The following is a 576,716-nucleotide window of genomic DNA, read 5'->3' on the forward strand; positions in this document are numbered from 1 at the left end:
GGCTATGGGTCAGTCTTAAAGGTGCCCATTAGAGAGAGCAAGGGCAGGCTTAGTGCGCAGGAGAGGTGGAGCCTGCCTAGGCACATGACGTGGCTCACGGGCATAAGTCACAGTTTTGGGGACTGAATACAAGCTCCATCAGCGAACCTGCTGGTACTTCCCATATCCTCTGGGTTGCTGAGATTCTATAATTAAAGCGCTCACTTAATTTGTCATTCAAATGGGTATCTCAGGCAAACTGGGTTGTGCAGTCTTCTAAGAATGATGATGCAATCCTAAAGAACGGAGCAGAGCCGGAGCTGGTGCCACACAGGCCTTTCTTCCTCACTTTCCTTGAACACCGAAAGGCTGTTATGTGGGGAGTGGGGAGAGGGTAGAACAGATAGAAATAGACTGAACAGTATCTGGTGGCACAGTATCTTATTGTTGGCTGTAAGAGCGGATTTCTTCCAAGTTTTTGCACGTCCTTGAACTAATCCGCAGGCCTGTATTATTGACGTTAAAGGGATATAGATCATGTGGGAGAGATAGAAACTTTCGTCTTTGGAGGCAAGAAAAACTGGGAATGAATACCCACTTCACCAGCAACCATCAGATCTGGGTAAGTTATTTAAGCTATTTGGGCTTCTGCGTCCTGATACTGGTGTTATTGAATAACTTCATAGGGCTGGAGTATAGAGCAAGGTGCTATGGTATAGTGGGAGAGTATTTTTCTATACCTTAGTCTAGTATGACATAGTCATTATTGGATAGCTACTCAAAGTCATTCTTAGTTTCATTTTAAATTAATTGATCAAGCGATTGATCAATCATTTAAGTAATTAATAAATTAATAGATTAATTAATTGATTGAATAATTAATTAAATACTTATATTGTGTAGCACTTATAAGCCTGTTATGATAACAATACTCTTCAGTAAATGGTTGAGGAATGATGCCTAACTCAAGCTCAGGCAACAGGACAATAAGGATGCCTTCTGGGCCTGAGTTGAGGAAAGAGTTCCTTGCCTTTAAAAAATAATCCAGGGAAAGAGGAACACTCCTCCACTGCTGGTGGGGTTGCAAATTGGTACAACCACTCTGGAAATCACTCTGGAAATCAGTCTGGCAGTTCCTCAGAAAACTGGGCATGTCACTTCCAGAAGATCCTGCTATACCACTCCTGGGCATATACCCAGAGGATTCCCCAGCATGTAATAAGGATACATGCTCCACTATGTTCATAACAGCCCTATTTAAAATAGCCAGAAGCTGGAAAGAACCCAGGTATCCCTCAACAGAAGAATGGATGCAAAAAATGTGGTATATATACACAATTGAGTACTATTCAGCCATTAGAAACAATGAATTCATGAAATTCTTAGGCAAATAGATGGAGCTGGAGAACATCATACTAAGTGAGGTAACCCAGTCTCAAAAGATCAATCATGGTATGCACTCACTAATAAGTGGATATTAGCCTAGAAAACTGGAATACCCAAAACATAATCCACACATCAAATGAGGTACAAGAAGAATGGAGGAGTGGCCCCTGGTTCTGGAAAGACTCAGTGTAGTAGTATAGGGCAAAACCAGAACAGGGAAGTGGGAAGGGGTGGATGGGAGAACAGGGGTAGGGAAGGGAGCTTATGTGACTTTCGGGGAGTGGGGGAGCCAGAAAAGGGGACATCATTTTGAAATGTAAATAAAAAATACATCGAATAAAAAAAAAAGAAAGAAAATATCCAATAAAAGAATATATATACATAAAAAAATAATGCAGGACTCACCTTGTTTCTGGATATCTGGGATGGTCTATGCAACCTTGTTGCAGGTGTACTGAGTGCTGATAATATTCAAAGAATCAGATAAGAGTCTTGGGTTTTATATTCTTGAAATAAGCACACTAGACTAGGCACTTCATCTAATCTTGTTATGTGAGCTAAGACTGTTTTGATTTTGTAAGATACTGAGAGTCATCATTTGTTACCTAAATGGATCTGTACCTAAATGGATCTCAGTAGATACACCTACATTAGTAAATACTAAGCTCGCCTCAGTTATGACTTAAACACTTAGGAATTCTTCCTTCCTCTAAAAATGATATTGTTAGGTGTGACTCTGTCTAAAGGTTGAAAACATCATGGGAAAGCAGAAAAGAAAGCAAACACCTCATTGCTTGAAGAGGAGCAGGAGTCCATCAACACATGGGGAGGTTGGGAGAATAATCTTTGAAGATTGCCTGAGGCTGGGAGCAGAGTATTCAGCTAATTTTGCAAAAAAGAGGGTGTTCCATTCATAGGATATACAGCCCCCAAAATGGTATTTCTGGGCATTGTTCTAACAATTTTCTTTTTAAAAATTCAATATGATAAATAATAAAACCTTTCAATAAATTATATATAGAAGAAACACACATGAACACAATTAAAGCCATATATGACAGATCCACAGACATAGGCAATTGTATTGGAAAAGATTATCCTAACAATTTTCAACAGTTAGAAGGCTCTCAGGAGAATCACAAACATTCAGTAAGAGTTAAGAATACTTGTAGAAATTATTTTGGTGGTCATGTTCAGAGACTGAAATGGGGTGGGGTGCACTGGCCAGAGAACAACTGCAGGGCCAATCAGAATTTAATAAGCTTTAACTTTTTGCTCTGGCTGTATCTAAAATATCAGATCAATTTGATTGGTAAAGTAGTGCAGCAGGGGACAAAAGGACAAGGACAGGAAGGATGTGTGAGAGCTTCTAAGGACTCAGAATCTCGTTCATCTAGATGGGTAGCTGCATCTGGCTTCAAAGCTCAAATACATTTGCTCATTTCATTTTGGGGACATAGAGAGATGTGAAGTTTAAAACTGGATATGTCTGGAATGAATTTGGGCTCAGACACTGCCTAGAAGATGGCCCTTCATCCATGAGGGAGGGTTTTATGGCTTTTTTTTTTTTTGGATTAACTTACAGAGGATGGTTTAAGAATATCTAAATTTCCCAAGCTCTAAAATTGGAGACCAGATCATATGGATGAATGATATCTGAGAGTTCCTTAAAGATACTCTTCTAGGATGGAAGATTGTGATATAGGATATTTGAAAAGTAGAGGTTTGGAAGAAATCTGCCTAATACTCAATTCACTTGGCACCCTGTGACTAACTCTTAAAGGCACAAGACAAAGACTGTTGTTGGATTTGCAAGGCTGCATCAACAAGGTCTATGGTGAACCTGCATCATTAGGTTAAACTCTAGTGTAAATGAGCCTCTCTAAAAGAACCTTTGAAACTTGGTTCTGGAAGAGAACTTGAGTCACAGTCCTGTGTAGACACGTACCCCCATCCTGATTCCAAGATGTCTTTCATCTTATCTCCTGGCTCTCTTCATCATGTACTGTTAATCTTTCAACATTATAGGGCATATTGCTATATATTTAGAGAACTCTGTTCTCTAAGTCTATAGAGATGCTTTATGGAGGAAATGCATCTTACAGAATTCTCTGGTGATAATTTGGACAGAGCATAGTGGTTTCTGAGATTGCTAACTTTGTAGAATCTGCTAGAAGGTTGAGGTGGGGATTGTAGATGAGGTGAAATATATAAAGTGTAAGTCTAGGATAGGAGTACAGAAATGATGAATTAGGTCCAATTCCTAAATGATTATCTGTAACCACTGTTGTGCAACTTGAGTGGTAAGAGATGCTGGGAAGAATAATAGGAAAAGTTAAAATATTGTATAGTTAAGACTAGGGGAGCATATGCATAGAAAAACATAAATTTACTATGCTACTATGATGTCTTAAAAATGGCCATACTTTAAGTTCTGGTACAGATAATGTAATCATCCACAGGTCTATGCATATTATTTTCATTTCTTCTGTATTTTGAAATAAGTTTGGAGAGAGAAGACTTTCGTAAATGTGTGTACTCTTTACATAAAGAACAGAAAGAAAAATAATTCAAGGGCATTCAGAGGTGGTCATGATTCAAAAACTTGCCTCTGAAGACCTTTTAAAGGCATTATGAGTAGGAATTTGGAAGAATTGTTATAATTCATTGTTCATGAGTGAATTGAAGAAATTCAATATAAGTCCAAAGATTGAAACCACCATCTAAATATGAGCAAGACAGCATATAAGCTTCAGAAATGAAATGAAGAATAAATAAAGGAATGGAATTGATTCCATTGGGTATATAGTTGGGAAAGAATAAGACAGAAGATTTCATCTACTTTATAAAAACCGAGATTGCAAAATATACATATAATATTTTTAGTTATTTGGATATATAAAAATATAGTTGAGAGTGTCTCCTGGTTCCTGTTTCTCCTTAAAGGAAAGCCAGGGAAGAAGCAAGAGCCAGATACTAATACTGCTCTTGTCTTCCTTGGCTTTGGAATGAGGCTGTATTCATGAATGAATCTGTAACTCTGTGTCCCTAAGGCAAAGGAACAAGATTATTTGGCCTCTTTTGTCTGGACTGACTTGTTCTGATTGTCCTCAAGATATAATGTGCAAGCGGTGCAGTTCTGGAGAGTGGAATTCCTTCTCTACTGGTTCAGGAGTATCAATTTTCCCAACCTGGATTCCCACTGGACTTTTTTTTTTTTTTGATAAATTCACGAATTGCAAGAGGTATGGAAGCCAATCAAAACTGGTTCTGAGTCCCTTGATGTGAGTCCCTTAATAAGCCAAAGGCTCCTGAGTAGGTAAAAGAAAAACAAGAAGAAAAATCCTGTTAGACTTTTTCCAGTTTTAATGGGGAATTTCTGCCATGGGAGATGTCAAAACAAACAGAGAACCCTTATTTTTACCCTGCTAGGAACTTAATATTTTCTGTTTTGTAATTCTTTTATTAAAAAGAACTTCTATTTATTAAAAAGAACACTTGCTGTAGCTTTCAACAATTATATTTTCAATCATTCCAGATAAGATGTTATCTGAAGAAAAGCTAAGGTAAGAATCACAATATGTTCTAGCCTGGAAACTGGCAGAATGGATTAGTTCTAACAGGGTGGGTTTTGTGTGTTCAGCCTGTGGCGGGTCACATCTTGGAAATAAAATGTCCCAAAGTAATGGCTCCTTGTGTGTACTCTCCTACCACTTAACAAAGAATCTGACCTTCAAGGAGGACACCTTTTCCTCTAACACTAAGAAACCAATCTCTGTCTTCAATTGCTTGGATATTTTGAATTTCTGTTGGTACCATCTCCCTCTCTGGGATTGCCAGTTTGCATGGAAACACATTCTGTGCTGTAACTGCCCCCCCCCCCCCGCCCCCGCCCGCCTCCATGGAGATTTTTGAAAGAACTCTGAAAACTTGGAGGGAGTGACACCTGGAGACACTCAGTTACCAGGTTCTTCAAATCCAAGTAGCTTCCACACCCTTTCTCAAGTTAAACACCCTTGTTTTCCTTCTCTATCAGGCACCACCAAACTTTTGTCTACCTTTAAGGGTGAGAACACAGATACCTCTCTACGTGTCTGCCACCTAGCACTATCAAGGCCATTTATCGTCTCTGCCTGTACCCCTGCTTATCCTTTGGGTATATACCGTTCACCCTGATCAGACCCATGCATTCTATTCATGTTTAGTCTTACTAGAAGTTCAATAAGACAAAGTGGAAAAGAAGCAAAAGCTATTGGCACAAATGAAGCTTTGGATTCCCTGTGGAATTTGAGCATCCCTTCCGTCCCTGTCCCATTCCGTCCCTGTCCCATTAAGCAGCATCGGTAATTCAGTTCTTGATGATACCAACAGCCACAGTGACTGAAAACAACTTCTCTATTTTTTTTTTTTTCACGACTGCTCAGGGAGCAGACTGTCCAGATTCTGGTTTCTGCTGGTGCTCTGTTCTTTGGCCCCACAGGTTGGCAGCTCTCTAGGCGGCTGCTGCCCCTGTCAGTGGGTAAAGGCATGAGGCAGTGATCACAGACACCAGGCTATGGCTTACAGCAGAGTCACACAACTGGACGCATGAAAGAGCAAGAGCTGGAGAGATTCTGGTTCATCCCTTCATCATTCGCTTCATGAATAAAAAGCAAAGGCTTTATAAGCACACGATATTTACAGTGCTCCGGTTTTCCGAACATCCACCCGAAGTTGAGGACCACCATACCACAGAGGACAGTTCAGTGAACTATGTACAGAATTTACAAGGAAGTTTACACAGTAGTCTACATTCCATGAACAAATGGACCTTTGTGTTTTCTTTCAGATATAAAGGTGTTTTTCTCTTCTCTTCATCCTGGAAACTGCTGATTGAACCGTCTTGAGCAAGTGGTTGCTCGCTCCTTTCATCCCTTCCTAAGATAAATGATTATGCTTTAAGAAACAAATGGTGGTGCGTCACCCCTTTGACAAGATACTGTCCCAGATTTTGGACATGAGAAATCTCAGAGACATTTTTTTTTCTCATAGAAAGACTATGCTGTTTCCTTTTCATTTAACTTGGCAGTAATCAAACCCCTCCTAAATGAATATTCATAAAATAGTCATTGGTTTTAGGAAGATGGAATTTTTGTAAATTTTCTATGGCTTTCTTAAAGTAAAGTCCATTTTTTAAGGACCCTAAAACCATCACTCCTTTTCTCTGCACCATATTTTTCTCATTTTTAAAATCCATCATTGATTGCTGTATGCAATAAAGTATATAGATATACTTCATGTGCATACACACAAACACAGATTGTATGTTCAGCAGACTTGCCAGCCAGCTGCTGTTGCTGTTTGGCAGCGACAGAGGAGATTGAGATACTAATCCTGGATCACTCAAGCAGAAATAAGCTTTTACCTGGGTCTTTGCCTCCCAGAATTGCCAAGTATATGAAACACCTGATGTTTTATGATCAATCACAGTTGTCAAGTAAAAGGTGCAGCTGTCTACTGTGCCCACAGCTGGTTGAGTCTTCAATATGATCTGTCCCACTGTCAAACTGTGAAACATAGGGTTCTCTGGATGTCAGTGAGGCATAAGAGAGGAAGTCTGCAATTTTCATTCTCTTCTGTTCCTTGATGCAGGAGATTATGGCTATTTTCATAGCAAAAGGAAATTAACTCAATAATAGTTAAATAACAACCTATGTATAATGTCATCTGAATCTTTCAAGAGTGGGGGCCATGTGAGGGCATTTATGAATGTTTTATGACTTTTATGTTTTATTTACCTCATTTTGGGAAAGAAAAGGAAGAAAACCAGAGAAGGAAGCTGCTTCTCTGTCAGTGTTTGGCTTGGGAAGGGAGCAGAGAGAAATGGATTAGCCTGAGAGGTGTTCGGAAGGTAGGACAAAGATCACAACCTACATCTTTCCTTGATGCAATAGAAGCTTCAGGTGTCTACTGCCTCTGAGATCAACACCACACAGTCAGATCTGCATAATGGTGGCTGTGATCCTTGAACCATTTCATGCCCAGTGGGCAATTCGGGCCTAATTATTTTACATTTTAAAAGATTAAAATGTAGGAAAAGTTCAAAATGTTGTTTCTTTTTTTTTATGCAAAAGGTGCTTTATATCTAAAAGTATAACAAAATCACTTTAGATTTTAAAAAGGAAGATACAGTACTGAAAACTTAAACTAATACAATCTAGATGACACTTTCTCTCTGATTTAGTTTTTCTTTCTTTGAAAGCCACTTAAAGAACTTTGACATCAGAATGATTAATTTCTGTTTGCCATCAGGCACCTAATATCCATTCCTACATTAAAATCAATGACTGCTTAGTAGCTCTTGGATGTTAGGACCCTCCCACTACTGACAGGATCCCATTCTCCCATGTCCAGGGATTGTCCATGGCAAAGCATCTCAGCTTGCTAGACGCTGAGCAGAGCCTTTTACAAAGACAACCAGGTGACCCCAGGCTGAGGTTAGTTCAGCTAGGGAAGTGTGTTCACACACTTGAAAACCTAACTGAAAAATTGTCTGCAAAATCCTAGCTCTCCTCATGAAATAGCTGCAATCATTTTTTTTTTTTTTGGTTATGGTGGGATTTTTATATTTTTACTAATGTCTGTTAGGACATCCAGCCACACTCACTTAGTTAAGGTTTCTCTTTTCCTCTCGCTTTCTGAGTTAATATTTAATATTCTCCTCTTGGGCTCCTTAATATAAATTCCAGCCTTCCCTTTCCAATTGTGACTGTAATTGTTAGCAGCTCACACTGCTCTGCACATCGATACTCTTCTCAGAAAGCCAGAGCATCAAAGGTGGCAGTCATCCTGTCATCCTCATTAGCCCTGCAGTGCCATGCCTGGATCCTGCCTGGATCCTGCCAAAATGGCCTCCATCCACGGCTGGTCAATTTGTGCTCTCACTGGACCTTGCAAATAAGCATATATAATTTTACAACTTAGACCAAAAGAAAATGAGGTTTTAATGCTATCAAACGGGAAGAACTCAACAGTAGCTTGTTGAGCATGTTTAGAATTGTGTTGCTGAAAGTCACGAGAACCACGACCCAGAATAATCCACGAAGGAGGTGAGGCAGGGCAATAATGACAGTGATGAATGAGTGGATTCACTTCCGGTCCACGCCTCAGGGGCTGGTGGGCGTGGCTAAAGGCTCAGGGTTTTGCTGTTTCGAGTTTCTTTTCTTTCTGTGGTTTTTCCTACTTTAAAGCTTTTCTGAACCTGGAAATGTCTTTGGAGGAAGACACTGATGTGGAGGATCAGCATCTCCCCGGGCCATTCATTCTGTAGCACGAAATGCAGAGTTCAGAGAGCAGAAACAAAAAGAGTCAGCAGAGTCCTGTGCGGTGTGCTCGCCGCCATTGGGCACCGCTCTCTGGAAGGCTAACAAGTACATACAATTTGACTTAAGATTTGGCAGTGCAGATAACTGCCCAGGCACCTTTTACATAACATGTAAGTCTTGCCTTCTTCAGGGAAATAGCAATTTTTTTTCCTCAAGGAAAAAAAAATTGGTCTCCACCTCCTTCAAAGCCCTCACCAGCTGTACCCCACATATCCTTTTCTTCTCTCTGGAGCAGGAACTGTGGAAAATGATCCTTTGTTTTCATGCCACCAAGAGATTCCAAGGCTCATGAAGGACAGTCAGGGCTGCTCTCTGTAGAAGGAAGAAAACTATCGTCTTCCCCCAAATGGTTTTTCTTTACTCTTGAGAAGTATGGAATGAGTTTTCTTTACTTTTGAGAAGTAAAGAAAAATGGTCTCAGTGACTACCAGTTAGATCAGGTTGGATTCTAATGTTGATTTTGAGCATCTAGACAGTCTGAGAGAGGGCTGTTTTTAGCAATATCCATGATCCTTGTCAGATGGACACAATAGGGTGAGTTTGGGGGGTGGGAAAGTGAGAGACACGAGCTTTAATGTCACTCCTCTACGGAGCCCCAAAGCCTTTCTGGAAGGAGCTCAGAAGAACTTCCCAGTGGATGGGAACTATCAGTGTTATATACCCTCTTCCTGGAAATCGGCAACTTCTCAATGGCTTTATTCTTCTGAGATGCTCATGTTGTTTGTTTGTTTTCTCTTATTTTTTTATTTCAACTTAATTTTTTTTGGCATCATGAGATGGTTACAGTTTACCCAGAACACAGTGTAGGTGGACAGCAAAGTCCACTGTACATTTTCATTTTAAAATAATCCAGTAAGATCCAGGGCAACTAAGAAAGACTGCCAACAATATCTACCACTGGCCCACCTCTCTCTCTGTGTTTGTAAACAAAGCAATTGATGGAACTCTTACAGAGCTTGTACCTTGGACCACAGTAGACTGGAAAAAATACCTTTTGTTGTTGTTGTTGTTGTTGTTGAAGTAAACATGGTGTGATAATAAAAACTGACACACAAGATCGAAAACCAACTGGAAGGCTGAATCTCTTACCTCAAAAACCACAGCAGTTACCGCTGTTGGGAATCTGTGGGGTTAAAAAACAAGCGAGGAGGAAGGTAGTCTAAACGGAACCACGAGACCGGCCTTAGTGTACATAGTAAAGCCAATAAACGACATTAAAAAGGGAAAAGGTGATGGGAAAGAACATTCGGGACCACTTGTCTATGGAGTTCACGTCAGTCAAGTCAGGGATCTTCACTTTGAGCTGTGAGGCGCGCCTGCGGATGCGCCCCTTGCCGGGCACCCCGTGCCTGTCCAGCCCTCGCCCGAAGCCCTCGCGGCTGCCCAGCGGCTTGCGATACTGGATGCTGGCGCTGTCGTATGAATACATGGTGGCCTTGGGGTCACTTACACCTGTGAGCACCTCGGAGCCACTGGTCTCATTCCGGATTTCCAGGGTGCTGAGGAGAATATTGCCGTGGGCGTCAACCTAAGGGCAGAGAAGACGTGCTTAGAGGCTCCCCAAGGTCACTCGCTGTTCTGTCGTTGTCATAGAGGGACACATTGTTCCTTTCCATTTCGTGTTCACTGCTCCCTTTCAGTAGAAAACCGACTCCATGTGCTATTGGCAATGAAGATTATCTGTAGATCATCTGTCTATATCTATCAATCATCTGTCATTCATCATATGTATATCTTCTATTACCTATCACTCACCCTCTATCTCTATCATCTATTTATATCAATGATCTATTTCTATCAATAATCTATCTATTCCAGCAATGATCTATTTACCTTCTACTTATTTGCCTATCAGTGGTCAGCCTACATTTATTAGTCATCTATTTATCTATCTTCTATCATTTGTCTATATCAACCATTAGGTTCTATCCACTCTCTGTCATCTATCTACCTATCCCTGATCTATCAATTATCTATTTTTATTTTCTATCTACTTATCACCTGTCAACTTATCTTTATTTATTAATTAGTTACTGTACAGTAATTTGGGGGGAGCTTTTCTTTGTTTTTGCTTTGTTTTGTTTTTTCAAATCAGGGTTTCTCTGTGTAGCCCTGGCTGTCCTGGAATTCACTCTGTAGAGCAGGCTGGCCTCGAACTCAGAAACGAGCCTGCCTCTGCCTCCCAAGTGCTGGGATTACAGGCGTGCGTCACCACGGTCCAGCTTGGGGGGCTTTTCTGCTGCCCCTTTTTGTCTCCCCCAAAATGACATGGAGGCCTTGTTTTTATTAAGAAGCTTTAAGGACTATAGATGGGCAGATATCCATCTAGTCCAACTCTCTATGGCTGCCTACTTCCTGGCCCTGGGCTCCATTACTTGTCATCTTGGTCTTGCCCTGTCTGCTACTGCTCAGGGCCAGTTTCTCATGGTTACTGTCCCCTTCCTGTCTGAGCCACTCTCTTTCTTTGTGCACAGAAGTCCCATTTTATCCTCTTTTATGTAGCTATAGGCTGATCAGATCTTTATTAACTAATCCGAGGTGATGGAAAATCATTCCCCAACAACTTATTCCCCACTCAGTTATCTATATTCTATCATTTATCTATGTTATTATTCTATATCTATTAATTTTTATTTCTCTTTCTTTACCCTTCTATTATCTATTTACTTTCATCTATCAATTACTGATGTACCATCCATTCATCTGTATGATCTACACATCTATCCATCTATCTATCTATCCAGCTATCCATCTATCTATCTATCCATCCATCTATCTATCTATCTATCTATCTATCTATCTATCTATCTATCTATCTATCTATCACCATCAACAGTATTATCATCATCTATTATTTTCCTTCTTTCACTACCTATGTTGTTTTAATTTGATTTCTGTTGCTGTTTGTCATGGCTAGTTGTAAGTCAACTTAAAACACAAACTAGAGTCATCTGAAAGGAGGAAACTTCAATTGAGAAAATGCCTCCATAAGATCCAGCTGTAAAGCATTTTTAAATTAGTGATTGATTCAGAAGAACTCAATCTATTGTGGGTGGTGCCATTTCAGGGCAGGTGGTCCTAGGTTCTATAAGAAAGAAGACTGAGCAAGCCTTAGGGAGCACTTTGAGATTATCCCCATGGCCTTCTCTGTTTGCTTTTGTGTTATATAATCCAGGACTTCCTTCGGGGGGGGGCAGTACCACCCACAATCTATTAGGCCCTCCCAGATCAATCATTAATCAAGAAAATGCCTTCTACAGACTTGCCTACGGGCCAATCTGATGAGGCTTCTTCTCAGTCTAGCTTTGCTCTTTCCAGACAACTGTGGCTAGAGTTAAACGGATTGAAAACTAACCAGCACAATTGACCCCCTTGTCAACTTGATGGACAGACCAGTATTAGAACAGTGACTTTTCCTTTCCTATCTATTCCCAATATCTCTTGTTAATATCACAGTATAAAACATAACTCTAAAAGTCCCAGATTCTTTGAGCATTTAAACATTTTAAAAGACAAGTTCTCTTTTAAAACCTCCTCACAAAGCTAAAGTCTCTCTGGGAATGAGGCTTCGCAGTTAAGATGACTTACTGCAGATTTCAGATAGCCAGGTCAGGTGGCTCCCAGCCTCCTACAACTGCAGCTCCAGGAGGTCCATCCAATGCCCTATTCTGGCCTATGTGGGCACATGCACTTCTCACATGGACAGCCACACCCAGGCCACATACACGTAGGCTAAGATATTTCTTTTTGAGTTTGTACTTCAAGGTAAAAGAAAGAAATCATTAGTTAACATGTGCCAAGATAGGATGTCAAAACATCTGGAAGGAAGGAAGATTAAAGGTAGATTTTGAGATAGAGTGAGAAAGTCAAAGGTATGGATTATAGCAGAATACTTTCTAAACTGGGAAGTTCACTGGAAAGGCCTGGGAAGATGACATCTCACAGGATGGGGTGCTAATGCTTCTCCTTGCCTGAGTGGCATGCAGCTCTAGCCTGTGTGTGTGTGTGTGTGTGTGTGTGTGTGTATGTGTGTGTGTTCACACCATATAATGTGTGGAAAAAGTCATGCCTAAAAAAGTTTGTTACTGAAGTGGAGCTGAAGTGATAAGGATATGTACTTTAAAAGATGAATAGAACACATGGCTTCTAGGTCTGAAATACTCAAGAAAAACATAAAACAAATTATTAAGGTACATATCTCATTGAGATGCATTGCTGATATCGGAAATCATTTAATTTCTATGAAATGCTGATGTAATGTTTCATCAGAGGGAGAACTTATTGCTAGTTATGGATGCTTCACAAAAGCAAGCATCTGGGATAGAGTCTGGAAGGACGTAAACATGGCAGAGCAAGGAACTGGGGCTTGGAAGCTGTGTCTTCATCCTGATTATTTTATTAACTGATGATCAATGACCTTGGCTTAGTCAAGATCTTAGCATTCTCATGCAGAAATGGCTGCTTTTCCCTAGATAATCTAAGGGATTTGTTTCCAGTCTTTGGCAGTCTTTGATTATGGAGTATAATATTGCAACATAATATGTTACAAATATTATGTAAAACAACCAAAACTTATAAAATTAAATCTTCATTTATATTGTATAAATTGTGTACTATAATTATTATGAGCAGCTAGATGAACACGTTTAAAGACACTAGAATAAGTCAGGGACACACGCCATTCTCTTTAAGCTGGTGTCGTGATGTATCGTATTATATTTTATTTTATTTATATTTTATTTTATTTATATTTTATATATTATATTTTTTTAAGTTGGTGCATATACACGGATGTTTATTAATTTTGTGAGATTTATTACTTTTGGTAAGTCATAAATAACTAATTATTAATAAACAAAGAAGTCTGAGGTTGTTAGAAACCATAGTTTCAAGTGGTGTTTTGACACGTAAAGAATGAGTCTAGTTCTAGAACTTTCTATGAAAGTTGAACTCATTGTTTACTTATTAAATCAACAGTACAATGTTCTTTTGGGGGGAACATTTAAGAAGATCCACAGAAGAATCCTTTTACACTTCCAATAGCTTTCCTTACTAGAAGAGTGTAATTGTAAAGGCTGATGGTACAGACTTTGCCTGTGCACACCTATGCATATTTGTGTGTGTATGTGTATATGCATGTGCAAGTACATATATATGCCTGTGTGTATGTATGTGGTGTGTGCATGCCTGTGTGTATGCATATGTGTGCGTGTATGTAGTGTGTATGTGTGTGTGCATGCATGCATGCCTGTGTGTATGCATGTGCATGTGTGTGCACATTGATGTATATGTGTGTGTGTTCATGAGCACTGTATATGCCTCTCTGTGTGTATATATACCCATGAGTGTGTACATGTGTGTGTGTGCACCTCTGTGTGTGCACACTTATGTGTTTGTATGTGTTAAATGGCTTGTTTATGCAGCACTGATACAGCTTCTCCTAAAATAAGGAAAGTGGCTATTGGTTTTTCATATCTTCAGACATACCAAGCTGTTATGCCTTGCCTCATCTGTATTGCCCAGTTAATGAGGGATTAACATCTAAGTGAATCAAGACTCAGAGTGTAAGGATTTTAAACCCTGAGGCAGATGGAATTGAAGCAAAAGAGAATGTAAATGTGATGGACCTTTATGGAGGTGTGGACTGTTAGATGTTCTAAAGCATGGCTGGTGGTGATATAACTGCTCTATAGGATGACCATATCCACTGTTCACGTTTCCCCTAAAGGAAGGATAATCCTTCCTGTATTAATTTCCAGGCACAGATGAGTAAGGATCACACCCAGCTTCCTATATCTTCTCAGTGGTCAGCACTGACTATGCAGTGGGCATATTTACAAAGAGGTGGGCCTACATGGCTTTGCCTCATCTGCATTTTTCCCTCCCTTTGATTTGTTCACAGTGAGAGTGCAATGTTAAACCACAGGGTGAAGTATCTGCCCCCTGATGCACTTGTGGGTAAGGACTGTGGTTGCTCATGGATTCCAGTGACTTCAAGATGGGTCTGACAATGAGAATACCAGATTGTAGTAACTATATTCCTGAAAAAAAAATCAATTACTGATTTTTGTATTACAGTACAGCGTCATTGAATCTAAATCTATAGAAAATGAACACTGTGAGTGGCGCTTCAGAGGACATATAAGGAATTTCTCTTTTTTTCCACTTCAGATGGATTATCTAAAAGCAGAGTGTGATGGTTTGCATATGCTTATCCCAGGGAGTGGCACTATTCGAAGGTGTGGCCTTGTTGGAGTAGGTGTGTCATTCTGGGTGTGGCTTTAAGACACTTATTCTAGTTGCCTGAAAAGTAGTTTTCTAGCAGCCTTCAGATGAAGATGTAGAACTCTCAGCTCCATCTGCACCATGCCTGCCTGGATGCTGCCATGTTCCCGCCTTGATGATATTGGACTGAACCTCTGAACCTGTAAGCCAGCCCCAATTAAATGTTGCCCTTATGAGTTGCCTTGGTCATGGTGTCTGTTCACAGCAGTAAAACCCTATCTAAGACACTGTTTATATGGTGAATAAAGGGCTGGGCTGTAGACAGGTAGCCCCGAGGGCTGTCGATTCACTCTTTACAGGATGGGCAAATTTTCTGTGCTGCAGGAGGGAATTTTATGATGAACATGGATAAACATTTAAGGTGCTCATTCATTTACCTCTCCCATCTATTCAGCAAATGTTTATAGAGTGGCTGCTGAGCCAGGTGTGCCAGATGTTGGCTATAGGACAATATGTCCCTTATTTTAGAAATGGACAGATCTCAATGAATAAAACTCTTAATATTATAATCTCCTACACAGACACGAAGCTCTCTCTCTCTCTTTGAACCAACTGTAAATCTTTTTACTGGGCAAACGGTGTGACTTCTCTTTAATATGGGCACTCAGTGCTCTTTTCCAATGCCCCTTTTATGTTTGCCTCCTTGAGCCTGAGTCTTTCCTTCATCTTCCTCCTAGCAGTTCATGTTTGTTGACCTGGGTAGCAGCTGGCTACAAACAAATGGAAAGGCTCACGTAGGAGGAAAGCCTTAGGAAGAATGGACATCTGACTTCTGGTTGTTGACACCTTGGTTGTAAACGCCTTGGTTGTAAATTCTAAATCTGGGAAGATAGTGGTGAACAAAGCAGACAAAGTTCTTAAAGTATAAAGCTTGCATTCTTATGTTCTCAAGGAGGATAACAAGCAGCACTTTCTCCCAGCAGCCATCTCTTTAAAAGTCAATATTAAAAAAAACCCAAAACTATCATTTATCATTTATAGATCTCTATTTATCTCTCTATGTCTTTCTCTTTATCTCTATCTATCTATGTATCTATCTATGTATCTATCTATGTATCTATGTATCTTTATCTATCTATCTATCTATCTATCTATCTATCTATCTATCTATCTAGTAGACTTTAGAGCAAACAGAATTACTAGAGGAGAAGAAAGTGTGCCTCAGATCTGACCTTATGATTCTAGAATGTTCTGCAGATTTGGGACCAAGTTCAGCTTAGTTTCCAGCCTGAAACTTGCAGAATTCAGACTTGACAGCTCCCCAACTACACAAGATAATTCCTTAAAATAATTCCTTAAAATAAACTTTGTTATAAGTCGTTGGTTCTGTTTTTCTTGCCAAAACCACACAAAGATCCAACTAAGAAAGAGAATTTCAGGCCAATTTCCCTTATGAATATCGATAAAAAAAATACTCAATAAAATTCTTGCCCACCGAATCCAAGAACACATCAAAACAATCATCCACCTGGATCAAGTAGGCTTCTTCCCAGGGATGCAGGGATGGTTCAATGTAAGGAAATCCATCAATGCAATCCACTACATAAACAAACTCAAAGAAAAAAAACCACATGATCATTTCCTTAGATGCTGAAAAAGCATTTGACAAAATTCAGCATCCTTTCATGCTAAAAGTCTTGAAAAGGACAGGAATTCAAGGCCCATATCTAAACATAGTAAAAGCAATATACAGCAAACCGGTAGCCAACATCAAACTAAATAGAGAGAAACTTGAAGCAATCCCACTAAAATCAGGGACTAGACAAGGCTGCCCGTCTCTCCATATCTTTTCAATATAGTTCTTGAAGTCCTAGCTAGAGCAATTAGACAACATAAGGAGGTCAAAGGGATACAAATTGGAAAGGAAGAAGTCAAACTATCACTATTTGCAGATGATATGATAGTATACTTAAGTGACCCAAAAAACGCTACTAGAGAACTCCTACAGCTGATAAATAACTTCGGCAAAGTGGCTGACTACAAAATCAACTCAAGCAAATCAGAGCCTTTATATACTCAAAGGATAAGCAGACTGAGAAAGAAATTAGGGAAATGACACCCTTCACAATAGCCACAAACAGCATAAAGTATCTTGGTGTGACTCTAACCAAACAAGTGAAAGATCTATATGACAAGAACTTCAGATCTCTGAAGAAGGAAATCGAAGAAGATCTCAGAAAATGGAAAAATCTTCCATGCTCATGGATTGGCAGGATTAATATAGTTAAAATGGCCATTCTGCCAAAGGCAATCTACAGATTCAATGCAATCCCCATCAAAATCCCAACCCAGTTCTTCATAGAGCTAGAAAGAGCAATGCTCAAATTCATCTGGAATAACAAAAAACCCAGGATAGCTAAAACTATTCTCAATAGTAAAAGAACTTCAGGGGGATTGAGTATCCCAGACCTCAATCTTTACTACAGAGCAATAGTGATAAACACTGCATGGTATTGGTACAATGTCAGGCAATCCCTATCAATGGGATAGGATTGAAGACCCAGAAATGAACCGACACACCTATGGTCACTTGATCTTCGACAAAGGAGCTGAAAGCATCCAGTGGAAAAAAGATAGTCTTTTCAACAAATGGTGCTAGTTCAATTGGAGGTCAGCATGCAGAAGAATGCGAATCGATCCATTCTTATCTCCTTGTACTAAGCTCAACTCCAAATGGATCAAGGATCTCCACATAAAACCTGACACACTGAAACTAATAGAAAAGAAATTGGGGAATACCCTTGAGGACATGGGCACAGGGGAAAAGTTCCTGAATAGAACACCAATAGCTTATGCTCTAAGATCAATAATTGACAAATGGGACCTCATAAAACTACAAAGTTTCTGTAAGGCAAAGGACACTGTCAAAAGGACAAAACGTCAACCAATAGATTGGGAAAGGATCTTCACCAACCTTAAATCTGACAGAGGGCTAATATCTAATATATACAAAGAACTCAAGAAGGTAGAACCCAGAGAACCAAATAACCCCATTAAAAAGTGGGGTACCGAGCTAAACAAAATTTTCACATGAAGAACTTCGGAGGGCTGAGAAACACCTTAAGAAATGTTCAACATCATTAATCATTAGGGAAATGCAAATCAAAACAACCCTGAGATTTCACCTCACACCAGTCAGAATGGCTAAGGTCAAAAACTCAGGAGACAGCAGGTGCTAGTGAGGATGTGGAAAAAGAGGAACACTCCTTCACTGCTGGTGGGATTGTAAGATGGTGCAACCACATTGTAAATCAGTCTGGAGGTTCCTTAAAAAATGGGCATGGCACTTCTGGAGGACCCTGCTATACCACTCCTGGGCATATACCCAGAGGATTCCCCAGCATGTAATAAGGACACATGCTCCACTATGTTCATAGCAGCCCTATTTGTAGTAGCCAGAAGCTGGAAAGAACCCAGGTGTCCCTCAACGGAGGAATGGTTACAAAAAATGTGGTATATTTATACAATGGAGTATTATTCAGCCATTAGAAACAATGAATTCATGAAATTCATAGACAAATGAATGGAGCTGGAGAACATCATACTAAGTGAGGTAACCCAGTCTCAAAAGATCAATCATGGTATGCAGTCACTGATAAGTGGATATTAACCTAGAAACTTGGAATACCCAAGAAGTAATCCACATATTAAATGATGTCCAAAAAGAACGGAGGAGTGGCCCCAGGTTCTGGAAAGACTCAATGCAACAGTATAGGGGAATACCAGAACAGGGAGGTGGGAAGGAGTAGATGGAGGAACAGGGGGAGGGAGGAGGGCTTATGGGACTTGCGGGGAGTGGGGACCCAGAAAAGGGGAAATCATTTGAAATGTAAATAAAGAATACATCGAATGAAAAAAATAAAACAATAACAACAACAACAACAACAAAGAAAATCCCGAGTGATGAAAATGGGTATGCACAAAAATCCCGAGGGTGGATCTAAAATGTCAGGGATCCAGGAACCAGCAAGATGACAGTCATGTCCCCCTTAAGAGAAACATGAAACAAATGTGCCAACTTAATTCTCCCTTGGCTCAGCCTCTATGTTGTTCCTTCTCTCTGCCTTCATCACCTCCCCCATCCCTTTGTTAAAAATGTTACCACTTGCTGAATTTAACCATTCTGGATATTTTCAATATACAAACATAGCAGAACTCATTCCAGTGCGATTGACATAAAATACAATCTTGTTGGCAGTGACAGTTTTAAAGCCTTCTTGAGGTATACCTTCAGGCCCAATTCATGTTACAAGCAGTATGTTATTTCTTTCTTGCTGGCTGATTCAAAAGAATTCATATATACTAAATGATTCTGAACTCCCAGGCAGGGAATAAGGAAGGTGATGTTGGCTGCAGAATTAGCCAACTCAGTGTCCTTGAAGTCCACAGTCTATTTGTCTCTGTACATTGCCACAGATAACTGTTTTCACGTTCTACCCGCATCTCCTGCACTCACCATGTCCATTACATCTGATCCCTTGGCCTGGACTTTTTATTTTTCTTTTTTGTTTGGGGTTGTGGTTAGCTTTGTTCACGATTTTTACATTTCCTTGCATATTCTGGAAACTACTAGCAGAAATGAACCCTTTACTATCACGTCGAGGAAGAGCAGGTGATTAAGCACAAACCTACATACATGCAAACAAATACACACATTCTAAATATACTTTAAATATATAGTTATATTAAATATATTAATGTATAGATATATAAATATATTAAATATGATAATAAATAGAAAAAATGATGAAGATAAAATGAGGTTACTCATTTTCTCTAACATTGCTGAGGGAGAAAATATCATTTTGAGTTCCTTTCCACATCTCTCTCCTCCTCTGTATTAACAAGTACAAATGGCTCTACTTAAACATGTCTAGATTCTGACCACCTCCCTCCATGATGGCCCATATCTCCATAATTGATCTTCCTTTTTCTAGAAATGTGGTCCTTCTGTTCTTTTTCTGTGCACAGCAGCCAGAATGATTCTATAGGATGCCAAACAGATGATTTCTGTTCAAGCTATTTCCCAAAGAAATAGAAAATTAAATCTAATATTTTTTAACTTTAGTCCCTAAATACCACATATACATACCATATTTCCCTTGAGAATTCTGCTCTTAATCTTCTCTCTGTCTCTTGTCTCTGTCTCTGTCACCGTCTCTCTGTCTCTGTCTCTGTCTCTGTCTCTGTCTCTCTCTCTCTCTCTCTCTCTCTCTCTCTCTTTCTCTCTGTATGAGAGAGAGAGGAAGAGTCTTGGTATGTAGCCCTATTGACTTCAAAATTGGGGTTCTTCTGACTCAGTCTCTCTACCACTGAGTCAGGAAGGTGTCTGTAGACCATTGTACCTGGCTCTGGGTTTTTCCACTCCCTTTTTTTTGAATCCTCAGAGATTTTACCTGCCATTATATTCTCCTGGAATATTCTTCACATGCTTACCAGGCTAGGTTATTGTCACTCTTTTTGCAATGCATCTCCATGTTTTCTATGCATATTTTCCAGTGATCTCAAAAGGACATTAGCTCAGATAGGCAGATGCAGAATTGCAAGATATCATAACTGTATGTCTTTCTGGTCCTTTCAGAACTGAATCTTAGGTGACCTACAGGATTAACTCAGTTAAAGTGTATAGAAAGAGGAACCCCTAACTCAAGCTTTTCCCCCTCACTCTGAGCTCTATTTTAGTTTCAATGGTGTGTGTGTGTTTGAATCAACTGTGAAAATTGTTAAAAAATCTGAATCACTTTTATTTCATCCTTTGTTAGCATCCTCCCAGCCTGCACGTTACTCACACATCACAAGCATTTTAGTTGGTTGTGTTGACATCTATTGGCATGGTCTTTCTGATTCTACCTAACTTTCCTTTGATATAGCCACTCTGGCAGTCCATTGTGCATATGGCTTGAGTGGGCCTGATGACATCCTTTAGGTTCCATAGATAAGTGTTGCCCAGACCTGAGTATTTGGTGTTTTCTGTTTTATTCATCAAAAAGACTAATTTCCTGTAACAAATGTGACCTAAGTTGGTTAAATACAAACAGGCTGAAACCCAAGGCTTATTTTGGCTGTCATTGTTAGGTTTGGCTTTAGAAAGAAAGTACTTATGGCTGGGCTGTGATTATAGATCTTGACATGATAAAGGTAAAGCTTTTGGGTGTACTGTGAGAGAAAGATCTACTGAAAATAATGCCAATTTAAAGGAATCTGGAATTAAGAGATAAGGGTACCTACAGGTTCATGGATCCAAATAGTGAATTAATAGGGTTAGACAAAAGTCTGAAGTTTAATGTTCCTGAGAAAACATCACAGTCTTCTCAGTGGAAACTTAGAGTTCAAGCTGCTAAATCAAAACAACCAGTTTCATCAAAGATAGGATCCATGTCCCAGCCATGAAGGGAGATGCTGAGGAACACTGAGGTATAGGATCTAAGGCCAGCAGTGTGTTCCTGACTTAAGCGAGCCTCTGAAATACACATCTTTGCATGCATCATGCATTCTGGAGTCCAGCACAGCACATAGCTTACTGCCCACATAGAAAATTGATGGGCAGTGTTTGGATGATTTACCACAAAGAACAGAAATGCAGGAATGGCTGCATTGCAGAACTTACATCTAATTACAGTAAGAAAGGGTCTCCATCCTAACCATCCGAGTTGCAACTTCAATTTGCTATGAATCTTTCATAGATTCTCCCAGTGTTCTTCATGATTTACAATGACTTCCCATAGTTTCTGGTCACTGACCACCCCTGCATTTATTCCATCCATTTTATTTATTTGCACGTAGCAGACACAATGGCCGGTATATACAACTGAAAAAGTTCTGGGTTAGTATTAAAGTATCCCAGAGGCAGCTTGTTTAAAGTCTTGTTGTACTGTGAAATCTGTCTTTCAAAACTCTAAATACCATCCCCAGCTTCAAATGGTGCCCAAGGGGTTCATGAATCTACAGTCTTTATCACCTTGGAGATTGAAACTCTCGTAATGTCTGGATTCAGCATCTGCACTCCTATAAAAAAATGCTTCAGTACAGCTGGTGGAAGTATAAATCAATACAAGGCCTGAACTTCTGAGGTATCAGTTTGGCTGTCCCTTGACCTAACTGGCCAGCTGAGGCCATCAAAAGTAATGTGCAATAATGAACAATGTCACTCCACACGCCAGGACACCAAGGCAAATCCTAGAGCCTTTTCGAATGAAAAGCCTAGAAGACCAGACACATATCAATTATGTTTGACTTTTTATAAACATCTCATAGGAAAGAACAAGATAACCCAGCCAGAATATTAAGGGGAAATATAATAATTTCTAAAAATTTGAATTTAACCACAGGGTAGCAGTTTTCAAAATAGCAAAGTTGACATTATTTAACGTCTGGAGAAGATATGCTGAGCAGGTGAAACTTCTTATTGGACACATTACCTCTCTGAGCCCCTGGCTCACAAGATGATGATGAGGTCAGGATTTATCAAATCCATGCATTTGCAGGATCTTTTTAAGTTGCATGAGATGGTGACACTGTGTACTGGATAGTTTTCTGTCAACTTGACACAAGCTAAAGTCATCTAAGAGGAGAAAACTTCAATTTAAGAATGCCTTCATAAAAGCCTGTAGGGTATTTTCAATGGGGATCAATGGGGAGGGCCAGCCCATTGCTGTGGTGCCTTCCCTGGGCAGGTGGGCCCAGGTTCTATATAAAAGCAGGAGGAGCAAGCCAGGGCTTGGGGACAAGCTAGTCAGGCAGCACTTGTCTTGGCCTCTGCGTCAGCTCTTGTCCTGTCCTGTCCTGCTTGAGTTCCCGTCCTTACTTCCTTGGATGATGAACACTGCTGTTTAGGTCAAAGATTTCCTTTCTTTCCCAAGTTACTTTAGATTATGGTGTCTCATCACAGCAATAGTAACCCTAATTAGGACACTGTTCAATTATTATTCCATCTGCATGTGAATAAGTCAGTAAAATCTTAGCCTTAATCACCTTTGAAGGTTATTTTCAATAGTATATGGCATGATGATTTAGAATGAATACCTGAGCTTCACATAACATGTTTAATAAAAACATTATTAATCAGAGAGTTCACTGCCTAATATGCAAGAGACTCAATACCTAGCAACACACACATACCTAGCAAGAGTTCAATACCTACCAACACACACACACACACACACACACACACACACACACACACACACACACACACCAAATGAAAAAAAAAAAAGGATCAGCAAGACAGTGTTGAACAGAAACTACCCTCTCCTTTTCTTATTTTGTATGAGAATATGAGAATTTATAAAGCATAATGACATGTCATTCAATAATTTGAATGAGCTCTAAAAACTTTAATGGAGAAGGTCTCTCTGGTATTCATTCCTTCCCTTAAGGCTTACTTATTTCGGTTCCACCCCATTGTAGCCATTGAGGAAAGAATAGTAAATACACTAGACAAAGGCCCTACTGCCTCTCATTGTAAATTGCAGTCTAATAAGAGATAAATGCTAAGGATCAGCTACACGAACATAGTGTAGCTGTGGTTTTTGCCAGTCTCACAGCAGAAGTGTGGGATTCCATGGGAACAGTGAACAGAGGAAGTACAAGCAGAATTGTGGTTCCAGTTCAGGCCCCTCCAAAGGGCAGTGAGCTCAGTAAGGAGCGGAGTGATGGAACTGGAACTAATCCCTGCTACTGCCAGACTGCAATATTAGTCCATCGAATGACATGTTCAAGCCAGGGACTTACATCCATTCTGTTTCATGGTTTCAATTGGGACACGGAAGCTGAAATGAGCCCCTTTCTCCCCTAGTTGCTTTTGGTCATGGTATTTTATCACAGCCATAGAAACCCTAACTGAAATAGTATTTTATGGTATAAATGTACCTTGCCTAATCTCTCTTTTATTTCAGAATATTTTGGTTGCTTTCAGGTCTAGACTGGTACTTCTGCTTCCTATAGACGTTAAAATATATTAATTATAGTTATTCGATAGTGCTTATTCTTCAGGTCTACATTTGAGATTCTTAAAGCTACATCGCTCTTGGTTGTGATACCAATTTTCTGTTTCTGCTCAGGTATGTTAATATTTTACTCTGGGCCAGATATTTGGAAAGACATATTATAGAGACTCTGGGATGTTTTATCATTCCTGGAGAATTCTGTCTTTTGCTTTTTTAGGAACTTTAATCACTAACATATTACCCAGAATAGCTGGAAACTTGGTTTTATTTATTGTTAGACTGGGCCTACTTCAGGATTTTTTTCTTCTTATTCTTATGATGTAAACTTTTTTCCTAAGTTAGGATAATTTTGGGAATTTAATAGAAAACTCAATGAATTTCCTATATGCACGAAATAAACTCTAAATCCAGATGCTGAATTCCACATTGTGGAAAACAATTGAAACCTGATTTTTGCTTTATTTGTTTTTTCTCCTCTGAGTCTTTAGCCATATTTCCTTTTGTGACTGCCTTAGCAACATTTTCTGTTGTTCTAAAGAACTTGAGAAAGCAACTTAAGGGAGAAAGAGTTTACTTTGCTTCACAATTTAACAGTATTGTCCACCACAGTCAGTAAGTCTCTGAGAGAGAAGCTAGCAGTCCTGTTTCATTCACAGTCAGAAACTAGTGAGCAATGGATTCCATCTCTTAATTAGATGCTGTTTTAAAAAATTGCAATCTAGGACCTAAGACCAGAGAATGGTGCTATACTCTGTAGACAAGTCTTCTACTAACCTAACCTTAATTAACTTGGTATAATCCCTCACAGGCACATCAGAGGCTAAACCAAACTAAATGTTTCCTCTCAAGTGTATTTGGATGTTTGTGTCTTAGATGAGTCTCCATGCTGTCAAGCTAACTCAGACCTAGCAAATGGCCATCTTGGTTTCTTGGCCTCTTCTTTGTACATTCAAAGGAAGTTTATACTCAGAGTTTGAGTATCAGATCTTGTGTTCTTTCTGAAATTTCAGGTACCCTGGAAGTATCAGCATCTCTGCTTTGACTCATCCAGCCAACAAGTCTACAGTTTCCCGCTGAAGTGCTGCTGGGGAAAGCTGTGTGCCTCACGACCTGCGCTTCTCAAAGTACAATTCACTCTCCCTTTGAAGGCCAGGGCTTTCCTGGCTTTGGCTTGTTTTCAGTCACTAAAGTCTTTAAGCAGAATTTAAAAAACTACTTTTGCCTTCATTTAAAACACTTTGTATTTTAATTTTGGCATCACATTTGTTCTTTTTTTTTTTTTTCTTCTTTCTTTTCTGGTGCTTGTAAATTCCACATCCACCTGCTTTCATAGTTAAATCTGAGCTTGTGACTTAACCATGAATATCCTCAGTTCTACTGAGGGCTAAGACAGCTAAGTCTCCCCTTTGTTGACTGAGCAGAGTCCACATTATTCTTCCACATGTAATTTTACATCTTAGGATGAAGTTTGATGGACTTGAGGCAGAGCTCAGTCACAGGTACACATTATGGCTGAGGTATGGGCTATGTAGATCCCCTAGGTTTTTGTGTGTTGGAAACTTCATTCCAGTGTGAGAGTGTTGGGAGGTAGATCTTTAAGACTCATAGTTTAGTGAAAGGTGGCTTGCTAATTGTAGGTGCTATCCTAGGAAGGGGCTCAGAGAACCCTACATTTCTGTCTGGATTTCTGCTTTGGGATGTAATCACTTTGCCCTATGTATAACTTACCAACATCCTTAGTGACAAAGTCATAGCTTCCTGTTCAGACTCGCAGTCTCCAAAACCATGTCCTAAACAAACCTCTTTTCTTTAAAAGATCAGCCTGCTTCAGCTATTGTGTTATGATCATGCAAATTAATACATATGCTATTATTTTATATAATTATCAGTCTAATTTCCTTAGTCAAATATTCTCAAATCTGTAAATTGAGAACATGGTTTGGCCTTATAAGAACAAATAATGGTTCATAAACATGTTTTTCTGTTAAAAATGTTCCTGGGCACCCATCATTGATAAAGATAATAGGGGCAGTATTAGCAATATACAAAGCATTACCTGGACTTTGTTCATCTCCAGTTTGTTCTTTTCATTGGCACTCTGGTCTTGTTTGCTCGCTCCCTTCTTCTGAGGGCCTTTTCCGAAGAAAATGTAATTTACAAAAGCGTATTCCAGTAGAGCCAGGAACACAAAGACAAAACAGCCCATGAGATAGATATCAATCGCTTTGACGTAAGGGATCTTGGGCAGAGTCTCCCTGAGATGGGTGCTGATGGTTGTCATGGTCAGCACCGTAGTGATTCCTGCAGAATGAAAACCAAAGCTTAGCTGAAGGGACCTTTGTGAAACCGTGCTTTCCAAAGTCAAGAAGGTAAATGCTGTCCCCTTAATGTTGTATTGCCAAGATGGCAGTAACACGGGAAGACACAGGACCAAAGCACACTCATCTCTAAAGACAAGGTGACAGGCTTTCTCTAGATCCTATTAGGAAGACATGGCATAGAATGCACAGAGAATGGAGGGCTGATGACATTTTAAAAATAAGCACATATACATGCTTTTACATATATATATATATATATATATGCTTTGCCTATATCTAAATTTACCTATAGATATCTATATCTATATCTATATCTATATCTATATCTACGTCTACGTCTACGTCTACGTCTACGTCTACGTCTACGTCTACATCTACATCTATATCTGTATCTGTATCTATGAAGAAAAAAGCTGAGAAAAGACAGAACAAACTCCCATAAGGTGAAAGGTGAGGACCAACTTGGAAAGCTACTGATCTTCACACACACACACACACACACACACACACACACACACACACAGGCTAAAAGTTTATAAAGTTCCTGTGATCCCACTGTCTACTCTCTCTCACTGTGCTGTACAGTCACATCCCTTCATCCTTCATCTTACAGTCATTTCCCTCTGGAATCTTTTTGTGACCCTGATCTCCACTGCAGTCCCTGCTAGACTCAAAGTCAGTGACCAGCTTATGGTAACTGACTTCATCTCAGGGGTCTGTGCCAAACCTCAACTCACACTTTCATTTTACAGTTTCTGGTCCCTTGTCATTCATGTACGGCACAGCCAAAAGAAGAGATATTTAAGAAGCTTTGTGACTTGCATTAAGTATTCTCTGCATACAACATGATCTATGTTGGCATTGCATTGGCTGTTGAAATACTACCTTGGTTTTATTGTTTCTAGAACCTGCAACAAATTCATTTTTTTTGTGCCAGGAAAAGGGTTATTAAAAATCAGTCTGTAGATTTGATAAAGAAACTCAGTACTGGTTATGTTTCATCTGCTCTGCCTGTTTACTATTAAACAGTGTTAATAGTAAAATGCTTGTGTGACAGTGTACCGAGTGTAATGTATTGATAATAGTAATGAAGGAGTAATGATTGGGAGAAAAAAGAAATACAAAGAGAATCTAGATTTAGTGTAGACAGTTTGTATTGAGACTCCTAAGCTCAGTACTCTATATCTGTACAAAGTATGACAAGTTTACTGACTACAATGGGGGAGATTATCACTTTTGTTTTTAATTTATAGGTGGATAGAGCCAAGCTTTGGAGCTGAGTATGATAGTGAAGGTCTGTAATCTTTGAGTTCAAAAACAAAACCAGGAGGATCAGAAGTTCAAGACCAGCCTTGGATACATGGCAAGTTTGAGGATGGCCTGTGGAACATGAGGCCCTGTCTCAAAAAACAAAACAAACAAACAAACAAAAAACCCAAACCAACCAATCAACCAAGCAAATAAAACTCTGAGATTAGTCATCTTTATGTAGGTTACCCAGTTATAGGTCAAAAAATCCAGTAAGATGAATAACTACAGCATTTAAAATAAACCACAAGATTTGAAGATAATATCTGAACTAAGATGAGAGTTATCGATGGGGATTGTGAAAGGAGGAGAAGACAATGTTGTGGAGGAAATACAAGAAGGGGAACGGGGGCCTCCAATATCTGGCAAGTGAGGACTTGAGATTGTAGACTCCCTGATCAGCAGCAGTGCCATCAATAGGTAAGATACAACTTTTTTCCATTTCCACCCATTTACATGCAATTTTCAGGATTTAATTTTTTTATAGCTGAATTATGTTCTATTGTGAATATGTACCAGAGTTTCTCATCATCATAAAGATGAATGTCAGAAAGGAAAAGGTTAGAGGTTCCTGGAAAGAGTTGGGGGGGGAAGTAGTGAGGTGATATGATCAAAATACTTTGTATACATGCAAGACATTTTCAAAGAATAATTAAAAATATTATTTAAAAAAGCGAAATGGGTTCAGATTCAAGTGGATGGATTGAAAAGAACTCCCTTATAAGTGATTTTACTTGTTTATTTGAATAAGCCCTTAAAGTTCATCTAACATAGTACTAGCTAATGTGATTTACAGAAATAACTATTCTATTTAGTCACTAAATTTATGCTTTTAGTTTTTATTTTAAATTAGAAAATAGTAAATAAATGTTTTAAAAACTATGTTAAAATATCGTAGTCCTACATTTTAAAGATCAAAATATCATTATATGCTAGTTATCTTTCCTATCTAGTTGGCTTTTTAAAAATTATATGCCCTTGTGAGTGCAAGTGCCCAGAGAGGCCAGAGAGGGTGTCAGATCCCCTAGATCTGGATTTACAACTGGTTGTGAGTCACCCAAATGGGTGCTGAGCTCATGTCCTCTCTAAGAGCAGTATAAGCACTTAATCACTGGACTGTCTCTCCAGCCCCTTGTATGCCTTTAATGGAAATGTCATTTGCTTTGAATAGTCATGTATAGAGAACCACAGTGTACAAATTTGTGAAATTTTCCCTTGACGTAAATTGGCTATCATCCAGAGTCTTCTTTAATCTTAGCATATGCACAGGGCTATATTCACATTGTATCAGTATGTTGAAGATGTGTATAAATATGAACAACTATTTGTCCATGTTCTTTATACTTAGAATATCCTCAGGTTGATATGAAGCAGCAATCACTTGAGTTGGCAAGGCTTATGTATTCAGCCAGTGGAAGAAGTCTAGCCATGTATCAATCAGTCTTTGTGTGAAGGAGACATTGGGCAGTTAATCCAACTTAGCAATTTCAAAAGAGAAGACATGTAATATGTTGTCTTAACCAGATGCGATATTTCCCTCCTTTCTCTTCTCTCTCTGAAACTGGAGTGATGTCTAATATGTTTCTGAGTATTAAGTAATGAAGCAGAACTGCACAGGGATAGATCATCAGACATCTTTTACACATTGTAGCCTTCCAAAGAACCCTTTACAGTCTCAAATGTAGCTTTCCAGTTTTCAGCAATTACTCAACCATGGTAAGATTAATTCTGAATTTTGTTCCAACAAACGGGAAAGCATTTTTTATTCTGTCTTGATCACAGATCATTAATATAACTGATGAATTGTTTGTGCCTTATTGAACATAATGAGCTCTATTTGAAGGAGAGACTCAGTTTGATATGTTTTAACTTTAGTTAATCAAAGGGTAGTATTTCTTGACAATTGTTGCAGCTTGCAAACAGTCACAAGTTCTATCATTCTCCATGTTTATTTTAAGATAATGAGTTACGGGTGTTTCCACAGTCAAAAGCAGGGAACAAAGAGGAAGTCACCATAAATTTGGGGGAAAATACAATGTAATGAGATTCTATCAAGTAATCAAAAAAAAAACCACTCATATAATGGGAAACATATTCTATTTTTTTAATCAAGTGCCAAGAGATATTGCATTTATTATAAGCATTCTTACACTTCATTTTGGATATTTTATTTTTAAGCATCCCTTTGCAGCCTAATTCATTTACTTGCTACATGAGAGGTCTTGCTTTTGATCTTTAATATTACCTCTTTGTTGGAAGGTCTGATTTACTAGCCAAGAAAAAGAGGGAATGCATTACCTAGAGCGACTCTGGCTGCAGATGCATCATAGTTGATCCAAAACGACACCCAGGACAGAATTGTAATCAGTGTGGACGGCATGTAGGTCTGTAAAATGAAGTAACCTATGTTTCTCTTTAGTCGAAAACTTAGTGATAGTCGTGGATATGCCCCTGGGGGGGGGAGGGAGGGAGAGACGGAGGGAGAGAGAGAGAGAGAGAGAGAGAGAGAGAGAGAGAGAGAGAGATCATTATTTGATTAAAATCACCATCTCCCTTTCATAATGCATGGGTTATTAGGGAGGAAACTTCTTCACCTGTTGTGAACTCCACCTTCTTGGACACCATCTTGTAGTCAACAATTGAAAATTGGGGAAGCTCAATTTTGTTGACCCCAGTTACTGCTCCCTCTCCTCCATTCCAGTAGAATTCGATGTCATCAGTGGTATAGCCATCTGAAATGAAGAAGCCCAGCCTTGTCATGAAGAGCACAGTTGGCCTAGAGATGCATTCTGAAGACCGTTGTCCAGCCAGGGGGAAGACCCATAGGGCATTAGGACAAAAAAAAATCATTTTGAACTGGAATGGCCAATAGATCTTATATGGAGTGCCATTTCTAATGGGTTAGGAGTGGCCGCATTGAGGAAAGAGATGCATCTGGCTTTAGTGAGCATAAGTTCTCAAGTCCTTTACTCCCTTGAATCACTGCTACAAATTTGTTTTTATTTTATCGATAGATGGGTGTTTGTTAAAGCAGGGAGTGGCTGAATTCAGGGCTCTGGAAATGGGTTTGGATTAGGCATTATCTAAGAGCAAGAACAGAATCAAATGATAGGCACAGTTATTAAAAGGAGAGCCTTAGGGATAATGAAATGGAATACAGCAAAAGATCCAATCTTTAATAAATGATAAAGGCATTTACAAATGAACACGTTTCATTTATAAAAGCAACCAGGCTTACATAGTTCGATCAGTTACTACTATTACAGATAACATACAGGTAAAATCTTAGACATTATATACATTCTTGATTATACTAGGTGTGTTATGAATTATTGATCAGTTGAATTTATAAGGGTGGACTTTAATGTCAACAGAACCCAGAGAAGAGTGAACACAGTTGAAGCTGTGCTCCTGGCTTTGGCATGGAAGTTCTTATATTCATGGCCTGTTCTTTTCCTTCTGGTCTGTCCCCGTTTGCCAGTGGCCTAGCTAAGTCATGGTGGTATATAAGAGTAAGTTGTATAACAGGAAAAATGCTTGGATGTGTTCTAAAATTCTAACAAATAATTAGGGTCATTTAAAAATCCATTTAAAAACCAGTTATGCACATAGATGACATTTCCATTTTCTTTTTATACTCACCTCAAATTTAAAAAAGCAAACATTATTTTTTTCTTAGAGTTACTGACACTTGTTTCAAAGATAATCTTATGAGTACTTTATAGTATGCATTATGCTGGTCTACTTCTGATTAAAGCAGTTGCATGTTTCCAAGATATTTAAAAAATAAGATTTGGGAGCTGAATTTAAGTGTCAGAGAACTGTACCAATTTATCAGTTCAAGAATGACATAAATTTTAGTCTTGATCTCAGTTCCTCTCTTTTGGGTATGTATGTATGAGAAAAAACTGTTTCGATTTTATATCTTAAAATAATGAAAACTCCTCTTCAAAAAACTTTTTAAAATTCTTACCCCTGAATTTATTGAATAGTTGCTTTATATTTGATACTCCTAATTTATTGCAATGTATAATATATTTAATTTCTCATTAAGCCATAACCCATTAAAAACCTTTCCCTCTCCTCAAAAGAGTAATATCCATATGAAATAATTCATATACAATTTGTTTACTGTTACATGTAGACATTGTTTCTGAGAGGCTGTGTGCTCCTCTTTACCTATTGGACTTAACACCATTTACCTGGGACTATGTTGGAGATACAAAGTATGTTAAACTTAGATACAAATGTATGACACTAATGATTAACATTGTTTTGAATATCTGAAAGGAATCCATGAACAACTTTGTAGAAGATACAGTCATAAATAGATAGGGTAATATATGTATATACACACACACAGTGTGTGTGTGTGTGTGATGGATAGATGGGTATGTTTGGGTATATATATAGATGAGTGATGTGCTGATAAATAGAAGTATGATGGATAGAAAAGTAAATGGGTTATAGTTGACTGGAGCAATAGATATGTGATGGATGGATGGATGAATAGATATATGGGGGATGGATGGAGAGATAGGTGATGGTTGGTATATAGGTGATGGATACATAGATGCATGATGGTAAATAGGTGATAGATGGATAGATTGATTGGTGATGGATGGGTGGATTGATTGGTGATGGATGGGTGGATAGATCGATGGATTATGAATGGATAGTTAGATCGATGAAGGATAGATTGACGATGGATGGATAGTAGATTGGTGATTATTGGATAGATAACTGATGGATAATGAGTAGATATATTGGTGCTGTGGATGGTGAGATAGATACATGATAGATGAATAGAGGAATAGATAGATAAGTGATGGATGGATAGTCAGACAGACACACAGAAAGATGAACAAATAAACACATAGAAAACCCCCATATCCAGGAATGAGAAAGCTTCTGGCTTGTTCTAGGCTTGCTAAATCAACAAGGTGATAGATTTCAACCTCCAGCTGCTGTTTCAGTTGTCAGAAGCCAGGACAAAAATGTAAGCAGGAATTCGAGTTGTGAGAATCACAGACAGTTTTCTAGTTTGGGTTAAGAGAGGAGAGGGAGTGGGCAAGCGAGATCGGCAGTCTCTGTGAGCTCCAACTTCTGGGCAATGGCATAACACCAAATAAAACTGGAATGTGACAACCATCCAAAGCAGATTTTAATATTCACGTCTGTTCTCTCTTATGTAATATTTCCCTTCCCACAGTCTAGGTGGCCCAGTTAACCATGCTCTGGGAATAGTAAACGGAAAATTCTAAACATGAACATTTCATGAGACTGAAACTGCACACTATTCTTAGCAGTAGTATGAATCCCATGCTCCCATGCCCTAGCCTAGCCACGATGCCAGAGACCTCTTGGTCCAGCACATCCTTGCTGAACTGTTTATGCTTGCTATATGGTAGTCATGTCTGTTAACTGATCAACTGCCTTAGTACTGTAGGGTCATAGTCAAGTAACCTTTTTTTTTTTTTTAAATTCTTATTAGATATATTCTTTATTTACATTTCAAATGATTTCCCCTTTCCTGCTGCCTCAAAAGTCCCATAAGCCATCTCCCCTCCCCTGTTCCCCAATCAACCCCTCCTATGTCCCTGTCCTGGTATTCACCTACACTGCTGCATCGAGCCTTTCCAGGACCAGGGGCCTCTCCTCCTTTTTGATGTTCAACAAGGCCATCCTCAGCTTCCTATGCATCTGGAGCCATGGGTAACTCTACGTGTACTATCTGGTTGATGTCTTTGTCAACCAGACATCAGACAGCCCAGTACTCCTGAGAGGTCTGGAAGTACTGGGTGGCTCATTTCATTGTTTCTCCGATGGCACTGCAAACCCCTTCAGCTCCTTGGGACCTGTAATCTTTCTTGATAGTGAGACTATATTCACTGAGGCCGGATCACAGTTTGCTACAGTTGCCATTGTATATGTTTTACTTAAAATTGTTTCTGTTTTATTGTAGTCGTTATTTGTTTTTCTTTTGTCTAGTTCATATCCTAGATATGTATGGAAAGAAAAGGCTCAGTCTGTATGGGGTTGGCCTATGCAGTGCTTTTGACATCTGTCTGCTGGACTTCTGAAAATATACCTCCTTGTGGATGAGGAGGGACTACTACCTTCAACAACTCGTGTAGTCAGTGGTTTGGGTCTTTATTTCCAAGCTCATTTCACTTTGTTTAACTAAAACTCATTACTCACAGTGCTGTAGGCACCGAGATAATTACATATGATTTGGGGGAGAAAAGAGACCTCGAACTCTCATTTATATAGATGCTGGAGCTCTCATGGGAACAATAATGGCAGCTGGATCCAAGAACAGAATCGAGGCCTTGAAGCACACTATTATTCAAAGGTTACACAAGAACATTTTGCCACAGAGAGAGAACATCAATTTACTCACGCCTAAACAATCTATTTACCAAAGGTTTTCCTTTATGAACCGGTAACTTCACACAGCGTTTCAGTCTCAGCACTCCCGATACCAAGGATGTTGTTTCCTAGCAACGACCACAGAGAAGCACTCAGAATTTCCTCTCGGCCCCTCGGGACTTCTTAGTGATGCAGAAAGTGCAGATAAAATTAAGTTGATGTCAACAGATGAAGATACACAGAGCTTGTTCAGTGTAAAAGTGTCTGAATATTAGTATTCTCTGCTGTTTGAAATACTTTATTTTGGATGAATTTTCTGCTCTGCAAATAAAAAAATTACTCTTCTCTGTGCCTTAGTAGAGCTATAAGGATGGTCAGATATTGTTCTTAGATGGGTTGGGATGATGTAGAGACTTAAACTAGCACCCACAAGCAGAAAGAAGGAAACAGTTCTTTCTGAGGAGAGGCCTTCAAAACATAGCCTGTTCCATGATCTTCATGGACTTAGGCCAATCCTTAAAATACATTCTTTTTGCATTTGGTGATTAACTCAAGGCTAGACAATGATACAGATTGTTATACTCTCAATGTGCCAGTGAAGTTCATGTGCTGGGAACTTGTTTTTGTAAAAGCAACAGTCCTGGGAGGTAAGAACTTTTGCAGGTGTTTTAACTCAAGAGCGATAAGCAGTAATACTGGTAACATGATGCTGGCATCCTTGTAAAATACTAGTCTCTTTCTTTCCCACCCTGTCTCTCTTTCTCCTGCCCTCTGTCTCAGAAAGAGAGAGAAAGAGAGAGAGAGAGAGAGAGAGAGAGAGAGAGAGAGAGAGAGAGAGAGAGAGAGAGAGAGAGAGAGAGAGAGAGAGTCCCATTGTGGAACCTTGGGCTGACCTAGCTGACCTGAAATTTACTATGTCATCCAGGCTAATCTCAAACTCACAGAGCTTCACCTGCCTCTGCTTCTGGAGTGCCGAGACTGAAGGAGTGTCTGTGAAGCATGGGGTTGGACTTCGTTTGGCTCTTTTGTTCTTGTGGTGCTCTTGTGTTCTCATTCTGTGGTGCTTTTTCTTCTGTCTTCTAATAAGGGACGGCACAGTAAGAGCACGCTCACCAACTACTGAGCCTTTGACTTTAGACTATATCAACTTACAGGGTTGCAAGCCAGTAAAATTTTGTTAACAAAACAAAACAAAACATTCAGTTTACCATCCTCTGTGATAGAAACTGCAAGCAAGCACAGGTCTAAGACAAACAATTTTGTTGGTATGCCTTGGGCCAAATTAACGGGATATGAGCATGTGATATGAGTTGGTATGGAGAAAACTAGGACTCCTGGTTAGCAGCTGGATGAGAGGCTATTTTTTTTACATACATGAAACCCTGAATAGACCTGTCAGTTCTGGTTTGAGAACCTTCCTGATTACATCAGTCATTATTTGTACCTAGTGACAATGTCCTAAATCTCACTCATGATCAGCATTTCAGCTTTTGGAGTTCTTTACCATTCATCTCTCCGGATCCATGATATTCTCAGGATCACTACTAGTCACGGGACTCAGAGTTTAGAAGTGATCTCACAGTTACGTACAAGCCCATGCAACAATGCACTTAATGTTGACTTCCTGCTGACAGTTTAGGTGCTCATCTCCTACTTGTGGTCATTCATCTCACAGTTTCTCAGGCAATGGGATAGTAAATTAGAATTTTATGTAATCATTAGAATGTGTTCTTTAGAAATTATTTTGGTGAGTGTGTGTGTGTGCGTGTGTGTGAGACAACACTTAATTTTTTCGAGTCAAGGTTCTCATTAGGTCTTTTAGCTTGCTGATTTGACTGGGTTGATTGGCCAGCAAGCTGAGGGGCTACCAGTCTCTACCAGTGCTGGGATCACAAGTGTGTCTTATCATCCTTGGCTTTCTATGTGGATGCTGGGAATGAAATCAGGTCCTCAGGCCTGGGCAACAGACACTTTATTGGCTGAGCCATTTCTCCAACCCTGAAAATATGATCTTTTAATAAGAAGAAAATATATTATCTTGGACATCATCTGTCATCTAATCTTTACACACCCCATGTGTGAGTAGAAAACAACCCCAGTCATTTTTCTATGCACTAGCATCTTTCTCTTCAAATACCTTTTGTGTCCTGTCATTTTCTCCATGCTAGTTTTTCCTAGAACCCACGTATCTTTTATGGTTCAATAGGTTCTGCTCTGCTTGTTTTAGATCACATCCCCTAAGGACTTATATGTCAGATATGATTTTTTTGTTTGTGTTGTTTTATCTATCTATCTATCTATCTATCTATCTATCTATCATCTATCTATCTATTTATTTTAGTATTGGGTATTGAACCTACAGCCTTGAACATGGTAGGCAAATGCTATGCCTTATATTAACTAAATTAAGAAGCATCTAACAACAATAATATGAACCAACCAGTACCCCAGAGCTCCCAGGGACTAAACCACTAACCAAAGAGTATACATGGAGGGACCCACAGCTCCAGCTGCATATGAAGCAGAAGATGACCATTTCAGACATCAATGAGAGGAGAAGCCATTGGTCTGTGAAGGCTTGATTCCCCAGAATAGGGGAATGAAAGTCAGGAAATTGGGAGGAGTGAGCAAGGGGAGGGGGGATGGGATAGGGTTGTTTTGGAGGGGTAATGAGGAAAGGGGATAACATTTGAAAAGCAAATATCTAATAAAAAAGTAAAAAAAAACATAAAACACAAACAAGAAGCATCTGAAGATATATGAAGATTTATGAAGAACTTACATATATCTAAAAATTATTAACTCTTACTAGTCTGTTAACACATTATTAGTTTTTAAATTATAGACTTTACACTTGATCTTAGCATACAATCCATAGAACTCAAAGAAGGTTAAGAAGCAGAAGGGCCCAAGTGAGGATGCTTTAATCTCACCTAGGAGGGAAAAGAAAGCAATTGTGGGAGAAAGATGGAGGGAGAGGAGAGAGGGAGGGGAAAAGGGGAACATGATCAAGTATGGGGAGGAGGAGACAGATGAGAAGCCCTGAGGGCCAGCAGAATGAATGGAAAGATGCAACTTGTTGGGAGTAGGAGGTGGGGGGACCCTCTAGAAAGTACCAGAGATCTGGAGGCAAGAGACTCTCAGGACTCAGAGGGAGGGACCTTTAGATGAAATGCCCAACAGTGGGGAGAGGGAACTCGAAGAGCCCACCTCCAGTAGAAAGACAGGGCATCAAGTGGAGGGATGGGGTTGTCATCCCACAGTCAAAAACTATGACCTAGAATTGTTCCTGCCTAAAATAACTGCAGGCATAAAAATGGAGAAAAGACTGACGATAAGGCAGTCCAGTGACTGGCCCAACTTGAGAACCAGCTCAAGGGGAGGATCCAAGGCCTGACACTAACACTGATGCTATGGTGTGTTTACAGACAAGTGTGCTTACAGACAGGAACCTAGCAGAGCTGTCTTCTGAGAGGCCCATCAAGCATCTGATTGAGACAGAAGTAGGTACTTACACCCAACCATTGGACTGAAGTTGGGGATCCCTGTGGTTGAATTAGGAAAAGTCTGGAAGACGCTAAGGAAAAGGATGACCCCATAGGAAGGCCAGCAGTCTCAACTAACACGGACCCCTGAGATCTCTCAAATACTGAGTCACCAACCAGGCAGCATATATGAGCTGGTCTTAGGCCTCCAACACACATACATCAGAGGACTGTAGGAGAAGATGTGCCTAACTCCCTAGAGACTTGAGGCCCCAGGGAGTGGTGAGGTTCAAAGAGGGGACACTCTTGGAGACAGTGGGGAGGAGGAATGGGATGAGGAACTGTGGAAGGGTAGACCAGGAGGAGGGTAATGATTGGACTGTAAAAAAATAAAAGTAATAAAAAATTTTAGGTTTTAAGATATATTTTACAGTAAGTACTTGAAAACTCTTAAAGAGCGTATAGACTGTGGACACATTTTGCCTACACTGGCTAATATCTAAATGGCTTGGTTAAGACCTTATCACCAAGGGTTGTGAGTACAACATTCACGATTCCCTACAGTTTTTCATTTATGGGGAATTTAGTAAGATCTACCTACTTTTCCCCGTGGTAAGAGTTGTGATGTCTTCATTAGGTCTGCTGATTCTGATTATGGCTTATCCTGTCTTGGATAACCATTGCTAACTTCTCAAGATGAAATTGCTGACTACTGCCAATGGGGATTACTCTTTGCTGACCTTCATTACCAGCTTCCTTGCCTTGTTCTGGTAAAAGGCAGTGGTCTATCCTAGCATGCATGACCCATGGCATTGTTGCTGTATTTGATTAGTGAAGATTAGAGGTTTTTTTTTTTATTCTACTTACTTATTTTCAAGTGATTCAGAAAATATTGAATTAGCTTTATCAATAGCCAAGTGATTCACCATACCCTCTGGACATAAGTATAGAATCTAATATTGTCCCATCAAACTTTACTCAAGTCATTTTTGCTCATTATTTTAGTCCATTGAAGTTTTCCTTTGTTTATTTGGATCTTTTTAGATCCAAATATGCCACTTATCATAAATTTCACTTGGTTGAGAAGAATGTGGACTGGCAGAGACAAGGAGTGGGACCTTCAACACTTTTCTGGCAATATCCCTCAAGGCTGTCATCAAACTTTAAGTGGCATTTGCGAGTGGCACTATCATTCATTCATTTAATATTTATCTAATCATTTTAGCGACAAGTAAGCTTTTCTCTGTTTATCTCATTTTCTAGGCTTGCTTACTTTGAATACTCATCAAATAAGAGCAAATGTGTTTTGACTTTTATTTAGAGAAATGAGGCTGCCTCGATAGATAACTGATTCTGGAAACAGTTTGAATCTTGTCCAGACTGAACTGATCACATCAGCCTACATGGCTGCAGAATTTAGACTTTCAACCTTCTGAAAAAAAGATTGAATGGTGTCTTTCTTATTATCAACAACAATAGCCATGTGGTATGTTGATAGGTTTATAATAATAAAAAAATCCTATTGGATGTCTAGCTTTAATAAATGCCAATGGGGCTACACTGCTTTCTGTCATGGAGATGCATATGATTTATGGAAATTTTTGACAAGACAAGAACAAGGTTGTTCTACAGTCAAAACCAATGGTGAAGTAAAAAACAATTTCATGGAAATGCTAACCCTATTAATACATGAGTGTCTGGCTGTTTGTTTCCAGAAATATTTTATTTTTCAAAACAAACAGCCACTACCAGCTACAGGACAGTTTGTCTTGGAAAAAAAAAAGTTCCCCTTTTCTTCTAGGTTTTAATGGCATGATAAGACATAGATTCCTTTGTCTTCTGTTTTTGACACCAAGTTCCTAAATCCTCAGAATTTCATACGTGATAAGAGCATCTTTTGTTCTGATGAGGTGACTCTCACAAACCAATCAGTAGCCTCAGGATGGGGGCAGGTTGCCAAAAGACCAAACCTCATTTAGAAGCCTGAAATTTTTAGTCTAACACTAATGTCAAGGTAGTCTAGCATTTGCATTGGTACTCAGTGTGTGTTTCCTGAAAATCCTACATGATAGGGTTAAGAGAACTTCTGGGCTAATAAACACATCAAGGTGCTAGGGGAACACGGGCCTGGAGAGGATCCAGGGCTATGAATCCTCATCCACATCCTGCCATACATTACCATATGCTCCCATCTGACCATTCATGAGTTGAACCCTTTAGAATTACCATCCCATAGAAACGGAACTTTTCCCCTCATTTCACCGAACTGCCTTGGCAAGTAATCTTGAGGGTGCTTGTCTTTGGGAACCACAAGGCTGTGTCAGGTTAGAGTTGGTGTGGGCAGCCTGGATCCAACCCTGTGACTGACATCTAAATAGATGATAACTTCATGGGACTTAGCTCTTACAAAAGTGGAGTCTGATCAACTCTAGGCTGTAGGTGTCTGGATTGAACTGAGTTGTTAAATGTCTGGCTGATGTCCAGAGAGAAGGAGAATTGGTTGGTGTGCAGAAAACCTGCACATTTTTAGAAGCCTGAGCAAAAACAGCTCACATTTTTTTGCTTGTGTTAACAGTCACAGAGTAAAATTTTCTGAGATAACTGTGGTCTTTTTTAATAGTTTTCAAATACTATCTAAACATTTAATGGATATTCAAACTTTTTGAATCTTTCTCCTTAAAAATGTTACTTGGGGTGAGGGGAGATGGCAATACTTGACTGCTAAGTCTACTAAATCTTATTCTTAATTTCTGGCACATTTTGGGTACAAACAACCAAAAAAAGATTATTTTCACAGTGTTCTAACTGTAATAAAGCATGCACTTGTTGCAAAATTGCTGAGAAATTTGTGTTTGAAATTTAGACAGTTATGTTTCATATTTCTGTTATGAAAGGGGGGAGGGCCTTGCCTTTAGATGACATTGGGCAGTTACTGTAATTGGATGACACCCCTGCCAGTAACTTCTGATCTTGTTAAAGTCCCTTTGCACAGGAGGGGACATCAATGCACCCACAAAACTGCTACACATAATTTTCTTGCCTATAAGATGCACAGAGATAAAGATGGAGCAGAGGTTGAGGGAATGGCGAACCAACTTGAAAACCATCTTGAGACTGGCCTAACGAGAAATATCCCATGTAACAGACCCAAGCTCTGACACTATTGATGACACTCAGAGATGCTTGCAAACAGGAGCCTAGCATAACTGTCTGCTGAAAGGCTTCATTCAGTGGGTGGAAACAGATGCAAAGACCCACAGCCGAACATCAGGTGGAAATCAGGGAGTCTTGCAGAGACTTGCATAGAATCGAGCAAGCTGGAAGGGTCAAGAACACTACAAGAAAGCCTACAGAATCAACTAACCTGGGCCCATGGGGGCCCACAGAGACTAAACCACTCACCAAAGAACATGTAAGGGCTGGACGTAGGTACCCTACACATTTGTAACAGATGTGTAGTTTGGTTTTCATGTAGGTTCACTAACAATTGGAGCAGGGGTTGTCATGGACTCAGTTGCCTTCCATTGGATCTCCTTACAATCAATGGACTGTTTGGTTGGATCTCAGTGGGAGAGGATGTGCTTAGTCCTGCTGGGACTGGATGGTCCAGGGTGGGGTGGTTCTCCTTCTCTAAGGAGAAGGGGTGAGTGTAATAGTGGGAAGGGATTTGTAAGTAACTGTGGGACTTGGAGAAGTGGAGGTCAGCAGGAGGTAAAGTAAATAAATGTAAAGTGAATAAATAAGTAACTTAGTGAGAAAAAAAATCCCTCTGTACTTGGCAATAGATATTTGATTGTTAGAAAAGCTCTTTATGTATGATCGAGAGGAAACTAATAGAAAAAAAAGTGGAGAAGAGCCCCGAGCACATGGGCACAGGGGTACATTTCCTGAACAGAACACCAATAGCTTACGCTCTAAGACCAAGAACTGACAAACAGGACCTCATAAAATTGCAAAGCTTCTGTAAGGCAAAGGACACTGTTAATTGGACAAAATGGCAACCAACAAGTTGGAAAAATATCTTTACCAACCCTACAATCAATAGAGGGCTAATATCCAATATATATAAAGAACTTAAGAAGTTAGACTCCAGAGAACCAAATAAACCTTTTAAAAATTTGGGTACAGAGCTGAACAAAGAATTTTCAACTGAGGAATACTGAATGGCCGAGAAGCACCTAAAGAAATGGTCAGCATCCTTAATCATCAGGGAAATGCAAATCAAAACAACCCTGAGATTCTACCTCACACCAATCAGAATGGCCAAGATCAAAAACTCAGGGAACAGCAGATGCTGGTGAGGATGTGGAGAAAGAGGAACACTCCCCCACTGCTGGTGGGATTGCAAGTTGGTACAACCACTCTAGAAATCAGTTTGGTGGTTCCGCAGAAAACTGGACATAGTACTACTGGAGGACCCAGCTGTATCACTCCTGGACATATACCCAGAAGATTCTCCATGTAATAAGGACACATGCTCCACTATGTTCATAGCAGCCTTATTTATAATATCCAGAAGCTGGAAAGAACCCAGATGTTCTTCCACAGGGGAATGGATACAGGGGAATGAAAATGTGTACCACATTTTCACAATGGAATACTACTCAGCTATTAAAAACAATGAGTTCATGAAATTCTTAGGCAAATGGATGGAACTGGAAAATGTCATCCTGAGTGAGGTAACCCAATCACAAAAGAACACACATGGTGTGCACTCACTGATAAGTGAATATTAGCCCCAAAGCTTGGAATATTCAAGATATAATTCACAGACCAAATGAAGCTCAAGAAGAAGGAAGACCAGAGTATGGATACTTTGGTTCTTCTTAGAAGGGAGAACAAAATACCCATGGGACGTTATACAGAGACAAAGTATGGAGCAGAGACTGAAGGAAAGACCATCCAGAGACTGTCCCACCTGGGGATCCATCCCACATACAATCAGCAAACCCAGACACTAGTGCAGATGCCAACAAGCGCTTGCTGACAGGAGTCTGATATAGCTGTCTCCTGAGAGGCTCTTCTAGTACCTGACAAATACAGAGGTGGATGCTCTCAGCCAACCATTGGACTGAGCACAAAGTCCCCAATGGAGGAGCTAGAGAAAGGACCCAAGGAGTTGAAGGAGCTTGCAGCCCCACAGGAGGAACAATAATATGAACCAAAAAGTACCCCAAGGGCTTCCAGGGACTAAACCACCAACCAAAGAGCACACATGGAGGAACCCATGGCTCCATCTGCATATGTAGCAGAGGATGGTCTTGTTGGACATAAAAGGGAGGAGAGGCCCTTGGTCCTGAGAAGACTCAACGCTCCAGTATAGGGGAATGCCAGGACAGGGAAGTGGGAGTGGGTGGAGGGGGGGATGGGATAGGGTGTTTTTGGAGGGGAAACCAGGAAAGGGGATAACATTTGAAATGTAAATAAAGAAAATATCTGATAAACACAACAGAAAGCCTTTTACAGACTGCAAAATTAGTACTTTTTCCCCCTTAATGTATGAAGAAGAATCAACCCTGTAAGTAAGGAATTTAAATAATTGTGTTAATATTGCAATGTAGTTTAAGATTGTTTTAAAACATGATTTACACAAGGGTACTGTTTAAGAATGCTTGCTCTATCTGGAATTGCTAGTTGTATGCCAGTACCCTATTGCCAACTTTAGAGAAGAGAGCTGCCCTGAATTTTGAGATACACTTAATATTCCCAATTTAATTTTATTTTCTAAAGCATGAACTATCCTTGAGGGTAAGTGAGATCACAAAGAAGTAAAGCAGAGGCCAAGGCTGTTGGATATTCAGTAAATCACAATGTTCGGTTAAAGCTTTATCAGTGGTAATTTTGGCCTGAAACTGTGGATTACCTTTGGGAAAACTTTTGGATTATCTAATTTGCTTCTTTATTGCCACCTGATATTTCATATTGCAAACCATTCATAATTTCTTTATATTTTTGTTTTAAATAGTGAAAACATTTTAGTATCATTGTTTGTGAGTCTGTTCTTGCGGGCTATTATATTTGGTTTTATTTCAAGTCTCTTCTCTTTCATTTTAAAAATGTGCATGTCAGGTAACATTCCATCCAGAAACTCTGGTGATAAAAAATTTTTTTAAATTTTTTTTTATTTTTTGAAAACACATTAAAATCTAAAAGCATCCATAACTGATTTAAATCGGGTATGGTAAAAAAGTCTGTAGTGTGTTGTTAAGAGAAAAGAAATTAAAAAATTGTCTGTGTATGCACATGCATACCAGGCACCTCACTATGAGTTGTAGACAGACTTAAGTCATTTTTGTTTTGTTGTGATAAAAATGCCTTAACAAAAGTGACTTAATAGCTTAGATATAGACAACCACGGTGAGGAAGGGAGGGCTAGCAGCAGGAACAGGAAGCAGGCTGGTCACATTGCATTGGCCAGTCCGAAGCAGAGACAGGACAGGAAGTGGAGCCAGGGTAGAAACATCAAAACTCACCCACCCGCCACCCTCCTCCTAAAGGATCCATAACCTTCCCAATGAGGGCCACGGATACAGAATAGCTTTCTGTTTTACCTTCTCAGTGATTTTAACATGGAACATTTCTCAACAGGAGACGATTTTAGATCTTTTTCTTTAACTAAAGTACAATATTAAAAACAACAGCAACAACAAATAAAGGAAGCCACTTATCAGACTTTTCAAAATCCAGAGTTAGAGAGATAGTAATCGGGTTTCCCAAAGGAGCTGATTTCACGTGGCAAGATAGTGAAGTTCCTTCTGCTTTAAGCTTTGCTTAGGAGTAACTTGAATCACCAGTGTAAATCACTCTTTCTCTCTATTCTGGTCTCCCTGCCTCACAAGGAGAGGAACTTTGAAATGAGCAATGCTCTTTTGTTCTTTATGTTTGTTCCAAGACATAGGCAGACCAATTTTTTAAAGACATGAGACCATAGAGGATAATTCATACACAAACCACCACCCACACCAGACACCCTCAGAGACCTCCCAAATGGCACAAATTATCGCCATTGATTTTGGTAGCTTTTCAGAACCACATGGTGAGATGTTATTGCTGAAGACACCACATACTCTGAATGTAGGACATAGAGAAAATGTGGTGGAACTGAGCTTCCTTTTTTCCTCCCTGGTGACGGGCATTCACCATGGTAGAAATCGCTATGCAGTAACCTGGCAGAGAAAAGTCATGGATCCATCTGATCCTCCTGCAGACCTTGGATTCTACAACACCAACTTTCCAGATGAGATGGGTTCACTGTTCATAGTGCAATGACTACTATGTGAATAGACAAATGCATTGCTATGGGCTCTGATGTCAACTCCACAAGAGGGAATTAATGCACAGTACTGTGGCCCACAGCTGTGGAAATCATAGGTCCTACATAGGGCGAATCTACTGCTTCTGTTTTGATAACTGAACAGCTTGTCAAACTGTCTCCTGGGTATTTATATTTATATCAATAGACAGATGCTTTCCTCAACCTTGGTCATGGATGACTCTATTTGGAGTGAATAGTTGCTGATGCAGAGACTCATGGTTGGTCAAGTACCCTAAGTGACTGCTGAGTACTCTTCCCCCAAATGGACATTCACATTATCCTTTCCAAAGCTCAGGGAACACCAGCAAAGATGGGGTGGAAAGAATGAAGCAGGATTCAGATGATGGGAAAAAGGGCCATGTCACACTGTCGTCTGAGAATGACATGCCTGCCCCACTTATGAACTCACAACAGATAGATTTTTTGCACAGGACATCACGATACAAGGCCTTCCCACATGGAGTCATAGATGGCAGTAGGTACTCATGGAGCCAGGTCCCTCCTTGTGGGGAGGAGTTGGGTGAGGAGAGAAATGTCTTCATTGATGTAGCTACAGATGAGTTGCCCGTGATCCAGTGCACAGCTTCATGTCAAAGCCAATGCCAGTGGCCACTCAGTAGGTTAGCAAACTCAATAGGTCACAAAGCAATAGCAAAAAACCGGCAGCAAACAGATGTGTTAGTCTGAGGGTAATTAATTAATAATTGAGGGTTACTCAAATATTATTTTTTCAAATATTATAAGATAAAAACCAAGTAGGGAAGCCAGAAGAATATAGTATTTTGGACACTTTCCTTGAAACTGAAATAAACAATTCAAAAAGAAACCTAATTAAGGTATATAATACACCTTTCAAACTGTTTAATAATATTGACAGGATTCTTTATATTTAAACCACATAAAGAAAGTCAGACAAATTATACTTAAAGGAACATTTGATACACTGAGACACCTAATGAAAATAGGATGTTCTTTATCCTATAGAGATGCTTACAGGGCTAAGTACTGCTGGTGTATGCCTTTTATCCCATCACTTTGGGAGCAGATGCAGGCAGATTTCTGAGTTCCAGGCTAGTCTGGTCTACACAGAGAAACCTTCTCTCAAAAAAATAAAGATTTCCTACAGTTATGCTTGGAGTATCCAGTATTCATAATCTCTATCAAATGCTGGCTTTAAGTTTCAGGATAACAACTTATTATGAGTTCCTTGTGCTCTGGTAAACAAGTTCTTCCTCTTTGTCCTGTATGTATATCCAATAAAGCTCATTGATTGAAAAAAGGAAGAGGGGGTTATTGGTGGGGGTTGGGAAGGTAACTAGAGAGGATGGAATGCTGTAACCATAACCAAAATGTATCATATGTATAAAACTGTCAAAAATGAATAAAAAACCATGGTAAAGAACGTGCATAGAAATACTTAACAGTAGCTTTTCGTGGATGTCAAGAGGACGGGTGATGGAAATGTATTTGACAACTTTAGTATGTGAGTATGCCATACCTTTGAAAGGAAACCCCAGTAAACAATTTTTATGGTCCAGAATTTGCCAAGATAAATTTTGAGAAAGGTGAACACGAAAACTGAAAACTACACATTTTACCTGTAGAGGGCACCCAAGACTTTTTAGACTAGACTGTGCTTGCAGATCTGAAAATTTTATTTCTCTCAGGCGTTAAGAAAGAGTTTAAGCTTTTTCACAGTGGCTTTTAATTTTGGATCATTGAGTCTCAGGAGGTTTTATTTTGAAATTAGCTTATATTAAATGATCCTACAACAATTATGATTAATGTACTTTGTCACGAATTCAGATTTAAAGCTGAGGATCTAATTTAATAATGAAATGCTGGTTGGTGCTCAAAGCAAACGTGGCAAATGACCTGCTTTGGTGTACCTGGTGCTTGAATTTTGATCTTATTATCACTGTCATCTTGAAAATGACACTATAGTATCCCAACTGTGTATACAAAGCAACAAAAATCTATAGCCTGTGTATGATATATGTATGCTATGAATCCATTCTTCACATCTTCATATCTTTCGGTTGAGACTAAGTAAATGATAGAAGTAAGGTATATTCAAACACATGAGTAGGTGAAACTAGAGTTCGATTTCTGACTTTACTATCCAACCAGAATCCAACTCACTTTAGGGATAAACTGTTCTTTTAGTCTCCCGCTGCTTTTCATTCACTTGCAGGTAACAGTGAATCCACAACATTCAGTTTTCAAACATGATGCTTTTTCCTTCTGTAGATGTAAGGTGTGTGGTCCCTGCCATGGATTTTCACAAGCCTATTGCTATTAGGATCTCTTCTGGGTCAGGCTGGACAGACTTCAAGAACCAGAAATCATGAGCATCTATGCCTCATTGACGACTATGGATTTTCCCCACAATTCCTTGCCGTCTGGAATCCACGTGAGTCAAATTTTGGAAATCTGAAGATATCCCATGGTTTGTGTCTAGAGCTTGTCTACACTCAAATCTAGGTGCTAGATTGGTGTCACAGAGGTTACTATATTAGACATGTTGGTCACATTAATATCTGTGCTTTTTAAAATAGCATTGTGTTGGGGCATGCTGAAAACCCCCACTGTCTGATTATTATTGGTTTTTCTAGAATTGATTTTTTTTTCTGCTCTATGTAATTTGGCAGTTACATTGATGGAACGTGTGGCTTGTTGCCATTTTCTTTATGTCAAAGGCTTTCCTTCTGATGAGCATGAAATAGGAAAGCAGGCAAATACAAATGTATTTTTAGAGCTGCCTGGTTTGGAATGGGTTGGGCGCAGCAGTCACAGAAGGGTATTGCTCTGTAGCTATTGTCCGATCTTTGGCCTGGAAAGAAAAGCAATGATGATAATTCTTACTTTTCAGGTGGGGGAAATGAAAGTGCAGACATTCATGACCTGATTTGGAAGGCTGAACGCTTCCAAGTTTCTATCTGTGGAAATGGGGCCAATGATCTGTCCTACCTGACTCATAGGGAAGATAAAAAGGTCATTTTGCAAAGTTACGGCTGCAGAGTGTGTCTTAGAGGCAATCCATCATCCTAGCTCATGGAAGCATCACAAAAAAAAAAGCATCAGGAGGAGTTTGGAGCAATGGCTGTCAATCTCAGGTGCATCTTATTGCTTGGGGACACTTAACGCCTAATTTTAGTTGTTGCAACCTGGGTTGGGCTGCTTCTGGTATCTAGAGGTCAGAGATGCAGATGAACAGGACGGTAGCTTGCTGGAAAGACTTGTATCAAAGATGAGAAAGAAGCTCCTTGCCCCTCCCTAGAGAATGCTGTGGCCAGCATGATGGTTTCTTCTGAGATCATTTGTATCAGCAATTGTGCTACAAGTTCATAGTCATACCTACGTTTACTCTGAGGGGATAGAATTTATGGATATAGAAGATGCAAATTGTTTTGTAACCACATCACAAATAAACATCCCTCACTAGAACCTAATACTTTATCTCTGTTATAATTCATCCCATACAAGATATGGTTGCACTTTTTTTTTTGTTAACAGGAATATTTATTTGTATGTTAGCAAGTTTTTTTTTTTCTATCAGAAACTGTTGCACATTTTTGGAGTGAGCTTCAGGTGAAAACAGCAACTGGAAAAACTTAACTAACAGGTCTGGGAAAGCCTGTGCAGTTTATATTAAAAGTTATTGGTTCAAAGAACTTTTATCACTCTAAACCCCTTCAATACACATAGTAGTTAAAGAGACTTCAGGATGAGAACGAAAAGGAGAAAAGTAGAGAAGTTGGAGAACTATGTTTGCCTTTGTCTTTCATTGGTTGGATCTGGAGTTGTATGTGATGTTGAACATGAAATATAGCAGACTTACACAGTCCTATAGCAAAAAGGAAATAACTTCATTAAAGCGAGCAGTAGCTCTAAATAGACAATTTCTCAAAGTAAAAGACACTGAAAGCATGATCAACACTAATAATCAGAGAAATGCAAATCAAGCCACCACGTGCTATTATGTCACTCTATAAACATGGCTATTTGCTACAAGAAAGACAGATGATAGATGTGAGTAATGTTGTGAAGAAGAAGGGATCATGGTGAATCCTTGGGGCAACGTAAATTAGTATAGCCATTGTGGAAAACAGTACCAAGAGCTCCAAAAATACTACAAATAGAACTTTTTTTGTATTTTTTATTAGATATATTCTTTATTTACATTTCCAATGTTGTCTCCTTTCCTGGTTCCCCCCTCTCCTGAAAATCCCAAAAGCCATCTCCTCTTCCCCAATCAACCCTCTCCCCCCCACTTCCCTGTCCTGGTATTCCTCTATACTACGACATCAAGTCTTTCCAGAACTAAGGGTCTCTCTTCTTTTTGGTGTCTAACAAGACCATCCCCTGCTGCCAATGATGTGTCTGGAGCCATGGGTTACTCCATGCATACTCTTTGGTTGATGGTTTTGTCCCTGGGAGCTCTGGGAGTACTGGGTGACTCATACTGTTCTTCCTGTGGTACTGCAAACCCCTTCAGCTTCTTGGGTCCATGCAGCCATAATACTATAGGGCATGTGTTTAAAGGAAAACAAAATCTCAAAGTGATGCTTGTATCCCCTCTACTGTAGTAGTTATTCACAATAGCCAAAACGTGCAAACAACTTCAGTGTTTACCAGCTGGGGAGGAATATGTAGTATGTATTCAAAAGGCAATAGAGCTAAAACATAAGATAAATGCATCCCTGACACTGCAACAATGTGAAGAGAAAGATAGACCATTGCCTTAAATTGCGATAAAACAGGCATAGAGATACAATAACCACACAATCACACTTGTCTACCAAGTCTGAAGAAGTTTATCTCACAAAAGTTGGGAGAGAATGGTGGTTGTTCAAGGCTTGGGGGAAGTAGTAGGGTCCTAAGTTATGGTTAGGCAATAATAATAACTTTCAGTGTGCTATTGTGCAATGTCATAGTTTACTATCAACTTGACACAGCCCAGCCATCTGAGAAGGGACCTTCAGTTGAGGGACTGACTAGATCAAAGAGGCCTATCAGCATGTCTGTGGGTGATTGTCTTGATTGCTAATTGATGGAGGAAGGCCAGGCCTACTCTGGGCAACACAATTCCCTGGACAGGAGGTCCTGTGCTGTGGAAGCGTATTACTAAAGAAGAGCCTGTGAATGGACCAGAAAGCATTCTTCTCCACAGTTTCTGCTTCCAGTTCCTAGTTGAGTGGCTTACATCTCCTATTTGCCTTAATAATGGACTGTAACCTGTGAACGGAGATAGAATCTTTCCTTCTCGAAGTTGCTTTTGATAGGTGTCTTATTACAACAAAAGAAGCAACCTAGAGCACATAGTTAGCATTATAAATAATTCTAGTGAAATTTTTATTCATAAAACTTAGATTTACCATTAAATAAATGGCAAAAGATTGAGGAGACAGATAAGTGTAAATTGATTTAAGCATTACACAACGTGTACATGTATTGGAATATCACATGGTATTGATGCATACGCATGATTTTTACATTTACGCTTCAGTAGAACTCGTTCTATATTATAAAAGTCCTGATGTTCAGTTAAAAGCGTCCTTGCAGAAAAGCTTGTGCTTCCAGTCTTTGGGACAGCACAGTCTGTTAGAGCCATGGGGTGTTCCATGCTACTCTGCTCCAGCTTTTCCTGTGAGTCTGTGACAATGAGGGAGGGCAAACATACCCTACAAGAGAACTATGGATGTAGACGAGATCTCAGAGCCATCTTCTTGGAGGGATGGTTCTTGCCGGGATGGTACATGGATCAGTGAAATCTTAGTCATTTCTGGGTACTAATTTTTTGTTTCCAAAGAAAGGTTTTTGACTAGGTTGCTTTTCTGTAGCTCATATCAACCACTATCCAGGGACCTCTATGTGATACTCCATAGAAATATTTGTCTTTGAAACTCCACTGTTTGGCTTTATCTTTTCTGTCAAATAGTACTTTTTCACTGAAAGGTACTGCTTGGAAGATGATTGATTTTACTGAATTTAACCCTTTAATGAATGCTCCACTCAGTAGATGTTTTAATTCTAAGGCAAAAAAGTACAATATTGAAGAAAAATCTAGAGAAGTTGTTATGTAAAGAGAATGTATAGAAAACTAGATATTGAGCTGCAGAAGGAACATTGGAGTGAAATACTATTGAGCAAACATCCTATATCTGAGCTTTTATGTCCTTGTGATCATATTTACATCTGTCATTGATTGAGAATCTTCTGATGGTCAGGTATAGAGTGGGTCATTTTCACAGACAGGCATGAACATGTTATTGAATTTTAATAAGAGGGAAAAACCATCTACATTGTAAAACTTAGAAAACTGAGTCACAGAAAGTTTAGCATGTCCAAAAGATTACATTGTTAGTTTATTTGTAAAATATTTCTTTACTTACCATACTGTCTCGTTTCTTATGAATTTGCTCATGCTATTTAGCAAGCTTAATTTTCTAACACTGTAATGATTATCCTGTAACCTGTTAGGTGTAACAACATGAAAGGGTTCATATTTGGCCCTTTTGGAAACAAAGGAGAAAGTTTAAAGGGTTTGATTTGATACAGTATAGTGTTTGAAGTGATGATCTAGAATGATACAGAACATGTACTAGTTGTTTTCTCATGCTGTGATACAACACTGACAGAACGGGCATGGGGAGGAAAGAATTTATTTGTCCCAAGACTTAACATGATGTTCACCCAAGGCAGTCAGGACCGAAACTTACTACAAACCTGGATGCATGAACTGAAGCAGAGACTTGGATGAATGCTGCTTGCTAGCTTGTTTTCTGTGGCTTATTAAGCTTGCTTTTAAAAACATGTCCTAGGATCCTCTCTGCAGAAGTGGCATAATTCATTGTAGACTTGCTTGTTTTACATCAAAGCTCAAGAAAATTTCTCATAGACTTGCTATTGGCCAATCTCATGAAAGCATGTTCTTAATTGAGGATCCCTCTTCTTAGAGGACCTTACTTTGTGTCAATTTGACCAAACCTAATCAACACATTCTATGGTATAGAATGCTATAGTATAGTTTACTATAGTTTATAAAGTGGGGGTTTTAGGCATGGAATATATAGGTGTTTATCCATCGAGGTATGGTTCAGGGGAAGGCTTTTATTTATTTATTTATTTATTTATTTATTTATTTATTTATTTATTTATTTTACTGTAGATGTGATCGAGAGTGTTACCAGAGGCATCTTGAAAAGTCCAGAGCAGGGAGAAAGAATAGTAGAGTGAAGTTGACCAGCAGAATAAACAGGGCTACAAGAGAGAAAGAAGGTGAGAGTGACAAAGGAGAGAACAAAGAGGAGAGAGAGCCAAGAGAGTGCATGGCTAAATGGCAGGGTTAGATAGGAATGAGAAGCCCATGAGCTCCAGATGGTTTGGGCAGAGACAGAGTGAGAAGAGCCGAGGAGAGACAGCAGGCCAGCATGGACTCTGTAAAGGATGCTTGGAGGTTGAGGAAGGCCAGCATGCCCTTTGGTATGCTGATAGGCACCTGAGCTGGCCATTTGTTCTGAGTTTCCAGTGGACCAGACATAGTGCAGAGTACAACCTAGTCAACACTATGCACTGTAGCATGTCTGACAGTGAGCTCATGCCAAGACTGTGTGCTCAGGGATGATAGCTTGACATATTGGTCAATATACAGATATCTCGCCCTGTACCGCAATCTTGAATATAATGAAGAATTTGAAAAGTGACTTGTACTTTCAATACATCATTCTAGGAGAAAAAGACATGTGCCGCAATCTTGAATATAATGAAGAATTTGAAAAGTGACTTGTACTTTCAATACATCATTCTAGGAGAAAAAGACATCGAAGTTCTTATGATGAGAGACACACATGTGGAATCTTCGCAATGGATCCTGTTCTCTGCTCCATCATTTGCTTGGGGTGACTTTGATCAGTTCTAGACACCCCCATTTTCAGCTGCCTACTCTATGACATGGGACTAATTATAACTGTTTCCCAGAGTTATGTTGCCTTAGGCAACAGTCCAGACAAAGGACATCTACATGGCCTTCAGTAGTAACATGTGCCTGGAACATTGAATCAGACTTCAGTTGACACAGACCCAGACATATTGAGATGGTTTTAGAATGTCTAGATTAATGAAAAAAATTTAAAACTTTTGTTTATTTATTTATTTATTTTTGTGTGAAACATCATGTACCCCGATGGGAGTGCAGTCCCGTGCACTGGGACTTATCTCCCTGTCACTTCCTATCTGCCCTTGCAACCTCCCTGGGAAAATAAAATAAGATAGAATTAAAAAAAATATTGTCGTGGAAGCTGTAGGGTGCCACAGTGTGTCACACACTGTTCCCCTTTGTTCACACATCTTTACTTGCGATGAGTCATTGGTTTGTTTGAGACCTCTGGCTTCTGCTATGCTATCAAGATCAATACTGGATCCTCAAGAGGGCTCCGCTCCGGTGCTCTCTGGAGATCCCGCAGCTTTGTAACTGCAGGACCTGCCTTTTCACTCTTTCCAGCAGATCACAGATAGGATGGATGCTAGGGTGGGCCAACTCAAAGGTATCTGAATTGGTCAGCTCACCAACTCTCCTGCACTTGTACCACCAGAACTGCCCTGGCTGGCTCATCCAAGCCCATAGCCAGCAAGGGGCAGGGCCAGCTTTCTCAGATTCATGCCCTAGGGACCTGCTCACCCCACCTCCCCCGTCAGGGTTAGCTCCAATGTGTTGCCCAGGCAAGGGCCAGGTTTAACTCTCCCAGGTGTGGTGGCCAGCAAGGGGCACGGCCAGCTCAGCACAGTGCCTTAGGTAACAGTCCAGACCAGGAACTTTAGTAGGTATGGCCTTTAGTAGTAACACGGGCCTGGGACACTGAAACAGACCTCAGTTGCCATGGGACCAGAGACCCAGATATGGTCTCTGGCAGCATCATGGGCTCAGATGTGCCCATGGCTGCAGGTGGCATGGCAGCCACTCAGATTAGCATGCTCCTAATCCGCTGTGTGGCAGCATGGCCCTCAGATATCTCCATGATCTCCCAGGCAGCTAAGACCACAGAGAGAGATCCAGTTGGCAAGGGTAGGAGTCAAGTGATTTCCTTAGTTGACTCTAATTTATTGCCTTGACACAGATTTGAACAGGAAGTTTATGGTTTAGAACAGTGGTTATCAACCTGTGGTTGAGACACCCACAGATTTGCATATCGCAGATATTTACATTATGATTCATAACAGTAGCAGAATTACAATTATGAATTAGCAATGAAATAATTTTATGGTTGGGAATCACTACAACATGAGGAATTGTATAAACGGTCGCAGCACTGGGAAGGCTGAGAACCGCTGGCGTAGACTAAACTAGTAGACCAGTGAGTCTCTCTAACAGCTTTTCTCTGCCCCTCAATGTTGGATAATAGATACATGTGACCATGCCTGGTTTTTACACAGGTTTTAAAAAAAGATTTGAACTTGGGTCCTGTTGCTTCCAGAATAAGTATTTTTACTCACTGAGCTATTTATTATCTCAGTCCAGAGCTTCCTATTAAGAGTGAGATAAAAAACAAACAAACAAACAAACAAACAAACAACAAAAAACATGCACCCAGTATAATGGGAAAAGTGATAAAACAACAGATGTTACCGGAAGGCAGAGGGACAAGTTTAGCCTTCAACTATCAGCAAATCCTAAGGGAAGTAAGTGCATCTGTCTCCCTCAAAGTCAGTGTTAGTTGAATAAATGATGAAATGTCGGGGTTGAGGTAGAGGTTTGGGAGTAAGTACATCTTTCTATGCTTCTTCTTCTTGGGAGTGAATCTTTCTATGATGTCTCTTCCAACTCCCTGCTTCCCTCTCACTGTAGAAACAAGTCAGTCCTCACCCTGAGCATAAGATTCTTCCTGCTGCTGAGATCCTCAGTGCCATTTTGACTTGCTAATTAAATGCATCCCTGGTCCTTAGTCCTTTTGTCCTCTAGAGGTCAAGTGGGACACCTGAACTCTAAGGCATGCATAACTTTCATCCTCTTGGATCCTTTGAATCCACATTTTAGGTCCATCTCCTGAACAACTTCCTCTCCTCATCTTTGCCCTTTTTCTCCCATTAAACACTTCAATGTTCTTTAAGACAATCTCTCTCAGAAGACCCTTCCTCTCGTGGATTTAGCTACTGAATCATGACACTGAAATCTCATCTCTAGAACAGAGTTTTCTCTTGAGATTGCCACTAGACGTTTCTAATGAAAATTCACTGGGCACACAAGATTCCCAGATGTTTGAAATGGAAGATACCATTTGTCCTTCAAACATCACAACTGTGTTCTGGTATCCTGTGGCCGGTTCCTAGCACTGTCACTTTGTTTAGTCACCCACGGGAGTCATGCCTAGTTCTTCCATTTTGTTTACATTTTCTGTGAAAGGCATTAGGACCTCTTCAAAGATTATAGAGGTGCCTTTGCAACTGGGCAGGGTCATGTGACTCCAGTTAGTGGGCAAATGTCAGACGTCTTTCTTGTTAGGATTTTGTGACTGAGTACCTTTGTGACCTGCATCAAGGTATGCAGCAAAGGTCACATCATGCAATGTAACAGATCTCACACAAGAGGGCTGGGGCATCTGAGAGAAAGGCATCTGAAGGCAGGGGAAGGGGGAGGGAGGAGGGAGAGGGAGAGGGAAGAGGGAGAGGAAGGAGGGAGAGGGAGAGGGAGAGGTGCAAGGGAGAGGGAGAGGGAGGAGGGAGAGGTGGAAGGGAGAGGGAGAGGGAGACCAAATGACCTTCCCCCATCAACTCAGCAGAGATCTTGTGTAATCAGGATAGAAATTGTCTTCATGAGAATGTACTGGGATTCTGGTGTTTACAATAGCAACCTGATCCAACTACACCAGTACCCACTAATAAAAATAAAAATGTATTTCAAATGTACAGTTTTTCCTGTTTCTATCACTATAGTTCTGTTTATGACAGTGTTTTTAGATTGTTTTCACAACATCCAAACTGGATTCAGTAACTGCTCATATTTTGAGGCTTTCAAATCCATTTTCCACTATCCAGTGGAATGCTTAATTTAAAATACAAGCAGGACAATGTCCCTCCCAGCTTGAAATCTCTTTTAATGCTTCACTCATTAGCTACAACAGTAATTTTTAAAATTTGTTCTCTGGAACAATTACTTGATGCTCTGGATAGAGATTTTTCTAAAAAGACTAATGTTCCCAGTTCAAGAAGATTAGCCAGTAAAGTGTCCCATCTTGGAGGCTTACAGATTCGTGATTGATGCTAAAATATCATGTGATAAAGAAATTAGTAGAGATGTTTTTAAACAGTCCATTCTCAGAATCATGGGACTCCCCAATAATTTTTTTAAACAAAGAATGCTCTTTAGTGCTCTTTAATATTAAAATAGTATAGTAGTGTTTAACTCATTGTCCGGCATAGAACAAAAAAATCTGTAATAGTCTATCTCTAACTCATCCTATGGCCTATTATAGAATACTGTAAGTATCTAACTCTGTCTGTCCTAATGTAGAGTACTGTAATAATGTCTAACTCATTGTCTGGCCTACAAGTCCATTTGTGAGCATCCTCTGTCTTCCCTTGAAGCTGTTTTTCCTATCACCACCTACAGCTGATGTTTCAGTGGCACAGACCAGACACCCCTTGCTTCAGATCAGCGTGCAGCACCCCTAATCCCATGTAAGTCCCTCTCCTCCTGCTGCTTCATCTTTAGACTGAGTTTAGATGGGACTTGTCACAGACTGGGAAGCAAGACTTGCTGGTAATGTTGGTTATTCCATACTGCCTCCACATCTGTCGAAATCAGGAGAGGCAGCATCAGCCTCACTGAAAGTCTTCCTTCTACTCTGCTCCTGTGATGAAGCCTTGTCCAAATAAGTCTCCTTGTTGTGGGACCAGATGTAGTTCCTGCTTAGCCTTGATTGGTTAGTTTTCTGCACGCTATATTGTTCAAACAAATCAGTCATAGATGCTCTATTGATACCAGAGGACTCTTGCCTCTCAATACTACAAAGCCTGCCCCCTCCCCCACCCCAAACAGCCTGAGCACATCTTTCCTGAAAGCAACCCTTATATGGACTGGGTGTGCTATCTAGAACCCTTCCCTCCTACTGAAGCTTAGGCTAGGAGAAAAGCCAGTATCTGTGAATAAGGTCATTTTCCCAATCAGCAGGTGTCAGAGATTCAGCCATCCCATAAATTTAAGGCAGGAATTCTGTCATAAGCAACCAGAACTGAGAGTTTTTTCTAAACGCCTGTCTCATATCTCTCCCTATCCCAAACACCACGTACCTTCCCTTATACTGATAAATTATTATAAATACTTGATTGTAAATCTTTCCACGTTAGTTTCTGTTGGATTCCATTCTTGTTGATGTTGGAACATATCTTCCTTAGCCAGGGTCTTGTGTATGGTTATCGTAATGTTATCATCAATCCAATGATACTATTTACTACTGAGAACTTTTCAAGCCATTACTCAAGTTTCTGTAAGACTGGTCTTGTTCTTCTATAGATGGAGAAATTAGGCTTTGTTGAGATCATTTGCTTTAAGGACAGAGAATATATTAGGAAGTGTGGCTGTATCTTATGTGCAGATGATGCACAGATCTTCTAAGTGATGGAGGCTATGATGTGTCACATGACCTGGCAGCTTAAATGTGAAATCTAGGCAACTGAGAATTTTGTTGGTTTCACAAATAAGCTAGGTGGGGACACAAGAGCTACAAAATACCCCATGTACTATACCTACATACAGAAAAAAAAAACCCTATGTCTGCTCCTGGGTGTATTAGAGGGCATGCGACACTGACATTTCAGACTATTTTCAACCCCAACCCAAATAAAAGAATAGAAAAAAGATAGAGTAAAGAGGCTTAGGCCATGAAGAGATAAAGGAGGGATGGGGGATGGAAAAATAGTGTATTAGTTGTCAGAGTAAAGAATATTATGTTAAGTGTCTTGAACTGAAAACTCGGACAAGACTTCAGAATGTGGTCAGCCTTCCTCACCTGAGAGAGGCTGGGAATCCAAGCATGTGGGAGAGACAAGGTTCTTCTGCTCACAGAAAAACAGTAGGGAACTAGGAATGTTAAAGGCACAGGGTTGTTCTTCAAATGGATCCAGAACCTGGATCTCACATGGTTAATAGCCTGGTGAACTTTGTGCTATCTGTGTGGCAGAGATCACAATGGCACCTCCTGTAGTCCTTATTGTGAGCTTGACGATCTATAGCTCCTATCCTTATGTAATCCTTATGTCGGTTGTGGCACATAGTCAATCTACAGAACCTATGTTTTTGGAAGAAGTCGCACATACTTTATGAAGAATTTTGATGTACTCACCTTTTAACCTGTATTGTGCACACAGAATTGAATTAATTACCATCAGAAAAAAATCCACCAAATTGTCCCGTGGTTAAATATGCTTATAAGAAGCTACACAGGGCAGAATCCCGAGGTTTGAACCAATACTGGCTACTTAGTCAGGATGAACCGAACTGCCTTCTTGCCTCTCACAGATTGTGTCTGTTGTGATGACATAGATCCCTTCACAAGCATGCACTACTTAACCCACCTAGCATGGGGAACTTTGTATTCTCCTCTTTAAGGTCAGAAAAGAACAAATCATTTCAAGTTTAAAAATAACTACAAAGAGAAAACACTTAATGGCTCATCTCCACAACAATAATTTACTTAACCAAATGTGTCTTTGAGTGTCTGTGGCTTGGGGAAGATTAGTTTCCAACTGTTTAGGTGAACTACCTAGAAGGTTTATCTGTAAACTCTAAGATACTGGAAAAAATAAAAGGTTTAGTAATACTTAGAGCCAGGGTATTTGTATGGGTGTGATTCTCAAGGCCAGGGTGAATGTGTGTGTGTGTGTGAGTGTGTATGTGAACAAGTGTATGTGTAATATTCTCAAGCGCCCCCCCCCAAGTTAATTTACATAGTAATGAGAAAGGCAAAGTTTAAGACTTGACTTATAGAGGTAACAATCGGGATGATAGAAGATTGGAATAGAAAGGAATTTTAAACTGAACCAAGGTTCTACCAGTGACAGAACATGGTCAGATAGTAACGAACTGGCTGGAGATGGCCTCAATGACAGAGAAGAGATTCAATAGCTCCTTAGTGGCCAGAAGAAGAAACAGAATCCCCAATTTGTATTCGTGAAGTTTTGACTGGTCAGTAAATCTAAGTTTACTGTTAAAAAGACAGCCTCAATCGCTCGATAAAAGTGAATTTATTTTGGCTTGTGAGATGTAAAAGGAAGTTTTGTCTAGCTGTAATGTAAATGCCCAAGTTCTCCCCACTGCTAATTACAGTTCATTCCTAAGCAACATGTTATCCTTGGGATGTGAACCTTCAAAATTTAGAGGCAACTATTACATTTGCTTCCACTGGAAGTTACACCCTGCAGGGACAGGTAGCTGAACCACATCCCTATCTAATTTTCCAGATGTTTATCTACATCGTAGTACAGGTCATACCCATATGTAATTGCCCAGAAACATAACGTCAATTAATACAACAAAGTTTGCTTTACTATAAGCCTCAATACTGTTTACTTTATCCATTATTGTGAGTGTAGCCTAAGCTGTTTGATGTCTTTCCTGTCTTTAGTTTAGTATTCTTAATCTAAACAGGGTTATTTAAACATTCTTAATCTAAACAAGGTTGTTTCTGAGTTTCGGTGTCTATCTTTGACTCCATTCCTTCTTCTTATCTTCTGTCCCCTATTTCACTGGAAGTCAATCTTAGGCAAATTAGGGAACTGATACATCTCTATGAAATCTATATCTATATTTATATGTCTCCATCTCATATCTATACCTAATCTACAATTGTATTCTATCTCCCACTCAGTTTGTTTTCAGTATGAAATACAGGAAACAAAAGAAAGCTGTGATGGTAACAATCACACCTTTTGTCCAGGTTTGTGTTCAGTCATAATTTCTCAATTTGTAAAATGTGAGCCTTTTCCCCATAGCCATCGCCCAGATGACAGGGTCTTTACTTCCATGTGCTGTTGTGGATTCATGCCTTCAGTCATCATGGGCATAGGGCGGTCTCCTCCAGGTGTCCAGAGCTTCTGAGTAGGCAAAGTGTTTGTGAATCACAAAGGAATTTGGAGATTAAATCCCCCATTTTGTCAAGTGGAGTTGAAGACCCAGAGAGATGAACAGACTTGGCTAAATTTACACTGTTAAGGAATGACAAGTTTGAAATTTAAAGAAGAATGAATGAAGATGTGAATAGATTTGTCTATTGGCCTAATGAATTTTGTAAAACCCCATGATTATTACTCTGGAGAATTAGTTTGTGTAAGTGTGTGCATGTGTGTGTGTATGTGTGCATGTGTGTGTGTGCATGTGTGTGTGTGTGTGTGTGTGTGTGTATTTGTGTGTATGTGTGTGTGTATGTGTGTATGTGTGTGTATGTGTATGTGTATGTGTATGTGTGTGTATGTGTGTGTATAGGTTTGTTGGTGTAAATAGGAAAGAAGGATAAGTGAGGAGATAATTTTTGCAAATGTGGTCTGGACATAAGATTCAGTGGATAAAAGAGTCTGGGCCACCATTTCCCCAAAAGAAAACCGTATCTCAGAAACATTAGATTTGTCAATGGCAAATATAAGATGAACGTTCTGTTCTTTAAGGAAGGAGAAGTAAATGGGAGGAAGTGGGGATGAGAAGGACTGGGAGGAGGGGGGAAGGGGAAACTTTGGTAGGGATGAAACATAAATAAATCAGTAAAATTAAAAAAGATAAACATCATGTTCTCAGGCCTAGCTTCTCTATTATCATTTGCTGGAATCAATAATAAATATTAACATTCCTTAAAAAGTTAATAAAATTGATGCTAATTATAGTGACACACAAGTATAATTCTAGCACTTAAGAAGTTGAGGTAGGAAAATTTTGAGATTAAGTCCAGCATAGGATCAATACCGAGAACCTGTCTCAAAACTTGTCAAATGCACAAGTTAATGTATTCACTATGTGAAGAGAGAAGAGAGTCATGTGCTCCTTAAACTAGCAGCTCCAAAGCTGTGTGATAGATAGCTCTCTTTCTTAATGCTGCACTAAGTCTTAGCCCAGCCAAGTGGACATCTGCACCGCATATGGACTTACTTTCTTCTGAGGCCTTTATTCTTTTGCCCAAGAGGCCTTTTAAACTGCCTGTTGCTTATCTCAGTATTTCTGCTAGGCTATGTGCTAAATAATTAATATACATTGACAATATTATTATCTGCAACTCGAAGTCATTTCAAGCACTCCTGGCTCTAGAGATCTCAATGCCTACCAATCAAATTTCCATGTTTCTTACCTTCTCCGCCTCAGTCACTGACAGAAAATAGAAGCTCAACATGTGATTTATAGGTAACTCCATCAACCAAAGAAAGCTCTAAAGCAGTGGTTCTCCACCTTCCTAATGCTGCAACCCTTGCCCTTCATGTTGTGACTCCCAAGCGTAAAATTATTGAATTGCTACTACATAACTGTAATTTTGCTACTGTGATGAATCATAATGTCAATATCTGATATGCAACTCCTTTGAAAAAGTCATCTAGCCCCTAAAAGGGTCTGGACCCACAGTTGAGAACTGCTGTTTTAAGGTGTTAGTTCTTCCAACCTGTTGGAAAGGTATACCCTGTCTTCTCTTACTTATCCATAGAGATCGTTACCTGTCTACAAAAGAAAAGTGCTGCTAACTCATTACTCTTCTACAAGAAATGAGTCAATGAGCACAGGGGAACTTCACTCAAGTAAATGCCTGGCTTCCCTGGCATAACTCTTTGTAGTACCTGTTTTGTCTCCAACCTTAATCCCCCGAATCATCATCTGTTGTTGCTTCCAAGAGGCCTAGGTAGGACTTAAGTTGCTAGAAAAATAAACTCTGCATCCATAGGAGTTTAGTGTAAGAAAATGGCTCGGACTCAAAAGGATGTGTAGAATTGCATCCCAATGCCATAAAAATCTAAAAGCAATAGACACCACAACTCAATAGGACATGGATCCAATGAATTATGAAATCTAAATCAACTTTCTGACTCTCCCATGAGTGACAGTCTTTTAAGGTTTCCATCATGCAAAGTCAAAGACCTATGAGTGTCATTTCCTGTCTACCTCTGTTGCAAAGTGTTACTCCACTGTTTCTATTGAGCAAAAGAAAAAAATTGTTTTGTTTTTTAAATTGGAGGTATCAGTGAGATATATTTCCATTCTCCATCTTGTGCTATTTCCTGATACTGGGCTTCTCTAGAAGTGGATATAATTAGAGACTCAGTTCGGAGCTAGATTGTGGACCTTAAATGGTTGAATTTATCCTGTGGACAACAAGAAGGCTTTTAAAATCAGTAGGTAGCATAATGAGAATGCCTTTATAGAGAAATTTATCTGGTGGTTTATGTGGAGAGCAGATAGGTGGAAGACAACACTGGAGGAAGAGATGCTAGTTAAGAATTTTATTTGTAATAATTCACACTTATCTTTTAATTTGAAGTCTATTAGAGGCACTCTACCTGGGTAAGTTACAGTATATTTTCAAATAAAGCTTAGTATATGGGAATTTACCTGCATGCACAGTGGAGAGACCCACACCTTGGGAAAATTGGTGCATATACAAATTTGAGTGAGAAAGGAAGCCAGACACTCTTCATTATAAAGTGAGGTCATCTAGTTCTGGGTTTATCAAAATGGGAGCTTCTGGGGAAGACACTAAGTGTTAAGGCGGACGAAGCTACAGTTACATTTGCTTGTGACATACTTCTATCTACTGTGCCAATCAGGGTCCCAGCAAGAAACAGATGGTACACTCAGGGTAAGCAATTTGAGGAGCTTGTCAAAGGGCAGCTTGTAACCATAAGGGCAGGGCTAAGAGAAACCAAGGAGCTAAGGACAGCCAAACATCCCAGGGGGGAAGCAACAGCTAAGAAGTGGTTTGGCAACTGCCAGCTGGTGGAAAGGTCAAGTTGGGAGAGTCGTTTACCTGTGCCCAGATCCCAGAGGGAAAAGTTGCAGAAGGTCAAGCAGTGGGAGGCTGCTATAAGAGAGGTGCACACAACCCTTCCCACCCCCAGCTAGTGATGAGGCTTCATGAGATCCCAGACCTCACCTTCCTCTTGCTTTGATAGCCCATCTATTCTATGCCCTGGGGAAAGTAGCCAAAGTACAGATGGTAAGCGTATTCCATGTGAGGAGTCCTCCCCAACACACAGCAGAGGGAGACAGGAAAATAAGGGCAGTGTTCAGGAGGACTTCTCCTCTGTGCTGTCCTGGAACTCATTCTGTAGACTAGGCTGGCCTCGAACTCAGAAATCCACCTGCCTCTGCCTCTCAAGTGCTGGGATTACAGGTGTGCGCCACCACCGCCTGGCTGTGCTGTCATCCTTAACATCCAGGGTCGTCCTACGACCCTAAGAAAATATCCCCATGGTCTTGTCTTTATGTTTGTAATTATTCAGGAAAAGTTAAAATTTGGCTAATTTAGCTCAGTAGTAACAGGCTAATGAATGGTAGGGGAATGGGAAGGGGGATAATAAAAAGGATCAACCAACCAATTAAAAAGGAAAAAGACATGTTCTTGCCCAGTAGAGCCATGGGTTCACCATTCTGCTGGCCTTGTGTTGTAGGCACTAGCTGAGCTGAGCTAAAGATGAAACAGGAAAACAAAAACAAGCAAACAAATAAAACAACAACAACAAAAAAACCCCACCTCCCCCGCCAAACAAAAATCCAACAAACAACAACCAAAACCCAACCCCTTTTAAAGGGTGCTTTATTTTTTCTGTTCTAGGTCAGAGGGACCTCCTGATGGCGACTGGAAAGGCGGAATCCCTGTGTCCACGGTGGTTTCCTGGACTCACTTCTCTTGCCCTCTTTGTCCCACCCTTTGGTTTACTTGGCATATCGAGAACACAGTCTGTGTCACACACCAGCATCTGGATAGTATTTTAGAATTTCCTGTTGCTATGGAGTGCGTCGATCACTTGCGTTTTTTTCACGTTTCTATTTTAGTGCATTCCGACTTATTCTTTAAGCTCCTCATTTTTCCTTGTCTTTGCTCTCTAGTTCATTTCCCCCCTATTCCACTTTAAGAAGAAAATAAATTTTAAACAGACTTTTAAAGCATTTTTTTCTCTGCTTCTGAGTACTGCTTTTAACTTGGATTTTCTTGTTTTAGCTTTTATCTCGCATCCCTCTAACTTTTATGCTTCCAGCTTTTTATCTCACTGGTCCTGGCCCTTTTATGGTTTCTTTATTTATGCTGGTTTCATCTTTAATCTTTTATCCCTTACTTTCATGTTTTGCTCATAAATCTCATTGGTTTTAGTTTTTCTTTCCTTTGGTTTTTCTCCCCTTGCCATGGTTTAGGTATCATTTATATTGAATTTTGTGGTTGTTGGCTAAAATTTTGTTTTGTTTTCTTATGTTACTGTAGTTTTTAGCCTTATTTCGAGGCTTTGGTTCTCCTTAATTTAACTTCTTCCTCTGCGTTTAGCAATTCATCGCAACATTCTTGTTTCTCTGCCCTCTCTTCATATGCTCCTTCTATTTCTTCTTACAGATTCTTTTTAAGCTCGCCTTTGTAGTTTCAAGAAGGCTAGAAGCTTGGAGACATGGGGAGCCCTACAAACTAAACTTGATGGTTCCATAATATTCTCCATTTGGGTTACTACCCTTTTAGGGGCCACTCAGTTCCATGAAAGACACCCTCCCTTGAGTCATCACACCAGAATGCTGAAAAAAATCCCCTGGCCATGCCACTCCATTCTGCTTTCTCTTCCATTGGATGAAATAGGCGATTGTTTTGTTACCATTCTTCCCTGTGAAGTCTGCACTGTGTCATTTTAGAGCATCTCAGTGGTGAGGCGAATTTGTCATTGGGTGAGAATTAGGCTAGCCTTTTTTCTGCCTTGATCTCAAGAGTGTTGTTGAGAAGCCTAGTTTGCGGGACAGCTTTTTTCTGTCCAGATTCAGTGTTTTCTGGGAAGCTAGCCAAGATTGTTCTCACGCCTCTTAGTCCCATCAAGGTGAGAGTCTGTGACGTGCTTTTTTTTCTATTTGGGTTTAATGGTGACACTTTCTGGCACTTTAAGTTCCAACTCTGTTTGGAGGTCTTGAAGGAGCTTGACTGCCGTCATCAAGAGAGAGCAGGATGGCTCCTTTGGGTCATTCTCTCAAGATGGACTTCTTCACTTTAATGGGAAATGATCCTCCAGTTCATCCATAGTAACTTTCCAAAGGACAAAAATCCAACAAAACATTGCATTTCTGTTCTATTTTATTGACCTTGGGAATCAGAATTGTAGAGGGTTTTAAGATTCTTCTTTTTAAATGGCATCCTAAAAGTGACATTAGAAAGTAGCCATGCCTTTTATTCCCTGAGAAGTTTCATACCGTAGCTTAAGCTAGTCTGAGACTTACTATGTAGTCTGGGCGATCCAAAATCACTACAATTCTCTTCCTTTGTTCTTTTCAGTGCTGTAACTATAGGAAAGAGCTACCACACTCAGCTTAGAAAGTGTTCATGTCTCTTTCCCTTTAATCCTATGATATAGCATTGTGCAGTTAGAGTGGAATTGAAAACCAGGCAAGTAAGATGGAAGATGGACCGATGCTCAGACCCAGCACAAACACTTTCTGTCCAAATAACTACAGCTCAAAAAAGCTCATCCGCTCTCTAATCAATGCCATAGAATATGCTATTCTACAATATGGAATCCAGAAGATAGAGGAAAATCAGAATCAGATGTGTGTGTGTGTGTGTTCTCACCCTGTCCCCAACATACACATAAGTGTATGCACTCAGAAACATAGCTTTTCCTATGTGCTTGCTACTGTTTCTATATACATATATTTTTACTCTGGTTTCCAGTGAACATCTGAGAGTCAGAAGTTGTGTCCTATTAACCTTTGTATCCTTTACATGTCACAAAATAGTTGGTAAGTGGTGTGAGTTTAACAATCATTTAATAAAAATGAGGTCTAAGGATCTTCCAATAACTATGTCATAAGTATATTAAAGGAAAAAAATTTCTACTTCATCAGCAACAGATAGACAATATCCTAAGTTTTTGCCACACTGTTTTGTCTTTTGAGGTCCTAGGTGGAAAGGGATTCTCTATAGTCAAAATTGTATTTGGGCTGATAGACAATTATACAAAAGATGAAGGTCCCAGAATTCTATGAGAAGATCTTATTAATTATAAATGCCTCATTTCCTTGGATAATGCCCAGGTGGTATAATTCCACATGAGAATCTCATTAATAGTCTACAAATGGGGCAGATTCTGAAGCACTGTCATCCAAGACTTGAATTCCACAGTTGAAGACATTCCTGTACCACTCCTTTCTCCTTGCACTCTGTTCTCCCGCTGACAGCCAGATTCCTAGAGCTGCCCTGAGTTCCCATCTCCATGTATTCATTACCCATCCCTACTACTGGTTTGGACACAAGCCAACATGACCATGACCCATGTTCTGTTAGTCAGTCTTCAGTCCTAATTTTACATGGGTTCTAGCAGCACCTCACCCCATTGTCAACATGTTCCCCTGACATCAGTTTCTCTTGGTCATTCCACTATGTAAATCATTCCTTCTCCCAAGATTTCTCAGTTTGCATTTTCTTCCTTGAGTAAATTAGGACTATTAGAGGCTATAGCTTCTTTCCTTCTGGAATATCCCAGAATAGACTTCCCTTCTGAGCAGAAGACTGACTGCCATTTCAGTAGATGGCTTTATGTCATGATATGGCCTCTTAATCCTCTAACAAAACATGCTGTCCACAAATTGGGCATTGAATGTAAGCTGCAGACTTATTTCTAACATCTTCTTCCTGAGCTCTACCAATAAATAACCATCATTTTTCTGAAACGTCTCTTGAATTACTATAGACGTCTTCCTGGTCCCCGTTCTTATTTCCATCATATCTGAAGCTTCTGTACCATTCTCTGAACCGGCCTCACTGTTTCCACAATCCCTTAAGTTGTCTTCCATAGTGGCCGTCCTGTGGCACTTCAGTGCTAATACCTTTTTGTGCTACTCTCTGGCCTCAGTGGTGCCTCATTATACTCAAGACCCAGAGCAAGAGTAAGAGCAAGATATCCATCCAATCCCAGGAAGCAGCAAGAGGTCTGTTTCCTCTCTACTCCAATGTTCTCTCCATCAGCTTTCCAAACTCTGACCCTAATAAATTTGCCTTTATCCCTTTAAACACTCATATTTTCTCTTATTACAAACTCTTAGACATGGATTTTAAGGGTTCCTCTTAGCAGTTATTTTACTATCTCTTCATTGGCTATCTTCGTTGACAAGTCCTTGATAAATCTCTACGAAAAATTTAATTTATTATTAATGCCAAAAGTATCATTAGTTCCTGACCACTGACCTCTTTTTTTGTTACTTTGTCTCATTTTTTTTCCACACAAAAATCCATGAAACGTTTCTTGAGAGACTGGTGTATGGTGGTTACCTCCTTTGAGTCGAGATCCAAACTGATTAGGTTTTAGTTCTGACATTAGATTCACAGTGATCTCTGAGGAGGTACTTAACAGTTCTATACTTGAGTGTACTTATTGATAAATGAAAATAATGGCAATACTTATCCTTACAGAGTTTTTGTGAAAATCCACTGAAGTAAAATATATAAGTAAGGCTTTCAAAATAAGGCGCAGTACATAGTAGGGCCTCAGTAAACTTTTTAAATTATTCTTATTTTATCTCTGATCATAGCTTGTGCTGCAAGGGTGTCTCATATGAAAGTAAGTGACTTATCAGCCACTTACATATATATCCTTGACTTAAAGCTCATTTTGCTTTCCATGTAATAAAACGTACCATATGTGAAGGGTTTTTTTTTTGAGTTTTTTCAAATTTAGATTGAAAATAAATATAATAGACTACAAATTGTAATGGTTGATTTTATGCAGTAAATTAAGAAGGGTGTTATTTGTTGGACTCACAGTGACACATATGGCTTGTCCCATAGGAGTGCATAACCAAGTTCCTAACAGAAAATATCTTTGAAACAAGGTTTTATTTGCACATCCACTTCTACAACAAGTACATTGCTGAATTCTATCATTAGAACCCAGGAGCAGAGGAGTCTAGTATTATTAATTTGGGCAGGGACATCTATCTTGCCACATGAAATTATTTCCTTAGATATAGGAGAAGCTTGGACTCCAATTTTATTTTATAAAACCAAATGTGTGGGAAAAAATTAACACTGGACTATAGCACTCTTGTAACCAATAGCTTGGAAAACATATTGACAATGGGAAAGTGATTTCTTCCACTTTTTAAATCCTAAAAATAGTCTTTCTACTCCATATATTCTTTGTATTTTTGAAAAATAATCTTTCTTATCCCACACCACAGATGTCTGCATAGCTACAGACTCCACTAGCAAAATAACAAATGGATTCTCAGTATTACACTGCATTTGTTTGTGGAAAAAAGAAAGGAAAGCACTTCTCTGGAGATAGTAGGGATAGTCAATGACTTTGTTGTACCTCATGTAATTATATTTGGACAAATTAGGTGGTCCTCCCTATGTCAGTCAATGTAATAAGATCCTAAAGGGAAATAAGAATTATTTTTTACTTCATGTCTGAGGCAGAAGGCGCACAGGCAGAAGCCCAGATTACTATTGCTTTAAAAAAGGAACTACCATCTGTTGTGTGTAGAAACTAATACTCAGGCATCCTCTAACTGTGGTATGAACTTTGACATCGGGACTTTTTATCCACAAATACCCCTCAGGTTTTCACTAAGGGGATGCATAGGTTTGGCTATTAACAGAAAAGCAGAATGGGGAAAAGGCATGTTTTTGTCTGAAAATTAATGTGTTAAAATTAAACTTGAGAACTAGCAATGTAGAAAATGTATTCATAGAGGTTAAAGATAAGCACCTATTCCTAAAGACACCATGCACTTCAGAAATACGGTCCAGAGACCCCTGAACTGGAACTGAAACTGAATGCACACTCCCTGACTACTAGCTACCATGATACCAGAAGGTGCCATGAGAGCTTCCAAAGGAGAGGGGCAGGTCACAGTTCTACCTAGCCATGATGCCTATGAACCATATCAATGACCATCATGGTACAATAACCCTAAGGGTGTAGTAGTGGCACACATACCTTGGTGATAACCAACTCTTAACAAGTGGGAGGCCATGATTGTTACTGGAACCCTAGCTAATTAGGTTCTCAGTGCTAGTGAAGTCATGACTATTGGAGGAGAATCTACAACCACTTATTAAACAAGCATAGTTCCTAACAGCAGCCCAAACATTTGTCTTTCTAACCATGGAAAAGTTAAGTCTTCACCTCTCATCGCAAAATTTCTCTTTGTCATGAAAATCACAACAGAAGACCACAACCAATCAAGATGTAGACTTGTTGAATCTTGTCTCAGTGGATACATCTACGAAACACTCCCACATGCAAAGCTTTGAGAACATTGTGGAAGACAATGGAGAAAAGATTGCAAAAGCCAGAAAACCAGGGAGTTTGCTATGAGATAGTATCTTCTAGTAATGTTGGAAGCTATGCACTTAAGGTTCTACTGACATTATTGCTAGGCTGTGAGCTGAACAAAATGATACCAGTGGGTATGCCAAAGTGGGCAGAAAAAGCCCATGGCACTTCAACCCTACCCAAGGAACTATAAGCAACTGAGAAAGGCTGGGAGAAGAAGAGGTGGTCTTCCCCAGGGAAGAGAATACCAATTGGCTGTCCAGTGATACTCAGCCTCCAAAACATAAATGCAAGTAACATTATACAGACCAAGCAGGTTCTATTTAGTAACATATGTGCCTATACATATACATACATAAATACAATACAAATTGCTGAAAAAAGGTCATGAATTAAAGGAGTATGGGGAAGGTTATATGGGAGGGGTTGGAAGGAAAAAAGAGAAGGGGGAAATGTAAGTATATTATAATCTCAAAAAAAAAAAAAAAACAAAAACCCAAAGTAGATAGTGAGAGATCAAAAATCTTCATATAATGTTCAGGAATCTAAGCATTTGACTTAGTAGCATCATTGTATAGAAATTTGTATAATAACCATGTTTTCTCACACTAGTACATGTGGGTCCCCCTCAATACAAGGCATACGTCTTAGATTGTTAGACACTTGGAGAAACCTTTTTAACTTTTCGGCCAATCATGAACCATTTACATTAAAGGACCCAATGGATTTGCAGGGGATTTGCAAAGTATAAAGATCTCTACAAATGCCAGAGAGGCTCCCAGTGGTAAACAAGTAGCAGAAGGGTTCTGGTGGCTTTCCTAAATGCTACCTTCGCAGGCAACTACAGAGTATGGAATCTTTAGGTGAAATCACAGTTCTTCCTGCCAGATGGTCAGAGCTAGGGAGATCACTTCAGACCTCACAGTGATGCCTGGTTCCATAGAGATTTGGAACCTCAGCAAGAACTGTGACCTTATAGCCCTCCTCCAGAGATGCCAGGGTAAGACTGGAGAAACCACTTCCCTTCCATCCTGTAATGCAGTTGGTTTCTGCTGTTCTCACAATATCTTTACATCCCAACAACCTTCAATGCAACTCATCCTGGTCATATTATCTTAAGAAATAACTCGAGTTTCTATGTCAATGGGTGTCACCACTCCTAAGCTGTTTTAATCAAGCTGTAAGAGCATTTGCTCACAAATAATATTATAGTTATCATTTCAAAAGTGGCTCTGGGAAAGTCTTCTTCCTTCCTTCCTTCCTTCTGTCTTTCCTTCTTTCCTTCCTTCCTTCCTTCCTTCCTTCCTTCCTTCCTTCCTTCCTTTCTTCCTTCCTTCCTTCCTTTCTTTCTTCCTTCCTGTCAAAATTCAATAAGGCTCAAACTGCATTATCTGATAAGTCTTTTATTTTATTTTTATTATTAAAACAATTTTAACTTTAAACACATTTTGATCTTATTCTTCCCCTCTCCCATGTTCTTCCAGCTTTCCCATATCCAACCTCTCAACATTTTTCTTGCTTAGAAAAAATAAACAAAAAATATAACAATAACATTCCCTCAATACCAAGAAAATAAAATAAAACACCACCCAAAAAGAAAATAAAGCACCTACTTTAACAAAATAAAATCACACATAAAAATGTGGAGTCCATTATATGCTGATCCTGAACACAAAGCTTACTCTGGAGGGGTTGATTTACCCAGTGTCACTCTAATGGAGAAAACTAATTTCTCTTCTAGTAGGTATAAATGACAGTTCAGTTGTTTTCTTTTGCCCTAGTGGCTAGGTATCTATAATCCATCCATCCATCCATCCATCCATCCATCCATCCATCCATCCATCCATCCATCCATCTATCCACCCATGCATGCATCCATCCATTCATCCACTAAGTTTTTAAAAATATAGCAAAATAAAATACAATATGGCAAAACAAAAACTATAATATTAAAGTAGGATAATAAAAACAAACAGAAGGAAAACAGGTCAAGAGAAGGCAAAAGACTCAGAGACCCACTTGTTCACACACTCAGGAATCCCATAAAAATACTAAACTGGAAGCCAAAATATATATCCAGATGACCTCCTGTGGACACATGCAGGCTCTGTGTATGCTGCTTCAGTCTCTGTGACTTATAAGCTTTGCTCCCGTTGATTTAGAGGGTCTTGTTTTCTTGGTGTTCTCCATCTCCTATGGTTCTTACACTCTTTCTGTTTCCTGTTTCATGGGCTTCCCTGAGGTCTGAGGGGGGAGGGATCTGATGGAGCTATTCCATTTAGGGCTGAGTGTTCCAAGGTCTCCCACTCCCTGCATAATGGCTGGGTGTGGTCTCTATATTTGTTCCCATATACTGCAGGAGGAAGCTTCTCTGATGATGGATGAATAAAAGGTACTAATCTAGGAATATGGCAGAATATCATCAGGAGTCCTTTTATCCCTGCATTATTTTTTTAAGGTGAGTATCATTTGTTCACCTCAGCAAACTTAAGTATAGGTTCCATCTTGTGGATGAGGCTTGAATCAAATCAGTTATTGATTAGTTACAAGCTTTGTGCCACCATTGCCTTAGCATCTCTTGGTGGCAGGACACCATTATAGATAAAGGGTTTGTGGCTCACTTGGTGCTTATACTTTTCTTTTGATAGTATGAAGAATACCTTTTTGTAAAAGGATTTGGAATGTAGGGATGTAGGCTAGATGTAGGCACCAGCTCAACATCTCCATGTTTAATGAGTTGTGTAGGTGTTGTCTTCAGCAGTGGGACCTTGTCACTTTGGGGAGAACAACCTATAGTCTTGGCAACTGTCTGGATTGTTTGGGGAGTCCTGTGAGGCCCCTTTGGCCCCTTTGGCCAATCAATTAGAAGCCAATCAAGGTAAAAGAAGCTACATTTGGTGACAAGAGATGGTCATTTGGGATTCTGTTTTCCCCATTACTTAGTGATTTCATTTAGGTTGCCTTCATAGATGTATATATTTTAGGAAGTTTTACTGTTACATTTCCTAACTACCTCTCAATATCCCTTAAGTTTAGCTGTCTTTCTCCATGTTTTCTTTCACAACTCCTTCCTTCTTCCCTCTCCTGACTTGACTCTCCCATTTTGAGACCCCCAAACTGACTATAGTTCCATCACATAAACTAAGAAGTTCAGAAATTGGAGTGCTCTTAAATTGAACTTGTATTACCTTTATATGAGTGTCCACTAGCATTTGTAGTATTATTGTTATGGGATGCACGGCATCCCTTCTTCATATATTGAACTCCTTACAGTGGAATGTGAACATGCTTGGATATGTCAGCTTTACCAAGGTAATCAAGTTCAAATGAGATCATTTGTTGGCTCTAACCCAATATAACCAGGATTCTTATATGAAAAAGAATTTGAAAACAAACAGGGGAAAAATTCTACTTTATTGGAAAAATCAAACTTTTACTGAGCTGGAGGTTTACCCCTGCTGGAAGCAGGTATGCAAGCTGCTGGGGGAGAAAAATCATTGACAAATCAACCTAGATGTGAACCTTATAATCTACAATACAATAGTTTTACATTGGATTTAAGACCTGCATCACAGGCAGGAACACTTATCTGGTACTGTAATCTGCAGGAAACCCATGACTGAGGAAGTCATAACTGGAATACCCAAAACATAATCCACACATCAAATGAGATACAAGAAGAAAGGAGGAGTGGCCCCTGGTTCTGGAAAGACTCAGTGAAGCAGTATTCGGCAAAACCAGAAGGGGGAAGTGGGAAGGGGTGGGAGGGAGGACATGGGAAGAGAAGGGGGCTTACGGGACTTTCAGGGAGGGGGGCTAGAAAAGGGGAAATCATTTGAAATGTAAATAAATTATATCGAATAAAAAAAAACAGCAAAAAAAAGTCCCAGGAAAGAACCCATTACTATTATTGTGATAAATAGACACTATCAAACACTTGTGTCAATACTTGTACACATAGGCCAGAACACTTTTAGCCATCTTTAAAGAAGATTGTTTTTTTCAGTATGTAATACCAAGACTCAGAATTGGTCACAGTGCAGAGAACAAGGTTAATGGAGTAGGTAGCCCCCAAAAGACATCTATCTCATCCCTCATCCTCCACAACTCAGACACCATTGCAGAAGAGGTAGCAGAGAATATATAGGAGCCAGAAGGTGAGGGTTACTACTTTAAATTAGTGTCCTCTAGGAACAGCAAAACTGCTGCACTCATGAAGTCACAGTGTCTGTGGTTGTCTGCCCAAGGCCCATAAAATATCAAGCCAGTGAACATTCTAGCAAGTGAAGTCCAGGACCCCTTACAGTCAAGGAACTATTTACAGTTGAGGGCTACTCAACTATAGAAGGAGTTTTCTTCAAGGCTACAACCCCAGTGGTTTGTCCATGCTCCAGTGGACGGCACTATGCCCATGTGCACATCGACCTCACTAACTGAACTCAGTGAGCTTTAAAAACTAAGAAGATGAAAGAGGAGATAAAGTAAGAAGAGAGATGTGATGTTTTGAGGGTTGATCTGGGAGGAGATAGATCAGTGTTTGGAGATGAAAATGATAGAAATATATTGTATTCATCAATGGAATTTTTCTTTGGACTTAATGTAACATTCAAAGGCTGTACCTTTGGTCCAGTTTTCCATGAAGATTCATGAGTCCTCTCAGACATATAGGGGAAGCACTTAAAATGAATCCGTCTCCTTGTTTCTCTGTCTTTTTTCTCTCCTATCCTGTTTGTGTTTCTTTGCAAATTTGAAAATTGCATTTTGGACTTTATCTTATTTACAATCTGAGGGAAGAATATCTATGTGGGCTACCTCTACATCATTCATTCAGACATAGTGATACCACAATGGCATGGCTGACAGTACCTCCTTCTAACAGTAAGTCTTAGAGAAACCTACCTCACCTCTTGACATCATAGTTTATTTATCTGAAAAGTGGGAATGAATAAATAAGGATTTTTATGGTAGAATGCTTTTATGATGTATTTGTAATCACATCTTTTCCCATTTTAACTCCTCAACAGGAAAGATGTTGTTAAAAGCTATTTTTAAAAGATAAAAATACATGGGGTACAGAGCTAAACAAAGAATTTTCTGAGGACCCAAGGAATATAGAATGGCTGAGAAGCACTTAAAGAAATGGTCAATATCCTTAGTCATCAGGGAAATGCAAATCAAAACAACCCTGAGATTTCACCTCACACCAGTCAGAATGGCTAAGATCAAAAACTCAGGAGAAAACAGGTGCTGGCGAGGATGTGGAGAAAGAGGAACACTCCTCCACTGCTGGTGGGATTGCAAGCTGGTACAACCACTCTGGAAATCAGTCTGGTGGTTCCTCTGAAAACTGGGAATGATACTCCAGAGCACCCCGCTATACCACTCCTGGGCATATACCCAGAGGATTCCCCAGCATGTAATAAGGATATATGCTCCACTATGTTCATAGCAGCCCTATTTATAATAGCCAGAAGCTGGAAAGAACCCAGATGTCCCTCAGTGGAGGAATGGATACAGAAAATGTGGTATATATACACAATGGAGTACTATTCAGCCATTAGAAACAACGAATTCATGAAATTCTTAGACAAATGGATGGAACTAGAGAACATCATCCTAAGTGAGGTAATCCAGTCTCAAAAGAACACTCATGGTATGCACTCACTGATAAACGGATATAAGCCTAGAATCTTGGAATACCCAAGACACAATGCATACATCAAATGATGCCCAAGAAGAAGGAAGGAGTGGCCCCTGGTCCTGTAAAGGCTCAGTGCAGCAGTGTAGGGGAATATCAGGACAGGGAAGTGAGAAGGGATAGGTTGGGGAATAGGGGGAGGGAAGAGGGCTTATGGGACTTTCAGGGAGGGGGGATCCAAAAAAGGGAAAATCACTTGAAATGTAAATAAGGAATATATCAAATAAAAATAAATAAAAAAGAATACACATGGAATGCAAAAAAAAAAAAAAAGATAAAAGTACAGAATACCCAAGATACAGTCCACAGAACTCATAAAGATCAACAAGCTGAATGGCCTCAGTCCCACTAGGGAGGGAGAAGAAAGCAATCACAAGTGGAGAAGGAGGGCCCTGGGAGGGAAAGTGGATGGGTGTGTGTGTGTGTGTGGGGGGGAGAGGGGAACCTGATCTGGTGAGGGAAAAGGACTGAAGTCCTGAGGGCCAACATAAAGAATGGAAACAGACAACCTCTGGAGGCAGGAGGTTGGGGGGAGGAACCTTCCAGAATGCACCAGAGTCCTGGGAGGGACCTTAGATGAAATGCTTGACAGTAGGGAGAGGGAACTTAAAGAGCTCACCTCCAGTAGGAAGACAGGGCATCAAGTGAGGGAGAGGGGTTGCCATCTTACAGTCAAATCTCTGACCCATAGTTCCTGTCTAAAAGAACTGCAGGGATGGAAATGGAGAGGAGCCTGAGGAAAAGAATGTCCACCCACAGGCCCAAAGTGGGATCCAGCTCAAGGGGAGTCCCAAGGCCTGACATTATTACTGAAGCTATGGAGTGCTCACATAAAAGGACCAAGCCTGACCACACTCTGGAAGACCCAACAAACAGCTGAAAAAATCAGATGCAGATATTTGCACCCAGCCAATGAACAGAAGCTGCTGATCCCTGTTGTTGAACTAGGGAAAGGCTGGAAGAAGCTAAAGAGGAGGCAACCCTGTAGGAGGACCAGCAGTCTCAATTAACTTGGAGCTTCTAGATCTCTCAAACACTGAACCACCAACCAGGCAGCATAAACCAGCTGATGTGAGGCCCCCAACACATATAGAGCAGAGGACTGCTTGGTCTGGGTTCAATCAGAGAAGATTCACCTAACCCTCAAGAGCCTGGAGGCCCGAGGAAGTTTAGAGGTCTGGTTAGGTGGGGGTGGGGTAGAGTGGGGGCATCCTCGTGAAGATTGGGGTGGGGAGGAGGTATAGGATATGGAACAGTTGGAGAGTGGATAGGGGTGGATAAAATCTGGAGTGTAAATAAATAAATAGATAAATAAATACTACCTGAGTATACATTGGAACCACACTCTGAGGCTAGAAATTCATGTGGATGGCATAGAATTGGTCTTAGGACGTCTTCCCTTCACCTGTCCTGATGTCAGTCTTAACATCATTGTTGTTGAAAGTGGAGGGTGTTGAGGTCATTAGACCCGTACCAACAGCTGTTGTAAGAAAGCCAGTTTTGCCACACTGGGTACTTCAAGTTGCTTTCTTTTTTATACCACTCATTTCCATTACATTTTTTCAGTAACTGTGAGTGACAGTAGAACCTTGGTTTGCCTCACACAAGAGCAAGTATCAGCAATATTCAGGCTTGGCAATGCGAGACAAGCTTTGACTTCAAGATGGCAAATGTGAAACATAGAAACACCGAGTTCTCAGTAAATGGCTAACACATGTCGCATACATGACTTGAGATTTAGAAAAAACTAACTACTGGCTACAGAATTTTTTCCTTCTGTATTTTTTTAGAACTATATTCCAATTCTCTATGTACTTTATTTTTTTTTACCATAAGTTGTTGATAGTAACTTCCAAAGTCTTATTCAGAGTTTCCTAACTCATATGTGTTGAGAGACTTGGTGTGGTGGGTATTAGATGAAGGACAAACATGGTTTTGTTATCCATGGAGATACTGAATCCTTGGAAAGCATCTCATTATACAAGAAGAACATATTAAAACTATGAACTTTTGAATCAGAAAGGATGAGACTTTCTGCAGGTTTCTCACATTTGCTCTCAGACTTTCCACTTGTAAAGCAGCAATAAAATCTATATGCCTGCCCCTGAAGGGTGTTTGTGAGAATTGAACATAATACGTAGCACTGGGTAAAAGTGAGATCCACTGTGAGAGTTTGTAATAGTTGTTGGCTTTCAGTAATACCAAAACAAACAAACAAAATAACAAAATATTCCAAACAACATTTTTACTAATTTTGTTTTATTTTAATTCAGTGATTAAATTACTTTGTGTTTCTTTTTTCTGAGTGATATTATTAATAGTTGTGACATGATGGGAACTTTTTAGATAAAAGGAGTAGCTTGAAAGAACAACATGAAAACTAGATTGAATCTTTCAAACTATTTTTATTAAAGTCAATGACCTGCTTCTCTATGCTCCATCAAAACATCACTCTCATAACCCAAGAAGAAAAAGGTCAGTTCACTCATGGCATTTACGCTCCAACCTCAGAATCCAGCATCTCTCCATTTTGTCTCTTGTCTTGAATATAAGTGAAACTAGAGGAGATTGCTGCAGACAGGGGTGTCTCAGTTTGGATACAGGCTGTAGAAAATCCTTACCCCAAATTTAATCCTTGGGAGTGTCCATCTGCTGAACTGGGATTGAAAATTAGAGGATGTTTCTAATAAACACAATTGTTCCCAGATATATGGATTCAATTAAAAAAATAGCTTGTCACCCCTAAGGTCAGCATTAAATCAGACACTTCCATTTGGTTTTTTTTTTTTTTGGTTATTGGTAAATTTATTCAATCAGTTGCTGATATATGCTGTGTGCCAGGTCTGTGCTTGGCACCAATGGTATATTTGAAGGAGAAATACATTGCATCTTTTGTTATTGATATCATTTACAAGGAAGTTGGGTGATGTTCCTCAAGTTGAATTTATTAGCTCTGAGGAAGGGTACCATTCATTTATCAATCATCCATCCAACAGTTATGTCCTGAATGTCTGCTAAGTGTGAAGCAATGTTCTATGTGCTGATAAGTAGCAGCCACTGTCAATGTATACATAGCAAGTGCCAGGACATATACTCCTTTCTTGAGATGTCTGTAGAGGTTTGAATAAGAATGGCCCCCATGGGCTCAAAGATTTGAAAGCTTGGTCATCAGGGAGTAGGTGTGGCCTTGTTGGAGAAAGTGTGTCACTTGGGGTAGGCTTTGAGATTTTAGAACCCTAAGCCAGGCCAAGTGGCTCTCTCCCTTTCTGTCTGTAGGTCCTGATGTAGAATATTCAGCTACCTTGTCTGCCTGAATGAAACCATGCTCCTGCCCATGAGGATAATGGACTCTGACATTGTAGGCAAGCCAAAAATAAATGCTTTCTTTCTTTCTTTCTTTTTTTTTTATATAACAGTTGCGGTAATCATGGTGTCTCTTCACAGTGATAGAACATTAAATAAGAATAACGTATCTAATGCTTTCATTAAGCCTATGAGGTATATATTATAATACAGAAGAAGAAATATAATGTTATGAAGGGATAGCTAGCTTGTTCAAGGTGACAAAACTTGGAAGGGGTAGTTCTGACAGCAGGATCCAGTGTAACCTCTGTTCAATAGCCTCTCAGAAGTCTTGCCTGTGACTCACACAGTTGATGAACCAAGCGAATAGAACCATTTAAGTGCTGCAGGAGAGTTATTGCTCCCCCAGGGTCCTTGATATAGCTGCTCTACTAGTGCTAACAATTTCTATAAATGGGGAAAACAGTAATTAGGCCTACTGAGTTGAAATCTGGGCCCAGAGTGATGCTATAATAGCTACATCCATAAGCAGGGATGTGAACAGCCAGAGTAAGCAATACAGTGCCTTGAAGAATGACCACAGAAGTAATCAGAAGATTCTGGTTTTCCATTTTAGCCACTGCAAGATCAGACAACTTTACTCCCACTATTACTTCTTTTTAAGTTTGTTTTCATTTGTGAAAATGGAGTATTTTCATTCTAAAGGGATTTGTTCAATCTCTGGAAAGGTACAGTAGAAATGTTTAAGGCATGAATGTGCTCATTCACAGACTTGTTGAGATTCTGGACAGTGATTTTTTTCCTTTTCTTTCTTTTGTGGGTGTTTGTTTCAGGGTGATAGTACTGTGGTAATGAGTTATGAACAAAAGAAATCCTGCAAGTTGGAAAGCAGATGGAGATGGAGGTCTTCAGCACATTCAAGGAACCCAAAACCTAACTTGGAAATGGGAGTAAAAACTAAGAAGCATCCAATTTCACCATGTAAATGTCATCATGCTAGAGTCAAGGGAGTCTCAGCGGCTGTGAGAACCAAGTACCTTGTAACAAGGTGACAGGGAGCTCCTGAAATTAACTATGCTTTATGCATGCAGTGAAACATCACACACACACACACACACACACACACACACACACACACACACAGAAATACACACATACAAGCACACACACAGACATACAGATACTCAAACACATGTGCACACACATGCACACACACATGCATGCACACACACATGCACACACACATGCACACACATACATGTACACACACATGCACACACATGCACACACATGCATGCACAATATACATGCACACACATGGTGGACTGCATTCTATCTGTGAACCCAAACAAACCCCTCCTTTAATTTCATCAAGTATTTTGGCATAGCAATAGGAGAAGTAATAACATAAGAACTGAGCCTCATTTATTGTTGGTGGGAAGAGAAAGGGTAAAACCACTCTGGAAGGCAATTTGGTAGCTTCTTAAAACTCAATATATGGTTATGATATGATAGCATAATCACTGTTTCAAAAATAAAGAATTTGTAAAAGAGGAAACCTGTATTTGAATGTTTATAGCAGGTACCATGGCCACACATAGAAGGAACCAAGATACCCTATCATAAGTAATTAGATAAATTGTAAAGCATACAGACAATGGAATATTGTTCAGCTATAAGACAAAAATGAAGCATTAAGGCTTTAAAAACATGGAGAGGCGTCAAGGCATATTCCCAAAGAAAGAAACCACTGTGTTCTAAGTATCAGATATTCCAGATAGATATAGGTTAGAAGCCTCTTCTGTTCCTTAATCAAAAAATTTTATAATGAGTTCACCTAAACAGAGGTTAGTATATTAGAAAGTAAAGAGACAAGCCCGAAATGTTTCTAAAAGAAAAACTGCCCACAAATAAATTCAGGAATGACAAAGGCACTGAGTTTTCTAATAGAAATCACACTAGAATCCAGAAAATAGAAACATCAAATTGATTTGTAGCATAAAAGTCACAGATGTCAATTCTATCAAATTCAGGGGAGTAGAAGGGCTTCAGATCTACCTGCCTTTTCCTATCCTGACTGGGGTTAAAAGTGTGTTCCATCACACCTGGCTTTTTAACATGTGGAATTTGGGGAAATTTGGGAATTTCCCCAATTTGGGAAAACATAGGTCCCTCCGTTTGCAAAGCAAACACCTAGTCTACCGAGCTATTTCCCCAGTGCCTCATTGTTTAGATTTAAGAATTGTCTCTCATGAAACTACTAGGTCTAGGAAGATCCAGAGGACAGCCATTGTGAATGAGATCATGAGAAGACAGAGCTGTGGGAAAGTGTGCTCTATTGCTTTGAGAAGAAACACATACCTCCAATACTGAGAAGCAAGTGGAGCTGTAAGGAAGGGTAGTCTAGATATAGCCCACAGAATAGCTCAGCGGTGGACAATGTTCCCTCAGTTATGAAACTGTGAACACTGCATATCAACATTACAAAACATTTTTATATGACTAAGAATTCTATTAAGCATATTAAACCTTTTACCAACTGCTCTCATACTGAAGGCCACCTGGTAGGCAACAAGTTGCTACCTCCATTCAGCTTTGGCAATAGGGTAGAGGTTTGCCATCTGGGAACCTCAGAGCAGCAGGCATTTTCCAATTTATTTGAAATTACCGCCATATTGGTGATACTAGTAAATCACAAGATAGTGATATTTGTGAGACAGAAAGGAAAGATATGTGTGTGTGTGTCTCTGTGTGTGTTCTTGTATGTGTGTTTTGGTGGACTGTTGTAAGAACAAGAGAATGAAATCTACAGAAAGTGTAATGTACAAATCATATTATTTTCTTCCCCATCTTTTTCCTATCCTGAAAGTGGAACCTAGGGACGATACAGAACTGCTCTCCTCTGTTCTGCTCTCAGCACCATTACATTTCTATATTGCTCAATAATCTTTGTTTAACTAAAAACATTCGAAAGAAATGACTAAAGACACAGGTCAGGAAAGACCTGTGACCTTTCTTTCCTTTCTGCTTACTGAATGTTCACTACTATGGAGATGGAAACAAAATATCCTATATCAGCATTTCAAATACACAAACCAACTAAGTGTGACGGTGTGTCTAACCAGAAACAAGCAACTGATAAATTGCCTGTATGTTTGGAAGGTAGAAGAAAGTGCTCTAAACAAATACAAGTTGTGTGGTGTTAGAAATTCAAACACAGATATCTGTCTGCTTTCACAATTTAATATTTCCTGGGCCCCAGGAGTGTTTTTGTTACAAAATCAGATTATCAATATCAATCACTTTAGCCACATAATACCATTTTGGCATCTGAAGAATGTGGTAACCCCGTCTGGATACTGTTTTATACCCAAAGTATTCTTTTGCTGCCCCTGACAAGACTTAGCCATGGGCAGCACTAAGGATTTACTCATTGTGATGCAGAACTCATAAGTTTTCATTGACAGCTGATCTTTCAGTTTGAAGTCAGCCTTAGATGTTCCAGGTTAGGGTGGTACCCAACGGGGCCTTCCCCGTCTCTGAGGAGAAATGAAGGAGGGGAGGGATTTGTAAGAGTGGGGCTGGGAGGAGAGGAGGTAGGGGCTACCATACAGATGTAAAGTGAATAAAAAATAAATTACTGAGAAAAATAAAATGTATGATTCTTCACACAAAGATTTATTTTTGTTTTTGTCCTTCATAAAGTTAACCAAAATGTTTAGTCATAACAACTATAACAATCTAAAATGTTGACGAAATTTATATTGTGTTGAAGTTAAAAACACTAGATTTTGAGGCAGGAAGGCATGGGTTCAAGGTCTCTGGACTTAACTAGTTGTATACGTTTGAGCAAGTGAGTTTAAAGTTTCTGGGCCACTGTTATCCATCTAAAGGCTCATTGGACTTTATTTACAGACGGTTTCTTGTTGGGAAGAGACATAGTAGGCTGTAGGAACCTAAGCCTGCTGGAAACCAAGGCCCAGCAGCCTTCTCAGTCAGTTTCAGAATCACAAGCTGCTGGATCCTTGGTGAGGTCATTATTTTTAGCTTTGGAACTGTTAGGAAGTCTGCAGGGGATTTTCACACATTCAACAAATTAGCAAAGGTCATCTAAACAAATCCACTAGCTTCTTCCATTGGCTTGAGATTCTATCAAACGAAGGCTGTCATATTAAATTAAATAGCTTCCCATTGTCTGCATTTCCAGAATTCCCATTAAAAGGGTCAAGCTGACTTGTGGTGTCAAATGATCCACTGAGATTGCATTTCACTTTTAAAAAGTTAATTTGCTTTTAATGTGTTTGTTTGTTTGTTTTGCCTGCATGCATTTATGTGCACCACATCTATGCCTGTTGGTTACACAGATCAGAAGAAGGCATCCCATCCCTCAGAACCGATGTTATGGACAGTTGAGTTACCATGTGGGTGCTTGGAATCAAGTCCCAGTCACTCGAAAGAGCAGCAAGTACTGTTAACCACAGAGACATCTGTCCAGTTATTAGATTTTTTTTTTTTTTTTTTGGAGACAGGATTTCTCTGTGTAGCCCTGCCTGTTCTGGAACTCACTCTGTAGACCAGGCTGGCCTCGAACTCAGAAATCTGCTTGCCTCTGCCTCACATGTGCTGGGATTAAAGGCGTGTGCCACCACTGCCTGGCCATTAGATGTATTTTAAATCACTCCCATGTGCTGGGATTAAAGGCGTGCACCACCACTGCCCGGCCATTAGATGTATTTTAAATCACAAATGCTGACCTCAGTAAAATCTGTTTGTTTTCTCTCTGTACCTTTCTGCTTTCTCAGCATGTTGGTGTACTTTCTGCTAGTGGTGTACTTCTCTGTTGAGGCTCACGCTCAAGCTCTATTTCCAGGGAGTCACTCTGAACTTTCCCCATGCTGTTGGCATGGCTACGTTTCTCTTGAACCAGGATTGCCTTGTGTTTGGAAGTTGAATTTTGTGTAAAGGCTTGATACATGTCTCAGACAGGGCCCTGAGGCTTTGTATAAGCCACTAATCACGATCCTTTGTTCTTGATTGATTATCCAAGCTTATGAAGCAGCTGTAGACATCATGACAGTGTACCCTCACCATGGCTCTTGCAAAACTGTCGTGGTAAAATGTTCAGGAGGCTATTAATTAGGATTTCCAGAACCCAGGAAGATGCCATGTGGGCAAGCCATTCCAACCTCCGAAAGCAGAGATCATGTTCCTGGGGCAAGCTTATATGACACTTCATTTAAGCAATTGAGTCACTCCTGCGCTTGCATATGTACAGGCACACAGGTGTGTCTACACACATGGAAACATGCCTACACATACACATGTACACTACACACATGAAAATGGAAAAAAAAACCCATTTACAGTATTGATTTCCTTGCTTCCAATGTTGCCATAGTGTCAAATAATTAAACTATTTCTCTATGTCTTTTTTTGTATTTGTGATGCCAAAGATTGAGCCCTCAGCCTCATCTATATTAGGCAAGCACTGTGCCATGACTTATATTTTCAGCCACTGCTTTACCATGCACTCCAAATGGTGCCTTTCCATCAATGTGAACCACAATTTATCAACTCCCTCAGCAATCCCTTTCCTTTTTTGGATCTATATATATTTTTTTTTTTTAAGAATTGTTCTTTGTTGTTAAGCTGATGGATTGCATAGAAAAAAAATGTGCTCAGGGCCCTCTTTCTGAAAAATTGGCTGGGTAAATAGCACTCTTCAGAGAAGAAAAAGTTTCAGTCTTACACTCGTTTGTAGTTCCTTTACTTCAACCCATAGACAACATAGTAATTCTGGAGTCCATTTTCCCATGGTTTTCCAGCGATAATAACAACTCGGTTTTTTCATTTTTCTATTTCAGTTTTCTTTTGTTTTAGTTTCTATGATGGCTCGTTTTAGATTAGTACTGTTACTGTGTGTGTGTGTGTGTGTGTGTGTGTGTGTGAGTGTGAAACGTGTCTTCCACCTTTGATCAAATGAGACGGAGATTAAAAAAAAATAGATCCTCTTTCTACTCCTTCACTGAACTACAGCAGTTAGAGTAACAATTACTTCACAATTATTTCCTCATCTTACCCTTTATTGCTTTATGTTAGTCCAAGCAGATTTTAAGCTAGAAAATATTCTCAGTGTTTTGCTATGTCTCTATATACATTAGCTCAATAAGCCAAATTCCTATACATGAATCTTTCAAAGAACTAGTTACATGATTTTTAACCACAATGTCACGGAGCCTCAGGGGAGCTAACTCTACTCAGATCTGTGTGGTAGACGTGGCCAAAAAAAGTTTTTTTTGGCTCTGAGATTCTAAGTGTTTGTGTTTCTCAGAATTACTATTATTATTATTATTATTATTACTTCCAGGCATGGATACTTGAGGACTTAAACACTGAATTTCCCCAAGTAACATCTTTATTGAAAGAAAGTGTCTTGTCAAAGGAAGATTTATTAAGGTTTCTTCTGCGATGAAAGGGCTTCTTAAGTCATTATAGTGACAGCCAGAGAAGGATCAAGTTCTGTGATTTGTCTCTACAACTACCATCAGCAAGTTAGAAAATGTTGCCATTTATTTTCCATAAAACCATGAAGGGAACTCTTCCAGACACTGATTCAGAGTTTAAGTTGTAAGAGCGATTGTATCTGAGCAGTAAGCAGGATTAGAAGGAAGAATCCTTCTAAATTTCAAGTTTACCCCATCCCTCCACTTAATGCCCTGTCTTTCTGTTGGAGATGGGCTCTACAAGTTCCCTCTCCCCACTGTTGGGCATTTCATCTAAGATTCCTGCCTTTGAGTCCTGAGAGTCTCTCACCTCCCAGGTCTCTGGTGCATTCTACAGGGTCCCGCCACCTCCTACCTTCTGAGGTTGCTTGCTTTCATTCTTTCTTCTGGCCCTCAGGGCTTCAGTCCTGTTTCAGCTCAAGGGGAGGCTCCAAAGCCTTGACACTATTACTGATGCTATGTTGTGCTTATAGGCAGGAGCCTAGCATTGCTCCCCTCCAAGAGGCCTAACAAACAGCTGAAAGAGTCAGATGGAGATACTTACACCCAAACAAAGGACAGAAGCTGGGGACCCCTGTGGTTGAATTAGGGGAAAGCTGGAAGAAGCTGAGGACGAGGGTGACCCCATAGTAAGATTAGCAGTCTCAACTAACCTGGACCCTTGAGATCTCTCAGACAGTGAACAGGCAGCATACACTATCTGATATAAGCACCCCTGACACATATATAGCAGAGGACTTCCTGGTCTGGACTCAGTGAAAGAAGATTCACCTAATCCTCAAGAGACTTGGGGCCTTAGGGAGTGGGGAGGTCTGGTGGGATGGGGGTGGGGTTCGGGACATCCTTTTGGAGATGGGGGTGGGGTGGGGAAGGAGGAATGGGATGAGGTACAGTCAGAAGGTGGACCTAGAAGGGGATAAGGACTGCACTGTAAAGAAAGATTAATTATTATTATTATTATTAATATTATAATATCATATTATATTATATATAATAATAATAACAACTAAAAAATTCCAAGTTTACATTCAGCAAGTGCTGATCACAGTTCTTTTTTTTTCTTTTTTTTTTTATTCGATATAATTTATTTACATTTCAAATGATTTCCCCTTTTCTAGCCCCCCCACTCCCCGATAGTCCCGTAAGCCCCCTTCTCTTCCCCTGTCCTCCCACCCACCCCTTCCCACTTCCCCGTTCTGGTTTTGCCGAATACTGTTTCACTGAGTCTTTCCAGAACCAGGGGCCACTCCTCCTTTCTTCTTGTATCTCATTTGATGTGTGGATTATGTTTTGGGTATTCCAGTTTTCTAGGTTAATAACCACTTATTAGTGAGTGCATACCATGATTCACCTTTTGAGTCTGGGTTACCTCACTTAGTATGATGTTCTCTAGCTCCATCCATTTGCCTAAGAATTTCATGAATTCATTGTTTCTAATGGCTGAATAGTACTCCATTGTGTAGATATACCACATTTTTTGCATCCATTCTTCTGTTGAGGGATACCTGGGTTCTTTCCAGCATCTGGCAATTATAAATAGGGCTGCTATGAACATAGTAGAGCATGTATCCTTATTACATGGTGGGGAATCCTCTGGATATATGCCCAGGAGTGGTATAGCAGGATCTACTGGAAGTGAGGTGCCCAGTTTTCGGAGGAACCGCCAGACTGATTTCCAGAGTGGTTGTACCAATTTGCAACCCCACCAGCAATGGAGGAGTGTTCCTCTTTCTCCACACCCTCTCCAACACCTGCTGTCTTTTAGTATAAAGCAAGCAGTAGGATTTGGTAGAGAAAGAGAGATACATTGAAATTTAAGATCTAATTTGGTGTCCAGCAGTGATTATTTATTAAACTTTTGCATTTTGTGTCATAAGTTTTTTTCACCAACAGAAAGAGAAATGTCGCCGGCTGGATATTTGTGAGGGTGCAAAATCACACCATGTCATATCTGTGTCACATGTGATTATGATTACGTCGCTAGACCATGGCCAATGGTATGGGATTGAGACTAAGAATCAAGAAGTGGCATTTGGCGTCTCAGTGGGGACACTTGCTTGTCTTTATAGTTAACTGGATGGTTTTTACAATGTTGTCTCTCAAAATAATGGAAGCACTACTATATTCTTAGTGTTCTCCTAAAATGCAAAGGCTCCCCAAACTTAAAACTTCTCCTCAGTAGCAGAGAGGGGTAGAGAACAAAGCTCTAAGAAGACGTAGGCACTCAAGGTTCCCTGTACATAATATGATCTCCTTAGGTAATTACTAGGTGAGTAGAGCAGAAACTTATAAAATGGGACTCCAGGGACTCTTGGCTGGGCTTATAGGCTTTGTTATCAAGTTAGTAACATTATCAAAAATGTCATACAAGAGAAACTGGAAAAGTGTCCCAGAATCCCCTTCTCCATGTTTGAGTTTGTCAGAAAGAGGCGTTTGGACTTGCTCTGGTCTAATGCTTGGGTCCCTAGAAAATTCCTGTGCTGAAGTCCACCTCCTTGAGGTGAGTGTACTTACTGCAGAGGAAGGGCTTGGGACAGTAAGGTGGAGCTGCTAAAACTGCTGACATTGGCTTCCAGTCTACCCACATCTTCTCGCCAGCTTTTCTAATGTGTGTGTGTGTTTGTGGATCCCCACACTATGAGGATCCAAATATGAATCCAGATTGGGATCCAAATAGGGAGCCCTTAGCCCGTTGAGCAGCTCTTCCATTCCCTTGATAAAATCTTGACTGGCAATAAAATGCTAAATGTTAGATTGCAACTCAATGCATTTATATAGAAAGAGGAAGAGCACTTTGGGAAAGAGTCTGTAGTATTCTTTTAAATTATTTAGCCTTTATTTAATAAACCATTGATTTGAAATGTTCAGAAATATCCCAGGTATTTAAGAAAGTCACATTTCCCAGAGGAGTCTACTTTGAAACAATATTTTATACTGAGGACCATGCAGGAGGAACAATAAATGGATTTAGAACTCATGGAATGCAGCCCACGGGTTACCACAGCCATCGGGGTGAGCCTTGGTGTGGCACGGCCCTGAGGACCATGTGTGCTGAAGATTTTACACTGTTATGGAGTTCTGCCCTGCTTGCCCTCCCTCACATCCCTCTTAATCTAAGAATTGTATGAAAACTCCAATGGGGCGTCCAGTCTCTCACTGGGCCGTATCCCTGGCACTCACAGTGCTAATGCTTGGTCTCTTTCAGGCACTGCTGCTGGAGCAGATTAATGATTCTCTCACCACCCTAGACAAGAACTTAGAGACACAGATTGCCAGCAGTGACCACCGCTCTTAGAAAACATTTGAAAAAATGAAGTTGTTAGTGAAGCTAGGTTGAGATGTTTTTACTACTGACTTTGATGTAAAAAATCTTAGGGAACCATATGAAGTTCAGAAAGGCACGCTCTTATTAGTTAAGCTAATAAGGTCATGGTCAGGGACAATGGCAGCACTGGCTGATGGGATACTCACTGAGGCTGGGCTGGTGTTAATTGATTTCTTGTACCCATTTTTTGCCCTCAGTTTCCTGATATGATTTATTAAGAACTGCTGATGAGTAGATGTGCATTTTGAGGATTTAAGGTAGGTATGACTGATTCTTAAATAAAAGTTTAGATTTGTGATTCTGTTAACATTCTTATAAGATAACTTTTAAAGATAAGCAATAAAATAATGACTTCTTTCTTTGTAACAGCAAATTTCTGCCGGTCAGTAAGAGAAACTGACTGAGAAATTAGCTTGCTTGCTTAAACTTTGTTAATCTATAACAAGTTACTTGGTTATGAATGTATGTAGGTTTTTTAGAATAACTTGTTTTCTTTACCTGTACTATGTAATGTTATTTCTTGTAAAAGTATTAGGAAACAGCTTCTTTTTCATAATAATGCACTAGAAGAAAGCTAAAATGTAATCACATTGTAATTGTATACTGCTTGAAAGATTTTGCTGGGATACATAAGGGATGGGAGAAAAAATGAAGTAAGGAATGGTATGGTGTGGTGTGGTGTGGTGTGGTGTGGGGTAGTGTGGTGTGGTGTGGCCAGAACATTGTCTCTTTCTTCCATCAACTATGTGTGTACAAATAATGTTTGTGTGAGTGGGGGTTGGAATTGTTCCTTCCATCCACCAGTTGTGTGTATGCTTGCGTGGAATACTTGGAGTCTGCTTGCTGGAGCTTTGTTCTAACCATTCTATGTGTGACTATGTATATACCTGTCTGTAGGTTCATATGCATATATGCATGTGTTTATGTATATACACATGAATAGTTGTGTGTCTGAAGTTTTTGGATTTTGCTTTTAATTTTTTCAATTCAGTGTGTGTGTGTGTGTGTGTGTGTGTGTGTGTGTGACTTTTCTTGCTTTCATTCTCTTTCTGGCCAGCCCCAGGGAGTTAAAAGACTTCATAGTTTTTCTGTTGGTCACAGACTGTGCCAGCCCCAGTAAATTAAGCCTTTTTCCCCTCAGAAAAATGTGTGCTGAGCACTTCTCTAATTGCTAGCTGCCTTTGGCAGCAGCCCCTGTAGGTATCTGGATGTACCCCTGTCAGCAGCTCTAAGCACTGATCCCCAATGGCTGCCTGCCTCGGTTAATCCACCACATAGATGCCAAAGCCAGAGAGTCATTGGCAATTTTAATTTATTCTTTGAAAATGTCATGAATTTGCACAATAGGTGTTATCATATCCATTCATCATTACCTCCCTTCAATTTCTTCTAGTACCCTATCTCTTTTTCAACCCCTTGCATCCTAATTATTGATGTTCATATACATATGGGCATAGAGTCATCCACTGTGGTACGCTTCAAGAAGCCACATTTCTAAAGGACAGTGAATCTCTCTCCCGCCTCTGATTATCATTGTGTGCAAAAGTCATGGCATGTCTAGAGGTCAACATTTCACAGTACTACCCTCCATCCTCTGGTACTTATATTCTTTCCACATCCTCTTCCAGGATGTTCTAGGAGCCTTGGGGGGGTGTACATGTCCCTTCTGTGGCTGGGCACTTCTTCTTTGCTTATGCTTGCTCTTTGCACAAAGCATCTTATTTTGCTATCTAGAAGAAACTAGGCAAAAAGGATAAAGTTTCTATGTTGAGTTTGTATATATATATATGCAAATATATGTATATAGACATATATATGTGTGTATGTGTCTGTATATATCTATATATATGTCTAATCACATACACAAGAATACATATGTTATTATTCTCTAGACACTTACTCATAATTTACAATACAGAGATTGATATAGATTTAGCAGAAATAACTCTGATGGCATTGAATCATTTTTTATAACTCAAGTACAAACATTGCAGCTATTGTTGGCACACATCTGTAGGATGCATGGCCTATCTATAGGAAAAGCAGTGACATGTAGTATGGCTGATACTCTCTGTGACAATGGTGGAAAGAATTGCCACTATAGCAATGGAAATTTGTCAAAGTACTTGAGATCACACAATTTGAGAACATACAGTTCTCTATGTAAAAGTCACTGATACTGTCATATTTCATCTTGGTCAATGGCCACTGAAATAACCTGTAATTCTCCAAGCTCAAGGGTAGTGAGTTCACTGAAGACACCACATAATCACCATTAGAATCTATTTAACACAGATCCCTTTTATTCATAACAGTGACAGGCAAGCTTGGGGCATCATCTGTGGAAAGGGAAGAAGACGGGGCAAGCAGAGAGGAATGGCTGAGGGTCTTGGTGGCCCTTTCGCCATCTGATTTTGTATGGCTTTGGTATGTCACACATATCTTGGCTGTCTTAGCTAAAATTTCTATGTTGTGAAGAGACACTATGACAATTCTTCTAAAGGAAAGTATTTAACTAGGCATGATTTACAGGTTCAGAGATTTAGGCCATTATTAGTCCATGGTGGGAAGCATGGAAGCTTGCAGACAGACATGATATTGGAAAGGAGTTGAGAGTTCTACATCTGGATTTGCAGGTAATAGGAAGAGAGCATGCCACTAGGCCTGGCTTGAACATTTGAAACTCTACACACCCCCTCAGAGACACACTTCTAGTAAGTTCACAGCGATTCCATCAGGGCCACCCTCCTAATCTGTCAAGTAGTGCCACTCAATAATGGCTCCACATTCAAATGTATGACTCTATGGTAACCATTCCTATTCAAACCACCACAGAGGCTCACATTTTTTCTTTAGAATATTGTCAACTATTGGCTTTTTACAATTTCCCTATTCTCAGCAGTGAGCGAATACATCAGTCACACACCACACTCACCTCTGTACCCAGTGTGTTTTTTCCTTATCAATCTGGACTTATGTTTTATGCGACTGTTCTGTATTGGCTTTGTATAAGAGACTGTAGGATACATTAAACCAGGGCTCTTATTTCACCTGAAATACAATAAAGACTTTAGAAAATTTGTAAGGAAATGAATAAAATTAAAAGTCTAAATTACTGCTAGTAGTGATGATTACTATTAACAATAAGTATTAATTAAGGTGGGTTTATGATGTTCTTTTTGATTCTAGTAACTATTAGGATAAGACTGAGCCATTCAATTTCCAAACAGGAATTTGTAAAAAAAAAAAAAGTCCAAGAATGGATATTTTTTTCACTACCATCTTTGTCCCTTCAAGAAATAAAAACTTTATGTAGAGTTGTGTAAGGGCCATGGTTTTTAAATGCAGCAAATGATGGATGCTTTTCTTCTAGAATTTAGAAGAACTATGGGAAAACTCCTTGTTGCATCAGTTTTATCTCTACCAAGTCATTCAAGCATCCATTAACATAATGGTTCATCAAACACGCAGAAGAATACTAAAATTAGACTGCTTAGCTTAGGAATGTATGGTGATCAATACCCTGTCAATTATAGGGATAGAAATGTGCCCTGAGAGGCCTTTAAAAGGATTACAAATTAACCTAAGAGCAACTGAGTCACTGGCCTGTGGATGTGTCAGTGAAGTGCACAGGAATTTAATGTTGAGTCAAATTACCAGCAGAATGTTTTTCTACTTGATGATCCAAGATCTAATTTCTATTGATCTATCTTCTAGAGAATGGTGTTGGTAAATCTGAACAAACACCATTACAGTAATGTAGAAATAGAGGAGCTAGAAGCAAAAATTGTAAAATAGTGTGGGCCCCATACATTTAGGGTATAGAAGAATCTGAAACTTCTAGGAATCTACAACTAGGCAAAGAGAGCTTGGAAATGAACTGTGGAGGTGAAGAGGGCTTTGATTGGCTGGTGATGTACAAAACATTGGCTTTTTAGGCGAAATCAGGTGATATGAGAGAACATGGTTAGGATAGAAGAGGGAAGAATGATAGTGTTGACAGCAGCAGGAAGCTGGGAGATGGCAAGTGGTTAAACTGAAAGCAAAGGCGCACCTGGCTGGAGCAGGAGCTGGAGCAGGAGCTGGAGCAGGAGCTGGAGCAGGAGATGGAGCAGCTGAGCTCCAAGGCAGAACTAACAGCTGATTGTCCTTTGCATTACTGAGAACTCAGACCACCCTTTACAGTGTGGTTAATATGCCCTGTCCATGGTGCTGGCATTTTGCTTGCTGTTGTTGTTGTTATTATTGTTATTTTTACTATGGGCAAAATAGGTGATTTATTGTCAGATAGTTGGCTAATACAGACCTTAGTTTTTACTTAAATTTGTTTTAATCAATTCCTTTTTAAAATTTATTCACTTTACATCCTGATTGCTGCTCCCTTCTGAGAGTCTCCTCCCACAAACCCCCCACATCCTCCCCTTCTCTTCTGAGAGGGTGGCACCCCCCTCTGGTATCTCTCCACCCTGGCACATCAAGTCTCTGCAGGGCTAGGTGTATTGCCTCCCACTGAGGACAGACAAGGCAGCCCAGTTAGGGGAGTATATTCTACAGATAGGCAGATTGCTTATTCTCTTAATGACACCATGTGGGAGTTGATTTCTACTTGATTTCTGTCTATCAGTCCTCCATGTTTTCAACTGATGATGGGCTTGTCTCCTCAGCAACCATGTCTTCACTTCTTGTTCTAGTCACATCCTTGGTTCCTGAAAGGTCTCTCACACCCAAGCTGATTTTACTATTATACTCTTGGCATTGAGCCTGAAACTTGGTATTCAGTCACTGATGTGTTTCTCATGCTCCCTTCTAGACTCTCCCCCTCTAATCTTTTCAAAACCTCCTGAATTTCAATCTCACATCATCTTGCTGATTTCTACCAGGCCAAGGTTAATTCTTCTCTACATGGTTACCTTCATTGGCACCTTCATCTGACACTATGACTGTTCATCTGACTGCCTCTGATGGCTTCTCATCCCATACAAATACAGTGCTGGACCATGTGTAGAGCCACGTTCTTCTACATAGTTTCATCCCCTTTCCCTGATTCCTTTTCCTTGAAGCTTAAATGGAAAGCTGCATCCTTAGATAAATCTATTGTCCTACCTTCTCCAAACCTGACATCAGGAAAATAAACAAAGCTAAAGAAGAGCAGGAACATGCCAAGGGGTGTTACTTAGTGTTCTCAATCTGCTCACAAGGACACATCCTTCTCAGACAGTACTAGGTCTCCCTTTACTGGTCTGAGTAAATCCATGTTTCCAGATCAGATGTTTTGTCTGAACTTTAGACTTTAGACTCTAAACTTGATTCTTCTTAAATGTATTACAGGCATTTTAAACTTAAAATGTCGAAATGGATTCGTTTCTCCCTGTATTTTTCCTTTCTGCAGGTAATGGCATTTTCTTAGATGTTGACTCATAAAGACTTCTTCTTTGTAAGATCTTGAATGTCCAAAGAACCTACTTATAAAAGACCATGCATGAATTCTGTTTGGGTGATGTGTATCACAGAGCTGGTAGCTTTTCTCATTTCTGTTATGTTTGAGTTTTCTGCATTTGTGCTTCGGGGGACATTTAACATATGGCATACCTCAATCTACCTATGAATTTCAGTTACCAAAGACTAGATTTTGGGTGTGGGAATGATATCCAAGGAATTCTATCTCAGTTTTATCTTCAGATTTTGCTACTTGGATTCATCACTTCTGGTCACATTAATATCATCCTTGCATTATTACTGTTTTACATATATACTTAGAACAAAAGATAGACTCTGAAAAATGTTTTTATAAATTGAAGAATCTTCCAAACAAATCTTTAAGATGAGCATCATTGTGAGATAATATCAGTAACAAAGTTTTTATTTTTAAATTTCCTGCAAACTAGAAATGAGAATTAACTCCACTAAAACTTCAATAATCATCACCAAACTGCAAATTTAGGATATTCATGCTTGTTTTTTATTATGTTGATAACAAATAGTTTGTCATAAATCCCCAAGAAGACAATAGGAAGAACATAATTTTGCTTTTCTTGGATTGGAAAGGTACATTTCCTAATATAGGCACTCAAAAATCAGAGAAAAATGTAACATACCTTCCCTTTCGAAGAAGCACTGTTTTGGCATGTAGTGCCTTTATACATTCTGAGAATGAGAGAAAAATTCTAGCCATGGCCATAAGTTCAGAGAAGTGTGAGTGGAATTTCTGATTCAAGAAGTGGATACCCAGTGCATGCAGGTGACAGCTGAAAGCCCATCACCACTGCTATCAAAATGTAGGCAGGCAATAAGGTAAGGGACTTAGCATCTGGATATTCACTGAGACTTTCGAGCTGACCATTCATCAGAGGGCAATTGCTAGACTTTAGGGAAGAACTTAGATTGCTTAAAATGAGAGTTAAAATCATCTTCATTTTAGGTTGTAAAATACACATCATCAAGCAGAGATGGCTTTATGTATTTATTTATGTATTTATTTGTTTGTTTGACTTAGTAATTATACAGAATGGGGCCTTCATCTCCCACCCAGGGATGACACTTACACCCTAAGTTACATGGAGGATCAGAGAATAAATCATTTTCATCTGCTTGTGCTTCACATGAAGCAAGAGCTTTATCACATCATGAGAAGTGTTTGCTATTATGACTCTGAATCATAAAAAAGGATGTCACTCTCAAAGTTCTCTATTGAGAAAGGTTCTCATTCAGAATGATTATGCTGACGGCAGGAAAATATGTGTTCTTCAGAGTGATTCACAGGACCGGAAGTTCTCCATAGCTGAGATATGACCTTCAGCTCCTTCTACTAAGACTCTTTCTACTTTGTGGACATAAAAGCAAACTAAAAACAAATGGAGTATGCAAATACTTTCTCTTATTATAATGAAGTGCCTTTTAATACCCTAATACTATTTTTCTAATGTGGTCTGGTTTCTAGCTCCAAGTTTTCAGATGTGAGTATATAACTTAGAGTAACTACCAAAACAAGGAATGTAAAACGGGGTCATGGCAGGGAAGGGCTAAGAGGGTAACAGGTGTTATGAAGGGGGAGGGGAGGTCAATACATAGAGGGTAGGAGGAGGGTCAAATAACACTAAGGGAGTTTGATAAAGCCCCAACGAATCATATTATTTTACATTTACCTAAAATAATGAATAAAACAAATAAATTTACACACACACATACACAGACAGATAGACAGACAGACTGCTTAAAATACTCACACACACACACACATACACACACACACACACACACAAACACACACACACACCCTGGGAACAAAATCAAACGTCTTAAGTGAAGTTATATCACTTGAACTGACAGTGCTCCCGTAAAGAGGCAAGGAGTATCTTAACAGAAACTCCAGTGTCAATAATTAGAAACCTCCATTCAAGCTGTTGTCCAGAATCATCTGATTCCCCAAAACCATACAGATTGTTGCTGTTGCTCTTGGTTGCCTCAGAGAGGTTGAAAGTAAGTCCCTATGGCTGAAGACACCTCATACTTCAGACCCAGGACTCTGACGATTCGAACTGACTCTAACTGCAAGACTCCTTCCCCCACACTCATTTCCATAGAACCAGAAAGTGCTATGTAGGCTGCCAAGGGAGGAAAGCCTCAATCATGCTATCTAACCGTGACATCAACAAACTAAAACGACAATCATTATGGAACGATATCCCAAGAGTGCAATAGTGGTACTCATGTTTTGATGATGACCAAAGGTTGCCGATTTGGACAACGACATGAATAGAAGTGCTAAATTGGAAGAGGAAAATTAATCTCTCAGGGTCCCACCCATAGACAAACTATAGACTGATGGCTGCTGAGGGAGGGAAATTCCAGGAATGTACTGGCTAATTATGTTTCCAATGCAAAGTAGTCAGCCCTGAAATGACAGCCTCAGCCAATTGGATTTATATATAGCTGTATTTATGTCCATGCAACAATAACAAAAAGAGGCCAATGGTGGGAGGGACTGAAGGGCTAGCATAGGTGTTAGAGAAAGGGTCCATGGGAAGGTTTGGAGGGAGGACAGGAGAAAGTGATAAAATTATATTTTATTTCAACGTGTTTTAATGAAGCAAAGAGTGCTGATGACACACTACATTTCGGAGATTCTTTTCCCCATGAGAAGTACACCATAGATGTCACACACCCAAGGTACTTCAATTCTATGCTGATCAGAGTTCAGTGTTTGGGAGCTATTTAGGTCATTAGAGAATGACTTTTCTGTCTCAGTTAATTTGAAACTTAAATTCTTTTGAATCCAATGCAGAGCAAGCAGAGTGACACAGGCCTGTAGCTAATTATGTCAACCACAGTGGGTGATAGGCAGGCTGGAGAGGTAGATTGAGGAGCACAGGTGAGACCCTACATCTAGCTAGATTTTGTTCCCTCCCGTGACACCTTGCAACTTAGATTGTGGACTATAAACCTTGACTTCAGCACCAGATGTTCAAATATCCAGCTTCTGGGATCCTACGCAGCCCCACTGAGACAGGTCTGAGTTTTAATCATCTTCACATTTACACGCATCCCCTGACGTGATTTGCCAGGAGCTAACAGACAAGTTTTCATTTCCTGCCCTGGGAGTTTATGGTAGCAGGAAGCAAGCCCTGGCTCTGTTCAGTGCATGCCTTTTATATTCTTTCCCAGGAATTGTACATCAATATAACATAAGAAATGGGGATAGACTCTGTTTGGAATCAATGCAGTGATGCTGCGGGAGCTGGGTGAGCAATCTCCCTTTCTAAACAGTCCACAATTGGATGGGTACAGTCAGCACTGGCAGGGTGGGGATGAAAACAGATACAGATATTCTTATTTGTGTGCTTGAGACAAACAGATCATGCTCCATTTCAGTTTGGTACACTGTTTCTGAAAAGCCTATCATGATATATTTATTCAAGTGCAAAGTTTGGTAGCTCCTTTCCCCCCCTTACATGATAGAGAATGTCACTGCAGTAGATAGTGTCTCTCCAAAGTAATTTTCCATCCCAGAGCATCATTATATAAATCCTTGTCTCATTTATCACACTTATATTAATGTGTCCTATACACAGATTTTTTTTAAATATTTTTATTTTCTATATTCTTTGTTTACATTCCAAATGATTTCCCCTTTCCAGGATCCCCCCTCCCCATATGTCCCATAAACCGTCTTCTCTCCATCCCTTCTCCAATCACCTCCCTCCTTTTTCTCTGTCCTTATATTCCCTTCCCATGCTAGATCAATCCTTTCCAGGATCAGGACTCTCTCCATACTTCTTCATGGGAGTCATTTGTTATGCAATTTGTGCCTTGGGTATTCAGGGCTTCTGGGCTAATTAAAATCCACTTATCAGAGATTGCATTCCATTTGTATTCTTTTGTGATTGGGTTACCTCACTTAGGATGATATTTTCCAGATCAAACCATTTGCCTAAAAATTTTGTGAATTCATTGTTTCTAATTGCTGAGTAGTAAATATACCACAATTTCTGTATCCATTCCTCCTTTGAGGGGCATCTGGGTTCTTTCCAGCTTCTGGCTATTATAAATAAGGCTGCTATGAACATAATGGAGCATGTGTCTTTATTGCATGCCGGGGAATCCTTTGGGTATATGCCCAGGAGAGGTATATCAGGGTTCTCTGGAAGTCTCATGTCCAGTTTTCTGAGGAAACTCCAGACTGATTTCCACAGTGGTTGTACCATCTTACAGCCCCACCAGCAGTGGAGGAGTGTTCCTCTTTCTCCACATCCTCGCCAACACCTGCTGTCTCCTGAGTTTTTGACCTTAGCCATTCTGACTGGTGTAAGGTGAAATCTCAGGGTTGTTTTGATCTGCATTTCCCTAATGACTAATGATGTTGAGCACTTCTTAAGGTGCCTCTCAGCCATCTGAATTTCTTCAGGTGAAAATTCTTCTATACACAGATATTTAAAATAGAGTAGCAACCTGTAACAAGGTAACTTTCATGTGTATGTATGTAAACATGTATCTATGTGTATGTATGTAGACATGTATCTATGTGTGTTTGTGTATGTGTGTGCACACACACATGTGGACATGCAGACTACTTCAGGTGTCGATTCTTAGGCACTGTCTATATATTTATTTTTAGTATATTTCACTGGCCTAGGGCTCATCAAGAAAGCTAGACTGGCTATCTAGAAGACCCCAGGACTCTCTCTGTTTCCATATCTTCAGCAGTGGGATTCCTAGTACTACACCATTGTGTTAGGCATTTTTTTTTTTTAAAGTGGGTTGTGGACACTGAACTTGGGTCCTCTTGCTTGCAATGCTGACACTTTACTGTCTGATCTATGTCCAAGCTGGTTGACTTCTTCCTACCTATATCGGCTTTTGTTTGAAGCAAAGAATCCATTGTACACTGAGGTCTGCTTGTCAATCTGCTTCAAAGCGTGTGCTTTAGAAAAATAGAAAAGGAAGAAAATGGAAGCTTCTGTTACATGGCATACACTAGATAATAGCTCTACAGTTTCCCTTTGATCTTTTCAATGATTCCTTCCTCTGAATCACATGCTGTTCTTTGCTGAAATTTCTTTTCATGTTTCTATGTTTCCATTCTGCTTCCCATTTAGAGAACTCCATTAAAAGACAGAGTTGTCTTTTTCCAAGTTTGTAAATGCTTGTTCATGTGCATACTTGTGAACAGACTGAATTTGGAAACTCTAAGACCATTGAAGCACACAGGCCCAGAACTACACAGACTTGGGGACTCTATTTGCAGTCATGTAGGAGAAAAAGGAATTATGATTATTGTGATATGTATCAGTTATAGGAGTGTCCAGTCAAATGATGTTAATTACTAAAATAGAACGCTATTTAATTTCTCTGGCAAGGCCAGAAAAATGACAACCCACATATAAGTTATCTTGAGTATATTCAATGAAAAGGAGAGCCAATTAAAATATGCTTCTCTCTACCAGATCTGCTCTCTGCCTAAACAGAAGACCCCTGAACGTCACCAGTGTATCAGACAACCAGAGGGAAGAAACTGACAAGGGCAGATATTTTTCTTAAGAAGCTATAATATTGTCTTAGATGAATGAGTCAGATTGAAGTACCATTGATAATATTATGGTTTTGAGACTTAATAAATTACTGTCTTGATTCTTTGAGTCCGTGTGTGTGTGTGTGTGTGTGTGTGTGTGTGTGTGTGTGTGTGTGAGATGAGAACTCAGTGGAATGTCTTTGTAAAGCACCTGACCATAGAGTGTAATCAGTAATATCAGCTATTATTATCACAAGTTTGGATGTCAAGTGAGTTACACTCCTCAGTTAGCACTGCTTTCTAATTCTAGATAATTAGATCTTTAGCATAAAATGTGTCTTTAGTTAATCTTGGTAATGTTTAGATGAAACAGTGAGTTTTACTGTATACTTCTATTGTGATATTGTATATTTTGATAATGCTAGTAGCAAATGGTCAATACTTCTAATATTCAATAGAAATATGCTGAAATTTGTCATATATATATATATATATAAAACAAACTATACAAAAATTTTCCATATATGGAAAATAAATTGTCTATAAGGTTAGCTTGAATCACTCTGAGGGTAGCTTTATCAGAAAATGATTATAAAACTAATTTTTATAATTGGAATTATATTTCTTCACTGAATTATGTGTTACCTTGCAAAAGATTGAAGAATTTGGAGGGATATGGGGCAGGGTAGAGGTCTGGGAAAGAAAAGAGGGAGAGGGAGAGGGAAAGGGAGAGGGAGAGGGAAAGGGAGAGGGAAAGGGAGAGGGAGATGGAAAGGGAGAGGGAGAGGGAGAGAGGGACAAGGAGAGGGAGAGGGAGAGGCAGAGGAAGAGTGAGAGGGTGAGGGAGAGGGAGACAGAGACGGAGAGAAAACAAAAAGGAGGCTGGATAGAGGAATACATTAATTCAGGAAAATTTCCCATCTTCTAACTACCCCCCTCTACTCATCGAAAAAGCTACAGGCACTAAAATTTATTAACATTTCTAAGAACATAATTTGAAATACTCATTTTCATTAAGTAGCCTACTGAATATGACAAAATCAAATTTATCTAAGGAGATATCCAAGGCTGCTAATTTCCTTGACAATGAGGGCATAAAGCAAGGGAACCCATGAATCATTCATGAAGTTCAATTTACTTCTCTTATTTTTGATGTTTAATAACCATGAATAGAAAGCATGCATTGCAGATGCTATTTTTAAATTATTTTTAGATCAAAATGAATGATTTGCCAGGCAGAAATCAAGTAAGAATGGTTCTAAGGTTTCTGCTGTTAAGCATCACATATTTCACATTTTTCTTGTGAGTGTTTATATGTTCATGTATTCAGAACCTTTTTCCTGTGTTCAGCTTTGCTTAATACCACTTCAACACTAATATTATTTAGGCAGGTGCATAAAGTAATTTATTGGTGAAATAATGAAATTGAATGAAGTCCAAGAGTTCTAGTTTGGGGGTTGAAAGGGACCCTGAAGATTATAAAATAAAACTGGTCTCCTACTGAGGATATCTTCTGCATTATTAACAGTAGGTAGCCATTTCCAATTTAATTGACATGTCTCCATGGGAAAAGAAGTTTTCATCTTAGGCAGGAACTTATTTCTTGAATAGCCACTGCTACTTATTTGAAATGACTTCTCTTAAACTCTGAATTTACCTTACTGAAGTCCCCAAGCTCTCCTTGAGCCATGTGGGCTCGTAACTCATGACGTATTAGTCAAATGCAATTGAATGCATCTGTATTGGCTTCCTAACTTGGTTTTGCCCAGAACTTGGATCATGCGGTGGTTGAACTATATGACCTGAGAGACTTTTGGCTCTTCCTGTGAGGTTCTTCACCTAAGTTGGTAGAATGAGGAAAACAGGTTGCCTTTCCAGTGTTGGACCTTTTCCAATTAAACATTTGAATAGAAGAAAAAAAAATCTGATTCTTCTCTGAGTGAGAGACTTTCTCCTGCTTTCCCTCAAACTGGGACATTAGCTTCATTCCCTCCTTTAGACTCGACTGGAACCTCTATCTGGATCAGTTGGCGTTGGAGCTGAATTACTCTGGTGTATTCTTCTTTGGTGTTTGTATCAGGACAGGAGTTGCCATTAGCTCTCGAGGTTGCTGACTCATCCACGTTTTTGCCAGCCTCTATAATTGCATGGTCCAATTCTTTATAATTAATCTATAACTCTGTATCTGTCTTGGCTCCTCTCTCTCTCCTCTATCGGCTTTATTTTCCTGGAGAATCCCAATTTATAATACAACTTTGAAGACATAGTTTGTCTCCTGTATCACAGTGCTTAATATATCCAGAAATGGAAGTTATAGCTCTCTAAATCTTTCTTCTTAGGTCCCTTGTTTACTCAGTCTGAATTAAATTATCTTAATAGGGTTTTAATTTAGGGACCATTCTTGATACTTTAATAGAATTACTTGGGTCTGATGTCTGGACACAATGACTATTTTGATTTTATTCACTGGTACTGTTATATTACATTACATAAATAAAACTTAGCACTTCAATTCTGCAAAAATAACAATTTCTTATCATATTTTACAGGAGGTTAAGTTGTTGGGTACATTATTTTTAATCTGTCATGTTTGTGGGTGAGAAAAAATTTATTTTATAAAATCTGTTTTATAATCAAGCATGACTATTGCTTGGAATTCTGTGCACACATGGCAACAAATGAGCATTTAAGTAGAATGGTACCATTGCATTACTAACAGATTGAGGGGTCCATTAAATTTAGCACATGAAGGCAATGCTTTTATTATAAAACCCCTAAGAAAATTACCAGGTGTCGCTGAATTTTACCATTGCTTGCTGACTTCATGGTAGTTTATACAGGTGATGTCTAGGCAGTTTATGGACCACGATAAGGCAAAATCATGATGTTGATCATTGAAGGAATTAGAATAATAGGTTTTCTTCTATCTTGCTCTTGAGTAACACATTTATTTTCATTTTGGGGTAATGTTAAGGCATATTTGCACAATATCAAGTTGTATACCGGAAGGAGTGCTAGATTGCAGGTTCAAATACGGAGGGCTGGAACTGCTCTTAGATTTGAAAATTAAAGCAACTCATCAAAATTTATTAGAGATACTTATAAAATATATTATCCTTACAGATTTCTTACCAGAAATTAATCTTGGTTTTAACAAATTGGTAGTGAACCATGTAATGAACTCTTCTCTCTTGCTATATAATCAGCAGGGTGAAGGATCAATAAAATTGGAAATGAAGAAGGACTACCAAGTGCTCCATTCACATCTTAGTCCCTAAGGGATGTGGAGATGCTAAACTTAGTGAAACAAACTATGCACTGCATAAATAGCAGAGACTAATACCCCAAAACTTTAATAGTTCTGCTCCACGAGAGGTCCATGAAGGCACTGACAGGCTCTGGTCTTGTGAGGGTTCATTTTCTTTCATATGATACTTCTGGTTATGTCCTAATATAGTGAGTAGAAAGGTCAAGGTGACTCTCTGGGAAATTCCTTCTTTAAAGTGAGCTCCGTTTCTGGGTCTTTAATTCTGTTCCATTGATCTACCTCCTTGTCTCTGCACCAATACCATGCAGTTTTTTTTTTTTTTTTTTTTGTTTTTTTGTTTTTTTTTTTTTTTTTTTATCACAACTGCTCTGATACAGCTTGAGGTCAGGAATGGTGATTTCCCCAAGAAGTTCTTTTATTATTGAGAATAGTTTTTGCTATCCTGGGTTTTTGTTATTCCAGATGAATTTGCAAACTGCTCTTACTAACTCTATGAAAAATTGAGTTGGAATTTTGATGGGGATTACATTGAATCTGTAGATTGCTTTAGGCAAGATGGCCATTTTTACTATATTAATCCTGCCAATCCATGAGCGTGGAAGATCTTTCCATCTTCAGAAATCTTCAATTTTTCTTCAGAGACTTGAAGTTCTTGTTATATTTCACTTGCTTGGTTAGAGTTACACCAAGGTATTTTATATTATTTGTGACTATTGTGAAGGGTGTTGTTTCTCTGTTTTCTTTCTCAACCTCTTTATCCTTTGAGTTAATTTTATATAAAGCCATTTGTTGTTGTTGAAGCAAAGGCTGCTGGCCCGTGCTGAGAAGAAAGCTGCTGAAAAAAGGGGACGTCCCAACTAAGAGACCACCTGTCCTCTGAGCAGGAGTCAATCCAGTCATCTCCTTGGTGGAGAACAAGAAGGCTCAGCCAGTGGTGATTGCCCATGATGTAGACCCAACTGAGCTGGTGGTTTTCCTGCCTGTCCTGTGTCAAAAGATGGGGGTGCCCTACTGCATCATCAAGGGAAAGGCCAGGCTGGAGCGCCTGGTCCAGAGGAAGACATGAACCACTGTTGCCTTCACACAGGTTAACTCTGAAGACAAGAGTGATTTGGCTAAGTTGGTGGAAGCCATTAAGACCAATTACAATGACAGGATGAGATTTGTCTCCACTGGGGAGGCAACATCCTGGGTCATAAATCTATGTCACACATTGCCAAGCTGGAAAAGGCAAAGGCTAAATAAATATAATTACAGAATTAAAAAGAATAAGCAATATGTCTTTAATTTGTTTCAAAGGTCCCAACCAAGGAAAACATTTCTCCAGCCTTAATGGGATGCACATACAAACTAGTAAATTCTGAAATGTAGGCAAGGCTTCTACTTGGTTGGTCACACAAAAGTTTGATCGGCTCATTCTTATATTGAGCAGTGTCTACTTTATCATTCTTTTTAAAAAAGATTTTATTTATTTATTTATTTAATGGTGAGTACACTGTTGCTGTCTTCAGACACACCAGAAAAGGACATCTGATCTCATTACAGATGGTTGTGAGCCACCACGTGGTTGCTGGGAATTGAACTCAGGACCTCTGGGAGAACAGTCAGTGCTCTTAACCGCTGAGCCATCTCTCCAGCCCCTACTTTATCATTCTTATAATCTGACATTAGAGTCATTAAAGCTGAGCTGTGGTCTAGTATGCTTATCAATTGATGAGGAGCTATTTCATAAAATGACACAGTTGTTTATGGGGAGTTAAACACCATGAAGGGATAACCAGTTTGTTTTGTTAAACAAAAGAAAGCAAAGCAAGAGAAAGCAGCAAATAAATATAGACTCCATATTTTTGGCATCTTTTCCTGCACAACATAATTGTTATATTCTTACTATTCTTCATTTCTTTACACCTGTTAGTCAATTAAGATAAAAATATTTTAGTCATACTGTAGAGCTATGCAGCACTGAGCCTTCTGGGTGACTGTGTGCACGTGTCTTCAACGGAATCAAGGGCTACTTGATTTGCTGACTCTACAAGATATCCTCCCTTTCAGCTATAAATATTTGGCACCTGACCTAGGAGCCAAATTCTGCTCCAGTTTCTAGGACCTGTTCTGACCTTTAAAAGAGACAGTATTGGGTAATCTAGACCTGTCCTTTCTTTGCTTAATACAGGGTTCCTAGCCTTGCTAAGAGCAGCTGTAACAGAGTCATGGAATAGAACTGGGTTTGTAAAAGTACCTGGGCTTCCCATCCTCACCTTCCTGTGCTTGCCTTTGGTTAGTTTAGTTCTCTGCATCCTAGACACTATAACTCTCAGATATTGTCACAATACTTTTATCAGAGAGGTGGTATATGATACTGTGCTGTTAATTTAACACATAGAAGGCAATGGGACCACAGTTCTTGTTTAGGTATAAGTTTCTACCATGTCCTTGCCTCTACAGATCCTATGTAGGCAATATTTAATTTCAGCCTTATTTATAATTTTCATCATTACACAGTATGATGAATGGGTTGGAAAGTTACATACTTACCAATATAAATAAAGAAATATGATAGCATTAGAAAAATGTCAATCTACAAAGTAGGAAAACTCATTATGCTTTGTAAAAATATGAATTTTAGGAGAATACTCTGGTAAATCTTAATACAGAATCAATTAAAATACTTGGTAAAATTCATTGCTTCTTAGCTGAACATTGAATGCTGAGGCTCTGATAATTTTTTAAGACAGTTTTGGATCACAAAAGAAACCAAAATTTAAGTAAATCACAAAAGCAGTAGACAAATAGTCAAAGGTGACTGGAAACCCATCTCTGTCATCAGGCCATCAGCTGTTCTGCTATTTCTACTTCAGTTTCAAAGGTAATGATTTGTTTGCTGAACAAAAGTTGTATTTTATTTATAAAGTATTATCAGTCATTAATCAATATGGTCATGTTTATGTTACCAATTTGATCATTTTGGTATGTAAACCAAGTGACCACTAACACTTTCATAAATAATGCCTTTTAGTATTTGCCATGTTCTTTATGATCTTCAGTGTTAAAATATTAGTTGAAGAACATTTCTGAATTTTCTTCTTCATTCCACTGGTAGCAGAATGATGGCTATGTCTAAACGTAGAGCTCTCTCTATAGGAAAGTTTCCTTTCTATATAGTGAGACTACAAAGTTGATGTGACTGTTTAATAGCACAGTAGGGAAACAATTCATTCTTTAATAATACTGTAAGGTCAGCTGGCAGTGTTTCATTTCCCGTTCCTTCTTGACATTTAGCTCTAGAAAGTATTTTAGATACCCAAAAATATACAGTTGCTGATTTTTCACATTTGAATAAGTGATAGTTAACTCCTGAATATTTTTGTGACTCTCAAAACCAATAAATCATCTGTTTCTACTCTTCACAGTGAATGGGCTCAAATGTCTACAGGTTGAAGGGCAGAAAAGGATGGCACAAGGGTAGTTTGTCAGCTTAGACCTCAGTGACTAAAGTGTTCATGTTATTAAGAAAACAATTAATAAAAAACAGCCTCATAGTATAGACCAAAGTCAGCCCACAACCATTGAAAACATTAACTCTTTGACCTAAAGTATGAACCCACTGATGTGCCATTTATGGTTATATATTTTTCACTAGTAAAAATGCACCGTTAACTCAATGCTCTCTCACAGTGTTCTAAAATACCATTTACAAATCCTTCAGATTAACAAATGAGTAAATGTTTTCTTTTTTTCACCCAATGAAGCTTGGATTACTAGAAGGTTATTAGAGAAGGTGAAGAAGGCATGAGTTTATAAATTTATGAATCAAAATAAGCAGATTTTCCTTAATTGGCCAAAGGGATAATGTCGCTGAAATGACCCTTGAACCATCGATACTAGGGAAAATGTCACTGACTGTGAATTCCTTGAAAAGGTAGCTACTAAAAATATCCTGGTGCCAATTAACTAAGAAAAGGGTCAAATTTAATTGGGTCAAGTAAACATCCCTCACTTTCATCCCCTTTGCAAGTAACTCACAACTTTCAATCTCCAGGGTGCAGTTTTGCTCGTCCAGAGGGTATCTTCGAAGATCCATCATGCATGCTGCGGTCGTTGTGATCCTACGAGGTGAGAGAGGAGAAAGACGTGGTGTAAGTGGGAACCTTTCATGGACACACAGACACCCCCAACAAACAAGTGTAAATTAAACATTTTAGGTGGAGAAATTTTATTTCTAAGCTTACTACCCTCAAATCACATTTACTAAATAGCTCAAAATTAGAAGCTTCTAGGGGACTATCACAAAGATACAGCATTAGATACCCCAGATAAAGAGCTAGGAATAGATATATTTCTAGAGAGCTGCAACTTCAAGGAGAAGCAAAGTGTGAACATTGCAATGGCTTGGAATTTGAATCAGTAACCAAAACTTTAACAAAAAGGAACTAGGACCATATGACTGTACAGGTTAACTTCTCAGACACTCAAAGAGAATTTGGTGCTAACTCTTCTTGATCTCTTTAGAAAATCAGAAGAGCACACACTCCACTTCTGTCTTGGTGTATTATACAACAAAGCACACACATACTTTATGAGGTATATCCCTCAGTTCCTAAACTGACCAAAGGCAATAGAGCAAAAAAGAAGACTTTAGGCCAGTTTTTCTCATGACTATTTTATTTAACCCCATGTATTAGACCAAATCTAACAATTCATTAAAAGGATTAGATGGTGTAATACAGAGGATAACTATTCTAATTTGCAAATGTTTACAAAATAGTCAACCTGTAGAACCAAACACTAAGAAATATTATAAAGGCAATGAAAGAAAGATCAAAGGCAAGATTAGTTAAGATACTACATAATAGTAACAAAAGGAAACCCACATGATCATCTTAGCAGATGGAGAGAAATCAAACTCTTGACTTCTAAAGTCTGGAACAAAGCAAGGATGTCCAATATTGTTACTTTTATTGAAGATAGATTAGCAGTCACAGCCTCAAATAAGAAGGGAGTAAGTAACATTATGTGTGTTGTAGATGTTCTTCCCATATAGATAGTCAGTGGGGGGAACAGTTCACCACAAAGAGCTACTGGAACTGGAATACGGATCATGCAAACTGACAGGATACAAAATGAATATGAAAAATGAATAGTCTCATTTATGTAATACACCAACACAGAAATCTCCAAAAAGGAAATTAAGAGGACACTTCCATGTATTCAAGCAACAAGATATGTGGGATTTGACTTAGCAATGGAGAAGAAAGCCCTGTATGCTGAAAACTGTAAAGACTTCATGAAGGAAAACTGAAAAGCAAATACTTGGGGACCATGCTCCTCAAGTATTAGTCACAAGTCAGAATTAGTGTTCTCAAAATGCATGACAAAGTATTCTGTCAGATCAATGCTAATCTCTTCCAGAATGCCAATGTTATCTTTTTGAAAATTTTATCGCACTAGGATATGCCTGTCATTAAACTTACCCTTTTAGCCAATCATTTTTTTTAATTTTATTTTTACAAAAACAGAAGAAACAATCTTAAAATTCAAATGGAACAATGCAAAAGGCTGATAAATAACCAAAAAAAAAATTGAGCAAGAGGAGCACAGTTTTGTTATACAGTAGTATGATGATAATCACTCACATTTCTTTGCACATTTGACGGTACTTGCTTCTTTTTCTTTTTTAAATAGTAGCCCACAAGTGCTATATGCTATCTCTTTGTAGTTTTGATTTATATCACACTGAGAATTGCTGAGCACTTTTTCTCATGCCTGTTGACTCAACTTTTTTTTTTAAATTTGGAGCCTTTATACATTTTGTTAGTCTTGTCAATGCTGGACTCACCAGTGCAAGCTGCCTCTTCCCAGGTGGCCTCTGGTGCACAGCTGACCTCCTGCACTGCCTAGAGACAGGGTGTTGTTGCCCAGGCTGTTCAGATCCTGAAGCAGACACCTGAAGGCTCCTGCAGGGGCCTGCTGGATTCACCAGAGCACACTGACTCCTCCCAGTCTGCCTCCCGGAAACCCCTTTTGCCTCTTGCAGGTCCTGGAGATGTGGTGTTGCAGACCAGGCTGATCTGGATCCTGAAGCAGAGAGATCTGAGGGCTCCTGCCAGAGGCCTCAGGAATGGAACCTAAGCTCCGTGCCACCAGAGCAAGCTATGCGCTCCTTTTTAATTTGTTTTAATCCCAACTGTTTGATTTTGTTTTTCTTGTCTGGGATTTTTGTTGTTTGGATACAAAGTTATTACCAAGCTCAGTGCCAAGATTTCCCCTTGTGTCCTGTTGGTACTTCAATTTTTGTCTGATTCTTTGACTGATTTTGGTTTGATTTCATGAGTTTTAAGTTAGGCTCTAAATTTGCTGCAACATTTTGGATGTGGATACATAGTATTTAAAATAAAATTTGATGATGAGACCATCTTTTCTCTTTGTATGTTCCTGGTGCCTTGGTTGATGGTCAGCTGACTATAGATATGTCTTTATATCTGGTATCTCTGGTCCTACTCACTTATGTGCTTGTCTTCAATGACTTTTTTTTTTTTATAAAATTGTATTGTAATTTGATGTCAGAAAATATGATCCTTTGGCTTTGAACTCAGCATCTATTGATTATGAGACTAGCTTTGAGTTTTTCCACACACAGTCTTTGTTTTAACGAGGTAAGTTCCCTTTATGCCTAGGTTTTGAAAGTCTTTGTTATGAACATGTATAGAACTTTTCTTGCATCTTTTGGGAAGATCATATAGGTTTTGTCCTTCATCCTGTTGATGGCTTATCCTATACTTTGATTTGTACATGCTCAACAACCCTCTTATTCTTGAAATAAATCCTACTCGTTCCTGATGTAAATCCTTTTAGTGTGCTGTTGAATTTGCTAGTAGTGTATTATATACATTAAAATACTAATCATTAATCAATTAATCACATTAATATTAACATTAATCATGCAACAATAGTTACATGTTAAAGGCATCATGGTAAAGCTGCCAAAAACTTTGTAGTTTGGGTTGACTTTCATTTTTACACTTGTTAATGGCTTGAGCTTGGGTTTGCTAAATGAGCTACACTAGGCTTAGTGCCCTCATCAACCAATCCATCCACTACCTAGGACTACTGTGTGGAGGAAAATATTTAATGTGTATGTAATTATTTTATCAGACTTTTGTACTTAACAGATGTTCCTTGTATAGAAGTTACTCCCTATATACCTGTTAAATGTCATACCACTTCTTATATTTGCTCAAATCCTGACAGTATATTATCCATATCTGCTGAATTTGTGAATAGGAAGAAGCTTTACTATGAATCATAGACCTTTTATGTCTTATGGTACCTCACAACCCCCACGTGGATCCTCAGACTCATTTCCCATACTCTGACACATTCACACTCAACAGGTTTTGTGTAAAGAGTGAGAAAACACTGGCCTAGAGTCCAAGTTTACATCACACTTTTGGGATCCTTCAACCTTAGGTTTTGTGGTAAATTCTAGGACCCTTACTCTAGAAGTCCTTCCTAGACTTCCCTCATCCCTGGATTTTTTCCCTTAGGCTGTTTTCCTGGAATATAGAGTCCAAGAGTAACAGAAATTCAAATGGCTACTCTATTCTTCATAATCTTTTGATACCACTTTGGAATTAAAAAACCTTTCTTAAAGACATAATCATCTACAAAGTATAAGGATAATTTAAATATTTCAAAACACACAGATTTAACTCTAAGTTTATGTTATGTTATAAATAAGCCTTTGTAAGTATGTGCTGGCTAGTGTTATTTTGTTATTAGCAATAAAAAGTAAAGCAGGGAAAATTAATCTTAATATGAAAAATTGTTTGCAAACAGAACAGCTAATTGTTTTAGTGAGGGAACGTCTCTTCCGTAGTAGTCCAAACCATAAAGTCTCTTTAGCAGTAAATAATAAGCCATTCTTACAAAGAAAACCTTTTGCTATTATACATTCATTTATATGGAAATGACATAATTTATTTTCTTAATCTTTCACTGGTGAGCATTTATGTTGTTTCCTATTGTTTAGTTTTGTAGATGAAGATGTTCTGGATTTACTATAATAAAATACTCAGTATATACTCATGTATACTACATATAGTAAAGATGCATGCTACGCGTATATATATATATATATATATATATATATAATATTAAACAAATATATATATATATTGTATAATCAATTATTATATTATAAAACAGATATGTATACCAGCATCAACATTATATATTTGTATTTACATATATGTGCATACACAACACACAGGTGTGTTTCACTGAACATCAGGGCACATTCTGGGAGCTTCATTATTTGTGGTGAATGAATATTATAGACTGTTGTTGCACAAAGCTGGTGGTATAAATGGTATAGATGGCATAGGTTTATCTCTTGGGCTAGGCCCATTGTAGTTAGAGAGTGAGAAACACAAAATAGATGAAACTTCCAGGATTCTAACAGTGCATTCTGTTTTACAGTAAGCTTATATTTATGAGTTAAAGGAGAACCTTCTAAAATAATGATGGGTAGCACTATAGATGCACAGCCATTTAATGACCATCAACAGAGTAGGTTTGTTCATACCTGCATCTCTATAAATAGTTGTAAAACTCACTATGATGGTGGGCTATAGGTAAAGTGTTATCACCAGGAAATAGGAGGTTTCTGTCTCATTATAATATTAGGGGACCATCATAACACATGGAGGTAATTACTGATCAAAGTTTTGTTGAGGCACATAATTTATATAAACTGTACATCCATATAAAATAAGGATCTTTGAAAAAATTAAACAAAACAAAATACTATATGCAATATCAATATAAAAAGTCCAAATGAAAACTATATTGTATTCATATAAAATCTCTCCCTATGCAGAGATGCTGGATCTGTTTTACTTTAAGTAAAGTTACATAATAAATACTAAAACACTTGTCAAAATTGCTCCATCTACTGTATTCTTAGACAACTGCTTAGGAATAAAAAAGTGTGAAGATGTAAACATGTACTGGGAATTTCCCATACTCCATAACTCAGAAATGATACTTTTTTTTTTCAGGTAGGATTTCATCCCACCAGGGACATTTGACAATGCCTTAAGACATTTTTGATTATTGTGTTTGGACTGGAATTTGATACTAGATTCAAGTTTAATGGAAGCCAGTGTTTCTGCTAAGCATCTCATAATGACAGGACAGCTTTCCAGAAGAGCAAAACTGTGACCTGTTCAAAAATACCATTGTTAAGGTCAAAAATCTATGTGACTGAGTGCTTCTGATCATTTCTCCACTGATGAAACCTTTAATAAAATGAAATCTTGTAGGAAACTTCAGTCTATGCAGTATAAGTGAAAAACCATAGTTATTAATATTAAATCACTTTGTAAGCTTACATGTAATATATTTTTAAAAGAGAACACACATTGAAAGCAAGGGCAATATTTGGATAAGGATTTGGGTCCTGAATCTCCCTCAGTACCATTTTTTTTGGTAAAATTTTAAAATTATTTTATTTTTTACTTGTTTTTTCATTTTTTAATTTGAAATTTATTAGTGTTTGAAATGTAGGGACTAACACAACATCTTTCACTTAAAAATTAACGAATGTTAATAAGTTGAAGATCTTTTTTATTAGATATTTTCTTTATTTACATTTTTCATTGTTTCCCCTTTGAACCCCCCATCCCATCCCCTTCCCCCAGCTCACCAATCCTCCCACTCCTGTTTCCCTGTCCTGGCATTCTTTTTTAAGTTGTAATATGATTGCATTCCTTCCCCTCCCATTTCCTTCTTCCAATCCCTCCCATATACCCCTTCTTGCTTTCTTTCAAATCTTGATTTCTTTCAAATCTTTATTTATTAATTCTTGCTATGTGAATGTATGTGATGTATATGTATATGTATATGTGCTTCTATATACACAAATACAGCCTGCTCAGTCTATATAATGTTGAATTTTTTTCAGGGCTGATGATCAAAACTCCAAATTTCGCAAAGAGTCACTGAATTGACTCTATCTGCTATGATTAATTCATTCATCAATACTTGTCAGAAGACATAAAATTGATTTCACCACCACAAATTGTACTAAGGCTTGACCTAGACTCTGATTTGTACTCTTATTGCTTGAGCCCCTTGGCTGATCCTCCTCACATATCCCACTGTGATGTAAAAGGAATAATTAGTAAGTTCAGTAAGGGAACCAACCCATGAATCTTCAGGAAGGGTAGCTTCTGGGATTTCCTGATGGAAAACCACCTCCTACCTTCTAATTCTCAAACTCCATGAAGGACTACACTAGTCCAATTTGGACTAGGTGGAGAATGTCTCAGAATTATTTAAAAGGAGTTCGAGGAAAGCCACAAAAATACTAATATGGTCCACAGATACTCATCAGGGTCTTTGCAAAGAGAGAGCATAGTGGAACACAATCAGGAATCTGATTCAAGCAGGTGCTCACATATCTAGGCTTTTGTCTGGTGAAACATATATAGTGCAAAGTTGGGCTTTGATGCTAAGAAGTTGGCATTTTTAGATATGCTCAGGGTATGAGCAATTGGCACAGGGAAAAGTTGCTCAGCAGAAATCCACAAGACCATCAACAAAAAGAGAGATGTCCCCAGGCAGAACTATTCCACTCCTGTGTCTTTGGATGAGAGGCACCAGTGAACATCCCGAAGAATGATTGCTCTCCACGGCTCCATTTCTCTTTCTTGTCTAATAGGATGGCCGGAAGCAGTGAACCACCACTACAATTAATTCACACCCTTCTGGCAATGTACTCACTCTGAACGAAGCAAGATGATCATATGAACAATTCATGGAATTAAAGGTATCAAAGATCACAGAACTGGATTGATTAAGGGCTTCAAACTTTTATTGTTTCTTTGAAAAATTCTTGTTTCTAGTGTTCTGCACTGAAGGTATTCATCCTCTTCGTGTGCAGAAATACTATCATTGGCAGATAGCGAATCAAAGAACAATAGGGAAAAGCCAGCTACAGGCAACAGCATTAACTAGCCATTCTTCTAAAGACAAATTTCCCAGAGGTGGCTTCATGATAGCAGAGAATTCATCTGTTCTTTCCGAAGACATTTAGAACAGCTTATGTTATAATCTGATTTATTGACATTTTGAAGGTTAGGTCAGAAATGGCAGTGGGCTGTTAAAACTGGTCCCAGGGCAGGGATGCTGCTGCCGTAGTTTTTGTTCATTAAGGTTTAAGCTGCACAGCCATCACTGGAACTGCAAATCATCTCTAATGTCTGAGACTGGCACGGTTCTCGATGCTGACAAAACTCTATCCAGGAAGTGCCAGCCCATCAGGGGCTTAATGGGTCACACGTGACTGTGAGGTCATTTGGGAGGAGTAGTGATAAGGTTGCTGTGTTGTTAGGACTGTTTTATGTGACAGCTTTAATGGGACTGTTTCCTGTAACTTTTATCTAATAAGCCCATTGTTCTTGACTAAGCCAGTTCATTGAGAGCAGACCTTCTGTGTTTCCACGCTGGAGTTGGAGAAACAACACAGCTTCTTTGGGCAGCTTCAGCACCCTGGGGGAAGATATTAAACTCACACAGATAGGAGATTGTGGGTTTAACCCACTGTTACCTCCTACACCTATGGGGTCAGTGTGGTTTAGGTAATATCATAGGGCTAGGATAGTATGTGGCAAGCACTGTACTGAGAATTGTGGATTGTTTTTTTCCCATTGCTACCATGACAAATAGCCACTTAATTAGTGGCTGAAAACAAGGCAAATTTATTTTAAAGTTCTGGAGGCCAGTCATCATGAAATCAGGGCTGGTGAAATGGCTCCGCTGTTAAGAGTGATTCGCGTGCAAGCCTGAAATCCAAGTTTGATTCCTCAAACTCACGATGGAAGAATTGAATCAAGTCCCCAAAGTTGTCCTCTGACATCCCCACATGCACTGTGGTACTAGCTTGTTTGTATGCACACACACACACACACACACACACACACACACACACACACACACACTATTCCTTCCAAATACATACAAAAACCACATGAAGGTAATACATTTTTAATTTTCTTTTTTTGCAGTCATTGGTTGTCCACTCCCAAAAACAAGTTCTATGCCACCTTTGCCCTATCACATCTTGCAGGTGTGACAAATTGTAGGTGGAAGGTTTGTGACTGGGTTGATGTCCCACCACTGAAAGCCTCTCCTGGTTCCAGAAGATGGCAGACTAAGGTTCTGTATCTCCCATTACTAGAAGCCTTCACCAAGATTGTCCTCATAGATTCCAGGCATTTCCCCCTGAATTAGATTTCCACATAAGTTATAAAAAAGCAGTCCTGAAATCAGAGCATGACTATCTTAGAGGCTATGAGGGAAAATCGATTTCCTGGTTCTTTTCATCTTCCAGAGGCCCTTTGCATTCCTGGGCTCAGGCGGCCTTTCTTCCACCTTCAAGGCAAATTACCTCCAACTCCCCTTCTCTCCTCATGTCTCCTCAGTCTCTCATACTCTGCTTTACTCTTTAAGGACTTCCATGCTTCCATTGGGTCTATTTGTAAAGTCTCCTTCACTGTATGAGGTAATATACTCTCAGGCATAGCGAATTACATGACATCCCAGGGAAAAGCAATGTCCTGACTACCATAGGTGAATGACTTAGTTCTCTACTCATCTTTGTCCATTGTCACATGGCTGTCATCCCCCAATGTCAAAACTAAGGGACCTGACACCCGATGGGATGTAGAACTGCCCCATGCTCAGGGTCTGTAAGTGGTCTTACGGATGTTCAGATTCAGGTGAGCTAGCCTCTCCAGATGTTTTATTTAGCCTAGAGGAGTCTAAGCAGAGAGCATCTGGAGCAGTGAAAATTCTGCCATAGCATGGAAATAGACTTAAAAATTGAAGTTTATCATAATTTTAGCATTCACCTAAGCAGCAGTAATTGGCGGGGTATTTTCTGTCTGACAAATGTCAAAGGTAAGAGGACTTACCAGAAATCTGGAATATGGTAAGTATGGGTACAACAGTTAAAAAAAAAACAACCATACATTTACGCTGACATTAGTTTTAGTTTTGCTTCAAAACACTATCTGGTAATATTTGGTCGGGTCTTTGGGCATAGGAGCAGTTGAAAGGAGACATAGCCATATATTTATGAATAGGACAGGCAAGGCTCTTTCATTGGGATGGTGATCTGAGCTAAAGTCTAAGCCAGTACTATCTAGAGGCGATCAGTGTATTCACCTGACAAGAAGAGTGTTAGACTTCTCATGATTTTCTCCAGTGGGCTAAAATTTGGTAGTTGTTCATGGATCATGGCACAGTTTTGCAAGATGTTTTTCTTCCTGTGCACAAGCTTCTTGGTCTTGCTTGGTGAGCACTATGTGGTTAGTTCCTCTTGGCAACTGATGATTTGTAGTTGGCATGATCTGTTTGGCTTTTTTCTAGTCTCATGCTTTGACCACATTAGCAATGTCAGGTATGGGTTCCATCTCACAGAATGGATCTCAGATTTGGGTCTTCAATTCTTTTCCATTGGTCTACTTGCCTGTCACTGTGCCAATACCATGCAGTTTTTTTTTAATTCGGTATATTTTTTATTTACATTTCAAATGATTTCCCTTTTCTAGGCCCCCACTCCCAAAAAATCCCGTAAGCCCCCTTTTCTCCCCCTGTCCTCCCACCCACCCCTTCCCACTTCCCCGTTCTGGTTTTGCTGAATACTGTTTCATTGAGTCTTTCCAGAACAAGGGGCCACTCTTCCTTTCTTCTTGTACCTCATTTGATGTGTAGATTATGTTTTGGGTAATCCTACCATGCAGTTTTTAACACTATTGCTCTGTAGTATTGCTTGAAGTCTAGGATACCGATTCCCCCAGAAGTTTTTTTTTTTTTTTTTTTTTTACTGTTGAGAATAGTTTTAACTATCCTGGGTTTTTTGTTATTTCAGATGAATTTGAGAATTGCTTTTTCTAACTCTGTGAAGAACTGAGTTGGGATTTTGATGGGGATTGCATTGAATCTGTAGATCGCTTTTGGCAAAATGGTCATTTTAACTATATTAATCCTGTCAATCCACGAGCTTGAAAGATTTTTCCATTTTCTGAGGTCTTCTTCCATTTCCTTCTTCAGAGACCTGAAGTTCTTGTTGTATAGATGTTCCACTTGTTTGGTTAGAGTCACACCAAGATACTTTATATTGTTTGTGGCTATTGTGAAGGGTGTCATTTCCCTAACTTCTTTCTCAGCCTGCTTACCCTTTGAGTATAGGAAGGCATCTGATTTGCTTGAGTTGATTTTATAACCTGCCACTTTGCTGAAGTTGTTTATCAGCTGTAGGAGTTCTCTGGTGGAGGTTTTCCGGTCACTTAAGTCATGTCATCTGCAAATAGTGATAATTTGACTTCTTCCTTTCCAATTTGTATCCCCTTAACCTCCTTATGTTGTCTAATTGCCCGAGCTAGTACCTCAAGTACAATATTGAAAAGATAAGGAGAAAGGGGGGAGCCCTGTCTAGTCCCTGATTTTAGTGGGATTGCTTCAAGTTTCTTTCCATTTAGTTTGATGTTGGTTACTGGTTTGCTATATATTGCTTTATCTATGTTTAGGTATGGGCCTTGAGTTCCTGTTCTTTCCAAGACTTTTGGCATGAAAGGATGCTGAATTTTGTCAAACACTTTTTCAGCATTTAATGAAATGATCATATTTTTTTTCTTGGAGTTTTTTTATGTAGTGGATTGCATTGATGGATTTCCTTATATTGAACCATCCCTGCATCCCTGGGATGAAGCCTACTTGATCGTGGTGGATGATCGTTTTGATGTGTTCTTAGATTCGGTTGGCAAGAATTTTATTGAGTATTTTTGCATCGATATTCATAAGGGAAATTGGCCTGAAGTTCTCTTTCTTTGTTGGATCTTTGTGTGGTTTTGTTATCGGCATAATTGTGGCTTCGTAGAATGAGTTGGGCAGTGTTCCTTCTGTTTCTATTTTGTGAAATAGTTTGAAGAGTATTGGTGTTAGCTCTTTTTTGAAGGTCTGATAGAATTCTGCACTGAACCCATCTGGTCCTATGCTTTTATTGGTTGGGAGACTTTCTATGACCCCTTTTATTTCTTTAGGGGTTATGGGACTGTTTAGATGATCTATCTGATCCTGACTTAATTTTGGTGTTTGATATCTGTCCAGGAGACTGTCCATTTCCTCCAGATTCTCCAGTTGTGTTGAGTACAGGCTTTTGTAGTAGGATCTGATCATTTTTTGAATTTCCTCAGTTTCTGTTGTTATATCTCCCTTTTCATTTCTAATTTTGTTAAGTTGGATACTCTCTCTGTGCCCTTTGGTTAGTCTGGCTAAGGGTTTACCTATCATGTTGATTTTCTCAAAGAACCAGCTCGTTTTGATGTGTTCTTAGATTCGGTTTTGTTGATTCTTTGTATGGTTCTCTTTGTTTCTACTTGATTGATTTTGGCACTGAGTTTGATGATTTCCTGCCTTTTACTCCTCCTGGGTGAAATAGCTTCTTTTTGTTCCAGGGCTTTCAGGTGTGTCATTAAGCTGTTAGTGTATGCTCTCTCCATTTTCTTTTTGGAGGCACTCAGAGCTATGAGTTTTCCTCTTAGCACTGCTTTCATTGTGTCCCATAGATTTGGGTATGTTGTGTCTTCATTTTCATTATGTTCTAAAAAGTCTTTAATTTCTTTCTTTATTTCTTCCTTGACCAAGGTATCATTGAGTATAGTATTGTTCAGTTTCCATGTGTATGTGGGCTTTCTGTTGTTTTTGTTGCTATTGAAGACTACTTTTACTCCATAGTGATCTGATAGGAGGCCTGGGATTATTTCCATCTTCTTATATTTGTTGAGGTCTGTCTTGTGACCAATTATATGATTGATTTTGGAGAACGTACCATGAGGTGCTGAGAAAAAGGTATATTCTTTTGCTTTAGGATGAAATGTTCTATATGTATCTGTTAAATCTAATTGGTCCAAAGCTTCAATTAGTTTCACTGTGTCCCTGTTTAGTTTCTGTTTTCCTGATCAGTCCATTGAGGAAAGTGCAGTGTTGAAGTCACCTAAAATTATTGTGTTAGGTGCAATGTGTGCTTTGAGCTTTAGTAAAGTTTCTTTTATGAATGAGATTGCCCCTGCAGTTGGAGCATAGATGTTCAGGATTGAGAGTTCTTCTTGGTGAATTTTTCCTTTGACCAGCAAGAAGTGCCCCTCAGTGTCTCTTTTGATGACTTTAGGTTGAAAGTCTATTTTATCTGATATTAGAATGGCTACTATGGCTTGTTTCCTGAGACCTTTTGCTTGTAAAATTATTTTCCAGCCCTATACCCTGAGGTAGTGCTTGTCTTTGACCCTGAGGTGTGTTTCCTGTATGCTGCAAAATGTAGGGTCCTGTTTATATATCCAGTCTGTTAGTCTATGTCTTTTTATTGGGGAATTGATTCCATTGATGTTAAGAGATATTAAGGAATAGTGATTATTACTTCCTGTCATTTTTGATGTTATCTTTTATATTTGATTGGTTATCTTCTTTTCGGTTTGATAAAAGAAGGTTACTATCTTGCTTTTTCCAGGGTGAAGTTTCCCTCCTTGTATTGCTGTTTTCCTCCTATTATCCTTTGTAGGACTGGGTTTGTGGAAAGATATTGGGTAAACTTGGTTTTGTCATGGAATATCTTGGTTTCTCCAAGTCTTTTTTAAGACTATTAATATATTATTTAAGATCTTTGAACCATTCATAGTTTGTATTTTGAAGTTCTTGCCTTGTACTTCAGCTAAATTATTTTTTTTCAGGAACTATTACAATAGAATTCCTGACTTCTAAAAAAGATATTGTCATGGTTGTATATGTGTGTGGTTCTGCTCGGGAAGTTAGGTATATAGAGTTACAATGTTTGAAATGATTCCTGGCGAAGATATCTAGTCTTGATTTGTTGACTGGGTGTTCTGTTGTTTGGTTACTGTGGCCCCCTCTGGATCCCCGAAAAGTAGGGCAGGTATGGGCTCTATTAAAATCCAGCCAAGTGTGGTTTCTGTGGAGTACCTGGTAGCGAGCAGCTCTGCGAGTCCACAAGAAGTGACAAAGAAAGAGATGGTATTGAAAGAAGAAAGGCTAAAAGGGGTGATAGATAAGATCTAGGGAGACCTTGGCCCCTGGGTCCATACCTAGAGGAAGAATTTCAAGGAGATAAAGATGGGATGGGAAGAGAGATTGAAGTGGGCAAATATCAGCAGGTTGAAGAGTAAATCTGGACCAACCAAAATGTAGACTTCGAAGGAACTAATATCTATTTTTAAATGATAAATTAACCAATTATAGATGTAGATGTTTGCAGAATAATGTGATGAGTTCAGTGTGTAATAATTAAATCAACCTCAAGTGCTTATCTTTTATTTATGTATTTTTCTGGTGAGAGCACTTGGCATTTATTTTCTCACTGCTATTGAAAAGGCACAACACACTATTACTTACTATTACCAAGAGAAAGAAACAATCCGATATTTCTAACCAAACCACAAACATCATGTAGTCAACAGAGTCATGAGTAAATGCAACAAAATGAGCGATACCCCAGTTTTGATTTCAGATTGTGCTACAAGGTGCAAGTAATTAAACAGCATCTTACTATAATAAAACTAGACCTGCAAGCTAGCACAAAAGAGTAAGCATTCTAGAACTGAACTCTTTTATGTGGAGTCAGTTGATTCTGACATAGGACTGAGAACACAATCTTCACAAGTTGGCCTCTTCAATGATGGTGCTGGGAAGTCTGTATATCCATAACCAGAATCATGAAATTGGGTCTTTATCTCAAATCATTACTTTTTAACTTCTTGATCCCAGGCTACTTCTCTCCCTCTGTTTTGTAGACTTGGTGTTGAATGCTAATGACTCCTCTCTGTGCAATCCCAGGCAGTCATTTTCAGACAATTATCTATATTCCAAATGTTGTTTAAATGGGATCATTATTATTCAATTCTGTTGGGCCAGAGTGATTCATGGACCGTTTTGCAAATATGAAAAGCAGTTCACAAATCAGTGTGGGGGTGGGGTGTGCAGAGACTTACTGATAGAGCAACAGTGATCAAACAGACTCCTGGTAAGGGCACATAGCCAGCTCTGATCATGTCTTACCATAGGTATCTGACTCATTTTTTTCCTGAATCATGTCACTATAATCATATAGCATTGGAATTTATATTTTCTATAATGTCTAATATTAGCTTTTAAATTCTTTGCTAAATTATGCCTCAGGAAATAGGAACAATCAAATCTACCTCCTCCCAACCAGAACACCATCTTCTTACCATTTTAGTTCTCATAAATGTCTCTTCTAGATATATTATAAGAAATTAGCACAGTAGAAACCTATAAGTAATGGAGAGAGACCTAGATATTGAAGTAAAAGAGACACTAAATTCGAAAGAAAATGTTAACTTCAAGGGAATGCTGTGGGTGCAGAATCAATAAGTATTATTCTAAGATATTCATAGGATCATTTACAAAAGGAGCAGGAATTAAGAGGCAGGACAAACAACCGAGTCTTTCTTCAGAGCTGTTAGTGTAGGGATTATGTGTAAAACTGCTTTATTGCCTTGTACTGTTTTTTTTTTCCTACCCAAACCAAGGCCTGACGTGTTTGCTAAGAAGTGATCAGTCATCCTAAAATAGTACTCTCTAGGGAGGGAGATATGATGCAGGAGTCACCAAGCATTTAAGATACAGCCTTATCTAGACAGAGCTGTTTCACAGAGACAGAAAACAGAGCAAAAATAAACACAAGGAAGGAAAACACACACTTGAAAAATTCCCCCAACTATGAAAAAGAGCAGCTTTGGCACATTAGTACTTTCCATTAAATAAGCACTAATGGAAGAAATCCTAAAATTAGTTGATGGCATAACATGCATCAGCCCTGGGATAAATTTTCACTCATTTTGCCCTCCTATTTATGGGCATTCTATATATTCAGGAACGTGATTTAAGAGTCTCCGTTCTTTCCTTTGAGTTTTAATATCATATCCATTTTCATCACAATGTCAGGAACACTATGTTCAGAATAGGACACAATGCATGTTACATCACACATTTAGTCGCCTTTTACACTTATCAGCTTAAAAGGGGGATAAATGGCATTTTATTGACAATGTGACTTTTCTAAATTATGGCATATCTCTATACCACTGAAACTCATAATTAAGATGATCATCTAATGATATGAAAGCTTTCTTGAGTGCCAGATTATCTCACCACTGCCTCCTGTGAATGTCCTGTCCTCCTCCCTCCCACGTGGTCCCCAGACCATTTTTATGCCTCTTTGCTTTGTTTTGGTTAAACACAAATTGTTATGATGGGTGCATTATGAGAGTTGCAAAATAAAATTAGTTTTTAAATTAACTTTTATAAAGCCAATGTTAATTAGGTAAATTCTGGAAGGGTCTGATATCATTAAATACTATTTTGAAATTAGAGGTTATATTCTTTTCTATAATGAAGAAATTATAAATTAAACAAATTAAAGAGTATTTCCAACCACCAAATGAATGTGTGATAATAATGGATGTTTATATCCCTATGGGTGGATTTAGACATCATACAATGGTGAAGAGAAAATCAATAGATGCTCTTGCTGTGATAAGCGTTTTGACAAGAGTTGTGTTTTGACCTGGACATTTTACTTGAAGTTACTTGCTCATCAGCATACAAACGATTAAGAACTATTTTCTCCCTTTTTAAAATTATGTGTGCATGTGTTTGTGTACATGCATACAGGGCATATTTGTGTTGTGTATGTGTTTGTGTTTATGTGTGTATGTGTGTGTGTGTTTGTGAATATGGTCACTGTATACATGTGTTATGGAATTCAGAAGAAGGTGCTGTCTCTTGGAACCAGAGTTGTGAGTGGTCGTTTATCAACCTAAGGTGGGTGATTAGAAATGAATACAAGTCCTCTGAGGAAGCTGCAAGTCCTCTTAACTGCGGAGCTCTCTCTGCAGCCCCCAATAATGTTCGTAATGTAATCACAACTGGTAAACTCCTGCTACCTATGATAAATAGCTACACAAATTTGTATAGAAAAGCAAACAAGACCCCAAACTAGAAAGGATGTTTGCAGAAAGCAACATTTATGGAAATTTTGTAAAAATAAACCACTATCATATATGCCCTAAGAAACCACAGGTAGCAAAATAAATTGCTGAAATGTTAAACCAGGGAGGAAGGGAGAGAGGAAAGAGGGAGGGAGGGAGGAGGAGGGAGAAGAGATGGTTTGATACAGAAGAAGTCGCAATTGTGATGATCTCGAAGTTCTTCCTCTTTCTGCATTCATTCCTTTCACCATCCTGCACCATCCTTTCCCATTCCCTCCAGCTTGCTTTTCCTTTTCTATTCTCTCTTATTTCTCCACTCCCTCTTTTCCCCGATTATCTTCCCAGCCGTTGTCCCTTCAAAGAAAATGAAAGCAAATAGAGGCACATTCCAATGCATTTCGATCTCTTTAATACACTCAAATTTGGTGTCCTCGTACTAAGAGAAAAGTCCTTGAATAAGCCTTACTTTCAGCCTCATGCTACATGTCATTTTGAACTGGGCAGGGTTGCCTTTCTGGATTCTATCTTAGAATAGCTATAATAAATGGAAACAGAACTTTATCTCTCTCTTACATGGATTTACACTAACTGATATTTAATAATGATATTGACACTAATGTTCTGAAATATATTGTTAGTCAGAAATTCTATTCCCATAATTGGGCACTGGTGTTCGGCATGGACATGACTTCCCTCATATATTTCATCACAGTTTGCAATTACACATGTCTTTGTTTGACTATTTGTTTCCTGGTGTGACAGTTGCTTGAAGAGAGGGCAAGTATTACACGGCAAATGATCTCATAAAAAGTCATTTACCAATGCGTGCCCAGTGTCTGCCTTAAAATGGATGTGTAGGCATAATAGAATTAACAGGAACTCAAGGAAATACTGAAATCATGATTTCTCAGGAGATAGAAACAGACCAATGTATTGTCTGCATGTAAAAAAATTATGCCAACATTTGGAAAACAAATTTATAGTAAAGATTCATGTTTATTACTCTGATTAAATTTCTTACTAAAAATCATATTGAATGCACTGGTTAAAAAAACAAACACAGGAGCTGGTCCAGCAGAAGGGCCATCAGCAGTGGAACCAAGAAGCCACATCAGAACTCTGCCTCCCGCCAGTCAGTTACAAGAGCCTCTCCGCCATCTTGGATCTCAGGCACCAGAAAGATCAGACAGACTGAGGTACACAAATATAACCCAAGGCCAACATCGCAGGGGGGGGGGCGTGAGCATTGGTGTGCGAACCGTGAGCATTGGTGTGCGAACCAGGCCAGAAGGTTGATTGCCCGCCCAGCGCACACTCCGCCATTTTGACTACAGGATGCCAGAGAGTCCTAGCAGGCAAAGTCAGCTAAGAGTCATAGCCCGAGGCTAACATAGCAGGGGGTCTAAGACAGACAGGCCTTGGGTTATATTTGTGTACCTCAGGCCCTGGGCTGCTCTGTGGGCCATCTGTGTGCCAACCCAGCTAGGAGGTTGTTAGCCCAGCAGACTCTCCCGGCACTTTCAGGGAGCACACCTGACTGAATCAATTAACACTCATAGCCTAAGGGGAACTTTGCTTGGGCCTTAGCCTGCCAAGCTTTTGCCTAGACTCAGGGCCTCAGCAGCTAGGCTAGCCTTGTGTGCACCAACCTGGTTGGGAGATAGGCTGCCCAGCAGAGTGACCAGCACTCAGAAAAGGTCCCACAGCAGCACAGACCATCAGCACTCACTGAAGGAGCAAACGGGCACCCCCTGGTTCACACAGACAACCTGGGGCAAGGCACGTTAGGGCTGCAGGGACACCCAAGAGGAGGGCAGCGCATTAGCAATCTGTAACAGGGGAAACCCAGCCATCCAGTGTTGCAGAAATAGCCATATAGCCTCACAGGAGGCACAAATACCAGCCAGAGACAAGACCAACTAATGCCAGAAATAACAAGATGGCAAAGGGCAAACGCAGGAACGCTACTAACAGAAACCTAGGCAATATAGCAGCATCTAAACCAAGCTCTCCAACATCAGCAAGCCCTTATTATGCAAAAACACCAGAAAAACAAGATTTGGATTTAAAATACTGTTCATGATGCTGCTAGAAGAACACAAAAAGGACATAAATGAATCTCTTAAAGAAATACAGGGGAACATGAATAAACTAGAAACCCAATTAATGGAAACACAAAAATCACTTAAAGAAATTCAGGAGAATAAAGCTCAAGAGATAGAAGCCAATAAAGAAGAAACACACACACAAAAAAAAACTTAAAGAAATGCAGGAGAAAGTGAGTCAAACAGCAGAAGTCATGAAAGAGGAAACACAAAAGTCTCTTAAAGAATTACAGGAAAACACAAACAAGCAAGTGAAGGAGCTAAGCAAAACCATCCAGGATCTAAAATCAGAAGTAGAAACAACTAAGAAATCACAAAGGGAGACAACTTTGGAGATAGAAAACCTTGAGAAGAAATCAGGGGCCATAGGTGCAAATATCAACAACAGAATACAAGAGATGGAAGAAAGAATCTCAGATGCTGAAGATACCATAGAAACCATTGACTTAACAGTCAAAGAAAATGCAAAATGCAAAAAGCTTGTATCCCAGAACATCCAGGAAATCCAGGACACAATGAGAAGACCAACCTAAGAATTATAGGTATAGATGAGAGTGAAGATTTACAACTTAAAGGGCCAGCAAATATCTTCAACAAAATTATGGAAGAAAACTTTCCCAACTTGAGAGAGATGCCCATGAATATACAAGAGAGAGATGCCCATGAATATACAAGAAGCCTACAGAACTCCAAAGAGACTGGACCTGAGCAGAAATACCTCTCGTCACATAATAATCAAAACCCCAAATATACTAAACAAAGAAAGAATATTAAAGGCAGTAAGAGAGAAAGGCCAAGTAACATATAAAGGAAGACCTATCAGAATCACACCAGACTTCTTACCAGAGACCATGAAAGCTAGAAGATCCTGGGCAGATCTCATGCAGACTCTAAGAGAACACAAATGTCAGCCAAGACTACTATACCCAGCAAAACTCTCAATCATAATAGATGGAGAAACCAAGATATTCCATAACAAAACCAACTTTACACAATATCTTTCTACAAACCCAGCTCTTCAAAGAATAATAGGAGGAAAACTCCAATCCAAGGAAGGAAACGACACCCTGGAAAAAGTAAGATAGTTACCTTCTTTTATCAAACCCCAAAGAAGATAACCACTCAAATATAAAAATAACATCGAAAATGGCAGGAAGTAATAATCACTACTCCTTAATATCTCTTAATGTCAATGGACTCAACTCCCCAATAAAAAGACATAGACTAACAGACTGGATAAGGAAACAAGACCCTACATTTTGCTGCATACAGGAAACACACCTCATTGTCAAAGACAAAAACCACCTTAGAGTAAAAGGCTGGAAGACAATTTTACAAGCCAATGGTCTCAGGAAATGAGCCGGAGTAGCCATTCTAATATCAGATAAAATTGATTTTCAACCTAAAGTCATCAAAAGAGATACAGAAGGGCACTTCTTGCTGGTCAAAGGAAAAATCCACCAAGAAGAACTTTCAATTCTGAACATCTATGCGCCAAATGCAATGGCACCCTCATTCGTAAAAGAAACTTTACTAAACCTCAAAGCACACATTTTACCCAACACAATTATTGTGGGTGACTTCAACACTCCACTCTCCTCAATGGACTGATCATGAAAGCAGAAACTAAACAGGGACACAATAAAACTTATTGGAGCTTTGGACCAATTGGACTTGACTGATATTTATAGAGCATTCCACCCTAAAACAAAATAATATACCTTTTTCTCAGCACCTCATGGTACCTTCTCCAAAATCGACCATATAATTGGTCACAAGACAGACCTCAACAAATATAAAAAGATAGAACTATTCCCATGCCTCCTATCAGATCACTATGGAGTAAAAGTGGCTTTCAATGGCAACAAAAATGACACACACATGGAGGCTGAACAATAATCTACTCAATGACACCATGGCCAAAGAAGAAATAAAGAAAGAAATCAGAGACTTCTTAGAATTTAATGAAAATGAAGGCACAGCATACCCAAATCTTTGGGACACAATGAAAGCAGTGCTAAGAGGAAACCTCATAGCCCTGAGTGCCTCCAAAAAGAAAATGGAGAGTGCATATATTAGCAACTTAAGGACACACCTGAAAGCCCTGGAACAAAAAGAAGCCAATTCACCCAGGAGGAGTAGAAGACAGGAAATCATCAAACTCAGCGCTGAAATCAGTCAAGTGGAAACAAAGAGAACCATACAAAGAATCAATGAATCCAGAAGCTGTTTTTTTGAGAAAATCAACAAGATAGATAGACCCTTAGCCAGACTGACCAAAGGGCAGAGAGAAAGTATCCAAATTAACAAAATTAGAAATGAAAAGGGGGATATAACAACAAAAACACAGGAAATTAAAAAAAAATCATCAGATCCTACTACAAAAGCCTATACTCAACACAACTGGAGAATCTGGAGGAAATGGACGATTTCCTAGACAAATACCAAATACCAAAATTAAATCAGGACCAAATAGATCATCTAAACAGTCCCATAACCCCTAAAGAAATAGAAGGGTTCATAGAAAGCCTTCCAACCAAAAAAAGCCCAGTACCAGATGGCTTCAGTGCAGAATTCTATCAGACCTTCAAAGAAGACCTAACACCAATACTCTTCAAACTATTCCACAAAATAGAAACAGAAGGAACACTACCCAATTCCTTCTATGAAGCCACAACTACGCTGATACCAAAACCACACAAAGATCCAACAAAGACAGAGAACTTCAGACCAGTTTCCCTTATGAACATCGATGCAAAAATACTAAATAAATTCTTGCCAACTGAATCCAAGAACACATAAAAACGATCATCCACCATGATAAAGTCGGCTTTATCCCAGGGATGCAGGGTTGGTTCAATATACGGAAATCCATCAATGTAATCCACTACATAAACAAACTCAAAGAAACAAACCACATGGTCATTTCATTGGATGCTGAAAAAGCATTTGACAAAATTCAGCATCCTTTCATGCTTAAAGTCTTGGAAAGAACAGGAATTCAAGGCCCATACCTAAACATAGTAAAAGCAATATACAGCAAACCGGTAGCCAACATCAAACTAAATGGAGAGAAACTTGAAGCAATCCCACTAAAATCAGGGACTAGACAGGGCTGCCCACTTTCTCCTTATCTTTTCAATATTGTACTTGAGGTACTAGCTCGGGCAATTCGACAACATAAGGAGGTCGAAGGGATACAAATTGGAAAGGAAGAAGTCAAATTATCATTATTTGCAGATGATATGATAGTCTACCTAAGTGACCCAAAAAACTCCACTAGAGAACTCCTACAGCTGATAAACAACTTCAGCAAAGTGGCAGGTTATAAAGTCAACTCAAGCAAATCAGTAGCCTTCCTATACTCAAAGGATAAGCAGGCTGAGAAAGAAATAAGGGAAACGACACCCTTCACAATAGCCACAAACAGTATAAAGTACCTTGGGGTGACTCTTACCAAACATGTGAAAGATCTATATGACAAGAATTTCAATACTCTGAAGAAGGAAATAGACAAAGACCTCAAAAAATGGAAAACCCTCCCATGCTCATGGATCGGCAGAATTAATATAGTTAAAATGGCCATTTTGTCAAAAGCAATATACAGATTCAACGCAATACCCATCAAAATCCCAACTCAATTCTTCATAGAGTTAGAAAGAGCAATTATCAAATTCGTCTGGAATAACAAAAAACCCAAGATAGCTAAAACTATTCTCAACAGCAAAAGAAATTCTGGGGGAATCTGTAACCCTGACCTCAAGCAATACTACAGAGCAATAGTGTTAAAAACTGCATGGTATTGGTACAGTGACAGGCAGGCGGATCAATGGAACAGGATTGAAGATCCAGAAATGAACCCACACACCTATGGCCACTTGATCCTTGACAAAGGGGCTGAAAACATCCAATGGAAAAAAGATAGCCTTTTCAACAAATGGTGCTGGTTCAGCTGGAGGTCAGAATGCAGCAGAATGCGAATTGATCCATCCTTGTCTCCTCGTACTAAGCTCAACTCCAAATGGATCAAGGACCTCCATATAAAGCCATATACTCTGAAGCTAATAGAAAAGAAACTGGGGAAGACCCTTGAGGACAGCAGTACAGGGGGAAAGTTCCTGAACAGAACACCAATAGTGTATGCTCTAAGATCAAGAATTGACAAATGGGACCTCATAAAATTACCAAGTTTCGGTAAGGCAAAGGACACCATCAAAAGGACAAATCGGCAACCAACAAATTGGGAAAAGATCTTCACCAACCCTACATCAGGTAGACGGCTAATATCCAATATATACAAAGAACTCAAGAAGTTAGACCCCAGAAAACCAAATAACCCTATTAAAAATGGGGTACAGAGTTAAACAAAGAATTCTCACCTGAAGAACTTTGGATGGCGGAGAAACATCTTAAAAAATGCTCAACTTCACTAGTCATCAGGGAAATGCAAATCAAAACAACCCTGAGATTTCACCTTATACCAGTCAGAATGGCTAAGATTAAAAACTCAGGAGACAGCAGATGTTGGCGAGGACATGGAGAAAGAGGAACACTCCTCCACTGCTGGTGGGGTTGCAAATTAGTACAACCACTCTGGAAATCAGTCTGGCAGTCCCTCAGAAAACTGGGCCTGTCCCTTCAGAAAGATCCTGCTATACCACTCCTGGGCTTATTCCCAGAGGATTCCCCAGCATGCAATAAGGATACATGTTCCACTATATTCATAGCAGCCCTATTTATAATAGCCAGAAGCTGGAAAGAACCCAGGTATCCCTCAACAGAAGAGTGGATGCAAAAAATGTGGTATATATACACAATGGAGTACTATTCAGCCATTAGAAACAATGAATTCATGAAATTCTTAGGCAAATGGATGGAGCTGGAGAACATCTTACTAAGTGAGGTAACCCAGTCTCAAAAGATCAATCATGGTATGCACTCACTAGTAAGTGGATATTAGCTTGGAAAACTGGAATATGCAAAACATAATCCACACTTCAAATGAGGTACCAGGAGAACAGGAGAACAGCGGAGTGGCCCCTAGTTCTGGAAAGACCCAGTGTAGCAGTATAAGACAAAACCAGAACAGGGAATTGGGAAGGGATGGGTGGAGGACAGAGGGAGGGAAGGGGGCTTATGTGACTTTCGGGGAATGGGGAACCAGAAAAGGGGAAATCATTCGAAATGTAAATAAAAAATATATCGAATAAAATAAAAAACAAACAAACACAGATTACTGGCATTTGGATAATTTCCATGGGCAAGAATTTGCTTGACTCATGCCTGTATTAATGCCATCATAAGACTTCCAATCAAATGTAAATTTATATAAGATGCAACGTTCAGGCAAATTAGCTAATACATTTGTGAGTATAGCAAACTGTCCAAATAATACATATTTATATTTTAATCCTATTTTTAAATATATTTAAAAGTATAGTTAAATATGCAAACATGCTGTATTAACTTAATATTAATTAAATATCAACAATTTTATGATAAATGAAGGATTTACTAATAATTAGAACTTATCACTCATGTTATTGGGAAATATCTCTGAATGGAGTAAGCATGAATAATGCTCTCTTTTAACATCATTTCCTGAATTTTACAGTCAAATTTGCTACACATAATTATTTTCTTTCATAAAGAAATGTAAAGGCTACATTTACTACTGCAGTTACAAGTGTGTGTGTGCTAACGAGCCATGGTGGGCACCTTCCACACTTGCATTCCTCTCTGTGGGCCATTACTGTTGGGTCCTAAGGAAAACTGTATAGTCAGAGGGGCAAAAACCATGGCCAGGAGTTGTACTTCTGTGCTGGGCCTTGCTCTGCCTTCAAGGCCCAGATCTAGTTTCATCTGTCTGTCTGTTTGTCTGTCCATCCATCCATCTGTTCGTTCATCTATCCATCTATCTGTCTGTCCATCCATCCATGCATCCATCCATCTATCTAATCCATCCATCCATCCATCCACCCATTCACCCATCCACCCACCCACTCATCCATCCATCCATCCATCCATCCATCCATCTATCATCTATCTATCTATCTATCTATCTATCTATCTATCTATCTATCTATCTATCTACCTGTCTGTCTGTCTGTCTGTTTGTCTGTCTACCTACCAACCTACCTATCTGTTGCATGCCTCCCCTCCTCTCTTCAAGAGTCCCACCCTTGAAAATCCTTCTCTGCATTGCTCCTTCCTCTTCTCCTCAGAGAAGGGGAAGCTCCCTTTGGTACCATCCTGCCATGGGACATCCAGTCACAGAAAGTCTAAGTGCATCCTCTACACTGAGGCCCAACCAGGCAGTCCAGTTAGGGGAAGTGGAGCCAGTGGCAGGCAACAGAGTCATAGATAGCCACTTCTCCAATTATTAGGGAAACCATAGGAAGATCTGGTTTTAAAGCACCCCTCCCTATCGCCTTCGACTCTTAAACTTTAATTGTGAGCTTAAATTCACAAGGAGAATTGTATGAAATTTTCAAACCTTCTCCACCTGCCCAGAGGTCAGGCTAAACTCTCATTGCTTTTAAGCTACTCTGAAGTCTGGCATGTTGTAGAAAATGATGGACTGATGGTAAACAGGGCTTACTTATAAACCCACAGTAGCAGTTATTAGCTGTCCTGTGAGCCCTGCCTGGTGTGTCCACCTTGCCTTTATTTACCCATTCTTTTTACAACTTGGGCACCCTGAACTGGATAGAACACCTCACTTATTGTCTTACTAATTAACCACTTAATTAAATTATTTGTCCTTTGTTTCAATAATGTGCTTGTTACAACAGTTTTTGAGGTACCCTATTATTCTATGGCGTCATCTAATGGATCCTGGTAAGAACTATTGTCAGAATGTGTATCTTATCCCAGCATGGAAGTTGGGGGAACATGAAGTCTCACCCTCTATCTTAGTAATTATCAGCAATTGATGTCTGCTAGGGGAAGTAGAGTCAGTTTTCTTCAGGATGTTGCCTTGCTCCAATGGATGGTGGTTGGTCTTACAACTATGTACAAACAGAAAGTGTTAAGTGAAATCAATGGGTGAGAAAAAAAAGCAGATGAAGTTGGTAGGGGAAACTAGTTAGGAAAGATAGGGGAAGAATTGGAGGTGAAGGAATGGGGGTGGATTTTACCAAAACACATTATATCAATGTATAAAATTTTCAATAATAAAAAACCATATATCTCCTGGGACGTCTCCAGGTATGTCTTTTATGGCTTCTCTGAGAAGATATATTCAAGCAGCAGTAGATTATGACATTGTTCATTCTAACATTCTCCTCCAACAGTTTTTTGTTTTGTTTTTGTTTCTGGATTGCATATAGTAACTAAGACATTTATTGGTGTCAACAGAGACTGGGAATTTGGTTTCACAGTCTGACCATTTAATGACTTATGTAAATAGGTTAATGGATCACAGAGGCAGAATTCTATACTCTGCTGGGCAAAAGACAGCAGGGTCTGTTGTATATCTTGTTTGTTTTGTCTGGTTTTCCATTTTGGATGAGAAACAATTATGCCCCATGGAATGGAAGGCGGCCGTTTGACATCTGGGCAGTGAAGTTTTGTGTTTTTGTGTTTACTCTTGAAAATCTGTGGTAAAGAGTAGATCTGCATTTACAAACACTTTAGTGTTTTCATATCTTTAGTTTGGAAAGGCCTTTGCTTCCTGTTATATGGAAGTATTAATAGATTAGATCATAAGGCCTCTTGGTGTAAAGGAACTTGAGAGAGAGGGGGGGAGAGGGAGAGGGGGAGGGAGGGAGGGAGAGAAAGAGAGCGAGAGCGAGAGCGAGAGAGAGAGAGAGAGAGAGAGAGAGAGAGAGAGAGAGAGAGAGAAAGAGAATGAATTTGGATGGTTGGGAGGGGGCAGTATCTAGGAGAAGCTGGAGAAAGGAAAGAATATGAAAAAATATACTGCATGAAAAATTTAAAATTAATAAAAATTGTTAAATGATAAAAACAGATACAAGCATGGTAAGCATATCACCTCCTTCCTCACTCTCTTCTACATTTCCTAACTGCTATGGATGAAGGTACAAAAATGCCCTTTGTAGGTTCTAGTCTCTGGTCTTGATCTTTCCAGCTCCCAGAAACACAAACCAACAAATTTCAGTTATTTAGACTTTCCTGAGTCTGAGATACTGGGAAATAGCAGCACAAATGAACTAAAACAGTAACCTTGGTAGGAGGCTCATGAAGACTTGTCAGTGACCTGGTTTTCAATAATATAATTCAACTCAAAGGAAACACTGGACAAAAGTCATACAAAACACTCCTCTGTACTTTTCCTCTATTGATCACGGTTTTGAAGAAATGACATGACAATATACAATACTGTCAGACCAGTTTCCAGTAATTCCTTACAGGAGTCAAACGGTTTAAAAGTAGTTATTTTTCATAATTGATCTTATTAGTTTGATTCTAAAACCTTCGAGGTAGTAAGTTTCAGTTACATCCTCATGTTCTATGGGGTCAGGAGACAGTCTTGTAGGTTCCTCACTGATTCTGTAGACCAGAGGCTGCAAGCTGAGCCGACTCCTGAGACTGGGGTAGTTGATGAGTCACATATACAATAGTCTCTGCCATCTTTGCCACCATCCCACAAAAGTTTTACTATTTTTATTTTATGTGTATTGGTGTTTTGGGTGCATGTTGATAAGTGCAACACATGTGTGCCTGATGCTCTTAGAGACCAGAAAATGGCTTATATTTCCTGAAACTGAAGATACAGAAAGTTTGAAGCTGCCATATGGGTGCTGGGAATCCCATCAGGGTCTTCCTCAAGGGCAGGGCGACTGGAGCTCTTAACTGTAAAGCCTTCTCTTCAACACCAGCCTTTGCTATCCTTTGTTTCTAATTAATTAATTAATTAATTAATTAATTCTGGGCAATACAATACATATCACCATTTTAGTTTGTGTGTTATAAAAGTCCTATGTTAGAAATGATTGAGAACCTGGCAGGATGTGAAGTGTCATACGAATGAAGTTACAAAATCTGTTATCTTCTGGGAAACATGAAGCATTAGATTAAAGTGCCCCAAGTCCCCCTGACCTAATATGGCAGGCTTCTTCAGACTCCTTTACACCACCATGAGGACAAATAAACCAAGTCCAACCATGTCTCTATTTAACAAGAGTAGTAGCTGGAATGTAGGACTCAAGTGCCTAATGACCAACTGATTCCTGGTGCCATGCTTGTCAACCAAATGCAATTATAGCCCCTGGTTTGCCACAACCTCATTCTTTGTATATTTTAATCCATTAAAACCATATGAAGAAAATTAACTAGCCTCAATGGGTTATAATAAATAGAACTAAAAAAATATTTCATGACCTTAGAAGTAATTTCTGAATCTCAGATTCTAGACAATGGAAATATGATTTCTCTTTTTGGGTGGCCAGTTTTCTCCTTTGCTCAGGTCTCTGTGTACCATAACTTATCCTTTAAGTCACCAAACTTTGTTCCTTGACTCAGTCTTTATAGAGAGGAAGTCAAGTTGAGAAACTCTCTTTTGTAACACACTCGGGCTTTCTTATTTTAATTTAATTTTATCTTTTATTTCATGTGTTTGAGTGTTTTGCCTGCATGGATATCAAGTGCATGTGTGCAAAGTGCATGTCTGGTGCCTGCAGAATCCAGAAGAGGGTACCCGATCTCCTGAAACTGGAGTTACAGATGGGTTGGAGCTGCCTGTTGAGTGATGAGAATCAAACCCAGGTCCCCCAGAAAAGCAACCAGTGCTCTGACCTATTGATCCATCTTGTAAGCCCCACACTTGGCTTTTAATTGCTTGCTTACTATAGTTTTTTTTTTTAATTTTAACAGTTGACTCTAATTTGATAAATCAAGATCATAAAAATTCCACATGTTGTGTGATCAAACACCTAGTTTGCCTTAGTGAGTATAGTTCACATATCAAATAAGAAAGGCATTAAAAAAAGTGTTCTGTGTTAAAGTTTAATCTCCTGGGAATGCTGGTCAAGGATTAAGGACAAGAGACACAGATGCTCACATCGTTGGGTCTATTAAGTCCATGACATCTCTCCAATCCCAGACCAATCTTCATTTGTGATTAGCACCACTCCAGGTTCCACTGTAACTGTGATTCAATGAGATTGCTGTGTGTTAACGGATCTTATTTCAAGGAGATAACACACTTTTTTTTTCGGAGTGAGCTCATTTAAAATAATAGGTTTAAAATGGCAACAAAAATTGACAGTAATAAAGCCTCTTGAAAATGCTCCAGTCTGTAGTTTTCACTCAGACAGCATGGGGAATTGAAAGGGTCTCTGTGGACTGATGGTTTCTGTTTCACATCATCACAGATGATAATGGATCCTGAGGGAAGACTCAACGAATTCCTCTGTTGCCAACGTGCAAGTCTCCTTGGCTCAGAAGGAATAAAAGAAAGTCATCCAGAAAAATAATGTGTGATGCTTTTTTTATATGATGTTTATGAATCACTTTCCTTTACACAAGCAGTCAACTAGTAAGTATGTGTAAATTAAAAGAAAATCATGCTGTATAAAGAAGTTGGATATAATATTAATGTGGTTAAAAGGAGACTTCATTGTAGACTGCTGTATTCATTGTCAGATTCCATCAACTGTTGACCTTAGACCAATGATCTTTGTCTTTGTGGTTTGGTTTTATTCTAGGATGCAACTGTTAGTTATTAGCTTGAATAATATTTACAAAGAAGGGGAATCATTGCCCTGAAAGGCAAGGGTTCAATAAATGTTTGCTATTATAGATTTTCATTAAATTATTTACCATAAGGAGATTTTGAATAACTGCTACAGTCAGGGACCTAACATGTTCAAATGGATGCAAGGCCCTTAGAAACAAGAACTAACATAGAATTTGTTTTTAATGTGAATGAGAAAAGTCGGAAGTGCTAAGAAAGATGTGCGCATAGAGAATACATGACTATTAACATTGTACTATACCAGTTACACCCATCAAAATTCATAGCATAAAGTAACATCTGCCATCTTTACAATTATATGGGTAGGAATATTGGCTTGGTATATTTTGATGCATTTTTCTCAAGCTGTTTAATCAACTTATAATCATGCTGTTGGCAGGACTCTAGTTTTACTTGAAGGCTTGAATGAGGACGGTCTTGAACTCCTGAGATCACTCACATGGTTTTATATAGGATTCAGTTCCTCACATGCTAATGAATTCAGGATGTCTATGTCTTTCTTGTGCCTTCTCTGTTGTTTGTTAAAAGAATCCTGACCATGAAACACCTCTCAGCTAGCTTTCATCAGAAATAGTAAGAAATGGAGAGTTAATGAGCCTTTTTAAAACACAGTTTTAGTCATGACATTGTATTGCTTTTTCCCCCTAACCTTTTGCATTGAGCCACTAGGTCCTGTCATGCCAAAGAAAATTTATAAAGTGATGCAAATATCAGAGAGTGGAGATCATTGAGATCAGTGAGAAGCTGCCTAACACAAGGCACAGTGAGGAAACAGAATAGAAAGGGAAGGCTTTTGACATAGAGCCAGCATGCTTGGGCTTCTAAGGAATAAGTATTCATTTGCTGCAAATCTGTAGTGAAGGGTATTGTAAGAAAATGTTATGGCTGTAGGAACACAAATAAGGCTGTGATACAGTTAGGATCGTAGGAGAAATTACCTTTCTGCTATGGCAGCTTCCATGTAGAGTAACATGCAAACTGCCCAGAGATAATGAGCTAATAACAGTAAGGCTTATAGATCAAACTGGACTACTTACATTAGGCAAAGTATTAAGTTACTTTCAAACATAGTGAAAAGAAAGGTGTGGAAAGGTGTGTAGCCAATTACATTATGAGACCCTAATTCATAAATTCTAAGGCATACAGTCTTCCCCCTGTCCCATTCCCTCCCTCCTCTTTCATCCCACCCTCTGCCTTCATGCAACTCTTTCGCTTCTCTCTCTGACACTCTTCTTTTCATACTTCCCAATTGATTATATGACTATACTGGGCAAACCTGAACTTTAAATGAGGGGTCTCACAGAAGACCGATGATACAAAGGAAAAGGAACAAGGGAAATTTTGTCTAACCACACTGGGGTGATGGTGGTTAGTCCGGCAGCAACCATGAGTTTTATTTATCATTCTTGAGTCATTTTGAATATGAATGGGAGTCCTTGATATTTGTTTATGGGTGGCCAAGATTGGAGAGATCATCATTATCAGTGAGAAAGCAAGATGTTCCTTTCTGTTTATAAGTGATAATGCCTGTTTGCCCAGTCAGACATTTTCTATCTCCTTCTTTGTATTTTCATACATACTATTATTTTTTGTGTAAACTGAGTCCAATTTATGAATTCTATATTTATTTTCAAAGATATTTATTTATTTATATCTATACTTTGCTACTCTATGCATTTTATCTTTATTACATAAGTTAGTGGATCACTTACTCTGTATATGCCATATTTTTACTTTTTCAAACAACTGCAGTTGAAGACAACACATATCTGATTGGGGGCTATGTTGGTATGGTTTGAGCATGGAGTCATGCCAAGCAAAGACTGGAGAGAAGACAGACAGGTAGTGAAAACATTGCGTGACTGAAATATAAACTTTACCTTAAGGACAATGGTCTGTCCCTGGAAAATATAAGCAGAATTTTAACTTTATATTATAAATAATTGAACTAAAAAGCAATGGTAATAAACTCTAATGAATGGGTCCTATAAGTGGATGAACACACAATCAGGGCAGTCAATGTGCCCTTATGGTATCATCTGTGCAGGATTCAGCAATTATCATTTTGACTAGTCTGGGAGGGAAGAGAAAGGCTAGAGGTAGAAACATGTAGATGAAGAGAAGGAGAGAATAAAAGGGCCTCTTTTGTGACATCTATTGATTTATTTAAGGTACAGAAGAAAAGAAAGATTCAGTTCTCTCTGTACCAGACAAATGATAGGCATATGTATAAAAATTTGCAAGTTTTATTTTCTTCAGTAATAATAAAGGCTTTTGCTCATAGTTAATCTTTGGCTTAGCTCAAGCACAAAGTTGAATCATCATATTCAAATTAATTCATGATTAAATTTTTTGATATACTTTTCTTTTTTAAAAAAATATTTTTATTTTCTATATTCTTTGTTTACATTCCAAATGATTTCCCCTTTCCCGGATCCCCCCTCCCCATATGTCCCATAAACCTTCTTCACTCCATCCCTTCTCCAATCACCTCCCTCCTTTTTCTCTGTCCTTATATTCTCTTCCAATGCTAGATCAATCCTTTCCAGGATCAGGACTCTCTCCATACTTCTTCATGGGAGTCATTTGTTATGCAATTTGTGCCTTGGGTATTCAGGGCTTCTGGGCTAATTAATATCCACTTATCAGAGATTGCATTCCATGTGTGTTCTTTTGTGATTGGGTTATCTCACTTAGGATGATATTTTCCAGATCAAACCATTTGCCTAAAAATTTTGTGAATTCATTGTTTCTAATTGCTGAGTAGTATTCCATTGTGTAAATATACCACATTTTCTGTATCCATTCCTCCTTTGAGGGGCATCTGGGTTCTTTCCAGCTTCTGGCTATTATAAATAAGGCTGCTATGAACATAATGGAGCATGTGTCTTTATTGCATGCCGGGGAATCCTTTGGGTGATATACTTTTAATCTTGCATTGAATATCAACATAAAGTGGCTGAGGTAAAGAAAAACATAAGGCTCTGAGAGAGTGAAATGGTCTTACAATAACATGTCAACTATGTACATGCTATTTTAAAGATAACAAAAATACCCCACTATTTCAAAGAGCCAACACAAGTCTCACAAAAATCTCAAGGATATTCTTTACAGAAATAAAATAAAAAAAAAGAAATTCATATTGAATTTTGTGATGAAACACAAAAGACCCTGAATGTCCTAACCAACCCTAAGTGAAAAGACCAACGCTGGATACATGATTACAACTGATTTTAGGTTATCTCTCAGAGCATGGTAATAAGACCAGGATGTGCATATGTAAGAGCAAAGACGTGCATGGATGGAGGAGGGCAGAGGACCCTGAGTGGAACCTCTGTAGCTACAGCCGCCTGACTTTTGACAAAATATACATTGGGTAAATCACTGTCTCTTCAACAGTGGTGTTTGGACAGTGGGATAGCTCATGCAAAAGAATGGAATTTGTTACCTCTCACTCACTCCATACAAAAATCATTCAAAATGAATTAAGACATTAACATAAGGCTGAGATACTCCGAAACTGTTAGAGGAAAATATTTGAGATAGAGGTACAGGCAAGGACGTTCTGTAAATGATTTAGATAGCTCAGGAAAGAAAATAAAAAGACTGACAAGTAAGATTGCTTATGAGGCCTATGCATAGTGACATAAGAAGGATGATGAGACAGTTTACAAAATGATAAAATTATTGCTATACAATTGCTATACAATCACTGGTTTAGGATTAATCCAGAATATTTAAAGAACTGAAAAAGAAAAAGAAAAGAAAAATGAAACCCACATACCACAAAGCCAAATAAGCAAATCGATAAATGGCCTAACAAAATAAACAGTTATCAAAAAAGAATATGCTTAGCTAACAGGGGATTGCACAGTAAAGTGGCATTAAAATTCCAGTTAGTCTTGGTGAAGACATGAAGAAAGGGAACCCTTGAATACCAGGAATAGGGACATAAGTTAGTCCCACCATTATGTGCAGTCCTGGGCAGCTCTTTTTTAAGAAGTTAAATACACCCAGATTTGTCTCGGTTGTGAACTGTTCCTGGGTTCTATTTCGACACAGCACAGGGAAACTAGCATGCTATCTTTTTTTGTGGTATTATTTTTTAGCAACAAACTTAGTTAATCATCCTAAGTGCCCCTTGACAGACAGACAGATAAAGAATTTTTATACATGCACAGTAAAGTTTCATTTATCCATAAAAAAAGAACTAAATTATGTCATTTGTAGGAAAGTGGTAAGTGAAATAAGCCAGACATAAAAGACAGATATTTTAGATTTTCATTGATGGATAACAGATTTCATATAAAACATAAAATTAATTATACATATATGGTACACACATACATATCACATGGTTATTTTATGACATGAAATTAAGAAGCAAGATTTCCGGGGGAATGAAGAAGAATAGGAAGGATGGTGGGGTTGAAAAGAAATATGTGACATAAATTTTATCAAAATAAAGTATGTACTGATTCTCTGAGATGTCTTTATGAGATCCTCAACTATGTAAGATGAATAGTCATAAGATGTAGAAACCAAGGATGAAGGAAGCTCATGAATTGGTCAAGGTGACCAAGTTAGGAAATGTTAGAGTAAGGATTTGAAGTTAGGTATTTTATCACAGAAACTTGGTTTTTAGCCACAGAGTGAGTAAACCCATCTCCTGTTCTTAGGTCTGGTGACAGGAGTAAAACAAACAATGGTACAGCCTAAGCAAGCATTGGTGTATGGGTAAACAGTAGTTACTTTGATAAAATCTGAAAGAAAAGAATAAGATAGTAGGGAACTGGAAAAATGGCTCAGCACTCGGGAGCGCTGGCTGTTCCTCCAGACTACAGAGGACCCAGATTCAATTACCAGCACCCACACAGCAGCTCACAACTGTCTGTAACTCCAGTCTCAAGGTGTCTATGGCAATGGGCATTCACGTGGTGCACATACATAGGCATGCAGACAAAATGCCCATACCCATAAAATAAAATAAATACATTTTAAAGAATAAGCTAGTAGATGCTATGACTAAGTTGTTAAGCAACCCATTGTGACTTTGTATAAATACATAGCAATTGATTAATAAAATCATGTGGGTGAGTGCCCAGTCAGTCACCAAAAAGGCTAATCAGGAAACAAAATTCCAGCTACATTTATTTTGGGAAGTTATGCAGTCATGAGACCATCATGAGAATGAAATTGCCCGGGGGGGGGGGTGCGGGGATAAGCGTCACTGCATGTAGAAAGTAGGGACCAGTGGCTCTTATGCAAGCCAAGAGTCTCATGCAATGGCAGTAGAGAACTGTAGTAGGCCATAAAAGGTTGTGTTACAAACATTCTCAATTTTTTCTCTATGTTATTTCTTCTGTTTGAATTATTTATTTATTTATTTATTTATTTATTTATTTATTTATTAATTTATTCATTCAAATGAAGCCTCTGACTTCAGGACCCAAGGTTTGCTCTTTAGTTAGTCCCATTGAGTTAGAAACCACAAGAAGATATTTCAAGATGAGTGACTACTCACACATGTGTGTACTTGGTGATCTTATCTCATGAAGAGGGTGAGCCTTCAATGTCTAGAGCCCACTGACCAGTGTTTCCATCTGATACTCCTAACAAAGTGATATTGTTTTCTGATCGTACATGTTTACAGTTCATGATCCCTCTTCATTATTATTGGATTACAGTTTGGTTTTGCCATTGGGAACATTCCCATTTGAGAGCATCTTTTTAAAATAGGAAACTCTTTTGTGCTAAACAATCAAATCTGAGGAGTATTTTACGTCAAAGAACTAATGAGAGCCAAGACGTACCAAAGCCTTTGCTCTTTAGCTATGGTTAATAAGTCCTTACAAGGGAATATAGTAAGCAAATTACTTTAGGATTACTTAAGGAAATGAATATTAATGCTGGATAAAATTAATATCAATAACTCAGAAATATGTGGCATAAAAACCCTGCAGAGAAAGGTAGGAATAAGTTCTCAAGTAGAAGAAAGGAAATAAAATTTGCAAATATTTTTGCTTGTGTAGCAGTGCGTAAGGGACCAGTACGGATTTTGTTGAAAATGATTAAATAAGTATCCAGGAATGAATATCCGAAACTGTATCTAAGGTCATACATCTGGAGCAGAAGCTTTCTGTTTCTTTTCTAAATAGCAGGGAGTCACACGGACATACTTCTCCTGCCCGAAGAATGCCTATGGTTGACAACTACAGGTCATGTTGGTAAATGTCCATAAGTACCAGGTCTAATATTCAGATCTCAACAAAGCAGCCATGTCATTTCATAGGACAGAAGCAAAACAGAACCTATTTCACTGATCAAGCCTGTAGTGAAGGAATAGTGGGCAGAGTCTTTGACTGATATCTTCAGCAGTGCAAGGGAAGCCTTCCCCAGTAATGAATCTGTAACTGGGCCATCCAAAATTTCCAAAAACATTGCTTTCTTAAGTCATCAAAAATTATATTTGAGATATTTGAGAAAGTGTCTCCAAACATAAGCAAACAGAAGGCAAGAGATCTGAGACTGGAAGAAGAGTAAAAATGCACCAATGACTATTTGAAAGTTCAGGAAAACTGACTCTCCCTACATGTCTCCAGAAGCAATCAAGACTGGGCAAAAATGGTGTTAGATGGTTGCTGTCTAGATTATATAAATGCATGCTGTTTTCCATCAGTATGCTTCTGGGAATTTGTGACTACAGCACTAAAAATCTCACACATACAGGGATGTGGAAGATGATGGTGTCAAGAGCAGAATACGAGCTATGGAGGAAGACTGTGATGAAGTGGGCTCTAGAGAATGTAACTCGACAATGAATGCAGGGACAACTGGCATAATGCCGAGAAAAGAGAATGCATGTATCAAGGCGGCATGTACCATTTAAGCTTCTCTTTCATTCTTCTCTGGGAAAGCTAACAAAAGCAAAGACTCAGTTATTATTATCTTTTAATCAGCCATTTCAATCTTGTTCAATAGTAAGACCTGCAGCTTTCAATTTCTATCATCATAAATCTTTGAATATTTAAAGTTAAAATTAGGACAGCATACTATGCATAGTTTGTATGTAACAAATTAGAGGGCAAAGATTACTTTCATTGCGACAATTTGTTTTCTTACATATTTTGGGGGATTTTACCGGATTTTAACATTTATGCACTCTATATCTGGAGTATTGAGACTTTGCCTACTTTTTTCATGGCTGGAGAGATGGCTCAGAGGTTAAAAGTACTTGTTGCTCTTGCAGAGGATCCAGTTTTGTTTCACAGTCCCCTATGGTGGTTCCCAACCATCTGTAATTCTGCTTCCAGGAGATCACACACCCTCTTCTTATCTCCACATGCACCTAGATAGCACATGGTGCACATATATCTATGCAGGTAAATCATTTCGAAAATAAAAAGAAGTGAATAAATGTAATAAAAATAAAATATTATGGTTTTATCCTCTGTAGAAGCAACAGTTGATTTAGAAAAATACAAATACTTTATGACATCTAACATGAACACAAAATCAATTTAAAAGTCATTATGAAATTGTGTCTAGATCCCTGTTTCTCACATCAGGATCACATGATACTTTTTAGCCATCAGGATAAGATGTCTATCTCAATATGCTTGCTTTATTCTGGTAATATACAGAGAAGCCTTTTCCAGGTAAGACTGCCTAGTCACACATTTTTTGGATTAGACAGGTTTTGGGGAAGTTAAATGACTTTTCAGTTATCTGGGTTTACAACAGAACACTATTTTTCTTTCTTAGGATTCATCATTTTTTTTTTTTTTGTTTTTGTGTGGTGTTAAGGTGCTGGGAATAAACCCAGGGCCTTGTACACTATAAGCAAGAACTCTATATAGTTATATATTCACCATGATTCTTGTGCCTCCAACTCTTTTCACAGAGTATTTTCATGAGATATTCAGAATAATTGAATCCATCATGGTACTTAACTCCTAAATATTTTGGCATGGATTCTAGATCAAGAATATCTTATACTACAAGAAATGATCATATTATTATAATAGTAAAGAAATTTAACTTTTAATGTATTAACTGTGTTTTGATTTTTGTTTTTCATACAGAATGATGGATGGGTAGATAGATGATAGATAGATAATAGATAGATAGATAGATAGATAGATGATAGATAGATGACTAGATAGATGATAAACAGAGTGGAGAATATGAAATTCTGTGGGTAGTGACTAGGTAAATGGTGAAAACTTTAATTGTTGAGATCTTTCATTCAGGAAAAGTTTTATCTAGTTATAATCAGAAGTATCTTTGATAATTCTTTGTTGTTATTTTTAGGAAAATAAAGATAAAGACCAGACATCATATTTCATTGCCAGGATGGGTAATTCCTCTTTATCCTGGGCTTTGCTGTTTTATCACACTTTTCATGATGGTGATAGAATTGAAGACTTCGTGCCAGTTCTATTATACAAGGTCTCATAGTCTGTACATTTTGAGATTAGACCAGACTCAGTTTTCAAACTTTTGATAACACTACTTAAAAGTGTTACATACTTTCTCCTGTGGCTTCATATAAAGAGACACTCAGAAATGATTGCATTATTACCTCTGATGAAGTGAGATTACTTGGTTAAGGCAAAGTCGACTTTCTTCTTTATATTGATCATATGACAGCTATTGCATTGTGTGTGTGTGTGTGTGTGTGTGTCCTGTTCTCGGAGTTTTTCTGTGATGGATGTTGCTTACAAGCACACACTCCAACTGGGTCCAAGCTCTTTCCCTGAGTAGGTGATTGTGATTCCTTTGAGACTGCCATCTTTCTGGGAAGGCTAATGAAAAGCATTGTTGACATTGGTGCCATTTCTTTTTCTTTCACTTTCTACACAATTGAATGCAAATGAGGTCCAAAAAAGAAAAAAAACCCAAACCCCAAAACAAAACAAAACAAAAAAAGCCCAAAGCATAAAAGAATGCAGTGAGATGGACACTCTGTCAAAATTCCTGAATCCATCTCCAGACATCATAGCATGAGAAGAGAAATCTAACCATTACTTCCTACCCCAACACTTTCATTTAAACCCAATTCAAGTTACAATGTGTTGCAGGTCAAATGTATCCTGCAGGCCAATTATCCTGTTAACCTTGAGTTCAGCAATTTGATAACCTTCTCTGCATTTCATGCTGGACATGATGGGCAGCAGGACATAGTAGTCTGGAACAGCTTCATGGATAGTTCTTGGTCTGGCTGGGATCCTGAATAGAAATGTACACAATTTAACATACTCTTTGATGGCCTGTGCCTCCCACTGAACACCACTGTTCCAAATCATTATTATTCTAGTACCCTACATAGTAACTACCACATGTACAATATTGCCTTAGAAACTTCCCCAAGAGTGAATCTCACCCTTACCTATAGAAGCTTGGTATTCATCCTTAGAGATGAGTTTGATTCAAATTTTCAAATGCTTTATTAACTTGCATTTCACCAATTTCAGAACAAAAGTCTATTTCCTCTCTCATCTCTAATATCTTCTACCTATCCTTCTCTGAACGTTCTTGTTCTTTCTCTTTATTTTATCCTCCTATTGTGCCAAGGCTTTACCATGCAGATAGAGATACAAAGCAAGCAAGCAAAAAATCAACCAACCAACCAACCAACCAACCAACCAATCAATCAAAAAATCATTCCAATAGTAGTGAAAACTCTTTGCCACAGAGTATTCTGTTGTTTCTAGCCTGGAGTGTTCTCTCTGAAGTGTCCACCTGTTTCTCCCATCAGCCTCTGCATTCAGAAGCCACAGACTTTCAGGTTACCAAACCAGAGCTCCCTTTTTGGTACTTAATTATTAAACATGCTTCTGAAATTACTTTTGATCTGGTCATAACATCTACTTGCTTCCTTATACATGAATAAATTAAGAAATGTTATATGTATACCAAGGATGTATACAACTTTTAATGAGGTGAATGCCTAAGAGTTGCAAAGAGTATGGTTTCTTTATTATGTGGCTCAATGCAGGTTAAATAGTAGCATAAATGCTTACGTTTATGTCATCATGAATCCACACTCCAGTAAAAAATCACCTAGGGATCCATTGGCATGTCAAAGTTTGACAATACTGTCCAGAGCTAGGCTTACTCATTTTTCACAGTTACCTAACTGAGCATTATTTTTATTCTTATCTGAAATTATAATAACTCACTAAGTATATTTTTAATTGTTCAAATAATAGACTTAAAAGATGGGAGATATATAAATAGCAGTTAGAATATATGTTATACACACACACACACATTCAAACATATATACATAAATATTTGAGTGTTGCTAGGTAGGATATATGGGGGTTCATTTACTTCCAGAAAAGAAGCAGTCCTTGTTGGTAGGGATGGGAAACATTGGAACATTCTAAGGTAGGTAAATGGGCTAGATTACTGACTCAGATCCTCATGCTTGTATTGTGAAAGAAGGAACTAGTGCATCACAGAAGTCCTAAAGTCACAAGAGATAAGCTGCTAAGAGCTGCAGCAGTGAAGTATAGGCAAAATATGAATAGTGAGTAGAATTTAGACATGGAGTGGGGAGAAGGTCAAGGGATCTTTCCTGTTAATGGCTTTTCCTGATCTCAAAAGAAAGATGTCTGAATTTGCAACTATTCATAACAAAAAAGCTAAGCAGATGCTTTGTCAAACAATATTTACCTTTAATACCTACAATGCACTTGGCTATGTCCTGTGTTCTAATTTTTTAAATGCTGCTACTGCCTAATAAATTGGTTTTATGCATTGATCTTGTTTAGATCTTGATTATCTCTAAAGGGCCCATAAGTAGAAGGTTTGTCTGCAGTCTATAGTGATGTAGGTGTGGGGAGATTAAAAGGGGGCACTTAGGGAAAGGAAGTGAAGAGATTGGGGGCATGCCCTTGAGGAGGCTGGTGAGAGCTCAGCTCCTTCTCACTCTTGCTTCTTGGGTGGCATGGGGTAAAATGGCTTCTTGTTCTATACCACTTGGTGATTTACTACTGCTACGAGAGGCTCAAAGCAACAATACCAAGTAACCATGCACTGAAATTTCTGAAACAAAACAAAATAAACGTTCTCTCTTATATAACTGATTTTCTGAGGTATTTTCTTTTTACTATGACAGAAAGCTGACTAAACTGAACAATTCACTCATAAACTGCTGTAGCATTAATCCATATTTTGTTTGCCCACTGAACTAAGGAATTTGGACTCTATTTGGAAAAGCTAAGAACAAAGTGACCTGATAATTAGATAGTCAATAAATTATTGTTGGTAGACTGAAAGATCAAAGCCTAGCCATATATACATTTCTCAGAGATAGGGACGAATCATATGTGGTTTATGTTCAGATCACACTGGTTGATTTCCCAAGCACTTCAATAGGTAGGATACAAATAAGAAAATAGCTCCATCACCCTGACTGCAGGCACCCAAGGACAGCCTGTGCTTGCTGACCCCCACAGGCTATCCTCTATAAGCTGCAAGACAGTTCATCTAAGTCACGAATTATCACCACAGCTCCTGTTTCCATAGAAACAGGGCAACTGATGAAGCTCTTGGCTATAGAATCTATGATGAAATATCTAGTAGCCAGATGGTCTGGCAACTGAAATTGTCATGCCTTTGTGAGCATTTATCATGAATTGGCATCACAGGAGAAAAGAGATTCCTTCCAGTGAGAAAGGAGCAGGGATGGAGATGTGAAATCAGCAGGTGTCTGTTAGTAATTGGTACCAAGAGGCAGGCGGAAGGCTGAAACCCAGGCTGGGTGCTCCACCCAGTACAACAATTCTCAGCTTGCTTTTGTTGCTGTTTTCATTGCTTTCTCACCCTCTGAGCACAGCACTGTGCAATAAACCCCACAGCCCCACAGTGTCTAAGAACAAATGTAGTGGCAAAAATCGTTTCAAATTCCTCCTCAAAATAATGAATTTCACATATTTAGTCTGCAAATGGAAAATTTTTGCTCCTGAGAGAGAGAGAGAGAGAGAGAGAGAGAGAGAGAGAGAGAGAGAGACTTGCATGCATTTTTTAAAATTCTCCAGCATGTGTATCACCAATTTCTGTACTTTATTAAAGCCATTGCTACTGGCCACATATCCACTGACCAATTCCAACTGAACAAAGGCCATATTCTATGACATTAAAGCAGTAGTACAATGTACAGTTATTAAATGCTTCCTATGTGCTAAGTACTTAGCATACTGAGAACCCCATGACGTCTGTGCTCAGGACCTCATTTTGCGAGTAAAGGAATTGGTGTAGAGAGTTCTTTAGTTGAGTTAAAAGTCACAGCTAAATATCTGATTGTGGGTAGAATTCAGAGCCTGTGACTTAGCAGTTCAACACCGTTACCAGCTGCTTCTCCAAATATAGTCATTAAGCTGAAGGGGATTTAAGTTGAGCTTCTTAATTTTTTCCATCATAGATTCCTTTTATACTCAACGAAACCTATGGGTATCTATTCAGAAAAATCTATAGATGTAAAACACCAAGAAAGAGATTACAATGGAAAATAATTTATTGAAATGTGGTTAACAAAAGCTTAATAATATAATGTAGTTACATATGCTTTTGTAATTCATTAAATAAGATCACAGAAGGGGTCAGATATCGACCATAATTTTCGAGTAGTTATAGGGTTAGTAGTATATTGAATCATGTATAATAATTGTAATAATGTCTAAAATTTGATATTCCTATACTTTCTGTTTGGCATAAGTCACAGGTATTGATAACACCACTGAGGTCTGCTTTCTATACTAATCACAGAAATAAATGAGATATTTCTAATAAAATTTTGACAATGTTACGCTTCCACACTGAAGTTCAATGAAAACCATGAAGCCTTTTGAAATCCATAAATATCAAGGTAATCATGCTGGGTTAAGAATGATGATTTCCCCATTTTTGTTTCAGTAGCCTGCAGAGTAACTTCCCAAGCCGAAGAGACTAGAACATGAGGATGAAATCCCTGTGCAGGCAACTGGCTTTCAGCCCCTCCTTGTCCAGTGAACTGTGTGGATGTTGTCTTTGGATATAGGGTCCTGCTGTCAGTTTGCAGAGAGCCACCCTCTGTCCTAGCTTCAGCCTGGACTCTGTGATGATTGTTATGGGATCTCCTCAGCCAACAACTCAACCCCTTGCACCCCAGTTCCACAGCTGGGAACCTTGTATCCCTCATTTCTAGGAGTCTTCACTAAGATTACCATAGATTCCAGGAAGGTTTCCACACGGCTCCATGAATGTCTTCAAATTCCAGTCATCTCTTCTCATACTCTCTTTCTTGATCCATCGTCCCCCATCACCTGATATCTCCCACTTCCATCTCCACCCATCCCTTCGTCCACCCTCAAAATCTATTCTATTTCCCCTTCCCAGGGAGATCAATGCATCCCCACAAGAGCTTTCCTCTTTATCTAACCTCTCTGGTTCTATGGATTATAGCTTGGTTATCATTTACTTAATGGCTAGTATCCATTTATAAGTAAGTACATACCATATTTGTCTTTCTGAGTTTGGATAACCTTACTCAGGATGATTTTTTTTCCTCATTTTTTGCCTGCAAAGTTAATGATGCCATTAAAGAAAAATCTATAGGACAAAACTCCAGTGTATAATTGTACCCCATTTTCTTTATCCATTCCTCAGTAGGGGGGCATCTAGGTTATTTCCAGTTTCTGGCCATTATGAATATAGTTGTAATGAACATAGCTGAGCAAGTGACGTTGTGGTAAAATGGAGAGTTCTGATACCAAAGCAGTCACAGAAACCTTTGACCATTCTGTCCTGCCTGCAAAGTGTGCTGGGTAATGCTCCCACATGTGGGAGTGGCCATTCTATGTCTAAATCAACAAAAGGCCTACTCTATGAGAGGGAACCCATGCCCAATACTGCTTGGATGACCAGGAACCAAAGACTGGATGGCCAATAGACCTAGGGTAGAAACAAATACAGATGGTCTAAAAAATTTTAAAAAATGAATGAAATAATTCCTAATGATATTCTTCTATCCTCATAGATAAGTGCTTTTCCTGGTAGTCACCAGAGAGGCTTCCCCCAGCAGCAGGTGGGAGCAGATACAGAGACATTATAAGTAAATGGAAGGTCTCCATTGGTCCTGTCCCCTCAGAGATGTGGGAACTCTACAAAAGAGGAAAAGGGAAGATTGTAGGCATCAGAGGGGATGGAGGACACCAGGAGAACATGGCCCACTGAATCAACTAAGCAGGGTACATATGGGCTCACAGAGAGTGAAGCAGCAATCATGGTGCCTTCGGGTGGGGGATCTACATTAGGTCCTCTGTGTTTATGTTATGGTTGTTAGCTTGCTGTTTTTATAACTGTAGAAACAGGTGTGTCTTTGACTCTTTCTCCCACTCTTGTGATTCTTTTCCTACTGTTGGGCTGCCTTGTCCAGCTTCAATGTGAGGGCTTTTTTGACTGTTGTCTCTTGGAGGTCTTTTTTTTTTTTGTTTGTTTGTTTTCTTTAGGGAGAGTAGACCGTCAAGGGAGGGGAAATTGTGGTCAGGATATGAAAAAATAATTTATTTTCAATTATAATAAAAGAATTATGGTTTCAGACCAGGACCACATTATTTCTCCCGAGGTGCACTGTCTCATAGAGGACACAAGGTAGTATCTGGTGGCTCTGTTGGTGGTCATGAGTTAGGTACATGTTTAACTGCAAGGTAACAATTAAGCATATCCTCACATGGCAAAGAATTATTCTGCTGAACACAGCAATAGTGCCAAAGTTCAAAATCCTGATTTATGGATTTTAATTTTGAATTTAATACTAATAATAATATGAGTAACCTTGGAAAATATTTATCTTCTGAACTTAGTTTCTTGATCTACAAGATGAAGGGAGGACTGGCATCATTTTTTGAGGGTCAAATAAAATAATGTAAAAATATACAATCAAAAGGAATCCATCATGTACATTGTTTGCAATCAATAGCTTCTTGGTCCTAGGACAATGGAGGGTCATTGCAGAAGCTATTTCTGGAGATGTAGTGAGATCTAAAAAATTGGAATTATAGGCATCTAACCCACACTTTTTGAGAGAATTTCTCCTTTTGTTTGTTTTGTATACCGAATTTCTATGATAGGTATTACTGAAAAAGCTGTTTGACACTCAATTAACAGAACATATAATTCTTATTTCAAGTGTGTAATGGCAGTTTATAATAAGAAAGCTTTTATTGGCATTAAATCATTTCTTTGTGCCTGCTGTCACAGGGACTAGGCTAGCTAGTATTTACTTTTCGTTGAAGTTTGACTGAGCACAGCAACTTGATAAGGAAAAAAATACTCAGTTTACTTACATTTCTCATATTTTGGTGATTGTTTTCTCGACACAAGCACCGGAATGCATCAAATGAAAATACCGAGACATTCATATTTCAAAACCACCTTTGCCCCTCCTAGTGCTGACGGAGAGCAGAAGTCTCACTTTCTCAGCTTCATGCATATGGTAATCAGCTTGCTTTCCTTTGAACTAGATAATTGTAAGAATCACAGACTATCTAAAGCCTGTGCATGTATATTTATGTTCTCTCCAACAGTTACACGTGGGATCAGCAGACATACTACTGGTTCTGTTGGTTTAAATTAAATTCCTTAATCAATCCCCTGAGAAGTGTTATCAGCAAGCTAACTGCCGAATATGCATGAATCTTTTATGAGCCTCATTCTAGAACAGCTTCTGGGAGGCCTGCAAATGGGAATTTTGTACAACAAAAAGAGGCTGCTGCCATCAGACTAGCTTCTGGCTGCTTCCTCCTTCTTTGTAACCTAGTAACACAGGCTTGGCACAGCAGATCAGGTTCATCTCCTGAGGGAAATTTCCTGGCACTCCTCTCCCTTAAGAGTAGCAGAAGCTAAAGTCTACTCTTGGCTTTCACATGCCAAGACTTTATTATTATTTATTTCCCAGAAGAACCTATGTGCAGTTATAACTGTCATCATCATCTGCTTTGTTAATCTAGAAAGCTCTTCCTTAAATAAGTGGAAAAGTTTTCCCAAGACCAACTAGCTTTAAAGTAATCCAAATGAGAATAGGAACTACCATGATTTGACTTCAGAATTTCCCCCCAGAGGCCCAGGTGTTTAAGGCTTGTTCCTCAGGGTAATATTGTTGGGATGGGGTGCATGGCTTCATTAAGAGATGGGATCTAGTGCAATGTCTTTGGGTCATTACAAATGTGAATATGAAAGATATTGTGGGACTTGGGGACTTTCTTATTTCTCTTTGCTCACTGGTCATGATATGAGCAATTCTCATTCATGTGTTCTTTTAGTGATGTACTACATGGCTACAGGTACAAGGTACTGGGTCATCCAGGCATGTACTGGAACACTTGATTGTAAGTGAAAACAAATCTCTCCTCTCCTCTCCTCTCCTCTCCTCTCCTCTCCTCTCCTCTCCTGTTCTCTCTTCTCTTCCTATTTTTCTCTCATTTCTCCTCCTCCTCTCCTCCTCTCCTCTTCTTCCTCCCTATACTCCTCTGATACATGGATCTAAGTATATGAGTATGTGCACACTGGGAGCATGGGTAAGCTAGAGCAGTCCCTGGGTGTTCTATTCTATAGCTCTCCATTCTATTGTCCCCAAGACAGACTAGACTAGACTGGGAACTTACTCTCTGAGCTAGGGTAGTTCATTAATGTACCCTTGGAATATACATGTCTCCACACTGCTGCATGTGTGCAAAGTTTGAGTTAGGGCATGAGCAGCTAGGTCTGGCTTTTGATGTAGGTATTTTGGGTTTAAACTCAGGTTCTCATGTTGGCAGCTCAAGAGCACTTTCCCAAGAAGCCACCTACCCAGTCTGTAACCTTTTCCTTGTATAAGAGGAGTGTCTCAAGCATATGTTATAGTGAGTTGAGAACTCACAACATAGGAGCCAAGATGTTTTTTTTATTCCAGAACTTATGGTTTTAGACACTGCTAGAAATTACCTATCTCAATTTAACCTTTGACCTTCTTATGTGCCCCTGAAATGCAGTGGTTACCCAAGCCCTGCATTTGCAGGTGGCCTGAGGTGGGGTAAGTTACAAAGACACAGACCATTTTGAGATATTTACTTCCTGGTGACTGTCTCACAATAGTTGATCCAAATGTACAGAGATATTTCTCTTATCTTGTAGTATCCATATTGGCAGTTCTAGGGCTCACATGTCCTTTTTTTTTGGACAGAAGCTAGTTGAAAATAAACAATCTAGGGACTAACATTCTTCCATGGCTAATAGAAGTTTCCTATAGTTGTAAAAAAAAAGACCATTTCGATGTCATCTGAGACCAAAGAAAAAGGTCCTCAAATTCCCTGCCACGGGTAGAGTTGTCAATGACATGGTGCTTGAGATACCATAGCTCTGAAAGTGAGTATGTGTGGATAGGGCCCAGAATTTCTCTAATTTCTCCAAGAAGTGAGAGTATTCTGTTGTTCAGAGCAGCTATTTATTGCCCTTGAAGTGTCCCGCAGAGATGGTGTCTGCCTGTGCACTTAAGATGCCTCTTGGTCCTCAATTTTAAAACAGTTGTGTAGGCAATAACCTTCTCCATATGTTGAAGTTGAACTGGGGGGTGATGTGATATTTACAATGGGGAGGAGAGTGCACACAGAGAAGAAATACCATATAGGCAGCAGGAGGCAGTTGGTTGGGGCACCTACCATATTTAACAGTGCATGGGCAGCTGCAGAAAATAATCTCCATCTCTACACAGATGACTTTGTGCTCCTTAACAGAATTCAGCCAATTGTCTCTAATAATTACATGGTCCCAGAGGGATGGTGAGGATAATGGGCTCAATGTCTGTAGATGGCTATTTTACTAAGGTAATTTAATTAGTAATTGTGATACTAACATTAATTGATTTCTTAACAACATGCCAGCAACTTTAACTATTTTTTAAATACTGCCTATATACAGATCCCTGTAAGATGGTATTGTTCTTTTTGCTTTTTATAAGATTTTACTATTTCTTAATGTGATGGGTTCACTCTGTTTTGCAGAAAGTATTAATTGGCTAGAGACTATTGTAGGATACAGGACACCTTTTCTATCATTCAGAGTTTACCTGTATTTTTTAAAGCTGTGATATAATGGTGAGATTATGATGTCATATAAATAATCAGAAAATGGCTGAAGCTTGTTCAGGGCCATTCAAAATTGGAGTTCCATCCAACCCCAAGCCAAAAATCACTTAATTTTCAGCAATCCAAACACCAATCTTTAAAATGAAACATTCAAAGCCAAAGAATACTAATTTGATACTTACATATTAGTCCTAATCTTTATATCACAGATTGAAAAATAAAACCTGGGCCTTCAGTTGGTATTGTTAAGTAAATTTACCAGAGTCCAGAAAACTGACAAAAAGCAGAGTATAGATCTGAGGCAAGAATTTACATTTCTTGCTCTTAGCTGGTCAATAAAAACCCAACGAAGACGAGAACTAAATGGCAAGGAGCGATGGGCTCCTTTCCATCCAGGTTAGGTGGCTGGAACACATATTTATGGGGTTTGGGGAAATAGCATGGCAAGTTAAAGCATTTGTTGCAAAGCTTGGTGACTTTAGTTGAATCCCAGTATCCATGGAATAGAAGAGAGAACCAACTTCCACAAGTTTCCTGATGACCTGCACATGAATACTGTTGTCATGAACATCCCTATATACCCACTCACAAATAAATACATGAAATAAAAAAGAATACTATATTTATGTATATATACAAATATTTGAATGTATATAAGTGTATGCATCTGTGTGTATACAAAATCTTCAATGTATCTTGTGTATATATAATATATAGTTACATTTAGAGAAAAAATTGGCTAGCCTTCATTGATTTTGTGTGTGTTAGCATATCTTAAAAGTGTCTAAGTCTTCATGGGAGAAGATATCCTTTCAGCAATAATACGCTGGTGATCAGGATGTTTCACAATCAGTAAGAAGCCATAATCTATTTTCTTATATAATAGATTTTTTTCCAATTGTTTATTTTCTGAGCACTGCCTCTTTTTCTAGGCTATATGTCTCCAGCAGAGCAAGGACTATAGTTGTTTATGTCTTTATTCCACAGTGCAGTGAAGTTCTGACTAGCACCGGTTCATGCAACCAGCGACTCAGAAAAACCAGGATTGGAATCAGAATTTTAAGCGCCACTTTGCCTTCCCCCTCACAGGATAAATTTTCTCCCAAGTATATTGCATTGTGGTTTTAGGGCCTGGCTGACTACCCGGTGTGGGAGTGAATCCTACTCACCTTATATTCTGCACAGAAGACGGGTAGGAAATAACCTAGTCAGAGAAATAGTGCCTGACTCTAAGCTTAAGAACGAAGCTGAGTATCCATGACTCTTGCATCATCCTGCCAACTTCTTATTTAGCATGTTCATTGAAACATGAATAAATATAGCAGCTTAGGATGCCCCAGATGACTAGGAGCTGCCTGGGAGGATTTCACTCTGCAAAGCTTCTGCATAGCATGATGGATAGAAATGTTCAAGAATACTGCACATAAATAATAGATGTGTTTATAAAAAGGGAAGTTCTTAAGGCTTTTAAAGCCAACACATCATGAGTTCTCTTGATCTTTTTCTCCTCCCTAGGATTCTGTAGATAGGTCATCTAGATGATACATATTCCATTTTGGATAATTACTGAATGAGCGAGAGAGCATTACACTAATAATTCATATAATCTTGTTATGTGTAGTCATTGTAGCTATAGCCTTCCTTTCGGTCTCTGTGTATTGCCTATGAGCAGTATCATAAAATTACATTGAGATGTAGTCAGAAGGTAGGAATAAAATTTGTAGAGTGAAATATTTGACAGAGGACTATTTAAATTCACAAACCTTAGAAACAAGCTTATTATTCCAAAACATATAAATAGTTAAAACTTGGACTATTTGGAAGAAAGGATGTGATAGAATATGGTAGGACAGTGTTCACTGTGACTGCTATGTTTCCAAGTAGTTAAAATAGAACACATAGTTGAATACGCAAGCACTGGATGTTTGTAGTGGACCAACTTTGTGATTCCCCTTTCTCTGTAATATGCAACTGTTTAAAGTGAATTATAACAACCAATAATAACAGCCAAAAGGAAACCTGAATTTCAAAGTCCTTCCAGTCTTGGAAATTTTACATACCAGGCAAAATAAGTTGTAATGGTAAAAATTACAACACAAAAATCGGGAATAACAAATTAATAGTTTTACATGGCATACTTTAAGGGAAAGTCCTGGATACTCAATGTTTCATAGCTCTAGAGTTATGGTCACTCCAGCCCAACTCTTCCTTTTGCCACCCCAAGGCTCCTCTTGCTGATTTAGAATCCAACATAAAATGCAGGAATGTGCAGTGCAGGTGCCTTGTGGATGAGTTGCATCCAAAGAGAGCATCCTGAGTGATTCTGAGTCCTTAGACCTCCCTATCCTGGGGACAGCAACAGCACATCTAGTTCACTGAATAAAGAGGGAGTCCTTGTAACTAGCTCTCATCTGGGCTACAGAACTGATGAATGTTTCCAAAGTGAAAAAGTACTCCTCTGCAGCTTCTGATATTACATTTTGAAAAAAAATGTCTTTACTATTCAGAATTCATATAAAGAAAAATATTTGTGGGGGCACTCAAGTTCTATCCACCCACTGGCACAGTAGGAGATCATGGAGCAGTTGCAAGTTCGCTTGGTATACTTCATTCTTCTCAATTTCTCTCTCACGCCCTTCTCCTTACTGCCTCTGTCCCTTCTTGCAGCTCCACTGAGAGTTATGTCTTAGAAAGAAGATATGAACTTGTGTATCCTCAAATGGAGTTCTCAAAGATGTCTTTCACCATCAAGGCTGATGTGGTCCACTGGATTCTTGGGATTCTGCCATTTGTAACACTTGAAACTAAATGGGCCTCCTGGGCAGAGGCCGACAGAGATGCCAGGGGAAGACATGCTCCATGTTGGATGGTGGCCAACAGGCCAATCAGAACCTCGTCTTTGGAGAAAAAGGAATGCCAAGTGAGGGAGGTTGACTGCATCAGCTTGCTCATTAAAATATGGTTCGGTTCTTTATAGACCCACCCTTGAAAACATGGCCACCATAGGATGATCTCCTATATTTGATGCCATTCATCCATAATCTATGCTTATCCATGTAGGTCTAACTTAAGTAATGTGTTAGTTAAAAATTAAAATAGATTTCTTCCTTTCCAATTTGTATCCCTTTGACCTCCTTATGTTGTCAAATGGCCCAAGCTAGTACCTCAAGTACAATATTGAAAAGATAAGGAGAAAGTGGGCAGCCCTGTCTAGTCTCTGATTTTAGTGGGATTGCTTCAAGTTTCTCTCCATTTAGTTTGATGCTGGCTACCGGTTTGCTGTATATTGCTTTTACTATGTTTAGGTATGGGCCTTGAATTCCTGTTCTTTCCAAGACTTTAAGCATGAAAGGATGCTGAATTTTGTCAAATGTCTTTTCAGCATCCAATGAAATGACCATGTGGTTTTTTTCTTTGAGTTTGTTTATGTAGTGGATTGCATTGATGGATTTCTGTATATTGAACCAACCCTGCATCCCGGGGTTAAAGCCTACTTGATCATGGTGGATGATCGCTTTGATATGTTCTTGGATTTGGTTGGCAAGAATTTTATTGAGTATTTTTGCATCGATGTTCATAAGGGAAATTGGTCTGAAGTTCTCTTTCTTTGTTGGATCTTTGTGTGGTTTTGTTATCACTGTAATTGTGGCTTTGTAGAAGGAATTGGGTAGTGTTCCTTCTGTTTCTATTTTGTGGAATAGTTTGAAGAGTATTGGTGTTAACTCTTCTTTGAAGGTCTGATAGAATTCTGCACTGAAACCATCTGGTCCTGTGGCCCCCTGTTCTGGAAAGACTAAACAGTATTCGGCAAAACCAGAAAGGGGAAGTGGGAAGGAGTGGGTGGGAGGACAAGGGGAGAGAAGGGGGCTTGCGGGACTTTCGGGGAGTGGGGTGCTAGAAATGGGGAAATCATTTGAAATGTAAATAAAAAATATATCGAATAAAAAAATTAAAATGAGAAATAGTATGTACATTATGTACGAATATAGATATATGTATATGTGCTCATATATGTGTATTTTGTAGTTTTCTTTATATTATTTATCAGAAAAGGTGCTGAGGCAGGAACAAATTATGAGATAATTGAATTTTCTATTTTCAACTTAACTACCTTTAAAAAGGAAGTAAAAAGAACCCCCCAAGTTTTATATATACAATACCCTGCACAGGAGTGACTTCTTATTCCTGTGTCAGGGCATGGGGGCAGGGGAGCTAATGACTTTAGAAAGGACTGTAACTTTCTAAAATCAAACATAGTTTATTGTGGGCTGAGTCATCTTAAATTTTGTTCTGTGCTATAGGATCAACAGACCAGTCAATGTTCTTCCAGAGCAGAAAGAGACCGAGATGATGGTCAGATAGTTACCTTGGACTACCCAGGTGAAGCGGGTTAGTGCCTTTAACAATCTCTTGCCTATACTGAAAGGTTATTTTTGAAGACAAGGGGACTGAATGTTCCCTGTTCCCACCGTTGTCATGGAAACCTTTCAGCTAGCTGAATAGGTTAGCAGGATTTTATGTTCCCCATTTTGACAAATACAAGAAGACATGATCCCAGCTTTGCATTACTAATCAGACGCTTCTGGTCCCCAGCTTCTCGCTCTTGATTAGTCACATTTTCTTAATGTTTTGGTTTTTTTTGCCACCCCCACTCCCAACATAAATCAACAGGCAAGTTGTCTTTCAGAAATCATTTCCACTTTAAAAGCAGAGCCAAAATCGTGACTGGGCTGACCTTGTTGTATGGGGACTCATACTGCTCACAGCTCTGAAAGGCTCCTGTAGATTAATTTAGGCTCCTGCTGAAGCTCTTCTGATTTCTACTGATTTTCAGTGGTTTCCTGGAGGTAAACTCACTTGCTAATAGGCAGGAATTATTCCTCATTTTAGCAACAACAGCCAGCCAGCGCGGGCTTCTAAAGCACAGGTGAGAGTCAGGAAAAAGGCACTCAAGGTTGAAACCAAAACATGGCACGCGCATAAATTCAGACCCAACACTTAATGACTTTCCCTTCTTATTCGAATCTAATCACCTTCAACATTTTTTCATCAAGTTATTTATTCACTTTATATCCCCATCACGGCCCATCTTCCTCTCCTCCCAGCCCCACCCTTACAAATCCCCCTTACCCTTTCCTCCTCTCCTCAGAAGAACGGAAGACTCCCATGGGCACCACCCAGCTCTGGGATATCCAGTTGCAGCAGGACTAAGTGCATCCTCTTCCACTGAGGCCCCACAGGGCAGTCCAGTTATGACAAGCAACAGAACCAGAGACAGCTTCTGCCCCAGTTGTTATAGGACCGGCATGAAGGCCAAGCTACATATCTGCTACCAATGTGTGTGCGACCTAGGTCCAGCCCCGGCAAGAGAATTAATGATACTCTTCTGTACTTGCAGATAGGAGTCTAATATAACTGCTTGTGAAAGGCCTCATCCAGCAGTAGATGGAAGCAGATGTGGAAACCCACAGGGAAACATCAGGTAGAGCTCCAGGAGTCTTCTGGAAGAGTGGAAGAATAGAATTGAGGGAGCCAGAGGGGTCAAGGACACGAGAAGACCTACAGAGTCAATTTAAATGGGCCATGGGAGCTCACAGGGACTGAACTGCCTTCCACATTTTTTTTGCACAGGAGAGCAGTGGTTTAAGGTTAAGGGCAAGACAGAAAGGCTGTAACTGCACTGTGGACATAGGGGTGAGCATTTTGGGCAGATGAACTGAGGCTGGTCTCTGTTGGGTCCTCCACCTTGGGGAGTCTGGTTGTAAAAGTCTGGGAAACGAGGAGACAAGGCTGATGGGCAGTGTGTTGTGAAATGACCATGTAGTAAAACAGCAAAGAATGTGAGCTCTTCTGTGGGCATGACTTGGGAAACTGCTCCTGTTCTGAGGTTCCATTATAAAATGAACAGAAATACTGGCCCCATTTTCTTGTGCAGAAGGGGTAGAGTTAATTCCTTGAACATCAGCTCCCTTGCATGGCATATGTACCATAGGCATATTTAACAGGACAAAGCCTGAGGGGAGATGGGATGATACAGAAAACAATAAGGAGGCACAAAAGAGCATGGGGAGAGAGGTGTGACTGGACACTGGCTCTGTCATTCTCAGTTGTATCCATCACTGGGCATTGGCAGCATGACCATCTCCGTCCCACACTCCACCAGACCGATCTCTGTCTGCACACAACTAATTGAAATGATTTTTACAGAATTCATTTAACTAAAAGTCATTTCAGTTATTCAATTATGGTCCAGTTCAGTTTTGCTTTCTGTTAAATGCTCCATTGTCTGCTCTGCCCCAATGTAATCAAGCTTGCCTAAGAAACATCGACTTAATAGAGAAGTGCATCATGGAAACCACTTTCTTAATGGGGCATAAAGTGTTGGTGATTCAGGGGTTTCAACCTTTCTGTAGCAGTTATATCCCACTGGGAATTAGTGTATTGAAATTCACTAAATTCTGTGTACTCTTTCTGCCAGCAGATAGTAACGACTTGATTCCACAAACGGATGAGAAATAGACCAACTTGAGTGTCATTGAATAGGCCTTGAATGATTTCAATGACTTAGGGAGCCATCAAAATAAAAGGTGGCACACGTCTAAAACTCTAAAAGTGCTGGGTAAACAATAAGGCAGGCATAAAACTGAAACAGCTTGGATCCTTGTAACTGTCTCAAAGATGATTGGCCAATGGTAAGCAGCCATTTTCATAATATAAATGGTATCTATTCAAAAATTAACAAACCAATTGTGTGTTATGAAATTTGCCTGGTAGGAAAATTCTCTCTGGTCCCTGGTCCTGGAAAGGCTCAATGCAGCAGTGTAGGGGAATACCAGGACAGGGAAGCAGGAGGGAGTTGATTGGGAACAGGGGCAGGGGAGAGGACTTATGGAATTTTTGGGAAGGGGGGGGAACCAGGAAAGGGGAAATCATTTGAAATGTAAATAAAGAATATATCTAATAAAAAGAAATAGAAAAGTTCTTTCCTCCTTCCGTGTGATGATGATGAAAACAAATTTTCACTCAAGTACTGTTCACAATAGGCAAAGTATAGAATGAACTCATTATCAGAAGATTAAAGGAAATAAAAAGCATGTCATGTGTGTGTAATAGTTGTAACTCATTGTTACAAAAGGATAAAACTTCCGTTTATAGGAAAAAAATAAAACTGGAAATAGTCATAGTAAAACACCCTAGATTTGCAGAAACTAAGAATGTATCTCTCAACTAATAATGCATCTCTTATGTGGAAGTTAGGGAAACCACATGCAATTAAAAAGGAGAAGTACTGGGACCATAGAAGGTAAACCAGGAGGAGGATGAGAAAGAGCAATAAAGGGGATGATCAGAGTACATCTTCTGTGAATAGAAATGTCATAACAAGACCACTCATCGTGGTTGGTTAAAATACAGTAACAAAAATGCACAATGTCTAGCACCAGAAGAGGACGCACTGTGGCCTTGGTTGTCTGGGAAGTCCAATATTGCTACTGAAGCTCTCAAGTCTAGATTTTTCTTCATCAGTGTCTTGGTACATGATATTGAGCAAATTATTTAGTCTTCTTGTCAACCTTCACTCCTCATAAATTGGTTCTAAAATAATGTGAGATGTTGAACAGGCTGGCTAATAGTAAAACACCAAAGCAAAGCAAGCAAAACAAACAAAAACAAAAACAAAAACAAAAAACCTTACAGGGTTGAGATGACTAAATTACAAGTGATGGACATTTAGAATATGCAGTTTTTAAAATATACAATAAACATCAGTTACATTCAATCTATGAACCTGACTTGTCGATATTACAATGGGGAAAATTGGTTCTTGCTTCTGAGCGAGGGTTGACTCCTCATTTTCCAAGTCAATGGATGTAAATTGGGAGGACATCCACAACAGTAATGGTAGAAATACACCATTATCTCTGGGCTAGTGAAATTGGTTCATGTGATGGGCAGGCTGACTTGTCTGTAAGTAAAAATAATAGAGACTTTCTGGGATTGTTAAATGTGGCTTTCTAGAAGATAGATGTCTATTTCTACATGATCACTTCAGTTGTAGAGACTAGAATTGATCACATTCATGGCAGCAATAAAATTCTCCTTCAAGGCTGCAGTCTACCTAAAACAACCACGCGGGTGTGACTGGAATAGACTCACTTGTTTAAGCTCGACGCAGCAGGCAGAACATTGAATAAGGGGTATGGGAATTGAGAGACTTTATTAATAGCTTTTTGTGTAACTTGTTAGAATAGAAATTTACTAGAGTGAAAATAACCCTGGGCTTAGAGGCAAGGGATCAGATGGAGACTTTTATAATGCACTAGAGCCTCATTCATTTCCAATGCAACAAGACACTTTCCTGGAAAATAAATTGAATTGCTTTTGGTCACACGTGTATTGGATGAAATTATTACAGTACTTATGTGGGAACTTTATATTATTTTGTACATATAGGTTTAGCATGTTAAATATGATGACCAAATACAATGGGGTATTGACTAGTAACTGAATCCTGAACATTAAAACTTCATTTGTAGCATATACAATTGTCTACAAAGGCTAGATTTGCAGCAACTACTAACTTATTATTATTGTTATTTTTTGAAAGTCTCTATTTTATCCATGGTAGCCATGTATCCTTTTTTTGTTCTCATTGCATGGCAATTACATTTAAATTGCAGTAGAACATACAGTAGCAGAATACGAAGGAGGACTAGATCTAGAAATCCAACGCGCAGCACGTCTCAGTTCTCATACAATAAAGCAGACAGCACAAAAGTATTAACTTTTTTTCCTCTTGAAATGAAAAGCAAAATTAACTGGGAAATCTTGTGAGATGATGAATATGTTATTTGGCAAATTATTTAGGACTTCTAATAATATGATAAAATGCCATGACCAAAACCAAAGTGGGGATGAAGGGATTTATTTTGTGTATACTCTGATATCACTGTCCACAATCAAAGGAACATGGAGGCACTAATTAAATCAGAGTCATAGAAGAATGTCGTTTAAAGGATTCTCCATGGCTTGCTCTGCTTGCTTTCTCATAGCACCCAGGACCATCAGCCCAGGAATGGCACTGCCCTCAGTGAGATGGCCCCCTCACATCAATGATCAGTGGAGAAAATACCTCAAAGATTTACCTATAGGCAGGTATTATGGAGGCGTTTTTCTCAATTGAGATTCTTTCTTATCAAATCAATAAACACATTTGGCTTTATCAGCATAATAACCACTTTTATATATACACCAACAATATTGTCTCATGTACTCTAAATCTATGAGATAAATTTTTTAACAATGTGCAATAGTAAAGATATAAACTAAACTCATTTCTTTTTGATGTCTATATATATAATTTGTTTTCTGTGTATGAGTGTTTTATCTGCACATGTGTGTGCCTAATGTCCAAGGTGGCAGGAAAAGGGAACCGGACCTCCTGGAACTGGAGTTAGAGGCAGGCATAAGCTGCCATGTGAGTTCTGTGAATTGAACACATGGTCTTTGTAATAATATTAAATGCTTTCAACTACTGATCCAACTCGTCAATCCTAAGCTGATTTTTGCCAATGCAGAGATCTATCACTTTTCATGTCATGTAGAAAGCTTCCAGCATTGCATGAACGTGGCCTCTCACCTGAGAGATGACACCCTTCTTTGAACTCAAATGAAAAATTATTATAACATGCACACAAACAAGTGACATCGTGTGAATTGACACAATCATATTTCCAGATATATGTGTATTTATGTATATACGTATATACATACATATATATTCATGCAATTACAATTAGAGGGAAAAGAGGCCATACACATAAAGGAGTATAGGGAGAGGTATACAGAAGGGCCTGGAGGAGGAAAAGGAAAGAAAAAAATGTTGAAATTATATTATAACCTCAAAAATAAAGTTAAATTTAACAAAAATTATAATTAGTTCTGGAAAGATGAACATCCATCTGTTTTCTTATGACTTCATGTATGTTAACTTTAGACACATGTAACTCTATAGTTAGGGATATGATACCACATACTCTAGGAAAATGAGTCCTACTTGAAGAGGGAATAACTACAAGAGACTAGAAAGGCAACACTTCAGAGAGTTCCTACATCTCACTCATTTCACCCATTCAGATATGAATTCACATCATGGTCCAGGGTGTTAGTGTCAACAGCCTCTTCACAAATGCCATAAAACCATCACTTCACTCTCTCTGATTTTTTGACCCAGCATTTTAATTAGTCATCTTCTTGATGGAAGGGGAGGAAGAGTGAAATGTGAGACTGAGAAAACCAAAGGTTTCCTCTTATAATCTCTATAATGACAGAGTCATAGAACCTAACAGTTTTTGCACAAACTGCTGGTGTCATAAAAAGGTGATAAGGACTTTGTCTAGACTTTTCTCTTTTCCTTTAATTAAGATGCGCAAATCAAGAGGCCAAAGAAAAGAGTTTTGCTTGATGATATTTTTTGACTCTTGGTTATACTTTATTTGTAGAAATCTATTTAACTAGTTAATCTTTGCTCTTGTTTAAACTATTTCAAAATGAAGACACTCTCAGCAACCTGTCCTTCTTCCCCTTGTAGTATCTATTCTGCTAGCTTTGGGAGCCTGGCAGTATGTGTCAGATTGTAGGACTTTCAAGTTTCTGTCTCACCTACTTTTTTAAAGCAATATTTCTGTCTCCTCTTAATTATTACAATTTTATACAATATATTTTGATCATGTTCTCCATTTCCCAGATCCTCCTATCTCCCTACCTCCCTAACTTCATGTTTTCTCTTTCTTAAAACAAAACTAAAACCAGCAACAAAATAATACCTACAAACCAAACAAAACAAAATATCACAGCAAAATAAAAAGAAACCAAAAAAAATCCACCAAAAAACCCACATAGAGTTTGTATTGTGTTGGCCCAGCTACTCTTAAGCATGAGACCTACCCAGTGACACTCCACTGGGTAGGAAAAATGATTTTTCCTTTTCAAGCAGCTATTAATTTTCAAATAACTTCTTGGTTGGGGTTGAATCTTGTGTCCAGTTTCCCCTTTGCACTGCTGGAACCCCATCTATCCAGAACCTGTGCATGCTCTGGACATGTTGCCCTAAGTTCTTTGAGTTCATATGTGCATCAGGACTGTTGTGTCTAGAAGCTATGGCTGCCTTGGGGTCATTCACCACTTCTTGCTCTTATAATCATTGTCGTTTCTCTTCTGCATAGATACCTGAGCCCTGATTAAGACATTCTATTTAGAAAGGAGTTCTCCATAGTCTCTCACTCTCTACATTATCCAGATGTGAGTCTCTGTGTTATTGTGCACTTCAAGAAGAAACTTCTCTCACAAGTGTTGCATGAGGCACTGACTGTGGATATCACAGAATGCCATTAGGTGTCATTTTTTTTTGTTTGTTTGATTCCTTTAGCAATTGAAGAAAGAGCAGAATAGAATTGGGGGCGAAATAGCAGTTCTCTGAAACATATATGATGATTCTGTAAATCATAGTTTTCTCGAGTATGAAATAGGGTTTATATAATATTTGCTTTGTAGAGATTGATTCTTCAACTAAACACTAGATGAAGGATATGCAAAATAATCCCTGTGGTAAAACAAGTACTGAGTGCACTGTGCACAGAATGGCTTTCTCCTTTTCCCTGTCTTTTTCATACACAAGTACATAGAGGACTTATTTACATAGATAGGCAAACATATGGAATGAGTCATGGCCACTTTAGCAGATATTTAGAACTACTAAAGTTTAGCTTGTTCATAATAGACTGTGGGTCATTGAACAACATGTTTAAACAAGATATGCTCTCTATCTTAGGACTATATCCTACCTAGTCTTAGGCTGGTGATCATTTTATCAGTGTCAGAGTCATCTCATGCTGTGGGCCTTAAATCTAATGGAGAAATGTTTGGCCACTCCCTTAACATTTGCGTCACTATTGCCCCAGTTTATGTTGGAGGCAGGCCTGTCTCTGTTATAGATTGCAGATCTATATCTGGGTGATATTAACAAGATTACCTTTACCCTTCAGTAGCTTGCAGAGTATCTTCTAGTACCACTAGTAGGTAGGTGTGAAGCTTCTAGTTTGGCAACAGCCTGGAATCTCTGTGGTTGATAACATAAATAAGTATTGTCTTAATCAACAGAGTCTTAACATCAGGTTTTGGAGAACAACAAATAGCTTTGGCAATAGCATGTGATGGTTTTAGGAAGTACATGGGGCCCTTTTGGCCAATGACTCAACAAGATGTTCCTGACCCTAGAGGTTTTGGTTGGTGGCATAAGATGTCTATTTGGAGCATTGCATAACCCCTTATATGATGACTACATATTTAAGTTTCTTTCATATATGCATGTATTTTTAGAAAGCTTCTACAGTAGTAGATTTGTGTTGCTTGCTAAAAGGTTTTTAGTGTTTGCTGTCCTTCCTTCCCTTTTACACTGCACTTTCATACCTTCCCCATATAACCTTATTCCAGTTTCTTTTTTATCTCCGTACAATACTATATTCTATTTTACCTTCTTTGGGTGATCCTCTCCTCCACCCTAGTCCCTTACTAGACACCTAACTTCTGTGGTTATTCAGACTGTAGCATACATATTGAAAGCTTAAAAACTGACATCCACAACTAAGAGAAATATGCAATACTATCTTTTGGGGTTTGTGTTACCACACGCAGAATGATTTTTTTTTCTAGATCCATCCTCTTATCTGAAAATTTCAAAATTTCATTTTTTCAATAGTATTTTAAGTTTGTTTTTTGAGCAGTTATATCCACTGGGGCTCCAGTGGAAGAGGGATGTGACGCTCTGAGTTCAGAGTGGGAGAGTCTGACTGCCACAAAACACTGGGATGAAAGGTTTACAGTTTTTTTTTTCAGGAAGCTCCCAACAATGTGCAGCTCCCCTTTCCCAGAATCTCAAGTCCCATTGCTGCTCCTATTCAGATGGAAAGATAGGAAAATTGGTCCCCCAAACAAGGAGAAAGTTGGATAGACAGATTCATTTTCAGAGAATCTGCTTCATTTTCTTGAATGACGTGCTGGTACTTAACAATGAACAGGGAGGCATTTGGAAAATAAAAATAGTTCTCACTCTTCTCCCTGTTTTTTTGTCTTCCAACAGTTCCTCTCCATGATCAAATCAAATGGAGCAGATCCACATAAGTCTTTTGCCTAGGGCAGAAAGCAGTTGGAAGGAAGGGTGGAATGGATTTGGAGGAGAAATAGCAGTTCTCTGAAACAAATATAATGTTGACTCTGTAAATCACAGTTTTCTCCAGTATGAAACAGGGTGCATACAATATTTGCTTTGTGGTGATTGATGAGAATCAGCTAAGTAGTAGATGAAGGATATGTAAAATAATCCCTGTGGTAAAACAAGTACTGAGTGCACTGAGCACAGACTGGTTCTCTCTTCTCTCTTCCTCTCTTTTTTATACACATGCCCATAGAGGACTTATTTACATACAGATAGGCAAACAGACGGGATGAGTCAAGACCACTTTAGCAGATATTTAGAACTACTAAAGTTTAGTTTGTTCACAACAGACTGTGGGCTCTTGAACAACATGTTCAAACAAAGTCTCTTCTGCTCTTTCATGAAGGATGCGGCATTTCTATTTTCCTTTTATTTTTACATTTATTTAGCTCAGAACTGCATCGTCTCTTCCCTGAATTAGAAGGACAAACTTCTCCACAAGATAAGTGAGTGTCACATTTCTCATTTCTCAGCCCATCGCTGATATGTACTTCTCTTCAAATTGAGTCTGAGAATAAATTTTGGCCTAATGTGGAGACATGTATTAAATAGAAGTCTAGGTTTCCCAGGATCATGTATCTTTTTTCTTTGCTGGTTGGTGTTTTTTATATGGTCATTGCATTACTTCAACCACAAAGACCAAGTCACTCTGGTACCCTAACAAATCACCCATTTCTAAAGGGTTCTCCGAATGTCATCTCAGGCCAACTGCAACAAAGTTAACTATAGCTATTAGAAACAAAAATCTTCAGATTTCACTTGAATTTATCTAATTGGTAACTTTGAGACCTAGCATTCCATTTTAAAAGGCCATTCTGATCACTCTTGCGTATACCAAAGTTTTGGGCCCAGCATCATGTCTTAAAAAGGCATAGTGGCTCTTCTTTTCTTTCTTTTTTTCTTTATTTAATATCATCTTCATTTATATTGCGAATGGTAAACCCTTTCCCCATCTCCCCCCTTTCCAAAGACACCCAACCCCTCCTTCCAACCACTGCCTCCACGTATATGCCTCTCTACCCAACCCACCCTCACCTCCCCCAGCTCAATTTCCCTTTGTTTGGGCATCTATTGAGCCTTCACCTGACCAAGGATCACTCCTCCCACTGATGCCCAACAGGGCATCATTTTTGGCTGGAACCATGTGTACCCCTTAGTTGATGGTTTAGTCCCTGGGAGTCCTGGGGCATCTGGGTAGCCGAAATCATTGTTCTTTCCATGGGGATGTAAAGCCCTTCAGCTCCTCTGGACCAACCCTCCAGCTCCTTCATTGGGGACCCCATGGACAGACCAATGGTTGGCTGCTAGCATCTGCCTCTGTATTTGTAAGGCTCTGGCATGGCCCCTCCAGAGACAACCATGGCATGCTCCTTTTGGTATACACTTCTTGTCGTCCATAGTAGTGTCGGGGCATAGTGGCCCTTCTTTCTCAGATGTCCATTCTATTTCATTTTCAAGATCCAACTCAATCATCACAACCTTCAGGATTGGTTTCCTTATTCATTATTCTTTCAGGAAGAGGGTAATAAAATAATTGTCGATTTCTAAGTGTTATGACAATGTAACTTTCCTCTTCCTGAGCTCGTCTTTTTGATAGCATTTGAGATGTTATATTGCAGAAATGTTCATTCAGATGTTTATGCATTTATTAGGAAAATAAAACTCTGTATAATCAGATAACTCAGGAAAGCATTCCGATATCAGCCAATGCTTCAAACTCCATTTAATCGGTTTCACTTTATTGACAAAGAAGCAGAAGCTCTGAGAGTCATGTGGTTTGTCAGGCTCATCAGAGTGGTGTGGAGCAGACTGAACCAGAACCCAGGTTCACCTGACTTCACAGATCAGGTTCTGATGCATTATATTATCTCTAAGATATAGAGAAGCCATGGTTTCCATGTTCCCACGTGGCTCCATTTTTACTTCAAGAAAAGGAGATTAAAAGGAAAATATTGTTTTCTTGTAGGTGACAAAGTCTGTCTTGAATTTATCCCTGGAGAAGTGGTTGAAAACTGTGTTATGGCTCAGCCTCCTTTCTCTGCCAGAATCATGATAAACTAGTCAATTCAAAACGACTAGTTGTAAAGTTTGCTACAAATAATATATATTATGCATAATGTATTTTAATATACATTGATACAGTTTCAAAGTTATCCATATACATAATGCCTCTCTGAGATGCTTGTATTTTAATGAGTCTTTGTGAAGAGAAAGAAGATGCTGATGTTGCCGATGGACAAGAAATGGTGCAAAGCTTATAGTTAGGTTTGATGGAATGGGAAGATCATCTATACACTGCAGCAAGAAAAAAACATCATGCTATAAGGCTTCAACAGTCATACAACACATATGATCAATGTGTGGTGTGTTGAGGAGGACAGGGGTGAGGAATCCATGGAAAACCTGTACCTTATTTCTTGATAAAAGTCCAGGAGATTTTCTGACTGGTGAGACTCAGTGTTCTTGATTGGTGACCATCAAGACACAATTAGAAGAGAATGTGGTCTATCCTCTCTACAAAGTAAGACTTTGTAGTGTGGTGAGACTCAGTGTTCTTGATTGGTGACAATCAAGACACAATTAGAAGATAATGTGGTCTATCCTCTCTACAAAGTAACCACTTTAAACTTTCAATAACTCTGTTCTTTTTAAAGCAAGGTGCCTAGGCTGTCAGTACAATATCCCTTATTTTTGTTTTTAAGCAATGTTAGCTCATTTGCTATTCCAGTCTCAATAAAGTAAAACATGTTATTCATTTTGTGCAATCACATTAACGATAAGTACCAGCATATTCAAGAAAGTATACAATTACCAGTCCATTAGCCATTTTACTAAAGAAATTTCATTATGGCTTTTCTTTGAAAAACATGACCATTACGGCCTTTTACTTATGTACTGGAAGATTGTGTCCTAAAAATTAAGCACCACAGTTGTTCTTATTGGCTTCCTTTTGCATGCAATTTACAGAGACTACCTTAATGATTCATTTTTATATTTTGATTAAATTGTCTTAATTTAATTCAGGGACAAAGATCCCATCATACTGGGGCCAATCAAGTGAGAATTTTATTGTTATGAAGGGGAATAATGGTTGAGATATTATATAACATTATTCCTTAAAGCATTTGTATGTGATAGCTCACCGGAGAAGTGAAATTTGTAAGTAAGTCTAAAGGAAGAGACTTAGAGGATGAGGGACTCCATCACCATGAAGGCTCAGCAGCAAGGGAAAGGATAGACAGTTAGGTCATCATACTTGAGAAGGTCATGTTTCAGTTATTTTTGAAATATCCCTTTACATTCACATTTTACTTTATTTTTATGTGAAGGAATATTTTGTTTGCATGTATGTTCAGGACATGCATACCCGGTGCTTGTGAATGTCAGAAGAGGGCAATGGATCCCTATAATCAGTCTTATAAGTTGTTATGAGCTACCATGTGTGTACTTGGAATCCAAACTAGCTCCTCTAGAAGAGTAGCCAGTACTCTTAACCATGAAGCCATCACTCTAGTCTCCTAACATTCTGGACTCCATGTTCTAAGGATTTTCTATTGGTAATCAATGGTTTTTGTTTTTTCTTTTTTGTTTTGTTTTTTAACCAATAACTCAATTTCTTTCTGTTTTACCTAGAACACATTGTCTCTGTAGAGGTAGACAGCTATTAATCTTTCTTTCCTCATTCAATTCCCCATGTCTACTTGAGTAAAAATTACCAGCCTCTCTCCAGTATCTTTTTTCCCTTTGAGGCAGGGCTTTTCTGTATAGCTCTGGCTATCTTGAAATACACTCTGTAGACCAGACTGCTCTCAAATGTAGAGATCCACCTTATTTGGCCTCCCAAGTGCTGGGATTAAATGTGTTTACCACCGTTTTTGCTTTCCTACTGCCTTATATTAAAATTGTTTTCATTCAAGAGCTCATTAATGAGAACAACAGTCTTATTTTTCAATTGCCACCAAATTCCCAAAGGTGAGACACTGGACAAGGGAATTACCACTTTGTGAAGGACTCTGCTAATGTGTCAAATGGAGATAAGGAATGTTTCTACTTCTTATGGAAGATGTGAGGATTATCTGGTTGTAACATTTGTATATAAAGCACAAAGTATGGTGTCTAGAACATGCTAAGTTTGATATGATAAGCATTGTGATGCTACAAGTGAATTTCAAAACATTTTTTTTATTAAATAAAGTAATATGTAGCTATGGTGAGGGGTTTTAAAGAGAAAGCACTGTGTACACTCACAGCCACGTCAAAAATTGACTCAGATGTTCTTCCAGAATGTTTGTATCAGCATTTATCTTTTCTAAGCAGAAGTGATCACAGTAGAGGAGCCCATCCTCATTGTCTAGTACAGATGCGTGGTAGCAAATATTGAGCAGAAGATGGTCTAAGATTTGGAGAATTATCTGATCTTGATTTGCATGGATAAATTGCTTTCCTATGGTATACTGGAGATTCTTGTTAAGTTTCTAAGTATGTGCTCCTGATTGTTACCATTGTGGGCTATTTTGGTAAGCAGGCACATTCTACTCCACAGAGTGTTCTTAAGATTCTCTTTTCCCGTCTTTTACTGATGTCTAGAGTCTTTAAAATATTTACCAAGGTACAAGGAAAACCACCAGTTTCAGTCATGACTATTTTACATAATGTATATCAGTATCTCCTTTCATATTCCTGAGTGACTCTAAATTTAGAATTCACAAAACAAAACTGATGGGCTTTCTGGAAAAAAAACTCATTGCCACTTGATACATATTTATATCTATATCTGGACATTATATATTTCTACATTCTAACTTACTGGGTAAAGGAAACTTTTCTGAATATATCTATCTGGGATATTTCTCACAGAGAATATTAGATTTATAGTTCTTAAGAAGTCAGATGAGAAACTTCTGCAAACATGAATGTGTCTTTATAAGTTAGATACAGTTCAGGAATCCCTAAGCGTTGCAGAGCTTTTGGCAAAAGATCTGAGTTCCATAAAGAAGAAGAAGAATATGATTCCAAAGTAGAAAAGACGATGAGCCAGCAGATATTTGTATTCTAGTAAGAACACAGAGCTCAGGCTCTAAGTGCATTATTTCTTAGGAAGGAAGGAAGACTAGCGCCCATTGAGAGTTGAAGTGGGTTGACGGCAGGTATTCTTGACTGCTAGCCTTGCAGGAAAGAAGGTACCCACAACTGTGCAGCACAGGAAAGACCATAGAAGCCAGAAAATCTTTCCATTAACTAACACACAATGGTGACTTCCGTCAGCCAACAGGCTCAAATAAGATGGCCTGAAGGAAGAGCATTTAAAACTTTTATTTTCAGCCTGAAGCTGAACTCACATACATAGATATTTTTCCATTCCTACTTGAAAAATAACTTGGAATAATAGTTTGCATGATACTGCAGAGCTAAACCACAGGAAGGAAAAACAAGCAAACAGACAAAAAAACATTTTCTGAACTGTAAAATTCTGAAGCTGACCTGGAAGGGGAAAGAATACTGATTCATTACTGAAATAAAGGCTTGCTCCTTTAGAGGTGGGTCTTCTGTGGCTTTTCCTAGTCTTACAGTTCATTTAAAAAAATATGTGGAAGTTGCAGGTCTGTTGTATAGGTGTTGGAAGCTGTGGAGGGAGAAACAGGCAGGAGGATAAGGAGTGAAGAGGAGACCAGACAATATCAGAGACACCAGTAAAAACAGCTAAGATTCTTAGCTGGGGCTAAGGACAACTAGGTACCTTGCTATCTTCATGTGTGCCTGCATTAATCCTATCTGTTGTATTAGTCTGTTAGCATTGTTACACACAGAATTAGACACAGAACATTCTCATTGTTTCTAACTCCCACATACTCTGAGGCTCTGAAAAGAAAATACCTTCACTTTGTGTCTTTTGGTTCAGCTCCTCACACTGGAACACTGAAGGGTGCTAGCGAGCCCCAGGACATGTAGCGAAGAAGGTTCCAGGTCATCACCTGCTGTTCTCCCTGTCTCACAGGCATCTGGAGAACACCTAGTCATGGAAAGCTCCATTTTCCATTTACTAAGGATGTGCAAGCAGTTGTCTGCTTGGAGACACAGCTCTTATCTCTCATAGGTTCCGTCTTCCTCCTCATCTTGGCAGAAGTAGGGCCTTGGCTGAGTGCTTGAAATGTGGCAAGGTTTTGATACGTTAGCCCATTTTCCCACGTTCCCATCTATCCCTCCTCTGCTCCTTCCTGAACATTTGAGAGTAGCTCCGAAAAAAGGACAAACAAAAATATCAACAACCAAGTAGAGTCTCGAAATGGCATCCAAGTCGCTAGCTGCCTGCGATGTGGGACCAATCATTATGAATAATAAATAATCACAACATGCTTTTCAGGCTGAGTGACAGGGTCAATGACAGGAACTCCCAACAAGGCCAAGGGCTGAGCACATCGCCTCTTGATTTCTCCACTGAGGATAATTTCATGCAAATCCAAGGACGCTGAGCTGCTGCTGCTAATCCGCCATGTGTGGTGACTAATTTTATTAAGTGAAATACAAGAAAGAGAGGGATCTTTGCAGTAGAAGTGTACACAGATGATTGCCTTGGCCTGAACGTTGTGCCCCGTGGCTATATGCTATGAGTCAGGCTGATTAGTTTGTTCTGCAGGCAGCTTTGGAGCACAGAGGCAGGGGCTGTGCCAATCTGCCTGGGGAAGACTTGTGAGCGTAAGACTGAGTCCACTCTGCATCACTGGGAAAGTGGAAAACAACCACTTATCTTGAACTTGAGGTAACCTTGCCACTGAGTAGATGTGTGGATGGTATTTGGAAAACTTTAGTGCCCTTTAGTCAAAACCCACAAACACTAAAATTGTGAAATTTACAATTTTATATAAATCAGTGCACTTTCTCTGGAGTGTTAGGAGGTAGAAACTCAACTGTCTGGAGAAAAAAAAAATCCACAGGACAGATGGGACCTGGTCGTAAATGGTCAGGCCTCTTGTTTATGCATATAAATTTCCACTTTAAAGCAACTTAGTAAGTCTACTTAAGTGCAGACTTCATCTGAGCCATTTTTCTACAGTGCATCTCTAAAATAAAAGTTCACGAGATATGAGTAAAGAAATGACCAAAATATATTCACAGTCAAATGTATTCATAATAATTCAAATTTGGAGGCAACCCAAACATTTACTAATAGGAAAATGGATTGTTAAAATGTATAAATAGGCATGTAGCAGCATGTCTCACATCAATATTAAAAAAAACCAAATATATATCTGCTAACAATATCAATGCCCTTCCCAATAATAAACGGACTCAGAAGAAAGCATACAAAAGTTAGATTGTAAGATGTCATTTATGCTAAGTTCAAGGACAAAGAAACTATGTAGTATGGAAGTCAGAATACTGGTTACATCTTGAGGTGAGATACTATTTGAGAAGGTTCTAATGAGTGCTTTGGGATGATGAAAATACCTTCTCCATGTGAGATGTGGTTACATGCATATACACGTTTGAGTAGCTGGGAAATCTACTGTAGAGCGTATTGTGTATATTCAGTTAACTGTGTGTGTGCTATAACTTATTAAAAGCTAAAGTTTCTGAGAATGAAATAAACAATATAAAATGTAACAGTATCTGTATTAAATAATTAAAATACATACAAACTACAAATTAGATTACTGGTAATGTCTATCTATCTATCTATCTATCTATCTATCTATCTATCTATCTATCTATCTATGTATATATGTATCCTTAGCATGTATCTAAAGATCCATAGGTGAAGCTACATCATATTTCTCCTTTTGGGGAAGGAATTGGAATAGCAAAAGTTTAGATATTCAACCTTTTTCACATAAAGCAATGTTAAACAAATCTTTCTCAGGATTGTCAGAGTTTATATGATTGTATCAGTAAGTTTTGGGTCACTATAGTGGGACACCTGAGGTAGTGAACATTGCAAAGAGAAAAGATCTATTTGCCTCATGACTCCTCAGGTTCAATGTCCCAGATCAGATAGCTTCATTGTTTTAGCCTCTGATGAAATTGTGGCCCATCCTGGTGGGAAAACATAAATTTGAAAGATTTCATTGCAAAACAAGAAGCCAAAGAGAGGAGAAGAGATATTGAAAGAGAGAACACACACACACACACACATACACACACACACAAACACACACACACACACACACACACACACACACACACACACACACTTCTCTCAATTCCAGAGTTCAAAGAGCATTTCTCAATGACAAAAGGGCCTCCTACCAATCAGAGGTTGTTCTGGTTCCTGAAGTAGTGTTAAATTTCAAAGTAGTGCAGCATGGGTGGGTTAGTGGGGGGTTCATAAATCAAGCCCAATGAAGGCAGTTACCATTTTATATTTTATTAATTAATTAATATTCATGTGAATGCAAAAATTTATAGGTAAAAACTTATCAAAATTATCAGATTATTTTAGAGTACAAGTACATAATTTTAAAATTAAATGTTGAGTTTTTTATACATTATTTTCTGATTACACTTTTCCTTTCCTCAATGCCTCCTAGAACGTCTCTACTTTTCCAACCCAAAAAATTCATATTCTTCACTTCTCTCATTATCATACAAGTAGACATCTAGAAGTAATAAAAAGATACAATATTTAGGAATTTAGTAATAATCTCTTCCACTAACTATTTCATTATTTTCATTTATGATGTCGATTTTTGCATCAAAAAGTAACTAAACCCTTGTGATTTTCTTAAAATGCATCTCCTTGTAATGGAGCTAGTCAAAAAGAGTTGATTCTCACAACCTGTGTCTGTGCCATATGATGTCTTTAAGTGATAGTATTAAAATAATATTAAAAGAAGGCATATAGTATACTGAGAAGTTTTTTTTTTTTTTTTTAATGTAGTTGATGCTCCAAATGCTATAAAAGGAGTAATTTTTCTGGTCTTCCATTTCCTAGCATGCAAATGCAGGGCCAGTATTTGGAAAAAGCTTTTGTAATTTTCAAATACTGAGTCTAGATTTCTATAGGCAATGGGGTACTATATAGAGATCTTTTGAAATATATTTCCTAACTTCCTAAGTTTCTTCCCCATAGAGTTGGGTGAAGTTGATGTGTTGGTAGCGGGATGCACAGAGCTCATCAGTATAAAAACGGGAAAGGGTAGCAGAGATCTTGCAAGCAGAAGGGGAAACGTGGACGACTGTAGGCAAGATCTGTAATAAGGGTAAGGTATTGAGTCCTGATCTGTTTTATCATAAGGGATGCGAGTGAACAGTGGTGCGACAGCTTCAAACCTCATTAGGAGTCTACAAGAGGACTCTTTTTGTCATTGCACTGTCAAAAGAAAGCACTGCAGGTAATAGCATTTGTAGGTAACTGACAGCTGTTTGTCACTGAAGACTGGAGTTGGAGGAGTGTGATGGGCAGACATAGGCTTGCACATGACAGAAGGGAGACCCCATGCACAAGTGCAGAAGGCAAGCTCGCACCACAGGTGTTGATAGAGTGAAAGGGATATTTCTTCCTTTTCAACTTTTTTTTTAAAATTACAGTACCTTTGATTTGAAAAAAACAATTTTACCATCCACAGAGTCTTTGGAAGCAATGAAGTTTATAATCTGTGGAAGAAGTAGGAGATTGTCTTCTTTTTAAACAAGTGATGCCAAGGGATTAGCTTGTGAAGTTTGGAAGGCGCAGTGATGGGACAGGGCGGTGTTTGCCATGGTTCTGAGTGCTTTCAAGTCTAAGCTCCATCAAGTTTTGATAAACAATTTAATAGTTTTCATTAAAATAGTTCATCAGCCCGCAAGGGAATCTGTTAAATCCAGTGAAGAGAAAGTTCTACGCTTATATTCGTATTATTCTGTCATGCTTCAAGTCATATTTCAAAGTAGTCATTAGGAGTTACAAAATGAATACTTCAGAGGAAAAAAACAAGACAGTGGAATTATTATTTTTTCCTTTAGGAGTAGTTTAATGATGTTAGGTGGAGATTTCTTGGAGACAGTATGCTCTTCTTTGAGGTCTATTATATGTTATATATCTGAAGCAAACATTTTTAGCTTTAAGATAATCTGAAATGTAATTAGCATATAATTTTTAAAAAGCACTGCAAAATGCAATTCCACTTTTCTGTTTTTAAAGTGTTTTTACTTTTCATTTTTGACTTTTTGAGACAGGGTTTCTCTGTGTAGCCCTGGCTGTCCCGGAACTCACTCTGTAGACCAGGCTGGCCTCGAACTCAGAAATCTGCCTGCCTCTGCCTCCCAAGTACTTGATTAAAGAGGCGTGTGCCACCACTGCTTGGTGTATTTTTTACTTTTTCTTTACAGTATAAAGACTGAATGAACATTCTAGGCAAACATTCTACCGCTGAACACAACTCCTAATATCAAAATCTTGTATGTGGAAATTGGCCCAGCAGTTTGAACTGAAAGAATTAGAATTATAGTACAAATGATACATTCCCAGGAACTGAAATCTCAAAGACTTAGAAACTAGAAATTACTATTCAAATATCAAAAAAAGCCCTCTTGTTGAAAATGTGCATTTATCATGAGCAAAAGTTTGTTCTGAAGTAACATTCGCGGCACGTGGATATAAAGGGGAGTTTGGAATGTGGCATCTGCATCACAGCCCTCCATGTGAGACTTAGAGATCTTTAAGGAATAGGGAACAGAGGCAAGGCAAGAGCCAGAGACACTGCCAGTGGTGGTGAGGACCACAAGGAAACAGTGAGGGACAGCTGCTCATATGAACTCACAGACATAATGGCAGCAGGCACAAGACCTGTGCCAGCTCAAGCCAGACCAAATCCCAGCGTAGAAAGGAGAGGTAGACACGAAATTCTACTGGTAGCCAAAGAGTTACACGCAGGCAAGAGCTTCTGGGAGGAGGAGTGTCAGCTGTTCGTAAGAACTTAGCCCTGGTAAGTTGACAATGTTCCAGTAGAAGCCAATATCCAAGAATAGGTGGACAGCAGACATTGGACTTAACGGTTACAAATCAAGTATTACAGAAATTCAGATGTGTAGAGAAGAGGGCGTGGACCTGAGAGGAATGCTGGAAATGTATGAAGATTTAAATATCTAAAAGATGTCTAACAGAATGATAACTAATAATGTTTCACAATTAGAAGTCCCTCATGATCACAAGGAAATAAAATCTCATAAACCTCTTATATGGTACTTGAAGACCCAGCTGATGGTTGATTGGAAGAAGGGCAGTTCTGGTTTAGGTGCTCTGCAGTGGTAAATGCTCAAAGGATGCTGTGGGTCCCTGACCCCAGGGCTATGTGAGAGATGAGAGATGAAGACCTTTGGATTCAACCTGGATTTTAAATCTTATTCACAGCTTCCTCCCTCTCTCCCTCCCTCACTCCCCTTTCCTCCTTCCTTCTCCCCCACCTTCCCTCCCTTCTTCCTTTCCTCCCTTTCCCTTTCTCTTCTTTCCTTTCTTCCCTTTCATTCTTCCTTCTCTGTTTCCTTTATATATTTAAGAATAATATCTACATCCTAAGAAATTTAGGAGAATTAGTCTCTAAAAAGCTTCTAAAGGTTTTCTTGGCTCTAATATTAAAAAAAAAATACAATGATGAGACCTCTCTAGTTATGACCATCATCAACTTATTGCCATGGGGATTTATTTATTTATTTATTTATTTATTTATTTATTTATTTATCCATCCATCCATCCATCCATCCATCCATCCATCCATTCTGAAACCCCAGGGAAGTTGAACATGGATACAAGGCTAAAACTATGTAAGTAACTAATTTCCTCGTCATTCTATTATCTAGAATAATGGTCTAATAGGCTCTCACAGTGTCATTGGTTACTACTGTTATGACTTGGGTATGGTATGAACATAGTCCATGAGCTCAAAGAATTTACAACTGTTCTTTAGTCAACATGAAAAGCCAGTCTAGTTTCACAAATCACTTTGTTTGGCACCATGGTTTATGTTACACAGAAAGTAGCTGTGTACTTCGTCTATTGACCAGTAATAACATGAACCAGGTAATAGGCAGATTTTCACCTAAATTTTGTGAATGTTTATGTCCTTTTAAGGACACTTACAGCAACAAGGCACTTGTTTATCTTGGAAGCAGAATACTTCGAGCTCATAGTGATTGAGTCCAGACTGCTGGAGCATTGGGGATTATATTGTGTCTGATAATAATTATCTTTTCACAGACGAAGGAACTAAGTCCCAAAATGAGTGATTCGAATCTTCCTGTGATTTAAGTTAACATATGACATTACCATTTGCAGCTATCATGATTCTGTTGGAATAGCTAATTTATTTTAAATGACAGTCATAGAAAGCTCAATTTTCCTAAGTACCATGCACTGTTGTTTTGACAAAATGACTTAATCATTAGTAAGTTGATAAGGATCTTTAGATGACTTCAGATACCTCCCCAGTGACAGTGTGGCTTTAGCACTGGAGGATAGAACAGTTTCAATTCTTTATTCATACTGATTTTTATTACTGAAGCCTGAGTTTGCGTTTATTTTGTTTCTCTTACAAGTGTTAACTTGAAGGGGGAGAAGACATTAAAGGTATTTCTGCCATTTCCTTCCAGGCTGACAACGAGCAGTCGAGCAGTCGTATGGACACTCAGGTGAAAGTCTTCTCAGATCTTTACACCATGCATGCCCCATGGGCTCCGCTGTCGGGGATCATTCTTTCAGTCAGTGATTGCTGAAAATCCACAGCATTCTGGGAGCAGGTTTTAAACAATGGGATTTCTAACCAATGAAATGGAAATGCAGCCTTAAAAAGTAACAGTCAAGGGTTCTGGGAATTAAGTAGTAACCACATCGTTAAGAAACTTTATTTTCAACTTACCACAGACATCACGGTTCCCCAAAATGTGCATTTTCACTTGGATATACACTTTTTAATCTTAAGCCAGGGTTCAATATAGATTCTATATTGAAATATGTATAATAGATTACATATTAAAAACTATCCTGGCAGACTGATGGAACATCTAAACTTACTCAACCAACCACACCCATCTAATATGCATGGTATATTTAGTGCTGAGAAAATACAATTTTTGAATTCTTTTATGACATATGTGAACGTTTATTATAAGGATTTCAGAAAAAGCCACAGGGAATCATTATTTTATAAGCTTACTTCAAAATGCATGTAATCTTAAATACGTTAATATATTTGTATTAGTTTAGCCCAAAGTGTGGCACATGGGGTGATAATGTTCCCCACAAGAGCCATAGACTAACAAGCCAAGTGCTAAGCCTGGGAATCATCCCTCTGAGGTATTGTTCAATGGAGCCCAGGAGGCTCCTTGAAACACTTTAGGATATTGCCATTGTCCTTTGTTACCTCCTAAAAACTGAAGGCAAATCTTTATTGCTGAAGACACCTTCTACTTCACACACACAGGGCTTGGAGGAAAGAAGCTAGAATTGTCCAGGAAACTTCCTGCCTGAGGGGCTATCTCATCATACCTGATGCTGCTTTGAAATCTGCCATGGGAAGAAACTAAACAATCGTCCAATGGAGGTATGAAGCCTATATACCACTACAATGACCGTCTTGCAAGATATCTCCAAAGGTGCAATAGCGACACATAGGGATAACTGTCAGCTGTCTAATTGGGCTTAAGGAATGTTAAATGGTGTGTTTGTGGTGATTCATGCAAGGTACTATAAGTATAGTCAACTACTGATGGCCAGGGGTCATGGAGTCTAGAGAAGCCACTAAAGCCATTTTCCTTAGCAGTATAATTTCTAATCATATTCTGAATATTTAATCTTTACACTTACAGCTAAATGTAGCTTTCAGTCTTCAACAAAGCTCCTTCTTGCGGCAGATGGAGACTATTACAGGAATCCAGAACTAGTTAAAAAGCATAAAATAAGGGACTGTGAGGTGACTGACCCCAACTGATAGACCTACAAAGCAGCCCCTACTTCTAATGCTCAGGGAAAACCATGGAAGATGGGTGAAAAGATTTTCTGCTTGCTATTGTACTCTAACAATAATTGCTGCATACATGCCATCTCAACAATATGGCTGCCTAAACAAGACTTGCAAAAGGATAACACTAGCTGCTGAGAGAACATGGGTGGGGAGGATTTCACAAGGACCCACACCTAGATGAAGAACTACAAGCAACCGGTGACTTCTGAGAGGAGGGGATTCGTTTTTCTCTGGGATGAATTTTCATGATAGTTTACCTGGTTCCAATTGGTCAGCCCTAAACATAAGCAACACTGAACAGAAGATTGCATGTCTATGCATGTAGATATAGATATGTATAGATATAGATGATATAGATAATATTGATGTTTAGCATTTGAGAGGGTGTATGTGGAAAGCACGTGAAGAGCTGAAGTGGGGTGAGGAAGGGGTAGAAATGGTGTAATACATTACTCACATGTGTAATTCTCAAAAAGTTTAAACAAACAAAGGATCCAGGGCTTTGAACTAAGGCAGACACATCCAAGTTGTGTCACTTAGAAGCAATGGAAGATTCATTGTTCTTTCACAGTATCATTTTCCTCACCTGAAGTGAAGAAGTGAGCATCTATGCTTGGCATATGATAGGCAGTCTATAACCGTGCATCTTGCTATTATGTACATTAGAAAAGAGGTTCAGGGCTGGAGAGATGGCTCAGTAGTTAAGAGCACTGACTGCTAGAGATCCTGAGTTCAATTCCCAGCAGCCACATGGTGGCTCATAACCATCTGTGATAGAATTCAATTCCCTCTTTTGGTGTATCTGAAGACAGTGACAGTGTACTCAAATACATAAATAAATAAATAAATCCTAAAAAAGACTTCTCTGGACCTTAAAAAGAAAAGAAAAGTAAAGAGATTAGACTTTCTTGAAGGGGTATTTTAGTAAGCTTCATATAGTGACTGTTCTACAGCCTCTCCTGCCCACTTTATCATTCTAGAAGAAAATCATTAAGGTTCTAACTTATTGAAAAAGATGTTTCTTTGAGCTACATTCCAGGATTAGAATGAACATACGTATCTCTGTCTAAAAACAACTTCCATAGAAGCCCACAAACCATCAGGTACTTATTTCTGAGCTCGTCTTTTATTGACCACAATTCTTTCCATACATGGAAGAAGGCAGACAATAAAAACTTTTCTCTAGTTTTGCCTGTCTTAAAACTCCCTCATCTTTTTATCTGTTCAGCATTATAGGCATAATTATTGACAAGAACGAAGGTCTACAGAACTCTCAACTTGTCTCAGACTTTATAGACCCAATGAATGCAAACAGATCCTATCTAAAGCACAGAAGTTACCAAGGAGTTTACATATTCCACTCTTTTCATGGGAACATTCTCCATATTTCCCCCACACTCATGTGTGCTTCTGTTTAGGATAGTCTGAGGGCCCCCATACCCACTAACTTTCTTTGAAATCTGACCAATGGAAAATAACATGCTGTAGGAGATTGGTTGGGAGGAGATAAGTAAGTTGGGTATCTATTATTATACCTCTTTATGGCTTTTCATTAATGATGTCAGTTGGGTTCATGTGACTACATCCTTTTATGTTAAATTCCCCACCAATATTTCTAGTCCCATATGGTATCATGTGCACATTGCTTTCTCTAAATATTTTTTGACTTCAGTGAGTCTCTAAACTAAAATTTCTGCAATTAATCTACCTTGGATATGATATCCAAACCTTTGTCCTTGCTCATGTAAGAAGCGTGTATGTCCAGAGTATAAAGGAAGGACTTTGAATTTGCAAATTACTTCTCGATTTGGAAAACAAGACCAATTAGACTTTGGTGTTTCTTCATATCCCATAGAGAAACATGTCAGCTTAGCCCTAGCCCTAAATCTGAAAATTATCTTAGGGTTTGAACTGGTGGAACTATGTACAAAATTGTATTATCATTGAAACATTGGGAGAGCTGCATAGACATTATTCAGTCTATTATCTTTGTTTTCATGAAGTCCCTAATCCTAGTGTCCTTTTGGAGAATTATGTCTCAGTTTTCTAGTTCTTTTTATACAGTTATTAAGGACAGATGTCTGTATGAATGTCCATGGTTGGATGCAACTCTGTGATTTGTTAGTTTTGTAGTCTGAGCCATTATTTCGCCTCAATGTTAAAAACATTAGCTATCCATTTGCTATAGAAATAGAGGGGTTAATCAATGCTGATGGATGTTATGACTTGTGGCACATTTATTTTAGTTCTAAATGATCCATCTACAAAGTCCCTTTAATGCCTATGGTCACCCCACCTCACTTGAGCACCTAGTTACTGCTTAGCTTTATAAAAGACCAAAATATCAACATTGAATTCCAGATCCTCCTGTGGAATCAGCTGAGGATGCGGTGCCTTGGACCCATGATTCAATTTCTTCCTTTTCCTGGTACTATTTTTTTTTTTAAATCATATCATGTTAAATGGCAGCAAGTGCCAAGCACTTAGGAAAGTTTAGCAAAATATACATACATACTCCAAAGGGCAAATAATGGATATTAGAAGATACAGGGAACCTCGCTATCTGTGAGATGCTAACGATAAATTAGCTTGCAATGCAAGGACACCCTTTTCAGAGTTAGATGATTGTATCTTGCAATCAAGACACAAAGAGAGAAAATGCCTGGTAGGCTGTTTATTATTATTTTTTCATTCTGGAGGAAGCACATTCGATGCTCTTTAGACTCATGATCATGACTTCTTTTTATTCTTTCTAACTTAGGAATGAATACAAATCTTACATTCCTATAACTACTGTGCTTTAGAATCATCTATAGAATGATATTGATATAGGTTCTTTGAATTCACAACTTCACAGAAGATTTTTGCATCATGCACAAAATTAACACTTACTTGATTTAAATATTTAGGTACTGGAATTAGAATTCATACTTAAAGGCATCAAGAGTTTCGGACTCTTGAAAATGTTAATATTTCTTTCAAGTTAGAAGGCCATGCGATTGAGCATTATAAATTAAATTGTGTTCCTTCATAAATCACAAAATTCACTCCGAATTCCAGTACCTCCTTTGTATTTGAAGACAAGAACTTTATAGAATCCATTAAATAAAAATGAAGCTATTAAGTGAGCCTTCTTCTAATCTAACAAAAGCTGTATTTGAAGAGGTGATTATGATACCCGGAGAGAGTTCCTAGGCATGCATAGGCATTGACCAAACCTCATGAAGAGGCAGCAAGAGAGTAATTATGGGCAAGGCAAGGAGAGATTAGGCAGTAAAAAGTAATACTGCGGATACCCTGAAAAGAAATGTAAGAAAAAGAAAATTGAGCTGTTTGAGTCCTCAGCAAGTTAATGCATACCCTATACTGTGTGAGGGTATAGTGCACTATGCATAGTGAAAAGCTATTGATGCAATTGAGGACCAAGCTGAACTCAGTCCATCTCAGCTGCAAGATTCCATGTAAAGACAGTCAAATTCCTGCTACAACTGAGTTTTCATCCCCCTTCTCTCTAGCTCTTCTGCTCTGTCTTCGATATTTTGACAGCACATTAGCAAATTTCCTACACACACACACACACACACACACACACACACACACACACACATCCATCACAGTGTTCATTTCCAGAAGACACACATTAAGAAAGACAAGTTAACTAGATAAGGAGTGCACGGGACACAGAGAGCATCAATTGAGCAATTTTTCTCAATTCCAGATATAGCGCCATTACTCCAGGGTTTTGTACACATGAAAGATTTATAAATAAATCTTTATAATTGATTTATTAATTGATTCATTAATATAATACTGTTTGTGTGAATTCACTTTGCCTGCATCCTAGCTTTCTAAAATGACATTTCAATGAGATTTCAGAATCACATTTAGCTTGATAAAAAAAAATGTAGAGAAGCACCTATGGCATCCCCATGAAACTCTTGACAAGGAGAAAATAAAAGCATCATGCCCTATCACTCACATAGATCCCCTTTATTCTATTTTAACTTGAAATAGTTATCCAAATTGTAAAGCAGTTTACAATGCAAATGATTTAAGTATTTTATGGTCAATAATAAATCTTACACTCTGTCCCCATTCTCCTGTTTTCCTGTTTCAGGCCTAGTCAGTTCTCGTGTGGTATAATGACTAGGATTAACCAGAAGTACCAAAAACATGCTAGAGATATTTGACAAATATAAACAATTGCTTACAGGTACAATTTGTAAACCAAATCTAATTATATCTACATACTATAAGAAATAAGCACCAATTCCCTCATGTATACTTTAAGTTACAAACCTCACTACCCATCATAATAGATTCATTAGCTATTTTTTCTTTATAACATTTATTTGGCTATGGTAAAATTACATATTTCATTCATTTTTATTTCCTATTTCCCCCAGTAAAATATAAGCATCGCTTTCCTTTGCTTTGGGCTTCAGTGTACCCATGGTATCTGGCACTGGGTTTAATGGCCAGTGTTTAATAATAAATAGCCCCTGTAATAGGTTCATCTCTGGATAGTGAGTGTTCCTAGGAAATGTATGAACTGACTTGCAGAGTGCAACGGAGCAGTGGTTGAAGAGGAGACTTGTCCAAACTTAAAAACAAAGTACTTCATGCTTTCAGTGATTAATAGTTATGTTTTTTGAATTAACTTTTGTGAAAGGGTTATGCAAATACGATTTGAATTAACTACCAATTCAGGTTAATCGTGTTTAGAGTCATTCATGGAGCTAATCAAATCTAAGATGGCAATGATAACCGTGCAAAAGGAATAACATTCTATTATCTGTCGTCGGAAAGAGATCCTTTCATCGTCACTCCTCTGAAACAGCTTTATTGAGATTATTTAACCTTGCTTTATTTAATTATTTAAGGAGAGGCCCATGGTCCTGGAAGCACTGTAGGGGATTCCCAGGACAGGGACGTGGGAAGGGGTGCATTGGGCAACAGGGGGAGGGAAGAGGGCTTATGGGACTTTCAGGGAGGGGGGATCCAGGAAAGGGAAAAATCACTTGAAATGTAAATAAAGAATATATCTAATAACCTTGCATAATTAGCATGTTAGAAGTTTAAATTCCTGTAATTTATTTATTTTACCACCCATTCTTCAACCTTGCCTCAGAACAAGAGAAAAGACATAGTTCTGAATTTGAAATTTGTCAAGAAAAATAGAGCATATCTCTTCCATTCTGAGTGTTAAAAATGTCATATTAATCCCATATTACCCTCAAAGCAAACCACAAATATGAACAGCCAGTGGCTTTTCAAATTCTCCTGGAAATTTGATGACTAAATCTTCAAATAAAAATTTGATATCTCAATTTTCATCCCTACAGAATTCTGACAGCAGTTTCAGAAACAAGATCCCCTGGAACCTGTTTATGAGAGCAAGTGAACCTGCTCTAGGGCCACTGAAGACATTAATGTTATATTCTTGCTGTCAAAGATAAAATTCATGGAGACAGCAGAATGGCTATAGTCACAGCATCACAGCCATTCCACACACTAACGACAACGGGAAGCAGAGTCTGCTCATGCTGCTGGCAAGGGTCTCCTTAACCAACCTTAGTGCGACGATTGAGAGCCTCCACTTGTCTAAGCCCTGTCCTTGTCTTCCTGTGACACTCCTTGCACAGTCTACTTCCGCATATTAAGTAACTTGTCACAGCCAGAACATCCTGTGCTTCTGAAAACTGATCAGCTTTGATCTCGGACTGGGTTCCTCAGCCTTGCCTTCCGTTTTATTTGCAGACCTATCTTTTTATTTGTAAATGTGCATGCGGGGTTTGTGTGTGTGCCTATCTCAGAGGGTGTGTGTGTGTGTCTGTCTGCGTGGGTAGGCACCGGTGCATGGTGCATGCAGATGACTGTGAAGGTAAGAAAGGCATCAGATCATCTGGAGCTGGGGTTACAGATGATTAAGCTCCTCTGGAAATAAAGCAAGTGCTCTTAAGCATCAAGTCAACTCTACAGACTCTTGACTAAATCATTTGCTTCCTTTTCAGAAAATCTGCATTAGGGCACTTGAGCAAGAATCCCCTTACCCCTGATGCTCTCTCTTATTTTGTAAGTTTATAACCTCTAAGCCATTTTTTCTTTTCTTTTGTAATAAACCACACTTTCCTTAGTGAGTTTAGAAATGAAACTCTTCCCAGAGGATAGAATTGACCTTTATTACAATTCTTTGAAATAATATTTTCCTTGTTGTTTTAAACAATATCAGAAAATTATCTTTTTTTTTAGGGAAAGGCAGGTAAACACAGAAATCAGCAGGGGTCTTTGTGGAGTATGGAAAGGAGCCCTACATATTCCTAGCAGCAGGGTTCTTTGAGGATAGTTGCAGGGAATCATGGAGTTGACCTGCTCTAGCTGCCATGGGAGGCTCATATCACGCCATCTTTTAAGGTTTAGCCTGCAGCTCTCTCCCACTTTGAGTATCTTTCAGTCCCTGAGAACCCAAGGCACTCTCTCAGGGCAGGGAAGCACACAGCCTTGCTGTGTGACTATGTGTTCCACAGAGCTTCGTCAAGCATGTAGAACTTAGCTGAACATTTAATGGTAGACATTTATCTCGTATACCCTGTCAGGCTTGCAAACCACTATTATATCCTGTTATGGTAATTGTATAAAAAAGTCTGATTCTTTGAAGTAATCTTCTCTAAGTCTCAGTGTTGCTGAGACCCCTCTAACACAGTCTGATTCATTCCCACCAACCTTATCAGGAGACACCAGTTTGGTCCATAATCACAGCTGCTTACAGATAGTGATTCTGGAGAACAGATTGGTGGGGAGAATAGAGGGGTTGGGGAATGCCCATGATGACAAATGCTGCTTCCTATTGCCAAGTCACAAACTCTCCAAATTCCTGCAATAAGAGCTCAGCTTTTAGTAGTTCCAAGTTTCAGAGATTTAAAACTATGGTCTGTCTCTGAAGAAATTTTATGGAGATTAGAAAACATCCCTATCTTCTTGAAGCTAGAGGTAGTTATTCCAGTTATAAGAAGCTGGCAGATGCAGCTCTTGGGAATCAGGAAGACTCAAACTCATAATCGTCTAGGATTTTCCTCTCTGCTTTTTCCTATATGCTTTTTGTGATGTTACAGTCTCATCACACAGAATAGTTTAAACAAAGAAAGCATAATCCTGAGGTGACAGAAACCTTATTATATCTCAGGCTGTGATAGTTTTCTGATAGAGATGGCTGACTTCTAAATGCTACAGATCTGAGCTTGAGTCTTTCAAAAACCATAACCTTAGATTTATGTTTTGAGAGCCTTTCTATTTTATACAAATAAACATAATAGCCCAACAATCTTTAGTGACTTAGAGTCTTTAGCTACATATATCTGTATATATGCTTAGCTATATATTTCATTTTACTTTTTCTCTAACCTACTATGTTTTATATTCTACTGTAAGAAAAAATATTAGAGCTTTTTTCAGTTGTGGTTTATATATATGGATATATATGTATATACACACATATATTCATAACAAAATGCTAGTGTATGTGTTTCTAAAACTTCACCAATAAAATAAAATTGTTCCCATTATCATATGATAGGATACTATAATGATATTATCATGTAAGTGGAATGGGAAATAGTCAAGAAACCTTTAAAATGTTTTAAAAGTCAGACAATTTTGTGGTACTATTGATGGTGAAAAATAGAAATTAAAAATGAAGAAAGTTTTTTAAAAAAGGTGGAGTTGTTTCCAGGGAGGTAATTCCACTAGGTGACATCAAGGGAAGCAATTGCTTTAGGGATGCTGCTTCTTTGCTGGACTATGGGGTACCTGAGAAATTGCACAGCTTCAAATGAGTTTGGGTGGCAAGATGTCATTTAATTTCTTCCTTGAGCACTCATGCTGCTAAGAATCTAGAGGAGACTACTTATTATGGGACAGATCTTAGAAGGGGATTTTTTTTTTGTTAGGAAGGTATTTGCTTGCAAATAAAGTCTTTAAAGTACACATTTTTTAATGCTCAAAATTATTGACCCAAGGAATATAAAGGCTAGATAAGTTATTTATATATTATTAGCATATTACCCCAATATTTAGGGAAGGACTTAAAGATAAAAGGGTTATATTTTCTCACAATTAGGCATCCCTTCATTTAGCATGACTGAGCTGTTTAATTTTTTAACTGAGTGGAGTCATCATTTACATGACTGAGATCATCTTGTGTCTTGCATATGGCTGGAGAGTATATGACGGCCTCATTCACATATTTGATGACTGCATTAGTTAGTTTTAATAGTCAATATGACACACTTGGGATTATTAGTTCTTTGAGAGAAAAATGTTGCTTGAAGAATTGATTAGAGTAGGCTGGTCTGTGAGACTTTATGTGTGGGGACTGTCTTGATTATTAATTGGTGCTGGAAATCCAGCCCACTGTGGGTGGCATCATGCCTAGGAAGAAAGTTCTCTCTAGGAATGAGCCTTAGAACACGCCAGATAGCATTGCTTTTCTATAGTTGGTGCTTGAGTTTCAGTCTGGACTTTCCTTATTGGTGAACTGTGACTTGCACATGAAAGATGAACCAAACCTTTTTTTCCCCAACGTGCTTTTGTTCGGAGAATTTTATCACAGCAACAAAACAAGAAACTAGAACGATGATAGAAGCCAGTTGTCTTCCAGCTCATGATCCTCTGGCCTGGAAACTCCTGCTTCTTTAATGTACAATGTCTTTTCAGTATTTTTTTTTTTTTGCTAATGTTTTATTGGTTAAAATATGCCACATGGCCAAATCTAAAATGTGAGAGATTTCCTAAGGGTATAGATCCAGGCAAGCAAGATTTATTGGCAACTCATTCTAGAATGAGATATCAAAGAGGGATATACAGTCAATTTCATTATTTAAAGATTCCATTTTTGCTAAGTTACCTACTTGCTAAAATTCATTTGCAAATCTCCAAGAAAACTCTATTAATTATAGATAAATGCAGAACTAAGAAAAATTTAAGTTGAGTGATGTAAGTAACCAGTGAAGTTGAAGGATGATGTTATACTTTATAATTTCAGTTTACACTGTGAAGATTATATTGCCCAATGTATTTAGTCATATCACTTACATAATATTTCATATAGAAAAAACATGAATTGTTTTAATTATTTAATTCAAATATAATTACATAATTTTCCTACTCCTCCTCTCTCTATATTTTCCCTTGCCCCTCAAACTCATGGCTACTTTTTCCCTTAATAATTACAGTTGAACATATATAAATAAGTATATAAATATAACCTACTGAATTTATTAAATTTTGCTTGTATGCATATGTTTTGTAGACTAACTATGTAACACACTATTGCTAGATGAAGAACTGGAAGTAGATGATAATTATTAACAGAAGAATAATTGGTTTTCCTCTGGATGAGTCCTATAGTAGTTATCCAATATCACGTATAAGTGGTTATTCAACACCAAGAGGTTAGACTTACATATTTTTTGGGCAACATATCTCTTTAATAAGACCTAAAGCACAAGACTTAAGTCCTGTTAGTGTTTGTAGCCACCATAAAACTGTGATCTGTTTTGTAAAAGAAAATATATGTGCTATATAAGCGTTATTTAGGCTTGAATTTTAGTACAATTATCTAGAGGCAAACATTGAGAAATTATAACATACATTTGTAGAAGTGATTATATAGAATTATAGACAGTATTCTGATAGAAAAAATGAGGAAAATAAGATTTATTTAATTAAAATAATGAGAAAATATTATGTTGGAGAGGAAGTTTGGGTAATTTTAGAAGCATATACATATATATATTATACACGCACACACATATACACACATATGCCTATACTATGAGGACTTCATACAGTCCTGGCATTAAATGTATAACAACTACTGATCAGTCATGCCCTCCTTGAAGCTGGGATAGACAACTGATAGCTTATGAGCAGAAAAGTAATGAACTCAGAGCTAGGCTATGGTCAAAAGTTCTGTTTGGAAGAAATTGGATTAGATTTAACTGGGAGAAGTTAAGCTACAAGGGGGTGCTAAAAGAAGGACTAACACTACCCTAACAGCAAGCTTATAGGTTAAAAGAGCACCTAGACTTCTAAGATGATCAGAGTTTTATAGGCACCAGGAAGTTATAATCTGTAGCATTGTAGAGAAATTTGAAGCACTCATGAATCACAGAAAAACAAGAAGTTTTTAGTTTATTTGAAAAGCCCAAGTTAGGGGCATAAATTGTAGTTCTAAGACAGAGGTTTCAGGAGGGTTTTCAGATCTGATCCTGGGTAGAATCATTTTATTGCTGGTAGACCCTTTGGAGACTCACAGTGGAGGTTTGGCGATTCAGGAGAACCTAATCTTGGGTGTGTATTTTGGATCTAGTTGTAGAGATAGAGTTATGAGATTTTGATTAATGATGGCATTACAAAACTGGACCAATTAGAGGATCAAGTAAGAGTGCCTTGACTAGACTGGAGAAACAGGAAGAATGGAGTAGAGGAGACAGTGAGACCTCTGTGGATGATGACAAAGTCCTCAAAGAGGCCATTTCAGGAATTTAAGAATGAAAGGACTGGTTTTCAGAGGCACCTAAAATAGACCAGGAAATGGTGGATGAAGAAGACGAATAACTGAAGACTTGTATTCGGGATAGAAAATCATCTGGAAGAGGCATCATTTGAAGATGGATTGTATTTGAGGGTAGAGCAAGTTGAATAATGCAATGTATTTGTATTTGATCAGAGTAAGTGACTGGACAGATGGTCAGGTAGAAATTTAAAAATACAAGGAATTCTTTTTCTTTTTTTCTTTTTCTTTTTTTTATATTTTTATTTTCTATATTCTTTGTTTACATTCCAAATGATTTCCTCTTTCCCGGATCCCCCCTCCCCATATGTCCCATAAACCTTCTTCTCTACATCCATTCTACAATCACCTCCCTCCTTTTTTTCTCTGTTCTTATATTCCCCTCCAATGCTAGATCAGTCCTTTCCAGGATCAGGACCCTCTCCATACTTCTTCATGGGAGTCATTTGTTATGTGATTTGTGCCTAATACAAGGCATTCTTAACTTCATATATGAGCAGTTTAAATATCCATTAAGACCTAATTTGGGCAAGGAGAGTAATTCTTGGACCAAGGTGGTAGTCTGAACGAATTGAAGGTTCCTTGTAAAAGGCATCAGGGATAAGAAACAGATTCAGTAGGAACAAGAAGCAAAGAAATAAAACTATATATTCTAGGGGTTAAGTCAGAAAGCTTATTCTATTTTTTAATTTTGAAAATAAGGTAATTTCCAGGTATGATTAATGTCTTAGTCAGGGCAGCTAGTGGTGTGATAAGACACCAGTACAAAAAGCAAAAGAGGGAGGAAATGGTTTATTTGGCTCCTTCCACATCACTGTTCATCACTGAAAGTCAGGGCACGAACTCAAGCAGGGCAGGAACCTGGAGGCGGGAGCTGATGAAGAGGCCATGGAGGGCTGCTACTTACCGGCCTGCTTTCTCCTCTCTGATGACTATAGCTTGTGTCAAGCTGACATAAAAATAGGCCATGACCCTTCGTGAAATCGACACACAAACACATCACTGCTAAGCAACAGTTTTTCCTTTCTTGTCAATCCCAAGGTCACACATTAACAATGACGTCACAATATAAAAAGTTTAGAAACCTTAAAGTCCCCCAGTGTCTTAGTCAGAGTTTATATTCCTGTACAAAACATAATGACCAAGAACTAAGTTGGGGAGGAGAGGGTTTATTCAGCTTCCACATTGCTTTTCCCCACCAAAGGAAGTCAGGACAGGAACTCACACAGGGCGGGAAGCTGGAGGCAGGAGCTGATGCAGAGGCCATGGAACGGTGTTGCATACTGGATTGTTTCTCCTGGCTTTCTCAGCTTGCTTTCTTATAGCACCCAAGAGCCAGCCCATGGGTGCCTCCACCCACAATTAGCCCTCCCACCCTTGATCACTAATTGAGAAAATGCCTTCCAGCTGGATCTCATGGAGGCATTTCCTCAAGGGAGGCTCCTTTCTCTGAGATAACTCCAGCTTGAATCAAGTTGACCCACAAAGCCAGCCAGTACACCTAGCCTCACAAATTCAAATGCTTTGAAACTTCTCTTTTGAAACAGTCTCTTTTTTTAAGAAGTATTTTTTAAAAATCCAAAGTCTCTTAACTGTGGGCTCCTATAAAATAAAAATAAATAGGTTAAATACTTTCTTACTTCACGAGGGAAGAAGCAGGGCACAGCCTCGGTCAGATCAAAGCAAAACTCCAACAGTGTAAAGAACTCAGTGTCCCATGTCTAGGATCATTCAAGATCTTCTGGGAGCCTCCGAGGGTTTGGATCATTTCTCTGTCTTTGCCCTCGATGATACAGAGCTTGTCTTCTAGACTCTAGCTTGCTTTACTCTACCATTATTTCTTCTTTTCTTGGTCATGTCATAATACTGGCATCTCCAAAATGTTGGGGTCTCTTGCTGTAACTCGAGTGCACTTTCCCCATTAGTGTCTCCTAGACCCTCTTTAGGGTCTCCAACCCTACCACAAAGCACCAAGCCTCAGCTCCTTCATAACCCTTTCAAGCCTTCACAGTTGGTACCATCATGGTGACTTTTATACTACTATATTCTGCTGACAGCACAAGGTACAACCTTGGTTGATTTTGGAACACAACTTCTAGTGCTCACTCTGAGGAAACACTTCCCAGAAGTCTTTATCTCAATGATGCTGATCTCTTTGTCTCAGCTAATTCTTCATGCCTAACTGACTAGCATTTACTTATTTATTTATCCCAGCAAAGCAAAGGTTTTTACTCTAGTGGTTCTGATCTCCTGATAGTCACAGCTGATGTGTTAGATTCTGCTGATCAAACACTAGAGTCTTTACCCAAATGGCCCAGTAGAGTCTTGGTTTCCTTCTGAAATTCTGTAAATCAGAATTCTATTATCTGTACTGATTCAACATTCTTATTGTTTAAGCTCCTTCAGAGAAGCCTACTGATCTCTCAACCCTTAATGGCTCTTTTAGCCACAAATTTCAATGTCCTTCCACTGTTCTTCCTAAAACAACATCATCAGGTCAGGTGCAGGAATACCTACCATCCTGGTACCAAATTCTGTCTTAGTTAAGGTTACTATTGCTGTGGTAAAACATCACGAGATGGGAAGAAAACTGGGAAGGAGAGGGTTTACTTGGATTACACTTCAAGACTTGGAGAAATTCCAACGTAAATATTAAATTAATCAAAGTACTGAATATTTGTTTGTGTCTTCCACCATGATGCAAAAGCCACACATTGTGTTTGGGATACTCGAGTCTTGTAGACTTGGGCAGAGCACAAGATACAAGAACAGAGTGTTGTCTTTTATTGGGCATAAATTCTAGAATAATTTACTTACTCTACATCATTAAAACATAATTAACCCTTCTTGATAATGCAAGGGAAGCAGGATTAATGTTTGTGAACCAAGAAAGGAAATGGGGATGTGAAGAAGGCATAGAAATAACTTCTATGATTTTATTCAAGAGTTGAGGTTGACTTGTGGGATCTGATGTTGAAGTATTATTTATTTATGGGTGTGATGTGACTTGGTGCTAAAGCACTTGTCTAGGACATAAAACATCCTCACCGCTCTTTTTCCTCCACCCATATGAAGAATTACTTCTAAATTGTGTATCAAGTAGAGAGTAGAATAAGCTAGTAAAAGCTTAAGAACGATTTCTCCTTTTCATCACTTGACATCTTTTAATTTTCTAGGTGTCTATCACTGGAAATTCAGACTTTAACTGAACAACGGTTCTGCTATCAACATTATAATATTTTAAACTAAAATAATACTTATTGTTATTCTCATTTTTATCTATATTAGCCATACAGAGTCCTAGACAATGTGACAGGCAAGTAGTTTTTCTCCACAATACCAAAGGGTCAGCCCTGAAAACATACACACAAGTGACACAGTACAAGCTGATCATGATGCATTTATATGTTCATTGTAACAACAATGAAAGGAAAAGAGAGCATGAATTTGATTAAGAGCAAGAAGGTTAAGTGGAAGAATTTGTAAACTGGAAAGAAAAGAAGGATATGATGTAACTGTATCATGATCTCAAAAAATAAAAATTACAAATGCCTTTATTTCTGAGGTATATATTCTTAGCAGCTATCTTATTGCACAAAGTAATAAGTAAAAAACTACATGCATGTAGATCCATGTAAATATTGATTATGTATCTATAGCAATGCTCTGTGGCATGACTACATGTTCTTCAGTTCTCTTAGTGATATATATTTAAGTCATTTTCACATTTTCTTCACTATTAAAACAATACAATAGTAAGTATATATTCAAATTTCTTTTAAACCCACATATGAGAATAGAACCTTTGTATTGAAGAAGGCATAAATTTCATTTATTAGCTGTGACCTAGTTGCTTTTCAAAGCATGTTTACTCTATGCATATTCCCTACTGTGATATGTGGAAGCTCTAGTAGTGAGTATATTACAAAAATTTTTTTCAATCAGATCAGTATAAGTACACACAATTCAATTTCAAGGAGTGTTGACTATCTTATGTCTGTTTGCCTTTAGATTTCTTGAATTCTCATCAGAAATCTATCATTTTTTTTGTTTTGTTCTTGGCTCAAATGTTAATCTGGCCATGGTATGTATTAGAGTAAATTATTTATATGTATCAAAATGATAGCAAATAGTAACACAGTATTATAGTGTCTTGATGCTTCATGAGACTCAAAGTGGCATCCTGTAGTGTGGCAATGTCACCGCTTCTAATCCTAGGTGATCTGCTTTAAGTTTGTGATTACTACTGTCATTATATATTATTACTTTTTTATTGGTTATTTTATTTATTGACATTCCAAATGTTATCTCCCTTCCAGGTTACCCCTCTGCAAACCCCATATCCCATCCTCCCTCCCCCTGACTTCTATGAGGGAACTCTTCCACACACCCACCTACTCCCACCTCAGCGCCCTAGCATGCCCTACGTTGGAACATCGAGTCTCCACAGGACCAAGGACTTCACCTTGCATTGATGCCAGATGAGGTCATCTTCTGCTACATAAGCAGCTGGAGCCATGGGTCTCTCAGTGTGTACTCTTTGGCTGGTAGTTTTGTCCCTGGGAGTTCTGGGGGGTCTGGTTGAATGATATTTTTGTTCTTCCTATGGAGTTTCAGACCCCTTTAGCTCCTTCAGTCCTTCCACTAACTCCTCTATTGAGGTGCCTGTGTTCAGTCTGATGTTTGGCTGAGAGCATCTGCATCTGTATAGGTCAGGCTCTGGCAGAGCCTCTCAGGGGAAAGCCATACCAGGCTCTTGTCAGCAAGCACTTCTTGGCATGAGCAATAGTGACTGGGTTTGGTGTCTGTGTGTGGGATGGATCCCTAGGTGGAGTAGGCTCTGGATGGCCTTTCCTTCAGACTCTGCTCCACTCTTTGTCCCTGCATTTCCTTTAGACAGGAACAATTTGGGGTTAATATTTTTGATATGGGTGGGTGGCCCTATCTCTCAAACAGGGGCTGTTCCTAACTTCTAGATATGGTCTCTATAGGTTTTCTCTCCCCTTTGTTAAATATTTCAGCTAATGTCATCCCCATTGGATGCTGGGAGCCTCTTGCTTTCCTGGCATCTGGAACTTTCTAGTGGCTACCCCCCATTTCCCCATCCCCCCACTGCTACACACCTCTGTTCAATTTCACGACTCTCTGTACTTCTTGCCTGTCTCCTCCCACACCTCATCCTATGCCCCATTTTCCTCCCTCTCTCTTCCAGGTCCCTCCCTCCCTCTACCTCCTGTAATTATTTTGTTCTCCATTCTAAGTAGGTCTGAAGCATTCACACTTTGGTCTCTTCTTCTTGAGCTTCATATGGTCTATGAATTTTATCATGGGTATTTCGAGCTTTTGTCATAAAATCCACTTATCAGTGAGTTCTTACTATATGTGTTCTTTTGTGATTGGGTTACCTCAGGATATTTTCTAGTTATATCCATTTGCCTGAGGATTTCATGAAGTCATTGTTTTTAATAGCTGAGTAGTACTCCATTGTGTAATTGTACCACATTGTTTGTATCCATTCTTCTACTGAGGGACATCTGGGTTGTTTTCAGCTTCTGGCTATTATAAATAAGGTTGCTACGATCATAGTGGAGCATGTGTCCTTATTATATGTTGGATCACTTTTTGGGTATATGCCCAAGAGTGGTATAGCTGGTTATATTATTACTTTTTAAAAAACAGAGTATAAGAGTGTGTCATGTTATATGGCCAAAGGACACCCTGGCTTCCTCATGCTTTGAGCATCAAAGAGAGAAAACTAAATTAACACTACTTTGAGGTAGTATAAGGAACTTTGGGTGAGTTGAAGGACAAAAAAAAATGATTGAACCACTTGTACTAAATTATCTGTAAAAGGAGAAAAATTCTCATGAAATACAGCACGTTCTTTTTTTTGACCTTTCCTCTGAAAAGGTCATATTTATTCATGATCTAGTCTTTGTATTATTTCCTGTTTTGTAAATTGAAGGATCTATTTTTCTTCGTGACTAATGGATTCCACTCCAATCTGTCAACAGCAGACAAACACACTAGCCATTCATTTAAAGTAGCAGATTTCACAGAATGTGGCATTAACCACTTGAAAAAATTTATGCCATTTCAAACCTCCTGTGTGAATAATTTGAGAGGAGCCATGGCATGCATTCTGAATTGGGCTGAGGTGGCTTGAGAAGAGGTCTCATTCATTGCTAAGCGATGACCATTTTGGAGGGTATAAATCCAGTGTGAATCTCTCATCCGGTATGGCTTATCCCTACAAGGGACCTACTGTATTAACCTGCTTAGAGTTCATGAATGAAACAGATCCATTTATTGAAATTGCTGGCAAATGGAAAGAAAAATTAATAATCATCACCACAGATACATATTTTTTATTTTGAACAACAGAGTAACTCAATGTCTAAGTATACTACTAGTTTTTGACTGGTTCAGAGCAAACTTTAATTTTTCTTATTGTACATACACACACACACATTTATTTATTTATCTATCTATCTATCTATCTATATATCTATCTATTTATTTATTTATTTATTTTGTGTGTGTGTTGTGTGTGTGTGTGTGTGTTTCCAGCATGCATATGTGGAAGTGGTAAGCCAAGTTTTAGGAATGGTATCTCTCTCTCTCTCTCTCTCTCTCTCTCTCTCTCTCTCTCTCTCTCACACACACACACACACACACACACACACACACACACACACACACTATGTTATAGCTGAGCTACTTCTGCCACCCCAGTGAACACTCTTTAATTTATGTAACTATTGACTTTCATTCTCCTCTATTCAGTTTAGCATGTGGATGGGTTTCTGTTCAAGGAAAAAATGATTTTCTAGAGATTGTTCTTGAGTCCTTGAAAGACAGAATTTTTATCTGAGAACAAACTTTTGGAATTATTGTGAGTTTAGTAAGGTTGGTAATAATAAAATTAACCTGTTATGTGCAATGTTATGTGCAATTATAATTTATGATTATAATTTTACATACTATAAAAGGCAAAGGACTTTATTTTCTATAGTAACACAAACTATAAGATATCTAGTATTGAAACACATAAATGACTTCTTAATGAAAAATTTGGAATGTGATAGTAACTATTAGTGATAATAAGTGATGTATTTTGCAATATAAGATCACTTCTATCAAAAGACGAGTGTGCTTTGTATACACACACATACCACACACACAAACCACACACACACACACACACACATGCATGCACACACACACACACCCCAGAAATATAAGTAGTTCTGTGCACTGAAGATTTACAAGTGAACTGTGTCAAATGATACTAGTACTATATTTAATGGCTTCTGAGAATGCAGAAACTGTTTTTCATATCTGTAATTGTTTCCCAATATCCTGCATGCTTTTAGAATTAGGTCTTGCTGAGAATGACATTAAGTCTAAAACGAGAATGGCTTAGAAACCACAGGTGCTTAGTTTTATCTTGCTTAAATGCAAACTAATTCTCAGCGTTCCTTGATGGATAAGACATTTACACAATTATCACAGACCTGTCTATGTTCCATCTTGAACTTGTGAGATTTCTACATTATAGTGTAAGATAATTGCTTCCTCTCCAGCCATTATGTTAATATTCCACATAGCAGCTAAGAGCACAAAACGGATGTAGGTTTATATATTCATTCTGGGTATCATATTATGACATCTTTGGTTCGCTTTGGTTTAACACATATCTTATATCATATTTTATTATGAGGGGAATTCACAAAAACATATTTTCATTTGGAAAGTCATGTTGTCTACATACAACACATTTTTTTCTGTCTTCCTGAAGAAGTAAAGAGTGGCTATTTGAGGATTTCTGTCAGCCTCTGTCACAGTGATTATTCGTCTTGTGCCATGGTGACAATATCCCACTCACAGCTGGGTTTAGGAAAAGGAGAAAACTTGAGATGTGTTTTTGTTAGGAGCATGTTGCTAGTGATATGGTTTTTTTTTTCAAGTTTACAGATAACAGCATTGGTTTATTTAATAACATTCTCAAATACCTTTATTACTTTAATTTCATGACAAATTATTGATACTTTTTTTCAGGATATGATTTAGACACACATTTCTATAATGTGAAGTACCCTTTTAGATCTAGGTTTCTGTCATATTTTTAAATAAGCACTTCAGGTTCCCAAGGATACAGGATAAAATTATTCCTTATACATGCCTATCGCATTGCCAAGGATAGAAGAACACAATTTCATTTGAGTAGGAAATCCTTCAAACCAGTACAGCCAAGTATGAAATCCACCCTGGAGCTGGCTGGATCCATTAGTTCAAGAGAAAGCTGAGACCAAGGCTAGTCCAGTACTATATAGTGCCCTAGGCCAGTGGTTCTCAAACTTCCTAATACTTTAATGCAGTTCCTCATGGTATGGTGACTCCCAACCATAAAACTGCTTTGTTGCTATCTCCTTAACTGCAATTTTGCTACTGTTATGAATTATAGTGTAAATATACTGTAGAGAGCCATATTGGGGTGTCATGCCACCTGACAGGAACTTGACATTGACCAAGGTGAAGTTCTTTTCTCAGCCTTTGAGTGGCAATTCCTGTGCTAGCCAGGATCCTGCTTCACCTAGGGTGAAACTTTCAGAGTGAAGGTGAAGTTCATTGTTCCTCCAGGTCTATGAATTCCTGAATTAAGCAGCTGACTGGCCCAGATGCCTAGCAGTGGAGCCAACACCCAGTGAACAGCCAGACCAGTTCCCCAGAACACACCCTGGAATTTGGGGGAAGGGTTTTGCCTGAAACCTTAAAATACTGAGTCTCCCATTAAACCACGAGACTTTGAACAGCTGGTGTTGTCTTAGTCTCTGTCTTCCTCCCTTTCCCTCCCCCACCTCCACATAAATCCCCAGCTTCACTTCCAGGTAACCAGTTCGATGTAGCTGCAGGCAGTTACAATATATGATATACAGGATATCTGACATGTGACCCCCCCCCCCCCCAGTTTGAGAACTATAAAAGCAGAACATCATACAGAAAGTTTCTGAGAGTCCACAGACTTAAATACCATCTAGAAACATACTTATGCAGCTAGAGAATTCCTGCTTATTTGATGATGAGGAGACAAAAAAAAATCCCCAAAAGTTAAGAGTCTCGCCATATTATGTAAGAAAGCACAAAACAGTAAGATATATCAACACCTATAGTGCAGAGCAAAGGAAAACATTACTGATTTTAGAGACTGTGCCTTGGGTACTGAGTGATATGAGTTTAAAAGAAATTTTGTATTCTACCTGAATTACTACACATATCAGCTACCAATGGCCCAGAAAATAAACCACTTGAGGAAGAACAGATGATAGTAATGGAACTAAAACAAGGATGTAGAAATGAAATCATAGGACATCAGCCAAAAAACACTCTTCTGATGGCCATGCAGTCTGAATTAGACATTAAAAATTCAGAACACAAATAAGCAGGAAGCATGAACAAGATCGAGTGAAGAAAAGGGTTAGAGAGAGTACAAATTTGAAAATACATTACATATTCATGGGTTTCTTGTATTAAACTTAGAACTTTTCCTTTGTATTTGAAATGTGTCAAAATAAAAAGTTGGTGTACAAATTCAGAAATTCAAATGTATTTAATTTCTCCTCTGTATCAACCACTATTCTAGTGGCTTAGGGAAGTAAATAATACTGCTTTTTTTTTTTCAGTGCAGGCCAATGCATTACACCAGGTAGCTAGTTTGGACTTCGTTCATACTCTATAAGCAATTATTTAACTGTTCGCCATCACTTACTTTGGGTGTGACATATGTCTGTCTCTGGAATATATATGAGTTTTTGCTTCTTTTTCATCTTTTTTGAATTGGGATTACAGTTAATAGTATCCCTCCTTCCCTCCCCCCCACTATGGAACTGAGGGTAGGTGAGTAGGTGGAGTGAGTGCAATTTCCTTAGGTTCTAAAGTAATGAGTCTATTAGTTGAGATGTTTTCCTTCCTCTAAGTTCCTGGGTTCTATGCGTTTCATCACTTTATGTAAATGAATAATGAATCTGAAGAGAAAAAAAAGACATCATTGGCATACATTAGTGTGACGTTCAAGTCACAAGATTAGATTATGATGAATGCTCTCTAGGCAGACCTGAAAAGGTTGATGGTGGGGATGTGGAGTTGGCGTTATGCCTGGCCATGGGTAATTGTCGGGGGCTGAGCAGTCCTCTTCATGTGCCAGCAAGCTCTGCCTTCCACAAGAGATGGGACTCTTTGCAGTTGTCTGTAGGAGTTTCACACACTGTCAAGATCTGAAAGGTCTCTTTGCTTCTGCCATCCAAACTCTGTCAGTTCCACCCAGCAGCCACCCATAAGCCACAAGCTCAGTTAAGCCAGGCCATAAATGTTCTCATAGCTCCTGTGCCTTTCTCTTTGCTGGTCACATCTATATATGAGTCTGTCTCCGACTACTCAGCTGTCAGTTCTTTGAGGACAAAACCATCTATACCATATCCATGTTCTTAACATACTGCAGCATCTAGAAGAGCTCAGGAAGCAGTATGATTTCAGTGTACTTTGCAGTCTTATCCTAAAGGTGGGTTTGTAACCTTTCCATAGTAACTGGAAATAAATATACCAAACATCTAAAGTTAAATCTCTATAGTTAAAGTATGAAATCAATGTGCCTAGTATTAACTTTTATGGATTTAGGACTTGTTGCAACTAATAGCCTTTTTTTTTAAATTTTTTTATTCGATATAATTTATTTACATTTCAAATGATTTCCCCTTTTCTAGCCCCCCACTCCCCGAAAGTCCCGTAAGCCCCCTTCTCTTCCCCTGTCCTCCCACCCACCCCTTCCCACTTCCCTGTTCTGGTTTTGCTGAATACTGTTTCACTGAGTCTTTAATAGTTCTCAATAGTCTGAGGTTTACAGGTATAAAATAACACAGGGGAAATGCAAAGACGTAAAAATAGTTACCTTAAATTGAACAGCCAGACGTCAGAGTCAAATAGAAATAAACCACACAAAATTGAAAATCTGTAGACCCTGAGAGACTTCCCTTCTGCTGTCTAAATTTAATGTGGGTAATTTAACACTTCACAGCCTCTGTGCAAATTTAGCTCTTTGCTTTGGTGAGCAAATAACCTGTAAGGTTAAATAGCTTGTATCGATTTTCTATTAGAATCATATAGGTCAAAGATTGAAGGGTACATTAGCAGACATGACTTTTAAAGTTATGAAATCTTGCCTTTAACAGGAATCCTCTTGCTAAGTTCCCCATCCCTCCTTTCCAGATATACATCTGGAAATACATTAAATAGCACATCAACTGGGTAATAGTTCATGTGAGTAAAGAAGACAGAGGGAATTTCAGAACTGGAAAAAAATGTAGTTATCTAAGCTGTTAAGATAGCTCTGACATGCCACCAGCAGGAAACCATGCTTATTAGAGGACAATACTTTGCTCATTCTTAACACACTTGAAACACAGCACGGAAGGAGCCCTGAAAAGGCTATAGAATGTACAGTCTCACTCTGCAAAGGGACTGTCAATGACCCCCTGGAGGTTCACTAGAACCCTAGCTCTCTCAAGACATACATCAACAGTCACTTCCCTATTTGTTGATTAGCAAGTTTTTATGTGCAGGTACGTTTGTTAAAGTAAGAGGGGCAAAAATCACAGATTTTCTACAAGTGTGACGTTCTAGGTCTTCTACTGAAGTTTGAAAACTACACTCAGAGTTGAATAATGAAGGAATATTATGAGAGAATTGTAGTTAGCTATAGGGTGTAAAACCATGCCAGGAAGCTTGGTAAGGCAGAGCTGGTTGAGACCCAGAGACTCCCTGGGCACACACCTGACTCAGTGACTCACTGCTCCCTGCCAGATTCCTGGCCTGGAACACGTATCACACTCCCCACATAAAGAAACTGTGACCTGTGGTCATGTAGGCCCAGAAGAGAGTTCTCCATGCTAATGAGGTATCTAAATGTTCTGAGAGCTCAGCCAATAAGCTTCCCTTTCCAGACATTCCAACTTGCAAAAGGTATTTAATCTCAAGTCCACCCTGAGAAGTGGGTACGGTATGGTATGCATCTATTTTCCACAATGAATAGCCAATAAACAATATTGATAAACACATGGACTGTTTCTTTCATCTACCACCACCATGGGGAATATGCAGAAGGTCTTCGCTTTTCAGAACCACAGTTAAATGTCTTGTAGAAGGCCTCTCTGTACATCTCACCTGCCTCTGCCAAGCTAAGGACAATCACCACTGAGACAAACTGGAGCTCCTTTTTCCTCCCCTGCCCTGGGCTATATGCTGTCCCCAGCCCCACCCCATTCCACTCTCTGCTCTTCCATGACTCCCATTGGTATCTGGATGTCCAAGAGTCTGAGAATCCCTCAGCCTCAGTCTTAGTTCAGTCCTGTCACAGGCCCGGGGACCTCCAACTAGCTCTGGCTTTCCCACTGTGGAGTGGTGTCTCAGCAATTCCCTGAAGCCCAGGACCCTCCCTGGGTCCTGGCATGAGAGAGACTTCTTAGTTTTGACTCCCAAGTGACTGTGCCCTTAGGCAGGTGGAACAAGTGCCCACAATTACCCAGCATAGACAGGTTGACAGAAAAGACTCTCAAGATATAAGGCTTCTTTAGAAATTGCAATACATTGTTGAAGAATTTAGAGTGTGGAGTAAAGTCTGAATTGAAACACAAAAAAATCTTCAAAGTTAGATTTAATAAAATAACTCTGCATTTTTTGTTCTCCCCTTTATCTTTTGGGGTTCTTGGAGACTTATATAAATTATTAAATTATACAATTTAGTCTGAGATTTAGTCTCCAGAGGAGATGGGATAATAGGCAGGCATCATCATTTGTAATCTTTTCTCTGTCTTTTCTTATTTTCTGCTTTGAGAACAAAATAGCTGGAGTTAGGAGGCTTTAAAGGATCCAGGGACATTTAAATTGGAGGTAGCATAGAAAGTTCTGGAAAGAGCCTTAAAATATTGTCAAGGTTCAGATACAGTGTTCAACTCTGTGATCTAAACTGCTGTTGAAGTAACCAAAGGGAAAGGCAAGCCAGGCAGTCACATCCACTTATTTTTTTTATTTTTTTCATCCTTTTTATTATTAGATAAGGTTCAATGATAAGTCAGCTCCTCAGTTCTTAAAAATAGATAATGTAAATAGAGCTTAAAACTCAACAAATGGTGGGGTTAGGTCTACCACAGCTATGAGCACCTTCTCAGAAGGGACCTATATGCAGTATAAAAATAAAACACCACAGAAATATGAAACATGGTGGCAGGAAGAATCAGGAGCAACCCCAAGGATGATACAAAGGTGTGACTGTGTCAGCCAGCAAAGTCTGTGACACGAGCCTCTCCACGGAGACCTTGGGGTTTCCACACCTCTCATTTCTTTCTTGATGATGATGACCAGGGTTTCAGGATTAGTCACCCTTTTTGTCCATTTAAAACAGTTCTATTGAAATCCAAACAATCCACATAAAATGTAAAATTAAAGTTTCGTTGTATGTTATATTATTCATTTGTGGTAAGATACCGATACAGTTTCCCGTGTGAAGCATTCTAAGTATACAAGCCCATGATATTTATCACATCGGCTCTATTATACAGTAACTACTGCAATTTAAATTCCTCAGTCATCCCACAAAGGCACTCTGTATGTATGAATTATTCATTTCTCACTCTGTCTTTCTTCAGTATGTGGTAGCCTCCTATCTATGTTCTACCTCTACGAATTTGTCTAAGCAGGATATTCTACACAGCTAGAATTTCATTCGCTTTTCTCCATGTCTTGTTGATTTTGGTTTATTTTATGCAGTTTTGTGTTTTAAGGTACATTTTTGTTTTTATATTTGTCAGAATTTCATCTGTTTTTATGGGTTTATAATATCTTTCATTTGTACAAACCTATGTGATTTTCCCAATCACATGCTGATATTTTTACTTAGTTTTACTTTTCTATTAATAACCAATAGTATTGCTATGAACATTTGCACACAAGCTAGATCAGTTTTTTCTCTTTGAATTGAAAAAACACACATTCATTTTCATGCACTATGATGTGGTCATGTGTATCCACATTCCCAGCTCCTCCAGATGTGCTATACCACCTTCCCCACCTAACTCTATACCACTTCTTTTTCTTTCTCTTTAACAAACAAAAAGAACACAAAGGAAACAAAACCTCACAAGACACAAATATACAAAATCATAAAATAGGAAACCAAAAGACATGAGCTAGAGACCTATAACACAAAAATATTGAATAAAGGCATAGGAGACTAAAAATTTACAGAAAAACCATGGCGCTAACTTTGTATTGGACAATTACTCATGGGCATGCGGCCTGTGCTGAAGTTTGTGGTTAAAATGCCCAGTGAAACCTCATTAGAGAAGAGTAGTTTTTCCTTTACAAAGGGGTAGTAATTGCAGATAGCTATTGGCTGGGGACAAGGAAGTCTTCTCCCTAGGGATTCCATCTCCTTAGACATGTACTGGCCCTGTGCATGCTGCCCCAGTCTCTCTGAGTATATATGTGCAAGCCTCTTGTATTTGGAGAACACCCTACTTGGATTTTTTTCTACCTTTGGCTCATACAGTATTTCTGCATAGAACTGTTAGCTCTGATGGGAGGAGTTTGTTGAAGAAATCCCATTCAGCACTGAGTATTCCAATAACTTACTCTCTGAAAATTGTCCAGTTGTGGCTCTCTGTGTTGACTACCATCTTCTACAAGAGTAAATCCTCAGTTGTAACAGAATACAAAGGATTTTCCTCAAGAACACTGTACAGTCATAGGCAGAAAAACATCTCGAATATGTATCCCTATAAACAGTATGTATTTTCTCAGATTGAATTCTCTGGGATAAATTTATGGCTTTAATTTCATCTTTGGTATTCTTGGGCGGTCGACAGTTTGCTTTGCCATGTAACAATACAGAGTAGTATAGAATAGGAATTTTCAGAAATGTCAGGTTAGCTACAGGAACCAGCATAAATGTGGGTTATTTAGCCATATAATTGTGAAGAAGTCACATCTGAATCAATGTATATAATTGAATATTGTTTCCAATTTTTTAATAGTTTGCAAATGTCCCTTTTCATATTTGCCATTACTAGTACAAAATATAAGCATATTACTTTAAGTTTGTATAATATCCGAATTTTATGAAACAAAAGATGGCAATATAATATATTCTAGTCAATTGGATACAGAGCCTGTGAGGTATCTTGGGAGACTACATTCATGAAAATCAATTGCAAAGAGACATCAGTGTGAGTCCTCAGATGTTTGGTCTGGAATACGGTGCTTGATGTTATGAAGGGAATAAAAACCAGTACCGACTCTGAAAGCACACATTTTCCTGATCACAGAGTTCATGCCCTAATAAGCAAGCTAAACCCAAAGTTGACAGTTTCTAGAAGAGAGAGATAGAAAAAAAGTTAAATTGAAATGCAAAACTTGTTACCAGGGTGCTACTGCACTAGCTGGTGAGTAAATGAAGCGAGATTCTGCAGGGCTTGTGCAGGGTGCACTGTAATGGGGTGTTAGTGCAGAGCCTAATGAATTCTAATAATGCTTTTTAAAATTGCATACCTCCCATCCTTGTTAAGTAATTCATCTCAAAGTAACATAGATAGATGGAAAGATGGAAAATCAGCTCATTTTAGACCACATTTAGATGTTTAGCCAATTTGCAGACAGTGTCAGGTGGCTAAATTCCTTCCAAGTTCCTGAATTGCATTTTAAAGTGAGGAAACCATTTTACTCATGGGGTGGAGCCTTTTAGACATTTCTAGAAGACACAGTCTCACAGAAAACTTCCTGTACCTCTGGCTATTACAGTCTTGCCTCTTCCACAGTGATCCCTGAGCCTTAGGTTCAGGGATAGTGTAGATGGCCCTGGATGGGAAATTGTACCACATGATGTCTTGCTCTCTGCATTTGGATTAGTTGTGAGACGTTTGTTGTTGTTATTTTTTGTTTGCTTGTTTGTTGTGTCCATTTCTAGCAATGAAAAGTTTCTTTGATGAGAGGTGGGAGGTACACTTATTTGTGGGTATAAGGATAAATAATTTTTAAAAAGGACATAAATTTGAGAGAGATCAAGATAACCCGAGAGCAGTTAGAGATAGGGAGGAGAAACGGCATGTGATGCAATTCCATTGTAATTTCAAAAATATTATAAAATTAAGGCTATTTTATGGTGCATTAGAAAAACACACATATAGTGATCAAATGAATAAAATAGGATCTATAATCTCAAGTGTGGAAATGTGGACTCCTGGTCCCTTGTGTGTATTTTTCATTGTCTTTTTTTTTGTGAGTTAGATTGTGTGAGTGTACCATAATCTATTCTAATTATCTGTATGACTTTATGTAGCTACTGCCATCATTTGAAATCCTAAACTAAACAGAAAAACTAATAAAATCTATACTCTCCGTGCTTTGAGGACTAGATGAAGGGGCAAAGCACATAGTTTTATAAAGTATAATTATCAGCCCTTTGGTTTAATTTTCAAAGGCAAGACTTGCTATGTTTGAAAATAATGATTAAATGAAGACCTTTAGACCATCTATCTGGTCATGGTCTTGAGACACAGTGGCAATGCTGGACAAGAGAAAGGGTGTGTTGGAAAGTTATTTTAGGTCATTGGAGCTTTATGGGGAGTAAGAGACTTTCCAGCTCTTATGGAGAGAAGTATATTCTTACTTTTGGAATTATTTTGTGGGGGTTATTTGTAGCTTATACTAGGATTAGGAGCCTCCATGTAGTCTAAAGAACGAACAAAATCTTGACAGTAAGCATTTCACCTAAGCTCTCTCACTCACACCAGGTTAACCATTCTGTCTTCTTTACCCAGATTTTCTATCATAGTCTGAATAAAATAGAACAAGTCTCTTCCTGGGAAAATGAAAACCAAAATCCTTAAGGTCAGTTCATATATGTAAATCCACAAGTGTTTAATTTTGTAACTCTATCACTTGATTGTGAAGGTTTTCACTAAGAAAATCCCACCAGCCAAAGAGCATCCACAGGCTGGACCTAGACACCCCTTCTACATAAATGTAGCTTGGTTTTCCTGTGGGTCCCGAAGAGTTGGAACAGAGGCCATCCCAAAAGCTGTTGCCTGTCTGTGGGCTATGTTCTAACTGAGCTGGCTTGTCTGGCCTCAGTGGGAGAGGATGTACCCAGCCCCACAGAGACTTGTTGGGGGTGCCAGGGTGGGGGGCATCTAGGAGGGGCCAAAACAGGTTGGAGAAGAAGAGGAGAGGAGATGGATGGAAGGGGGTGACTAATAAGGGAGCAGTGATTTAGATGCAAATTGAATAAATTAAAAAGAAAAGAAAAAAGAAAATTCTCATAACTCTTTTGTAGCTAAGCTTGTAGACCTTAGCTAATTCTGGGGATATACTCTTAGATGGTCTTTTGAAGTATGTACTGAAAATTGAGGGGAAATGGGTAAAAGGAAAGGTAGCTTTCAGCAAATAGTAAGCATCAGCTAGACTACCTCATATTTGGCATAATTTCCTGAAGATAGGTTTTGTTGAACACTACAGAGAAGGTATCTTCTTCCTTCACATTAGCCTTTCCTGATTTGGAATAGAAGAAGCTTGAAGAGAAAAAAGGATGAGAAGTGGTTAGCGGGAAGAGAGGCTCTTTCCAGATGAGCATGCTTGGCAAGAGGCTGCCACAAGGAGACAGAGGATGAACGACAAGGCAAGGTCTCCTGGATGCACCCACATGCTTCATAGACTTAAGAAGATAACTCAGTATGTGTGTTCATGCACACCTTAAACTCAACTGCTTTTAAGATTAAGATGAAATAAGTTATGTGCATGCATTTGTTTCTGACAAAATTAAGGCATAGGAAATCTAGGAAAAATGAATATTTAGACATAAAGTTGTCCCCAGATCCTCACAAGTCAATATATCTTATAAAAATGATATACCAAGTCCAGCCATGTGATGCAGTAGTCATGCAATGTAACAGATATGTGATGTAATGGACATGTGACAAAATAGATGGAATAAATATTACTTAATCATAGTTCTTTTGAATTGATTATGTTGTAGGAAACTGAGAAATTGGCAACTTTTATCTCTTCTGCTACATTTACTTCTAAATTCCTTAGTAATACTATTCTTTCTCTTCATAAAAATTATTTTTTTAGGAGAAAATCTGAATCAGTCAGTGTATATTTGCTTTAGTTCTCTCATGAAGGTTTAGAGACTCAGTCTCAAGAACATTCTCTCCAGGAATTTCACATACAAGCCAACAATATGAACTCTAGTTTGCGCCATGGATCGACACACGTGTGTCTGCTTGAACACAAAATAGTGAGGAAGGATGCATCAGACTTCTAAATCTCCATCAAAATGCAGATATTTAATTCATTTGTGTTTAGCAACCCCAAAATCCCAACAGAAACTAGTAAACTTAATTTATATATCTAGATGTAAAGGCCAGTATGAGCCAAGTGAACAGTGCTTGACTGAGTGAATACTTTTCTGAACAAAGACATTTGGAGACTTTCCTAGGAGGAGAATGAAAGGAAGGATCCCATGGACTATCAAAGGTCGCTCTCTGATCGAAATAAAGGTAGCCACATACAACTTCTAAATATTTGATCTTTAATCATCTCAGTTGTTTCCTGCTTGTCACCATGTCCCCTTTCTACGCTTCTTATTTTGACCTTCAAATGTAGTGAATGAGAAGTCACAGTGTGCAGTCTTCATGCAGCACAGATAGCTGTGTGAGTCAAGAATTCATCCACCCCATCTCAGGACAGATGAGTTAGCACAGCCGCTATGGAAGCAGTTCCAGATAATGTAATCACTTCCTTAAGACCACTGCGGTTTACTAATTACATTCAGATGCATCCGCTGCCTTCAATCTGAAGGCCGATTCCAATGTTCTTTTGCTAACCTTTGTTCCATAGCCCTGGTTTCAGATGAGGAGACTCCAAACTGCAGTGAGATTATTGAGTTGGTTTCTAACCCACCTGTTTTTAAGCCTTTTCCCTCAGACCTCTGGAAGGTCCTCTGAGGTCCTTTTCATTTCTCAAGCCTAGAATGAGCAAATAGAAAAGGCTCAGAGCGGTATGGGAGTTGTGCCAAGAGCAGTTCTGTGAGCATCCATTTGTCCCTCCACCTACGCTCTGAGGGGGCAGCTGTGATGTCTCGATGGGATGAGAAAAAACTCAATATGCATGGCAATCTGGTGCTGTGCCCATGGCACCATTGAAGGAAAAATAGACTGTGTGCAATCTTTCTCCCTAGAGAAAATAAGCTTTGTGCAGTTGTTGTGTCACAAATGCAGGTTACCATTAGCAACCAGGGTACCCTCTGCATCAAAATAGTTGCAGAAAGTGAGGCAGGATAGAAGCGCAGAGAAAAAAAAATCTTAGGAACCTGAATAAGGGAAAGAAGCCCCTCATCCTGTAATCCAGTTGGAGCCCTTGCTAATGATGTAACATGGATTCCAGTGCAATTGAATGACTGCCTCAGGGTATTCTCTCTTCTTGGCCATGAACTTACACTTTTCTAGGAATCTCACCAGAAACCCCTAGAGAGAGAGAGAGAGAGAGAGAGAGCACACACATGTACTAACCCCATTGGGAAATCCTAGTCGCTTCTGGTTTTATTTTTATTGGATTATAATTCCATCTAAAGCATCTTTGAAACCACCTCCTATCACTCCTGTCAAGACAGAAGGTATAAGTGGTTCAGAGCAACCATTGAGAGGCATCACAAGAGCTACCCAACTGCAATACATGGCCAACATTAAGATAGTTAATTGCTTACTGTCTCTTGGAGAAACCCACATCATCACCTGGCATATTTCACTTTGCTCTACTGTCTTATGGGAAAGCACATAGACCCAACTGAATGTTTGCATTGCTGTTTTCTTACCCCTCTTTCTTTAAACTGTAACATACAAGTCTATGGGACTTTCGGGGAGAGGGGGGCTAGAAAAGGGGAAATCATTTGAAATGTAAATAAAAAATATATCAAATAAAAAAAAAGTTTAAAAAAATCTGTATTTAAAATCCCCATTTCTGTTTCATGAAACTGACCAGTCTTGAAATCCTTTTCATCATTGAATCCATGAACCCCAATTTGGCCTGAGCTTAGGGAAACTCCTCAGGATGATGAGGATAGCAGCATCAAGCTGTGTGTCGCTGTCCTCTCAACACTGACAGGCAGAAAGAATTGATGACTGACCTTAACAGAAGAGGCACCTCTTCCACGCTTCATCATGCCCCTCTCTCTGGTCTATCCACTTCAAAAGATTTCTACTCATTACTTCTCCTGTCCTTTCACCAGTTGCATGATATGCCAGTGTATTCAGGGAAGAAGTAGAATTGTAGGATAGACAAGATCATTTGGTGAATGAAATTATAGAAACAGACTCCCACTGGATAAATCATATTAAAAGAATGGCAGCTAGTGGCATCTGATCCCTAAGTATTAATCATTATAATACCCTTCCAAGTTAAATGACTCTGTATGAGGTGGACATCCACAAATCACTTCTTGAAGTAAAAAGGCAGCAGAGACAGAGAGTGCCACAGGAGTGGAAGGGATAAAAAAAACCAATTTCTCCCTATATATGAATGCTTGAGACAGTTTGTTTGATTTAGTTGCATAGTTTGTAGAAGATTGAGTGTGTGAGGACTTATAAAATACTTAAATGCCCATGTTCTTGTCAAAGATGTGCTTAGACAGAGGAGGCAGCAGAGAACTTATTTTGTTTTTGTTTCAATCCTTGAATAACCACTTCATAGACACTATGTTCACTTAGAGAAAGAATGAACACAATAGCTATCCTCTGGGGTCCTTGTGTTATAAGCAGATGAATAGCACCTGCACAACCACATAACCAGGAACCTGCTTCTTCGTTTTGCAATGAGGTAGTCTGTTCAAGGAATGAGTACAGATGGAGGCTTTCTGAGAGATTTTTTTATGATAAGATTTCTCTGGTGGTGGCAAAGAGTCCTTTAGACTGGCCATGAAGGATGTGAGGTCACTCTTCGGCAGTGTCAAGTAGGTATAGTAGTTCTCTATAATCTCAACGCATGGGAGAGTATGCCAGGAAGATCAGGAGCTTAATAGCCATGTCGGCTACATGGGGGCTCATTAGAACCCGTTTCAGAAAACAACGTTTGCTTGTTGTTCCATACAAAGGAAATGACTTCCTGAAACAGTAATGCTGATTCTTTATTAGCCCTGTTCTCCAGATACATTCTAAATGTTCTTTTCTCTCTACCCGAAGAGCTTGTGTACTGTGAAACCCGAAGTTAGACAGAATCTGAAGCCTATGGTTCCTTACTTATGGAGACTGTTAGAAAATACTTAAGCCAATAAAAACTAACCCAAAATCTCTACTCTTTATTTCAAGACCAAGATGTTAAAGATTGATAGATTAAATACACTATCTTAAGGAGTGAGGACAGTCCACAGTGTTAAATGTTGGACCAGAAGGAGAACTATTGGCCATTCTTTAAGGCCACATGAATGTCCTTTAGACCATTTAATCTGAAACAAGGTAAGTTGTCATATACTTCTAGTCTAAAATACTTTAACAAGATGTGAATTCCTTATTATATATTTATGACACTGGTTGTAATTATTCCTCCTCGGTCTATGGTATCTAGGCTTTGGGGTGATATCTTTGATATCCCTCCTCGGTCTATGACATCTAGGCTTTGGGGTGATATCTTTGATTCATATTATGCAAACACTTGTTTCTCCATTATCTGGCTTAAGGAACACTTTCTCAGAGTGATGATGAATTGCTTGGTAGAAACACTGGCCTTCCCTTTGCAATCTCTTAAGGGGTGACCTCTAACAGAGGTCTGCTCTGTCCTAGGTTCCTCATGACATCATTCTTTAGGAATGAATAAAAAAGAATGAACAATTTCATGAATTCTAGAATAAATTATGCCAGGTTTTTATTCTGAAGATAGAGGATCCAGACAGTATCTGAAATAGCCATGACTTACTGGAATAAGTAAAAGTAGGGATGACTTGGATTTATCTGGCAGAAAAAAAGTATAGCAGTATACTTTTTTATAGAGAACAATTTTAAGGGAAAATATCTATGAACTTAATGACTGTATTGAAAATGTGTGTATAGGGTATTTGGCTGTTCTCCCCCTATTTTATTTCCATAACAATAACACATTTAATGTGTTATATGTTATAATACATTGCTGGCTTAGGGATGAAGCATCCAGGCATTTGAATGATGAACATTAAGTTCATTCGTCTGAGGTAGGAAGGGTTTGCCCAGTTTCCTATCAATTTTTGTGATGTTTTAAGTTGCAAAACCAATACATGGTTACAGTAGATGGATACTGTTTTATTAACCATTCTTCTCACTTGAGAAATGAGCAAAGGAGAAGCTAAATATGAACGTTGTTATCTTATATAAATAAGCAATGTTAGCTCAATGTTCTTAAACTGATTTTCTAAATATTTAGTTAACATAAGACAACACTGGCTCCAGTGGTGACTTTAACTGCCACCACCCCCCCAACATGCTTGCACACACACAGGTGTGCTTATTCTAAGTTTGCACATATTTATTTAACAGCCGTATGCATTTTAGAATTCTGTGACATCTAGGAATTCAAAGATGACACTGACAGTGTTAACAGTATCCGCTTCAGTAACTGTTAATGAAGGTATCAAAATAAATTCTTCAATTTTCTGTAAGTCATTCATTACAGTCATTAAAACCCAGAAACATAAAATAATAATAAAATAATAAAAAGAAACATCTTTACCCTTCATAAATCAAACTCAAAAAGTCCATGAAGTTGAAGTGAGGGTTACAAGGCTAAAACTGAAATATTGTCAGGGCCAGTTCCTTATCAAGCTTGTAGGGGGAACCTACCTGCTTGTAGGGGAAACCTACCTGCTTGTCTTTTGAAATTGCCACTTGGATTGAGGAAAAGGCGAATATAAAGGAGGGAAAGCGTCTACATAAAGTCACCCCGCCTCAATAGCAAGATAAGTCTCAACCCATTTCAACATTGACTCAGATACCCAATCTCTTCCAGGTCTTATCAATTAAGATGTTTATGGTATAACCATATAATTGATAAATATTATACCTATATATAAGTCCTATATTGGTATTATTTCATGCTCTGTCACCCCTATGCACATTTTCTGTAAAGGTTCCACACTGGGACCAATAAATAATCAAGAAGAATGTTACTACTTCAGGACCTTTAGCTACACCCTTCTGCACATTAATTTTTCCATAGAAAGGGACACATTCTCAGGTCTGAAAATTAAAACATGGGTATCTTTGTGGGAAGACATTATGCAAACTACAATTGTAAGTTCTATAGAGTGCTCAAGATTCACACCTAAGATTTGGATGAATAAGAGGCTCTCTTCAATAATCTCATTCCTGTTCTAATACGTCTAGTAGCTAGCACATATAATAACTTTAAAACTATTCATTTGTGACTTGATAATCTGAATTCAGGTTATCAGAATCACTAACAGAACAGCCCCTGCTGTGCTCTCACCTGGCCTCTTATTACTTTCCTAACAAGTTCCTAAGTTAGCATTGTTTGAAATCTGGATAAGCTGAGAATTTTCCAAGTCATCAAGTCTGGTTCCTTTCTGATGAACATGGCTTTCCTCATTTTTTTTTAAATTCCCTCTCATATTCATATTGCTATAAGCAGCAAGAAACCAAGACTCATCTTTAACATTCTGCTTAGGAATCTCTTAAGTATCTAAATTTATTGCTTACAAATTCCACTTTCTTCAGAAATGGTAGGATGCAATTTAGGTAAGCTTTCTGTAATTATATTATAATAATCTCCTTTCACAATCCTCATTTCCTTTCCTCATCAGAAGTGCTTTTAGCAACCATAACTTTGCCAACTGTTTGCTTATGATGGCCCTGTTATTCTCTAAGCAGATATCACTTTTATACTACCATGCTCCTAACTTCAACCATCACAATAGTATTTAGCATCTATATTCCTGCCATCTCTTTGTTCAAGGAAACCCATTACTTTTTCTACATATTCTTCAAATTTATTCATATTCTAATCACTGCCAATTTCCAAAAGTCGCTGTCTCATTGCTCTGTGTTAGCATTGTACCCTACTTTCAAGTACCTTATGTACCACAGTGTCTAATTTGATTTCTGTCCCCAAATCCAGTTTCTTTGGGTTTGAGATGTATTCTATCAATTTCTTATTTACATCTCCCAAAAACTGTGATGCTTATAAGGTCACTTCTTACCTCTATACAATGCTGATAGCTTAGCGAAGATTGCCTAAGTTCTCAGTACTGAAGACTCAGCTAATTGACCATTGAAGAACATTGGCTATGCAATACTTTCTTATGCTTCTACCTGGCCACTTTCCTCACCCCCCAGAAGAAATGTTCCAACTTTCCCGCATGATATATGGCATCATTTTTAATAAATGGTTGAGGCAGAGAGAAACAGTGTTGGAAATTTATGTACCACAGAAGTGTTGATGATTGCATTTCATGCTGAGAGGAAATAATTTTGCAAAATGAAGGCTTTAGGGTAAAGACATACACGTTAAGCAGAACACCTAGAATGAGAAAGTGTAACATTGTTAACTGATAAACTTAATGATATTATAATCAATTGATTGTTGAATTGCATTTTAAAAGCATAATAGTATTTTTAAAACAAATATATAGTATTGAAGAGGCACTAGCCTGGAGCTCAAGACTAATAAAATGTATATAAAATGTCTCTTATACTAAGAAGCCTGTATTCCATTAGGAAAAACATAAATTTGATATGCTGACATTTGGCTAAGAAAGTACTATGATAGCTATGACTCCAGAGTTTGTGCATAGTACCGTGACTAATGACTTAGTCATAGAAAAGGACAAATTTGGCTGAGTCAGGTTCAGTTGTAGATACTAAGGATATACTAAGAGTTCTAGCTGGCTGTTCCATTATGTTAACAAAAACATACCTTCAGATAAGTCTTATTTATTGTGTCACAATGTCAATCATTAATAAGGAACACACTGGGAGTAGGGAACCAGAGCCTCGATAATCTAAGAATAGTAAAATGGCATAAATAAATTCATTCCACTACCATAAAATTAGATTAAGTGTGCATATAAGAAGTCTTAAACTTTGCAACAAAATAAAGCTATGTAGATTACACATAGTATTTCCATATTGATGAGTTGAGTTGCTTCAGGGAACTCTAGTAATTTTCAGTGCTGTCTAGCACTTCTTAAGGATACTTGATTTTCAGAAGAGTCCGGGCTAAATTCTAAATTCTGCCTCTGCTACTCATCTGCTGTCCCATAAATATGGTTTATAAGTTGCTGTGCCTCAGTTTCTTTCCTGACATTCTACAAGTGATCATTGACAATCTTTGTGTGATACACACACAGAGAAACTATGAGTAAGAAGGAGTCAGAAGTACTGACATCAAGTGGCTTGTATTCTGGTGAGACAGGTGAAAAAGGAACTACTCTACAGGACACTTGATATAAAACACCATATACGTATACCGCTAGAGCAGAGAACATGGTTAATCTAGCCATACCATAATCTAAAAGATGGAATGCTGATACTCCATTTTAAAAGCTCAATTTTGATGAATGTTAAGTCAGTGCCAAAATATTAATTTATTTCAGTATATATTTTCACTCTAACTATTGTTCAATTATGTCCTAGTCTTTCCAGTTCTTATGTATGTAATTTTTTCTTGAAGCATACTTCTCTTCACCTCTGATAAATTATAACTCTGGGAATATATGACCCTGTCAGCCTGCAGACATGTGTACTTGGTTCCTAGATGAACTTCAAGGCATTTCTGATAATTCCTACTAGTTGATTGACCAGGAAGTCACTTGTGAGAATTCACTTGTTTCCAGATATATGCTGTCCACTTTAACAAATAAGCTTTAACAATTTGTTTTGTTTTGTTTTGATTTTTACAGAGAGTTAGCTCTCAGGGAGTGTTTGGGAGTTCAGCATGGTGCTCATTTAGATCTACATCCTTTCTATTTTTTTAAACAAAGTGAAGTCTCATTTTGGGGAGTGTCCTTATAACATATTAGTTGGTAATTGTATAACAATTAAAGACTTAATTGTTTAATAATGGAGATACTAAGGTAAAATTTTAATTATTGGCTTAAATAGGCTTTAGATAGGAGCATAGGATGTCAAAATGCTTAAAAACTGGTTATCAGCCATTAAGGTCTATGACTATAAGGAATTCTATTTGCATTGGATCCTTTCAACTCTTAAAGGAGGAATTTTTACAATTATCTCCAGAATTATTCAGATTCTAAAGCCTAGACATGCTTCTGCTTTGGATCTATGGCCCTTTTTCTTAATCCAAGTCTTTGGTTCTTTAAGCAATGTCATACCCCTCAGATAGGACCTGCACTGAGTTCATAAAGAAACATGGTTCAAGTTTTCAATGACTTGAATTTTCTGTCCCTCAATTATACTCATTGAGTTGGACAGTCTTAGAAATATCATTGTTGACAAAGGATTCCACAAAATTTCTCCCCTGTATCAACCATAGGTTCTTTTCTCATTCACTATAATCTGACTATAGTTTCCCTTCCCTCTATCCCTCCCAGTTCCTCCACACTTCATTTCCCACCCAGATCCACTCTTTCTGTCTCTCATTAGAAAAGAACAGGCTTCTAAGCGATAACAACAAAAATAACAAAATAAAATAACATAAAACAGAAACCATCATATTTAAATGCCTTATTGCACCCCAAGAACGTATTCGCATGTTACATTTCATATACTGATAAGCTTGCTTAAACAACACATGAGAAATGCTTATTCAGAAGGAACATAGCTTTTGCTGTAAATAATCAGAGCTATAATTGTCTTAATTATACAAAGCAACTAAAAGGGAAGTTAAAGGTTTAATAGATCCTTTGTGAAAAGATCCAATAAAAATCGAGTGATAACTGTGTATTTATCTTATTTTTACAATAGAATTGACAGACAGGGAAGGTAAAACAAGAGGACTAGCAGATAACTTGCTTTAAATAGAGTTTAGCCATGTTGGAGGCAATCTGTACAGAATGATGTGGTCCTGGGGCTCACTGTTCTTTGAGTCGGTGTGACTCATTTCAGATTCCAGGAAATCAGATGATCTTACCAGATGCTGTCAATTGTATTCTACAGTGTTGAACTTGTACCCTGCTTTAATTACCTTGACACGAGTTTTGCAAGAAATCAAAGCACTATGTTAACGAGTTTAAGATGACTGTTTAAGTCAAAGCATAAAACATTTTATAGTTAAGAGCTGATGAAAATGTGAAGAGAAGTGGGGTGCAGTTTAATGCTGTCCTCAAAATAATCATCCACTGAGTCTCATTTTTGAGTATTGCATCTGAAATCATATTTTGCACAGAATTCAAAAGATAAAAAGAAGCTGCTGAACTTTTCTTGTTCCTAAAGATTACAGGCTGATAGCTACCATATTTTGTGTAATCCTGCCCTACCAATGTGAAATTATGGATTATGTCAATGAATAATAGTGTATTTGGGCATCAGGTTAATTTCAATCCATTATACAAATGTGTGTACACACACACATACACACACAATACATACATACATATGTATGTATATATATATATATATATATATATATATATATATTCTCTAGTCTTTGGCATCTTTCTTGCACAAAATTCTATTGATAAAGTCAGTTTAGACTATGGTCTACAATGCAAATTGCTGTTTCCATCACGCAAAAAGTTAAAATCTTCATTGAGCAGCTTCTTAGCGAAAATCTATTACTTACCATATACTTGAAATGTGATTCACTTAATTTTATCATTATTGAAGCTCTAGGGGTAAATGCAATCTCATTTTTATGCGTGAGAATAGTGAAGCAGAAAAACTAAATTGTTAATGTGAACTTCAAGGTGCCTTATTCTAAAACCCAGTCTCTTTGTTTCTAGAATGGGAAAACTCCACACTTGCCTTGAAAATTACAAGTCCGAGCTCCTTGCTTTGGATTTTAGCTTATCTTTTTCTTAACTAAATGAAGCAGAAGTTATTCATGTTTCTTAGACTCGATTTATCTATTTATAAAGTGAAGATATAAGTAAAACTCATGTGACATAACTTTTACAAAGATTAAGTAAGTAAACCCCACTTGTCTTGTTAGCCATTTATAAGCGTCACATCAAACATCATTTTTAGTTATAATAAACATTGCTGCAGTATCTCAGCTGGTAGCTCTACTTTTATTTTATGTTCTTTGACATTGAGTTTAAAAATTACCACGAATGTACTTATGTCTTCAGGACTATAACACAATGCAAAACTGAAGATTAACTTTACATTCTAAGGTGTCTACATTTTTGTAGAGGGAGAAATGTCAGACATTTAATCACATTCAAACATAAACATTTAAAACAGCTATATATTTAAAAAATATTTTCTTTAGATGGAGATATGTTTTGATTTACTTTTAAACGGTTCAAACTATATTTTAGTCTTCAAACCTATCTAGTCTTTTAGAAACAGTTTGATAACTTTAAATAATGATATAATAAAACCAAAATTAAGTTACAAATGTAAATAACCTCTTGAATTTTATTTTAATATCACAACTTTTTATTTCTTTATTACTTTTTATTTATTTGTTTATTATTCATTTTATTCATTTCCATTTCAAATGATATCCTCCTTCCTGGTTACGCCTCCACAAACCATCTTCTCCCCTCTTTTCTCCTCCCTTTGCCTCTGTGAGGGTGCTCCTCTACCCACTCACTCTTTCCTGACTCACTGCTCTAACATTTCCCTATGCTGAGGTATCAAACCTCCCTCTCTTCCCACTGACTGACATCAGTCCATCCTGATGGATCATAAGTCATAAATCCATCCTCTGCTACATAGCTGGAGACATAAATCCCTTCATGAATACTCTTTGGTTGGTGGTTTAGTTTCTGGGAACTATGGGTCGTCCAATCAGTTGATATTGTTCTTCCTATGGGGTTGCAATCTCCTTCAGCTCCTCTGTCCTTCCCCTAGCTCTTCCATTGGGGTCCCCAGGCTCAGTCCCATGGTTGGAATAACAAAAAGCCCTCTTCAATTTTTAAGATTTATTTTTGTTTTTGTTTAAATCTGAGCAGGACTAAAATTCTTTTTTTTGTCTCTCACAAAATAATATAGTTGACGTTTTTTAAAATCAGTTTCAAAATCTGTAGGAATTGTTGCAGTGGCATTCAAAACTCAGGGACAGGACGACATACAATTGGTGGCCTTGGTTAGTACAGACACTTCGATTTTCATGCCATTTCCCACAGGCATTGAGAGCACAAGGCTCTGGTGCCTGTTGTTCAAAAACAACAATCTAAAGAGATACAATTATATCTTCTACTCTGGTATGAAATTGAAATGCAAGGGCAACAGCAGAGAAAGATGTGAATTATAACTTGGTAACAATATAAGTCCTTGAACTACTAGTTTAGATGCTCAATGTCTTGAAATGATTACGCCAGTTTGTGGTTTTAAATCAGAACTCTGCATGGAGGGAAAACTTTTTAACTTTGCATCACTTCCTCAGGCATTTGCTCAAATTATTGGCACTTTGTTTAGTTAGTAATGTGCTGTTTTAATTATTTGTGATGTTTTATCTTAGTCCCTCCTGCCTTCCCCCCTTACCCCCCCGTCCCCCCGTCGTAGCAGAGTGTTCAAGTATCTTGGACTTTAAAATTGAACCAAAACCACATGTAACAATGAGAACAATAACAAAAGATTGTTGTGGATTTTATTTTCAAAGTAGAAAAATTAAAATTTGATATATTTTTAATTTCCATTATCACATGGTTTTTAAAAAGTAAAAAATGTCAAGCACAAGCCAGACCCTATTATTTGTCTGTACATACTTTATGCTATAATTCAATTTTTGACAGTTTCCATTAAATACACTATTGGTTGACACCTTGTGCTATGGCACAGTGACAGGTATAGATGTCATCCATCATAGAAGGAGCTTCTTTTGGAAGATCATTAGGGAAAGTCACAATGAGTCAACATTCATCAAACAACTGACCATTGTATATGTTGATATATCTACAACACAATTACTATTCTTGAGGCTCAAGGGACATAGCAGGAAAGGGAGTAGAAGACTACAAAATCCAGAGGACTAGGAAGTCAGCTGTGAGACTGTGTCTTCTGGATATAACAGGGAAACTACATCCGTGTCATTTCAACACCAGACTTGCCTAAATGAGGCCCAAAGAATTTAGGCACCAATTGACCACCCAATATAGATGGGAAATATCATGGGGTTCTGACTCTGATGATGAACTACAAGAAATAATCACTGTTGAAAGGTGGAGACTTAACCTTCCTCAGGGATTAGACCTCTGATTGATTGTACTAATATAGGCAATGGAAATTACTTAGCAGTTGGTATTTACATGTTTGTTAACGTGTATGTATTTGTAACAGCAATGGTTAAAAGAAGGAGGCCATGAATTTGTGACTTGTCAGACATTAAAGAGAGGAAAGGGAAGAAGAAATGATATAACTATGTTATAATTAAATAATAATAAATAGTCTGTGTTGCTAACATACTGATTTTTCCTACTCATAAATGGGAATTTATGGGCAGTAAAATAGCCTCTTAAAAGTTTTAAATAGAAAAGATGTACCTTTCACTGTTACCTATGAAATATACTTTATGCTCTTTTAAGCAATTCAAGAGCTCCACTCTTGTATGTGATTTTTACTATCATGCAAACAACTGTAGGTCAACAAAATTAATAGATTGCCTTAGGAAACTGCAATTAATGGTATCATAATTGATGTTTAACAAATGTATCCCATTGGTTTACACTCATTTAGAAACTTACATCTGCATACAATTTCTACATAAAGGTACATTTCTTATCTGTGAGTTTTTGACTATGAAAACACTAGCTGTTACAGCTGCTGATTTCCCCAGTCTATTACAATTTTCTTAATGGAGAAATGTTATGATTAGGAGTGCTTATTGAGTGTGTTATGATTAGGAGCACAATTAAAATTATTTGGTATAAAAATCCTACCATACTTTTTACATCTTTGTTAATATATCTTGTTTCTGTCATGGTCAGATCTCTTGAAAGAACACCCTTTACTTTCAACATCTGATTGAGAACACTCTTATCAAAAATCTTATTAATCTGTTGATCAATCTAGCCTCCTTTTACTATGCATTCACGTATGAGCTTAGTGAATAATTACAAACTCCATGCTGGATATTTTGCTAATTGTTGAGCATAAATAAAATAGAGGATCAAGATAAAAGTCAATTTCTACATTTGTGGAGATTAAAGCTAGGTTACATGTAACACAAATGGGTGTGGGAAGCTCTGGTCTTTGGATGAGAACGTTCTCCATCAGCTCTGGTGTTGGGATACTTCATCCTCAGTTGATGTGGTTTGGGGAGGGTTTAGGAGGTAAGGCCTTGTTGGAGGAAGTATGTCACTGTGGGTGGGTTTGGGAGTCTAAAGATTCATGCCATTCCCAATTTGCTTTCCCTGTTTCTTGCTTGGGTTCAAGATGTGAGCTTTAGCTCCCAGTTCCACCCCCCATGCCTCCACTTGACATTTACAGACTCATCCCTCTGGAACCATAAGTTCAAATAAACTCTTCTACAAGTTGCTGTGATCATGGAGTTTTATTACAGCAATCAAAAAGCAAATAATGCCGAAGCTATTTTAGAATGATAACTGTGTTTAGGAAGATCACACTTGAGGTCAAAATTTAGAGGGAAACTGCCATATGATTTGGGGAAAACACATTCCCCAAATAGGAGCTTTTGAAAAAAGTTTCTAAGCACAAAAGAACTAAATATGTTAGAATAAATGGCAAGAAAAACCAAACCAAATCAAGTCAAATCAAATCAAGCCAAACAATATCCAAAACCTCTTTGGGCATTTTTCTTCTTGTACTTGCTAAAACTTCTTAACAGTGACTTAGTAATGTTGATCTCTGGAGATTCTCTGATCCTGTTCTCTATGTGTATTTTGTTTGTTTGGCAAAGGGAAGAAGAAGAGGAAGAAGAAGAAGAAGAAGAAGAAGAAGAAGAAGAAGAAGAAGAAGAAGAAGAAGAAGAAGAAGAAGAAGAAAAAGGGTTCTTCAAGCTTTGCTATGAACTCAATGTTTTAAAAGTTATAAATAAGTTCTTAAAATCTTTAGAAAATCCAAAGAATAAGTTGTGTTATGTTATGCCATATTAACAGTCAAACATCAACCAGTTAGTGAAACAGACTCAATTTCCCCAGTTCACAGTATGGTATAGTGGATGAGGACCTCAATACCTAAGAGGAGATCCCCAGAATTTTAGTCTCTAAAGCAGATTTACTGAGTTGGAATATCTATTTCTAGGGTTCTCAGGTAACAATGCATATTAGATTTTGCAATCTCAGGGTATTTTGCAGATACTGACTGCCCTGTCTCCCTTCTTGTAGTCTTTCTCATTTTAACCTTTCAGAAAGTTAAACTCAAATCCCCTCCCTTTTTCTTTTATTGGGTATTCACTAAGCTTTGAATACAGGTGATTTAAAAATCTCCGTAAATTATCTTGCAGTTTGTAGAGGCACAGAGGGAATATGTTCAGGTACCAACAGGCTTGTTGGAAAGATTAGAAGTGGCAATGTGTGAAAAGCCTCAAGCACACACTTCATAGTGATTTAAACACACACACACACACACACACGCACACACACACACACGCACACGCACACGCACACACACATACATACACTCATGAATTCTGAAATTTTTATTCTCCTGATTCTCAAACTTGTTCTGTTCGTATTGTCATAGCAAAATGTTCAAGATCTATCTATCTATCTATCTATCTATCTATCTATCTATCTATCTATCTATCTATCTATCTATCATCTATCTATCATCTATCTATCTATCTGTACTGGCTGGTTTTGTGTGTCAACTTAACACAGGCTGGAGTTATCACAGAGAAAGGAGCTTCAGTTGGGAAAGTGCCTCCATGAGATCCAGTTGTGGGGCATTTTCTCAATTAGTGATCAAGCAGGGAGGACCCCTTGTGGGTGGTACCACTTCTGGGCTGGTATTCTTGGGTTCTATAGCAAAGCAAGCTGAGCAAGCCAGGGGAAGCAAGCCAGGGGAAGCAAGCCAGTAAGGAACATCTCTCCATGTCCTCTGCATCAGCTCCTGCTTCCAACCCTGCTTGAGTTCCAGTCCTGACTTCCTTTTGTAATGAACAGCAATGCAGAAGTCTAAGTTGAATAAACCCTTTCCTCCACAACTTGCTTCTTGGTCATGATGTTTGTGCAGGAATAAAAACCCTGACTAAGACACTATCTATCATCCATTTTAAGTATATGTTTATGTGTCTGTGTTTGTATCAGTCTATGTAAATATGTATGTACATGTTTGTAGAGGTGAACGTGAAGGTCAGAAGAAAGGGTTAGATACTTTGGAACTAGAGTGGCAGACAGTTGTGACTCACCTTCTATGGGAACTGGGAACTGAGAACTGAACTGGTTTTCTGGAAAATCAGCAAGTGCTCTTAACCACTGAGCCATCTTTTCAGTTCTCAAGGACTCTTTATATCTTGACTTGGCTCTTGTGCTCACACCACACAAAGTTCTCTCTGCTAACTCCAAGTGTGTATGTTGCCCTGATAACTGTTTCCATATATTCATCTCATCTCTTTTAGGTAACTTTCGAATTCAAATGTCAGCTCAAATGTTACCCTCTTCAAAAAATTCCATTCTGTTCACAGTTTTCATTGGAAGAGTTAGGCTTCTATCCTTTGCATTATGCAGCTGGTGTTTCACAAACTTTTGCTAAATGTGTGTGTGCAGGGGTTAACTGCATACAGTAGCTGCCTGATATTGACTCACATTTAGCATAATGTCCAACCCAAGGCAGCATGAATTTAAAGAAACAATAAAGTCATGCACTAACTTCAGCATAAAGGGAGCTTAAACAATTTGAGCATATACACCATCTTCAAAGAGAAAAATTAAAGAAAAAATGTTCTTAGAATAATGTGCTTTAGCTTCCTAGCATACTTCTGTTATGCCCTCTTTTAGACTAGATTTCTGCTCACACCATCAAAGGAGGAGCAGGGGAATGACTTCTTTATTTCCTGTCTAAAGCACATTGGATTTCTGTCAAACCATTGAGTTCCAAGAATAGTGATACTTTTTGAAATATATGAATTTACAGAGAAGACTATTGATGTAGTAGGACCGGCACAGCATCATTACCTTGACACCCCAAACATAACCTTCTCTTCTGAAGAACACTTCGATTTGAGAAAAAAAATATCGACTGAAAAATAACTTGGTGAATAAAAGGTGTTTTCAGTCTAAAAGAAAAACTCAAAGCAGACATAGGCTAATGCAATGGCTGGTTCTAAACAAGGTTCTAATTTCAAGGTGAGAACTTTACTTGGTTTTACATTTTGTGCCCTGTGTATTAAATCTTGTATGTAGCTCACCCAAGGATTAATGTACACATGGTGTATGCTGACTATGATCCAGACACTGGAAATACATCCATGAAACATAATTCATACAACCACATACCTATGCTCATCTGGTTTTTAGGGCTACTACTAATCAAAATACAAACTAATGCACAACTTGAAAAATAGTTGAATTGCTGTGATGAGAAACAAGCTGAGGGAAGAGTCAAGGGTGATCAGGTGACATTGTGAACTTATTCTGGATAGAGTGTGTCCTCTGTAGACATCTGGAGGAATCACTTTGTGTGAGTGTGAGGAAACAGTATGAACAAAAGCCTTACATGGAATCAGATGGTATGCATATGAACATAAAGAGTTCTGCAGACTGAAGGGACCAAATGGAAGTTACAAAGAAATGAGATTGTGGGAAGGGACAGAGGTCAGATAAGGTCTCGTTTTGGAGTCTTTGGTAAACAAGAAGAGAAGTTATTTGAGTGTTTACATTAGAAAAGTTACATGACTTGTTTTGAACACCACCTTGCTCCATGTATATGTAGCTCAATATAGAGAACGATCTCTTCCCCCACAACATTAAGCTGGCTGGCAACCCCCACTCTTCCAATGGGTTATCTCCGGCCTATTCAAGCTGTGGCATTCCTGGCCTACAGCCTCCACCCTTCCCCTGGCGTTATCTCAGGCCTATTCAAGATAACAATACAGCCGATTTCACCTCAGCGCAGCTCCACCCGGAGACCAACAGAAAACTGCGTGACTAAGCAGACAACCCACTGAGAAGAAGATCCATGAACTCTCGGCCATTTGGGGGACAGGGTGGTTTTTCCTAAGATTATAAATATTGGCTTATTGATAGTAAAGTCGGTCTCTATGGGCAACTGTCCCCTTGACTCACTTCTCTTTCGTCCCCTTCCCGTTAACCTCAGAATTTTCTTCCAGGTAACCCAGTTCGCATGTGGCCGCTGGCGGTCTACAGAGAACTTACTACATCTTGGAGGTTGTGGGCACGCAAGGAATGAAGGCACATAAGACCAAGCAAAAGAAAGTAGATGTAGGTAGGGAAGGAAACACATGGAGGTGCTGAAATGTAAGTTGGTCTCAGGGTGAATTAGGATAAAAACTATCATTGCCCCAAATCACATACATACTTATCTCATAATAATTTTTTTAATCCCTGAAAAATTTTAAAAGTCTTTTACAATTTTTATTTATTTTTATTTTATGTGCTTTAACTGCATGTATGTATGTATACCATACTGGTATAGTGGTGTTTTTAGAGGTCAGAGAGGTATTCAGATCCCTTGGAAATGGAGTTATAGATGGTTGTGAGCTGCCATATGGGTGCTGGGAACCCAAACCAGGTCCTTTGCAAGAGAAGACGTTGCTCTTAACTGCGGGCACATCACTGTTACCCTCCCTTAAATATTTTTCAAAAGTTCATTTTATGTGTATGAGGCATATACATATTCCTGTATGCATGTCTATGCATTGACACACATGTCTGCCATTCACAGAAGTCTGAAGATGGTGTTGGATTCCAGAATTAAGGATAGGTGAGTTACAGTGTTGCTTCTGGGATCTGAACCTAGGCCTTCTGACAGAACAGCAAATGCTCTTAAATGATGAGTTCTCTCTCTTGAGCCAACAGATATATCCTATAATACCAAATGCCTTGATGAAAATTTTAGATTTTCATATTTGTCATTAGCATTGTGCTCTTAGTATCTCTCAGTATAAAGTTGTTTAGAAATGAGCTACATTTAAAATTTTATTTTTATTATTAAATTTTGTTCTACTACCATTTCATACAAGTACACTACATGTTCTGGTCCCTTTCCTCACAACCTTTTCCTATTTCTTTCCTATTCTTACTAGACCCTTTTTTATCTATAAACCTCTTTTCCCTATTTACTAGTTTGGCTTTCTAATGTTACAAAGAACACAATTATGGCTGTCTGTGTGATCTTGAGTTTGGCACTGAGTATTAGAAAGAGCTGAGCTGACCAGTGGGTATACAGCTAGGTACTGTGTTTTCCCAGCATGTACTATGTTGGTTGCCAGTACATAAGGAGGATGTGCTAGGGCCCTATGACTTTCTTTGCTGACTTTTGTGGATGTGGATCCAGCACCAGTTTACACAAATTCTGTGAGTTTGTGGGTACCAGAGCTTTGCCATACTCAGAAGATGGCATTTCACAACTACTCTCCCCATCCTCTGGCTGGCAAATTCTTCCCACCTCCTCTTGTGCAAAGTTCCCTGAGTCTTAAGGTTAACCCCACTCAATTGTTTGTTGGGAAAATCATCATGTACACTGTGTGAAGGCATGTCTATGTCCTTCCTAATCTGCCTAAGACACCTTCTGATTGGTTTAATATAGAGCTGAATGGTAAGCAGGAGTTGATAGGTGGGACTTTAAGGCAGAGATAGCAGTTCTGGAAAAGAATCAGAGACAGGATTCAGCAGCAAGACACAGAGGAAGTCAGGATGCACAGGGATGTAGTGAGAGGAAACAGGTCACGTGGCAAACATGGACTAGCATAAATGGGTAAACTGGTCATTCAAGCTAGTTTGGAAATTGCCTAAGCTAAGGCCTTAGATATAATAAATAATGATTGTCCTTTGTTATCATCATCTTGTAAAGCCTTGGGTCTTTGCATTTACTTTGTTCATTACAAAGAGGCCCCTCTGTTTAATTCTGAGAGCAGCCTTTGACTCTGTGTATAAAAGTAGATATTTACGTAGTAGTTTGATGCTATGTCACTCTAGCTCAGCAGTGCCCCAATCCCCTTTGATCTGTGAAGAGGTAAAAATCCTCTTCAGTCTTGGGTTCTGGACTAGGTGTAAAATATTGGGCATCTTCCCTCTTATGGAGGAGGCCCCAAATCCAATTAGGGAGCAGTTGGTTACCTTTACAACAGTCATGCCACCATTACACTAATGGGCACATCTTGCCTGTCAGGTTGTTATTGTAGTTAATGGAGTTCATAACTTTGTTAGATTGCTAATACCTTTCCCCCATAACTGCCTGCAAAGCATCATCTGGAGCCATGAGACTTAGACCAAAGCTGTGTGTAGGAAACCCTCTAGTCGGTCTCACCAACAATTTGCATATAAAGTGCACAATGTCTATGACAGTATTATCTTTTTTTAAAGGTGTTACATGCTGTTTCAAATTATTTTTTTACATTTTTTATTCAATATATTCTTTATTTGTGTTCCAAATGATATCCCCTTTCCTGGATCCCCCCCCCTCCATGAAAGTCCCATAAGCCCTCTTCCCTCCCCTGTTCCTAATCACCCCCTTTCTGTTTCCCTATCCTGGTATTCCCCCTATGTGGCTGCACCTAGCCTTTCCAGGACCAGAGGCCTTTCCTTCCTTCTTCTTGGGCATCATTTGATATTGAGTTGTTCTTGAGTATTCTGAGTTCTGGGCTAATATCAACTTATCAGTGAGTGCATACCATGTGTGTTCTTTTGTGATTGGGTTACCTCACTCAGGATGACATCCTCCAGTTCTACCCACTTGCCTAAGAATTTCATAAAGTCATTGTTTTTAATAGCTGAGTAGTATTGCATAGTGTAAATATACCACGTTTTCTGTATCCATTCCACTGTTGAGGGACATCTGGGTTCTTTCCAGCTTCTGGGTATTATAAATAAGGCTGCTATGAACATAGTGGAGCATGTGTCCTTATTATCTAGGTAAAGGAGGTAATCAAGAGGCATGTGAAAAACCTGTGATGTTTTCTGGTCTCTGGGGTCTCTCTGAATAATGACCCCTATATAAGTGCTCCATATTTGATGCTGAGGTTTTTGTTTAATGCCTCTCTGTTTCTAGGCCCACATTGTCTAGCCTTGTAGTGTGTATGCCTTCAAACTTTTTATATTTTTAATTGACATAATAGGCTATAATTACAAGACAATGTTACCGAATATTTTTTCTCAGATCCCATTCACTGTTAGTTCAAACCCTATTTCATCTTCTCCATCTCCTCCATCTTCTCCCTCTCCTATCCCTCTCACTGTTTCCATCTTTCTGTTTCCAATATAGCTCTCTCCATCCTCATTTAGCTTATGTGATATTGTCTCTCCTTCCTTAACATGCTCAATTATTATGAGAATCAGAAACAACTGACATATAAGTATGTTTTTCAGATAAAAGAGTTTCGTGTTGTGCATAAAGCAAAAAGTATTGGGATCAACATTCCCACATCTTTATAATACACCTATACTTCATAGCTGTGCAATGGCTTGAATGTCAGTTGATTACCACCTGATGTCTATTTATCCATTTAAAATGGAAATGTTAGTTTACCTTACAGAGGTTTTATGAAACTGAATTAGCATCACTCAAGCTTTTTTTTTTTTTTTCATCTTGTGTGTCATAGTGAATGCTCAGTGAAGTCTAGAATTTTATTCAGCAGCTATCTATTATAATTTCATATTTTGGAGGCTGCATCCAAGACAAATGATAATGCCCATGAGGTCTCTCTAGTAAGGTGAGCTTACCACAAATAAGCCAGATACGGACAGCTTCTTACTTTGAAGAGACCATTGCTTCCAGCAAGATGCTCATCATGAGTGATTTCTGTTTTTCAGATATGAAACTTCTGAGTTCCTATCCTATTCATTATTTTAGGAAAGTTGTGCATCCTAGTTTGTTTATTATTGCTGTGATAAAATACGCTGATGAAAAGCAACTTGAAGGGAAGAGGCTTTACTTCAGCTCATACTTTCAAGGCATTGTTTCATCCCCAAACCTTTAAAGACATTTCTGTGATTTGTACATGTCCAGATATTAATAATGCATTATAATATTTTCAGTATGTATTTGCTGATCTTCTGACCTGAAATTTAAAAATAAAGTCATTTAAGCACACCTATTATGAGGGAGAGCTCAGGATTGATTCCAGGTTTGATTTTGTGATGGTTGCTTTGGAATATCTTCCCCAACCAAAACACGAAGATTGGTGGCTTCTAAAACTGAAAACATACACAGGATATGTTGCTAAAAGCAAGAACTTGACATGATCATGTCAGTCAAAACAGCACCGCAGCTGAGAGAGTTGCTCTCCAGGCTCCATCTCTATGGGGAGGAGGTATTAGCAAATGTTAGTTACTAAAGAAGAGACTCGTTTTTTGAGGATATGAGCACTAGTAGGTACTCTTGTCAATGGACGGCCCCTACCACATAGGACAGTATGAACTGAATTTATAGTGTCTTCTAAATATGATAGGGATACTGCAATTGTGAAGTCTCACATTATAGCAGCATCAATAAGACTTGGATGATGATCACACTAATGGATTTACCAGCATGGATGGCACAAAAATTTCATGCTGTAGGTGATCAACAGTTGCAGAGAAAGGGAGAATCAGTTTTCTCTGGGAATTCCTAAGTAATTAATCCTGAACATACATAGAAGTAAAATTAAATAAACCTTTAGGTTTTATATGAACATATATGTATTGCATATGCACCTGTATGTACTTGTTTAGCAATAATAATTAAAGAGTAAGAGATCACAAAGAAACAAGGCAGTAGGTAACATGGAAAGAGTTGGAGGGGGAGATAGAATGGTACAAATGATGTAAATACAGAAATCATATAAGAAATTTTCACAAAATTTAAAAATAGCAGAGGAGAAGAAGTCAGACGGGGTATACATTATGTATGGAAATATGTGAGAGTTGATGGTGGGAAACCAGGTTTGAATGTATGAATTATCAAAAATAAAGAATATTATAAAACTTCTGTCTGTTGGGCCTTTGGGCATTTTTGCTCAGTGTCAGTGTAATATTATGGGTAGTTACAGTACTTGAGAAGACATTCAGTTAAATACTTTGGGAACCTTCTGAGGCGAAAAGCTATATATATTATAGGCCAGCCTTGGCCATTTTTGAACATCTCTTTATGTTTTCACTTGGTTAAGTTTAGCATAGCCATGCACGACACTCTCCCTTGAGACATCTGAACAGAAGGGCCATGTTCCAAAGTGAGTGGCAATCTGCTCCTGTCTTCTGTGAGACACAGCGCCACGGTGCTCCGGAGCAAGGATTTGCAGTTCAGTTTTTTAAAATAATTTTTGCTCCATTCTTTGAAGACATATCATTTTATATGGTTAATGATTATCGTATTCTGAATGCTTCTTACTTTGGGGTAGCTTATGTACAATGATGTGTAAGATGAACATCTTACGAAGAAGTTTCTGTTACTGGCATCTTCAGAGGAGAAAAAACGGAAGCATCTGGAGAGCAAGTGTTCCAGGGTTAAGCAAGGGAGAGGTAGAACTAGACACTGAATACAGTTTCATCTGATTCTATTGCCCCCCCCCCTTACTAAAACATTACAAATCTTTCACAATGGGGCAGTGAGCAGTGGAAGTTCCATATATCTTATATTGGGAAGATCAGTGGTTGACCTTTAAATATGAGGCTGAAATCAAATTCATTGTTGTATGTGACTGATTTTGTATAAGCTGTGACCTTTAACTTCAGAGTGGGAAGATGTATTATAAACAGTTTTCCAAGAAACACCAGTCTTGGTTCCTTCCAGAAATTTACTTGCTTTAAAAAAACAGATGAAGAGAAGGAAGGCCACATTTTTCTGATAGGGCACAAGAGTTATCAGTATACATTTCCTTCTGACTCTCTTCCTTGCGATAGATTGTGGCAAAATTAAAGGATTTCAGTGAACATTTATGTTCTAAGGACTTTCCTTTTGAAAGGATGGGGCTAAATACTGCCAAATTACTCCTGTGTAAGTAAAAGCCATGAGAATATTTTTTGAATGTCAAATGCATGCAGGGCATTCTCAACATAGGAATAAACCTAATTAAAATAACCAGAATGCCTTCTTTGAGAACAGGAAGGCAGGTGTGTTGGGACTTAGGCAGACCTGCTATGTTGTAACATTAGATGGAGTTCAGGAAGAAATAAAAAGAAGACTGTAAGTAATGATGATTTCTGAAATAAGTCATTTTGTGATAACCTCTGCCAACGATATTGACTGAAGTATGTAATAGTAACCTCAAACAAGAGGTTATTGCCTATGGATCTCTGTCTGGGAGTACAAGCATCCACAGCATTTTGTATGACCAACTTTTCTTCTTTTAATAGTGCAAAAACGTTAAAATAATCTCTGGTAACTCCAACTTACTATTTTCTCCAATCTTTGAATTTATTGGCTTCTGGTAGCTCACCTAGTACAGATACATAACTCAAGTAAAAAAGTACTGAGCTTGACATTATTAATGCAGTGTAGAGGATAGTCCTACCCTTGAAGGTCATGATTAATAGAGTAGAGTAAGTTACAGTAAGATGGAGAGCTGCGGCATCTTCATTTTTTTAATTTTTCATTTTTTTTAATTGAATATCATCTTCATTTACCTTGCCAATGATAAAACCTTTCGTGATCCCCCCAAAGACCCCCAACCCCTCCTACCAACCCCTGCCTCCACATATATGTCCCTCCACTTGACGCACTCCCACCTCCCCCTTCGATTTCCCTTTGTTGGGACCTCTATTGAGCCTTTACCTGAGCAAGGACCACTCCTCCCACTGATGCCCAACAAGGTATTCCTCTGCCACATTTTTGGCTGGAACCATGTGTGCCCTTTGGTTGAAGGTTTAGTCCCTGGAAGTGCTGGGGCGTCTGGGGGGCCAAAATCATTATTCTTCCCATGAGGCTTGAGCTCCTCTGAACCACCCTCCAGCTCCTCCTTTGGGGACCCCATGCCCAACCCAATGGTTGGCTGCTAGCATCTGCCTCTGTATTTGTAAGGCTCCCGCAGGGTCCCTCCAGAGACAACTGTGGAATGCTCCTTTTGGTATACATTTCTTGTTGTCCATAGTAGTGTCGGGGTTTGGTGACTGTTTATATGATGAATTCCCAAGGAGGGTAGTCTCTGGGTGGCCTTTACTTCAGTCTCTGCTCCACACATTGTCTCCCTTATTGCTCCTGTGAGTATTTTGTTCCCTTTCTCAGAGGAACCAAAGCTCCCTCACTTAAGTTCTCCTTCTTCTTGAGCTTCCTGTGCTGGGTGAATTGTAACTTGTTTATTTTGAGCTTTTGGGCTAACATCTGCTTATTAGTGAGTGCATACCATGTGTGTTCTTTTGTTATTGGGTTACCTCGTTCAGGATGACACTTTCTAGATCCATCCATTTGCCTAAAAAATTCATGAATTCATTGTTTTTAATAGCTGAGTACTCCATTGTGTATATATACCACAGGTTTCTGTATCCGTTCCTCTGTTGAAGGACACCTGGGTTCTTTCCAGCTTCTGGGAATTATAAATAAGGCAGCTGTGAACATAGTGGATCATGTGTCCTTATTACATTTAGGAGCATCTTCTGGGTATGTGACCAGGAGTGGTATAGCTGGTATAGCTGGGTACTCAGGTAGTCCTATGTCTAATTTTCTGAGGAATCGCCAGAGTAGTTTTACAAGCTTTAAATCCCACCAACAATGGAAAAGTGTTCCTTTTTCCCCACATCCTCTCGAGCATCTGCTGTCCCCTGAGTTTTTGTAGTTCTTCTTGTTCTTATTCTTATTCTTCTTCATCTTCCTCTTCTGCTTCCTACTATCTTCTCTACTTATTTTCCTCCTCATTATTCTTCTACTTCCTCTTCTTCCCCCTCTTCCTTTCTTCTTCTCTCTCTTATTTTTCCTTTTTCTCCTCCTTTTCTTCTCCCTTCCTCCTTCCTACATTTCCCTTTTTAAAGAAATTGAACTCCGGGAGGCAACATTTGGAATGTAAATAAATAAAACAATTAATTTAAAAATTGATGAAAAAGCAAGCAGGAAAAGAAGAAATTGAATTATTTTTGTATCCACCTACTAAAAATCCATCTAACAATTTCTTTGTTGGATAATAAAAGTAGATACGTGCAATGTGCTGACTTTAAGTAATAGGGACTTTTATGCATAAAATAATCTTTATGTAAGTACAATGTAGCTGTCTTCTGACTCACTAGAAGAGGGCATCAGATTTCATTACAGATGGTTGTGAGCCACCATGTGTTTGCTGGGATTTGAACTCAGGATCCCCGGAAGAACAGCCAATGCTCTTAACCATGGAAGTGGGACTATGTTGGGTAGAGGGGCATATACATGGAGGCAGGGGGTGGGAGGAGGGGTAGGGAATTGTTGGGGAGGGGTGCTTTTGGGAGGGGAGAAATTGGGAAAGGTTTTACCATTGGCAATGTAAATGAAGAAGATACTCAATTAAAAAAATGAAAAAATATCTTTATGGAAGTCTAAGAATCTAACTAGAGAAATAACAGTATAAATGAAATGTGCAGCAGTTGTAATATTTCTAGTGACTGCCAAGATGATGAGTACACAGGTAGTATTACAGAAAGGGTAATGGTTGGAAGCTAATTTCCTCAAGTATTTTTCTAATATCTAAAAATGAAGACAAAAGAAGCAGTTTGCTAGAATGACTGAGTACAGGCTCTAGTCTTTTAAACATAATGAATGTTCAGAAAGAAGTGTGAAAACTAGATTATAATATGGCATTTCTATTGATTAAGAGAAAGGATTAAATGTTGAAAGCCTAGGGTGGTGACTCAGACTTTTAATTCCAGATCTTTGGAGGTAGAGGCAGACAGAACTGTGCAAGTTCAAGACTGGTCAACTAGCAAGCTCTAGGCCAGGCAGGACTACAAAATGAAAGGAGGAACATATCTGGAAGGATTCAATTTCCACTAGAGTATTATGGTTGACTTGGTAAAGAGATTAAACTAGTGAAGGCAGATTAATCGAATATGAAAAGTTTTTCAGCCATGCTTACCATCCCTGATGCATACCAAATGCATGGGAACCATAAAAATGTCATATAAAGCTGTATTAGATACATTTGTAGTATATGTAGTATATGTAGTATATATATTCACACATCCTTAAAACATCAGCTATGTGTTTTACACTTTCAATGAATTACTCTACTAACCTTTATCATGGATGTAAACTGAACTTCAATAAAAAATCAAGGTCTGGAGATTTGACTCAGTGGTTGATTCCTTGTGTAGCATGTACAAGTCCTATGTGCAATAGGAGGGGTGTTTTACTAAAAGGGCCATCAGTATATAGGAGTACTAAAATTTTCATAGCAAAAGCATGTGACGAATTTGATATTGTAAGATAATAATGACAACAACAGTCTGAGCAAGTATCCTAGAGCCATGACCACAAGAACATAAAGTAATGCTTTAATTGACAGTTTTTAAATGCCAAAAACACTTTATTCTACTTGATTGAACTAGGTCTAATGTTCATAATAACTTTTGTTTCATCTAAAAAAAATGTAATGTGAGAAGATGAAGGAGAACTGGCTGAGAGATAAGGAAATTCCCTCTTATGTTCTTTCTGTTATGTGATAAGAGCTTAGCATTCAAATCAGAATGTTCTCTGTAACTAAAATCTTCCCTTTCACATTGCTGGCCCCAAAGGGGAGAGGACTCCAAAGGAAGACCAACAGTGTTAACTAACCGGGACCCTTGGGGCTCTCAGAGTTTGAACCACCAATCAAAGAAGATACATGGGCTGGACTTAGGTCTTCCCATACATACATACATATGTAGCAGATATGTAGCTTGGTTGTCATGTGGGTCCTGAACAACTGGAACATGGGCTATCCCAAAAGCTGTTGCCTGTACATGGAATATATTCTTCTACCAGGGCTGCCTTCCTCTGCTTCAATGGGAGAGGAAACACCTAGAGTTGTAGAGCCTTGAAGTGGCAGAGTGGGGGGATACCCATGGGGCAGGCAGCCTCTTCCCAGAAGAGGGGAAGGGAGGGTGGGGGAAGGGTTGTGGGAGGGGGTGATCAGGAAGGGGCAGTAAGTAGGATGTAAAATGAATAAATAAGAAAAATAAACTAAAAAAACCCCTTTCCTTCTAAATATCAAAACCTATATCACTTTATAGATGTGGGAGTTAGCAAATGGTCTTATTAAAATATGTTTGATTATTTGAATATTTGAATACTTTGTTTTCTAGACTACATCATAAATATATATAGTGTTTAATATCTTGCATACCTTTGTGGAGTTTAGAAGATATCACATCGATATACACAACTAGGAATACATGGTTATCATACACACACACACACACACACACACACACACACATACACACACACACACATACACAGAAAGAGAGAGAGAGAGAGAGAGAGAGAGAGAGAGAGAGAGAGAGAGAGAGAGAGAGAGAGAAATAGAACCAGAAAAAAAATCTCTCATGAATTTTCTAGGATATTCTAGGTAATGTCTTTCATGTCCCCATGATCAAATTCTCATAACTGCTAATGCTACTCAGTTATTCACTTTGAGATGTAATTACCAGTATCTCTAGTCATACTGAACAGAAGTGGAGCCCAAATCAAACATATCATGCTCCCCAGGTTTCCTTTATAGAAAGCTACTGCCCTGCTTTGGAATATGCCATACTATGCCTTAATATAAGAGCCAGGGAAGAACAAAAATCTGACAATCCAGCCATATTTGGAGACTTGGTTCAGGAAGACATGACTAAGAAATGCACATGGCTGCATCTCCTCTTCTTTGTAGCTTAAGCTTCTGCTGACCTGTCCCGCTGTGAAGTGATTACAACCCAGGCGTATGCCCGCCAGAGAAATCTCACTTGGAAGATGAGCTAATAAGTAAGACTTAGCAAACACAAAGAAAACAAATACCATGAAATCTTACCCTTGAGGTAATAGCAATCATAAGAATAATAATTGCATCCATTGAAGCTACTCATAAGGACAAATTATCTATAATGCTTTGTTTTAATAGCATTGTTTACACATATTTCTCATCATTGTTCCAATGACCTTATTTTTTTAAAAGAAATTATTAGTTTTGGCCATTTGTGGCTTAGGTTTAGAGCAGCATTTTGACTGCCAGTTTATTCTGTGATTTCTGTGTCTATATTTGGAAAGGAAAGACACAGTACATAGTATGGCAAATTCCTTATAGCATGGAAGATAGGAAGAAGAGAAAATGGGACCAGAGGACAGAGATAACAATGAAAGGCACAACCTAATGCCCGTTTCCTCGTTAGGCACCACATCTAACATTTCCAGAACATCTTAAAATAGTTCCATGATCTAGGCACCAATCTACATTTTATGAGGCTATGAAGATCAGTTCATATTCAACCTGTAATATTTTGGCATGCTCCAGGTGCTCATCACTGGTTCTGGTTAATACAACACTGACGTCCCCCTAGTTTCCAAAATTTAATCCACCATCTTATTTTTATTAATGATCCTCTAAGTCATGGGGAAGCATGACAGAAATGGCCATGTTCATTTCAGAGACAGCCCACTTAACTGGGCATTGCCTATGTTCTTTAGAATATAACACATTGACTAATTATTCCTCGACAGAGGTATTGAACAAGACTAAATCATCATTTTCTAATCATAGTAAATATTACTGTTTGAATCTGAAATGTCCTCCACTGGTTGTAGGCATCTTGGGAAATTGTAGGTATTTTGAATGTGGTACTTGGCTTGAAGTTCAAGATCACAGGTGTCTGGGGGATATATTGTACTTTTTCTTGAGGTTTAGGACCTGAATGTAGACAAGAGGTTATACTCATGAGATAGCTAGACTGAAGTTCATTCATATTAAATTTTGGCAAGGAATTTTCCTGTGTTTTGTTGATCCTAAAAATGTGAGTGGGGCTCCATTTAAAAGACTTACTTGAGTCTTAATGGACCAATATTTTGGCAGAGAAAAATTGAGGACAACATAGAACTCAGGTTATGGTGTGGTTACTTCTGGCTGCTTTTAACCAGATTCATAGTGAGACTAATAAATGAAAAGCACAGTTAGAAGATGAAAAAGAAGGTGTGTGTGCTGGGGAGGGGCGGAAAGATGGCTCAGCAGTTAAGAGCATCTCCTAGTTTTACAGAGGGCTTGGATTTAGTTCCAAGGACTTATGTGGTCTTTTACAACTGTTTGTAACTCTAGTTCCAGAGGATTCCAAATCCTTCTCTGGCTTCCACAGATACTGCATACACATGGTATACAGACATACATGCAGGCAAAATACTCATAGCTATAACACAAATGAAAACATCCTTCAAATATTTTAGGATATAAAAATTGTACTCTTTGGCACCAAAAGAAGCATGTTTAAGGCACAGCAATAAAAGCCATAATTTATAAAGAACTAAAAGCAAAGGACTTTATACTAGCTTGATAGGAAGGTATCTTAGATTCATTCCAGGAATTAGTGAGCTCTGCACTTTGCAGGCTCCAGGGTTTAAAAACTGTAAACACTTTTGAAAGATTTACACTTGATCATAGAAGATAATCTACATTCAGCATAGTTTCTATGCATATAGGCATATGGGGAAAAATTTAGGTTGAAAGTGTGTACAATCTAATCCTGTAACATGATCTAATGATACACATCTTGCTGTAAGACTTTGATATAATCTTCTCGTGGCTGGTTTTGTAGGCATTCAGAATGCCTGAAAATCAGGGACATGAATGATTGGTCACAGAGGAGGGTTGTTTATTTTTTAATTTATTTTTTATTTTATGTATATGAGTGCTTTACTCACATGTATATATGTGTACCACGTTCAAAGTCTGGTGCCTATGGAGGCCAGAAGAAGTAGATGAATCCCCTGAAACTGGAGTTATAGACAGTGTGCCAGTATATGGGTGTTAGGAATTGAACTCAGGTCTTTTGAAAGAGTAACAGCTCTTTACTGGTGAGCCATCTCTTTAGTACTGTGGAAGAGGTTTCAGGAAAGTCCCTGAAGCTACAACACGTGAAGCAAGGGTGGATTCCCAGCAGGGGGCCCACAAGAAGGTGATAGATCAACCTATAAGAGTTAATTGTAAAATCACACCATAGAACTCAGAACCCAGGATGTTGGAGGATAGGAATATGACATATGTGATAAAAATCTCAGATAACAAATGGATCCAATCTAAAAGATAAGTTGCACAGGCTCTAAACAGCAAAAGAGATGGGAATGGGAGGGACTAAGCTTTCTGGAGCACATATACTACAACCACACACATCCAAAGCAAGAGGAGCAGTTGTGGAGTTTCTTGTCTCTCCTGATTTGCTTTTGTTCTTGTTTTGGCCACTTTCTCCCTTTCTATGATCTAGTTTCCTCTTTTGGAAGGAAAATGTTTACTCTCGAGCAATGTACAATGAAAGCTTGGAATGACTTTTGATTTTTCATGGCTCTTTGTTAGACCCTAAATCTCAGAAGAGGTTCTGGATTCAGAGTTTCTGACAATACTGTGACTACAAAGACTGAAGATTTTTTGAAGTTGGACTAAGTGTATTTTGCATTACAAAGATAGACATAGTCCTTTGGGGAGCAGGGGCAGAACATTAGGTCTTGAATATGCTGTGTTTTCCTCAAGTCCACACCTTGGATAATGAATCCCCAGATAGTGGAGCTTTTTGGGAGACTGTGGAATCTTAGGACTGTGGGGTGAAGCTTTGGGCGATGGGCCTTGGTATTTTTGAAGGTTTATTACTTCTGGCCACTTCTCTTATTTCTCAGTACTATCTTTCCTGTATGATGAATTGTTCTTTAGTACATACACCTTCTACCTTGATGATTAAAGATTTTGAAACCATGAGCCAAAATATAACTATCTTCCATTAAGTTATTTTTTGCCAGGTATTCTGGTCACAGCAATGTGAGAGTAATACTGCAAGTGATGGAAGTACGGCTGATTCTTCTCAGAGTCATGAAGGAGCAGCATTTTGAATACTGCAGATAATAAAGATGGAGATAAAAGCAGGACATGAAAGGAAGACCTGGAACAAAGTATCTCATTATATTGTATTTTTTTCTACATTCAACTATAAATGCTGTGCTCCACCATGACTCCCAATTTCCTTAAGCTTCTTAGCAGAAATGAAATCTCTGCACATCGCATTTGGCATGTGTAGCTCTAGATAAAAGAGAGAAAAGAGGCTAATCTTTAAAGACATTTTTATCTTTCTCTAAAAATGGCATTCTTCACTGCCCTTTTTCTATGGGGGTGAATAAAGATGACTTTGTATTTTAGGCACATACAGTTTTTTCTTTGGTACAGAATTATCCAGTGATACAAAAGATGAAAGTACATAATACTTGAAAATAATGAGCAATAGCAGAGTTTCCTGTGCCTGTACAATGGCTGCATTCTCCTCTGGACCCCCTAATCTAACAACAAAAACCTGGAGCATAGGAGAGAAGGAAATTCCTCTTCATTGTGTAGTTGGAGCAAACCTGGAGAGATTCTAAGACAGAGCAGCTGATATCATCAAAGGTAATCCAAGTGACTCTCTATGGGCCATGAAAAGGCTTTTCATCTAATCAGAAGTCACAGAACCTTCCCAGGAAGTGGACCACACATTAAAGAATGGACCCTCAACCCACACAGTAAATTCTAAGAATAGGCATAGCCACCATTGGGTGCTCACTAGAGGACAGGCAATTTGCCACTAATTTTAAATTCTCTTTTCTCAATTTAGTGGTCTCTAAAAGTATGTATTATTGGCTGAGTCTTGTCTTGATCTTATTAAATAAATTGTGGCATGAACATATTGATCTGTGCAAGATCATATAGTTATTGTAAAGTTAAGAGTTGCTGCTGGGCTGGTGTGAGAATAATAAAGACAAAATTCAATGAACAAAACCACTGTTATTATTTCATATGCAATAGTTCCTCTAAAATTTTAAAAATTGTTGTGCTTAAGCCTGCTTTTGAAATAAGTAAACCAAGAGTCAAGGAGAGGGGGTAACTCAAGACATGTGTTAGGTGTTGAAGCTTCAGTTTTTGCTTTTTTGTTTGTTTCCTTTTTTTCCCACCAATTTACCTAGCTCTGTAGAGTCACTGCATAAGCATTCTAATTTTTAAAAGCTAGATAGCATAAGATTTTGGAATGAACATTTTTCACATTAGATTCACAAAGAAAAAACACATGCATCTGACATGTTGCTCAAAAGTTCCCCCTGTTGAATCTTAACAAACAGTAAAGCCATGGCTTCTTTGAAGTAATTCTTTTTCAGTATTTCAGGTGAGTTGTATTTCTATACTTCCTAACTTTCCTATTTCCTTTTTTATTTCATGTGTGTTTTGATAGAATATTTAAAACTATCGCTATCCTAGATATCATAGAACATGTCTAAAATATCAGCTTAGGTCAAGAACAGCCTGGACTACCTAGTGAAACTATTTCTCAAAAAAATTGTATGGGCTAAAGATATGGTTAAGCATACTTGTTGCTATTGAAGAGGGTCAGGTTCAGTTACCTGAACCTACCTTGTGGTTCACAACCACCTTAACTCTATTTCCAGGAGATCCAAGCCCCTTTTTTGGTTGCTGTGGGCACAAGGAATGCATGTAGAAATACATACATGAAGAAATACATTCATACATATAAAATAATATGTAAATAAATTAAATTTCTAAAGACAATGACGGTCTCCCAGAACCTACCAGTAACTAATAGTTCATCAAGGGAGAGCTAATCGTCCCAATGAGCTATTGTAGATCACAATATTATTCAGGACCAGTGTAAGCAACCACAACTGCTGTGAACTCACAGTAAGGCCACGCCCTTTGCATTTTGTGGTTATTTATCTCACCTCCAGGCTTTTAATGTTTCCATTTCTATAGGGTTCTATAAGGTTCTATAATGTTTTTTGAACCTTAGAGGAGATGGATTTAATGTCCTGTTTTGGACTGAACATTCAACTGTCAGACCCAGTAAAAACAGGGGGTCACAAAGAGCATGCAAGGCCTGGACAGAGACCACCCTACATATTTGGAGTAGATGGGCAGCTTAGTCTTCATTTGGTTCCCCTACTAATTGGATTAGAAGCTACCCCTGACTCTGCTGCCTGCCATTGGATCCCCATCCCCTAACTGGGTTGCCTGGTAGGGCCTCAGTGTGTGTGTGGGGGATGTGCTTAGTTCTGCTGGGGCTGTATGTCCTACGGTGAGGTGGTACCCAAGGAGAGTTCTCCTTCTCTGAAGAGAAGGGAATGAAGTAACAGGAGAAGATTTGTAAATAAATGAAACCATCACCAAACCCGTGACTACATTGGCATCTCATCTGTGGCCAAACAAGTTGAAAACTAAATCTCAGTTTTGTAATCTCAGCTCCATAGGAGCAAAGTTACCAGTCTCATGCCAACCCATCCATGTTCCTTTGCCAGGGCCATCCTTCATTATGTTATCCAAGTTTGAGAAAACAGTCTGGATGGAAATGACCTACTGATAATGGTACATTTCTATCAGAACAATTGTGTGGCCACTCAGGCCATTAATGCAGATTGCTTGATTTGGCATTCTGGATGGTTTTGTTTCAACCATGCTATCCTAAGCAAGTTATCTCAATGGATACTGTTGCCTTGGTTTACCCATTTTAGGAATGGGCAATAGGACCACTTTTCTTAATGAATTATTTTTCCCCTCTTACAATTCACAAAATTTTTCTTCTCTGGCATATCTTTTGTTTTTTGAGAATTCAATACTGAAGTATTTGTTTTATTTAGCTATTTGATAACTAAGTACATTTCTATGTGGTTTGAAAACTTGTACACTTCAGAAACCATTCATTGTCAGATGATGATGTTGATGTTGTTGATGATGATAATGATGATGATTGTCTATAGGAATCTAGATTGAATTATAATATGTATGGCAATTTCACATCTTCAACATGACAAAGAAAATGAAATGTTGAATGAATACATGGCATATCTTTTCAATACATCAGAATACTACTAATCCATTTCTCTTCTGTTCCATTTCATAGTTTGTTTGACCATTGCACCCACTCTGATCATATCAAAGTTCCCCAAACCCTTATACTATAAAATTTGGTGGTCAGTTTACCAGTATTTAAATAACTTGACATAATGGCCAGACCTCACATGTTTGCTAAGCCCCATTTCATTGACGCATGAAGAAATGGGGTTCATAAGCCCCATTATTTTAATGGGCTGTCAGGACCCCATGCTCCTCCAGCCTCCCTCCTGCTTTAGGTCATTGTCTTTCTGATTTCTCACTCTAGGTCTTCAGGCCTTTCCTTGTGGCTAGGCATTTGGACTTCATTTCCTCTCTATCTTTTCTCATCCTTAGTCAGCTCATGCAATCAGATGCTTTTACTGTCTGTCATCAGAAGAGAAAACGACACACTTACTCAGGATTTGAACAGTTTGTGAAACAAATACCTTGGCCACCTTGCATTTTAGAATGGTTAAATTTAAAAACAGAAGGAAAGGAGCTGTGGCTTCTGGGGGAGAAACTAAGGAGTTCTCTTTGGGGATATGTTTTTTTAAAATGTCTGTAGACATCCCTGTAGAGAGGAGTTGATTAGCATCTCCCGGCAGGACACTCAAAATGGAGGTCTGGATTTGGATGTGTCTGTCTTTTTAAGAATAAGCCATACAGGCTCTTTGCCATTTCTAAAACTTCCCCTCCCCTCACCAAATACATTGAAAACAAGCAAGTCAATTCTTTGCAATTAGAAGGAAATGGGTTAGTCAATTCTTTCAGCTCCAGTTATCTGCAATTTTTTTTTAGATATTGGATAATGGGTTGCATCTTATCTTCATGAAAAATAGCAAAATAATGTAAGAAAGATAAACCACATTTTTCCCCCTAGGAGGTGGAAAGACGCGTACCTCCTGATTCAGTGCATGCCCAGTTGTTTGTTCTTCATTGTAACTGTCTGTGCTTGGGAGGATGAGCACACTGTTTGAACACAGCATTCTGTGTTCCCCAGGAGAGATTGAAAAGAGTGAGTTACCTAGGAAAACATTTTTTTTAAATCATCTCCGATCTTTTGTGGACTGAAATATTCTGGAGAACAGTCACTAATTCCAGTAAATGTGGTTCTGACTTCCCCATTCCTTCTTTTACATGCAACAAGGCAATACTAGAAACTGTAAAGATCCCTGCCAACTGATTAGAATATTTGGGTTGACTTGCAAAAGTGAGTCAGCTCAAACTCTTATCTTAAAGGATATCTTTCTTGCATTTTCATCAGAGGTCCTTTGTGGCATTTCTGCTTTGGTCTAATATAAATTACTGCTTCCATGATGGCCATGAGATGATGACAACACCCACAAGCTACTGATGCAAAATATAAAGCTTCCATGTCTGGGCATTATGGTTTTGTAGTGCTTGAAAATAGGAAATGACAACCTGGGTATAGTATTGTATCTCATATAAAATCTGCAATGGAATTTTATATTTTAGAGGTACCCTATGGCTTGCATTCGATACAGAAAACTAGATGTCAAATCACAGTGCAGTAAAACTGGTTCCTCGGGCAATCACCTCACAATCTGAGAGTTACAACACAACCCTGAAGGGAACATAGCTTTAACTTGGTGTTTCCAATGGTTTACAAAAAGAAACTAAGTCTTTCTTTCAATGCTATGAGCATGTGAACTGCATATGTATGTTATCTAAGCATAACACATATATCATATGTCTTATATGAGATAAATGAATGTTTCTTTGGTCCTTAATATATGTTATTGGATATTGTTATTTTTTGCTGCTATTAATCTATTTATCTCTAACTAGAGATCATAATACTATATTCTGAACTCTTCAAAAGAAGAAAGACTATTATAAACAAAACATTTTAACTTTTAATTAACTCAATGTCTACATAAAAATAAGTTATTCAAGCACAAAGGCAATACAATTACATTAAAATATGTATATGTATTTCTATATACATATGTGCAAGTAATAATGAGTCAATATTTATAGATGATTCATAGTTGGGACGAAATCATGAAGGTGAATCTTTTAATGGGGCCTTATGGAAAAGTTAAGGGTTTTGGAGAAAACTGGTTTAAAGATTTCACACAAGGGTCTAGAAAGTTAGCTTAGAGGTTAAGAATGCATGTTGTTCCTGTGGAGGACTCTAGCTCAGCTCTCAGAACTCATGTTGGGTAGCTCACAGCCACATGTATCTTCAGGTACAGGGAATAATTCAGCTCTGACCTCTGCGGGCTCCTGCATGCACCCCTCCCCCACATACACACAAATAACCATTCGACAGAAAAGATTTCAACACACAGTTATGAAACCTCATAAAGCTTCTCACTGTTACAATATAAGGAACTAAACTTTACATGTCTCTGATATATAGGGCACTCCTCTCCTGTTCTTTTCCTCCTATCCCTCTCTCCTCCCCTTCCTTCCTTTTGTCTTGCCCCTAACCTTCTCCTTCCCTTTTGTCATTATTTTCTTGATTCTAACAGTTCACAGTTGGTATTCTCTCACAGGATACTTAACCAAGCCTGTGATTTTGAAATATATTTTAAAATATTATCTGGTCAATGTTTGTATATAATATTATATACTAATTACAGAGCATTAATCATAATGACACTTCCACAAACCACATGGTCACACAATAGCTATAGTAACTGCATAATTATATAAATGGCTTATTAAGTATTTAAATTAGATGCAATGGTATATTTATGAGAAAGAAGACCCTAAGAAACATCATTTAATCATAACTTTTTAATATAATTACTTATTCACTAAAAATAAAAACTTAGGCAAAAATAGCAGTACGGTCATTGGAAGCCATTTCAAATGGCTGCCTGTGTTTGACTGATGAAATTATAAAATATAAGGTCGCTAAACCGTGAGAGACATTCCAGGCCTTCCCTTTAGAAGGAACTGTAAGGAGTTTCTCCATCAATTCTTTCTCACAAACTTGAGCACGTTGTTTATGCGTGCTCCGTTTTCTTTTCCCTTTACTCAAAACACCATGCTTCTTTCTCCTACAATGTACTTTTGCCAATATCAGCCAGTCCGCTGCAAACACATCAGCCCACATATCCAGTCTCTGCTCTCAACTCTACAACGCTGTTGCCTGGTGTGCGCACAGTGAGCTCCTTGCCAGCTGCTGAGAGCTCTGTAATGTCATCCTAACTGCTCTGTGTGGGCCAAGTTTTAGGAGAGAGAACAGTTTTCAGGGTCTGCAATCAATACAGAGAGATAATATGAAACAACCAGGACCTCCAAACTGCGATAGAAATCCATACATCTATACATTTTTATGTTTTGGGATCTGTATTATCAAGGTAATTGCCTCTGCTTTTTAGCTGCTTTATCATAATGACTAAGGCAAGATAAGATGATTCTCCAAAGGAATGTGAGAAACTCTTTCTTTTACAATCAATAAAAGTGTAGTCATTGATTTTATTCTCACACATAACCTGTGGTCACGAACAGCCAAGAATACATCAAAATCAATTTGAAGTAGAGCTAGCGATACAAATACAGTAGCCAAGTTCTCAAGGTCCACATAAGGCCACAGGCTTCTGGTAAGCAATAATCTCATTTCTGATATATGAAGTTCAGAAAATTCCTTTTTGTATATGGACTCATTACTATGTGCTGGAGGACCTAACAAAGCTCTGTACATTTGAAAATGATCACAACCTTGAGAGAGTTATTTTCGTGTATGCTGTGTACCTTCTGTAACTCTTCTTGTTTCTGTAATGGAGAACAATAGGTGACTGCACAAAGAAACACAGGCAAATACAAGTGCTCTTTAAGGAGTGATGTATGTAGAATATCAATGGGGTTTTATGAAGAATATGAATAGTGAAATGAGAAGACAGGATCAACCTTGCTTTCAATGTTTATAAGGCATTTTGGAAAAATGGCTGAGAGAAACAGAGCAGTTGATGTACTGTGATACCTTTCAAAGTAAGGAAATTAATGTCCACATATGTCTGTAATACTGGAAGAGAAATATCAAACAAATGAAAATGCTCATATCTATTGCAAAGAATATAATGGAAGACTGTGGTAGTAAATATTTAATCATAAATTGGAGTTTCTACTCTACTTATAAATAAAAATAAATATAAAATAAAAATAAATGTCCTAAACAAAAGACACACAGCTTTATAATTTATAATAAGCCTTTAATGTACTAGAGGTAGGAACATATCTACCCTCTACTTCCCTATCATTAACTCCAAATTATAACTTGCCATGTTTTATCTTGGCATCTCTTAATTTCAATTAGCCAGCCCCTATGGCTGTGTTTTTATGTCTCATTTAGTCTATGACATCTTCTTCTTTCTCTACTTTCTTCTCCCTTCTCCTCCTCATGGTCTCTCCTTAGACCCCAAGCCTGGCAGCCCACACTCCACCTGTCACTCCACCAGATATAGGCTGTAGGCATCTATATTCATCCCCAGGTACAATCAGGCCTTGGGAGCCAGTATTAGGCATTGCAATGCATAGCAAAAGACCAAACCTCAGCATGTCTCCTTTTTTTTTGTCTAAATAAAAAAGCTACTTCTCTTATAATAATAAATGACACACAGTAGGAACAATTATGAAACAATCATAAAAATTATTACTTGAAAGTTACATTTAAAAAGTCCACTGTTTATATATTATCTATTCTATTATCTATGTGTTCTATTATCTATTTTATCTTAGTTAGTTTAGAGTTCTGTATCTGAATCAAATTCTATCCTAAATTGCATTATCAACCTAAAAACATCTTTTTAGACTTAGAACATCTTAAATACTAAGCAATTTAAGCTTATACTAAGACTATTGATGTTGAATCTTCATCCCCAGTACAGACCTGAGAAGGCATAAATATCACTAGAATATTCAGGAAGTTTAGAGATGCAGCGTCCAAAGATTACAGAAATGAAAGAGACAGCCAACTGTGGCATAACTTTCCCCTAATGAATAAAGATTTCAAGGGACAAATCACTGAGTAGGCGGGACTTCTGGCTCAGAGAGAGGAAGAGGCTAGGCAGAAGAAAGATACTTTCTTTTGGATGGGAGAGAGCATGGAGTCACCATGTAGGTAGCCAGAGGCCCTTGGTTTAGGTGGTGGATCTGCTGTGACCTGCCACAAGAGGATGTATAACTTAAATAGCTTACAAAATTAGGATACTAGTTACTGTGCCCATTGGTTATGTTGCCTGTTGATTCTAAACTAAGATTGTGTGTGTTTTCCTTGAAGCAGCAACTCAGCTGGGTTCCAGAGAAAGGTATAGTGGCAGGGCACCCCAGCCAGTCACAGGAATTTGAAAGTATGGGGCATGTTTGGCAGTGGCCCGCCTTGGGAATTTAGCAAGCTGGGTGGAGAGATTTCAGAGCTCTGAGTCAGTCTGCCAATGCCATGCCAGCAGTAGTGTTGCTGTCTTTATTTTTATTTTTATTTTTTTGGAAATTTTATTTATTTACATTTCAAATGTTGTCCCCTTTCCTGATTGGCCCCCCCAGAAACCCGCTACTCCATCCCCCCTCCTTCTGCTTCTATGATGGTGTGCCCCCCATACCTACTCCTGCCTCCCTATCCTTGCATTCCTGTACACTGGGGCATCAAGCCTTCACAGGACCAAGGGCCTCTTCTCTTACTCATGCACAACAAGGCCATCCTGTGCTACATATACAGCTGGAGCCATGGGCCCCTCTATGTGTACTCCTTGGTTGGTGGTTTAGATCCTGGGAGCTCTGGTTGGTTGATATTGTGGTTCTTCCTACGGGGTTGCAAACCACTTCATCTCCTTCAGTCCTTTCTCTAACTCCTCCATTGGGGGACCCTGTGATCAGTTCATAGATTGGCTGCGAGCATCCACCTGTGTATTTGCAGGCTCTGGCAGAGCCTCTCAGGAGAGAGCTAGATCAGTTTCCTGTCAGCATGTACTCACACTACAGCTGATCACCTATATAGTTCCCAATATTCTCTACAGTGTTGGACCATTTATCTTCAGCCTTCTACCCCAGTATATTTGACAGATCTTTCGTGAAGAAGGAATTATGAAGGACTTGCTTATGCTATCTTGGCAGAGCTTGAGAGTTGACTTCCTTGCATCCATTTGTCCTTTTTGGACAGCATTTAGTCTGCAGACGAAATTAGGACTCCCCTCCCCCCACCCCCAGTGGCTAGCTTGCCACAAGTGAAGCCATCCCCCAGTGAAGGTCCAACATCTTCTTTGAAGTGGTATGGGGCTACTGTCAGAAGCAGAATTACCTCATAATCAAAAGCTTTTTTAAAAAATGAAATAATTTTAAATGCTGTGTGCTATGAGTCTTCGAGGCTTTTGAAGACCATCTATCAATTAATAACATATATGAACAAGCAATAGGATGTATATTTTTAGGGTAATCAAGACTATAATATAACTTGACCATGAGTTTGATTGATTATTAACTTGCATTACTTAATTATCCTAAACAGTTTGTAATAGTAGCTATTATTAAAAGGACGGGGACTAAACCTTTTATTACTAAATGAGTTGTAGATGCATAATACCTACACAAGAGTTGAAACATACATATATGTTGTAACAAATTAATCTTAAATGTATCAATATACAAAGATTTATACCAGTGAAAACAAACCTGAATCAATATACAAAATGATTTTGTAATTTGTATATTATATATAAGAAAATATAACTTCAATTCTGCATCAAAATATAAAGATCTTTACCAATGTAAGATTATGGCTATAAAATATTTTTTGGTTTAAGAGTAGATTCAGTAATCTACATCTATTTGTCTAATTTTCTATATTTTATATCACCCTTATCTTCCCATATAAATTTAAGATGAATGTGTACTTATTTTTTTAATTACAAAGCACATTCCTAATTAGTATTAAACAAAAACCCATATAGTTCTTTTAAGGAAAAAGTATCATTTTGAATTTCAGCCTGTTGTTTGGAAGTTTTTGTGTGTTTCAGCAGAGGGTCCCACCCTGACTTTATTGTGTAGACCAGGCTGGTCCAGAATCTAGAGATACATCTATTTCTGTTATTATTATTGTTAGTTATTAGCTCAGATGCTGTATTGTGCCTGTACAACTAGGCTGACATACCCAGGTCAGAGCTGTGCTTTAGCAGTAACACGAGCCCAGGCTGGCTGCTGGGAGGTTGTGTTTTCTCGGAATGGCCAAAGCGATATCCATAATATCTCACCAAAGTGATTGTCTAAATATGAGCTGAATATTAGTGCTGGGAACATAAGAAAGTCTTCTTTGGGAAAGAGTGTACCAACTGGTCATCCAATACCTAATGGTCAACTCTGGTAACATGCATAGGAGTAACATCATACAAAATGAGCTAGTTGTACTCATGTGTTTAGAAATACACACACACACACACACACACACAATGAGAGACCATGAATTTGAAAGATAGCAAGATCATTATTTGCAGACGACATGATCGTCTACCTAAGTGACCCAAAGAACTCCACTAGAGAGCTCCTACAGCTGATAAACAACTTCAGCAAAGTGGCAGGTTATAAAGTCAACTCAAGCAAATCAGTGGCCTTCCTATACTCAAAGGATAAGCAGGCTGAGAAAGAAATTAGGGAAATGACCCCCTTCACAATAGCCACAAACAGTATAAAGTATCTTGGGGTGACTCTTACCAAACATGTGAAAGATCTGTATGACAAGAACTTCAAGACTCTGAAGAAGGAAATGGAAGAAGACCTCAAAAAATGGGAAAACCTCCCATGCTCATGGATCGGCAGAATCAATATAGTTAAAATGGCCATTTTGCCTAAAGCACTATACAGATTCAATGCAATACCCATCAAAATCCCAACTCAATTCTTCACAGAGTTAGAAAGAGCAATTATCAAATTCATCTGGAACAACAAAAAACCCAGGATAGCTAAAACTATTCTCAGCAACAAAAGGAAATCTGGGGGAATCAGTATCCCTGACCTCAAGCAATACTACAGAGCAATAGTGTTAAAAACTGCATGGTATTGGTACAGTGACAGGCAGGAGGATCAATGGAACAGGATTGAAGATCCAGAAATGAACCCACACACCTATGGCCACTTGATCCTCGACAAAGAGGCTGAAAACATCCAATGGAAAAAAGATAGCCTTTTCAACAAATGGTGCTGGTTCAACTGGAGGTCAGCATGCAGAAGAATGCGAATTGATCCATCCTTGTCTCCTTGTACTAAGCTCAAATCCAAATGGATCAAGGACCTCCACATAAAGCCAGACACTCTGAAGCTAATAGAAAAAAAACTGGGGAAGACCCTTGAGGACATCGGTACAGGGAGAAAGTTTCTGAACAGAACACCAATAGCGTATGTTCTAAGAGCAAGAATTGACAAATGGGACCTCATAAAATTACAAAGTTTCTGTAAGGCAAAGGACACCATCAAGAGGACAAATCGGCAACCAACAAATTGGGAAAAGATCTTCACCAATCCTACATCAGATAGAGGGCTAATATCCAATATATATAAAGAACTCAAGAAGTTAGACTCCAGAAAACCAAACAACCCTATTAAAAAATGGGGTACAGAGTTAAACAAAGAATTCTCACCTGAAGAACTTCGGATGGCGGAGAAGCATCTTAAAAAATGCTCAACTTCATTAGTCATTAGGGAAATGCAAATCAAAACAACCCTAAGATTTCATCTTACACCAGTCAGAATGGCTAAGATTAAAAATTCAGGAGACAGCAGGTGTTGGAGAGGGTGTGGAGAAAGAGGAACACTCCTCCACTGCTGGTGGGGTTGCAAATTGGTACAACCACTCTGGAAATCAGTCTGGCGGTTCCTCCGAAAACTGGGCACCTTACTTCCAGAAGATCCTGCTATACCACTCCTGGGCATATACCCAGAAGACTCCCCACCATGTAATAAGGATACATGTTCTACTATGTTCATAGCAGCCCTATTTGTAATTGCCAGACGCTGGAAAGAACCCAGGTATCCCTCAACAGAAGAGTGGATGCAAAAAATGTGGTATATCTACACAATGGAGTACTATTCAGCCATTAGAAACAATGAATTCATGAAATTCTTAGGCAAATGGATGGAGCTAGAGAATATCATACTAAGTGAGGTAACCCAGACTCAAAAGGTGAATCATGGTATGCACTCACTAATAAGTGGATATTAACCTAGAAAACTGGAATACCCAAAACATAATCCACACATCAAATGAGGTACAAGAAGAAAGGAGGAGTGGCCCCTGGTTCTGGAAAGACTCAGTGAAACAGTATTCAGCAAAACCAGAACGGGGAAGTGGGAAGGGGTGGGTGGGAGGACAGGGGAAGAGAAGGGGGCTTGCGGGACTTTCGGGGAGTGGGGGGGCTAGAAAAGGGGAAATCATTTGAAATGTAAATAAATTATATCGAATAATAAAAAAAAAAAGAGAAAAAAAAAAGAAAGATAGCAAGGAGTGTTCTATGAGAGGGTTTGAAGGGAGGGAAGGAAGGCAAGAGGTGGATAATGTAATTATTTTATAATCTCAAAAAATTATAAATACAAAAAATAGAAAAATCATAGCTTAATCAAATGAATTAAATTAGAATGAAATTAATACATACTAATTCACCTACAAACTACATTGTATTCTAATTTACACACACATACATATGTATACACACAGACACAGACACATATATTTATATTATATATATATATGCTTTATATATACAAGTATGATATATATACACACATATAAATATTGGGTAAATTAATTATCACTTAAATGTTATTATGAGCAAATATTTTCTAGGAAAGAGAAAGATTATAAAAAATTCAAAAGTAAGTTAATGCCCTACATTCTAAATATGAGTTAGAAATATCAACACATAGTTGGAATGTTTTTCCCACTTCTGGACTAGGGAGTAAATTAATGTGTTAGAAAATAAACAAGCTGTAAGACTACTCAGGTCCAAAGAACTCAGTAGCAGGTTTTAAAGGGTTATAATTGTCTAACAAGGTTTTTTTTAAAAAAAAATGTTAGAATTGAAAATAACAGCTATAATGGACTTCAAGAGACACACCTGTTACAACCCAGACTGCCTAATGATACACAAACACGTGAACTAAGATCAAAATGGTGGACCTCAGGGCACACTTGGAGATGTAAGGAAAAGAACTTGTCAGAGTAAAACCTGCCAAGGTACAGAAAACAACTGTTTCTGCTCTTCTAAGACAATAAATGTACCAAGAGTGACAATTTTTAGGTAAATTCCTTCCCAGTATGAGGAGGGGACACAATGACAGCCCTGACACCAGAAGACAAGTCATCTCCTGGACAAAAGACTTCTCTCTCAGTTCTGATAACTTGAGTTTATGTCTTGTTGGGCTGTGCATCTTTTCTTATTACAATGTTACATTGCTGCAACAGCATTTCATCAATTTCCATCTATTTTTTCCCAACAGTAAATAAAGATCCTTAGATTCTGTTGATATTACACAGAATACACCTTGAGATAGGCAATGGTGGATGAGGGAAATTTCTTTACAGAATGATCTGGTTACTAAATGAAGATGGGAAAATGTATTGTTACTCTTTTGTAAATTGGAAGTTGATTGAGAGAAAACAATTATCAGCATCACTAAACTCATTGGGATTGTAGGATTATCTATCCCCACGTTCATATCTTGAAGCTCTAACTCCAGAATATAACTGTATCAAGTATGAAATCTTCATAGAGGTAACAGAGTTCAAGCGAGATTATTGGGAAGGTTCCTAATTCATTAAATGCAATATATAGTTTTTGAGAATACATTAATCAAAAGAAGTATATATTCTCTTTGTTCTACTTTTAAAAAGAACAAATAAGAGATTTACCAGTGGTTAGAGCATGGATGCTTCAGCTAAACTCTATTCTCTATTATACTATTACACTATTACAGATACCAGACATGCATGTAATGCATAAATATAAAAAATATCATCACATATAAAATATTTTTAAAGGTAAATAATAAATAAAGAGATTGGATACTTTGGGTCTTCCTATATTGGTATTTATAAAATTATCTTCTTAATATTCATAGCATATAAGTCTGAGGCAACAACAACTAAATATGGCAATGTAGGTGTTGTAACAAGTGAAGTGCAGAACTATAGTATAGTCTCTCTCTCTCTCAGCATATACATATATATGTATATATATATGTTCATAAATATCATGCTAGGATATCTATAAACATTATTTAAAATGATATGGTATGTTGTACAACTTACTGACAAGATGTGTACACACCTATATACACACACTGAGTCTCACTGTGTGAATAGGCTACCCAGTTGTCTGCTGAAGTTCTCACAGAATCTTAAACTCATGTGGCCCCGAGCTCACCTCTGGTAGACAATAGAGGAATAGGTACTGTAAAATAATAAAAGAGCAGCATTGGTTGAGTTAAAAGAGGAAGACAGAAGGAGTGAGAAGTGTTCTTGGGAAGTTAAGTACTCCATTAAATGCCTTCACATAACAAAATCATTTAATGCCTGCCATTTTTAAGGAAAAAACAAACACAGTTTTTAGCCCCCACATGTATAGGCCTTGGAGAGAGCTAGTGTGTGCAACCATCTGGATGGTGTTTGCACAAGACACCGAATACATCTGGTCACTAATAGCAATAATCACTCTTTGCCTAAAAGCCATAATTTAGATAAAAGAAACACTGCAGCTGACAACTGTGAGTCAGGTAAGTGCATTCTGCACATATTAACATTACTTTTTTACAAACATTTACTGGGCAATCAGTTAATTTGAGAGAGGCTGGGGAAATGCAGTTTTTATATTTTCAACAATTAAGCAATCTGGTTTATATAAACAACTTTATCAGCTCCAAGACATCAAAAGTTAAAGTGTCATAAAAGAGTTGCAAACCCAGGGATCTTGATGAGACTAAATTGTGATGGGGTAAGGAATGAGAGTTGTCTTCTTGGTTACTGAAAATGTGGTCATCTTCATGGAAGAAATCTGAGAGGGGATATCTAGATAAAGGAGTAAAACGTGAAAAAGTTATAGGGGGAAACTTGGACACAGTCACACACAGGGAGACTATGCAGAGAAGATGAGATGACAGCCATTTACACAACAAGGGGAGAGGACTGAATCATCCCCCTGTTCAGGTAGAAAAAGAGGTGTCTTTCAATAAGACAGTAGGATTGCATAATGCTGCAATTATAATTTCATTATAATATAAACATTATAAACATATCAACATTATAATTTCCAGGAGACATTTTTCTTTCAATATTCAGTGCATAATGACTTTGAAATTTCTTAGTGGTTCTTAGAAAAACAACTAGAGGTTCTTGGATTCCAGATAGAGAGTTATAAAACCAATTTTGTTTGGGCTTTGAAGTCACAGATTTGGCAGTGGGCTTCTAGCACGTTCTGTAGGAAGGATAAGATGATACTGAAAAATATGTAGGAAAATTGAGCAAGGAAATTGGCCAAGGAGTGACAGAGTGAGTGAAGCTATTAATTTAGATTGAAGAAATTGTTTATAAGCCAGAAAGACGGTTAAGTAGTAAATGTAAGAAGCAACAGATTAGGTCTCAGGGATGAATGTGTCTTACAGTTTGTGATGACTTTTAGGATGCTGATGGTTTGTTATCACCTAGGTCAAGACGATGTTTTGGTTTGGAAGGAAAACAGATGACACAAAATAAGTAGTATTTAAAGTTGAAAGGCAGAACACTCAGATTCAGGTACTGGGTATCCTATTAAAAATTTTCCCTGAGATTTGCTGGATTGGAGGTTTTAGATACTTACTGTTGTTTAATTCCATGAGCAGGTCAAACCTGGAATAACTGCTATAGCCTATGCTAGAGACAAAAGATAAACCCTCAAGCCAGGTCCCATCAGCAAGTCATTCAATGAAAATGAGCAGAGAGTGAGCAATGGCTTTAGTAACTATGTACATAGCTGCTTAAATAAGAAGCCTGGTAGGAGCCCTGCTGAGGATGACCTTGAGTGTATAGTGATAAGGAAGAGGAAACCCAGGTTGTAAGGAGATTGCAACTCAAAGAGAAAGCCAAGGTAAAGGAATCAATGAAGAGAAAAGTCTGATGATTTATGCAAAAGAAAGTGCTGTGTCTGAAGATTGTTCCATCATAAGATTAAATGCTATTGTTAGGAGATTAGCCTAGAGAGAAGAGAAATCTTTTCAGACTGAAATGCAAAGAAAGAGAAAGAAAAGATAATTTTAAGGACTCCATTTGTAACACTGAGGGACTTGCTCAGGCAATGAATGGTTTTGCCAACTTGTAGAGGACAGGAGGCTCATGGTAAGAAAGTAAAGCACCAATTCCTATTTAAAAAGATATAATGGAGGCAGCAGGGTAACCCCTTGAAATAATGCATTTTGTCACACCAGAGGCTACTCAAGAGCAAAGGGCATAAGGATTGGTGTGCTAGAGACCTGTTGCACAGTAGCCCAGTTACTCAGTATTATCCAAGTTCAGATGTCATTCTGCTAGAGCATTTACAGAACAAGAAACTACACCTTGGGTATAAAATCTGACTCGTAGATGGGCGGTGGTGAGGCAGGTAGATTTCTGAGTTCAAAGCCAGCCTGGTCTACAGAGTGAGTTCCAGGACAGCCAGGGCTATACAGAGAAACCCTGTTTCAAAAAAAAAAAAAAAATCTCCCTCCCCACCAAAAAAAAAAACCTGACTCATAATAGTTTTAAAATCTTGTAATTTCATATAAGCTAAAAATAGCACTTCATATTGAATTTGACTAAAAAAAATTGATTTATTTTAAGAATGTTGTCTTAAAATTATGGAAAAGCTGGCTAAAGTACGTGTGGGTACATCAATCCCGTCACTGCTAAAATTGCTGGTTAATATATGGGCCCATTCACAATGACTATTAGCTGGACTTATGATAATGGATAAGGCCATCAGTATCATTCTTTCAATTACTCATGCCTAAAATAAGTACTTTACAGTCCTAAAGATGCCCAAACATGTGTTACATGGTAAGGACTTTCTGCTTAAGAATGATAAATGATAGCTATTCTTTTAAAAGGCTTTTATGAGAAACAGGCAGATTCTCATTTTTACAACTAGGAAATATTCTGTCAGAGGAATTAAAGTGAACAGGATTTAATAGATAGGATGATTGACGAAATTTGATAGAAGCTGGAGGAGTGGAAATTCTGACTGGGGGAACAGCGACTGCTTAAGCTGCAAGTCTCTTGATTCCTCATTCCAGATGTTGCCTGCTTCAGTGAGAAGCCTCCAGAGTCCTAGAAAACTATTCTCAGGGTCAGAATAGCAAATGGATACACATATGGAGCACTGAGTGAGTGCTTTTTAATTGAACAACTGTATCTCAGTTTTAATCATTTGTAGCCCCAGGAGTTAGAGGGCCAACCTCGGAAGGCAAGTTTCCAGTATCTAAGGAAGCACAGCTTAGAAAAGTGTGACTTAGGTCATACTACATGCTCAATCTTATACTAATTACTTTATAAGATCTTCTTGATAATTAGTTAGGGACTGTTAAGCCATTTCTACAGATGGTAACACTTAGTCTCATCAAATTTGCTTATGTTTTTCAAGGTCAAGCAATCTGTAAGCTGTGACAATGAAGCCCAATGTCTATTCTCTAGCTTCTGATGTCACAGAGTCTCCGTTACACTTTTGGAATAGAGTGGAGACTAGTACCTTAATGAAAAGAGGGTTCCATAGAGAGATTAGAATTCATGCAATCGATGCTTAGATTGGGTTTCTCTTTGGAAGGTCATTGTCTGCTCATATACTAAAAGCTACACAGGCTTGGCTTGTATCTGAGGAGTAGAAGGCAGTGATATATAACTTGGAAGGAGATATTTGCTATTAAGTATATTTGAATGGGACTAGAATTGATAAAAAGAGATTTGAGAGGCAAGATACTTGAATTTTGGTTCTTAGTCTGCTATTGTTTCTTGGTGGTCTTTAGATAAATGTACCATTTTGTGTCAATTTTCTCTTCTTTTTCTATTTTTACTTGAAAATGTAATACATTTATATAATCCAACTTCATCATATCTATGTTCACATGCCTTCCAACTTCATGCCTTCCTTTAAAATTTCATATGTATGGATATGGAATCATCTACTGAGGCTTGAAGAAATCTACTGATGTCCATACTTCCAAATAAACCCAGCACAAAACAAAACCAACCAACCAACCAACTAACCAACCAACCAACCAACCAACCAACCAACTAACCAACCAACCAACCAACCAACCAACCAATCAACTAAGCAAACTAACAAAACACCTGGTGACCTTCCTTCCTTCATCAGCAGTTGTCAACTACCAGGATTTCTCAGCCATGGGTAAGGTCTAGCGAGTCCCTCTCCACTGCATGTTGGACTTTTCAACTGGCTTGATTGTGTCTGCTATGAATACATGTGTGCGGCAGCCATAGCATGTCCAGAGAAAAGCATTTTAAGTTGCAAAACAATGTGTGTTCAACTACATAATTGTTTAGTGTTATCTTTCTTGATGCAATTCCTGTTGCTAGAGGCTATCAATAATTTCTAAAATGCCTGAAATGAAACTCTAAACTGTAACTTTGACCTTCATTACCAAACATATAGCTACACATTGTTTTCCAGCAAAACACTGTTGATAAACTCCATAGCATTCCTTTAAGTAATTAACAAAATAGTTAAATTTTTATATAAAAGTAGAATTAAAATTTGAAATACAGCTTAAAATTTTAATTATTAGGCCTTCAGTTACATAAAGAATAGTAATAGACATCTATAAATGTTTATAATATCTTTATGACTTAATAAACAAGCAAAATAAAATGAAAGACCCATGATGGTGTAAAACATTGCTGATCGAAGACAAAGATAATATTATCTTTCTACTTGAGTCATAAACACAATAACAAAGTGTGATACAGAAAGCAATTAACATAAATTAGAGAGCCCAAATAAATAAAGATATATCATATTCATGAGTAGCAAAGCTGTATAATTTTATGATATCAATTCTTCCTATACTAATCAGTTGAGTCAGCACTTCTCCATAGTAGACTTTCTTGTGATAGATGGGACAAATTAGGTCTAAACCATATAGAAAGCCGAGAAGAACATTAAATTTCAAACAACTTGAAATGTAAATATAAGATAAAAGGGACATATGCACTTTGCATTCATGACTTGGCCCTTAGACACCTGATTTAAAAGAGGGTGACAAACAGCTAAGTGTGCCACATCTGAGTGTATAAAAACCCCTGTATGTTTGATCAATGTTATCACCACAATTCAATGATGAAAATTCATTTTCAACAAATGATCCCCAAATAAACTAGAGAACTCTAGAGAAAATTCAATACCCACCTGTATAGTTCTTGCAAAATGTCTCAAAATAGTTTAGTATGAATCATAGACTTAAATATAGAAACAAAAATATTTTAAAAATGAAGGAAATGAAAAGCTATGATTTTTTCTCAAAAGTATCCCAAATTTTCCAATTTCTTCAAGATCTGTTTTGTTTTCTTTCATAATTAACTTTACACAAAACTCAAAACCTATTCCAGTTTTGTTCTGCTAGCTTTGAGATAATCGTGCAATTGACTAAAATGGATATAGCTTTAAATTGATTTACAATTATACATTTTACTACTTTGTTTATTATTTGATGGTCCAGAAAGACACTCTCATTCACATTTGATGGACAAAGTTGTCTACATTGAGCTCGCATAGACCCCAATATTTTTCTATCAAAAGATATTAACTTTAAGTACATATAGAAGCAGTTCTCCTTTCTTCTCTCACCTCTACTCGTAGAAAATGATAAAAAGCAGTGACATAAAACAAGGCAATAGGAAACTATTTACCGTAGTCCATAGAGAACAGTTCCATCTGGATGCAGCCTGATCATACGGTTTTTCACTGTGACCCCATGCACAAATGATTTCTTGTCATTGAGAAAGTAGGTGTCTGGTACCCAGAGTTGATCAGCTACTCTGTTGTCAAGGGTCAGATTTAATGGGATTCCAGAATATGAGAGCCTCTTGTCCTTCCAAGACTGCTGGAAATACATGGTGAGTGTATAATCCTGTGAAAAAAGAAACCAAATAGCAATTTTAGCATCACCAGCATTTCAGGACCTTTGCTGAGAATGCAAGTACACAGGGTGAGTAAGAAGGCTCAGAGAGTAAAAATGCTTGTAGCACAAACCTGAAAGGCTGAGCTTACTTTCTGAAACTCATGTAAAGGTGCAAAATGAGGACAAACGCCAAAGTTATCTTTTAACCTACACAGATATGCAGTAGAACACATGTTCCCTGATACAACCTCATGTACATAAGTGCCACTAAGAAATGAAATAATAACTCTGATCAAAAGAACACTATATATACGTATATATATATATATTTGTGTGTGTATGTGTGTGTGTAAACTTGATTTTAAGGTTGAAATTTATGGCAATAATTTCATGGGGAAATTCCACAGGAGAAACCTTGCAAGACAACCAACAAAAATATTCAGCCTGGATATCATGTTTCCAGTTTTATTTCAGAGAGGAGCATTTGCTCTGTATTAACCTAAAGTGTGCCCTCTTGAAACAGAGCATGTTTTCAAACTGCAACACCTTTTGAGTGACCAGTGCTCTAGTTAACTCTTGGATGTCACTAATTGCCTTTTTCTAGTTATTCATAGTGACTTAAAACTTGTCTGTGTGTCCTGAAGAGCTATTATAATTCATATATAGATGAAGATAATTATGTAGCCTGAAGACTGCTGTCAGTGGTATAAATGATCAAGTTTCTCATATTATCTCTGTTCCATGTGAAGAATGGATTTCAGTTGAGTTGGATTTATATTTAACATCATGCTTTCCTACCCTCTGTAAAAGTGACATCAATGAAGACATCTGACAATACTTTTCTCTGGCAAAAAGTGACAGAAATATCTGACCCCCCCCCCAGTACATGTAGAGCCCTACAGGAAAAGGATGGTGATCATTACCATAGTTCTTTAGCTATTGTTTCATTTTAAAGAACTCTAATACAAATACATTACTGACTATTATTAGAAAATCAATTTGGAACAGTAAAATCATGAAGTGTTTCAGGTGTAAATTGTAACATAATAAAAATCAGTGAGTATGACTACTTTACCAATGATCAACCTACTATACAACATATGTGTACTAGCCTTGGTAATGAAATGGAAGGTTACTGATTTGAATGATGAATGTTCTATCTGATCACCCCCTGTAGAGCCCCCAACATATAATTGCATATTTCTGAAAAATACTGAATTTTTAAGATAATATTGACCTGCTATACCACTCCTGGGCATATACCCAGAGGATTCCCCACCATGTAATAAGGATACATGCTCTACTATGTTCATAGCAGCCCTATTTATAATTGCCAGATGCTGGAAAGAACCCAGGTATCCCTCAACAGAAGAGTGGATGCAAAAAATGTGGTATATCTACACAATGGAGTACTATTCAGCCATTAGAAACAATGAATTCATGAAATTCTTAGGCAAATGGATGGAGCTAGAGAACATCATACTAAGTGAGGTAACCCAGACTCAAAAGGTGAATCATGGTATGCGCTCACTAATAAGTGGATATTAGCCTAGAAAACTGGAATACCCAAAACATAATCCACACATCAAATGAGGTACAAGAAGAAAGGAGGAGTGGCCCCTTGTTCTGGAAAGACTCAGTGAAGCAGTATTCGGCAAAACCAGAATGGGGAAGTGGGGAGGGGTGGGTGGGAGGACAGGGGGAGAGAAGGGGGCTTATGGGACTTTTGGGGAGTGGGGGGCTAGAAAAGGGGAAATCATTTGAAATGTAAATAAAAAATTATATCGAATAAAAAAAATATAATATTGACCATAGATAAGCAATTTCATCATATTTAAACAATATACTTAGGGTCACTGTCACGATTTACTCAAAAAGTATCTTGCATTTCTCCAGAGGCATTCCTCTTTGTTCAAAGGCAATACTTTCTACTCTTCAATCCTAATCATACACAGAATCTTTGAACAGCCTGAAACAGAAGCTCACCTTCATATGTAGATGAACTCACTCCCCTCACCCACCCCTGACACATGTATAGTGTCCTGTCTTCAACAAGTCTCTCCAATAAGTAAGATTTTAGGGTACAATCTTAGAGTGCAAAATGGCATAATCTTGAGAATTAGGAGAATAGATTTCAAATGTTCTCACCATGAAAGTTTAAGTTGTGAAGTAATCTTTATGATAATTACTGTTTATCCACCTAAAATACATACTTTTTTAAAAAACATCATGTTGTTCATGGTAAGTATATATAACATTTATCAACTAGTATTTTAATGTTGAATGTTGTAATTAAAATATATCTGTAGTATGTAAACAACAGGGCGTTAAGAGAATAAAGCAATGCTACTAAAAGGATATAAATGGGTAACCTTCATAAAGGAAGATATGTGTGCTTGTCCATGTATGAGTATGTGAGTGTGTACATGAGTGCATATGTATGTTTCTGGGTCCTCCCCACTTCCATCTTTGGAGGATCTTTTACTTTAAGTAGAGAAACTATAAGGAATTATAAGCATCTAGTAAGAGCTATGCTATACATAAATCAGTCTATTTAAAATAAGTATTGAATGAAAATTATATCACATTTCTAAGTTGGGCAATGACATCCTCAATTGCTAGTAAGAAATAATTTAAGGAAAACCCTATGTAATGATATATTACATTGATGAATGATTGGAACAAGTCCTTTTAAAATCTTGTATTTTTAAATCTTTCTCAAGTTAGTAGCCTGATTTGTGGCCTCATATTATGATAAAAAGAAATAGGAATAAGTCATATTAATAACTTAAATAAAGCCTTTTTGGAAACAATGATCATATTAATATGATGAACCACATGGAAAGACCTAAAATATAACATTATCTACTTTTTCTTCCCTCTCTATGATGCGGCACACAAGTTAATAACTTCTTTTTTTCCCCCAAGCTGAAATCTGGGTCCCACAGCTCTTTTCTATCCATTACTTTTTGTTCATACAGAAGCCTTGGAAGGTTGGCTAGTTACTTGTGCAAAGAAGCTGTTGGTTACACATGGGAAATTATTTACTATAGACTTATTGTAGATAAATTATTCTTCTTAGCCGTTTATAAAATGTCACCAGCCACATACAACTAACGATAATAAAACCTACAACATGTGAAAGATCTGTATGACAAGAACTTCAAGACTCTGAAGAAGACCTCAAAAAATGGGAAAACCTCCCATGCTCATGGATCGGTAGAATCAATATAGTTAAAATGGCCATTTTGCCAAAAGCAATCTACAGATTCAATGCAATACCCATCAAAATCCCAACTCAATTCTTCACAGAGTTAGAAAGAACAATTATCAAATTCATCTGGAACAACAAAAAACCCAGGGTAGCTAAAACTATTCTCAGCAACAAAAGAAAGTCTGGGGGAATCAGTATCCCTGACCTCAAGCAATACTACAGAGCAATAGTGTTAAAAACTGCATGGTATTGGTACAGTGTCAGGCAGGAGGATCAATGGAACAGGATTGAAGATCCAGAAATGAACCCACACACCTATGGCCACTTGATCCTCGACAAAGAGGCTGAAAACATCCAATGGAAAAAAGATAGCCTTTTCAACAAATGGTGCTGGTTCAACTGGAGGTCAGCATGCAGAAGAATGTGAATTGATCCATCCTTGTCTCCTTGTACTAAGCTCAAATCCAAATGGATCAAGGACCTCCACATAAAGCCAGACACTCTGAAGCTAATAGAAAAGAAACTGGGGAAGACCCTTGTTTGCAAATTGGTACAACCACTCTGGAAATCAGTCTGGCGGTTCCTCTGAAAACTGGGCACCTCACTTCCAGAAGATCCTGCTATTCCACACCTGGGCATATACCCAGAGGATTCCCCACCATGTAATAAGGATACATGCTCTACTATGTTCATAGCAGCCCTATTCATAATTGCCAGAAGCTGGAAAGAACCCAGGTATCCCTCAATAGAAGAGTGGATGCAAAAAATGTGGTATATCTATACAATGGAGTACTATTCAGGCTTTAGAAACAATGAATTCATGAAATTCTTGAGGACATCGGTACAGGGAGAAAGTTTCTGAACAGAACAGCAATAGCTTATGCTCTAAGATCAAGAACTGACAAATGGGACCTCATAAAATTACAAAGTTTCTGTAAGGCAAAGGACGCCATCAAGAGGACAAATCGGCAACCAACAAATTGGGAAAAGATCTTCACCAATCCTACATCAGATAGAGGGCTAATATCCAATATATATAAAGAACTCAAGAAGTTAGACTCCAGAAAACCAAACAACCCTATTAAAAAATGGGGTACAGAGTTAAACAAAGAATTCTCACCTGAAGAACTTCGGATGGTGGAGAAGCATCTTAAAAAATGCTCAACTTCATTAGTCATTAGGGAAATGCAAATCAAAACAACCCTGCGATTTCACCTTACACCAGTCAGAATGGCTAAGATTAAAAATTCAGGAGACAGCAGGTGTTGGAGAGGGTGTGGAGAAAGAGGAACACTCCTCCACTGCTGGTGGGGTTGCAAATTGGTACAACCACTCTGGAAATCAGTCTGGCGGTTCCTCCGAAAACTGGGCACCTCACTTCCAGAAGATCCTGCTATACCACTCCTGGGCATATACCCAGAGGATTCCCCACCATGTAATAAGGATACATGCTCTACTATGTTCATAGCAGCCCTATTCATAATTGCCAGATGCTGGAAAGAACCCAGGTATCCCTCAATAGAAGAGTGGATGCAAAAAATGTGGTATATCTACACAATGGTGTACTATTCAGCCATTAGAAACAATGAATTCATGAAATTCTTAGGCAAATGGATGGAGCTAGAGAACATCATACTAAGTGAGGTAACCCAGACTCAAAAGGTGAATCATGGTATGCACTCACTAATTAGTGGATATTAACCTAGAAAACTGGAATACCCAAAACATAATCTACCCATCAAATGAGGTACAAGAAGAAAGGAAGAGTGGCCCCTGGTTCTGGAAAGACTCAGTGAAGCAGTATTCAGCAAAACCAGAATGGGGAAGTGGGAAGGGGTGGGCGGGAGGACAGGGGGACAGAAGGGGGCTTACAGGACTTTCGGGGAGTGGGGGGGCTAGAAAAGGGGAAATCATTTGAAATGTAAATAAAAATATATCGAATAAAAAAAATTTTAAACAAACAAACAAAAAAAAAGAAAACACTGCAGAAGAAGAATGCTGTAGTTTGCTACACCACACATTTTTTTCTATTAACTTTCTGGTAGTTCAACGTGCAAGCACTCTAAAATGTTTTTAAATTTCAGAAAGAAATTCTTGCTTTTGGCCCAGAACCCTGAAAGAATTCTGCTTTCAGGTCTGAATCTAGCAGTATTACATTCATTCATCTGACTGTCTGAGCTATGCAAGCTGCTTCTCAGGGGAAGTGTGATATTGATAGAAACTACAGGCCAAAGGGGATTCTCTGACACTGAGTAAATTAATGGGATTAGTGGGTGTGAGATTGCTAATGAAATTGGTCAAGCTAATTCAGGCATAAAAGAATTTGATTCATTGAAAGGGAGAGCATATCAAATCAGGAACACTCAATGAATGTTCACAGAAGATATTGTATTAAATAAAACAATTTTCCTTTCTGAGGAATAAAATACACATTTAAATTTAGATCTGTAGTTTATAGTCATGAAGATTTTGCTTTTCATAATAACTTTTTGGTAACATCTGACAAGATGTCTGTCTGTCTATGACAACTGGAAGATGGTATTAGCCTCATCTGAGGAGATGACAGACCTCTTATCAATGCACTGCTATGCATGTCACAGCTCCCACCACAAAGAACTGGCTGCTTCAAAATATTCATAGTTGCAAAACTCTGGCACATCATCAAGATTGAGAAACCCTGTCTTCAATGAAACAGCTTTCTGTTTAGCATCACTAATCACTTAAGAGTTTTGCATCACTGTTACAGAAATATCTGAGCTTTTAACACATTGTTAAAATTTGTTTGCTAAAGAATCTTAATACAAGATGGGTAGTAATTTGCTATTCTGCTATAGTGGGGTATACCAGTTACTTGAAGGTATTGTAAGAGGGCTTTCCGGGATCTAGAAAAGTCGGAGTGGCCTTTTACTTGCCTGTGTCAGCAGCACATGTCTCAGACAATGTTAGTAGAGACAGTATGTTGCTATAACATCTAATAATATCCAGAAGGATTTCAGAAACAATTCTTCCTCTTTAAGCTGTTCTAACACAAAAGTTGTATCTTGAGAAAGAATCAAGGCTCTGGTTCAGAGTATACTTTTGTCTATTTTAATACATGTTACAAGAGGTTCTAAGCAAAATCCCTGTTTTTTATAAAACAGTCCTGACAGTTTAGTAGAACTCTGAGATCTGTTCCTTCCAAAGCTATGTTTACTTTTTCTGACAGGTTGGTGAGATAGTTATTATCTAACAGTTGTTAGATAATGAATGAGAAACATGATTAACAACCACTGTAGCTCCTAGCAGTATTTTACCTAAAGCTCCAGCTGACAGAACATTTCCTTACCTGTAGCTCCTAACAAGACAGTGATGTTTCCCACCTACAGCTTCTACAGAAATGGAGAGTGTCTTATCTATAGCTCCTGATGATGGAGAGTATGCTACTTACAGTCCTGCTGATGGAGAGAATCCTATCTACAGTTTGCTGATGGAGAGTATCCTACTTATAGCCCTGCTGATGCAAACTATCCCATCTACAGTCCTGCTGATAGAGTGCATTACCTATAGATCTTAGCATAATAGAGAGTGCCCCACTCACAGTCCTACTAATCAACATCATACTGTCTACAGCTCCTAGAATAATGGAGAGTATCACAACTAAAGCTCTTGCTGATGTGAGCGTCTACTCCAGCTGGTGAAGCAGGGGCAAACTCTATATCACTTGGATGTGTGCTTCTCCAGCTTCAAGAATAAAAGCTAGATAGCTAAATAGGACCATCTGTTTCACATACATACCATAAACATACACTTGGCTCAAAAAAGAAGAGATGGATTCTCTGAGGAATTTATTACTTAGCAAAAGTCTATGACACAAACTCAGTGAGACTGAGTTCAAAGGTCATGGCATAAAATTAAGACTGCATTGTTATATAAACCAGGTTATAACAGGGAAACAAAGAAAATTTAAATGCAGAGGTCATTGGTTTTTAGATAATGAATGAGAAAATGCACAATGGTTTTCTATTTCTTCCTATTTCTCTGGTTTGGTGTATCTTCAATGTATCTTCTGTTCATGATCTCATTGTATCAGATGTAACATTACACTCCTTTGGCTACACCGACTAAATTTTTATATTTTGCAATGAGAAAAAAAAATAACTCTGACCAGATCATGTGAATTTCATTATTTCAACATACATATAAATATATATGTATATTGAAAGAAATATATATATTTGTATATCAAATGAAACATCAAATTACCTGACATTACAGTTAATTTACTTATACAGTGAAAATACTATGAGCAACCTGAGAACTACAGGTGTTAAATGACTTTCAAATAAAGGCCACATGTTTGGGATAGTGTGGCTTATTAGCCAGAGGACAATGGAGGGAGCAGGCACACATAATTTGTATCAAGGCAATTTCCTTTGAACAACAACAACAAAAAATTACCTAAAAAAGTCACCTGGAGACCAGCTGGTAACAATCAGCACACTGTACAATGATAGGAAAAAAAGAGAGAAATCCATCACTTGTGTCCTACAAAAATGAATTCAGCAATTGTCTGATAAGCCAGTTTAAACTATAATAAAATGAACCACAAAAGACTTGATTCTAATGGAATCCCCCAGTTATGTGAAGAGTTTGCCGAGCAGTAGGAAAGCAGACCATACAAAACGTGCTCACCATCGTATTGTCCAGGTTTTGTGTTAATTTCTAAGCTAATTTGTGTTAGTTTCTAAGCTGATTTCTAAGAATTTCTAATTTTTCCTTTCACATTTTGAGTATTACTTCAACTAACATATTTTTTAAAGATTTATTTATTTATTATATGCAAGTACACTGTAGCTGTCTTCATTCACTCCAGGTGAGGGCATCAAATCTTGTTGAGGGTAGTTGTGAGTCACCATGTGGTTGATGGGATTTTTGAACTTAGGACCTGCAGAAGAGCAGTCAGTGTTCTTAACCACTGAGCTATCTCTCCAGCCCCCATTGCTAACACTTTTAAATATATGCATTCTCTATTACCATTCTGTAGAAAGTGCCTGTTCCTGCTTATTAAAAATTGTCACTAGTAGCCTAGTCTGTGGAACACAGAACAAAATCACTTACTCCACAACCCTCACCCACTTGGGAATATAGGAGATAGTAAATCTGTAGTTTTAAAGTCATGGAAATTTTGCCCTTGAATATACTTTTAGCAACATCTGGAGAGAATTCTGGTTATGACAACAGGGTGGTTGTAAATGATGATGATGATGATGATGGTGGTGGTGGTGATGATGATGATGATGATGATGATGATGACAACAATAATACTGGCCCCATTTGATTTCTCCATCTGGCAGTCAGACATTTTGTCAGATGTGTTCTATTGTTTTCTGGTAATGTTTGGAATTAGTCAACTCAGTGAGTAAAGAAAAGAGCTTGCCATAATGAGTCTAGACCTAAAACAAATGAAAATCAAAGAAAGTCAGATCCAACATGTACATCCAACAATACATGTGTACATGTGACACTGACATGACAGCTAAGTACATGATACTGCTCCAGGACAGTGAATTACATGAGTCTCTATCTGGAACTCTGTGGTGATGCTACAGAAGGATCTTAGCATTTTTAGCCTAATATATACTGTACAAACCACAGATATTGATTTTCATTAAGACTTTAAGTCTCCCTTAACAACTAGATCAGTAGTTCTCAGACTTCCTAATGTTGCAACTCTTTAATACAGTTCTTCACGTTGAAGTGACCCCCAACCATGAAATTATTTCATTGCTACTTTATAACTATAATTTTGCTACTGTTTGAATTTTAGTGCAAATATCTGATATGCAGGATATATAATATACAATCTCTATGAAAGGGCCATTTGATCTCCAAAAAGGTACTGACCCCACAGGTTGAGAACCAATGCACTAGATCAAATTTCTCAAAATGGATGATAAAATTTATGCTCCAAATGGTACCAGTTTACATGCCCTATATTCTGCAATTTAGGTCACCAGAAGCACAAATAATTAAGGATGCTCCTATGGTAAGACATATCAAAATATTAGATCTAAAGCAAGAAAAACAACTTTTTAGAAACTTCTGAGTCAGATTTCCTTAGTTTAAAAGAATAACAACTTCATTCCATTAAGATCTTGTGATTGACCCCAATTCTTCACCTGCAAGCCCCTCTGGGCAAACTCAGCAGCGGCAAGTTCTGCCATGTACAGTCGAGATTTCATTTACATTACTACATCTCTGCCTGCACCCCTGGAGATCTTTTGCTGCCCAGGAAAACCAGGGGAGATCTCCAAGCACTAATCCCATGCCTGCTGGGTCCTTGGCAAGTCCAACAGTTGAGAGGTCTTCCCCTGTCTCATCTGTGCTCCATCTTCTGGTCCACACTTCTACCTACAATCCCAGAGGCTTGAAACCATCAGGGACTACCAACTTGGACTGCACACCTGAAGGCCTGCACCCACCCAGGACCACCAGCTCTACCTACAATCCCAGATGCCTGCTGACATCAGAGACTTCCAGGTCTAACTGGAGCCCCAGAGGCCAGAGCAATAAGGCACCACCAAAACCCAGGTATTCTACTACATCAAGTCCTAGAAATCCTAATGCACCTGAACAAGACCCTTGAGGACATGGGCACAGGGGAAAAGTTCCTGAACAGATGACCAATAGCTTATGTTCTAAATTCAAGAATTGACAAATGGGACCTCATAAAATTACAAAATTTCTGTAAGGCAAAGGACACTGTTAAAAGGACAAAACGGCAACCATCAAATTGGGAAAGGATATTCACAAACCCCACATCTGATAGAGGGCTAATATCCAATATATACAAGGAACTCAAGAAGTTAGACCCCAGGGAACCAAATAACCCTATTAAAAAATGGGGCACAGATCTAAACAAAGAATTTTCACCTGAAGAAATTCAGATGGCCGAGAGGCACCTTAAGAAGTGCTCAACATCATTAGTCATTAGGGAAATGCAGATCAAAACAACCCTGAGATTTCACCTTACACCAGTCAGAATGGCTAAGGTCAAAAACTCAGGAGACAGCAGGTGTTGGTGAGGATGTGGAGAAAGAGGAACACTCCTTCACTGCTGGTGGGGCTGTAAGATGGTACAACCACTGTGGAAATCAGTCTGGCGGTTCCTCAGAAAACTGGACATGAGACTTCCAGAGGACCCTGCTATACCTCTCCTGGGCATATACCCAAAGGATTCCCCGGCATGCAATAAAGACACATGCTCCATTATGTTCATAGCAGCCTTATTTATAATAGCCAGAAGCTGTAAAGAATCCAGATGCCCCTCAAAGGAGGAATGGATTCAGAAAATGTGGTATATTTACACAATGGAATACTGCTCAGCAATTAGAAACGATGAGTTCACAAAATTTTTAGGCAAATGGTTTGATCTGGAAAATATCATCCTAAGTGAGGTAACCCAATCACAAAAGAATACACATGGAATGCAATATCTGATAAGTGGATATTAATTAGCCCAGAAGCCCTGAATACCCAAGGCACAAATTGCATAACAAATGACTCCCATGAAGAAGTATGGAGATGGTCATGATCCTGGAAAGGATCGATCTAGCATTGGAAGGAAATATAAGGACAGAGAAAAAGGAGGGAGATGATTGGAGAAGGGATGGAGAGAAGAAGGTTTATGGGACATATGGGGAGGGGGATCCAGGAAAGGAGAAATCATTTAGAATGTAAACAAAGAATTTAGAAAATAAAAACATTGAAAAAAAAGAATGGAAAACAGCAATAGTTTTAAGATGGAGATGTGATTATGCTATGTATCTATAAGGAATGAAAAATATGGTTACCAACAAAATTTGTAAAGATTAGATCTGACTGGGGAAAACTTCTTATCAGCTGAGACATGAATCTCTTCACAAAGCAAATAGCTCAGATAATTAACTCTCACAGACTACATCACTTATTTCTTCAAAAAATGCCTTCAAATCAACTTCTAAAGGGCTAGCACAAATGATTAATCACATATACTGGACATATAACTCAAAATCTGGACAACACATAGACTAGACAAACAAGACTAAGACTGGACAATATAGAGACTGGTCAGTCAACACAGAGACTAGATAAACACAGAGAATGGGCAACAAATCTAATAGCTAGCTTTTTCACATTAACCAGTTTTTTCCATTGGGCCCGCTTGGTTTTGTGTGCCAACTTGACACAGGCTGGAGTTATCACAGAGACTGGAGCTTCGGTTGGGGAAGTGCCTCCATGATATCCAGCTGTGGGGCATTTTCTCAATTAGTGATCAAGTGGGGAGGGCCCCTTATGGGTAGTTCCACCTTTGCGTTCTATAAGACAGCAGACTGAGCAAGCCAGGGAAAGCAAGCCAGTAAGAAACATCCCTCCATGGCCTCTGCATCAGCTCCTGCTTCCTGATCTGCTTGAGTTCCAGTCCTGACTTCCTTTGATGATTAACTGCAATGTGGAAGCTGTAAGCTGAATAAACCCTTCCCTCCCCAATTTGCTTCTTGGTCATGATGTTTGTGCAGGAAAAGGAACCCTGACTAAGACAGGACCCAAACAGGAATTCTTCACTCCAATTCAGTAGGTAGCAGTTATATATAAGAAGACTGCTTTCCTTATCCCTTAAGTTGGAGTGGATCGCTTGGGTTGTTTGATGTGTTATGGTCATTAAGATCTAGAGTGGTAGGTAGGTAGGTTGTTTGTTTAATTAGTGAATGTTGACAGAAATTCAAGTTTCTTTTGTTTAATTATTGTATATTGACAGAAATTCAAGGTTGTTTCGTTAGACTATTGTTTAACTATCTTGTACATAAGCTGTTTAAGGTGTGATGTAAAGTTCTAGTTTTGCATTTCTTATAATTGTTTTTATTGGGTGTGGATTGTTAATTGTTAGAGAAAAAGAATTTTATTTAAACAGAAAGGGGAAATAAGGAAGTGAAAATTTCTGGTTTTGTTGGAGACTCATTTGTGACATGTGATGTTTTTCTGGAAACTGTCTTATGAGAAGATATTTGGCTGAAGCAGATATATGGGAGGATGTTTAGCTGAGAACAGACTTGTGGTGTTTTTCTGGAAGCCATCTTGGAAAAGAGCATGTGATGTTTTGCTTGAGCAGATGCTTTAGAAGACACCTGGTCTTTAGAAAGGATATAAAAATAACCCAAGATACAATGTGGAATTGGTGCAACTTCCCACTCTTTGCAGGTCTTCTTTGGGCTTTGCTGATACTGGTCTCCACTGACTATGCTGTGGCATTGGTTGGATTTGCCTTCCTCACTGATCATTGTTTGTCATGACTTCATAGAAAGAAATGGATCAAAGAACTTCTAGTGATATTCCAGAGGCTTCTTGGCCCTTCCTTAGTCTTGGGTTTATTGGCAGAGCCTTGTAGTTTCTTCTGCATTGAACTGCCATTGCTGATTGATGAATGGTGTTGGATGGAGCTTCTATTATTGATTCTTGTGAACTGAACTACTGATATCCTGACAAAGAAGATTGGAATCTTCCAAAAGTACTATTTTTAAACAGGTCCACATCCTCATTTTGACCTATTAACCTTTCCATTCTACTACCTCTGGTGGGTGGATGAATAGAAGAGAAGTTAAAGCATTTAAGGAAACTTATTAAAATAAGTTGTGAAAAATTCAAGCTTACAATACCCAGAAAAACTTTTAATCACCAGAAAGAAAATAAGTTATTCCATGACAAACGAAATTTAAATAATATCTTTCCACTAATCAAGCCCTACAGAGAATATGGGAAAGGTAATTGCAAACAAAAGAGGGTAACTGCCCCCCCAAGAAAACACAAGAAATAAATAATTTCACATCAGCAAAACCAAAAGAAGAGAAACACACAGACACACAGTACCTCTAACATTAAAATAACAGGAATTCTTCTGAGTTTTTTTTTATCTTGGCCATTCTGATTGGTGTGAGGTAAAATCTCAGGGTTGTTTTGATTTGCATTTCCCTAATAACTAATGCTGTTGAACATTTTTTAAGATGCTTCTCAGCCATCCAAAGTTCTTCAGGTGAAAATTCTTTGTTTAGCTCTGTACCCCATTTTTAATAGGGTTATTTGCTTTTCTGGGGGTCTAACTTCTTGAGTTCTTTGTATATATTGGATATCAGTCCTCTGTCAGATGTAGGTTTGGTGAAGCTCTTTTCCCAATCTGTTGGCTGCCAATTTGTCCTTATGACAGTGTCCTTTGCCTTACAGAAACTGTAGTTTTATGAGGTCCCATTTGTCAATTCTTGATCTTAGAGCATAAGCTATTGGTGTTTTGTTCAGGAACTTTTCCCCTATGCCCATGTCCTCAAGGGTCTTTCCCAGTTTCTTTTCTATTAGTTTCAGTGTGTCTGGTTTTATGTGAAGGTCCTTGATCCACTTGGAGTTGTACAAGGAGATAAGAATGGATAAATTCGCATTCTTCTGCATGCTGACCTTCAGTTGAACCAGCACCATTTGTTGAAAAGGCTATCTTTTTTCCACTGGATGTTTTCAGCTCCTTTGTTGAAGATTAAGTGGCCCTATGTGTGTGGGTTCATTTCTGGATCTTCAATCCTATTCCATTGATCTGTCTGCCTGTCACTGTACCAATACCATGCAGTTTTTTTTTTTTAACACTATTGCTCTGTAGAATTGCTTGAGGTCTGGGATACTGATTCCCCCAGAAGTTCTTTTACTGTTGAGAATAGTTTTAGCTATCCTGGGTTTTTTGTTATTCCAGATGAATTTGAGAATTGCTCTTTCTAAATCTATGAAGAACTGAGTTGGGATTTTGATGGGTATTGCGTTGAATCTGTATACTGCTTTTGGCAAGATGGCTATTTTAACTATATTAATCCTGCCAATCCACGAACATGGCAGATTTTTCCATTTTATGAGATCTTCTTCCATTTCCTTCTTAAGAGACCTGAAGTTCTTGTCATACAGATCTTTCACTTGTTTGGTTAGAGTCACACCAAGGTACTTTATACTGTTTGTGGCTATTGTGAAGGGGGTCATTTCCCTAATTTCTTTCTCAGCCTGCTTATCCTTTGAGTATAGAAAGGCTACTGATTTGCTTGATTTGATTTTATAACCTGCCACTTTGCTGAAGTTGTTTATCAGCTGTAGGAGTTCTCTGGTGGGGTTTTTTGGGTCACTTAAGTATACTATCATATCATCTGCAAATAGTGATAGTTTGACTTCTTCCTTTCCAATTTGTATCCCTTTGACTTCCTTATGTTGTCCAATTGCCCTAGCTAGTACCTCAAGTACTATATTGAAAAGATATGGAGAGAGGGGGCAGCCTCGACTAGTCCCTGATTTTAGTGGGATTGCTTCAAGTTTCTCTTCATTTAGTTTGATGTTGGCTACTGGCTTGCTGTATTTTGCTTTTACTGTGTTTAGGTATGGGTCTTGAATTCCTGTTCTTTCCAAGACTTTAAGCATGAAAGGATGCTGAATTTTGTCAAATGCTTTTTCAGCATCCAATGAAATGACCATGTGGGTTTTTTTTCTTTGAGTTTGTTTATGTAGTGAATTGCATTGATCGATTTCCTTATATTGAACCGTCCCTGCATCCTTGGGGTAAAGCCTACTTGATCGAGAATGTGGAGAAAGAGGAACACTCCTCCACTGCTGGTGGGGTTTCAAATTGGTACAACTACTCTGGAAATCAGTCTGGCTGTTCCTCAGAAAACTGGGCTTGTCACTTCTGGAAGACCCTGCTATACCACTCCTGGGCATAAACCCAGAGGATTCTCCAGCATATAATAAGGATACATGCTCCACTATGTTCATAGCAGTACTATGTATAATAGCCAGAAGCTGGAAAGAACCCAGATGTCCCTCACCAGAGGAATGGATACAAAATTGTGGTACATATACACAGTGGAGTACTATTCAGCCATTAGAAACCATGAATTCATGAAATTCTTAGACAAATGGATGGAGCTGAAGAACATCATACTAAGTGAGGTAACCCAGTCTCAAAGGATCAATCATGGTATGCACTCACTGATACGCAGATATTAGCCTAGAAACTTGGATTACCCAAGTCATAATCCACATATCAAATTATGTCCAAGAAGAATGAAGGAGTGGTCCCTGGTTCTGGAAAGGCTCAGTGCAGCAGTATAGGGCAATACCAGAACAGGGAAGTGGGAAGGGGTGGATGGGAGAACAGGGGGAGGGAAGAGGGCTTATGGATTTTCGGGGAGTTGGGAGCCAGGAAAGGGGAAATCATTTGAAATGTAAATTAAAATATATCGAATAAAAAACAGGAATTAATAATAATGGGTCATTAATATCTCTCAACATCAATGGACTTAATTCCCCAATAAGAAGACACAGGCTAACAGAGTAGATGCCTAAACAGGATCAATCATTCTGCGGCATAAAAGTACAGCTCAACAACAAAGATTGACTTTATCTTGGAGTAAAGGACTAGAAAAGGTTTCCCAAACAAATGGTCACAAGAAGCAAGCTTGAATACCCATTCTAATATCTAATAAAATAGACTTTTAAACAAATTAATCAAAAGAGATGGGAAAGAACACTTCATACTCACTAAGGAAAAAAAACCCACCAAGATAATGCCTCAAATCTAAACATCTATTCTCCAAATGCAAGGTCACCAACATTCTTACAAGAAACATCACTAAAGATTAAATTACATGGCCTTTCTTTCAGTCTCTGCTCTACACTTTGTCTCCATATTTGCTCCTATGAATATTTTGTTCCCTTTTCTATGAAAGACAAAACCACCAACACTTTGATCTTCCTTCTTATTGAGCTTCATGTGGTCTGTACATTGTATCTTGGGTATTCTGAACTTTTGGGCTAATATCCACTTATCAGTGAGTGCATACCATATATGTTCTTTTGTGATTGTGTTAGGATAGGGGTTTTGGGGGCAGTGGGAAAGGGGATAACATTTGAAATGTAAATAAAGTAAATATCCAATAAAAATCATTGTGCAGGAAAAAAATCAGAATTCTAAAGACAGAAATCTAAAACAAAAAATCAATCACATATTGAACCCCACACATTAATAGTCAGAGACTTCAACATGTTACTCTCACCAATGGACAGGTCATCAACACTGAAATGGAACAGAGAGATAATGAAACTAACAATATGACTCTAATGATACCTACAAGAATATTTTACCCAAACACAAAGTATATTCCTTCTTCAGTTCCTCAGGGAACCGTCTCTAAAATGGACCATACAGTTGGTCAAAAGGCAAGCCTCATCAGATACAAGAAAACTGAAATTACTCCTTGTATTACCAATTTGCTTGTTACTTTATTCTTTGTTATTATACCAATTTCTGTTATTAACATTGGTTCAAAAATACTCAATAAAATACTCTCAAACTGAATCTAAGAAGACATCAAAGATACCATCCACCATGATTAAGTAGGCTTTATCCCAGAGATGCAGGGGTGGTTGAATATATAATAATCTATGAGTATAATTCACCACAAAAAAACAAATGAATGGAAAAAACCTACATGATTATCTCATTGGATGCTGAAAGCCTTTAACAAAAAAATATAACACTCTTCATGTTAAAAGTCTTGGAGAGATCAGGGATACAAGGCACATACTAAACACAATGGAGGCAATATACAGTAATCCAATAGCTTACATCAAAATAAATGGGGAAAAATGTAAAGCATTTCCACTAAAGTCAGGGAAAAGACAAAACCTTCCACTCTCCCTATCTCATCCATATAGTACTTGAAGTTCTAGCTACAACAATAAGACAATTAAAAGAGATAAAGAGAATACAAATTGGAATAGAAGTCAAAGTATCACTATTTTCAGATGCTATGAAAATATGCATGTGATCCCAGAAATTCTATCAGAGAAATACTACAACTAATGGCACCTTCAACAAAGTGTTTGGGTTACAAAAGTTCAAAGAATCAGTAGCCCTCCTTTATACAAATAATACATAGGCCAGGAAAGAAGTTAGGGAGATAACTTGTTTCATAGTAACCACAAATAATATAAAAATACCTCGTTGTAACTCTAAGAAAGCAAGTGAAAGACCTATATTACAAGAAGTTCAAGTCTTTGGGAAAAAAGTGAAGAAGATATGAGAAATTGGGAAGATGTTCCATGCTCAAGGATCTATAGGATTAACATGGTGAAAATGATTATCTTACCAAAAGCAATTTACAGATTCAATGTAATTCCTATCAAAATTCCAACATGATTCTTTATAAATAAAACTTGATAGAACAATTCTCAACTTGATGTGAAAAAACAAAAAACTCAGGATAGCTAAAACAATCCTGTAGAATAAAAGAATTTCTGAAGTTATCACCATCCCTGACTTCAAGTTGTATTAAAGAAATAGTAATAAAAACTATAAGGTATTGGTATAGAAACAGGACAAGATGATAGATGGAATTGAATCAAAGGCTCAGAAATAAAACTATGGACCTACAGATACTATTTTTGTTAAAGAAGCCAAATTCATAAATGGAAAAAAGAAAGCATCTTCAACAAATTGTACTTGCTCTCATAACAACTCTGTATGTAGAAAAGTACAAATACACCCATATTGTTCACCTTGAACAAAACTCAAATTAAAGTATAACCAAGACCTCAACATAAAACTGAATTTACTAAACCAATAGAAGAAAAGGGATGAATATCCTTGAACACATTGGTACCTGCAACAGCTTCTTGAACAGAACACCTATAGCTCAGGCACTAAGATCAACAATTAATAAATGGGACCTCATGAAACTGAAAGGCTTTTGTAAGCCAAAAGAAACCACGATAGGACAGAATGATAACCTACGAAATAGGAAAGGATCTTCACCAACCCTACATGTGACAGAGGGCTAATATACAAAATATATAAAGGGACACAGGAAGCTAGACACCAACAACCCAAATCACCCAATTAAAAAATGGCTTACAGAGCTGAACAGAGAATTCTCAAGAGGGATCTCTAAGGAACAGGAAACACCAAAAGAAATGCTTCATGTCCTTACTCATCAGGGAAATGCAAGTCAAAAGGATCCTGAGATTCTACTGTATACCTGTCAAAATGGCTCAGATGAAAAACTTAATTTACAGCTCTTGCTGGCAAAGATATAGAGTAAAAGGATCAATCTTTCATTGCTGATATGAGTACAAACTTGTAAAACCACCCTGAAATCAATTTGGCAGTTTCTCAGAAAATTGAGAATAGTTTTACCTCAAGACCCAGCTATAGTACTGCTAAGCATATACCCAAAGATGCTCCACCACCACACAAGGACACTTGCTCAACTATATTCATAGCACCTTTATTCATAATAGTAAGAAACTGGAAACAACCAAGATGTGTCTCTACTGAAGAAAATATGACTCATTTACACAATAGAATATTATGTAGTTATTAAAAACAAGGCCGTCATAAATTTTGCAGGCCAATGGATAGAACTAAAAAACATCCTGAGTAAGGTAACCGAGACCTAAGAGAACATGCATGGTATATACTCACTTATAAGTGTATATTAACCATAAAGTACAGGATAATCATGCTACAATCCACAGATCCAAAGAAGCTAAAGAACAAGAAAGGCCTAAGGGAGAATGCTTGAATCTTCTTCAGAAGAACTAAAATAGACATTGAAGGTGAATGGATGGAGGAAACTGGGTGGCAATAGGGATGAGGAAGGGAACAGGGTCAGAGATCAAGAGAGAGAATAGAGATTGGGGGTCAACCGGCACAGCATTTCTAGGACATGCCAGAGACCTGGGACAGAGATGGGGGAGACCCTTAGGTGTCTATGGGGACAACTTTAGCTGAGCCTCTTATCAGTGGGGGATATGGAGCCTGAGGTGGCCACCTTCTCTAGCCAGGCAGAACTCCAAGGGGAGGGATAGGGATACCAACCTTCCCAAAATGTGGCCTATCAACAAGATATGAAAGGACAAAGATAGAACAGAGATGTAGTGAATATTCAACTAAAGCTTGACCTCACGTGAGACGCATCTCAAGGTCAAGAACTAATCCCTGACATTATAAATGATACTCTATAATGTTTGCAGACAGGAGCCTAGCATAAATGGCCTCTGAGAGCTCCACCCAGAGATGCATGGAAATAGATGCTGAGACCTACAGCCAAACATTAGACGGAACTCAAGGAGTCTTGTGGAAGACTTGGGAGAAGCATTCAGGGACCTAAAAACAACAGATGTACCACAAGAAGACCAACATAATCAACTAACCCAGCCTCTTGGGGGCTCCCAGAAACTGAACTATTAACCAAAGAGCAAGCATGGGCTGGACCTAGGCCCCCTGCACGAACATAGCAGATTTGTAGCTCGGTCTTCATTCTGGTCCCCCAGCAACTGGAGTGGGGCCTGTTCCTGATCTGTTCCCTGTCTGTAGAGCCTATTGCCCTAACTGAGCAGCCTCATCTGGCCTCAGTGGTGTAGAAGATGCGTGTAGAAGATGGTGTAGAAGATGCGTGTAGTCCTGAAGTGACTTGATGGCAAAGAATGGGATGATGACCTGGGTAGCTCCTCCTTTTCAGAGGAATAAGGGGTGCTGGGTAAAGGGTCTGTGTGAGAGAGAACCAGGGGTGGAGTGGGCCATGATTGTGATTAAAAGTGAATAAATTAATTAATGAAAAACAATCTGAACAAAGAATAACACAGAAGATAAAAATGTGGTAAATGAGATACTAGTAGTAATCTCTTCAAAGTCATGAGCACATCTTATGCACACTTTTTTCCATAACAACTCGAAAAAATGCAATGTTCAAATACAAACATGCATGTATATGAACACAGACACACGTGTTTAGGTAAATAAAACACTTGAAAATATGTAAGTATTTAATTTTAGGTTCACCTTAATTGTATGCTGTTTCATAAAAGTGGAGGTGTCCTACAAGAAATGATGTATTTATATCTACTAATAAAGCTATTGTATTAATCTTAAAAAAGGAAAAAGGAAAAGATCTTAGGATTGTTTCCTGTAATCACAGAGTTGTGGCAGATACTGACAAGGAAATGTTGTAATATATATTTCTCATTCAAGGAGGATATAGACCTGATGGAGATACTTTGCTTTGTTTATTTCAAAGTACCTCAATTCTTCTCTTAGTAATATATGCAGCTTATGGCCAGAATTTCAGCTGACTTCAAGCACTCAGAAAACTCAGTGTGACTCCACTTTTCTTCCCTTACATTTCTGTATTAAGGAAACCACATTATTGAGTGGACTAATATTTATTTAATAGCCTCTTATATTACCGAGAGAACAAATAACAGTTACTTTAATACAGCAATGATGGCACAAAGTAGGAAGAAAATGGAAATAGTTGGAATCTTTAAGTCAACACTTGATGATTTAAGTTGGATGGATAAGAAGGAAGCATCATGGTATCCACCAGGTTTGCGACGTGTGTGAGTAGACACAATTGCAATAAGAATACTTGACCACTAGGTGCTAACAATGACAATGCCCTGTATATAAGTTGTACTGTGAGTGTGGTTAACACATACATGCAAAGGGGCCACGTAAGTCGTTATGAGTCAGAACTTGAAAGAACAGACCTAAGAAGGAACACAGCTATGTGGCCCAGCAGTGATAGGTGGATGGTAGTAGGTTGCTTACCACAAAGATCTTGAAAGTGTAGAAGAGGATCTACCCCTGAGATATTTGATTTCACAATTAGTCACTCACATTTTTGAGCACTTCTAACACTCATTTCCTTGGATATTAGTATCTCCTGAATAGTTTTCCGATAACTTCTGTCTCGCTTGATTCAGAGCTACCCAGTAGTGATTGTTCATAGTTCTGTGTCACAGAGGATATAGATGACCAAACCTGTTTGTTGAAATGTGAGTTAAGTGACATAGTGTGTTTGAGTCACTTTATGTCAATGCTATGTGTACCCGTTAGCCAATCTTACTGCATTACAATTCTGAAACATTTGCTCACCCTCAAATAACATTATTGAATATTAATACACAAATTAAGATCATTAACATTCAGAATTTCTGTTCATTACCAATTTTAAATGGATGTACAATTCTAGCAAAAATAGTAAATAATATTTATTTTCAGAAATAATAAAACTATGTGTAACTTCTTTAGGCATCAACAACTCAAGAGGCCTCAACCATTCACAAAGAGCTACATGCAGCCAATGAATACTGAGAGCAGGAGAAACAGTCTTTCTCAGGGAAAAGCACACCAACTGGTTACCCAACACCAAGTGGTTATCCTTGGAAATATGCATATAAGTTATACACACACTGAGCAGATTGTATTTATGTGTTTGGTACACACACACAAGTACATACACATGCTTGCATACATATATGTTCACACACATATAACAACAATTAATGCAAACAGAGTCCATAATTTTGAAAGAGAACAGTAAGAGGCATGTGTGAGAGTTTGGAGTGTGGAAAGGGAAGGAGAAAATGGCATTATTGTTCTTTACTATAAAAAAAGATAATTAAAAGAATACAATCCCAAATACATGTGATAGATTCTTAGGGGATAAAGTATTATGCCACCCAAGAATCAAGTGTCGATTCCACTTAGATATTTTTTTAGAGGGCTTCCTAGGCAAGAGTTCTTTGAACACATTAAAATATCTTAAATATTGACACAAGAAGATAGATTTATGTTCATTTTACTTACCAAACCAAATACAGGGGGTAATTGTTTCAGGGGAATTTCTCAGAAAATTCTTGAAACAAGTCACTAATTGCAATTTCCAATGCCAATTTCATCATATCTACTATGGAGAGAAACTCAAAAGCAGGTCTACTGAAATGAGGAACAGACAATGTTGTCCACTCTCTCCATACTTACTCAATATAATACTTGAAGACTTAGCTAGAGTAATAAGACAACTGAAGGAGATCAAATAGATACAAGTTGGAAGAAAGAAGTCAAAGTATCTCTACTTAGAGAAGATTTGATAGTATACATAAGTGACCCAAAAAATTTACCAGGAAATTTCTACAGCTAATAAACCTGGTAAATCAAAGTTGTTGGATGTAAGTTTTTAGCTTCATAAGAAAACAAAAACAAAAAAATCCAGGCTCGCTAAAACAATTCTGAATAATAAAACAGCTGCTAGACATTTTGCCATCCCCAAATTCAAATTATACTACAAAACTATAGTAACAATGACTGTGTGCATTTTTTTTTTGTTTTTCTTTTGGATGTGGCTTTACTTTTATTCATTTACTTTTGTTTTGGGGAGGTTTTGTTATTGCATTGGGTTTTTGCTTATTTTTTGAAAAAAACGTTGGAAAGGACATGGAGAAGAGAAACAATCTTTCAAAAATATGTTTGAATTTAAAAATTGTTTTAAATGATAAGAAAATAATAATAAAGTCTATCATATCTCACATTAGTTGATTTAAAAAAGGTTTTAACTTTTAGTTCAGTACTGTTATCATCTTCTCTTTAACAGAATGTTCAGAATTTTGCCTGAGGACTTTTCTAGTCAATTTTCAGTGATTTGAAGAATACTAGAATGGTTCCAGGAAAGAATGTAACACATTTCCCATTGTTCTCCAGAATTCATTTTTTCTTACCCCTTCCTCTCTAAATCCCCCCCAATATCTATAGCTATTCTTCCTATACAATTAAAGTGTGCTTATTTCAAAAGCATAAAAATTTACTTTCAAAGTACATTCAAAGTATAACAATCAAACAGTATAAAGATGAAAACTTATAAAATGCTGACATGTTTTATCTCCATTACACCTCTAGTCATATATCTTTGGCATAAATCAAACCATACTTTATGTACAGTTTACTTAATATCAGATAGTAAAAGTTTGTAAGCATTTTAAAGAAGATTCTCCCAAGCCCTGTCATGTGTGTCCCTTCATCCATATGATTTTATATATCTACTTTAATTGTAGTAAAACCATAATCACATAAAAAATGAACTTGGTTATTTAGAAATAATTGCCAATAATATTTTTGTTGTGTTTTTTTTAATAAAGAACATTATATGTGGTTTTAAATTGCACACGACTTAACCTCTTTTCTTGTTCCTGCCTTAAAATACCTGGGAAAAAGCAACTTAGGAAGGATAGTTCAACTGGACTCACAGTTCAAGTCAGTAACATAGTAGAAACTAGGGGCATTTGATCAACTACATCTATAATGTATTCACTTTTTCCATTTTATATAGTCCAGCATTCTCATCCAGGGAATGAGCCCACCCATGGGTAAAGAAGAGTCTTCCTGCATCATTAACTAACAATCAAGAAAATCTGTCCCAGATATGGCCCAGATGATGGCTTTCTAGCTGAGTCCAGATCCTTTTATGCTGAAAACAGTAACTATAAAACCATATATCACAATTTTTCACCATAGCTCTTTATTTTTTGTTTCTGTTTCATTTATCAGCTTCCTCTCCTTTCTAGTTTTTTTTTTTTTTTGTTAAGCAAACCTATTCATAACTTAGTGGGTACCATTTTATGCTTTCTCATGATAGACTATGTAGAACATAGATAAGCAGTACTTTTATGGTTCAAAGTAGCAGTATCTTACAAGCACTTATGCAAATATTTCTTTTTAAAATGAAATAGAATGGATATTATCCATGGGTAGACATATACTGAATTTTATTTAATATCTATATATGTGATTGTTCATAGTCATTCAAATTTGATTTTTTGTAATTGGAGTCATGTTCCCAAAATTCTTTTGTCTTCCCCCCTCTTTCCCATCTTTCTGTCCACTGTTGTTTCTCTTTTCTCTCTCTCTCTATATATATATATTTTTTTTTTCATTCATGTTTCCGCATTCTGTTTACATCAGGTAGTTGGCTTTCTTGATGTGTTGTGTGGCATCAAGATGCAATAAAAATAAGTACCAACTAGCTTGTATGTGGATTTTTAAGTTCTAGGGTTTTATTCCATTCTTTAAAGATGAGACCATGCATCAGAGGCAATGTGATAATTTACTGAAATAAAAATAAAACCATACACTATACCTTTGAAATAATAGTTTTATAAATATTGAGCTCAATCAAAATGCATAAAAGTAAGATCTTAAAGTCAGATTATAGAACCAAAAGCTGCATAAATATGCATATAAGCCATTTCCAATGGTTCACACTCATGGACATCTGTTCGTACTTCTGTTGGCTTATGATTGGCTATAAGTGTCTTGGCAGACATTGCTGTGGAGAAGGACTTCAGCAACTTTTACCATGTAACAAAAAAGAGAGAAAATTCTCCAATTCTACTAAGCTTAGTTTGAGTCTGATGAAGACTCACAGTCATCCTGTAATGATTCCAAACTGTCCCAGTGTGCTTTCTGTTACTGTGAGAAAACACTGAGGCAAAAGGCCGGTAAGGATTGCTTTCCAGCTTAAAGCTCATAGTCCAACATTAAGAGCAGTTAGATCAGGAACTGAAGTCAAGCTATGGAAGAATGATGCTTACCAGTTTTTTTTTCCCTACAGGACAGAACAAAACAAAGAAATAAAACTCAAAAGTAAGCATCATAGAAATAAGTACATCTGACTACTACAAATAAAGCTGCTGTGAGCACAGTTGAGCAAGAGTCCTTCTGGGATAACGGTACGTATTCATTTATTTATTTATTTATAATTGAATATGTTCTTTATTTACATTTCAAACATTATTACGTTTCTCAGTTTTCCCCCTTCCAGAAAACCCCTAACCCATCCTCCCTTCCCCTGCTTCTATGAGGAAGTTCCTCCACCCAACCCACTCACACCTACCTTCCCTTAGTTTCCCTATGATAGGGCATCTATTGAGCCTTCATAGGATCAAGGACCTCTCTTCCCAATGACAAGGCATTCCTCTGCTACAAATGCAGCTGGAGCCATGTTGATGGCTTAGTCCCTGGGAGCTCTGGAGGGTTTGGTAGATTGATATTGTTGTTCTTCTTTGAGGTTGCAAACCCCTTCAGATCCTTCATTCCTTTCTCTAACTCCTCCATTGGGGACCTCATGCTCAGTCCAATGGTTGGCTGATAGCATCTGCCTCTGTATTTGTAAGGCTCTGATAGGGGCTCTCAGGAGACAGCCATATCAGGCTCCTTTCAGCAAGCATTTCTTGGCATCCACAATAGTATTGGGGTGTGGTGACTTTTTACAGGATCAGTCCCTAGGTAGGACAGTCTCTGGATGGCCTTTCTTTCAGTCTCTGCTCAACACTTTATCTCCATAATTTCTCCTGTGAGTATTTTGTTCCCTTTCTCAGAAGAACCAAAGCACCCACACCTTGGTCTTCCTTCTTCTTGAGCTTCATGTGGTCTTTGAATTGTATCTTGTTTATACTGAGCTTTTGGGTTAATATTCACTTATCAGTGAGTGCATACCATGTGTGTTCTTTTGTGATTGGGTTACCTCACTCAGGATGACATTTTTTAGTTTCATCCATTTGCCTAAAGAGTTCATGAATTTATTGTTTTTCATAGATGAGTCATACTCCATTGTGGAAATAAACCACATTTTCTGTATCCATTCCTCTGTTGAAGGACACCTGGGTTCTTTTCAGCTTCTGGCTATTATAAATAAGGCTGCTATTAACATAGTGGAGCATGTGTCCTTATTACATGTTGGAGCATCTTCTGGGTATATGCCCAGGAGTAGTATATCTGGGTCCTCAGGTAGTACTATGTCTATTTTTCTGAGGAACTGCCAAACTGATTTCCAGAGTGGTTGTACCAACTTACAATCCCACCAGCAAAGTAGGAGTATTCCTCTTTCTCCACATCCTCACCAGCATCTGCTGTTTTGGGTATATGCCCAGGAGTGGTATAGCTAGGTTTTCAGGTAGAACTATTCCCATTTTTTTTTTGAGAACCTGCCAAATTGATTTCCAGAATGGTTGTACAAGTTTGCCCTCCCACCAGCAAAGTAGGAAGGTTCCCCTTGCTCCACATCCTCATCAACACATGTTGTCCCTTGAGTTTTTGATCTTAGCCATTATGATGGGTGTAAGCTAGAATCTCCAAGTCATTTTGATTTGCATTTTCCTGATGACCAAGGACCTTGAACATTTTAAAATGTTTCTTGGCCATTCATGATTCCTCTGTTGAGAATTCTGTTTACCTCATTTTTTAATTGGGTTATTTGGGTTGTTGGTGTCTAACTTCTTAAATTCTTTATATATTTTGGGTATTAGCTCTCTGTCAAATTTAGGGTTTGTGAAGCTATTTTCACAATCTGTAGGCTGTCATTTTGTCCTATTGATGGTATCCTTTGTCCTACAGAAGCGTCTCAGTTTCACAAACTGATTGTTTTAAGATTCACAACTTAATTGTTGATCTTAGTTCCTGAGACATTGGTGTTCTGTACAGGAAGTTATCTCCTGTACTGATGAGATCAAGGTTATTCAAGATGTTCTCTTCTATTATATTTAGTGTGTCTGGTTTTACATTAAGGTCTTTGATCCATTTGGACTTGAGTTTTGTGTAGCTTGATAAATATGGCTCTATTTGCATTCTTCTAGTGTCCCTAAACTGAATAAGTAAAGAAAATGTGGCTCACTTACACAATGGAGTACTACTCAGCTATTAAAAATAAGGCTATCATCAATTTTGCAGAAAAACAGATGGGAGTAGAAAATATCATCCAGAGTGAGGTCAACCAGACCCAAAAAGACACACATAGTATATCCTCATAAGTAGATAGTAACCATAAAGTACAGGATAACCATGCTATAGTCCATATGAGAGAGGGAGTCCAAGGGAGAAGGGCACGGAGATCAGGTACAGGGAGAATAGGGGAGAGAGAACAGAAATCAGTGGTGGACAGAAGGGAGCATCTCTAGGATATGCTAGAGATATTGGATGGGTATGAGGGAGACGCCCCATAGTGCTATGGGGCAACACTAGCTGAGACTCCTATTAGTAGGGGCTATGGATCCTGAAGTGGCCACTACCTGCAGCCAGGCAGGACTTGCAGAGGAGGGATAGAGAGAGCGACCCACACACAAAACCTTGGTCCTAAAAGAGGTCCTTCCAATAAGGATTCGGTGACAAAGATAGAACAGAGATGAAGTAAATGGTCAACCAATGACTGGCCAAAACTGAGACTCACCCCATGGAGAAGAACCAATCCCTGCCACCATTAATGATACAGTTTTACTTACAGACAGGAGTCTAGCATGACTGGCTTCTGAGAGGCTCTACCAAGAGCTAATGGAAACAGGTACAGAGACTCACCGTCAAACATTAGACAGAGCTTGTGGAAGAGTTGGGGGAAGGACTGAGGGACCTGAAGAGAACAGGGACTCCACAGAAAGACCAACAGAGTCAACTAACCTGGACCCTTGAGGGCTCCCAGAAACAGAAGCATCAACCAAAGAGCAAGCATGGGATGAACCTCGGATCCCTGTACATATGTAGCAGAAGTATGGCTTGGGCTTCATGTGGGTCGCCCAGTAATGGCAGTGGGGGCTTTCCCTGGATCTGTTGCTTCTCTGTGGAACCTGTTCCCCTAACTGAGCCCTTATCTGGCCTCAGTGGAGTGGATGTGCCCAGTACTGCTCTGACTTGATGTGATGGATGGGGGTGGGGGGAGATTGGGTTGAGCGACATGATGATGATACCTGGGAACAGGGTGCTCCTCTTCTCAGAGTAGAACAAAAGGGGGTAATGGGCATAGGATCTGTGTAAGGTGATACAGGGGGCCTGATATTGGGATGCAAGTGAATAAATAAATAAATTAATAAAAAGTGGTAGGACCCCACGCACACGTACAATAAAGATACTAAGAAGCACCTTAAGAAATGTTCAACATCGAAATATGGAGGCGGTCCTGATCTTGGAAAGGATTGATCTAGCATTGGAGAGGAATATAAGGACAGAGAAAAAGTAGGGAGGTGATTGGAGAAGAGATGGAGAGAAGAAGGTTTATGGGACATATGGGAAGGGGGGATCTGGGAAAGGGGAAATCATTTGGAATGTAAACAAAGAATATAGAAAATACCCCACCATGTAATAAGGATACATGCTCTACTATGTTCATATCAGCCCTATTTATAATTGCCAGATGCTGGAAAGAACCCAGGTATCCCTCAACAGAAGAGTGGATGCAAAAAATGTGGTATATCTACACAATGGAGTACTATTCAGCCATTAGAAACAATGAATTCATGAAATTCTTAGGCAAATGGATGGAGCTAGAGAACATCATACTAAGTGAGGTAACCCAGACTCAAAAGGTGAATCATGGTATGCACTCACTAATAAGTGGTTATTAACCTAGAAAACTGGAATACCCAAAACATAATCCACACATCAAATGAGATACAAGAAGAAAGGAGGAGTGGCCCCTGGTTCTGGAAAGACTCAGTGAAACAGTATTCGGCAAAACCAGAACGGGGAAGTGGGAAGGGGTGGGAGGGAGGACAGGGGAAGAGAAGGGGGCTTATGGGACTTTTGGGGAGTGGGGGGCTAGAAAAGGGGAAATCATTTGAAATGTAAAAAAAATTATATCGAATAAAAAAAAAGAATATAGAAAATAAAAATATTTTTTAAAAAAGAAATGTTCAACATCATTAATCATTAGGGAAATTAAAACAACCCTGAGATTTCACTTCACACCATGGCTAAGATTAAAAACTCAGGAGACAGGTGTTGGCGAGGATGTGGAGAAAGAGGAACACTCCTCCACTGCTGGTGGGATTGCAAGCTGGTACAACCACTCTGGAAATAAATCTGGCGGTTCCTCAGAAAACTGGGCACGGCACTTCCTGAAGACCCTGTTATACCACTCCTGGGCATATACCCAGAGGCTTCCCAGGCATGCAATAAGGACACATGCTCCACTATGTTCTTAGCAGCCTTATTTATAATAGCCAGAAGTTGGAAAGAACCTGGATGTCCCTCAATGGAGGAATGGAAATGGAAAATGTGGTATATTTACACAATGGAATACTACTCAGCAATTAAAAACAATAAATTCATGAAAATTTTAGGCCAATGGTTGGAACTGGAAAATATCATCCTAAGGGACTTAACCCAATTACAAAAGAATACACATGGAATGCAGTCACTGATAAGTGGATATTAATTAGCCCAGAATCTCTGAATACGAAAGACACAATTAACATATCCAATGATTCCCAAGAAGGAATGAGAGGTCCCAGGTCCTGGAAAGGCTTTTTCCAGCATTGTAGGGGAGTACCAGGACAGAGCAATGGGAGGGGTTGAATGGGTGGAGGGAAGAAGGCTTATGGGACTTATGGGTAGGGGGGAACAGGGAAAGGGGAAAGCATTTGGAATGTAAACAAAAATATAGAAAATAAATAAATAAATAAATAAATAAATAAATAAATAAATAAATAAGGCTACTATGAAAACAAAACAAAACTTTCCATACTAACACAGGCTGAAAGAAACTGAGCTATCATTTAATACCTTAGCTCAAACAGACATTCAATATAATAATGAGAAATAGCATCCAGAATTAGGAGACTTGGAATCTAATTAAAACCTCACTGCTTATTAGAGCTACAATTGTGGAGCAAATCTGTCTACTAGTATGATACTCAATTACCATATTTGCATTATATGAACAAATACTATTAAGAAGACTGTTGGAATAATTAATCAAAAGACTGTTTACAATAGGCCCAATTCTGTAAAAATCTATGTCTAAACAAAAAAGAAAATAATCTGCTGAACCTGTATTACAAACATATCACCTCATATGTAAGTTGTCTAATTTAACACCTACATAATAATGAGATCTTGTATTAAAGAATGCTTAGCCACATGTTCACCATTTTAACTGATGATTTTCATATGCTATACTATGTATTTAAAACTCAAAATTTCCCTACAGGATTGGAATTAATCTCATGTGTGGAGGCAGCTACACAAAGGGATGTCCAAAGGGACTCTTGTCAAAAGTGCCTTGGCTGTGATGTGAATCCAAGTGTGTCTAGCTCTATAGTTCTAGTTTTTTTTTTTCTATTATGTCTTATCACAAATGATGGCTTAAGTACCAGGAGCAGCTCGAAAGGTTTTCCTATAAAACATGGCTCTTATTGCTTGCTTAAGGCTGACTTCTGCTTTGCCTTTTAAAGGTTGCCAATTTGTCATTAACATTCAGTTCTGGTGTCGACTTTTCATTTATTTCTCTGATGTTTTATCCATGAATGCTCCTTCATCATCCTGTTCATAATGAACATCACTGCTATCCTCTTATCGGCATGGTGTCGACTTCCCCTGGCACCGTAAGTTCAATCAATTGTTCAGACTGCCCTGGATCTTTCTTCAGATGATATCTAAGAGAAAGCCAACATTTTTCTTCCATAATAATCCTCAAGGAGTACAGGCTGTAGAGTAATTTACTTCTGGTACAATGGATATCACACACAGAACCCTGCCAAAATATCTTACCACTTCCAGGTAAATGCCTCATTCATCCTTAACTATGATAGCAACTCTACTTCCCAAGCTGGAAATTATTTCTAAGTGACAATCCGATCAAAAGCAAATATCACATGAAAATAGAAGGAAGGAATTTCTTAATTTAGACTATGCATATGTAAAATCCTAGGAAAAGTGGATGGTTGTATTGATGAAGAGAAGGGCTAGAACTGAGTTGGTAGAATCCTGAATAATGGAGTGAGTAGCAAACTACTCCGTCTAAACTATGTCCACGAATCTGTAAATCTGATCCTCCATATCCTGGTACAATCATCTAAACTCAAAACTAAAAGTCTTTCTTGGCAATGTTAAACAAATTAATTAAGATGATTTTTTAATTTCATTATTTGGGGCATAGTGCATATATGACTGATGGTAACAGGCTCCTAATTAGTTTTCTCTTCCACTCAGTCTTTTACTCATTCATCTTTTGGCTATTCTAATTTCTATTTGACTTGAAAAATTGTGCATGGTGATTTTAAGATTAAATCTGCTATATTCTCTCAATGTCATGAAATGAAGAATACAGATTCTTGAAGTCAAAGAAACACTTTCTTTGTCCTAATCATCCTCTCTGGTCACACCCCCTTACATGATTTTTTCCCCCTCTCATCTGGGCATTCTCATCTCTGAGTTTCTCAAACGTCATAGTTTTTCTTAGTACAATCTTGGCATGGGGCATTCATTCTTTCTAAGTAGCTTCTTTATGTCAATACTTTTGACTGACACAAGCCTGGGATTAGAGGGAATCTATAGGGCTGTCTTCTTGGTCAGCAGCAAGAAGCTGGGATTTGACTGTTCCATATGTTCCTGTAAAACCTGTTCATCCTCTTGAGTATCACTGTACAAGGGGAGAGTGATGGGTGTTCTTCTCTTACTCTGATTGGACTCTGTTCTCCATTGGCACATATCTACCATGTGACTGCCTTAGCCCTAAGGACAGAAATTTCTGTCTGGAGGAAGCCCAGTGACTGTTGAGCTGATCAATAACTGGATTGAATTGGGGATAAATCAAATCCAGAGATAAAGAGTTCAAGTAAGAGACAGTTAAAATTTGTAATAGAGGTAAAATATTTTATAGCCTAAATGGAGAATATTAGAAGGGAAATAGAGACTAAAAACAAAACCAAACAAAACTTGTTGTTAGAGGACCTGGAAAACAAGACCCATGCTTGGTTCCCATCTGTTTCAGGTATCTTACAACTGCCTGTAGCTCCAACTCCACGGAGGCTGACACCTCTGACATCTACAGGTAACTAGATTCATATGTACACACATATATAAAAACACAGGCACACACACTTAAGTATATTAAACAGGAATCTTTTAAAAAGTATTAGGATGAGATGGGGATTATCTAAGGAGATGAGGGAGGGGGAACTGTGATAACAAACTGCACGAAAATAACTGTTTTCAAAAAATAAAATTAAAGTAAATAAGGTATTGAGTGGAATTAGAGTGGACCCCAATCTTTGCTATAATGAGCGAGCAATGATGGCTCAGACAACCCCCCCCCCCCCCGCCCCTGCCTGAGGGTTGCTTTGACTCCTAAATGTGCTGTGTTCATGCTTTCATAAGACATGTGAAATCTGTTTCTGTCTGTTTGGAATTGTCATTGCTTATTTTGGCAGTTTCTCCTCATATTATTTTTCCATTCCAGCAAAAACAAACAAACAAACAAACCCTAAGTCTGGCTTCTTCTTCCTTTGTTACTCTATAAAGAGATATTTCACAAGAAAACCCAAAGGAACAAAAGGAGGAGGAGGTAAGAGGGAGGGTGAGGGGAAGGGGAGAGAGAAAAAGAGATATGGAGGGATAAAGAGGAAGAGAAGAAGCTTACTGTATTTTCCTTTTAGTATTTTGTGTCCTTCTGTCTCTCCACCTTACCTTTTTTGTCTTTTATATTTATATGCATCGGATTTTTTTATCTTATTTTATTTAAGCTTGGGAACATTCTTGAGATTTAATAGAAAGCTCAAAACTGAGTATAAATCAAAAGTCAGCAGATGACATGATCCTGATGTTGTATCTGCAAGCAAAGCACACAAAGAACTTCATTTTCAGTAAGCAGTGTGAGTCCTCCTCAGGCTCCTTCTCCTCTGTTGTGGTCATTTCTCCATCCCAAATATAGGAAAAACTTAATGACAAGAGATATCTTGCTTAGAAATGGCGCAGAAACCTTTAGGACAGAAAACGAGGCTGTGCTGATTTTTTTCTCATCTGCTTGGAGCAGTATGTATTTTGGTACAATGCTAAAAATCCTCAAGCAATTTCTCTCATGTCACAAGTTTAAAGAGTTATCTATGAATGAGTCAGCCTAGGAGTTGCCATGGTAACAATCCTCCTCTCTTTGGAGCTGGGCCCTCTTTAATGTTGCTACTGAACTACCTTAGTTTTAGGAATAGCTGAAGTTCATGTTGCATTTAAATATTCATTAAGTTATACATTCATTTCCTGATTTTGCAAGATTACCTGACAAGAGTTCATTTTTAAAGATCTATAAATAGATATGTAATGTTGTACTCCCTTCTTCCCCAATCCATAAAATCCATGTGATGTTTACAAGGCCATCCCTCTCTCTCCTTCCTGCTTTCTCCTCTACCCATCCTAGGTACGTTTGTCTTTTCTTTCTTAACTATCTATTTTTATAAATATACCTCATCCTTCCCTCTACCCATCTTCTTTCCTTTCTCTTTCTCTTTATTTTTAGATACAAGTTTGTGTATTTACACTTATAATTGCTATCCTTAATATTTGAATGTTTGAAAAAGAAACTGTAGAGTAAGATCATGAAGCTAGCATTTCAGGAGAGAACATAAAATACTGGTGTGCTCACCACACTGGAATTACTTGTAAGCAAAACCTATGCTGTAGAGTAGTACAGGGTATCTAAGGGAAACATTGCACTGTGTCCTGATTTTCATTCCAGAGCACTTCTTGGCAGAATGAAATTGCTTATAGCTGACACACATCCAAAGCAGAAGTGTAAACTCTCTTTCTTCAAGGAAGATTTCCATCATCTGGCTCAATTTGCTTTTCCAATACCCTTCCCCCAAAGCACCTGTTCATCTCTGCATACAACAAGACTTAAGGGATACTAAGTATTTCCTTTACATTGTTGAATCTTCCCATATGTCTCTTTCAGTTATATTTTCCTCCGCTGACAGTTAAAATTCTGCTTGCCCACAAACCCATAGCTGATTCTACTTTATTCAAAGTTAACTACCATTCCAAACCCAATCAACCTTCCTCTGGATATGTTCCTTATCATTTTTCTAGTGTCTCTATCATATACTTCTTCATCTTGTAGAATCCATAAAGTAGAGACTTAGATATTCACTTGTCCTCCTACTCTACACTTTCGAAGGTGTGGTTTTTGTCTCATTCCCTGGGCAACCACAAGGCTTACTACTTATGATGACATGAATTTTGTGAATAGATGATGATTTGATTTAAATAACTCCATGTGAAGTTTGTAGTTCTGGTTATGGTGTCATAGGCCAGAGGTACATAGTCTTAGCTTGGCCTTTTTTGGATTACAGCATTTAGGTAAGATAACTAGAGATAATTCTGCTATCAGATATGGGTTCCATAAATTGCATTGTTATGCTTCATATTTGTAACTATAATGGGACAGCATTATAGCCTCAAGTTTATGGCTTTTAGTTTGTTAGATCTGAGTAACCCAGGCATTGTTTTGCTATTTCCATAGCCATGTCTGTTAGCCTTCCCATGGCTTATTTAGTCATCTATTAAATTAGAATGGATAGAGACAACATAATAGATGATTTAGCACAGCACATGTAATACAAGTATATGTTCAATTAATCCTAGTTAATTTTACTGTAACCATAGTTCATGGATATTACAAAAGGTCCCTTGTCTTAATTTCTCACATTGCCAGCAGATGCTTCCCTGGCATTCCGTATAGCACTTGAAACAGACTCTGAAGTTCTTGTAGGTTCACAATTCTAATTCATGTATGTATTTGATCATAGTTAGGCCAAATTACTTTTTGTCTTCCTGTGGATAAAGGGATTGGTGTAGATTAGGCAGTGGTCTATGGCTAAGATGGATTCTGCTTATTATATATGATCCATATTGTGCCATTCAGTTCCTCACACAACAGAGATAAAAAAACATTTCTTCACATTATTGGAGTGTCATAAAAGCTTCTGGATGTGGATTCTCATGTTTGAAAGCTACAACACAAAATATGGCTTGATCAGATGTGCGGGGCAGAAATAGAGATACATGAAGAGGTAATAATATATAGAAGGAAAACCACAATTGATAGGAGCCGGTGAAAGGAAGCGAGCTAGAAATGTTATTAGACAAAGTGCATACAGCATGGCGGAGCCTGCGAACAACAGTGCAAATGGTTGTAAGTGCCTTAGAATTCCGTGGGAGCTAGGACACCCGCAGAGATGGTGCTGACTCCTCAACTGGGCCTATTATGGTTTAGACATTAAATACACCTCAGAGGCCCACAGGTAGAAGCTTGATCCTCAAGGTGGTAGCATTGGGAGGTACTTTGGACCTTTAAGAGGTGAAGCCCACAAGAAGGTCACTAGATCACTAGCTAACAGCAAAAGCTGGAATGAGACTGCAAGGCTCATGTCATCTTCTTTGGAGGGCAGATAGAACATTTTATCTCGGCAAGCCTTCCCTTCCATGTCATCTCTCAAGTGAAGTTATATCACAAAGTGACGGCCCTTGACTGGTTTGGAGCTTTCTGAATTGTGAGTCAGGCAATGCTTTCCTCTTTCTAAAGTTAATTACATCAGATACTCTTTCTTATTGGAATTATTATATGCAGCAAGTACAAGGTCTTGGTGCTCAGTGAATCTCAACCTTATAAATGATCATATTGTTTTGTCCCTGTTTTCCACGTACCATCAACTAAATTAGCATGAATCCATTTACTCTTCTGCTAACCAGAAAGTGCCTTTCTTAATATCTCAATATTTCTGAAGAAACATACTCATTATTTGAAACTACACAAAGGAACCACTGATTAAATTCATCTTTTGAATGAGCAGTGAATCTTGGAAAGGGTTGCTCCCCTCTCTCCCTGCTACTCTTAAGCTTTAGTGTTAACCTTGGAAGTATGTGTTATATTTGTCTGTTTATATATACATTGGTGCCCCTTTGTACACTTCAGTTTCCCAGAAGGGAATGCTTACATTTTTCATTATATGATGTAGAATTCTAGAATACAAAGTATATTCATGAATAACCTTGGATATTTGTGTAGATGAATAAATACAACAGAAAGTGCCATGAGATTTCTCCATGAAGCTGTTACAATTTTTTTTTTTGCAGATGATATGGAATTTAGAGACCAATATTATTTTCTTTCCACCTCTGAAGTTGTTGTGAGCACCTCCTCACTAAGTTTATATTTATTTGACACTTAAATAAACAATTTTAAATATATATTATATATACATATATTATTGTGCTCAATGTTTTAAAGTCTTTAATTCATTGAGGTTCACGGTTGCTTGTGAAATTCTTCATGCTTTCAAAGTAGGAATGGGGCAAGCCTCTCTTGCTTTCTCTGGATAATGCCTTTTAAACCCAATGTAGTGGAAGAAATAACAATGTATCTGCAGTCCATTTAGTCTGTTCAGTCAACAGTACCACAGCATTATGAGCACTTCCGTTTATTTGTAATTTCATCTAGCTAAAAATCAGTCCTCATTAAAATCTTATAAACAGAAGACTAGTTTCAATTTCTAAAATCCATCAGCTGTATTTAGTTATAAGACTGCATTACATGGTACATTTCATTATGAGTAAATAATACCAGCATTCTTAAGATTTTCATGAAGAAATAAAGAAAGAAATAAGAGACTTTTTAGAATTTAATGAAAATGAAGGCACAACATACCCAAATCTTTGGGACACAATGAAAGCAGTGGTAAGAGGAAAACTCATAGCCCTGAGTGCCTCCAAAAAGAAAATGGAGAGAGCATATACTAGCAGCTTAATGACACACCTGAAAGCCCTGGAACAAAAAGAAGCTACTTCCAGGAGGAGTAGAAGACAGGAAATCATCAAACTCAGGGCTGAAATCAATCAAGTGGAAACAAAGAGAACCATACAAAGAATCAACAAAACCAGGAGCTGGTTCTTTGAGAAAATCAACAAGATAGATAAACCCTTAGCCAGACTGACCAAAGGGCACAGAGAAAGTATCCAAATTAACAAAATTAGAAATGAAAAGGGAGATATTACAACAGAAACTGAGGAAATCCAAAAAATCATCAGATCCTACTACAAAAGCCTATACTCAACACAACTGGAGAATCTGGAGGAAATGGACAATTTCCTAGACAGATACCAAATACCAAAATTAAATCAGGACCAAATAGATCATCTAAACAGTCCCAAAACCCCTAAAGAAATAGAAGGGGTCATAGAAAGTCTTCCAACCAAAAAAAGCACAGGACCAGATGGTTTCAGTGCAGAATTCTATCAGACCTTCAAAGAAGACCTAACACCAATACTCTTCAAACTATTCCACAAAATAGAAACAGAAGGAACCCTACCCAATTCCTTCTACGAAGCCACAATTACGCTGATACCAAAACCACACAAAGATCCAACAAAGAAAGAAAACTTCAGACCAATCTCCCTTATGAACATCGATGCAAAAATACTCAATAAAATTCTTGCCAACCGAATCCAAGAACACATCAAAACGATCATCCACCATGATCAAGTAGGCTTTATCCCAGGGATGCAGGGTTGGTTCAATATACGGAAATCCATCAATGCAATCCACTACATAAACAAACTCAGAGAAGTAGTTGTAACATACTTTCAGAGTTATAACTGATGACAGGAAGGAAACCTTATACTAGCTGACTGTCTATAACTTTGGTACTTAGAAAGAATGGGATCGACATTTTCTGCGTATTTTCAATGAACCAGACCCAATCAAAACTGTTTTGTTGAAGTATAATTGAGAAGCATGAAAAGTACATTTATAAAATGCATCCAGACTGATAATTGTTGATATCCATAGAACAATTGCAATCGTGCAATCACCTCCTTATGTTTTCCTCTCTCTCTCTCTTTCTCTCTCTCTCTCTCTCTCTCTCTCTCTCTCTCTCTCTCTCTCCCTCTCTTCTTTCTGTGTGTATTAGAACACAAAATAGGAGGTTTGCCATCATACTAAAGCACATCATATAGTATTATTGACTCCAAAGAAATATTCTTTACAGACACCATCTAGAACAAATGGTTTAGAATAATTGGTGCTATAAAAGTTCACTGAAAGACAAGTTAATCCTGGACCAGGACCATTTAATTTACTTTCTGTTCAGCACTTTATTTCACACAGCGCCTCAAGGTCAAAATCAGAGAGGAGTACTAAGAATTAGGAAGACTGAAAATGCAAATCATTAATTCTGGGTCTTAAATTTGGCTGGCTAACTCCACAGTGGTGCTTCCTCTTACACTAGACTTTAGTGGACCTTCCATCTTAGACTAGGTATGTGATACCCTGAAGACAATCTCTCTCTCTCTTTCTATGTATGTATGTATGTATGTATGTATGTATGAATGAATGAATGTCACTATGCCTGGAAACCTATTTGTGCAGAGGGACCTTGCAGGTGTAATTAAGGATGCTTGGATGACAACATTTTTATTTACTCTGATAGACCTAAGAGTAACTGACCAAGGACATGCAGTGAAGATACATACATATGATGTGAAAAAGGAAGCCATACTAGCATTGTATAGCTATGAACCATAAATGCATGGGGCCACCAGAACCAGAAAGACATGAAGAGTGATCTTACAGAATTTTCCAAAGAAGCACAGAACTGCTGACAACCTGGTTTTGGACTTCTGGCCTCCAGAAGATTGAGCGAACCCATTTCTGTTGTTTTAAGATATACTCAGTTGATAGCAGTTACTTACAGAAGCCAAGGTGTCTCATGACTGTCTTTTGAAATTTAGATAGCTTTTATATTGACATTGACACTTAGTATTAATATGCTACACTCTTAGACAAAAGGCCAGAAGTGATAGTATTAATATTCTAGTAGTTAGACTTTTTAATCCTAGCGGTGTGAGTCCTGTGTGGGACATATTACTCCATTCCTTCAATGTAGTCATGAAAAAATATACACACATGACAATGAGCAATAATCATCAATAAATTTGGAAATATTTTCAGTATGCATCATATAGAAAAAATAGATTTAGGTATTCAGGATGCAACCATGAACCTGATAGAAAGGTTGTCTACTTTTGGTCATATTCAGAGAGCAACAAGAGCTACTTATAAGATAGAAAAGAATATTGAATTCAAGGAACAAAGTATAGTCTTCCCATACATTAAGGATTTAAACAGATATTTCCTGCCTCTCGTTACCATTGTCATTATTAATCACTCAACTAGCCTCAAAGCAGTATTTTTAGAATTTGTTGAGCAAAGCAGTGTTGGATATTCTAAACACGCAAATACAAATGCCAAGGAATTGGGTGGGTCAGTCTGACCCACTAAAGAAAGGTGAGCTTGAACCTGAGAAGCACCTCTGAAGCATCTTCTCCACTCTGTGCCCTGCAGTACTCACATCCCACCTAAACTTCCCAGGGAATAAATACTAAAAATCTGTTTAGTATGCTTATTCTTTGGTTTACTATAAAAAACCTTCCTGTAAAAGTGTATGTGTGTGTGTGTGTGTGTGTGTGTGTGAGTATGCATGTTTATATGCTTGTATGCTTGTATGTGTGTATACTTGTGTATAGATGTGTGTATTTATGTATATTTGTATGTATTGTGTGGGTATGTGTGTTTGTGTGTTGTATGTTTATGTTTGTATGAGTGTATAGATGTGTGTGTCTGTATGAGTATGCTTGTGTGTATATGTGTGTTTGTTTATGTGAGTGCGTAAGCGTATATATGTGTGTATTTGTGTGCGAGTGTGTGTATGTGGAAATAATTCTACCAGCAGAACTCTTGATATTTTATACAGGATGCCCTAAAAAGGGAAGGAAAACAATAACCTAAGAAAATGAAGGCTAGCACTGCGGACACACTTTATACATTATACAACATGTCTGGTGTCAGCTCATCAGGAAGGGTGCTCCTGCATGCTAGACTGACATGGGACAGTAGAGAGGAAAGTGATAGCTGTTCCTTTTCTTTTGTTAGTTGCTTTCTGTTCCTGGTTTGATCAACTCAGTAGAAGTAAAGCATTTTAGCTGGTTGCTCTTACTTGTAATAAAATAGAAAACTCCTATAGAGTAATACTTCTCTAAGCTTAATGAACTTTCATAGCAGATTTTGGTTTTAATAATGATGAAAGGAATCTGTAATTTTAGCTTCTAGAAAGAAGGTCAAATAAATATTTACCACAAGGAGCAGGTGGGTATGGTTGCAGGCATAATTAGACTTGAAGGAAATTGAGGAGGAAACAAAACCCACCAGTAATACAGTGGTTCTCAAACTGTGGGTCACAACCTCTTTGGGGGTTGAATGACCCATTCATAGGCATTATGATTCATAACAGTAGGAAAATTACAGTTATGAATAAGCAATGATATCATTTTATATTTGGAGGCTACTAGAGCATGAAGAACTGTATGAAAAAAAATCTCAGCATTAGGAAGGATGAGAACCACTGCTGTATTCTAAAAACAAATGCTAGACCCAGAGATTTCAGATCACTGACTTCGTTGGTAGTCAGGTATCTTTCACATTTCAGGAATATGTTGCTCACCTTTGATTTTTTCTTCCTTTCCTTCATCTGTGTCCTCAGACAGTCAGTCAGTGTCCAGTTTCCTTCACCACTAATACACTTTGGACACATTTCCCTTTCTCTACTTATCTTACTTAGTTCAGGGCAAAGTCTTCTGCATTTTTGTGTTCTGAATAATCTCTATCTATCTGGTATCCCTTCTTTCAACTCTCTAACTCTCCAAAAACATTTGTCATGTTACAGTGAGTAATTGTTATGAATTGAGAATCTAATTATGTCTCAGCTTTTCATAAATGTCTCTCTATTAGTATTAGAATGAAATCAAAATTTCTTGAAATGACATTTCAGAACATTTATGATTTACTTTTAAGCTCGGCCCCATCTTTCATTTTCCCTCACATATTGAACATTATAGGCAGGAAATTGTCTTTGTTGTTTATTGAATAGACTGTTTTTACTGTGCTTTATCTCAGGTTATCATTCTCCCTCAGATTTAAGCACATCCACAGCATCTCTATTCACCTTTTCGACTTGTCTTTTACTGTAACTCTGTCTAAACTTTCTACATGCAGTCCTCCACAAGGTCCATCTTGTGACCCTAAACCAATGACATGTTCTCAGATAAATTTTTTGAAAAACAAATATGTGGATATGTTCATTTACCTCATAAAACAGAAACTACTCTTATAGCACTCAGTGTTTATTTTATTTTAGGATATATTATATCTATGCAGATTACTTGTTTCCCAACATATTCTTTTAAAATCTTTTTATTATTTATTTATTCATTTTATGTGTACGTGTGTTTTCTCTCCATGTACATCTGTGAACTATGTGCATATCCGTTGCAGGTGGAGGCCAGAAGAGAGAGCATCAGAGTTTTTGTGAGTCACCACGTGGATGTTAGGAATTAATCAGGGTCTGGAAAAAGCAGCCAGCGCTCTTAACTGCTGAGCCATCATTTTATTCCATCCTTACAGACATAAGATATTCTCTCTACAGATTATGATAACTGCAGAACAAATGTATTTGTTACTTTTCTTTTGCTGTGCCAAAAGGCCATGACCAAGGCAATTTATAAAGGAACGTGTTAATTAGACCTACAGTTCCAAAGACTTAGAGTACATGATGATGCATAACAGTTGGTAGAGTTGGGGTCCCACACTTCAAACTGCAAGCAGATGGCAGTGAGAATTCTGGGGACAGAAGGAGGCCTTTGAAACCTCAAACTCATTCCCCATTGGCACACCCCCTCCAAAAAAGGGACATTAATCCCTCCCAAACAGTTCTAGCAACTGGAGACAAAACATTTCAACATATGAATATGTCTGGGATAGAGCATTCTCATTTAAACAGCTATACCCAGGGACTTAGAGAGAGAGAGAGAGAGAGAGAGAGAGACACACAGAGAGAGAGACAGAGAGACAGAGAGAACACTGGCATGGGGTTTTGAAGCCTCAAATCCCACCCACAGTGACACCCTTGTTCCATCAAGGCCACACCTCCTAATCCTTCTCAAACAGTGCCACTTCCTGATGATTGCGCATTCAAATATAGAAGCCTTTGGAAACTATTCTTATTCAAATTACCATACCAGGATATTTTTAACTCTTTATTGATTCTTTGTGAATTTCATATCATGTACCCCAATCCTACTCATGTCCCCACCCCTTAATATCTGCCCTCTGCCCTTGCAACCTTCCCCCAGAAAAAATAAAAAAAAATTAAAACAACCATCACAACAACTACAACAACAGCATACCTTCTTGTGGAAGCTGTGATGTGTTATAGTGTCTCATACACTACGCCCTTTTGCCCAAACAGCTTCATTTGTAAATGTTCATTGCAATGAGTCATTTGTTTCCAGGCCTCTGGCTTCTGCTACACTATGAATACTGGATTCTCACTGGGGTTTGGAGGAGGGGTATATGACATAACTCTTCTTGGCTATCTCATTGTTTCCCTGTGCCATATAGATCTACAGCTTTGGCTCTGCAGGACAAAACCATTCAAGCACTCCAGCAGTTCATTGATGAGGTAGATGTTAGGGTGGGAAAATCCAGAGCCCTGGGTCTGGGTTAGGGTGGAAGCTGTGTTGGTCAACCCTCCAGCACTCCTGTGTCTGCTCTCCAATCTTTGCCCAGGTGAGAGGCAGGGCCAGCTCTCCTGTGCCCATGCCACCAGGGACAGATCTACTCTGCTGTCCAAGGGAGGCAGGGGCAGGACTCCTCTTCTGAGTGCTGCAGCCAGTAAGAAGCAGGGCCACCTCTCCTCTCTCATGTCCTCCAGGCTGTCTCTCCCACCTGTGGCAGGTGGTGGGCATCTTTCCCATGCGAGGGGTGGGACCACTCTCTCAGCTCTAGTGAGCACACTTGGCTTTAATGACTGACAAAAAAACTTCCTTTCTGTGGAGTAGACATCAAAAGCAATGAAAAAGTAGCTAGTTACCACCACAATGGACTTGCCACTATTAGTCCAGTGGGATCTCCTTGCCTGGCCATTGGTATTAATGCAATACTGTCCACCACTGAGTAAAAACTTTGATGATGATTCTCTCCTGGAAGCTGGCATGGCACCTTGCAAAATTATGAGGCCTAAGGAAACGATAGGAAGTTTCCAACACAATTTAGTTTGGCTTTCAGTTTGATTCAGAGATGAAAGCACATGGAATATCAAGCAGTAGAATCTTACCAACTAGTGACCAGGGTGGGGTCGCACAACAAGAGCATTGGTTGTTGCCTGTATTGTACTGGGAGTCTCAGAAGCCTTCCTGACCAACCACTGACCCACAGAGTGTTTTCCTAGCTCTGGGATATTTATTTAATAACATTTGGTTTCTGGAAAGCGACTTCATCCACCTATACAGGATACCTGCATTCAGATACTTCCATGTAGTTTCAACTGTTTTCTGATTAGCATACCATGTATCACATCAGACGTCCTTAGGGTTTTCTCATATATCATTAGTTTCTGTTAACACTTCATGCCCCTGGTAATCTCTCCTCAATGCAGGAAAAGTGGCCAACTTAATTCTAATTGCTTTGACATTTGTGAATAGTGTTTGCGACTATAGAGCTCAGGTGTGAGTGTGTGTGTGTGTGTGTGTGTGTGTGTGTGTGATCTTACTTTTGTATACTGGAGCAAAACAAATTGAATTAATTCTAGATTGAAATCCCCTAAAGTTTAATCTGATTTTATTGGTTCCACTTGTTACTATACACTCCATTTTTAAATAGTATTTACAAACAAATCAACTAAGTTCCCAGATGTTTTACATTTTTTAACATTAAGCGAGAATAATCAGCAAGCATTTGGTGAATGTCACAGCTCATATTCTCATATTCTCTCTCCCTCTCCCTCTCTCTCTCCCTCTCTCTCCCTCTCCCTCTCTCCCTCCCTCTCTCCCTCCCTCTCTCTCTCTCATTCTCTCTCTCTCTCTCTCTCTCTCTCTCTCTCTCTCTCTCTCTCTCTCTCTCTCTCCCCCCCCCCCTCTCTCTCTCCCTCCCTCCCTTTCTCCCTCCCTCCCTCCCTTCCTCCCTCCCCTATCTCCTAATCTCCTCTCAGTAACTGGGGTAAAAAATGTTGTGGTACCTTCTTACTAGCATGGATTTTTGTATAATTTGAAAAATAACAATAAATATTTCAAGGTTGAGTATCACTTATTTTTATATGAACTTCCAAATAGTCGTACCTTCTTTATGAATTTCAAGAGGAAATGGGTATATGGATTACAGTATAAATATAGCAATCTGTCAAATAGTTAAGCAATATAAATATAGCATTCTGTTCCATTTGTCAGAAAGTAATAGGTCAAAACTTTAAATTGGTTTACTTTATTTAACCAAAGGCTGTGACATGAATGTTTGAACATTTGAAAAAAATATTTTTTTCTTTCTTTTTTATACTGAAAATATAATTTTTCATACAACATTTTCTGATTACTGTTTTCCATCCCCCAACTTCTCCCAGATTCTTCCCAATTCTCAACTCATACAATTCCACATTGTTTTTCTCTCAGAAAACAGGCATCTAAAACATAATGCTAATTATTAAAAACCAAGAGACAAACAGACTAGAAAAGGATAAAACAAACAGTGAAAAAATACAAAGAAAAAGCTTAAGACATACATACAGATACGTAAATCCCATAAAAACTTAAACCCAGAAACTATGCTATATAAGCCAAAGACCTGTAAAGTTAAAAAATAAATAACAAGTCAAAGCATTATAAGTCAAAAACCTCCCCCAAAGAAACTGAATTTATTTTGTGTTATTCTTTTGCTGCTGGGTATGGGATCTACCCTTAAGTGTGGCTTGTATACCCATTGAGTTTTGTTGGAGCAAACTAAATTTCCCTTTGTGAGCAGTAATCAGTTGGAGATAATACAGACTCTCATCGGCTACACAAGACTTCTGGATCTATAATTGCAGATCACTGAGCATAGGAGCAACGAGACATTTGACATCATCAAAAGCCCTTTATCTTTCTAGCAGCAGAGGCTTCACAGGGGGTATTTCTTAGTTGCCTTCCACACAGAGGGCCTTCCAAGCCATTGTTTCTGATGACCTTGACATGATCCTTGGCTGACTCACATGAGTCACGGGGTCTAGCAGGATCTTTGAAGAGGCCAGTCTCCTGTTCCTGTTATACTACTAAAAGTTATCCAAAAGCAACCATGTAAACCATACTTGAAGGTGGACTTCCTTGACATGGATAACAAATTTATCTTTCTGAGTCTGGGTTACCTCACTCAGGATAATTTTTTCTTTTAGGAATATATCAACCAATCTTTTATTATTATTATTATTATTATTATTATTATTATTATTATTATTACACAGCATAAACAAATCAAGACTAGCATTTTCCAGATCTTGCTGACAAGCCTGTGATGCCAAAACTTGGGAAACAGAGAGGCATGACCAGGAGTTAAGAGACCAGCCAGGTCTCATGGAGACCCTGTCTCAAACAAAAATAAGCAGGGTTGGTAGCACACATCATAAACACAAAAATGTAAAACAAGAGGCTAGCTGGATGACTCAGTGGTTAGGCAAAGGTATTGGTCTGACAACTTGAGTTTGATCCGATGGGTGGAAATCTATTGAGGAGTCACACTCTGGACATCACAGGTGTGCACGACCACACATGCACATGTGAAAACAATTCCCCAATCTCCAATGGCTCATTCTAATCTGTTCTGTGTATTTCTTATATAAAAAACTGCCTTTACTACAAATTTCTGCAAAGTAGAAAATCCAAAGATCTATTCCAATTACCTTCTAAACCGAACTACTCCAAATTCTATTTACATTATTTCTCAGTCCCAGGGCTTGAGGCTTGAGGCTTGTAAAGTTCGACGAATACTATGACTCATTCTCGCTTCTTTGGGTAAATTTAAGTCATTCATGTGCATCCAAACTCAAACATCCTATGTAATTTAAAGGTTAACAAGTTAGAAGATTCCCCAGCACCAGGAAAAGTTTAATCTTAAAACAAACAAACAAAAAACAGCTTTCACATCTGTGGTATGGCATCATTAACAGCAAGGACAGTGAACACTTGAAACTGACTGTCCAAATTCTTCCCGATTTTAGCATTCTCAGAAGGAGCCCATCTTTGATAATGGCAGAAGGTGCAGAGACATCTGAATGGCTCACTGTCCCCTTTAGACTCATTGCCCCATTTTTATAGCTGGGTTATTTGGTTTGTTCTCCAGTTTCTTGAGATCTTTATACATTTTGAAAATTAACCCTATGTCTGATGAGGAGTTGGTGAAAATCTCTTCCCTTTCTGTAGACTGCCATTTTGTCCTATTGACAGTGTCTTTTGCTATACAACAGCTTTTAATATTAATGAGTTCTCATTTATTAATTGTCCATTTTAGTGCCTGCACTATTGTTGTTCTGTTCAGCAAGTTGCCTTCTGTGCCAATACATTCAAGGTTTTTTCCCATTCTCTCTTCTATCAGTTTCAGTGTATATGTTATTATATTGAGAGCTTTGATCCATTTTGACTTGAGTTTTGCACAGGGTGATAAATATTTGCGTTCTTCTGCATGCAGACGTATTTATAGACTGTACATGTAGATAGTTTGAATAGCACCATTTGTTAAAGATGCTCTATCTTTTCCAGTGTATATTCTGGCTTTCTTTATCAAAAATCATGCATCTATAGGTGTGTAGATTTGTATCGGGGTCTGCAATTCTAATTTCTATTGATAAAGGGTTCATTTTTATGCTAACACCATGCAGTTTTTATCATTATAGCTCCACAGTACACTTGAAATCAGGGATAGGAAACATCCAGCACCTCTTGGATTGATCAAGTTCAATGTTTTAGCTATATTGGCTTTTTTATTTTTTCTATATAAAGTTGAGAATTGTTCTTTTAAATTCTGTGAAGCTTTGTGTTGGAATTTTGATAAAGAGTGCACTGGATCTGTTGATTTATTTCTTTTGGTAGGATGAACATTTTTACTATGTTATTCTTACTGATCCATGAGCATGGGAGATTTTCTTTTTCATTTTCTGATATCCTTGTTAATTTCTTTCTTCAAAGATTTGATCGTTTTATTATACAAGCCTTTCACTTGCTTAGTTGGGGTTACCCCAAAATATTTTGTATTATTTGAGGCCATTGTATTATTTCATGATGATATGTCCCTGGTTTATTTTTCATTCAGTTCTTTGTGAATAGGTGAGGTTTTGATTATTGTGGGTTAATCTTGTATCCAGTTACTTTGTTAAGTTATTTTTCTTATTCTTCAGCTATGTTACAATATTCAAGACCTGATATGGTCAGACAGCTGGACTCTAATGGAGACATAAGTCCTGACTTTATTAATTTTGTTTTTGCTCTGGCATCTAGGTTTGGGATGGTTACAGGTCTAAGGGCTGATTTATGCATTTATCTTTGTTAAGTGGGTGTTTTGTTTATTGCTTTCTGTTCCCTATGTGGATTTTTTGGAGGATGTGATGGATATGTTTTGCCCATTTTTCTGTCTTGCTAAGTGGTATGATCACAGGGAATAACTGCTGATGTTGAAGTCTGGGATCCTGGAATGATTTGGGGGAAGGAAGGTTGGAGGAGAAGGTCTTTTTGATCCCTTTCATAAAAAGAAAGGAAGGCAGCAGATTTTCTGCTACAGACATGGGGATGAAACTCGAGTGATAGGATCTCAGAAGTCATAGGATAGGGGTGGCTTCAGTCTGCTTATTACCCTGGGAGAGGTAGCCCTAGGGTCGGGCATAGGTACTTGCTGAGGTTTGGATTGAGGACAGAGCAACAGGTGTAGGAAGGTTAGAAGAGAAACAAAGGATCCATGGGAGACAGGAGGGGGCACTGCCTGTTCTACCACAGAGCTGGGGATGGGATTGTGGGATTAGAAATGGGGGAACATTGAGAGAAAAGAGGTCTGTTTTCTGGCAGGTGTGGCCTATGGGTTAGTAGGGAGTACCTGCTTTAATTGGAGGCTGTGAAAAAGCAACAAATTGGGGGCTCTAGGAAGAAAGGGTTCCATAGGAGATAGGAGGCTGGGGGTGGGAAAGTATGCATATTTTACTACAGAGCTGGGGATGAGATTGGGAGAAGAGAGAGAAAGAAGGTCTGTAGGCATCTTACCTGGTTTTCTGGCAGGCATAGCCTATGGCTTAGTAGGTGAAGCCCACTGGGCCTGGGGACTGAGAAAGAGCGACTAGTTTGATGGGAAAGGTTAGAGAAGTAAGATCTGCAGGATCCTCAGGGGATGGGAGCACAGGGACCAGGGATATTGACAAGAGTGTTCTGCTGCAGAGCTGAGAATACGATTGGGGAATTGGATTTGAGGAAAGAGAGAAGATCTGTGAGCAGCCTGCCACAATTGTGTGGCAGGTGTGACCTGTGGATTATCTTGGAGGTGTCTGCTATAATTTGAGCCTTTTTCTGCCAAAAGCCACCAAGGAGAAGCTAAAAACTAGCAGGAGATCTTCCTGAGATGGTTCTGTTATGGACTGTCAAAGTTAATGATGGCATTGCTTCTCTAGGGAAGGCCGAGGAGAATTTCATTTTAGAAGAGATCCCTGCTATTAATATGCTTTTCTGTTAGTATTAAATATATTACAATCACTATGTATTGACTCACCATTTTGAGCAGATTTCTGAAGACCTGCAAAGATATATTATCTTGTAGTGATGCTATATACACAAATAGATAATGGTTCTCTAGAATTCCTGATTTGATTAAAATAATTTTAGGAAGAAATTTTATAGAAATCATCTTAGTTGCTAGAGAGATGTAATAAGATTCGAACTAAGAATTGTACGTGCCCAACTCCCTCATAATAGTAAGTAGAGGCTACATAGTAAGAAATACAATTAGCTTTCATAATTATATTAATAAGAGAAATAGACTTGGGACAAATTAGTGTTCAAGGAAAAATATTTAGGTCCAAAGGTAAAGTCACAGGTGTGTACTATGATAAGGCAAGGCATGTAAAAACAGTTGTTTTGAACTTTTAATGAGTATATTATAATGAAACCCTGCTTTGAACTTAATATCAACATCCTTCTGTAACTCCCATTTCATGTAATACTTTATCTCTGAATTTTTCTAAAGAACTTTTTGTTTAAGAAGGTATAACAAAGTCAGAGAAGAGAAATGACGTTGTTGGTTGGGTAAATTGGCTTGGGGGCTCTATGCCACTAATGCAATCATCCATTCATCCATCAAAATGGAACAGAGACTGAAGGAAAGATAATCAATCTTTAAAGCTACATCCGATGCTGTGTCCATTTCAAGCCCATTCCAGCCCTGGCAGGCTCCTGAACATCTTTACTTGTTTCTGCTAGGCTAGGGTGTTCCCAGTGGTTGTCTGCTGGTGTTTGGGGCTGGAATAATGGGTTGAGTTGGGTGAAGGAGGGTTGGGAGAGGAGGTCTTTGTGTTCTATTAGTGGTGGGGCCAGAGAGGAAAGCAAGACTCCAGTGGGTTTCCTGCTACAGAGCTGGAAATCCACCCCCATTTTTTTTAATTTCTAATTATTATTTCCCCGGGCTCACAGTTGAGAATACCAAGCTATTTATTTGGGTCTCTTACCTTTGTTTCACTACACACAAGCTGGTTTTATTCCTTGCAATGTGACATCACTCCCTAATTGTTGTTGGTAAACAAAGGACATTATTATCTAGAACTTATACTGGTAAGATAAACAGCACCAATCCCTTTCAAAGTAAAAATAAAACTTTACTATAATCTTTGAATTAATATCATACTGATACACTGAAAAGTGAAAAGATATAAGTTTTTAGCCACCTTTATTAAATATCTAAACATTCTGAATTCCTGATATGTGCTGAGAGAAAATACTCTTTAAAATTATTAAACGTAAAGCATTCACAATAGTAAATGACAATGCACACTCCGTGGGCAGTTCCTGGTCCCTATGTGTGATGTTGCCTGGACATTACTAATTACTAACATAAAAATGAAGGTTATTATTTTTTTTTAAACTTTCTTATTACTTTTTATCGTGCCAAATACCATATTTCTATGGGTAAGCTAGTAGATGAAAGTTTGATGAAGAACAAGATATTTACATAGTCTCAAGAGAATTCTCAGGTAACAGATATATAGTGTACCATATGAGAGAGAAACCTGTGGACTCCCCCCTAAGTAGACGTCCAAAGACCACATAATCAATAATGGAGCAAATGGATTCCATACCTCGGGCTTTCTGATTGGCGTGAAGTGAAGCACAATTTCTGTAATATTCCTACCAAAAATGCATAACCTTAATCTCACCAAGAAAAAAATCATTTTAGCAATTCACAGCATGAGATAGGCTATAAAATAGCTCTTCTGGTCCTTCACCAAAGGTTATAAAGGTCATGAAAGACTGATAAGCTGATTTCTGTTAAAGAAACATAACCTCAGACTATACTTTGTGAGCTGGAGTAGAAGGTAACAGGGAATACTGAAAATAAGGGACAATTGGACCTAAATCTTGGGGTTGATGAAAGCAATGCATCTATGTTAAGCGTCCTAATGTTGACAGCTATGCTGTGACTGTGTGAGAAAATACCATTGCTCTTAAGAACTGATCATAAAAGGTTTATGGACAAAAGAGAAAATCTGCAACATATTCTCAAAAATTCCAGAAAAAAAGATCCACAGGCTTGAGGCAACACGCAAAATAAGATGAAAGCAGGAGTCTTTCTTTTGGTCTTGGGAGTTTCTAGATGTTTGATCTGATGTTAAGTTAGAAATGCAAAAAGCATACATTCTTTTCTTTGATTGAAAGGGGAATTCTTGTTAATTTCAGTGTCTGTTACATGTAATGAAAAAATTTCAATAAATGAAAGCTTTATGCATATTTATCTCAAATATTTAAATTAGAATTTACCAGAAAGATTTATGTGTACAGAGCCATATTGGGGCAGTCTTGCACTTGGTCAGAGTTTGACTTTGGTCAAGGTTAACTTCTCCCAGTTAGCCAGGATTCTGCTCCACCTAGGGTGGAGTGCACGTAGTAAAGGTTAAGTTCATTGTTCCTTCAGGTATAGGGATTCCTGAATTAAACAGGTGACCCACCCAGCTGCCGGAGCAGTCAAGACGAAGACCTCCAAGAGAAGCTAGACAACTTCCACCGGAACTCAGCCTAGAGTCTGGGGGGAAGGGTTTGCCCAAACTGTTAAAAGGTCCGGCGCCATTAAAGTTTACGGCTTTGATCAGTGAACATTGACTTAGCCGTACGGTCTTTTCGCCGCTCTTCCCTATGACCCCAAAATTCTCTCAACAGGTAACCCGGTTTACATGTAGCTGCTGGCGGCTACATACTGGCGCCCAACGTGGGGCGACCTGACACGAGAGAATTTCTTGAGGTAGCCCTATCCAGCGAAGCTTCGTAAAAAAGGTGAAAATTAATGGTGTCCACACGGTAAACAACATAGAGGACAAAACTAGCGCTAGTGAATTCGTGTCTATGGTTGTGAGTACAGAAATAGATACAGTTTTTCAAACATACTGCGTAGACCCAGCGCAGGACTGCTTGGGTTGATAAGATAGAGAAATATGGGGAAGGAATTTGGTAGGCATTTGGCTAAAGCTCGTAAGAGCTGATTTCGGCGAAAAGAAAGGGGTTTTTAAAAATAGGCATATGTCCACAGCTTCTAAGAGCTGTTTAAAGAGGAAAATGGATGCAATTGCTTAACAAGCACGCTTAACTTTCTGTGTATCTTTCCGTGTTTGTCCCGGTGCACCGACTGTCTATGTGTATGTTTATGTCCTCTCTGTGTCGTTGTGTGAATGACTGTTTCATGTTAAAAAGAAAAAATTGGTAAAGATTACATCTGCTGGTAACCTCTTGAGCTAGCCACAGTTTGTGTGGGGATTGATTCAAAGCCACGCTGCAGCAGCGTAGCTCACTCACCCAAGACAGAAACATGGCTGGGGAAAAAGCCGCTCTTAAAAGCCCAGAAACCTCGAGATTTGGGAAGACTTTGGTTTGGCTTGTGAAATTCATGTAGTCGCTTTATACTTGTTTTTAATTGGTTTTAATGATATAAGGCTTTACATTTCTTGACTAAAGAGTTATAAATTAATTGGTTATTATGTAAAAGGTATAGTGTTATTAAGAAAAGGTTAGTTTAAAAACTGGTGATTCAGTGTTAGAGCTATCTTAACTAACTACACGTGGCCTAACGCCACTCATGCTTTGTTCTTGTTTATAATTAGATTTAAAGGTATATTTTACATGTCTTGACTATAGAGTATTGGCTTAAGTCACTGCACATGATTTAAAAGGTATAATGTTATTAACAAAAGTTAGGTTAAGGCTGGTAGTTTAGGGTAGTCGCCATTTTAAACACGTGACATGATGGTTAAGGCTGGTAGTTTAGGGTAGTCGCCATTTTGAACACGTGACATGATGGTTAAGGCTAGTAGTTTAGGGTAGTCGCCATTTTAAACACCACGTGACATGACACAATCCAAGAAATACAGGCCTTTGGGACGCTCCTAAATTGGCATGGTGTTTCATGTGAATCTTGGCCTGGAGATTAGACTTAATGAAGATTAAGATTTAAAATATTGTCTCTTTAATAAGTTACACTGTTATACACTTGAACATAAGAACTGACATACAAACCTTGTGCTGTAAATATGTGTTTGCCATTAATTTTAAAGAAAATAGATTGTTTAAAATTGAGATTTGCTTCCAAAATTACAATTGTGCTCTAATATTACAAGAAAACATTGAGTTACAATAAAAATCAGTGTGTCATTGGCTACAGTTTTCAGTTTACAGGCTCGTAATTGTTAACATTTTGTAATTAAGATAATTTTAAGAGTGATACTGCTGTCTCCAAAATTAAAAAGGAGATCTCAGTAAAAATGTATTTGATATCAAGCAGGTTCCTTTGACCGTGAAATTACAAGTTTCTTTTGTTTAATCCTCAACTTCCTTGTAGGTTTGGTTCTGGTCTTAGATAAAAGGCTCAGATTAGAAAATATTTACATTTGAAGAATCTCATACAATGTCCTTGCCAAGGACTCAAGGTAGATCCTAGGGCAGATAAAAAAATTTACATTTGAGTTAATACAAAGCTTAGAGCTGCCTCAAGAGAAGCTAGTGAAAAAGTTTTGAGAAATTGTTTCTGCCTTACAGGCCCCACCTAGAGAGTGTTTGGCTTTAAAAAAAAAAAAAAAAAAAAAAAAAAAAAAAAAGGTTTTTGACTTATCCAGGTGTAGGTTAAAATACAGTTCAAATCTATGAAAGGTCAAAGAGGCTATAAAAACATTAACATTTGGCCTGTCTACTCCCTATAAAATTATTATAAATTTAAAGGGTTGGTTTTTTGCTTTACATTCTGATAATTATAAAAACATTTGCTTCTAATTTTAAAGAGACAACAAAACAATTTCATTAGAAAGTTTTGCCTCAGGGAATGGCTAACCGCCTTATGTCTTGTAAAAAAAAAAGTGTTTTGTCTCTGTTTCAATACTAGAAGTTAAGATCTTAAAATTTTCAGTGTATAATGTTCATAGAATGTTTGTTACAGGCCCTTGCTCCTATAGACTTTTAGAATTTTTAGGTAAATGGCTTTCAAAGGTTGTTAAGATATATTAATTGGCTTTATCTTATATTTACCTCATTTTAAGCTTGCCACAAAAGGTCTTAAACCTCTGTTTTCTAGGTAGGAAACGTTTGTTCCTTGCTTCAAGCAACAATCAAATTTATTATTAATGGTTGGTCTATTACATGGCAAGCATTTTTAGGCAAAATTAATAATTGTTATCCAAAAGATAATTTGTACTATCAGATCACATGTTTATTCCTTTAAGTTTCTCCCTGCTTCAACACAGATACCTGAATTGGGTGCTATAGCAGCTATTTTTAAGATGTTAAAGGTCAAGCTTTTAATAATAGTAGATATACATAGCTCATGGTTTATAATTGCTTAAAATTGGTCCATTTTTAATACTGCTAATTCTTAATTTCTACAGTTTATACAAATGTGATTCAAATTTCTAAGAACAAAGGATATATTCTCTAAATGACTGTCCTTTAGGTATTTGAAATAATTTTATATTTTGTGCACATCAAATTATAAAGATTTGTTCTTGATGTCCTCAGTTTCTACCTCTACCACGTAATGGTGTTAATCCTAGAGGACTTAGTTATTACAGATAAATGATATTCATATTTCTAATTTAGAAGAAAAAAAAATATGTACATGTGACTAATGATTCATTTTTAGGCTGTCTAGTTGCAACTGCTCTAACAGAAAAAGCAACTATATTTTATATAATTACATAGTTATTGCCTATGTTATGGTTTATACTTTGTGTTCCAACTTAAATTAATAAAACAATATCTTCTTGGAAGAAAGAAGAGAGGGGAAATCGTGTCCCTGTACATATCATTTATATTATGCTTGCATGTTTTTAAGAAAATTTTAAAATTTTAAAATTTAGATGCCAAGAAACTCCTTGCTAAATATATATGACATCTTGTAATTAGACATATTGATGTCTAGGTGAAATGAAGGAATTCACTTACTAACATATGCCATGATCCTGATTTAATATTGGGGGAGAAGGCATGTCCTCTGTTTTTTCCACAGAATGCTACAGAAGATATGCTGACTGTGTGCTTGCTGAATGCCCAGACCATGGTAACATAAGAGCTATATTGGGTATATGTTCTTGACTTACCTCAATTGTTAAATGTCCCAGGTTAGATAAATTGCCTAGCTTCAAGCTTTTAGACTTTGTGGGACAGAAAATAGAGACTGTTAAGCTAGCTTAGGAAAAATTAATCTAAAGAAGAGTTAAAATGACTCTTCTCCTTATTGTGTTCAGCTGACTTAACCATAGACTAGTCTAGAAATAATCCCAATATTGAAGATTCCAATTTTGAAGATGGCTAACAATCTTCAGCCAGCTGTGTTAATTTAACATATAGTCTCCACTTTTCCTGAGAAGTAACAGCTTAATTCTTGATTCACAAGGCTACCTCTCCCACCTCAGAGGCCAAGCTTTGGATCCTTAAAGTTGTTAATTTACAACTGAATTGGATACTTCTGGGACAAGTTAATCCTATTCCACCTTTAACTCTTGACCTTGTCTGTTAAGCAGACTGGCTGTCTCCACCCAGGCTCACCTGGATGGAGAGATTACATGTCTGTTAAAGACACTTGCAGACCCCCCTGGCTTCAAAACTTACACAAGTGGATCTCCAAAGAGGGAGCCACATAGAACTCAGATCTATGTGTGTTTGTTTATGAACAAACATGGATACCAGCGAGACGTGCGAGGCAAAGCACTGCATGGGGAGGTGAATTTCTGCTTCTGAGTCCCCAGGAAGTACACCTAATTGCATAGGGGTTAACGTCGAGAGGCTGTCCTTAAAATAATAAGGGAGCCTATTACCCCTCCTCTGAAAAAGACGTTATACAATATTTAAGAGGAATTACGGTCAATGCTTCCCCTCCTGGTTAAGGCCCGCCTTCTTATGAAGGATATTTATCCACTTGTTTTCTACCTCCTCGTGTTCAAATTAATAAAAAAAGGGAGGACATGTACAGAGCCATATTGGGGCAGTCTTGCACTTGGTCAGAGTTTGACTTTGGTCAAGGTTAACTTCTCCCAGTTAGCCAGGATTCTGCTCCACCTAGGGTGGAGTGCACGTAGTAAAGGTTAAGTTCATTGTTCCTCCAGGTATAGGGATTCCTGAATTAAACAGGTGACCCACCCAGCTGCCGGAGCAGTCAAGACGAAGACCTCCAAGAGAAGCTAGACAACTTCCACCGGAACTCAGCCTAGAGTCTGGGGGGAAGGGTTTGCCCAAACTGTTAAAAGGTCCGGCGCCATTAAAGTTTACGGCTTTGATCAGTGAACATTGACTTAGCCGTACGGTCTTTTCGCCGCTCTTCCCTATGACCCCAAAATTCTCTCAACAGGTAACCCGGTTTACATGTAGCTGCTGGCGGCTACATTTATGTATAGTATAAAACGTAAAATAGCGAGGAAAAACTCTCCCTGCTTTGCATTGTCTCAAAATTTTAACTAATTCTCAATTCTATTGGAAGTTTACATAATGGTGAATAATGATATTTTCTATTTTTGCTTATTCAGTCAAACAGTTTTTTATGCTTATTTGTGTTCTACCTGCATGTATGTCTGTGTGAGGGTGTCAGATTTGAATTTGGAATTAAAGACATGTATAAGCCACCATGTGAGTGGTGGGAATTGGAGACAGGCCTTTTACCACTGAGCCATCTTTCCAGCCCCAAGCTGACAAGTAGTATTTAAATATTCTTTCTCCCAATGTCAATGAGAACCAGAAATATGATTTTCTGCCCCCCAACATAATTGTAGCATCATTTTCTATTAATAATTATTATTATTGTATTTTTAATATTTCAATAGCACATTAATACTAGGCATTTATTCATTTTCCACCTTGGAAAATAATTTGTTTCTGAGCCATCTCTTCCTAGGATACAGGACTTTAGGAATGCACCTAGAACATGGGTCTAGAACTTACAAAGTATTTTCAAAATGTACTCAGTTTTAGATCGCTATATTTTGCAATGAGTTTTTTTTTATATAGTTGTCTGCCAGGTTATATTTGTGAATAAGGGTGGATATATGCTGGGTGGGTGTTTGTGTTTCTAGAAGATGAACAAAAAGAATTCTATATACTTAAATGTATATATATATATATATATATATATATATATATACACACACACACACACACATTTATATATATATATATTAGTTGGTTAGTTGATTACTTGGAATCTTAAATATTGTAGTGAGAAAGCAAGAAGATTAAGTAAAGTTCATAAATACATGGTCATACTCTCATTTCAATTGTTCTTTCACTAAATCAACTTGCTGATGTAAGCTGACAATTTGAATTTCCCTTTTGCATTTTGTACTATATTCTCAATGTGCTAGGGAATACTGTAGTTAACAAAACATCAGCTTTGTGCTCAGTATGCTCGCTGTTTGCTTTTGCAAGAAAGACTAAACATGCACAGCTCTTTGTGGGGAGAACTGAGGCATGACAGTTACCATTTAACTACTGGGGTTCAGCAAATCCTCGTTGACAGAGTGGCCTTTGAATAGAGGCTTGAACATAATGAGGTAGAAGACACAGAGATATCAACTAGTGCAAGACAAAATGGGGTTCATCCTAAAGAAATTTTGGATGTTGTGTTCTTGCCCCAGGGTCTCTCTGAAGCATCTGAGATGCATCACTCTCATACAAGACTGGTTGGATATTTTCTAGAGCATGAGCATTATGGTTCTGTTTCAACAGATGTATTCATCTGCTGGCCTGTGCTTCATACCCATTCTGATAGTTTCTTGCTCGCTCTTACCTCACACATTTTTTCCATTGCTCTAGAACTGTACAATATCAAAAATGGTAATATTAATGAATCCATCAGTAGAGAATGTAAATGAGTGGATGAAGGTTGCCAACCTGAACTCAAAACAAATCAAACAGTTCTGAAATTATCTCTCAAACTCTCCTTTAAGCATTGGGAATGTGAACCAAGAATGATGGAAGTTTTATTTTGTTTTGTTTTTTATAGATGGGAAGCAAGCCTTAGGGCATTGGTAGCTTTTTAACAGCGAGAGATGAATGCTAAGCTGAGCATCTGTGAGCATCTGTGGTTTCTTTCACATCAACAGAAGAACAACAGAACAGAGTTAGCATACATTACCGTCATATAACCACAAGAAAACATAAGCTCCAAACCAGAGGTCGAAAAACAACTCCCATTTTACTTTCCTCATGACATTAACTCAATGCAATGTTTAGATATTGATTTTTATTTTTCTTTAAATACTCCAAAGCTTAATATCAAATAAATGCATGTAATACATAAATGCTAATAAAATTAATTTACGTTCTAAAATTATGAAACTTTTTTTAAACTACTTCTCCTTTTGAGGCAGTTACCAAGAGATTAACAAGTTAAATTTTGTTAAAATGAAAAACAATATATACACAAACGTGGTATTTTGATTCAATGTGCTCTAATCTCTGCCCCCCCCCCCCCAAGAAATACCAGCAGATTCTTGGATATCATATTTGTGAGACAGAAGATGGAGTTACTAAATCCCTTCTGATAGTCACATAGGACTTAGTACTTTGACATGTTTGTGTATATTTACCAGTGGAATAGACATATAAACTGAGCCATCCTAAGGCTCCAGACAGTGTATTTTCATACAGTATCTCACACACTATTCTTTGGCAAAGTTGCTCAGTGTTGCCCTGGCCTTACAGAGATAGACAACAAAGACTACGTCATGCCAATGTGACTTACCCTCATAAACATAACTATGGAAGGAGAGGAAGGGTGGTCAGGTTCTAAAAGTGCAAAAAAGATATTCCGTTTATGGTAGTTGTCAGGTCTACTACTATGCAAACTTTAATAGATAGACTAATTAAAATCATCAATAAAGTCCTTTACAACTCAAACTCTGGTCCAGTGCTAATTCGCGGCATTCTCAAAAGGATGGAGAGCTAGAAGAAAGTGACAAAACAAAAACAACAACAACAACAACAACAAATCCTAGGTAAAGGTGAGCATCCTCAAGCTGAGAGGTAGTTGTGTTGGAATGTTCAATTGACATCAGGAAGTCATTCCTTCTTAGGCTGATTTGAGTGTGATGAGAAGAAAAATCCACAGCAGCAATAGACTGCCACATTCACATGCTGTGCCATGTAGATCTTCATTAATTTCTTTAGGTTTTAATTCAAGTTATAGTCATGAAAGCAGGTTCACATTCTTCAAAATGTGTTCTTTTATGTTTTATATGTTTGCACGTATTTTATTAAGGACGTTTGTTTTGTTTTGTTTTTTTGAAACAGGGTTTCTCCGTGTAGCCCTGGCTGTCCTGGAATTCTCTGTAGACCAAGCGGGTCTTGAACTCAGAGATCTGCCTGCTTCTGCCTCCTCATTGCTGGGATTAAAGGGATGCATAACCACCTGACCTAAGGACATCTTTTTTATCATGGTTTTATTATAAATACAAAGTTACAGAGTAAGCTTATTGTGGTATTTCCATATATAATTATATATAAGTTCTATATAAAATTATATAAATAAATGTATATTTATTTGTATTATTTATACAAAACACACACATATACATGTATATGCATATTATATATATATATATATATATATATATATATGTGTGTGTGTGTGTGTTTCTCAGATTTTCACCAAATAAAATCCCCCTTTACATGACAGATCTATTTCTTTCCTCTTTGCTCTTGTCTTTCTCTTTCCTTTGTCTTCTTCTTCATTCATTTCCCCCTTTCTCCTCTAATGACCAGCAAACATAGTTAAACACATTTTAATCTAGAGTCTACATACAGGAGAATAAAAATGCTATTTGTCTTTCTGCATCTTATGTAGTTTGCAAAACATAATGATGCCCAGTTGCGCTCATTTTCTGGAAAGCATCACTATTTCATTTTTTCCTCTGAGATATAAAAAGTATCATCTTGTATTTAAGCAATTTAGACAATCAAGTCGATACAATCAAACCCAGAGTGTCCCAACACAAACTCAGTGACATTAAACACTAGACCTTTCTAGAACCCCCTCGCCCACATACTAGTTCACTTGACGATATACCTAATCATTCCAGAAAATAAAAATGCTATAACTCTTTAAAATATGAAAAAAAAAAAAACCCTGAAACAAAATTGCTCCTATGATACTTTGTACTCCAGGCTAAATTTGTTCTTCCCAGACTTCCACACAAGTGAAGCTCTGCTGTGCTCATCTTTTGTGTGTAGTGTCTGCTACTGTGCACAATGCTTTAGAGAGGAAGTGAAGGTTCTTTTATTCATGAATTGGTAATTGCGTCTTACCTTTCTATTTTGATGATCCAGTAGATTAGTCTATAAAGAAGACTCTTTTCCTCTCCTTGATTTTTTAAAAATATAATTTCCCCCTTTTTCCTGTCATCCAAATAAATTAGTTTAATTATCTCCTGTAGGGCTCTGAAAATGGAGTCTAGATCATTGATGTGAAATATTTATTCTATTTTAGGGCAACATTAACAGTTTTAAATTTCCCTCTTACTACCTTGTCTGTGTTCTACACTTTCCATCTGTGCGTTGCCATTTTAATTTGGTCCAAGACTTAACTATCTGAAATCCTTATGAAAGTTTCACATTTTTATGTCCTTCTGCCATAGTCTGTCTGCACTTTTATATGTCACATGAATTTCTTACAGTTTGTCACATTTCCTTCTCATTGAAAAAATATATCTATCTTTTATATTGGTTCTTATATAATTGGTTCTGTTAATTTTGCATCTACCTTATATCTACTTTCCTCATTTTTTTCCTGTTCTACTTTACATGACTAACACTATGGATAACTAATGATAACTACTTTTTTTTAAGTATTCTCTTTCTTGCTGGATATCTTTCACTTATTACAGTCAGAGACAGTATTTCCAGTCTGTGTCAGAAGACTGTTGCACTTTCCCTAACATTATACTACTTGTAAGTGGCAAAGATGATGTTGATAGGACAGAAAGAACTCATTCTAGGTGGGATAGTTAAGAAAAGGAGATCAACATATGCCAAATGGCCAACCGGAAATGACAGTTTGTTACAGAAAGACAGTGGGAGAAAAACTATATGCCAAGGTACATTAATAGACAGCAACATAGAAATAAAAAAGGCAAAGTACTCACATTTCAGTATTTATGTCATAGGCATAAATGGCCATTGAAAGTAGTTGAAGAAGCAGTGGTTTAAGTTACTCCAAAATAATATGAGGTAATTTAATAATGTATGCATATATAAATGCATATATAGTTATGTTAGTCTTTTTTTTACAGCTTAAACTTACTATAAACCCTGAACAAATTTATATCCTTTCAATGTGCTTCACCTTGTCATAACCCTTTAATTCACAACTCTCATTTTTGATGTTATAAATGTTTAATCAACACAAGATACTATAATGAGAAAATGAGATTTACTGTAAGGAGATAAAGATTTTTTTCCTCTTCAAACTGTAACTGATTTGGGAATAATTTTATAATTCTTAAAAATAACATGGAAAGGGACAGCTGTATTGTGAGCATGGAAGCAGAGGCTAGCCACCTACACAGAAAATGTTTTTAGCACCTCATCCGTTTTATACAGAGATGGGGGGCTGGCAGCAGAAGCATAGAAACAGAAAAAAAAAAAAACTGTGTGCTTTGTTCAGGCCCCTCCCCCCTCTCCTCCACTTTGGTTCATGACTGACCGTCCTGCAACACTTGGTAGCATGTTTTCTCTTTTCTGATGTCACCTGTGTACAGTCCTTAGCTTCCTCTTCTGAGGCTTCCCACTTATTTGCTTATCCACTAAATAAACGACAAGTTCCCAGGCACTGCATTAAAAGGCTCCTGAGTCTGGTTCTCAATCTCCATGGCAGGCTCCTCTCTCAATATTCTCTTAGACCAGCACTGTGAAAATATGGCTTTGTTTTTGACATCTTAAAATTCATGTTTTGATTTTTTGTCAGCTAATTTGTCTAGATTTCTTGAAGTATATATAACAAACAAACAACATGTATGTAAAGTATAAACTATGATGTTTTGATTGTGTATAACTTTATGAAATGATTCGTACAATCAAGTCAATCAGCATAGGCGTGATCTCATAAAACTATGATATTTGTGTGTTGTAAAAATACTGATGGTTGACTCCTACCTCATTGTGTGTATGCTGTGCAATATAGTTGAGCACAGCCATGATGCTGTCTATTTACATCACATTGATGAGTCTATGTAGTCTCTGACCACCATTCTTCTTCTCCCCAAACCCCTGACAGCTACTATTTTGCTCTCTGATTCTTAAGCTTCAACATTTTTAGAGTCCACAAAAGTGAGATTCTGTAGTATTTGCTTTTTAAATGTTAGTTTCCTTTGGACTTTAGGTCCATCCATTTTGTTTCAAATGATACAGTATCTCTTTTAAGACAACTCCCCGTGATCATGTGTATCACACAACACATACTGCATTTCCGTTCAGCATTTTCCAAGTCTAAAGCTTTTATCCATTTCTCAGCTATTTTGAATGAACTTTCAGGGAACCTAAAAGTATTCCTTCCAATATATACTCAGAATTGAAGTGTCGCCTCAAAGCTCAGTTCTTTAATTCATATCTTGTGATATCTCCACTTGCTTCCCATCACGGCTACACAAGTTTGCATTCCACTCAACGATGCACTTGGGTTCCCTCTTCTCTACATCATCATAAAAACCTGTTATATATTTTCTGATCATAGCTATTCTAACAGGTGTATGGGGATGTGTCACTGAGGTTTTGATTTGTATTTCTTGGTAGACTATTGATACTGAGAGAATTTTCTCATATGGCTGTTGAGTGTTTATAGGTCTTCTTTTCAGAAATTTCTACTCAGGTCTGTACCCATTTTTCAATTTTTATATTGACTTGTATGACATATATATCACATACATACAATGTGTTTATTATATGCAACATTAACCCCTAATCACATATATATCACATCAGCATTTATTCTCATTCCATATATTGTGTTTTAATAGATTATTGTTTTATGGTGCAGAGACTTTTCAGCTTATTGTAAAATTCCCTTGTCTACCCTTGCTCCAATTGTTTATAATTCTTGTGTCATGTTAAAAATTATTGTCCATAAGAAATACAAATATTTTCTATGATTATTTTCTGTCAGTGTCAAGTCCCACAGTTAAGCATTTCTTCGCATCAAGGTGGTATTTACATAATCATTGATAAAAGTTATTTACATAGTCATTGGTAAAAGTTCAATGTCATACTTTTCCAAGTGGATATTCAGTTTTTTCTAATACTGTTTATTGAAGGACTAAATTTTTCTACATTTCTTTTGTCAGTGGCCAGCAGTGGCCTGTTACATGAATTAATTAATTATGATACACTGCTCCACATAGGTTTCTTCCTATCTCAATATCATACTGCTGTGATTGCTGTAGCATTTTGCATTTTAAAGTCAGAACTTACGAGGTCCTTAAGGTTTGTGCTTTTTAACATTGCTATGGCAACTATAGGACTAATTTAGACAGAAACAGCCCCCCCTTTCAGGAGCTAATGTAATATCCTCCAGATTGAAGTGAGGCAGGGCTACATACAGCTCAGGGAACTGGTATTAGGATCCAGAAAGCCCATATTTAGTGTGTATCATCTCTTTCTAGAAAGTTTTTCTTACCTCAACATAGTGGTTTAAGAAAATATTTTTTCTTTAAGACCTTAAGTTCGCCTCTATGAATTTTTCTCTCAAATGATATCTCTTTATAAATCCCCATCAGGTGATTTCATCATCTGACAATGTATCTGAAACCTTTATGACCTCAAGTTTCTTAAGTTGCACAGCTTGTTTTCCTATTAAAAATAGGAATATATGAAAAATGGGAATGTGCTCTTCATGTACCATTTTTTAGCTCAAAATAGTTTATCTTATAAAGTGGATTAGGGAAGACATTTTGTTTAAAAGTGCCGAAGAAAATCAATATCAATGTATTGACTACGAGAGGAAGTCTCTAATGCAGATAGATTAAGGCACTGGGAACTTTCTTGAGGACATGACCATTGAAGAATGATTCTCCTATTTTTGTATGTTAACATGTTAACATGACAGCTTTTAGGCTTTTGGATTCAGAGCTCCAGTTCTACCTTTATATATATGTTGGTGCTAGGGAACTCCACCAAACTCACCTCCCCTTGCCCAGTTCCTTCCTCTCAGGAGCTGAGGGTAGAAGGAGATGGGAAGAGGCTGTGAGCTTTGAAGAAGAGGAAGGTGTGCTCCATCATACCCTCCAGGAACTTCACTTAAGGAAAGACTTTTCAGCAGGGCAGTGGTGGCTCATGCCTTTAATTCCAGCCCTTGGGAAGCCTTTTCATTCTAGTCCAGAAATAGCAATATTTTTCCCTGTAAAAATTGCATTTTCTTAAACTTCAAAATAGCTTTGTCATGAATACCTCCAAACAGTTAGCCTCACCTTTCAGGTCCCTGGAGCCTGGAGTTTGTCTCCATGTCTGGCTATTCTCTAAATGCATCAACTTCACCAAAGTTAACCCTTTCCTTATTTCATTAGCCAGAGGTAGGAAATGTTTTCTGAAGTTTTACTTCTATGATATTTTGTATTATCTTTCATGGTTTAAGTTTCTTAAAAAGTTTATACCTATTTCATAATTCCCATTTTCCAATCAAGCTCCTACTAAAGTTTCTGTCTCCTGAGTGAACCATAACTGATAATCATGAGAAACTTACCAAATCTCTAAAGAAACGCTTTCCTTTAAAAACTGAAGAGCTAGAAAGACTGAAAGCTACTACACCTAACAGAAGTCCAAGAAAGAGAAATTAACTAGCATCAACTGTCTGAACCTCACTTAAGGAACAATTTTCTGCCAGCTTAGCTTTTCTATGTTTGTTATAAAACACCATAGCCAAAGGGAAACTTGTGGAGGAAAATGTTTATTTCCTTTTAAATCTCCTAGTCCATCATTTAGGGAAGATAGGGCAGGAACTTGGGGCAGAAACTGGCACAGGAAGCAGGGGGCTGTGCTACTTAATAATTTGTTCCCCATGACTTGCTCAACTTGTTTCTTATAACACCCAGGGTCACCAGGCCAATGGTGGTGCCTGCCACAATTGGGTCAACTTTTCCACATCAATCATCAATCAAGAAAATGAACCACAGGCTGTCCCACAGGTTAACTGGTGGGGGTATTTTCTGTCTTCCTGAATGACTCTAGATTGGGTCAAGTTGACAACAAACTAGCCAGCACAGACAGTCATGAGTACAAGTGTCCACACATAAATCCACTGATGTAACTTTGAAGGTTCAGGCTCACGGCCCTGTTTCAGAATAGATAATCACATATTAAAGGATGAAAACCCTTACCTGGGCCAGAACAGAAATTCTACTGTTTCATAGTAGAGCTAAGGGTACAGATATGGTGGGGATGTATGAAAGAATCAGGAAGTTTAAGTGCCTTTTCTTCCCCTGCATCATCAATGATAACACCTAAGAGATTCATAGCACCTAAGGATTGAAAATAAAACTTCAAAAAATATTTGAAGATCTATTCTAGTCAAAGGACTTCTCTATTTGCACATTTTTGTTCGTTTGTTTCATGAATCTCTTTTAGTAAGTCACCAAAATATCCAATAAATGTTGTCTTTCAATCACATGAAATGATTTGAATATGACTCAATTGATTAAAATTAATTTACATATCTTTTCCTTAAGATTTAAAATAATACTACATGTGAGGTACATTTTTACAAATGAATATAGCTTTGACACATCTCAGTTTAACATTATTTGTATTTAAATATTTATATGAATATATTTAGGAAAACAAATATATTTTAAAACATCCATGCAATATTTGAAAGAAACTCAATAAGCTTTCCTTTTTAAAAAGATCACCATTTTATATATATATATTTTTTTTTTCTTTATTCTTTGTTTACAATCCAAAAACTTTCCCCTCTCCTAGTTCCCCCCTCCCCATATGTCCCATAAGTCCTCTTCTCTCCATCCATTCTCCTGTCTTTCCCCCTCCCTTTTCTCTGTCCTGGTACTCCCCTACAATGCTAGATCAAGCATTCCCAGGATTAGGGCCCTCTTCTTCCTTCTTCATGTGAATTATTTGATATGCTAATTGAATCTTCAGTATTCAGAGCTTCAGGGATAATTAATGTCCACTTATCAATGATTGCATTCCATGTGTATTCTTTTGTGATTGCATTACCTTGCTTAGGATGATATTTTCCACTTCCATCCATTTGCCTAAAAAATTCATGAATTCATTGTTTTTAATTGCTGAATAGTACTCCATTGTGTATATATACCACATTTTCTGTATCCATTCCTCCATTGAGGGATATCTGGGTTCTTTCCAGCTTTTGGCTATTATAAATGAGGCTGCTATGAACATAGAGGAGCATGTGTCCTTATTGCATGCTGGGGAATTCTCTGGGTATATGCCCAGGAGAGGTATAGCAGGATCCTCCATAAGTGTCATGTCCAGTTTTCTTAGTAACCGCCAGACTGATTTCCATAGTGGTTGTAGCATCTCACAATCCCACCAGCAGTGAAGGAGTGTTCCTCTTTCTCCACATCCTCGCCAACACCTGCTGTCTCCTAAGTTTTTAACCTTAGCCATTTTGACTGGTGTGAGGTGAAATCTCAGGGTTGTTTTGATTTGCATTTCCCTAATGGCTAGTGATGTTGAGCATTTCTTAAGGTGCTTCTCGGCCATCCAAATTTCTTCAGGTGAAAATTCTTTGTTTAGATTTGTATCCCATTTTTAATAGGGTAATTTGGTTCCCTGGGATCTAACTTCTTGAGTTCTTTGTATATATTGGATATTAGCCCTCTATCGGATGAAGGATTGGTGAGGATCTTTTCCCAAATTGTTGTATGCCATTTTGTCCTTTTGACAGTGTCCTTTGGCTTACAGAAACTTTGTAATTTTATGAGATCCCATTTGTCAATTTTTAATCTTAGATCATAAGCTATTGGTGTTCTGTTCAGGAACTTTTCCCCTGTGCCTATGTCCTCAAGGTTTTTCCCCAGTTTCTTTTCTATTAGTTTCAGTGTATCTGGTTTTATGTGGAGGTCCTTGATCCACTTGGAGTTGAGCTTAGTACAAGGAGATAAGAATGGATCAATTCACATTCTCCTGCATGCTGACCTCCAGTTGAACCAGCAGCATTTGTTGAAAAGGCTATCTTTTTTCCACTGGATGTTTTCAGCTCCTTTGTCGAAGATCAAGTGACCATAGGTGTGTGGATTCATTTCTGGGTCTTCAATTCCATTCCATTGGTCCACTTGCCTGTCACTGTGCCAATACCATGCAGTTTTTAACACTATTGCTCTGTAGTATTGCTTGAGGTCTGGGATACTAATTCCCCCAGAAGTTCTTTTACTGTGGAGAATAGTTTAAAAAATCATCAAATCTTACTACCAAAGCCTATACTCAATACAACTGGAGAATCTGGAAGAAATGGACAATTTCCTAGACAGATACCAAACACCAAAATTAAATCAGGATCAAATAGATCATCTAAACAGTCCCATAATCCCCAAAGAAATAAAAGGGGCCATAGAAAGTCTCCCAACCAAAAAAAGCACGGGACCAGATGGCTTCAGTGAAGAATTCTATCAGACCTTCAAAGAAGATCTAACACCAATATTCTTCAAATGGTTCCACCAAATAGAAACAGAAGGAACACTACCCAACTCGGTCTATGAAACAACAGTTACATTGATACCAAAACCACACAAAGATCCAACAAAGAAAGAGAACTTCAGGCCAATTTCCCTTATGAATATCAATGCAAAAATACTCAATAAAATTCTTGCCAACTGAATCCAAGAACACATCAAAACGATCATCCACCATGATCTAGTAGGCTTCATCCCAGGCATGCAGGGATGGTTCAATATAAGGAAATCCATCAATGCTATCCACTACATAAACAAACTCGAAGAAAAAAAACTGTATGATCATTTCATTAGATGCTGAAAAAGCATTTGACAAAATTCAGCTTTCTTTCATGCTAAAAGTCTTGGAAAGAACAGGAATTCAAGGCCCATACCTAAACATAGTTAAAGCAATATACAGCAAACCGGTAGCCAATATCAAACTAAATGGAGAGAAACTTGAAGCAATACCACTAAAATCCAGGACTAGACAAGGCTGCCCTCTCTATATATATCTTTTCAATATAGTACTTGAAGTTCTATCTAGAGAAATTAGACAACATAAGGAGGTCAAAGGGATACAAATTTGAAAGGAAGAAGTAAAATTATCACTGTTTGCAGATGACATGATAGTATACTTAAGTGACCCAAAAAACTCCACCAGAGAACTCCTACAGCTGATAAAGAACTTCAGCAAAGTGGCAGGTTATAAAATCAACTCAAGCAAATCAGTTGCCTTCCTATACTCAAAGGATAAGCAGGCTGAGAAAGAAGTTAGGGAAATGACACCCTTCACAACAGCCACAAACAATATAAAGTATCTTGGTGTGACTCTAACCAAACAAGTGAAAGATCCATACGACAAGAACTTCAGGTCACTGAAGAAGGAAATTGAAGAAGACCTCAGAAAATGGAAAAATCTTCCATACTCATGGATTGGCAGGATTAATATAGTTAAAATGGCCATCTGGCCAAAAGCAATATACAGATTCAATGCAATCCCCATCAAAATCCCAACTCAGTTCTTCACAGAGTTGAAAAAAGCAATTCTCAAATTTATCTGGAATAACAAAAAACCCAGGATAGAAAAGATCACCATTTTAATGGTGATTTTTTTTCCTTTTTACGTTTAAAGTTTGAGTGTGAGCATGCTTTGACACAGCACTCATATGGAGGTTGGAGAACTACTTTTGGGAGTCAGTTCTCTCTTTCCACAATTTGGGCTCCAGAGATTACCACCTTTACTTCCTGAACTATCCTGCCAGCCAATTGTTAACTACTTAAAATGTCAGAGAGTATCACAGTGGCTAAAGGACAAGGCAAACTTACTAATTTTGCTAAATACTAATATTTTTTCTGCATTCTATTATGAATATTTATAGTAAATAAGTGATTATAAACCTAAAGAATCTTGAATATCCCAGATTCCATATCTAAATTTCTTACTCAAATAAAAAATGAGGCATTTTTCTGTTTTTATTTTTTATGGTTTCATTATATTAATTCACAGGCTCATTGTATAAAGTACAGGCATATACCTTTGAAATGTTTCATGTAGTATGCAAACTATAAATACATTGCATATAATTCTCTGACATTTCTCCAACATCAAATTCCTGATATTTATCCATTTTGATATATAATAACCCTAATCCCTTCTAACTGGCTTCATATACTTCATTCTGTGTGTCACAATTTTCTAATCATACTGACTATAATTTCCACCTACATAGTGGATATTTCATAGAATTTCATTATTTTATTTTTCATATCTCTGTAAATCCATCTTAGGTACTTATTACCATCAGTATTTATTCAAATGAGCTTCTATAATAGTTTCTGTTTATATATATATGTATATGTTTACATATGAATGTATTGTGCATATATATATATATATAAGTATAATAATAGTTGTGAGTTTAAACACACTGAAAATATTCAGTTGGACTGAATTTTGTGTTTTCAGCTTACTCATGGGTCTCAGGTTAAAGCAAATAGTTCCATTTCACATGGTCAAATTTAGCAATTTTTCGCCTTGATTTTTGTCCTCTATTAAAAACTAAACCTTTTCCCTCTTGATATATATGCACTTGCCTGTGTTTTCTTAAAAATGTGAATACTTTAGTTTGATTGACTATATAGCTAGAAATTAATGTGGGTAGTGAATAAATCAGAATTTTATTTTATCATATGCTTATAATCAGTTTCAAAAACATGTATTCAACAGTAAGTCTTTTTTTCTGCTGATATATATAGCTTTATTTAACATAAACTAAACTTTCATGTGGGCGTAGAGAGATATGCTTATATCTATACAAATATTGTGTTCCTTTGGGTGTCTTTTACTAGATTCATATCATTCTGCCTTGAATAGAGTACTTTAAAAATATGCTTCTGTGTCTGGTAGAGCATATTTTCATATGCATGTACAACTTCCTTGTGTGTTGTGAAATAGAAGATTTATATTGTTCAATTATGTTTTGAGACGGTGTTTGATATATAGCTCAAGATTGTCCTGAAACTCAAAATTTTCCTGCCTCAACTTCCAAAGTGGTAAGATCACAGAAGGAAGGAGCCCACTCAGGCTTCATCTGTCTCTTTAAATATATATATGTGTGTGTGTGTGTGTGTGTGTGTGTGTTATAACTAAATACATGTATATAATGCAAAATGATCAAATCAGTGTAATTATCATTTCTATCTTAAACACTTATTTCTTTGACTTGAAAACCATCAAACTCTTCTCTGTTAGTTCTTTTTATATAATCTGCATACCTCGGCTGCCCTACTATGTTGTGGAATAATAGAATACATTCATTCCATTTAATTATATTTTGGAGCCACTTGTTCTGTCTCCTCCGATCTTTGCTCTTTGCTCTCCTTATTTTCTTGTGACTATTCTTACACTCTCTGCTTCTACAAAGTCAGCTCTAGCTTCCAACATATGAGCGTCAGTGTGTAGTATTAGTCATTCTATATGAAACTTATATTTTACAGATAACTATTCATTCTTTCCATGTTCCATTCATCTTTTTAAAACTTAACCCTTTCCTTCTCCATCTTTCACTGTCTATGGCATCTCTCTGGATTGCATATTTTGTTGTGAATGTAAAAGTCAGATGTTTGGCTTAGAAAAGCATCATCCATTTAACATATTTCTGGCTGAATAAAAAGTCTGCTTACACTACAAAAGAGGATTAGTCCTGTAGACAAATTTCTCCAAGATACACATATACATTCCAAAGGCCAATTATGGAATTATGAATATTGATATATTTTCATCAAATATTTTATAGTGCCTTTAAACATTGGTCATTTCTTTGGCTTGAACTCTTCTAGTTCTTTTAAAATATAAATTGCTATATCCTTTGGCCATCCCACTGTATTATAGAATGCTAGAAAGTATTCATCCTATGTCATTGTATACTAGCAGCAATCATCTAGGGCTAGAGTGTATGTGAAAAGTTAAAAGTAAATTTGAAACTTTACCTCATTTCAAAATCTTTCTGAACAATAAATATTATTTTGTTACTCAAAAAGACAAAGAAGCTACTTCACAGCATAGCTTCTTAGGATTAGACTAAATCTTGCTGACACTTAGCCAATCACTGAGTCCCATGAATGATGGCTGAGTAGGTATACTTGGGAACTTGGAAGACCAATGTGAGAGGAAATTAAAACTCTAGGTCTTGGTTCTGGAGATCATATTTTGTTTCTGTGACCTCATCTACATCATTATAAACATAGTTTTAAATACATATAACTAAAAACTCAATAGTTCTTTTGAGAACGAACCATCAGCCAGCAATAGAAAATTGACTTTCATATTATAATATGTTTATTAGGTGTTTATAAGTGTTTTCCAGATGAATGATTTTATTTCAGATGCTGGTCATATTGAAATGAATATGACATAGCTTGCATAAAGAAATTCATAAAATAAATATGTATTTAGAAAGACTAAGCAATAAATGGCTATACAATCATGACCACTCACAAATAATTTTTTGGGTGCCATGTGGTTTAAAATGATTACCACGAACATGCAATCCCAGTACTGTTAGGGCTACTCTGGGAGGTTCACAAGTTTGACATCATAATGGGCTTCATAATGAGACCTGTCCCTCAACCCCAACTTTATCTGCAAGGAGCCACAAAGGCAGGCGTGGGAGGAGTGTGAATGGGATCAAAGTCCTACACACATGTATAAAAATGTCATGATAAAACCCATTGTCATGTAAAGCATAAAGTTTAAATGTCTGTTATCTAAAATGGAGGAAATGAAATAAATAAACATTATAACAACAAACATGGTTCTGGTATGTAGATGAGGAAACAGTAATTGAGCTAGTCCACATAATTTCCCTACTGTGTTTCAATAACAAATTCATGGAAAGCAATTTCCAGTTTATTATTCATCAAAAATGCTTCCTAAAGTGTGACCCGAGTGCAGCCCCATAGGAACTATCAGCTCTTTTACACAGTAGAATAAGACACAGTGGAAAATCATTGTTCTCTGTAAGTACCAAGTGGTTGTTCAGTAGAATACTTGGTAGGAATTGAGAGTCAAAAGGTGCCAATTATGAAGAGATAGTGTGCATACTCAGGTTTAACAAATGGCTCACTTAGTGGAAACCAGTGCTCCCATCCAGATCAGAGGGGCAGACTCTTCTAAAGAGCTATAATACAGGAGCTCCAATGTATTTTTCATGGATGACCTCAATACTAATGTTTATCCATCCACACACAGAATTAAACTATTTTTTTTAAATTCAGAGAGTCTTCTTTCATAACTTAAAAATATAACAATTTCAATGTCCGTGCTAATACACAAAAGTCTTAGTCCCCAAGAATCCTAAAGAATTGCTTATTATTTTATGCTTGCATCAGGGATCTACAGCATCACAGTGAGAAATGAAGGACTAATAAATAATAGAACTTAATTAGCAATTGAAGGGGAAACCTGGTGAACATGTTCCTTTTATACTCCTGCTTAATGTACAGCTGATTTGATTTACTACTATAGTCCCAAAAGATTTACAAGTGACAAGTCAGCTGGCTGTGGGGACTGGATAAGTACAGCATTTCCGAATGTCTGGAGATAATTTGAAATGGTCTTCACACAGCTTTGCCGCCAGGTTGAGCACTGGCAGATGTCTGTGGGAACTATTTTGTAAGTGAATGATATTCCATATTAAGGGCTATCTGCAGGGAGCCAATTCAAATAATTGAGATGGATGTCTTTGGCTAGGAATGAACTTCCAGATACCTCAAGAGCAGAGTGGAAAAATCCTCCCCGGGAAATGCAAAACAAACCTTTCTCTTGTGAAGCCTATAAACACTGCTTAAATCAGTAGCCACAGCATACTTCAACACTGGCCAAACCATTTTGTCCTGACATGCTCAAATAAATCTAATGTTTAATACTCGCAAGGTATTTTTCAAGAGTTCTTTTAGCTCCTTCTCTACCACATCTAGTCTGCCCAGGTCATCCCCAGCTCTATAGCAGAAAAACCTACTGTGGTCTCCTTTTCCTCTCTAATCCAATTTCCAACTAAACACAAGGATTTTATTCTCTAACCTTCCATCTCACAACTCATGCAAACCTCCAACGTAAGTAGACATAAACCACCAACCAAGGAGTACAAATGTAGGGACCAATGGCTCCCGCTGCATATGCAGCAGAGGATGGCCTTGTCAAGCATCAATGGGATCAATTGGTCCTGTGAAGGCTCGATGGATGCCCCCGTGTAGGGGAATTTGAGAGCTGGGAGTCAGGAGTGGGTGGGTGGGTGAGGGAACATCCTCATAGAAGCTGGGTAGGGGGATGGGATAGGGGTTGGGGGGGCTACCAGGAAAAGGGATAACATTTGAAATGTAAATAAAGAAAATATCCTATAAAAAAAGGAAAAGAAAACAAAAACAGCAGTTGAGAAGATCCAGGAAAATAGGCCCACCAAAGGAATAATGTGGGTCTTCAGCCCACTTCTTAACCTGATTGAGGTGGCCCTTGAGTTAGCAGGGGTATTTGCTGGAGTTGGGGACTGGGACAAAGCAACAATTCAGGAGAGGGAAAGAGGTTAGAAGAGGTTACTCTCTTCTCCAAATTTAGTTCTACATTCCTATCCCCAGCTCTGCTGGAGAACTCTTGCAGAGTCTTCCCTGGCCCTATGCTCCCATCTCCTGTGAATTCAACAGATCTTCCCCATTTAAATCTCTCTTGTCTCCCTACCTGTTGTTCTGACCCAGCCTCCAACTCCAGCAGATAATCCCTAGTAATCCATAACCCATGCTTGCTAGAAATCTAAGTAATCTGCCTACACAGCCTATCTTCTCTTTCTGTTCCCCCAGATCCAATTACTCCAGTATCATATTTAGCTCTGCAGCAGAAGACCTGTGAGATAGCTTTCTCGGCCCTTATGCTCCTGTCTTCTCTGAATCATAGATCTTCCTCTTCTAATCTCTTTCCTTTCCCTGAATTGTTGCTTTGCCTCAGTCTCCAACTCCAACAGATAACCCTGCTAACTCAAAGGCCACCCCAGTAAGGTCAACAAGGGGGCTGAAGACCCACACCCTTCCTTTTCCCCCAGATCCAATCCCCACCCTCACCCCCAACTCTGTAACTGAAAACTAGCCGCAGATTCCCTTTCCTTCCTAACATTATGCACCCCAAATCACAAAGATCTTCTCCAAAGTTCCATTTGCTAATTCATACCAATATTGAAGCCTCCAACACCAGATGGTTTTCACTAAGAAAAAATTAACAAGGCAGGGCAAAGGAAACAGGCAGCACCCAGGAATCACACTGCCACCAAAATTCAGACAGGAAACAGAAATGAAGGAACAAAATACTCAAAATACTCAATGAGGACAAATCCAGAAATCAACACCTAGGACTATCATTAACTTAATCCCAGATAACAGACCACAGTGCTAAAAAACATAACAGCCAGTTATCTCTCTAGAGCCTAACTAACCTATCACTGCATGCCTAGAATATTATATCATAGCAGAAGCCCAAGTAAAAGACCTTAAAACTGTTTATAGAGCAGCGGCAGCTGTGGCAGCAGTAGCTGGTCCAGCTGAAGGGCCATCAGCAGTGGAACCAAGGTGACAGGGTCCAGGCAGGCCCTGCACCCACAACCACTGACCATCACTGGCCAGCCGGGTTGCAAGCAACGGCGGATTTATGGTGCCTTTCACCACACAGAAGCCACTTCAGAACTCTGCCTCCTGCCAGTCACGAGAGACTCGCCTCCATCTTGGTTCTTGGACTCCAGAGAGATCAGACAGACTGAGGTACGCAAACATAACCCAAGGCCAACATCGCAGGGGTCTAAGCCAGACGGGAGTTGGCCTGCACCCAGGCCCTGGGCTGTTGGGGGGGAGGGATCGGGATGCCAACCCAGACAGGAGGTTTTTTGCCCTGCCCGGCGTGCGCATTGCCATTTTGCCTACAGGACGGCAGAGAGCTCTAGCAGGCAAAGCCGGCTAACAGGCATAGCCCTAGGCTAACATAGTGGGGGTCTAGGCCCCAACAAGCCCTAGACTGACCCCAAGAACTGGGCTTCTCAGTGGGCCATCTGTGTGTCATCCCGGCCTTGAGGTTGTTAGCCCAGCAGACTCTCTCCAGCACTTTCAGGGCGTACGCAAACACGCCCGCCATCCTGGCCCCCTGACAGACCCAATTAACAGTCAGAGCCCGAGGGGAACTTTGCTCAGACCTTAGTGTCCCAGGCTTTTGCCTAGACTCAGGGCCTGAGCAGCCAGGCTAGCCTTGTGTGCACCAACCTGGTTGGGATATCAGCTGCCCAGCAGAGTGATCAGCACGCAGAAAAGGTCCCTGCAGCATACACCCTTCAGCACTCCCTGAAGGAGCAAACAAGCACCATCTGGTTCACAGACACAATCTGGGGCAAAGCACACTAGGGCTGCAAGGGCACCCAAGAGGAGGACAGCACATCAGCAATCTGCTACAGGGAAACCCAGCCATCCAGTGTTGCAGAAAGAGCCCCAGAGCCCCTCAGAAGGCTCAAACACCAGCCAGAGACAAGACCAACTAACTCCAGAGAACAAGATGGCAAAGGGCAAATGCAGGAACACTACTAACAGAAATCTAGGCAATATGGCAGCATCTGAACCAAACTCTCCAACATCAGCAAGTCCTGGTTATGCCAACACACCAGAGAAACAAGATTTGGATTTAAAATCACTGGTCATGATGCTGCTAGAAGAACACAAAAAGGACATAAATGAATCTCTTAAAGAAATACAGGGGAACATGAATAAGCTAGAAATCCGTATAATGGGAACAGAAAAATCACTTAAAGAAATGCAGGAGAATAAAGTTCAAGAGATAGAAGCCAATAAAGAAAAAAACCTTAAAGAAATGCAGAAGAACTTGAGTCAAGAGGCAGAAGTCATGAAAGAGGAAACACAAAAATCTCTTAAAGAGTTACAGGAAAACACAAACAAACAAATGATGGAACTGAGCAAAACCATCCTGGATCTAAAAACAGAAGTAGAAACAACTAAGAAATCACAAAGAGAGACAACTTTGGAGATAGAAAACCTTGAGAAGAAATCAGGGGCCATAGATGCAAATATCAACAACAGAATACAAGAGATGGAAGAATCTCAGATGCTGAAGATACCATAGAAACCATTGACTCAACAGTCAAAGAAAATGCAAAATGCAAAAAGCTTGTATCCCAGAACATCCAGGAAATCCAGGATACAATGAGAAGACCAAACCTAAGGATTATAGGTATATATGAGAGTGAAGATTTACAACTGAAAGGGCCAGCAAATATCCTCAACAAAATTATGGAAGAAAACTTTCCCAACTTAAAGAGAGAGATGCCTATGAATATACAAGAAGCCTACAGAACTCCAAACAGACTGGACCTGAGCAGAAATACCTCTCGCCACATAATAATTAAAACCCCAAATGCACTAAACAAAGAAAGAATATTAAAGGCAGTAAGAGAAAAAGGCCAAGTAACATATAAAGGAAGACCTATCAGAATCACACCAGACTTCTCACCAGAGACCAAGAAAGCTAGAAGATCCTGGGCAGATCTAATGCAGACTCTAAGAGAACACAAATGTCAGCCAAGACTACTATACCCAGCAAAACTCTCAATCACAATAAATGGAGAAACCAAAACATTCCATGATAAAACCAAATTTACACAATATCTTTCCACAAACCCAGTTCTGCAAAGAATAATAGGAGGAAAACTCCAATAAAAGGAGGGAAATTTCACCCTGGAAAAAGCAAGATAGTAACCTTCCTTCATCAAACCCAAAAGAAGATAACCACTCAAATATAAAAATAACACCAAAATGACAGGAAGTAATAATCACTATTCCTTAATATCTCTTAAGATCAATGGACTCAATACCCCAATAAAAAGACATAGACTAACGGACTGGATAAGGAAACAGGACCCTACACTTTGCTGCATAAAGGAAATACACCCAAATGTCAAAGACAAAAACTACCTCAGAGTAAAAGGCTGGAAGACAATTTTAGAAGCCAATGGTCTCAGGAAATGAGCCGGAATAGCCATTGTAATATCAGATAAAATTGACTTTCAACTTAAAGTCATCAAAAGGGACACTTCTTGCTGGTCAAAGGAAAAATCCAACAAGAAGAACTTTCAATTCTGAACATCTATGTGCCAAAAGCAAGGGCACCCTCATTCGCAAAAGAAACTTTACTAAAGCTCAAAGCACACATTTCATCTAACACAATAATTGTGGGGAACTTGAACACTCTACTCTCCTCAATGGACCGATCAGGAAAAGAGAAACTAAACAGGGACAGAATAAAACTAATTGAAGCTTTGGACCAATTGGATTTGACTGATATTTATAGGACATTTCACCCTAAAGCAATATACCTTTTTCTCAGCACCTCAACGTACCTTCTCCAAAATCGACCATATAATTGCTCACAAGATAGACCTAAACAAATACAAGAAGATCGAACTAATCCCATGCCTCCTATCAGATCACTGCGGTGTAAGAATGGTTTTCAATAGCAAAAAAAAAAAAAAAAAAAAAAAAACAACAGAAAGCCCACATACGCATGGAGGCTGAAGAATATACTCAATGACACCTTGGCCAAAGAAGAAATAAAGAAAGAAATCAGAGACTTCTTAGAATTTAATGAAAATGAAGGCACAACACACCCAAATCTTTGGGACACAATGAAAGCAGTGCTAAGAGGAAAACTCATAGCCCTGAGTGCCTCCAAAAAGAAAATGAAGAGAGCATACACTAGCAGCTTAAGGACACACCTGAAAGCCTTGAAACAAAAAGAAGCCAATTCACCAAGGAGGAGTAGAAGACAGGAAATCATCAAACTCAGGGCTGAAATCAATCAAGTGGAAACAAAGAGAACCATACAAAGAGTCAACGAATCCAGGAGCTGGCTCTTTGAGAAAATCAACAAGATAGATAAACCCTTAGCCAGACTGACAAAAAGGCACAAAGAAAGTATCCAAATCAACAAAATTAGAAATGAAAAGGGAGATATTACAACAGAAACTGAGGAAATCCAAAAAATCATCAGATCCTACTACAAAAGCCTATACTCAACACAACTGGAGAATCTGGAGGAAATGGAGAATTTCCTAGACAGATACCAAATACCAAAATTAAATCAGGACCAAATAGATCATCTAAACAGTCCCATAACCCCTAAAGAAATAGAAGGGGTCATAGAAAGTCTTCCAACCAAAAAAAGCCTACGACCAGATGGTTTCAGTGCAGAATTCTATCAGACCTTCAAAGAAGACCTAACACCAATACTCTTCAAACTATTCCACAAAATAGAAACAGAAGGAACACTACCCAATTCCTTCTACGAAGCCACAATTACGCTGATACCAAAACCACACAAAGATCCAACCAAGAAAGAAAACTTCAGACCAATCTCCCTTATGAACATCGATGCAAAAATACTCAATAAAATTCTTGCCAACTGAATCCAAGAATGTATCAAAAATGATCATCCACCATGATCAAGTAAGCTTTATCCCTGGGATGCAGGGTTGGTTCAATATACGGAAATTCATCAATGCAATCCACTACATAAACAAACTCAAAGAAAAAACCCACATTGTCATTTCATTGGATGCTGAAAAAGCATTTGACAAAATTCAGCATTCTTTCATGCTTAAAGTCTTGGAAAGAACAGGAATTCAAGGCCCATACCTAAACATCGTTAAAGCAATATACAGCTTACCAATAGCCAGCATCAAACTAAATAGAAAGAAACTTGAAGCAATCCCACTAAAATCAGGGACTAGACAGGGCTGCCCCCTTTCTCCTTATCTTTTCAACATTTACTTGAGGTACTAGCTCGGGCAATTAGACAACATAAGGAGGTCAAAGGTATAAAAATTGGAAAGGAAGAAGTCAAACTATCATTATTTGCAGATGATATGATAGTCTACCTAAGTGACCCAAAAAACTCCACTAGGGAACTCCTACAGCTGATAAACAACTTCAGCAAAGTGGCAGGTTATAAAATCAACTCAAGCCAATCAGTAGCCTTCCTATACTCAAAGGATAAGCAGGCTGAGTAAGAAATTAGGGAAATGACACCCTTCACAATAGCCACAAACAGTATAAAGTACTTTGGGGGTGACTCTTACCAAACAGGTGAAAGATCTGTATGATAAAAACTTCAAGACTCTGAAGAAGGAAATAGAAGAAGACCCCCAAAAATGGAAAAATCTCCCATGCTCATGGATCGGCAGCATTAATATAGTTAAAATGGCCATTTTGCCAAAAGCAATATACAGATTCAACGCAATACTCATCAAAATCCCAACTCAATTCTTCACATAGTTAGAAAGCACTCCTCAAATTCATCTGGAATAACAAAAAACCCGGGATAGCTAAAACTATTCTCAACAATAGAAGAAATTCTGGGGTTATCACTATCCCTGACCTCAAGCAATACTACAGAGCAATAGTGTTACAAACTGCATGGTACTGGTACAGTGACAGTCAGGTCGATCAATGGAACAGGATTGAAGATCCAGAAATGAACCCACACATCTATGGCCACTTGATCCTCGACAAAGGGGCTGAAAACATCCAATGGAAAAAAGATAGCCTTTTCAACAAATGGTGCTGGTTCAACTGGAGGTCAGCATGCAGAAGAATGGGAATTGATCCATCCTTGTCTCCTTGTACTAAGCTCAAATCCAAATGGATCAAGGACCTCCACATAAAGCCAGACACTCTGAAGCTAATAGAAAAGAAACTGGGGAAGATCCTTGAGGACATTGGTACAGGGGGAAAGTTCCTGAACAGAACACCAATAGCTTATGCTCTAAGATCAAGAATTGACAAATGGGACCTCATAAAATTACAAAGTTTCTGTAAGGCAAACGACACCATCAAAAGGGCAAATCGACAATCAACAAATTGGGAAAAGATCGTCACCAACCCTACATCAGATAGAGGGCTAATATCCAATATATATTAAGAACTCAAGAAGTTACACGCCAGAAAACCAAATAACCCTATTAAAAAATGGAGTACAGAGTTAAACAAAGAATTTTCACCTGAAGAACTTCGGATGGCAGAGAAGCATCTTAAAAAATGCTCAACTTCATTAGTCATTACGGAAATGCAAATCAAAACAACCCTGAGATTTCACCTTACACCAGGCAGAATGGCTAAGATTAAAAATTCAGGAGACAGAAGATGTTGGCTAGGATGTGGAGAAAGAGGAACACTCCTCCACTGCTGGTGGGGGTACAACCACTCTACAAATTAGTCTGGCAGTTCCTCCGAAAACTGGGTACCTCACTTCCAGAAGATTCTGCTATACCACTCCTGGGCATATACCCAGAAGATTCCCCAGCATGTTCCACTATGTTCATAGCAGCCCTATTTATAATTGCCAGATGCTGGAAAGAACCCAGGTATCCCTCAACAGAAGAGTGGATGCAAAAAATGTGGTATATCTACACAATGGAGTACTATTCAGCCATTAGAAACAATGAATTCATGAAATTCTTAGGCAAATGGATGGAGCTAGAGAACATCATACTAAGTGAGGTAACCCAGACTCAAAAGGTGAATCATGGTATGCACTCACTAATAAGTGGATACTAACCTAGAAAACTGGAATACCCAAAACATAATCCACACATCAAATGAGGTACAAGAAGAAAGGAGTGGCCCCTGGTTCTGGAAAGACTCAGTGAAGCAGTATTTGGCAAAACCAGAACGGGGAAGTGGGAAGGGGTGGGTGGGAGGACAGGGGAAGAGAAGGGGGCTTACTGGACTTTCCGGGAGTGGGGGGCTAGAAAAGGGGAAATCATTTGAAATGTAAATAAATTATATCAAATAAAAAAATGGGGTACAGAGTTAAACAAAGAATTCTCACCTGAAGAACTTCAGATGGTGGAGAAGCATCTTAAAAAATGCTCAACTTCATTAGTCATTAGGGAAATGCAAATCAAAACAATCCTGAGATTTCACCTTACACCAGTCAGAATGGCTAAGATTAAAAATTCAGGAGATAGCAGGTGTTGGAGAGGGTGTGGAGAAAGAGGAACACTCCTCCACTGCTGGTGGGGTTGCAAATTGGTACAACCACTCTGGAAATCAGTCTGGCGGTTCCTCCGAAAACTGGGCACCTCACTTCCAGAAGATCCTGCTATACCACTCCTGGGCATATACCCAGAGGATTCCCCACCATGTAATAAGGATACATGCTCTACTATGTTCATAGCAGCCCTATTTATAATTGCCAGATGCTGGAAAGAACCCAGGTATCCCTCAATAGAAGAGTGGATGCAAAAAATGTGGTATATCTACACAATGGAGTACTATTCAGCCATTAGAAACAATGAATTCATGAAATTCTTAGGCAAATGGATGGAGCTAGAGAACATCAAACTAAGTGAGGTAACCCAGACTCAAAAGGTGAATCATGGTATGCACTCACTAATAAGTGGATACTAACCTAGAAAACTGGAATACCCAAAACATAATCCACACATCAAATGAGGTACAAGAAGAAAGGAGGAGTGGCCCCTGGTTCTGGAAAGACTCAGTGAAGCAGTATTTGGCAAAACCAGAACGGGGAAGTGGGAAGGGCTGAGTGGGAGGACAGGGGAAAAGAAGGGGGCTTACTGGACTTTCGGGGAGTGGGGGACTAGAAAAGGGGAAATCATTTGAAATGTAAATAAATTATGTCAAATTAAAAAAAAAAAAGAAAGAGGAATGATAGGTGTTGTGACAAGAGTCAATTTAGGACCAGTATGTTGGAGCAGCAACCTCTGATAGTCCTACCTCATTTAGCTAGAGAAATCCACTGCTGCTCGTATTTATCTGAGAATTTGAACAGTGCTTGTTCTTGCTCAGATAAGCAGCTGCGCACATCCTTTTAGAGAGCCACTGGGAAGCTTTCCCCGCCCCTCCAGTTGTTACATTTGTAAGATGTCTTCTGTGTTCTTTCTTCCAAGACTTTGTATTTGCAATCCAACATTATAATTATTCACATAACATGTGGCAATAAATACTCTATGTTCATATTAAAAAAAAACATAATCCACACATCAAATGAGGTACAAGAAGAACAGAGGAGTGGCCCCTTGTTCTGGAAAGAATCAGTGAAGCAGTATAGGGCAAAACCAGAACAGGGAAGTGGGAAGTGTTGGGTGGGAAAACAGGGGGAGGGAAGGGGGCTGATGGGACTTTCGGGGAGTGGGGGTCTAGAAAATGGGAAATCATTTGAAATATAAATAAAAAATATATTGAATAAAAAAAGAAAAAAAACAACAAAAAACAAAACAAACAAAAAAAAAAACCAAAAAGCCAAACCAAACCAACCAACCAAACAAACAAAAAAACTGCCTATAAAACAATAGATATCCTTAAAAACAATTGAATAAATTCATTGAAGAAAGTCAGGAAAATACAGTGTAAGGAAATGAATAAAACTGTTCAAGACCTGAAAACAGAAACAGAACCAATCAAGAAAACACAAACTGGGGAAATACTAGAATTAAAAAAAATAGTAATTGGAACAGGAGCTAGAGTTAAGCTTCATGAACAGAGTACAAATATGGAAGAGAAAATATCAGATACAATAGAAGAAATGTATACATCAATCAAAGAAAATATTAAACTCAGACAAAAAACACTCTGGAAATGTGGAACATTATGAGAACAAATCTAAGAAGAATGGCAATAGAGTGAGGAGAAGAAACAAGGCTAAAAAATCCCAGAATATGCTTTCAACAACACTGCAGACGAAAATGTTCCTAATCTAAAGAAGTAGATTCCTATAAAGGTACAAGAAGCATGCATAATACCAAATATAATGTAGCATGAAAGACTTTCACTTATCACACAATAATCAAAACATTAAATGTACAGAAGAAAGAATATTACAAACTTCAAAGGGAAAAGGCCAAGTTACATATAAAACAAGACCTAATAGAATTATACTGAGCCCAATGGAGACTCAAAATGCAGAAGGGCCTGGATAGGTATCTTGAAGGTCTTTTAGAGACCACAGATTCCAGCCTAGACTACTATACCCAGCAAACTTTCTCTTTTTGCATTTAAAAATGATTTTTATTATTTAAAATGATTTTTAAATTTATGTGTTTTTGAGCATATTCTTCCTCTCCTGTAAGTGCATGAAGTCATTCTGAGCACTTGTCTTTATAGCCCACCTGGTTAGGGTTCATCCCAGTATGTGGTACAAAGTAGGGGACATCTTACAGAGCAGAATGTAGACATTTTGAATATGGATTCTGTAGCCTAGCCCAGTAAAACTTTCAATTACCAAATAAGATTCAACAAAGAAGGACAATTAGAGACCTATTTCTCTTATGAATATACGTGCTAAAATACTTGTAAACTGAATTGAAGAACACAGAAAAAGGTCATACAACATAATCAAGTAATCTTCAACCTGGAGATGTAGGGATACTTCAATATATGTAAATCAATAAATGTAATCAACTATATAACCACACTGAAAAAAAAAACACACAATCATTTCATTAGATTCAGAATAAAGATTTGACAAAATCCAACACTCCTCTATGATGAAAGTCTCAGAGAGATTAAGACTTTAAGAACATACCTAAACATAATAAAGACAAGATACAGCAAGCTGATTGCCAACATAAAATTAAGTGGAAAGAAATTGAACGCAATTTCACTAAAACCAGAAACAGAACAGGTCTGTTCACTCTCTCCATATCTGTTCAATATATAATTGAAGTTTTAGCTAGAACAATAAGACAACTAGAGGATACCAATGAGATACAAATTACAAAAAAGTCAAAGTATTGCTATTTGCATATGATATGATAGTATACATAAGTGACCCCAAAAATACTAACAGGGGACTCTTACAATAAAGTGGCTTGATACAAGATTAACTAAAAAAAAATCAGTAGACCTCCTATATACAAATGATAAATAGGTTGAGAGACAATCAGGCAAATAAAATCTTTCACAATAGCCAAAAATAATATAAAATATTTTGGACTAATTAGAACCAAAGCGAAGCAAGTGAAAAACCTATATGAAGTCTTTGGATTAAAAAAAAAATGGAGAATATGTCAGAAGATGGAAAGATCTCCTGTGCTCATGACTTGGTAAGATGAATTTTGTAAACTGGCCATTCTACCAAAAGTAATCTATATATTCATTGCAATCCCCGTCAAAATTCCAACACAATTTTTTTCAGAGACCTTGTAAGGACAATTCTCAAATTCATATGGAAAAAAAATCCAAGGACAGCTAAAATAATCCTGAGCAATAAAAGAATCATTAGAGATCTCACCATTCCTTATTCCAAATTATAACACAGAACTGCAGTAATTAAAACTATATGCTTTATTGCCTTTAAAATAGGCACACTGATCAATAGAATTGAAAACCCAGGCATAAATCCACACATATATGAACACCTAATTTTTGCTAAAAAAAAAAATGTGATAAATATGCTCTGGGGAAAAAACAACATCTTCAACAAATGATGCTGATCAAATTGCTTGTGGACATGAAGAAGAATTCAAGTCTATCCAAAGTTACCTCTCTGCAGACAACTTGACCTTAACATAAAACCAGACATATTGAATCTGATAGAAGAGAAAGCATAGACAGTCTTGAACTCATAGACACACAAGAAGACTCTTTTCTTTCTTTCTTTTCTTTTTTTATTAGATATATTCTTTATATACGGTTCAAATGATTTCCTCTTTCCTGGTGCCCCTCCCCCCCAAAAGTCCCATAAGCCATCTCCCCTTGCCCTGCTCCCCAATCAACCCCTCCCACTTCCCTGTCCTGGTATTCCTCTACACTGCTGCATTGAGCCTTTCCAGGACCAGGGCCTCTCCTCCCTTTGATGTCCAACAAGGCCATCCTCTGCTGCCTATGCATCTGGAGCCATGGGTAACACCATGTGTACTATCTGGTTGATGTTTTTGTCCCTGGGAGCTCTGGGAGTACTGGGTGGCTCATATTGTTGTTCCTCCTATGGTGCTGCAAACCCCTTCAGCTCCTTGGGTCCTTTCTCTAGCTCCCCCATTGGGTACTCTGTGTTCAGTTCAATGGCTGGCTGAGAGTGTCCCCCTCTGTATTTGTCATACACTAGCAGATCCTCCCAGGTGACAGCCAAATCCGGTTCTAGTCAGCAAGTACTTGTGGGTATCGATAATAGTGTCTGGGTTTTGTAATTATATATGGGATGGATCCATTAGGTGGGGTAGTCTCTGCTCCACACTTTGTCTCTATATCTCCTTCTTTTGGTATTTTGTTCCCCTTTCAAAGAAGGACCAGAGTATCCACACTTTGTTCTTCCTTCATCTTGGGCATCATTTAATATGTGAATTGTTTCTTGGGTATTCCAAGCTTCTGGGTTAATAACCAGTTATCAGTGAGTGCCTACCATGTGTGTTCTTTTGTTACTGGGTTACCTCACTTAGGATGATATTTTCCAGTTCCACCCATTTGCCTAAGAATTTCATGAGTTCATTGTTTTTAATAGCTGAGTAGTATTCCATTGTGTAAATATACCACTTTTTCTGTATCTATTCCTCCACTGAGGGGCATCGGGGTTCTTTCCAGCCTCTGGCTATTATAAATAGGGCTGCTAGGAGCACAGTGGAGCATGTGTCCTTATTACATGCTGGGTAATACTCTGGGATACACAGTCTAAGAGTGGTATGAACACGATAGTGCGAACTCTAAGATCAATAATTAATAAATGGTATTCATGAAACTAAAAGGCAAAGGTCACCAAGTACCACAAGGATAAAGCAGAAGCTTACAGAATATGAAAAAATTTTAGCACTACACATCTGATAGACTGCTATCAACAATATGTAAAGAACTTAAGAAACTACATTTAAAACAAAACAAGACAAAACAAAAACAAATAAGCAAACAACCTCCCTAAATAATCCAACTCAAAATGGGTTACAGATCTAAACAGAGAATTCTCATTAGAGGAAACTCAAATGGGTTACAGATCTAAACAGAGAATTCTCATTAGAGGAAACTCAAATGGCTGAGAAACATTTAAAGAAATGTTTAAAGTGCTTAGCCATAAGGGAAATGCAAGTCACAACTACTTTGAGGTTTCATTTTACACCTGTCAGAATGACTAAGATCAGTAGCACAAGTGACAGCTCATGCTGGTGAGGATGTAGAATAAGGGGGACTCTCTTTCACTGCTAGTGGGAGTGCAAACTTGTAACCTTGTACAGTCACTATGGAAATCAATATGGCATACTGCAGTTCCTCAGAAAGTTGGGAATCAGTCTACTTCAAGATCCAGCTTTACCACTCTTGGACATAGACCCAACAGAGGTTTTATCTTACCACAAGCACACTTGATCAAAACTATTGTTGCTTTATTCACAATAGCCAGTAATGGGAAATAACCTTGATGTTCTTCAACAAAGGAATGGGTAAGGAAAATATGATATATTTACACAAATGAGTATAATTTAGCTTTTAAAAACATGACATAGTGAAATTTGTAGGCAAGTGGATGGAACTAGAAAAAAAATATCCTTAGTGGGGACCCAGAAAAATAAATGTGGTATGTATTTACTTACACATAGATATTTGTGGGGTAGTGAGCTGCCTGGATAGGGAGCCTGGTCCCTGGTCGAGTTCAGGCTAAAAACCCTTGTGACCCAGGAGGTGATTGTCGCCTGCAAGGGACAGTAGGTATTTAGTCAAACTCCTTGGGACCTTGTCTCCTGTCATGTAGCTACAGTTCCCCACAGCCCCCCATAGAGTCTGTGGCCATCAGTCACGTAGGAGAAGCACCCCAAGCTCTCCCACATGTAGACAAGGTATCCCCAAGCTCTCAGATCAAGTCAATGAGAAGCACCTGCTGTCAGACCCTGACCCACCCCAAAAATGTATATAAGAATACTATCCAGAATGAATAAAAGTGTGTGAGAACTACTCCATTGTCTGAGAGCTTCTGTCATAAGAGCTGTAACATTGCTTCTTTGGAAGAGGTCTGCTCTCCCAAAACACCACCAGAATCTCCTCGCTGGCCATCTCAGCCTGGCCCAACTCAGCACAGGGTAGCATGGAGCAACTCAGGCAACGGTGTTGACTGAGGTGGAGCCAGCTGCAGCAGCAGCAGAGGCAGTGGAGATGAGTCTCTCTTCCTGCTCACACCCTCTCCCCTTTGCCCGAACCCTCAAACCAGACTGGGCCAGAGATCTCCATGGGAAGCCTCCAGCACATAGGCCCCACATCTGGTGCCCAATGTAGGGCATGAACCTATGACGCTGGGATTAAGAGTCTCATGCTCCACGGACCGAGCTTGCCAGGCAACCTCATTGGCTTTGGCCCTGGCTTCCCCTTCTTACAAGCACCTTTCAACCCCTCTTCAATCTCCTGAAAGGAGAACACTGTCCCCAGAGGCAGCCCAAGCTCTAAATCCTGCCAATACAGCCCTAAAAGATACGGCTCTGGCTAGGAATGACCCAACAATACCTATACAGCTCCTTATCTTTAACTTCTCCCCTACACTTCTGGGATCCCTTTAACAACCTCAGGGGGTGCTGGAATGGCTCTACACTCTGATGGGTGGTGCACCCCACATTTTAAATGAGGCGGGTGCACTTGCTAGCATGATTAAAAATGGCAGGGGTCGAGCCCTGCAAACTCTAGGGAAAGAACCTGACATTCTTGTCACCTCTATCTCCCTCTCTAATGTTCAGGAGCTAATCAAAACTCACTCCCACTTCGCTGTCAGCTTAATAGGATTCCCCGGACAAATTGACAAGCATTGTCCTGATGAAAAATGGGTCTCTGCCTTCTCTCTGTTGCAATGGCCGCCTCCCAAACTATTCTCAGAAGGGCCCATGGCAGGAGCCCACTCAGTACCGGTGGGGAAAAGAGGAGAGGTACAGCAGTAATACACTACTTCCCTGAGGATGAACCCCCATCCTCTGATTCAAAGAGCTACTCCATCACTTCCCACAATATAAAGAACTATATGCCATCTATCTAGCTCTAAAAGAAGTCAAGGGCCTCCTTAACCTCTTTTCAGACCTCAATTTCAGCTTTCTATCAGCGATCCATGGAATGAACGTTGGCGGGCCAGAGTCATGGGTAAACTTTACCCCAACGCCTATGCCAAATACCCAGTAGCTGATCTGCAAAACTCCCATGAGCTTGTTCCTGCCCCCAAATCAGTCTTTACCCATGCTAATATTATCCAACAGGAAAATCAGTCTCAGAAGGAGCTACGAGCTACCCTTTCCTGACTATAATACATCCAATATGCAGCTGAACTCCTTCCCTTAACAACCCACCCCAACTCCTCCGAATTTTTCTGTGCTTTTCTCTCCTGACCATTATTAGCAGCTGTTCCCATTAATATTTCCCTTCACAACATCCATGGAACCCTCCTACCCATGAGGAAAGCACAGGACATTCCTCTCTTTGACATAACATACCCTTTTTCCTTGTAGGGCCCTCCTCAAAACCCATCTTACATGTGTCCATGACACCATCACCACCAAATCAGTATGTGTTAACCCTCTTGCCCTCCTCTGGTGCAAAGGCACTACAGGTGCCTGTATTAAGCCTCCTTTTCAAGGCTCCTGCACCCCTGCCATATTTGTCCCCCAGGTTTATCTCTATGAACCTGAAGAACTAGTGTTGCAGAAATGAGAAAACTAAAAGAAGAGAGAGATCTTCATCCCTCTGCTCATTGGACTAGGCCTTGACAGCTCACTGGATGCAACAGAACCACTGGAACAATCTTTGTCCAAACTCAACATCTGGCCAGCGATTTCCAAGACAAGCTTGACCAGGCAATGGCTTCCACTACAGACAGCCTTAAGTCTCTTCAATGCCAGATAACTTCCTTGGCAAGAGTTGCTCTCCAAAACTGGAGAGCCCTGGACTTGCTGACTGCTGAACAGGGAGGAACTTGAGTTTTGCTTTTATGTCAATGAATTTGGGCTGGTAGAATGAGATCTACAAATGCTCAAAGAACTCTGGGGGGGAGGGGCACCTCCGGGCATGCTATACTCCCAACACCACTTCCTCTTGGTACTCTAACTCTTTGGTAGCCTGGATTCTTCCCTTCTTTGGCCCCGTACTAGCCATTGGAGCCTTGCTTCACTTGGCACCCTGTCTAATTCAGTTTCTAAAGCAGCAGATGAGTAGCATAGCAAAAATCATTACCAATCAGGTCTTGGTACAGTATCAAACTGTTTAACATAGGAGACAGTTATTCTGAGGATACCTCTCCCTTATAAAAAAGAAAAAGAGGGAGTTGTGGGGTAGTGAGCTGTGATAGGCAGCCTGGCTCCTGGTCAAGCTTAGGCTTAAAATCCTGGTGATCCAACTGTTGTCCTGCAAGGTGGTTTATAACAGTCTATAACTCTAGTTTCAGAAAATCTGACACTTCTGACTGGGCAGTGGTGGCTCACACTTTTAATCCCAGAACTCAGGAGCAGAGGCAGGCAGATTTCTGAGTTTGAGGTCAGCCTGGTCTACAGAGTGAATTCCAGGACAGCCAGGGCTACACAGAGAAACCCTATCTTAAAAACCAAACCAAACAAACAAAACAAAAAACAAAACAACCACCAGTCGCATGTAAAAATACTCACGCAGATACACATATCTATACATAATTAAAAAAACAAGTTAATATTGAAAAATGATTCATTGATGTTCATGGAAGGGGAAGCTGAACACTGGTATAGAAATGAAAGGATAGTGATATAAACATTTTATTTCTCTTTCTTTTACATTGATTTGGTTGAAGGTGAGTGGATGCACGACACAGCAACTGGAGGTCAGAAAACAACTTGAAAAAATATAGGGAAAGGTATTTCTACTTTAAATAATTACAGAAATATCTGATTTTTTTAACTCTTTCATGTTATCTTGTTAAATTTTTTTTGTTTGCTTGCTTGAATAAAAAACAAAGCTCTTATGGATGGGCAGGATCAACACAGTAAAAATGGCCGTCTTGTCAAAAGCAATCTACAGATTCAATGCAATCCCCACCAAAATTCCAAATCAGTTCTTCATAGATCTAGAAAGAGCAATTCTCAAATTCATCTGGAATAACAAAAAAAAAAAAACCTCAGGATAGCAAAAACTATTCTCCACAACAAACCTTCAACCAAGTGGAATACATGGTTCCAGCCAAAAATGTGGCAGAGGAAGGCCTTGTTGGGCATCAGTGGGAGGAGTGGTCCATGGTCAGGTAAAGGCTCAACAGAGGTCCCAACAAAGGGAAATCGAGTGGGGAGAGGTGGGATTGGGTGGGGTGAAGGGGCATATACGTGAAGGCAGGGGGTGGGAGGAGGGGTTGGGGTGGTCTTTGTGGAGGGGGGAAATTGGGAACGGTTTTACCATTGGCAATGTAAATGAAGACAATATTCAATAAAAATAATAAATAAAAACAAAAACAAAGCTCATAATAGTTCAGGAAAAATAAAAATAAAAAATAAAACCTTTGCAGGTCACCATGGATTAAAGACTCTTTTCTTTTCATTACACAAAAATGTATTTTGTAAAAATGATTTAGGGGAAGCTGAGCATTCCAGGGGAAGCCAGCCAGAATAGAAACCCCAAGACACAGCTTATACAGAAGACCAGCTGAAACAACTAGACTCATGGGGATGAGTAACTAATAGTTTCTTGGACTTCCCATTCACAGCTCCTCATTGTTGGGTTACTTGTACCACAGACTGAACAATCAAGGAGCAATTAAAAAATAGAGACAGGCATTCCTGATTCCATCTGCACCTGGAGCTAATTCTGTGCCGTGGCCTTCCATATCCAAATACTGTGAGAAGAGAGTTGGTCTCCCAGGAGTGCTGACACACCTGTAAGCACAGGTAAGACCACTTCTGCTCAATTTCCTGGCCCACGAGCTATCAGGACACAGGAACCAAGAAATAGCTGGGGACAGGATCCTTCTGCTTTCAGTCTGCACCCCAGAGCTGACCCTGTGACACAGCTCTCAGTACCCAAATTTCCCCAAGAAAGAACTGGGCTCCCAGGAATACCTACATAGAGCCTTACAGGAGGAACAAGCTATAGTCAGAGGCAGCAAGACCAGCTAACACCCAAGATAACCATGTGGCAACAGGCAAGGGCATGAATATAAGCAACAGAAATAAAGACAACTTGGCAACATCAGAACCCAGTTCTCCCACCACAGCAAGCCCTGGTTACCCCAACACACAAGAAAAACAAGACTATGATTTAAAATCACATCTCACGATGATGATAGAGGAAAAGAATCAAACTCAGGCCTGAAATCAACCAAGTAGAAACGAAAATAACTATACAAAGAATCATCAAAACCAGGAGCTGGATATTTGAGAAAAATCAACAAGATAGAAAAAACCTTAACTAGACTAACCAGAGGGCACAGAGACAATATCCAAATTAACAAAATCAGAAATGAAAAGGGAGATATAACAACAGAAACTGAGAAAATTCTAAAGAAAAACCATCAGATCCTACTACAAAAGCCAATATTCAACAAAACTGGAAAATCTGGATGAAGTGGACAATTTCCTAGACAGATACCAAATACCCAAAGTAAATCAGAAACAGATAAACCATCTAAACAGTTCCGTAACTCCTAAAGAAACAGAAGCAGCCACTAAAAGTCTTCCAACCTAGAGAACATCATACTAAGTGAGGTAACCCTGACTCAAAAGGTGAATCATGGTATGCACTCACTAATAAGTGGATATTAACCTAGAAAACTGGTATACCAAAACATAATCCACACATCAAATGAGGTACAAGAAGAAAGGAAGAGTGGCCCCCTGTTCTGGAAAGACTCAGTGAAGCAGTATTCGGCAAAACCAGAACGGGGAAGTGGGAAGGGGTGGGTGGGAGGACAGGGGGAGAGAAGGGGGCTTACAGGACTTTCGGGGAGTGGGGGGCTAGAAAAGGGGAAATCATTTGAAATGTAAATAAAAAATATATCGAATAAAAAAAAAAGTCTTCCAACCAAAAATAGCCCAGGACCAGTTGGGTTTAGTGCAGAATTCTATCAGACCTTCTAAGAAGACCTAACACCAATACTCTTGAAACTATTCCACAAAATATAAACAGAAAGATCACTACCCAATACATTCTATGAAGCCACAGTTATGATGAGTATTCTTCCTTGGAGATGGAACAATTTCTGTCTAATCAGGAACTTGTCACAATTTCCTTTCATAAAGGACTATATACAAGATTTTTTTTTTTATTTCTATCATGTTAAATGTTCCAAATAGATTTTAAAAACTGCTTGAGTGCATATTAGTTTTAGCTTCAGAAGAGGCATTTAGCTACTATAAATTATTTTGATGTCTTAAAAAAATCTCATTACTGAGTTGTATATTTAAAAGAAATTTTTATTAGTTTAATAAAAAATAAAATAAAGAAAAAATGATTTAGGGGATTATGTAACAGGAATATTTTCTAAATTTTAAGACTGAAAATGACAAAAGCACTTTTATTACCCATGATTCCCTGATAACAGAAAGTGAATAGATCTCTAAAGTGGTTATTACTATTTTATTTGTTTTAAATCACTTTATCATAGTATTTCATAAATGTTGTACATCTCACTCACTGTCACCTCCCAATTACCTGCCCCCGCAATCCCTCCTCTCAGCCCCTCCTGTTCTCTTCTGAACTGGTGGGCTCCATTAAGTAGCCCCCCAAGCCCCTGGCAAAACAAATCTCTGGTGAGGTGATGTACTTCCTCTCCCACTGATGCCAGACAAGGCAGTTCAGCTTGTAGAACATATCACATGTACAGGCAGCAGCGTTTGGTTTACTTAGACTAATTTTTTCTTTTTAAATAATGTTAAATATTTTAAGTGTTAATATAACAAAACATAATGAAATATCTAGAAAATATTAAGGTAAGCATTCTAAAATCAGGAGTTATTTATATTTGTGACGTTAAACAGGACAAATGGCTGAAAAGCTTGTAAATTTACATGAAAACATCGGTCAGAAATATAAAAGGATTCCATTTTAGGCATACTAGCTGTTACTGTAAATTTCCATTTGCAATTATAAACTTTTGTGTCACGCTTCTGAGAACCATGAAGGATTGAGATATTAAAATTCAAAGCATTGTCAGAAAAAAAGGTTGAGATTATTAAATTAGTTGCAATTCTTTATAATTAATTATGTAGAAGAAAAGGGATATTAGAGAATAGGAACTTTAATCTTGGATCCACCCTTATTTACAAAGTTTAAGGTAAAAAAAAAACAGAGGGACAGATAAGTGGTTGGAGACAGAGAAAGTGTATCTGGAGCCAGCAGAGACATCAACCAAGAAGCTGAAGATGGGTCTAGGGTTGTCACTAAGGTACACTTAGAAAACCCATTGCTTGTTTTAATACTTTGATCATGTTTTTTTAACATTGTATTAATTCTTTGAGGATTTCACATTTTTTGATCATATTCAACCCCCCCAAACCACTTTAATTTTTCCAAGATTCACTATATTTTGATGCTCTTCCAAACTTTTTGTATTTGTCTGTTTATTCCAATAACCCAACTTCAGTGTATGTAGTCCATATACTTCCAGGCATGGGGCTATCTGCTGGAGCAGGGACACTTATCACAAGCCACACTCTTAAAGAAAACCAACTCTTCTTTCCCAGGAGACTTCAACTGCCCATAGCTTGTTAGTTAAGGGTGGACTTTCTTGAAGCTCTTCCCACTACATGCTAGAATATGTATTTTGTGTGGCTCGACTTTGCGTGGGTCTTGTGTGGGTAACCACAGTTGCTGTGGACCCAGGTGTCAGCTCCCCATCGTGTGTAGAAGGCATTCTTTTGCACTGGTCCTCCATGATCTCTGGATATGTTAAACTTTCATCTCTCTCTCTCTTCCCTGATGGTCTTTGAACACTAGCGAGGCACATGATATAGATGTCCCACTCTTGGCTGAGTGCTCCACTGAAAATCTCTCTACTTTGACCAGTTGTGAACTTGTGTATGACTTACTGTCCATTATCCAAAGAAACTTCTGTGATGTGGTCTGAGAACTTCACTAATCTGTATGTAGAGAGATATGGATTTAGAGTAGTTGATATGTCATTTTAACACCTGGGGCCTATGAGCTCCCCATCATGGGGCTCTTGGACCAATGTGCAGTACAGTGTGGTGCTGTGCAGTGCCTCCTCATTGCTGACAAGGTGATCTGTATTTTCACCTTGCACGAGGCCTTTCAAACCATGTAAGTAGGTCATGGCTTCAAAAATGAAACTTGAAGACAGCATGGAGGGGGATTAAAAAATGTGTCTCGGGGTTTAATGAAAATATCATGACTATTTGAAAACAGACAAAAATCTGTCCCTGATGTCACAAACTAATAGAAAAAGAGAAGTCACATGCCAGAAATCTGGGCAGAAATTCAATTATGTGCCTCCATGATGAAGATAAATGGAAAAGCACATACTTGGATAAAATACCTACGGTTGCATGCCCAGATTCACAATCAAGCAGATGTCCTTGCAACATGCACACAGGCACATTGATTCACTGGCCTGATAAAGACCTGACCATACTATACAGAATCTACAGAGACTAGAGGAAATAAGCCCTTTGTCTCCTGAATATTTAAGAATGATCTCTGAAGTGGAGCAATGCCTATGCCTAACACTCCGGGAGTTCAGGAATTCTTCTAGTGTGTGCACATACCCAGAAAGTAAAACAGCCCATTCAAGATGTAGATGGTGGTGAGGAGGTGTTGCATCCACTCTCAGGACACGCTGCAAAGCTTAGCTAGCTGAAGTCAACCATAAGGAAGGAAGAGGTTGATGTCAGCAAGCACTGCATGCAGTTGGGGAAGACATTGAGGGATCCAGAACAAAGAAAAAACAAGAATGCATCCGCTTTCCCCGCTCAGCACCAAAGCCCAAAGCCCTTAGCAAATCGCCATAATCTGTGTGCGCAGACAGAAGACCCAACCTTTTGTCCACAGAAGATCCCAGAAGACTCTGTGCATCCCGCCGGTCAATAAACCAAATTGTGGTAACAGTATCTCATTTATCACTAGATAATATGAATTAATATGTGAGAGACATGAATTTATTAGTGAAGCCATGGAAACTTTGTTTCCAGGTCATACTGTGTTGCTTTTGTAAGGTATTTTATGAATCTGAAATCCAGAAAAGCTACTGTACTAAAACTAACTAAAGATATGAAGATAAAGTGCTAGGAGAATCAAATTCAACTTGAGGTGACTATTTTTCTCCATGTATCTATATCATATCCATACTTTAAAAAGGGCTTATTCTCATTTATTTCTTTGGAGGTTTCTTTGACAATTACTTTTGACTTGTTTTCTTTTCTCTGAAATCTTATTGGTTATATTACCATTTATCATTAAACACATGATTGTATACTACTCATAACTACATTTTTTACTTCATTTAACCTAATTATATATTCATAATTATGTATTTATTTCTCATTTAGTATGTGAATACATGCTCATGATTTAATTTTTTCCTTCTTCACTTAGACATTCAGAATCTTGTGGGTAAAAATTCATTTTTTTGTGAACCTTTCTTTCTCTACTCTGAAACTCTCTCCTAAGCTGAAAATAGCGTTTGACATATAAAAAAAGTATTATAATTAGAAGATTAAAGCAGAAAGTGTTAAAGGAAGGAAATAAAGACATAAAAGAAAGATAAATTTAGAGATAAGATTTTTTTAGCTTACAGAAGATAATTTTATAATTATACATATTTATAACTTTTGAGGCAAAGTCTTAACCAGACTATAATCATAGCTCATGGAGAAGAATATGAACTCCATGAGGTAATGTTTATTTTATCTTACTGCCACACCCCAGTGCCTAATACAATATTTAGAATAATGTGTGTGCTCAATACAAAATTAGATGAATGAACAAACTCGTGGATAAATTACAGATACTAGGTGTCTAATCTGGAAGAGGAAAAGAGACAACAGACACAATAGATTTCTGTTCTAAACATAAGCCCCATTAACCTTCAGGCTTATCAGTTATCTTTTTTAATAACTGGAGAAATGAAGGCTCCAAAGTCTAAATACGTAAACAAAGATGACATAAAGTAAAAGTAGGTCTTCAAAAGCCAAACCAATTCATGTCAGATTCCTCTGTAAGCCCACAGATGTTCTGATATACACTAACAAAACATTATTACATTTTATCCATGTAAGAAAGCATGGGAAAAATAAGACCGTCAATGTCATATACGCTTTAAAATAAGATACGGGAAAATTATGCACTGGGGTTATTGGAGTGCCCTGGATCGCTAAATGAGTCATGTCTGCTGAGAAGCTGGATGGGAGAAGAGACATCGGGTCTCAACCACAGGTGCTCACTGTCCTCTGCCCTTTTAAATGCCACTTGATGAAATTAACCTTAATTCAAATCAGCCTCCACGCACATATGTAAATGTATGTGCTTGTCACACTAAAAAATTCACATTCCCACTAGGATCCCTAATTGCTGTGATAATTCTTTGTTGGACACAGATCCTTAGACTCTTCCACATAGACGGGCAGTAACGCCAGAGATTTGTCAGAAATTATAAAAGCCACTTTTATCTGCCAAGCAATAGGGCCATGAAATGAAGTATCCAAACTGTAACTAATCTTTATTTCCAAGTGCTTCTAGCTTCGAGCTTACAGTCTTCAGAGGAACAGAGGAAAAGAAACGCATCATTTATTCCAAGTGACAGTGAGATTCTGTAGCTAGATCCAACTCATTTTTGTTATCATAGTCACTAAATTCCTGGCCTTGTACTACGCCTTCTTATTGTAAACCTTATTTGCAATTATAATCTGAATTGATTTGCCTCAGAGAAATATAGGTTAAAGAATCTTTGGCATATGGAGAGAACCCAATAAATACTCATGAAGGGAATTGAAACTCACATATTTCCATGTTATTGTAATAGGTTTTCTGAATACAGGATTAATGTTACTGCATCATTCACATTTCATTGATAGGTTCGACGTTGTTTAATAAGTCATTACTTTCTCAATAGCAAAGACATTTTGATTCCCCAAACTTGACTTCCTTCAGTATATTAAACATATCTAAATAGACTAAAAATTGAAACCCAAATTGTTTACCTGGAACAGAAACATTTTACACTTATAAAACAGATTCTTGTCAATGCATCTGAAACCAAAATATCTCCATAGCTAACAGCTTACTATAATAAACTTATTTAACACATTAGCATTTTGTTGTGAAAAACATCTTGACAAAATGAAAGATATTCATTCTCGTGCCCTACCTTTGTTTTCCACTTGGCTTTAATTAGCATACAGGATTATGTTCCGGGAAATGTATTTCTCTCATTTACAGTGAAAAGTTTTACATCACAACTAATAAATAAGGGTATCAGTATGTCTTGAAATTTGTCATCAGTTTTTTTCACATTAGTAAAGGAAACTTTACTAATGTTTACTAATGTTTCATCAAAAAATGAAATGTTTTGATGGTCTGATGCTATTTCTTATCATAAGATGTGACCCAGTATCTTCTGAGAGATCCAACAACTTGACCATATTAGAAATTATTGAGATTACTCAACCTCAGCAGCTCATTGACCATGACTATAGTCTTAAGCAATTTATCTTAGTTCATATCCTGATCATTTTACTGTTTCAGTTTGCACTGCCAGGGTTGCTAAATAATAATAAATAATAATAATAATAATAATAATAATAATAATAAATGACATATGCATGTTTAATCACAGCTTTAGCTTAATTTGTTCTTATTGAAAATATTTTTTTCATATAATATGTTCTGTTCATGGTTCCCTTCATGTGCTCTCAGATCCTCCTCACCTCTACACCCTTCCAAGCTCCATGAATTCTTTCTCTCTCTTCTTTAGAAAACAAAGCGGCAAATTAAAAAAAAAACAAGAATGAAAGAACAAAAGGCACAGAAATGAAAAGAAGTAGAACCCTCCATATCAGGAAGCCTTAAACCTCACTGTTCCTCTTCTTTGTTCAGGAAGCACTTCAAATTGCAATCCACCAAAATGTCTCACTCTACCGTTCCCATGGGCTGCAGGACCCCAGCTTAGATAAACACCCGGAAAATATTTTCTTATAGCCCTGCATTCGACAAGTCTGAATCTTTATTATTAGCATTTCCTCTTCTTCCAGATCACACCTCATGGATTCCCATCACAGTGAGTGTTCTATACATCCTTGCTTTCCTTGGGATGTCACAGTTCTAAGTCAATCAGCAACTGGAACCCAGAGTCACCTAGACTTTACTCATTCCTCCCACTCCGCATGGTGTGGGTTTTTGTATATTGCAGATAAAATCATATAGAATATGATGGTTTTTGCACAGATGGCCAAACATTGGTTTCATTAGACTCTGATCAGCCGCTGCATCCTATTTAAATATTGTAAACAAGGGCTGACACTGTTAAAAGGAGCATCATAGTCACTGCGGAGATCTACCTTTGTATCATTGAACCGACTTTGTTTCGACCTTTCACACTCATCCATTCACAACCGAGTTGAGAGCAGACTTCTATTTGTCCACTCTACCGAAGCCACTATACATTTTAAAGGATATTTCTAGCCATAGTCATATTATCTATTCTTCAGCAAATACTATTACACTGCTACTCTGCTAAAAATTTTAGTAACCCTGCAGAGCCTGCACAAACATCTCATTGTCCAGCCTTTGACATTCCCAGGGAAGTTTCACATCCAACTTCACACTGATCTTCAAAACAGCCTGGATATCCGAGGTTGCTCAGCCTTGCACAGATCTCTCAGACCCAGCACCCCCCAAGGACAAGCTTAGAAAACAGAGGTGTCCAGTTTCTTCTAACAGTGGAGTTAATTTCATTGGATCACAGATGAGTCATAGATTATGCACTCCATAGGAAATTACTGTAATTTCTATACATCCATTGTAGCATTCTGACTTTTAGAAACCTATCCATTTTTATGTACCAGAAAGGAACACTATTAAGGAGATGTCCCTGAGGTAGGGTCATCACACATATCAGTAACATTATACAGCGCAGGTGAATAACAGTAATTAATGAAAAAAGAATGATTTTGATAAAGAGCAAAAAGAGATATATGGAAAAGCAAGGTGGGAGGAAAGGGAAGAGAGAAATTATGTAATTTTATAATTTCCATAATAAGGAAAAACAGTAATTACTAAGCACTAAAGTGTTGTTCATATAACCAAAAGCAATTATTATGATCACTATACTATAGCTAAACTCATTAATGTTATATGATAACTATAAAGAAATGCATCATTTATTAAAAAAGTCAATTAGATGAAAAACTACAATATCTATTTTTTGTTAGAAATATCTCTTAATGTATATGAACCTTTGACTAGAAATATGCTAAAAATTCACAGTATACTACTATTCAATGATTCTTACCAGACTCAGTTTTTCTGATGACAATAGGACTGTTTCAGCCCCTGTCTCTCCTGACCCTTTCCTGTTTCTTTTCCGGATTCCCTTCTTATTTTAAAAGTATATAATAAGCCTGCATATGTGAATTCAAATTGTGACCAAGATCTGAGCTAAAAGTGTGCTTTAAAGGTCCAGTGACCTCCTCAGCCTTTTGCAGAATTAATTTTCAAGTGTCTGTGAAATTCATCTGAGGATATTCTGATTGCCAGTAGGAATGAGGGCAGCTCCAAGGAGATGACTAACACATCATGAATATAAAATTATGAAGTCGTGCATGTGAAGTGGATCTAAAGTCAACTCATTTAAATTGGAGAAGTGAGGCGAACTGGGTCATTGTAAACATAATTGCTAGTTTTCAGATCATGGAAAAATGACCAAAAAGGGATTGATAAAAATTTCTCAGTTTTTGGCTGATTTTATTAATGATTCATAGTTCTTAATCATTCTTGAAAACAAATAAACATCACCATAAAGCTGTTGAAGGAAACTTGGGCTTTTTCCAAATTTTTTAAAAATTCTACCTAGGTAACACTCTATAGATATTTGGGATCACTGACAGCTGTCTTTGCCTCAACACTGATTTTTTTCTTTCAATATACACAAACCAGCTTATTTTATTTTTATTTGTGTGCTAAATGCTGTTCTTAAAGTTTTGCATATCCTGACTAGTTCAGCTGATCTTTTTAGGTTGATATTGTTGACTCCATCTCACCGATAACTAAACAGAAGAATGGGGAGATGGGATAACTTTCCTAGATATTACATAACTAGATATATAACAGTAAAATGTCACTGTTTTCACATTAAAAAAACATTGTACTCAGTGAAAATGATGCATATAACTAACTTTCCAAATTCTGATGAATGAAATCAATGTATTTTAAAATCCCAATAGAATACATAAATCTGAATTCATCCGAAGCTAAACAGGGTAGAGAATAGTTAAAAGAAGCTGGTTACCAATGCATTAGAAAAAATTGTGTAAAGGTTTCCAGAGGCTGTCTCCAGCTTATGAATCTAGAATTGTATGTATATCAGTAGGTATTGAGGGTGGTCCACAGGGTGATAGAACCTCATAGGCTACCCATGTCTCTTTTATCATGATGCCTTGGAAATGGAAACTAAGTTGAGTCTACTTAATAGATGCTACTGGCATCTTTTTATCTGCTCAAAGGCCACTTTTCCCATAAACTTTTAGCTAAAAAGGTTTACTATCTACTAAATCACATTATGAATAACAGTGGTGGGCTAAAAGTCAGAGAATAGGCAAAACACAGTTAACTAAACAAAAGTGCTCCATAATGAAGAGAAAATCATGCAGAGAATGTGACCATGTGTCTGAGAAATAAGTTACGGGCACTTTTGCAGGATTTGCTGGAAGACCTCTATGCTTTTTTAACCTGGGGCAGTAGATACTGAGAAACTGAAGACATAGGAGTCTTCATAGATGACATAATTGAGAGAAAAAGATAAAGGAGAGAGAGAGAGAGAGAGAGAGAGAGAGAGAGAGAGAGAGAGAGAGAGAGAGAGAGAGAGAATAAGATAAGAACCAAGTAGCTAGCATGCAAAGCAAAGGAGTTGGCCGAGTTTACAAGCCCAGGAAAGAGGAATGACAATAAGAGGTACCAGCTCCCAGGCAGATGCACAGTGTGATGGAAAAGCTCACTGAAGCAGATCACGGAACCCTTGTTGTATAACATGTTCACATACAATGAAGCTTATGGTAGCTATTCTATAGCTATGAAACAACATAGATATGAATAAAAGCTTGCCATATCATAGAATATTAATTTAACAAATCCCGAGATTATTATAAGACTGACACAGAAGCATGTTGGAAATTCTTTGTCCTCATTCTAGAATTAGACAAACAAGGCTAAGACTAGACACTTGGTTCTGCGTTATTTTCTCTTGAGTTAATTAATTATGCAGTTGCAGTTCAAACTTCCAAGTCTTCATTTGTAAATTGGGCACAAAATAGAAGATTTCAAAATGGTGCTGTAAAGATCAAAGAAAAAACTATTTAGCATGTAAAATCTACAAAGAATATCATTCCCAAATGTGCGTGTCTCTCTCTCTCTCTCTCTCTCTCTCTCTCTCTCTCTCTCTCTCTCTCTCACACACACACACACACACACACACACACACACACAAATCAATAAATCTGCAAAATTACACTTGTCTGAATCAACTACAAAGCTGAAGTTAGAGGAAAACAAGTTAGCCTAAAGTTTACAGGAAAGTGGGCAACCCCAGCATTCAATAGTTTTGGCAGATGCAAGGCTTCACTAATCCAATTGTGTGCAATATTTCCATATGTATTCCTCCACACACTTATTGCATGTCTGTGTGCGTGCACAGGGGCATACACACACACACACGCACACACACACACACACACTCAGAAAACTGTTTCAATGCACCATAAATGTTGAGAGATGCACAAAAGCAAAGAGATGAAAAAGCAAGGGTCATTTCTACAGGTTTACAGACAGCCTAGTCCTAAAGATCTTAGAATAACTACTGGGCAGAGAGAGAAGTTTAGAAAAGACTTTCTGCCCAGACAAGCCCCTAGTAGCTTATCCAATCTCAAGTGAGCATCATTAAACATACATAAAACAGTAAACAGACTCAGATTTATATACATATACCTATAGTCACAGGTGTGGATGTGCATGCATGTGTGCGCAAGCACACACACACACATACACACACACACACACACACACACACACCAGCAAGTAAAGATACAGAAAATAATCTGTTTCTGGGAAAGGTGTAGATGCACCTCCTGGATGAGACCATTAAAGGCTCACCAGCTGAAAGCAGACTAGGACCATAAAGAATGCCTAGGAGAGGCACTATCTGCAGAGTACATTAACAACAGCAGTGCCACCTTACCCTCATAATGAGTTTTGCAAGAGTTGAGTAGCATTGACAAGAACTCCACAGCTAAAAGACAGTCAAAAAAATTAGGAGGAAACAGAGCAAGAGGGAGAGAAAGATTCCCCAAATTTCAGACATAAAAAGAAAGACAACTGTAGTTGAGGAAAACTGATTGCTCAAAGCAGTGCCCAACCCAAGATGAAGCAAATCTAGAGAAAGAATCCATGAAAAACGAATGTGTCTGTGGCATCAGTGGAAGGTGGCACAAGATAGACTGACCATACCTTTTACACAGAAAATAGGAAAAAAGAATGCTTACTTCCTAGAGTAAATGTCAAACTCCATCTCTCCAATATGTCTGCTTTTAACTAAGTAGTGAAAATCAAGAAACAATCAGGAAGACTGAATGTACAGACAAGAGATAACAGACATTCAAATGATCATATGTGAATATAGTGTGCATAATTTAAAATAGCAGAATTAATATTTGAAAGCAATTAACAGAAAAACTAGACAGGAGTTCCATATCAGATAGGCATAACATTAAACAAAAGTGTGAATGGTAGACATTCCAATCAAACAAATAAAGGTAAAATTGGTTTTTATAGTGTTGTTAGAATTCTGTATACTTTTCGATAACTGTGATAAATACAATGACCAAAGATTCTTGGAAAGAAAGAATTTATTTCATCTTAAAGGTCTGTATTTCACCACTGAGGGAAGCAGATGCTGGAAATCAAGGCAGAATCTTTAAGCAGAAACTACAGAGCAATGCTGCTTCCTGGCTTATTCCCAGACTCAGATTCAGCTACCTTACTTGTACAATCCCAGAGCCACTTGCCTAAGACTGTCCAACCTACAGTGGGCTGAGCCCTCATACATCAAAGAGCAATCAGAAAAATATCTGCAGACATGCTCGGTGGCCAATCTGATGGAAGCAATACTTCAACTGGGATTCCCTCTTCCCAGAGGTGTCAAGTTGACAATTAAGATTAGGCAATACAATTAGTGGCACCAGTAATTTGGAGGTGAGCCAATAGAATTCATCTAAATCAAAAAAGAAAGAGACAAAAATGAGACAATACACAAAAGACAAATGGGATATCATAGAACTACATGATTATATATAATGGTCCTAATATGTATAGGACTGACAGTAGAAAGAAAGATTAGGATGAAACATAAATAACATTTGATGGTTAGTAACTGATAATGGCATTTTTCTCAACAGTAGTAAAACTTTCAGGTCATATGTACATGAACTTAAAATCAATTGAAAACCAAGCAAATAAAAAGATAGAAATGTAGTATTCAATTAAGACAGAATTGCAAAGGCAAGATAATATACACAGAAAAACAATAGAAATAATAGTGTAGGGTCTGTAGGTAACCATACACATAAAATGAAAATGGAGTGAATACGTCACATTATTAGCTAGTGTATGCTGCCTGGTTGGTGGTTCAGTACCAGGGAAATCTTGGCGTCCAGGTTAGTTGAGACTGCTGGTCTTTCTATGGGGTCTTCTTCCTCAGCTTCTTCAAGCTTTTCCTTAATTCAACCCCAGGGTCCCCAGCTTCTGTTCATTGGTTGGGCATAAGTATTTGTATCCGACTCAGCTGCTTTTTGGGCCTCTCAGAGGCCAGATGTGCTAGGTTCCTGTCTATAAGTACACCATAGTATCAGTAATAGTGTCAGGCCTTGGAGCCTCCCCTTGAGCTGGATCCCAATTTGGGCCATTATCAGATATTACAGGGGCAAAGGGAACAGGGCTGAAGCCCAAGAGCCAGCAGAAATAATGGAAATGGGTAATCTCAGGAGGTAGGAGACTGGAGGGACTCTAGAATGTACTAGAGGCATGGGATGTGAGAGACTCTCAGGACTCAAAGGGAAGAAATTTGGATGAATTTCTCTACAGTGGGGAGAGGGAACTGGAAGAGTTAATCTCCAGTAGAAAGACAGGGCATCAGAAATGTATTTTAAATGTAAATAAACACATAAAATAAAGGTACTGCAGAATATAAAAATTCTTCTAGCAAAGTACTTTAAATCTCATTAATTTCTTTCATTTTGCTGGAGACCATAATAGGTTTTTCTTTCCAGTTGGCACTGTGACATAACTAATAGTAACGATTCTAGGACAAACAAACAAAAAACAAGACCAGAAAGATTTACCCTTCTTTACATAACTCATTTTGTGGAAAATCAGTGTCTTGGAAATCTTCATGGAATAGTTGAAAATCCCCTCAAACTCAACATATTATCTCCCCCTATCCCTGCCCACTTTCTTGAGTTTGTCATTGTCATTATCTGGACTCCAATCCCGAAGAAAGCACAAGCATCCAGTTGTCTACATGAGAGACTAGAAATAACCACTCTATTCTTTATTCCTTAAAGTAGGCAATCACCAGACCTTGTTAAGTCTGTCCTCTTTAGATACAAAGAGCTATGTCCACCATCGAGACTCTGCCATCTTTCTTCATCTAGGCTATTCAAATGACATCATTACTCTCTACCTCTGTCTGTTGTTTCTTTTTCAATTCATTCTAATGGGGCACACATCTAGTCCTCTCATCCTACGCATATTAAGTTCCACATCCTTGATGTCCAGCACAGGTTTTCCCCCATCTTTCTCTCTTATTATTTTCTGGCCCCTTGCACAGTTTGAAGTACATTTATCTTGCTTATCTCTGAAGCGTCACACTGACTGTTCTGCAGCTGAGCAGTGTCTTACCCTCCTTTAGAATTCAATTTCAACAATACCTCTCCAAAGATTTATATTGGCTCCTTAATCTTAAATCAAAGAAGTGAGTCAACGTCTCATACCTACTCCCATAGTTCCAGCTGCTCCTTCTCTTTTTTATTTTTTTAAAAATAATTTATTAATGCATACATTGGCATTTTCACATTCTGCTCTTTCTCTTCATTACATTTTTCTATCTACATTTCCTTATGCTTCCTAAAAGTAGATGCAAAAGTCTTCATTTCCAGATCCACAATTCTGAAAAGTAGAGGATAGGCAACTTATGATTATTTGTTGTTAATATTTTCTTCTGACAAACACAGCAAAAACTTGCTATATTGGCTAAGGGTCCTTAGTGCTCTTGTAGAGGAACAGAGTTCATGTCTGAGCACTTATATCCTAACAACAACCTGTAACTCCAGCTCCAGGGGTTTTGACACTCTCTTCTGGGCCCCATAGGCATCTGCATCCTGTGTACTCAAACATAACATAAATGAATCATTTGAAATGCTATACTTCATATCCTAACTTACCTGATTTTTCCTTCCTATGTGGATCCCTTAATACTTTTCCTTGTTTGAAAATGTAGATCAATCATGGTATGCACTCACTGATAAGTGGATATTAGCCTAGAAACTTTGAATACCCAGGACATAATCCACAAATTAAATGATGTCCAAAAAGAACGGAGGAGTGTCCCCTGGTTCTGGAAAGACTCAGTGCAAGAGTATAGGGGAATTCCAGAACAGGGAAGTGGGAAGGGGTGGATGGAAGAATAGGGGGACGGAAGAGGGCTTATGGGACTTGCGGGGAGTAGGGACCCAGAAAAGGGGAAATCATTTGCAATGCAAATAAAAAATATATCAATAAAAAATGCTAAAAAAAAGAAAATGTAGATTTGCAAGCTTGTAAAATTGGAACACTTTCATCTTGCACCTTCAGAGTCAAGTCTTTATGGCTACTTGCCAAGACTGTTTGACTCTTGGTTATTGTTTATCAATTTGTGAAGTAGAAGCTAGCCTCTATGCTAATTAAAACAGGAGTAGAGTTTATCTGAGGTCTTAGAATGAGCATCACTCTCCTACCTAGAAATACATGATTATTTGTACATTTAACTGAGATGAAGAATACTTTTATTCTATGTCCTTTGATTTGCATGATGAAGAAAATGTTTTGGTGAAAATGCATTGCTAGGTTTGAAGTAAGATAGCTACATCTTCCCTTTGTGTTAATTTTTTGTAATAAACACCTGATATCTACAAGCCAAGCACTCAAAATCAGGGCACAACACTTTGTGGCTGTGTGTCTTTCCATAATTGGCTTTGTTGCTTTGTCACCTAAAAGAGAGGCGTGTTTTCATCTTGCATTGATTTTTTTTCCATGACAGCTATATGGGTCCACCTATAGTCACTTAGAAAAGCCAAATATAAACCATAAACTGTATACTCTAAGTGTCCCAGGACATGTTTGGAACAGACGTTTTCAGGCAGGCATTATGTATGTTCTCCTCATTTCTGGTATTAAAAGGATCTGTTGGTTGTTGTGTTGGTGAAGGATGCTGATCGAAGGATGGAGATTAAAATCAAGGTATTTTCACCTCAGTTCCATGTACACATAATGCCAAGAGGAAGCAAGGCAATGATAATTTATAATAACATCTCTATCTTAAATAATCTTCTCTTAAATTTAAAAATAATTTATAAGGGACAGTTCCACTTTAGTTCTACATTGCAGTTTCCATGGTTAGGAGGACATTTTCCTGAAATACACCTCAGTATACATCTCAGTATAATATTTCTACATGTTTCATTTATCTCAGCACACACTTCTATGATACATATGGATCTACACTGTCAACATTTAGATGGTGTTTTATTTTTTATTATGATATATGAGGAAAATTGGTCTTGCCATCGATCTTTCCACCATTAAGTGTAGAGGTTTTACTCCTACTATATGTGTCACAGCACAGTCATCTTTTCCCTGTCGTTTTCACAAATAAGGACTTTAACATAGGATGTTACTTGAATTGTTGTTTCAATGAATGAACATTGTTGTTGTTGTTGTTGGTGGTGGTGGTGGTGGTGGAGGAGGGGGAGTGGAAGGGGAAGGTGGAGGAGGAGGAGGAGGAGGAGGAGAAGGAAGAGGAGGAGGAGGAGGAAGAGGAGGAGGAGGAGGAGGAAGAGGAGGAGGAGGAGGAAGAGGAAGAAGAAGAAGAAGAAGAAGAAGAAGAAGAAGAAGAAGAAGAAGAAGAAGAAGAAGAAGAAGAAGAAATTGACATTATGTGTAGGTTCAACACAGAGAAAGGAGCTCATTTCACTTAAAAATGTAAAACTAGAAATAAAAATAGTCTAAAATCAGTTGTCTGTAAAAATAATTAAATTGTATAAGCTTAGAGGTCAGAAAATAACACTACATTTCTTCTTTCCTTCAAGGAATACAATCATCTTTAACTGACCCTGACATCTTTAAACCAAGAAAATGAAATTTTAAAAATCTTAAGCAAATATGTACAATATTTGTCTTATTATCTTCTTTTCTAAAACTACACCTTTGAGTGTAGTTTCTAGAGTAAAATAGAAAATAAATATCCTTAAACCAAACCACAGAGGCAAATTTACAATTGAATGGGTTTTGTGCAATCAATAAAGAAGATATTTAAGCATAAGATCAGTGGAACAGCTAGAAATGAAGTCTTCCTGCTGCCATCGGCACCAGGGAGCCAGGAAACTCCTCAGGCTTTTGTGCATAGCCTACCAGGAGAGAGTGATCTCCCAGCAGTGCTTTCACTTCTGAGTTCAGAGGAGTAAGGACACAGGCTGACAGGCCAGAGACAACAATACCAAGTAGCAGCAGAGAAAACCAGATGGCAAAAAGCAAGCACAAGAACCCTACCAACAGAAACCAAGGCCACATGGCAACATCAGAACCCAGTTCTCCCACCACAGCAAGTCCCAGATACCCCAACACACTGGAAAAGCAAGTGTTGGATTTAAAATCTTATCTCATGATGCGGATAGAGGGCTTCAAGAAAGACTTAAATAACTCCCTTAAAGAAATACAGGAGAACATCGGTCAACAAGTAAAAGCTCTTAAAGAGAAAACACAAAAATCCCTTAAAGAAATACAGGAGATCATGGGTCAACAGGGAGAAGCCCTTAAAGAAGAAACACAAAAATCCCTTAAAGAATTACAGGAAAACACAATCAAGTGAAGGAACTGAACAAAACCATCCAGGATCTAAAAGTGGAAGTAGAAACAATAAAGAAATCACAAAGTGAGACATCTCTGGAGATGGAGAACCTTTGAAAGAATTCAGGAGTTATAGATGCAAGCATCAATAACAGAATACAAGAGATAGAAGAACCTCGGGTGCTGAAGATACCATAGACAACATTGACTCAACAGACAAAAAAATGCAAAATGCATAAAGCTGGTAACTCAAAACATTCAGGAACTCCAGGACACAATGAGAAGTCTAAACCTAGTGATTATAGGTATAGAGGAGAGCGAGGATTTACATCTTAAAGGCCCAGTAAATATCTTCAACAAAATTGTAGAAGAAAACTTCCCTAACCTAGAGGAAGAGATGCCCATGAACATACAAGAAGCCTTCAGAACTCCAAATAGACTGGACCAGAACAGAAACTCCTCTCAGCACATAATAATCAAAACACCAAATTCACTGAACAAAGTAAGAATATTAAAAGCAGTAAGGGGAAAGGGGCAAGTAACTTATAAAGGCAGACCTATCAGAATTACACCAGACTTCTCACCAGAGACAATGAAAGCTAGAAGATCCTGGGAAGATCTCATACAGACCCTAAGAGAAGACAAATGCCAGCCCAGGCTACTATACCCAGCAAAACTCTCAATCATCATAGATGGAGATACCCACACAAACATAAAAATAACATCAAAAATAACAGGAAGCAACAATCACTATTCCTTAATATCTCTTAACAACAATGAACTCAACTACCCAATAAAAAGACATAGACTAAGGAAATAGTTTCTCATGTAAATCTTCAATTTTATCAGAAAATGTTTGTAATTCCCCTTTTAATTTAATTCAGTAATGTTTTTTATGTCTACCATTTGTTTGCATTATTTTTCATGATAATCTTCCATTTTAACGCCTTTCTATATATTTCCTCTACTTTATCAGAAATGTTTTCAATGTAAATCTTTGATTTTATCACAAATGTTTCTAATTCCACCTTCAATTAATTTAGAAAGAGTTTCTATATCTACCATTTTATATGTAAATATTTTCCAGGACATAGTTAATTTTAACATGTTTGTCTATATATTTCTTGAATTTTACCAGAAATATTTTCCATGTAAATCTTCAATTTTATCTGAAAATGTTTATAATTCCGCCTTAAATAATCTTAGAATTATCTTTATGCCTATCATTTTATTTGTGTAATTTCCATGATAATCTTTAATTTTAACATATTTTTCTATATTTCTTCAATTTTATCAGAAATATTTTCCATGTAAATCTTCATGTTTATCAGAAAATGTTTATAATTCCACTTTCAATCAATGTACAAATACTTTTATGCCTACCATTATTATATCTATATAAAATTTTCCATGATAATCTTCAATTCTAAAATGTTTTTCTACATTTTTCTACAATTTTATCAGAAATATATTCCATGTAAATCTTCAATTCTATCATAAAATGTTTCTGTTTCATATTTCAATTAATTTAGCATGTTTTTTATGTGTACCATTTTACTCTTTAATTTTCCATGAAAATTGTAAATTTTAACGTGTTTTTCTATGTATCTCTTCTATTATTTCTGAAATATTTTCCATGTAAATCTTTGATTTTATCATAAAGTGTTTTTACTTCTGTTTTCAATTTAAAAAGAAAAATATATATAAATCAAAATTAAAACCACATAAAATATGTAACCTCACAAATGATACAGTAAATAGTATGTAAAAATTGTTCCAAAATATGTCATCAGAGATATGGAAAAATTAGGACACTGTATTTTATTGGCAAAAAGGCCAGATGACATATTCCTTGTTGAAAATAGCATTTGAGTTCTTCAAAATCCTAAAGTTAAAGCTAAATATGTCCTTACTACCTCTTATCTATATACATATCCAAATGAACTAAAGTCAATATCTTGAAATTATATTTTTGTTTTTGTGATGATTGCCATTTTCTTACCACCAGAAGTCTTAGTGGAACATTCATTCATTTCTTGAATAATGTTTTTTGTTTTCAGTTACCTATTGTGAAATGTTACTACAGATAGTTTGCATGGGTGGGCATTTGAATGATGTGTTCTTTTCCATAGTTTTTCTTGTTATACTATTTAATGATACTTAAATAAATTTTCCCCAACAAAAAAGAAAAAAAAAGAAGATATTTAAGAATGCTGTTTACAGAAAAGTGCACCACTGGCTTTTAGAAGTAAATTTAATGTTCAGGAAGGCAGGGCTTGGTGATCGTGACGTGCACAGACATGGGGGTGGTGGCAGCAGCACGCTCAGTTGGCACAGTTCCTTATGCATTGGGCACTGTTTCTCTTTTGCTTTCTTGCTTGAAGCCTCCCACCCATCTTCCCCAGAGAGACCTTCCTACAGGTAGGATGGAATGAATAAGTTAGCAAGCAAAAACACCCAAAAGTCCCACTCTGAAATGCTGCTGCTTATTTCTCTGGCCTTAACAAGAGCAGAACAGAACTCGAGAGCAAAGACAATAAGTAATCAACCCTCTCAAAGACTCTTATTCAATTTCTATAATAAACTTTGCTCTTTCTTTTCCATCTAGTAAGACAATTACAGTTTTAATTGTTACTACAGGTTTCTAAGAGCAGGTCACTATGAACTCCTGAGGTAAAGTGACAATCTCCTTCCTTTAAGGCATTTAGAAGATGTCTCTCAAAAAGCTAAAAAATACATAAAGAATGCAGTGTGAATATCCTCAGAGAGGTGAAATTTGCTTGCTACCACACTGCATCTCTCTCTTCTGCTTTATATCTGGGAAGCAGGAACAGACCACTCCCTCCAAGTAGATACAACGACTTCCCGCTGCTTGCACCAAGTTTGTTCCTGCTGTTTGAAATGGACAGGCCTGTGGCTTTTTAAAAAGCTTGTTCTTTGGTGGCCTTGTCAAACAAAAGAAAGAGCTTCCTCCCCATAGCTCTGCTCACAGTCATGACATGAACCTTTTCACTTGGGAAGGAAGGTAGAGGAGAGCTTATATTGCCCTGAAGTCAGACCCATGATCACTGAGAATAAATCATCAGAAAGATAAAATGGTTTTGCCTGAATATAAGAGCATAGAGGAATGGCTTCTAAAGTTCCAACTTTTCTAACAATCAAATTATGTAATCAGCAACTGGATGATGTCTTCTCTGGGTCACTACAGACTAAGGACATGTTGATTTGCAAAACTCTGGGTTCACGCTGCCATTCTAAGCAATAATTGCAGTCTCTCACCCTTCCAACACCTTTTCAGCTTTATGTAGTGTAATTGGTAATCTTCATTTTCAACCTAAATAGATTTATAATCAGCATGAACACTCACCTTGGGTGTGCCTAATAGGGAGTTTCCTCATGGAAGGAGTCAAGGATTAGACAAAAAGGAGAAGCACTCAGAGTGCCAGTACTTAACTGCTCTCTGCTTCTCTACTCGTGTGACCAGTTCCTCATGGTCCTACTGCATACCTACCCTCAGTTGCACATGCTTCCTCATGCTATCCACCTTGCGATGAACTGTTCCTTTCAAACTGGAAGGCAAATACCTGACCTGTTACGTAGCTTGTCACAACTAGATAAGTCACCAGTACAGATAGCTATTTATCTTTAGGCAACTAAATTAAGCCCAAGTTATAGTAGATGTCAACTTTACTGAAAATTCCTCCATCATGCTGTTAAAGCTAAAAATATCTACAGGCTAGGCTTATATTATAAAACAGCATTGGGCATCGTATATGAATAACAGTAGCAATTGAAAAGCAATATGAACATTTAATAGAAGCTCTATCCAAGAAGGGAGGGAAGCAATTATCAATGGCAGAAAATATAAAGTCTTAAAATTCCCCTGTGAGGATGACAATGTTCACTTATGTAGTTTCATGATAAAATGCCAACCCAGGAATGAGCTTTTTAAAACAGGTACAGAGAATCAATAAGCCCCCAAAGCAAATGGTGCACATATTGATTTGAAGTGGGGCCTCGGAGACATAACTCAGAAAAGACAAATTAATGAAGTTGAAATGGAAACCAAAGGGACAAAGGAGAAAGAAGTTCAATTGAAAAGTACTTCTTGTGTGTACAGATGCGTGGAATTCCAGGGAATCCTGAGATTACCCATGCTTGTAACAGGCATAGGACCTTCCAATACTATGAGTCTCTCTCTCTCTCTCTCTCTCTCTCTCTCTCTCTCTCTCTCTCTCTCTCTCTCTCTCTCTCTCTCTCCTGTGTGTGAGTGTATTTTATACATACCATATATGTACACATATATGATGTATATGTATATGTATGTGTATGTATAGTGTGTGTGTATGTGTATGCATGTATATCCAAGTTACACACTCTGGAAGCAGTAGTAGCCACAGAATTAAATTATGAACTCACTGGATCCATCTTGAATTAGATTCAGACAAAACTCCATTTATCACCTGACTCCTATAAGCCTTTCATTTAACCAGAGGGCCACAGTGCTTTTAGGGATCACCTAGAACTTATTAGGGGGTCTTTATATCATTTATATATATATATATATATATATATATATATATATATATATATATATATATATATATCCCCATCAGGTAAGCTTTTAAAATATTATGCTTCCTTATTGCTTTTAACCAACATCCTTAGTGTTATTTTTCTTTCCTCCCTCCATTTTCCTTTGCCTTATTCTTCTTCCCCTGCCTCACCTAACATATGTCACCTCATCACTCTCTCTATTTATAACACCTATGGCCTATTCTCTCTAGAGATCCTTCACTCCCTGCCTCCCCTCTGTCTACTTTTCTGACTTCTGCTGTTGTTTTCTAGACATGACAGGGATGTCACCTAGAGACATGCCAATGTAGACAGTGAAATTTTCATGAGGCCACACCTCTAGATGAAGAGCTTCATTTAGTGCCTTTGCATACACATGTATTCACACAACCATGAGAACAAAAGGACATCATTGAAAATATGTTAAAGGTTTCTGTGTGAAAAAGATAGACCATGTGAGACATGCAGGTATATGTCTAGGTCTATGGCTCATGATAAAAAATATTTAAAACAGAATTAAGATGGGATATCCTAAGAAAAGTAAAGTACTCATCATTATCATGTTATATTTAAAACTATTTTGCATTGTTCTTCAAACATATGGCTCCTCTAATCAGATTTCCCAAGATAAAAGTTTAAGTTGAGTTAATAATTATCATTTAAATTTGAGGTTAAGGATGGCCTGTGTCGTATGAAACCTGATACATAGTATGAATCTCTGGAATAAAAGGTCTCATTACATTATCAAGAGTAACTTCCATTGGGGAATAAGCACATTTTTCAGGGAACACATTAATAGTCTCTTCTGTGACGTTTCAAGAGAGACTAACTCTGTAGTGACAGCTAATGAAAGTGACTGAGGAATGTGAAGATTAAAAGATCAGTATGAATCAGGAACCAATCTGTGAAATCCCTGAGTCACAAATGTGCCTGCTGTTTCCCTCAGGCCTCTCCAGGCTGTGGGTACAAATGGTACCATCTTCAGTGCTGGCACCCTGTTCTGACAATGTTTGCTCCCCATCTGCATGTACATGATACGATCCACTTTGTTCATAAGTTCTTCTGCATTCATAGGAACCAGATTCCTTGGCTATAGCCACTGTCAGCCCATTTGTTCTGGGAATTGCAGAAGCATTTATATGTCTGTGTGTCCACACTCTTCTCAGGCATGGCCAGCACAGCAGGCCAGTCTTCGTGCTTCTCTTTGTCTGATACCCATGTGATACCACTGTTACTTTGGTCGGACTGCAGTAGACAGAGTGTGTAGGGGTTCTACCCGTCAGTTGTGTGAATCCCTCATCATATATACTATATGTGTGATCATCTTTTTTGCAGACTTCTAAAGCATCATACCCTATTTCTTATTGCACTTCAAAGGGTGGCTTTGAAGTTTCCATTTGAAGGTACCGTTCCTTAGCAAACTTTCAGTTGAACACTTCTGTGATTAAGATTTCCCCCAAGATAAGCTTTTCTATCTGACTTTTTCTTTTTTCTTTCTTGAGTTGTCTCCTCAAATTCTCATTGAAGTTGTATCCTATCAGCCTGGCTTCACCAGTCCGTCATATAATCTCCATAAAGGGCATATGAATTTCACTAACTACAGTTTGGATACCTCTACATTTGGAAAAAGTGTTTTTAAAAACGTCGGCAAGTTAAGCATTAAGGCTCAACACTTCCTTGAATTATTTTTTATATTCCTACTTTCTCTTGAAAGCATGCTTTACATTAGTATTATTTTTGCTGCTACTGCCGTTGTCTGACATTCCGTTTTGAACCATCACTAATGGAGGTGGCCTGGATGAGCTAGTTTAGCAGGGGAATCTTCTGGGGTTCATTACTGGTCTTTGCATTCTTTGTGTAAGCCTCAGCCCAACCCCACCCGCCTGCCTAAGGAAGAGTCCTACAACACTAAGAGCTGGTGGAAGACAGAGAAAATCACCTTTCAGTAATTTTCTTTGAGGATAAACAATATGGCAATCCTGTGGAAGTATTCCAATCACTGAGATATCTCTATGTTTTTAAAAAGTTAAATGAAAGTTGTGTTTATCACCATTTGAATGTTTTGGAATATTATTGGTGCTTCAGAATTATTTAATCTTGAGTGTTTTGCCACTATCACAAGTGAATATTTGGAACATGGAATATGGTTTATCAACTCTTGTTTCACAAACAGTTATTAAAAGGTAGAAGCTACTTTGCTTTCAAATTTCCTACTTGTGTTCTATATTAAAAAGTCACTGTCTTAGATTCCTTTACCATTTCATTTGAGTAGGGAGTTTCGACTGTGATATCTAATCAAAAGGTTACTTGTTACTTTTACTATGAGAAAAAATAATAGTGGTGCAGCTATCCACTTTCTATAGATCTATAATTTCTCGCAATCTGTGTAGTGGAAGAATCAAAGAATGAGCTTGTTGATTTGTTTGAGGAGCTGGGGGATGAGTGGTTATTTTAAGACCCTATGCCCAGTGATTACTCAGTAGATTAAACTATTAGAATAGTGTGAAACCAAGGAAAAATACAGGAAATAAATGGAGCTTTAGCTAATTGGTGATACTATCATTCATATTAAGAAGAATTGGAGATACTATTCATATTAAAAGGAATTTTGCTTTAAAGTATGAAACGTGGCTAGGTGTGTTGCCACACACCCTCATCCTAGCTTTCTGGAGGCAGAGGTAGGAGGATCTCTGTATGTTTGTAGTCAGCCTGGTTTACATAGCGAGTTCCAGGACAGTCAGGCCTATGTAAAGAGACATTGTCTCAAAAAATACAATAATAACAACAAAAAGAAATAGGAAAATGTATGTAATCTCTTTCAGAAGTTGTTATTAATGAACATCTAAAATAATGTAACTAAATGTATTCCCTTGGTGCTTGGAATAAGAAAAAGAATGCTTCCCTCCAATGGAAGCCAAATACATCTTTTTATTCTTTTTTGAGGCTTGTTTGATGGTTTATGTGTATGTGTGAATGTACAACTTGCATACACATGGCTATAGAGGCCACAACATATAGGATTTCCTAGAACTAGAGTTACAGGTAGTTGTGAGCTGTCTGATACATGTGCTGGCTACCAACCCAGGATCTGTGCAGGAGCAGCAAGTGCTGTTAACCAATGTCTCAGTCAGGGTGTCTATTCCTGCACAAACATCATGACCAAGAAGCAAGTTGGGGAGGAAAGGGTTTATTCAGCTTATACTTCCATGTTGCAGTTCATCACAAAAGGAAGTCTGGACTGGAACTCAAGCAGGTTAGGAAACAGGAGCTGATATAGAGGCCATGGAGGGATGTTTCTTACTGGCTTGCTTCCTCTGGCTTGCTCAGCCTGCTCTCTTATAGAACCCAAGACTACCAGCCCAGAGATGGTGCCACCCACAAGGGGCCCTCCCCCTTGATCTCTAATTGAGAAAATGCCTCACAGTTGGATCTCATGGAGGCACTTTCCCAATTGAAACTCCTTTCTCTGTGTCTCTGTGTCTCTGTGTCTGATAGCTCCAGCCTGTGTCAAGTTGACACACAAAACCAGCCAGTACAACCACTGAGCCAATTCTCCAGCCTACAAACATTTCCTTTAAGTAAAATATTTTCTTGAATATTTTATATATGACCTATTAATTAAACACAAAAGGAGTTCCTGTAAAACCAAACTGTAAGAAGCTGTGTGACCTTAGCTACCATGTACAATAATGTCACAAGATAACTGTAAACTTCTCTATACAATAGGACTTTGAATTCATAACTCCAGTCATTTATTTATTTATTTAAAAATTGCTTATGAAGTCTCCCCAAAAGTACCAGGCCTCTTAGAATTGGGAGGGTGAATCATACATATTAATGCATAGTTATTATGGAAAAACGGTATGCAAAGGGGGAGGGTGTTCATGATTTTATAGGGGGCCCTGACCTAATCTGTGATCAGAGGAAATATTTACAAGGAAAATTATTTGAGCAGAGATAAGTAAGATGAGTGAGATTTAACCAGGAATTTCAGATTCATAGACAGAATAATATATCCAAAGTCCCCAAAGTGGAAGGTAGGCAGCTTAAGGTACTCAAAAGATGAGGTATAGAGGACAGGAAGTAATAAGAAGATCCGTGGCAAGGAGTGTGTGTGTGTGTGTGTGTGTGTGTGTGTGTCTATGTGTGTGTCTGTGTCTGTGTGTGTTGATAGCAATGGCAGAACCTGGAACATATAAGATTTCAGTCTTTGTTCTGAACAAAATTCTGGGGAATTTTTGTACCATGTGAGGCAGGACTTTTGGAGCTGGATGGAAGAGGGCAGTTAAGAATCTTCAGATGTGAGAGTCTCTACCCAGAAGCTGCCTCAGATGCAGACACCCACAAACAGTGAATGGAACTTGGTGACTCTTATGAAGGGGCTACAAATTCCACCGGAAGACCAACAGAGTCAACGAATCTGGACCCTTGGGGCTCTCAGAGACTAAACTACTCTGTATATACTAATAAAGAGTATAGAGATTCCAGCGGCGGCTGCGGCGGCGGCGGCAGCAGTAGCTGGTCCAGCTGAAGGGCCATCAGCGGTGGAACCAAGGCGACACAGGGTCCAGTTTGGCCCTGCGCCCACGACCACTGACCTTCGCTGACCAGCCGGGCGGCAAGCAGCTGCGGTTCTGCGGAGCCTTTCACTGCACGGAAGCCACTTCAGAACTCGGCTTCCCGCCAGTCAGGAGAGACTCACCTCCATCTTGATTCCGGGCTCCAGAGATCGGTCAGACTGAGGTACACAAACATAATCCTAGGCCCAACACCGCAGGGGTCTGAGCCTGACGGGCGTTGGCCTGCACCCAGGCCCTGGGCTGTTCGAGTGGCCATCGGGGCGCCAACCCAGCCAGGAGTTTTTTTTTTTGCCCTGGCCGGCGCACGCGCCGCCATTTTGCCTACAGGACCCAGAGTGCTCGGGAGGGCAGAGACGGCTAATAAGCGTAGCCTGAGGCTAACAAAACGGGGGTCTAGGCCCCAAAAGGCACAGGACTGACCCCAAGAACTGGGCGGCTTGGTGGGCCATCTGTGTGTCAACCCGCCCAGGAGGTTATTAGCACAACAGACTCTCCCGGTGCTTTCGGGGAGCGCGGACGCGCACGCCCGCCATCCGGGTCACCTGGCGGACCCAAATAACAGTCATAGCCCTAGGGGAACTTTGCTCAGACTTTGGCCTCCCAGGATTTTGCCTGGACTCAGGGCCTGGGCGACAAGGCTAACCTAGTGTGTGCCAGCACGGTTGGGGGAAATCGGCTGCCCAGCGGAGTGAGCGGAACACAGAGGAGGTCACAGCAGCATACACCTTCGGAGCTCCCTGGGGGTGCACACGGGTTCCATCTGGTCCACAGACACAATCTGGGGCAAGGCCTCAGGCAGAAGCCCTCAGGTCAACTCTCTCCGCTTCAGATCAGCCTGGGTGGCCGCACCACATCTCCAGGTCCCTCAAGAGGCTAGTGGGGGCTTCCGGGCGGCCAGCTGGGAGAAGTCGGTGTGCTCCAATAAATCCTGCGGGCCCCAGCGGGAGCCTTCAGGTGCCTGCTTCGGGATCTGAACAGCCTGGACAACAGCACCCTGTCTACAGGCAGTGCAGAGTGTAAGCTGTGCACCAGAGGCCAACGGGGAAGGGGCAGCTTGCACTGGTGAGTCCAGCACTGACAAGACCAAGTAACACCAGTGAGAGCTAGATGGCAAAAGGCAAACGCAGGAACGTCACTAACAGAAATCAAGGCAATATGGCAACATCTGAACCCAATTCTCTTCTACCAGCAAGTCCTGGATACCCCATCACACCAGTAAAACAAGATTTGGATTTAAAATCACTGGTCATGATGCTGGTACAGGAACACATGAAGGACATTCAGGAGAAAATGGATCAAAAGTTAGAAGCCCTTGCAAGGGAAACACAAAAATCATTGAAAGAAATCCAGGAGAATACAAAAGCCAACAAGGAGGAAATGCAAAAAACACTTAAAGAAATACAGGAGAACTTTGGTCAACAGGCTGAGGTCATGAAAGACGAAACACAAAAATCTCTTAAAGAAATACAGGAGAACTTTGGTCAACAGGCTGAGGTCATGAAAGAAAAAACACAAAAATCTCTTAAAGAATTACAGGAAAGCACAAACAAGCAAGTGAAGGAGCTAAGCAAAACCATCCAGGATCTAAAATCAGAAGTAGAAACAACTAAGAAAACTCAAAAGGAGACAACTTTGGAGATAGAAAGCCTTGGGAAGAAATCAGGGGACAGAGATGCAAATATCAACAACAGAATACAAGAAATAGAAGAAAGAATCTCAGATGCTGAAGATTCCATAGAAACCATGGACTCAACAGTTAAAGAAAATGCAAAATGCAAAAAGCTTGTAACCCAAAATATCCAGGAAATCCAGGACACAATGAGAAGACCAAACCTAAGGATTATAGGCATAGATGAGAGTGAAGATTTACAACTTAAAGGGCCAGCAAATATCTTCAATAAAATTATGGAAGAAAACTTCCCTAACCTAAAGAGAGAGATGCCCATGAATACACAAGAAGCCTACAGAACTCCAAACAGACTGGACCAGAACAGAAATACTTCCCGTCACATAATAATCAAAACACCAAATGTTCTAAACAAAGAAAGAATATTAAAGGCAGTAAGAGAAAAAGGCCAAGTAACATATAAAGGAAGACCTATCAGAATCACAGCAGACTTTTCACCTGAGACTATGAAGGCTAGAAGGTCCTGGGCAGATCTCATGCAGACTCTAAGAGAACACAAATGCCAACCAAAACTACTATATCCAGCAAAACTCTCAATCACCATAGATGGAGAAACTAAGATATTTCACGACAAAACCAAGTTTACCCAATATCTATCCACAAACCCAGCCCTAAAAAGGATAATAGGAGGACAACACCAATACAAAGAGGGAAACTTCACCCTGAAAAAAGCAAGATAGTAACCTTTCATCAAACCCAAAAGAAGTTAAGCAATCAAATTTAAAAAATAACGTCAAAAATGATAGGAAGTAACAATCACTATTCCTTAATATCTCTTAACATCAATGGACTCAATGCCCCAATAAAAAGACACAGACTAACTGACTGGATACATAAACAGGACCCTACATTTTGCTGCTTACAGGAAACACACCTCAGGGTCAAAGACAAACACCACCTTAGAGTAAAAGGCTGGAAGACAATTTTACAAGCAAATGGTCTCAGGAAACAAGCTGGAGTAGCCATTTTAATATCAGATAAAATTGACTTTCAACCCAAAGTCATCAAAAGAGACTCTGAGGGACACTTCTTGCTGGTCAAAGGAAAAATACAACAAGAAGAACTCTCAATCCTGAACATCTATGCTCCAAATGCAAGGGCACCCTCTTTCATAAAAGAAACTTTATTAAAACTCAAAGCACACATTGCACCTAACACAATAATTGTGGGTGACTTCAACACTCCACTTTCCTCAATGGACCGATCAGGAAAACAGAAACTAAACAAGGACACAATGAAACTAATTGAAGCTTTGGACCAATTAGATTTAACTGATATATATAGAACATTCTATCCTAAAACAAAAGAATATACCTTTTTTTCAGCACCTCATGGTACCTTCTCCAAAATCGACCATATCATTGGTCACAAGACAGACCTCAACAAATATAAGACGATAGAACTAATCCCATGCCTCCTATGTGATCACTATGGAATAAAAGTGGTCTTCAATAGCAACAGAAACAACAGAAAACCCACATACACGTGGAAATTGAACAATACTCTACTCAATGATACCTTGGTCAAGGAAGAAATAAAGAAAGAAATTAAAGACTTTTTAGAACACAATGAAAACGAAAACACAACATACCCAAATCTATGGGACACAATGAAAGCAGTGCTAAGAGGAAAACTCATAGCCCTGAGTGCCTCCAAAAAGAAAATGGAGAGAGCATACATTACCAACTTAATGACACACCTGAAAGCCCTAGAACAAAAAGAAGCTATTTCACCCAGGAGGAGTAGAAGGCAGGAAATCATCAAACTCAGGGCCGAAATCAATCAAGTAGAAACAAAGAGAACCATACAAAAAATCAACAAAACCAGGAGCTGGTTCTTTGAGAAAATCAACAAGATAGATAAACGCTTAGCCAGACTGACCAAAGGGCACAGAGAAAGTATCCAAATTAACAAACTTAGAAATGAAAAGGGAGACATAACAACGGAAACTGAGGAAATCCAAAAAATCATCAGATCCTACTACAAGAGCCTGTACTCAACACAACTGGAGAATCTGGAGGAAATGGACAATTTCCTTGACAGATACCAAATACCAAAATTAAATCAGGACCAACTAGACCATCTGAACAGTCCCATAAAGCCTAAAGAAATAGAAGGAGTCATAGAAAGTCTTCCAACCAAAAAAAGCACAGGACCAGATGGTTTCAGTGCAGAATTCTACCAGACCTTCAAAGAAGAGTTAACACCAATACTCTTCAAACTATTCCACAAAATAGAAACAGAAGGAACACTACCCAATTCCTTCTACGAAGCCACAATTACGCTGATACCAAAGCCACACAAAGATCCAACAAAGAAAGAGAACTTCAGACCAATTTCCCTTATGAACATCGATGCAAAAATACTCAATAAAATTCTTGCCAACCGAATCCAAGAACACATCAAAACGATCATCCACCATGATCAAGTAGGCTTTATCCCGGGAATGCAGGGTTGGTTCAATATACGGAAATCCATCAATACAATCCACTACATAAACAAACTCAAAGAACAAAACCACATGGTCATTTCATTGGATGCTGAAAAAGCATTTGACAAAATTCAGCATCCTTTCATGCTTAAAGTCTTGGAGAGAACAGGAATTCAAGGCCCATACCTAAATATAGTAAAAGCAATATACAGCAAACCAGTAGCCAGCATCAAAGTAAATGGAGAGAAACTTGAAGCAATCCCACTGAAATCAGGGACCAGACAAGGCTGCCCCCTTTCTCCTTATCTTTTCAATATTGTACTTGAGGTACTAGCTCGGGCAATTCGACAACATAAGGAGGTCAAAGGGATACAAATTGGAAAGGAGGAAGTCAAACTATCATTATTTGCAGACGACATGATAGTCTACCTAAGTGACCCAAAAAACTCCACTAGAGAGCTCCTACAGCTGATAAACAACTTCAGCAAAGTGGCAGGTTATAAAATCAACTCAAGCAAATCAGTGGCCTTCCTATACTCAAAGGATAAGCAGGCTGAGAAAGAAATTAGGGAAATGACCCCCTTCACAATAGCCACAAACAGTATAAAGTATCTTGGGGTGACTCTTACCAAACATGCGAAAGATCTGTATGACAAGAACTTCAAGACTCTGAAGAAGGAAATGGAAGAAGACCTCAAAAAATGGGAAAACCTCCCATGCTCATGGATCGGTAGAATCAATATAGTTAAAATGGCCATTTTGCCTAAAGCACTATACAGATTCAATGCAATACCCATCAAAATCCCAACTCACAGAGTTAGAAAGAGCAATTATCAAATTCATCTGGAACAACAAAAAACCCAGGATAGCTAAAACTATTCTCAGCAACAAAAGAAAATCTGGGGGAATCAGTATCCCTGACCTCAAGCAATACTACAGAGCAATAGTGTTAAAAACTGCATGGTATTGGTACAGTGACAGGCAGGAGGATCAATGGAACAGGATTGAAGATCCAGAAATGAACCCACACACCTATGGCCACTTGATCCTCGACAAAGAGGCTGAAAACATCCAATGGAAAAAAGATAGCCTTTTCAACAAATGGTGCTGGTTCAACTGGAGGTCAGCATGCAGAAGAATGCAAATTGATCCATCCTTGTCTCCTTGTACTAAGCTCAAATCCAAATGGATCAAGGACCTCCACATAAAGCCAGACACTCTGAAGCTAATAAAAAAGAAACTGGGGAAGACCCTTGAGGACATCGGTAGAGGGAGAAAGTTTCTGAACAGAACACCAATAGCGTATGCTCTAAGAGCAAGAATTGACAAATGGGACCTCATAAGGTTACAGAGTTTCTGTAAGGCAAAGGACACCATCAAGAGGACAGATCGGCAACCAACAAATTGGGAAAAGATCTTCACCAATCCTACATCAGATAGAGGGCTAATATCCAATATATATAAAGAACTCAAGAAGTTAGACTCCAGAAAACCGAACAACCCTATTAAAAAATGGGGTACAGAGTTAAACAAAGAATTCTCACCTGAAGAACTTCGGATGGCGGAGAAGCATCTTAAAAAATGCTCAACTTCATTAGTCATTAGGGAAATGCAAATCAAAACAACCCTAAGATTTCATCTTACACCAGTCAGAATGGCTAAGATTAAAAATTCAGGAGACAGCAGGTGTTGGAGAGGGTGTGGAGAAAGAGGAACACTCCTCCACTGCTGGTGGGGTTGCAAATTGGTACAACCACTCTGGAAAGCAGTCTGGCGGTTCCTCCGAAAACTGGGCACCTCACTTCCAGAAGATCCTGCTATACCACTCCTGGGCATATACCCAGAGGATTCCCCACCATGTAATAAGGATACATGCTCTACTATGTTCATAGCAGCCCTATTTATAATTGCCAGATGCTGGAAGGAACCCAGGTATCCCTCAACAGAAGAGTGGATGCAAAAAATGTGGTATATCTACACAATGGAGTACTATTCAGCCATTAGAAACAATGAATTCATGAAATTCTTAGGCAAATGGATGGAGCTAGAGAACATCATACTAAGTGAGGTAACCCAGACTCAAAAGGTGAATCATGGTATGCACTCACTAATAAGTGGTTATTAACCTAGAAAACTGGAATACCCAAAACATAATCCACACATCAAATGAGATACAAGAAGAAAGCAGGAGTGGTCCCTGGTTCTGGAAAGACTCAGTGAAACAGTATTTGGCAAAACCAGAACGGGGAACTGGGAAGGGGTGGGAGGGAGGACAGGGGAAGAGAAGGGGGCTTACGGGACTTTCGGGGAGTGGGCGGGGGCTAGAAAAGGGGAAATCATTTGAAATGTAAATAAATTATATCGAATAAAAAAAAAGAGTATATACAGGCTAGATCTAGGTCTTCCAGCCCATATATAGCAGATGTGCCGCTTGATCTTAATGTGGGTCCTGAACAGCTGGAATGGGGGCTGTCCCAAAAGCCATTGCCTGTACATGGGAGATGTTCTAGCTGGGCTGCCTTGTTTGGCCTCAGTGGGAGAGGATTGCTTATTCCCAAAGAGATTTGATTTGCCAGGGTGTGTGTGGGGATACCCAGGGGCACCCACCTGCTCAGAGGTGAAGAGGAAAGGGGGTGAATGGAAGGAGTGTGGGAGGGAGGGACTGGGAGCTGGGGACAGTGAGCTGAATGTAAAGTAAATGAGTAAAAAGAAAATCTTCAGAATAGCAAACATGAGACAGGAAGAGCGCAAGAGCTGAGAATGTCTTTGTTTGAGGGTTAGACTGACTGGATATTGGCCCAGGGCATTGTGGGTACCAGAATAATTCTTGCTTTCCAGAACTAGTAACAGCCACCATAGGAAGCCAGTGGGTTCTGTTCTCTTTCTCTGTCATAATCTTTCCTATCAGAAGCCAGCACAGATCCTAATAATCCACAAGAGTTCTAAACCAGGCAACTTTGGATTTGTTTTTCATATCTTTAATGCATTTGAATGGATTTGCCAATTATGATATATATATATATATATCTGTATACCACACTCTCATTTTTTAAAGTCTATATATTACCTGGGGTCTTTGCAATTAAGAAACAATTAAATCTTGAATAAATAATAAAAAACAGAGACCCAGAAAGCAAGGTCTGGAAGGTTCCCTGATGTTTCACAATTAGTGAGTTAAGACTGCGTTTTATTGCCCTGATACCTTGAGAGCTATAGCAAAGGCCAATATGAGGTGGGGTGCATGTCCTTATTTATTGAGAAAAGATAAGAATAAAGTTCTCTGCTACGCAGCTCCTAGTACGTCATCAGCCATTTGGTCCCTGTTGGCCAGCTCCACGGCCATCTCATCTGACTGATATCCACCTAGTAGCCTCACTTTTCCTTTTCTCCATACCATCTGATTCCAGATAAACACAATTTCAGGTCTGAACACATTAGATTTCTAAATGGAAACAAGGTAGCTTTGAACAGCAAATTTTTGAGTAATATTGTAATAGGAAATAGATTTTTGCAATCTACATCTATTGTAGGAAGGACTAGTTACAATTGATTATATTAGACATTTTCTATTTCATGAAATTAATAGCGTGTCACTCAAACTCTCTTGTTAACAAGATATAAAAGTAAACAACTTACTTTCAATTTCCCACCTCTTGAGCAGGTCATGTATAGCATTAATAACTTCCCAATCATAACAATAATTGTCTCATATTCGGCAGAAAATGTCTGGTAACATTAGGAGTTTCATGATGAGAAGAATTTATTGAAGGAAGTACAGTCATAAATGTAATAGAATTGAGATGATGCTAGCCAGAAATCATTTTCTGAGATTACTGAAGCAGCAAATGTGTTTCTACCATAAATCCCTTACTTCCAAATAATGTGACAATAACTGAGATATTTTAGTATGTTCTTATTTATAGCTTAAAAACACTATTATTGATTTATAGACTTTACTGTAATAGACATTTTTATAATGCTGTATCTTCCATTTAATTGTTATCTTGCCATATTTAAATATATAAAAGTAACCATAATATAAATATAATTTTCTATCTACCAAACTAAAATAATTATATATCTACTTTATTAAGTTTTTGACTCCACATATTTGAACCATCGAATACTTTTTGTTTATTCTTCAGTTGTAAAATACAGTTTCTTTTAGAATAATTTTTAAGTCCTCAAAAGTATTTGCAAAGATAGATAGGATTTTACACCACACATGCACGCACGTGCACGCGCACACGCACACACACACACACACAAACATGCATACACTATACTGTTGTTTATACATTGAAAGGGGGAATAAGCAGGCAGATAGCAGGTTTTATATATGTTCCATCAAAGCTCTACAAAGTACAGAGATTAGGAATCCCTGCATTAATTTCTAAGTGAGGAAAAGGTATCAAAATGGCCCATAGTCTACTTCAAACAGGCTCACTGAAGTGAAGACATATTAGAAAACAGCATCTTTGGTAAATCAAGCCTCTCCTGATACATTCTGTGTCACTGTAGAAAAACAATAGAACTCAAAGAGAGAATGGCACAGTCATTAGTGCCATTGTCACTAGAATATATTAGAATATAGCCCATTGGCTCATCTGACTGACCTCAGAAGCTCAAATGTGGTTTCAGTTCAGAGGTCTTCATATGGAGCAAGTATTTGAATTTAAGTCAGTTCCTCTAATGTCTTCTCGTCTCCAGTCTTGGTCAAACATTCATAGTAAAGTACATCAAGATTATTTTTGTGCTTCAAAAGGAGAAAACAAGAGTAATAAAATCACATCCTTAATCTAGATATGACAGTGAACATTATACACACACATGCATACACATATTCACACACATGCACACACACAGAGATACAGACAGACAGACAGACAGACAGACAGAAAAGGCCTTGTAGTTAGTAGAAGGAAGGGGGTAAAACAGACAGAGTTCTTATTGTGCATATAAAGCAAGGAAATAAAGTTAGGTCTAGGTAAAATTTCAAGAGGTCAGTAGTACAGCCTTCTCTTTCTAAAAGTATATTTTAATTATTTTAAGCAAAGATGGGTCCTGCAGCTATGAGTTAGGACACACTATAGTTAAGGGTCTTTGAGAAGTCAAGATGAGTGTCAGTGACATAGTCTTGGATGGGAAATAGCAGTTGGTATGGATAAGTTCTACACCATTGTGAAGTACAGAATGCAAGAAGACAGTTTGCTGATGTTCTAAGTGACACAAATGTAATGGAAGAAAAGCATCTTCATTCAGGATGCTAAGCTGAGACCTGTGTTGGTTTCATTCTTTCACTTTTCCACACTCATTTGTATCACTTTCCTCTCCAGACTTTAAGTTTAGCTGCTTCCTCCTGAGCCTTTGTGTTGGCTGTGTCCTGTTCTCAGTGTAGTATCCCTTACTATACTGAAAGCTCTTTCTGATTGTCAGGTATCTATTTCAATGCCACATTCTCACAGAGGACCTCTCCATCTCCACATTGGTGCTCTCTGCAGTCAAACAGACGTCCCTGATCTAATTCTCTATGCTCAATGCTGCATTTGTTTACTGTCTGTCTTCTTTCTATGAGGGCTGGGTTATTTGTGTCATGTCTTAGTGCTGTCTCCAGGACCCAGAAATGCAGACCTTCCTAGTGCCCAACACTGTTGGGCTAATATCTTATGCTTTCCTAAAGCCTTTTCTTTTTAACTTTTAAAGCAATTTGTAGAAAGGACATTATTTACTAGTTCATATACTTTTATACATCACCCTAAAAATAACAAATAGAAATTAAGTAATATATCACTTAAATTTCCCAATTAAAAACCTTGACATGTAAAAATTACCATTTTAATATAGTATGACTGTTGTGACCACTGTAAACCAGGAAAGGTTTAGATCTTTCCACAGTGTCAGATTTTACTGAAAAGTGATAAATTAACATGCTATGTTACTTTCATTGACTGTAATTTGCCAAGTAGTCCCAGTTTCCTTTGGTAGATGGACACTTGTATTCAAAGGTTCTTTTTTCATAGTTTAAATTAATATAGTCATTTTCAGTCACATTTTATACTTCACACCATGATGTATAGTTTTTAGGATGACTAAAACTGGTGTTAAAGAGGCCGTAGAATTCAAATGTTTTACTGAAGACAAGCAGAGTTGTAAAGAGAGTCACTGTAAATGATTATGAATTAATGAATGTGGTTGGAAAGCTGCTGGAGATATTCTGGATTGAGCACATTGTGTCAGTCTCAGCTGCAGAGCCAGTGGACTACAGGTGAGGTGCGTTTAGCCAGTCCAACAGATGGGTAGACAGATGGCAATTCGACAAGGTGGTGTCAGTCCACTGGGAACTTGCTGAACTGAAACCTTGGGGACCATCAGGACTCGTCCAGATAAGCTCACACACCAGGTGGTCGGATAGCAGTTGGTAGGGTTCTTACTACATCATGTTAGATGCCTTCTTTTAAAAAAAATGGAGTCTAGGTAAGGTTATAGCATTTTTCATTGGTTTGGTACATGCAGTATATCGTTGGGCCTGCTTTTTTTGTCTGATTATGTTCATCTTGATTTGTTTTTCTGATATAGCTTTACTACACATCCATGTAACCAATCTACATTGCTACAATTTGATAAATGGTACCACTTTACAAACTGATGTTGTTAGCTTGTGTCTCATCGTTGGTGCCATCTAAGTCATGCAGACACCCTGCTTCTCTCTTGGTACTCAGAATAGTGTCAAATGTTACTTTGTGAGCACAGTCCCCCAGGGATATTTCATGTCCTATGCAATAACTCAGTAGAACAGAATGGATCTTCACAATGGCCAGCCAGGGAGGAAACAACTCTTTACAGAACCTATGGAGGTTCATGGGCTGCAAAACATAGGCTTCCTCGTATCCTAAGCCTAATATGTCATAGTAGAAGTATGTAAGTTTCCCTCTACACATTTCTTTCTTTTGTTCCTCCTATAACTTCCCAGATGGGTTATAGTGTCATTTTTCTATTGAAGAAAAAAAAAGGCCCTCAAAATCATGATGCTATTTTATGGATGAGCTGGGATTTGAACGCATATCTGAGTTTTTTCCACTGTGGTATTCTGTTTCAATTAAAAAAGTTTCATAGGGTTAAGGGATAATGTAAGATTACTATTCACATATTTCAAAGGGGGATATTCTAGGTTTGTATGCTAGAATATAAATATTAATATCAACAAATGTTATTGAGTCATATGCCTGGCTGAGCCTAATCTAAACTTCAAACACATCTTGGCATGCCCTACGGGCTGGTGGGCCTGCCAGCTCACTATATTTCCTCTGTGTTATTTGCTTGTGTGGAAATGCTCTTTTTTATTTCCATTGAGTAAAGTTTCTGGGATGAGAGATGAGAGGGCTCCTTGTGGGCTTATTTGTGTGAAGAGAGGTGAAAGGCAATAAGAGATTCATTTGAGTATCTGAGGCTATCCTGGCGAATTAAGCATAAGCTCTTGGACAGTTAATGTGAGTAGAGTTTGAAGTGACATTGCAAATGCAGGGTGTACTTTTGAGACACAAATACAAGCAGCAGAGCAAAGGGGTCTCATCAAACACCTTTGGCAAGCAATAACAAAAAGCCAAAATTCCTCACTTCTCTACTGGACATACCATGGTCTCTGCACTTGGAGGCAGAATTTGTGAACAGCACCCACATCAAGTGCCAAACATGGTGGTAGTCTGAATATGGGAGGTTTAGGAAAACCAGAGAGCTCAGTTCTATGGAAGCATCAAATGATTTACCAATGTGGAAAGTCTAAGCGGCCCCTTAGGAACTGACCAGCAGCCAACAGGATTATTTGGGAAACAAGACAGCCATATTTTAGGAGACACATGAGATAGTTTTGTGCGTTCTGGCCATGTTGAGACTAAAGAAAAATGCCAAGCTAATTAAAAGGCTTAGAATCTAACAGAGGAGCATGTTGGTGCATACATTGGAGACAACCTTATCAGTTTTTGTTAAAGGGTTCAGCTTGGCTTAGCGTGTCCATTGCTGATAATGCAATGGCTACCCACCTCTTTACTGGTTACATTCTATGTCCAGACTAGCTTGGAGAGGTCACAGTTTTCCAGTGTGGATCAATATGTAGTAATACTCTCCCTAGCCTTCACCATATGTAAGTTTACAGTAATTGTACAAAACGAGTTCTGTTATGACAGTTTTATGCACATGTAGCATGTACTTTGTTCACATTCACTCCCATTACCCTCACTTGTCAATCTGTTTCCTCCTGAAGGATTCCATTCTTTTCCTAAATAGCTCTCTACTTTCAGGTCTTTTAAATTTATTTCAAGTCTAGTTTCATAATGAGATAGTAAAAACCAAATGGTGACATTTGTCTTTCTAAGTCTTGTCTGTTTAGTTGAATATAGTGATCTCTAGTTTTATCCATTTTCCTTCAAATGACATGGTTTTGTTCTTTTTATCTACCTGAAAAAGTTAATATATATGTGATATATATGTCTACATATATGTATAAATTCTTCATCCATTTTTCTGCCTTATCAACATCTAGATTGGCTCCATGTTGCAGGATAACTGATTACAATGTAAACCCTGTTATTTCCTGGAAAACCTGTCTTTAGTTGTGTGGCTCAGCCTTAGTATCTTTCTTTCTTTCTTTCTTTCTTTCTTTCTTTCTTTCTTTCTTTCTTTCTTTCTTTCTTTCTTTCTTTCTTTCTTTCTTTCTTTCTTTCTTTTGTTCCTTCATTCCTTCATTCTTTCTTCTATTTTTTTTTAATTTGTATAAGAAGTAAGAATTTCTTTTGGATTACAGTGTGAGGGGAATTCCAAGACAGTGAGGAATGCATAGCAGCAGCTGTGTGAGGTTGTTGGTTATATCCTAGCACACACCTATAATCTCAGAGCTTTCTGTTTATTGTAAATGGATTAAATAAAGTCAACCATTGGTCAGTATATGGAGCAAGCAACCAGTTGACATGGAGTGAACATAGGAAAAAACCATGGAGAGTAAGGAGGAGTCAGGAGGATGGATAGAGAGATGCAGAGAAAGTAGAAGGGAGGGACATTCAGTATGAAGGATTTTTAAAATGGTGTGAAGGAGAACTTCATTTTGGGATGTTCTGCTGTGGAGAAAGGTCATCTGGGTGCTTTCTCTGCCTCTCTAAGCTTTCACTGAGGCTTCTGGGTCCCCAATCTTCATTGGTAAAATTGAACAGTTGAGATTTTGTTAAAAAACAATAACCCCATAGCTGCTACAATAAACATAGAACTAGTGACTTTACAAGAGTTCCATCTGCTCTGAATATGTGGAGTTTAGTTACTAAGACCCCTTTCCTTTTACATAGTATTTAAACACAGTGATGCTAAGACAATGGGGAGAGATGTTTTCTGCAAGTGGTCAATATGAAAAGGCCCCATTGGTATGGCAAATTTCTACAATTTCCCCCTCTTCCCAAGGCCCTGCCATTCTGCAGTGCAGCTCTCTTATATTCTTCATCAAAAGGTGGGGTCTCTTTCTGTAATTTCCTACCTGAGGAAGAGCTTTCTGACCTGCCTCCAAGCAGGTAGATGTGGCTTTGATTAGGTAATCACGACAAAGTGAAGGTTAGCAGCTTCTGTCCTCTTGGGATTTTGCATTACCACACTATGGAGATTAGAGACCACTGGGGTGACAGAGGATGGTCCCAGAATTTAAAATGGTAAATAGCTCTGCCTAGAGGAGGTCCACAGGATGGACTCCTGATGATACCAACAAAAAGTGCCAGATTCTGAAAGAAAATCTGAAGAAATAAATCTTCAGTATCATATTGACCTAAGTGTAATGTTTTGTCATGAAATAATATTAGTAAAATGACTTGATATGCTCTTTCCTTTGCCTGAAAACAGATCTGCTGATAAGTGATTATGGGTTTTTTTTTTTTTTGTTGTTGTTGTTTTGCAAAAAGCCTGGAATTTTAAGCTTCATGTTTATACTAATTTGATAGTCATCCCCTGCATCAAATGCTAATACAGACAATACTTCTATTGTCATAGTCAACCTGTGAATTGATTTTAAAGATTAAATGTTGTCCAGAAACAAAGTGATTTTAGTTGACTTTCAAATCTCATTTTCACTTCTTTTGAAAGCAACAAAAATGTTGTATAGCTTAAAATACAAACAAAAGTCATAGAATCTAAAGGAGATTAACATATGCACTTCAAATTGTTTCATTAAACGTTCAGTGTTTCAAAGATACGCATTGCACTGCCACACTGTCAATTTGGGGCACCTTTATATGTAAATTTAACAATTACTCAAAAATTTTAGCAATAAATAGAACTGAGGAATTTGTAAAACAAACTGCCTAACTCTGTTTAAGAGTTGAAGAAACTGAATACAAGCTAATGTCTTAAGCAAAGCTATGAGATATATTAGAGAAAGCCTTTAAAAATAAGAAAATGGATGCTCCAGGTGCCCTATGGCACCTGCAACCCAATGGCTCCCAAGAAAGATGCTTTTGCTTTTTAAATGTCCTCTTGGGAATTTTCATCAACACACTGTGGAGATTAGAAACCACTAGCATGACAGGGAATGGTCCCAGAACTGAAAATAATGAGTAGAGAACTAGACATAAGTTTTTCTATCCTAAGTTACATGTCCATAGGGCAGTACAAAGGTGGTTAGCAGAAAGGTTTCTAGACTTTTTAAAATTGAAATGATCATATTTCCATTCTGTAAGGGAAGATGATAGGGTCTTCCTGTTTTATTCTTAATAACAGCGCACGGAGCAGAGATGAGCCCAAGGGTATGAGAAACCCAGAATCAAGCTGCATGGTCACAGAAACACAAAGGAAATCTCCCCCACACTGTAAAACATCCATTTTCTCAACATCTTGTAGACACTGTAGAAACTCACTCTAGACATTCTAGGGTTGATTCTTCAGAGCTTTCAGACTTCTGAGAAATAGCACACTGCTATTTCATGTGGGAGAGAGAGGTAGATATTGAACACTGACAATATTTCTGTGCCTTTAACCATTTCATTTTAATTAAAATGCAGATATGTGTAGTTTGGGGAAATATGTGAGGATGGACAATAATTAGTCTTAACCAATTTATCATGATAAGTTATAATGATTACCATTCTGTGGCTTAGAAGACAATAAATAACTTCTATGTTTACTTTTCAAACCTCAGAGCACATATTGGCAAAAGCATTTGCACAGAAGGTTAAAATATAAATGGGGTGACATTTCATCTCAACACATTCTGTTTATTTAAGCTGTTATTGATGTTTGTCCTTGAGATGTTCAATTTAATTTACCCTGCGTGAAAGAAACCTTAGCTACTCTGCATCCATATTGATGACTTACTTTGAGAATTCTTTTTCATTAAAAAGTGATCAGTTTTAGTGTCAAGCAAGCAGGCTGAATTTTTTTCTTTAGTTTGCCTTTAAAGGTATTTTTATTCTTATAAAATATATACCCAAGGTCTTGATTTAGGAGAAAAACATACTACCTGGGATCCTAACGCTGGTCTCTAGGGGTGCATATCTTATCTCATCACAAGCATTTATGATTCAAAAGTAATATCTGATGATTAAGGCCAAGGCCGAGTCCAGAACAATTTGGAGTAGAAGTGGTAGGCATAAATAGAGGTGATAATTATTAACACATTCAAGGTTCCCAGAGTAGAAAATATAATTCCAAAAGAAACAAGATCAATTAGAAAGAATTAATGTAGAAGAAGGAGACAAGGAGTCCTAGGAAAGGGATGGGTAAGAGGAAACATGATAGCACCAAATTGACAAACATTGGTGTGCCTGACCAAATCCCAAGGAGTTCTCAGGTAGATGATCCCAATTTAATTACTGATCAATCTTGGTTGATTGGTATTCTAATTCAAGGTCTTTAATGTGAACATTTTGATGCATATTCATTGTGCTGCTATTATAATCAATGAAACATTTGAATGTGCTATGCAATGGTTGGCTCTATGCTAACATCTTATAAAGCTGTAAACATAATTTTTGTACCTACAGTTCTTTTATACAACAGACCACAAGGAAAGCTGGAAGTCGGAGTGGCTTAAGAGAAACTCAGGGAATATTTGCCTAACTTTTAGTAACGTCTGTTACATGTGATTATACATGTGTAATGAAGTCTTGAGAAAGCAGAGGGCTAAAAGATACGGTTAAAACATAGGTCAGTGCCACCCACTAACTTAAAGGACCTGTTTTACAGAGAAGAAGACATTACCAAGGCCTGAATTTCAAGTCATCAGTAAATCACTGAGAATCCACCAATTACAAGATTAATTACCTCCAACGTCTATCTAATACTCTTTTATTCTGTTGTTCTTGCAAAAAGCTTGTTGGAAGCAGGCTATTTTTCCCTTTCTTTTGTAAAAACACACTATCAATCAATATATTTGCATAGCAGAGCAAATCAATATATTTGCGTAGGTCAGAGCAGCTGAGTATACATGAACAACTGATCATTTCTGATGCAGTTACATGCAATCTGCCATTAGAGATGATATTAATATAAATTTGCTGGTTTTTCTCTACACCTGACAATTAATTGAATTCATGATATCAATGGAAGATCAGAATGCCCTTATTTATTAAGATAGAATATTGTGGTTAGCAGAACAGCTCTTCTGTAAATGGATATGGAGATATTCTTATATACTTGCTAAATGGGATGGTATCTATTCTGCACACATAGAGGAAATGGAGAAGACAGTATGTGAGGGAACAAAATCCTCTGGACTTCATCACAATGCCTATAGCTGAAATTAAAAGCCTATGGCTCCTGAGTATCAGTGATATGCCAAGTTACTAAAATTCCAAGCCCACTGTATTTCTACGCTGCAGCCAATTTTCTCCACATGGTAGGCATGTCTAACAGATGGCAGGGAATATAATTTTGTAATTTTTTTTAAAAAAATAGCAAAAAATGACATAGTAGGAAAGTTATACTCTTTTTAAATATCATTCAATAGTTCTTATTTACATCTCGTAGAAAGCCTTAGTGTGAGGCTGGTACAATTCCTTAATGTCTTTGTAGCATTGATTCACTTCTAGTTTTTACTTCAAAAAAAAAAAAAAAAAAAGCAGATCAGATGCATAGCAAACAGCAGACTTTAGTTAGAATTTGAGGACAACTTTTCATTGAATTAATGTTTAAAGCCTTCTATTTCTCAAAGAAATAATTATTTTCTCATTTTTTCAGCAATATAAGATATCTTTTAAAATAAATTAATTTGGGTGCTAAGCAAATGTTGATAGAAATACCACATGAATGTTAGCCCAGGTGAACCCTAACTACTAAAAAACCATGAAGCTGGGTATCAGATGGTAAAGCTGAGTGGAACTAGAAACAGGTGTATCATCTCTATCAATAATTACAGTTTGTAGATTCTTTTATTGGTATAATTCCACGCATTATCTAATGTTCTTCACAGTTATGTAAAATATGTCAGTCAAATTATCATCTCTGTCTTTTACAGTGGCAGAAACAATTAAAACTACAATTAAAAGAAATGAATTGATGTGTGTGTGTTTGTGTGTGTGTATATGTATGTGTATATGATGATGATGATAGAGTAATTTATAGAACAATAATAAAATTTGGGTTCATTTTCTCGATAATTTATTCTTCCTTGTTTTATAGTCCACTATTCAACCATAGGGTATCCTGACCCATCAATCAAAGAGAATAGAAATGGGGTACAGAGTTAAACAAAGAATTCTCACCTGAAGAACTTCGGATGGTGGAGAAACATCTTAAAAAATGCTCAACTTCATTAGTCATTAGGGAAATGCAAATCAAAACAACCCTGAGATTTCAGCTTACACCAGTCAGAATAGCTAAGATTAAAAATTCAGGAGACAGCAGGTGTTGGCAAGGATGTGGAGAAAGAGGAACACTCCCCCACTGCTGGTGGGGTTGCAAATTGGTACAACCACTCTGGAAATCAGTTTGGCGGTTCCTCAGAAAACTGGGCACCTCACTTCTGGAAGATCCTGCTATACCACTCCTGGGCATATACTCAGAAGATTCCCCAGCATGTAATAAGGATACATGCTCCACTATGTTCATAGCAACCCTATTTATAATAGCCAGAAGCTGGGAGGAACCCAGGTATCCCTTAACAGAAGAGTGGATGCAAAAAATGTGGTATATCTACACAATGGAGTACTATTCAGCCATTAGAAACAATGAATTCATGAAATTCTTAGGCAAATGGATGGAGCTGGAGAACATCATACTAAGTGAGGTAACCCAGTCTCAAAAGATCAATCATGGTATGCACTTACTAATAAGTGGATATTAACCTAGAAAACTGGAATACCCAAAACAATCCACACACCAAATGAGGTACAAGAAGAACGGAGGATCGGCCCCTTGTTCTGGAAAGACTCAGTGAAGCAGTATAGGGCAAAACCAGAACGGGGAAGTGGGAAAGGGTGGGTGGGAGAACAGGGGGAGGGAAGGGGGCTTATGGGACTTTCAGGGAGTGGAGGGCTAGAAAAGGGGAAATCATATGAAATGTAAGTAAAAATATATTGAATAAAAAAATACTAAACAAAAGAAAAGAAATCCTCATATACCAAATAAGAGGTATGCATTAATTGGATTTTCATGTTTTTCAGCATCTAAGCCTAGGTAAATGTAGACTTCTTATCTAAAATATCTAATAGACTATAATTGGATAAACTGAAAATCAAAATCCATTTAATATGAGAGCTATGAAGAAAAGATATATGATAAAAACATGAGACTGTATTTTATACAAATTTTTTGAGATTGCAGGGAGAAACATTGCATGACATACAGAGAATTTTAAAAGAAGTATGAAATCAAATATGCATATTGTATATTTTATGTTTTGACAATTTAGAAAATATTTTACCACCTGAGTTGTGTCAATTTTAATATAAACTTTATTGTTCAGTCTTCCAAATGACAAAGTTACTTATGTTATTAATGCAATAAATATTGAAAACCAAGGCCCTTGAGTGTGAAATCTCAGGAATAATGCATCAGGATGTGTGGAATACCTCCTTTGCTCAAGTCCCCTAAATGTTTTAAGGATGGGAAAATCTGATCTTATAGCTGGGCCTGATTCATAACATTCTTTAGGTCTTAGTTTTGGACAGCTTTTCAGAGATATCAAGGCTTTCATTATGTCATCTTAAGCTGGGATTATTTTTCATTCACAGTATTCCTTTGCCCCGGATCACTATTCATTCTAAAACATAATCTTATAAGATTAGTGTTAAATCCCCTTCTTTTCATTCCAGCTTCTGGATAATGTTCAAACTATAAAGATCTACTCACCTGAGGCCTTAGATATTGAGTGTTTTTCTTTTCAATAATTTAAGCTATATCTGAGGAGGTCTGAAAGGGCACAAACCTAGATCGACCCCATTTGCCTTTTCCCTCAAAACGACAAGAGAACTATGGTTGATGAGCTGCCATCGGTAGCCAAGACATCTTCCCCTGTAGGCTGGCAAAACATTCACAAGGTCTGTAAGGTTATCATTTTTGATTAAGGAACTTTTCTCAGAGGGACTTATTTTTAAAAGTGCACAAGTTGTCTAGGCTAGATTGTGCAGTGGTACATGCTAATGTGTTAATTTATCATAATATACTGCATATGTACTTAATATTTCACATTCATGTTTTCTTCATCCTAACTCCCACATTTCAAAACTGGTAGGATGGTATTATTAGTTTCCTTTCACACACAGCAAGCAGAAAGTATTCACCATTTGCTGTGTGGGCAGTTAATTTGTCACATTCAGGACTGACTTCTCAGTCTTCAGTGGCCAAGATCTCTCTATGATGATTTTCATTGCACAGAGGAGGACCTTGAAAATACTGGACGCTGAACACTTAGGGTGTAAAAAATGGCTAGGAAGGGAAAGAAATTCCAGGAAGTCTATTTTTGAGCAGATATAAGCCACTGGGATCAGTGTTCTAAGAAAAACTGGATATAGATGTCAGAAAAGAGACCCCAGATTTGTAATTGTGTATTACAGTGTGTTAGAACTGAGAGGTGTCCTCAGGCCCATAGGTTTCAAATCCTCTGTGTGTTGAAGATCAAATAAGAACTGAGAAGCAGATTAAATAATACACTGGGAAGGAACAATGGGGCTGAGATAAAATTCAGGCTTCCCGATTTCACACCCTGCTTTTCCTTCCACTAACTTAGAAAACTGCTTAAAGGCAGTGTTTCAGGATTTAAATTAAGCTGAAATTATTTCAATACAAATAATGATGTCATGGCGGCCATTTTGATGGGACAGGTAATAAATCAGGTTAAAAGGAAAAGTACAAAGAGGAAAAGTACAAAAACAATGACCAGTTTTTACACTTCCTCTTAGTCATGCATCTTGTCTAGTAACAAGTTATACAGTAATATTTCTATTCATTTATAAAACTATGCACTTTTTAAAAGGCTATTTTATATGCCCTTGATAGATTAATTTTAGAAAAAAGGAAAAAATGGAACAAAGTATCTCATATGTTTTCCTTAAAACTTTATTTAGAAGGGTGTGATATTCTGTAGGCAAACTCTTCCTTGAGTGATTGTGTTTTTCTTAGCATGATTGAGAGAATGTGCAGTATTTTTAGGGAGTGTTTTGACAAGATATACTTAGCAATTTGTAAATAATAGAAAACTTGCTGATTGTACATTCTACTCCGGATATATTTGCCTCAAAGGCTTTTTAAAATTAGTTAGTTCTTTGAAATTTTCATAGATGTATATAACACATTCTGATTGTCTCTCCCTTCATCCTTTCTTAGATTTTCCCTCTGATCCTGCCAAATAACCAACTCCTTGTCCTTACACTAACTTTCCCAGAGTTTTGACTTTTGATTATTCTTTGTGACCCATTTATTTCAACCAGGACCATCTATGTGACCACTGGATGAGGACTATCCATTGGAGCCTGTTAAGGCCAGTGGTGTTTACCCATACGTCAGGGTATATGATCTTCCCCACCATGAGAGATTGAGATAGTTTACTATATCAGGCAAAGAATCACTCCTGCGGAGTGGGCCTGAATTCCAAGTTCAGTTCCCCATGACAGATATGCTTTTTTTTTTTGTACAGTGACAAAATAAAAGAAATTACCAAGCAATGTGCACATAAATGCCTTTTAAAAAAACCTAAAATAGATTATATATAATTAAATAAATAAAACAAGAGGAAGCTCTTCTTTGGCTATTTTGTGTTCTCAATAGAGTTCATTATTTTTATCTATGTCAGATAGAAACCACGAAAGTCATCTTTGCATTGTGAAGGCCAAATGCATATTCTGCAAACATCTTAGAATATTTTGTCCTATAAAATCTTCAATGGCTCACCATATTCAAACAGAAATCTAGCTTTCATAGGCTGAGGAGTCAGGACCTTTCCCAGAACCTCAACCTTTCAAGTCACCATCAAGCAATGCCTATAAACATGGACAACCTTTGAGGATTCAAAGATGATTAAAAGTTGGATATATTTTCACTCCCTTTGGATACATTTCCACTCATTTGTTTAATGGAATAAACTGTATGAGAGAATCCATTTTCAATAAAACAAAACAAAACAAAACAAAACAAAAAACCCAGAAATCAAAACAAACAAAAGAAAGTGTTTACTGAAGTTTAGGTTGGATGCAAAGAATAAGTTTAATTAGGTGTGAGACTGTGAAAATTAGGAGTGAAGAGGAAACAGGAATATGTATAACCTTGACTGACTTAGCAGCTGATAAAGTTATAATGAGATTTATTCTTCACTATATGACAAGGAAGGCAGCTAATCTTAGTTTGGTCTCAGTCCTAAAATCCCATCCATGTGCCAACAAGAAAGAAAATTTGTCCATAGTGCATTTTTCTTTGTTTTTTTTTGCTTTGTTTATTTACAAAATAAAACCTAAATGGGAGATGCTTGTGAATATGAATCAACAGAAATTTGTAGCTTATTGAACTCTGGTGCCCAAGAGCACTAGTCTGCCCCACAGAGTAGATATGAGCAAAAATATCACTACAACTTGAGACAAAGTGGTTTCCTTTTTTGTCAGTAGCTTCTGGTAGCTGGACTGGAGGGACATAACTCCAAAGACAAAACTTTCATCAATCAAAAGTTCTTCTCAGATGGGGGATCAAGGGCAACAGAATTGTTTTGGGCAACATCTCACAGAAAATAGCTTTGGAATGCATTGATGAGTTCTTTGAAGTGAGACTGTGCTGATCATTAATATCTCAAACCATAACTAGTACGACCATGGGGATCATTCAGAAAGGGAGGGCCCAAGGCACATATCTAAAAGAACAGAGAAAATTCGCAAGGATGGAGCTGGTATATTTCCAAGAGGGGTCTAACTAAAAAATCCAAAAACAAACAAACAAACAAACAACCAAATCCAAAACAGCAGCAACAACAAGCTTTTCTGGGATACCTCACTAGCCCAAGAACTTTATGACTGTAGACTTTCTGTAGTAGCCAGAAGAATAAAGATATGGAACAGCTCTGTGAGAGCACAAAGGATCAACCCATCCCTGGCCAAGTAAGCAGAATTATTCAGTCCTGTCAGGTGAGCAGGAATATAGAAACTAAAATCCAAAAGTAGGGTTTCATCTGACTGCAAAAACAGAGGAATGGTTTAGACAAGCTTGTGGTATGGTTACTACTCAAGGCAGGTTTCTTTTGTGCACATAGGGGATACAGAAATAACAATACAGCCTCAAAGGCCGATGGATTTTTGTTTGCAGCTACTTGTGATACTCATTTCTGCATTGGTATTGGACTGGATGGTCTCCAGTGGGTATGTGCTGCCAGGCTCTATTGACACCTGCATTTTGAAGCAAAGAAGATGTCAGTGGAAGCTTTGGAATTCCAAATCCTGATGTTCTCAAAGAATGACTGCTGGCAGTTTGCCCTTAGTGTGCCAAGTCATTATGCACTCTGTTTCTACATGAACCATTTCATTTTGTTCTAGTACTTTGATCTCACATTGAAGTGACAAATTTCTGTGAACAAAAATTTTTGAATATTAATTTCTTGGTTCTGAAATCAACATCAAAGACATAACACCTAATTAAGATAACTGTTTCTCCATCAAAACCTTTTTTTTTACCTACTTTTTACCTGGCTAGGGAAAAGGTAGATTGCAAACTTCATTTGTCCCTCTGCTATCTGGCAGTGAATTAAAAACTTGATGTAGTTGCTTGATTCATCGCTGGTGACAGACAGGATGATCCAGCACACACTGACTTCCAACCACAGCCTGAATTAAGCAGCTTTCTCTGGACTACAGGGTTTCTTTCAAAGTGCATCACTGAATTAATTACTGTAAGAACATCAGGTCTCTGCCTCCTGCCATGAATACATTTCAGAGTTGGCTTAAGTTTTAATGACAGTTTTGAAATAGGCAGACATATATATATATATATATATATATATATATCAGACAGACAGACAGATAGAGATAGTATATATCTTACAGTGCTTCTTAATTCCTGCTGCAACCATAACATTTCCAGATATCTCCCTGATCTTTTATTTCATCTGGATTAATACTGAATGCTTTTGGTTTCTCAGTAAAAGAGAAACAATTTATACAGCCTTATACTGGCAATGAAAATCCTCATGGGAGCCATTTTTAATTTTGGAAGTAACATGCTCTAAAAATAGCTCTTTCTCACAATACCTCTGCAAGAGAGGAAGGAAATTCCTCCATTTCAGGAACATGGCTATTTTAAGTGATCTTCCCTTAGATAGTGAGATGATCCTGAGATTTTTCTAGTACCACATCTGTTACATGGTTACTTTTGGTATTATATAGAGAAAAAAATATTAGTAATTTCAAATGCAGTTAACAATTGCAAAAATTTTTTGGTAATTCTAATTCTTCCAGTTTGGGTTTCTTTTACTTTTTTCATGACAGATGTTCACGACAGATTTTACATACTGACCAGGGCTCAAATGCCAGTTCTTCTGAAGCCCTTCCTGTATTGGTCATTCCCTTTAGTATCAGGTACACAGCCTTCTCAAACTAGCAAGACCATTAAAACTATATTGTTGAGCATTTTATACAGCTAGCAAAGAATAATAAAATAAGTTAAACTGGTGAAATATAATATGCTGCTTTCAGACACAAGCTAAAATTATACACTTGAGCATATTTCATGTGATCTTTAATTTGGTTACTCTTTAAACAAGTTCTTTTTTTTCAGTATTATACATATATTGGTTACTTTATCTGTTACCATGATTACAAATACCCAACAAAAGGAACTGAATGGAGAAAAACTTTGGCTCACAATTGAGATTATCATACATTGTAGTAGAGATATGGCAACAGAAACAGCTTTTGACGGGGCAGAGAGTTAGGTCAATGGTCACAATTCATCCAATCAAGAAGCAAAGAGAAATGCTTGCTGGATTAGCTCAGTTATTGCTGCTTTCCCTGTTTTATTCTGTGGAGGATCCTAGCTCATAGGGGAGTGGTATCAAGTTCATGATAGATTTTCTCAGTAATACTTCTCTAGAAACAACCTCAGCAGACACATTTAGATGGTTCTAAATCTTATCACATTGATGCTGGAAAATAACCAGCCCATGATCTTAAAGCACATTTTCTCACAAGGATCTTTTTTATCTACATTACAATCATTGTTTCACTTTACCGGAAACACTAGAGGTGAAACACTACTAAGGAGAGAAACCATTTCTGGTACTAAAAACCAGAGCCAACTATTCAGTGCTAGTGAAGTCGTGGTGTTTAAGAGGATCTACAACCATTAATTTCTAAACCAACATAATCCATAACACCCATCTACATTCATCTGTTCTTGCACATACAGATAAATGTAGTCATCACCCCACATAAATGAATATACTTTTTGCAATATACAAACCACTACAAAAATCACAACACATCAAAAAGCAGATTTCTGAAACCAGTCCATATTGATACATCTAGAAGATACTGCTTCACCTAAGGCTCAGAGACTACTGTTGAAGAGGGAGCAGAAAGATTTCCAAGAGTCAGAGGGTCAGAAAGTTTGTATGTGAAATTGTATATCTTAGCAATTTCAGAATTAACACCCATGAAGTCTCACCAACATGACTGCCCAACCACAGCATGTACAAGAATGGTTCAGTGGACATGCTGAAGTGGATGGGAGAAGAACACAAGAGGCCTCAAACTTACACAGATAACTATAGGCAACTAAGAAAAAAGTGTTAGTGGGAGAGGTGGTTCTTTCCAGGGATGACCATACCAATTGTTTTCCAGCTCTAAAAATATACATACAAATTATATATATATATATATATATATATATATATATATATATATATATATATTATATAGAGATAAAGAGATATAATATAATATATATAAAGAGATATTATATATATATATATATATATATATATATATATATATATATATATATAGAGAGAGAGAGAGAGAGAGAGAGAGAGAGAGGAAGAGAGGAGTAGGTCCATTCAGAATGTGTAACTGAGGTCATCTCTCAAATAACTGAGAGAAACATCTTAAGTAAAGGACAATAAGACTTTATCATAACTATTATGACAATGTACCCATCCTGTATAGACAGAGCTGTGAGATCATTAGATGAGAACAGATGGGAATGGCATTTTCTTTCTTTCCCACTGATTCATTGATAAGCCTATTTTTTTGTATTTCTGGATAAAGTTTCAAAGGCAGTAGGTAGAAGAAAGAGACAGAACCTACAGAATTAAAACATCTGTTGCCATTAGGGATGCATAATACAATTCCAGACACATTGCAAGATCAACTGTAGTCACGTATTTTTATTTGTTCTAGTGTGGTTTTTGAAGTGCTTCCAACAGAAACATACTAGGTGAACACTAAAGCTACACTGTCAGTTATTCATCTGTTTGAATAGTGTTGTATATTCAATAAGAATTATTTTTATTAAAGGGACAACCACTACAACTGTGCTTTGCAACAGAAATATCTAGGAAATCCTCAGTACTGATGAGTGGTTAGTGTTTAGAATCACATAAACAATGTCAGATAAACAGCTACATTAACTTAAAATGTTGCCAGATTGGCTGAATAATTTCTGAATGAAAATGAATAAGAACACATAAATAACATTGTGTTTAGGAAAGCTATCACAACAGAAGATAAATCAGAGTTCATTTATAATTTTATGTAATATAATATATAACCACATGTTATAAGAAATGTTATTCTTAGGAACCAAGAATATGTATATAGTTTAAAATTCTATCATTGTTAGGTCATTATATGCAGACTCCTCTTTTCAGTGAGATATAATCAAACATGATAATACACAGTAAGTGGCATCTAGCTCAATATTGTAGGAACAATAATAAAGCCCTTCAACAATTCTGCTTATGAAGAAGTAGCTTTGCTGAGGGTCATGGTAACAAACTAGTATCCCCCTCCTCTAGTGATAACAGCCTTTAGTAGCTTGAGGAGTTGCCATTAAAACATGTTTAGCTTGAATACATAGCCTGCTGTGAGTTATAAAATATTAAATCTAACTTTTTCTTAGGATGCGATCTTTCAATGCTGTATATCCTAGACTCATAATCCACATATAATCGCTATGGTAAATGTCATCAGTTGTTTAAAATGGTAAAGCCACAGGAAGTCACTCCTCCTAAGCACTGCATTGTAATAATAATCTTCTTGATTGAATAAATATGCCTAAGAGTCAAAGTTTGCTTGAGAGGCTAGGACTTAAAAAGTAAATTTGAAGCCTTTTTTTTCAAAAGCAGGAAAATATGTTGTTTTTATTCTAGTCAAGATGACTTTTTGCATTGTATCATTTGTTTTTTTTTCTTTCTCCTTTTTCACTGATGACTAAGAGATTACAATGACTTCATTTCCTCTGAAAATCATAGACTTGTTTAAGATAATTTACAATCACATAATAGCTCTCAAAATATTCCAACCTCAGCTTTATCACCCCTGTTGCCCTTACACCCAATTAAAATAGAACAGGATTTCAATGCTTTGCTGTAACATAGGTTGTAAGTGTTATATTTCCATTAGCTGGCTTGGGAGTTAATACTTTAATGGAAAGAGTTCACTCCACATGCCCCTATTAAACATCCTTCACGTGTTCAGCACTGTCCTAGGCACTCAGAACAGGCCACAGGACAAAGGAAAGGAGAAGCTGTTTGGAAGACAGCATTTTTCTAATTAGAGGAGCTAGAGTAAGGAGACAAATAAGACAGAGAGTAGATAATATTTCAGGTATTGGCAAGTTGTGTTCAGGAAGCAAAACTAAGATCATGAGGACATCAGCGCAGGGCTAAGGGAGACAGAGTGGTATGCCAGTTTATAGAAGATGTTACGGAAAGGCTGTCACAAGTCATATGAAAGCAGAGATATGAGGAAGGCAAGAAATAATTCATACATGTTGCTAAACTCATTTTAAACAAAGAATATTAATAACAAATGTTTATAAAATGCACAACACATCAGAAAAACAAGAAAGAGGCAAGCCTAGCCCTGCCACAAATGAGGATGTAGAGAGTGGGGAAGGATAAAATCAGAAAAGTGCCCCCCCTTTTTTTTAATAATGAGTTAAGTCTAAGTTGAGAGTTGATGGAAGCCATCCGCATTTGGGGACACAGGAGCAAAGTATCTAACTTGGAGCTTAAGAGGACTGGGCGACTTTTTCTATTGTGTAGATGAAGAAGTACAAGTACAATCATGAAGTACAAGAATCAGTTCAAAAGCTTTTGACAAAATCCACCATCCAGAAGAGTGGTGAGTCAGATGAGTGCTCAGACTCAGAACATTTGAAAGAGGAATGTTCACATTTCATTGATGGACATAGAAAGAGATAAAAGGAAAGTAAAAATATTGAAGGTGACATTATTAAATAGATGGTCTGAGCCATAAGAGAGGCAAGGTTCCTTGGTGATACAAGATCAATCAAAGGAAACTGGCCACTTGGTCTAGCAACCTGGAGAACAGTGCCTGCCTAACATGAGTTCCTTTTATTGTAACAGTGGAAACAGAAGCTAATTGAATGAGATCAGAAGAGAACATATTCAGAAAAGTTGGATTAGAGGACATTTTGTTGCAAACAGAAAGGAAAGTCAGACAAAAAGAAAGAAGAAAAGGAAGAAAGAAACAAAGAAAGAAAGAAACAAAGAAAGAAGCAATTACAATCAAGATAAAATGTAGTACAATTAATAGCAAAAGTAGTGGGTTGCTCTCTCTCTCTCTTTCTCTCTCTCTCTCTCTCTCTCTCTCTCTCTCTCTCTCTCTCTCTGTGTGTGTGTGTGTGTGTGTGTGTGAGTGTGTTTTGTTTCTTCTTTTAATGGAGAAAGTAGAAGGCCACAATGAAGTAAGATTTGAAATGGCTTTAATGAGCAGAGTTGGATATAAGAATGTTCCAATCTGAGAATCATAGTAAAAGTATAGAAATATTGAAACAGCTCTAATGGGTACGGCAGAGTTGTGGTCCTTTAGGGAAGAAGAAAATGCAAACTAGAAAGGAAACAAGGACCCAGCTGAGGAAAATGCAAAATATTCACTTTACCAATGTGATGGAAAATATGAGAATTTGTAACAAATACACATCTTAATGACAAATGAGACTGTGTGTTGGCGGCTTCGTTCAAGGATAAACAGTATGGATGCAAGTAATAATTAGAAAACAATTTATCTCCACAGTGGAGAAAAGAAGATAAAATGGAGAGATTTGAGGGGACAACATATATGCTCTAGCTATTATGCAATGAAGAAAAGAGTTTGAAGACCATTACAGACTCATGCCATCAACACAGGTAAGAGCAGAGGAAACAACCATTGCCTGTATGTGTACACTTCTACTTCATGCCACGTTTCCCATTTGAATGTGGTCTAAATTCCATGTACAGAGATGCTCTGAGAAGCACAAAAATGAAGACTGGAAGAAATAAGGCCAAGATTAGTGAAATAATTAGTGTGTGCCCAGAGAGCCCAAAAGGAAAACTTGGGGAAGTCAATCTCTCTACAAAGAAAGCTAGACTTGGCTTCCTTCCCAGTTGTCAACTGGTTCACATTTCTAGTTTTGGGGCTCCCATACTCTGTACACCTAAGCAATTCATTCAGCTCCATATATCTCAAAGTATATGCATTACCGAGTCTAATTCAAAGGAGAAGATACTTTGATGAGGCGCATGTCTCAGTCACCTAACATAAACCAACACAGTGTACCAACACACACGTGGGTGCAAGAACTAAACTTTAAAGTTCTGCCGTGTTAAAGTCAGTTTTAGGTAAGTTGAATATATCGTTTCCTATTTTTTTCCACTATTCTAAGCATATCAAGGTTCTACTGGATGGCTGATTTAGGATAGTGTCCACCTTTCATCTTCATTTCTTAGCCCACGGGTATGAAAGGAAATGATCAGCTGTTCAGTTTGCTGAGGGTATTTACAGGGCTTAGCTAATTCAACGACTGTCAAGCTTAGGTTGCAGTCAGCAATTTGGAGTTCTCATGTCAAGGGGGGAATTTAAAACAGAACAATTTTTAAGACATTTCCATTCACTGTTCATTGAGACTATAATGTGAAGGGTTTTTATCGGTCTTGAGGTTCTTTTCACAATGGGTTCTTTATCTCCCTCCATGTTTTTATGATGACATTTTGTGAATGGGGCCATCACTGTGAGCGAAGAGCTGCCACGCTGTCCAGAGGGAACTGAGAAATTGCACAGCTTCAACAAGGAGGCAGTTTTCCAACCTCTGCTAAAGGGGAAAAAAATCACATGTCTGGACCAAATCAACAGTGCACATTTAGATTCTAGAGCAGAAACTTTTGTTATGTGAGGGATGAAACATTATTTTTATTAAGTAGGGTTGTTGTAGGTTGGAGGCAGCATGGTGCCATTGATGTGTGGTATGCCATTTGTCTTGCCAACATCTACGGCCATTTAAAATGTCACCAGCTTTTTCCCAGTGGTGAGGTAAAACCATGGGAACGGCATTCAAGCCACTACACAAAGTACAAGCCAATTTTAACAAATTCATAATTAAAACCCAGCCAAATCTCTCCTTGGTCTGCCAAAGTCCTTCCTCTGTAGTTTCCAATTAAATACCCCTTCTGTAAGGAAGCAGGCTTTCAGAGTTGCCAAAACTGAATTACTAATGTCTTTATAACAATGAGATCTTCCTGTTCTTGTACCATTTTAAAACACTTTAATCTCATTGGCTTTCAAGAACATTTGGGGATATAATCCACCGATCCACTCCTTCAGTACGCATTTATTGAAGGCCCACTACCTTTCAAAAGTGTTTGCACCTCAGAATGCATCAGCAAATAAAAAAATGCCCCCCTTTTGGTATTGGCACACAAATAAGAAGGTGAGTAATGAAATCTCAAGTGGATAAATGCTATGAAGGAAAATGGAGAAAGAAAATAATGATGATAGGATCTCTATGTCCGTTTTTTAAAAAGAAAGAAAGGCTACCCTCAAAGAAGACATCAATATCGCATTAGGGTGGCCCTAGACATCCTTTCATACTGTGGCCTTTTATTAGTTGTTGACCGCCTTGCGCAACTGGACATTTCAATACTAACTTGCTTCCTCGCTCTTGTCATTCCTGTGCACATCTCCCTCCTCCTTCCCTCCATCGTGCCAGGTTGTACTGCAGTGATCATTGACCTACTTTGGACAATTGGAGGATCATTTAGTTTAAGATTTGTGGCATAGATTTATGTGATTTGCAGATCTTTTTGTTTAAGCCACATCTGGCTTCCCAGCACAGAAATCCAAATGTATTGCTCCTATGCAACATTCTGGATCATAGAAGCAGACTCTTCTCTTACAGTAGTATATCATATTATCTCTTAGTTTCTTTTAGTCCACAAATTTGCTATATTATGATTTCCTATTCTAAACAATCATTTTCTTATTCTAATTTTTGTACTCTCTTATCTCAAATGGGCTCTCCAAATTGTGTAAGTTTAAAACTTATATCTCCTTGTGAAAATCAGACCAGGGAACACAATTGATATATCCAGGCTATGCATGTGTGGCTGACCAAGGCTCATCAGAAAGAGTCCAAGAATAAAGGCTGGAGATGAGCTTGCCTTGGAGAGATACTAAGAGTCTTAAAAGCTGTAGTCAAGTCCTTGGATTTCATCCTAAGTAAAAGCCTTGTTTGGGCTGAAGAACTTATACCACACAAATGGTATTTTGTAAACATTTTTCTAGTTTCTCAATTTAAGGTAGCAAAATCCAATGTAGAGAACCAGTCCAGTGACTATTTCAAACACTAAGGAAATGATGCAACTTGGATTTGAGTTGAGAATTATAAGCATGGTGCAATCTTGGATATATTTAAAATAATGTGATAAACAAGATTTGCTAATGGTTGGATGCAAAATGTGAAAGAATTTGTAAGTGGCTCAAGAGTTTCAACTTAGAAAAATAGAGCAAACACTAGCATTGTCCTTAAATGGGAAACATTGAAGGGAAGAAGAAGGTTGGGTTGAACTCAGAATTCTGTGTGCATAAAATCTCAAGTCAGCTGAGGTGACACACACCTTTAATCCCAGCACTTGGGAAGCAGACAAAGGCAGATCTTCTAGATTTGATGCCAGGCTGGTCTATACAGTTAGTCCACCTATCTGATCATAGCTATTAGTTGTGTAAATTTTAGTCATCAATTTCTATTTAAAGGAGTAAAAGAGTTAAAGTCTCCAGTATGACAGAGATTGAAAGCAGAGTTGAAGGCCCATGTTTAAGAATGTGTTACTCTTTATTATCATAAGTTTCCTGATGTTGAGAGTCATTCCTCTGTCACAGAAAGATTCTGAATTTTGGAATGCTAATAAAGAAGTTTCCTGAGTATTGTAGAAAAGAGTTGTGTTGTTGCTGCATTTGAAGAAGAACAGTCAAATACTGTATTTCCCTCATTATTAATATGTTGTATAGGGTTGGAGAGATGGCTCTGTGGTAAAGAGCACTAGCTGCTCTTCTAGAGGTTCTGAGTTCAGTTCCCATCAACCACATGGTGGCTTACAACCACCTATAATGGTATCTGATGCCTCCTCTGGTGTTCTGGTGTGTCTGAAGATATCTACAGTGTATTCATATACATAAAATAAAGAAAAATCTTAAAAAAATAAACTGACTTAAAATGCATTTGATCTAGCTTGCTGAATGTTATAAATTGGTCTTTGGCATATATATATATATATATATATATATATATATATATATATATATATGTCATCAGAGAGTATGCTAGTGAGTCAAATCATCTAGAGAAAGGCATAGTATTTGTCAAAGTGGAAACAGGTTTCCATTGTGCCAGCATACAATCTGAGCAACAAATTAGTTTCTGGGTTGTCAAAAAAAAAAAAAAGACATAAAAGACATTGCTACAAGCTTGACCTGAAGGAGTCATTGAAAATCTGATGGGAATAGCTCAGGACTGGAAAAACCCTTTTGAGAAAATGAGCCTGTCTGGTATCAGCTCTGTTCTTAGTGGAATTTGGTATAAATGGCTTACAAGTGCCCTTAACATGATGCAGTTCAAAAGCTATCAGCTGTGTCACATCAGATTGGAAATGGGCTCGCTAGGACTTTAGGTCCCAAAGATGTTCAAAGTAGCAAAACCTAAGAGGCCTCATAATGCTAAATAATACAATAAGATCTCTAAGAGGAAGATAAATATGATTCTGATGTATCTTGGCAGCACCATATCTGTCATTATTACTGAATGCAGAATTCAGTGTAGGGATGTAAAATAAAAATGGATGTTACCATTTGAGGGTTGAAAGGCACTAAACTGAAACAAGGTTCATGTAATCAATTCACCTGAGGAAAAATAGAACACACCAAAAGATGGATCAAAAGTGAGTCCTTACAAGGCAGTCACAGCCTGATGAGCATTTCAGGAGAGAGAAGTGTGGGATGATGAATTCAATTCTAAGGCTATCACCCAGAGGGATGGCTTTGAAGATGAGAAATCGGCTGTGCTTACTGATGGGACTCTCTGTAGTTTGTGTCTGCATGCAACAAAAGCTCTAGGATTTGGTTTTTACTCATTGCTTTACTAGGTTCTTCAGTTCTTTCAGTTTTTTTCCTCAAAATACTCTTTTGGAAACTACCAAAAATCCATCCAGTAACACAACAAGAAACTATTTTCTCAGTATGACTTACTAAGGAAACAACTTCTTCAGAGTAGCAGTAACTTCTTTTTCCTATAAAAGTCACCAGAGCTTTGATCAAGTTTATTCCACAGGAGAGATGAAGAATCCAATAAAAATAATGCACATGATTTACCTTCCTTAACTTCCTTAAGGGATACGAATTGGAAAGGAAGAAGTCAAACTATCACTATTTGCAGATGATATGATAGTCTACTTAAGTGACCCAAAAAACTCTACCAGAGAACTCCTACAGCTGATAAACAACTTCAGCAAAGTGGCAGGATATAAAATCAACTCAAGCAAATCAGTAGCCTTCCTATACTCAAAGGATAAGAAGGTTGAGAAAGAAATTAGGGAAATGACACCCTTCACAATAGCCACAAACAATATAAAGTATCTTGGCGTTTCTCTGTCCAAACAAGTGAAAGATCTGTATGACAAGAACTTCAAGTCTCTGAAGAAGGAAATGGAAGAAGACCTCAGAAAATGGAAAAATCTGCCATGCTCATGGATTGGCAGAATTAATATAGTTAAAATGGCCATCTTGCCAAAAGCAATCTACAGATTCAATGCAATACCCATCAAAATCCCAACTCAGCTCTTTATAGAGTTAGAAAAAGCAATTCTCAAATTCATCTAGAATAACAAAAAACCCAGGATAGCTAAAACTATTCTATATAAATATATAAAACTATTCTATATAAAACTATTCTTTATATAGAATATATATACAAGAGTAAGAGAACTTCTGGGGGAGTCAGTATCCCAGACCTCAAGCAATACTACAGAGCAATAGTGTTAAAAACTGTATGGTATTAGTACAGTGACAGGCAGGCAGATCAATGGAATAGGATTGAAGATCCAGAAATGAACCCACACACCTATGACCACTTGATCTTTGACAAAGGAGCTGAAAACATCCAGTGGAAAAAAGATAGCCTTTTCAACAAATGCTGGTTCAACTGGAGGTCAGCAGGCAGAAGAATGCGAATTGATCCATCCTTATCTCCTTGTCCCCAGCTCAACTCCAAGTGGATCAAGGACCTCCTTGTAAAGCCACACACTGAAACTAACAGAAAAGTAACTGGGGAAGACCCCTGAGGAAATCGGTATAGGGGGAAAATTTCTGAACAGAACACCAATAGCTTATGCTCTAAGATCAAGAATTGACAAATGGGACCTAATAAAATTACAAAGTTTCTGTAAGGCAAAGGACACCATCAAAAGGATAAATCGGCAACCAACAAATTGGGAAAAGCTCTTCACCAATCCTTCATCTGACAGAGGGCTAATATCCAATATATACAAAGAACTCAAGAAGTTAGACTCCAGAAAACCAAATAACCCTATTAAAAAATGGAGTAAGAGCTTACCAAAGAATTTTCACCTGAAGAATTTCGGATGTCTGAGAAGCATCTTTTAAAAATGTTCAACATCATTAGTCATTAAGGAAATGCAAATAAAAACAACCCTGAGATTTCACTTTACACCAGTCAGAATGGCTAAGATTAAAAATTCAGGAGACAGCAGGTGTTGGCGAGGATATGGAGAAAGAGGAACACTCCTCCACTGCTGGTGGGGTGGCAAACTGGTACAACCACTCTCGAAATCAGTCTGGCAGTTCCTCAGAAAACTGGGCACGTCACTTCCGGAGGACCCTGCTATACCACTCCTGGGCATATACCCAGAGGATTCCTCAGCATGTAATAAGGGTACATGCTCCACTATGTTCATAGCAGCCCCATTTATAATAGCCAGAAGCTGGAAAGAACCCAGATGTCCCTCAACGGAGGAATGGATACAAAAAATGTGGCATATATACACAATGGAGTACTATTCAGCCACTAGAAACAATGAAATCATGAAATTCTTAGACAAACGGATGGAGCTGGAGAACCTCATGCTAAGTGAGGTAACCCAGTTTCAAAAGATCAGTCATGGCATGCACTCACTGATAAGCAGATATTAGCCTAGAAACTTGTAATATCCAAGACATAATCCACATATCAAATGATGTCCAAGAAGAATGGAGGAGTGGCCCCTGGTTCCAGAAAGGCTCATTGCAGCAGTGTAGGGCAATATCAGAACAGGAAGTGGGAAGGGGTAGTTGGGGGAAAAGGGGGAGGAAAGAGGGTTTATGGGACTTTCAGGGAGTTGGGAGCCAGGAAAGGGGAAATCATTTGAAATGTAAATAAAAGATAAATAGAATAAAAAATAAATCCTATTTTCAGCGAGCAAACCTGATGGCTCAACTATATGTGCATATTTCCAAGCCAAAACGAGATTCAAATCACAGTCAAAGCCTTTTGGAAAGTAGGAAACTATATGAAACATTACTGTGTTCCCTTCAAAATATTTGTAAATAAATTGATTGGATAAGAATTTTCTTTCTTTTTTTTTATTCGATATATTTTTTATTTACATTTAAAATTATTTCCCCTTTTCTAGCCCCCCACTCCCCGAAAGTCCTGTAAGCCCCCTTCTCTCCCCCTGTCCTCCCACCCACCCTTTCCCACTTCCCTGTTCTGGTTTTGCCAAATACTGCTTCACTGAGTCTTTCCAGAACAAGGGGCCACTCCTCCTTTCTTCTTGTACCTCATTTGATGTGTGGATTATGTTTTGGGTATTCCAGTTTTCTAGGTTAATATCCACTTATTAGTGAGTGCATACCATGATTCACCTTTTGAGTCTGGGTTACCTCACTTAGTATGATGTTCTCTAGCTCCATCCATTTGCCTAAGAATTTCATGAATACATTGTTTCTAATGGCTGAATAGTACTCCATTGTGTAGATATACCACATTTTTTTGCATCCACTCTTCTGTTGAGGGATACCTGGGTTCTTTCCAGCATCTGGCAATTATAAATAGGGCTGCTATGAACTTAGTAGAGCATGTATCCTTATTACATGGTGGGGAATCCTCTGGGTATATGCCCAGGAGTGGTATAGCAGGATCTTCTGGAAGTGAGGTGCCCAGTTTTCGGAGGAACCGCCAGACTGCTTTCCAGAGTGGTTGTACCAATTTGCAACCCCACCAGCAGTGGAGGAGTGTTCCTCTTTCTCCACACCCTCTCCAACACCTGCTGTCTCCTGAATTTTTAATCTTAGCCATTCTGACTGGTGTAAGATGAAATCTCAGGGTTGTTTTGATTTGCATTTCCCTAATGACTAATGAAGTTGAGCATTTTTTAAGATGCTTCTCTGCCATCCGAAGTTCTTCAGGTGAGAATTCTTTGTTTAACTCTGTACCCCATTTTTTAATAGGGTTGTTTGGTTTTCTGGAGTCTAACTTCTTGAGTTCTTTATATATATTGGATATTAGCCCTCTATCTGATGTAGGATTGGTGAAGATCTTTTCCCAATTTGTTGGTTGCCGATTTGTCCTCTTGATGGTGTCCTTTGCCTTACAGAAACTTTGTAATTTTATGAGGTCCCATTTGTCAATTCTTGCTCTTAGAGCATACGCTATTGGTGTTCTGTTCAGAAACTTTCTCCCTGTACCGATGTCCTCAAGGGTCTTCCCCAGTTTCTTTTCTATTAGCTTCAGAGTGTCTGGCTTTATGTGGAGGTCCTTGATCCATTTGGATTTGAGCTTAGTACATGGAGACAAGGATGGATCAATTCGCATTCTTCTGCATGCTGACCTCCAGTTGAACCAGCACCATTTGTTGAAAAGGCTATCTTTTTTCCATTGGATGTTTTCAGCCTCTTTGTCTCGGATCAAGTGGCCATAGGTGTGTGGGTTTGTAACTTTTTATTTTATGATAATGAAATGTAAGATTGAATATGAGTATCGTTAAATCACCATGACATTGATTCTTTAATATGAAATTTAAAAATGTTTATAATAGGACACTTATTTTTAAGAGTAAAATGTTGAAGATGAATAAGAAATGGATTTATTCACCCAATGATAAATAACATTATGAAATACAGTGATAGGGTGGGAAGGGTCAATCAGTACTATATTTTTATTTATCTTAAACTATCATCTTTCTTGTTTAGTTCTGTGACTCATTTTAGTTCTGTTTCCATACTGAAGATTGGCTGGAGTTTTCAATCTACCAACCTACTAAGATCAGCCCAACAATCTGCCTTTTACAGACAGGGCTCTTAGAGGAAGAAAGCCTTTAGGGTAGTGAGTATGATATTTATTCCAAGAAAGGCCACACTGACTCTTGATGTGTGGCCAAAAAAGTAGTTTTCCTGATGTATTTTCTAAACAACTGCAGATTGTCCTTTGAATTATTTGCTTGTATTTACTGCAATTGTCCATAACACATGATAAATAATTCAGTTGATAAATATACTTATCAATGCAGAGGCACAAAATCTCAATGGTGATCCTGCCATTATGGGGGTCATCCTCTAGAAGGCAGAAATATGGCCTGGGGTTTTTTTGTCCTCCCTCTCACTAAGGCCATACAGCTCACATCAATGATGGTTAGCATTTTAAGAGTCTCATATTTAGATTCTGATATACCTGTCTATCTCAGTCCTTTTACTTTTCTCTGTGTTGTTCTACTGTATACCATTCGTGGACTACCACATAGTAAAATAAATGTTAACTTTGAAATATAAATAAAGAAAATATCTAATAAAAATAAAAGAAAGAAAATTCCCTTCTGGAGATCACCAGCAGTCCTTTAAGTAGATTGACTGAATCCATGAATATAACGGGCTTGTGATCCATTTCCCAAGGGACTAGTCCTAAAGGTTTATCATTTAATTGTTTCTATTTGGAAGAAGAACAAGGTAATAGAAGAGACCAGTGAAATAATTTCATATTTTGGTACTTTTGTAATGTTTAGTTAAGAAATGCTGAATTTGAAAATTATCATCTTTATTATTGACAATCCCAAATATAGTTCAATACAGAACTAGATGTTTGGAAAATTGACCAGTTAGTGTTTAGAGGTTGTGAGGGAAAAATTATATATCACAAAAATGCACTACAATACACACATCAAGGTGAGGCATGACTTTTCATAACTCATCTTGACACTGGGTTTTACATACTGTGCATCTTATTTATCATATAATCTTAAATTATTTTTCAGAGATTTTCATGTGTCCCCAATATATCTTCATAGCTACACAAAAATATCTGGTATTAAAGAAACATGAGATATAGGATTCTTATTATTCTTTAAAGAACAGAAGTATTAAAGGAAGTTTTCATGCTAAATACAGACTTCAAACCACTTTGTCTCAGCAGAAGATATCAGATTCCACAAAGTAAATGTAAAAGTATTGAATATATTTTTGCACTCAGGTTATCAATGGATGAGGAAAGCTAGACTGTTGAAAGATAAGGATGTGATTGTTGTCAGTGATAGTCTTAAATCTGCCACATATAGAACCTAATCCTAGGACCAAGAGCTCATAGCAATGCCTTCTCAGTTTTGCTGTACACACAGAACAGAGGGGCATTTATGTTGACTGAACTAGTACTTTCCTCTATGATAAATCAGACTCAGGTCCAAAATTGTTATTGTCTTACTAGACACAAGATACAAAATAGTTATTCAGTTAATAATATCAACCTCAGTGTTATGTCATTTTTAGTAGATAACACATTTTCTATTTGTGTGCCAAAAAGAAAATTGCCATTTATTCCAGTTGCTTTAAATCCAGTTTTCTTCTGCACTCCCTATTGCACTTTCTCTATGATAGAAGCTTTATGTCTATTGGATTTTGCAATAACAACAACAACAACAACAACAACAACAACAGATTCTACATTAAAGCAGAAAAAGTTTTCAAAAATGATATAATATGGTTAGGTTTTGATTATTTTAATAAAGTCTTGTTAGGAACTTCAGCACATAAAACAACTATAGAACCTCAGTCTACTGTCAGCTCTCTTGGTCTCGTACCCAGATGGACCCATGGAAATCTAAGGGGCTCTTTGAAATATGGTAAAAGTTTTATTTTTCCTTTATTCTTTTGTAATGCAAACTTCCACATGACCTGTAAATTATTTATCTCAGCACATTGGATGCAGAAACAGTCAATATTTTGAGAGATCCTCCAGTGACATACCTCATAGGTCATACCTTATAAAAGACTTCTCTGTGCCTAATCAGATTACTTCTACTGATAATTCCTTATATACAAGGGAGGTTTTTTTCCTCTTAAAAGATCTGTGCATGCCTGAGATAGCTCAGGTTGTTTAGTCAAGCATGACTTTTCACTAATAAAACCACATAGACATTTCCACAACAGATTTTCCTGTCTGATTTGTTCAATGAACTGCACAGGTCAGTGATTAATGGGTTTTTGAAAGAGAAAGGACCCATCTGCACAGAAATGAATGCTTTGTTCTCTAAACAGAACCATTGGGATAAATAGGCACCATTGGGATCTCAGGAATCCTTGGTCTTTTTTGACTTTATAGACTATACAAAACTGTGCTCCAAGTAAGTCAACAGTCCCTCATGGCTACGCTGTGTGCAATCTCTTCAGAGGGTGGCTGTTACTATTGTGTATCACTTTTAATGCTCGGCTGTGGTGCTCTCCCACTCTGCTCTCCTGGTTGACTTTACCTTTTATGCCTCTTTTATCTCTTTATCATGATACCATCATCATTTTCTACAAAAAACATATGTAACCTTGTCCATATGTACATTTGTCCTTGAGATTCTGGATAAGGGCACTGTTAGGCATAATACTGTAAAACAGCAATAATAATAATAAAACTATTTGCATGACTTGGTGGCAGTGACCATTAATTTTTGGTGACTTCTCTTTGATAATTTGGACCATTATTAAATCAAACCTTTCCTTTTCTACAGAGAACATGTCTTCCTCTTGACTGTGTAATCTACATAGCAACATTCGTTCCTTCAATTCATCACTAGTATTAAGTCTTCAGGGCTCAGGTTCCCAACAAACCTGTCAAATTTTGTGTATGTTTCTCTTTCTCTTCCTTGACTATATTTGATATAAATGATAAATGTGATAATACAGACACTGGTTATTATTGTCTGTCTTCATAGACAACTCAACACACAACTTCCTTTGCAGTCACCTGAAATGTGGGGGCCAGAGATGACGAAATGCAAACTCTGGTGTGAAGTTCTAGGAAACACAGTGTCTATTACTGTAGCAGACTCAAATGATGCAGAAGTTTAAGATAGCTTGGAGATAGTGTCTTACAAAAGAGAACACTGAAAAAGAGTTCATGATTTTTTTCTTTAGAGGAAAAAGACACTTATTCCATGGACCATTGAGATAATGGTTATTAGTATATTTTCTTTGATTTTATTCCATTGAAATTTAACCCTTTTCCAGTGAGAATAGGACTTGGAATAAAAAGCTATGGCTATTATTTTTCCTTGGAAAAGGATTGGACTAGAGTTAGAATTTAGATGAATCTGTAGACATAAAGGTACTTAATAAATCGATCAGTGTTGTAAATATAATTGATCAATGCTTTTTTGTTATACTCAATATCAGAAATTTTGTTATATAAGATATTTCATATATACGTATAGATTTCATATATATGCACACATATACATGTATATATGCTTACTTATACATACATGTGGATATACATTTACACACATATGTATGAACACAGGCACACACATGCATGTGCACACTTCACACACACACACACACACACACACACACACACACACACACAAATAAGTTATTGTCCTTAACTTCTTGAAGTTTATAAGATAAAAATTCCCTTTAAAAGACTTATAATATCCCTCAGAGCTCCCAGGAACTAAACCACCAACCAAAGCATAAACATGGGGAGAGCCATGGCTCCAGTCACATATGTAGCAGAGGATGGCATTGTAGAGAATCAATGGGAGAAGAGGTCCTGGTCCTGTGAAGGCTTGATGACCCAGTGTAGGGGAATGCCAGGGTTGGGAGGCAGGAGTGGGTGGGGGGTGAGGGATCACCTTTATAGAAGCAGGGGGAGAGGGGATAGGATAGGGGTGTTCGGAAGGAAACTGAGAAAGGGGATAACATTTAAAATGTAAATAAATAAAATATCCAATAAAAAAACATAATGTAAATCTTCTTCAGAGAATGCATGTGATGATTAATATTCAGTCTAAGGCAATCTTATTTTCCTTTTAATAGAAGAATAGATATAAAATTTGAAAACACTAGGCTTCCAAAACAGACTGGGAGAGACAAAGGCTGGCTATGAGACAGTGTAGATGCAAGGCTACTTTCATTTGTGCAAGAATTCCTGATCTCTGAGTCATAATGGGTTTCAGGCACGCGCAGAATGTGCCCTTCAGGGTCTAGTAACATAGTCCAACCCTGTGATCATTTTTTGTCTTCCTTTCTAGATCTCTGATTCTGCTTTGGTGAGTTCCTTTTCACTTCAGATTAGCAAAAATAAGCCATCCCATTTGGGGCATGTAATTAATATTCTGAACATTTCTTATACAAAGTGCATGCTTGTGTAAATGGTGTCTGGTCAGTTACCACTCAAGTGTCTTCCATACCATAACAGGTCATTAAAAAGTCTCCTACTGAGTGCTTTCAATCTCAGCTCAACAAACAGATGCATTAAGCGAGGACATTTAATTCCAACCTATAATTAAATTTGCCACTCTGAAGTTATTTTCTGTTTTTTAGGTTAACCATTAATTCCGGACATTTAACCATCTGTGTTCCAAATTATGTGACACACACACACACACACACACACACACACACACAATCACCTTTCTTCTATAAACAATTAAATATTTTTTTAGTTATAGAGGTCTAAAAGAGAGTCCTCCTAGGTCTTGGGTAATTTAAAAACACATCGGTTAAAAAAGACAAAATGTTTATGAAGTTTAGAACCTAAATACACATTAGGAATTTCCCACACCACCCTTCAGTTGAAAAAATGATGGCTCTAGATATCCATGTCATAGTTTAGGATTTATAACTGCATATGGAATAAAATAACTGAACCACTTTTATATTGCTATATCAGGTATAAATTGCGATTTTAAAACTTTCAAACCTATTGTCCAGATAACACTTCTAAAAGCCAAACCACATTTTTGTACGCTTTTCATACCTCAAAAATTAGAGGCAGAATTCACTCAGGGTTTTTCCACAGTCCTCCTGTACTGCATGCATCTACACCTACTGCTCTTCAGAAAAGCGTGGCAAATCACAGCACAACTAAGCAGTGTCTGAGAAAGAAAACATCCCAGGGGGCTCTGGTGATTCATCTGGGAGAGTATGGGGAGCCAGCAGGCAGCATGAAGCACAAGCGTCCTGCAGCCCGCAGCCCGCAGCCCGCAGCCCGCAGCCCGCAGCCCGCAGCCCGCAGCCCGCAGCCCGCAGCCCGCAGCCTGCAGCCGAGCGATTGTGTACCGAAGTATCCAGACTCACTACCGTGTGGACATGCTCTCCCTTACCTTCTCTGTTTTGATTTTCAAGCTCCTCCCTCTTTCAAGAAAAACACCCCTCATATACTTCAGCACCCCTTTATATGTGTATGGACCAGTAAATGACCAGTAAAGCCATTAAACCAAGAAGAATTTATATTTCAAATGAATGAAGAAAATTTTTCTCATTGTTTCTGTATATCACTCATGTGAGATTTTTTTTTTTTTTTGAGACAGGATCTTACTTGGCTCAGACTGACTTTGATCTTCCTATGTCACACAGGGTGATCTTTAAACTGTTGATTCATTTGCCTCTACTTCCTGAGTGCTGGAATTACACAGTTGTAGGCTTTCCCATCAGGTTTGTGTGATAATCTAAACCAAATCCAAAACTTCAACCATACAAGGCAAGTACTCTATGAACTGAACTATACTCTAAGCCTATGTGTGGGGATATTTTTATTGGTTATTTTATTGATTTACATTTCAAATGTTTTCCTCTTCCCAGTTAAACTCCTATCCTATCATTTCCCGTGCTCTATGAGGGTGTTCCCCTGTCCATTTACCCCCTCCTGCCTCAGCACCCTAGCATTGATCAACCTGAAGGAATCCCTTCAGTGAAAAATAATAATAAAATGTGATTCCATTGATCAGGGGTTTAGAGTTTAGTAAGACACAAAACTAATGCATAAGAAGTTGTCAGTGCATAGTAAGAATCTAATCTCTGAGGGAACTGTACTGCTCCAGGTTTGTCAGCTGTGATTCTGACTCTACAGTTCTGAGGACAAAGCTGTTTCTCCTTTCAGGACCCAGAACCCTGGATCTCTAGCTGCCTGCAGTGGGAGCTGCTGCTTGTTAGTGATTCCGTCTCTAGAACTGTATCCTCCAGGTGAATAGGTGTTCATCACACACAGTAATGCTTTCTTCCCAAAGACAGCCTAAATCACAGGAATGACTCATGTTTAGTTGTAGGAATAAATATCAAAGAATACTGAATACCTGTGCATTTCAGATCATTCTGAAGAATTGTACTGGCCACAGAGATGCCCTTGGGATTGGCTACACCTTTGTAGCAACTACATGTCAATTCAGCTCCTTCAGTCTCTCATGTCTTTCTGTTTGGTGATATTGTTCTTATTTTATCCCAATAAATTGCTTCCAATATCATTGTCCAGTAAATATATTGTGAATTCCAATCTTAAGGCCTTAATGAAACCCAGTCGGTGACATTGTCCCATCCCATTCCTCTCTGCTTCTCACATTTTTGTTCTCTGATTTCCAACAGAATTATTGGCATATACCAAGATTACTATAGCTCCGGCTCCCAGTTTTATCTTCTATTGCCTTCTCTGAACATTTCAACTTTAGTTCACACATAGGATTCTTTTGACACTTTGATTTACCTCTTTGATTTACCTTTCCACTATGAATCTTCATGTCTTCATATCAGTTATTTATGAACCACTCATTCCTTTAAATCTAAGCCTTGGGCACACGGAATATACTTGGAAGGACGGTGCTTAATTCTCAGGAACAAAGAGAGGACACTGCTTCTTTTGTTTCCCCCAGGACAGATAAATGAGGTAAACAGTCCATGGGCTCACTGCATGTTCTGAATGCTAATCTACAATTGATGGGGCGCACTGCCTGGAAGATCCATCATGTGAAAGTAAAAGACGGAGGTGAAAGATCAAACTCAAAGGCGGAAAGCAACAAAGCAAAGATGGAAACAGGAGAATCTCCATAGACAACACAAGCCAAAAGCAAGATCTGTTGCTTAGGACGAGCTTAAAATATTCCTCCTGCATTCTTCACTTGACCAGCTTTGGTAACTGTATCTTAAGGCACACTGTGGGATCAGAGTGTGCAAAACTATTTTAAATTAATGTTCTCTGTGTATATTGTGCATGTAGTAAGATCTTTTGTCATTGCACATATGTGTGTGAACAGTAGTAGTAGTAGTAGTAGTAGTAGTAGTAGTAGTAGATTAAATGGTGGACAAGTGACAATATTATGACATGTACTGGTTAGTTTTCACCAACTTGACAAAAACTACAGCCACCTTGGAAAAGGAAAGCTCAATTGAGGAATTGCCTCCATTGGGTTAGCTTTTGCCTATATCAGAGACCACTTTCTCAATTGCTAATTGATGCTAAAAGGGCTAGGCTACTGTGGGTGTGACCATCCTTGTGGTGGTAGAGCTGGGCTACATAAAAAAAATATCTGAGCAATCCAGAGGGAGCAAGCCAGTAAGCAGAATTCCTCCAAAGTCCCTGCTTCAGTTCTTGCCTCCAGGTTCCTGGCTGAAGTTTCAATCCTGGCTTCCTCCCATTATAGAATATAACATGAAAAGAAAACGTATCCTACCCCCAAGTTTTTTATGACACAGCAACAAAAAGCAAACTATGTCAACACATATTTGCCATACTATATGGTATTTACCCATGAGTTTGCAGAGTAGACAAAAGGTTTTGTGGGAAATCAGAATACAAATTATGTCTTACAGCCATGATCATGCCAATTAGCAACCTCAAGTGAAACTTTCACTAGTTATGGTTTTTGCTTCATTTGCTTACTTGAAAAGAAAGATACAAGCCTATTCAGTCTCTACTGAGAACCAGACATATATATATATATATATATATATATATATATATATATATATATATATATGTGTGTGTGTGTGTGTGTATGTGTGCGTGTGTGTGTTATATGCTCTCTCTCTATATATATATGTTTGCTACCCTTCTTGAGAAGTAAGTTAATTCGCCCTACCTCTTCATTATACCTTGTTAAGAGTTCAGTGTTTCCCCTGGGATTGAGGAAAAATGTCTGGAGAGTCACTTCTGGTTCTGATTTCTTATAGTTTCCCATGTTCCATGCTGACACACATGTGGAACTCAGAACCACTTCCACAAAGTACTTGTATCAACAACAAACTTGCCGGAAGAAATGGAAAAGTAATGGTGCCTTAGGTCATAGTAATAAAAAATTAGATCAAATAAGGAAAGCATGCTTGTGGTGTAGCCACTCCAGTACTGAAGAATATTTGGTGATAATTTTAACCTTCTTCCTAGTTATTCAGCTGTGAGATCTATTTGCCTTCTCTCTTGGTTTCTTCATTTCTATTTCATCCTCCATTTCTCTTATGTTATTATGTACAGAATTATAGCAGTTTAACAGTTTTAGCATTATGTCATTTCATATTTCCAAGGACTTCTCTACATTTCTTATAAATAAAAAGGAGCTCTTGTACATTTTGTCCTTTGGTGCAACTCAATTGGAAGTCATAGGAACTTCACTCTTCTCTGGCTTCCTCCCTATCAGTCTCAGGATAGGAAAGAACAGCCCTAAAGAGTAATATAGTAATAGGAACAAACTTTCTTCTGAGAAAAAGAAGATTCAAGTGAATTTAGATGTCACTGTTTTTCTACTTTCCTCACACAAAGACACTAGAAAATTATCAGAGAGAATATAGACAAAGCCAAAAACAGAACCCATGGTGGGCAAGTGACAGCCCATTTGTTTTCTATCATTTTGCTTTGCTAGAGTATAGGCTAACCAATGGAATCAAATCCTTACTATATTAAGAATACATGTTAAGGAAAATGATGCCAGGTTAGGAACTGTCCATGGTGTCTTACTCAATGTTGCAATTGGAGTTTGTCTCTCATTTACGTTAGAAAAAATATGAGCAGTCAGGAATAGAATGATAGAGTTGGTGTTTGTTTTCAATCAACTTCAGGATGTAAAGGAGAAAATACAAGAAAGACATTCTTTCTTGCAGTGACAAAGATCCTACATATAGCAGTCATTAATGCACAGGAACCTAAAAGAGTTGGTAATAAAGTATCTAAATTCTATGCACCAGCGTTATTAATTCTTTTTCCTGGAAAAATTTAAATTGGAATTTGTTTTCTACAAATCTTAGAGACTTCTATTTAGAAGTGGCTTGTATATGTGTGTGTGTGTGTGTGTGTGTGTGTGTGTGTGTGTGGTGTGTGTGTGTATGAGAGAGAGAGAGAGGGAGAGAGAGAGAGAGAGAGAGAGAGAGAGAGAGAGAGAGAGAGAGACAGAAACAGAGTGACAGAAACAGAGAGACAGAGAGAAAGAGAGATTCACCCTTCCTGTGACTGGATGATACGATATTTCTATTCTACTAAGTCTTCAATAAGATCAGAAGTTAAATGAGTTCAGAAGTTACAAAATAATATACTGGTCTGATGATTTCAATTATGAATGTCATTTTGAAATTACAAATTTCATACCTCAGTGAAACCCACAATGCATTATGCCTAAAATTATGACTTTCCCTGGAGCTTACTTTGTATTATACCCTCCTCCATCCTTAAGACCTCAGCATATCCTTGAACCAAAGGCAATAGAATTCTGACACTCCAGATGCATGTGTGCCCGAACTTGTGTGCAATTGATTCTCAGGGTGAGTGTGTATTCACAGCTAAGTGTGTCCTTGATCAAGTGCCAGCTGACACTGAGGACACATTGCCATCTCCATCTATGATGGTGGAACACAATGATGGCTATCAGTGAGTATTACATCTTATTTAGCACCAAAAAGAGTAACTGTAAAAGATTCTAATGGCTTTAGCAGAGTTGACTGATCTCTCCAATAGCTCGACTCTATATCTTTAAAACTAAATAGCTGTATATTTCAAGAAAGTTTTTTTTTCTCTCTACTTCTGAACTATGGTCTGTGACTGAATTCTACCTTATGAATGTATTATTCATCTGCAGTAAATTCCTTTTATCTCTGTAGAATCAAGCCAAAGAATTGCTCCATTTCTATTGCCATTGTTTCAAGGCAAAATGGAGTTTTTAATGTATAGTCTTCTATGAGGCATGGAAATAAAACATATCTGCTATAAATTACATGAGAATAATAACCTGCTATTTTATCATCAGTAAGCTCTCTGCGTTTGTAATACATCTTTCCCATTCTGAGAGGAAGTGATGGGGTGATTAGGCCTTTCTATACCCCTACACATTGTGCACTGGAAAAATATGCAGAAAGCCTAAATATCTCCAACTCTTCCTTTTCTGTGTCTAGAAATGGCTGGGCTGACTGGCCTCTACATTTTCCCTCAAGAAATTGCAGACATGCTTCTCTCCTGGTTTGGATGCTGAATGGCCCATTTAAAGAACTCCAATGCAAAGCACTGGTGAAACTCTTGAGTTAAAAAAGATAATACCTGATTTTCAATTTTGTATGTGTTTTTCCTTGGACTCAAATCACTCATAAAATCAAAACAAACCAGAGAAATGGCTTAGTGTCAAATTTTGGACCCCAACATCAATAATACAGAGGTAGAAACAGGGACTTGGGCTTTACCACATACCCTTCTCCTCTATGAGAGTCTTGTTTTTTAAGTGTTGGGTCAAAACTAGATTAAGAGGGAAAGCATCCCTGGGCCAAAACTGGAGCAAGAACAGTAGGAGCTGTTTTCTAGCTTGGGTTTAATCTCTATTCTAATCTTGCACCTCTGAGGTGGGAATACCTGGTCCTTTGTTTTAGAGAAATAACAAAGGCTCTTGTTTTCAAATAGTATAATTAAGGCAAGAGTGACCTCTGAAATAGAAGAAGAACTAGAAGTTTGACTCTAAAGTCAGACATGCTAGAGGTTTAAACTCAAAAATAACCCTTTCGGGACTGTGTTTGATTTGTGAAAGGAGAATTTAAATTTACTTATTGTAGGCGGACCTCACAAAACTTGACATAAAAGAGATATCCTGATGCCTGATATGTGGACACATTCCTTAGAGCTGAGCAGCCATGTCTACTCTTAACACTAACATTTTTCTTTTTCTTGTCTTCAATTCAGAAGCATGCATAGAGTTGAAGTGACTGTGTCAGAATTAAATTCAGTAAATCTGATTCAGTCTTCTCTCTGTGTGAAACACTTACCAGTCACAGACACAAGGTTTTCTCTCCACTGGGTCCCCATGCCACTTAAGAGTTTAACAACTTCTCTATCTCCTCTAACCTAGTTACCCTCAAACTCAATAAAAAATGGTCATGTTTATGTCTGAGCTATGTTGAATGGTATGCACAGTAAGATTAAAAAGTTGCTTGTTCTAGAAAGAGGCTGGATTAATGACTACTCACATGAATGTCTAGTCTCTACACAGGAATATGTGAACATTATAGAAGAAAATAATCTTTTATTATATATCAAAGTATAGATGATGAAAATGTGTGTATTTTTAAGATCCTAATTTCATTTGTAACTATCAAACAGAAGTCTCAGAACTTCATACTCATCTATTGGAAGAGATTTTCTTTCAGTTCTTGCTTTTGCCTTTGTACAGAACTTCCCTGTAAAGCCAAGTAGGGCAGATATAATTATCCTTTCTTTTTCCAAAGCTTTCTAAGGATGAACACTTCCCTAGGTACTCCTAGTACTACCTCCAGCATCATTTCATTACAGTCAAGATGTTCTTCCTTGTGCCGAATCTAATCTGTCCTTTTTCCTTCAGATAGTGGTTCTCTCACAAAAGCCATCAAATCCATGTTCTATTCCAGCATATAACTTCCCACTGATGCCTTGGACACAATAGTTACAGTGTGACTTAAGTCTGCAAACAAATAAAATATTTCCATAAAGTTGAAGACATTGGCCAAGCTATTTTTAATGGATATATGTATGATTATTATAAAAATAAAAACAATTGCTAATTTATTTCCTCCTGGAGTCCATTTTTTCCTACGTGCTCACTATGTTTACTATCAAAGTTTGAAACTTCTTTTCTTGAATGCTTAACTATTCTGTGGAATAATGATACCAAAAGCAGAAAATGGAGCAATGTATTACCATATCACCTGAACATGCCCAATTATGTCAGAAAATGAACTGATGCAGACTTTAGAGAAATAAGGGAAATCCTACAATTTGTACCAGCCCTTTACACTACCAACTGCAAGTTTAGCAAAGCTCCCAGTAAAAGAAAGTGAACTCATGTTTTATTTGTTCTAACTATCTAAAGTCATTTATAAAGTTTTCTTAGGATATACCATCCATTCCATCTCATTTTGTTGTTGATATTTATTTGTATATAAAATATTTTAATAGTGCCTAGCACACTGTAAGCTTTTAGCAAGTGGGGGGAAATGATGATACTGATTATGACAGACCACATTTGTATCATTCAAACGTTTTAACATGAAGACCAATACTCAGCATGATGGTATTTGGGATACCTTTGGGATGTGATGGAGTCATAGCTAAAGAGCCCTCACAAACATTATCCAAGAGAAGCCAGAGGTCCTTACTATTCCCATGGGAGAGAACATACCAAGAAAGCCAGAAATTAACCCTGTCATATATGATGATAAATCTGGCACTGTGATCTTAGACTTTACATATCTCCATATAGGACATCTTGTTATATTACCCTCCAAGCAGTGATAATATGGTGGTGATGTTGAATATTATACTTTAGAATAATCCTATCCACTCTCTTCAATACCTACTTAATACTAGGAGATTTACGTACATTGTTTCATTTAGATTTCAATCATCACTGATAAAAACCACATATCTCACTTTCAAGAGAAATCTAGGCTTTAAACAGTACTTGGCAATATAAGCCTTGGTTTCCCTAGGACAGTGCTGGCTCAAACACGCTGACTCCAAGTAATTCTTAATTGTGTCCACGTCATTCTTAGTAATACATATCTGCCTAATAAATTTTATGACTACTTTATAGTAAATGTCAATAAAACAAATCCTGAAATAAAAGAGGTACAACTAAAAATTTGTGGTTCACTCTGGGGACTCAGTCCATAATTAAACCCATGGAAAACCATTGTCCATTTCCCCTGTATATTATGAAGTTACAGAAAATATGAATTTGAGAAAAGTGTAGGGAGATGTAATGATTTAAATTGTTTAACTTTGAGGCACAGTTTTTTTCCAGAGCAAGAACCCAGAGAAAATCATCAGAAATAAGATGGGAGAAATTCTATCCATTCCCCTACAAGTTCTCACTGAGAAGTTTCACAATCAGCAGTACTGTGAATTCCAATAGGATGATGAAATGACATCATAAAACAAAAATACAATCCATTGTGCCTAATATGATTTGGTGTAGTCCTTGTTCCTAAATTTCAAAGAAAGGCATTTATTATAAGTTTTGGAGATAATGATAAACTGCCAAAATTTGCTATTTATAGTACTTTGCAATGTACACATCACATATAGCTCTAGCATATATTTGTACACAGAGTGGCTCTCTTGGCATTCACAGCTACCATAAACAGGTAGAACAAATACATTTGCTGTTTTTCAGAACTAAGAATCAAAGGGATTATAAAAGTCAGGGAATTTATACTTACGGGTATAAATTGGGAAAGTATATCATTCTGAAATGTTACAGTGATTCAAACCATTATAAACAGAGTGCTGAGTCTGTTGCTCGGGTAGAGAGTGTATGCTTAGCATGCACAAGGCACTGGGCTCAAGCTGTGACATCACAAAATGTCACTTGACAGAAGCACATTGAGTAGGACAGCTAAGGACAGCTTAGGAAACTACCAAGTTAGATCAAGAGTGGTTGGACTTTAATAATTGATCTAGTGCACTTCCCAATGACAATTGATTTATCCATGAGAATAATAATAATTAAAACTGAAAAATAATGTTACCTGCTCAGTCAAGATGGACGAGATAACACAATAGAGCACAGTGTTGTCTAGTGATTTCACATCAAGGAATCCAAAATTCTGGCAGCAAGCAGTTCCACCACAATACACCTCCAGTGCTCCTAGACAATTATTAGCAGTCACAACCTCAGGAAACTGCAGATTCTAGAGTAATTTTTCAGCTATATTGAGCTTCCCTTCTCTCTTCATACATGTTTTGAAAATCTGTAGCCATGAGCAAATCTGTCCTCACATTCAATCAATACATACTCTGGAATAATTCAGGGACTATAAATGAAATCCACTTTTCCTCTCCCATTGCTATTTGTCTCTCCACATTTTCTCCAGAAATAAAAGCTGAAAATATCCAGGTTGAACCATAACGTTTGGAGGTGGTAGTTTCCAAGTCAGCATGAAATCCTGTGTACTTACCCCTACTTATTTGACCAATAGTTTGCACTCTGATCTAAAACTAAGCTCCACAAAGTACAAATGACAAAGATGAATCCAAAGAAGAGTTCAGGCAATTCTTCTGCTTGAAGTTATATGGAAAGTCAGGATGATGGTTATGCAAAAACATAACTCCTTAGGCTATATTTATGGCATATGGCAATGCTTTCAAATACAATAGGAGATATACTGCAACATCCTGAGAGTCATTTCCTTCTACAGTTTCAGAGAAGCACATTTTAAATGCTCTTTTAAACTTGGTTACAACACAAGTTACTATAAGGGTGCCCCACCCCCTGGAAAATCTTGCTCATGTAAGTGTGGGAGTGAGAAAAGTTGCAGTAGGCCAGCAAAGACTTAGCCTGGTTCTCCCATATTCCTCTCCAAAATGTTCATACTGACCCCATTTTCTTGTTCTAAACTTCAAAACTTGTAAAAATCACTCCTCATCACCTTACATAGAATTTTTCATTTGGCCAGTATATACCTTCGTAGTGAATACTCTTTCTGGGCTGATTGACCTCAGCACAGCAGTTGGCTTGAACCAAGAACTTTTGTTCTCATCATAATTTCTTTGAGATGTGCTGTACTGTATGGGCAATATTATATGGTAAGGAAGTAGGTGGACATGTCAGGGGTTAGAGATTTTCATCAGCTCTGAATGTGGTGGTTGGTTTGGTCTATTTATAGGATATAAGCAATACACTCTGGACATAGATGTTTCAAAACAAAATTGGCACAATAGAGCAAACATAATTTGTAGCACAAAGGATACAATTATAGCCAAGATGGTCATAAATACATACATACATATATATATATATATATATATATATATATATATGTATGTATGTATTTCCTCTGGATTACATAGGTTTTTAATTTACCTTCTTGTACTTAAGAAAACCCTTGATTGTCTTTTAAAATCCAAGTTTTCTCATTTATAAACCTTTTGTGTTTGATTTTTTTTCCATTTGTGTAAATGCCACTCATGCCCTTGTCACCAAATAAATTATTCTTTAAAAATGTCTTAAATGTATCAAGAAATATTGATAGTCCAGGTGGCAGGAAAATAGTAATTGAAAAATTAAAAGCAGGGGTTGTTTTTAAAGTGTATTAAAGGTTTTATAAATACATATATGTACAAGTATCTTTGTTGTAAAAATATTCTGTATCTGTGATTATGGTAATGCCTTATGATGAAGGTTTTTCTATAGAAAGAGCTCATGATTCATAGTCAACATAAAACAAAATTACAGATGAAGTTGTAAGATATACCAGACAGAGAAACTCTTAATTTCTGGATTAAAAACTATAAATGCTTTCACATTAATGATTTTTAATGAGTAAAAAATTCTTTTATAATCTTAATAAATGTTATCACAAAGTATATAATAGACCAGGAGATTGAGAATATAAAGAATATATTCTGAAACCTCCTGGAGGTTGTATTATAATGGAGGAAGATAAGGCTAACAATTGTCTTATATGAATGGTCTTTAATTTATATTGAATTTACAAAGAACTCCCAATTTTCTCATATGACCCAGGCTCTCTTTCTCCAGCTGAAATCTCTGTAATGTACGTAAATTGCTCTATATATTAAGTGTAATTTGTGTGGGATTGAAAGCAGATCTCAATACATTGGCGTAGGAGAGGGGTTACAGGTGGTGGGAGGGAGAAACAATAGCCACTGACATGAGAGAATGTTCCAGGCACAGGTAGGATTTCAAATGATCTGTCTCTATGGAAACAACAAAGCCAGCTTTCTTGACTAGAGAATTGTGTATCATTCACTATAAAATAATAATTTACAAAGGGAAAAAATTCTGTCCGTAGCCGCAATGTGTAAGACTAGGAGATGTCACCAAATCTGTCCCCCTCGTTTCACATGCCATGTAAAGTCCTTCATGTGGGAGTCAGTGCTTGAAATGTCCATGCCTAATCTGCAACAACAAAAGCGAAGCATCTGATGCACCTAATCTCCCACTTCCCCACTTTATACTATGGGTGGTCACCCAACACTCACATTAGCTCTGTATACAGACAGGGATGGAACAGCTAACAGCTACCTAAAACCTTTTATTTTGATCTATTTCTCTAGCTGTTTCTCTTCATCATTTTTCTCTGATGTCAACAATGCAAGGTATGTATCAGACTTTGCCATCACACATTTACTGTCTGAGACCATCTTGTAGGTACAGGGTTGCTGAATTCTTGCTTAAAATCATGCCCAAACGTCAGTGCAGATGTTTCCTTTCCTCTGCAGAGCGTCCAGGAGTCACTTTTCATTTCCTGTCAGGTAAGCTTTATTTCTCAGGGCACACTGTCGCTGTCACCTGCCCTGTCTTTATTCTCAGTCTCATCTCATCAACAGATGCACCTTCTACAACAACTCACCCTGCTCTCATGCAATTTCACATCGAAGCACAATGTTCCAGAAAGACTCTGAATCACTTTCGAGATACAGTGGAGAAGAGAGCAGATGTCACACAAGTGGCTTTCCGACAACTCCCTTCTCCCCTGCTCTATGAAGACAACTGAAACAGAATACAAAGATCTCTGCCCTGGAAGAAGTTGATAAGTATATGCTAAATCTTGTCAGGGTGGTGGCCACCTAGATAAGGAAACGTATTGCTAGGGATAATTAAAGTTAACTGAATCCCACTTTCTGTCTCAGCCTAGTACTTTATCCCAACAACTCTGACAACCCACTTAGCACACTGGGGCCCAGGATTTTTCACTATGGGATACGCTTGATTGTGGACACAATAGGAAGATGCACAAAATAATTCGTTCATTTTAGGATAGTTGCAACCTCCAACGTTCTAATGTAACCTCAGTTAACTAGCCAGTCAGTAAATCCTCAAGTTCTCTCTCTCTCTCTCTCTCTCTCTCTCTCTCTCTCTCTCTCTCTCTCTCTCTCTCTCTCTCTCTCCCTCCCTCCCTCCCTCTCTCCTTTTGTAATTGTAAAATTAAAGGGTGCCTCATGTATAGAAATTTGTAATGTGAAACTCCAGAGGAGCATATAAGAGCAATAATTCTCTCCAAGGCTCAGCCCTGACCGTAGCTTGATTTGGAAAAGACAGTAAGTGTCAGTTGTATATCCTGTATACCCTACTGGAAAGAGATGGTAAGTAGAGAGACAAATATGTTTCTAGAGCAGTTTCTTTTTCACACAAGTGAGAATATTCAATAGTTCTGTGATACAGCTTGCATTCTCAGCTCAGTCTGATCTCTTGACAATACTCCCTGTGCCCTCTTAATTCTCAAAATAGTGAGTCACCTGTAGTTCCCAGAACACTTCAAGCCAGTTCCAGGCATGGATGCCTATTCATATGCCTTTACTCTTGTTTGGAAGGAAGAGTCTTCTTTGTGTTTGTAGTCTATAGATTAATTCCAGGCATAGACCCCTCATGATGCCTTAGGTATTATTTCTTTGTGTTCCTGGAAGATCCCATGTGTGTGTGTGTGTGTGTATACATATATATATATATATATATATATATATATATATATATATATATATATATATATATATATATATATAAAATCCTTTTCATTGACTGAACATAAGTGTGTATTATCTATTTTCCTCCATACCTCAAAAGTCATCAGAAACTTGCAGTGTCTTTCCCATTCTGGCCTCTATTCAAGACCTGATAAGACTAAACTTTTAGTAGGTTTAGCCAAATAGAAACACCCAAGATCAGGATAGCTATCAATGTTTCCAAGGGGTAATTTTTCCTGTTTCAAATTATAATATTAAACCACACCCCAAGCCCCCTATATGGTTTATAATAGGCATAAAGCCCATTTTTGCTTACTAAATTAATTAAGTAAATGGTTTTTAGAAAAAACTCTAAATTTTACACTCACAATATAATAGCAGGTTTCATGGGGAATATGACTGGTGGGATGATGTTTTGGCCCTCTTGAGAGGTTATGATGATCTGAACAAGGTAACTGGCTCACTGCAGATGAAAACTGTATGTTTTACTTTTATTCATGTGACCAGCCTTGCCCCCAAGTTATAGCTACTGTCAGGGTTCAGTTGTTCATGAAGCACATGTGACAGGTGCTAAGTGACAGATGATGGAAGGCTTTCTGCAAACTTCCTGTTCACTAGAGAAAAATTAAGGGACTCCAGGAAATTCACAATCAGCTGAAAACCACTGTTCTAAGCTCAGCCCTAGTCTTAGGAAAGAAGAATTCAGTGTTCTCTGGGATCATAGAGGAAGGATATACTAAAACTGTGTCAACTATACACAGGTACCAACTTAATCTTCCTTTAGCCCAAAGAATAGCTATGACATTTGAGCCCATTACTGAAACTTAAGCCACTAGAAACTTTTAAGTTCATTTTACTTTCAAAACATTTTAACTTTCTGATAAAGCAACATTTCATTTGGTCATGAGTGCTGAAGATGCTAGCAAGTACTTAGGATACCAGTTCTAAATGTAAGGGTCATGGCCCCCCTGGGGGGTCACATCTCAGATCCTCCATCTCAGATAATAAATTAACATTCATAGCAGTAGTTAAATTATAGTTATGAAGTCGCAAAAATTAATGTTATGGTTACAATCTCTTCAACACAAGGAAGGGCCCCAACATTCGGAACACTGAGAACCACTGGTTTTAGGGAAATAGTACAGCAAAAAGCACCAAAAATGTTCAGAAATGACACTGAGGCTCAGCTCAAGCAAACACCCAGGTTTTACTGCTTATTCCTCAATAACTGCTAAGAAAGTTTTTAGGAAAATTGAGTAAGAACTTCCAAGATATCTAGGTCTTGAGGAAATAAATAGATAAATAAATAAATAAGCAAGCAAGCAAAGAAGTAAACATTTACTTCTGTTCCATAACAAGTATTGAAGTGTGGCAAAAGCACAGCAATATCTCCAGCATGAGTAAAATGGATAACATCAGATTAGAAATTCCTACAATATAGTCTTTACCTCAATATTCAAGACACTATAAATGAAGCATTGATCGGATCTCCTTTGAAGACCATTGACCAGAGTTTCTTGTTGCTGTCTTTGTAAATGTATTAAGGAAGACAGGGTTGACTGATGATCTTATGACTGATCAAACAGTGCTTCCTGACCATGCCCTGCATCACACTCTATTATTCCTGAGGCTCTGCCAAGAGGCTACCACTCTGAAGCACTCTGGAGTAACCCAGCAAAGTCTTGTTGATTGACCAGGAGAATGGTCCAGAACAAGATACAATCTCACAGTGGCACAAAATGAAATAATTCTTCATTCGGGCACAGTCTAAGTTCCTTAAGGATGGGCATTTTAAGGCATTTGATCTTAGAAGGCTTTAGCAGTCCCATGATCTGCTTCTCTTTACAGCAGAATTCGCTGAATCCCAAAGAAGACAAAGTCTACACTCAAGTTCTCAAATTAAATACCAGGAAAACTTTAAACATTTAAGTCTTACTAGATTGGCAATTAAGGCAGACACGGGGACATGCATCCTGCTCTCAGGTTTAAAGATGGTCTCATGCATCTCAGTTTGGCCTGACCTGGCTTTGTATCTAAATGTCTGATCCTCCTTTCTCCACCACCTTGTTGCTGGTGTTACAGACATGTGCCACCACTACCAGGTTTTGTGGCACCAGGGAACCAAACTCTACTTCCTCTATGCTAGGCAACCACTCTACCAATGTATCTATGAGCTACATCCCCAAGTTCTGCTTTCAAACGTTGACTTTCTCATGTACAAGCTCTGTAGCTTTGGGGTTTGTTTTTTAATTTCTCTCTTCCTATGTTTTTCCACGTCTCAGTTTTATTTTTTCAGTGTATAGTAAAAAAATGAGAATTACATAATCTTAAATCACAGTGAAATAAACAATTAATTTAATATTCATGAGAGGCATTTTCTACATGTGTGTATTATTCAATAAATATTTATTTTCACTCTTACATACTTTAATGCTCACTCTGTTCCTGTAATCTTGAAATTGCTAGCTTTAATATATGAACTTTTTAATATCTAGATAGTCTGGTTTTAATGTGATTTGAGGCATAAAATGTCTGTTATCTCCAAAGACAAAGCAACCTGTTTCACTCTCAGATAGAATAGTCTACTGTAAAATCTGAAAGAGGGTCCCTGTAGAGTTCTCATGTAAGAGAAAAGGATGCTTATCTATTTATTTATCTACTGGTGTATGTTCCAGCTTTTAATTGGTACTGACCGATTTGCTCGATTTCCAAAGGAAACTTTATTATAACCCCAGAGAATTTATTGACAGCAGCAAGAATACATTTGGGCTATTTTTAACACAGCTGTTGCTGGCTGTTTGGTAAGGGAAAACAATTTCAGTTTTCCATATTGAGAAGAGTAAAAAGTAAAGGGTATTCTGCAAGGGGGAGAGTGGCACTGTTGGGTATTGTGCCCAGCAATGTTTTTTCTCTCCACTTAGCACTGGCTGACTAACAAGTATTGATACAGGAAGACATCAGGCTCCACTGAACCACATCCTCTTGTTTATCTTTAATTACGAACTAATCTTCCCGTTGAGCACAGCCACCTATTAACCTAATTAGAAAGTAACTTCCTAGAGAAAAATCAAAAGGGGAAAAAAGGAAAAAAGTCCACTTTTACAGATAATAGAATAATATTCTTCAACTTTGATATTCAGAGTGCTGCCTGAACAGCAGCAGTTGACATCTTGTAGAAATAGAAAATATCAGCCCCCTGCTTCCAATCCCAAACCTCAGATTCAGAATTTGCATTTTGCGAGCCTCAGGTGATTGAGGTATGTCTTTAAGATTAAGAAGCTGAGGCACTGAAGAAGAAGGATTATTGCAGAGTGAAATTCTGACTCTGAGGGGTGGTTCTGACAGGAGTTTTTGTTTGTTTGTTTATTTTGTTTTGTTTTGTTTTGTTTTGAGCCAACTGGAGACTGTACCAAGAACCTATGGAATCTAATATTAAAGTAACAACACCGTGGAAGGTAAATGGATATCTGTTCAGTTTAATTTGTTTTTGTGCACCATTTATAAAATTCTGTCTCTTTTCATCCCTGTCACTGTGGATATTGTTCGTGATTCCTGCAAGGCCATTCACCTCTGCACCTTGGGAAATGTGACACAGGAGTGAGGCTACCTCCTCCAAGCAATTGCTTGTTCTGTGCCTGAGTCTGAGTCAGACTCTACAAGTATAGTCTTCTGCATGTGGACACTTAAGGCATCCTATCCTTAGCTCAAGGAAAGAAATTGTATTTCGAATTGCTTCTTGATGAGAGCACCTGGTTTTTGCACAAGAAGGGACAGTTTGTTGTGGAAATCAGAATGGAAAAGCTTAGCTCCTTGATCTTTTATATTCATCATCACGTTTAACCAAGATACAACTCAAGGAGAAAATTTCTCTCTGGTACTGGCTCTTCTACTGAGCAGATGGTAGTTATTAGGAATCCTTTCCTCCTTTCGCCTGCCTCAGTCATGTGTGTGTGTATGTGTGTGTGTGTGTGTGTGTGTGTGTGTGTGTGCATGTGTGTATGTGTGTGTGTGTGTCTGTGTATGTGTTTGTAGCACTTCGTAGAAATTCTAAAACTAAAAAGATTTGAAGGCTTTAATGTATAATAAATTGGAAACTGACATTTTTTTCTATATAAAAATTTAGAAAACAGTAGTACAATGTGGTTGCTTTACTTCACCATAAAGTCTATCATGAGAAAAAAACTTACTTTTTGAAACATTAATTAAAACCTTAAAAGAAATCTTGCTTTCAATTATATATAATGTGTATACATATATATATATATGTTTTACATACATATGTGATATATATATATATATATATATATATATATATATATATATATATATATATGCCTTTCCACATTAGAATTACTCTCTAAAGGATTTTAATTCACTGCTCAGAATGAATGACTTATTTTTCTGATTTTATTTAAATTAATTTGTATCTTATACATAAAAATTTACCAATTGTGGACCATAATGCAATCACAGTAACAAAGATTTCCAGCAGATTGTCTTTGCCATAATGATTTCTTTTCCTTTCCTTAATTTTGGTACACTTTATATCCTTGAATGTAACATTAATTAGAAAGTAGTCTTGGTATGACATTAGCCTTCAAAATGGGTAATAAACAGATTTAGAAACATATTTTACTTAGACTACCACAAATAGGAGAAAAATGAGAAGAACCCTAGTCCTCTAATCCATTAATTTAATGCATAATTATCATGCCATGCACCCAGCCAGAGAATGGGTTATAACAATAATGACCAAGAAAAGGGAACATCAATTAGCAATGTTGCAGTAATGGATTTAACTGACATTTCATTAACTAGTAGTTGTGTTATTTTATTGTCAATTCTTATTTTGTTTTCAATTTGTAGAAATTTTCCCATCATATACTACCATGCAAATTAGTGTCCATCAAGGTACAGAAGCATGCGAAATAACAAGCTAACACTCCCATTTCCCATAAACCTTCAGTTCTGCTTACAGTGTCTCAAGCATGTGGCAGCGGATTCTCTTCTTAGTAAGGGGTTAGGGTGGGACTAACTATCCCTGTTCTCGACCGACGTAGCATCCTCGCAACTCTTAAAACAAATACTCTCTGAATTTCCATTTTCCTTAGTTATTTCCAGTGCACTCATTTAAACACTTTGCCATAGATGCGCCACTAAATTAAACATGAATCTTGTCAGTAGCTCTCATTAAAAGGAAAAGAATACACAAAGCAAGGTTTCTGATTTTCCAGCTTTCTGTCGTCGCTATTGGCCTATGTCTCTGATGTCACAGTGTGAAACAATGAGTATTAGGTGAAGAGCATTATCAGAGTCTCAGTTATGAGTAACTATTAAGAAGAACAAACAAAATAGCGCGCCAGTCATGGAGAAGTGAGTATGCAGACTACTGTTCAGTCAGTAGAAGAAGGTGTTGTGTGTTACTCTGCTTTCAGGTGGCCCTTCTCAGCCTGTGTATGAATTCATCCCAATGACAAGGCTTCTTGTTGTGCAGCTTATATAATCAATATATAACAGAATATACTTTATACTATAGTCAAAAGAATGCAAGAATTGTGTATATAGATGGTGCGTAAATGTCTCTCTGTGTGTGTGTGCAGCACACACACACACACACACACACATACATGTGCATACATGCATGTCTGTATTTGGTGGGAGTCCACCTTAGGGCCTTTCAGTTCTGGAAATCTAAGTACCCTAACACAGTGGCATAGGCCACTGACAGAAGCATAATTTGCCTTCTGGGATCTCTGAATCTTCTATATCATAATGACCTATGGAGATATTTACACAATGCCCTATAAATGGCTGAACAGGAAAATATCTCATAATGTATCTGTACTGGCACTGATGGTTAAGCTAATACATTGTCCTATGTATCAGACTGCATTTGCGATCAAGTTCCGCACTTCCTCTGTATGCATGTCTTATCAATCTCTTATGAATGTTTGTAAATAGTTGCTTTGTGGTAATAGCATGCATGTAAACAGAATATTAGTCTCTTAAACGTCTTTGTTTAGTTAAAAAATCCACTTTTTAAGTCAAATTTAAAAAATGGATTTCTTTTTTAGTGTATCAGTAGGAAAAAAACACTTGAAAATATTACTTGAAACAATCTGAGACATTATCAAATAGCATTTTAGGCAAACCATGTAAGACAGTGAGAGTTTCAACTCTGCCAACCCCAACACACATTTTATCCTTATACCATCCATTGAGTGATCTATAAGTGTATTTATTGTTTCCTGGCATAATCTAAAAGAGGGAAAGGAAAATTCTTAAACCTTAGCATATTACAAAAAAATGCCCCACTAGGACTGGACTGAACAACAGTAAGTGTCACAAGATAACATCCTGAAGGATCCCAGTCTAGGTCACTCCGCATATCTAAATTTCTGTTGCTGGAATTATTTCCCTTTTAGGAGCGGAATAAAAATGGCATTTTGTTCCTGTTGATCTAGCTGTTGCCTGGGTGGTGGGTTCTAGAAAAGCAACAGGATTTCCTTCCCTGGAACTCTAACAACTAAAACAGGGCTTCCCAGCAGTGAATGGAACCAGTCAACAGCAGAAGAGGCTGCTCTGACTTGAATCCCTTTCACCACAGCACCAGAGAAAAGATATGCTAAGAAGATGAGCGCTGGGGAGGGGGGGAGGGGGGAAAGAAAGAAGGAAAGAAGAGGGGGGAGGGAGGAAGGGAACATTGTACAGTGTAGATCCCTTAAAATTAATGACTATAATAATCCAGCCCTCCCCCACTTTAGTCCCGATAATCATCAGATCTCTATTTTTCTGCCCAGGTTTCAAGAATAAAGCAAAGCCCTATGACTCGGCCCAATTGAATTCTCCTCCAACTTAAAACTTTCAAGCTGCGGGAGGACAAACACATGAACCCTCCTCCGCATGGATCCCGAAAGCCTAAAAGCATTCTTGGGCACTTCTGCTGTTAGCAATCCTGAACTGTTCATCTCAGCCTGTTGCTCTTGCCAGACACTGCGCTGGATTCGGTGGTAGGGAGGGGACCATTGCGAGCCCTGCCAGCCTGGTGACTGAGCTAGGTGGGTTGGGGTTTTCAGGCTGCCGAGCTGTGGAGATTTTGGGGCCCTTGCCTGGCCACAGCTGGCTGCGAACCCCTGGTCCGGGGGACCCCAGTGTACGCCACCTAGCCGCCGGCAGATGGTGCCCTGTGCATCCGGACAGTCAGGGAGACCCGGCTAAAGTGAGGCTCAGACTCCGCCCCAGCCAATCCACCGGCTCAACAGTCCCCCTTCCTTCCCAAAATAGAGCGGAGTACGTCTCCTTCGGAGCACTGCAGTAGCTTGTGTGTGTCGAAAATACAAACTGTGGGGCGACCGACAGTGTGTGTACTGGAGTGGGGCGTACGCGTGGAGTGGGACCCTGGAGACCAGGGCCGAGGTGACCACCAATGAAAAACAGAGGACGGGGACTGGTTCATTTCGCATCTGCGTAAGCTCGGCCGGCCGCCGAGCCCTTTGGGAGGCCACTCACCATATTCACTTCCGAGACCATGTCTATGCTGGCGACATCGATCCGCATCCCGACGTCCACCGGGGGCCCTGCCGGGGAGGTGGACCACAGCAAAGACAGTCTTTGAGTGGCAGGGAGCTGAGGGGACATTGGGGACTTCCCAGATCTTATTACAGGCTCCCTCCCTACCCCTTTCCTGCTGTAGGGGATAGCCCGAGAAAACAGGTGTGGGCACACGCGTGATGCAGTGACAGTGCAGAGGGTGTGTCGGTTTGAAGAGAGGGACAGCTCAGCCTAAGGATACGTCCACCTGAGATTGGGGATAGTGTGTGTGTGTGTGTGTGTGTGTGTGTGTGTGTGTGTGCAGGGCGTAGTATTGCACGTTTACTGAAACAGTAAAATGGGGAAGGAGGCATTATATCTGACAGAAAAGGTGAACTAAGGATGGGTTACAGGTTGAAGAAAAAAAATGAAGAAGCATTACCTCCAAAGTCCGGCCGCAAGCGAATGTCATATCCTTTGAGCAGTCGGTCCACTGTCTCTTTCACATATGACATGTTGCTGGGTTCATTGGAGCTGAAGGGAAGAAGTAGGGACCGTATTCAGAATTATCGCAAACTGAAAACAGACATAAAAAAGATCCAGGCACACCTACCCCCCAAATAACAAGATACATGATCCAGCAGGCACGGGGAAAGAAAAAGAAAAACACCAAGGAAAAAGAGAGATCGAAGCAGACAGCTCACCTGTGTGCACAACAGACCATGGCAACCATCACAGGAAAAGAGAGAAGCCCCAAACTCTCCCGATTTTGTACTGTCCACATTACTAACTCTGATGAAAGAATTGTCTTTTCTGCGAAGATTCAAGGAATGCAACTTAGTCGGCGGCTGGGCAGTAATTCCCGAATGGACCTGCGCATGCGCAGAGGGTACTCACTACCAAAAGACACCTTGTGCCTTGCAAACAATATTCCTAGTGGAACAGGCAACAGATTTCAATCCCTTTAAAGTTCCTGTCTGAGGTGCTCCGCGTTCTCCGGGTAGTCGAATACAACCTGCTGTCTCTATGCAAAGGAGCCAACGTGCCTCTGTGTGCCCAGTTTTCCTGCACTGTGTTTTACTGCGTTCTTTTCCCTTCTGTCCTAAGCTTGAATTTTTTTTCTTTTTTTCTTTTTTCTTTTCTTTTCTTTCCTTTTTTTTTTTTTTTTAAACTGGGGTTTCAATGATCTGGCTAAGGCTGTCTGTGATTGGCATCTTTTGTTGACAGTTTTAGAGGTCCTAGAACAAGAAGTCTGGAGGAGGTTCTCTGGTTGCCTGTCGAAGAGGAGGGGAGGGCGCTGGAGAGGAGAGGGGAGTGGGCAGGGACAGCCCGGAAAAGGAGTTGGGGGTGGGGAGGAGGAAACGCAGGGAGGGTTTGGGAATCTGCTAATCTTGTCCTCTCTTTTGAGGTAACCGGGCTGCGCAGGCTTAGAGTAGTGCTTGTCTGGTTAGGAGGAAAAGAAGAACTGACTAACTTTTAAATGTATGCTTTTCCTTTCTTCTCAATCTCCATCAGTAGATTTAGAATGGGAAGTGAAGGGAAGAAGGATAGCGCTACCCTGGCAACCAAGCTTTTTTCCAGGACTTTTGCTAGCAAATCTTGTAGTTTTTAGTAGCCCAAGGTTCTTGCTTATAACTGTCAGTGTGCTAGCTCCTGTTGGTAATCCCTAAGTAGAACATTGAACATCCTTGGTCTACTATGCATTATGCAACTCTGGAGAAGCCAATCTCCTTTGAAATAAAGGGAAGTTAGTAAATGCAATTCAATAAATATCCCTAAAAAATGTTAGGTGGTTGGAGACTCTGGGATAGACTCACGTCCTTTGTTAAATAGCAAGTATCAAGTGTTCATTTGATACTAGGTGTTCTGAAACTTAGAGTAAGCTTAAGAGAATTTCTGGCCTATAGAAATTCACAAACTCTTAACAAACATAAGCAAAAAAAAAAATCACCTCATCCTTATATTTTCTGTGTAGACTGATGAATTTTTATCATACCAAGAAGCATTAAAAATTATCTTGGAGGAGGAGAAAATAGACAGAAGAGAAAGCTTTTGCCTGGTGAGGAAGGGGAATTCTTTTTGAGGGAAAACATGTATGCAGAAGAGATCCATTATAGGGAGGGGAAGAAGAAAGTGAGGGTGGATGATGGGATGTGGAAGAAAGTTGAGGAGATGGTTTAGACTCAGGGAGACACTGAACATTTAAGCAAAGATGGGTAGAGTTGGATTTTAGAGAAAAAAAATCTGGTAGAACAGTTATGATAAGGATCATTGACATTTGCCACTTGCTATGTCGTTGTTCTTGTGCACACAACACTGGTCATCTCATCTAAACCTTACATCAACACATCAATAGAGATAATGAAGAGACTTTAGGCTACTGGATCCAGTATGTAGCCTAATGTCACACTGCTAATAAATAGTGGAATTATACATTTCAACCTAGAATCCTCGGGCACTGCTACTCTCCACACTTTATAGCACAGACCATAAAGGCAAGAATTAGGTAAGAGAAACAAAGCTGGGTGGTGGTGGCACACACCTGTAATCCCAGCACTCTGGGAGGCAGAGGCAGGCGGATTTCTGAGTTCGAGGCCAGCCTGGTCTACAGAGTGACCTCCAGGACTATACAGAGAATCCCTGTCTTGAAAAAATCAAATCCAAAGAGAGAGAGAGAGAGAAAGAGAGAGAGAGAGAGAGAGAGAGAGAGAGAGAGAGAGAGAGAACAAGGAGGTTATTGCAGAAGGAAATAAAGTAAGATACTGTTTAGTTTGGAGAGAAGTAACAGCTACAGTCACCCTAAAGTATAATAGAGACACCAAGAGATTACCAGAGTCATGAACTAGGTACATATGAATGAATGTTCCTAAAAAAGTTGTACAATCATTTCAACATGTACTAAATTTAACATTCTCAAAAAGAAAAAAAAGATAGTAACATTAATTTCATATTATACTTGAGCACCATGAAATCCTCAGCCCTCAATGCTAAGTCTCAGATTGCTTAAGTTTGCTTGAGAGGATGTCAACTCATTCTTAAAATACATTTGGATCTTCTTTTAGTGGGTAAGAGAAAAGATTCATTCACATCTCAGTGTCCTACTGAAGCATGGAGCCTCTCTTCTGTATAACTCTATAAAAGCCATACTGTGCAGCACAAGCCACTCATAGGTTTACCACATTCGTTAACTGTGCATTTATTCCTTAGATGTTTACTGAACATTTAGTAGGTGCCAGCCTCCGTGCTAGAAGCTAATGGCATGGCAGTAAACAAAACAGTGTTCAACTCCCCTTCTCACCTGTGGAGGGTATAAAACACAAGGAACATTTGGTTGGTTTTAACGTGTACAAGATTCATTAGGATGTGCACTTTCTAGTTGATTATAAAACACCAAGATCCTTTTTGGGTAGAAATCATCACTGCTTTAGCAAGGATTGATTATGAGCCTTGACTTCTCTCTGGAATCGAGGTGCAAGTTTGGATGCTCTAACCCTAGTGATAGGCATGCTTCTGCCAGATCAATCCTACTGGATTTTGCTTTGAAATAATAATTTCTGATTAGACAAAAGAACAGTTTAAGAAATCATATGATAGTGCTTTTTCATTTTTATTAGGATGCATCAATGGTATAAAACTGTTTTATCAGAATATTTCATATGATAACCACCACTTAACATTGAAATGTTGCTGAAGATGCAACCTTATCTTAGTTATGAGTTATAAGTGGGGGGTCTCTGGGAAAACAGCTTCCCAGACCTTCACACTCTGGAAATTGCCTGGTCTCCTGAGTAGTTTGCATCTTAATAACAATAAATATTATGAAACACATTAAGTCCTCTACTTGTTTTGATCATTGGGCATTCTAGAATCATATATACAGCTAAGCTTTAATCATTATGCAAGATGTTAATGACCTGCATTTTGATACATTGCATTTCTCCTTGATGTTTTAGGAGTCTAAATTTAATCTCCCCTCTTCACACTTTACTAATTTAAAAACAGATATGTTGCACTGAATATATAGAGTTTGTAAGTTGTCTTGGAACTGCGAAATAAATAAACCTTAAAAACTAAAAAGAAATAAGGTAATAATTGATCCAGATGCTTTGGGGAGTTTTTCCCCCTCACAGCCTGAAAAAAGGCAACACTTTCTTCTCTTGTGAAGTTGCTTGTTTCTTCCCAACACCTTTTTCTCCCTTCAGAGCTCAACCCAATTTAAAAACAAAAAACAAAATACAAAAATCAAGTCTGCCTCTGAAGCCCTGAAGGCCATTGACAAGCCCAATTCTATTTCCTCTGTCCAGCCTCACAGAAGAAAATGGAAGCACACTAAAAATTAGCATCCACGAAAAAATAAAGGTAATTAAAAACACATTCACAAAACACTAACACATATTCTTAGTATTTCTTTAGACAGACAATAACAAGGAAACATAAGAAAAGCTATTCTATTATAGTAACTTCAAAAGTCCCAAATGGATCTTAAAAAAGAAAAAAGAAAAAAGAAAAAAGAAAAGAAAATAGAGAAAGAGGAGGAGAATGTAAGAACTGAAAAATTGTAATATTTTATCAAGGCTTAATAAGAACAAACAAGTTAAATACAAATTCCTACAATTCAAAAGGAAATTGAAAACCCAGTGCTAAAGTTTCAAGTGCAATAGTAGGAGGTCTGAATAAGCCAAAACAAGTTTGGATGTAAATAAATAAATAAACAAAGAAGAGAGTTGGGGAAATTTGTTTTTAGGACAATATTCTGTTACTTGGGTCTTGTGTAAAGATAAGAAAAACTGGTACAAGGGATTTATAAAAGCTCGAGGAACAGTCTGGTAAAGCAGAAAATGTTAAATACAATTTAAGTCTATAAGGTATTTTATTTTTCATAGAATATTTTACTTTGCTACATGTACAAAATTTTAAGACAGGTAGGGATAAAAGTAAAAGATAAAACACAAAACTTCAGAATGTTATAAAAGTTGAGTAGAATCTACTTTTGATCTTGTTTCATAGAATAAAGTTTAGTGTGCAGGGGCCTGGAGAGATGGCTCTTCCTTGAGTGCAGTTCCAGAAGACCTGAGTTCAATTCCCAGCAATGACATGGTAGCTCACAACCTTCTGAATGGGATCCAATGCCCTCTTGTGTGTCTGAATGTAGTTATAACATACTCATACAAATAAAGATTTTAAAATATATTTAGCGTGTAGTATCATCTGAACAACAAAATATTACAATCAGGATTTTTTGGTATCTGTTATATATTTATTGTGTTTAAAATAAAGGTTTCATATTTACTCATTTCTCCACTGAATGTGTGTAGGGAGGATGTGGTTTGAAATTATTAAAAAAAACAATAAAAGTGTAAAATCATCCAAGTAATCAGTATATAATACAGAGGAAATACTGGGGAAGAACATTTATTATCTTTCATGTGGCTCTGGAGTGTAAAGAAGATGCCTTAATAGAGCTAAACCCTTCCTTTAGACATTATAGCATGCTGAAATGTGATCCGGGGAGTGGCCAAGTCAGGTGAGAAGCACCACCAAAGGTTTGAAAGTTGAGGGTGATACAGTAAGTGGAGGTAATTGATGGAGCTTTGAAGAGAAGTTGCATTTTCAGTAGAGGCAGGTATGTGCACTGAAGAAGGACTGGGAAAGAGTTTGGTGATGAGAAATAACACACTCACTCATGTGTGGTTGAGCCTGAACCCTGAGCTAGTGTGATTCAAACTGATGAGTGTCTGGATGCCAACCAAGCCTCTTGGATTTTCTCATTCTGCCTCAGTATGCATCTCAAATGTACATTTCCAATTTCTTGGCATTTCTATTCTCCCATTTTTTTAAATTAGAAAATTAATAATCTACCCATTTGTACAGGTCCCTGAAATGATACATCGTTAAGTATTACTACTTGAAGAATTACCTAGTTATATTTAATGAGGTAAAATCAAAACTAAGAAACCGTTCTTTCATTGGAAGTTAAAGAAAAATGATCAAACATTTCAATTAGCACTGCATTTTCGTCAGTCATGTGCCATTTTTTTTATAACACACTAATGCTAGATAAAGGATTTGGTGAACTGCTCTTCTTGGATTTTCAAATGTATTAAGCATGGGCATAGAAAGGTTTAAAACTTGCCTTTAAAAGGTAAGTGCTATTTAATATGACCTCTCAAATAAAAATGCAGATATATAATAAAATGTCACCAAGAAATAAGAACAGGAAGAAGAGGAAATAAATGTCATAAAAATAAAAACTAAGCCATTACAGAAAAGTAAGACTACTTGCGAGTGTGATTGAGATAGAGAATGCATAATAAAGAGAACACATTGCTGGGAGCAGATGCTCACAAAACAGACAGCAGTCAATGACACTGAAATGCAATGCCAATTCTGACAGAAAAATTCCATATAGGAAGTAAACGATGCAATCAGAAAGCTTATTAGTAAGCTAGATAGTAAATAGAATCAAATAATTACTCAAGTGGCTTTGGGGAGAAGAAGTATAAAGAGGAGGAAGAGGAGGAGGAAGAAGAAGGAAGAAGGAGAAAGAAGGGAGAGGGGGAAAGAAGAGGGAGAAGAGGAGGAGGAAGAGGAGAAGAAATAAAAAAGAAGGAAGAAGGTGGATAAGGAGAAATTGAAGAAGGAGGAGGAGGATGAACATGTGAAGGAAGAGGAGGAGGTGAAGGAGAGGAAGAAGAAGGATACACTGAACATGGAGAAAAGAGGAGAACCAAAGTTATAAAAGGAGTTATATAACAAGAAAGCAGGGAGAAAAAGGAGTGAGGGAATAATTTAAAACTTAGAAATGCCCTAGAAACAACAAAAGTTATTAGTTTTATGATTAAATGGACTCACTGAATGTTAAACAGCATTAATTAGACATATTCTAGTGAAATTTCAGAACATCTCGGATACAGAAAAATCAAAGATACTTTTGAGAAAAATAAATCATCTACATAGGAAAGGGATTAACTTGGCATTCTTCTTATCAGCAAAGTTAGCACCAGAAGACAGTAAAAACTCTTAAAAATCACAGCAAGTATCCAAGTGTGAACTCTGTGATCTAACCAACTAGCATTCCCGTATGTTAACACTGTAAACTCACTTCTAAACATAGAAGAACTGAGAAAGTGTTGGCCCAACAGATTCTTCCAGCAGAAAAGTTGATTCCTCTAAAAAAAAAATCATAAATATGAACTTAAAATTTTTTGACACAAAGTGAAATGATAAGCAAATAAACTTTTAAGGCATTTTTTTTTTGTAAAATAGTAGGAAATTTAAAGCATCAATCAAGAATTTACTCTGATTACATAGACCAGAGGTGTAGATAAAAGTGTTATCACTTAGAGAAAATGCCGGGAAACTGACTGGTTATGAAGAAGGAAGGTTCAGATAGTTTAAGTACCATATACTTCTTAAGTGCATGTTGAGTTTATTTAGCATTTGTCATGAGCCAAGAACTGCTTTAAGATTTCTTCATATATTATGTCATTTATACCTAGCATCTCTAAACTGTACTGATTTTGTTGAGGTCTGAGAGAAAGATCAGATGAGAAGAGTGACTTCCTGTGAGGAACAAGCTCAGAAGTAAAGTGTCCAGTAAGCTTTACCTCCCCATTCTACAGATTCTGAAAGACAAATGGAGGTCATGGGAAGGCTGCCACTCAAATGCTTGGGAATGAAAAACAGAGAATTCCCCTCAATATAAAAGAAGGGACTGCATTAGTAACTCAGTGTTACTTTGGTTATAAAAACTAAGAGATCATCACACAAGAAGGTCTGTGCATGTGCACTTGGGCATGTGCACCTAAGATAAAAATGCAGGGATGTCTGCACAGCACTTTGAGTACTTTTCGCTTTTTAAAAATTGGTTATTTTACTTATTTACATTGCAAATGTTGTCCCCCTTTCAACCCCTATCCCATCCTGGTCTCCCCTCTACAAATTCCCCATCCCATCCCCTCTCCCCTTTGCCTCTAAAAGGGTGCTCCCCCACCTAACCACTCACCCCTCTAATATCCCCCTAAGCTCAGGCATCTAGTCTCCACATGACCAAGTGCCTCCCCTACCATTGATGCAAGATGAGTAAGTCAATCCTGTGCTACATATGCAGCTGGAGCCATGGGTCCCTCCATGTGCACTCTTTGTTTGGTGGTTTAGTCCCTGGGAGCTCTGAGGAGTCCAGATTAGTGGATGTTGTTGCTCTTCCTATTAGCTGAAGGGGATTGCAACTCCATAGGAAGAGTGCTTTCCACTTTAAAATTATTTTTATTCCTGCTGCCAACATTTGATAACTATCCCAATATTAGAATGAAATATTAGAATTGAAAATATAAAATATTTTTAAGGAAAATAAAATTCCCTTCTTAAAATTTAGTAATGCATAAACATTTTATAAAGCACTAAGAAAGAGACAAAGGGTGCAGAAACTAGATTCTATAACTTTAAATCTACATTATTAGTAACATTTTTATGACGGTCTTTTTCTATTAATACCCAGAAACATTAGAAATTCAAACATAATTTGGTTGTTTGCTAGAAAGAAATATGCAATTGATTTTTAAGACAGAAAAATGAAAACATGTATAAATAATAAAAGTAAAAAAATCTGATATTGAAAATTAATGTTCAACCCAAATACTTGAATTCAAAAGCAAATTAATTATTTGAATTTTAAAAGAGAATAACCAATTGGTCTAGGCATATTTTGAGCTTCTTAAAAGGAAGCAATTTGTAGGTTTACTCCTCCAAAACTTCAAAGCATTACACAAAATTTTGTGTAATTTTAGTGGAAGTGACAACTTGCACAACAACTTTGGAAATCAATTTGGCAGTTTCTCCGAAAATTGGGAACAGTTCTTCTTCCAAGATCCATCTATACCACTCCTGGGCATGCACTAAGCGATGCTCCACCATACCCCAAGTACACTTGCTCAACTATGTTCATAGCAGCTGTATTCGTAGTATCAGTACTTGGTCCGTTGCCCTTATGAAAGAGTCACAGTGAGAATATGAAGTCATTAAGAAGCTGACTGTCAGAAGAGGTCCTTAATCCCAAGAAGTAGGAAGGCTGAGGACAAGGGGCACAAGTTGAAAGCCTTCTTCAGCTTCAGGATGAACTTAAGTCCATCCAGAATAATTTAGTAAGACCTTGTTTCCAAAGCTGTAAAATGAAAAATGGATTGGGGATAGCTCTGTGGTAGAACATTTGTCTAGCATATGCTGGGCGCTAGGTTCAGTTTCTAGTGTTGGGAACAAGTTAAGTTTCTGGACAATATTCCATAGACAATTATTAAAGTGAGAAAAGTGTGTGTGTGTGTGTACAGTTGAGTATTACAAATGAAACATTATATATTGCAAGTGTTTTCCTTGATGATAGCTACTTTTTCCTGTTTTATATATTACAATGTGTTTCTTATTTTAATATTTGGGTTTAGTCATAACCTAACAGTCTCTGATCAGAACCCCTGTGGAAGTCGATAGCACATATGTTTTAGTACTGCCCTGAGATACAGTTCTCAGTTAAGAACATGTTCATTAACAGTCCCCTCCCTCCTGGGATTGAGCAGATATATAACTAATGTGACCCTTGGCTAGGTGTCACTGGAAGGAAGTATAATTTCACATAGTTGCTAGAATCATACTGCTTTTCATTAAATTTTGACCCATCCAATGATGAACCTTTTAGATTTGTTCAATGTTAACAGGAGTAGAAATCTTAACACTCTGACAATACCACAGCCCTCGAGTTGAATGTGGGAAATAGCAAGAGTTACAGAAAGTATACAACATGCAAAATGCCGGCCTCTGTACCACTACCTCCAGCACCCTCATCCTCTTCTAGAGTTTACACAAAAACGTTCACTCTGCTCTTCTTAATGTCATCCTTAACTATAGTTCATATTGTTTATGAAAAGTTAGTATTTTTAACAGTCAGAGAGAATCTCATATTGCTTTTTTTTTTTTTTTAAAAAAAACTGGCCTCCCTTCATTGAAACCATGGGTCATTATTGTATATTAAGTTGTTCCCTGCTAAAAAGAAATGTTTTCAGAATAGAAAGGGAAAGGCATTTTGTAATATTTTTCTTTCCTTCAGAAATGTATAGTGAGTCCATAACCCCCTGAAGTGTTAGTATATCGCTTTAGTGATTAGGTGTAATGATTTCTCAACATTTTAATTATAACAGTATTCAAACAAACAAGAGGGGATGAACAATAGTGGTACAGGAAGGTAATCTTATCCTTCAGATGCAGATATAGATACAGGTGCAGAAAGATATGGTTAACACTGCGAGGTCCTTTCTCGTAAATTTTTTAAAGATAAAAAAATACAAGGATATCTTTGTTTTTAATAGTTGAGTAGTATTCCATTGTGTAAATATACCACATTTTCTTTATCAAGTTGAGGAACCATCTAGGTTGTTTCCAGCTGCTGGCTACTATGAAGAATGCTATTATAAACATATTTAGCATGTGCCCTTGTGGTGTGGTAGAGCATATTTTGGGAATATTCTCAGGAGTGGGATAGCTGAGTCTTGAGGTAGAAATACTCCCAATTTTCTGAGAAAATGTCAAACTGATTTTCAAAGTGGTTGCACAAGTTTGCACTCCCACCAACAATGGAGGCATGCTCACCTTGCTCTCCACATTCTTAGGGTTTTGTTGTTGTTGTTGTTGTTTTTAATTTTAGCTATCCTTATACCCCTCAGGGCAGGGCATAAGATGAAGTCTCACAGTCATTTATATTTGAATTTCATCAAACATTTCTTTAAGTGCTATTCAGCCATTAGAGAGACCTCTGTTAAGAATTCTCTGTTTAGCTCTGTACCCCAGTTTTAATTGGTTTGCTGGTGTCTAATTTCTTTGCAGGCAAATGGACAAAGCTAAAAATTATCATTCTGAGTAAGGTAACCCAGACCTAGAACATACATGAATATAGTGTATGTATACATGAACATAATATATGCTCACTGAAAAGTGGATGTTAGCCATAAAGTATAGTATAACAATGTTACAATCCACCTATTCAAAAAAGCTTAGTACCAAGGTGGGCCCAAGAGAGGATGTTTAAATATCATTCAGATGGGGAAATAAAATACACATTGGAAGTGGATGGATGGAGAGAACTGGGTGAGAGAGGGGGTGGGAACGCCAACAGGAGGGATCAAGTGTGAGGAGGACAGAGGGAGAGAGAACTGGAAAAGAGAGCTGAAATCCAATGTGTGTAGAGGGGAGGAATTTGTGGGATAAGCCAGAAACTCAGGACAAGGTTCAACACAGAGGAATCTATGAGGGTGACACTAGCTAAGCCTCCTGGCAACAGGGAAATCTAAAATGATGACCTTTTGTAACCAGGCAAGACTTCCAATGGAGGGATGGGAACAGAAACCCACTCACAAAACCCTGAAACTGTTGATCCAAAATTTTCCTGCCTACAAGATGTGCAAGGATAAAGACGGAACAGAAATTGAGGGAACAGAAATTGAGGTCCATGAGTGGACCAACTCATGACTGGTCCACCTTGAGACCCATACTATGAGAGAGAGCCCATCCTTGGCATCATTCACAATATTCTGCTATACTTGCAGACAGGAGTCTAGCAGATCTGTCATCTGAGAGGGTTCATCCAGCAGCTGATGGAAACAGATGCAGAAACTCACAGTCAAACACTAAGGAGAGCTCTGGGAACTTGTGCAAGATAGAGAAGGAGGATTGAAGCAGAGAAGTCAAAGACACAACAAGAAAACATACAGAATCAATTAACCCAGGCCCATAGGGATTCACTGGGGCTGAACTACAAACCAAGAGCATACATGCAACAGACCTAGGCTCCTACACTTACATAACAGATGTACAGATTGGTTTTCATATGGGATTCCTAGCAACCAGAGCAGGTGCTGTCTATAATTCTCTCTTTTGCTTGCCTTTGGAGCCCTTTCCCCAGGCAGGCTGCTCTGACTAGCCTCAGTAGGAGAAGATATGCCTAATCCAACTGGAACTTGCCTAATCCTATGAACTTGAGATGCCATGGCAAGAGTCCTCCCCTTCTCTGAGGAGAAAAGGAGGGGGAAAGGGGTAGGGGATAGGAGAGGGAGGAGGTGGGAGGAGAGAGGGAGAGGAAGCTGTAAGAGTGATGTAAAATAAAGAAATAAATTAATGATAAATATAATGATAGAAATAGGTTTGTTTTGTCAGTTGGTAGTCAGCAACATGGCATTTCTGGGGCCAAGAATAAAAGGAACAGTATTTTGTAAAGGATTTCCCCCCTTTTCCCCCTTTTAAGGGGATAAGGATATAGCTCACGGTAAGAGAAGTAGTCTAGCATGTGAAGCAATAGACTTTGACACCAGTTCTACAAAATCCCCAAGAATGGTAGGTTTTACAGTTTGATTTTATTTGGTTGAGGGCACCATGCTGTGACTTTAGATGTAGGAAACCATGCTACTGGACCTTTGTGTACTTACGTTTTTTGTTTGTTTGTTTTTTTGTTTGTTTGTTTTATGAACTCCTTCCTTCTTGCCATCTACTCGCTATCTAGTTAGCATTATGTTGCTCTCATGGCTTGAGGTAGCTCTGTCCACTTCACTCCCATAAACTAATATGCAGCCCTGCCTTATTCACAAATTGGCTTAAACTTCTATCTGACCAAGCTTTTTCTATAGCTTCACTGTTAGTCATGAGAATTCCTAGGAATAATGTCTATGATAACATATAATAAAAATTATGATACACTATGGAAATTCAGATGTGTCTTAAATAAAATAAGAATGGAATGCACAAACAAAAATGTCCCTGGTACAATAGAATAGAAAAGCCTCAATAAGTTCTATTCTTAATCACAGAAATTCAACATGTTCCAAAACTCCCATTTGTCTAGTGATAATATAATATGTTGAAGGACTGCAGGCAAATCTTTACAAATTAGGACAGGCAGTTACTATCCAGCCTTTCTCATCAATATCTATGAAAACACATAATATCCATTTTGAATTTCACTAATGAAAAATTTCTTGCTGAAATATTACTTATACCTGGATATAATTCAGAGGCTGCATAATATGGGAAGCTCTCATAGTTTTGCTTTTCATCATGAAATGACCCTGAAACAAAAGATTTGTTTGGACTAATTCATTTGGCACTTTTATTGAGTTGATGTTGTAGAGCCAATATGTGTTGTGTAGACATGTATATCCCTGTGAGTATCTGTATGTGTGTGTAGGTGCAGGCACATGTGTATAGTATTTTCTACACACACACACACACACACACACACACACACACACACAAAACCAACAACAACAACAACAACAAAAACAAGTCCAAGAACTCCTAAAACTCTCAGACTCTCTAAAAGGATTTGTATTTTCTGTGCTCCTTAGATAATTTATGGTCAGAGCTCCTGGATAGCTTCAGGAAAGTGGCTGGTTTCCAGGGGAACCAATTATTAATTAGAAGATTGAAAAGTTCAGTCTGACTTCTCACTTCCTTCAATTAGGAAAGAAGGCCAAATGTTCAGGTGACCACCAATGTTGATTGATTAAATCAGTCATAGGTCTATAAGACTTCTAGACATTCTACAAGGGACGATTGCAGAGCTTCTGGATTGATTACCAAATGGAGGTGCTGGTGTGGTAGGTGCCTAGATGGGCTCTGGAAACATTGTTACTATCTTCTATACCCTGCCCAAAACCCATTTCCAATCTCCTTTCTCATTTTCATATTTTACAATGAATGGTTGATAAGAAAACCATTCTCATGTGTTGTATGAGCTGTTCTAGCCAATGATGCCCTGGAGGAGGGGTAGTTATGGAAAGCTCTGATTTATATCCCATGGGTTAGAAATACAGAAAATAACCTGGACTTTCTATTGGTATCTGATTGGATACTGATTATTTTGTGTTGCAAGTTTTTAAAACCCATGGGAGCAGATTCTCTAAGTAAATGATTGTAAAGTTAAAAGCACAGAAAGCCAACTGGTATCTATTGAGGAGATTGGCTTGGGTTTTGTGGAATAGGGAGGACATTCAAGAATAGAGATGAATATTTTCTAAACATAAGAATTTGTAGAGATAAAGCCACAAATTTTCACTACTGATAGAAAATCAATATAACACACTTCTCAGTTTAAGTAGAAATGTAATTCCATTAAAATACAAACAGCTTCTTTGAAAACAGGGTATGTTAAAAATTAATGACAATTTTGCAACAAAGAACAGCTAAAAGAATATATAGAACAACAACAAGAAGAAGGATGATTGTTCCAACCTAGCTCTCAACATTCATAACAGAAACTATGGAATCTTGAAAATTCAGAAGACAAAAGCCAGAATCTGATCTAATAATATATGGTAATAGACGATGGAGTCAACGGTAAAAGACAAGAAGATTTCCAGTGCCTTTAGGGTTAATTAACAAATAAGTAAAAAGAAACCTGGATACATCCATATACAGAAAATGCATACTAGGATGAGAAGACTCATATACTTAAGTACTCCTGAGCTTAAATTTTCTATGTAACTCAATATAAAATGAAACAGCTAAATTTGCCTTATATTCTGCCATATATTTGTATCTGCACATTTAGGAGATGGAATTAGGGAATTAAAGTTGAAGCTCTTTCGGGGACACAGTCTGCTGGGGACCAGCTGAGCTAGAAGGCAAGATGTGTTACAAATATAAACCAAATTATTAGATATGCTGTATGATGAAGGTGTTTTTCAAGACATAGGAAATAAACAGCAAAACAAATCTCAAATTAACAAAGTAGAAACTGAATAACAATGAAAAAGTTGGTAAATCAATTAAAGAATGAACAATATCAGAATTTCTGAACTCAAAGGAAAGAAAGATAAACACCATTTGAAGCCACAAAAAGGTCATAATCCAAATTACTTCTTAGGTTTATAATTAATTCCAAAAACATTTTTTAAAACCTGTTATACCCCAAGTATTCTTAAGAATTGGAATGAGTGGGGACACTGATGTTTCCTCGGTACTGAAGCTAGGCATGGCTTTTCAGTCCCACCCACAACCCCCATCAACTAGAAATGTCACTGTTTCAACAAACGGAGGTTGTTTGTTGCTCTACTGAAAGAAAACTACATGTTCGCGAATGGTGTGTGTGTATGTGTGTGTGTGTGTATGTGTGTGTGTGTGTGTGTGTGTGTGTGAGAGAGAGAGAGAGAGAGAGAGAGAGAGAGAGAGAGATAGAGAGAGAGAGAGATTTTAGCAAGCTCTGAGCCCTTGGAAGGAAGATTAATAAATCATAGTACATTCTTAGAGTGTTTTCTAGTGGTTAAATGAATGCCATGCAGTTATAATTTTGAGGCAGACTTTTAACTTTTCCCAAGCCTTTTCTAGTTAGAGTGACCTCTTGCATGTTTTGAGTGACAGAATTGTGAAAGGAATGTGTGTGACTTCATAGCTGACATGACTAAATGTCTACTGTAAACCCCATTGCTTTCAGGTTTCTTGTACTTCTATGAAGCACAAAAGAAGGAGGAACCACAGGCTGGAAGCAGCTAAGATTTGCGAGTTACCACCAGCATAAAAGCAATTCACTATAACCTTACAGAAGAAAGAATAAAAATTTTTATTTTATGAACTAGTATTGATTGTTAAAGAAACTATGTTTATCATGAAAACCAATAAAATATATGGGTCTGAAATATATGTAATATTAATAAAAACAAATTTCCTATAATAATACATATAAAATATGAAGCCACTTTATGTTATCTATTTTTTATACCATATTTGTTAATAACATAAACAAATGTTATCCATGTTTCATCAAAATATGAAATAAGTGTGGGTGCTTCAGTCCTTCTTAGAAAGGGGAATGAAATACTCCAAAGGAGCAAATCGGGAGACAAAGTATGGAGCAAAGACTGAAGGAAAGGCTTCCAGAGACTGATCCACCTGGGGATTCATCCCGTATACAGTCACCAAACCCAGACACTATTGTAGATGCCAAGAAGTGCTTACTGACAGGAACCTGATATAGCTGTCTCCCAAGAGGCCCTTCCAGAGCCTTACAAATACAGAGTCGGATGCTTGCAGCTAACCATTGCACTGAGTGCGGTGTCCACAGTGGAGGAGTTAGAGAAAGCACTGAAGGAGGTGAAGGGGTTTGCAATCTCATAGGAAGAACAATATCAACCAAGCAGACCCCCCAGAGCTCCCAGGGACTAAGCCATCAACCAAGGAGTACACATGGGCCCAGCTGCATATGTAGCAGAGGATGGCCTTGTCAGGCATCAATGGAAGGTGAGGTTGTTGGTCCTGTGAAGGCTTGATGCCCCAGTGTAGGGGAATGCCAGGGCGGGGAGTTGGGAGTGGGTGGGTGGGGGAACATCCTCATAGAAGCAGAGGGAGGGGGAGGGATAGGGGATTTACTTGGGGGATCTGGGAAAGGGAATAACATTTGAAATGTAAATAAAAACAACTCAATTTAAAAAAGAGATGAAATCACAGGTGTGGTTCTTATAAGTCTTTGTTTATGCTTATAGTTTTATATTTTCAATTTGTTAAAATGGTAGAAAATATAGAGTCTCTGATGGTTGTTATTTCATTCTCTAGTGTGGGAATAGCTTTTTATTTAAACATTTGATTTAAAAATATTTTAGAACCTTCAGAGATAACTCAAGTGGTTAAAAGTATTGCCCAATCATGAGGATGAGAGTTTGGTTTCCAGTATCTATATTACAAAGTAGGTTTGAGCAAGCAGTAACCATAGCTTCAATGAAGACAGAGACAAGGCCACTGGTGATTGTTTGCTTCTATCCTTGCAGAGAACATGTGGGCCTCAGGTTTAGACACTGACCCTGACTCAAAAGGAATAGTACAAAGTGACAGAGGACACCAACAACTTCTTTTGGCTTCCATATCTATAGCCCCACATACATATATATGTATATGTAAACATAAACAGACATAAAAAACAAGGACTTTCTGAAGAAGTCACATGGAAATCTATTAAATCTATTAACATAGAAGCTTCTAAACTCACATGCCACACTATATCTCTGTCTCTCTACTTCTATATCTATATTGTCACACATACATTAAAATATTTATATTATATACTATGTGCATATCTAGAAACCAAAGAGCAATACATAAAAAGACAAAAGAAAACAAAACCCCAAGAGACCACTACCAGTAATGGGTTACCTCTACTGATCTGTTGGACAGTAAGGTCCCTTAGACCCAAAACATTACTGCCTATTGCCAACATTTTTTTGTTACATCCTAGAATTTAACAGTAACACATCATTGTTGAAAACAGCACATGCTTGAATATAGAACATAAAGAGTATTGACTAGTTTGGCTTCTTCATCTCTTCTGGGTAGCTTTCATAGTGCTGGAAATGTAACTTATCAGTTTTGCCCAGGAGTGAACTATAAGAATTACAATAGCGATGATTATAATAGAATTACAATGGCGAGGCAAAATATGGCAGCTGGTTTAATAGTGGCATGAATGTCATTGGAGTAAGCAACCCTTTTCTGATTAGGTATAATGCCTGTTCCACAAGATGAAACCTATACCTACCTTCATTTTCAGGCCATGAGCTTGTGACTAAACAACTCATAGTCCCTAGAGGTGAACTTATTATTGTTTTTCTCATTAGTTGACAGTGTTAATCTTACTTCTATTGATTTCTCAATATACTCACAGATTAGTGTATCTTTCGACTCTTGTCTGAAAAACTTTTTTTTTCAATAGTTGATGATCAACACAGAAACCCACAATTGGTCAAGGTGAAGAAAATAGAGAAACATTGGCATTCTTAGCCCTAATTGGGACAACTATATAACATTTCTTCCTGGAAGAAGAAGCAGGAGAAAGATTATAAGAGCCAGCTGCACTAAGTGAAGCAACATTTTTTTTTTTTTTTTTTTTTTTTTTTTTTTTTTTTGGCTACAGCAGGGCATTTCCATGTACGACCGTATAGAACAGCAGTTATCACCCTTCAATATAGTTCCTTATGTTGTGGTGTCCCCAAATATAAAATTATTTTTGTTGCTACTTCATTGTTGCAATTTTGCTACTGTTAGGAATCATAATATAAATATCTGTGTTTTCCAACAATCTTAGGCAGCCTCTGTGAAAAGGTTGTTTGACCTCCAAGGGATCGCACCCCACAGGTTGAGCATCACTGTTACAGACATTTTAAAAGTATGCACCAGACCTGTACAAGGTCAAGCCAGGCAAGATTTCAAGAAGCCAGGGGAAGTGGACAGGATATCCCACCCCTCTGTGAGAAGCTATTAGTAATTGAGAGTATCTGGGAGAGGGAGAGTCAGTGTTCCTTAAAGGTGTGACCTTTGGGGAGTCAACTGTTCTCCAATGAATGTTCACACATGCTAGGACACAGGGGAGAGACAAATTGGACTTGGTGGATTTGTTGTTGTTGTTATTGTTATTGTTTTAAACTTTTTAAGGAGGATACAAAGTTGGATAAATAAAAAAGGGTATGAATTGGGAAGGAGTTAGGGGAGGGAGGAAATATAAAATAAAATTTGAGAGACAAATTGGACTTGATGGATTTTTTTGTTGTTGTTATTGTTATAAATTTTTTAAGGAGGATACAAAGTTGTATAAATTAAAAAGGGGGTATGAATTGGGAAGGAGCTGTGAGAGGAAGGAAATAAAAAATAAACTACAAAATTCTCAAAGAACTGATTACTTAATTTCAAACATTAAAACAATTAAATCTAAAAGATGTTTAAAGATCAATTTTTAATGACTAGCATGTTTTTGGTTTAAATTTGCAAATGTTTAATGGAAGATTTAAGCAGTATCCATTTAAGAATCATATAAAATTAGACTTAGGCATCAACAGTAAGATTTTAAAAGGGTCACCTTTCCTTCTCTTCACTTAGAAAATATATCTTCCTTGCAGAGTATGAATGTATGAGCTGCTTTGATATTGGAATCCCTTGAAAAATGCAATTAAGTACAAAGTTTAGACAAACCAGTTCCCCACCTCCTGGCAGGAGTTTTGAGACATACTCAACCCAGAGAACAGGTGTCTGCGTGCTCCTAACCCATTTACTTGGGAACAGCATGTTCCTCATGTCTGGTGGTTCTTAGTTTCCTAGTCAAGCATGACCATTTGCCTCACCTTGGACCTTACTCTCATGATTTCTTGTCTAGTTTGTAGCTCCAGGCAAGCATTATATGAGTACAAAGTTCTTGGATCGGCCACACAAGCTTCTTGGTGCCAGTTTTTCATAGTAACTTCCGTCCAGACAGTTCACAGCTGGGTTGAGTGCCTACTGGAGACCTTATATCCTGAAGCAGGATGACAGATTGAGGGCCAGCTATACCGCTGGGCTCATTTCTGCAGCAGCAATGATAATTGAAAGCCTTGAGCAAAATTAGAGACTTTGAAGTTTGTCTCTGGACTCACAACTCCTTTGTTGTTACTATTTTCTCATTCCGGTACGTTTCTACTTATCGTTTAGGTACCATGACCTCTGGGCCATCTATATATTTTTATGCCCTTATTTTTATTTTAAATAAGACTTAATCACACCTAGTGTGTTAATTTCTTAACATTTTAATATAATTAAGCATTTTATCTCTAACTGATTTTATCTCTCAGATAAAATTATTGACCGATAAATTTGGTGGCAATGATTTTTTTTTAAGTGTCAGGTTTAACAACAGTCCAATGTGTTAGTTATTAATACAGCTAACACTTTGTTAGTATTTGAGATATTCTGAACACTCTTCAAATTCTCTTAACATGCATTAGCACATCCTATCCTTGCTAACAATCCTAAAAAATAGGTGCTTATCATTGTCCTTATTTTGCAAATGATGACACCAGGTCACATAGTAAGAAAGCATCACTCCTAGGGTTCCTAAGATCATAAGTAGGTTAGAATATGCAAAATGTTTCAATATGCCAGCTTTAAGAGAGATTTTGTGTGTGTGGGGGGGGTGAGTGGGGGGATTGGCTGAATTAATGTAATGACCTGATTCCCCAACAATAAATGGTAGGAAGGAAATGTGACCAGATTTCAATTGGTCATCCTTATTTGTACTAATAGAATAAGGACATCTCTGCTTCTCTTACCAAATTTCTTTTATTAGCATGTAACAGAATAATCATTGTGCAGTCCTCTCTGTTATGTTCATAAAAAGAGAAAGAGGTTTAGAGAATGTGGTATACGGCAGTGTGGGGAAGAGGATGCCCCAGCAGGCCCATGCCCAGGCATCCCTTCCCCCTGAGGGACCAGCCACAAACAGACATGGCATAGGATAGAGTTTATTCAGGACAGATGATGGGAATTAATGGGGTAGTGGAGGCAGAGAAAGGCAGAGAGAGGGGGGGAAGAGAGAGAGAGAGGGAGAGTAGAGAAGTGGAAGCTGGCCATGACGACTTGGAGAGAGGGGGGAGGGGAGGAGAGCCCAAGAGGGTCAGAGAGGAGAGAGGTGAGAGTGCTAAGAGGCAAGAGAGATAAGAGAAAGAGGAGGGGGCCCAGCACCCTCTTTTATAGTGGGCCAGACCTACCTGGCTGTTGTCAGGCAACTGTGGGGAGGGGCATACCTGGCTCTTGCCAGGTAATTGTGGGGTGGGGCTTAGACAGAATCCTAACACTCTCTCAAACAACCTTGGAGCAGGAGTTGGGCACTCTCTATTGCTGCCAACCACTTGTAGGTATGATTTTTAACTTTTCTACTTAAATTCTCAGAACTTTATTTTTCTCATATGTAAATGAAGGCAGAAAATCCATATTTTCAAATGTTCATTTGTCCTCTGTAATAAGCTTGCTATATCAGAAACATATACAGCAATGTTTGCATCTTTTCACATTGTCAGAATTTATTAAATAAGAAATTCCCAAAGTACAGCAGGGTTCAACTTTCCAGATAGCCTTGCTTTCCTTGATAACTCTGGCCAAGGCAAATGCAGACTATTTTATTCCAATCTTAATTACCAATACTAACTTTCAAATCAAAAATTATATATCATGCATTAAATCTCTCTTTATATATGTTTATGATCCATTCATATCTATTTATCATCAATCTATGTATCTGTTTGTATGTATCTATGTATGTATGCATGTATGCATGTATCTATCTATCTATCTATTTGTTTATCTATCACATTAGTGTGTGTGTGTGTGTGTGTGTGTGTGTGTGTTTTGAACAATGGCCTGAATGGAGTTTAAGAAGTAAGGAGTTTTAGAGAGTCCTGCATAGCCAAAGCTGTTAAAATAAGGATACAAGGTTCTCAGCACTGATGACAAACAGCGGAGTGGAAAGTTATGGATGGATCTGTTGTGGCTGTTGGCCTTAGAGTTAGGCTGCTACTATTGGTGCTCCAGCAGGGATTGGAGCAAAGCTACTGGGTGGAGTCCAAAGGAGAAAGGGCAGGAGTGACTGGGTCCAGACAAACAAATAAGCAAAGGATAAAGGGCAGGAACAGATGGGTGTGTAGCACACTGGGCAGATGGCAGTTCAACAGTAAAGATCATGCTAAACTGAAGACTGTGAGAAATGCAGGAGTTCTCTGCCGGTTGGTTCTTGATACAGTGGGGACTATCTCACACTATTACAGTGTGAGATAAGTGCCTCTTTATGTGTCTAGGTGAAGATGTTTGTGCTGAGCTAGTTAGTTTCAGTCAACTTGATGCAAACCAGAGTCACCTGGAAAGAAGTAGTGTCAAGTGAAGAATTACCTCTGCCAGCTTGAACTGTAGGCATATGGGTGGGGCATTTTCTTAATTAATTATTGAAGTGAGAGATCCCAGCCCACTGTGGGTGGTACCATCTCCGAACAGATAGCCACAGTTTGTATAAGAAAGCAAGATAAGCAAGCCATGGACAGGAAGTCCTTAAGGATGATTCCTCCAGGGTTCTTGCTTGAGTTCTTGTCCTGACTTCCCTCATTTATAGACTATGAATGAGATGTGTAAGCCCAATAAACCTTATCTCTGAGTTGCTTTTGGTCATGATGTTTATCATTGCAATCAAAAGCAACGAGGAGAAAGTTGCGGCCTTTCCTTCACATTTCGTGTCTAAATAGGCTTTGTGCCTGGTTCCTCTGATAGGATTTTAATACGTTAGTGTACCCTTACCTTCCCAATTTACTTCAGTGACTTTGTATGTTGACAGATGGTGCAATTTATTTGTCCAATCCAGGCAGTTTTTCTCCAGCCTCATAAAAGTCAAAAGTTCTTTGTAAACTGGAGTCTCTAAGAGCAAGAGGAGGTATGAGAAGTGGCTGTTCTATACAATGGAGTAACATGAGGGCAAGGCAGAGGTGATGTCAAATCCTTTCTCATTTCCTGTCCCCACCCCTTGATCCCTTCCCTATCTCTATTTTGAGTTAGGGTCTCCTTCTGTATATAGTCCAAGCAGGCCTTGAACTCAAGTTCTTCCCGTTTCAGCCTATGGAGCACTAGAATTTTAGTACTTACTGTTCTTGTAGAAGACCTGAGTTCAGTTCCCAGAACCTGCATCAAGCTAACAACCATCTCGAACTGTATTTACCGGATGTCTGATATCTTCAAAGGCCCTTGAACATATATGGTACAAATAAATTTAAGCAACCACACACAGATATATGACAGATGATAGATAATAGATAGATAAATGATAGATGAGAGATGAGAGATTGCAGAGAGCCATAATTGGGGTGTCATGTCACCTGTCAGGAAGTGTGCCCTCCTCACAGCCTTTGAGGGGCAGGGTTCGGAACCTAGGGGCTAGCCACTGTTTCTCAGCCTTTGAAGACCTGGCCCATTGTTCTACAAAGAACCTGCAGCTTCCTGTGAATACCTGAGCCACTAGCTAACACCAGCCTGGGGCAGAGCACTGGGATCAAGGTGAAGTCCTTTGATCTGCCAGACTTACAGTTTACTGAATCAAGCAGGCTATCTGCTGAGCAGTGTGGAACAGTGGAGCCAACACCCGCTGAGCATTTGGGGGGAAGGGACTTGTCCCCAAAGCCTTAAATTGTGAGACCCCAAATAGAATTTGAGTCTTGAGCAAGAAATCAAGTCTCCATGTGTTTCTCTTGTCATCCTGTTTCCTATCCCCAGCTTCCCTTCCAGGGAACCCGGACCGTTTGTATTGTAGCTACCAGAGGCTACAAGAGATAGATAGATATATAGATGATAGATATAGATAGATGATAGATGAAAGAAATATAGATGATAGATTGATAGATAGATAGATAGATAGATAGATAGATAGATAGATAGATAGATGATAGATGATAAATAGAAAATCTTTTAAAGTTTGCTGCTCAGGAGGCATTAACTTTTTAAGAGTGGGAGAAAGCTAACCCTAATGTCTATGTATACATTCCTTTTCAAGTCTTTATACCAAACTTCTGAGTCTTGATCTGTGTAAACCAGTCATTCATTTCACTGCTGCTGATTCAGTTCTGAAAACAGTATATACTATTAAGATAGATGGAAGATGGGCTGAAGATTTCCAAGATAGCAACAAAGTAGCAGATGTTGGAAAGGAGAAGTGGGCTTGGAAGTAGACATGAAAGATAAAAACTCAGACATAAAGTGGAAGACAGAGGCAATGACAGGCGAAGGGGAACAGTCAATTGGCCTCTGGGAAGACTCATTCCAGTGTGCGATCAACGTTCACTACACCCTGAATAAGGATCAGGACAAAATCTTACTGAGGGTGAGGAGCAACAGGAATCAGAAAACAGAGAGATACACAAGGATCTGTATGGAAAACTGCAACCTAGGACACTATGTTTGGGGAGATGCCACTGGCTGGGCAAGAATTAAGAGAAAATTCACATCCAAGTCTTAATTGTGAGTGAGATTCTAAAGCTCAGCCTATAAAGTTGGACTGAAGACCAATGTCTTCCTGAATGATCTAAAAGAGCAGGGTCAATGATGGGTTTGTTCCTGGGGTTCGGCACCAATGAAGGGGGCATAAAGAGAGAGAGAGGGGTTTAGAGAGTGTGGAACGGCAGTGTGGGGGAAGGGGGTGCCTAGGTGGGCCCATGCCCAGGCACCTCTTCCCCCTGAGGGACCACATGGACACAGATATGGTATAGAATAGAGTTTATTCAGGGCAGAGGATGGGAGTTAGAGAGAGGCAGAGAGAGAGAGAGACAGTAGAGAGTAGAGAAGTGGAGGAGTGGAGGCTGGCCATAACCATGTGGAGGGGGAGGGGAAGAGAGCCCAAGAGGGGCAGAGAGGTGAGAGTGCCAAGAGGTAAGTGATAGAGAACCATGAGAGAGAGAGAGAGAGAGAGAGAGAGAGAGAGAGAGAGAGAGAGAGAGAGAGAGAGAGAGAGAGAGAGAGAGAGGAGGGGCAAGGAGCCCCTTTTATAGTGGGCCAGGTCTATGGGGTGGGGCATACCTGGCTGTTGCCAGGTAAGTGTGGGGTGGAGCTTAGACAGAATACTAACAGTAAATGATTCTTACTTTGGGTGCTCTTATTTGTAAGGTTGTTGAGCTCATCAACATTTAAAGTCCCAAGCTCTTCATTTCTTTCTGGTTAATCCCAGGAGAGGGCTGCAGCATTTGATTTGTGATGGTGCACATGCCCATTTCCTGTTTGCGGGCTTTCTGAAGGGGAAATGGTATCGCAGCTCCTGCTTCATTTTTCTCTTTCCTATGAAGAGGAGGCCATAATAGTGCAGGCCAATCACGGAGTTTCCTTGAATATCACCAAAACTATGACTGAATTAGTGTTTGTAGTACAACAGCCAAATTCACTTAGAGGCCAGCAGGAACCTGAGGAAATGCCAGCTGCTGTAGGTGAAGAGTTTTTAGTTTACCTGCAGGGATGTGCACAGCTCATCTAAATATTTTGCATGAACTACTTGGCAATACTATTGGAGCTTACAAGGCATACATATATTTTTCTTTTAAAATTTTACTAAATGAAAAAACCCTACAATTAATTATAAAGTAGTAATCGTTACACTATTTTCTGCTTTCTTTTATTTTCTCCACCCTACCACCACCTTCATCCCCTTCTAACCTTTTCCCAGTATAGCTCATTATGTTCTATAGATCCAAATGTTCTTCGCCCCCACTTCTGTCTTTATTACAAAATAAGATCTGAAACCTTCCAACTGAAATTACAACTTCTCTACTTTTATGGCCAAGTTGTAAAACATATGATTTTGTGAGTTAACTTCTTGACATAATCTGAACTCCAAGAGCCTTTTGTCAGTTGTCTTCACCAGGGTACCTGCAATTAGACTCACTACCAAGACCACGGTCATTTCTACTTGTCATTCTTGAGAGAGAGTTATAGTTCGTACCAGCTCAGGTTGGTCTTCACTTGATGGTAATTCTCCTGCCTCAGCCTACCAAGGGCTGGGATGATAGGCATACCTGACTTCTTCTTTTACAAAAATAAATGAATAAAATAAATTAAAGCTGTTTTCAGCATACACATTAAGCTTAGGAGATGGTATTTGCCACTAATATTGAAGGTATTGATATTTTATTCACTTAAATTTCATGAATACAAACTGAAGAGTAAATGAGTCACAATCATGGTAACATTATACACACTGAGAAGTTTATATTTAGGAATATATATATATATATATGCATGTGCAAAAGTTAATGAGGAAAAAGGCCAAATATTTGAAAGAGAGCAGAGAAGACCATATGGAAATGTTTGAAGGGAGGAAAGGGAAGGGGAAAATTATACAATTACACTGTAATCTCAAAAAGGAAAAAAGTGCTCCCTCAAAATAATCCCTCTGCATCCAGTCTGGCCATCACAATCTCACCAAAACTGTGAGATTTAATCAATAAAATCTCTAGAAAAATGAAAAAGGCTCCAATTATAAAGTAATAAGGGAAAACATTTTATTTTTCTCAAGTGATAACATGTATAACTTGGCATTCTTTTTATTCTAGGCACTCCACTGTGTGTGTGTGTTTGTGTGTGTGTGCACATGTATGTGCCCCGTCCACTGAACTAGGAACCTGCACATGTCAGGCAAGAGCTAAACCACAGAGCTACATCCTCAACCATTTTTTTCGTTTTTATTTTGTGGTTGCTTTGTTTTCTGACACAGAACTTCACATATCCCAGACTGATTTCAAATTGGCTGGGCGTCCAAAACGAGTATGGCCTTGAACCATCCTCCTGTGTACACTTCCCAAGTTCGAAGATTATAAGTAAATACCATCACCCTGCCCATCTAATTAAGATGAAAAACAAAGCAAAAGAAAACAAAAAAAGAAAACAAAACTGGGCGGTCATTTTGTTGTAACCAAATGCCAGCCATTCCTAACATGTTGCATAAATAATTTTCTTCTAAGTTTTTCAGTGGCAGGCACCACTATTGTCACTGGACCTGGAACCTGCAGTTCAGGGACTTTAGTTTAGGCAGGCATTCCTATCAAAAATATTACAAGGGCTAATAGGGCTTCTGGGCTCCACGATTTTCCTCACACACACAAAAAATTCCTTTCTGCAATTTCTTCATTCTTGCTTTTGTCACCACAGCTGCAACAGCTTACGATTGTACACTTGATTGATAATTGCACATATATGCAATTATCATTATATATATATATTCTGTTTTGTTAAGGTATAAATATTTTAAGTGTTAAGCCTCCTCAAATTGGATCACACCTATCTTTCTGATTCCTTGCTTCAATTTTTCTCCACTCTCTCAGTTTTGTTCTGATTTATTTTTTACTGACTTCAACCTTAATTTCCTTGTGGTAAAAGAACAGGTTTGTTATTATCTCATCCTCTTGACATTGGTTTGGCTTACTCTGTCCCCTAGCTGTGGTCAGCTTAGTAGTGTTCCGTATCAATTGAGAACATTACATGCCACACTTACTAGGTCCAGCATCCCTCCCTATCAGTAATGAGTTTGTAACCAGTGCTATTGATTTTTTCTATATATTAATGACAGTTTTAATTTATTTCTTCATTAGACACTAAGAGGGATTTGTTAAGATTCCCCCACTGTGATTAAGGATCTCAGTTTTGTTTGTTCTGTGACATGATTATGGTGCCACACACAGAAGTTCATATACTAGGAAGTCTGTCCACCATTTGAAGTTGTAGAAATGTGGAGATGTTTGAAAGGAGAAACCTTATGGGAGGTCCTTAGTCCAACTGGGAGATGGTGGTCCTGGAAGGGGCTGGAGGGAAGAGGGGGAGGATGTAATGATGTAATTACACTTTAGTTAATTTAAAAGACAAATCCTACCATTTCTTGTTGTGATTATTCTTCTTGATTGTCAACTAGAGATATTGTGTATACATCTCAATATGTGGGTGTGTTCTCTCAGATGCTGAGGGACAAAACTGTGTGGCAGTTTTTTCCAAAAATGAAATATTACTTCTAGAAGGGAGTGTAATGGCTATTTCTGGCTGTCAACTTGGCTACATATGGTATGAACTAGACTCCAGAATTGGAGGGCATATCTGTGATCCAGATCTTGAGGCTGGAAGACATAAGTTTCTGACCTGGATCTTGGCATGGAGATCTTAAGGCACTGTGGCCAGGAAAAGTTTAGGCCCAGGCAAGGTAGTACACCCCTTTAACTCTGGGAGACTGAACAAGGAAATCTCTGAGTTGAAGGTCAGTCTAGGACAAAGGAAGTCCCAGATCAAAGCAAGGTGGTACACACCTTTAATCTGGGCCACACCTTCTGCTGGAGCCCTACATAAGAACACCGGAAGAAGGAAGATTCACTCTTCTTCACCTGCTTGCATTTACTTGCCAGGACATCTGTTGGAATCTACAGAAGAGCAACTGAAACAACTAGCCTTGTGGGACTAAGCAACTACTAGATTCTTGGACTTATGCACTGCTGCCCATTGTTGGGTTAGTTGGATTACAGACTGTAAGTCATCACAATAAATTCCCTCAGTATAGAGAGACATTCCATAAGTTCTTTGACTCTAGAGAACCCTGACTAATACAGGGAGGAAGATAGCTCATCTGGCTGAGGCAATAAATGAAATCCACAAGCCTCTGCAAAGTTGAAACTTAAAGATTCACAATCAGGAAACAGTTGCTCAGGAGAGGAGACGGTCCCACAAGTCACCTTCTTGAGATGAGTGTGTTGCAAGGAGTTCTGGAATGATGCCCCAGGCTGAGCTGGCCTTCCCTTTGCATCTCTCACTGTCTTGTGAATGACTCTCAGTCACACCAGTGCAAGAAACTCTAACAAGCCCATTGCTTCTCCAAAGTGCAGTATGGTAGAATCATTACTTTGGCCTGTCATAGGTCTCCTACCTGGAGGGAGTAGACATTTGTTCTTGACTACCTAAAAAAAAAAAAAAAAAAAAAGCCATTCAAAGATAACCACACTGAATATGCATGGTGCCATCCACCCATACACTGGAGCCCAAATAAAATAAAAGGGAAAAAGGACACCCACTAGAATGGGCATTCTCTCCCTCTGCTTCCTGGCTTTATGAACTGCCAGGCTCTGCTATTCATTTCCTGTCATGATGGACTGAAGTCATGAGCTAAAGTAAATGTTTCCCCTTCCAGGTTGTTCTCCCAGTGAATTTATGCAAGAATAACTAATATATCATTATCCTTAAAAGTATACCAATTAAAGGTGAATTCACAAAATTAATATAATTATAACCTCCTGCTGAGTGTATCTCTTTATCAATATAAAACATCCCTCTTTATTTCTCGTATTTCTTACAGATAAATGACTACCTAATATTAGTACAGGAACACTGTGGTAGATATTCTACCTTAAAGTTTTGTGTCTTTACATTGAACGTTTCCTTTCAGTGACTTTCAGATACATGAGCTTTGTTTTCTTACTCAGTGCAGACACATTTTGCTTTCACTTGCATTATTTATATTTATATACAATGCAAGAATTGACACATTTGGGTTAAGTCTGACACTTTCTAAAAACTTTTTAGCTATTCCACTTATTCTTTTCTATTTGGATTTGTTCTTTGGAGAATTTTGAGTTTTCAAGCAGAACCAAAAGCTGCAAACTCTTTTTTTATAGAACCGTTGACCAACAAATATTGCATGCTTTGAGATGGATAGTCACTATAATTCAAAATTGGATAATAACCTTCAAATCATTGCATTAAAAATAAGTGACATCATCTGATCATGTGGCACTTTTATATTTGTGGCATGAGACATATTACCAGGCTCCTAAAGAGTTCTATTTTTATTATTTTATGTGGAAAATTTAACACATTCTCCGATATTTATTCCTGTGATTTTTGTGGGCTTTTTCAGTATATCAAATTAAATGACAATATAATATGTCAAATGCTTTCTCCAAAGTCAGAACGACAGACTTATGAAATCTCTGCAGCTAAAAATTAAAATCTAGGGTCATAAGTTGATAAGCTAAAAAAGAAAAGAAGAAAACCACTCTGTATCATACGTGTCTTGTAAACAACCCAACCCAAGGATTGGGTTCTTGAAAGATGTTGAAACAAGTTGGAAAAATGGCATTTCACTTCACCCAGCTAGGCAAAATTAGAGGATGCTATCACTCTGTGGGCAAATTTACCTACTCTATTGGCCTCAGAGGGAGAGGATGCACCTACTCCTGCAGCCGCCTGGTGTGCTGAGCTGGAGGGATACCAAAGGGCTCCTCTTCTCAGAGGAGAAGAGGAGGGAGGAATAATGGGAGGAGGTGTGTGAAAGGGGACTGGGAGGAGAGGAAGGGTGACATTGGGATGTAAATTGAATAAATGCATTAATTAAACACACACACACACACACACACACACACACACACACACACACATGATAACACTCCAAATCTGAAAGTGCAGTTTTTAAGTACTTATTTTAAAAGAAGGATTAGGTGAAAGTACTGAAAATGTATTTTTTTTTTTTAATAAAGGAAGGGAAAAGTGGAAATACTGAAATTTGGCTGTTAAAAAAAATAGGCAGGAATAAAAATTAAAGGAGGGCATGGATAGACTTCATCACTCTCAGCTCGCTGACTTTAAGATTAGTTAGAGAGGCTGGAAAGATGGCTCAGCAGTTAAGAGCACTGATTGCTCTTCCAAAGGTCCTGAGTTCAAATCCCCAGCAACCATAAGGTGGCTCACAACCATCTGTAGTGGAGTCTAATGCCCTCTACTGGTATGTCTGAAAACAGCTACAGTGTACTTAGATATAACAATAAATGAATAAATCTTTTTAAAAAATTAGAGAGATTTGGGCATAGAGAAGGAAAAGGTTTGAACTGAGACCTAGCAGAGACAAACAACAATACCCTCCTTGGTCAGTCAATGAGTTTCCGAGCCATGAGCTCCTGACCTTGTGCTGGAGCACAATTCCAAGCAGAAAGCTGCTACCTCTATGTTGCAGTAGTGACCACATCTTCCCCAGTAGATCACTATTACAGCTCAAAGGGCTACACTGGGAAAGACCCCAGCAGCCAGCACAACATCTCTGATACTATAGCTTAGCCATTACCGATGAACCTTCCAGCCCAGTTCCTGCTTGAATACCCGTGTCTTAGGGCCAGAGTATACAGTATATTCAGTACTAGGGTCTGGAATTTTAACAGTAAGACCTTATTACTGAATTAAAGTCTCGTAATAGACATAAAATTGTAAGAAAAAAAACTTATTTTCAGAGCTAAGCTCATTCTTAAATCAGAGATCAAAACAGCAGAATAAAACCTTTAAAATTATTATTTTGCGTTTATTTTGGTGTGTCTATGTATATGGTGTGTGTGTGGGGGGGGGGTCGCATACCACTGTGCATACTTAGAGGCCAAAAGATAACTTACAGGATTAGATTCTCTACTTTCTACTAGGCAATTCAGGAATTCAGGTCACTTCAAGCTTGTTAGCAAGCACCTTTATCTGCTAAGCCATTTTTTCTGCCTCTCCCCTCCAAAACAGTCTTAAAGCTGGTTATTGTGGCAGACACCTTAGTCCCAGAGCCTGAGAGGCTAAAACAAGAGAATTAACGCGAGAGTAAGGCAAGAGCCTATCTAGAAAAAAAGAATATTGTTGAAAGAGTTGAAAACTGCGATTTGCAGACTCAAATTGTTAATTATAGAAACTTGGGGGAATAGAGTTTTCCATTTCTATTTCAGTTCCCCTTCGAAGAGATGTGGTGCAACAGGGTGGTTTCTATGGTTACATGTGGCGCTGAAGTTGCAAGACCCCAGCAGATATGATATATACAAGGTCAACGTGGATATTTTTCCCTCTCTGAAATCTTTATACTTGCTTTGGCATCTGAGAAGCCAGCATTATGACAAGTTGCCTTTCGTTTAAACTCTCTACATAACAGTAGGCTCTTCCTCGATTCATTCCTTACATAAATAAATATGAAATATTTAGGACTTGAACCCTGCCTGGGAGAATAAACAAACCACCATCCTCACTGTTGGGAATCTCAATAGGAAACAATCATGCAAATGATTGACAGATGTTCAATAACTGTCTATAGCAGCAGATAACAAAACTCTTACCTGGTGGTCATTGATTCTTAAATGAAGCGCTGTGTAAATTAAATTTTAAAGATAGATGATATTTTGTGGGTAGATAAAACAAGAGGACATTTCTGTGGCTAATGACACAGAAGGCTGTGTGTATGACTGAAAGATTTAATAGACTCTAAACATTGTCACTAAAAGAAAAAACACTGACCTTACCTTTTTGTGTTATAAAACAAATAAAAATGATGCACAGTTTCATGCTTTTATGTATCCTATTTATCAGACATTGAACTTTTACCCACTAACACATTGCTTCCAGTGAATAAGATTTTTCAACATTGAATTTTTATGGTAAAAGCAAATTATAAATAAAATCCCTTTATGTCCATCCTACTATATTTTTAATACCGTCAATTGTGTTTAACGTTCCCTCTGTTCTTTTGCTTGACACTCAATCTCTTTAAGTCTCTTTTAAATTTATGGTAATGCCACTCCATGCAGTAGCCACCAGATGGTAATGAAGAGCAGTTTGGCGGCACAGATCACCACTGGGCTCTGTTCAGGCTTCACCGGTGTGCATGGATTAGTTCTGATCACTCTGTTCAACTGATGGCAGGCTGGGGTATACCTATGATGCTCAGATTGTTTAGTCTATGTGCCCTGACTCCTGCAGGTTCTGAATCGAGAGAGAGAGAGAGAGAGAGAGAGAGAGAGAGAGAGAGAGAGAGAGAGAGAGAGAGAGAGAAAGTGAAAGCAGAGAAAAGGGCATAAAGTAACCCACAACTAACCCACGACTGCTCTTTCTTAAGAGTTCTTTTCATTTAAAGATTTGAAAAGCTAAATTTTTGTGTATAGAACAAGGAGTGGAAAAGACATGCAAACATCAGGCTAAACTGCTGTTTCATTCTAATTATGAGTATTTCTGAGGTATTGATCCCTTCATGCACACTCTAAGCAAACTGATAGAAAAGCATACACTATGCAAATGCTTTAATATGACTGGAGAAAATATAGAGTAAATTCTACGTTTTTGCCTTTTGGACCGATTTAATTGCCAAATATATTCAGTCAGTGCTGTTCTCCCAAAGTGTATAAGGCAGACCTTTAAGATTTATTTTATTGGTTTGTGGAGGTGTGTGTGTGTGTGTGTGTGTGTGTGAGAGAGAGAGAGAGAGAGAGAGAGAGAGAGAGAGAGAGAGAGAGAGAGAGAGAGAGAGAGATGGGTGTCTACAAATGTCCTTGATTTGGAGTCACAGGTGGCCATAACCCATCTGTCTGGGTTCTGGGAACCAAGTTCACTTCCTTTGCAAAAACAGCAAATATTCTTAAACTCCGAGCCAACTCTCCAGCCTTCAAGGAAGTATTTCTTTGGGAAAGGTTTAGACCATTTTATACTTAAAAATCTGTGTTTTAAAAGTGCAGTAATTAAGTAATTATGTTAAAAATAATTTGTTTCTGATGGCTAGCAGTTTTTATTTTCCAATACAGGTGCAGTATTTGATAAAAAAACATTGAAAGAGACAAAATTAAAGTATGGTAATTACTATACTTAATATTTATACATGTGTTCCTGTCATGTATAAATAGGTCATAACTATATGACTGCTTCACAAAATTCATAATTTAAAGACAAATAAGATAATCTGTTATAAGTGTCAAGGATATTCAGAAACTTAGCATCATCTTTGGAACAAATCATTGGAACTTGAAAAGCAAGAAAATATATAATTTAACTAAAACGTCAAAATATTAGCAGAACCTACAATGTTAGATGAATATTTAACCTGCTATTTCTGTATTATCTATGGCACCACTCACCAAAGAAGTAGAAGCAGTAGGCTTTAGATGATCTGTTATTATCTATCACCTTACACGTATCCATACACATTTAAAATTACTTAATTATTTTTATGCATGTTGAGTCCAAGTATGCTGGGGCCTAAACAAGTCAGAAGATGTCGGAACCCTCAAATTGCAAGGATTTGCAAGCCACCCAGTGTGGACTCTGGGAACAGAACCCAGGTCCTCAGTAAGAGCAATAAGTTCTCTTAACCACTGAGCCACCTCCCCAGCCCCATGAATCCACACTCTGAAGAACTGACTCCTGTCTGGCATGGAGGTGCACATCTTTAATCACAGCTTGCAAAAGACAGAGCAGGTGGCTGTCTCAGAATCCAGAGCCACTGTGTTCCAGGCCAAGCCAGCAGCAGCTACACAATGAGATCCTGTCTCAAGAACAACAGAACTAATTCATGATGTGGAAAAGCCTAACATAAGCTAAATGTGGTGGGTGCTTGGTCACCTAAGAGAAAATGTAATATGGCAACTCAAGACTACAGCAGAATCTGTTTTCCAGGGCAGTCATGTCTTCAGAGGTCTCCAAACCACTGAATAAAACACAGCCACAGCTTGGAAGTTATTCAAAGTGTATTCTTGGAAGTATTCTTAGTTACTCGGTGTCTAATGAGTTTAGTTTTAATTCTATCAGCTGAGACTGGGCTCATTCAAGGTGATATTAATTTTAATTTTACCTATAAAAACAACTTTTTGTAGAAACAGTGTGTTAGATCATAACACTCTGTTTCTGCAGAGAGGTCCTCATGCACTTCCTCATGAAATATTGATTTGTTTATAATATTCTACTATAACAAAAATACTCCTTGTGCTTCCTTATAAAAAAATTTTGGTGTGTTTTAATGGCCTTTGAAACAGGCATGAGGTTTCATGGTATGTGACACAGCATTGTGTTTATTATATAGCAATTTGGCAACAACTTCAATGATTTTCAGCATCTGCAGATGATGCTTGATTTTTTTTTTCCCCACTACCTACTGCCATTTGACACTGAGTTATACATAACTTGATAATTGGTTTCTCTGGAAACTTGGATATATACATGTATACCATGTGAACTTATTAGCACAGTTAAGGGAGTATTCATTCTAATACTTAGAACTCTATAGGAACTTTTAGGGTATTTACACACAGATAATTAGGAACTTTTAGAGGCATTTCTGTGGTGGTTTTAGTGAGAATTCCTCCATGGACTCTCGCATTTGAACATTTGGTTCCCAGTTGGAGCTGTTTGGGATGTTTAGGAGGAAGTATGTCACTGGAGGTGACTGTAAGAATCTAAAGACATGCCAGTTGTTTTATGAGGGTCAAGTTGTGAGCTCTCAACTTCTGACTCCAGCTGACACCTCTGTTTTGCCACCATAGACTCTAAGCCCCTGGAATTGTACTGCAAATAAACCCAACCTTCTGTAAATTGCCCTGGTCATGCTATTTTAGAAGGGTAATCAGTAGGATTTCTGTACTTACTGTGAACCCATTTAATCACTCAAATTCTAAGAAAATAATTGTTCTCTGTTATTAACTACTTATAAAGAAGCAGACGATTTGGTGATTCCTCTATTGAGTTCCCTGGTGTCTTAGTCAGGATTTGTATTCCTGAACCAAAAGCATCATGACCAAGAAGCAAGTTGGGGAGGAAAGGGTTTATTCAGCTTACACTTCCACATTGCTATTCATCACCAAAGGAAGTCAGGACAGGAACTCACACAGGGCAAGAACTTGGAGTCAGGAGCTGATGCAGAGGTCATGGAGGGTTGCTGCAGACTGGATTGCTTCCCCTGGCTTACACAGCAATTTGCTTTCTTGCCAGGACTACCAGCCCAGGGATGGCACCACCCACAAGGGGCCTTCCCCCTTGGATCACTAATTGAGAAAATGCCTTACACATGGATCTCATGGAGGCATCTCCTCAAGGGAGGCTGCTGTCTCTGGGATCACTCCAGCTTGTGCCAAATTGACACACAAAACCAGCCAGTACAAATGGCCTTTAAACTGTGTTCTTCCCTTTCCTTAGAAAACATCAGATTTTCAAATAAATAAAAAGTTTGTATTGGAAATAGAATATTTCTTACTGTATTGTGGGACTTTAGAGATGATTAAGTACAAAGTCAAAGTGTCAGTGACAAACTCAATTACAGATAAATATACAAAATGTTTTGTAATTCAAAATCCCTAAAAGTATTGACTTTATCAATTTCACATTACATATATTATTCAGATACGATGTAAATACTATCAAAATTCTAATTTCTTTTCCAAATAATCATACTAAATCAACTAAGTCTGCGACAAGTATGTGATAAAAATAATTGCTTGGACAATAGTAACCACTGATATCATGAAATGTTTATGGATGTAGATTCTTTTTAAATCTCCAGATTAAGGTCCTACACTGTGGCTGAGACTTGACACAACCATTATAGAAATCACCAGGGACTGAACTACCATATAATCTAGGAATCCCACTGCTGGCCAGTAGCTACAATAGCAATAACACAGTCTACTGTGAGCATTGTGCTTTTTACATTACAATGTATGGAGAATGCACATGGACAATGTTTTAGGGCATTGTTGCAGTGTACAGTGAGTCTTCAATTGTTTTCCTAAGGAAGAGGGGTTGGTTTTCATCAGAATTAGTAAGTCAGATCTCATTAGCTAAAATAGCCAACAAAGGGGAGAAAGAACCTGTGGAGTCCATATGGAGAGGGTAGGCACAGCCCCCAGTTGAAGGATGGGGCCACCCACCCTTCTCAAAATTTTTAACCCAGAAGTGGTCCTGTCTAAAGGAAATACATGGACAAAGAGTGGAGCAGAGAATGAAGGAAAGGCCATTCAGAGACTGCCCTACCTGGGGATCCATCTCATATGCAGCCACCAAACCGAGTCACTATTGCTGATGCCAAGAAGTGCTGGCTGACAGGATCCTGATATGGATGTCTCTTGAGAGGTTTTGCCAGAGCCCTACTGATACAGATTCCGATGCTTGCAGCCAACTCTCACACTGAGCATGGGGATCCCAAGGGAGGAGTTAGGGGGAGGATTGCAGGAGCTGCTGAAGGGGTTTACAACCCATAGGAAGAACAACAATATCAACCAACCAGACCCCCTCCCCCCAGAGCTCCCAGGACCAAACCACCAACCATGGAGGGACCCATGGCTCCAACTGCATATGTAACAGAGTATCAATGGGAGGGGAGGCCCTTGGTCCAGTGATGCCCAAGCATAGGGGAATGCTAGGGTGGTGAAGCAGGGAGTGGGTGGTTGGCTCAGGGAGCACCCTCATAGAAGCAGGTAGGACAGGGGGGATTTGGAGCAGAAACTGGGAAGGGGGATAACATTTGAAATGTAAATAAATAAAACAACGATTTTTTTTCTCAAAAAGACAGATCTCTGACTAAGGAAAGCACTGATTATTTGTCCAGTCATAGTTACTGATAGGTTGTACATCCTGTGCTGTAACGAGAGGTAAACACAGGAATGGCAGACAGACAGCGAGAGACTCCAGACTATAGTCCATAGGAGAAGAGTATCAGAGATGGAATTATGGGAGGTCTAATAAATTCCACAAGGCAGTAATTCAGAAGGAAGACTCCAATGGGAACTCATAGCTCTTCACTTTATAGACACTATATGCCTTCTTTTGGAAAGAAAAAAGAAGCTTAAAGATTGAATTAATTAAGGGAATCACACCCCTCCAACTCTTTTCTAACCTTTCCATATGTTAGCACCCCACTAGCCTTCAAAATTTGAACAAGTCATTAGTGTTCTAAATAGAACACAATAGTATGGAAATTACTTATGCCGTTGACACATATATGGAAACAGTCCTGAGCATCATACTAAGGACACCCCCTCAATAATTAGCAATTAGTGTTTTTAAAAAAGGCCTGTTCCAAGTATTTGTTTTTATTCCACAAAACATTAAACCCTGCTTAGGGTTCTTTTTCAAGTTATGAGGGAAACCACTTCTCTGTCTCTGTCTCTCTGTCTCTGTGCCTCTCTGCCTCTCTGTCTTCCTCCCTCTCTCCTTCCCTCCTATCCTCCCTCACTCTCTCATATCCTCTCTCACTTCCTCCCTCCCCTCATCTTTCCCTCCATCCTTCCAAGCCCCCCCCCAGCCCCCTCTTTCTCTCTCTAGTTCTTTTTTCTCCTGCCAACCCAGACACCTTTGCCTCCCTCATAAAGCTGTCAACTTCTGGGATTCAATCAGTTCCATTTTGAAGGAGAAGGGTTTCAAGAGGTAACAGTCTGTTTGCAACTCCTGGGTAGAGTTGCAAGGTGCGGGGTTTGGAGGGATGGGACATGAGTGTGCCTTGAGGGGGGTAGGGCAAAGAAAGAAAATCTGTTATCTTTAAAACACTATCCCCACAGACGCCTTGACAATATTCTCCATAACTCTCCAACAGTTTGGCAAAAGTGCGTCCCAGGTAGTAGAATTTCCCCTTCTCTTAGTTGCCTGGCCGCCCAGCGTCCTGCCACTCCCCACCTCGCCCCCTTGACCCCTCTCCCCCGACCCCGTCCGCCCCAGAAGACTGTGGTACCCATAAGGGTTCTCTTCCCTTTGCCAATACCTCCCACCGCCACGCCCCGCAAAGCCTCTCATCCCGCCCTTTCTCCACCTACATCCTCCGCAGTGGGCACGGGCAAGTCCTCAAACAACCTATGAGAAAGGCGCTTCATTGTTTCCAGTCAAAACCCTGGTGAAGGGAGGGAGTCCAGCAGAAAGAAGTCAGCCCGGGACAGGAGCAGGACACCCACTGGGGTTGTGAAGTCGCTGACCCGGAGCAGGGACTAAGGACCGTGGGTAGCGTCCCCTGAGTTACAGGTTGGAACAAACTTGCCTAGCTTCGCGTGGCAGGAGCTCCCAAGTTCACCGGCGAGCAGCGCTTGCAGGCTCGACAAGGTGCGGAGCTGAGCGCCGGGCTCCCGCTTGCACTGGGCGCGAGCGGAGCTGCGAGGGAGGGGGCGGGCGCCCAGGTCCCGCCTCCCCTGGCCGCGTGCACACACACGCCCACCGCGGCTAGGCTGGAGGAGCGCGGGCGAGTGTGAGCGCGGGCGAGTGTGAGCGCGAGTGTGCGCACGCCGCGGGAGCCACTCTGCCCTCTCCTCGCACCCTGCCCAGGGCATCTCGAGAGGCTGGAAACGTGAACAGGCTTAAAGTATGGCATGTTGCGAAGATGGTTTCTGTCCAGAAGGTACCCGCGATCGCGCTGTGCTCCGGGGTCAGCCTCGCCCTCCTGCACTTCCTGTGCCTGGCGGCTTGGTGAGTTCTGAGGAGGTGGGGGGTGGGGGTCGTTGCATAGGGGGTGCATGGGGAAGGTGGGCAAGTGGCCAAATCCACAGCACCCCTCTAGCCACTCTTCCTTCCCGGAGCGAACCTGTCTTCCTGTCTTCAGTGGCTTATGAGCTGAAGCCAAGGTTTCCTTTGACCGAGTAGACTCAGAGACCACTGGAAAGCTGGAAAGTGGGGTTCAGGAAGCGCGGGTGCTGGAGTACATGCTGCCTGAGGACACTTTGCAGTCTGGGGGTGCCTACTGCCCAGGGATGCTCTTTTCCTGACCCTTTTGATTCTCCACATCCCAACCCCCAACCCTTCTTTAGCTTAAGGCCAGGGACTCTTTCCCTAGAAGGCAACCCTTTTCCACCTGTTCTCGGATCCCATTCTTAAAATAGTCTTTTCCACCCCTGTTATTTTTGCACTTGCAGTTTAAACGAATCCCCAGGACAGAACTCAAAGGACGAGAAATTATGCCCGGAAAATTTTACCCGTATCCTGGACAGTTTGCTGGATGGTTATGACAACAGGCTGCGACCTGGATTTGGGGGTATGGATTGTTTGAAAACATGCAAGTGTGCTCTGTCTGTCCGTCTCTGGTCTGCCTGTCTATTTGTGGAAATATCATTAGGTACGCCTCACGTGCAAAAATGAAAACCAGTCATTCTCTCCAGCGCCTCCCCCCCTTTTCTCTCTTCCTCTCCTCAGTGAGACCTAGGACAAGAAGCCCGCCTCCATCCGTACTTTCCCATCTCCCCGCCCCCTCAGGAGCTTGGCCTCCCCCACACTAATTACCTCTTGAGACCTGACTGCAGGGTAGAGGAGGCTGGGAAGTCAAAAATGAACTCCCTGTGGCTGCCTGGCTTCTCTGAGCCTGAGCATGGATTTTCCTTGAATCTGTCCACTTTGCCCAGGTACTCTGCTGCTCCTGAGGCAGCTGGCCTCAGGTCTTCTCCTCCCACGTGTCCCTGTCTCTGCCAAGGGTTCACCCTGTGTTCTACCTAGGACAGGAATCTGGGGCACACAGATGAAGCTGGCTGCTCTGCTGGGGAGCTCTGTCCTTTCTTCTCACTTTTATGAGGAGCTGGTCTTTGGCCTTTCTCCTCTAAGACTTCAGAAGTGAATAGCTTTATTTCCTCCTTCAATCAATACCTGTGAAGTGCATCGTACAGAGACACACATTTTGTTCTCATACCATACTTCCTTTGAATATTCAACGGGTATCTATATAGTAAGCTTGCTGTGAAGTGCTGGGCGCACTGAAAGCAAGAACTCACCTCAATCCAGGCTAGTGGTTCTGTTCATCAGGGAGATGTGACTGGGTAAGACCCTGCTCAGCTTGGTTCACTCTTCTGAATGCAAAGTCCTGCGCTTTCTTCTGTAAATGAGTTAAACCAGAGGATGTCAGACTTAAAGTAGCCTAAATTCTTGAACCGATAGGAATGGTAACAGTGACAGCCATTATTACTGTGCTTGTTTAATTAATTTCAACTAGATTGACATTTTGTGTACATTACTCTTAACTCTCATGGCAACTCCAAGGAAAAGTTGTTGCTGTTCCCATGTGACAGGTTTGGAAAGTTAGGCTGGTTCAACTTGAGTTTATGGACTTGAACCCTGGGTGGCAGTTTGTGGCAGTTACAGGATAAAGCTAGTAGATTGACTTGATGTCCTACATTGGGTGGCATGATGAGTAAAAGGTGAACTTACAGCATGGGGGCGGGGCTCTCTGCCTCCAGCTGAGGCAGTGGAGGAGGGAGAGAGTGGGAGAACAGATGAGATAGGACCCTGGGGTAGAACACACAGGATGTGAGATGCAAGGAGTATGGACAGAGAGAGAAAGAATCATGGGGTAAACTTGGATAGACTGGGGTGAGGACCAGACACTAAAAGAGAGGATTTGCAAGGTCGGGGGTGGCCAAACATAACACATTATCAAGAGGCTGAGTTCTGGTCTCCAGCATTTCAATCCATTTCTTTTATCTTTTTTTTGGCGGGGGAGGGGGAAGGAGTGACAAAACTCTATAAAGTAGTGAGGTGATTCCTTTGGTGTCTGGGCATTGCCAGTGATAAAGATGGTTGGGAAAGATGGAAGTTCTCCCGCTCTTGTTCCCGTTATTTCTCCAGGTCTAGGTTGCCCACACTACCTTTGCCTTCAGGCAGATCTGAAGAGAGACTTCATTAGAGAAGTGAATCATTTGTCAAAGTGTGAGCTCTCATAAGTGACTAGGAAATTATCATTTTATGTCAAAAATAGTTTTGTGGAGAATGTTCTAGATCACATGATATGGCTTGAATCTGTAGAATATCAATAAAAGAGGCTTTATCTTCCCAGAAGGGTTTTTAAACTCACATTTTAAATACAAAAGTAAGGAAAATATAACTCATATGTACCTTAAATATTCATAAATGAAAGCACAATTTATAGCTAGTTCTACATGACTTTATTAGTAAGTGTTGAAAGTAAAAATATGTTCTCTTGGCTGTAAGACAACTTATTTAAAAAAGAAGAAAGGGATATGCTATATAGGAGCATTTTTACCATGTACTCTCTCCCATGACACTGGGTAGACCATAATAATAGAGTTAGATTCCCGTCAACTACAATGCGGCTAAGTGTCTCAATGCAATTATCAGTCGTCTTACTTGACATCGCCGAGTGGTCTGCCTCATTCACCTGACCAGTGCTATAAATCATCATGGGCCAGGGTTGCAGTTATTCTTCTTTGAGTGTTAGCAGATAATTAATTACTAACGAAGTTACCATAAAAATACAGTCTAAGGGATGTTTTCACCCTGCTCACAGATCTCTGTAGTGAGATGATTGGCTCCTTAGAAATGGGCCACTCTCTGTAAGCATGTAGTGGTCCAAACAAGACAGAAGGATAATTATCACCTGCAGCACATGGAATATCTGTTTGCATGGAAGTTCTATTGTGAACTATTGAAAAAAAAAAGGGAACATTACTTTTACCAGGTAGATTTCATCCCTTCCATGACTTGACATTTTATACTTTGCCGAAAGTTTGGCATTTAAAAATGAGAACCATTCAGATTTTGACCACGGCACACTATAAATATGCCTCCTTTAATCCCATTTCTGCTCTTTGTGGGACATTTACCTTTTATCTGTTTATACAACTTAGCCGGGTTCAATTTAAAATAAAGCTGAAAGCAAAGATGTGAATTGCAACGGGATGGTTTGTGACTACACAGTCGGCCAGGCAGAGGTTGAAATAGATTTGGAAACCAAATTATGTATTTTTAACTCAGCAGCACAGCTTGCCGTGGGGAGATAAAGGGAGCTGAAATGGCTCTCTTCTCTTCATCCCTCCAGGAACTCCTCTCTCTCTCATCTCCACATTCTCCCTTTGGGAGGGGGAAGGGGAAAGGGGAGCAGAGCAGGACAGCAGAGAGAAGCTGGAATGGACTTCTGAAGGGCAGAAGTCTTTCAGCTTCTGATGCGCCAGTTCCTATCATGCTGATGATGTAGCTTGTTCCTGCTTAGAAGTGGCACCCACGTTGACTTTGTCACAGAGCAACTAGAAAGTCATTCTTTCTGTCTCTTGTCCTCTTTGAACACAGTCATATGGCTTCATAAAACTAAGTAGCTAGCCACAGGAAGATAGTTCAGGAATCCTGCCTTTGCCTATTTTCTACTTTTCTAAGGTACACATACAGTCTTGAGGGCACATAACAGGGCATATAATCTCAAACAATTAATATGATAATTATAGGCGGTTGCTTTAGATCCTCTTCCATAACCTTACTGATATGGAAAGAGAAGACTTCCATTAATTTCATAAGGTTGCTCATTAGTGTAGTAGGACTTCATATTACTGGAATGCATCGTGGTCTTAAATAATAGGATTGTTTCAGAAACACAGAGATGCTCAAGGCAGGCATTATCCCTCTGCTAGAGAAGAGGCTGAGAGAATTCCTATAGAATTGTCCACAATAACTAAGGCTAATAATGGACAAAATCACAGCTCATATCACATCTTGCAGTCTTTCAAGACAGCTGATGGGTATGTCTATTTTCAAGGCATCATCGCATAGTACTATGTACCAAGAGTCAGTTGTCCTGAGCATAACTCTTGTTACTCAGTTAAGGATAAATAATCAATATAACACCCCAAAGAGAAAAATAATATTTAAAATGGAGGAGGAAACATGGAAACTTGTATTCATTTGGGTGAACTTGGTCTATTTCTATGGCACACACCTAATTGTTCTTATGAAGTTTTCAGATGATCTGTGTCTCAATCTGAAAGTTCCTATGTCATGTGCTAGCTTTATTAATTGAATGTCAAACCATGATTAATAATCATACCTCAAATGAATATTTTTTTTTTTTTTTTTTTTTTTTTTTTTTTCCTTTCCTTTTTATCTTCTAATTTTATTTGTTTTGCGTTTTTTTTTTTTTTTTTTTTTTATTATTATTCGATATAATTTATTTACATTTCAAATGATTTCCCCTTTTCTAGCCCCCCCACTCCCCGAAAGTCCCGCAAGCCCCCTTCTCTTCCCCTGTCCTCCCACCCACCCCTTCCCACTTCCCTGTTCTGGTTTTGCTGAATACTGTTTCACTGAGTCTTTCCAGAACCAGGGGCCACTCCTCCTTTCTTCTTGTACCTCATTTGATGTGTGGATTATGTTTTGGGTATTCCAGTTTTCTAGGTTAATATCCACTTATTAGTGAGTGCATACCATGATTCACCTTTTGAGTCTGGGTTACCTCACTTAGTATGATATTCTCTAGCTCCATCCATTTGCCTAAGAATTTCATGAATTCATTGTTTCTAATGGCTGAATAGTACTCCATTGTGTAGATATACCACATTTTTTGCATCCACTCTTCTGTTGAGGGATACCTGGGTTCTTTCCAGCATCTGGCAATTACAAATAGGGCTGCTATGAACATAGTAGAACATGTATCCTTATTACATGGTGGGGAGTCTTCTGGGTATATGCCCAGGAGTGGTATAGCAGGATCTTCTGGAAGCAAGGTGCCCAGTTTTCGGAGGAACCGCCAGACTGATTTCCAGAGTGGTTGTACCAATTTGCAACCCCACCAGCAGTGGAGGAGTGTTCCTCTTTCTCCACACCCTCTCCAACACCTGCTGTCTCCTGAATTTTTAATCTTAGCCATTCTGACTGGTGTAAGATGAAATCTTAGGGTTGTTTTGATTTGCATTTCCCTAATGACTAACGAAGTTGAGCATTTTTTAAGATGCTTCTCCGCCATCCGAAGTTCTTCAGGTGAGAATTCTTTGTTTAACTCTGTACCCCATTTTTTAATAGGGTTGTTTGGTTTTCTGGAGTCTAACTTCTTGAGTTCTTTATATATATTGGATATTAGCCCTCTATCTGATGTAGGATTGGTGAAGATCTTTTCCCAATTTGTTGGTTGCCGATTTGTCCTCTTGATGGTGTCCTTTGCCTTACAGAAACTTTGTAATTTTATGAGGTCCCATTTGTCAATTCTTGCTCTTAGAGCATACGCTATTGGTGTTCTGTTCAGAAACTTTCTCCCTGTACCGATGTCCTCAAGGGTCTTCCCCAGTTTTTTTTCTATTAGCTTCAGAGTGTCTGGCTTTATGTGGAGGTCCTTGATCCATCAAATGAATATTTTAAGGAGAAGAACAGAAAGAGAAAGCAACATTCCCTGAGTCACCAATTGATTCATTAGTTATACCAGTGTTTATATACAGTGTTATGTATATACAGTGTTATGTAGAAGGAGTAATATGGAGGTCTTAAGACAGTATTTGGAATCAACACTATCTATCATGGACTTTACCTTTAAGCAATACAAAGAGATAAAAGTAGCAAAGATCAAATAAGTAAATGATAATATGGCAGGACAATTTAGTAGCATCAAAATAGAAAGTGGGAAAGGAATCTAGTCTATAAAGAAGTGATAGCCAAACAAATCTTTCAAGTTAACAGCAAAGGGTGCCAGGAGAGAAAGAGAAAAGTTATTGTTGGCCAAGTAAACAACCGATAAAGCCAAACCAACCCAACAAGCAGACATACAAAAATTATGAATAAATGGACAATAGATTGGTGTGATTATGAGAATCAATAGTTTCTGGTGCCCTTCTTGTTCTAAAGTAGGGCCAGATTTATTATGGCATTAGGTGAAAATTATAAGCAGAAGCCAGGTCATAAAAGATCTGTTGAGGATTCTATGAAGTATTCTAGATGAGTCTCTTAGTAAACTTGGGAGCCACTGAAGTTCGTTAGGTAAAGCATTAACTTACCATGACCTAGACTGGGAAAGGACCCATGTAGCTAATGACTAAAGACAGGTTTAGAAGCACAGGAAACCACATGATGCATGATGCAGCATTTGTGTTCCAGGGTTGTATTGTGATTGTTGTGCCTCTTCATTATGTAGATGGTCACATGAAATGATGTAGATGTAGGAAAGATGGACATAAATGGACAAAGATGAGATAATTTGAGGAGTTTAATTCAACAAAATGATGATATATTTAATATGAATGATCAAGGGAAGTAAAAATAGCTCCGTGATTTCTATTCTGAGAAACTGAGCAAGTGTGGTGTTTAAAGTTATAGGGGACTGTCCAAGTTTCCTCCCAAGCTCACTTGCCAGTAGAAGAGACAGGGAATTATTACACAAAACAAGTGAACTATGCAGTGTGCCTGGTGTCAGGGAATCTAAAGCACTGAGGTGGGTGTGGTTTTAATTCCACAGTTAGGAAGGCTTTGTTGATAAAGTGGTACCTGAAAAGTGATCACAGAGGCATGAGAACATGGGGCACATTTGGGGCGAGGTCTTCTGGCGAGCAAGAGCTCTAGGGGCAGGCAATGCTGTGAAGCTTGGAAGTCGGGGCTGGTGCAGTGTAGATGAAAGTGCTGAGGAAGAAAGGACCATAACAAAGAAGAGGTTCTACAAAGCTCTGTAGGCAGGCCTGTAGACTTTGCTTTCACTCTGAGTCAAGCTAGATAAGATTGGATTGGGGGCATTATATCAGGGGCACATCCTGATCTGGAGAGTTTTGAAAGGCTCATTAGGGAAGGTGTGCTAAGAACAGAAAGAAGCAGGGAAGTTTGGGAATTTTTCAAAAATCACTTAGGCACCAGGTGATTAACACTTGGACCAGACAAGTGGCAGAGTAATCTGTTGATTTTTTAAGACTTGGTTGTCTTCTGGCTGTGTTTTGTCTTTTAAGATGAAGCATGGCAGTTATAATGCAGGGTTTGTGAGGAATGAAAGAAATGAGACTGAGTAAAGTTTTGGCTTAAATATCTAAAGAAATACCATCATCAGCATGATAGCAGAAGCCCTTTAGAGGCTTGGATAAATGATTTGCATGTGCATACAATAAAACCAACGTTTGCTAAATACCAAAGAGAGTATCTTGCAACTGAAGAGAAATATGTATGTCAACACACATGGTATTTGCTGTCTTAAGACCAAAGAGGTTGCAAGAGATTAAAGATGATACAGAAATGCACAAATACTTATCTTTGGGCTCTGATGGCTCCAATGTTAAGAGGCATAGAACTAGAAGGATGTCTGAGCAGAAGTATTCTGTGAAGTGCTAGCAGGAGAATAAGATGGCTTGTGTGATTTAGAAAAAATGACAGTTGCCAACAAACAGATCAAGAGAGACATGGGCTTAAGCTGACCCTAGATTTAGCAATGTGTATGAGGTAGATGACTTTGATAAAAACAGTTTTGATGCATGATAGGAAGTGTGTGTGTGTGTGTGTGTGTGTGTGTGTGTGTGTGTGTTGTGTGTGTATGCATGAGAGAGGGGAGGAGGGATTACTTGGGAGCATATGCATTTGTACTAATGAATAGAGAAATGGTGTATATATCCATAGAATCAAATGACCATTTTTGAAATTTTTATAGTTATTTTTGGCAAAAGATACACTGATGGATTGTCACTTTGAGGGTGTAGACTAAATATAGAATATAAAATATTAGTGTGTTTCATGAACTAAAACTTTGTTTTTAAAATGGAAGACAAAAAATAACTTTTAAAGTTAGTGAGAACAGTGGAATTGCTAGGGGAAAATTCATGGTTCTGACAATTTCCGTGCATCAGAATACAGCAGAGGAGAGATGGGACAGGAAGGAAGATTTGGGGCAGTTTGTACTGACTTCTTTTCACCCAGAAATATAAATATGGCAAGGATATTTTAAGTAATATGGAAATAAATATTTGGAATTGACTTAGGGTTTTACGACTGTGAATAGACACCATGACCAAGGTAACTCTTAGAAGGACATTTAATTGGAGCTGGATTACAGGTTCAGAGATTCAGTCTACTAGCATCAAGGCGGGAGCATTGCAGCATCCAGACAGGCCTTGTTCAGGAGGAGCTGAGAGGTGTACATCTTCCTCTGAAGGCTGCTAGATGAATACTCCTGTCCTGGCAGCTAAGACTAGTGTATTAAAGCCCACACCCACAGTGACCACCTACTCTGACAATGTTACACCTCCTAATAATGCCATTCTCTGGCCCACACATATACAAACCATCACAATTCAAAGTAAGTATTTTAAGATTAGAAATATCAATGGTTTGTGTACTATTGGTAATGAAAGATGCTTCCTGGAATGAAAAGGAGGGGCATGTGGAAGAAAGATCACTTTACCCACGTTTATAAGAAAACAAGCATACTAGTGGTATGAGATATAAAATTTTCTTTGGAATAAGAACATACTATTACATTTAGTATGTCCTGAAACAAACTGTGTTAAATATAGATAATAGGATATTAATAAATTGTTGTGGTTGTATGTAAAGCTTCAGTGAGTCTTCAGATTTTATATAAAAATGTTTTAGCTTCCATTTGTATATCATTAAATATTGTTGCTTTCTATTCTAGGCCCTTTTGACTATATTTGAAGATGTCTTATGTACACATGATGATGTTTGCTTAACAATACATTTCCACTAAAATCTATACATAACTTTTCATGACTCCATTCATTTATTCATTAAAATAAAGTAACTCTACTCACTGAACAGCATCCAGCCCAAAGAGCAGACTCCAATATGAACAGTTCGCTGTTCCTTCTTCAATCCTTTCTTCATATTTGTTCTCTTCCCCCCTCTATTGTCTCATTGCTCTATTCCAAACCTTTCTCTAATTGGTGTTTTAAGTTGTCCTTATTTTTACAGTATATTTGAAACATGTAGCTCTCTTTAATTTGCTATATTTAGACTTTTGCCATGCTTTAGACTTAATGATGCATTGCTAAGATTCATTCTTTTTTTTTGTTGTTGCCTAGTGCTATTGATCCTTCCTTTGCTTGTTATGTGATGTTCGTGTTGCATAAGAACTGGCTTATTCGTCTGCTCTGTTGGCAGTGGTTTTTTTGCTTGTTTCCCAGATTGTGTTGCTGTGAATATTCTGGCCCAAATTTCCTGCTGTAAATGTGCAAGAGTTTCTTTTGCGTATATATCAAGGAGTGGATTATTCTGGTTCTTAGTGTAAGTGGGAGTTCAACTTGAAGATATAATGCCAAACTGTTTCTCCATGGTGAGTTTACAAAATTAAACTCCCTTTTACAATGAACATAAATTTCTAGATCCACATATCCACGTATACTTTAGCACTGGGAGACAGAGAGGAGGGAGGGGGATGGAGGGAGGGAGGGAGGGGGAGAGAGAGAGAGAGAGAGAGAGAGAGAGAGAGCATGAAAATGTTTGAAATGGCATTTGTTTCAAGATCATTTTAATATTTATTGTCTACATCATGTTCAAATGTCAATGAACATCATTTAAAATCTTTATCGTCTACAGGAATTTCTATTTTATAAATTTGTTTTCATGTTTTATTCATACTGCTTTGAATATTTGAGTCTTTGCTTCCATTATTGAAAACTTTTACTGCTTCCAAAGTAAAAGAATATTGACAGAAGGGTCATAGAAGGCACCAATTTTTAATGTCTTCTAAGGCAAGAAAACTTGTAGAACTCTGAGCTATTTCCTGCTTTGTTGATAAAATCAATGGGTCTTTATTTAATCTCCAGTAACTATATTTCCATATCTTGTTAATGTCAAGCAAAATTGGAAATAATCTTTATAATCTCCCTGAAAATTATGTGTTGCTGTTGTTTTCTGCCTAAGTTCTTGAAGTTTCGTTAGATTTGGATACCACTTGAACTTTGTAAGATGTTGGGGCATTAGTGATGTGGATGGCTGGAAGGGAGGTTGTTTCTTCGGGGGCATAGCAAAGGAGATAAATGGGGAACTAGGACTGACACACACTCACATTAGAGAAGCAGATTTTCATTTTATGATGTGACAGCAAATTGTGCATCACTATTGGAGATGAAATTGGGGATTGATAGCCTGAACTAAGTCTTCGAGTGTTGAGTAAATGGTTGGACATTATCTGATACTTTCTTAATTGCCTTCCTAGCCAATTAATTAGTTAGGACCATTTTTCTAAATTTAATATTGACAGTTTTATCTATCTGACATGATGAAGATCACTGTTTTTGCCTAACAGACTCTCAGGGTCAAAAACATCTCTAGTATCAATGAAATAGGATTTTGGGGGGGGGGTGTCTTTGATGCTCACAAAATGCATCTACAATTATTGGAAGAAATCTTTCCGATTTCAAATTGTCTAGTTTTTATGCAATTATGCACTTTGCAAGGTTGATTTGAACATATTAACCAGTAGTATTGGAGGAATCATCTCTAAGAATTATTCTTAATTACATAGCTACTATTATTTGTTGACAACTGATTTATCAGAGACCTACTGCATTTCAGGTGGCAGATTAATTCTATGGGAGAATACAAATATAAACCAGACAGTTTCTGCTTTAATAGGGATATGTTTTTACCTTAACTCATGGGGCATCTAAGTCTTACATATTTTCCCCTCTGGAAGCATTGGAAAATTATTACTCATGATATTAGCAACATTAGCAAACAATTGTTCAGCACCTCATTTCTACACAGTTTTGGACTTGAAAAGGACTGAGATGCCATCTCCACTGTTAATGTTGAAAAGATATATTTAAGGAGTCTGAAGCAAAACAGAAAAGGATCTCAAGAGGTGATTGAGAAGCTATGGTTGAACAAAGGGAATTACAACTGAGATAGTGCAATAATGTTCCATATAGAGTTAAAGACAACTAATTAATTATTTTATGACATAAAAGAATGCAGTAAAGCTAGACTACATATTGGAGGAAGAGGAAGGGGTAGAATTCTGCGTTAGCCTCTGCAAACCCAGTTTCTAGATCTATACAGTTCTCATAGTGAGGGTAGCACTTGGGGGGGGGGCATTGAATAAAGATGAATATCATATAAAAGGAATCTAGCATTTTGTCTGGCATAAAAATAGAGTTTGAATTTATAATTGTTATGTCTTTGCTCGTTGTATCTGGGCTCAGAGAAACTCCCTCTGTACACAACCCATGCCACTTGCTTTGTTCATGCTCTTTCCCCAGTCCGGACTCCGGTCCTATCGCCTGGAGTAGGTTAACGGCCTCATATATGAACCCTTTTCTGCCCTTTGCCTCGGTATGACGTATTTTCCATCTAAGAGCCTATCTGTGTTTTTTTTTAATGTATATAAATAATTCAATCTTACATCTCCTTATTTCAAGTCTTTGATGGTCTGTCAGTAGTTCTCTGGTACACGTCCTTACTGCAGCCTGCATTCATGTCAGAGCAAAAATGAATAGCAGACAAAAATCTCAGAGACAGAATGGAAGGAAAATGCTACCTTATACGCACGTTTCTTTCAGGACTAACTTAAAAAAATACTACTGACTAGTTAAACAGCCTAGATTAATTTCATCACATGTCTGAAGGCATCAGCAAGCGTGGTTTGTTTCCCTGGAGAAAGCATCTCTGTGTCTGTGTATGGTTCTCACTTGGTGTGTGTCTATGATCTCATCTCCTCTTTTTATAAAGCAACCAGTCAATCATATTGGATTAGGTACCATTAGAAAGACCTCAGTTTAATGCAATTACATTTTTAGAGAACTGTCTCCAAAATAGTCATTAGAAGGTCCTGAGAGTTAGGACCTCAACATGTGATTGTGAGGGGAACAAAACATAAGTCCATGGAAATCTTCTTTTTCATCTCCAGATCATTCCCTGGCCTTCTGCAAGACCTATTGCTTATGGTTTAAACAGTAGTCACTGCAGCATGTGTTATAAATGCGTTACTTAAAAGATGCCAATTATTTTAAAAAATGAGCTCAGGAGTAGGCGGATGCCCCTTCTATGGCATCCTGGTTTTATTTCTTTGTGCCTTCAATTTCTTACCAGTGTCCCACTTTACTTTGCCCCACTGGTCTCCTTTTTAGTCCTTGAAAACAGTAATAATACCCTTCCTGCTCGCTGTTGTCCCAGCTCTTCCAATAGTTCATCTAGATGCTCTAGTCTGAACTTCAATGCTTTGTAGAAGCAGTTCTGAGCACAACCCAAAACTTGCTTTCCATGCCGCTGCTTTTCCTACCTGCCTGCATTGCATCCTGCAATAATAGCTACCCATCGTATCGTTCATTGTTTTGCTGCATCATCTCTGACTCTTCGTGCAGCGTGATGAGTTCTTGAAGCAGGGATCTCCTCTAGAACCTGAGATGTAGCTGCTGCTCATGCAAAAATGTATTAAGTGGATGTCCTAGAATGCTTCTTTCCCAGTCACATGCATCTAGAATCTCACTCAGTCACGAAGCAGCATAATCAAATAAGCAAATGTCAGATAATGTCACACATGAAAACTGAGATTATAATTCTGAATGTAGAACAGTATTCTGGAACTATTGCAAAAGTAGTAGAATTTAGGGAGATAAGAATTTATAAATGTATTTTATTATCATGCTGTGATTACAGACGCAGGATTAGTATAAGCTCACACAATTGACAGTATGTCAATAAGGGCAATAAAGGAAGAAGCCCATTGTACCTGTTCTTCTCCTGATCGCCCCTGCTGCACTTGCTGTCTTCGCACACCTGAGATGTCAGTATTTCATAGGAAACTATTATAAATACATTATGGAAAACAGCTTGAGTGGATGTTTGCAAACACAAGTCAACTGAACAATGTCTTTGAAAAATTGCAAACTGTCCGGTCCAACCTTGTTCCTACTACGGCAGCAGATCCAGGGGTTTGTCCAACAGTCTGTACTAACCAACCTGTCCAGGTGATTCTTGATGATGTTTAAGCAACAGTGCGTTATATCTATCCCCAAAATAACTTTCCCTTTGCTAAAATTGGTAAAGCAGACATTTGTCAGAATTTTGTCAACCTTGTTTGTATGAGCCAGCCTTCCCCAGCCCCCCCCCCCCCCCATTTTGCAAGGACAGGGTTTTTTGCCTTTTGATACCTTTGTTATTATTTCCAAGGAAATGACAGTGGTTCTGAGCCAATTTGAGTGAAATTTCAGTCTTCTGTGGTTCAGAAGCTATAAATTACTTCCTTCCGGAATTACCAGTTTCTTGACATATTGGAGTTTAATGAGCTTATTTGTTATTGTTTGTTGTTGATTCTAGTTTCTCATTCAAATGGAAGCTTAATTAATTAACATCTACCCTTTCCAAGGGGCTACACTCTATAGGATACAAAAATAAAAGCATGCACCATGCTACACTTTTGTTCTCATACTTCCAAAAGCTGTGTGTTTCTTAGGATACTTAATCCACAAATAATTTTCTCCTTCTCCCTAGATCTGCCTTTCTTTGGCCTAGTCCTCAGTCTGTAGAGGGAAGAAATGGATTCATTTTCACAAGGATGACTACATACCCAGAGCTTTAAGTGCCACTAATTGCTCTTTGTCCCCCCCTCCCCCCCACGCACACCTCCATCATTCCAGTGTCCCAACCAGTATCCAAGTGATAGTCTACTTTGATTGCAAATGCTATAATATCTAGTTACCCAGCCAGGCAGAATTATAAACCATCATTTAAGGAAACAGCGTTCAGGAGGGCAACAATTTATATATTTTTATTGGTGATAAAAAGCTGAATTATCTATAATAACTACTGTCACAATTTATAGCTAATATATGTTTAATACTCACAAAAATCTTTGCACTTGAAGATTGGGTCCAATTGGAAAGGACCATGAGTTAGATTCCAAACTACAATAACTCCCAATTTTAAAGCATACTTTTAAATCCGTAGAGTGGCAGTATCCTTTTGTTTGTCTTCCGTGTCAGCAATATTGTCATCCTGACTGTACCTTTCCCTCTGGGCTAAACATTCACATATTTGCTCATGATCGGGATTTATTTAGGTAGTGAAGAATCAGTAGCAGCTGAGGGAAACTGATCTGGAATGAGGTTTTGCATGAGTGAGCTGCTTCACTTAGCATTCTGATTGATTGCTGTAAAAATTCCGTGAGACAGGTGTGGGCGCTACAGTGGCGCCTTTAAGTAACTTCCTGAAAGTCGTGAAGCCAACAGGTGGCACAGCCTGAATGGTTCTAACAGAAGGAAGAACTGGTCTTAGATCCCAATCACCAGTGGACGGTGCTCCTATTGTTAAAGGTGCTCCTATTGTTAAAGGTGACATTAATCATTTTGGAAGTTATTTATGAGAATCCTCAACTCCCCAAAGACACACTGCTTTCAACCGCCACTTCTCAGCACAGTACTGCTCCTCTTCATGCCTGCTCCGTGCTGTTTCTTCTTCTGAACAGTTCACTTCTTTCTAGAGGCCAATCAGATAGTGGACTCTTAAAAAAAAAAAAAGAAAGAAAAGAAAAATCACAAAGGCTAAAAGCTTTTGTGTGTCTGTACTGCCTGTCATAATAGTGCCCAGGGGTGATTGTATCTTTGTAGATACATGTTCTTGGTAAGTAATTGGGTGTCTATTTGCCTGTTAAGCAAACACTGTTGTTTTTCTTTCTCTATTTCTTTTGGATTGATTTGGTTGCATTTTAAACTAAACTTTACACTTTTTTTTTTTGTAAAGAGATTCATTATCTCACTGGAAAGTCAAAATGCATGCAAAAACATGACATATCATATCTGTATTCACTTTTTAATTATCTATTCCTCCAGGTTGTAATGTTGGTAATTATTTTTTCACACCTATTTACTTCATACTTACTAGGTCCTGTTACAGAAGTGAAAACTGATATATATGTCACCAGCTTTGGACCTGTTTCTGATGTTGAAATGGTAGGTATCTGAGGTTTGAAGAACAGTAAGCCAGAGAAAGAGGCAATTGATATTTATTATATTGTCAATCACACACTGCCAATGTTTGATTAAAGCTAGAAGTCTATAAAGAGCATGCTATCCCATCTGCCTCCCGAAGCATTTACTGAGTTGGCGTCTTTCTCCATAAAGAGGTCTTTCCTTGATCTGTTTGCAAAGCCAGGCTGTCTATGGAAACTACAGAGGAGACAAGGAGAGATCACCAGTACTTTAGATGGGAATTAAGTGTATGCACAGTAGGACACTTCTAAGTGCCCTGATATCTTCCTCGCAGGCCCAGCTTCTTGCTTCCCACTCTCTGCTTCTATTCCTCTGTGTCTTGTTTAAAGAGGTCAACAGGGCCAGTGATGATCAGGAAGTCCTCATCCCTTCAGCTGTGTTTACATTGAATATAGTTACTAAATAATGACGAATCACTTTACATTTTTTTCTTAACTTAAGGACTCCTAATGGTTTGAAGTGCTGGGTTCTATGGATAATTTTTAATACACTCGTGAAAACGAAATTTATCTTTTAAAAAGAAAATTGGCTTCATCTTAAAGAAATACCTGTAATTTTATGATCAATTATGTAATGGGACTCGTTACGTGTTAAGTGATTTTCCTCTCTGATATAGAGTAATGTACAGCCATAATTACCTGGTGTTGGAAGTTCTTATTTAATTGCAGTAATTAGTCCTTGGTGACTAATATATATGATGATTTACTTCTTGCTAATGCAGAAGCTGAAGGGATCAAGATGTATGTTACAGAGTATAGTTGCTAAGAATCTATTTCTTTGACTTAAGATCATCTCTCTGCTTCTGGCAGTTTCTTCTGGTGTAGTCTTTTATGATTGAGAGAGGCTAGAGGCTAGCACCTCACTTTTTGCATATAAGTAGTCACCCATGACTTGACTAATTTTCCTAGGAATACACAATGGATGTGTTCTTCAGACAGACATGGATTGACAAAAGACTAAAATATGATGGCCCCATTGAAATCTTGAGGCTGAACAATATGATGGTCACCAAAGTTTGGACCCCTGATACTTTCTTCAGGAATGGAAAGAAATCTGTCTCACATAACATGACAGCTCCAAATAAGCTTTTTAGAATTATGAGAAATGGCACTATTTTATACACAATGAGGTAATAGACTATTTATTCTTCACCCCGAATTCTCTGTTCCTTCCTGCACCCATCTTCCCTTCCTTCTTGCTTTTTATCTCTTTGTTTTAGCAATGTGTAATATTAGTCTTAAAAAAGGGTTGATTTTACTTCCTTGCATTTTTCCATAATAGACTCACCATAAGTGCGGAGTGTCCTATGAGACTGGTGGATTTCCCTATGGATGGTCATGCCTGCCCTTTGAAATTTGGGAGTTGTAAGTTATAGTCAAAGTGTTCTTCGAATGCCTGACTATGCTGTTTAGCCTTATATTTATATATGTGTGCAGTTTTAATTATCCAGCATTTAAATCCTCCTGTGTGAGAAAAGTTATGCAAAGCTTGAGTTTTAGGAAACTAATGTTTTAATGACACCAAACAAAGTTGTTGTTTTTTTTTTCTTTAAAAATAAAAACAGGTAGCTATGGAAGACTGGTCATAACTAATAAGTCTGTGGTCACATTTGAAACTTAGGGATCCAGAGACAGTTTGTCAGAGGTCTATAGCAGAGAAAGTTCACTGGGAAGGGGTATGATGTAATAGTTTCAGGAGCAAATAGAACCATTTAAAGAAAGCTTGAGAAGAGATGAAAAAAAGGTTTCAGCTTTCCTGAAATAACCTGAAACAAATTTCCTAGGTAGCGCTGTTAGTGACTCAGTAACTGAGCTATCACAAATCTCTAGTTGAGGTGGAGTGTGAAAAAAATTCAGTGCCTGATACACCGTTGACTACATTAAGGAGTGTGATTCCATCTCAGAGCTGAAACTGGGGAAGGTTTTGAAAGGTTGTGCAAAGGGATGTGGCCTCCTTGACAGCTTTCTTTTTCTGGGAAGAATGGCCTAAAGAGACTGTGGAGTAGAGCTCAGGAGAGCAGGTGCCTGCTGCTGTCATGCAATCAAAGATGGCAGCGGGTTAGGCACAAAGGGAGCAAATGTGGAATAGATGTGTTTGGAACACTTAGGAGAGCTGGCGACACGAGGGGGACAACAGCGGGTAGACAAGAGTAAGTGGCTCTTTTCTTCAAGCTGCTTTCTCTGAGATGGCAACAAAATGTGATTGCTCTTGTAAGGTCTGCTTCCAACATTCGGTTCAATCAGAACCTTCCAAAAATAGACGGCAGCTTTTACTACTGCTCCAGAGTCTTCGACTCACTGATTGTGAAACCCGTGCCTGCTGTGTTCATTGCTCATTGCTTGACTTAATGAGAATCGGCAGTCACCACTCTTTTTATAACCCTAGTAATCACAATACTCAGTGGGCTAACTTGAGGTTAGAGAAAGCCTTGCTCACTGACCAATGATTTAATGAGACAAGATAGAAACCGAAATATCCATAGAGAGGAAATCCATGATTTTCCTGGGGCCAGCATTAAAATTCCATTTTTCCTGGAATAATTTACATTTTTACAAAAGATCGTTGCTCTCTGAGAAAGGCTTCTCCTCCCAAGACCTCTCTTGTTCTGACTTGAAGCATACTCTTCCTCTCACTACAGCAAAGCTGCTGTGCGGGTGTCTAAGGTGACCTCAGTGGGACTCGCTCTGCTTTGCCTTATGACTAAGGATACTGTGAGCCTTCCTCTCAGGTGCTCAGGAGTCACCTGGGTGTTTTTCTGACAAGTCACAAAAGATGTCTGTAGTATATGATTAAGAAACCACACTTTAGAAAGAATTTTGTTGTTTTTTTTTTGACTAAGAATTTAAAAGAGAGGTATGCCATATCAGTAAGTGATTTTTTTCTGAGTAAGTTAATTCTTATTTATTTATTTATTTATTTATTTATTTGGAAAGAGAAAAATCTCTATTAAATTAAGCTTAAGATAAAAGGAATACGAAAGATAATGCAAGAAAAAGATTACTTTGTCAAAGTAGGGCATCTGATAGTTGATTCCCAATACAAAAGCATCATAAGAATAGAGAGTCTTCCAGAGTTTAAATCCATACAACTGTGATTATACTTTTAGAGGTGAATGTTGATATGGTGCTGGGTAGTGCTGGATGATAACTCAAGGCTCATAGTTTGTTTTTCAAGGTCATCTGGAAAGAAAATCTCTCTCGGTATGGATTCCTTTTGTAGTATTAAACAAGTTTGCCAAGGACCTCCTTCATTCCAGCCGTTTTAGGGATGTTTGTAGTGGAGGATGACACATAATTATTTCTGGTTCTTTTGAACTTATTTGTGCATGAGCCGAGTGAGCTATCTGTTCTGGGTAGAGGGGTATGCGAGCAGCTGGTCTCCATTTGCACTGAACAAGGACTAACAGAAAATGTACTTGAATTGCCACTGGGGAGAGTTCTTTGAAGATAGAAGGGAAAGTGCCTTAATTGCAGGATTCAAATGATACTGGAACTGGTTGTATAACTCTATCCCCTGGAGAGCTTTGCAGCCAGCATAGTCTGAACACTGCAGAATGGTTCCCAAATGACCTGAGCACTGGCCAGAAGCAGAATCTAGAAGATGTGACCCCTGGAAAGCTCTCGCAAGGAAAGTTTGTTTTGGTTCTGTTTGTGGCACTGGAGGCAGCATCATGGTCCATTTCTAGAAGACAGAACTGTATGGGATGAAAGCAGTCAGGTTTTCTTTAGGACAGATAGACAAGAATTGAAAGACATAGAGTCTGACTACAGTTTAGGTTTGCTCTATCTGATTTCAAGCTATCAGCCTTATCGGAATTAAAACACGACCCCATGCACCAATATAAATGTAGCTTTATAGTTGTTTAGGTTTTACTTACCTCATTTGACATAAAAACAATTAAACCTGTAATTTGTTTCATAATCGCAGTTTCCTAAATTATAGACATGTTTGGAAAAAATAATGGGTATTTTTCCCCATTTCTTTTTTTATTGTTTGAGTATTTGGCACATTGTTGATTTTTATTTTTGACCATGGAGGAGTCCTGACTGTAAGCACACTCTCTGCTCTTATTTAGATGCCTATCCCAAGAGTGAGATGATCTACACCTGGACCAAAGGCCCTGAGAAGTCTGTGGAGGTGCCAGAGGAGTCTTCTAGCTTAGTTCAATATGACCTCATTGGGCAGACTGTATCAAGTGAGACCATCAAATCTATTACAGGTGAGATTGCATGCAAGTGTGTGTGTGTGTGTGTGTGTGTGTATGTGTGTGTGTGTGTATGCAGATGTGTAGATGGGGATATGGGTAGATGGGGATATGGGTAGATGAAGATATGGGTAGATGGGGATATGGGTAGATGGGGATATGGGTAGATGAAGATATGGGTAGATGGGGATATGGGTAGATGAAGATATGGGTAGATGGGGATATGGGTAGATGGGGATATGGGTAGAAGAAGATATGGGTAGATGGGGATATGGGTAGATGGGGATATGGGTAGATGAAGATATGGGTAGATGGGGATATGGGTAGATGAAGATATGGGTAGATGGGGATATGGGTGTGTAGATGAAAAGCAGAGTCGAAGCAGGTCATTACCTGGGGCTCACCCATTGCATAATGCGTCTCCCACGGCCCAGAGCCTGCTGAATAAGCCAGGCAGACAGGTCACTGAACCACAGGGTCCTCCAATCTCCACTTCCCCAGTCTGGTATTACAAGCCTCTCACTTCATCAGGGATTTTGTTTTAATGTGATTTCAACTTTGATCTTTATGCTTTCATGGCAAGAACCTTGCCAAGTGAGCTATCTCCCCAGCTCTCTCCTTGTGAGATTTTTTTTTTTAAAAAAAAGTTTATTATTTTTATTTACATGAATACACTGTAGCTGTCTTCAGACACACCAGAAGAGGGCATCAGATCCCATTACAGATGGTTGTGAGGCACCATGTGGTTGCTGGGAATTGAACTCAGGACCTCTGGAAGAGCAGTCAGTGCTCTTACTGCCTAGCAGTCTCTCCAGCCCTCCTTGTGAGATTCATAATGGCAAAAGTCAGTGTACTACTTGGAATTGGCAATGGAGATTTATACTATTGCTTTCATTGAAATATGCAGTGTTTTCAGGGGAAATTTTTTCCCAGAAATACAGCTGATATATTTATAATCTCACTTCAGTTTAAAATAAATTCTGAGTTGGTAACACGGGAGGAACGAATGGATTTTTCTTATGTAGAAACAAAAGCCAGTAATTAAAAATATTAAAAACTATTTTCAACAAAATATGAGCAAAAAAGTCTCGCTCTGATATGGTGGTGCTTTTCAAAAGATGTTTAATATTTGCCCAATTTTATGGTGTCATTTCAGCTCAAAGTAAAAGCAAAACCAAAATCAAATTTGCAAAGTATATATTTAAAGTACACATTAAAATTGTCAAGCAAGTGGGTGGGAGGTTATACTGGCGATTTTTGAATTTTGAAATATGAAAGAACCTTGAGACTTAGCTTCTAATCTAATGATCAAATTAGCTACTTACATCTTGTTCCAAAGTGATGTTTCTTCCACACACAATTTTTACCAGAAAAAAATTAATGGTGGTTATCTTAATGCACTTATAATGTTGTGCCAAAATATCACAAACTTGGTATTCATATAAAGAACAGAAGTTTGTTTCTTAAGGCTAGGATCTGGGAAGATCAAAGCCAGGGTTTGCCAAGAGCACTTTTTTCCTGGTATGGGAAAACAGGGGGAGGGAAGGGGGCTCATAGGACTTTCGGGGAGTGGGGGTCTAGAAGAGGGGAAATCATTTGAAATGTAAATAAAAATATATCGAATAAAAAATAAAATTAATAAAAACAAGCAAACAAAAAAAGAATAGTCCTTTCTCAGAGTCCTCACAGGGGGGGCGTGTACAGGGAAGTGTTGCCAGGGTGGATTCTTTGATACAAATGGTGATGTTGCCCTGAGTCCTTTACCCTCCTACTGTCACTGCCTATCAAAGGCTAGTTCCTAATGTTACTACATATGAAGTTAGGCGCCAATGGTGATTCCCTACCTCTCTTTTTGTTACAGAATGTCAATATATAGCTCAGGTTGTCTTGCAACTTACTAGGTAGCCTAGGATAGCTTTAAACTGGAGTTTTTTCTTCATTCTCAGTCTACAGAGTGCTAAAATACCAGGTGTGCCTCTGTGTGATTTTTCGGAAACCAATATTTAGAGACTAGTGGTGTTTAAAATGTATTCATCGGTGACCATCTTAGAGGGATCATTTCCAGCCTTCTTCCTTGTACTAAACTCTAACAAACCACCGGTGGAAACATTTCCTAATGGGAAATATGTAAATATAATGCTTTAAGTACGTTAATAACTATAAGTATATTTTCTTGCTCATACAGTTATTCAGTAACAAGGCTCAAAATTCATAGACCTTCTCTGTTCTGTAAACTTTTTTAAAAGGCCTTGGATGTCATTGTAAAACAAACAAAAGTAGAGTAGTTATGGTAAGACCTTGAACCATGGTGTGAAACGAAGAAGGGTTTTTTTGTTTGTTTGTTTGTTTGTTTGTTTGTTTTAAGAAATATATTGTCAAAACACTGATGTGAAGGGTGGGACTGTTTCTACAAGGTCAGGTTCATGGAAGCAGAGTGAAAAGATGGTCTCCAGACCCTGGCAGCTAGAGGAAAATAAAAATTAGGAGTTAAACACCTCACAGTTTCAGCCACGCAAAATAAGAAATCCTGGAGAGTTACTGATCACCTGGTGCATATTGTTAATAATTGGTAGAAATGACAGATATTCAATGTTTCTATCATAGAAGCAGGGTGATGAGGAAAAACACTTTTGGAGATGGTGGATGGCTTTATGACAGACTGTGGTCTGTCATTTTTTACCGATGAATACTTGCCTCCAAACTAATCAAGTAGCATATACATTAAGTATGTACAGTAATCTGAACACAAATTATACTCACACAGATTAACAATTAGAAGCAAGTGACAAAAAATGAGAATTTAATTCGTAAGAGGTAAAATTAACTCATGAGAATGCTCATGGTGAAATGTTTTAGCTTACTGTCTGATGGCTTGAAACTGCTTTGTATGAAACCAGACACCCTGTTAGGAAACTGCTGACACTGTCTCTCTCCTCGAAATTCTCATGTATTTTCTTACGTTTTCAGTTTTAAAAAAAATATTTGAAATCATAATTACATTTCTCCTGTCTACTTCATTTCTCCAAAACCTTACCATGTATCTGTCCACATTCTTCTTCAAATTCAGGGCCTCTGCTTTGCCTAATTGTTCTTGGGCGAGTATGTGTTTACATGTGCACATTCCTAAATATAATGTTTTCGGTGTCTATACTGTTCTGTATGTGTGCATATGTGTTCAGGGATGTCTACTTGGTACTGAACAAAGAGTCGGTGTGCTCCTTCATGGGGAAGGCTTCCCCTTCTATGCCTCACTTTCCTCACTTGCTGACAGGTCTTTGTCTAAGGTTGAGGCCTCCTGAGGTTTCCCTCTTCCATACTGTCATATCTATTGGTATTGTCCTTGTTCAGTACATGTTTAGACAGTCATAATGGTAAGACATTACGGCCTTAGCTCCTAGTATGGAGACACAGCCTCCCGGCAAAATCTCTGATCTTACAATCTGTCTTCCTCCTCCTTGACAGTGTTCACAAACTCTAGTCAGGGCCTTATGTCTTTCTAATATCTGTCAATGCATCATCATTTTTGGAGAGATCATCTTCACATTAATTATGAGACAATGCAGTGGTTCCCTGACAGGGTGCCTGGTGTTGATGTTCCCCATCTGTGATTTTGAAAACACATCTGGAAGTAGATTTGTAAATTTTTAACTTAGCTGTGAATGTTCACTGGATTCTAAATACCATTCTCTATATATTACTTCTAGTAACACTGATTATTGGAAAGTTTATTGTTTATTTACTTACTGGCTTTTAAAGTTATATCTCTGTTAAATCCATTTGTACTTCTGCTCATGTATGTTAAGTTTAGAAATACAATTAACCTAGCTTCTCTCTGCACTCATTATACACATGTACAGGTATGAATTATGTTTGAAAAACATATTCATATTTACATAATTTTGTAGAAAGCTATTTATTCCTTGTCCTTCCAAACTTAAGTCTTTCATCTTATACGTATGTATACTTGCGCTTTTACATTTTAAATTTTATTTTCTTTAAATAACAAGCCTAATTTCTGCTTTTAAAATGGTGACAATTATAATTGGATAGATTGCTTAGTGGGACAATATGCCATGGTAGAAGGACCTGAGTTCAGATCCCCAGCAGTGGTGACACATGTATGGCATGCTAGCACTGTGTAAGCAGAGACAGATCTCAGACATTACTTAGCCAGCCAGTCTTAAGAAATGCTGCTGACCTCAAGGTTCGCTGACAGACTCTATATCAATAAATTAATTAATTCAAAATAAAGCGAACATTTACAGAGTAAGTCACACACAATGTCTAAGGACTGACTTCTGGCTTCCACACTGAAGTGAACACACAGTATGCACCCACATTTATATGCACCACATTTATATGCAAATACTGAACATGATAGGTAATTGCTTTAGCATATTAGATTTTTAAAACACTGATATTTTTGAACTCATAGCCCTAGTATTAAATTGCTAAATCTATACATAGGGAAACATCATCTTTCTAAACAATAATGACCTTCAGTGCCATCTTCTTTTGCTCTCCCACCCACAGTATGAACTATGCAATTCTCATTGAAATATTCATGGAGGATAGTCTAACGTAACAATCATAATTCGATTAAATAGTTGCCTACAGGACCAGTAACCTATTTTCTTCCTTTTGATGGCAGGTGAATACATTGTGATGACAGTTTACTTCCACCTCCGACGGAAGATGGGCTATTTCATGATTCAGACGTATATCCCATGCATCATGACAGTGATCCTTTCTCAAGTTTCCTTCTGGATAAACAAGGAGTCTGTTCCAGCTAGAACCGTATTTGGTAATTTCCGTTTATTTTTTTGGGGAATCTTTTTGTCCACCCGGCACTTTTGATGGTGACTCATGGGAAGAACCTTTTGATATTTCTGAACTGAATTAGGAACTCTTTAAGTTTTCATTTCCGTGTCAACATAGCACACTGCTGCTTGGGGAGACAGGACAGTCTGTCCCTTCTGATGACTTCTCGGATTTCCCGTTTTGAGAACCAGTCAGGTGAAGAACAAATGGAAAGGTGGATATAATTTCACTCTCAGTGACATTCCTGTGCTGCTAGCATAATGCTGTGTAATTGAATTAAAATTATGTCTAGGTATTAAAATGGAGTGCACAGACGGCTTAAAATAAAACAAATCAACGTCGCAGCCGAGTGCACATGAAAGCCTTAGAGCAGCTTGGTTTTCAGTGAAGAGGAGCAAAATGCAAATGTCTTAAGTAGATCGAAAAGGAAGGTATTCTGTGTATAGTCTATCCGCTCCTTTGCATTCTGAGTGCATGACTTCCATTGTTTAGTCAACCAGTATTTCTTCTTGTTCTTCTTGTGGTTCCTCTATAGTATTCTAAATGTTAAGCCACTGGGGACATATAGGTCTAAGATTTTTGTGTAAGTTTATACATCATGGTTACTTTTATAATATGATAGTTGTAGTTAAATTTACTTTAATACAGTTATCTATTCTTTAGGCTTTATCAACTTCATCAATGTCATTCAGTTGTGGAAAAGAGGAAAATGATCAGATGTTTCCTAGGATGGAGGCATAGGCCTCCCAAGATATGCTGATTTCTTTTTTTTTTCAGTTGTTAGTATTTAACTGTGGGCACAATATTTATCATACAGGAGCTGTGGAAATGCTGGTGAGGAACTTGTGGGAGCCTTCTATCTTACTTTGCTATGACAATACCCAACAAAAGGCCCAGCAAGCATAGGTATGCCATGGCTCATGGTTTAAGACATTACAAAAGAGACAATAGTAGAACTGACCCTGGAAGAAGCATAAAATACCTGTTGTCACAGTAGTGGAGAGGAAGCACTCTGTTTCCAGGACTCGGGTAACCATCAAAGGCCATCTAAGGATGGACTCACATCAGCTAGGCTCTGCCTCCTAACGGTTCCACAGCCTTTAACATAGCACTATGAGCTGAGGATAGAGAATTCAAAACATAATCCTCTGGAGACATTTCAGACTCAAACCATAGCACCCGCCATCTTCAGAGATAAGGGTATTATGGTGTCCTTTAGAAACTTGAAATACTTCTACAAAAGTATTTCTTCCACATATATCAGTGTGTATGTAAATCTGAAGGTATTTGAATCATTATCAAAACTCATACATGGAGCTGGTGTCAGAGACAGGGTTTGAGCTAAGGCAGGGACTGAGCAGGAGTGATTATTCTAGCTACTTCATAATGTTATGAGAGTTTAATTAAATAACTGCACATTGCAACTGTAAAATAAAATTTCCCTGCTAAATATGGATGTAAAGATGAAATGTAAAAAAATTCATCTAAGGATTAGATACTTACATTGAAAGGTTAGGGTTTAAAATAGAAATACTTCATGTATTTTATCTATCCATGAATTGTGTTAATATATTTTCCCTTCAAAAGTAGTGAAGATTTTAAATGTACCTTATTACTTTTTCTAAAAAAATTTCAAACAATTTCCTTTGATAAAAATTACCACTCCCAGTGAGTCCATCTACCTTCTCCCAGATTGATCCTTTGCCTTTTTTCCTTTTTCAAATTTATGTCCTTTGTCTTTTTAAAAATAGTAGCCCACAGAGTTCAACATGTCCAGCCTACACACTTAGAGATGTGGGTCATCCCCCGAGAAGTGTGGCAGAGCTTCACACCCTTAAAACGAACTCTCCCTCATCAAGAAGCCAACACCGTCAGTGAGCATAGCTTAGGGGGTGAGGCTCATGGGTCTCTTCCCACTAGAATGTTAACTGCCTTGAGCTTGTGCAGATCCCATGCAAGCAGCCACAATTGCTGTGAGTTCATGAGCACAGTCGTTGTCATGTCCAGAAGACACTGTATTGGTCCAGTATTCAACCTTCTGTTTAATGATTCCTATTTGCCTGCCTTCCTTCCTTCCTTCCTTCCTTCCTTCCTTCCTTCCTTCCTTCCTTCCTTCCTTCCTTCCTTCATCCTTCCTTCCTTCCTCTCTCTCTCTTTCTTTCTTTCTTTCTTTCTTTCTTTCTTTCTTTCTTTCTTTCTTTCTTTCTTTCTCTCTCTTTCATTCTTTCTATCATATATCTGTTATCTATCTATCTATCTATCTATCATCATCATCATCATCATCATCATCATCTATCTAACTTCATATAACAGCATTTAGTAGGCATTAACTACACAGGGATGATGTGCCCCCAGAAGCAGAAGCCATAGATTGTCAAATAAAAAGCCCTGTGCCAGATGGGCTAACACCCCTCAAATTGCTGCTTAGGTATATTCCAGAAACTTCCTCAAGTAGCACAGGCTATTGATACAGAACGTGATAATCAGACCCTATTATAAAAACAGAGGATCCATTAGTCACACGTCATGGAGAAATCAGGTTAGTACTGAACAGGCAGTTTTCTCCCTGCCAGCTTGCTTTAATGGTACTGGAAGTAGCTTTGTAGCTTGCTGGGAAGGAGAGTCATCAGCAATCTTACCCAGCTGTGAACCCTATGAACTACAACAATGGTGAACATGGCAAGATGGGTATAATAGTGGCATGAATGGTGTGGGGGCAACAACCACTTTCTTGTTGCATTTGAGGCCTTGCTCTATAGGAGAAACCCCAGGGGTAAACCTACTACTATTATTACACTAAGTGACTATAGAATTAAACTGCCTCTAAGTTTGTGTTTCCATACCATGGATTAGTGTAGCTCTCAGTCCCTATCAGAGTGATTTCATTGTGCATTGAACATTTTAAATGCTCACATTTGAAAAAAAACTGCAGATAATAATATAGATGGAGTACTCATTCACAAGTAGGACATCAATATTAATTATGTACCCAAAAGCCTCAGGGACCATCACAGAAGTAGGGGTTGACGTATTCAAAGAACTCAACTCCTGAGGGTTTAAAGAGTGCTAAACATAGTATACTTCTTCTATGCTCTCTCCCAGGCATATCTGGCACAGAGGAGATTAATTTTATTCTGTTTCCATAGTTTTGAATAAAATGCTTTTCTGTGTGTTTTTCCCCATATAGTCTGAAGTTCTTAACATTCATCATCTTATTTAGCACTAGTAATAATCTGGAGTCTTTACACATCATGTTCAGAGGCTGCCTGACTGGGCAAAAGGGGGCTGCTCAGACTGAGAATAATAGGCAAGTCCTTTAGCTTGCTTGTTCTAGTGTGGAATAATCAGGGGCTCAGGGAGACAGTTCTCGTGGTAAAATGCTTGCTGAGTAAGCATTTGGACACAAGTTTAGATCCCCAGTATCTATGTAACAGGTATGCAAAGTGGCAAGTGTCTGAGACAATTGCACTATTGAGAGTGGTTGACCAGATAGACAAATCCTTGGAGCTCACTGGCCAGATAGTACAGCCAAGATCTTGAGGTACAGGCTCAGTGGCAGACTTCCACAGAAATTAAGGTTGTAAGAAAGACACCAGCCATTTTCCTTGGCCTCAGTGAGTAAGAACACATGTGGACAGATATATGAACACACACACACACAAACATACACCACACCACATTCACACACAAACCTTAAACTTTCTGCATCTGACCTCATGAAAATGTTTAAATTTTGTATTTCTACTAAGATTTACTAATAAATTCACTAGAATACATATCACACTTATCTGCCCTTGTGAGCTTAAAAGGAAATAGTGGCCTCAGATAAATATCCATGAAGATGAGGAGGTGATGCTACACATCACCCAGTGTCATTCATTTACTTTGCTGTTCAGTGGCTTACTTCTGCCTGTAAACTCACATGTTCCAACAAGGCTGAATTGCTCCACCTCTTAGTGTTGCTGTGAAGATTAAATGCATTCATCTCAGTACAACATTTGAAAAATTTTAGGAAATAATGTGTATAATTTCATTATTGCTGGCTGATGAATTTACTTGTCTGTCCATAAAAGAAATTATCCAGTGATGTGGGAAGAGATAGCATCAGTGACAGCTGAGACAGCAGATTTCAGCCAACGGTTCCTATACACTTAGGACAGCTTAAGGAAATTAAGCAGTGTAGCAAAGTGCTACTATTACTATCTCCAATAGTGAGTCAGTGAACACTGTGGGGTCTTGTCTCTTAACATTCACAATAGTTCAGCAAGATGAATATTCTTGATTTTACATAAGTAAAAGAGTACAAGAACATTAGAAACATTTATCAAGTCATTTAATTGTTAAGTGGTACATCTAATTGAATATATAACACAGAGAATTCAGGCATACTATCTTCATAATAGATATGAGGATGTAGAAATGGAGAAGGGGCTTGTGAAGAATTCCAGAAATTCCGACAGAATAAATTACCTATAGGATTTTTCATTTAGAATTTGAGATATGCCTATTTGTCTTTGCCTAGATCAATATTAGTTTTGATCAATGAGTCTTCAAAAACATAAGCTATATCACAATTGTAGTACTAGACTGTTCACTGAGCATCTACTTTCCCAGGGAAGTAAAGCCCTAGGTGTTGGGAGTCATTGGACATTTACTCTGTTTGAGCTATAGGTGACTGTGAACTCTGGGCAAACACTGCTCTTCTCTGCTCTTCTTTAGCTCTAGTCCCCCTTTTCTTTTATTTCTTTTCTTTTTAAAAAGATTTATTTATTATTATATATAAGTACACTGTAGCTGTCTTTACACACAACAGAAGAGGGTGTCAGATCTTGTTACAAATGGTGGTGAGCCATCATGTGGTTGCTGGGATTTGAACTAGGGACCTTCGGAAGAGCAGTCAGTGCCCTTAACCGCTGGGCTATATCTCCAGCCCCTAACTCCCCCTTTTACTCACAAAGACACAGCAGACTGGGTCACAGATAACACCAGGGAGAACAAAACCTCAGAACAGCAGAAATCTGAGAAGTAGGATATGTGAAATTCTTTCCAAAGGCCTTCTATCTTGAAATTTGTCTGACTCTTAAGTTTTTTTTTTTTAATTATTCCAATATGGTTAAACATTAAACACAAGTAGATGCCAGCTGGCATATTGAAATCATTGCTATTTCATTTTCTAGGAATGGCCAGCCAAAAATTCACTCTTGTGTACAGTCTTAGCCTACTCCTTCATTTCCTCTCTCGGCTCCTGGGCCAGCCAATATGGTGCATATTCAGCATTCTAAATTCATGGAATGGCATCAATTCTTGAACACACAAAAATAATTATGCCTCTGAAATACTTTCAGGGTGAGATTCTTATCAAAAGAGTTGGCTTCTGTTGGCTGTTCCATCCATGTTTATTTTGCCAAGAGCTCTACCTGAAATTAAATGGGAAATTTAATTTCTTGCCTACGTTTCTTCATGTTTGAATGCAAGACAGAGAAATCCATTTTAAGATCTAAATGGATGGCAAGTTTTAAAGCAATTATGAGACAATTGTTCTTGACAATCAATGTTCCTAATTTTGCCAGCCATTGCAATATAACCATTGTACTATCTAGAGAGCTATTCCACAAGCAAATCTACAGTGAAAGAAGAAGTAATATGTTGCGTGCTTTAGTATTGGTATAAGCAATATGATTTAACATAAGTCATCAACCTGATTCTGAACATTTGAATGTCATTACTGAAATCATCACTCAGTAACAACCATAGTCTTCTGTTTGTTGACTATCACCAAGGAAATTTTTTCACGTGGACAATGGCAGGATGACTCTTAAGCTTCTTGTATTTCAGTGTGCATGTCCTTTATGGTCATAACAATATGGTCTCTGGAGGGTTTTCTGAGCTCTGAGTAGTATTTTCAGTCAGAACACACATGTTTTTACATGCAAGTGTTTTTAATCCTCATTTCAGTGGCATTAGAAGAAATTCACTGCTTACAGTTTGCAGTACTTGTGGAACACTTTTGTACTTTTTTGTGATTCTATTTTTACTATTTTCATGTGAATGTATGCCTATGTGAGGATGTCAGATCCCTTGGAACTAGAGTTAAACACAGTTGTAAGCTGCCATGTTGGGTGCTGGGAACTGAATCCAGGTGCTCTGGGAGAATAGCCAGTGCTCTCCTGAGCCATCTCTCCAGCCCCTGCTTTTGAAATCTCAACAGTCCATTACAGACAAATTGGTATGAATGAGAGGAAATATAATTTATCGTTATAATTTGTAGCTAAAGTTTATTCAGTTGCATTGGTAGTTATTCACTTATTTCACAGCCTTTTGGAGAATTGTGCCTTTTCTATAACATTTAAAATGAGGCCTACATGCTTCAAGGTCCCGTATTGGAAAAAACCCAACAAATTCATTATGAATCAGTGTGCCATTAGAGTGGATAATCATTCTACCTATTAATGGAATAAGGTTTTTTTAAAAATCTATTTCAGGGGCTGAGGAGTAAACAGTACTCCCTGCTCTGCTATAAGGCCCACATGGTTTCTAACATCCACATCAAGTCACATACAGTGACTAGTCACTCCATATCCAGGAGATCCAATGAGCCATTGTGACCTTTGGCCACCTACACATATGACTGGCACATCATATATACACATTCATGTACCACATATATATTATACATATTATTAAAATCGCAAAAATTTACTTTAGGCTAAGAAAATGCTTGAAAATACTAAACAACTTATGTGCTATACACTTATGTATAGTTTTAGAATGTTCTTTAAAATTTTGTAGCTCATGTGATACATGGATGCTCCAAACTTGTTTCTTCTATGAACCAGACACTTAGGAAGGGACTGGAATTAGAGAAAAGAGATTGGACACAATGCAAACAATGATTTTGTTCATTGTGCATCTGTGATGCACCTGGCATTCCATGCCTGGTGATTCCTAAAGCAGCATTCAACAGGGTGTCTCCTAAGGGTGCTCCAGTCAATCAAACTCGAAGTAGGCTGCGTTGATTTTTCTCCCCGGAGGCCTTCTATCTTAAAATTTGTCTGAGTTTGCTAATTATTCCAATGTGGCTAAGCATTACCATGGAGAGCACAGCTGGAATATTAAAATCATTGCTTCCATTTTCTAGGAATGGTCTTAGACAAGGTTGACACTCCTCTTTAAGCTCACATACGTGAAACAGTAAAGGTAGTACAAGGTAGAATATAATCAGAGTCTAAGTTGAAGACACAGTATTGATTCCTTTGATCAAAATATGAATATCCCTTTATTTTTGGAAAAATTTCCCTATAATTCCAATTGAAAATGGATGAATTGACTTTCAGCTGGGGATTGGCATGTATTGGCCACTCAACAAAGTTAAGAAGCCTTCACCCTGGCCATTCTCATTCTCATCATCATCGTCGGTGTATCACCTTTAGGACCTGTCCTAGGAGTTATGCAGAATGAGTACATTTCTAGGATAGCCTAAATAATATTGACAAGATAAACATAAATGAATGGAAATAGGAACAACTATGAAAACATTCGCATCCTTAAAGAATGTATTGTTCTGTAGTTCTACTGGCAAGTAGCATTTCTTTCTTTCTTTCTTTCTTTCTTTCTTTCTTTCTTTCTTTCTTTCTTTCTTTCTTTCTTTCTTTCTTTCTTTCTTTCTTCTAAGAATGAAAACACCCTTTTCTCTAGATTAGGAAGGCACTTTTCCTGAAAGTATTATTTCAGAAAATAATTGATGGAAGAGTAGCTCCATTTTTTGTTCAAAGTGTTCTTTAAGTTGTAGACATGATGAGTACCAACATTTTGAATGCCAACTTTTTCTAGAAGTACATTGAGCCAGAACATATTCATAGTTTTAATAATTTAGGATCTGGAACACCCAACGAATACATTAATTTTATTCAAAAGAGTATATTCAGTAAGAATTATATATGACTTGTGATTTTTCTGGCAATAAAAATTATCAGTAATGAGCCTAGCTTACCTAGTATATTCTCATGCTCCCATTAGAAGGTTAATGTGCCCAGTTTTCTGTTTCTATCTGAGAGTCACTGTTTCAATTAATCATCCTTCTTGGGAAGTATGTATATTGATTCTTTGGGTATATTGTTTCAGATTCCAATATAGAATCAATATATTCTATAGGCTTTACATATTTTTATTTCCATAGGACACTTAGAATGTACAAAGAATTCCCAATGAATTTTCCAATCTTGAATCAATTTACATTGATCTGATGATCATGAGATCCAGGAGCTGAACATATCTATCTCTTATTCCACAACTTGTGCTGATTTCACTGAAACAGAAGAACTCAATTCCTCTCTCGAAGGTGGTGGAGTTTCAGTTAGTAACTTCATCAACCTCATCCCACCTCCTCCTTTTGGGTTAGCGTTTTTGTTTTTTTAAATAAAACTAGCAGTACAATGTTTTATCTCTTTGCTCTTTTGCATTAAAGGAATAACCACAGTCCTCACGATGACCACCCTAAGCATCAGTGCTCGGCATTCTTTGCCCAAAGTGTCCTATGCGACTGCCATGGATTGGTTCATAGCTGTCTGTTTTGCTTTTGTATTTTCGGCTCTTATTGAGTTTGCTGCTGTCAACTATTTCACCAACATTCAAATGCAAAAAGCCAAAAAGAAGATAGCAAAGCCTCCTCCAGAAGTTCCAGCTGCTCCAGTGCCAAGAGAGAAACATCCAGAAACATCTCTCCAGGTATTTGACTTTATTTACTTCCTTCTAAGGTTTTATCTGCTTCGATCAAATTTTTGTTGTATTAGAAAACAGAGGGCATGAAATTATCAATGGCAGTTTCTTAGAATGCGTCAAGTTTAGGAAATTATAAAGTGATATGTACGTTAATATTTTATTTTTGCAATTGTTCTAGTTATTTGAAGTTATCATATAATGTATTTTGATAATATTTACTCTGATTCTAATTCCTCCCAAGGTCTGACTCTTTCTGCAAATTTATGGACTTTTTTTTTTTAAAAACAACAACCATTTGGGCTGGTTATATATTCTCTGAAGCATGACTTTCATTGATATCTGGCCTACTTACCAGGGTATACATTTTAAAAAGAAAACTAACTCTCACTCTCCTGGAAGCTATCTCTTCTCAAATCCGTTCTCCATGCTGGGATTTTATTCAATTTGAGCTTCAACAGGGTTTGGCTTGTGTTGTCATAACCACAGTGTCTTCATTGTGATGTCCGAACTTCTGCATACAGAAAAGTGTTTCCTGGTACTCATTCATCACATCTGGAGCTTATATTCTTTCTGTCCCCTCAGCCAGAATGATCCCTGGGTCTTGGGAACAAGGTAGTGTTGATAGAGATATTTCCTTTACTGCTGAGCATCCCACTGTCTCTTATTCTTTGTACCTTAGCTAGATGTGTGTCTCATTGTTAATCACCATCTACAGGAAGAAAGAATTTTTTCTGATGAAGGATGAAGGATGCACGGTGAATTTAACAAGTCATGAAGAGTCAATTTAACATTGTGGCTAGTTAGCAGAATATAAAGATTATAACTTATCTAGTTCAAGGTTCTTGATGCCAGTAATGCCATGTATGTGTTTCATCTTGTGGTCTGGATCTTAAATCTAATCAGAAAGTGAGTAGTTACTACCATGCTATTAATGCCCTTATTAAGGGCATATCTTGCCATGCCAGTTATTGTAACTCTCGGAGTTCATAGCTGCCAAGTCTGATGAATCTCTTCCTTCTTATCTACCATTAATAGTCTCTTCCAAAATGATGGAATCTAATCCTTAGGGATGAAATGTCCACTTCAGTACCAGTTTGATTTCTTCATGTTTTGTGACCCAAGTATGTGATGTTCCTAGCAATAGAACCTTACTGTCAAGTCATGAAGAATAACCAAGAAGAATGGCAGTACCCTCTAATGTTTGGCGTCTATGGGACCTTGCTGGAGAACTCTGAAAGAGATAGACCATTCTTGCAAAAAGGCTTTTTAAAAAAAATTAATTTGCTAACCTGTAGTGTCTTGTAGATGCTTGATCAACTCATTACAGAATAATTCTATTTATTTATTTATTTATTTATTTATTTGTATGTATGTATGTATGTATATATGTATGTGTCTATTTTAGAAAGCTTCTATGGTAGTAGACTTCCATATGACTTTTTTGAACAATCTTTATTATCAATTGTTTGCCACCCCTACCTTGCCCTCCAAACTTCTACTTGAAACTTGAACAGTTGTTCAAGTTGATATATTGATATTTTAATATTTTAAAGCAGTGCCTATCTACTTCAAAGCTAGATAATGCATATGTGACCATGATACATGACATAAGGCTATTTTATTTGTTTGTTTGTTTGAATGTCTCTTTCATTCTGAAAAATATTTTGCTTTTTCACACAAATGGGTAAAATGGAATTTACTCTGTTGATGGGAACCTGTGGATGGTGTTGAGAGAGCCGCAAAGACTGCTTTTTGTAGATTTCACTGATCAAAGTAAAACGATGGTTCTTTATCATTGTGGCCTTGCATTTCCTATGGGACTGCTTGCAAGTATTAAAGAAGAAAATAATTCTAGCAACAAAAGGACCCATGGCTATAGCTGATGTACATACAAATGAATAACTCATTTTCTGAAAGACATATCTAATAAGAGAATGTAGAAAACATAACAAAACCAATTGTGATGTTTCCATCTTACTTATCAAAGATTTATATTTTTTCATTGAGCATTTTTGCACATGGATCTTATTGTGTACAAGGACATGGAAAATCAAGTAGGCAGAAGCTTCTCCCCTCTTATTCCTCTTTCACGATTCTGCTCTGTCCTTATGGCCATCTTTCATTTCCTTCTATTTCTGCTGTTCCGTATAAGCAGACAGATCCCTGTGGTAAACTACACCTAGCCAACTGTAATGTCCATGAATAACACCACAATGCTGCTTGCTCTGCATTTACCCAAACCAAAATGTACTAGAAAGCCTCAACCGATTTTCCCCTACAAAGGGAAATCTCACTCCTGCATTTCTGCTCTCTTATTCATTGTACACATAGGGATTTAAGGCCAGCTATGGCCAGACTACGAATCAATAATGTATATTTTAAAGCCAGCAAATATCTTACCCTGTGGAAATTCCATTTATTTCTAAGTGGCAAGGGAGTGGAGGCACTTGGTTCGTCTTAATGTAAGTAATAAAACACTTGGAGTATTAAAACGCTGAGGCTATGAAGGGTCAGGAGGTAGCTAGAGATTAGGAATCTACACATTGGGGGCTATCCATTACAGAGTGATCCTTTATTAAACCCGGAAGAAAAGTTAAGGTGACTACTTTTTTGAAAATCAGCAACAACTGACCTTGAAGGCATAACTTTTAACCAAAGTGTGTGTGTGTGTGTGTGTGTGTGTGTGTGTGTGTGTGTGTGTGTGTGTGCGCGTGTGTGGAAGGGCTGTGTTAGGGTCTGTGTACTTTGATTGGGCATGTTAATCAGGTGAATCAAAGGGGGGGCTGGTTGCTGGATTTCAATTCTTTGATAGCTGGACATTGGTAGTCAACCTCAGGAGACTACGTGGTCAAATAAAGGGGTAGACCTTGGTGGCGAGCTTTAGGAATGTAATCTATTTATTTATTTATTGATTGATTGATTGATTGATATATTTTTATTTACATTTCAAATGATTTCCCCTTTTCTGGATCCCCACTCCCCAAAGTCCCATAAGCCCCCTTCCCTCCCCCTGTTCCCCCATCTACCCCTTCCCACTTCCCTGTTCTGGTTTTGCCCTATACTGCAGCACTGAGTCTTTCCAGAACCAGGGGCCACTCCTCCATTCCTCTTGGATATCATTTAATATGTGGATTATGTCTTGTGTATTCCACGTTTCTAGGCTAATATCCACTTATCAGTGAGTGCATACCATGATTGATCTTTTGAGACTGGGTTACCTCACTTAGTATGATGTTCTCTAGCTCCATCCATTTGTCTAAGAAGTTCATGAATTTACTGTTTCTGATGGCTGAATAGTACTCCACTGTGTAAATATACTACATTTTTTTGTATCCATTCCTTCGTTGAGGGACACCTGGGTTCTTTCCAGCTTCTGTCTATGGTTTTAGCAAGGTAGAGGGAATGGGGGAGAAGGGTAGAGCCTGTTAGAGTCACAGTGGCCAGAGTTCCTTCAGCCATCCCAGGATTTTAGTTCTGCCCTTCCCATGGGTAAACTTGCAGCTTCTGTCTTTTGTTGTCATTCTATTATGTTTTGCCCTGCCATATTGAAACTATATAATCCATTTCTTGCTTCTTTTAACTCATCAGATCTTGGGTTTAGTTTACTGTTAGTAAAAATACTGTGAATATCTTTATTTTATTTTTATTTTATTTACTTTTATTTTATCTTTCAAGACAGGGTTTCACTGTGTAGCCCTGGCTATTTCAGAACTTGCACTGTAGACCAGGCTGGCTTTGAACTCAGAGATTCGTCTGTCCTTGTCTCAATCCTTTGAGTGACAGGATTAAAGGCATGCACCACCATTGCCGAGAACACTCTTTATATTATTTTCTAATGATTGATTCATGAGTTAACGTAATCATGTCTTTCTGAAGTTTAAATTTGTTACTTTTTCAAGATATTTGTGCATACATCATATTAATTTATTTCCATACGTTCTAATTTATGAGTAAAGTTTCTCTTACTGAATTGAAATCTCTGTATAGATTCCTGTGATTTATAATTTTGTGATTAATATTATCAGAATTATTTGCTCTGTATTCTGGAGTAATGTTAGTTTCCTCTTTGAGATAAGAATATAGAGATAATATTGAAATTTCTAGGTGTAATTTTTATTTAACTCTGCTAATTCTTTTATTGCATGCCTTAAGAAACATTGATTTGAATAATATTTTTATTGTCCCCTGGTTTATGTTAAACATTGTTATCTTTAGCAACAAATTTGTTTTTACTTAAATCACCATCTTCATTTTTCAAAAGACCCCATAGTCTTTACGATTTGTGAAACATACAAAAACTTCTCTCATAAATATTCACAGTTGCCCTGATATTTCTTTTAATTTGAATGTTTTTTACACACATTGGTGTCAATGACTTCCGGTATTTAAAGGTTTATAATGCTTTATTTCTATATCTGTTTATGAATGTGATCACAAAGTAAGCTATCTTTTTCTTCCACATGAATGTATTTCCCTTGAATCCTGTTTGATTTTTAATTCCAACTCCTTTAAGTCCAGTTCCCCCTCCCCCTCTTTCCCCCTCCCCTCCCCTTGCCCCTCCCCTCACCCTCTCTCCCTCCCTTCCTCTCCCCCTCTCTCCCTCCCTCCGCCTCCCTTCCTTCCACCTAGGATCTGAGTATCAGATCTAGGCCTTGTGCACGGTAGGCAAGTGCTGCTCTTGAGTTATACTTCTAGAATCCATGTTGACTTTTCTAGTAACATTTTTTCCCCTCTCCATATTGACTTTCCTAACGTTTTCTGCTATGAACGTTGTCCTTTCCTTTTTTTGTCTTCTGCACTCTGGAAGTTCTGTCATGTTGTATACTACTAGTCGATGACTGTAAAGCTTAAAGCAATGTTTTTCCCGGAAAGCAATTTCTTTCATCTTGTAATTTTCTAACAATGTTGAAATTATAAAATACAGTAAATGTCCAATGTAAATATTAACTCCTCCTAGCTCCCAAAATGGGAGCATTATTCTAAGACTTTTAGATTTTGAAATACATTCTATATAATCCAGGTATAGTGCTATACACTTATAATTCATGCAATGTGAAAGGCTGAGGGCAAATCACAAGTTAGATGTCAATGTGGACTATGCAATAAGATCCTATCTTTAAAAATCCATTTATAATTAATTGATTCTGTTCCTTTTTGTATTTGCACCTGACGAGATTTGTTGCACTGATATAACAAGGAAATATCAATGAGTTGAAGTACCAGGTACTCTGAATAATCTCCCGTTTGCTCCCTGAAGCATAGGTTCTGGACTATAGTAGCTGGTACCACTAGGAAAGCTTGACTGAGCTTGTCTGCTTGGCTATGCTGTGATTCAGAAACTTCCCTGCAAGCACAGCACACATATTATGTGCTTCTAACATAAGTAGGGAGCAAGAAGAAATGTATGAAGGAATGTAACTGCCCGTGCGAGCAGGTTACCTGGAAGGGAGATGGGGGTGTATGGGAAGGCAGCAAAAAGAGACAGAGACCAAGATAACACTCGCTATTCAAGATCTCAAAGTTTAATGAAGAACTCCAAATATATATAAGCAGGGGGGAAAGTCTGGAAGCTTCTCAGCAGAATCAGTTCAGTTGCTCCACAAGTGGCCAGTGTTTTTCAGGAAACTGCAGGTCCTTGAAAGGCTTCACCTTTGTCTGAGCACTCCACCCTAGGTGGAGCACTCCCTGACACAGGAGTTCCCATTCAAAGGCTGGGAGAGGAACTTCACATATGGTCGATATCAAGTTCCTGCCAGGTGGCATGGCACCTCAATAATGCTTTCTACAAAGGAAACACTTCAGCCTTGAGAAAGACTGTAAAATAAAACCAGTCAAAGTCATCATCATATGCTTTATGTCCTCTGAGTGACTTAGACCTTCACAGCAATGTATTTCAAAATATCCATGCTTTAAAGACAGTGACAAATGACTTAATGCAACTTTGAGTTCAGCACCCTGCTTGGCCTCAGTAACAAGTACAACTTCCTAGGTCAAGAATACATTAAATGGGAAATAAAATTGGAGGACTGGATAATAGGGAGAAGAAAGCACAGAAGTGGACAGAATGTGTTAGGAACAAAAAAAATTTTTTTAACGTATTCCAGAAGTGAAATATTCTAAGAATCCATATTGTATTTGGTTTGGAGTGTCATTAGACATTCTAATCAGACAGCCAAAACTTGTTCATTCAAATATGTGCCCTAAAATATACCACCAATTATTTTTGATACTAAATGCTTAAAATATGTTTGAGCACATGATTTGTAAAAGATCTTTTTGTTTAATGACATTTAGTTCAAAGATCCTTTTGAAGTTCACTAGAAGTTTGGTTTATTTGGCCTATAGACTGTTAGGGGCTAGGCAGAGGCTTATGGTGACTATTTTTGTTCTCTGAGAATTGAAAAGATTATAGCTTGATGGAATATTCATGAATAAAAGGAGAAAAAACAATTTCTGGAATGTAAGAGTAGCTCAAGTATACCTTTGGCTATTTTAAGTGGCTCAAAACATCTGTTCTTTTCTGCTCATCTTCAACTCTTCTCCTGATTCTAACCTAATATGTGAGTGCCCACTGTCCTTGTGATTTTGTTCTCCTGTATTCTTACTGATTCTTCTTAACATAATCACATTCTCATGGATGCATACAATTTGGATGAATAGAATGATTTGAAAGATCAGTAAGTGTAAAATTAAAACCATCAAAGCTTCCTTTACAATGTTATATATGCATTTTAAAAGTTGGGGATTGGAGACATGGCCTAGAGGTTAAAAGCTTTGGCACAGCATCTGAGGTTAGTTCCTAGCATCCACACTAGGCAGTTCAAATTTCCCTTTAATTCCACATGCAGGGATCTATCCACTCACCTGGCCCATTTTGATATGTTTACTCATACCCACATACATATAAATATACACACATGCATACATGTATTTTCTTGAAAGCTATTTGACTATGTCTTTTAGCCATTTATATGCATAAAGGATACATCAATGTTAACTTGCTATATCTTATGAAAAACTGACCAGTGATGCAATAGGGATGGCAAATACAAACTGAGCTTGTAAGTCAGGTCTTCTATGATGTACTCTACATGTGTTACATAGTTGCAAGCCCACAAGACCTATTTTACAAAAGAAGGAATAATTATTCAGCAACTAAGTTATATGGTCATGATAACACAGAGCCAATGTGGTAAATACTGAAACTGCTTCAAATCCACTTTAGTGAGGACCTTGCATTATAAATGTGTGTGTAGCATTTAGAATATAAAATATAGGTATTAGAATGTGAGCATTTTATTATATTCTAATATATATATACACAAATATTTTATTCAAGAACATACATGTATGTAAATGCACAAACATAAAGAGACATGGACACTGATAAGCCCACATTAGTCTTTTGTTCATAATTTTAAAATTTACATTGTTCTTTGATACTTTTACAATACACATAATGTATTTTGATAAATACATAATAAATGATTAACATGTCTCATCATTTCCCAGCTCACATAGAACAAGTACTTCTTTCCAATAAACTTATTCCTCTCAGTGTCATGACTGTTTTAAAACATATAAATTGTGTATTGATTAATCATGTTTCAAGATATTAAATGTTTCAAAAATTCTATTTACAATTTTGAAAACAATTTAATATTAATAAAGTAAAAAAAATTCAAACACTTTTTAAGATGCTTCTCCGCCATCCAAAGTTCTTCAGGTGAGAATTCTTTGTTTAACTCTGTACCCCATTTTTTTAATAGGGTTGTTTGGTTTTCTGGAGTCTAACTTCTTGAGTTCTTTATATATATTGGATATTAGCCCTCTATCTGATGTAGGATTGGTGAAGATCTTTTCCCAATTTGTTGGTTGCCAATTTGTCCTCTTGATGGTGTCCTTTGCCTTACAGAAACTTTGTAACTTTATGAGGTCCCATTTGTCAATTCTTGATCTTAGAGCTACGCTATTGCTGTTCTGTTCAGAAACTTTCTCCCAGTACCGATGTCCTCAAGGGTCTTCCCCAGTTTCTTTTCTATTAGCTTTAGAGTGTCTGGCTTTATGTGGAGGTCCTTGATCCATTTGGATTTGAGCTTAGTACAAGGAGACAAGGATGGATCAATTTGCATTCTTCTGCATGCTGACCTCCAGTTGAACCAGCACCATTTGTTGAAAAGGCTATCTTTTTTTCCATTGGATGTTTTCAGCCTCTTTGTCGAGGATCAAGTGGCCATAGGTGTGTGGGTTCATTTCTGGATCTTCAATTCTGTTCCATTGATCCTCCTGCCTGTCACTGTACCAATACCATGCAGTTTTTAACACTATTGCTCTGTGGTATTGCTTGAGGTCAGGGATACTGATTCCCCCAGATTTTCTTTTGTTGCTGAGAATAGTTTTAGCTATCCTGGGTTTTTTGTTATTCCAGATGAATTTGATAATTGCTCTTTCTAACTCTGTGAAGAATTGAGTTGGGATTTTGATGGGTATTGCATTGAATCTGTATATTGCTTTTGGCAAAATGGTCATTTTAACTATATTGATTCTACCTATCCATGAGCATGGGAGGTTTTCCCATTTTTTGGGGTCTTCTTCCATTTCCTTCTTCAGAGTCTTGAAGTTCTTGTCATACAGATCTTTCACATGTTTGGCAAGAGTCACCCCAAGATACTTTATACTGTTTGTGGCTATTGTGAAGGGGGTCATTTCCCTAATTTCTTTCTCAGCCTGCTTATCCTTTGAGTATAGGAAGGCCACTGATTTGCTTGAGTTGATTTTATAACCTACCACTTTGCTGAAGTTGTTTATCAGCTGTAGGAGCTCTCTAGTGGAGTTTTTTGGGTCACTTAGGTAGACTATCATGTCGTCTGCAAATAATGATAGTTTGACTTCTTCCTTTCCAATTTGTATCCCTTTGACCTCCTTATGTTGTCAAATTGCCCGAGCTAGTACCTCAAGTACAATATTGAAAAGATTAGGAGAAAGGGGGCAGTCTTGACTAGTCCCTGATTTCAGTGGGATTGCTTCAAGTTTCTCTCCATTTAGTTTGATGCTGGCTACCGGTTTGCTGTATATTGCTTTTACTATGTTTAGGTATGGGCCTTGAATTCCTGTTCTCTCCAAGACTTTAAGCATGAAAGGATGCTGAATTTTGTCCAATGCTCTTTCAGCATCCAATGAAATGACCATGTGGTTTTGTTGTTTGAGTTTGTTTATGTAGTGGATTGCATTGATGGATTTCCGTATATTGAACCAACCCTGCATTCCCAGGATTAACCCTACTTGATTATGGTAGATGATCATTTTGATGTGTTCTTGGATTCGGTTGGCAAGAATTTTATTGAGTATCAACTTCATTAGTCATTAGGGAAATGCAAATCAAAACAACCCTGAGATTTCATCTTACACCAGTCAGAATGGCTAAGATTAAAAATTCAGGAGACAGCAGGTGTTGGAGAGGGTGTGGAGAAAGAGGAACACTCCTCCACTGCTGGTGGGGTTGCAAATTGGTACAACCACTCTGGAAAGCAGTCTGGCGGTTCCTCCGAAAACTGGGCACCTCACTTCCAGAAGATCCTGCTATACCACTCCTGGGCATATACCCAGAGGATTCCCCACCATGTAATAAGGATACATGCTCTACTATGTTCATAGCAGCCCTATTTGTAATTGCCAGATGCTGGAAAGAACCCAGGTATCCCTCAACAGAAGAGTGGATGCAAAAAATGTGGTATATCTACACAATGGAGTACTATTCAGCTATTAGAAACAACGAATTCATGAAATTCTTAGGCAAATGGATGGAGCTAGAGAACATCATACTAAGTGAGGTAACCCAGACTCAAAAGGTGAATCATGGTATGCACTCACTAATAAGTGGATATTAACCTAGAAAACTGGAATACCCAAAACATAATCCACACATCAAATGAGGTACAAGAAGAAAGGAGGAGTGGCTCCTTGTTCTGGAAAGACTCAGTGAAGCAGTATTCGGTAAAACCAGAACGAGGAAGTGGGAAGGGGTGGGTGGGAGGTCAGGGAGAGAAGGGGGCTTACAGGACTTTTGGGGAGTGGGGGGGCTAGAAAAGGGGAAATCATTTGAAATGTAAATAAAAAATTATATCAAATAATAAAAAATGCTCAAAAAATATCAAACACAATTTTTCTGTTTCTTATTTTTTGTCATGAAATTCATATTTCATGAATAGTTTTGTGTAATTTTTCTTTTTTCTGATCTATTTTGTTCTTTTTTTTTGTTTTAATTCTCTATATTCTCTGTTTACATTCCAAATGATTTTCCCTTTCCTGGTTCCAGCCTCCCCATAAGTCTCATAAGGCCTCTTTTCTCTGCCTGTTCCCTGACCAACCCCTCCCACTTCTTTGTCCTGGTAATCCCCCACATTGCTTTTCCCCTATCAAGCCTTTCCAGGACCAGGGCCCCTCTCCTTCCTTCTTCTTGCATTATTTGATATGTGAATTGTATCTTGGGTATTCAGAGCTTCTGGGCTAATATCCACTTACCAGTGACTACATTCCATGTATGTTCTTTTGTGATTGGGTTACCTCACTTAGGATGATATATTCTAGTTCTAACTATTTGCCTAAGAATTTCATGAATTCATTGTTTTTAATAATTGAGTAGTATTCCATTGTGTAAATATACCACATTTTCTGTATCCATTCTTCTGTTGAGAGACATCTGGTTTTTTTCCAGCTTCTGGCTATTATAAATGAGACTGCTATGAACATAGTGGAGCATGTGTCTTTATTGCATGCTGGGGAAGCCTCTGGGTATATGCCCAGGAGTGGTATAGCAGGGTCCTCTGGAAGTGCCATGCTGCTGATGGGAGTGCAAGCTAGCACAACCACTCTGGAAATCAGTTTGGCAGTTCCTTTTTTCTTTTTTCTTCTATATTTATTTACATTTCAAATGTTTTCTCCTTTCCCAGTCCCCCCTCCAAAATCCCCTATCCCATCACCCTTCCCTGCTTCTATGAGGTTGTTCCCCCACCCACCGACCCACTCTTGCCTCCCTGACTTGTCATGCCCCTACACTGCGGCATCAGACCTTCACAGGACCAGCCCATTGATGGCCAACAAGGCCATCCTCTGCTACATATACAGCAAGGGACATGGGTCCCTCCATGTGTACTCTTTGGTTAGTGGTTTAGTCCCTGGGAGCTCTGCGGGGTCTGGTTGGTTGATATTGTTCTTCTTATGGAGCTGCAAACCCCTTCATCTCCTTAAGTCCTTTTAAAATGGTTTTCTCTTCATGTTTTTGTCATTCACTGAAGTCAATTAGAGTTGCTTGCATGAGCATAGGTGGGACTTATTTGGTAGAGCCTGGGTAACTTATTAGAAGCTACACCACTGAAGAAATGACACCCTCGCAGTCAGAACCCTTCACTGTCAGTTGTCCCTGGGGGATAGGAAGGGCTCATAAGCCCTTTCTCCATTAACACTGGGATGTTAGCACATCATCCTGTGCAGATCTTATGAGAATATTTGCGACTGCAGTGACTACATGAATGCAACAGCCCTGTTTTGTTCATATTTTTAGGAATAATTGATAATTGTATACTATTATGAATCCTTTCATTTTATTAATGCCTGATAATATTATCATATAGATAAATATCCTTGTGATAATAAAAGAAACCTGTATACATAACCTAATTTACTTCTAATAATTTATAAAACAGTCACTAATTTTATCCATGTTTCACCAAGGAGAAAGTTGTAAGTTAAGAGTCAGGTATTCTACCTCAGTCTCTATCTACTAACTGGCAAGGTTGAGATAAGGAGCTGTAGTGACTGATTAGATGGGTTAAACTTGGGACATTGAGGTTCGACATCTGGTGTTGACACCACTTCCTGGGAAAATGATGGGAAATCAAGCATATCTGATGAACAAACTCATCAGTTCAGGTTTCCACAGTCGAGCAACATCTTTTATCACAAAAGTGATGAGTTTCTTTTTCTATTCATCTGTGCATACCTGTCCCCTGCCTACACATCCTTCCACCTCCACCTGATTCATTTTTCTCTTTATTTTCATTTCACCGTTCCTGTGTGAATGCTTTTCAGTTTTAAAGACTAGTATCTATCAAAGCTATTTGAAAAACAATGAATTATTTCCCCTGCTAGTCTTAAAGAAGAAGGTGGCATAAAAAGATTATGTAGATAATCCAAGATGTGCCCTGCATGCTCTTCTGAGAATCCCTCTTATTATTCATTCTTCAGAGTCAAGATCTAGCTTTATTTCCCATATGGAATCCCTTCTGAATCAGGTGTTGAATCCTAAGGACATGGTCTCAAATGACTTTATCTATAAAGCTGGGGCAATGAATAGGCCTACTAGAGAGGCAAGTGCTGATGACCTCATTACATTATGTAGGTAAAATTTTCAGCATCGTGTTCAGTGCCTAGCAAATCATGCCCATGGTCAATTCCTCCTTAAATTTCTCAGGCACTCTCAATGATTAAAGTATGGCTGATCTCATTTGTCACTTCATCATATTCTGTGAAATTTTACTTCCATTGCCTCCTATCTGATCGCTGTTTATTTTGGTAGATGTAAATTCACTTATAAAATCATTGTATTTTCTATTAATCAGTTCTGATCCTATTATATGAATTGGTGTTTTTAAGAAAAGAAAGCGATGTATTTGTCACCAGTTTTCAACTTTTACATAAAATTCATTTCACTAGGAATAAAGTAAACAGAATGCAGAAGTGAGTTAAAACAGTCACTGTAAGCTCCCAAGGGCATAGAAACTTATTCTTCACGTATCTTTTCTCCTTGTTGGTTTTTAGACACTTAACGTGTTTTAAAATTTACTTTTTATTATTTTTAAAATCACTTGTATTTGTGTATGAATATGTGCATGTGACTGAAGAGTCTTGCAGAGGCTGGAGGCAGCTGGTCCTACTGTAGCTGTGGTTAGAGATGATTGTGATCTGCCTGACCCAGTTGCTGGGATCTGAGTTTGTGGTCTAAAACTATGAGCCATCTCTTTATTGTGCATATTTATGTACCACACCACATCACTCAAGTTCATATAAAACGGTGCAATTATCAAATCTGAGGCACATATGTCAACAGTTGGGCTTAGCTAATGGACAGCAATAGAGCACTGTAAAGGACACGTAGAAAAGAAGTCAAAGACATGACATCCATGCAAGGCTGTTCAGGAAGAGGAAAGAAAGAGCCAGAGACTTTGATCACTTTAGTAATTTTACTTTCACAGGTGTCAGAGCCCGTGATGTGCTAAATGCAGCGACTTCCTGGTGGTTGATAACATGCAAACCTCATTCCATTCTGAAAGGGTGCAGAAGTGGGTCAGTTTCAAATTTTAACTTCAGTCGTCCTCAAAGAAATGCTGTTTAAAAGCCCCTCTTTAGAAATGTTCTTTAAATAGTTTCAACTAAATGCCACAAAGCAGCACATAGCAACTCTCCTTTTGTTCTTCATGCCTTTCATACCTTAACTTCTTTTAACTTTTCCTACCTCGGCAGCTTGAAAAGGATGTAGATTATTAGCACTGTCATTTCGTGTGACATTTAGGCATGTTTGTGACAAAAGTTTAAAGGCTTTCTTCAAATCTTATTTAGCTATGTATCTTTCCAAACTCATAGCTTTTTTTTAAGTATGGAATGTTTTGTAATTAGTAATATTCTTTACTTCATGCATGTTTGTCTAATTGCACATATAATATAAAGAAAGCCAGAATCCTTTTTCATGCTGCACCTTGCTTTTTGTGTGCAGACATGGCTTTCTAATGTATGAATGCACATCCCAGATTATGAGTTACAAGCATCTATCAGTCACCTATTACACCCAGTCACTGAGGATTTGAAGCTAAACATCGTATGCAGTAACACAACATAGTGTAAACTATGTTATGAATTTTGTAAGTCAGGCATGCTGATAATAATGTAAACTTACATTTTTACAATTTACCCTACCACTGCAAAAATACTGGAGGGATGCTATATTCAATTACATGCTGCAAACCTGTTATAATTATGCATACATCTATGGGAAAATATTCAACATTGCTATGTTGGGAATATTGTGGGTTTTTTACATCCTTCTATGGCTATGGAGATACTGAGAAGACTAGATATTGAACAAGTGAAAATTGGCAATCTACTGTGGAAAGGCAGAAAGGGCAAATAAAGAATTACATCAAGGAAAGTTAAGATGAGACATCAACTTAATTTTTGAAATGCAAACAGTTATAAATTAAAGGATTGCATTTGGATGATGAAGGGGAGAAAACAGTCAGTCTTTGTAGATTATTGAAACAACATCGTATATATTGTGATAATAGTTGTTAATAATGTTACATGTGGCTAAAAATACTAGAATTAGCATCCTACCTGAGGACAGGCTATTTTTTTCTTCAGAGATGAATATGCTATAAATTTGACAGTGTGAGAGGAAACTAAATATCTTAGTTAGCGTTTAAGGAAGGATGGAATGTGCCATCAAAGGTAGCACAATGAGCAGAGGGTGTATGTGTTATAGCTGTAAATATAGATGATTTAGGTTCACAGCCTATTTCTTCATTTCTTTCATCTACTCCATTTTTATGTATAATATGATGAAGAAATAGCGGAGTATACTAACTATGCAATTTGGGAAACCAGCATTAGCCCTGTGATGATGATGACTGTCAATGTCATTATTCTTCAGAAAGTATATGTATGAGTCTTTTCCCTATATTTATGAATGTGTATCACATTCATGGATGGTGACTGAGGAGGTCAGAAAAGGATATTAGATTCCCTGGAACTGAAGTTAAAGACGGTTGTGGGCCACCATATGGGTGCTGGGACTGATCGTGGGTCTTCTGTAGAAATAGCCAATAGTCTTAGCCACCAAACTATCTGTCAAGCCCTTAGGGCAGTTTATATATATATATATATATATATATATATACACACACATATATATATACACACACACACACACACACACATTGTGTGAGTTGCCATACACATGGCTAAGCTTCACAGCAAACTGTAAGACGAGTTGTGTTATTATACGCATAACTTTGTGGTTGAGAAAAATGATTCTTCATAAGCCCTTTTGGTAACTATACAAAATATGTGCAGTAAATTGTTGACTTTGGATTTCAGTCCTGTCTGCTTAGCATCAGAAAGCTAGATAATTTTAGGTCATGTTGCTGCCTCTTCCTAAGAATTACCAAACAGGATGGGAATTTGTCTATATTTCAGGTTTTCTACTGTTGGTTTGACCACATAACTCAGTAGTTAGATTTCCATTTTTCTGTTAACTTGTGCAGGTAAACTAGAATATATTTCGATCTGCTTTAATTAAGATGTCTGTGTCACTCCATGCTTTCTGATCTCTGAATTAATGCTCTATCTACTCTATATTCTTTGACATGGAAGTATTGCTTTACATATGACAGGTTAAGAGCGGATTAAATGAAGGATAGTTTTCTGGGGTCATTGAGTCAGCTACAATTAAATATTCAGGATTTCTTTTTTTTATTCACCCATACACCAAGTATTCATACTGTTCCACCAGCAATAAAAACATCACTTATATTGTACTTTCGGTGTTCCATGGAGTATTTTAAGATATATGTATATCTATATAAAGTCTTCACAGCGGTCCTTTTTATAGACGAGGAAATTGAGATGCCAACAGGTCTAAGTGATTCGCCCAAAGTCACACAGCTGCTATGTAACAGAGCCAAGATTTAAAGCCAGATACACTGTGTCCAAATATGTGTTCTGGTACAAACTGCTACCCTTGGCTTGTAATGGTCTCCACCCTGCCTCTGCTCTTATACAGTCTCCTACCTCATTTCTTGCTTCTCTGAAAGTTATTTCAATGTTTGCATCCTTAAAAATGTCAATCTTTCTTTAAAATTCTATCCCACTTATAAATAAAATATTGCTTATCCTAGTTCAGCAAAGTCGTAGAAATATAATGCACCTTCCCAAACTCTAGCATTGCATGAAATATTTGTAGATTGTTAAAGCCACACATCATCAATTAATTTGACATTAAATTTAATAAATCATAGATTCAGTAACCCACAATTTGTTATGCCTTTTGAAATTTTAAACACTGAAAGAAACTGGAGCAAGCACTCTTCAGAACTTTTACTTGAAATACTCTTTTATATGTATGCATGTATCCAATAAGGATTATGTATTTCTAACACATGATCCAGGGAATGTTTTGAGAATATATTTACAGAATCACTATTCGCCCTTATAGAATTTATGCTATGTTGGGTGAGAGAATATAGGTATATAAAGATGGTGAAGAGAAACAGTTATTCTATAGGAACAAAGGGCACTCTAAGAAATACACAGGATCTTAGGGTATGGCTTAATCTGCTGGCTTAGAGTGCGAGCAGAGATGGTAACTACATTTATTTAATCTTACATTGTACTGATATTCAGCAGATAGATAGAAGTAGCACAGAAATGAACCAGCTCATTACTGTAAATATCATTAGTCAGCTTATGATATTCGCAGAGCAGAGGAAGAATCATTTTAGAATTGCTATATAATTTATAAACTATTAGCATGTTGTTAGGGCTTTTATTTCTCAATTTACTGTGCTACTTTTGAGTTGTTTTTGCACAGCTTCTGAGAATGTATCAGGTGCTCAAGAAATACCTCCTGATTGATTTCATTACTCATATAGAATAGGTCCTATGAGTGGCAGCACCTGGAAGGGCCACACATCCTCACTGGAAAAACGGCAACCAAAAAATTGTATTAGCTTAAATTAATGTTTATTTGACCATTCCCTGCCTGTGTCAACATTATGGGTGAACCAACAGTTCTTTAAATGGTAGAAAAGAAACAGATTTAAAGTTCACAATGCTTGAAACAAACTTCCCTCAATGTTTAGATCTATTTTGCAGCAAGTCCTAGTCTGTAAGCTACTGAGTAAAATTATTCATTCCTTCTGGTTTATTTGACTAAGCTGCCAATTTTCTCCTTGCTATTTTGAGGAGCTAATTTTCCCACAACATAATATACATCTCCAGATTTCCAGCTTTCTGCTCAGCCTCAGATGGTTTAGCAGTTTCAAGATGCATCAGTTTGGGTATGAGTTAGTTCATTTCACTTAAATGAATTAGAGCATATTACGTAAGGAGAATGTCTTTTGTAAAAAAGTTATTATGTGTTTTGGTTAATTTCCCAATAGTTTTAAGAGGCAGAACTTTTCACTTAACGGGTTTATGAGATACTTACTTAATATTTTCTTGTAGCTGATTCCACAAGACATTCGCCCCACTCAGGTTTCTTGCTTGGCTGGTACTTGGTAGGCTTCCTCAAAGTGCCTTTCCTTGTCATTTGCGGTGATCTTGAATGCCCACCTCTCACATTTGGCCACTTTCCCACTGTCTCTGTGTTTAGATGCTTGGTGCTTTGCTTGAGAATGAACATTTACAAGCTGTCAAAGGATAATGGGAACTCTGTATGAACAAAGAATAGAAAGCCAAATTTGTATACATTGTCTTTAGTTAAAAAAAAAAAAACTGTGAGTCTATGTAAATAAATAAGGTTACTTTATTAGATGTACTTTTAAAAGACTATTATCATTAAGACTAGTATTTAGTATAGAACCTAATACTTCAATATTCATTGGCCGAATCAATGAATGAAAAAAATGAAGGAAGGAACTGTAGTCCTTTAAAAATATTAGCAATAATAGAAGATTTGGGGTCAAAACAATATCACAGAAAATTCTAATTAGTCTATTCCAACATTGTCATTTTATTTTGTGCCATTTTGATTTTTGAGACCTATGGAAGGAGCTGGAATAACTGAAGGAAATTTAGATGACTCTACTAGACTCTACTAACATCAAGCAACCTGGATTTTTTTTTTTTAAAAAAACTCTCCCTTATGAGGCAAGTGTCATCCTGGCTCTCCCGTTGGATATACTTGCAGCTTTATTTTGGAGTGTGTGAGTTATCTGTACTTTCGGCCATAGAAGGGTAATAGCTTAGAAGGACAGCTAGAAACACTGAATTATTCGGCTTAAGTTATTCCACTCCTGGGCATATACCCAGAGGATTCCCCAGCATGTAATAAGGATACATGTTCCACTATGTTCATAGCAGCCCTATTTATAATAGCCAGAAACTGGAAAGAACACAGGTATCCCTCAACAGAAGAATGGATGCAAAAAATGTGGTATATCTACACAATGGAGTACTATTCAGCCATTAGAAACAATTAATTCATGAAATTCTTAGGCAAATGGATGGAGCTGGAGAACATCATATTAAGTGAGGTAACCCAGTCTCAAAAGATCAATCATGGTATGCACTTACTAATAAGTGGATATTAGCTTGGAAAACTGGAATATGCAAAACATAATCCACACTTCAAATGAGATACAAGAAGAACAGAGGAGTAGCCCCTAGTTCTGGAAAGACCCAGTGTAGCAGTATAAGACAAAACCAGAACAGGGAAGTGGGAAGGGATGGGTGGGAGAACAGAGGGAGGGAAGGGGGCTTATGTGACTTTCGGGGGGTGGGGAACCAGAAAAGGGGAAATCATTTGAAATGTAAATAAAAAATATATCGAATAAAATTTTAAAAAAAAGTTATTCCTAGAGAGGAATTATTCTACAGAGACATGCTCTCTGTACAAAGAAAGGTCTTGGTGGGGGAATCTTCTGAAGACTGATTTGGAGAGTCTCTGATATGCTGTTGTACTAGGATGGTGGCTGACAGAGACCTCTGTGGATCTTAAATGGTCTTTTCTGAAATAGTAATTAAGGACCTGACCACCACTGAGGAAACTGAAAGTCACTTTACTCCACTTTAGCTCTTTAGCTAAAAAGTGGGGAGGGCTGTGGGTGGTCCGTGTGTAGAGCCAGCTGTGAAGCCAATTTCAGTGGTTCATGCATCCATGAAGAAGGTGCTTATGGAATTTTGTTTTCCTGAAAATAATCTGAGTTTATAGGTTGAAACTATATGGTGATGTCACCATTTGCTGGCCGAGTGGTTTAAAAAAATAGGTGGGTGATGATAATCTTTTGAAGTAAATATGAGGCAGATGTGACTGATAATTATTTTCCCAGATCCTTAATTGTGACAGTCAACTAATTAATAAGAACTTTTCAGTGATTATAATTGCTAACACTTATAAGTTTGCTGCTTTGATTTTCTTTTCGTGCTTGCTGTTTTTTTTTTTTTTTTTTTTTTTTTTTTTTTTTTTTTTTTACAACCAATATGTTATAAATTTGGAGCTCCACTCAGTGTGCCCGAGGTAGAGGAGAGTAAATCATTTGTGGATATCTTACTGTTCTCCACAGGACTGTTTGTCAGTTGCTTTATTTCAGTTTGACTTGAAGCAGCAGAGGTTTGTATAAATTTCAGGCTTCAATAGGCTCTCTCTCATGTGCTCAGCTCACGGTTGCTGCCTCTGCAAGAATCCCACTTTGCTCCAGCAGATCCTGAAAAATGTTCACATGCTGTCTGCCTAATGTTTGCTAATGGGGCTGTTCTAAAAATGGCACCAAGGAGGTTACCTATTATCCACAGAGCAAGAATACATTTGGGGACTAAAATAGATTATAGTCAATGGGGACCTGAGCTGCTGACAGAAAGATATTTTAGTATCCTCCAGCAATTCATAAGAAATAGAATGAGACTTTTATATAGGGATTCCTGTTTGTTTTAATGTTCATTAAAAATGAATTCTTTAGAATATTTAATATTCATCCGTATTACTTAAACTCATTTTCCCACTATTTCTTTGTGAATTACATTCATCTTTCCAAATACCATAAATCATTCAGTATTGTATGTTTGCAATGAATAATATTCATTGGAGCACAGCAAATTACTTTTATCTAATACATTGCTGCAAATGTAGGTAAACATAAATATCAATACATCATTGAGTTAGAATATGGATAGGCACATTCTAGTCACATTTTTTATTGATCAAAATAGCTTTCTACATGATTTGCAGAGCTGGAGAATATTAGAAATATATTTCTCGAATAGCATGTAATGAATATGCCAACCTTTTTAATGTGTGTCTACTAGTGTTTACATTTATGACCTTCGTCGTTCATATGGTCAACCCAGTCTAACATTTTTTTTTTCTGGCAGAAGTGCCTTGCCTTGACCATTTTTTGAAATTTGCAAAAATATTTAACCTCAAAGAGTAATATAGATATATGTCATTGTAACTTATGTTATAATAGTTAATGGTAAAAACTGAATTAATAGAGGATTCCTGAAACCCATGAGACATTTAGAATATTTTTGTTTCACAACTAATTTTCTGATTAGTATCCAATAATTTTGTAGCTATTACGTCTGACTAGTCAGTCATACTTTTAGAAATCAGCAGTTTCTGAGTTAATTCTAAGAGAAGGACACACACACACACACACACACACACAGATAGATACACTCACACACAGAGGGAGGGATGGTAGGAGAGGAGAGAGAGGGAGAGACTCTTAAAAGCTTTTTTTGTGCTATAGTGATTATATAAAACACTAGCAAATTGTTTTGTAATCTAAGATGGAAAACATCAGGATTTTCTTTTCAGAAATTTTGTTAGACTATTTTCCTCATTGAGGACAAATCTACAGAGTGGACTTTTGGCTATTTGTGAGGCAGAACAAGAACAGTGAAGTAAAACATTACGAACAGGAGAGGAGGAATCCTGAGGCACAATGTCTGGTCTTTGTCCTGAGAGATGCCTTATTCACTAAGTGCTTTCATTTTTAGGGATGTTTTCTGGAGCATGTAGGCGGTCCTAAAAGGGTTAATCCTGTTTGTTGGTCTGAATAAGAATATACAATGGACTCACATTAGCAAGAGGTTGGTATGAGCCCAAGTGTTCCATTCTGGGAAGAACACTCGCTTGGATTGTGGTTTTACTGATAGACCTGATTTAGCACTGTGTTGTGCAGCTTCATCTCAGAAATTGCTACATGAAATAAAGCATTATGGATGTTTATTCTGGGCCAATCTGCCGGCACAGTAGAGTGCTCACAATCACATACTCCCAGCAATGCAAGCAATGCGACGTAATTCTGAGCTCCCTTTTCCACTAGCTCCCCATCATGTTCCTTTCCAGTTGGAATGCTCTTCACAGCCTGATGGCTGGGTTTACTCCTCTGTGTTCTCTCTTCATGGCATGAAGATCCTATTTGCTCCAGCTGAGGGTCTCCGTGTTTATCATAATAGCTTGATAGATTTCTGAAGGATAAAATTGGTGGTTGTTTGTGGTTAAAGTACTGATCGGATGCTCAGTGCAAGTCTTACTGCTGGGAAGGCTCATGCTTCAGATTTACAGGGAGAATATTGTGGAGTTCTGAGAACATTTTTCTAAGGCAGAGTTCTCTGGAAATACCGAGAGAAGGTAGTGGAATAAGATGATAAGAACACAACCTCAAATGGCTGTACACAGCACCCCTTGCAATAGCCATTCACTGGATGCCACTATTTTCATTATACTGTAGGAGAGTCAAGCTGACAAATTAGGAATAGATTTTGAGGCACTGGGATAAAGATGTCTTCGGGGTGATTGTGACCCCAGCCATTTTTACTGCCATCAAGCAAGACATCCTGAAAGTTTTATAGTCCTAGGATCTCAGGGGCTGCTGTTTTTCTGCCCACTTTTGTGGTATGCTGTCCTATATCATGAGGAAGACCCTCCTCTCGACTTACCTATACCCAGGTGCAAACACTGGCTCTGGCTTCTGCTAGTTAGTATGTTCCCCAGTATCTTAAATTTTACCAATTCTTAAACATCTTGGAGATGTTTAATCTGTATCACACTGCAGGTGCTCGGTAAGTGTTTCCTTATTTTTCTTCGTTTCATCCTGCCATTTCATCCATCCTCTGTGCCTCTACTTTCTCCTTCCTTTCCTTCCTCTCCCTTTGCTTTCCTTCTTTCCCACTGACATTCAACTGAGTGCAGCTGCTTTGGTGGTGGGCCATTTCAAACTGGAATATGTTAGTGCCAGGTGTGGATTTAATTGGACTTTTACTTAGAACACGGCCAGACAGTATTCAGGATGCCCCCCGCCCTCAGTGAAAACTGCTGAATCACTGGTTCCAAAATCAGCATAAAATATGTTCAGACCTCCCAAAAGCTGCATATGAAATGCTGTCGAGTGCCTTGGGGGGGGGGGGGAAGGGTAAACAAAATTTTTAAAACAGAATGTTTCCATCAGTTCACGTTGAACACGATCTGCATTCCGCTCAGGCGAAAAATATCTTAAAAAGCTAGATAAAGGAAATAAGGCATGAGCAACATGTTATTTGTAGGAATGACATACATTATCTCCTTGGCAACTGCAGGGCGGCATGCAATTTGGCAATCTGTGTTGTGTCATCTTGGATCCCTGGAAGTCACTGTTTCCTACGGAAACAAAGGAAAGAACAACATGAGAAAAAGGATTCTGATTTCAGTCCGCTAGAAAGGTATTTTTAAACCAAGGGACCAGCAGGCTTTCAAAGTATAACGAGAGCTCGGAATGAAGATGGCATTGTGTTTTCACGTATTAAATTCACAAGGCTTTATAATATGATTCAATTTGCTTTCATCTGATGGCTCTTTAATCGAGATTTGTGATGAAATGATGTCATATGACATTCGCATGGACCTCTCAGTGCGGCCAAAGGCATCGGGGTCGCACGCTTGTGCACATTCACTTTTTCAGTCTTTCAACACATGTTTGTTGAGTGCTTTGTTCATGCCTGGTTCCATGCAAGGTAATCAGGCTGTGTGGACTTCTGTTTTTATATTACAACCATCCTGTCATGCCCACGGGATATTGGCCATTTCTATATTTGACATGAATCAACACTTTACCAAGCATCCACTTAGTTTCAGCTTTGAGACGCTGTTATATAAGAAGCTAAAATTTAGCAAAACATGAACCGTAGGACTTTCATAGCACTCAGTAGAATACCAAACAGTTCTCATGATGCTCTTTCTTTGGTCAGTGATTTCTGGGATCTTTCAAAGATGCAGTCAGCTGGTTTTTTATCAGTAGCTTCAGAATAAATAGCTTCAATATACAAAATAATAGTAGCTGCTATCCAGTGTAATTTCATTTGCCAGGTTGTTTGTCAGCACTGAAATAGACTATTTTAAGCAAGGCGGATGCGGGTTGCAATGCAGAAGGCCACAGTCTGACAGTTTTCACTTCCATGGGATTCAAAAAAGTATTAACATTAAACAGTGAAGGAAAGAGATCTTAAAAGACTACAGTAGGATGGCCTGGTCACAGCAGGAAGATGCTACCACTGCTTGCAGGAAATTAAAGCATCCTCTAGATTCACCCATGATTACTGGAATTCTTTACATCCCCCTTGAAATTCTGTGGGAAATAAGGACTTGGGGTTGACTAGTATTAGCTGTAGGCGTCAGTCTTCAGCCCTCCACAGTGATGATGCTGCGCTTCTCCACCTGCCTAGTATCTAGCAGATTGCTTTTAATGTTTATTCTTCATCCATTTCCAATTTTATCATAACAGAAAGTGAGGCATTTCTTCACCTTTCAGGAGCCTAGTAACAAATGGTTTAAAGACAGTCTGCAAATGTCTGAGTCCCCTGACATTGCCCGAAGGTTGACTTTCCAAGAAATTTCAGGTGTTCTTCCACCTCTGAGGAAAAAGTCACGTGTCTCATTTTATGATTCCCACCTTAAACTAACAACTATATTTTGTTTCCTATATTTTTTGCCCCCTAGGGTCATATTTAACTATGTCCTTCCTGAGAGCATGATTTCAGTTTAAATTTTTCTTGGTTTTGTGAAGATATTCATGGGAGTTTTAAATAGCATTGCAGCTGTACAGAAAAGCTGTTCTAGTGTGTGCTTTGAAAGTCAGCTTTTCAATAAACGATAGCTTCAGATGATTGAAAAGAGGGAAAAGAGTCTTGTTAAGCAAGCTTGTGCTGCCACTGTCTGCATGTCTCTAAGCATCCTGGAAAAGAGGCTGCTGTATCTGTCCATCTGGCTCCTGAGAGACAGGTGAGTCTCATGAGTCGCACGAATTTCTGGAGTGACACCAAATGCTAGGAGTATGGGGACATCTATGCAGGAGGTGATTTTTTTCCGCGCTCAGCGGTAATCACATAGTCATAGTTTCTAAGGCAGCTATACAAGACAAGAGACTGAACACATTTCATTCTGGTTATCACTTAATATCCAGGGTTGACTCATTAGCTACTTCATTGACTTTGAGAGTGTCCCAGGAAGTGTAATCTATATAGAATAAATGACTGTCATCTGGTTTTCAAGTAGCCTTAAATGAGCTGCTTTCTGGATATATTCATTGCCAACTACATATCTCCTGAGAGTTGTGAGTGATACTAATTTTTGCTGTTTTGTGTGTACAGAAGTTGATTTTATTGCTGAATTATTTTAGTACAATTACTCATCATTTATTTAATATTCCACTCGACGTATTTTTAATGAGGAATTTATAGTGTCTGGCACTGCTGGTTGATGAAGGAAGGAAAATAGTAAGGCACCATGTAGCCCTAAGAAACTCACAGTATGGGAGGGTGTTTACACAAGCATGCTGAGTCCTAGTCTAGAAAAGGAATTTGGTGCTGTGTAAAGGTGTCTTGTAGCCTTGGTTGAAATTTCTGTGATGAAAGATTTTTATGAAGGTGGTCAAAATGTCACGTTAAACTTTTCAGGGATATCGGTGTTTAGATTCTGTCTTAACAGGGGGGAGGCAATGAAAATGGAAGCAAGAAGTCCGAAGAGAATGTGCAAAGATGCTGAACCGAGACAATATGGCCCATGTTTCTAGAACTTAACTAAGGCACAGTACTTAGACATCCGGTGTTTAAATCTGGGTTCTTCCATAAGGTAACTCTCTTGTAAACATTTACTAGATCCCAATTCACTTTGACACGGACTAGTTTACTTCTCTGTTACTGTGCTGAAACACTGATCAAAACTGACTTGCCGGAGGAGGGGTGATTTGATTTACAGCCTATAGTGTATCATCAAGGGATGCCAGGACAGGAGCTCAAGGCAGACAGTGCAGGAGAGATTCTAAACGCTGTAGCATAGCGGGATGCTGCTTCCTGCCTTGCTCCCCAAGGCTTGCTCAAGAACCTTTCTCGTGTAGCTTAGCCCCACCCGCCAAGGATGGCGCTACTTATGGTAGACTGGGCCCTGCTATATCAGTTAGCAATTAAGAAAATGTATCACTGACATGAGCACAGGCTGCTCTGATCCAGGTAGTCATTCAGTGGAGGTGTCCCTTTCCCACTGGGAATCCATGTTTGTGTCAGTTGTTATCTGAAGTTAACTAGGACAGATCCCAAGATTACAACGAGACAGGACAGATGGAGGGGAGAGGCAACCTGGTAACATTTATAGGTCAAGTTACCAACGTACCATGCTGGAGACCCATATAGTTTATATATTGAGCAAGCTTCAGAACTGCCCCACTTGGTGGCAAAGAAGTTGGGCTACTTACTTTCTAACTCTTACTCTAGTTAGGTCCACTCAGGTATAGCTTATTCATTAAAATTATGTATTTAAGGTATATGATATAGCATTTTAATATACATAGTGAAATTGGTACAAATTGACAAATTATATCCATTTATACATATAATTTCCTATTCTTCATATGGTGGAAACAGTGAAGGTCTACTCTCTGCGTGTTTCAAATATACATGATAGAACTAAAGAGTAGAGCTCTACAGATATGCATTTTATTTCTATAATTTATTTAGCTTGTGCAACTGAAACGTTTTCTCTCTGAGCAGCAGTTCCCTACTTCTCCACCCTGTGCTGTGCCCCATAACCAGTACTCTGATCTTGCCCTTCATGAATTTGTTTTAAGAATCCAGACGAGAAGCTAGAGACCAGTTAGAGCACATGCTCATCTAGTAAAAGACCTTGGTTCAGTTCCCAAGACAGACATTGGGTGCCTCACAACCACATGAAACTCTGACACCCACTTCTGGACTCTGGTCACTTGCACAGATGTGGTGCTCACACAGATGAGCACACACACACACACACACACACACACACACTAAAACAGTGGGTTCTACATGTATGTGAGATGACACACTGACTTTCCTTCTTACCTTTCTTGCCAAACCATTTTCCCTGTCCTAGTCTCAGAGTACCCTTCAGCAGGACAGACAGGGAAGGACAAGTAAAGGTATACCATGCACTGCCAGAATATATTACATCTGAGAGAGGGCTTGTGGGTGGGAAGGGTAAGGTATGAGTGGACTGCGGTCAGGATCATGTTGTGTGTGTATATATATATATATATTCATATATTCATTTATATATGAAAATATGCACTTACCATTTGAACAAAATGGTACCACTGAAACATGATTGGAAGTGCAATGATTATATTATTTTATGACTTCATTTCAGTAGGGAGAGGGAAAGTGTACCAAGATGCTGACTCAGAGAATATTAATTGCCCATGCAACAGCCATGTGAGAAATTATCAATATCTCTATAATAACTATAGATAAACAGTTTGAAAAGATATTGAGAATGTTGAATGAAAGTCAAAGACAGCAGAAGTTTAGTCTCTTGGAAAAGTGACAGGATTTGAAATACAGCAGTAGGAATGTGTTGGCTTAAACAAATAGTTTGTTAATTTGATGTCAATAACCCCATACATAGGTTAGACTTTAGAAATGAGAAGCAATAAAAAGTCCATAGTAGCAGGCATTTACTGTTCCTGAATTATACATCACTGGTGCCAAAACTATAAATATTTATTGCATGATTGAATGAAACTGGTAGATAGATGAATAAGCTAATACATCTTAGCGTATCTGAGGTATATGGTTGGTATATTTCTTTAAATATGTGTCTAAATGCTGGAGGAAATTTGAGGTAATAAATTTTAATTTTATTATATTGCTATTAAACTTCTAACAAAAGCTATTGGAAAGACTTCATTCAGTGAAATTGGGCACACTAAAATACCTGAGAATTGAAAGCAAAGAAATCAACATTTCAGAATTAGATGAAAAGAATTCTTTCTTTGGAGGCCAAGAAATGTGAGTAGAATTTTCTACTTCACTAGAATACAGAGATACAGGGAAAAAAAATGAAAGAAACAAGGAGAGATTAATCGTGTTACATATGACTAAGACAGTGTGTGATGCAGATTTTTAAAAGTTCTTATTGTGATAAGTTAAAACTTTCAAAGGAATATGGGAGAAGAATCCCATAAGGATGGCATGTAGAGCAAAGACAGATGGATCAGTAAAAGCAGTAATTGCAGATGATTGTCTCCAGATCTGTAGGCACAAATAGTAGTTGGACAAAAGGGTTAAAAATGTGAGAAGTCGTTCTTCCTCTGGGGTTGCAAACCCCTTGGGCTCCCACAGTCCTTGCCCTAACTTCTCCATTGGGGGGTCTCCTCACTCAGTCCAAGGTTTGGCGATGTGTATCTATGTCTGTATTGGTCCTGCTCCGGCAGAGCCTCTCAGAGGGCAGTTATACCAGGCTCCTGCCAGTAAACACTTCTTGGCATCAGCAATAGTGTCTAAGTTTGTCTGTAGATGGGATGGATCCCCAGGTGGGGCAGTCTCTGGATGGCCTTTCCTTCAGTTTCTGCTCCACTCTTTGTGCCTGCATTTAGGGGGTTAGGGGAAGGCTGGGGAGGGGAATGACATTTGAGATGTAAATAAATAAAATAACCAATAAAACATGCAAAAAATGTGAAGAGTCTTTAAAATTCACACTTGTATCTGCCTATTTATGGTGAGGGTGAAATTTTAGCATGCTATAGCTTTAAAGGAATATTTTAAAAATATGCTAATCCTATTAAGTAAAATGAGGTTCACAAAGTCTTGATTTTAGTCCCGTCTTGAAGTAGCTACATTGTAAAATAAGTCCTTTATTATTTATTCTGTCAACTAGCAGATAAGACTAGTTTAGTTTTAACTGGTTCTTAGTATTACCCTAAGAGATTATGCTGAATGTCTCCACCTGTGAATAGTAGCCAGATGAATTCTGAGCAGGAGATAACTTTCAAAAACATCTGAGTTGTATGTTTACTGCTCTAACTGGCAGTGTGGCCTTGGGAGTTGGGGCCTAAAAACTGAGGCAGCCTAAAGTCTCATGCAATACCCAACTTGATTTAGAGAATCAGATAATTTATACTCTGAGGGTTAAGAGTTACCTGAGAAAAATATACAATCACAAGGAAAAACCATACACAGCTGAACCATGTTTTGCTACAAAGGCCAAAGAACAACAGTTGAAGTAAACTCACTCCTCTGTGCTACACCTGGGAGGAGCGAAAACACATTCCAAGAAGAATTCTGTGTTTTTGTAGAAACCGATATCAAGACTCTTGTTGTCTTAGAGTTTTCTCCTAAGCACTCAGAATTCTCACATGACTCCATTCTTGGACTATGTTCCAGCAACAGTATTCTCTTAACATCTTGTTCTATAAAAAAAACATAGAGCAAATATACAGAAAGAAAAATATTTTAATATTTTGCTTCATAGGAAGGATCTATGTATTTGTCTGTAATAAGAAATGTTACCGATAGAATAATAGCTTTGAGTTTCTATCATTGATTAAGTGCTTGAATATCTCACTAATATTTTCCCACTAATGACTCTAAGGGTCATACTTATTCCTCCCTTCACTATGTGGAGGACACATGTCACACGCTAAGTTCCTCCAAAATATATTAAGTAGTATCTAGTAGATTCAAAGTGTGTCAACCTGGTTTTACAATCTGTGGTTTTACCATTAATTTTTTTCACAATCAATATACTATCATGTAAAAATAGCAATGATGCTTGATAGCTTTGAAGTTTAGGATTTGTTTTGTACGAGTTGGTAGAGAGTCTATTTCCCTTGCTGCCTACCGAATGTTTGTGTCTTCCCCTTTCTTGTTTGCCTGACTGAAGTGGTTGTCTTGGTAGTATACATTAATGCGCTGATGAGCCATTCGCTAGAAATTGAAACTCAGCTACTGGTTCAATTCATGCTAAATTTACAATCTGCCTTTACTGAAGTGCAAAATTGGCTTTCTTGTCACAAAGTGATAGAACATGCAAAATAGACTAATACCTTATTTTCTAGCTCAAGTGAGATTAGCTTAGGATCATAGAAAGTTTTTAGAAATTTTTTTCCTTTCAGATGAACAGCTGTTCCAGCATGAGAGGCTTATTAAATACCGAATGATTTTGATAATGCCCCATTGGAAATTACAGCTGATATCAAGAGGCTTACCCCTTAGGACAAGTAAAATTATTTCCTGGAAAAGACCCAAATGACTTAAGCTGTTAGAAGGGTTATGCACTTGGTAATGTAAGCACTATATGGTGTATGGAGCCACAAGAATTTTTTATACCCGCTTACTATGCTATTTATCTGTAGATGGAGTAGATTTGGACCACTTTTTTGTATCATGATAATTCAACCTATGCCTTCCGAACGACTTAACCATGCTTCAGTGTTTAAACTGTTATGGATTTAAAGCATAGAGGTTGCATGCTGTGTCGTAGCATCTGCCTGTCACACCAGCACTGTGAAGGGTGAGGCAGGAACATCTAAGTTCAAAAGCCAGCCTCAGTTATAGAGTAAGCTCAAGACCATCCTGGGGATATTGTAAGATCTTGTTCCTTTTTTATGTATTTTTTATCGGATATTTTCTTTATTGGCATTTCAAATGTTATCTCTTTTCCCAGTTTCTCCTCTGCAACCCCCCTCTCCCATCTCCCTCCCACTGTTTCTTTGAAGGTGCTCCCTCTGCCCACCCACCTACCCCTCCCACCTCACCACACTAGCATTCCCCTACACTGGGGCATCGAGCCTTCACAGGACCAAGGGCCTCCCCTCCCAATGATGTCAGGCTAAGGCCATCCTCCACTACATATTCTGCTGGAGCCACGGGTCCCTGCATGTGTACTTTTTGGTTGGTGGTTTAGTCCCTGGGAGCTCTGGGGGGGGTGTCTTGTTGGTTGATATTGTTGTTCTTCCTATGGGATTACAAACTCCTTCAGCTCCTACAGTCCTTCCCCTAACTCCTCCATTGGTTGCTCAGTCCGATGTTTGGCTGCAAACACACACATCTGTATTGGTCAGGCTCTGGCAGAGTCTCTCAGGAGACGGCTATATCAGGCTCCTGTCAGCAAGCACTTCTTGGCATCAGCAATAGTGTCTTTTAAGAAGAGATTATTTATACAATAAGTTATTTTCTAAGTCATCTCTGATACATATGCCTGTGTATATGGACTTAACTTACCCATAAATTGTTTCATGTGTTGCTGAATTTCATTGGCTTTACATATGGAACTAACATGTTCTGAGACTTATTCTTCAGTTTGAAAGTAAGGATATTACTCATTTAAAGCTATCTCTGAGTTTCAGAGTTGTCTATCTGTCAAGCACAGATAGGTTAAATTCCCTCTAAGTATACAAGTAGTATCCAGTAGATTCAAAGTGTGTCAACCTAGTTTTATAATCTGTGGTTCTAACATTAATTTCTTTAGCAGTTAATATACTATCATGTAAAAATGGCAATGATGCTTGGTAGTCTTGAAGTTTAGGTTTTATTTTGTAGAAGTTGACACTTGACGGAGTGAACTGTCTCCTGAACCAGATTTATTGTGTATTTTGAATAGTAAATTTCTAAACAGTTTTTTCAAGTGCTGTGATGAAACACAAAAATTTTTAGAGCACATTTTAGAAAAGCTTCCCTTAGGAGTAACATGCAAGCATTTTATCAGATATAGAAAATATGGATTTTGAGTGGTAATTTTAATTCACCGTTTTTAAACAAATCAAATCTTCCTTCAATTAAGCAAAAACAAAGATCCTAGTTGTTTATGGAGGCTCTTCAGTCCCAATACTTATGAGAATAGGATTTTGAATTTGAGGTCAACTAGGGCTGTGCAGCAAGATCTATGTATAGAAACTAAGAGGACAAACAGGAAACAGAAAAGAAAAACTTAACTAAGTTGCATTTGTTGCTAAGATAAAACTTTCAGCAAAACAACTTTCTGATTGTAGAACTATTTATAAATATGTAGGCTGGAACATAGAGAGTATTGTTATATAGAATCTATAAACATTTTATGGTAATCAAGTAACAAAGACAGCATATTTTGAGTGGGAAGAAGACCAAGAAGCAGGGTTAACAAATCATTTTTGTGCACACTAGAAAGATGTATTATCAACCGGAAGAGTTAATTATCTGGGAAAGAAAGACATAGAATCAGTGTTTAGTGTATAGTCAAAACTACATACAGTTGAATTCCGATCTGATAAACCATGCTATTTACTAACTTTACTGATTTAGCTGAATTGTTGGAGATATAGTTCAGGAAAATGCACTTGTGCTTAAAAAGGCTCCTAAACATACTCATTTACAGTTTTTAACAGACTCCAAAAGTGGTTAAGAGTATCATTTGAAATTCAAATTATGACTCTAAATATTTTAACTGAGTGACTCTGGAAGATCTTCTCACCATTATCCTGACATGGACAACTAAAGCATTGATACAATTTCATGAGTCATAGCAACAAGCCAAAATTTCTCATGAACTTTGTTTAGTGTATCTTGACCCACAGTACATGCTCAGTACATTGTAGAGATATATTCTGGTGATGATTCATTATTTCTGTCTGGAAAGTGCTGTTAGTAGATAATATTGTGAGTAGAATATACTCCATTGCCCAAAGTGTTTATTTCAAGAGAAAAATAAGATTTACTAACTTATTTAAGATTTTAAAAAGTCAAGAGAGCTGAAGTTTTTATTCTTAAGAGGAAGTTTCCTTCTTTCTCATCCTTTCATTACTGAGACTAATCTTCAGAAATTGATCCTCTCCTGTGTATGTCCCTTCTTCTCTATGTCCCCGAGCCTCTGTCAGCTTCCATCTTTAATATCTTAGCATAACCATCACATTGATAAGGATGCCTTTCCATCTCAAAGGTGAAGCAATGTACCTCTGATTGGCATATTGGTGTTTATTTGTGGTATTTACTTATTATCATGATGTTTAATGATTCCTGGGTAAATATTTAGTACTTAAATATTTCTACCCTTTGTTCCTCCAATGCCCAGGGGAATAGCTTGAAGAAAAATTAGACTTTCTGTAAAAACTTATTGAATTAATGAATAACTGCTTTTAGTCAATGTCTTCATCGAGGCATTTTTGATTGTTACATTAATTAGCTATCTTTATAAAATTTTCTTTGACAGTAATATCCAACAGTAGATGAAACATGATTTGTCAGTTTTTCCTCTAAAAAATAAACTTCATTAAAAGTACATAAATATTTAGATTCCATAGACTAAAATGACAGATTTCAAGAAATACAATATGCAGCTTATTAATTCATCAAAGACATCTTTATGTCACACAACTCTTCTGTTGTACAGGGAAATGCCAGGTTACTGGTTGCTTTTGTTTGTTTTATTTGATTTTGCTTTCTGATATTTTTAATTAGGTATATTCTTTATTAACACTTCAAATGTTGTCCCTTTTCCTGGTTCCCCCCTCCCATGAAAATCCCACAAGCCATCTCCCCTTCCCCAATCAACTCACCCAGCTTCCCTGTCCTGGCATTCCTTTACACTACAGTATTAAGTCTTTCCAGGACCAAGGGCCTCTCCCTCTCTTTGGTTGATGATTTTGTCCCTGGGAGCTCTGGGAGTATGGGGTGACTCATATTGTTGTTCTTCCTGTGGTACTGCAAACCCCTTCAGCTCCTTGGGTCCTTTCTCTAGCTCCCCCATTGGGGACCTTGTGCTCAGTTCAATGGCTGACTGAGAGTGCCCCACTCTGTAATTGTCATGCACTAGGAGAGCCTCCCAGTTATGTGTGCTGGGGATCTAATCTTGATGAATAACTGTTTTGTAGACAGTGCTCCTGGTGTCTGCTGATGCAGATAAGATTGTGCCCCAGACTGTTACTATGACAGCTTCTTAAAGGGTTGTTGTAGACCTGAATCTTTCTGAATAATTATTTGTTATAGCACAATTTCATTATGATCAAATTATATCAACTGTATGAAAAATAAAACTTGTGTCAATAGCGCCCAACTTTTAATGTAATTTGGTAAATATTATGGGACTGTAACAAATTATTTTCATAAGGAGATGTTGGGCTAAAAGAGTGAGTTTACTTGACCTTCCAATTTTGTTTTTTTTTTAAACTTAGATTCCACATTTTTAGATTAAATACTTAATTTGTATATGAAAGTATACATATTTATGGAGTTTGGGTATAGTAAGAATTTTGGTTTCGTTGAAAATTACAGAAATATTATGGGAATATGAGTTTAATTCCAGGTGTGGAATATGTAGCTTTGTCCAATTTTCCACAACAGCTGACTATGATTTGCCCCACTTAGGGGCATGATTTTGTCACCTGCAGATGGTTTCTGCGATTGTGTGATGTTTGGAATTCTGAGAGCTCTTCAGAGGGTACATAAATGCTAGGTCCCCAAGAGGCGATGTTGTTGTTGGCTGTTGGTTGTTTGTTGGTTGCTATTGGTCACAGTTTGTTAAGCAGTCAAGTACAAAGAAGAGAAGAAGATGAAATTAGATATCCTGCTAGTGAAGATCACACTTGCCTGGGAGAACTTGACTCCACTAATCAGCAGGAAGTAGTCTCACAATAATGTCACCCCCTTTCTCCTCCAACCTCTCTCTCTCCTATCTAGCCTTAGGGGGTTGAGATGGTGGAAGAAAAGAGGTGGAGAGGGTAGAAGAAAGAAGAACCCACAAAGTAGCCAAAGTCTGGGAAGAGATGGATGAATACTTAAGAACACTTGATTTTCAAGCAAGAAGACCTGAGTTGGAATTATTAATATCCACATAAAATCTGGCCACGGTCATACATACCTGTAACCCCAAGTTTGGAGTGTAGAAACAGATCCTGGAAAGTCACTGGCTAGCCTATCTGAAACATCAAGCTTTAGGTTCATTAAGAGACCCTGTTCCTCCAAACAAGGTTGAGAATGATAGAGGAAGATACCAAACATCTTCCCCTAGCCCCCAATGCACATGCGCAATACCACACCGCACCTCTCCCCGCTACACACAATTGAACATATTTCAAGACTATTAATTTTGTATTCACTGTTCAATCCCCAAATCATGGAAAGACATACCTGCCTTTTCAAACATCAGCCACTTGTTTCTGACCAAAAGATTCAACATTTTAGTATTTTTGTAATATACAGTCTATTACTTACTCTATCTATAGGGGTCATGTTCCTTTTGCAATGGTTTTTATCTATTTGAGCTCTGCTTTAAGGATTAAAAACACACGGTGAAAGAGAAAATTACAAATCATTTCATCAGGTCTCATTTTTAATATTTAAATAAATGTATTTTTCAACCCAATATGCATGCTTAGCAATATGTGAGTCATAATTTGAAGGGACGCAGAAATAGCTAAGGAAAAATGCCGGGTGATTGAAAAAAAAGAGCTGGGGCTAACTCCTAAGTAGATTAAATAAACATGGCAGCAAACTATATCCCTCTGATATAGAGAAATAGCTAAAATGTTATCAAGACATACTTGGGTTAATCTAATATCTAGGCTATGTTAATCACTTAGGGAGAGAATGTACAAGATGCACAATACTTTTAAAAATATGTTCCTTTTTCCAGTACAAGTAACAGTATGAGAAGAAAATTTAGGCTTCCTTTTTAACAAAGACCTTGCAGTTGCTCAGCATTGTTTGTATCTTGGCATGACCTAGAATTGTTAAGTTTTCTCAAAAGCCTCCAAAGAGAATAGTTGAAGCAGGAGAATTGCAAGTTTATTTAGATATTGCTTTTTTCTCCTCATGAAAACTTTGATTCAGCATTTATTTTTTGCTGTTCTGTTTTGTTTTTGTTTCTCTTTTTGTTTTAGCTTTCTAACAGTAGCAAGAGAACTGGTTTATTGTTTTTCTTCTCTCCTATATTACATCCTATTCTGTGGGCTCTCCCTCCTCTCTTTCTAGTCCCTTCCCCTCCCTCTCCCCCTCTCCCTTCCCCTCCCGTCTCTCCCCTTTTCCCATCTACTTTTCCTCCATGTTCTCATTAACTAAACATGGTGTATCAAGTAGGACTAGGCAACCCAGTATGAGGACAAGGGTCCCAAAGAAGGCAGACGAATCAGAAATATTCCACATTCCCATTGTCAGGAGTCCTACTAGAAGACCCAGCTATACAACTGTAACATATATAAAGGGGGCCTAGGTTGGGCCATGCAGACACCCTGGTTGGCTCTTCAGTCTCTGTGAGCTGACAAGAGCCTGGGTTAGTTGATTCTGTAGGTTTTCTTGTGGTTCTTTACTCCTCTGTCTCCTACAATCCTTCCTATTCCTTTTCAGGATTCCCCTAGCTCCAGCTAAGGGTTACCTATGGGTCTCTGCATCTGTTTTCATCAGATGTTGGATGAAGCCTCTCTGAACAATTGAACTAGGCACCAAATCTGTGAATATTGCAGAATATCATTAGGGATCATTTCATTGACATTATTATTATTATTTGCCAGTCATGTTTAGTTCTATTCCAGGGCCTTTTTGTTATCTAGCCTTTGAGTCTTGGTCCTCTATCCTCTAAATCCTGGTCCTCTAGGCAGAATCAGGAGTGGACTCACTCTCATGTCATTGGGTCTCATGTTGGGCAAGTTGTTGGCCATTCCCAAAATTTCTGCTCCACATTTTCCTCAGCATATACTGTAGGCAAGATAAATTGTATGTCTTGGATTTGTTTTGGCTGGATTGATTACCCAGTCCATTCACTGGAAGACTTGCCAGGTTTCAGAAGATGGCTGCTTCAGGCTTAGTACTCCTCATTGCTAGGAGTAATTTACTGAGTACTTTCGCATCAATGTTCAAGAGGGAAATTGGTCTGTAATTCTCATTCTTGAGTCTTGATGGTTTATGTGACCTCATAAAATGAATTTGGCAATGTTTCTTCTGTTTATATTTTGTGGAATAATTTGATATTATCTCTTCTTGAAAGTCTGATAGAATTCTGTGCTGGAACTGTCTGCCCTGGGCTTTTTTGTTGTTGTTTGGTTGGGTGACTTTTAATGACTATTACTACTATTTCCATAGGAGTTATAGATCTTTTAAAAGTGTTTATCTGATCTTAATTTAACTTTGATAAGTAATATCAATCAAGAAATTGTCCTTTAGATTTTCCAATTTTTGAGGTACAGGTTTTTGACGTATAACATGATTCTTTGGATTTCTTTGCTATCTATTGTTCTGCCTCTCTTTTCATTTCTGATTTCATTAATTTGGATATTATTCCTTCTCCTTTTAGGTATTTTGGATAACTAAAAGACAAAAGGGTTTGTCTTTCTTGTGATTTTTTCCAAAGAACCAACTCTTTGTGTTATTGATTTATTATATTGTCCTCTTTGTTTCTATTTCATCTCTCAGTTTGATCATTTCCTGCCATCTAATCTTTTTGGGTGCATTTGATTCTTTTTGTTCTAGAGATTTCATGTGTACTGTTAAGTTGTGAGTATGTGATCCCTCTAATTTCCTTTTTTCTTATTATTTATTCTTTTCTCATATACTAACAACATCTCTATTGCAGTTTCCCTTCCCCGCAGGCACCAGTGTCTCTCTTCTGCATCCCATTTCCTCCAGATCCATCCCCCTCCACCCACCAGGAAAGTGCAGGTCTCCTGGGGATATCAAATAAATACAGCATTACAAGCTAGCATGCTGCAGTAATACCAGGGGAATATTCTTGCATCAAGGCTGGATGAGGCAACCAAGTAAGAGGAAACAGATCCCAAAGGCAGGCAAAAGAGCATGGACCTGCCTTGCCCCCACTGTCAGGAATCCCACAAGAACAACACCAAACTGCACAACTATAACATATATGCAAAGGACTTAGCTCAAACACATACAGTACAGGCTCCCTCATCTCAGTGAGCCCACTTGAATTCCCATCATTTGATTCTGTGGGCTTTGTTCTTGTGGCATCCTTGAACCTTCTGGCTTATCCAATTCTTCCTCCCCTTCTCCACAAGACTCCCTGAGCTCCACTCAATATTTGGCTTTGAGACTCTGCATCTACTCCCATCAGTTGCTGGATAATCTCTTCTATCTCTTTGATGATGGCTATGCTAGGTTCCAGTCCCAGTACATCTTGCATGCATGAAAGACTATAGGTCAGTGTTTTCTGGCTGGACTGGTTTCCCAAACCCTCCACTTGAGGTCTTGACTGACTCGAGAGGATGGCAGGTTCAGGCTTAATGTGCCCCATTACTACAAGTTTTACATAGTGTCACCCTCATAGATTCCAGGGAGCTTCCATTGCACTAGGTTTCTACCTTGCCCCTGAAATTTCCCCCAATTCCAGTCATCTCTCCCAGTATTCTCTGACACCCCTACCCAGTTCTTCTTGTTCCTATCCCCACCTGCCTCCAGTGTATGCTTAAAATCTATTTTATTCCTCCTTGCCAGGGAGATCCTTGCATCCTCCTTAAGTCCTCCTTGTTATTTGGCCTCTCTGGGTCTGTGGATTATAGCATGAGTATCCTTTCCTTTACAGCTAATATCCACTTATATGTGAATACGTATCATGTTTGTATTTCTGGGTCTCAGTTACCTCACTAAAGATGATTTTTTTTTTCTAGTTCCAACCATTTGCCTACAAATTTCACGATGTCACTTTTTAACATCCGAGTAATACTCCATGGTGTAAATGTAACACATTTTTTTTTAGCCATTCCTTGGTTGAGGGCTATCTGGGTTGTTTTCAATTTCTAGGGAGAAATTGGAGATAATTCACACTAGCAACTTAACAGCACACCTGAAAGTTATAGAACAAAATCAAGCAAACACACCCAAGAGGAGTAGATGACAGGAAATGATCAAACTGAATATGCAACCAATAAAGTAGAAACAAAGAGAATAAAACAGAGAATCCATGAAACAAAAATTTTGCTCTCTCTAATTTTTTTATGTAGGCACTTAGTTCTATGAACTTTACTCTTAGCAATACTTTCATTGTGTTCCTTAAATTTGGATATATTGTTCCTTCATTTTCATTGAATTCTAGGATTGAATTCTTTTTCTTTTTCTCTTTTTCTTTTTCTTTTACTTCCTTCCTTCGTTTCTTCCTTTCTTCCTTTCTTTTTTCTTTTCTACCTTGAACCAGTGGGTATTCAGTAGAGAGATGTTCAGTTTTCATGAGTTTGTGGGCCTTCTGTTGTTTCTGTTGTTGTTGAAATACAGTTTTAACCCATGGCAATTTGATTAGATGCAGGGGGGGGGGTTGCTTCAGTTTTCTTGTATCTGTTGAGACTTGCTTTGTGACTGAGTATGTGGCCAATTTGGAGAATGCATGCTGCTTTTCATCTACACATTTTTGTTTGCAAATATTTATTGCAATGACTCATTGGTCTGGTAGGAGGTCTCTGGCTTCTGCTATTCTATCAGTACTAGAACCTCCCTGGGACTCCTCTTAGATGTTCTATTGGAGCCTTGTGTTGTGGAGATCATCCTCCATACCTCCTGCTCCCACATCCTCAGGGCTGGATGGTGTAACACACCCATTCCACCTATTCCCTCTGCAGCCATGGCCAGCTCTACCCTACTAGCCAGTTGAGGTGCAGGGCATATTCTCCTGAGTGCTGCAGCAGGTGAGGGGCGGGGTTAGCTCTTCTCCTCTTATGTCCCCAGGACCAGGTCTCCTACCTGATGCAGGTGGTCAGGGTTGAGGAAGAAGAAAGGTATCTTTCCCTTTTTCATGCCACAGCAGGGGAGAGAAGTAACAGGACTCATTTCCTGGGGGCTGGCTTACCTGCAGCAGTCACAATGTATCTCCCAAGTACTGCAGCTGACTAGGGCAAGGTCAGCTCTCTTTCTCTCACACCTCTATGCCAGCCCTCTCATGATGCCCAGGTATGGCATGGGGCCAGTTCTGCACAGTCCTCATATATCAACCCAGCCGCAGGATGTCTCCCTGGCCTTTGGTGGTAACAAACCCCTGTGGCTCAGGGCCATAGACCTTGATGTGATATCTGGTGGCAGCAAAGGCCAGGACCCCACCATGGTCCCAGATGGCATCAGGCTGTTCCTCAGTACCCCTGACTCTCCAGTTCTGCATCTCTTCATTGTGTACACATCCTTCTCTTTCCCATTTTCTTCCATTTCTCTACCATTTTTTTTCTTTCCTTTTTTTTTGGGGGGGGGGACAGCTGGGGTTTCTAAGTATCTAAGGTTGTCTCAGGATTGATTTTAGGAGTGCCCTGCTTGTGCATTATGACACCTGGCAGGGGTCACCACATGTATGGTAACCCTTCCCTCCCAAGCCTGCATAGTGCCTGATTGGTCAACAGCTTAGGCTAGCTCCCTATCCAGGCCCTGCAGTGCAAGCCTAATGGTTGTCTGGGCCTCTCTTCTTGCCCAGGCTAGCCCATGGGACTGTTATTTGTCTTGGGCTCACTCCTGTGGGCCATGGTCACAGGCCAGGTTCTTTTGATATACAATTAGCTTTCTGTACTGGGAGCTCATCTGGGCTTGAGCCCATAGGAATTTGAGAAGGACAGAGTTTAAATAGCAGGGATTAAACTTTAATGTTTACATTTATGCCTTTCTTTGGTGCCTATTGCCTGCTAGTCTCTCATATCTGTTGACCTCATCCCTTCATTCTTTTTTTTTATGCCTTTTTTATTCAATGTATTTTTTATTTACATTTCAAAATGATTTCCCCTTTTCTGCCCCCCCACTCCCCTAAAGTCACATAAGCCCTCTTCCCTCATCCTGTTCTCCCACCCACCCCTTCCCACTTCCCTGTTCTGGTTTTGCCTTATACTGCTACACTGAGTCTTTCCAGAACCAGGGGCCACTCCTCCGTTCTTCTTGTACCTCATTTGATGTGTGGATTATGTTTTGGGTATTCCAGTTTTCCAGGCTAATATCCACTTATTAGTGAGTGCATACCATGATTGATCTTTTGAGACTGGGTTACCTCACTTAGTATGATGTTCTCCAGCTCCATCCATTTGCCTAAGAATTTCATGAATTCATTGTTTCTAATGGTTGAATAGTACTCCATTGTGTAGATATACCTTTTAGAGTTATCACTGAAAGGTCTGACAGTGAGTGTTCCACAGACCGCTGAATATTGCTTCACTGAGTCTTTCCAGAACAAGGGGACACCCTTCCTTTCTTCTGGTACCTCATTTGATGTGTGGATTATGTTTTGGGTATTCCAGTTTTCTAGGTTAATATCCACTTATTAGTGAGTGCATACCATGATTGATCTTTTGAGACTGGGTTGCCTCACTTAGTATGATGTTCTCCAGCTCCATCCATTTGCCTAAGAATTTCATGAATTCATTGTTTCTAAAGGCTGAATAGTACTCCATTGTGTATATATACCACATTTTTTGGATCCATTCTTCTGTTGAGGGATACCTGGGTTCTTTCCATCTTCTGGCTATTATAAATAGGGCTGCTATGAACATAGTGGAACACGTATCCTTATTACGTGCTGGGGAATCCTCTGGTCATATGCCCAGGAGTGGTATAGCAGGATCTTCCGGAAGTGAGGTGCCCAGTTTTCTGAGGAACCGCCAGACTGATTTTCAGAGTGGTTGTACCAATTTGCCACCCCACCAACAGTGGAGGAGTGTTCCTCTTTCTCCACACCCTCTCCAACACCTGCTGTCTCCTGAATTTTTTTTTTTTTTTTTTTTTTTTTTTTTTTTTTTTTGGCATTTGGTTTTTTTGAGACAGGGTTTCTCTGTGTAGCCCTGGCTGTCCTGGAACTCACTCTGTAGACCAGGCTGGCCTTGAACTCAGAAATCCACCTGCCTCTGCCTCCCAGAGTGCTGGGATTACAGGCATGCGCCACCACTGCCCGGAGTCTCCTGAATTTTTTTTTAAATTTTTTTTTATTCGATATAATTTATTTACATTTCAAATGATTTCCCCTTTTCTAGCCCCCCACTCCCCGAAAGTCCCGTAAGCCCCCTTCTCTTCCCCTGTCCTCCCACCCACCCCTTCCCACTTCCCCGTTCTGGTTTTGCCGAATACTGCTTCACTGAGTCTTTCCAGAACAAGGGGCCACTCCTCCTTTCTTCTTGTACCTCATTTGATGTGTGGATTATGTTTTGGGTATTCCAGTATTCTAGGTTAATATCCACTTATTAGTGAGTGCATACCATGATTCACCTTTTGAGTCTGGGTTACCTCACTTAGTATGATGTTCTCTAGCTCCATCCATTTGTCTAAGAATTTCATGAATTCATTGTTTCTAATGGCTGAATAGTACTCCATTGTGTAGATATACGACATTTTTTGCATCCACTCTTCTGTTGAGGGATACCTGGGTTCTTTCCAGCATCTGGCAATTATAAATAGGGCTGCTATGAACATAGTAGAGCATGTATCCTTATTACATGCTGGGGAATCCTCTGGGTATATGCCCAGGAGTGGTATAGCAGGATCTTCTGGAAGTGAGGTGCCCAGTTTTCGGAGGAACCGCCAGACTGATTTCCAGAGTGGTTGTACCAATTTGCAACCCCACCAGCAGTGGAGGAGTGTTCCTCTTTCTCCACACCCTCTCCAACACCTGCTGTCTCCTGACTTTTTAATCTTAGCCATTCTGACTAGTGTAAGGTGAAATCTCAAGGTTGTTTTGATTTGCATTTCCCTAATAACTAATGAAGTTGAGCATTTTTTAAAGATGCTTCTCAGCCATTTGAAGTTCTTCCGGTGAAAATTCTTTGTTTGGCTTTGTACCACATTTTTTAATAAGGTTATTTGGTTTTCTGGGGTCTAACTTCTTGAGTTCTTTGTATATATTGGATATTAGCCCTCTATCTGATGTAGGGTTGGTGAAGATCTTTTCCCAATTTGTTGGTTGCCAATTTGTCCTTTTGATGGTGTCCTTTACCTTACAGAAAATTTGTAATTTTATGAGGTCCCATTTATCAATTCTTGATCTTAGAGCATACGCTATTGGTGTTCTCTTCAGGAACTTTCCCCCTGTACCGATGTCCTTCAGGGTCTTCCTCAATTTCTTTTCTATTAGCTTCAGAGTGTCTGGCTTTATGTGGAGGTCCTTGATCCATTTGGAGTTGAGCTTAGTACAAGGAGACAAGGATGGATCAATTCTCATTCTTCTGCATGCTGACCTCCAGTTGAACCAGCACCATTTGTTGAAAAGGCTATCTTTTTTCCATTGGAGGTTTTCAACCCCTTTGTCAAGGATCAAGTGGCCATAGGTGTGTGGGTTCATTTCTGGATTTTCAATCCTGTTCCATTGATCTGCCTGCCTGCCACTGTACCAATACCATGCAGTTTTTAACACTATTGCTCTGTAGTATTGCTTGAGGTCAGGGATACTGATTCCCCCAGAATTTCTTTTGTTGCTGAGAATAGTTTTAGCTATCCTGGGTTTTTTGTTATTCCAGATGAATTTGAGAATTGTTCTTTCTAACTCTATGAAGAATTGAGTTGGGATTTTGATGGGTATTGCGTTGAATCTGTATATTGCTTTTTGCAAAATGGCCATTTTAACTATATTAATCCTGCCGATCCATGAGCATGGGAGGTTTTTCCATTTTTTGTGGTCTTCTTCCATTTCCTTCTTCAGAGTCTTGAAGATCTTGTCATACAGATCTTCCACATGTTTGGTAAGAGTCACCCTAAGGTACTTTATACTGTTTGTGGCTATTGTGAAGGGTGTCATTTCCCTAATTTCTTTCTCAGCCTGCTTATCCTTTGAGTATAGGAAGGCTACTGATTTGCTTGCGTTGATTTTATAGCCTGCCACTTTGCTGAAGTTGTTTATCAGCTGTATGAATTCTCTAGTGGAGTTTTTTGGGTCACTTAGGTAGACTATCATATCATCTGCAAATAATGATAGTTTGACTTCTTCCTTTCCAATTTGTATCCCTTTGACCTCCTTATTTTGTCTAATTGTCTAATTGCCCGAGCTAGTACAAGTACAATATTGAAAAGATAAGGAGAAAGGGGACATCCCTGTCTAGTCCCTGATTTTAGTGGGATTGCTTCAAGTTTCTCTCCATTTAGTTTGATGCTGGCTACTGGTTTGCTGTATATTGCTTTTACTATGTTTAGGTATAGGCCTTGAATTCCTGTTCTTTCCAAGACTTTAAGCATGAAAGGATGCTGAATTTTGTCAAATGCTTTTTCTGCATCCAATGAAATGACTATGTGTTTTTTTCTTTGAGTTTGTTTATGTAGTGGATTGCATTGATGGATTTCCCTATATTGAACCAACCCTGCATCTCTGGGATAAAGCCTACTTGATCATGGTTGCTGATCGTTTTTTTATGTGCTCTTGGATTCGGTTGGCAAGAATTTGAATTCAGTATTTTTGCATCGATGTTCATAAGGGAAATTGGTCTGAAGTTCTCTTTCTTTGTTGGATCTTTGTGTGGTTTTGGTAACAGTGTAATTGTGGCTTCATAGAAGGAATTGGGTAGTGCTCCTTCTGTTTCTATTTTGTGGAATAGTTTGAAGAGTATTGGTGTTAGGTCTTCTTTTAAGGTCTGATAGAATTCTGCACTGAAACCATCTGGTCCTGTGCTTTTTTTGGTTGGAAGATTTTCTATGACCCCTTTTTATTTCTTTAGGGGTTATGGGACTATTTAGATGATCTATCTGACCCTGATTTAATTTCAGTGTTTGATATCTGTCTAGGAAACTGTCCATTTCCTCCAGATTCTCCAGTTGTGTTGAGTATAGGCTTTTGTAGTAGGATCTGATGATTTTTTGAATTTCCTCAGTTTCTGTTGTTATATCTCCCTTTTCATTTCTAATTTTGTTAATTTGGATACTTTCTCTGTGCCCTTTGGTCAGTCTGGCTAAGGGTTTATCTATCTTGTTGATTTTCTCAAAAACCCAGCTCCTGGATTCGTTGATTCTTTGTATGGTTCTCTTTGTTTCCACTTGATTGATTTCAGCCCTGAATTTGATGATTTCCTGTCTTCTACTCCTCCTGGGTGAATTGACTTCACCCAGGGCTTTCAGGTGTGTTGTTAAACTGCTAGTGTATGCTCTCTCCCTTTTCTTTTTGGAGGCACTCAGGGCTATGAGTTTTCCTCTTAGCACTGCTTTCATTGTGTCCCATAGATTTGGGTATGTTGTGTCTCCATTTTCATTAAATTCTAAACAATCTCTGATTTCTTTCTTTATTTCTTCTTTGACCAAAGTTTCATTGAGTAGAGTATTGTTCACCCTCCATGTGTTTGTGGGCTTTCTGTTGTTTTTGTTGCTATTGAAGACCACTCTTACTCCATAGTGATCTGATAGGAGGCATGGGATTAGTTCGATCTTCTTATATTTGTTAAGATCTGTCCTGTGACCAATTATATGGTTGATGTTGGAGAAGGTACCATGAGGTGCTGAGAACCTTTTGCTTTAGGGTGAAATGTTCTATAACTATCAGTCAAATCCATTTGGTCCAAAGCTTCAATTAGTTTTACTGTGTCCCTGTTTAATTTCTGTTTTCCTGATCCATCCATTGATGAGAGTGGAGTGTTGAAGTCACCCACAATTATTGTGTTAGGTGAAATGTGTGCTTTGAGCTTTAGTAAAGTTTCTTTTACAAATGAGGGTGCCCTTGCATTTGGCGTATAGATGTTCAGAATTGAAAGTTCTTCTTGGTGGATTTTTCCTTTGACCAGCAAGAAGTGTCCTTCCGTGTCTCTTTTGATGACTTTAGGTTGAAAGTCAATTTTATCTGATATTAGAATGGATACTCCGGCTTGTTTCCTAAGAACATTCCTGAGAACATTGGCTTGTAAAATTGTCTTCCAGCCTTTTACTCTAAGGTAGTTTTTGTCTTTGACACTGAGGTGTGTTTCCTGTACACAGCAAAATGTAGGGTCCTGTTTCCTTATCCAGTCTGTTAGTCTATGTCTTTTTATTGGGGAATTGATTCCATTGATGTTAAGAGATATTAAGGAATAGTGATTATTGCTCCCTGTCAATTTTGATGTTAATTTTATATTTGAATGGTTATCTTCTTTTAGGTTTGATGAAAGAAGATAACTATCTTGCTTTTTCCAGGGTGTAGTTTCCCTCCTTTTATTGGAGTTTTCCTCCTATTATTCTTTGTAGAGCTGGGTTTGTGGAAAGATATTGTGTAAATTTGGTTTTGTCATGGAATATCTTGGTTTCTCCATCTATTGTGATTGATAGTTTTGCTGGGTATAGTAGTTTTGGCTGACATTTGTGTTCTCTTAGAATCTGCATGAGGTCTGCCCAGGATCTTCTAGCTTTCATGGTCTCTGGTGAAAAGTCTGGTGTTATTCTGATAGGTCTTCCTTTATATGTTACTTGGCCTTTTTCTCTTACTGCCTTTAATTTTCTTTCTTTGCTTAGTATATTTAGGGTTTTGATTATTACGTGACGGGAGGAGGTATTTCTGCTCAGGTCCAGTCCATTTGGAGTTTTGTATGCTTCTTGTATATTCATGGGAATCTCTCTCTTTAAGTTGGGAAAGTTTTCTTCCATAATTTTGTTGAAGATATTTGCTGGCCCTTTCAGTTGTAAATCTTCACTCTCATCTATACCTATAATCCTTAGGTTTGGTCTTCTCATTGTGTCCTGGATTTCCTGGATTTTCTGGGATAGCAGCTTTTTGGATTTTGTATTTTTTTGACAGTTGAGTCAATGGTTTCTATGTTATCTTCGGCATCTGAGATTCTTTCTTCCATCTCTTATATTCTGTTGTTGATATTTGTATCTATGGCCCCTGATTTCTTCTCAAGGTTTTCTAACTCCAAGGTTGTCTCTCTTTGTGATTTCTTAGTTGTTTCTATTTCTGTTTTTAGATCCAGGATGATTTTGCTCAGTTCCTACATTTGTTTGTTTGTGTTTTCCTTTACTTCTTTAAGAGATTTTTGTGTTTCTTCTTTCATGACTTCTGCCATTTGACTCAATTTCTCCTGCATTTCTTTAAGTTTTTTTTGTTTCTTCTTTATTGGCTTCTCTGTCTTGAGCCTTATTCTCCTGAATTTGTTTAAGTGATTGTTGTGTTTCCATTATATGGGTTTCTAGCTTACTCATGTTCCCCTGTATTTATCTAAGAGATTCATTTATGTCCTTTTTGTGTTGTTCTAGCAGCATCATGACAAGCAATTTTAAATCCAAATCTTGTTTTTCTGGTGTGTTGGTATAACCAGGACTTGCTGATGTTGGAAAGTTTGGTTCAGACACTGCCATATTGCCTAGATTTATGTTAGTAGCGTTCGTTGTTTGCCCTTTGCCATCTTGTTATCTCTGGTGTTAGTTGTTCTTGTTTCTGGCTGTTGTTTGAGCCTCCTGTGAGGCTGTAGGGCTATTTCCATAACACTGGATGGCTGGGTTTCCCCTGTCAGAGATTGCTGATGTACTGCCCTCCTCTTGGGTGCAGTTGGAGTCCTGGTGTGTCCTGCCCCAAGCAATGTTATGCTTGCTTTGTCTATGGGGACTGAACCTGGTACTGCCTGTCTGCTCTGTCAGAGAGCGAGGAAGGCAGCGGGGATCCCTCAGCGCACCAGCCCCACGCCTGGCTTGCACACAGAGGAACCACTGCTCTCCCAGTTCCCTGGGCGCAGGAGGCAGCCAGCAGCTCAGTTGCCTGCGTCCCCAGAGGTCCTATACTCAGGATAGCTCAGAGCCTTGGTTGGCCTGTCTCATCTGGCTGGGAACAAAGATGGTGACTCTGCCTTCTCTGCAGGGTAGAGTACCCACGTTAGGCTGGCCCTCAGAGGAACTGCTGCTCTCCCAGTTCCTAGGCACAGGCGGTAACCCACAGCTAGGTTGTCTGCATCCCCCGAGGTCTTACACATGGGATAGCTCAGTACTTGGAGTGACCTGTCTAGTCAGACTGGGGACAAAGATGGTGACTCCACCTTCTCTGCAGGGCAGAGTACCCGCTTCTGGCAGCCCCCCTTCATTCTTTCAAATATTATAAATAAAATGAGATATAAAGGAAAAGTTGACCTTAGAACACCAGAGAACTCTGTTCACAGATACAATTCTTTTTAATATTCAGTTATATTATAGAGTGGGCTAGTTGGTCTGGAATGGCATGCTAATGCTGTCATTGTATTATGAAGTATCCTTTTCTGATGGAGAGAGGTTATAGCTGTATTCTAGCCCGCTTTGTTTTCCTGATAACTGGAATTTAGGTTTTACCAATAATTTATAAAACACTGAAGAGACTAAGATCTGATATAATAATGCAGCCGTAGATAGCTTACACCTTGAAATATTTGTTGGTGTAGTGTTTCTTACATGGGCTATGGCATTGATTGTGATGCCTGAGTTAGCAAAAGTCTGTGAGCGTCATGACAGCTGTGAGAGAACCACATCCTTTTCACCGTCTCTGTTGCAGAGTGCTTCTAGTCCCCCCACAATAGCATTACGTATTTGCTTTGCACCTAAGTTAATTCTCATCTTTACCATCAATACAATTTTATATTTATTCACATTTCTTTCTTAGCCAACTACCAATGTATTTGCTGTTTATGACTTGATAAGAGCCCATTCCTTGTTTTAGTATCCTGCTACTTTTCTGGTTATTAGAAACTTTGTTCATAAATTATAGATTATTAAAATGTCTACTAAATTTTTATTTAGTATAAGTATTCATTTCTGCTCTTTTCTTATTTGGCACAGAGACTCTTTATATCTGACCTCAACTAGATTAAAATTTTGTACACTACCTAGTTGATGTCTTCTGCATGCTGGGTATTCTGCTAAGTACCTTGTATATATGGTTTCATTTATTCATTATGAGGAAAAACACATTATTAATCTGACTTCATGAAGAAGTCTGAGACAGCAATCAAATAACTTGCTACCACAGCTATAAAATAACAGACTCGGTATTGAAATTTAGCTATGTCTGGTTTGAGGATCTAAATCCTAACCAGTTCATCAGTATTAAAAAAGAAAACTAGATCACATAAGTCATACAAGAACTGTTTACAAATACAGCCTAACAGTAAGCATATTTCTGCCATTGGGAGTATTCTTCTGAACATTTTAGGTGACTACAGTATGACATACCCTATTACCTCATTGAATGAGCCACATCACCTCAGTGTTTGGTGAAAGCTAACTGGGTTTGCTGTGCCCTCTTCCTTCTCTCTGATAAATTGGCAAAATTGATAATAATAATATAAAAAAGCAATCCCAGATAGCATTCTGGAAACATCCATTTACTCAGCTGAGGATTTCTACTTTGCTCAGGTTGCGAACACAGTAGCTTCTCTCACTGGGAAGATATATAATATATAAGATGCTTAGGAATAAAAAGAAAAACCAGAAATTGCTCTGAAACAAAATTGAACACAAAACCACTTATCTCAAAGAAATCCTAATGTGTCAAACCCTCAAATATGAAACAGACAAAAGGAATTGTCAAAGATCTCACGAAGTGGCTGGTTAATCCAAATAGAAGATAGATGTTTGTTCCAGTCCCTGGCATTGAAGGTAATATTTCTATAGCTTATGGAAATGCAAATATTGGATTAAATGCTAACGCTGGGAGGAAGTGAAATATAATAAATTGGGAACTCAGTGTTTTCATTTCTACATTCTAGAACTCAATATGTGATAGGATCCCTAGGTAACTATTTATGAAATATTTAGCATGTTTATTTAGAAGTGATATTTTTCATTTCTATATGAGAGAGCTTTCTATAATCACTATTGATATATTTCAGTAAATCATCTCTGGGCATATTTGTAGGGACTCTACCACACTTATTTATTTCATCCTAAAATATGTGACCACCCTTGAAACCCACTCTTGTAGCCTTGAATAAATGTCTTCGCTTTACTTGATTCTTATTTTGTGTGTATCTGACTCATTGATATTCTGGAAGATAAACCTGTTCATTATTAGCCTTGTTAGTTTTTAATTTAGGAATGCTAAATTACATTTTATTAAACGTCATTAGCTTCTCTGGCAAAGAAGATGAACGTAGCTGCTCTCGTTCCACAAACCTAATCTTTGTTACTTTGATTCTTCACTGTAGAGTAATAAGTTGAGATTGATTTTAATTTTTTTTTTTGAGTTAGAATCCTTCTTTAGAGATTGTGCCAGACATGACTGATGGATTGTTTGGATCTGATCCTATTTGTTGCTTGCTGCTTAAGTTGTTGGTTGTGTTTGAATCTGCCACCTCCCATCTCTGTTCTACTAAGTTGTTTGTTTTTTCCCTTTAGGCTATTGTGACTGGTGTTAAAATGATTTCAAATTAAATCATTTTTTAATTCAAATTGTGCTTAGGTACTTGTTGGAAACTACTGTATGTTTGTAGAATACTAATAGAAGTCTCTGAACTCTATGTGAATCAAAATTACACTGACTGACACTTCATTTGTTCCAACTTGACTTCAATACCAATAGATTTTCTAGTGAGTCCTATTCTGAAGAGGAATAGATTTCTCAGTTTTTGGTGGTTTGTCATCATGACTAATCTTTGTGTTGCTGTTGTTGTTGCTTTTTATTTTGTTTTGTTTTGTTACTTATGTTTTTTAAGTCAGTGGTAGCTCTGGCTGCCTTGGGACTTATTTTGTAGACCAGGCTGGTCTCAAACACTCAGAGATCCTCCTGTTTCTACCTCCCTAGTACTAGGATTAAAGGCATGTACTGCCAGACCTGGCCATCAAAAAATCTTTATACAGTATACCTTTAGACATAAATAGAAGATAATTTAAATACCATTTGGTTGCCTGGCAAAGAGCAAAGATTTAAGTCTCAAATTAGTCAAATTCTTTTTTTTCCTTTTAATAGGGACAATGGGTACTATTGAGATTTTTAGGCCTTTTCAGTCCAATTTAGAATTAAATCCAGATATTTTATTTATTTTTATATTACCTACAATAGTCAAAAGTGTGCTTCACAAGTAAAGAGTAAGCTTGGAAGCAGATCTTTTGAAAACATGTGAAGGATTTGGACTTTCTATAATGCTTTCATCATGGTAAAAAGATCAGTTGGTTCCTTCTGAGTAATTTAAACTACCGTGATTAATAAAACACTCTTTATGCTATAGAAGTTCATTAACACATGTAAACTAGACAGACACACATTTGATTTTTGTTTTCATACAGTATTCCTAATGATTTTATTCTATGTTCTTCCTTCCCATTGCTTCTTACTTTGTTGATGCATTCTTCTAAATGTCTTGGAATATATATATATAATCTCTGAGTGTTTGAGACCAGCCTGGTCTACAAAGTGAGTCCCAAGGAAGTCAGACCATATTTGACATATTTCACTTCACACACACACACACACACACACACACACACATCAGAATATAATTTTCAAACCATCAAAAATTCACCTCTACAAATGTCTCATGTATGTATGTTAGGATTTATTCAATTCATTAATCAATCACTTGGTGGAAAACTAGCTAAAAACCTTTTGGAGAAACGGCAATTTATATCTGTGTATTTGTGTGGAGGTAGAATTACATGTGACAGGCCATGCATACAGAGGTCAGAGGGAAATTTCACATGTTTGTCCCTGCTTTTTACCATGACTTGAGACAGACTCTTTGTTGTTCAGTACTATGTACACAAGGCTTCTAGCCATCCTCTTGCCTGTAGCTCATATCTTGCCATAGTAGCACTGGGAAATGTGTTCAGTTGCTCCTTGACTTTATGTTCAGGAATGTTCAAACTTCAGCACTCACATGTGCATCAAAGGTGTGCATCAAAACATCCTTACTCACTGAACCATTGTAGTAGGCTCTCGTAAGCATTTTTTTAAATACATGCATTCTAAAATATAATGCTTAGATATGATACAGAAGTGTCTCATGCCTCATAGAGTATGAAAACCATAAACTATGATCATATTTTCTGCTAGGCATGAAGCTACAACTTAACAGGGAAATTTAGTAGTCTTTGCTTACTAATCCAATAGTAAATAGCAGAATCACACTCAGGTAAATTGTGGTTAAAGAAAAAATCTACCTCACATCCCTTGAATGGTCTACTGACCCATACACCTTTATAACATTGGTAAAAATATACCATCTTTCTGATTTCCAAATCCTGAATAAACTTCTGAATGGTACATTTTTTAATGCCTCCGTCACTTTTCTGAGTAGAAGGCTATTCAGTACTGCAAATTTAACATAGTATACTTGGTAGGACTTCCAACCATTCAGGACCTCTGGGCTCTTATTTTCCTTCTCAACAAAGTAACATGACACTGTAATTTTCCCCAGTTGAAAAGGACTTTAATTCCATTTGTCAAGCACAAATGGAATTCTGAAAAACAACACACATCTTGGTCCTTTTTTTTTTTTAAATATTTTTATTTTCTATATTCTTTGTTTACATTCCAAATGATTTTCCCTTTCCCGGATCCCGCCTCCCCATATGTCCCATAAACCTTCTTCTCTCCGTCCATTCTCCAATCACCTCCCTCCTTTTTTTCTCTGTCCTTATATTCCCCTCCAATGCTAGATCAATCCTTTCCAGGATCAGGACCCTCTCCATACTTCTTCATGGGAGTCATTTGTTATGCAATTTGTGCCTTGGGTATTCAGGGCTTCTGGGCTAATTAATATCCACTTATCAGAGATTGCATTCCATGTGTATTCTTTTGTGACTGGGTTACCTCACTTAGGATGATATTTTCCAGTTCAAACCATTTGCTTAAAAATTTTGTGAATTCATTGTTTCTAATTGCTGAGTAGTATTCCATTGTGTAAATATACCACATTTTCTGTATCCATTCCTCCTTTGAGGGGCATCTGGGTTCTTTCCAGCTTCTGGCTATTATAAATAAGGCTGCTATGAACATAATGGAGCATGTGTCTCTATTGCATGCTAGGGAATCCTTTGGGTATATGCCCAGGAGAGGTATAGCAGGGTCCTCTGGAAGTGTCATGTCCAGTTTTCTGAGGAACCGCCAAACTGATTTCCAAAGTGGTTGTACCATCTTACAGCCCCACCAGCAGTGGAAGAGTGTTCCTCTTTTTCCACATCCTCGCCAACACCTGCTGTCTCCTGAGTTTTTGACCTTAGCCATTCTGACTGGTATAAGGTGAAATCTCAGGGTTGTTTTGATTTGCATTTCCCTAATGACTAATGATTGGTCCTTTAGCAAGTGAGTGGTGACATTAGGCAAAGGTACCCTCTGAAGGTTTTTATGGGTTCTGGGTAAAGCAGCCTCTTCGTTAGCTTAAATGGTTGAGAGAGCTCCCCCTCCCAAGAGAGGTTTGGAAACACTCCCTTTCTGAACGTTATTTTATTAATGTACAGATGTTAAACTGTTGAAGGAGCAATGCTCCTTAATAACTCTTGACAATTGCTATGCATATACAAAAATATTTACTTTTGCTTTTAGTTCTACAGATCAGTGTGAAATTTCTGCTTGTGTTGATTTAGCTTGTTTAGGCTATTTACATCATTTTCCTAGCTGGAACAGACCCATCAGCATGTTGTTTGGTCTCATTGGAGAAAGCAATTATGTGCCAATGTTCTCTTACCCTACAAGTGAAGTTGGGCATTTTCTTCAACATTTTGGTTGCTTTAAGCTTGATGAAATCAAATCAGAATTCTTGAGGTTGATTTGTGTATGACATACTATCATTACCACACCACACACTATTGACTAAGGGAAGATGAAGGCCGCTTTTGGGGAAATTGGCTCCATCTCTTGATGGGAAAGGAGTGTGCATATTACTTGTAGCATGGCTATAAAGATACAAAATGGCTTGCAATCAGCTTTGTAACCATTTCACCACAAAGAGTGTGGGATTCACAGAACTTTAGAAAGTTCTAGTAGAAAACTCATCCAGAGGGACTGTTTTTTTATTAGATATATTCTTTACTTACATTTCAAATGTCCCCTTTCCTGCCCCCTCCCCCCCGAAAATCCCATAAGCCATCTCCCACCCCACACATTGCTCCCCAATCAACCCTATGCTGCTTCCCTGTCCTGGTATTCCTCTACACTGAGGAATGTAGTGTACACTGCCTCTCCTCCCTTTGATATCTAACAAGGCTGTCCTCTGCTGCCTATGTGTCTGGAGCCATGGGTAACTCCATGTGTACTCGTTGGTTGATGGTTTTGTCCCTGGGAGCTCTGGGAGTACTGGGAGGCTCATATTGTTCCTTCTATGGTGCTGCAAACCCTTCAGTTTCTTGGGTCCTGAAGAACCCAAAGAGAGCCTCTTAAATATTCTCCTACTTTGTTCTGGAGAACAGAAAAGTTGTTGGTGTCAGCTTCATCTTCTGACCTTGCTGTTAAATTTCATGAATAATCAGTTGGCCTATTACAGCTCCTGTCACAGTTTAGAACTGTTCATTCCATAGGCTCCAGGTAAAGCCTTTCTGAGTTGATATTGACACTTAAATCTGGCTAATGGGAGCACACATTGGTTATACTTGTGTCTGGGATCCTGTCAAATACAATTTTCTTCTACACTTTCTCCTGTTCTCTCCCTCCCTCCCTCCCTCCCTTCCTCCATCCATCTATCCCTCAAACACCCCCCCCCCGTCTCCTTTCTTTTTTGTCTTGGGGGAATACTTGTTGCTCATCAGTTCTTCATGACCAAAGATAGCTCTGTTTAGACTTTTGGAGATCTTTCTTCAGCCTTTGTCTCATAAGTGCTGTAAATGCCAGCCACTGGTGGTCCCAATACATGTCTCAAGTCATCTGTTAGTTCCAGGGATCTGCTACATTTTTTCTAGGTTAGTTTTTTCCCCCCTCTGCACCACGATATGGAAAGTCTCAGTGACTTCTCTTTCTCAGTGACTCTTGTCCTGTGTTGTTTGATATCAGTGTCAAATAATGACTTGTTTTGCACATTTTATGTAGGTCTTTCTCATCATTTCAACCAGGAAAGAAAATTCAGTCTCTGTTATTATACAATTAAAGTCATCCATCTTTAGATTTATCATTAGAGAAAATTTGGCTTTCTACAATACCCCAGCTTTTTTATGGACGAAAACAGTGTGAAACTATTAAGCTGTAAGCAGAAATACACACACACACACACACACACACACACACACACACACACACTCCTACTATGTATTCAATTAATAATTCCTCACTTCCTTTTATTCTCCATGTACTTTCAATTATTTAACTTTCCATTTACTGATTTCTCATGTATGTGTAGGTTTGTGTGTGTGCTCACATGTATAGAGATCACAGAACAAATTTATGGCATAGGGTCTTTTCTTCTACCACGTGGGTCCTGGGAATGGAACCCTAGTCACTGGGCTTGTCAGCAAATGCCTTTAATAGTTGAGCCTTCTCTCTGCTCCTGCTTAGTATTTTGCCCCAGTCTTATCTTGAATATATTTACTTGTCTTATATTCTTTTTATGTCATGATATGTGGGTATACATAATTTATTTCTAGTAATAGTGTACATGCTTCAAACATATTTTTGTTCTTTTCGATATGTATAATATTATAGAATAAGTTACAATTGATTTTTCTTTTCTATAAAATGGGATTTTAAAATAGTAGAAGGAAAGTTAATGGATTCTAATGGTGTCTTCAGCTTTTAGGTTGATTTTGATTTCAGTTGTTTTCACTGAAATTAGCTGCCATATGTTAGGTTACAAGTTCTCATTAGTTCAGCTGCAGTCTGCTTGGAACAGTACTACAGCATGACATGAAGAATGTGTTCTAAGCCTCTCCAAGTCTGCTTTTGGTCTGTTTCGTGAAGCTGCTTTCTTCTGTTTTCAAACTCAACTCATTGACCTTGAAGTTATAATTCACAAGTACATGAGTTATGGAATGAACCTCTAAAATGTCCAAGGATAGTATTGAGAAATATAGTTATAAAAACGCCTGTCTCCCCAAAGTAAGCCACACACACACACACACACACACACACACACACACGCATATATATATATATATATATATATATATATATATATATATATATATATACATATGTTGATGGTGCCAGCTTTTTCCAGTAACCCATTTCTAGTCTTCTTCTCAATTCTCTGGACTTCTCTATCTCTTTTCTAATTACTTATTACTTATTTCTTAATGGCTAGAAATAAGCAATGATATCTAGTTAAATGGCTACAGAGAATTTTAAAGTGGTTATCTTATAGACCCGAGTAATCACATATTTTGTCTTTGAAAAAAAATCACATATTTTTTATTATTGTATAGATCTACGTCAAATTACATAATCAATGGATTTTTAAATATCCTTTCAGAACACACATGCCAATTTGAACATGAGGAAAAGAACAAATGCCTTGGTCCACTCAGAATCGGATGTCAACAGCAGAACTGATGTGGGAAATCATTCCAGCAAGACCACTGCTGTCCAGGAGTCTTCTGAAGCCACACCAAAGGCTCACTTAGCTTCCAGTCCAAATCCATTCAGCAGGGCAAATGCAGCTGAGACTATGTCTGCAGCAGCCAGAGGTCTTTCATCTGCAGCATCGCCCTCTCCTCACGGCACATTGAGGCCAGCTTCTTTGGGGTCAGCTCCTACTCGCCCTGCATTTGGATCTAGACTTGGGCGAATAAAGACAACAGTTAATACAACAGGGGTGGCTGGGAATGTGTCAGCTGCACCTCCTGCCTCTGCTCCACCACCTTCTGGATCTGGCACAAGTAAAATAGACAAATATGCTCGCATTCTCTTTCCAGTCACATTTGGGGCATTTAACATGGTCTACTGGGTTGTTTATTTATCTAAGGACACCATGGAGAAATCAGAAAGTCTAATGTAATTTTGTTGCTATAGTAATTTCATAACGATAATGGAAATACAGACTGTCTTTTAAAATGTTTTTAAAGGTAAGTATTCTCTACTAAAATAAAAATTCTATGTAATTTTTCCTTTAAAAAAATACAAGCCAGATATGGAGAGAGTTAATTAATTCTTCATTGTCTAGAAAGTCAACTGTCTTTCCTTATAGAAAGACAGTTTTGAAAGAATCTATTCAGTGTTCAAATTGGATAGAACACAGAGCATCATGGAAAGTTGGAACAAGAGAACCAGAGCTAGGAGAAATATGTGATATATACTTTTGCATTGAAATTTAAAAAAAAAGACTGAGTTTTTTTAAATAGACCCCATGAAATCAAACTGTCACCAAAAACTTCCCATTGGCACTGCCCTTAACAAGAACTCTGTGCTGCAAGTCATAGGCAGTGACCTTTGCAGTTCTTCATAACACCTGCAAAAAATAAGACTTTCTCTGTTAAAAAAAAAAAAAAACACTGGGAAGAGGAAAATGGAACAAAACAAACCCTGATCAATACAGTGAAACCTCTACTGTATCAATAACAGACACCAACCAGGGAAAATGTGTTTTCTGGCACATAATTGGTCAAACAATACTTAACAGTTGACTTGAAATGTTGTGCTCTGAGCCAAAGTTCAATTCATTGTATAAATTCTTTTTCCTAGTAAGTCATTCAGTTATGTACTGTATACATTTGCCACATAGTTCCTCACAGCCTGGAACCCACTGTGTTCTAGGTGCTGTTTCGAGAATCTTCTAAGGAAGCTCTCTCACCTTTACAAAGATACTTCAATAGTAGGACAGTCAATGCATGATAAAGAACCATAATTTAGCCAAGGACATTATGTTCTTTAATGAAGGCAATTTAGTTAGAGTCAGACAATATAGCCAACATATTTGTTTCTACTGAGCTGACAGAGGAAAACAAAGTTCCTATTAGCAGCTTGGAGATAAGTACATATTAGTGCAATCTAGATGATCGGTTCTCAAACTATAAGGGAATACTGATACAGGTTGTTCTGTAGGTGAAAAAGCATTATACACCTGAAACATGAAAATCTGGGCACTGGAGAACCTAACAGATGACCTGCGACAAATCTGATGCAGGTCACATTACACAGTTTGCCCACTCTTCCAGAATCATCCAAATAAATGTCTACACGAGCCTTTCATCTGCTTCTCCCAGTAGAGAGAGCATCATTAGCTGCTGAAATGCTAGACTTGTCCTTGCAGGATTCTGTGCTCATAACATCTGTATGTCTGGCATGTTTTGTATTCGTTTTTCTGAGAGTTTGATAAGATTTTATAACCAAGCTACTTTAAAAATTAAAGGAGCAACTAAGGAATAAAAATATCATAGCCCTGGATGGGCTGAGAGTGAGTATTATGCAATGTATCTGGGTTCTCAAGTACTGACTTTTCCTTTTCATTATGGAGGCTTAAGACTAATTGAATCTTTGCAGCTTTTAAAATAGCTCCATCCTTGTTGATATTTTTGGTGTTTCACTTCTAGATTTTTTTTTTCTGTATCTACCTGTTCTTGGTATGTGTAAAGGAATGTGTTCTGGGTTTGGGGAGGGGAAACATTTGATAGAAATGTCCATCTTATAGACAGAATCTCTTATTTTCTGGGGAAAATTATATTGATTAATATGAACTTTTGAGTTAATACATTTATTTGTAACCATTGCCCATGAGACATAAAATTTTAAAATGTCAAATTTTAATTGACTTTCACTTGAGAATTCCTTCTTTTTTATTTCTAAATATTTCATTGAATTAAATCCTCTTTAAAGTTGAAAGATGCTGAAAACATCTTTACTTTGATTCTAGAAAAATTGGGACTGGGAAAATCTGTAAATATGTTTATACATTTAATAAAGAGTACTTGTCCATAAAAGCTTATAATAAAATTATTTCATGAGTGTGAATGGTTTTGGCCTTTGGGCCAATGCTTACTTAGAACAATGATAAGAAACCACCATCACTTTTTGTATTAATCCAATGATCTTATTGATGAAGAGAGAAACATTCTTTCCTTTTTTCCCCTTCCTATTGTCTTTTAAAAATCTCATTCTTCCCTATACAATTCAAACATTTTATTGGCCTCTCTTCAAAGATACTGTCTTTTAAATTTTATGGGTTTTAAATGGATTAGAAAATAGCTGACTCTCCCTAGCTTCATATAGTTCAAACCCGTGATCCTATTTTGGGGGAGACTGAAGTGGAAGTACACCATGAGTTTGAGGGACAGAGTGAGTTCTAGGATGTTCTGGGACAGAGTGCAAACCAGTCTTCAAACAAAAGAACGAACAAAACCCTTGATGGATAAAGTATAAAGATTAAAAAAAACAGTAAATCAAAGTGACCACCCCCATTCTGGGGCTGGGGCATAAGGAAGAGACTTTGAATACTACCACAGGTAGCATTTGGACTGATCTCAAACCTGAGTTTCTCCTTTCTGTTTCCCAAGTGTGTGTACTGGACAAGTATAGAACCAAGACTAGAAAGGACTTACTAGCCAAGGAGCTTCATTGTTCATTTGCAGACTACATTTACTAAAATATTTCATCACTAATATATAGAATTTATCTCATTTGCACATGGCATTTTTAATAATAACACATGGCTTGTTGCATTAAGGTGCATCTTTTTATTTTGTTCATCATTAATGTCTGCCTTGTAACTCGGAGGCATGTTAGGTATTCTTATGTGAAGGTTTAGCCACTTTTCCTCATCATTCATAAGAATGACCATGCTCAAAGTACTGACTACAGTGGGGTTGGAGGATATCTCTGTCTGAGAAGGGTACATTTGGTGTAAAGGTCTTTAAAGCTTACATTTAGAATGATTTATATTTTCCTGGAGAATATATCAATTTTAGTTTTGATCTCCATGTTGGCGGGTCATAGTTGTATAATCACTTCTAACGTCCTCCAGGCATGGGCTAGTTATAAAATGCATTTCCACAATTAATCCATAGTGAAAAATAACTTGTTTCTGTGCAGACTTAATGCTTTCTGTAATATAGACTTTAATTTGAGCTTCAAAAATCCTAAAGGAGAGGACAGCATTGCCCTCTTTGGTAGGAGAGATGAGTCACAGATCAGTTACTAATGAAGATAAATGCAGTAGGCTGGAATGAACTTCTGAAAGGTCATTTTTCAATCATCTGCTTTAACAGAGATGTTATGTCAAGTAATACAAAAAATATGTGTGTATTTTATTTTTTCTATAAGTCGGACAATTATTTCTGGTCCTAGAAAGAAGGTAGAAAAGGTCTCCATTATCTAGTTCCCTGATTCAACTGGTCTTCTCATCTAGGGTTGAGAATAATTTGCAATGAGAAATAAAAAGAAGAGGATGCACTTGGTGTCATATTTTGACCACACTCTTCTTTAGAATCAGTCCTGTAACCACACCAGGGCTAAAAACAGGGATATGAACAGTCTTCATTTTTTGTTTGTTTCAATATTATATGAATATAATAGTAAATGCAAGCATATTCTTACAATAGATACACCCTATACCTTGAACCACAAATACATTATTACTGGGAAATTATATATTATTACTTCAATCTGTGGTTTATTTCCAAGTAACATGTCTTTATCATTAAAACAAAAATTTCTTTCTCTGTATATTAATTATTTGATCCCTTATGAAAGATTTTTACCATTTACAGATGAAAGAATATTGTGTTTTTCTTTACTATGTCTTTCTTATCACTCAATGAGCTCCTAATCAATGTTAATTTAATTTAAGACTGAGCTTAAAAAAATTGACCTTTCCATAAAGATGCTCACATGCTACCATTAAATACATAGGTAGATTAGGAACTGTGTGATACAGTATTAAGTGCAGAGCTGGGCCAAGATCAGGACTCTTGAAGCTACAATCATCAAGGTATTAGAAACCAGTATCTTAAAACTAAAAATTACTGCAAAAGCCAAGTACACAAGGTATAAATGAGTGGACTCTTCTTCATAATGTTTTCTTTTGTCTCAAGTTCCATTTTTTCCTAGACTCTGTCTGATATTGATGGGGAATGGATGCTTATAACTGTGACTTTGGCAAGGAAGTTTTTGACAAATCAAGCTTCACTGAGGTGGTCCTAAAGTGAAGTTCATGATGTGCAGTTCTTCAATCCCAACTCACCCAACACCCACAACTGAAAGTACATTTTCTTTGTATCATTACCCGGAACATGATGGATTTAAAATGTCAAGCTAAGCTCTTCCTGTATAGATAAAAAGTTGATCCAGGGAAGTGTAAGGTGTTGGTAGTAGCAAGAAGTCGTAGAGATAAATAAGGGACAATATTGTGGAAATTACTGAAAAAAGTTAAACTTTACTCAATTTAGTAATGATTAGTGATGATGGGTTAAAAGTGTTACAGGATATTAAGAAAGACTAACATCTGTTTCTGTTTGAATAAAACCCACTGACTGCTGTTGGAATTTTCAGTTAATGAACACATGAGCCTTCATCTATACTTTTCCTATTAATCATTGACTTCCATTTCTTTTTAAGTCCTGATTCACTATTATTTTTATATGTGAAATTTGTCTATTATAAATAAAGGTAAGTGAATAATGAAGGCAAGTCCTGATATCATATGCATACATGTATGCATGTGCATACTGAGCTGTTTGTACTTATGCATTTGGAAATCTATCATCTATCTAGATAGATACAGAGATAGAGGTATGTTTGTTGTATCACATACATATACATGAAAAATATTAAAGAAAAAGAAGTCATGAACTTGAAAGAGAGCAAGGGGAGTGATTGGAGGGAGGTAAAAGAAGGGAGTAAGTGATAGAATTATATCAAAATTTCAAAAATGAAAATTACATAAGAAACAAAACAAAAAATTAAAAGTAAATATTCTGGAGGATCTCCACAAGTCACAAGTTGAAGGCTAGCTCTGTCTACAACTCAGAGAGCTCAAGGCCAGCCAAATCTGTATATAGAAAATCTGTATTCAAAGTTTTGCCTCTTCTTCCAAAACAACACCACACACGCACACACACACACACACACACATACACACACACACAAATAGAGTTGAAAATTCAGAAAATCAGAACCATGAAGTCATACTAAGGTGAGATTTGCATTTCATAAACATGGTGCCTGATACTTTTGTTACAAGAGTTGTAGAGAGGAATAGAATGGTTAAAAGGTACCATTTCATAAATGGGGAGTCAAGTATGCGATTATCAAATATTAAAAAGTGAAGGTGATTTTTTTCCTTTGGCACTGGAGAAAGGAACCCAGAGTTCCACTGTATTGTCAGCAAGCATGCTACTTTTGCATTATTCACACTAGCCTTGACCTCTGTCTGAGATGTTGGGCAGTTCTTGAACTTTAATTCTCTTTCCTTAGCTTCCTAAGTAGTGAGGCATGATTAATTTTTTCTTGTTTGCAGATGGAAGACTTTTTATTTTAAGATATGTTTATATATAGGATAGCTTTGAAATAATAACTTTTCTGACAGCCTCCTCCTAAGGACTGAGATTATTATATTTAACTTAAGGAATTAATGTTTTCCCAGGTTAAAAACAGGTAAAGCAAGTGTTGGTATTTTGATAGTTTTCTTCAAAGTAAGAGGATTTGCAATGCTGGTTCTTTTATCCAAGATTTCTATTTCAGGAAAGTTTTCTCTTTTTATATGTTTAAATAAGCTTTTTAAAAAAGATTAATACTAATATAAAATCTTTTCCTGTAACAGTTTCTAAATTTATTTTGTATCTTTTCACATTTCAGACCTTTTCAACTATATTCAATGGGTTTTCAGTTGTATTCATTCACTTTTTAACTTGTAATTTCCAACTTAATAATGGTTTTACTGCTTTCATTGTGTTTTCTCAATGATTTTCTTTTTAATCTTTATGCTTTTTTGCTTATTTGAAACATGTCATCTTTGAGCATTTCAATCTGTTATATTAATGAGATATTTATGGTTTTTGTGACTGGAGAGAGCTATTCATATTAGATTTCTGTTTCTTGAAAAAACATTTTTTCTTCTGATTTTTCATTGTACTTTTACTGCTTTTGCCTCTTTTCTGGGTTACTTTTATTCTATTAATCATAGAATTAAGCTAACTATTTATTGAGCTATAGTGTGGGAAGAGGTGGGCATGTGAGTCAGAGCAGCCCACAGAAGCTATTTAAATCAAAGGCTAGCCCACCTCCCAAAATCTGTTACAATTTTCTGCCCAGAGACCATATTTTCACTCCACTTGGGTGGTCTGCACTGTTCACAGCTCAAGCGTCTCAATTTATATGCTCTGTTACTATTAGTAAATGATTGTTCTTGCTCCCTCTCTGGCCTCTCTTTCCTTTCTTCCAGTATTTTGAGCGTTACCCAGCAGAATGATTTAAAGAAAAATCTCAGTGATTCCCCCTATGCCAGATCTGATATTCTGGAATACATAAATGGAAATTGTATGAAAAGAAGCTTTGTTTTAATATTATCTGATCATGTTCCATCCCAGGGCAGCTTCAAATAAAGCAACTTTGGGGGCATCTCAGTTCTGTGATACTCTGTGGAATCTGTACCATTCCCAACATAGATGCCAGCCACTTTCCTCTGTCTTGTGAGAAAAAAAAAATGTTTCTCTGTTGGAAAGACACCTGTCATAGTGTGTCATCAATTACTTACTAATTTGATTAAAGATATGGTTTCAAGTTTTTCCTCAAGTTTTCGATATCTATGTTATTTGAGAATTTGTTGTGGGAAAGACAGATTTAAACATGTTTGTTCCCTCATTTTTAATGAAATTACTTCCCGTGGTGTAGCTTTGCACAAGACCTGCGCGAGAAAGCTGGGCGGTGGTGGCGCACGCCTGTAATCCCAGCACTCTGGGAGGCAGAGGCAGGAGGATTTCTGAGTTCAAGGCCAGCCTGGTCTACAGAGTGAGTTTCGGGACTACAATTGAGAAACCCTGTCTTGGAAAAAACAAAACAAACAAACAAAAAAGACCTGCGAGAGAACAGAATATACCTCATTGCTAAGGTGACCATCTGAATGCTGAATGGTTCCTGCCTTCCAAGCAGAAGGTATCACTAAAGCTGGATGTTATGCTTGAATGTACATCTGTGTTAAATCAACCATGCAAAGGACTAAGAACTGACAGAAAGGACTGGGGTTATAGAAACCATAGCTTCAGCAAGCATTGTCCGCATCCTTTAGGAATCCCAGATGAATACTTGTGAGATCTCTTATTTCTTTTCAAGCCTTCCATTCCCAGAGGCTTCACTTTTCAATGTTCTCTTTGTATTTTGGACAAATTTTAATTCACTGATTACATTTCGTTTCCACTTCATCAAATGATTAGTGGATTGACTATTCTTTTACCCACGAGGACAAAAACACTTCTTTAAAAAGAAATAAATAATGAATTTAATGGAGATTTGGAAATGTTTGCACTTTTTTAATAGTATAATTTTTCATGAGCAATTTATTTCCTTAAATTATAAAGGATAGACTGAGGAAATAGCATCAGGTAAGAGCATCTGCTAGGTTAGTAGGACAACCTGAGTTCAGATCCCAACATTCACACAAAAAGCCTGACTCAGTTACTTGTGTGTTCACAACCCAAGCAGTGTTAGAACTGGAGCCAGGAGGGTCACTGGCCCCAGATTTGTATCAGGTCCAATGGGAGACCCTATCTCAAGACAAGAAGGCAGACAGCCATAAAACAGAATGGCAGGCATCCTGCAAGAGTAAAAATGTCAGCAAAATTCTAAGTAACATAAAAAGTTATATAAATTTATACAAATAAAAATTCTCATATGCATTAAACACTTTCATATATGAATATTAGAAAGTTTTCAGTGTATGTCCATGTCACCTGTTTGATGGCAGTAATTTTCTGAATTGATATTTATTATTTTTCCACATATGCCCAATTTTTATTTATAGAACACAATTAATTATAAATGTCATATAACCATGAGATCAGAATATTCCTGATTTAGAAACCTTACCATTTATTAGATGCATAAAATATTTGAAAAGGGTAATTAATATATCAATTATATATTTGCATGAGATTCTGTAATTTTTTCATAGAATTGCTTGAAAATACATATTTAAGGGGGAAGAAAATATAATTCTGATAAGAAATTGATAAAAGTGTATATGAATACAGTTAATCGTTGGTCAACATAATCTTTTTCAAATGTTGCTTGCTAACTATAGTCTACATTCTCTTTACCAATATTGTTGATGAAGTGTTAAGTTGTCACTTTTAATGATTATTTTTATTGTTTCCTAGTGCAGTATACTGAACACATTATTGGATCTCTTTATCAAAAGGCAGACACATTGCTACTGCTTGATAAATTAAGACATTATTTTATGAGGCTTTGCATTGAATAAGGAATAAGAATTCAGTTTTCATGTAAGCCATATTTGTACAGCATGACATGGAATGGATAGACTATTAAACAGGAGCATGAATTTTCCATTGATTTGTTACTAATGATAGAGATGCCCTGATACTTTAATTATAAAACTGTGGAGAACATGGAAAAGTCAAGGCTTTTATTTCTTTCAGTTTTTCAATTGCTCTTTGACAAAAGGTAAGGAATACAAAGAAATGTAAATCTCTTCCCCCTCTGTTGGTATCATTTTTAATTACTTAGTTTTACAGTAGAAAATATTTTTATATTGAAGTGAAGAAAAATATTGTATATGGTATCATATCACAAAAATGAAGTTTGTTATTCTCCAACTTTAATTGTTTTGCTATGTAAATAAAAACATGTGAACTGTTACCTTTACAAGAGTTCAGTCTGTGATTCTAGGTATGTGGATTTTACAGAGGCTGCTTCCTTCTTATAAACATGCAGTTGAACTTTGAACTATCCCATGTGATATCCTCAAGAATGGTGATCTTGTTCTTAGTGTTGCAGATTTCCTTTGAGAGAAGAGATATCATGTGTTAAGTTGATGTTTCAAATATTTGATTTAGAAGTGGATTTTGCTATGTCATATCTTTAAGCAAACTCATTTATAAAGGTAAATTTATTGCGTATTATAAAGACCTCTTTTGCATCTTAATA

The 576,716-nt window shown here is 38.2% G+C and overlaps 2 protein-coding genes across 4 annotated transcripts; one reads left to right on the forward strand and one right to left on the reverse strand.

Moving 5' to 3' along the window:
• Positions 1–9,909: 9,909 nt before the first annotated feature.
• On the reverse strand, positions 9,910–441,212 carry Gabrb1 (gamma-aminobutyric acid type A receptor subunit beta1). Of its 2 annotated transcripts, none has more exons than XM_052199374.1 (9): positions 441,133–441,212; positions 440,871–440,962; positions 440,408–440,475; positions 260,305–260,525; positions 106,369–106,451; positions 30,183–30,320; positions 29,887–30,039; positions 26,022–26,260; positions 9,910–10,257 (listed from the first exon to the last, which is right to left on the reverse strand). In XM_052199374.1, exons 1-9 carry the CDS (start codon positions 441,210–441,212, stop codon positions 9,913–9,915), a joined length of 1,419 nt encoding a protein of 472 aa, XP_052055334.1. In that variant the 3' UTR covers positions 9,910–9,912. The 2 variants fall into 2 exon arrangements, with proteins under 2 accessions (XP_052055334.1, XP_052055333.1); XM_052199373.1 differs by having other exon boundaries at positions 26,016–26,260.
• Positions 441,213–478,543: 37,331 nt separating this feature from the next.
• Gabra4 (gamma-aminobutyric acid type A receptor subunit alpha4) lies at positions 478,544–567,641 on the forward strand. 2 transcript variants are annotated; one of them, XM_052198546.1, is made up of 9 exons: positions 478,544–478,945; positions 479,389–479,588; positions 494,039–494,106; positions 495,054–495,274; positions 495,427–495,509; positions 498,221–498,364; positions 503,001–503,153; positions 511,635–511,894; positions 567,097–567,641. In XM_052198546.1, the coding sequence occupies exons 1-9, from the start codon at positions 478,860–478,862 to the stop codon at positions 567,619–567,621; spliced, it is 1,740 nt and encodes a 579-aa protein (XP_052054506.1). In that variant the 5' UTR covers positions 478,544–478,859; the 3' UTR covers positions 567,622–567,641. The 2 variants fall into 2 exon arrangements, with proteins under 2 accessions (XP_052054506.1, XP_052054507.1); XM_052198547.1 differs by having other exon boundaries at positions 511,769–511,894; positions 567,097–567,231.
• The last annotated feature ends 9,075 nt before the right edge of the window (positions 567,642–576,716 follow it).

Source organism: Apodemus sylvaticus, chromosome 11 (assembly GCF_947179515.1).
Source record: "Apodemus sylvaticus chromosome 11, mApoSyl1.1, whole genome shotgun sequence".
Classification (NCBI taxonomy): Eukaryota; Metazoa; Chordata; class Mammalia; order Rodentia; family Muridae; genus Apodemus; species Apodemus sylvaticus.

Bases quoted from the DNA above. Each gene is read 5' to 3' on its own strand.
- Gabrb1 (XM_052199373.1), bottom strand. From the start codon at position 441,212: ATGTGGACAGTACAAAATCGGGAGAGTTTGGGGCTTCTCTCTTTTCCT. The intron at 440,476-440,870 runs GTAATGCTTCTT...CCTCCCCGGCAG, and splicing joins CTTGCGGCCGGACTTTGGAG to GGCCCCCGGTGGACGTCGGG. The intron at 10,258-26,015 runs GTAATGCTTTGT...CTCTGCCCTTAG, and splicing joins TGGAGATGAACAAAGTCCAG to GTTGACGCCCACGGCAATAT.
- Gabra4 (XM_052198546.1), top strand. From the start codon at position 478,860: ATGGTTTCTGTCCAGAAGGTACCCGCGATCGCGCTGTGCTCCGGGGTC. The intron at 495,510-498,220 runs GTAAGTTATAGT...GCTCTTATTTAG, and splicing joins CCCTTTGAAATTTGGGAGTT to ATGCCTATCCCAAGAGTGAG. The intron at 498,365-503,000 runs GTGAGATTGCAT...TTTTGATGGCAG, and splicing joins GACCATCAAATCTATTACAG to GTGAATACATTGTGATGACA.